This window comes from Triturus cristatus, chromosome 5_1 (genome assembly GCF_964204655.1).
Source record: "Triturus cristatus chromosome 5_1, aTriCri1.1, whole genome shotgun sequence".
In the NCBI taxonomy this organism is placed as follows: Eukaryota; Metazoa; Chordata; class Amphibia; order Caudata; family Salamandridae; genus Triturus; species Triturus cristatus.
The window spans coordinates 88,524,429-89,101,144 of record NC_140587.1 but is presented as its reverse complement, the minus strand read 5'-3'; the positions used below and the strand labels follow the sequence as shown (position 1 = coordinate 89,101,144).

The window sequence follows — 576,716 nt, the reverse complement described above, 5'->3', positions numbered from 1 at the left end:
TTAACATATGGGCACATCAATTATTTGACCGGGTTAGCAAACAGGTGAACTAGGATATAGTAAGAATTAAACAATATAGTAGCTACTGCATGTTACATTGCATGTTTCAAGAATTGTAAGCAATGGAAAAAAAAACCCCACACAAGTTTCCAAAGCATTCCACATTTTCCTTAACATCAAAAATCAATTTCATACAGTTCAGAGGTGGCTGTATAATTTCTCACTTTGGTTCAACCCATAAGGAGTCAGTGTCCTGAGCTTAATAATGAAACGAGATTCCTTTTGTCGTAATGTTTTTTCTCTATTACCACCTCTGATGGTTAGTGGAATGGTTTCAATTCCATAAAATTTTAGGAGTTTCCAATTGTTCGTGTGTGATTGGTTCATGTGTTTTGCCACAGCGTTGGCTACGTCCTTGTTTGTCACTGCTCGAGTGTGTTCCAAAATTCGTTTTTTTAGTTCGCAAGTAGTGCTGCCTACGTACTTCATTTTACATGGGCACTCGATGATGTAAATTGTAAATTCACTTTTACAAGATATTAACTGTTTTATTTGCCATTTGGAACCATTCGCTAGGCATACTTCTTTGGTAGATCGAGCTATTTCACACACTTTGCATTTTTGACATTTTATGAAACCCGTTGTTTTTAGCCAATGAGTGTCCTTTTTAGATTGATAATGACTGTTAACCAATCGATCTTTGAGGTTACGAGCTCTGCGATATGTGATCATAGGGTGATTACCCACAAGTTCTTTCACTGTTTCATCCATTTGCAAGATTTTCCAATTTTTCCTTAGTATGCTACTGATTTGTTGGGCATCATTCGTGAAATCTGAAATCATTCTGATAGGTTCCTTGCCCAAAGTGGTCTCTTGCTTGGGTTTCAAACAGTCTGCACGTGGTTTCCCATCCGCTCGTTTCCAACATCTTTTGATCAATGTTTTGTCATACTTTCTCAGTTCAAATCTCTTTGCTGTCACACGACTCTGATTTTTCCATTCTTCGTATTCAGTGCATATTCTACGCAGTCTCAAGAATTCCCCGTAGGGTATACTGGCAATCAGTGATGGTTGATGGAAGCTGGTTGCTTCTAGCGTCGCATTTGTTGCTGTAGTTTTGCGGTGTACAGTAGTTTGAATTTGGCCATTTTTTATGTAGATATCAGTATCTAAAAATGTTACTCTCTCCTTGTTGATTTCAAAGGTAAATTTCAGTTTGGCCGTACTTGAATTCAGGATTTGAAAATATTCCGCAAATTCTTCTTTGCTTCCATCCCAAATGATCAGTAAATCGTCTATAAAACGATTCCACATGACGATTTTATTGATATGTTTATCATTGTGTGGGTGCCAGGCTACTTCTTTCTCCCACCAGCCCATTACTAGGCAGGCATAGCTCGGGCTGAAGGAAAAACCCATCGCCGTACCCATGTTCTGGCGATAGATTTCCTCCCCAAAAACAAAGATGTTTTGCGTCAAGCATATTGAAATCATTTCCAATAACATGATATTGTGATCATTGTAATGAATGTTTCTCTCTTTCAAAAAGAATTCACATGTTTTCAAGCCCATTTCATTTTCAATGTTCGTGTAAAGGGCTGTGACATCCATAGTAATAAGATGGTAGCTCTCTTGCCAGTGGGTGTTTTGTAGATTGATTAGAAGATTTGTTGTGTCCTTGATGTAAGAGTTTAAATTGCAGACAAATGGAGCTAAGAAAAAATCAATATAATTGGCTAAAGGTTCCAACAAGGTTCCCTTTGTTGATAGAATTGGCCTCCCAGGTGGTTTTTTCGAGTCCTTGTGTAGTTTTGGAAGGAAATAAATTGTTGCTATTATGGGAAATTGAACAGTTAGATATTTCACTTCGGCTTCATCCAGTAGTTTTTTCCGGGCCCAAGATAAAATCTTTTGATCCAAATTTCTTTTTATTTCAGCTGTTGGATTACGCTTGAGTTTTTCATAATATTCAGTGTCTTTTAATTGGCGATGTGCTTCCATTGCATAAGCATTGCGATCCCAGATCACTATGTTGCCGCCTTTATCAGCGATTTTTATTTCAATTTGGTTATCTTGTGCTAAGCATTTAAGCGCTTCCCTTTCTGTTTTAGATAGATTATCTCTGTATTTTGAGGTCTTCATTTTATGAAAATCCTGTACAACTGCTTCCTGAAACAGGTCCACTTTGTTTCCAGGAGCCAATTGGGGATAATATTTGGATTTAGGTTTCTTCTTACTTAAACCTGCTCCTAACTGGGTGCAAGCTTCCTGTAATGAGATGGTCTCATCATCATTTTCCACATTGAGGTTCAATAAGGTCACGTAGCTTTCGGGGTCTTTTGCTGTTAGAGTAGACACTGTTCTTTCCATTTCTGTCTCTTTTATGTTCCATGTGTTAAGATTTTCATGAAAGATTTTTGCTAATTTGATTTTTCTGATATATTTATAAAAATCAATCCTTAATTGTGAGATGTCAGTTGATTGTGTGGGGCAAAAATTTATGCCACGTTTTAGAAGGGAGATCTCTGCATCCGTCATTTGTCTTTGAGATAGATTCACTACTTGTAATTCATCTGCAGGGATTGTTATGTTTAATAATTCTTTCTCTGTTTCATGCTCCTTGTTTGGGCCCCTATCTTTTCTGTTGTTTCGCTTGCTTCTCTTGTTTCTTCTCTTTGGTTTCTGGGTTTCCAAATTCGGCCTCTTCCTCTGCCTCTGTAACTTTGCTGGGTTGTACGATTTTGCTCCCATTGCCTCTGTTGAAGTACGAGGCGCATATCCCCTAAAAAAGACAATTTTGACGGATCCACTGGTGTTTCTAATTCCGCATCGCTTGCCTCAGTTGATGTTAATGAGGACAAACTGCTTGTAGCGCCCATTCCATCTGAGGATCTGTTAAGTTGTTTAAAAAAATCAAATTTTCTGGCAAATGTGAATATGTGTCCATCCGAATAATCATTTTTATCGCGGATAAATTTAGTTTGTTTCCGTTTCCTGATCGTTTCTTCGTGTCTTTCAATTTGGCTTTCCAGTTCCACTTTGAACTGCACCAACTCGGGCGTGAGCTTCAAAGTTTGTAATTCCTTTTCCATATCACATAATTGTTCCTTGATTTTTGTCAAACTGATTTCAAGGTGTTATATATATATATTACCTACTGGCGGTCGCCAGTAGGTAGTTATAGTTAGGACCGTGTTTCCATAGGAAATCTCAAAATTCAATTTTGAATAACTTTGGCACCGGTTGACGAATCCTCGCGAAATTTTCAAAACTAATGGGGCGCTCCGCTCAGCTCCTACCCTCAAAGTTTCGGGGTGATTCGTCAAGCGGGGGCCGAGAAAAAAGGGGGGTCCCAAAACGTGTTTTCCCCATGCATTTTTCCATAGGGACTTTAGTCGCAGCTACAGCCCGAACGGCTGAACAGAATTATGTGAAATTTGGCGGAGAGGTAGCCATAAGGTCCATGAAGTGCCTTTTGCAGGTTTGGTGTAAATCTGTTCAGTATTTCCTGAGAAATTAGCATTTAAATCAATATATATATCTGTACGCGCACAGCGTGCGCGCACTGAGCAAGTCCTGTGCGCGCACCCTGCCGTGCGCGAGCGCACTTCTGATTGGTTGTTAGATGTCAGTAAACATTCGAATCGGTGCAAATCAGAAAGCGGCGGCCGCCATTTTGTCTCTCGCATAAAGAGGGGGTGATAAACAAAGGGGGAGAACGTGAAAAGGGGGCAGAGTGGGGAGATATTGACCCACTAGGCATTGTAAGGGGGTTACAGTAGGACCTTGTAGGGCAAAAAAAAAGATTTATATTGTGAAAAAAAATATCGGCGAGTGCGCGCACCCAGCGCGCACCCGAAATTTTTTTTAAAACAAAAAAATAATAAAAATTTGCAATTAAGTGAAAAGATATAAGGTGGCTCTAAAAAGAGCCCTTGTGTTTATTGTGTGTTTTTTGGTACCTACAAGTAAGTACCGATGCACAGTCTAAAGTTCAAGAGGAAGACTCTGTTGCCTTCATCAGTGAAGTGTACACCATCTCCTCTATAAATGTCTTGCATGTTGTAACGCAAGTTGTTGTGGTATATAGAACCCATACCATAGTCTCTGAGGAAAGCAGAAATAGATTTGTTGACGTGCTTCCTTGCTTTGTCAATCTGCGGACAAAATTGGTTGGACCAGTTCCACTTTTGCCTTTGGCATATGTTAGAATATACAAAGGCAGTTTGTGGAAAAAGCGACATCAATTGCACAAAGGTGTCCTTAATAAGCATTTCCAGACCTACCCCAGTTAAAGTGCCTAGGTCATTTCCACCACAGTGCACAATAATAAGGTTAGGCTGTGGGAGATGTAGAAAGGTTTTCACCAAAGGCATTAATTGGTGCCACTTTAACCCTCTCTGACCAATCCATTTAATGTGTACATTTGGCAAAGCAAGTTCTTTCACCATACCTCTTTTTTCTGCAAATTTTTCACTCCAGAAGACATAGCTGTGACCTACAATCCACACTGTGAACATCTTCCAAGGAGATCTGGATGCACTCAGGAGGTGTCTTTCAGTAGAAAGGCAATATGAAATGAAAGACAGTTGAAAAATGGAGGCACACATAGTTTTTTTTATAAAAAGAACTCATTGGCTGTTTCAAACCATTCTACACTAAAAACTAGGCTGTATGTTTACATTTTAAAAAGCATGTTTTGTATTGGTTCAGAAAAATGTGTAACCAAAGAACATTACTATGGATTTGCCGTTAGGTATGAAAAGTCAAGCACTCTTGCTCTTTGGATATGAAACATTGTCTGCTGAACTTCTGACCTCTCTCCTCACAGCAGTGTTCCATGACCTGTTGCCATGGTAGCAGGCAGGAGACAAGTTGGGGGAAGAGTACATTTGGAAAGGGGTTGAAGTTTTCAACCAATAGAAATGTGTGATTTCATTTGAAAAAAAGTAGGAAGCACTGAGATTTGAAATTAACATGTATATGTGTGAAAAAAGAGAGGGAAACATTGCCATTTACTGGTTCTGGAGAGAGGAGAGAGGTGTGGAGCTCTGATATTCTGACTCTGATAGACTGCTGTTTGAGTGGCACATTTCTTTCTCAACTAACTATTTTAAAAGGTGAGTTATGAGTTTGAGAGGGGATGTATGTGGTGATTTTTGAGATAAAAATTAGATTTGTGAATCTTCTTCAAAAGTTATGTTTTACATTTTGAGGTTTGCGAGATATTTAACTGTTTTGAACTTGTAAGATATTATGGAGTATGTTTTCACAATAAGTTTATGTGTACTAGTAAGAATGAGGAATACTGTTTTGTGCCTACCATCAAACCATGAGTCTGTGTGCAGAGAAGAATTGTTGACAGAGATTTAATTTGCATTGCTGTTGAAAAGTAAGAGTTGCAGTTGAAAGGAAAGGACAGCTTGTTTTTAATTGTGATGGTTAGGATTTAGCAGAAATCACTTTGAAAGAAAAGAGAGGAAAATGGCAGCACATTTGAAATTAGCATTAGTTCTGTAAGAATTGGTGACACAGGAAAGGGGCAGCCTGTGTTTTGTGTCTACCAACACAGCATGAGTCTGTGTGCATATAGGAATTGTTGTCTGAGATTTAATTTGTGAAGTTGTTGTTCTGTAAGGATTGCAGACCCAGGAAAGGGGCAGCCTGTGTTTTGTGCCTACCAACACAGCATGAGTCTGTGTGAATATAGGAATTGTGGCCAGAGATGTATTTTGTGTTGCAGTTGTTTTGTAAAACATGCACTTGCAGGAAAGGGACAGCTTGTTTTCTTCAAATGTGGTGGTTAGCAGTCAGCAGAAATCACTTAATCGCAAATGAAAGGCAAAAGCTAAAACATTTGAAACCAACAGGGTAGATTTCCCTTTCCAAAATAGCAAAGGCACAGGTAGTTGCCATATGTTCAAAACTGAAAATAACCCTTAGCACACATGCACTGTTACATACATCCCAGCAGACTTCATGCAGTTTTGGAAGTCTATTTGCTCATCTGTCTTGCACCAGACAATACACAGTCTCCAGAAACACACTCTTGGCACACACGCAGCAGCTTCTCCCACACTCCCATGTGTAGTACTCAGGTCTGTGTGGTGTTTCAGATAGCACTGTGTAACGCAAACACATTCAACGTCATCAAGGCACATTTATTATTATTATTATTTCTGAGTTTGTAAAGCGCCTGGTTACACTTACCAGTGTGTCCCCGCGCTATCAAGGATCGCAGCAGCACCTACTCAACAAGACCAAGACAGCAGAAGATTAGCCCTTGGGGAAAAGAAACGTCTTCAACTCTTTCCGAAAAATCAGTTCCGATGGTTTCTGTCCGTAGTCGGGGGGGAGAGTGTTCCATCTACGGGCCGTTAAGGAGCAGAACGATCTCCCTCCCATCCTAGCCCTCTTGATTCTAGGGATCGAGAGGAAACCACCTCCAAGGGAGCGCAGCTGTCGAGCAGGAGTATAAGGACAGAGCAAATTGCGCAAGAAGCCCGGGCATTTCCCCTGAATTATTCTGTGGGCAACGCATAGGGCCTTGAAATCAACCCGTTCCTTAATAGGAAGCCAGTGTAATTTCTCCAAGGCTTTTTTTGAAGGAGCTCTTCTTGGTAGCCGAAGTACCAAGCGAGCGGCGGCATTTTGGATAGTCTGGAGTCTTCGATGACAGCTTGCATTTGCTCCCAGATAAAGAACATTCCCATAGTCCAACCTGGAGGTGACAAGGGCATGTACCAAAGTTTTCCTAGCAGATTCCGGGAGCAAGTCAAGCCTCTTTCTCAGCTTGCGAAGGATAGCAAAGCAGGTGCCAGAGACACACCGGGATTGGTAGTCAAAAGTCAGGTTTGCATCGATCCAGAAGCCTAAATTCTTCACCTGATCCCTTGGGATCGGGAGAGGTCCCAAGGCCTGCGGCCACCAGGCCGAGGTCCAAACTGAGGGAGATCTGCCGACGATAAGTACCTCTGTCTTGTCACCGTTCAGGCGGAGGCAGTTACTGGCCATCCAGGCTGAAAGGTCTTGAAGACAGGATGTGAATTTACTAGCAGCCTGCTCCGCTGGCTGGGTCAGAGCGACGACCAACTGAGTATCATCGGCATATGTTACTACCTCAACCCCATACTGCTCAGCAATAAGCGCCACGGGTGTAACATATAAGTTGAATAGGGTGGGGCTGAGGCTAGAACCTTGAGGGACTCCCTGCCTAAGATCAAAAACATCTGATCTGTTGCCCCCTTGCTCCACATAGAAGCTGCGGTCAGTCAGAAATGATTCTAGCCAAAGCCACGCTTTTCCTGTTACTCCCCCTCTCTTCAAACACTGTAGCAAGGTGTGCCACAGTGTCGAAGGCAGCACTGAGATCGAGAAGTATCAGTGCTGCTACTTGCCCTTCATCCACGTGCTTCCTCAGCGCCTCCGTAGAAAAAAGCAGGGCTGACTCCGTGGAATGATGAGCACGAAAGCCTGACTGGCTAGTGTGGAAAAGGCCGTTCGCCTCTATGTGTGCTGTGAGTTGTTGGTTAGCCAATTTTTCGGATAGTTTGGAAAAGAAGGGTAAGAGGGAGATAGGGCGTAGGTTGTTCAGCTGAGTGGCACTAACCTGAGTTTTTTTTAAGGGGTAGCACGACTGCTTGTTTCCATCCCGGCGGAACCTTGCCTGAGTCAAAGGATAGGGAAAGTATGTGTCTAACATAGGGAGCTAAGAAACTCATAGAACTAGCCAATATTTTGGCCGGTGCAGGATCCCTAGGGGAGCCTGATTTAATTCCCCTCGCTACTGTTGTCAAAAGTTCCTCCTCTGGAACATGGAACTGGCTAATGCAGCCTTCCTTCTCTTCCCCCCATCTGACTTCATCGTGGGGGGGGAGCCTATTGGGGCCAGTTCTGGCATCACAAGGAAAGGTGGAATAGATGTCCAACACATTTTTTGGAAGAACTCAGCGATTTTGTTACAGGCTTGCGCAGAGGCGCCAGCCTGTTCATCCATGGAGGATAATGTTGAGATCTCTTTATAAATCATGAATAGCTCCTTAGTGGAGCAGTTAGCCCTATCAATGCGATCGGTGTAAAACGCTGCCTTGGTTTTCCTAATCAAGGCATGATAGTTTTTGAGGCAGACTTTATACCGCGTTCCTGCTTCTGATAGGTAGGCCCTTCTCCAGGCTCGTTCTACCCGTTTACAAGCAGCTTTGGCTTCTTTTAATTCCGCATTGAACCAAGGTGCTGATTTAGTTAATCGCACCGGGCCCTTATTAGACCAGGGAGCTGCTGAATTCAGAGCAAGTGTAATATGTGCATCCAAGGTTGCGCAAGCCTCATTAAGAGTAGTACCCAACACAGTGGGGAGGCCTTCCTGGATAAAGCTGTCCCTGAACATATCGTGAGAAAATTTAGCCCATTTCCTTTGTCTTCTCCTGATGCAAGTGGTTAGGTTCCGATTATTATGAGCCTTCAGATGGAACCAAAATGGGACAAGGAAGTGATCAGTCCATATCAATGGTATGAGGGGTTCCTGCTTACTGTTATCCCAATTGCTGAAAATAGAATCCAGCTGATGCCCTAGACGATGTGTGGGAAGGGTAGAGCATAGTTGTAGCTGCAAGGTATGCAGCTCTTGCCGCATTTCTTGTGCTGCTGTGTTGTTGACATCTTCAAAATGAAGATTAAAGTCACCTAGCAGGAGATATTTATTAAAGTGCATGGCTGAAGAGTTGGTATTATGTACCAAACTGTCAGTAAAGACCTTACTGGCACCAGGAGGTCTGTACACTAATAGACCCTTAAGGACCGTATTGGTATCAATCAAGATGGAGAAGGCTCCTGTTTCACTGTCAGCGACATTAGCGGGCTCTAGGGTGCATTTAACACTCTCCCTATAAATTATTGCAATGCCCCCCCCTCTCCCGCTGGGTCTGTCTTGCCTACAGATTTTATAACCGTAGGGAAGAGCCTCCGTTAATTCAGGGTCCGAATCCTCGTTGAGCCAGGTCTCTGTTAAAAACAACATATCCCATCTGTTATCAGTCAGGAGATCATGAATCTCTAGCCTATGTTTTTTTAGAGACCTGCAGTTGAGCAGGGCGCATCTGATCTTCCTGATATTACCCAGTGCATTGGGCATGCCAGAGAGTCTCCCTGTGGAGTGATTACTCAGGATATATCCGCAATGCTTGCATGGCAGTTCCTGGTCGTACTTGCTTACATCAATATCATGTTCACACTCCTTAACAAACTTCGAGCGGAGATTGGTGAGCTCCTCCTTAGTGTATGGACGAGGTGGCAAGAGACTGCCAGGGGGTATGGCCCCGTGCCCCGGTCGGCCGCGGACGGGCGCAGACGGGCTTACCTTAGGCGCGCCTTCGGCGCGCATCCGGCGCGCCCGCTGCGCTCGTCCGCTGTGCGTATGACACATGCGGGTTAAGTACTTTCCCTTCCGGCGAACTACTAGACTGCGTCCTGCCGGAAGTGAGTACTGGGTCAGTGAGGTGTTTTCTCCCGCCGCTCAAACGGCAATGCAGCTGCAGCGGATCGGGCAGGGACACCGAAAATGCAAGGACACAGCCCCGGAATATGGCAGGTAAAAGCAACACAGTTAAAATATATACAATATTAAAACTGAACAAAGTAGCTACAAGAAAGAGAACATGAGCTCCCAGGCGCTAAGTAATGAGGAGTGGCGCCGACAATCCGCTGTTCCCCAACACTGAATAACTTAAATACCTTCCCTTCCGGCGAACGACTAGACCGCGTCCTGCCGGAAGTGAGTACTGGGTCAGTGAGGTGTTTTCTCCCGCCGCTCAAACGGCAATGCAGCCGCGGCGGATCGGGCAGGAACACCGAAAATGCAAGGACACAGCCCCGGAATATGGCAGGTAAAAGCAACACAGTTAAAATATATACAATATTAAAACTGAACAAAGTAGCTACAAGAAAGAGAACAAACTGAGGGAGATCTGCCTTTGCTCTAGTGTAGTCACTCACCCAGATTGCACATGGTCATGGTTTGATGTAGCTGTTAGGACATGTGGTCTTTTCTGCCTCTGTGATCTAGAAGGAAAATGTGTCAGGCTGTAACAGTAATTATCACTTGCTCTACCACAGTAGTAAATGTTCTTTGAAATTGCAAATCAAATTCTGTTTTCTGCTTAGAAGCACACTATGAGGCTGTGTGCGCACAGGAATTGTGGCCAGAGATGTAATTTTGTTGCAGTTGTTTTGTAAAACATGCACTTGCAGGAAAGGGACAGCTTGTTTTCTTCAAATGTGGTGGTTAGCACTCAGCAGAAATCACTAAATCGCAAATGAGAGGCAAAAGCTAAAACATTTGAAACCAACAGGGTAGATTTTCCTTTCAAAATATCAAAGGCACAGGTAGTTGCCATATGTTCAAATCTGAAAATAACCCTTAGCACACATGCACAGTTACATACATCCCAGCAGTCTTCATGCAGTTTTGGAAGTCTCTTTGCTCATCTGTCTTGCACCAGACAATACACAGACTCCAGAAACACACTCTTGGCGCACACGCAGCAGCTTCTCCCACACTCCCATGTGTAGTACTCAGGTCTGTGTGGTGTTTCAGATAGCACTGTGTAACACAAACACATTCAATGTCAACAAGGCTCATTTCTTTTGCTCTAGTGTAGTCACTCACCCAGAATGCACATGCTCATGGTCTCAAGGAGCTGTTAGGACATGTGCTCTTTTCTGCCTCTGTGATCTACAAGGAAAATGTGTCAGGCTGTAACACTAATTATCACTTGCTCTACCATAGTAGTAAATGTGCTTTGAAATTGCAAATCAAATTCTGTTTTCTGCTTAGAAGCACACTATGAGGCTGTGTGCATATAGGAATTGTGGCCAGAGATGTAATTTGTGTTGCAGTTATTCTGTAAAACATGCACTTGCAGGAAAGGGACAGCTTGTTTTCTTCAAATGTGGTGGTTAGCACTCAGCAGAAATCACTTAATCGCAAATGAGAGGCAAAAGCTAAAACATTTGAAACCAACAGGGTAGATTTCTCTTTCTAAATAGCAAAGGCACAGGTAGTTGCCATATGTACAAAACTGAAACTAACCTTTCGCACACATGCACTGTTACATACATCCCAGCAGTCTTCATGCAGTTTTGAAGTCTCTTTGCTCATCTGTCTTGCACCAGACTATACAGAGTCTCCAGAAACACACTCTTGGCACACACGCAGCACCTTCTCCAACACTCTCATGTGTAGTACTCAGCTCTGTGTGATGTTTCAGATAGCACTGTGTAATGCAAACACATTCAACTTCACCAAGGCCTCATTTTTATTGATCTAGTCTAATCACTCACCCTGTAACACATGGTCATGGTCTCAAGGAGCTGTTAGGACATGTGCTGTTTTCTGCCTCTGTAAATGATAAGGAAAATGTGTCAGGCTGTAACAGTAATTTGGTACTATTCAGGAACACTGTTTTGTTCCAAAAAACATAGCATGAGTCTGTGTGTATACAGGAATTGTGGGTAGAGATTTAATTTGTGAAGTTGTTGTTCTGAAAGAAATGCAGTCCCAGGAAAGGGACAGCCTGTGTTATGTGCCTAAAATGACGATATGAGTCTGTGTGCACACAGGAATTGTGGGCAGAGATTTAATTTATGAAGTTGTTGTTCAGTAAGAATTGCAGTCCCAGGAAAGGGGCAGCCTGTGTTATGTTCCTAAAATGATGGCATGAGTCTGTGTGCGCACAGGAATTGTGGGCAGAGATTTAATTTGTGAAGTTGTTGTTCAGTAAGAATTGCAGTCCCAGGAAAGGGGCAGCCTGTGTTATGTTCCTAAAATGATGGCATGAGTCTGTGTGCGCACAGGAATTGTGGGCAGAGATTAAATTTGTGAAGTTGTTGTTCAGTAAGAATTGCAGTCCCAGGAAAGGGGCAGCCTGTTGTCTTTACACAAATTATCCCTTAACACACATGCACTGTTACATACATCCCTGCAGTCTTCATGCAGTTCTGGAAGTCTCCTTGCTCATTTCTCTTGCACCAGAGAATACACAGTCTCAAGAAACACACTCTTGACACACACGCAGCAGCTTCTCCAACACTCCCATGTGTAGTACTCAGTTCTGTGTGATGTTTCAGATAGCAGTGTGTAACGCAAACACATAAAAACATCATCAAGGCCTCATTTTCTTTGCTCTAGTCTAATCACTCACCCAGGTTGCAGATGCTCATGGTATGAAGTAGCTGATAGGACACGTGCTCTTTTCTGCCTCTGTGATGTACAAGGAAAATGTGTCAGGCTGTAACAGTAATTATCACTTGCTCTACCACAGTAGTAAATGTGCTTTGAATTTGCAAATCAAATTCTGTTTTCTGCTTAGAAGCACACCATGAGGCTGTGTGCACACAGGAATTGTGGCCAGAGATATAATTTGTGTTGCAGTTGTTCTGTAAAACATGCACTTGCAGGAAAGGGGCAGCTTGTTTTTTTTCAACTGTGGTGGTTAGCACTGTGCACAAATTAGTAAATCACAAATGAGAGGCAAATGGTAAAACATTTGAAATTAATGAAAAGCTTAAAAAATATGTTAATGAATTATAATTACAAAAAAGATTTTTTTTTAAGTTTCTTGCAGGTATTGCTGAGCAACAGTGAAAAAATAAAAAAATGCCTTTAAGGAAAAGAAAGAGGAAAGAAAAGCAACAACAAGTATATCTGGACAAAACTAGGGGAAAAAAATAGGAGGAGAAGCTGGTGATGGCAAAAAGAAAAAGTCTACTGGTAAGCAGAGTAGAGATTTCTTAAAAAAGATCTTCAAAAAACAAAAAAATGGCAAAAATAAATGTAAAACAAACAGTGTTTTATGTACAAAGCAACAACAGAGTCAACAGCTAATGTACAATCAGAAGTATGTAAAACTGATTTAACACGAAAATTAGATTTTAAAAACATTCGTCGAAAAATGTTTCAGAGAAGAGTGATGTTAAATTTGCTAAAGGATGTGAAAAAATATAAGAAAAAATCTAAATTTATTAAGAAAAAAAAATGTATAGAAAATATTGTAAGTAAGGCTTTGGAAATAAAATGAAAACTTTTTATTCTAATTTTGAATAGGATGCGTAGATTAGATAAATTAGTCAATGCAATGAAGTCACAAAGCAAAAGGAAAAGAGAAGTGAAAAAAAGTAACTTTTGTAAAGTGTTCTTGGGAGAATGGAAACACAGTTCAAGTACTGAACCATTTTTTAATGAAGAGAGTTATCTTCAAAGTAATAGTTTGTTGCATGCAGTTGACACCAATGGTAGAGCATATGAAGTTAAGGATGGTTGTGTGATGGAAAAAGAGAAAATGGTCCCAAGAAATGAGGAAGAAGTAATGGCTGCTGAGGCTATGGGGAGACGTCCAAAAGCCCCAGTGTACACTTGGAACTGTAGTAGTATTTGTACTGTGCGTCAGGAATCTATTGATAAATTACGTGACTTTCTAAGAGATTATAGTAAAAAGAGTGTAAAACAGAAGATGAAGGTGCTTCAAACACTAGATCCATGTTGAGTGAGAGAGAATACTGGTTTGCAAGGAAATTCTCTGGCTTGTCTATCTAGAAAAGTCTGCAAAAGTATTTTTCATCATTTTAGGATGCTGGCTGTTCATCATACTGAATTGAGAAAGTTTGTGAGAACATTGTATTTTGCTAAAAGTCCAGCAGTAAAGTTGAATGAGTTGAATAATGCTCTGTTCCGTGGATCTGTATCAGATGTAGTGAAGGTTACTGATGAGATTCAGTTTTGTTACTTTGGTCCAGAACAAGAAAGTGCAGAAAAGGACACAGTTAATGAGGAAAATGAGGAACAGAATGTAGAACTCATTATTACTAAAAATTTTGAGGAAGAAATGACAAAATTTACTATCATCTCTAATGAAAGACCAAATATTACTTGTATTTGTTGCCGCAGAAGCCATTATAAAATTCAAACAAGGAATGTTGATCTGTATAAAAAAAGTGAAAATGAAGATAATTATAAGTGGAAGGATTTTGCAACATATATATTTCTGGAAAATTGTTTTGAATTGGGTGAAGATCAGTGTATTTGTAAATACTGTTATAACAAGTTAGAAGAAAATAGAATGCCGACCAGAGCTGTACATAATAATTTAGAATTGGATGCTATTCCTGCCGAACTTTCTGATTTAAATACATATGAGTCTATACTCATACAATGTGTTCATCCGTTCCAGACCATAGTACGTATGGAGCCCAAAACTGGTAAATTACCTCCTTCAGATTTACTGAGAGGTTTAAAAGGAAGAGTGGTGTATTTGCCCTTGGATTTGAAAAAAAATATGGAAACTATTGATGCAGATACTTTGGAAACTGAACCATTAGTTATTCTGGTTAATGGTGTACCTACAAAGAATAAGAAGATTTGGCAGAAGAGAAAAAGTTAAAAGAACAAGTTTTACGTTTCCAAAGTGTCGATTTGGATTTCCTAGACCTGTTCTTTCAAAAGGAAGAGTCAACAGTTTTATGTCAGCTGTGCGACATACTATAACCAGAAAATCTCCCAAAAATACATACAACCTAAGAAGAAAAGAAGAGTCAAAATTTATAAATGACTTCAACCCAGTCATTTTATCCATGTGGAATGCTAACATGGATATTCAGTATGTGGCAGACAATTCTATTGCTGTTGCTCGGTATGTCACATCTTACATCACTAAATCTGAGAAAACAGAATTGAAGGAAATGTGGGAAGAGATTTCTCACGAGAAGACTGTCAGTAAGAAGCTGTACAGTTTCAGTTTAAAGATGTTATCGCATGTATGACATTATGCCACGTATGCTTATGATATTGTATCATGTTTCGTTGTTTATTTGATTGGTTGTGTAAAATCAATAAAAAACAGATATAAAAAAAAAAAAAAAAAAAAGATGTTATCGCATCGAAAAATTGGATCCTACGAATGCTCAGATAGATTATCATCTGCAGTTCTTTACTCGAAATCCAGAAGAATAATTTGGGTAAGCTTAGGCCTTGCAGGAATGAGAAATCCGGTACTGAAATCTGTTGGAGAAATTGAATATTTTGCCGAGAATGACCCAGAAAGTACAGATATTTTGAAAACAAACATGTTGGACACATATTACCCAAAAAGAAGTCATCATCTTGAGAACATGTGTCTCCATGAACTGCTGCAGAACTACATTTTTCACGGAAAGCCACAGAAGACATCAACAATGGAAAATATAAAGTCATTGGTGAGGAAGGATGTTTGGTGAAGCAAACAAAAGGAAGTTTGATAAATCACAGGAAGCTGAGTTGCGACACTACTGACAAAAAGGAATTTTACTACTTGGCACTTTTGCAGCTGTTTAAACCATGGCGTTCAGAGGACGAACTACTTGGAGAATTCCAGAGTTATGAAGATTCCTTCAATGCTAGCAAAGACAGCATTGAATGCAGTACTTTCACAACTTATGTCCAAATGTTAAATGAAGAAAATGAACAGGAAGCAAAAATTGCAGCTGAAGTAGCTAGAGACAGTTCTCAAGACAGCCAAAGTTCAGGAACACTTAGTCAAGATCCCCTAGGACAACCAATCGTAGAAAATGAAGCTGCAGTAGCCATGACTGAAGTAGAAACGGCTATGAATCAAGCACAGGAAGATTCAATCGACTTACTAAATCTGGAACAACAACTGAATGAAGAACAAAAACAAATTTATGAAGAAGTCACCAAAAAAATTGATCATGGATTACTACATGAAAAAAAACAGTGCTCATGCACATCATTTGAACCAATCAGGATGTATGTGAGTGGACAAGCTGGAACTGGTAAAAGTTTCTTAATAAAAGTCATCAGAAGCTACCTACAGCAAAAAACAGCTTCAAATTTGTCTTGTGTGGTAACTGCTCCAACTGGGTTAGCAGCCTATAACATAAAAGGAATTACCTTATATCGCTTGCTAATGTTACCAGTGGAGCATGAGAACAAAATGGAATACCACAAGCTAACTGGAGAAGCATGCTTCGAAGTTTCAAGAGTGTTGAAGAAGATGCAAGTTCTCATTATTGATGAGGTGAGCATGGTTTCAAACTTAATGCTTGCCTTTGTGCATTTAAGAATGCAACAAATTCTTAAGAGAGACTATGACGTGTTATTTGGAGGTAAACACGTCATAGTTTTTGGAGATCTTTTACAGCTCACTCCAGTTAAAGGACAACCAGTGTTTAATACTGTGACACATGAAGACACGAAGAAGTCATTAGGAAGCATTGGTAATGCGAATATTTGGTCGTTCTTTGAGTACAAAGAACTCACTACCAATATGAGACAAGCAAACGACGAAGATTATGCAAGTATTCTGAAAGATATCAGAATTGGACTACTCACAGAAGTTGGCAAAAAAGCATTACAGAGTAAGATGCTACATAATTTATTTCCAAATGAAGAAATAGTTGCAGAGAAAAGATACAAGAACATTGCTGAAAAAAATACTGTAATCTGCTTAATGCCAACACTACGTGAGTGCTCAATATTCAATGAGGAACTTTTGAAATTGGAAAAGGAAGAGATTAAGAAAATGGAAGCAGAGGACAAAATTCAGCATGAAAGAATTACTTTTACATTAACAGGCAAACTGAAAAATAAATTGGATTCACTAGAGAAGAACATTTCCAAAACAGCTGGTTTAGAAAAAAATCTGTATGTTTGCATGAATTGTCGAGTGATTTTAAGGAGAAATTTGGATGTAGAAAAAGGTTTAGTGAATGGAGCTATGGGAAGAGTTGTGGGTTTTATTAATTATCAGAAAAAAGAGGGAATTGAATGTTTAAAAATAAAATTTGATCAGATAGAAGAAGTTAAAGACATTTGTCATTGTTCAGTTCGTTTCATGCTTGTGAAAGACTTATATGTACGTAGGAAGCAGTTTCCATTTTCTCTAGCATATGCTGTAACTATTCACAAGTCTCAAGGATTGACTGTAGATAGTGCTTTTGTAAACATTGGTTCTACTGTGTTCAAAGAAGGTATGGCATATGTTGCTTTGTCACGAGTGAAAACATTATCTGGTTTATTTATGATAGACTTTGATGACTCAAAAGTTAGTGCTGATACAAACTGTGTAAAGGAGTATAATAGATTAAGAAGAACCTATGCTCCTCATTTAGGTCAGTATCCTGTGATTGAAAAATATGATGTTTCTCGGAAAAGGAGATTTGAAAATATCTGTAATGTGGATGAACAGAACAAAAAAAAAAGGACAGTGATGTGATAGCAAGGAAAAAGAAAAAGGACAGTGTTGAAGAGGTTGTTGGTTGCCATTTTGAAAATAGCTCTGGTGTCAACTGCTATGCAAATGTAGTGCTGAATGTTGTATTTTATCTTGAAAAGTTGCTAGAACAGATAATAGTAAATAATGGAAAAAGATTGTGTTCTCTGCTGAGTCTCCTTTATGAGAAGCTGAGTAATGATACAAATGAAATAGAAAGTGCTACTGATGTTAGAAATCTTTTAGATGTATGTTGTGGTTCTACACAGTTTAAAGAAAATGTCCAGCAAGATGCACAGGAATTCTTAATATATATTTTGAGTGTACTTGAAGATGAAGGAGTAGAAGTAGAAAACTTATTTGGTGTCTCTTACAAATGGGAACATTGCTGTGAAAACTGTATGAACACATGTAGTAGTAATGTTGATTCAGAAAGGTTCATATTTTTACCATTACCACAAAGTAAATCAGTGACTTTTAGTAAATTAGTTAAAGATGCCAATCACAACATGGAATGTTCTGAATGTAAATCTGACATGTTTTCCACGTTATTTTTACAGAAATATGGTCAGTATGTAATTTTAATGATGCAACGTTGTAGAGCTGATGGTTCAAAATTGGATACTTTAATAAAGAAGTTTACAGGACAACAATTATCAATTTCTGGAAAAACTTTTGTTACAATTGCAATCATTTTTCATGAAGGACCTACTGTAACTTCTGGACATTACACAGTTTATCTTAAATGTGAAAAAGGCTGGACACTGTGTAATGATTCCCAATTGATTTTCAAGCAACGTTTGCCTTATGATTTACCCAATTCTTATTTAATTTTTCTGAAACCTAAATTTTGAAAACTAAAAACTGCATCTGAAGAAAGCATTTTTTGTAATTTTAAAGGATTATAATTGAAGATATCACTTAAAAAGGATTTTGAAATTACTATTTGGCCTAAAGGAAAAGTAATAAAAACAATTGTGGACTCCTTTGACAGAAATTATTTTGGCATGTGTGCTTTTGCGACAAGGTTTAAAGACGGTTTATCTAGAAAATTTGTATTCATCTAGAAAAGTACTTGTAATATATATGTAATATTTCTAACAAGGTATATTTTAGTGAGGATAGTTTTTGGGCTTTTTTTAAACAATCTTTCAGATTGTTTTTTTTTGCCCGCTGTTAAATGATGAATACAATTGTTTTCACTATTTTAAGTGAAAATTAAAAAATTCTGAAAACAGAAAAAAAAGGGCAAAAAATTGCTTTGTAAAATATGTAAAAACATGTAATGCTTTTTGTAATGTATGATTGAATATTAATACTTTTCTCTTTTTTTGCAGAACTAGAAAGAAAAAATAAAAAAAGAAATTCTGTTCCCTTGCAAAATACTAAAAAAATAAATTTTCAAAATAATTCTTTTTTTTAAAAAAATAAGTGAAAAAAATGTGTATTTCTCAATCCTCCCTTTTCATGCTTCCATTTCTTCACCTCTTTTTGTACATTAAATTTAAAAAAAAATAAAAAAAATTTAAAAACATCCTTGGGTGCGCGCAGGGTGCGCGCACCCAAAAAAATAAATAAATAAATAAATCCCCCCAAAAATTTTGGGGGTTTAGTTTTTAAGTGGCTCTTAAAAGAGCCCTTGAGATAATCGAGGGAAACAGGAAGAGAAAAACGAAAAAAAAAGAAAAAAAATCTATGGCCTACTGCACTCATGCGCATCAAATTTTCTCTGAACGAGATCAAGACTGGTCTCACACACAGAAATAAGTCGACCGCAATCAGTGCAGCGTGTGGACAACCTCGCAAAACAAGGTGGTCCAAAAAGAGGTGTGGAAGAAGGCAAAGGCACCACTGCAGAAGAAGTGCTCGCCTGAGCTGCCGAAGATGTGCTCGGCTGAGCTAGTGCAGATGTAGTCGGTTGAGCAGGTGGAGGGTTTGCTCCAGAAGCTCGACGAAAAGTCACTGGATGCATTTTGTCAACATGCCTCAACATAGTGTGAATGCTAAAAGAATACTTCTTGTTAGGATTCCCACGTGACAAGACTTTTTGACAAAGTACACAAGTAACTTTAGGTGCATTTACCTTTTTTTGTCCCTCTGGAAAAGTGAAAAACTGCCATATAAAGCTGTCTTTCTGCTTCCTGCTCCTCTGCCTCTCAAGAGTGTCCTGGTCACTGTCTGAAGATGGTTGCTGTTCAGCCATTGTCTCTCAACAACAGAATAGCTCCTTCTCCAAAGGAATCAGAAATAATAATGAGGGTGTGGTAAATAAAAATTCCTTTACCGGGACTGAATTTGATACAGAAACATAGTAAAATAGCTCAGTAAAATGAGAGGCAGAATCCGTGATATTAGAGTTTCGGAATGGGCTTTATTCCAATAAGCGATTATAATCGGATGCCTCAAGTTCCATCACCACGGGGGTTCAGGAAGTGAAGTACATACTTTATTGACAAGAAGTAACTTTTATAGTCCATACATTATAATGAAGTGAATACAGTAGGCGTAACAATTGATAAGGAAATTGACGTTTGGGCTGCGTAACCGAAAATGGGTGTAATAATGAGTAAAAAGGAACATGATTGGTTATGACGTAATACATAGGTGGATCTATAAGATAATACTTGGCATTGATGCGCGCGCAGCAGCATGACATGTAATTGACGTGTAACTAGGGGGTGACGGGGACTTGACATTTAGCTCTATATGTGGAGACGAGAAGTCTGGGGGGTCAAGTCAACCTAATCCCAAATCATATCTAACATCCTATGTTTAAAGAACTATGTTATCCATAAAAGAAGGACTCTCGGACAGAATCTATTCTATACTGACTGTGCGTGCGTGTACAAGCGTCTAAGCGTCTACACTGAATGCGAGGGGGTAGGAATATTCCATGGTAACAGGGCTATGAATTACTTGCATGAGGACAGAGAAGATGGGCCTTTTTGCTTGGTAACTGGAGGAATGTTTACTTAAACTACTAGGCAGGAATGCATCGGCTGAGGGGGAAGCAGATAATTCGAAGGTGAAATACAGTTCTTGGCAGAGAGTAGGCTGATGTCAGGCTTCGTGAGCCGCGCAGAGAATGAGACAAAGTTCATGGTCACAGATGCAGGCTCGGACTGGAGCTTTCAGAGGCAGAAGGCAAGAGGAGTTTTGATGACAGAATCAGGGCCTACTTGCCTGGACTGTAAAGTGGCATAAGTGAGCCATATAAAGCCGGTGGCCTTTCATATTTAAGAATGGAATATCCGGCCTATTCATGGCGGATCTGGCAGAGGACATGTTGACGGTGGGCATACATGTATTTGCGTCTTCATAACTGGAACTGGAGGGAACATACATGTACTTGTGACATGCACATAGAACCGTTGGGGTCCAAGATAGGGGACATAACTGACCAGAAAAATCCACATTTCCACATTCCCTCCTTGTCCCCTCCTTGCCCTTCAAGAGATATCAATCTTCATCAATCCATTGATCTGTTCATATAGCATCATTTGTTCTTCTTTCTTCTTCCGGAATCTTGAATGAAAATCTTGATGTGGAATACATGATGTGGCACACAGACCACAAATCGCTGGTCCACATTGCAGACATAGACAGCAACTGAATAGTATGAGAAGGCCAATACCTAGGAAGGATAGAACTCTCCATCCCCAGGCTGATACCGCATTCCAAAACCAACTGGACCAAGTCCAAGTGCCTGGGTTCTGGTGTATCTGGCTTACAATCTTATGAAGGCGAGTGATGGCTTTATATACAGATGGCGAATTTTCTGGTATGAATACGCAACAGCTTGATCCGATGACCCTACAAGCTCCGCCCCTATCAGCCAGGATGACGTCAAGGACAAGACGATTTTGAAGCACAACAATCCGCATAGCAGACTGCTCTTCCGTTAAATTGCCTAAGGCGGAAATAGTCTCATTCACTACTGCTTCAAGGGTTCTAGTTAATCTACGTATCAGCTTACTATTAGTAACAGTACCTATATAGGGAAAGATGCCTTTATTAAAATCTACATACTTATCCCATGCCGTCTCAGTGTAATCGACAATGGGGAGATCTCTCCGTTCTCTGTTGTGTACTAAATGAATATTTCTGTAATAATCAGGAGGAGCTAGGAAAACAGGTGGCAAAAGGAATGCTATGTAGCAGGTACCATCCCAATCTAGAGGTAGACGCATATATGCAGTCTGACCACATATAAAGTAGGAGTGGCGAGAAGCTCTGAATGAAGATTTTCCTTGATCACTGAATTCTACTATAGTAGTGCATTTACTATGGCCCATATGTATGGAACCAACCTTTCTTACACACAATTCACCTTTTGCTGGGAATACTGACATGGTGGGTAAGACTAGCTCAACTTCGGATACGACATTTAGAATCATGAGATTAGGTGTAAAATTACCTAATCCATACACTTCATTTTCTAGATCAGTTCCTGTTCTTTTGGGGCGACCCTCCTTGTCAGGGTAGCAGACTTTGAGTAAAACTAGGTTCAGGTTTCCCCATATCCAATGATCTTGGTAAACTGCTGTGTCTGAGTCTATGGAATTGATTAAACTGAACCATGCTCCACAGGAGCCATTATGTGTAAATGGATGTGGAAAGAAAGGCAGGACTCCTTCATAATTCTGATAGGGAGGGAGTCGGCCACACACCCAACAATTGGTGGCATTACTAGTCTGATGGGAATGATGTAACATACTAATGAAAGTGTTATTGCGCAGCGCAAGTCTATAGGACAATTCATGCGGAGGTAAGTCACTAAAAGAATGTTCAGCAGCAACATTATAAACATGTCTAGAAATAGGGTAATATATGTGCAACAACATACTTGTAATAATTATTAAAAGACTCAATAAAAACAAAATTAATAATGTCACTATGCAGTGGCTACGCAGTGATTTACAATACGCCTGTCGTTTCAACATTTTTCGGGTATTTTCTCTACTCAGGTCCAAGGGATACATGTCAGAGACAATTCAACCGCTTCACCTTGGAGAGGACTTAAACAATCAAATTGCTCGACTGGTTGGGCCTAAGCTTTAGTTTGTAATTTTCAGATTTGTTAGGTTCAACAAAAGGGAGTTTTGTATCAGTCTGTGAGGGAGTGCAGGGCACAGTGTCTATATCCGAGGATGGTCCACGAAATTTCTTGATGTGGCTTGAATGAATCCAGCCCTTGCGGCCCTCGATCTTCACGGCTGTTCTTGTGGTCAACAGGACCAACTTGGGTGCTTTCCACCTGGGCTCCAGCTGAGTCTTTCGGTCGAAATTCCTCACAAAGACAAGATTACCCGGAACAACGTCATGGGGTTTCACCTCAGTGTTGTCGGGAAAAGCTGCAGCTACCTGTGAACGAGAAGATTGTAGTGCAGACATCAAGGAAGCCAAGTAATCTGTCAGCATATTACAGTCAATATCAGTTATTTTGCGTGGTACAGGCGTCCCCCACATATTCGGTGGTCTACCGAAGATCACCTCATACGGGGATAGCCCTGTTCGTGAATGTGCTACCATTCTCATGTAAAAGAGTGCAACTGGTAACGCTACTACCCAGTCGACACCTTTCTCTCTGCATATTTTGGACATTTTAATTTTCAGTATCTGGTTATGTCTTTCTACGAGACCTGCTGCCTCGGGGTGTCGGACACAGTGGAATTTCCACTGATATCCTAACAGAAGTGAAACGTGTTTCATTAATTCGGATGAGAACGGCTGGCCGTTATCTGAGTAAACAGCACGTGGTAAACCGTATCGTGGGAAGAATTCTCGAACCAACTGTTTGGCAGTAGTCGGGGCAGTGTAATCTGAAACCGGGTATGCCTCCGTCCAACGGGACAGAGCGCAGACAACTACGAGAACATATTTGAATCCTCTGCATCGTTCCATCTGGATATAATCCATCTGGAGTACTTCAAAAGGATGATTAGGAGTATGAAATCCACCCTGTTCTACGGGAACGCTTTTTCCTGGGTTGAACTGACAACAGATCATACAGGTACGAACCTTTTGTTTTGCTGCTGCTCGTAAATGTTTATTGAACCAAATGTGTTGAATGCTGTCTAGCATAGCTTTTTCTCCTAGATGTGCTGGACTATGTATAGTGTTAATTATAACTTGGACCATTGAATCAGGAAGGAACCATACAGACTTTTCCTTCATCATCCATCCTTGGTCCGTTTGGATCCCTCCTAATTCAGTCCATTTCTTTATTTCGTCTGGTGTAGCATGTGTCTGTATGTCAATTACGTCAAGAGTAGGATCTTTAACTGTCATACAACGTGTCGGTGTCGGGACTATTGTCTTTGTCATGTCGGGGGTTTGAGTTTGAGCAGTCAGTTTAGCTGTTCTGTCGGCTAGATCATTGCCTTGGGAAATGATATCAGTAACCTTCGTATGAGCCTTACATTTCATAATTGATATTTCAGTGGGTAGATGTATTGCATCTAATAATGCATGAATGAGGGGTCCGTGCTGAATGTGGGCACCGTGGGAAGTTAAATAACCTCTCTCTCGCCACAGCACGCCGAAGTCGTGTACAACTCCGAATGCATAACGTGAGTCAGTGTATATGTTGACTTTTTTATTCATGGCTTGAATACAGGCTTGTGTCAGAGCGATAAGTTCTGCGGCTTGAGCTGACAAAGTGTTTATGCGGTTAGTTTCAATGACTTCAGTATCTGTTGTGACTGCGTAAGCGGCTACTAACTCTCCTGTACTTGTTCTCATGCATGAACCATCTACATACAAGGTCAGGTCTGGATCTGGCAATGGGACATCGGTTAAGTCTTGTCTGGGTTTTGTTGTTATTGTAATGACTTCAATAGAGTCATGGGCTAGTGGGTCTGTTCCGATTACAGGTAGAAGTGTGGCAGGATTCAATGTGTTACAGCGTCTGATTTCTATATGTGGCTGAAACAATGTAAGTTCATATCCTGTAAGTCGCGCTATAGTCAAGTGTTGTGTTTGCGTTCTATTTACAAGAACCTCTACTGCGTGTGGTACTTGAACTGTCAATGGATGTCCTAACACTATGGCATCGCTTTGTCTGATTGCTAAAGCTGTCGCTGCTACTGATTTCAGGCACGCAGGCAAAGCCTGAGCTACGGGATCTAATGTACTAGAGAAATAGGCACATGGTTTGTGTGCTCCTGCTTGATCCTGTGTGAGTACTGACAAAGCAGTACCTTCGCGTTCTGTAACAAAGAGTGTAAACTGTTTTCTGTAACATGGCGTTGCTAAAACGGGTGCTTGACATAAAGCTTTCTTTAGGCTTTCAAAAGCTTGTGCATGTTCCTGAGTCCAAGGGAGAACAGTCGATGTGGCTGCCTCCTGGGTTGTCAACTGAATGAGTGGTTTTGCTAGAAATGCATATTGCGGGATCCACTGTCTACAGTATGAAGTGAGGCCTATGAAAGCCCGCACCTCCTTTTGTGTCTTGGGTATTGGCATGTTAGCTATCAACTGAATGCGGTCTGGTGTAAGCTGCCTTCCCTCCTTGGACAGCGAGTGTCCAAGATAAATAACTCGCTGGACACAGAATTGCAGCTTAGAAGGGGACACCTTGTGCCCCTTTTCGGCTAGAAATTGTAAAACTGTCAGTGATGCTTTTTCACATTCGGGTTCGCTTCGGGCGGTGATCAGCAGATCATCGACATATTGAAGCAGAGCAGTGTTAACTGGCATGTGTATACTGTCAAGTTCTCGTTTCAGTGCTTGGCTATAGATGCTGGGGCTTTCTGTAAATCCTTGAGGTGCGCGTGAGAATTTAAAGCTACGCCCATTTAAACTAAATCCGAACAAATATTGACTTTCCGGATCTATTGGGACGCTGAAAAAGGCATTCTTGAGATCAATTACAGTGAAGAATGTTGCTTCGGAATCAATAGCTGTCAATAATGACGAGATATCTGGAACCACAGGAAATTGTGGCACAATGCATTTGTTTAACTCGCGCAGATCAATAACCAATCGGTATACTGGCGGAGCTGTAGGATCTGTTCGTTTAAGAATCGGAATTATTGGTGAATTACATACATTGGAGTCTGTTTCTACAACTACTCCTTGGGCAATAAGCTCTTCAATGATTTGTAGTAAAGCCACTACAGCATCTGGTGGTAACTTGTATTGTCGCATTCGTGGTAGCACCACTCCTGCCTTTAGTGTGACTCGATATGGTGTAATACTCATGCAACCAACATCAGTAGGGCCTTGTGCCCATAGATGTGTAGGTAAAGTCTGCAGTCGGGGATCCATGTCTCTAGATACATAGTGACCTTTAAAATCACGTAAAAACAACCTTACTCCTTCCGGAGAACAACATATTATGGCTCCTAGAGCTTTCAACGTTTTTATTCCTAACAGATTTTCTGGGCATGATTTAGTAAGCAATAAATCTGTAGTTCGGGTCAGAGGTCCTATCGTAAGTGGAAGAGGCTGTGACACTTCATTAACAATAGGTTTTCCTGAAAAACCAAGGGAAATATTCTGTGAGCCTGAGAGGGGTGCCCCTGGAACTTCACTACGTTTTATGGTCGTTCGACTTGCCCCTGTATCGAGTAGAAATTTTCTATCTTGGCCTAATAATTCACTATGTACATAAGGTCCTTCTTGGTCTACTGGGATTTCAATAAGGGGTAAGTCAACTTCCCTCTCTAGGCTTGTTCATGCGTAACGCTGATACTCGGGATATTCATACTGTGCGGTCTGATACATTTGTCGTGTTGTTGTCTGTGTGGCAGCAGCAGGCAACGGTGGTGCAGCTGGCACAAACTGTATTGGCTGTTGTGCGGCTGGCATGGCCTGGGCATGCTGCGTAGCTCCTTGTTCATTCTGATCTTGTCTAAGTGGCCGTGATCTTTCTTGTGTTTTACCTATGGCGATAATATGTTTTAAAACTGGACAATCGTGTACGTAATGACCTGGCTTTTTACAATAATTGCATGTCCCTTTTACAGGTCCTGCTGAATCGGAATGTGTCATACCCTTTTTATGTCCTTCAGCTGGAACTGTCTGGGAAACTAGCATTTTCATTTTCGTGTCTTTCATGCGTCTGTGTTCATGTTCTTGTTCCTCTTTAATTCTATTGTGGTGGTACTGTAACATTTGTAACATTTGTGTTGGAGTGTTACCTTGCCAGGTACTCTCGAATTTTAATACTCTATTCTTTACTGGGGGCAGGGCATTTTCCACTAATTTTGTTACAAACAGATGCGGGTATGATTCGCTACTTGCTTTTATGCCACTATTTATACCAAAACATTTCTCGAATCGGGCATAGTAATCGCTAGTGTCTTCATCTTGCTTCTGTTTACAGGCTGAAATTGTACCCCAATCTTCCTTTTTCGTAGTTAATAAACGTGGCAGTACCTGTACTAGTAGACCTGGTAGTGCTTTAGTTTTGTCCCCAAGCCCCGAACCTGGACCTCGGGCCCTTTCTTCTGCTTCTAATGCTGACCATTCTATCTTTTGATCACCTACCTCCCACTCTTTTTCCTTGAGTTTCTCATAAATGCCAGCAGGCATCAACACCTTTAATATTGTCATAACGTCGGGGTAGGTATACTCTCCCATGAGTAACATGTCTTTGATTTCTCGGTGAAAACCCGCTGGGTCTTTGTCATGACTGGGTACTACTTTCTTCATTTCCAACAATTCTATTTTCGATATAGGCGTATATACAAATACACGTTTAAACTCATTGTCCTCGCCTTTTATTGGGTGTACTTCTCGTAAGGGATTCTGTCTATCCAGGTGATACGTCGTTCTTTCCTTGACAGGCAATGAGACATGCTCTGAGCATACAAAAAGAATATACTGCTTTCTAGATACTAGAATTTCTTTAATTAATTTGGTACCTGGACCTCTCCATTTCTTCATAAGCAATTCAGTCAATATGTCAGGTAAGGGACCAGGGTCCGAATGCTGACTCTGATATAGTATAATGAGTTGTTGAATCATATAAATCCCAGCTAACCTCTGCTCATCTGGGGTGAGATTCAAAAATGTGCGTACTACTGTCTCATCACTATATTTTCCGGGACTGTCCACCCAGTGGACAGCTGCCCTTGCTAAATCTTGTTCATCCATAGAATCGAGAAAATGATAACCCCTTCGTTCTCGGAGTAGTTTGTCGGCGGTTTGGAACGAATGCTCGTTAGACCTTATATTAATTATAGGTATTTGAAAATTCCTGTTATTATCTGGACATATCGGATTCAGTATGATATCTAGTCTGATTCTTATTACAAGATCTTCCTCTACCTACATAGGCTATGGTGTCCGACTGTCCTGTGGGCAGTCCTGACCCTTCTTCCTCGTTTTGTTCGAACTCGTCTATCTCTAATCGCTCTTCGTGTAGGCGTTCTATTTCTTTACGGATCTTTCGGCACATGGCTATTATACAATTTTGCTTATCGTGTCTCCCTTCTGATATATTCTGGCTCCATCTTGTAAGAATTTTCATTGCTTCCGGGTCTACCCCCGGTCGGTCTTGATTTCTGATCACACAGTTTATGAGGAAACGTAACAGTTCCCCCTGTATCTCTACTTTCTGGTATTCCATAGCTCTGTAAATACATTCTGGATCTCGCCCCGTTTGGACAAAATGATATATATTATCTAGATGCGCAGTCATTCCTGGTAACTTCGCTAAATACACTGCGGCTCGTCTGATACGCAATGATGCTAGGGTCATTTCGTCCTCTTTTCCAGGCACCGGGTCATATCTACAATCTATAAGAAGTTCCTTAAGCGTACGATCACTTACGAATTTGGGTGTACGTGAATGCGCTGACTCTTGAAAAATAAGTTTATTTATTCTAGGTGGCGTAGAAAAAATATTGGTAGCACCTCCCGTGGCCCCGTCTGGGGCGTCGGGTGTGAAAGGATTCGTCGAACGTGACACAGCAACTATAGGTGTGGACTCAGCTATAGAAGTACTTGTAGGAACAGATGCAGAAACAGATGTGCTTGCCGGAACTTGTGACTCGATTTGTTGCTGCAGGGATACGGGTGCTGGATCTTGGTGTTGGACCTCCCTGGTATGCGGTCTACGTGGGGCGGAATTAGCATACTCGGGTGCTGCGTCATCTAAATATGAGGAAAGAAAAACATCTTCTGCGGTTCTAGGATGCCCCTTAGGATGTACCTTGATTGGGAATAATGGGGGTGGCAAGTCTTTCGGTATCTCTGGAGTAGCCTTAGGTAATCCTTTGGCCAGAAGGGGATACATACCATTCACAAGGGCATTTCTTTGTCTGTCTACTTGTTCTGATTTTACTCGGATACCTTCCTCAATTAATAGATTTTCTCGAACTTTATTGGAATTCTCTTTACTCTTCTCTTCCTGTCTACGTGCTTTTTCTGTTCGTCTATGTGATTCTTTACGCCATAATTCAACGGCGTCTTTCTGTGACTGTCTGACTTTTCTTTTCCATAACTCTTCCTCGACTTTCATGATGCACTCTGCATCCCAGGTTCCCGCTGTGGGCCACCTCTGACTTTCTGGTAATCCCTTGGTATAGTCTACCCATAAATCAAGAAATAATATAGCGTCTAAGCCATGTTTGTGATACATAAAGTGCCCTGGAGTGTCCCTAGGAGGAATAGGGACGGCTTCTTCGAGAACCCCTTTTCTGGTAGTGATCTGTCTTAATTTCGAAAAGAGCGGCATATTGAGAACTGACCTTATACTTGATTTTGACCTGATACTTGAATTTGAACAGACTTAATACAATAAACACGATAATGAACAGTCATTCATACCACGATATTCAGAACATACTTAAACACTTTAAACATTTAACATTAAACCTTTAACTGAAACAACAATGATGATCGTCTGCATAACTAATCACCAAGCTTAATTCTCGACAATAACTAGACAATAACTAGATACTTCGGAATACTTCGGAATACTTGATATACTGCTAAACAGTACAGATACACTGCTAAAACAGTGCAGACCGGATTTGTGTACCCAAACCCGTCTTGACCGGCACAACCTATGTGCACGTCAGAAATGCCTCCCCAGCAATGGTACTCACCGGGTAGCTTCGGAAACGGAAGGCCTCAGTAACTTGAACTTGAACCGGACTGGACTCGACTCAACTCGACTCGTCGGACACTGGGCTTGACTTCGGACTGGTGGGTCTCTGTATACCTCGGATCTTGCTCTCTCAGCTAGGCTCTGGTCGGGATACTTCGCACTTCTCACCGCCTCGTCTGGGTGTTGATCGCAGTCTCAGTCGCCCCCGCTTGACCGGAGGGAGATACAGGAAATCCTGCTGGTACGCGTTATTGTCCGTCCAGCTGTGGCAGGAGACCGGGCCTGCAACGCACCGCCGGCGCGTGAGATGAGAAAGTGTCCCTATTCGGGCGCCATCATGTGGTAAATAAAAATTCCTTTACCGGGACTGAATTTGATACAGAAACATAGTAAAATAGCTCAGTAAAATGAGAGGCAGAATCCGTGATATTAGAGTTTCGGAATGGGCTTTATTCCAATAAGCGATTATAATCGGATGCCTCAAGTTCCATCACCACGGGGGTTCAGGAAGTGAAGTACATACTTTATTGACAAGAAGTAACTTTTATAGTCCATACATTATAATGAAGTGAATACAGTAGGCGTAACAATTGATAAGGAAATTGACGTTTGGGCTGCGTAACCGAAAATGGGTGTAATAATGAGTAAAAAGGAACATGATTGGTTATGACGTAATACATAGGTGGATCTATAAGATAATACTTGGCATTGATGCGCGCGCAGCAGCATGACGTGTAATTGACGTGTAACTAGGGGGTGACGGGGACTTGACATTTAGCTCTATATGTGGAGACGAGAAGTCTGGGGGGTCAAGTCAACCTAATCCCAAATCATATCTAACATCCTATGTTTAAAGAACTATGTTATCCATAAAAGAAGGACTCTCGGACAGAATCTATTCTATACTGACTGTGCGTGCGTGTACAAGCGTCTAAGCGTCTACACTGAATGCGAGGGGGTAGGAATATTCCATGGTAACAGGGCTATGAATTACTTGCATGAGGACAGAGAAGATGGGCCTTTTTGCTTGGTAACTGGAGGAATGTTTACTTAAACTACTAGGCAGGAATGCATCGGCTGAGGGGGAAGCAGATAATTCGAAGGTGAAATACAGTTCTTGGCAGAGAGTAGGCTGATGTCAGGCTTCGTGAGCCGCGCAGAGAATGAGACAAAGTTCATGGTCACAGATGCAGGCTCGGACTGGAGCTTTCAGAGGCAGAAGGCAAGAGGAGTTTTGATGACAGAATCAGGGCCTACTTGCCTGGACTGTAAAGTGGCATAAGTGAGCCATATAAAGCCGGTGGCCTTTCATATTTAAGAATGGAATATCCGGCCTATTCATGGCGGATCTGGCAGAGGACATGTTGACGGTGGGCATACATGTATTTGCGTCTTCATAACTGGAACTGGAGGGAACATACATGTACTTGTGACATGCACATAGAACCGTTGGGGTCCAAGATAGGGGACATAACTGACCAGAAAAATCCACATTTCCACATTCCCTCCTTGTCCCCTCCTTGCCCTTCAAGAGATATCAATCTTCATCAATCCATTGATCTGTTCATATAGCATCATTTGTTCTTCTTTCTTCTTCCGGAATCTTGAATGAAAATCTTGATGTGGAATACATGATGTGGCACACAGACCACAAATCGCTGGTCCACATTGCAGACATAGACAGCAACTGAATAGTATGAGAAGGCCAATACCTAGGAAGGATAGAACTCTCCATCCCCAGGCTGATACCGCATTCCAAAACCAACTGGACCAAGTCCAAGTGCCTGGGTTCTGGTGTATCTGGCTTACAATCTTATGAAGGCGAGTGATGGCTTTATATACAGATGGCGAATTTTCTGGTATGAATACGCAACAGCTTGATCCGATGACCCTACAAGCTCCGCCCCTATCAGCCAGGATGACGTCAAGGACAAGACGATTTTGAAGCACAACAATCCGCATAGCAGACTGCTCTTCCGTTAAATTGCCTAAGGCGGAAATAGTCTCATTCACTACTGCTTCAAGGGTTCTAGTTAATCTACGTATCAGCTTACTATTAGTAACAGTACCTATATAGGGAAAGATGCCTTTATTAAAATCTACATACTTATCCCATGCCGTCTCAGTGTAATCGACAATGGGGAGATCTCTCCGTTCTCTGTTGTGTACTAAATGAATATTTCTGTAATAATCAGGAGGAGCTAGGAAAACAGGTGGCAAAAGGAATGCTATGTAGCAGGTACCATCCCAATCTAGAGGTAGACGCATATATGCAGTCTGACCACATATAAAGTAGGAGTGGCGAGAAGCTCTGAATGAAGATTTTCCTTGATCACTGAATTCTACTATAGTAGTGCATTTACTATGGCCCATATGTATGGAACCAACCTTTCTTACACACAATTCACCTTTTGCTGGGAATACTGACATGGTGGGTAAGACTAGCTCAACTTCGGATACGACATTTAGAATCATGAGATTAGGTGTAAAATTACCTAATCCATACACTTCATTTTCTAGATCAGTTCCTGTTCTTTTGGGGCGACCCTCCTTGTCAGGGTAGCAGACTTTGAGTAAAACTAGGTTCAGGTTTCCCCATATCCAATGATCTTGGTAAACTGCTGTGTCTGAGTCTATGGAATTGATTAAACTGAACCATGCTCCACAGGAGCCATTATGTGTAAATGGATGTGGAAAGAAAGGCAGGACTCCTTCATAATTCTGATAGGGAGGGAGTCGGCCACACACCCAACAATTGGTGGCATTACTAGTCTGATGGGAATGATGTAACATACTAATGAAAGTGTTATTGCGCAGCGCAAGTCTATAGGACAATTCATGCGGAGGTAAGTCACTAAAAGAATGTTCAGCAGCAACATTATAAACATGTCTAGAAATAGGGTAATATATGTGCAACAACATACTTGTAATAATTATTAAAAGACTCAATAAAAACAAAATTAATAATGTCACTATGCAGTGGCTACGCAGTGATTTACAATACGCCTGTCGTTTCAACATTTTTCGGGTATTTTCTCTACTCAGGTCCAAGGGATACATGTCAGAGACAATTCAACCGCTTCACCTTGGAGAGGACTTAAACAATCAAATTGCTCGACTGGTTGGGCCTAAGCTTTAGTTTGTAATTTTCAGATTTGTTAGGTTCAACAAAAGGGAGTTTTGTATCAGTCTGTGAGGGAGTGCAGGGCACAGTGTCTATATCCGAGGATGGTCCACGAAATTTCTTGATGTGGCTTGAATGAATCCAGCCCTTGCGGCCCTCGATCTTCACGGCTGTTCTTGTGGTCAACAGGACCAACTTGGGTGCTTTCCACCTGGGCTCCAGCTGAGTCTTTCGGTCGAAATTCCTCACAAAGACAAGATTACCCGGAACAACGTCATGGGGTTTCACCTCAGTGTTGTCGGGAAAAGCTGCAGCTACCTGTGAACGAGAAGATTGTAGTGCAGACATCAAGGAAGCCAAGTAATCTGTCAGCATATTACAGTCAATATCAGTTATTTTGCGTGGTACAGGCGTCCCCCACATATTCGGTGGTCTACCGAAGATCACCTCATACGGGGATAGCCCTGTTCGTGAATGTGCTACCATTCTCATGTAAAAGAGTGCAACTGGTAACGCTACTACCCAGTCGACACCTTTCTCTCTGCATATTTTGGACATTTTAATTTTCAGTATCTGGTTATGTCTTTCTACGAGACCTGCTGCCTCGGGGTGTCGGACACAGTGGAATTTCCACTGATATCCTAACAGAAGTGAAACGTGTTTCATTAATTCGGATGAGAACGGCTGGCCGTTATCTGAGTAAACAGCACGTGGTAAACCGTATCGTGGGAAGAATTCTCGAACCAACTGTTTGGCAGTAGTCGGGGCAGTGTAATCTGAAACCGGGTATGCCTCCGTCCAACGGGACAGAGCGCAGACAACTACGAGAACATATTTGAATCCTCTGCATCGTTCCATCTGGATATAATCCATCTGGAGTACTTCAAAAGGATGATTAGGAGTATGAAATCCACCCTGTTCTACGGGAACGCTTTTTCCTGGGTTGAACTGACAACAGATCATACAGGTACGAACCTTTTGTTTTGCTGCTGCTCGTAAATGTTTATTGAACCAAATGTGTTGAATGCTGTCTAGCATAGCTTTTTCTCCTAGATGTGCTGGACTATGTATAGTGTTAATTATAACTTGGACCATTGAATCAGGAAGGAACCATACAGACTTTTCCTTCATCATCCATCCTTGAGATGAGACGCGTGAGATGAGAAAGTGTCCCTGTTCGGGCGCCATCATGTGGTAAATAAAAATTCCTTTACCGGGACTGAATTTGATACAGAAACATAGTAAAATAGCTCAGTAAAATGAGAGGCAGAATCCGTGATATTAGAGTTTCGGAATGGGCTTTATTCCAATAAGCGATTATAATCGGATGCCTCAAGTTCCATCACCACGGGGGTTCAGGAAGTGAAGTACATACTTTATTGACAAGAAGTAACTTTTATAGTCCATACATTATAATGAAGTGAATACAGTAGGCGTAACAATTGATAAGGAAATTGACGTTTGGGCTGCGTAACCGAAAATGGGTGTAATAATGAGTAAAAAGGAACATGATTGGTTATGACGTAATACATAGGTGGATCTATAAGATAATACTTGGCATTGATGCGCGCGCAGCAGCATGACGTGTAATTGACGTGTAACTAGGGGGTGACGGGGACTTGACATTTAGCTCTATATGTGGAGACGAGAAGTCTGGGGGGTCAAGTCAACCTAATCCCAAATCATATCTAACATCCTATGTTTAAAGAACTATGTTATCCATAAAAGAAGGACTCTCGGACAGAATCTATTCTATACTGACTGTGCGTGCGTGTACAAGCGTCTAAGCGTCTACACTGAATGCGAGGGGGTAGGAATATTCCATGGTAACAGGGCTATGAATTACTTGCATGAGGACAGAGAAGATGGGCCTTTTTGCTTGGTAACTGGAGGAATGTTTACTTAAACTACTAGGCAGGAATGCATCGGCTGAGGGGGAAGCAGATAATTCGAAGGTGAAATACAGTTCTTGGCAGAGAGTAGGCTGATGTCAGGCTTCGTGAGCCGCGCAGAGAATGAGACAAAGTTCATGGTCACAGATGCAGGCTCGGACTGGAGCTTTCAGAGGCAGAAGGCAAGAGGAGTTTTGATGACAGAATCAGGGCCTACTTGCCTGGACTGTAAAGTGGCATAAGTGAGCCATATAAAGCCGGTGGCCTTTCATATTTAAGAATGGAATATCCGGCCTATTCATGGCGGATCTGGCAGAGGACATGTTGACGGTGGGCATACATGTATTTGCGTCTTCATAACTGGAACTGGAGGGAACATACATGTACTTGTGACATGCACATAGAACCGTTGGGGTCCAAGATAGGGGACATAACTGACCAGAAAAATCCACATTTCCACAAGGGGAGTAGGTGCGGTTTGGGAAGAATCTGGAACTGAAAGTACTTCAAACCAATCAAAAGTGATGATTCATGATCACATGACTTGCCATGAGGGGATTGGGTGTGGTGTTGAAACAATCAGAAACTGAAAGTAATGATAACCAATAAGAAGTGTTGTTTTATTAGGCATATAACCCGAGGTGCGCGCACTGCGCAAGCTCCGAGCGCGCACCTTGTGATTACGCATGCGCAAACGCGTAGGAGCGCATGTGCATACGTCATATGCGCGTACGTAACGCGCATACGTTGAACACGAGTATACGCGAACGTTATGGCGCGTAATTTAAGCGTATGCGGAAGTGAACCGCGTGGAGCGCGTACGACGCACGCACGCATGCGTACTGGGTGCGCGCTCCCAGCGCGCACTATAACGTATATATGCGTACGTAAATAACGTACAACGGTATTCATAAAAAACTTACGAAAACGTACTAGGAGCGCGCTCAGAGCGCGCACCCCAAGAATTTATATAAAAAAAAAAAGTGGAGAAAAATTCATTGCAAAAATTAAATAAACTGTTCAACTTTATCCTAATTGAAATTTAAAAAAAAGAGCAAAAACAAATAAAAGGATACAGATAATATATAAATCAATACATAGGAATTTTATTTTTATTATAAAAAAAAAATATTTAATTTAATAATTCAAGAATTAGCATTTAAAAAACCGTACAAATTCACTGAAAAAACCAAAGGTTTCACACACGTTATAGTTAGGAATTAGCATTTAAAAAACCTTGCAAATTCACTGAAAAAACCATAGGTTTCACACATTTTTTAGTTAGCTAGACATTTCTCTCATACAAAACCAATGAAATTCCCCCGTTATAGTTAGTTCAGCTAACTATACCTCGCGCGCCCGCAATGCACTGCTGATGACGTCACATATTACATCACTCATGACATGGTCAGTGACATCACTCATGACATCACTGATGACATCTCAAATGACATCACTCATGACATCACTGATGACATCATCATTGTGGTAGAGTGGCAGACCTCCTCTCCCCCTAATATAACCTTTGATACACACATTCAAAAATAGAGACTAAAATTTTCAAAACAATCGACATACCAATACCAGTTACAACAACCTCTTCAGTAATTCTAAGATCCACATACACATCCACTCATTCACCAACAGTCATATACAGTCACTCATACATGTACTCACTCATCATATGTACTTATACACCTATACATCCTGTTACACAATGCCACTCATCCATAGAGTTACTCACACACATAGTCACTCATGCTAATAAAGAATCAAACATACATTTACTTGCATATACAGTTATACACACACCACCACACTTACTTCTATGGAAACTTACACATACTTAGTCTTTTAAACAATCACTTATAGAAACACATACTTATTCATACAGGAACTCTTTCAATCTCTCACTCTCACATATACTCACTTATATACACCGATAGTCACATATACTAGTTTAAAACATATGTAGTTACTCATAAAGACACTATTGAAACAGTCATTCACTCACTAACACAACCATACACACACTCATCCACCCATACAGTCCTGCACACATGCTGTGTTCAACACATACAAACAGTGAGTCACTCATTCATGCACCTATGCACTACGTAATACCCCCCACCGAACCATGCAGACACTCAGACTGATACTCAAAAAACCAACTAATAACCTATATAGACACCCATGTAACTACTCACCAACCCATGCAGCCACTTATACACAAAGTGAGAGACTGATACAGATATTTACATATTTAAACATTACTCACTAAGCCATGTATTCACTATGATACACTTAATCAGTCAGTTACACAATCAATTTTTCAAAAACAAATCATCCATTTAGACACTTATATACCCATTTATTCTTCCATCAACCTTGAGATATACATATATAAAACATATTTAATTTTCAGAAAAACACACATTCACTGGATGATGTCATCAGTGATGTCATCAGTGATGACATTTGAGATGTCATCAGTGATGTCATGAGTGATGTCACTGACCATGTCATGAGTGATGTAATATGTGACGTCATCAGCAGTGCATTGCGGGCGCGCGAGTTATAGTTAGCTGAACTAACTATAACGGGGGAATTTCATTGGTTTTGTATGAGAGAAATGTCCAGCTAACTATAACATGTGTGAAGCCTATGGTTTTTTCAGTGAATATATATATATATTCCTAGAAATTAGCATACAACAGTTCTCTTCAAAGTGCTTTAGGGTGCTCGCCATCTATTCCATGTAAGATTTCCCAGCCTGGATTATAGCCTTCAACATTGCCTACCACTATGATTCCACCTGTCTCTTCCCTATTCAAACTAGGAGCGTGCAAAACCTGCATAATTTGCTGTAGCATAATTACGTGAAATTACCACAAAAGTATGCGTAATTACGTGAAATGCCTCCTGCACTCCAAAAATTAAGCAAACTAACGTTCAGGTAAAAATTCAACAACATATTTTAATTTTGGGTGGATTTCTGGTTCTGGTTTGGGCTCAAAAAGTACCTGAACAGTCCCCTCTGTAAAACTCTACCAGAAATATTTGTAAACCTCCCACTGCTGCTTGCATTCAAAACAGTGCTACTCGCAATCAGATTTGTAGTTTCCAGCTGAAAAACAATTACCTGAGTGGTCTACCCAGGTAAAAAACCTACCTGAAATGCCACTTGCATACAAATATTCCCCTAATGGTAAAATCGTGTACATTTTGTTACACAGAATTAGTAACATTATGCCAATTACACTGATGTAAAGAACATTTATCCCAGCCCTAATGAAAACACCTAAATAGCGATAAAAATCCAGCTGCTTCACATTTAATTAAAAGCCAAGGCAGATTATTTATATATCTATATATATATATATATATAGATATTTGCATTAACTCTATATTTACCATTTTTTGGTAGTGGATGTGTGTATATATTTGCATCAACTAGCAGTGGAGAAAGCAAATATGTATATGTATTTACACATAAATTGATACAATATTGCCCTAGATTATTTAGCCACATGATCATGACGAAGAAGAAGTCTGTTGTTTAGCTTCACGAAAGGTAGGGGAGGGACTGCTCTCATGGTGTAACTGTATATAAACGTTATTGGGTCCTGACATGTCATGTGATCAAGACCGGGGAAACTCGGTCGAAACGCGTCATGTTGCTGAATCCACAATAAAGCACTGCATTATTCAAATTACTGGGTGGTCCATACCTGATTTCCCGTTTGATGTGGATGTTCTATCAGGATTGTGGTCTTCGATGTTATTTCGGCGGTTGGCTGTTTCCACTGTTTAAACAGACCCTCTCTTCGCAAGTGGATGGCCGGCTGCAGCTGACATCGCATCGGCGATTTGTGTTCTAACCTGGAAGGAGTTATCGGTGCCAACCCCCCGCATTCGGAATTGATAGAAGCTTAAGGCAGTATATGTAAATCGGCGATTCCCGTGATGAAACTTGGAGGTGTTCAAGGAGTCAGAGGACCAGTGCTTAATTTGTGCCGGTGCGTTCCGGTGCTTAGCACCGGCACTTAAGTATCAGGGCCGGGTCTACGAGTCTGCTGGCTGCACGCAGTATTTGTAACAAAAGTATTATATATAATAAGTTAATAACTCATATATTATAAAGCTAAACTCACTCCAGTACTGACTCGGCGCAGTGTTGTTTTTGATTGCTCCCGAGTCCGACTCGAGAGTCCAAACTCTGCTCCCGAGTCCTGATGAAGATGAGTGTTGCGGCGGCTGTGAGAGCCAGAGAGCTGAGCCATTGATTCGTCCAAGTGACAGAACAGAAGATTAAAAATTCAAATATGATGGCATTGACAGCCGCCGCGCGGCCCTTAGTTTAGTGTACTGTTATGCTGGTGGGCGGGACATTGAGATTGGGGCATTGGGCTGGATTTGGTTGTTCGGGGGTAGGGGCTGTGCGGCAGCGTGCGCAGATTTTATTCAGAATTGCCACGCCCCGGCACACCGCACTGAGTCATCATCATTCTAGGCAGCGGCCGCAGCACGAGGACGTTGAGGGCAGCCAGTGTAGCTCCAGGCCCAGGCAGGCCAGCTTAAATTGGTAAATAAACTTGCTCTAAGGCAGTGTGCCCCAGCCCACCACCGTAACTGTAAGTACTACTAAATTTAGCAGTATTATAAAGTAAATTAAACAACAGTAGTAGCCACGCATCGTCGTTACTGTCTACCCCCATCCTGTGGCATAGCTTGGGCCGCCAAACGCGTCTCTTGGTGTGGCACTGCCCCAGCGTCTGTGTACTTGGCTCGAGGGGGTGGGGGCAGCAGCTGTCGAACTTCTTATCTTGCGCTGGTGCACAAACCACAAACATTATTTACTGGCGCTAGTTTATGTTGTACTGCAATCGGAATGGATGATTTGGATCATCAGTAAATCTTAGCAAAAAAAGAAGAATCTCCCTCAGTGCTGCTCCAAAATAAATAACTGACAAACGGAGTCCACTGTCCACCCCACCCCACGAGAATGTGTTAGTAATCTCCCTAGAGCACACAACGGAACTATATTATTGAAGCAATTCTTGTGGGTGCAGCAGCAGTTTCAGTTTTGGTGCCGTGCTGCGATGGCCTAGTCGGAAAGGCCAATCCGATCGGATGCGGGCATAAGTACTATAAATAGCCCATTACCATTGCAACACCGCGCAGGCAGTTTGTGCAGTCACATTTCTGCCATCCGTGGCCTGCTCCCAGCCCCGCACTTGCAAGACTGCCAAGCTGGAAGCGCCCAACAACCCAGATGAAAGCCATGATTTGAGGCCATTTTTAAGGGGGGGGGGAGGCAGCAATAGTCAGAGTAGTTTAATGGCAGCTGGTAAATATATCTCCAACTCTGAGTATGGAAGACTTTCGAGAATGCTGACTGACCGACCCTAATGGATGTATGCCTCAAATCGGTTCTCTCTGTCCCTGGTCTGTATTTTCTTCATCCTCTTCATAAGCCCACCTGGATGCCTAATAACAATCAACTATATTCAGTTTTTAGTTTGAGCCGGTGCCAGTGGCTTCCGGAGCTCGGCACCTGCGTCTTAATCTACAACATCGGAAATTATCCACTAGGTATTGGAGTGCTTTTCATGAGCACCAGTTAATGTATGCATTCATTTTTTTGTATGCACGCCTGTTATCCTATTCCTAACTCGAGCAAACTTAAACCATGTATTGCTCTAGTATTCCAGTTAAGAGTTTTCAAATTACGTTTAAATTCATATATTGAATAGGAACAGAATTCAGTTTTTAAAAAGCACACGTATACGTGACCATTTCACACACTGTGTGTTTATATTGCTGATCACGTGTTTAATTCCATGTTCATGACCTCTGCCTGCACTTTTTATAATTCGAACAACACTAGCTGCTCATTATACTGTTGCTCAGTTGTTGCTCAGTTGTTTTGAGCTGGTGGTATAAACAGGAGGTGTGCTAACATTTCATGTGAATAGAAAGCTCCATGCAGATTGCATCGTGACAGTCCCATCATCTACGTGAGTAAGCAGTAGCTCAATACTGACTATAGTTGGACTAAAGGGACTAGTACTAGTACTGACAAGAGTTACCTCTGCGAGCACTCATTTAGCATTGAACCTGAAAATGCACAATTGTGGCTCAAAGAGGTAAAGTGGGGCTGGACTCAGAGCAGCATAGCCAGTGAGAGCAGGTTTTCTACTTGGCAAGAGCATGAGACCAGAACGGAGTGATACAAGAGTATCAGCATCTGATAAACTTAGAAACAGATGGGACTTAAACTGCAGCCCAATATTCCAGTGAACAAGCCCGGCCTCAGTAAGTGGGTGCGCCAGATGCAGACTTGGTCACTGCACAGTTAATGCTCCGTCACTGACCCTCTCCCCGGGCAGCTGTGACCTCACACCTGCTATGGAGACAGCACATTAGTGAAAAAAAGGGCGAGCTGGCTAAAGTAGCCGTTCCACTTTTCACAATGCAATGGCAACATGAAATGTTACTGCACCTGCCTGAAGAGGAATGACTGAGGCATCAATGGTACCTCCTTTTCTCCCCTTTCAAGTGGTAGCCACACGCCACCATCAGTGTGCCACCTCACATGAGGCACACAATGTGTCCCCTGCCTGCTCCTTTGCCCTGCGCTGATATCTCCATGCGGTCGCGTAGAGAGAGTGTACAAAGTAAAAAGGTTTCTCTCATTTGCATGGAGCCACCTGGAGGCATTTCTTTAGGTTTCCGTAGAATAGCAGGGTCCTGGGGGCTTTAGCAGGTGAGTGTAGTTTGGCATCAACCGACAGGCACTGGCCGGCCACTGCCAAATAATTTGTTCTCTGCATTTACCTATGCATGCCTGCCTGGGGCCTATACTATAGACCGACGGATTGAGGTGCCTGCTTTCACTGCCTTGGAAGACTTTTAGCTCCAGTGACTTTAGAATATCATATTACCATTGGGGGCAAAATGCTCTAACAGCTTTATTAACCTGTGTATGTCAATACCACTTATTAAAGGGTCGCCCTCTATCCCTTATAGGCCTGTGAATTGGGCTTTTAACTCGGGTAGGGGGCCTTTAACAGCAAGTATAGACATTGGTAGCAGGATATAATCTCTGGTGCAGGAAGCAGCTTGGTTCCCTCGCAGGCAGAGGCTGGAGTAAATAGGGAACAGCCAGGCCTGGGAGGAAGTGTTCTCTTGGCAGCAGGGCTCACATTGGAGAGTTTCATTTGTCAGGTAGTGAAGTCCTAATCTGCTCTCCCTGAAGTGCAGTGCACCCTTCGCCCAGTGACACTGACACCCGCCCGCCGCATAGCTTCCAAGGTTTCAGATTGCTATAAGTGCCATTTTCATAATTTCAGTCAATTCAGTGTAATTATTAGTGATATTTCAATGACTATGAATGTGTCTGACACTTTCTAGCGAGCAAAATCAAGCAATGAAGAGAGATTAGAAACATAGATATCAGACATTGCACCCATTTATACATCGCGATTGTCTGAATCATACGTTTTGAGCTGATTAGGCTCCCAAACAGGGCGTCACATGTCTGTGGTTGTTCAACACCTTTGAGCGATGCTTGTAATTTTTAGGCCAAGGTTTTGGTGAAAATGTACTCTATTTTTCTACGTAGAAAAAATATTTCTGTAGTGTGGCGTGCAACAAAACAAGAGACTCTCAGGACTCGCTTTGCTTCAGAGTCCTACGTCGAGCCATTATGATTCTGAATTGAGTGGGTGGAGCCAGTGGATGAAGTGGGCGGAGCCGGAGAAAAGAAGGTGTGGCCTCCGACAAACATTTGAGCACCTGCACTTCATATTTTACAAATTAAGCACTGCGGAGGACCCCAAAAGCCAGCCGGGCTCCAACTTGCGGTAAGCCGTATGCACTGAATGTGCTCAAGTGACTACAGCGGGTGAGGAGATATCAGTATATTCATAAACAAGAACCTTCACGACAACCTACGCCAATTACAGGTTTCTTTAACCCCTTGGATGCTCATGACGGAGCGGTTCCGTCATGAGCATCAGTTGGGCTGTGCTCATGACGGAACCGCTCCGTCATGAGGACAGCCCCTGGGGGAAGCGCTGGCGCTCCCCCCCTGGGGCACCGATCGTGCCCCCACAGACGGGGATGGCAGCGGAAGAGTTTCCGCTGCCACCCCCGAGCCCCCCCACGCTTCCTGGTGACGTCAGCGCGCACAGCGCGCGCTGGCGTCATCAGGAAGTGCTCGGACGCCTGGAAGCCATTTGCTTCCAGGCGTCCATAGAGGAAGGTGAGTGGTGTTTGCTCCGGTGGGGTGGCGGGGGCCTTGTAGAGTGTATTGAGGCATCAGGGGAGAGGAAAGAGTATTTCCTCTCCCCTGATGTCTCAATACAGGGCATTCCTGCTCCACGATCGCGCACAGCGTCGCGATCGTGGAGCAGGGATGCCCCACTAGACACCAGGGATGTGTTTTTTTTTATTTTGGAAGTGACCCCTTGGGTAAGGGTCGCTTCCTGGTGACATTTGTAATGTGTAGACTTTTCTGCCCCCTCTGGGGGCAGATCGGTGTTTTTTTTTCGCCGTTTCTGCTCCCAGGGGGGGCAGAAAAGCCCACTAGACACCAGGGATATTAGTATTTATGTTGGAAGCGACCCCTTGGGTAAGGGTCGCTTCCTTGGGGCCAATTATTATCTGAAGACTTTTCTGCCCCCTCTGGGGGCAGATCGGTGTTTTTTTTTCACTGTTTCTGCTCCCAGGGGGGGGGCAGAAAAGCCCACTAGACACCAGGGATATTAGTATTTATGTAGGAAGCGACCCCTTGGGTAAGGGTCGCTTCCTTGAGGCCATATATTATTTGCAGACTTTTCTGCCCCCTCTGGGTGCAGATCGGTGTTTGTTTTTCGCCATTTCTGCTCCCAGGGGGGGCAGAAAAGCCCACTAGACACCAGGGATATTAGTATTTATGTAGGAAGCGACCCCTTGGGTAAGGGTCGCTTCCTTGGGGCCAATTATTATCTGAAGACTTTTCTGCCCCCTCTGGGGGCAGATCGGTGTTTTTTTTTCACCGTTTCTGCTCCCAGGGGGGGGGGGGCAGAAAAGCCCACTAGACACCAGGGATATTAGTATTTATGTAGGAAGCGACCCCTTGGGTAAGGGTCGCTTCCTTGGGGCCATTTATTATTTGAAGACTTTTCTGCCCCCTCTGGGGGCAGATCGGTGTTTGTTTTTCGCCGTTTCTGCTCCCAGGGGGGGCAGAAAAGCCCACTAGACACCAGGGATATTAGTATTTATGTAGGAAGCGACCCCTTGGGTAAGGGTCGCTTCCTTGGGGCCATTTATTATTTGAAGACTTTTCTGCCCCCTCTGGGGGCAGATCTGTGGTTTTTTTTTGCCGTTTCTGCTCCGTTTCTGCTCCCAGGGGGGGGCAGGAAAGCCCACTAGACACCAGGGATATCAGTATTTATGTAGGAAGCGACCCCTTGGGCAAGGGTCGCTTCCTAAGGCCCCTAAATATTTGGAAGACTTTTCTGCCAGATCGGTGTTATTTTTTTGCCATTTCTGCTCCTGGGGGGGGGGGGGCAGAAAAGCCCACTAGACACCAGGGATATAAATATTATTGTAGGAAGCGACCCCTTGGGCAAGGGTCGCTTCCTTGGGCCCCTAAATTTTTTGAAGACTTTTCTGCCCCATCGGTTTTATTTTTTCGCCGTTTCTGCTCCCACGGGGGGCAGAAAAGCCCACTAGACCCCAGGGAATTAGTTCAAATAAAAATAGAAGTGACCCCTCGCTTCCAGGGTGCAATTTGTTTTCTGCCCCACCTGGCACACAACCCGATTGACCATTTGGGTAGTGACATAGCATGTTATAATGTTTATTGTTATATTTTTTGTGATTTCCAATTGTAATGGTTTTTTTTTGTTTACTTTTTTGTTCTAGGTGAAGGCTTTTCTTCTTTTCACGTTGCCGTTTTGTGGCTGGTGGTTCTGCTGTTTGTGTAGTTTGGTAAGAGACTTATTTTTGTACAATGTAAATGTGTTTGATTTCTCTGCCTGTTTTTTTTTGCAAATGGTGTAATAATAGCAGTATGTTTGGTTTTTGAGTGTCAAAAACTTTTTGCATTGGTGCTCGATGTGTATTTTGTTGTCTTGTGAGTAATTTGTTTTTTTTTCTTCTTTCTAGTTTGATATCGTTGGTCTTTGCTGTGTCACTGCAGAGTTTGTTTCTGGTGAGTGCAGCTGTCTCTTGTAATTGGATTGTATAGTTTTTGAGTACATTGATCTTTGTGATAAAGGTACACATTTCTTTACTTACTTGGTGTGCACATTGTTGGTTGTTGTTGACTTGTTTGTGCAGTCTTCTATCTTAGTAAGTATAATGGCTAGCCGCAGGATTACTGCTCAGCAGGTTGTTGGTTTGCTGTTTGAGTCTTCCTCTGATATTGGTTCAGAGACTGACTCTGCTTCTGAGGGAGAGGAGGCAGGGGACGATTCTGGCAGTGAGTTTTCTCTCCGTATGGGGTCATCGGATGATGAAGAAACTCTTAGTGCGGATGAAGTGCCTGTGTTAGAGGAGGAGACTGATGTGCCGATAGTGCGGCAAGAGGCATCTGGGCTGCAGCCTGCGGCTGCAAGGCTTCCCGTTGGTGTAGTGCGGCAAGAGACATCTGGGCTGCAGGCTGGGGCTGCAAGCCTTCCCGTTGGTGTAGTGCGGCAAGAGGCATCTGGGCTGCAGGCTGGGGCTGCAAGCCTTCCCGTTGGTGTAGTGCGGCAAGAGGCATCTGGGCTGCAGGCTGGGGCTGCAAGGCTTCCCGTTGAAAGTGATGACCTCTGGGTTGCCCCTGGCATGGTGCAGCCGGAATTTCCAGAGTTTACTGGTGTTCCAGGGTCTAGAGTGAATACTGAGAACTTTTTGCCTGTAAATTTTTTTCAGTTGTTTATGGACGATGTGTTTTTGGCAGAGATTGTTGAGCAGACTAATTTGTATGCCGAACAGTTTTTGAGGGACAACAGTGCCAGTCTTAAGCCACACTCTAGAGCTACCCGGTGGACTCCCACAATGTTGAAGAGATGAAGAAGTTCTTGGGTTTAACTTTTTTGATGGGCTTGCTAAGGAAGCCATCATTGGCTTCATATTGGTCTAGCAGTCCCTTGATGGCAACGTCTATTTTTCCGGCAGTCATGAGTCGTGACAGGTATTTGCTTCTGCTTCGGATGATGCACTTTGTTGATAATGGTTTAGCGTTGCCACGAGATCACCCTGATTGTGACCGTCTTTTTAAGATTAGGCCTGTCCTTGATCACTTTGTTGATCGATTTTCTGAGATTTATGCCCCTGGTAGAGAAATTGCAGTGGATGAGTCTTTGGTGTTGTTCAAGGGCCGCTTGGTTTTTAGGCAATACATTCCTAGTAAGAGGGCACGCTATGGAATAAAGCTGTATATGCTGTGTGACAGTAGGACTGGATATGTCTCTAATTTCAGGGTGTACACCGGTAAGGAATCTAGGTTTAACCTCCCTGGTTGTCCGTCCACTTTTGGAGTGACTGAGAAAATTGTTTGGGAACTTGGTAGAGGATTTTTTAACAAAGGCCACCATTTATATGTAGATAACTTCTACACTGGTGTGCGGTTGTTCAGGGAATTGGCCATAGTGGACACTTTTGCTTGTGGCACAATCCGCTGTAACCGTAAAGGTTTTCCGAAAGAACTTGTTTGTCAAAAGCTTGTGCAGGGACAGTGCAGTGCGTTGCGTTGCCAGGAGCTTCTTGCTGTGAAGTTTACAGACAGGAGAGATGTCTACATGCTGACTTCCATCCATGATGAAAGCACTGCACCTGTGACTGTTTGGGGTCAGGTCGCTGAAGTGCGCAAACCTGTGTGCATTTTAGACTATAATAGGCACATGGGTGGTGTTGACAGAGTAGATCAGAGGTTGGAACCTTACACTGCTCTTCGTAAGGCTTACATTTGGTACAAGAAGTTGGCTATCCATCTTTTCCACTTGGCAATGTTTAATGCTTTTGTTGTGTTCCAGGATTCTTGCCCTGAGTCAAAGATGACTTTTGCTAAGTTTCAGGAGTCTGTAATAGGCAGCCTTGTTGTAGTGGAACAGGCAAGTGTTCCTAGAGTTGGACTGGTGGAGGATGTTGCTAGATTGAAAGAACGCCACTTTCCAGATCACATTCCTCCCACACCCGCAAAAGATTTTCCCAGTAGGAGATGTAGAGTCTGTTGGCGAAGAGGTTTGCGGAAGGAGAGTCGTATGTACTGCCCCGATTGTCCCTCTCATCCTGCACTGTGTCTCCCTGCTTGTTTCAGAGCGTACCACACGCATAAAAATTTCTGGGAACATTCATGAGTGGTAAAGTGAACTGCCTGGTCTGTATTCTTTGGAAAATATGATTCTGTTTCAAGGTTGGTGTTAGTGCAATGTATTTAGTTGCTGATTTTCTGTTAGAAGATTTGTATCTATTTGCAATTTGTTTGTGTTTTTATTTTTTTCTAAAAAAATCCAAAATGTGATGGCGGTGTGTGTAGGCTTGCGCTTGGCTGTTGGTGTGTGTGGACTGGCACTTGGTTGGTGGTGTGCGTGGAATGGTGCTTGGCTGACGGTGTGCATGGACTGGTGGTGTGCATGGACTGGCGGTGTGCGTGGACTGGTGCGTGGCTGGTGGTGTGCGTGGAATGGTGCTTGGCTGGCGGTGTGCGTGGAATGGTGCTTGGCTGGCGGTGTGCGTGGAATGGTGCTTGGCTGGCGGTGTGCGTGGACTGGTACTTGGCTGGCGGTGTGTGTGGACTGGTGGTGTGTGCGGACTGGTGTTTGGCTGGTGGTGTCCGTGGACTGGAGCTTGGCTGGTGGTGTCCGTGGACCGGAGCTTGTCTGGTGGTGTGCGTGGACTGGAGCTTGGCTGGCGGTGTGCGTGGAATGGTGCTTGGCTGGCGGTGTGCGTGGACTGGTACTTGGCTGGCGGTGTGCGTGGACTGGTGGTGTGTACGGACTGGTGCTTGGCTGGTGGTGTCCGTGGACTGGAGCTTGGCTGGCGGTGTAGGTGGATTGGCGATTGGCTGCCGGTGTGCCTGGACTGGCGATTGGATGGCGGTGTGCCTGGACTGGCGCTTGGCTAGCGGTGTGCGTGGACTGGCGTTTGGCTAGCGGTGTGTGTCGACTGGTGCTTGGCTGGCTGTGTGTGAGTAGTGACTTTCTGCTGGTCACTACACACACTGCTAGCTGAGTGCCACTCCACGCAATCCTTCAGCCTGTGTAGTTGCTGTGTCTGGATTGTGGGCGTGTGAAAGTGATGGGCCCTTGAATGGCGCTGTGTGCTGGTGTGAGTTTTGTTATGTGATGGGCCCGCGGCTGGCGGTGTGAATGGTTTTGTATGTCCCACACGTATGAAAGGTGTATGAATGGCCTGTAAAGAGGTTGGTGCCTTGTCGTGGCTTTACAGCTCACGAGCTGTGAGTCAATGGTTCAGTTTCTCGCCCTTTCAATTATTACCAGTGCATTTCATGTTTTGTGAAATCACTTGCTAATACAATTTTATCTACTGAAACATCGCTCACCCTCGTGCCAAATCCAACCAGTATGTGTGTGTGCTTGCGGGTTAGATGGCCGTGCAGTAATATTTGTCTTTCTGAAGCAGGGTGTACCTTGTCCCTTTTTGGTGATTTTTGTACTGTGTTGCTTTTGTACCTGGTGGTGCGAATGGTCTTGTTTGTATCACGTATGAAAGGTGTGTGAATGGCCTGTAAAGTGGTTGGTGCCTTGACGTGGCTTTACAGCTCACGAGCTGCGAGTCATTGGTTTGGTTTTTTGTGAATTTAATTATTGACAGTGCATTTCATTTTTGTGAAATCTCTAGTTAATAAAATTTAATACACTGAACCATGACTCGCCCTCGTGCCAAATCCAACCAGTATGTGTGTGTGTTTGAGGAATAGATGGTTGTGCAGGAATCTTTGTCTTTAGTTTCTCTGCCAAGGTACACTTTCCATGTAAGAATAACCCACCAACTGTAGATATTGTTGAAAACCCTTGGGAGTTCATGGTGATGTCTCTCTAGTGATTTGAAAAATATTTTTTATTCCCATTGTCCTGTAAACCTCAAACTGTCTGCCACATTTTCTTTGCAGTATTATTCCAAAATTCTCACGCTGTAGTAACAATAGTTAATCTGGTTTTGCAAGGGGGGTTACTTTGGTTTTTTGCCCGGTGCTCGGCGGCCATCTAGGGAAACCTTCCAAACCCACACATTTCTGAAAACTAGACACCCGGCGGCTTCCAGGGAGGTATGGCTTGCGTGAATCCCCCAACGTTTCCTTACCCAGAATCCCCTGCAAACCTCAATTTTTGCTCAAAAAATCACTTTTTTCACACATTTTGGGGTGGGAAAGTAGTGGCATCACCGGGCTCACACAAATTTACCACCACCCAGCGTTCCCCCAGGTCTCCCGGTAAAAATGGTGCCTCACTTGTGTGGGAGGCCCAAGTACCCGCGGCAGGCAAGGGCCCAAAACGTAGTGAGGCGACATCAAAATGGCCTATCGCCAAACCACCTGGTTTTGCAAGGGGGGTCACTTTGGTTTTTGGCCCGGTGCGTGGCGGCCATCTAGGGAAACCTAGCAAACCCACGCATTTCTGAAAACTAGACACCCCGCGGCTTCCAGGGAGGTATGGCTTGCGTGGATCCCCCAACGTTTCCTTACCCAGAATCCCCTGCAAACCTCAATTTTTGCTTAAAAAATCACTTTTTTCACACATTTTGGGGTGGGAAAGTAGTGGCATCACCGGGCTCACACAAATTTACCACCACCCAGCGTTACCCCAGGTCTCCCGGTAAAAATGGTGCCTCACTTGTGTGGGAGGCCCAAGTACCCGCGGCAGGCAAGGACAACAAACGTAGTGAGGCGACATCAAAATGGCCTATCGCCAAACCACCTTGTTTTGCAAGGGGGGTCACTTTGGTTTTTGGCCCGGTGCGCAGCGGCCATCTAGGGAAACCTACCAAACCCACGCATTTCTGAAAACTAGACACCCGGCGGCTTCCAGGGAGGTATGGCTTGCGTGGATCCCCCAATGTTTCCTTACCCAGAATCCCCTGCAAACCTCAATTTTTGCTCAAAAAATCACTTTTTTCACACATTTTGGGGTGGGAAAGTAGTGGCATCACCGGGCTCACACAAATTTACCACCACCCAGCGTTCCCCCAGGTCTCCCGGTAAAAATGGTGCCTCACTTGTGTGGGAGGCCCAAGTACCCGCGGCAGGCAAGGACAACAAACGTAGTGAGGCGACATCAAAATGGCCTATCGCCAAACCACCTGGTTTTGCAAGGGGGGTCACTTTGGTTTTTGGCCCGGTGCGCGGTGGCCATCTAGGGAAACCTACCAAACCCATGCATTTCTGAAAACTAGACACCCGGCGGCTTCCAGGGAGGTATGGCTTGCGTGTATCCCCCAACGTTTCCTTACCCAGAATCCCCTGCAAACCTCAATTTTTGCTCAAAAAATCACTTTTTTCACACATTTTGGGGTGGGAAAGTAGTGGCATCACCGGGCTCACACAAATTTACCACCACCCAGCGTTCCCCCAGGTCTCCCGGTAAAAATGGTGCCTCACTTGTGTGGGAGGCCCAAGTACCCGCGGCAGGCAAGGGCCCAAAACGTAGTGAGGCGACATCAAAATGGCCTATCGCCAAACCACCTGGTTTTGCAAGGGGGGTCACTTTGGTTTTTGGCCCGGTGCGCGGCGGACATCTAGGGAAACCTACCAAACCCATGCATTTCTGAAAACTAGACACCCGGCGGCTTCCAGGGAGGTCTGGCTTGCGTGGATCCGCCAACGTTTCCTTACCCAGAATCCCCTGCAAACCTCAATTTTTGCTCAAAAAATCACTTTTTCACACATTTTGGGGTGGGAAAGTAGTGGCATCACTGGGCTCACACAAATTTACCACCACCCAGCGTTCCCCCAGGTCTCCCGGTAAAAATGGTGCCTCACTTGTGTGGGAGGCCCAAGTACCCGCAGCAGGCAAGGACAACAAACGTAGTGAGGCGACATCAAAATGGCCTATCGCCAAACCACCTGGTTTTGCAAGGGGGGTCACTTTGGTTTTTGGCCCGGTGCGCGGCGGCCATCTAGGGAAACCTACCAAACCCATGCATTTCTGAAAACTATACACCCGGCGGCTTCCAGGGAGGTATAGCTTGCGTGGATCCCCCAACGTTTCCTTACCCAGAATCCCCTGCAAACCTCAATTTTTGCTAAAAAAATCACTTTTTTCACACATTTTGGGGTGGGAAAGTAGTGGCATCACCGGGCTCACACATATTTACCACCACCCAGCGTTCCCCCAGGTCTCCCGGTAAAAATGGTGCCTCACTTGTGTGGGAGGCCCAAGTACCCGAGGCAGGCAAGGACAACAAACGTAGTGAGGCAACATCAAAATGGCCTATCGCCAAACCACCTGGTTTTGCAAGGCGGGTCACTTTGGTTTTTGGCCCGGTGCGCGGCGGCCATCTAGGGAAACCTAGCAAACCCATGCATTTCTGAAAACTAGACACCCGGCGGCTTCCAGGGAGGTATGGCTTGCGTGGATCCCCCAACGTTTCCTTACCCAGAATCCCCTGCAAACCTCAATTTTTGCTCAAAAAATCACTTTTTTCACACATTTTGGGGAGGGAAAGTAGTGGCATCACCGGGCTCACACAAATTTACCACCACCCAGCGTTCCCCCAGGTCTCCCGGTAAAAATGGTGCCTCACTTGTGTGGGAGGCCCAAGTACCCGCGGCAGGCAAGGACAACAAACGTAGTGAGGCGACATCAAAATGGCCTATCGACAAACCACCTGGTTTTGCAAGGGGGGTCACTTTGGTTTTTGGCCCGGTGCGCGGCGGCCATCTAGGGAAACCTAGCAAACCCACACATTTCTGAAAACTAGACACCCGGCGGCTTCCAGGGAGGTATGGCTTGCGTGGATCCCCCAACGTTTCCTTACCCAGAATCCCCTGCAAACCTCAATTTTTGCTCAAAAAATCCCTTTTTTCACACATTTTGGGGTGGGAAAGTAGTGGCATCACCGGGCTCACACAAATTTACCACCACCCAGCCTTCCCCCAGGTCTCCCGGTAAAAATGGTGCCTCACTTGTGTGGGAGGCCCAAGTACCCGCGGCAGGCAAGGGCCCAAAACGTAGTGAGGCGACATCAAAATGGCCTATCGCCAAACCACCTGGTTTTGCAAGGGGGGTCACTTTGGTTTTTGGCCCGGTGCGCGGCGGCCATCTAGGGAAACCTACCAAACCCACGCATTTCTGAAAACTAGACACCCGGCGGCTTCCAGGGAGGTATGGCTTGCGTGGATCCCCCAATGTTTCCTTACCCAGAATCCCCTGCAAACCTCAATTTTTGCTCAAAAAATCACTTTTTTCACACATTTTGGGGTGGGAAAGTAGTGGCATCACCGGGCTCACACAAATTTACCACCACCCAGCGTTCCCCCAGGTCTCCCGGTAAAAATGGTGCCTCACTTGTGTGGGAGGCCCAAGTACCCGCGGCAGGCAAGGACAACAAACGTAGTGAGGCGACATCAAAATGGCCTATCGCCAAACCACCTGGTTTTGCAAGGGGGGTCACTTTGGTTTTTGGCCCGGTGCGCGGTGGCCATCTAGGGAAACCTACCAAACCCATGCATTTCTGAAAACTAGACACCCGGCGGCTTCCAGGGAGGTATGGCTTGCGTGTATCCCCCAACGTTTCCTTACCCAGAATCCCCTGCAAACCTCAATTTTTGCTCAAAAAATCACTTTTTTCACACATTTTGGGGTGGGAAAGTAGTGGCATCACCGGGCTCACACAAATTTACCACCACCCAGCGTTCCCCCAGGTCTCCCGGTAAAAATGGTGCCTCACTTGTGTGGGAGGCCCAAGTACCCGCGGCAGGCAAGGGCCCAAAACGTAGTGAGGCGACATCAAAATGGCCTATCGCCAAACCACCTGGTTTTGCAAGGGGGGTCACTTTGGTTTTTGGCCCGGTGCGCGGCGGCCATCTAGGGAAACCTACCAAACCCATGCATTTCTGAAAACTATACACCCGGCGGCTTCCAGGGAGGTATGGCTTGCGTGGATCCCCCAACGTTTCCTTACCCAGAATCCCCTGCAAACCTCAATTTTTGCTAAAAAAATCACTTTTTTCACACATTTTGGGGTGGGAAAGTAGTGGCATCACCGGGCTCACACATATTTACCACCACCCAGCGTTCCCCCAGGTCTCCCGGTAAAAATGGTGCCTCACTTGTGTGGGAGGCCCAAGTACCCGAGGCAGGCAAGGACAACAAACGTAGTGAGGCAACATCAAAATGGCCTATCGCCAAACCACCTGGTTTTGCAAGGCGGGTCACTTTGGTTTTTGGCCCGGTGCGCGGCGGCCATCTAGGGAAACCTAGCAAACCCATGCATTTCTGAAAACTAGACACCCGGCGGCTTCCAGGGAGGTATGGCTTGCGTGGATCCCCCAACGTTTCCTTACCCAGAATCCCCTGCAAACCTCAATTTTTGCTCAAAAAATCACTTTTTTCACACATTTTGGGGAGGGAAAGTAGTGGCATCACCGGGCTCACACAAATTTACCACCACCCAGCGTTCCCCCAGGTCTCCCGGTAAAAATGGTGCCTCACTTGTGTGGGAGGCCCAAGTACCCGCGGCAGGCAAGGACAACAAACGTAGTGAGGCGACATCAAAATGGCCTATCGACAAACCACCTGGTTTTGCAAGGGGGGTCACTTTGGTTTTTGGCCCGGTGCGCGGCGGCCATCTAGGGAAACCTAGCAAACCCACACATTTCTGAAAACTAGACACCCGGCGGCTTCCAGGGAGGTATGGCTTGCGTGGATCCCCCAACGTTTCCTTACCCAGAATCCCCTGCAAACCTCAATTTTTGCTCAAAAAATCCCTTTTTTCACACATTTTGGGGTGGGAAAGTAGTGGCATCACCGGGCTCACACAAATTTACCACCACCCAGCCTTCCCCCAGGTCTCCCGGTAAAAATGGTGCCTCACTTGTGTGGGAGGCCCAAGTACCCGCGGCAGGCAAGGGCCCAAAACGTAGTGAGGCGACATCAAAATGGCCTATCGCCAAACCACCTGGTTTTGCAAGGGGGGTCACTTTGGTTTTTGGCCCGGTGCGCGGCGGCCATCTAGGGAAACCTACCAAACCCACGCATTTCTGAAAACTAGACACCCGGTGGCTTCCAGGGAGGTATGGCTTGCGTGGATCCCCCAACGTTTCCTTACCCAGAATCCCCTGCAAACCTCAATTTTTGCTCAAAAAATCACTTTTTTCACACATTTTGGGGTGGGAAAGTAGTGGCATCACCGGGCTCACACAAATTTTCCACCACCCAGCGTTCCCCCAGGTCTCCCAGTAAAAATGGTGCCTCACTTGTGTGGGAGGCCCAAGTACCCGCGGCAGGCAAGGACAACAAACGTAGTGAGGCGACATCAAAATGGCCTATCGCCAAACCCCCTGTTTTTGCAAGGGGGTCACTTTGGTTTTTGGCCCGGTGCGCGGCCGCCATCTAGGGAAACCTACCAAACCGATGCATTTCTGAAAACTAGACACCCGGCGGCTTCCAGGGAGGTATGGCTTGCTTGGATCCCCCAACGTTTCCTTACCCAGAATCCCCTGCAAACCTCAATTTTTGCTCAAAAAATCACTTTTTTCACACTTTTTGGGGTGGGAAAGTAGTGGCATCACTGGGCTCACACAAATTTACCACCACCCAGCGTTCCCCCAGGTCTCCCGGTAAAAATGTTGCCTCACTTGTGTGGGAGGCCCAAGTACCCGCGGCAGGCAAGGACAACAAACGTAGTGAGGCGACATCAAAATGGCCTATCGCCAAACCACCTGGTTTTGCAAGGGGGGTCACTTTGGTTTTTGGCCCGGTGCGCGGCGGCCATCTAGGGAAACCTACCAAACCCATGCATTTCTGAAAACTAGACACCCGGCGGCTTCCAGGGAGGTATGGCTTGCGTGGATCCCCCAACGTTTCCTTACCCAGAATCCCCTGCAAACCTCAATTTTTGCTCAAAAAATCACTTTTTTCACACATTTTGGGGTGGGAAAGTAGTGGCATCACCGGGCTCACACAAATTTACCACCACCCAGCGTTCCCCCAGGTCTCCCGGTAAAAATGGTGCCTCACTTGTGTGGGAGGCCCAAGTACCCGCGGCAGGCAAGGACAACAAACGTAGTGAGGCGACATCAAAATGGCCTATCGCCAAACCACCTGGTTTTGCAAGGGGGGTCACTTTGGTTTTTGGCCCGGTGCGCGGCGGCCATCTAGGGAAACCTAGCAAACCCACGCATTTCTGAAAACTAGACACCCGGTGGCTTCCAGGGAGGTATGGCTTGCGTGGATCCCCCAACGTTTCCTTACCCAGAATCCCCTGCAAACCTCAATTTTTGCTCAAAAAATCACTTTTTTCACACATTTTGGGGTGGGAAAGTAGTGGCATCACCGGGCTCACACAAATTTACCACCACCCAGCGTTCCCCCAGGTCTCCCGGTAAAAATGGTGCCTCACTTGTGTGGGAGGCCCAAGTACCCGCGGCAGGCAAGGACAACAAACGTAGTGAGGCGACATCAAAATGGCCTATCGCCAAACCACCTGGTTTTGCAAGGGGGGTCACTTTGGTTTTTGGCCCGGTGCGCGGCGGCCATCTAGGGAAACCTAGCAAACCCATGCATTTCTGAAAACTAGACACCCGGCGGCTTCCAGGGAGGTATAGCTTGCGTGGAACCCCAACGTTTCCTTACCCAGAATCCCCTGCAAACCTCAATTTTTGCTCAAAAAATCACTTTTTTCACACATTTTGGGGTGGGAAAGTAGTGGCATCACCGGGCTCACACAAATTTACCACCACCCAGCGTTCCCCCAGGTCTCCCGGTAAAAATGGTGCCTCACTTGTGTGGGAGGCCCAAGTACCCGCGGCAGGCAAGGGCCCAAAACGTAGTGAGGCGACATCAAAATGGCCTATCGCCAAACCACCTGGTTTTGCAAGGGGGGTCACTTTGGTTTTTGGCCCGGTGCGTGGCGGCCATCTAGGGAAACCTAGCAAACCCACGCATTTCTGAAAACTAGACACCCGGCGGCTTCCAGGGAGGTATGGCTTGCGTGGATCCCCCAACGTTTCCTTACCCAGAATCCCCTGCAAACCTCAATTTTTGCTTAAAAAATCACTTTTTTCACACATTTTGGGGTGGGAAAGTAGTGGCATCACCGGGCTCACACAAATTTACCACCACCCAGCGTTCCCCCAGGTCTCCCGGTAAAAATGGTGCCTCACTTGTGTGGGAGGCCCAAGTACCCTCGGCAGGCAAGGGCCCAAAACGTAGTGAGGCGACATCAAAATGGCCTATCGCCAAACCACCTGGTTTTGCAAGGGGGGTCACTTTGGTTTTTGGCCCGGTGCGCGGCGGCCATCTAGGGAAACCTACCAAACACATGCATTTCTGAAAACTAGACACCCGGCGGCTTCCAGGGAGGTATGGCTTGCTTGGATCCCCCAACGTTTCCTTACCCAGAATCCCCTGCAAACCTCAATTTTTGCTAAAAAAATCACTTTTTTCACACATTTTGGGGTGGGAAAGTAGTGGCATCACCGGGCTCACACAAATTTACCACCACCCAGCGTTCCCCCAGGTCTCCCGGTAAAAATGGTGCCTTACTTGTGTGGGAGGCCCAAGTACCCGCGGCAGGCAAGGACAACAAACGTAGTGAGGCGACATCAAAATGGCCTATCGCCAAACCACCTGGTTTTGCAAGGGGGGTCACTTTGGTTTTTGGCCCGGTGCGCGGCGGCCATCTAGGGAAACCTACCAAACCCATGCATTTCTGAAAACTAGACACCCGGCGGCTTCCAGGGAGGTATGGCTTGCATGGATCCCCCAACGTTTCCTTACCCAGAATCCCCTGCAAACCTCAATTTTTGCTCAAAAAATCACTTTTTTCACACATTTTGGGGTGGGAAAGTAGTGGCATCACCGGGCTCACACAAATTTACCACCACCCAGCGTTCCCCCAGGTCTCCCGGTAAAAATGGTGCCTCACTTGTGTGGGAGGCCCAAGTACCCGCGGCAGGCAAGGACAACAAACGTAGTGAGGCGACATCAAAATGGCCTATCGCCAAACCACCTGGTTTTGCAAGGGGGGTCACTTTGGTTTTTGGCCCGGTGCGCGGCGGCCATCTAGGGAAACCTAGCAAACCCACGCATTTCTGAAAACTAGACACCCGACGGCTTCCAGGGAGGTATAGCTTGCGTGGATTCCCCCAAAGTTTCCTTACCCAGAATCCCCTGCAAACCTCAATTTTTGCTCAAAAAATCACTTTTTTCACACATTTTGGGGTGGGAAAGTAGTGGCATCACCGGGCTCACACAAATTTACCACCACCCAGCGTTCCCCCAGGTCTCCCGGTAAAAATGGTGCCTCACTTGTGTGGGAGGCCCAAGTACCCGCGGCAGGCAAGGGCCCAAAATGTAGTGAGGCGACATCAAAATGGCCTATCGCCAAACCACCTGGTTTTGCAAGGGGGGTCTCTTTGGTTTTTGGCCCGGTGCGCGGCGGCCATCTAGGGAAACCTACCAAACCCATGCATTTCTAAAAAATAGACACCTGGCAGGTTCCAGGGAGGTATGGCTTGCGTGGATCCCCCAACGTTTCCTTACCCAGAATCCCCTGCAAACCTCAATTTTTGCTCAAAAAATCACTTTTTTCACACATTTTGGGGTGGGAAAGTAGTGGCATCACTGGGCTCACACAAATTTACCACCACCCAGCGTTCCCCCAGGTCTCCCGGTAAAAATGGTGCCTCACTTGTGTGGGAGGCCCAAGTACCCGCGGCAGGCAAGGACAACAAACGTATTGAGACGACATCAAAATTGCCTATCCCAAATGTCGCCTCACTACGTTTGTTGTCCTTGCCTGCCGCGGGTACTTGGGCCTCCCACACAAGTGAGGCACCATTTTTACCGGGAGACCTGGGGGATCGCTGGGTGGTGGTAAATTTGTGTGAGCCCGGTGATGCCACTACTTTCCCACCCCAAAATGTGTGAAAAAAGTGATTTTTTGCGCAAAAATTGAGGTTTGCAGGGGATTCTGGGTAAGGAAACGTTGGGGGATCCACGCAAGCCATACCTCCCTGGAAGCCGCCGGGTGTCTAGTTTTCAGAAATGCGTGGGTTTGGTAGGTTTCCCTAGATGGCCGCCGCGCACCGGGCCAAAAACCAAAGTGACCCCCCTTGCAAAACCAGGTAGTTTGGCGATAGGCCATTTTGATGTCGCCTCACTACGTTTGTTGTCCTTGCCTGCCGCGGGTACTTGGGCCTCCCACACAAGTGAGGCACCATTTTTACCGGGAGACCTGGGGGAACGCTGGGTGGTGGTAAATTTGTGTGAGCCCGGTGATGCCACTACTTTCCCACCCCAAAATGTGTGAAAAAAGTGATTTTTTGCGCAAAAATTGAGGTTTGCAGGGGATTCTGGGTAAGGAAACGTTCGGGGATCCACGCAAGCCATACCTCCCTGGAAGCCGCCGGGTGTCTAGTTTTCAGAAATGCGTGGGTTTGCTAGGTTTCCCTAGATGGCCGCCGCGCACCGGGCCAAAAACCAAAGTGACCCCCCTAGCAAAACCAGGTGGTTTGGCGATAGGCCATTTTGATGTCGCCTCACTACGTTTGATGTCCTTGCCTGCCGCGGGTACTTGGGCCTCCCACACAAGTGAGGCACCATTTTTACCGGGAGACCTGGGGGAATGCTGGGTGGTGGTAAATTTGTGTGAGCCCGGTGATGCCACTACTTTCCCACCCCAAAATGTGTGAAAAAAGTGATTTTTTGAGCAAAAATTGAGGTTTGCAGGGGATTCTGGGTAAGGAAACGTTGGGGGATCCACGCAAGCCATACCTCCCTGGAAGCCGCCGGGTGTCTAGTTTTCAGAAATGCATGGGTTTGGTAGGTTTCCCTAGATGTCCGCCGCGTACCGGGCCAAAAACCAAAGTGCCCCCCTTGCAAAACCAGGTGGTTTGGCGATAGGCCATTTTGATGTCGCCTCACTACGTTTGTTGTCCTTGCCTGCCGGGGGTACTTGGGCCTCCCACACAAGTGAGGCACCATTTTTACCGGGAGACCTAGGGGAACGCTGGGTGGTGGTAAATTTGTGTGAGCCCGGTGATGCCACTACTTTCCCACCCCAAAATGAGTGAAAAAAGTGATTTTTTGTGCAAAAATTGAGGTTTGCAGGGGATTCTGGGTAAGGAAACGTTGGGGGATCCACGCAAGCCATACCTCCCTGGAAGCCGCCGGGTGTCTAGTTTTCAGAAATGCATGGGTTTGGTAGGTTTCCCTAGATGTCCGCCGCGTACCGGGCCAAAAACCAAAGTGCCCCCCTTGCAAAACCAGGTGGTTTGGCGATAGGCCATTTTGATGTCGCCTCACTACGTTTGTTGTCCTTGCCTGCCGCGGGTACTTGGGCCTCCCACACAAGTGAGGCACCATTTTTACCGGGAGACCTGGGGGAACGCTGGGTGGTGGTAAATTTGTGTGAGCCCGGTGATGCCACTACTTTCCCACCACAAAATGTGTGAAAAAAGTGATTTTTGAGCAAAAATTGAGGTTTGCAGGGGATTCTGGGTAAGAAAACGTTGGGGGATCCACGCAAGCCATACCTCCCTGGAAGCCGCCGGGTGTCTAGTTTTCAGAAATGCATGGGTTTGCTAGGTTTCCCTAGATGGCCGCCGCGCACCGGGCCAAAAACCAAAGTGACCCCCCTTGCAAAACCAGGTGGTTTGGCGATAGGCCATTTTGATGTCGCCTCACTACGTTTTGGGCCCTTGCCTGCCACGGGTACTTGGGCCTCCCACACAAGTGAGGCACCATTTTTACCGGGAGACCTGGGGGAACGCTGGGTGGTGGTAAATTTGTGTGAGCCCGGTGATGCCACTACTTTCCCACCCCAAAATGTGTGAAAAAAGTGATTTTTTGAGCAAAAATTGAGGTTTGCAGGGGATTCTGGGTAAGGAAACGTTGGGGGATCCACACAAGCCATACCTCCCTGGAAGCCGCCGGGTGTCTAGTTTTCAGAAATGCATGGGTTTGGTAGGTTTTCCTAGATGGCCGCCGCGCACCGGGCCAAAAACCAAAGTGACCCCCCTTGCAAAACCAGGTGGTTTGGCGATAGGCCATTTTGATGTCGCCTCACTACGTTTGTTGTCCTTGCCTGCCGCGGGTACTTGGGCCTCCCACACAAGCGAGGCACCATTTTTACCGGGAGACCTGGGGGAACGCTGGGTGGTGGTAAATTTGTGCGAGCCCAGTGATGCCACTACTTTCCCACCCCAAAATGTGTGAAAAAAGTGATTTTTTGAGCAACAATTGAGGTTTGCAGGGGATTCTGGGTAAGGAAACGTTGGGGGATCCACGCAAGCCATACCTCCCTGGAAGCCGCCGGGTGTCTAGTTTTCAGAAATGCATGGGTTTGCTAGGTTTCCCTAGATGGCCGCCGCGCACCGGGCCAAAAACCAAAGTGACCCCCCTTGCAAAACCAGGTGGTTTGGCGATAGGCCATTTTGATGTCGCCTCACTACGTTTGTTGTCCTTGCCTGCCGCGGGTACTTGGGCCTCCCACACAAGTGAGGCACCATTTTTACCGGGAGACGTGGGGGAACGCTGGGTGGTGGTAAATTTGTGTGAGCCAGGTGATGCCACTACTTTCCCACCCCAAAATGTGTGAAAAAAGTGATTTTTTGAGCAAAAATTGAGGTTTGCAGGGGATTCTGGGTAAGGAAACGTTGGGGGATCCACGCAAGCCATACCTCCCTGGAAGCCGCCGGGTGTCTAGTTTTCAGAAATGCGTGGGTTTGGTAGGTTTCCCTAGATGGCCGCCGCGCACCGGGACAAAAACCAAAGTGACCCCCCTTGCAAAACCAGGTGGTTTGGCGATAGGCCATTTTGATGTCGCCTCACTACGTTTGTTGTCCTTGCCTGCCGCGGGTACTTGGGCCTCCCACACAAGTGAGGCACCATTTTTACCGGGAGACCTGGGGGAACGCTGGGTGGTGGTAAATTTGTGTGAGCCCGGTGATGCCACTACTTTCCCACCCCAAAATGGGTGAAAAAAGTGATTTTTTGAGCAAAAATTGAGGTTTGCAGGGGATTCTGGGTAAGGAAACGTTGGGGGATCCAAGCAAGCCATACCTCCCTGGAAGCCGCCGGGTGTCTAGTTTTCAGAAATGCATGGGTTTGCTAGGTTTCCCTAGATGGCCGCCGCGCACCGGGCCAAAAACCAAAGTGACCCGCCTTGCAAAACCAGGTGGTTTGGCGATAGGCCATTTTGATGTTGCCTCACTACGTTTGTTGTCCTTGCCTGCCGCGGGTACTTGGGCCTCCCACACAAGTGAGGCACCATTTTTACCGGGAGACCTGGGGGAACGCTGGGTGGTGGTAAATTTGTGTGAGCCCAGTGATGCCACTACTTTCCCACCCCAAAATGTGTGAAAAAAGTGATTTTTTGAGCAAAAATTGAGGTTTGCAGGGGATTCTGGGTAAGGAAACGTTGGGGGATCCACGCAAGCCATACCTCCCTGGAAGCCGCTGGGTGTGTAGTTTTCAGAAATGCATGGGTTTGGTAGGTTTCCCTAGATGGCCGCCGCGCACCGGGCCAAAAACCAAAGTGACCCCCCTTGCAAAACCAGGTGGTTTGGCGATAGGCCATTTTGATGTCGCCTCACTACGTTTGTTGTCCTTGCCTGCCGCGGGTACTTGGGCCTCCCACACAAGGTAGGCACCATTTTTACCGGGAGACCTGGAGGAACGCTGGGTGGTGGTAAATTTGTGTGAGCCCGGTGATGCCACTACTTTCCCACCCCAAAATGTGTGAAAAAAGTGATTTTTTGAGCAAAAATTGAGGTTTGCAGGGGATTCTGGGTAAGGAAACATTGGGGGATCCACGCAAGCCATACCTCCCTGGAAGCAGCCGGGTGTCTAGTTTTCAGAAATGCGTGGGTTTGCTAGGTTTCCCTAGATGGCCGCCGCGCACCGGGCCAAAAACCAAAGTGACCCCCCTTGCAAAACCAGGTGGTTTGGCGATAGGCCATTTTGATGTCACCTCACTACGTTTGTTGTCCTTGCCTGCCGCGGGTACTTGGGCCTCCCACACAAGTGAGGCACCATTTTTACCGGGAGACCTGGGGGAACGCTGGGTGGTGGTACATTTGTGTGAGCCCGGTGATGCACTACTTTCCCACCCCAAAATGTGTGAAAAAAGTGATTTTTTGAGCAAAAATTGAGGTTTGCAGGGGATTCTGGGTAAGGAAACGTTGGGGGATCCACGCAAGCCATACCTCCCTGGAAGCCGCCGGGTGTCTAGTTTTCAGAAATGCGTGGGTTTGGTAGGTTTCCCTAGATGGCCGCCGCGCACCGGGCCAAAAACCAAAGTGACCCCCCTTGCAAAACCAGGTGGTTTGGCGATAGGCCATTTTAATGTCGCCTCACTACGTTTGTTGTCCTTGCCTGCCGCGGGTACTTGGGCCTCCCACACAAGTGAGGCACCATTTTTACCGGGAGACCTGGGGGAACGCTGGGTGGTGGTAAATTTGTGTGAGCCCGGTGATGCCACTACTTTCCCACCCCAAAATGTGTGAAAAAAGTGATTTTTTGAGCAAAAATTGAGGTTTGCAGGGGATTCTGGGTAAGGAAACGTTGGGGGATCCACGCAAGCCATACCTCCCTGGAAGCCGCCGGGTGTCTAGTTTTCAGAAATGCATGGGTTTGGTAGGTTTCCCTAGATGGCCGCCACGTACCGGGCCAAAAACCAAAGTGACCCCCCTTGCAAAACCAGGTGGTTTGGCGATAGGCCATTTTGATGTCGCCTCACTACGTTTGTTGTCCTTGCCTGCCGGGGGTACTTGGGCCGCCCACACAAGTGAGGCACCATTTTTACCGTGAGACCTGGGGGAATGCTGGGTGGTGGTAAATTTGTGTGAGCCCGTTGATGCCACTACTTTCCCACCCCAAAATGTGTGAAAAAAGTGATTTTTTGAGCAAAAATTGAGGTTTGCAGGGGATTCTGGGTAAGGAAACGTTGGGGGATCCACGCAAGCCATACCTCCCTGGAAGCAGCGGGGTGTCTAGTTTTCAGAAATGCGTGGGTTTGCTAGGTTTCCCTAGATGGCCACCGCGCACCGGGCCAAAAACCAAAGTGACCCCCCTTGCAAAACCAGGTGGTTTGGCGATAGGCCATTTTGATGTCGCCTCACTACGTTTGTTGTCCTTGCCTGCCGCGGGTACTTGGGCCTCCCACACAAGTGAGGCACCATTTTTACCGGGAGACCTGGGGGAACGCTGGGTGGTGGTAAATTTGTGTGAGCCCGGTGATGCACTACTTTCCCACCCCAAAATGTGTGAAAAAAGTGATTTTTTGAGCAAAAATTGAGGTTTGCAGGGGATTCTGGGTAAGGAAACGTTGGGGGATCCACGCAAGCCATACCTCCCTGGAAGCCGCCGGGTGTCTAGTTTTCAGAAATGCATGGGTTTGGTAGGTTTCCCTAGATGGCCGCCGCGCACCGGGCCAAAAACCAAAGTGACCCCCCTTGCAAAACCAGGTGGTTTGGCGATAGGCCATTTTGATGTCGCCTCACTACGTTTGTTGTGCTTGCCTGCCGCGGGTACTTGGGCCTCCCACACAAGTGAGGCACCATTTTTACCGGGAGACCTGGGGGAACGCTGGGTGGTGGTAAATTTGTGTGAGCCCGGTGATGCACTACTTTCCCACCCCAAAATGTGTGAAAAAAGTGATTTTTTGAGCAAAAATTGAGGTTTGCAGGGGATTCTGGGTAAGGAAACGTTGGGGGATCCACGCAAGCCATACCTCCCTGGAAGCCGCCGGGTGTCTAGTTTTCAGAAATGCGTGGGTTTGGTAGGTTTCCCTAGATGGCCGCCGCGCACCGGGCCAAAAACCAAAGTGACCCCCCTTGCAAAACCAGGTGGTTTGGCGATAGGCCATTTTGATGTCGCCTCACTACGTTTGTTGTCCTTGCCTACCGCGGGTACTTGGGCCTCCCACACAAGTGAGGCACCATTTTTACCGGGAGACCTGGGGGAACGCTGGGTGGTGGTAAATTTGTGTGAGCCCGGTGATGCCACTACTTTCCCACCCCAAAATGTGTGAAAAAAGTGATTTTTTGAGCAAAAATTGAGGTTTGCAGGGGATTCTGGGTAAGGAAACGTTGGGGGATCCACGCAAGCCATACCTCCCTGGAAGCCGCCGGGTGTCTAGTTTTCAGAAATGCATGGGTTTGGTAGGTTTCCCTAGATGGCCGCCACGTACCGGGCCAAAAACCAAAGTGACCCCCCTTGCAAAACCAGGTGGTTTGGCGATAGGCCATTTTGATGTCGCCTCACTACGTTTGTTGTCCTTGCCTGCCGGGGGTACTTGGGCCGCCCACACAAGTGAGGCACCATTTTTACCGTGAGACCTGGGGGAATGCTGTGTGGTGGTAAATTTGTGTGAGCCCGTTGATGCCACTACTTTCCCACCCCAAAATGTGTGAAAAAAGTGATTTTTTGAGCAAAAATTGAGGTTTGCAGGGGATTCTGGGTAAGGAAACGTTGGGGGATCCACGCAAGCCATACCTCCCTGGAAGCAGCGGGGTGTCTAGTTTTCAGAAATGCGTGGGTTTGCTAGGTTTCCCTAGATGGCCACCGCGCACCGGGCCAAAAACCAAAGTGACCCCCCTTGCAAAACCAGGTGGTTTGGCGATAGGCCATTTTGATGTCGCCTCACTACGTTTGTTGTCCTTGCCTGCCGCGGGTACTTGGGCCTCCCACACAAGTGAGGCACCATTTTTACCGGGAGACCTGGGGGAACGCTGGGTGGTGGTAAATTTGTGTGAGCCCGGTGATGCACTACTTTCCCACCCCAAAATGTGTGAAAAAAGTGATTTTTTGAGCAAAAATTGAGGTTTGCAGGGGATTCTGGGTAAGGAAACGTTGGGGGATCCACGCAAGCCATACCTCCGTGGAAGCCGCCGGGTGTCTAGTTTTCAGAAATGCGTGGGTTTGGTAGGTTTCCCTAGATGGCCGCCGCGCACCGGGCCAAAAACCAAAGTGACCCCCCTTGCAAAACCAGGTGGTTTGGCGATAGGCCATTTTGATGTCACCTCACTACGTTTGTTGTCCTTGCCTGCCGCGGGTACTTGGGCCTCCCACACAAGTGAGGCACCATTTTTACCGGGAGACCTGGGGGAACGCTGGGTGGTGGTAAATTTGTGTGAGCCCGGTGATGCCACTACTTTCCCACCCCAAAATGTGTGAAAAAAGTGATTTTTTGAGCAAAAATTGAGGTTTGCAGGGGATTCTGGGTAAGGAAACGTTGGGGGATCCACGCAAGCCATACCTCCCTGGAAGCCGCCGGGTGTCTAGTTTTCAGAAATGCATGGGTTTGGTAGGTTTCCCTAGATGGCCGCCACGTACCGGGCCAAAAACCAAAGTGACCCCCCTTGCAAAACCAGGTGGTTTGGCGATAGGCCATTTTGATGTCGCCTCACTACGTTTGTTGTCCTTGCCTGCCGGGGGTACTTGGGCCGCCCACACAAGTGAGGCACCATTTTTACCGTGAGACCTGGGGGAATGCTGGGTGGTGGTAAATTTGTGTGAGCCCGTTGATGCCACTACTTTCCCACCCCAAAATGTGTGAAAAAAGTGATTTTTTGAGCAAAAATTGAGGTTTGCAGGGGATTCTGGGTAAGGAAACGTTGGGGGATCCACGCAAGCCATACCTCCCTGGAAGCAGCGGGGTGTCTAGTTTTCAGAAATGCGTGGGTTTGCTAGGTTTCCCTAGATGGCCACCGCGCACCGGGCCAAAAACCAAAGTGACCCCCCTTGCAAAACCAGGTGGTTTGGCGATAGGCCATTTTGATGTCGCCTCACTACGTTTGTTGTCCTTGCCTGCCGCGGGTACTTGGGCCTCCCACACAAGTGAGGCACCATTTTTACCGGGAGACCTGGGGGAACGCTGGGTGGTGGTAAATTTGTGTGAGCCCGGTGATGCACTACTTTCCCACCCCAAAATGTGTGAAAAAAGTGATTTTTTGAGCAAAAATTGAGGTTTGCAGGGGATTCTGGGTAAGGAAACGTTGGGGGATCCACGCAAGCCATACCTCCCTGGAAGCCGCCGGGTGTCTAGTTTTCAGAAATGCATGGGTTTGGTAGGTTTCCCTAGATGGCCGCCGCGCACCGGGCCAAAAACCAAAGTGACCCCCCTTGCAAAACCAGGTGGTTTGGCGATAGGCCATTTTGATGTCGCCTCACTACGTTTGTTGTGCTTGCCTGCCGCGGGTACTTGGGCCTCCCACACAAGTGAGGCACCATTTTTACCGGGAGACCTGGGGGAACGCTGGGTGGTGGTAAATTTGTGTGAGCCCGGTGATGCACTACTTTCCCACCCCAAAATGTGTGAAAAAAGTGATTTTTTGAGCAAAAATTGAGGTTTGCAGGGGATTCTGGGTAAGGAAACGTTGGGGGATCCACGCAAGCCATACCTCCCTGGAAGCCGCCGGGTGTCTAGTTTTCAGAAATGCATGGGTTTGGTAGGTTTCCCTAGATGGCCGCCGCGCACCGGGCCAAAAACCAAAGTGACCCCCCTTGCAAAACCAGGTGGTTTGGCGATAGGCCATTTTGATGTCGCCTCACTACGTTTGTTGTCCTTGCCTGCCGCGGGTACTTGGGCCTCCCACACAAGTGAGGCACCATTTTTACCGGGAGACCTGGGGGAACGCTGGGTGGTGGTAAATTTGTGTGAGCCCGGTGATGCCACTACTTTCCCACCCCAAAATGTGTGAAAAAAGTGATTTTTTGAGCAAAAATTGAGGTTTGCAGGGGATTCTGGGTAAGGAAACGTTGGGGGATCCACGCAAGCCATACCTCCCTGGAAGCCGCCGGGTGTCTAGTTTTCAGAAATGCATGGGTTTGGTAGGTTTCCCTAGATGGCCGCCACGTACCGGGCCAAAAACCAAAGTGACCCCCCTTGCAAAACCAGGTGGTTTGGCGATAGGCCATTTTGATGTCGCCTCACTACGTTTGTTGTCCTTGCCTGCCGGGGGTACTTGGGCCGCCCACACAAGTGAGGCACCATTTTTACCGTGAGACCTGGGGGAATGCTGTGTGGTGGTAAATTTGTGTGAGCCCGTTGATGCCACTACTTTCCCACCCCAAAATGTGTGAAAAAAGTGATTTTTTGAGCAAAAATTGAGGTTTGCAGGGGATTCTGGGTAAGGAAACGTTGGGGGATCCACGCAAGCCATACCTCCCTGGAAGCAGCGGGGTGTCTAGTTTTCAGAAATGCGTGGGTTTGCTAGGTTTCCCTAGATGGCCACCGCGCACCGGGCCAAAAACCAAAGTGACCCCCCTTGCAAAACCAGGTGGTTTGGCGATAGGCCATTTTGATGTCGCCTCACTACGTTTGTTGTCCTTGCCTGCCGCGGGTACTTGGGCCTCCCACACAAGTGAGGCACCATTTTTACCGGGAGACCTGGGGGAACGCTGGGTGGTGGTAAATTTGTGTGAGCCCGGTGATGCACTACTTTCCCACCCCAAAATGTGTGAAAAAAGTGATTTTTTGAGCAAAAATTGAGGTTTGCAGGGGATTCTGGGTAAGGAAACGTTGGGGGATCCACGCAAGCCATACCTCCGTGGAAGCCGCCGGGTGTCTAGTTTTCAGAAATGCGTGGGTTTGGTAGGTTTCCCTAGATGGCCGCCGCGCACCGGGCCAAAAACCAAAGTGACCCCCCTTGCAAAACCAGGTGGTTTGGCGATAGGCCATTTTGATGTCGCCTCACTACGTTTGTTGTGCTTGCCTGCCGCGGGTACTTGGGCCTCCCACACAAGTGAGGCACCATTTTTACCGGGAGACCTGGGGGAACGCTGGGTGGTGGTAAATTTGTGTGAGCCCGGTGATGCCACTACTATCCCACCCCAAAATGTGTGAAAAAAGTGATTTTCTGAACAAAAATTGAGGTTTGCAGGGGATTCTGGGTAAGGAAACGTTGGGGGATCCACGCAAGCCATACCTCCCTGGAAGGCGCCGGGTGTCTAGTTTTCAGGAATGCGTGGGTTTGGTAGGTTTCCCTAGGTGCCGGCAGGGCTAGGGTTCAAAATCTACAGCTAGTCACTTTGCCAAAAAAAGGGTCATTTTTCACTGCAAAACCACGTTGCGTTTTGCGCCGTTTCCTGTCGCGGGCACTAGGCCGACCCGCACAAGTGAGGTACCATTTTTCTCGTAGGACTTTGGGGAACGCGGGGTGGGTGGAAATTTGTGGATCCATGCAGATTCTAGAACTTTCCATCACAGGAATGTGGGGAAAATGTGTTTTTTTTGTCAATTTTTTCTGTTTGCAAGGGATTCTGGGTAACAGACCATGGTGGGAGGCAGTCAAGTCACCCCATCCTGGATTCCCCTGGGTGTCTAGTTTTCAAAAATGTATAGGTTTGCTAGGTTTCCTTAGGTGCCGGCAGGGCTAGGGATCAAAATCTACAGCTATTCACTTTGCCAAAAAAAGGATCATTTTTCACTGCAAAACCACGTTGCGTTTAGTGCCGATTCCTGTCGCGGGCACTAGGCCGACCCGCACAAGTGAGGTACCATTTTTCTCGTAGGACTTTGGGGAACGCGGGGTGGGTGGAAATTTGTGGATCCACGCAGATTCCAGAACTTTCCATCACAGAAATGTGGGGGAAATGTGTTTTTTTTGTCAATTTTTTACGTTTGCAAGGGATTCTGGGTAACAGACCATGGTGGGAGGCAGTCAAGTCACCCCATCCTGGATTCCCCTGGGTGTCTAGTTTTCAAAAATGTATAGGTTTGCTAGGTTTCCCTAGGTGCCGGCAGGGCTAGGGATCAAAATCTACAGCTAGTCACTTTGCCAAAAAAAGGGTCATTTTTCACTGCAAAACCACGTTGCGTTTAACGCCGATTCCTGTCGCGGGCACTAGGCCGACCCGCACAAGTGAGGTACCATTTTTCTCGTAGGACTTTGGGGAACGCGGGGTGGGTGGAAATTTGTGGATCCACGCAGATTCCAGAACTTTCCATCACAGAAATGTGGGGAAAATGTGTTTTTTTTGTCAATTTTTTCCGTTTGCAAGGGATTCTGGGTAACAGACCATGGTGGGAGGCAGTCAAGTCACCCCATCCTGGATTCCCCTGGGTGTCTAGTTTTCAAAAATGTATAGGTTTGCTAGGTTTCCCTAGGTGCCGGCAGGGCTAGGGATCAAAATCTACAGCTAGTCACTTTGCCAAAAAAAGGGTCATTTTTCACTGCAAAACCACGTTGCGTTTAGCGCCGATTCCTGTCGCGGGCACTAGGCCGACCCGCACAAGTGAGGTACCGTTTTTCTCGTAGGACTTTGGGGAACGCGGGGTGTGTGGAAATTTGTGGATCCACGCAGATTCCAGAACTTTCCATCACAGAAATGTGGGGAAAATGTGTTTTTTTTGTCAATTGTTTACATTTGCAAGGGATTCTAGGTAACAGACCATGGAGGAAGGCAGTCAAGTCACCCCATCCTGGAATCCCCTGGGTGTCTAGTTTTCAAAAATGTATAGGTTTGCTAGGTTTCCCTAGGTGCCGGCAGGGCTAGGGTTCAAAATCTACAGCTAGTCACTTTGCCAAAAAAAGGGTCATTTTTCACTGCAAAACCACGTTGCGTTTTGCGCCATTTCCTGTCGCGGGCACTAGGCCGACCCGCACAAGTGAGGTACCATTTTTCTCGTAGGACTTTGGGGAACGAGGGGTGGGTGGAAATTTGTGGATCCACACAGATTCCAGAACTTTCCATCACAGAAATATGGGGAAAATGTGTTTTTTTTGTCAATTTTTTCCGTTTGCAAGGGATTCTGGGTAACAGACCATGGTGGGAGGCAGTCAAGTCACCCCATCCTGGATTCCCCTGGGTGTCTAGTTTTCAAAAATGTATAGGTTTGCTAGGTTTCCCTAGGTGGCGGCAGGGCTAGGGTTCAAAATCTACAGCTAGTCACTTTGCCAAAAAAAGGGTCATTTTTCACTGCAAAACCACGTTGCGTTTTGCGCCGATTCCTGTCGCGGGCACTAGGCCGACCCGCACAAGTGAGGTACCATTTTTCTCGTAGGACTTTGAGGCACGCGGGGTGGGTGGAAATTTGTGGATCCACGCAGATTCCAGAACTTTCCATCACAGAAATGTGGGGAAAATGTGTTTTTTTTGTCAATTTTTTACGTTTGCAAGGGATTCTGGGTAACAGACCATGGTGGGAGGCAGTCAAGTCACCCCATCCTGGATTCCCCCGGGTGTCTAGTTTTCAAAAATGTATAGGTTTGCTAGGTTTCCCTAGGTGCCGGCAGGGCTAGGGTTCAAAATCTACAGCTAGTCACTTTGCCAAAAAAAGGGTCATTTTTCACTGCAAAACCACGTTGGGATTTGCACCGATTCCTGTCGCGGGCACTAGGCCGACCCGCACAAGTGAGGTACCATTTTTCTCGTAGGACTTTGGGGAACGCGGGGTGGGTGGAAATTTGTGGATCCACGCAGATTCCAGAACTTTCCATCACAGAAATGTGGGGAAAATGTGTTTTTTTTGTCAATTTTTTACGTTTGCAAGGGATTCTGGGTAACAGACCATGGTGGGAGGTAGTCAAGTCACCCCATCCTGGATTCCCCTGGGTGTCTAGTTTTCAAAAATGTATAGGTTTGCTAGGTTTCCCTAGGTGCCGGCAGGGCTAGGGTTCAAAATCTACAGCTAGTCACTTTGCCAAAAAAAGGGTAATTTTTCACTGCAAAACCACGTTGCGTTTTGCGCCGATTCCTGTCGCGGGCACTAGGCCGACCCGCACAAGTGAGGTACCATTTTTTCGTAGGACTTTGGGGAACGCGGTGTGGGTGGAAATTTGTGGATCCACGCAGATTCCAGAACTTTCCATCACAGAAATGTGGGGAAAATGTGTTTTTTTTGTCAATTTTTTACGTTTGCAAGGGATTCTGGGTAACAGACCATGGTGGGAGGCAGTCAAGTCACCCCATCCTGGATTCCCCTGGGTGTCTAGTTTTCAAAAATGTATAGGTTTGCTAGGTTTCCCTAGGTGCCGGCAGGGCTAGGGTTCAAAATCTACAGCTAGTCACTTTGCCAAAAAAAGGGTCATTTTTCACTGCAAAACCACGTTGCGTTTTGCGCCGATTCCTGTCGCGGGCACTATGCCGACCCGCACAAGTGAGGTACCATTTTTTCGTAGGACTTTGGGGAACGCGGTGTGGGTGGAAATTTGTGGATCCACGCAGATTCCAGAACTTTCCATCACAGAAATGTGGGGAAAATGTGTTTTTTTTGTCAATTTTTTACGTTTGCAAGGGATTCTGGGTAACAGACCATGGTGGGAGGCAGTTATGTCACCCCATCCTGGATTCCCCTTGGTGTCTAGTTTTCAAAAATGTATAGGTTTGCTAGGTTTCCCTAGGTGCCGGCAGGGCTAGGGTTCAAAATCTACAGCTAGTCACATTGCCAAAAAAAGGGTCATTTTTCACTGCAAAATCACATTGCGTTTTGCGCCGATTCCTGTCGCGGGCACTATGCCGACCCGCACAAGTGAGGTACCATTTTTCTCGTAGGACTTTGGGGAACGCGGGGTGGGTGGAAATTTGTGGATCCAAGCAGATTCCAGAACTTTCCATCACAGAAATGTGGGGAAAATGTGTTTTTTTTGTCAATTTTTTCCGTTTGCAAGGGATTCTGGGTAACAGACCATGGTGGAAGGCAGTCAAGTCACCCCATCCTGGATTCCCCTGGGTGTCTAGTTTTCAAAAATGTATATGTTTGCTAGGTTTCCTTAGGTGCCGGCAGGGCTAGGGTTCAAAATCTACAGCTAGTCACTTTGCCAAAAAAAGGGTCATTTTTCACTGCAAAACCACGTTGCGTTTTGCACCGTTTCATGTCGCGGGCACTAGGCCGACCCGCACAAGTGAGGTACCATTTTTCTCGTAGGACTTTGGGGAACGCGGGGTGGGTGGAAATTTGTGGATCCACGCAGATTCCAGAACTTTCCATCACAGAAATGTGGGGAAAATGTGTTTTTTTTGTCAATTTTTTATGTTTGCAAGGGATTCTGGGTAACAGACCATGGTGGGAGGCAGTCAAGTCACCCCATCCTGGATTCCCCTGGGTGTCTAGTTTTCAAAAATGTATAGGTTTGCTAGGTTTCCCTTGGTGCCGGCAGGGCTAGGGTTCAAAATCTACAGCTAGTCACTTTGCCAAAAAAAGGGTCATTTTTCACTGCAAAACCACGTTACGTTTTGCACCGTTTCATGTCGCGGGCACTAGGCCGACTCGCACAAGTGAGGTACCATTTTTCTCGTAGGACTTTGGGGAACGCGGGGTGGGTGGAAATTTGTGGATCCACGCAGATTCCAGAACTTGAAATGTGGGGAAAATGTGTTTTTTTTGTCAATTGTTTCCGTTTGCAAGGGATTCTGGGTAACAGACCATGGTGGGAGGCAGTCAAGTCACCCCATCCTGGATTCCCCTGGGTGTCTAGTTTTCAAAAATGTATAGGTTTGCTAGGTTTCCCTAGGTGCCGGCAGGGCTAGGGTTCAAAAACTACAGCTAGACTCTTCACAAATAAAGTGTAAATTTTCAGTGTGAAAATGTGGTGCGTTCAACCTAGGTTTTGAACCACTTCCTGTCGTGGGCACTATGCCTACCCACACAAGTGAGGTACCATTTTTATCGGGAGACTTAGGGTAGTTCAGATTTGTAAAGCAACTGTTATTACCTATTGATTTTTGATGCATTTCTCCCTTCCAAATGAAAGACATTGTGTAAAAAAAAAATCATTTTGAAAAATGACCAATAATTGTCATGCAAATATGAGTATTCCCAATTTCGAAAATGTACAAATATGCACTGTTTCTAAACTCTGTAATTTGTTCCCATTTCAGAAATACATAGGTGTCTTTCATACCGATTTTTCCATGTATACATTTTCCCACAATAATTGCTATATACCCGGAACAAAAAAAAAAAACATTACAAAATGCTGCGCAGTTTTCTACTCTGGGTTCGTTGGGCTCTTGGTGAACCTACAAGTCCTATATGTCCCCACAACCAGGAAGGTCCACCGGATGTAACGGTACATTGCTTTCAAAGAGATGTCATATTTCGAAGAAGTTACAGGTGAAAACGTTGACTCAAAATGCTGCTTTTTTCAACAAATTTTTAATTTTTCCTATATTTACCTGTAAGTTTCTATAAAGAAACCTTGATGGATCTACACAAATGACCCCTTGCTGAATTCAGAATTTTGTCTACTTTTCAAAAATGTATAGCTTTGCAGGATCCATTATTGATTTTGTACCCATTTCTACCGTTAACTGGAAGGAGGTTGAAAGCACAAAAAATAGCAAAAATAGGGTATGTCCCAGAAAAATGCCAAAACTGTGTACAAAATGTTGGTTTTCTAACAAAATTCTGTCATTCCCTAAAAGCTGGAGAAATGGTGATTTCAGCCCCACAAACCCTTTTTTGATACCATTTGCAGAGAAAAACCCAGAAGCTTTCATTTGCAGTCCGTTTTTCCAATTTTTCACAAAAAAAACAAAATTTTGCTGTATTTTGACTAATTTCTGGGAACCCTGTAGGAGAATCCACAAACCCTGGGTACCTTTAGAATCCCCAAGATGTTGGAAGAAAAGGACGCAAATTTGGCATGGATACCTAATGTGGTCAAAAAGTTACAGGGGCCTAAGCGCGCACTACCCCAAATAGCCCAAAAAAGGCTTAGCACAGGAGGGGAAAAGGCCTAGCAGCGAAGGGGTTAACAGAGTGCATAACATATTGTGTAATACGAGCTGTAATGGCTACAGCAGCGGATGTGCTTCAGGACCGTGAGGCGGTGGCAGACGCTCTGTTCCATAATCTGCCAGACATTAAAGAGACTAACGCGGATGGAAATAGCAATTTGGGAAGCAATAATGACATAAAAACACTGCTAAAAATCTGGAAAAACTGCTTCGCACAGAGCTAACGAAGTGGTGGGAGAGGGAGTCTCTTGAGAAATATAAGGAAGCAGGTCGAGTACCACGGGGGTTGCGGATACTCATTGCACCATCTTTTGAGAATCCGAACCCCCTAATGGTAAAGGAATGGGCCACAAATAATTTAGAGGCATCTATGAATATGGTCTGTATATTAATAAAGTACGCTGAGTTTGACAGGATGGACATTTTAAAGCAAATTGATATTTTAAACCAACAATTAGAAGCCTTGGAACAACAGGAAGCTGTCAAAAAGGGAAGAGATGAAATCAAAAAGCGCCTTGACAAACATGAAGTAGTCATAAAAGCGCGCAAGGTGTTCAAGTTTGCACGTGGCAAGAGGGACTATGAGACGGGCAGAGTCTTTACATTTTCAAAAAAGTTTGAATCAGTTAAAAGACAAGCACTACTCACGGAAGATCCAACTGTTCCTGCACAGAATCAAGACAACATAGAGACATCTGATACGGATCTAAGTTCCCTGGCAAGCAGTGTTGATTCTGATGATGGCAGTCCTGTGGTTCAACATGTGCAGCATCCAAGCAATTTCACTCCTTCTGAGGAATTGGGGTTTATAATAGAGGATTGCCGGCACACTCTCAGGCCGCGACTCCCCCAGAAGAAAAACAACGCAGGCGCAATGAACGCTGCGAACGGAGGAAGCAGCAGGAAAGGGAAGCGAGGGAGAGGGAACCAACTGTCCCTACAATAAACAAAACGACCAGTACTACAAACACAGTAATTAATTTGACAGAAATTGAATTGAATGCTGCTGAGACACAGTTACTGGCACTGGGATGATCTTTTTGCTCAAAAAATGGTTTTAAATATGTGCAGTCTCGCATAGACATATTCAAGTTCATACGTAAACTAAAATTGATCAAACATTTCAAGTTGAACAAAGCCAGTGAAACAGCTGCTACCGTCATTGCTGCAAATCAACCAAGCAAAAATCTTTAAACAGCAGATATCTCTACATTAAGATCTATGTAGGCATTGGCAGGTCATACTGAAGAGACCATTCTGGACACACAGGAAGAGCTCCAACAAATGGGCATTGTAAGTGGGTGTGCAGCAATGAGTCCATTCCGCCCACCTTCATCTTTTATTCCCCTCATGCCTAAAGACACAATAGATACTTTTAGCGATGGCGTAATTGAGGATTTGAAGACGCTCAATCACACTATTGTACAAAAAGACAAACATAGAAGTTATTCTGAGATACAATATTCAAAACTCATGAGGAAAATCAATGAAAATGGCAATATAATTGTGAACAAAGCTGACAAAGGGGGAAACATAGTGTTGTGGCCCCCAGATGCATATTTAGAGGAAGCAGAACGACATCTGAATAATCCTATGTGTTTTAGGAAAGCTTCATTCCAACAACTCAAACTAGTAAAAGATAACGTTTTTAAAGAGCTGGCACAGTGGAAGAGAGAAGGACTGATCAGCAAACATAAGCATAATTTCCTTAGAAATGATCATCCAATCAACCCGACACTATACTTCATTCCAAAGGTGCATAAACAAACATCTCCTGTGCCTGGACGACCAATTATTTCAGCACAAAAAAGCCTTCTTGAAGACATGTCTAAATATGTGGAAAATCTTCCATCCTTTATTAAGGACACAGGCCACTTCCTCAGTGAACTTAGAGAAGTTACTTGGAAGGAAGAATATCAATTTATAGTTATGGACATATGCTCCCTCTACACCAGTATCAATCACTGTGATGGTTTAAATGCAGTACAGCAATTTGTACCCAGTAGGAGTGTGCAATTTAACCAACATAACAAAATACTATTGTGATTGATTGAAATATGTTTGCAGAATCACTTTTTCTTATTTAACAGGGAAGTGCATCAGCAACTGCGTGGGGTGGCTAAGGGGGCATGTTTTTCCCCCAGCTATGTGTGTTTGCACGTTGGCTGGTGGGAGAGACATGTCCTCGGTCTCACTCACGGGGGAGCAGTTTGCCACCCATGTTAATAAATGGTGGCGATTTATAGACAATATGTGTATAATCTGGCATGGATCTAAAGAATCGGCACAAAATTTTGTTAAACATATCAATGCCAACAATTTGAATCTTGAGTTTACTGCTACTATTAGCAATGAAAGGGTTGAGTTCCTGGATGTTGAGATTTATATTGATGATAATGCCATCCATACTAAACTCCATAGAAAGGCAACAGCGGGGAATTCAACGCTACATGCTAGCAGCTCATTACAAGCATCCCGTATGGGGAGTTTTTAAGAATCAAAAGAATATGCAGCAATTAAACTGACCTTACTCAATGCCTAGCAGACTCTGTAAAAAGGTTTCTGGCTCGCGGAAATGCAATGAGGGACCTGCAAACAGCTTTAACTAAAGTACATAATACAGGTAGTGAATCTGTCCTGCCAATAAATACCGGTAAATCAACAACATGGAGAGAAAATAATCCACACAATGAAGATAGTGCGGTTTGGTTAATAACTACATATAGTTGCCATGAGAAACAAGTTAGAAACATCATAAATTAAAATTGCCCTATATTGAAAACCGATATTACTCTTGCCCCATCACTGGATGAAATGCCAGCTATCACTTTCAGAAGGGCGCCCTCTATAAGGGATGCTCTCGTTAAAACTAGTCCGGAAGTATGTACCACGGGACATTGGCTCTCTAACAGGACAGGATTCTACAAATTGCAAGTTTGGGATCAATAAACAGGAGTACTTGGATGCATTCGCACTTAACTCATGCAAAATTAAGGGGTTATTTACCTGTAAAACCGATCATGCAGTATACGTAGGCAGTACCAAGCTCCAGGTTTTTAATCGCATTTTACAACATCTACGTACGATTGTTAACTCTGATCCCAGCTATCCGGTTGCTCGCCATTTTAAACTTGTACATCAAAATAACTTAAATGATCTATGTTATTTTGGAATAGATGCAGTCCCCAGGTCATTAAGAGGGGGCAACAGGGAAAGAAAGCTGCTGCAGCTGGAAAGTCAATATATTTTACAACTTGATACAAAGATGCCAAATGGCTTGAATACTGGAGAGGATCTTTTTAACTTTTAATTACATTGTTTGCAATATTGCTATTTACTAGGTATGAAATAGTTATGTGGAGATCCCCCGGTTAGATCAATGCATCTATCTGTTGTTTTATATTGCTGCTATTTACATGAAATGGGGTTTTATAGAATATACATCTTTTTAGCTCTACTGAATTTTAGCCTTACTTTTACCCTGTTTTAGCTGGTTGGTGTCTGTGAGGTTTTTAATCTGGCGATTATAGGTTGAGTCTATAGAGTTGTATTAATGACTATTGTTCTATTTGGGTAAGATGAAATATACTGAAATAATATGTCTCCAATTAGTCCTTTTCCAGTATAGGTACTTGCATTTGCTGTTTTTGTGCACACCAAATTGAAAGGTAATGTTGTTACTGCAATTAAGACAAAACAACATAAGGTCTCAGATATCTGGCATAACACATTCATCTGTATGTATATATATTGTATCTTGCATTTGCACTTTACACTTAGGAAATTAAGGTTCTGAACTTCTGTCCAGCCATCCATTCATATTTTTTAATATTTTAGTAAGAGAATCAACTATGAATAAATAGCTGGCTCGGATTTACTTTTTATTACAAATACAGTTGTTAAAAGCACTTTTTGTGGCATGAATTTTGCTCTATGCACTTTGATAGACCAACAGATGTACACTACAATGAGTATCATGTTGATTTTAGGTTATTTGAAACTACCATACTATTGGGCACTTGCCCTGGATTTCAAATTTGTATTAACTCTATATTTAACATTTTTTGGTAGTGGATGTCTGTATTTATTTGCATCAACTAGCAGTGGAGAAAGCAGATATTTATATGTATTCACACATACATTGATACAATATTGCCCTGCATTATTTAGCCACATGATCATGACGAAGTAGTAGTCTGTTGTTTAGCTTCATGAAAGGTAGAGGAGGTACTGCTCTCATGGTGCAACTGTATATAAACGTTATTGGGTCCTGACATGTGATCAAGACCGGGGAAACTCGGTCGAAACGTGTCATGTTGCTGAATCCACAATAAAGCACTGCATTATTCAAATTACTGGGTGGTCCGTTCCTGATTTCCCATTTGATGTGGATATTATATCAGGATTGTGGTCTTCGATATATATATATATATATATATATATATATATATATATATATATATATATATATATATATATATATATATATATATATATATATATATATATATTTTTGTTGTTGAAAAAGCCATGAGGCGAAACGCGTCTGTCAGGGGGGTCTGCACAATAAAAGCATCATCTTCAAGATTTTCGCGTGTGCTTTTCTTCTTTGCATCAAATTCAGTTGCTGTGTTGGAGAAATATATATATATATATATATATATATATATATATATATATGGTCCCGGACTAGACCTCTGCATCAGGGTCTGCCACTCTAAGCAATGAGCCACACTTCTCCTATATATATTTATATATATATATATATATAGTCCCGGGCTAGAGAGTTCCTGACCCCCTAGCCTTTGTCAGGGGGTCCATGAAGGACCCCGAAGGGTGAAAAAAACATTTTTTTTTTTTTCAAAAAATCGCGGGGTGCGCACAAGGTGCACGCACGGCGGCAAAAAATTTGTAAAAATATAGATTTAAAAATCATGTGTGAGTGTTTAGATGTTGGTTGGCTCTAAAAAGAGCCGTTGTGTTCATTGAGTGTTTTTTGGTACCTACAAGTAAGTACCGATGCACAGTCTAAAGTTCAAGAGGAAGACTCTGTTCCCTTCATCTGTGAAATGTACACCATCTCCTCTATAAATGACTTGCATGTTGTAATGCAAGTTGTTGTGGTATATAGAACCCATACCATAGTCTCTGAGGAAAGCAGAAACAGACTAATTGACGTGCTTTCTTGCTTTCTCAATCTGCGGACAATATTGTTTGGACCAGTTCCACTTTTGCCTTTGGCATATATTAGAATATACAAAGGTAGTTTGTGGAAAGAGTGACATCAATTGCACAAAGGTGTCCTTAACAAGCATTTCCAGACCTACCCCAGTTAAAGTTCCTAGGTCATTTCCACCACAGTGCACAATTATAAGGTTAGGCTGTGGGAGATGTAGAAAGGATTTCACCAAAGGCATTAATTGGTGCCACTTTAACCCTCTTTGACCAATCCATTTAATGTCTACATTTGGCAAAGCAAGGTCTTTCACAATACCTCTTTTTTCTGCATACTTTTCACTCCAGAAGACATAGCTATGACCTACAATCCACACTGTGAACATCTTTCAAGGAGATCTGGATGCACTCAGAAGGTGTCTTTCAGTAGAATGGCAATATGAAAAGAAAGATAGTTGTAAAATGGAGGCTTACATACCTTTTTTTAATAAAAAGAACTCATTGGCTGTTTCACACCATTCTACACTAAAAACTAGGCTGTATGTTTACATTTTTAAAAGCATGTTTTGTATTGGTTCAGAAAAATGTGTTCCCACAGAACATTACTTTGGATTTGCTGTTAGGTTTGAAAAGTCAAGCACTCTTGCTGTTTGGATTAGAAACATTGTGTGCTGAACTTCTGACCTCTCTGCTCACACCAGTGTTCCATGACCTGTTGCTATGGTTAGCAGGCAGAAGTCATGTTGGGGGTAGGAATGATTTGGAAAAGGGTTGAAATTTGCAACCAATAGAAATGTGTGTTTCCATTTGAAAAAATGTGGGAAGCAATGTGATTTGAAGTTAACATGTATATGTGTGAAAAAAGAGAGGGAAAGTTTGCCATTTACTGGTTCTGGTGAGAGGTGTACATCTCAGAGATTCTGGCTCTGATAATCTGCTGTGTGAGTGCCACATTTCTTTCTCAACTAACTACTTTTAAAGGTGAGTTATGAATTTGAGAGGGGATGTATGTGGTGTATTTTGATATAAATAATAGAAATTTGTTTCTTCTTTTAAAGTTGTGTTTTACATTTTATGTTTTGGAAGATATTTAACTGCCTTGAACTTGCAAGATATTATGGAGTATGTCTTCACCATAAGTTAAGGTGTACTGGTATCACCCAGAAATACTGTTTTGTGCCTAGAATCACACCATGAGTCTGTGTGCACTCAGGATTTGTTGTCAGAGATTTAATTTGTGTTGCTCTTGTTCTGCAAGACTTGCACTCGTAGGAAAGGGGCAGCTTGTTTTCTTGAACTGTGATGGTTAGCATTCAGCAGAAATCACTATCTCACAGATGCGAGGCAAATGCTAACACATTTGAAAACAACAGGGTAGATTTTCCTTCCACTCCTGCAATGGGTGAGATAGTTCCTACATGTTTAAAAGCCCAATTAACCCTTACCACATGTGCTCTTACATACATCTATGCAGTCTTCATGCAGTTGTGCAAGTGTCCATAGAGATCTCTCTTGCACCTGACAATACACAGTCTCCAGAAACACACTCTTAGCACACAGCCAGGTGCTTCTCCTGCACTCCCATGCTTACTATTCAGCACTGTGTGGTATTTCAGATAGCAGTGTGTAACGCTAACACATTCAACATCACCAAGGCTCATTTCCTTTGCTCTAGTCTAATCACTCACCCAGGTTCCACATGCTCTTGGTCTCAAGTAGCTGTTAGGACATGTGCTCTTTTCTGCCTCTCTAAACTATAAGGAAAATGTGTCAGGCTGTTACAGTAATTATCACTTGCTCTACCACAGTAGTAAATGTGCTTTGAAATTGCCAATCAAATATCATTTTCTGCCTAGAATCACACCATGAGTCTGTGTGCACACAGGAATTGTTGTCAGAGATGTAATTTGTGTTGCTCTTGTTCTGTAAGACTTGCACTCGTAGGAAAGGGGCAGCTTGTTTTCTCGAACTGTGATGGTTAGCATTCAGCAGAAATCACTATCTCACAGATTTGAGGCAAATACTAACACATTTGAAAAAGACAGGGTAGATTTTCCTTCCAATCCTGCAATGGGTGAGGTAGTTCCTACATGTTCAAAAGCCCAGTTAACCCTTACCACATGTGCTCTTACATACATCTATGAAGTATTCATGCAGTTGTGTAAGTGTCCATGGAGATCTCTCTTGCACCTGACAATACACAGTCTCCAGAAACACACTCTTAGCACACAGCCAGGTGCTTCTCCTGCACTCCCATGCTTACTATTCAGCACTGTGTGGTATTTCAGATAGCAGTGTGTAACGCTAACACATTCCACATCACCAAGGCTCATTTCCTTTGCTCTAGTCTAATCACTCACCCAGGTTCCACATGCTCATGGTCTCAAGTAGCTGTTAGGACATGTGCTCTTTTCTGCCTCTCTAAACTCTAACGAAAATGTGTCAGGCTGTTACAGTAATTATCACTTGCTCTACCACAGTAGTAAATGTGCTTTGAAATTGCCAATCAAATATCGTTTTCTGCCTAGAATCACACCATGAGTCTGTGTGCACACAGGAATTGTTGTCAGAGATTTAATTTGTGTTGCTCTTGTTCTGTAAGACTTGTAATCGTAGGAAAGGGGCAGCTTGTTTTCTTGAACTGTGATGGTTAGCATAAAGCAGAAATCACTATCTCACAGATGCGAGGCAAATGCTAACACATTTGAAAACAACAGGGTAGATTTTCCTTCCACTCCTGCAATGGGTGAGGTAGTTTCTACATGTTCAAAAGCCCAATTAACCCTTACCACATGTGCTTTTACACACATGTATGCAGTGTTCATGCAGTTGTGCAGGTGTCCATGCAGATCTCTCTTGCACCTGACAATACACAGTCTCCAGAAACACACTCTTAGCACACAGCCAGGTGCTTCTCCTGCACTCCCATGCTTACTATTCAGCACTGTGTGGTATTTCAGATATCAGTGTGTAACGCTAACACATTCAACATCACCAAGGCTCATTTCCTTTGCTCTAGTCTAATCACGCACCCAGGTTCCACATGCTCATGGTCTCAAGTAGCTGTTAGGACATGTGCTCTTTTCTGCCTCTCTAAACTATAAGGAAAATGTGTCAGGCTGTTACAGTAATTATCACTTGCTCTACCACAGTAGTAAATGTGCTTTGAAATTGCCAATCAAATATCGTTTTCTGCCTAGAATCACACCATGAGTCTGTGTGCACACAGGAATTGTTGTCAGAGATTTAATTTGTGTTGCTCTTGTTCTGTAAGACTTGCTCTCGTAGGAAAGGGGCAGCTTGTTTTCTTGAACTGTGATGGTTAGCATTCAGCAGAAATCACTATCTCACAGATGCAAGGCAAATGCTAACACATTTGAAAACAGGGTAGATTTTCCTTCCACTCCTGCAATGGGTGAGGTAGTTCCTACATGTTAAAACGCCCAATTAACCCTTACCACATGTGCTCTTACATACATGTATGCAGTCTTCATGCAGTTGTGCAAGTGTCCATGCAGATTTCTCTTGCACCTGACAATACACAGTCTCCAGAAACACACTCTTAGCACACAGCCAGGTGCTTCTCCTGCACTCCCATGCTTACTATTCAGCACTGTGTGGTATTGCAGATAGCAGTGTGTAACGCTAACACATTCAACATCACCAAGGCTCATTTCCTTTGCTCTAGTCTAATCACTCACCCAGGTTCCACATGCTCATGGTCTCAAGTAGCTGTTAGGACATGTGCTCTTTTCTGCCTCTCTAAACTATAAGGAAAATGTGTCAGGCTGTTTCAGTAATTATCACTTGCTCTACCACAGTAGTAAATGTGCTTTGAAATTGCCAATCAAATATCATTTTCTGCCTAGAATCACACCATGAGTCTGTGTGCACACAGGAATTGTTGTCAGAGATTTAATTTGTGTTGCTCTTGTTCTGTAAGACTTGCACTTGTAGGAAAGGGGCAGCTTGTTTTCTTGAACTGTGATGGTTAGCATTCAGCAGAAATCACTATCTCACAGATGCGAGGCAAATGCTAACACATTTGAAAACAGGGTAGATTTTAATTCCACTCCTGCAATGGGTGAGGTAATTCCTACATGTTAAAAAGCCCAATTAACCCTTACCATATGTGCTCTTACATACATGTATGCAGTCTTCATGCAGTTGTGCAAGTGTCCATGCAGATTTCTCTTGCACCTGACAATACACAGGCTCCAGAAACACACTCTTAGCACACAGCCAGGTGCTTCTCCTGCACTCCCATGCTTACTATTCAGCACTGTGTGGTATTGCAGATAGCAGTGTGTAACGCTAACACATTCAACATCACCAAGGCTCATTTCCTTTGCTCTAGTCTAATCACTCACCCAGGTTCCACATGCTCATGGTCTCAAGTAGCTGTTAGGACATGTGCTCTTTTCTGCCTCTCTAAACTATAAGGAAAATGTGTCAGGCTGTTACAGTAATTATCACTTGCTCTACCACAGTAGTAAATGTGCTTTGAAATTGCCAATAAAATATCGTTTTCTGCCTACAATCACACCATGAGTCTGTGTGCACACAGGAATTGTTGTCAGAGATTTAATTCGTGTTGCTCTTGTTCTGTAAGACTTGCACTCATAGGAAAGGGGCAGCTCATATGATAGGATTTGAAAAGCTCAAAAAAAATTAGTAATATATTTAAATTACATAAAGGTATTTTTTTTTTAGTTTCTTTTAGGTATTGGTGAACAACACTGAAATAAATTAAACATGCCTATAAAATCAAGAAAGAGAAAAGAACAGCAAAAACAGCTATATTTGAAGAAAACCTGGACAACACAAATTAGTTGAAGAACCTCATGTTGGACAAAAGAAAAAGTCTTCTGGTAAGCAGACTAAGGATTTTTTTAAAAATATCTTCAAATATAGAAAAAATGTAAAAAATATATCCACTGCAAATAGTGTTTCAAGTAGAAAACAACAATACAATAGAAAGAAAATACTAAATGCTAATGTACAATCAGAAGCAGGAAAGAATGACTTAAAAAGAAAAACAGAATTTCAAAACATTCGTAGAAAAATGTTTCAGAGAAGAGTGATGTTCAATTTGCTAAAGGATGTGAAAAAATATAGGAAGAAAGCAAAATTTTATAAAAAAAAGAAACATATTGAATCAATTGTTGTAAAGGCTTTGGAATTAAAAAGAAAACTATTTATTTTAATTTTGAACAGGATCCGTACATTAGATAAAATAGTCAATGTAATGAAGTCAAAAAGCAAAAGGAAAAGAGAAGTGAAAAAAAATAACTTTTGTAAAGTGTTCTTAGGAGAATGGAAGCATAGTTCAAGTACTGAACCATTTTTTAAAGAAGAGAGTTATCTTCAAAGTAATAGTTTGCTGCATGCAGTTGACACCAGTGGTCGAGCTTATGAAGTTAAGGATGGTTGTGTAATGAAAAAGGAGAAAATGGTTCCAAGAAATGAGGAAGAAGTGTTAGCTGATGGGGTTATGGGGAAACGTCCTAAAGCCCCAGTGTACACTTGGAATTGTAGTACTATTTGTACTGTACGACAAGAATCTATTGATAAATTACGTGACTTTCTAAGAGAATATAGTAAAAAAAAGTGTTAAGCAGAAGATTAAGGTGCTTCAAAGACTAGATCCATGCAGAGTGAGAAAGAATACTGGTTTGCAAGGACATTCTCTGGCTTGTATTTCTAGGAAAGTTTGTCAAAGTGTTTTTCACCATTTTAGGATGCTGGCAGTTCATCATACTGAAATGAGAAAGTTTGTGAGAAGATTGTATTTTGCTAAAAGTCCAGCACTAAAGTTAAATGAGTTGAATAGTGCTTTGTTCCGTGGATCTGTATCAGATGTGAAGAAGGTTTGTGAGGATATTGAGTTTTGTTACTTTGGTCCAGAGCAAGAAAGTGCAGGAAATGACACAGTTATTGAAGAAACTGTGGAAGAGAACGTAGAACCCACTGTTAGTAAAAAATTTGAAGATCAAATGACAAAATTTACTATCATCTCTAATGAAAGACCAAATATTACTTGTATTTGTTGCCGGAGAAGCCATTATAAAACCCAAACAAGGAATGTTGATCTCTATAAAAAAAGTGAAAAAGAAAATAATTATGAGTGGAAGGATTTTGCTACATATTTGTTTCTGGAAAATTGTTTTGATTTGGGTGAAGATCAGCGTATTTGTAAATACTGTTATAACAAGTTAGAAGAAAATAAAATGCCAGCTCGAGCTGTACATAATAATTTAGAAATGGTTGATATTCCTGCAGAACTTTGTGATTTAAATACGTATGAGTCTATACTCATTCAATGTGCCCATCCGTTTCAGACTGGAGCCCAAAACAGGTAAATTACCTCCTTCAGATTTACAAAGAGGTTTAAAAGGAAGAGTTGTCTATTTGCCATTAGATGTGAAAAAAAATATTGAAACAATTGATGCAGATAGTTTGGAAACTGAACCATTAGTTAACCTGGTTAATGGTGTACCTACAAAGAATAAGAAAATTTGGCAGGAGCTAGTAGATGTACGAAAAGTACAAAGAGCAAATTTATATTTGAAAAGAAATAATAAGTACTATGAATCAATTTATATGGATGAAGATGAAGAAGTTTTACTAGCAGACACAGAAATACCAACTGGGCAAATTGAAAAAGTGGATAAGTCAAAAGAAGAAGAAACTTATGAACATTTCAGCATACATCCTCTTCATTCTAAAGAAGTTATGGGAAACACTATTGATCTGTTTCAGATGAAAAAAGCAAAAGAAACTCCCGTGAGTGTATGGGAGGAGAGCTTGGAAGCTCGTTGTTCTCCCCAGCTGTTTCCTACAGGAAAAGGTGGACAATATGATGAACGTCCAGTACAGATTCCTGCTTCTGAGTATCGGACTACAAGATTATATGCAAAAGATCCAAGATTTCGTCAAAGTATTCCTTATTTGTTCCATCCTTTATTTGAAAGTGACTTGTATGCACTATCTTATGCAGTAAATCACATTTAAAAAACTGGAGTACATCTACATTATGGTGCCGATTCGGATCCTGGAAAAATTTCCCCCGTCCGAATTGAATCTGGCCTTTTTACCGTCCGAATCGTACAAGTAGCGTACAAACTGCCAAGTACGATTCGCATGGGAAAAACTCCATACGAATCACATCCGGAAAAGTCCCCCACACGTCCTCGGGTCGGAAATTGTTTCCGACACATCCCCGGATGATTTACCGTACGAATCGGAAAAATGAAGTCCGACAGCGCAAGTACGATCACTCCCGTCCTTTCGATTTCACAACTGTATGGAAAAAACACCGTACGGACCGAACTCTCATAGCAAGCATGGAGACACGTGCCCGCATACGCGCCGAACACCCCACCACAGACCCCGCATGTACGCACAAAATGCCCCCCGGCCATGGATGTATGCGCGGAACCCCCACCAGTGTATGCATGGAGCATACCAACTCCCCACCCGTGTATGTACGGACCGTACCCCCACCCGTGTATGTACGGACCGTATCCCCACCCCACCCGTGTATGTACGGACCGTACCCCCACCCGTGTATGTACGGACCGTACCCCCACCCCACCAGTGTATGTACGGACCGTACCCCCACCCATGTATGTACGGATCGTACCCCCACCCGTGTATGAATGGAGCGTACCAACACCCCACCAGTGTATGTACGGACCGTACCCCCACCCGTGTATGAATGGAGCATACCAACACCCCACCCGTGTATGTACGGACCGTACCCCCACCCCACCAGTGTATGTACGGACCGTACCCCCACCCGTGTATGTACGGACCGTACCCCCACCCGTGTATGTACGGACCGTACCCCAACCCCACCTGTGTATGTACGGACCGTACCCCCACCCCACCCATGTATGTATGGACCGTACCCCCACCCGTGTATGAATGGAGCATACCAACACCCCACCCGTGTATGTACGGACCGAAGCCCCACCCCACCAGTGTATGTACGGACCGTACCCCCACCCCACCCGTGTATGTACGGACCGTACCCCCACCCGTATATGTACGGACCGTACCCCCACCCCACCCGTGTATGTACGGACCGTACCCCCACCCGTGTATGAATGGAGCGTACCCCCACCCCACCAGTGTACATACGGACCGTACCCCCACCCGTGTATGTACGGACCGTACCCCCACCCGTGTATGAATGGAGCATACCAACACCCCACCAGTGTATGTACGGACCGTACCCCCACCTGTGTATGTACGGACCGTACCCCCACCCGTGTATGAATGGAGCGTACCAACACCCCACCCGTGTATGTACGGACCGTACCCCCACCCCACCAGTGCATGTACGGACCATACCCCCACCCCACCCGTGTATGTACGGACCATACCCCCACCCCACCCGTGTATGTACATACCGTACCCCCACCCCACCCGTGTATGTACGGACCGTACCCCCACCCGTGTATGAATGGAGCGTACCAACACCCCACCCGTGTATGTACGGACCGTACCCCCACCCCACCAGTGTATGTACAGACCGTACCCCCACCCGTGTATGTACGGACCCTACACCCAGCCCCCCTTGTATGTACCGTGCGAAACACCACCACCGATGGACGGTGTGGACCAACACCTTGTCCATGTTCGTACGCACCCTACCCCAGGCCCACACACCAGCACCCTCACCCAACATCGGGCATGTACAAGTCGTACTAAGCCATAGCAAAGGACAGCACTGTACAACAACATGGCCCATGTACGCAACGTACAGAGGCTAAAAACACTCCTACTTAACCAGAACTAACCAAAAAAACACAAGGACAGTCAATCCGAGGCACACAACACCACAAACATATCCAACAAGGCCAAATACATCCTATACACTGACCTGCAACTGACAAACAGAGAAACAGAGGCCCAATCCACTACCAATCCTTATAACACACCCACCCAAAGTTCAAACACAGCCACACCCACAAATGGACCAATAAAAAGGCCCAACACACACAAACCATGATCCTTTGCAACAGATCCACTGCTGCCAGACCCCAGAGACAACGCACTGCACCATACTTCAACCATCAATACACCTTACACTTGCACTCCTTCACACAACCACCATCACAAACACACCCTCATCACATTCACACACACACACCTGCACACCCACAACCATCCACACCCACACCCATCCACACCCCCACCACCACAACCATCCGCACCCACACCCCACACCATGCCCACCAACAAGAATCCAAAGTTCACAAAGGACGAGCTGGAGTCCCTTGTCGACGAAATCATCAGATTCGAGCCACAGCTCTTCGGAACATTGGTCAGACGGACCAGCATATCAGAAAAAACTGCCATGTGGGAGAGGATAGTCAATTCCGTGAATGCTGTTGGGGCCACCAGAAGGACCAGGCATGAGTGCCAAGCCAGGTGGTACGATCTGCGGAGGACGGTCAAGAGAAAAATGACAGACGACCACAACCAGGCCAACATCACTGGAGGAGGTCCGGCCCACAGACCGGTACACTACCATCCCTGGGATGAGAAGGTGATGGCCACGCTGCCGGCGGTGGGAGTAGACGGAGTAGAAGGAGTCCGAGAGCCTGGTGAGTACACAAACAACTCACCTCACATGGGGGGAACGCCATATACAACCCAAATACCAATCATGCACGCAACCCCCCCAAAGCCAGCACCAGACACAACCACACTCCAAAAACACACACATACCACTAGCGCCTCCATGTCCCATGCCCCAAGCAAGGCCATGCCAAGTCACAGGCCACACAAAACACCAACACAAGACAGGATGTCCCTGATGCCGGAAGGGTGGGCCTCAAAACCAACATAGAGCAACTCTGAAGCACACAACAATGCCCTCAGCCCATATGGCTAAGGGCACAGCCATACAAACAGTGTGTCCCCACAAAGTAATGTTTTGCCTACTAATGGTGGCCGCGTTGCAGGACGACATGGGTATGAAGGCACAATTTGCACATAACAGCAGCCAATGAAGACGCAGCACACTGAAAGAGTGTCAGCACACATCGCCACAGCAGCAGCGCAGACTCAGACACTCCGCCCAATGGGTGCCCGCAGAGAAGAAACAAACCCACATGAACAAGCCAATGGCCTTTGCAAGACCTGCAAACTGTGTGTGCCCAGGAAGCTGGGCTGAGGTGACAGAGGGTGACACACAGAGGGAGGGAGAGGGGCAGAGAGAGGGACAGAGGTGGACACAGGAAGACAGACAGAGGGAGGGAGGAGGCTGACAGAGGGAGGGAGAAGGGGAGACAGAGGGAGACGCACAGAGGGAGGAGGCTGATAGAGGGAGGGAGAAAGGGAGACAGAGGGAGACGGACAGAGGGAGGAGGCTGATAGAGGGAGGGAGAAAGGGAGACAGAGATAGACAGACAGAGGGAGGAGGCTGACAGAGGGAGGGAGAAAGGGAGACAGACAGAGGAGGAGGCTGACAGAGGGAGGGAGAAAGGGAGACGGACAGAGGGAGGAGGCTGATAGTGGGAGGGAGAAAGGGAGATAGACGGAGACGGACAGAGGGGGAGGCTGATAGAGGGACGGAGAAAGGGAGACAGAGGGAGACGGACAGAGGGAGGAGGTTGACAGAGGGAGGGAGAAAGGGAGACGGACAGAGGAAGGAGGCTGACAGAGGGAGGGAGAAAGGGAGACGGACAGAGGGAGGAGGCTGATAGAGGGAGGGAGAAAGGGAGATAGAGGGAGACAGACAGAGGGAGGAGGCTGATAGAGGGAGGGAGAAAAGGAGACAGAGGGAGACGGACAGAGGGAGGAGGCTGACAGAGGGAGGGAGAAAGGGAGACGGACAGAGGGAGGAGTCTGACAGAGGGAGGGAGAAAGGGAGACAGAGGGAGACAGACAGAGGGAGGAGGCTGATAGAGGGAGGGAGAAAGGGAGACGGACAGAGGGTGGAGGCTGATAGAGGGAGGGAGAAAGGGAGACAGAGGGAGATGGACAGAGGGAGGAGGCTGACAGAGGGAGGGAGAAAGGGAGACGGACAGAGGGAGGAGGCTGACAGAGGGAGGGAGAAAGGGAGATGGACAGAGGGAGGAGGCTGATAGAGGGAGGGAGAAAGGGAGATAGAGGGAGACGGACAGAGGGGGGAGGCTGATAGAGGGAGGGAGAAAGGGAGACAGGGAGACAGGGAGACGGACAGAGGGAGGAGGCTGACAGAGGGAGGGAGAAAGGGAGACGGACAGAGGAGGAGGCTGACAGAGGGAGGGAGAAAGGGAGACAGAGGGAGACCAAATCACCCTTGGGTGGTGTGGCCATGTCCGCTCGTCAGCAGGTGGACTGTGTGCATGTAGACAAGGTTTGGCAGTGCCTTAACCCCCCCTTCAACCTTTGATAAACACTAGTCCATGTGTCAATCTGTGCACGAGTACATCCGTGCTGCAGGCACAAACAGAACCTTACACCCAGTATACCTACCCACTGTGTTTGTCAGAATCCTGTCACAAATAGTTAAGTTACCTACCTGCATTCTCAAATAGCATGGAATAAACACCATTTGGCCACGTACAGTGCAACATGTAAGGCGGCTCTGCATGGCTTGCTGCGCCCGCTCACTACACTGCTGACTGCGTTCCCAAAATATGCATCAACTAAGATTGTGTCACACATAGGTAAAGTGTCGAAAGCTGTGGCCAAGGGACATACCCATGCACAAGTGCACTGTGTGAGGAATGCTAGCCAAATCCAACCACCCAGAGGAACTGTGCCAAATCAAAAAAGAATGAAACATGGATGTCGCATGTAACACAATTAACACTGTCTCTCTCACACACAGGTCAACGTCATCGATCTCCCCCCAACACTGGGGGGGAAGACTCACAGGACCAGGCTCTGCGTGAAGAGGACCCCATCGGCAGCGACGACTCTCACCACTCCGTGGATGACCCAGACCAACCTGGCCCCTCTGGTGTCCAACCACCTGCAGCACCTGCGTCAGGTACAACTGTGCCAACCACCACCCCCATTCCTGCAACATCCCAGGAGACACCCAGGAGCCCTGCCCGCACACAACAATGCAGCCAGTCTGTCCTGGAGGGACAAGGTTCTCCGGGCACCCAGGAGGGGGCAGGCAACACCGCAAATGCCATCCCTCAGGGGTCCTGAAGACCCGATGTGCCCACAACGGCAGGCCAGGCGCAAGTGGGCAGGGGTGGTGGGAGTGGAGGACGGCGGAGGCGTGAACCTGACCAGTTGGCTCAGGACCCGGCTATGGCACACGTCAGAACCATCCTGGAAGCATACCGGCATGACTCCAGAGGCATCGCCCAGGTAGTGGGGACCCTCAATGAGATGAAGGCCCTGCAGGTTGAGCATCATGCCAGGATGGAGGCAAGACTTGCAGAGCTCTTGGCGGTGCACAGGGACGTGAGCCAATCCCTCCATCAGATCGCCCAAAGCCTGGCAAACCCTCCCTGCACCACCAGGCGTAGAGCAGCACCAGACACAGTGAGGGAGGAGGAGGAGGATACATCTGATGAAGCGTCCCTTGCATTGTCAAGGCAGGCGTCTGAGGGTCCCCGCAGGAAGGTGGGTCGTCCACGAAAAAGACCGTGAGAGTCAGCGGAACATCACCATCTCCCAGGTCACCTGGCCTGGCACCTGACCCTCTGGCCCAACAGCAGCACAGCAGCAAAGGACATTCTCTGCCACATGGCCTTGCTGGTCACTGTCTGACCAATGTTGACAAAGACTGTGGCACAGACTCTGATGACTGTCAATGGCAAGGACATCAACTCCCCCTGTGAACTTTGGATTCTACACTCCCGCCAAGCACCTCTTGTCACCCCCCCAAACACGTACCCCAGCAGTAATAAAAATCATCACAATCACAAGATGATGCCGTCATTTAGCATTATTCCACTACATGTCTGTGTTGTAAAGTCAAACCATGCCTGATTACTGAATTAACTCCAAACATCCATACCCTGGTGTCTGAGTCTGGCACAGGACACACATGGGTCACAACGTACCATCCAAGACAGACATGGAGCACCATACTCACCCGTGATGGGCCCAGCTAGCTGAGGGGGTGCCCGCACAACTGTGCCCACAGACCTATTTAGAAGAGCAACAGTCATTCGCAGAGGTCAGGGATCATGTGGAGTGTCCTGGGGTGGGAGTCCCAGGTATGTGTAGACACGTGGCAGAACCATGTCCTGCATGCTTGAGGTGGATGTGGAGAATGGTGGGCCAGCCAAGGTTGGATGCATGGAGATGGCACAATTGGGAGTTGGATCACAGTGCCACAAGGTTGTATTGTGGGTGTGGGCTGCATCCTGAGGGTGTGCGTGGATTGAGAAGGTCATCCTGCAGCTGGCAGTGATCCACTCCCCCCATCTCTGTTGGACGTTGATGTGGCCTGGTCGCTGGATGTAGTAGCAGAGCTGTGCAGATGCACCCTGGATGTGGACAAGTATCATGGGATTTCTAACGCACATGTCCGTAGAGTGCAGGGTAGGAGTAGACACGGATGTCATAGTTGACCTGGGGGATGGTCTCCCTCTTGCCTTGAGGTGGATGGAACTGGGGATCTTGTGCATAATGCAGAGTGTGCGGCCGCATGAGGCACAGATGCTGCTGATCAGCATAGCACATGTCAGCAAGCAATCCATGATGAACACCAGCTCGTTTGCGTGGACACTGGGTGCCCTTGCAGCAGGGCCTGCAGCAGCATGCGCCATGTCAAGGAAACAATGCCACAAGTAGCACACAAAGACAAGGATCTCAGGAAGGAACCATGCAAAAGGTGTATGTCAAGGAAGGACTGTCTGGTTCAACATGGCACACACACACACAATGGATTCACATGCAGCACAGTGGCCGTCGTGGAGACTGACATGCCACAAAACCTACACAGCCATGGACATCATGCACAATACAGAATCTAATCCCTGACAAACAGCTTGCATCTTGCTACTCTACACATAGACTCATATGCATGATCTCTGAGAACAATGCCAGACATGCCGCATGCACAGTGGCAACAGACCACCATTGACAGAGATGAGGCACCTTGGAGGCAGAGGGACACCTTTATTACTCATGTGTGTCGGAATGCTAATGCAACTCTGTCAACACATACACAGGTCATGTGGATGAACACGTGGGACCAACACTGGCACCCCCCTTACCACCACAGATGCTGGAAATCCATGGCACTGGCACACAAGTGACGGATCACAGCTAAACACCCCGTGCTGCTCACGGAGAGCCTGCTATACACCATTGAGCCCCTAATGGGGAATTCACACACCATGTTAACCCGGTGCAACCCGTATGTTTCCGAGGCCAGTGTTACACACATTGATGGCTCCATCACAATTCCATTACAGATGACTGTCACCAAGTCTGACCATCAATTCAGGTGAATTCTGCTCCAGGTCATGTGCCCCATGGTGAATCTACATGTATGTGAAGTATCCAAACTTGAACAGGAGCAGTGCTCACACATTCAAAACAAATACCACTCCCAAAAAGCCGTGCTGCATCCCTTACCCGAAGGAGATCTCGAACTTGTCCGTGCATGTCACGCTGATTCAGCACATGTTGCTGTGTTCATGAGGAATAGCAGGAGCACAACAATGCCACCAGCAGACAGCATGCGCAAGTACCTGTGGATGGGAGACACACCAGAAGTCAGCCAAAAGAAGCACATCCGCATGCATGTGCATGTGCTCGACACGTATTAGGTTGTCAACATGCGAGGGGACAATGATGACTCTGGAACAACATTATTCTATTGCACCATCACTCGAGTGACACATCCAAACACCTCCGACTCACTTGGAAGACATGCAGATGGACACACACATTGCAACACAAGCCACACACAGCCAAATGCGTGCACACTCAGACACTGGAACTCACCACTAAGCAAAGAAGTCGCGTATGAGCCGACTCCGCATGTCCTCTACCGCCTCCTCCTCCTCCACATCACTTGCCTCGTGCCCAAGCCCTTCATCCTCCACGGGTGGATGGTCCTGCTCATCTGGATCCAGGATGAGTGGCACAGCTTTCTCCACTGCCATGTTGTGCAGCATGCAGCACACGAGGAATATCTTGCAGACCTTCACCGGTGCATATGGGAGTGCGCCACCGGTCTTGTGGAGGCAACGGAATCGGCTCTTCAGGAGGCCAATCGTCCTCTCTATCACTCGCCTGGTCCGCCCATGGGCGTTGTTGTAACGGTGATCGGCAGCCGTGCTGGGGTTGCGGAGAGGCGTGATCAGCCATGGCATGTTGGGATAGCCAGCGTCCCCTACATGGAAACATCATTGACAAGAGTGGGTCAGGAGAAGCAGTAAGACAGGAAGATCCATCCATCCATCCATCCTCCTGTGGAACCCTCCGGCATATCGAGTCCTAATTCTGTAGGAATAGAGGGCATCTTGGTCAATGCCCGGTCCCTTGTCAAGAACAAGGTTATGTTCAAGGAGATGGTTTTGGATAGAACACCCACCCTTGTATTGGTGACCGAAACATGGGCCAAGGACTCATCTGACCCAGACCTCATCGAGGCGGTCCCGGAAGGGTACTGCCTGGCCAGACTTGATAGACAGGGACGAGTGGGAGGGGGGATAGCGATCCTTCATAAAGATAACCTACAATGTCATATCGTCCCCATACTTGATTTTCCAGAGAGCTTTCAAGCACTTTACTTCTCTATAAAGGAAGCGCAACGTCCCTTCTTTAATGGTATTTTAGTGTATCGACCTCCCGGTTCGAGGACTCACTTTACGCACAATTTTCTTCAGTCCCTAGAACCTTATTTTGGCCGAGACAATTTTTCTATCATGGGTGATTTTAATTACCACCTTGAACGGCTTGATCTTTTTGATACCTCCTGTCTCACTGAGGCCCTTGAATCTTGTGGGCTCACACAACGTGTCTCCGGAGCCACACATCGGGCAGGACACACCTTGGATGGTATCTTCTCCAATGACCCTCGCTTGACTACTAAGGACCCTATTCATCTTTCTTGGTCGGATCATCTGGCGGTCCCTTTTTTGTTGAAATATCATAGGATGGACTCCGGTACAAAAGGGAACCACCTAATGGAGACTGCCAGAAATTTTAGGAATATTAACAGTGACTCTCTTAAGCCCTGGGCCGCTAGACTTACTATCACGGACCTAGATAACCTACAGACTGCAGTCGCTCGCTTCGAAAAGGTTACTACCGAGGCCTTGAATAAACTGGCCCCAGTACAATCCTGGCGCCGAGCCAGAAAGAGACCATCTGCCCCCTGGTTCTCTGATTCCCTCAGGCTCCTTAGGCAGGAGGTGAGGAGAAAGGAGAGGCTCTGGCATACTAGTTGGGACCTTAAGAACAAGGAAGCCCATAAACTCCTTGTCAAAAAATACAAGGTTGCAATCTTGCAAGCTAAACAAGATTACTTTGTTACTGTGACCACCTCGCTCTCCTCTTCGAAGGAGCTCTTTAAAACTGTAGATTCCTTGGTCAAACTGCAAGCCCCCGATCCTGTTATTCCTTCGCAGGATCTATGCGACAAGATTGCCTCCTTCTTCCACTCTAAAATCCAAGATATCCATTTGGCCCTCGAGGAACAAAGAGCTGGTCTTAGTGCTTTTATACCTGGGGTAGAGATGAGTCTGACCGTCACAGAAAGCTCCCCCCAAGCACCCTGGACTCTTTTCCCCCGTTGGTCCTACAAGATCTTGAATTACTGCTAACTAAGACCAAGTCTGGTTCCCCTCTGGATACCTGCCCACTGAAGGTCATCAAGCAGTGTAGGGATACCCTCTTACCTCCACTGCTACAGGTAATGAATCTAGCTATTAGAGATGGTATCTTCCCTATGGAATGGAAGAAGGCGGTAGTAAAACCCTTGTTGAAAAAGCCCTCCTTGGACCCGGGTGACTTAAAAAACTACTGGCCTATCTCTCTACTCCCCGCCCCAGCGAAGATGCTTGAGACTCATCTCAACGGGCATCTCGCTGTTTTTGTGGAGGGCTCGGAATGCTTAGATCCCTCCCAGCATGGATTTAGAAGAGAATTCAGCACCGAGTCAGCCCTCACCATCGTGCTCGATAAAATTCGCACGACAGTAGATGAGGGCCAGACCTCTCTCCTGGTCCTGCTGGATCTAACTGCGGCCTTCGATACCCTCTCCCCCTCAGTCCTTACATCTCGACTGAGGGAGGTGGGGGTGAAGAACGCAGCGTTGGATCTTTTGACCTCCTTCCTCACAGGGAGGGAGCAGAGAGTCAAGCTGGGGGAGTTCCTATCTCCATCCCGATCTGTGCTATGTGGGGTCCCTCAAGGGTCGGCTCTTAGCCCAACCCTTTTTAATATCTATGTGACCCCACTAGCCAAACTAATAAGATCTTTCGGGATGGAGGTAGTCTCTTATGCAGACGACACGCAAATCCTCGTCTCTCTTCCCCATTCTGATGATCTAATCGCCTCCAGGTTTAGATCTTGTATGGAGGCGGTTGGTCATTGGATGATTCAGAACTCTCTAAAACTGAATGGGGAGAAGACTGAGGTGATGGTGTTTGGGGGGAAAGAAAACATCTGGTCAGCCAATTGGTGGCCTGACTCTCTAGGGACATGCCCTTCCCCTACAACTTCTGCCAAGAACCTCGGGGTGCTAATAGATCCGGCTCTCGACTTAGGTAGCCAGGTGAGCAGAACTGTTTCCACCTGCTGGGGTCTGATTCATACCTTACGAAGGATCAGGAATTATCTCTCCCTGCAGGCAAGAAAACAAATAGCTGTTGCGCTCATTGGATCGCGTTTGGACTACTGTAATGCACTGTATGCTGGGCTTAACAAAGGCCAGCTGCATCGCTTACAGGTAGTCCAAAACGCCATAGCCAGATTTGTCTTGGACACCCCCAGACGCTCGTCGGCCTCTGCAGCCAGGAAAACACTGCATTGGCTGCCGGTAGAACAACGAATCCGATTCAAAGTTCTATGCATGACCTACAGAGCCATTGCCAAAAATAGCGATACAGGAATTGGGTCCATCATTTCCCACTATATCCCCGCAAGGAACTTGCGCTCCTCTGGGAAACTGCGTCTGACTACCCCCCGTGTGCGAAAAACCAAGTGGGGAGGTAGAGCTTTCTCCACTCTTGCTCCTAAGTGGTGGAACGACCTCCCCCTGGACCTGAGATCTCTCCCGTCCTTGCAGGACTTTCGTTCTGCTTTAAAAACTCTTCTCTTTCGGCAAGCCTACATGTAAGGTTTCCTGTCTCCTCTTTCTGATCATTTTCTGGTTTTTGTTAGGCGCCTTGATACCTGAGGGTTACTGTCCTGCGCAATATAAATTTCACTTCATTCATTCATTCAAGATGACGTTAAATACAGGACTGGCAGAGTATACCCACCAACAATACATGCCCGTTCGTTGCGCAGCTGCAGCATCATTTCAGGCACCCTGCTACGCCTCATGATGTACGCATCGTGTGCTGATCCAGGGAAACGAGCACAGACATGTGAAATCACCATGTTGGCAAGACACACTGCAAGGGCATTAATGGAGTGGTAATGCTTGCGGTTACGGAAGGCTACCTCCTGTGCCTGTGGTGGTACCAAAGCCACATGTGTTCCATCTATGGACCCAATGACATGGGGCATCCCTCCCAGGGCATAGAACTCACGCTTGACAGCTGTCAACTGCTCAGGAGTTGGGAATTTTATGAACTCATCAAGGTGCTCCAACATGGCCTCTAAAAAATCATGCAGAACACGGCTTAACATGGTTTGGGACATCCCACCGACATGGGCAATGGTATGTTGAAAGGTACCTGTGGCCAAGAAATGTAGGGCTGCCATCACCTTCATCTTGGGTGTCAGTGCACCAGGATACCTGTGTAGCGGTTGGAGGTGTGCTGCCAGCCGTGTCGTCAAGTCCACAATCAAACGTTGGGGGAAGCGGTAGCGGCGTATACAGTCATTTTCCCGCATGTCAGCCACGTCCGGAATTGCTCGAGGGAGAGGCGGAGCCCTGCAGTGAATTAGAAGGGACAACGAAGAGTGAGTACAGTACACCACCAATGTCAATGTACTGAGCACATGGTCAACAGGCAATACACATATGCTACATACAGAGTCAGGTCTGTGCAATATGCCCTGGACACTTATGCCAGCCATGTGACACTCCTACCAAGAGACAGCTCCAAACGTTTATTCTCAACCTCATTATGCCATGCCATGAAACTAGCTGTGGGCCAGTGTAAGTGAGCAGGCAGACTCATTACAGGAGTTACAGACAACCAAATATGTGCAGAGGAAGGATGTTTATTGTACAGACAGGTTGCGGAACACTAGAGGCACAGGTCACATGTAATAGAAAAAGGACAGACCACACACCTTGCCATGAAGGATTGCATTTCAAGAATGATCACACATACATTGAGAGTATACAGATATGTCCTTATTTTGAAACGCCGTGTCGATGCATACACACACACCTTACGTCAGATTCCACATGTGGCCTGGTATGCGTAACACTGTGCCATGGCCATCTACACACAGACACATGTTGGTTGCAGCAACTGCAGATGCATTTGACTAAACACCTACAGCAAGCTAATGGGAACACACGACATATACATGACATAGTCACATCGTGCAATGTGGGTAGTCACATGTCAGGTGTGAAAACCCCTGTAGCTGGCATCAGGGGACAGTTGCATGTGTTGTTGACTGTGCCATGGCAGTGACGCTTTTCACAAGTGTTCTGTACTACATGCACACATGTCAAAGGAGTGAAGGGGATGTCTGGCACATAGTCCACCACCACACATGACATCTGTACACATCTCATCATACATCTATTGCCTTCACAACTCAGGAGTAATGTGCCACATTACAGCCTGACACACCTGTGCCCCACACATGTAGTACTGCACAGACAATGCCTTGATGTCCAGTCTTGGACAAGTATGTCAGCTCTATTCCTTTCTGTGTGCTGCCTGTCACCACTGTCAGGTGTGAAATGCACCGTACATGCGCTCTGAGGGCGTGTGTACGTTCCCCATCACTATGGGAGTGCTGCCGTAGGCCTACCCATAGTGATACGGAGCGTACACGCGTGTGTATGGGGCGTATCACTATGGGTACGCATACGCGAGCAAACCCATAGTGAAACGGCCCGTACACGCGTGTGTACGGGGCGTATCACTATGGGTATGCATACGCGAGCAAACCCATAGTGATACGGCCCGTACACGCGTGTGTACGGGGCGTATCACTATGGGTACGCATTCGCGAGCAAACCCATAGTGAAACGGCCCGTACACGCGTGTGTACGGGGCGTATCACTATGGGTACGCATACGCGAGCAAACCCATGGTGATACGGCCCGTACACGTGTGTTTATGGGGCGTATCACTATGGGTACGCATACGCGAGCAAACCCATAGTGATACGGCCCGTACACGCGTGTGTACAGGGCGTATCACTATGGGTACGCATACGCGAGCAAACCCATAGTGATATGGCCCGTACACACATGTGTACGGGGCATATCACTATGGGTACGCATACGCGAGCAAACCCATAGTGAAACGGCTTGTACACGCGCATGTACGGGCCGTTTCTATGCATTTGGGGTGCCCTAGGGCCCTGGAACTCACCGTACCTGTGTGTGAATGTCTAAATTACATAGGGGACACATGAGGGACAAGTATAAAGCCCTACATGCATGCTGTTTGTCATGGAGACCGAGTTTAAAGTTTGCATTTTTTTCATCAGGTGCCCAGCTAAAGTCAGTTTGAAAGAATCTACTTTGTTGCAAAGTGGTTGTTGAGTTGACATCATGCTCAATAAAAAAAAAAGCTAAGCCACTGACTGTGGTAGGTTTAAAGGGATTGGAGGAAACATAGGATGCAAATGTGAGTGACCAATCACTCTGTACTCCTGTGAATGAAACAGGGCAGCAAGGAAGATATAAGGCAGCCAGGTCCCATGCACATCCTTTGATTCAACAACACTGCTGCTGCTCGTGAATCCTCTGGCACCATGTCCAGGTCTGTGGAGAGGGCCCAGCCTTTCACCCACGAGGAGAACCAAGCCCTGCTGGATGTGATCCTCCCACAGTACACCATGCTGTATGGTCGACCAGGGGTTCAGGTGAGTGCTGAGTCCACTAGCAAAGACTGTGCCCCTTTTTTGTGACTGTGACTTCTGCCATTGTGTCCAGGTGTAACACACATGCAATGTACTGTAGGGTGGGTTCCGGGTGGGGGAATGCCTAATGTCTCCCAGCCAGAGCATGCTGTGGTGCATGTCTGCTCTCCTCACTTGCATTGTGTGTACTGTGACAATCACTGCATGTGGCATTACACATTCTGCCTGTCTAATCCTCCTGGGAATGTTGTTACTACAGTCCTTATGTGAATCTGTGGTCCCCCCAGTGTGACAGGTGGCAGTACCCACAGATGTGTTTGTTTAGTGTACATGTGCTGAGAGTGTACAAATGATGTGTTTGTCCCCTGGACATTGGTGTGTGTGTGTAAGTCCCCTGTCATGTGGGTGAGTGCATATGTGGAGTGTAGCACCCCAGCTGCATGAGGGATGGATATACCCTGCCCATCTGATGTGAGCAGGGAGCAGTGCTGTGTGTCTGCGGTGATGGGCCAGCCCCACACCTGTGACACCCCCCAGTCTAGTGGCACATGTGCAGAGTGAGGTGTGTAGCTGCAGTTGGCAATGGCAGGTGATTGTCCTGTGGCTGTGTGTGTCTGTGTACTCTGCTGAGGGCGCCTCAGTGGCCTGTGGCATGTGACTGCTTTGAAGTGCTGCACATAATCCTGGTGTCGCTTGTGATGCACAGTGTGAGCCTGGATGATTGATTGTGTCGTACCCCTCATGCCACCTGTGTACTCTACAATGCCACCTAATGCATTTTGCCTTCCACAGAGGAGAATGTCCCTATGACACAGGTGTAATGAGTTTGATGCATTCTATGCCCTGTTAAAACCAGCCAAATTGTTCTAATGTGTGTCTCTGTGACATGTCGCAGGTGTATTGATGTTGTCTCACTTTTTCATCCTCACAGGTAGGCGCCTGTGCCAAGGAGCAGATCTGGAAGGACACCGTCAGTGCCGTGAGGAAGACGGAGGGTCGGAAGCGGCGCCTAGCCCAGGTGAAGAAATGCTTGGAGGATATCCGGTGCTGGATGCGGAGGATCGCACAGGTCCTGCTGGGGGACTCACCTGTTAGCCAAAAGAACCATGGGCGCCGCCGTCTGACCCACATCCACAAGCGTGTGCTGGCGGTCGTCTTCCCTGACATGGACAGGCGCTTACGGGAAAAGCAGCAGCAGGAAGGGGGTAGGTACATGTGTGTTTGTTGTATGTCACCAGCATTTGTAAGTGCACAGTTGCATGGATACACTGCCAGGGTTTACATGTGCAGTGCAGTTCCTAGTCCCCAAAGTGTAGCGGTGCTGTCCTTCCTCCCTTCCCCTCCTTGCCATGTGTACCCTGGTCTGTGTGTAGTCACACTTGCACAAGGTTATCTAGGCTGCCAGTTTATCGATGTGCCCAATGCTTGCAGCTTCATGTGTGGAGGTGGTTTTGGGACCTTGCCTGTGCCCTGTCCAGTTCAGTACTTGTGGGGTCCATGTCAGTTGTCACTGATGCTGAGTCCAGACATAGGAGTGTGTCTCTAAAGTGTATTGCTTTACAGCATGCATGTCCTATTTTGTGGCCTGTGACATGATGTGCATGAGTGTGAGATATGCAGAGTGCAGGGATGGTGGCTTGTGTTGCAGTCATTACCATTCAGGACCATGGAGTAGTGTGGCCACTACTGTCCCCTGGGGCATCTTTTCCTAGGTATCATGTATGCAATCCAAAAATTTCGACAATCTCTGTGTCTACAGCATAGGTTGTGCTCTGTGCCATTGTACCCTGGCACCATTTGTATTTACGTAAACTCTGCTACATGTGTCCACTGTACAGGCTGACCAAATGTCCCTTGTTCATACTCACGGGGGCCAGTGCCTGTGTGTCTTGGTAAAATGATCTGATGATGGCCATTTGTAGATGATGTATTTTGTGTCCAATCAGGATTTCTTGCAGGCCATGTGTTTTTATTCCAGACTAAGAGATGTAAGTGCTTCCTGTGTCTCAAAAAATTGTCTCATGTAGGGGGTGGTTGGTGTGGGCAAGGCCTACATGTCTAAACCTGAAGTCTCCTTGCTAGGTCTGGCCAGTGTGTGATGTTTGTCTGGACATACACTCAAGGTGCAGTGACCCATTAATGTTGGGCATGTTTTTAAGTATTACCTTTGCAGCATGTGCCTACAGTTAATAGACATGGTTCCTGCTCATCCCTTTTTACGCCAACGCTGTGTGCTGCAGATGCTGTGCTGGATTGCCCCCAGTGCCTGGCTCCTCTGTCCAAATCCATATCATGTTATTTGCTTTTGTGTCATGCTCTCCATAGTTGGTCAGTGGCATGGTGGGTCAACCAACTGTGTGTTGCAGGGCCTACATATGTACCTTGTGTTGTAGATGTTACTCCTGTTGCTTTTCAGGCTATGCACTGTGACCTATGTGGATTTGACTCATGTGACATATGTATACAGGTGTCTGATTATTTCCTGTCTCTTCACCTTGCCCACAGCATCGTCGGGGGACACCGAGGGAGACACTGGCACGGACCGTGAGGAGGGAGCGAGCACCAGTGCCAGCAGTGCAGAGTTGTCTGGCACATCGAGTGGCACGGAGGCCGACGGGAGTGCAGCGGAGGACCTGTCCAGTCAAACCACCACCGACTATGATGCAGACTACCCGCCCCCTCCATTCCGATCACCGGCCTCCCACTTGCTCGTGTCCCTTCCCGCCGTGCTCGGTCACCACGTGTCTCCTTCTTGCCAGGCACCGCACCCCCTGCCCCTGTCTCCACTGCTGCCACCAATGCCGAGTCTGTGGACATCCTGCGGCAGTTGCGGGTTGGTCAGACTGCGACGCTTAATGTCCTCCATGGCCACAGCCGAGTGCTCAACCAGATGGAGGCATACTTGGAGGGCATTTCAGCCGCGCAGTCTGACCAACGCAACTTGCTGAGGTCCATAGACTCCACACTGACTGCAGCAGTGGGTCTCCTGCAGCGCTACGTCCCACCCCCTACCCCTGCCCCATCCACACTTCCCACTCCAATGCCTGTCCCACGTACACCCAGACGTCAGCATGCACGTACCCCACCAGACACAGGCACCACACCAGCAGGGCAGGGCAAGCGCACACCTCCTGGCACGCACACACAGGGTGAGGTAGGCACACCCACTGGGTCGGGGGCAAACGTAAGTCATGCAGCCAGAGTGGGAGTCCGCATTCCGCAAAATCCACTCCCTCCAAATCCACTCCCCTCAGCTCTCCTGGCCACGAATCCAGCAAAGATTCCTTCATGGCCGCTCTGTCCCTGAGCCCAACAGTGACACCACCCCGCAAGCGGGCAAAGGAGTCCCCGGTCAGGGTAGTTGAGTGCCCCCCCTGTCCACACCCTCCCCCAGTGGCGCTGCGACCCATTCCTCCGCCCCCCCTCCTTGAGGCCTGTGGTTCCTTCGTGTGCAGGGGAGACGCTGGGGGACCTTGGTGACGTGTGCAGCGCCATCCTCACCACCTCCTTTGGCGCTGTCCCACCCCCTGTGGTGGAGTCCTCCGTCCCTCCACCCACAATGCCTGCCCTTGCCCCTCCTGTCCCTGCGGTGCCTGGTCCTTCCCCCCCACATGATGCCCCCCCTTGTGGAAGACAGGGTGGTCTGAACTGTGCAGGCAAGCTAGGGGACACGCTTCCCACTGTGTCCCCCATCCAGCTGTGACTTATGGACTGCCCTATGGGCTTTGTAAATATTGAACTTTATCCAAACAAACATTTTTTGATCATGCTGAATAAAGCCATTTTTTTTCCTTAGAACACTACTGCTTTTCTGGTATTGCTGTTGGTGGGGCTGCTACATGATTTTGGGTGGTGATCATGTGTTGGGTGTGTGGGAAATGTAGCAGTGTGCTGGTCATAGGGGGACCCTGGTATCTGTGTGCCATCACAAGGTGTTAGCTAAGTTTCTTTGTTCATGTAAGCAGTTACTGCATGGTGAAATTGTCCCAAGGTTTGTTCCTTCCTCTGTGTACCCTGACATCTTCCCTGCAGGGTGTTTCCAATATGTTGTGCTGAGCTGTGTCTACATTAGCTGGGTGTGTGACGGACCCCTTCAACTTTGGCCATGCATGCAGAGCGATGTCTCCACCTGCATCATTCGTGGCATCCTTGGTGATCACTGTACTTGTGTATGTAGTCTGTTGACATGACTTCATGTGAACATGTTCCCTTTTAGGCAGTATGCATGTGTGTACTCCCAGCCTCGCACACATGTGTTACATGTACTGCAGGGTCTTTGTGCACCTGACTGACAATTGTGGCCATTGGATCTGTGGGTACTCCACCCTTTTTCTATCCATGGGCACTGCTGGGGGCCTCTACACCCACCCCTCCTGTGTCTGGGCACTGCTGGGAGTGATAGGCACCCACCCCTCCTGTGTCTGGGCACTGCTGGGAGGACTCTGCACACACCCCTCCTGCGTCTGGGCACTGCTTGGAGGACTCTGCACACACCCCTCCTGTGTCTGGGCACTGCTGGGAGTGATAGGCACCCACCCCTCCTGTGTCTGGGCACTGCTGGGAGGACTCTGCACACACCCCTCCTGCATCTGGGCACTGCTGGGAGGACTCTGCACACACCCCTCCTGTGTCTGGGCACTGCTGGGAGTGATAGGCACCCACCCCTCCTGTGTCTGGGCACTGCTGGGAGAACTCTGCACACACCCCTCCTGCGTCTGGGCACTGCTGGGAGGACTCTGCACACACCCCTCCTGCGTCTGGGCACTGCTGGGAGGACTCTGCACACACCCCTCCTGTGTCTGGGCACTGCTCGGAGTGATAGGCACCCACCCCTCCTGCGTCTGGGCACTGCTGGGAGGACTCTGCACACACCCCTCCTGTGTCTGGGCACTGCTGGGAGTGATAGGCACCCACCCCTCCTGTGTCTGGGCACTGCTGGGAGGACTCTGCACACACCCCTCCTGCGTCTGGGCACTGCTGGGAGGACTCTGCACACACCCCTCCTGTGTCTGGGCACTGCTGGGAGTGATAGGCACCCACCCCTCCTGCGTCTGGGCACTGCTGGGAGGACTTTGCACACACCCCTCCTGTGTCTGGGCACTGCTGGGAGTGATAGGCACCCACCTCTCCTGTGTCTGGGCACTGCTGGGAGGACTCTGCACACACCCCTCCTGCGTCTGGGCACTGCTGGGAGGACTCTGCACACACCCCTCCTGTGTCTGGGCACTGCTGGGACTGATAGGCACCCACCCCTCCTGTGTCTGGGCACTGCTGGGAGGACTCTGCACACACCCCTCCTGCGTCTGGGCCCTGCTGGGAGGACTCTGCACACACCCCTCCTGTGTCTGGGCACTGCTGGGAGTGACAGGCACCCACCCCTCCTGTGTCTGGGCACTGCTGGGAGGACTCTGCACACACCCCTCCTGTGTCTGGGCACTGCTGGGAGGACTCTGCACACACCCCTGCTGCGTCTGGGCACTGCTGGGAGGACTCTGCACACACCCCTCCTGTGTCTGGGCACTGCTGGGAGAGATAGGCACCCACCCCTCCTGTGTCTGGGCACTGCTGGGAGGACTCTGCACACACCCCTCCTGTGTCTGGGCACTGCTGGGAGGACTCTGCACACACCCCTCCTGCGTCTGGGCACTGCTGGGAGGACTCTGCACACACCCCTCCTGTGTCTGGGCACTGCTGGGAGTGATAGGCACCCACCCCTCCTGTGTCTGGGCACTGCTGGGAGGACTCTGCACACACCCCTCCTGCGTCTGGGCAATGCTGGGAGGACTCTGCACACACCCCTCCTGTGTCTGGGCACTGCTGGGAGTGATAGGCACCTACCCCTCCTGTGTCTGGGCACTGCTGGGAGGACTCTGCACACACCCCTCCTGCGTCTGGGCACTGCTGGGAGGACTCTGCACACACACCTCCTGTGTCTGGGCACTGCTGGGAGTGATAGGCACCTATCCCTCCTGTGTCTGGGCACTGCTGGGAGGACTCTGCACACACCCCTCCTGCATCTGGGCACTGCTGGGAGGACTCTGCACACACCCCTCCTGCGTCTGGGCACTGCTGGGAGGACTCTGCACACACCCCTCCTGTGTCTGGGCACTGTTGGGGGGACTCTGCACCCACCCCTCCTGTGTCTGGGCACTGCTGGGGGGACTCTGCACACACCCCTCCTGTGTCTGGGCACTGCTGGGAGGACTCTGCACACACCCCTCCTGTGTCTGGCCATGTATGCTCCATACATACACGGGGGTACGGTCCGTACATAGACTGTTGGGGTGGGGGTACGCTCCATACATACACTGTTGGGGTGGGGGTACGCTCCATACATACACTGTTGGGGTGGGGGTATGCTCCATACATACGCGGGTGTGGGTACGGTCCGTACATACACGGGTGGGGGTACGCTCCGAACATACGCAGGTCTGAGTACGCTCCATGCATACACGGGTGGGGGTACGGTCCGTACATACACTGTTGGGGTGGGGGTATGCTCCATACATACACTGTTGGGGTGGGGGTACGCTCCATATGTACGCGGGTGTGGGTACGGTCCGTACATACACTGTTGGGGTGGGGGTACGCTCCATACATACACTGTTGGGGTGGGGGTACGCTCCATACGTACGCGGGTGTGGGTACGGTCGGTACATCCACGGGTGGGGTATTGGTACGCGCTGTACATACACGGGTGGGGGTACGGCCCGTACCCAGGCCTTTGGAACGTGGGTACGGGCAGTACCGCCATTATTGGGGTAACATAGGGGTGGGCGTGGTACGACTCGTACCCACGCTCTTAAGGCGTGGGTACGGTACGTGCCGGACTTATTGTGTTGCCGGTTCCCGTCTACATCCACTTCCGTTGCTGGACACGCCCCCACCCGGTCGAAGTGACCAGGCCCTGAAGGTCAGGTATGTCCAGGGCATGTATGATATGTGACTTGGGTGGGGGTTTTGTGTCCTGCCCCTGCCCCCCCCTTTGCCCCTGGGTGTTGTTCTGACCTTCTGCGGCGTCTGCGTCGGTTCCTGTAGAGCAGGTGGACTGCTATGAGGGCTGGGATGACGTAGGTTCGGGTCCATGGCTGTCCGTCACGTACTGGTGCTCCTTGCGCGCGTCGTCCTGATTTCCCGGCAGTTTTTGGCAGGCGGAGAATTTTATCCGTGCGGGGTGACGTCGGTGCGGATCGTACTTCCTGGTTCGTGAAACGCAGCCTGCATGGGTCCCGACGTCACGTGGGCACTTTCCCGGATCACATTTGTATGTATATTTTCGTCGGTCAGTGTTTTGAACGGATCGCATGGAAATGGTGTTTCCATACGAATCGTACTTGCATTTTTGTAATGTTTTTTCACCGGGTACGAGTCGGACGGAGAAAATGCTCCGTCCGACGGTTCGTACCCGGTTTCTCCAGGATCCGAATCGACGCTAATGTGTCTGCAAAGGATTTTATGAACAAAGTGCAACAGCGAGATGATCATTTGGAATCTCAATTGATTAATCTGATGGCTTGTCAGCGTGGAACTAATGAATATTGGTACCGACGCCATGGAGAATTGCAATGTATGTTACGGAATTTAGGAACTCTTACATGGTTCCTTACCCTAAGCTGTGCTGAGTACGCTTGGGATGATTTACTGGATTTTCTTCGAGAGGCAAATTCAAATATTGAAAATATCCAATACAAGACAGCAGGAGAATTGTGCTCATTGGATCCGGTTAATGTTTACAGATATTTCAATCATAGATTTGAGGCTATGATGTCCTTCATCTGCAATAAAAACAATCCACCTCTTGGAGAAGTTGTGGATTTCTTTTGGAGAAAAGAGTACCAAGCAAGAGGTGCTCCTCATATTCATATGCTGTTGTGGATCAAGGATGCCCCAAAATTTGGAACAGATTCTGATGATGCAGTTTTATCTTTCATTGAAGAATATGCAACATGTGCTATACCTAAAAGCACAGAAGAAAAAAACTTAAAAGAGCAAGTTTTACGTTTCCAAAGTCATCGGTGTGGAAAATACTGTCGACGAAAGTACAAGAGTAAAGATAAATTCTACACAAAATATCGATTTGGATTTCCACGACCTGTTCTTTCAAAAGGAAGAGTAAACAGTTTTATGTCAGCTGTGTGACATACCATTACAAGAAAATCTCCGAAAAAGACAACAACCTAAGAAGAAAAGAAGAGTCAAAATATATAAATGACTACAACCCAGTCATTTTATCCATGTGGAATGCTAACATGGATATTCAGTATGTAGCTGACAATTCTATTGCTGTTGCTCGGTATGTCACATCTTACATCACTAAATCTGAGAAAACGGAATTGAAAGAAATGTGGGAAGAGATTTCTCACGAGAAGACTGTCAGTAAAAAGCTATACAGTTTCAGTTTAAAGATGTTATCGCATCGAGAAATTGGCTCATACGAATGCTCAGATAGGTTATCATCTGCAAGTCTGTACTCCAAATCCAGAAGAATAATTTGGGTAAGTTTAGGCCTTGCAGGAATGCGAAATCGGGTACTCAAATCTATTCGAGAAATTGAATATTTAGCAGAGAACGAACCAAAAACTACAGACATTTTGAAAACAAATATGTTGGACACATATTACCCAAACAGAAGTCATCATCTTGAGAACATGTGTCTCTATGAAGTGCTGCAGAACTACATTTATAAACGGAATGCCACAGAAGACATCAACAATGGAAAATATAAAGTCATTGGTTAGGAAGGATGTTTGGTGAAACAAACAAAAGGAAGTTTCATTAATCACAGGAAGCTGAGTTGCGACACTACTGACAAAAAGGAATTTTACTACTTAGCACTTTTACAGCTGTTTAAACCATGGCATTCAGAGGATGAATTACTTGGAGATTTTCAGAGCTATGAAGATTCCTTTAATGCATGCAAAGATAACATAGAATGCAGTACTTTCTCAAATTATGTACAAATGTTAAATGAAGAAATTGAACAAGAAGCTACAATTGCAGCTGAAGTAGCCTAGAGACAGTTCTCAAGAAAGTCAAAGTTCTGGTACGCTCAGTCAAGATCATGACTGCAGTGGAAACAGCTATGAATCAAGCTCAGGAAGATTTAATAGACTTACCAAATTTGGAACAACAACTGAATGATGAACAACAACAAATTTATGAAGAAGTCACAAAACAAATTGATCATGGATTACTACATGAAAATAAAGAGTGCTCATGCACAGCATTTGAACCAATCAGAATGTATGGAGTGGACAAGCTGGAACTGGAAAACGTTTCTTAATTAAAGTAATTAGAACCTACCTACAGAAAAAAACTGATTCACCTTTGTCTTGTGTTGTTACTGCTCCAACTGGGTTAGCAGCATATAACATAAAAGGAATTACCTTACATCGTTTGCTAATGTTACCAGTAGAGCATGAGAACAAAATAGAATACCACAAGCTAACAGGAGAAGCATGTTTGGAAGTTTCAAGACTGTTGAAGAAAATGAAAGTTCTCATTATTGATGAGGTAAGCATGGTATCAAACTTAATGCTTGCCTTTGTGCATTTAAGAATGCAGCAAATTCTAAAGACAGAGTATGACGTGTTATTTGGAGGAAAACATGTTATAGTTTTTGGGGATCTACTGCAGCTCACTCCAATTAAAGGACAACCAGTATTTAATACTGTTACACATGAAGACACGAAAAAGCCGTTAGGAAGTATAGGTAATGTGAATATTTGGTCATACTTTGAGTACAAAGAACTCATTACCAATATGCGGCAAGCAAATGATGATGATTATGCAAGTATTCTCAAAGATATCAGAATTGGACTACTCACAGAACATGGCAGAAAAGCTTTACAGAGTTGATTGCTATGTAATTTGTTTCCAACAGAACAAATAGTTCCAGAGAAAATATACAAGAAAAGTGCAGAAAAAAATACTGTAATCTGCTTAAAGCCAACACTACATGAATGCTCTATATTCAATGAAGAACTTTTGAAATTGGAAAATGAAGAGATTATGAAAATGGAAGCCGTGGATAAAATACAGCATGAAGGAATAACTATTACATTGACAGGCAAATTGAAAACTAAATTGGATTCTCTAGAGAAAAACATATCGAAAACAGCTGGTTTAGAAAAGAATCTTTATGTATGTATGAACTGTCGAGTAATTTTAAGACGTAATTTGAATGTAGAAAAAGGTTTAGTGAATGGAGCTATGGGTAAAGTTGTGGGTTTTGTTAACTACCAGAAAAAAGATGGAATTGAATTTTTAAAAATAAAATTTGATCAGATGGAAGAGGTTAAAGACATTAGTCGTTGTTCAGTTCGTTTTTTGCTTGTGAAAGACTTATATGTATGTAGGAAGCAGTTTCCGTTTTCTCTAGCATATGCTGTAACTATTCACAAATCTCAAGGATTAACTGTAGATAGTGCTTTTGTAAACATTGGATCTAGTGTGTTTAAAGAAGGTATGGCATATGTTGCTTTGTCACGAGTAAAATAATTATCTGGTTTATTCATGATAGACTTTGATGACTCGAAAGTTAGTGCTGATGCAAATTGTGTAAAGGAGTATAATAGATTAAGAAGAAGCTATGCTCCTCATTTAGGTCAGTATCCTGTGTTTGAAAAACGTGTTGTTTGTCGGAAAAGGAGAATTGAGAATATCTGTAATGAGGATGTACAGAAGAGAAAACAAAAGGAGAGTGATGTGATTGCAAGCAAAAAGAAAAAGGACAATGTTGAAGAGGTTGTTGGTTGTCATTTTGAAAATAGCTCTGGTGTCAACTGCTACGCTAATGTAGTGCTGAATGTTGTATTTTATCTTGAAAGTTTGCAAGAGCAGATAATACTAAATCATGAAAAAAGATTTTGTTCTCTGCTGAGTTTCCTTTATGAGAAGCTGAGTAATGATAAAACTAAAATAGAAAGTGCTTCTGATGTTAGAAATCTTTTAGATGTATGTTCTGGATGTACACAGTTTACTGAAAATGTCCAGCAAGATGCACAGGAATTCTTAATGTATATGCTTATGGTACTGGAGGATGAAGGGGAAGAAATAGAAAATATTTTTGGTCTCTCTTATAAATGGGAACATTGTTGTGAAAACTGTATGAACACATGCAGCACTAATATTGATGCTGAAAGGTTCATACATTTAACATTACCAGAGAGTAAAGCAGTGACTTTTAGTAAATTAGTTAAAGTTGCAAATCACAACATGGAATGTTCTCAATGTAAATCAGAAATGTTATCAACGTTATTTTTAAAGAAATATGGACAGTATATAATTTTAATGATGCAACGTTGTAGAGCTGATGGAACAAAATTGGACACTTTAATAAAGAAGTTTACAGGAAATCAATTATCAATATCAGGAAAGACATTTGTTGCAGTTCCAATAATTTTCCATGATGGACCTTCTATAACTTCTGGTCATTACACAGTTTATCTAAAATGTGAAAAAGGCTGGACACTGTGTAATGATTCTCAATTGATTTTCAAGCAACGTTTGCCTGCAGAATTACCAAATTCCTACTTAATTTTTGTAAAACCAAAATTTTTGATACAAATTGCACCATCTGAAGAAACCATTATTTCGATTTTATAAGATTACCATTGGATATTTCACCTAAAAAGGGTTTAAAGATTACCATTTGGCCTCATGGAAAGGTAAACATTTCTATTGTGGACTTCTTTGACCGATATTATTTTGGTGTATGTGCTTAAGCAACAAGATTTACAGACGTTATTTATTGCAAATAGTAATTGTTCTTAGAAGATATTTTTAATATATACGTTACATTTCTATCAAGGTATGTTTCACTGAGGATAGATTCAGGGCTTTTTTAAACAATCTTTCAGATTGTTAATTTTTTTGCCCGCTGTTAAGTGATGAATGCAATTGATATCACTATTTTCAGTGAAATTCAATATATTCTGAAAACAGCAAAAAAAGGGCAAGAAATTACTTTGTTGAATATGAAAATATGTGTACTGTATTCTGAAATGTATTGTTAAATATTACTACTTTTTTCTTTTTTTTCAGATCGAGAAAGAACATTTAGGAAATTGAATAGATTTTTCTCGTAATTAAAAAAAACTTTTATTTCTAATTAAGTTATTTTGTTGGTCAGGTAAGTTTAAAATATCTGTATTTCTCACCCCTTCACTTTCATGCTCCCTTTTCTTCACTTCTCCTCACTCTGCTTTTCTCATTGCCCTTCCCTCTCTCTTCTTCCTTTACTGCTCTTTCGTAACTCCCTCACTCCTTCTCTACTACTCCCCTAGGTTTACTGCCTCCATCACTATTTTTTCAACCATGTTTCTCTCCCTGTCTCCATATGTCTCAGTCATTCTAACTGCCTTACTCCTTCTCAGTTCCTTGCTCTCTGTCTCTGTTTCTGTCTCCCTCTCTTTGTCTGACTTACCCTTTTTCCTTAACATCTCTGGGGCAGATTTACAAGCCCCCTGCGCCACCACTACGTCACTTTTCATGACGTACTGGTGGCGCAGGGGGCTGCTCCATATTTACAAGGAGAGGAAAAGCCACCCTGCGTGACTTTTCCTCCCCTCGTAAATACAACTACTTCACACGCAGCACTGTGCGTTGAAGGGGCGTTCCATGGGTGTTGTTGTGGGTGTTCCCACGCAACACCCATAGAACTAGACACATCTCCAAATGTTTTCATTTCTCCTCGTTTTTTCCTCTTTCAGTGCGTGCTGCATGCTACAGCACGCATTGAAAGAGGGAAAAGCCTCTTGTGATTGTTTTTGTGCAGGAAGGTGTCCCTTCCTGCACAAGAACAATCTCCCCACCACGCAGGCATCCTTGCAGCATGGTGCAAGGGAGCCTGCGCCGGCGCATGGCTGCAGTTTGTGCGCCAGTGCAGGGGAAGCATAGAGATGCAACATATTCTTGTAAATATGTCGCATCTCTGTGCTTCGAAACTAACGCAGCATGGCGCAGCAAAATTACTTGCTGCACCGTGCTGCTTTAATTTGTTATAAATCTGCCCCTCTGTTTCTACCACTCCTCCTCTTTCCATCACTCATTTTCCATCTATGTTAATTTTTTAACCTTCTCTGTCATTCTCCTTCCCTCACCCTCCCTAACTGTCACTATCCTTTTCTCATAGTCACTCCTATTCTCCTACTTCACTTCCTCCTGTCTGTATCTCACACCCCTTCACCTTTTCGCATTCTTTCCTTCACTCTCCTTCACTCTGCTTTGCTCATTGAAATCCTGACTCCCTTTCTCTCACTCCAGTTTCCTAAATCCCTCTATCCCTTCACTCCCCATCTCTCACTTTCCCTTACCCCCTTTTCTAATCCTCATACCCCTTATCTCACCATCACTCCACTACTCTTACTTTCAATCCCTTTACCCTACTGTACTTCATCCGCTTCATCCCTTTTCCTATCTCCATCCCTTACTCCCCTTTTCTCACTCACCCCTCCCTCACTCTCCATTACTCACTGCCATTCCCTTACTCATTCACTCTTCTTACCTGTATCCTCTACCTTTAGTCCTTTTGTTGCAGTCAGTCTTTCACTTCCCTTTCATGACTGATCATACTTTCCTTTTCTCACTCATTCTGTCAGTCATTTCCTCCTCTTCACTCAGTCATTTCAATCATTTCAATCATTCATGTATACACTACACATTCATTCAATAAAATTACAACACAGTATATTAAGAATATAGCTCTTCTTGGAGAAGTGAAGTGAGTTCTGAAAAGAACTGTTTTTTTTGTCGAGCAGCAAAAAAAATAAAAAATGAAAAACTGTTCATCAGGACCCAAAAAAAAAAAAAAAAATTATGGGGTGGAGCAGCAAAAAAAACAAAAATAATGAAAAACTGTTCACCAGGAAAAAAAAATAAAAAAATATGGGGTGGTGCATTTGTGCTGTTGGATTTTGTTCTCTATCAGGTTAATGCTGCTCTCACCATAACAGAGAACAACATTGCACACATTGCACCGGATATGAAACCTCTGGAACAGAGGGTGGATATCCAGAGGTCTGGAACCTGGTGATTCTGCGGCCGCAGATGATGTGCTCGGCTGAGGACCAGGAGGGTTGGCTAGTGTGGCTGTTCTACACTCACGTGCATAAGCCACAGGATGCATTGTTTGAAAGTGCCTCAACATAGTATAAATACTAAAGGAGTATTTTTTTTTAGGATCTCCTCGAGACAAAACAACTCCACAAACAGTGCAGGTGACTTTTGGGGCATTCACCTTCTTCTGACCCTCTGGAAAAGTAAAGAACTTCCAGATGAAGGAGTCCTTCTGTTTCCTTTGCCTTGCTGCCACAAAGGTCTCTTCCTCACTCTCTGAAGAAGTCTGCTGTTCTGCCATTGCTGCTCAGCTCCGTCTCCCAGAAAATAAGAAGAAATAATGAGGGGAGTGGGTGTGGTGTTTGAAGATTCTGGAACTGAAACTACTATGAACCAATGAAAAGTGTTGTTTCGTAATCACATGACTTGCCGTGCGCGTACCGTGCGCGCACGGAGCACGCACGCGTGCGCACACGGAGCACGCACGCATGCGCACTCGGAGCACGCACGGAGCACACACGCATGCGCACACGAAGCACGCATGCGCACACGAATACGGTGCGCGCACGGTACGCGCACGGTGCGCGCACCCCCGCGGCAGTAGATAGCCAAAGAGAAAATTTAAGAATGTGAAAACAAGTAACGGAAGACACTTCCTAACGCCCTAGGCCTTGTCACAGGGTCTCAAAAGAACCCACAAGAGGAAAAAAAATGCTTTTGATTTTGCTGGTGCGCGCACGGTGCGCGCACCGTCAAAAACTCTAAAAAAAAAAAAAACATAAACTGATTATAAATTTATAGAAGATATTAACTTTATCCAAATTAAAAAAAAAAAGAGCTGAGCCATTCCATATTACAGGATACAGTCAATCTATAACTATATACATAGGCAGTTTATTGTAAAATAAATATATAAAAAAATATAATAATACATCCATAAATTAGCATTTAAAAAACCTTACAAATTCACTAAAAAAACATCGGTTTCACACACGTTACAGTTAGAAATTAGCATTTAAAAAACCTTGCAAATTCACTTAAAAAACCATAGGTTTCACACACGTTACAGTTAGGAATTAGCATTTAAAAAACCTTGCAAATTCACTGAAAAAACCATAGGTTTCACACATGTTATAGTTAGCTGGACATTTCACTCGTACAAAACCATTGAAATTCCCCCGTTATAGTTAGTTCAGCTAACTATAACTCGCGCGCCCGCAATCCACTGCTGATGACGTCACATATTACATCACTCATGACATGGTCAGTGACATCACTCATGACATCACTGATGACATCTCAAATGACATCACTGATGACATCATTCAGTGAATATGTGTCTTTCTGAAAAATAAATATTTTTTATATATGTATATCTAAAGGTTAATGGAAGAAAAAATGGGTAAATAAGTGTCTAAATGGATGTTTTTTTGTGTAAAATTAATTGTATAACTGACTTATTAACAGTATCTTAGTGAATACAAGTATTAGTGAGTAATGTTTAAATATTTAAATATCTGTATCAGTGTCTCACTTTGTGGATAAGTGGCTGCATGGGTTGGAGAGTAGCTACATGAGTGTGTATATGGGTTATTAGTTTGTTTTTAGAGTATCAGTATGAGTGTCTCTGTGGTTCAGTGGGGGATGTTACTTAGCGTATGGACGCATGAATGAGTGACTCACTGTTTGTATTTTGAAAACAGTATGTGAGCAGGACAGTATGGGTGGATGAGTGTGTGTATGGGTGAATAAGAAAGTGAATGACTGTCTCAATAGTGTCTTTATGAGTAAGTCCATATGTTTTGAGCTAGTATATGTGAGTATTGATGTATATAAGTGAGGATATATGAGAGTGAGAGATTGGAAGAGATCCTGTATAAATAAGTAACAGCCTCATGCATCAACCCAAAATCCAGTCGGTAAAATACCGAATCGCTAATAGCTCCCGGTATTAAGTTAAAAATACCCAATCCCAATGCATCAACCCAAAAGCAAAAATCGCTATTTAAGGAATTCTTAAATAGCGATTCTTTAAATAGGGATTCCTTAAATACCGATTCCTTAAATAGGGATTCCTTAAATACCGATTCCTTAAATAGCGATTGCATTTAAGGAATCCCAAAGTGAGATTCCTTAAATGCAATGCATCAGAGTTAAAAAATTAGCGATTTCGCTAATAGGGGGAGCAAATTACCATGAAGATGAACTGCATGGTAATTTGCAAAAACTTTGAAAAATGCACTTTTGTGCATTTTTCAAAGTTTCATGTTGCGCACACACATGCCCTTAGAGCATGTGTGTGTGCAACATATGTGCACATATCATTTTCAGGGGTGCTATAGGGTGTCATTTTGACACCCTTGCACCCTTGAAATTGCATGAGCAATTTGCGAGAACCTACTGGTACTCGCTATTTGCTCATGCAATCTCCGGTTCATTCGTATGGGCCTGGAGGCCCATAGGAATGATTGGGACGGCATTCCTTAATTGCTACTCGCTATTTGCTAGTAGCAATTAAGGAAAGTTAAGGAATCGCTATTTGAATAGCGATTCCTACATGCATAGCCTTTTGCTATTCCTTATTAGCGAATCCTTATTTTTCGCTAATAAGGAATCGCAAATGCTAATGTTGATGCATATGCCCCTATATGTTTCTATAAGTGATTGTTTTAGAGAGTAAGTATGTGTACGTTTCTGTAGAAGTAAGTGTACTGGTGTGTGTATAGCTGTACATGCAAGTAAATGGATGTTTATTTGCATGTGTCAGTATGTGTGTAACTCTATGTATGAGTGTAGGTGTGTAACAGGATGTATAGGTGTATGAGTACATATGATGACTGAGTACATGTATGAGTGACTATATAGAAGTGTTGATGAATGAGTGGATGCGTATGTAGATTTTGGAATTACTGAATAGGTTGTTCTAACTGGTATTGGTATCTCTATAGTTTTCAAAACTTTAGTTAGTATTTTTCAATGTGTGTATCAAAGTTTATATTAGGATAAGAGGAGGTCTGCCACTCTTACACAAGGATGATGTCATCAGTGATGTCATCAGTGATGTCATTTGAGATGTCATCAGCGATGTCATGAGTGATGTCACTGACCATGTCATGAGTGATGTAATATGTGACGTCATCAGCAGTGGATTGCGGGCGCACGAGTTATAGTTAGCTGAACTAACTATAACAGGGGAATTTTAATGGCTTTGTACGAGTGAAATGTCCAGCTAACTATAACATGTGTGAAACCTATGGTTTTTTCAGTGAATATATATATATTACCTACTGGCCACCAGTAGGTAGAAATAGTTAGGACCTATTATCCATAGGGTAAGCGTTTTTTGATTTGCCAATATCTTTGGCGCTGGTTGACGAATCTTTGCAAAATTTTCAAAACTAATGGCTCGCTCAGGTCAGCTCGTGTCTGAGAGTTTTGAGGTCGTTCGTCAAGCGGGGGCAGAAAAAAAAGGGGGTCCCAAATTGCGTTTTTCCCATGTTAATTTCCACAGGTATTTTGAAACAGGTTACAGCCCGAACTACTGAACGGAATTACACGGAATTTGGCAAAAAAGGTAGGCCTTGGTCCAGAAAGCATGCTTTTTTTAAATGGTGTAAATCTGTTCAGTAGATTCTGAGAAATTAAAAAAATAAAAATATCGATATCTGAGCACTGAGTAGGATACACAAACTCTCCCGGGCACGAGCTTTACTCTGATTGGCTGTCAACACTCCAAATCAGGAAGTGTTGGCAGCCATCTTGTGACTCGGTAACCGAGTCACTAGAAAAAGGGTGGCAAAAAAGATGAAAACAAGAAAAGGGGGCAGGGTAGAAACACCCTGACCCCCTAGGTCTGCTCAGGGGCTCCCACAAGGACCCCCAGGCCCAAAAATAGTGCCTTAAAAAAAATGGCCAAATTCGCGCTTAGTTAGCCGTAAGCCCCTGGGTTGGCCAGGTCAAGGGGGCAACCAGGTCAAGGGGGCAATATTTATAATGTATGCAGTGGTCCGTGGGGGACCCACAGCCCCGGGGACTGCCAACTCCCTGGGGCATTGCTAATTATATGCCAGGGGCCTTCCGAAAATTGGTGTGGGGGGCTCCTGCCCCCAACACTGCTCCAGGGCACTAATTATTCGAATGCGGGGGTCGGTAGTGGCCCCCAAGCCTCAGGGACCACCACCTCCCCGGGGCTTTAAAAATGAAGGGAGGGGGGCCATGCGGCCCCCCTTCTGGAGCCCTTGATGGCCCTGGACCCCCAGGGCCAGCTCCTGCAATGTCCCAGGAGCCCCACCCCCGGATATTGCTGTTTGCTATGGCAGGCCAGGAGCATGGCTCCCGCCATGTCATAGCACATCCTGCTCTCGCTTCCACAAAGCAAAGCAGATTGCTTTTGGACAAGGGGAGCAGCATCTTAGCTGCTCCCCTTGCTGAAAAGCAATGCCGGCTCCCGGAGGAGGTGAGGAGCTGGCTGGGACCATGGGGGCATTGGGGCTCCCCTCAACGTCCCCAGCAGTGATTCCAAGCCCCAGGGGATGGGGTCCCAGGGCCAGAAGTGGCCCGGGAGGGGGCCACTTGGCCCCCCTCCCATTTAATACAAAAAAAACAGCAGACTGGCCCTGGGAGATGGAGTCCCTGGGTCCAATAGTGGCCTAGGGAAGGGGGGCAACGTAGCCCCCATTCCCAATACCTAAATTTGGGATAGGAGGCCATGCCCTGGGGGATGTGGTTCCCGAGGCCAAAACTGGACGCGTTTGCAGAGTGGTGTAAATAGAGGGCGTGGCCTCGGACCACTCTCAGCAATCCAAGTGTGTTGCACTTACTAGAGGTAATTGGTTGGCTAGTTGACCCACAGGGACCCTCAGGAAGGAAGGGGACTTAACACCCCAACTTAGAATCTGCCAAGAGGCGTATTTGCTGAGTGGTGGGGAAAGGGGATGTGGCCTTTGTCCACCTCTCAGCAATCCCACTGTGTGGGGCTTACTGGAGGTAAGAGGTAGGCTAGTTGGCTCCTAAAGGACCCCCAGCAGCGAAGAGGACTTCAATTCACATCCAAAAGCACACCAGGGAGCGCATTTGCAGAGTGGTGGGCAAAGGGGGCGTGACCTGCTATGAGAACTTAGCAATCCTGCTGTGTGGGACTTACTGGAGGTAATAGGAGGGGTAGTTGCCCCCCCAAGGATGTCTTTGGGGGCCAACTACCCCTCTTGTTACCTCCAGTAAGTCCCACACAGTGGGATTGCTAAGACGTCTTCGGAGGCCATGCCCCCCTTTCTCCACGACTCTGCAAACACACCTCCTGGCAGACGGGATGGGGATGAAGTCAAATTTACTCTTGAGGGACTCTGGGGCCAAGAAGCCCTCCTGGTACCCCCTGAGCGCTGGTCGGTGGCCCAGCCCCCTTTCTCCACCACTCTGCAAACGCGACTACTAGTTAAAGAAGTGTTTGCAATGTAATAGGTTTTGCATTTACGAGAATTAGAGCTATTGGCGTTGTAAATGTAAAAGTTGTTTTACTAATTTTTTTGGGAGTGGTATGTTGTGCAGTGAAATTATGTTGATAGAACGTATGTGGTATTTAGTGTATAGGAAATATGGAGAGTGGGATTATGTGTTAAGGAGAGTAATTATGTGGTATGGTAGTCTGTGTTGTGGAGTGGTAACTTCAGGTTTAGTCTTCCTCATCTCCATAGAAGCTCAACTATAAATTCAGTGAGACAAAAAAAGAAGGACTCACTTAGGAGCACTTGTGGACCTAGTCAGAGGTATGAGCAGAGCCACTGGAATTATGTGACTTTTTGGCTTCACTGACTTACGCACAATTATACATTCTCTGCAGTAGCCACACAATTCATCATCTGCTCCCTAATCTGTAGATTTGTACAAAAAATGCCTTGTTTCTATCTCAAACGGCTCAAACATTACCAAAAATACAGCGACAAGTGTTACAGCGTGGTGGAAGGTCCTATGCAAACCTAGAATGGTCATCTGTTACTTATTGCTAAATGTTGGTGTTAAATTGGTACTAATGGTGTGCAAGCTACTCTTGCTTTCCTCTGTGCCTCTCTTGCATCTTTCTGCATTTCTGTTGCTTCTTTCTGCACGCTTCTTTGTTTTTCTGCACTTCTCTTGCCTCTTTCTGCAAATCTCTTGTACTTTCTGCACCTCTCTTCCTTATTTTTCCTCATCTGTTGCCTCTTTCTGCACCTCATTTGCTTCTTTCTGTGCATTTTTGCACTTCTGTTGCTTCTTTCTGCACTTATCTTGCCTCTTTCTGCACCTCTATTGCCTCTTAATGCAGTTCTCTTGCCTCCTTCTGCACTTCACTTGCCTCTTTCTGTAACTCTCTTGCCTCGTTTTGTACCTCTCTTGCTCTTTCTTACCTCAGTGGCTCCTTTCTGCACTCCTTTTGCCTGTTTCTGCACCCTTCTTCTCTCTTTGTCCAACTCTCTTGCCTTTTTCTATACCTCTCTTCCCTCTTTCTGCACCACTCTTGCCTCTTTCAGCACCTCTGCTCCTTCTTTCTGCAGTTGTCTTCCTCTTTCTACTCCCTGCCTTCCTCTTTCTGTACCCCTCTTGCCTCTTTGTACACCTCTCCTACCCCTTTCTGCACCCCTTTAGCCTCTTTTTCCACCTCACTTAGTTCTTTATGTACCTTTTTTGCTTTATTCTGCACTTTACTTGCCTCTTTCTGCACCCCTGTTGCTTAATTCTGCACCTTCCATGCTTCTTTCTGCAGCTGTCTTGCTTCTTTCTGCACTCCTGTTGTCTCTTTCTGGACTTGTCTTCCCTCTTTCTGTACCTTTCTTGCCTGTTTCTGCAACTCACTTGCCTCTTTCTGCACTTTTCCTGCTTCTTTCTACATCTCTGTTGCTTCTTTCAGCAATTCTCGTGCCTGTTTCTGCAACTCTCTTGCATCTCTCTGTACCTCTCTAGGCTCTTTCTGCACATCACTTGCATCTTTCTACACCTCTCTTGCCTTTTTCTACACCCCTGTTGCTTCATTCTGCACTTTCCATGCTTCTTTCTGCACCTGTCTTGCTTCGTTCTGCGCCCCTTTTGTCTCTTTATGTACCTCTTTTGCCTCTTTCTGCACTTTTCTAGCCTTTTTCTGCAGTTCTCTTGCCTCTTTCTGCACCTCTGTTGCTTCTTTCTGCACTTCTCTTGACTCTTTCTGCACCCCAGATGCTTCATGCTGCACTTTCCATGCTTCTTTCTGCAGCTTTTATGCTTCTTTCCGCACCCCTGTTGTCTCTTTCTGCACTCGTCTTTCCTTTTTCTGTACCTTTCTTGCCCGTTTCTGCATCTCACTTGCCTCTTTCTGTATATTTCTTGCTTCTTTCTACACCTCTGTTGCTTCTTTCAGCAATTCCCTTGCCTCTTCGTGCAGTTCTCCTGCCTGTTTCTGCACCCCTCTTGCCTCTTTCTGTACCCATCTTCCCTCTTTGTGTAACTCTCTAGCCTCTTTCTATACCTCTCTTCCCTCTTTCTGCACTACTCTTGCCTGTTTTTGTACCTCTGTTGCTTATTTCTGTACTTCTTTTGACTGTTTCTGCACCTTTCGTGCCTCTTTCAACACCTCTGTTGATTCTTTCCGCACTTCTCCTCCTTCATTCTGCACTGCTCTTGCCTTTTTCTGCATCCCTCTTGCCTCTTTGAGCACCTCTTTTGCTTCTTTCTGTACTTCTCTCTCCTCTTTCTGCACCCCTCCTGCCTCTTTGTGCACCTCTGATGCTTCTTTCTGCACTTCTATTGCCTCTTTCAGCACCTCGGTTGCTTTTTTCTGCAGATCTCTTGCCCCTTTCTGTACATCACTTGCCTCTTTCAGCACCTCTGTTGCTTTTTTCTGCAGATCTCTTGCCTCTTTCTGCACCCCTCTTTTCTCTTTCTGCACCCCTATTGCCTCTATCTGCCATAGTGTACCCTAGTGTATGCAGGTGTTTTCACTGTATTCTAAGTGTCTTGCAGGATAGCACTGGCTCCAGGCCAGGTTAGTCAGAGACAGTTACCACCAGTACCAGTCAGCAAAAACATTGGGGGCACAGGATGACTTTGCAACAAGGCCTCTTTCTACAACTCGTTTGGTTCTTTCTGCATATCTCTTGCTTCTTTCAGCGCTTTTTTCTTCGTCTTTCTGGACTTCTGTTGCCTCTTTCTTCATTTCTCTTGCTTCTTTATGCACCTTTCTTCCTCTTTCTGCACATATCCTACTTCTGTATGCATAGTTAGAAATTAGAATTTAAAAAACCTTTGAAATTCACTGAAACAAACATAGGTTTCAGGAACGTTATAGTTAGAAATTATCATTTAAAAAACCTTTGAAATTCACTGAATAAAACACAGGTTTCGGGGACGTTATACTTAGTTGGACATTTTACACATACAAAACCGGAGAAATTCGGCTGTTATAGTTAGTTAAGCTAACTATAATTAGTGCCCCCAATGCACTGCTGATGACATGGTCAATGACATAACTGATGACATCTCAAATTACATCACTGATGACATCATCCACATGACAATCTGATGCACCTCCTCACACCCTAATCTAACCTTTGATACACCCATTCTAAAATACAGACTACTATTTTTAAAACCATAGATGCACCAATACCAGTTACTACATACCCACTCACTGATTCCTAGGTCTACACCCACATCCACTCATTCACCCATAAAGTCTCTCATACATGCAGTCACTCACCAATACAACACTATCATTTGCAGCCATACACCTATACAGACACTCACACACCGCCACTTATCCATAGAGTTACTCACACACCTAGTCAGTCATGCAAATAATCAATCACACTCCCATTTGTTCACCTATACAGTTATACACACACCACCTCACTTATTCATACAGATACTAACACATACTTACTCCTATGTACAATTACTGATACAAGCACACACTCATCCATACAGCCACTCTCACAATCACTCATTCTCACATATAGTCATTTATATATACCAACACTTAAATAGACTGCCTTTCACATATGTAATTACTCACACATGTACCACTGAGACATCCATTCACTCACCAACACACCCATACACACTCATCCACACATAACGCCCTTCCCAGATTCACTCTTGAACCCATACACCTAGTGAATCACCCACTCACACATCTATGCACAGAGCCACACACGCCCCATGTACCCACACAGACATTCAGGCACCCATACAGCTACTCACACCCCATAGATCCTCCCATAAACCCACTCACACAGCAACACAACCACTGATATACCCATTCACAGACCCATACCAGAACTCAAAAACCCGCTCACTCCTCCATAGAGGCACTGAAAACTCAATCACTCATACAGCTACTAATACAGCCTTTGAGAAAGCTATACAAGCGAAACGCGTCAGGCTGCACCACAAGAGCTGCATGGTCCATGAGGCATTGGTGGTCCTGGATTGCCCCCAACCTGGTGGGCAGCCTTGGGGCATTTATATACACGCGGCAGCCTTGTCGCTGGGGTAGCACCACCGCATCAACTACAGCGGGCTGCCAAGTTGGGAATCCACCCGGTTCACTGCGGAAGGACTGGCACCAGAAATAAGGACTTTCCAGCCCTTGTGACCCATACAGGGGAAGCATCAGAGATCTTCAGTCTCCTGGCACCTATACAAGGAGTGATGAGCGCAGCACGGACACTACATACCCCACAATGCAGTGGGAGATAACAGGCCTATCAGCAGGCGGCACGAGTGATTTAAATGTCTGTGCATGCCGCTGGAGAAGTGAAGTGATCGGCCTTTGAGAAAGCTATACAAGCTAAATGCATCAGGCCGCACCACAAGCGCTGCATGGTCCATGAGGCATTGCTGGTCCTGGAGTGCTACCCAATCTGGTGGGCAACCTTGGAGCATTTATTTACACGCTGCAGCCCTTCCGCGGTTGTAGCACCACGGCATCAACTACAGCAGGCCGCCGAGTCAGGAATCCGCCGGTTCACTGCGGAAGGACTGGCACCAGAAATAAGGACTTTCCAGCCCTTGTGACCCATACAGGGGAAGCATCAGAGATCTTCAATCTCCTGGCACCTATACGAGGTTTGATGAGCGGAGCATTGACACTACATACCCCACAATTCAGTGGAAGATAACTGGCCTATCAGCAGGCGGCACAAGTGATTTAAATGTCTGTGCATGCCGCTGGAGAACTGAAGTTATCGGCCTTTGAGAAAGCTATACAAGCAAAACGTGTCAGGCCGCACCACAAGAGCTGCATGGTCCATGAGGCATTGATGGTCCTGGAGTGCTCCCCAACCTGGTGGGAAACCTTGGAACATATATATATATATATATATATATATATATATATATATATATATATATATATATATATATATATATATATATATATATATATATATTCACTGAAAAAAACATAGGTTTCAGGGGTGTTATAGTTAGCTGGACTTTTCACTTGTACAAAACCATTGAAATTCCCCCGTTATAGTTAGTTCAGCTAACTATAACTCGCGCGCCCGCAATGCACTGCTGATGACATCACATATTACATCACTCATGACATGGTCAGTGACATCACTCATGACATCACTGATGACATCTCAAATGACATCACTGATGACATCATCCAGTGAATGTGTGTTTTTCTGCAAATTAAATATGTTTTATATATGTATATCTCAAGGTCGATGGAAGAATAAATGGGTATATAAGTGTCTAAATGGAGGATTTGTTTTTGAAAAATTGATTGTGTAACGGACTGATTAAGTGTATCATAGTGAATACATGGCTTAGTGAGTAATGTTTAAATATGTAAATATCTGTATCAGTCTCTCACTTTGTGTAGAAGTGGCTGCATGGGTTGGTGAGTAGCTACATGGGTGTCTATATAGGTTATTAGTTGGTTTTTTGAGTATCAGTCTGAGTGTCTGCATGGTTCGGTGGGGGGTATTACGTAGTGCATAGGTGCATGAATGAGTGACACACTGTTTGTATGTGTTGAAGACAGCATGTGTGCAGGAATGTATGGGTGGATGAGTGTGTGTATGGGTGTGTTAGTGAGTGAATGACTGTCTCAATAGTGTCTTTATGAGTAACTACATATGTTTTAAACTAGTATATGTGACTATTGGTGTATATAAGTGAGTATATGTGAGAGTGAGAGATTGAAAGTGTTCCTGTATGAAAAAGTATGTGTTTCTATAAGTGATTGTTTAAAAGACTAAGTATGTGTAAGTTTCTGTAGAAGTAAGTGTGGTGGTGTGTGTATAACTGTATATGCAAGTAAATGTATGTTTGATTCTTTATTAGCATGAGTGACTATGTGTGTGAGTAACTCTATGGATGAGTGGCATTGTGTAACAGGATGTATAGGTGTATGAGTATATATGATGAGTGAGTACATGTATGAGTGACTGTATAGGACTGTTGGTGAATGAATGGATGTGTATGTGGATCTTAGAATTACTGAAGAGGTTGTTGTAACTGGTATTGGTATGTCCATTGTTTTGAAAATGTTAGTCTCAATTTTTGAATGTGTGTATCAAAGGTTATATTAGGGTGAGAGGAGGTCTGCCACTCTATCACAAGGATGATGTCATCAGTGATGTCATCAGTGATGTCATTTGAGATGTCATCAGTGATGTCATGAGTGATGTCACTGACCATGTCATGAGTGATGTAATATGTGACGTCATCAGCAGTGCATTGCGGGCGCGCGAGTTATAGTCAGCTGAACTAACTATAACGGGGGAATTTCAATGGTTTTGTACAAGTGAAAAGTCCAGCTAACTATAACACCCCTGAAACCTATGGTTTTTTCAGTGAATTTCTGAGGTTTTTTAAATGCTAATTCCTAACTATAACGTGCCTGAAACCTATGGTTTTTTCTGTGAATTTCAAAGGTTTTTTAAATGCTAATTTCTAACTATGCCTACAGAGATAGGACATGTGAAGAAAGAAGAAAAAATGCACAGAAAGGAAAAAAAGAAGTGCAGAAAGAAGCAACAGAAGTCCTCAAAGACGAAGAAAAGTGCAGGAAGAAGGATAACATGCAGAAAGAACAAAAAGAAGAGCAGAAAGAAGCCTTGTTGCAAAATCATCCTGTACCCTCAACTTTTTCAGACGGATACTGGTGGTAACTGAGTCTGACTAACCAGTCCTAGAGCCAGTGCTATGTTAAAAGACACTTAGAATACAGTGAAAACACCTACATACACTAGGGAACATTATGCTTTGGGGTCCCCTGTGATTAGCATGACCTCCTCTGTAAGCCCCTAGTATATAATAGGGCAGGGGATTAAAACTACCTCTTAAAACGCACCACAGGGCGTGTTTGAACACGTCACCTCATGCCCCATCCCCTCCCTTCCCCACTGTGTAAACACACCCTGTAGCCGTTTTAAGTTGGGAGATTAAGTCCCCTTGAAACAGGCCACAGGGCAGTTTTGCACACGTTAACTCAGGCCCCGTTCCCTCCCTTCACCACTGTGTAAACACGCCCTGTGTCCGTTTTTAGTTGGGAGATTAAGTTCATTTGAATCCTGAGGGCCCCTAGGGTCCAACTAGCCCACTAGGTACCTCCAGTAAGTGCCACAGAGCTGCGTTGCAGAGAGGTGTAAGAAGTGGCACGGCCTGGACCACCTCTCTGCAATGCAGCTCAGTGGCGCTTACTGGAAGCACTTGGTGGGCTAGGTAGCCCCCAGGGGCCCTCAGTATTGAAGGGAAATTATATCCCCAATTTAAAACGTGCCATAGTGCGTGTTTGCACACGTCACCTCAGGCCCCGTCCCCTCCCTTCACCACTGGTAAACGCGCCCTGTGGCTGTTCTAAGTTGAGAGATTAAGTCCCCTTGAATCCTAAGGGTCCCTAGGGTCAAACTAGACCACTAGGTACCTCCAGTAAGCGCCACAGAGCTGCGTTGCAGAGAGATGTAAAAAGGGGCTTGGCCTCAGAACACCTGTCTGCAGCGCAGCTCCCTGGCACATACTGGAGATGCCTGTTGGGCTAGTTGGCCCTCAGGGACCCTCAGTATTGAAGAGGAATTAATTCCCCAACTTACAACTTGCCAGGGGGCGCGTTTGCAGAGTGCTGCAAGGAGGGGGCGTGGCCTCCGGCACGATGCCAGTCTTTTATTTATTTTAATTTTTTAAGAAGGGGGGCTGTGTGGTTCCCCTTCTTATTCTAATTTATTGGCCCTGATGACCCCATCCCCCAGGGCCTGTCTCCTAATTATATTTTTTTGACCCCAATCCCCAGGGCCGGCCACTGCTTTTTATTATTTTTAAAAAATATATATTTATAGACACACCTAGGACATGCTGGACAAACCGTACGTACCTATCACCATGACGATTTGCGTGATATTCATTAAAAGGTGACTATGCATACAATGAATCCATGTGGAATGTATTTACACCACTAGTGAAGCTCTGACATGTCTGATGCCCTACCGTGCCTAATCCCGGTAGACACCCTTGTCATTTATTTATACAAACATGGGTAGCTATTGACGGGCACATTTAATACCCATGCACACAAAGCCATTCAAAGGGGATTTGACAAAAATTCGACCAAAACTATGCAAGAAACCCCCCTCACGGTTAATAAAACACACATCCACTGCCGGATGTGTAATACTTTTTATTTTACTCTCTGGAAAGGGGACGAACATCACTTGAGAGTCACAGCGCGCTCCTGGCAGAGCCCAATGCTGTGTTACACCCACCATTGCCTGCTGAGTGCCACACACCTCTGTGTTGTATTCCACTAGCTAGTGCATATGCTATGACACTCTCTAGCCCATGTGCACTGTAACACCACCCCGTGAATATGTCATGCCACACTTGTCTTCGCACGGGTTATATTGCCCCATCTAACGTGCCTTCCTCGATGCCTATGTTATAACGCACAGTGCTATGCCTTACATATTACAATCCGGGATCCATATCTTTGTCACAGTGCACATGCAACGTTACACTCCCCAGCACATATTTTATATTAAAACTTTAGAGACTAGTTAGGTTACACAACACTGCCCTGTGCATATTACACCCAAAGGTGCATATCGCATAGCATGCGCTAGTGCCTGTGCTATCTCGCGCTCTCCAATGAATCTGTCATTACGCACAATGTATTGCATATTATATTTCACGCCCGGTTCATCTTATATCACACTTTTTGGTGCATAGTTTATACCATACACTATATCTAGTTTTCATTTTCAATCGTGCTCTCAAGACTATGTTCTATATAACACTGTGTTCACCTACCCTTTTCACGGGCATTACATTTTGCAATAGGGGTGGAGGGTCAGGGGGTGTTTCTGCCAAGTGAGCCCGGATTCACAGTCACAAACGTCCTCTTCTTCCTGAATAAAAGTCAGATTATGCTGCATACTTGTTCATATTTTAAGTAGTTCGCACAGACACACGTTTTAAAAACAATAAAGTTCCTAATACCCACCTTCTCTGAACAGTTAGCTTGCTGCCCCATCCCCCTCCTCCCTATCCTCTGTTGTGTGAATCCTTGGACTAGCCTCCTCCCTCCTGCTATGCATGGTCTGATGTGCTGCCACTGCCCTCAATTTAGTATGATGTAGCAGTCCACTCCTCCTGCCCTCCATTGCCCAATTCTATGCCCCATCATTGACCTCCTGCTTAAACTCTGTGCTTAGCTTGCTGCCCCTATTCTCCTTCCCCCTGCCCTCCGATGTCTTTGTGCATGCCCCTGCTCCATCCTTTTTGCCCACCATGTTCCATGGACCTGCCACTCCTATCTACTCCGAGTGTTCTGTTGAGCTGCCACTCCCCTCCCACCTGCCTAGCATTGTCAGATGACTGTAACCTGTCCCTGCCACCTCCACCTTGCCTGTCCACATGCCATGCCCCTATCCTCTTCCTCCTGTCCTACATGGTCCATTGTACTGCCACACCCTTCTGCCCTCCCTGGTCTGTTGTGCTGCAACTGCTCCTCCTGCCTGCCCCGTGCGGTCTGTTATGAGGCCCCTTCCCCTGAACTTTCTTGTCTGTGCACAGGTCCTGACCCTCCCTTCTATCCTCCATCGTCCTTTGTGCATGCCCCTGCACCCTCCTTCTTGCCCATCATAGCCATTGTGCTGCCACTAACCCTCCCACTTGCCATGCATGGTCTTCTGTGCTGCCATGGCCCCTCCCACCTTCCCTGTGTGGTCAGTTAGCTGCCCCTGACCCCCTCCCACCTTCCCTCCATGGTCTGTGTGTATGCCATCACAGTCTCACTGTTGCTCTTCATGGTGTGTCTTGCTTCTAGTGCCCATCCTGCCTGACCTCCATGGCTATCTTGCTGCTACTGCCCTGCCCCCTTGCCCCCAGCCCTCTGTTTACATGTGCAGACCCCTACTCCCTCCCTCCTGGCTTGTCTGTTCCATTGTAATGCCCCTGATCCGTCCCTCCTGCCCTTCATGGTCTGTTATGCTGCAGCTTTCTCTCCTGTCTGTCCATTATGGTCAGCTAGCTACCATTGCCTCTTGCCCCTCTGTTCTCTGTTGTCCATGTGCATGGTCCTGTCCCCTCCCTCTTGTTTTCTATGGATTGTTGTGCTGCACTCCCGTCCCGCATGCACTGTGTGGTGTATTGTGCTGCTGCAAACCCTGATGCCTGCCCTGCAGGGTCAGTTTGGTGCACCTCTCCATGTCCCTCCTGTCCTCTGTTATCCAAGTCCATGTCCCTACCCCATTTCCATCCATGATCCAATGTACCATACTTGCGAACATTTTGAACTTGGTAAGAGGGAGATTTTGAAAAAAAACTGGGGTATTGATTTTCCCCTTTAAGTTACATTGAAAAAGAGGAGATTGTAGAAAGGAGACAGATCAAATAAAGCCCATTTGAGCTTAAAAACATTGGACGTTTCCTGGCTGAATCGGGTCTGTTGGCATGTATGGTTGTACTACCATTGCCTCTTCCTTCTGCCCACAATGGTCTATTACATTGCCACAGCCTCTCTTGCAAGTCCTGTATTGTTGGTTTGTTGCCCCTGCCCCCCTTTCCACTGCCCTCCATAGTCTGTTGTGCTGCCACGGCCCTTCCTGCTCAGTGTGGTTAAATTGTTGCCTTTGCACCCTACTACCTGCCTTCAATTTTCAGAGTCCGTGCCCCTGGCCTCTGCCTCTCAACAGTATCCTAATGAACAACTAGATTGCTAACATTCTATATTTATTACAAAAGTGTGGAACGCCTGACGTCATCTTGATGTAATCAAAACTGTAATACCTAGAGCATTTCCTTTAGAAATTACATATATGAGAGGGTCTTATTGGCATCAAAATTATGGTTAGTGCTCTAAAAGACTAAAATAAGGACATATTTTCTGAGTTTTCAAATAGCAACAAAGCACTTTTAAATTATTTGTTATCTTTATGTTTTTTTATCCAGTTGACCACTTGATTAAATGTTGCACTTAGGGGAGAGGATGTGGTGTTACTTCCAGAACTGCAGACTTTGCAACTGGGGAACCAGGTTGGAGTTTCTGCTTCAGCTCGACATTCTGTGATTCTGGTCAAATCACTTAGTCTCCCCATGTCTACAACCAAAATGAATTTGTTCTTGTGTGATGTAACCAATGCTCATGTAAAGCACTCCAATACCTGACAAGTCTGCACTATATAACACTGCAAAAACACAAAATAATAAGTGTTTTGCACACTTCTGTCATTGGGCTATATTTGGGCTACATCTGGGTGATTTTGGGCTACATTTGGGCTCTTTTGTCTCCGGTGGCCATCTTGGGAGATTTATTTGTTATGAAGTTTCCTAATTTCCTCATGTACTGCAGTCTCCTCAGTAGGAAATGCTTTCAGTTTTTTACTTTGATTCCATCATGAAGGTATTCAGATATGTCACACATTTGCCATAAATTCTGAATGTTAGCAATCTAGTTGCTCATTAGATCACTGTAGTAAAACTACTGTTCACCATGGAAGTCTGCTCCTGGTATTAAAAGTGCATGTTTCAGTCTGCATGTCAGAATTTTTTAATGAAATAGAAGAGGATTTGAGAAGTCACTCAAAATGTGCCCTCATTTTCTTTCTTCAGCATTAATCATAATTTCTATGGCAAAATGAACCCCCTCATTGTGTTCCTTTTTAAATTAAATGTTTTAAGTGTTACCAGTTTATTCCAATCAAGATGGCTTCAGGTGTGCCATACTTTGTCATAATGAAGACAGTAAGAGCTCTAGTTGTTTTTAAGAACACTCTGGGACATTCTGTCATTGGGCTATACTTGGGCTACATCTGGGTGATATTTGGGCTACATTTGGGCTCTTTTGTCTCTGGTGGCCATCTTGGCAGACTTATTTGTTATGAAGTTTCCTAATTTCCTCATTTACTACAGTCTCCTCAGTAGGAAATACTTTCAGTTTTTTACTTTGATTCCAAAGGCATTCAGATGTGTCACACATTTGCCATAAATTCAGAATGTTAGCACTCTTTTTGCTCATTAGATCACTGTAGTAAAGCTACTGCTCACCAGGGAAAACTGCTGCTGGTATTGAAAGAGCATGTTTCAGTCTGCATGTCAGAATTTTTTAATGAAATAGAAGAGGATTTGAGAAGTCACTCAAAATGTGCCCTAATTTTTCTTTCTGCAGCACTAATCATACTTTTTATGGAAAAATGAACCCCCTCATTTTGTTCCTTTTTAAATTAAATGTTTTAAGAGTTACCACTTTAATCCAAGCAAGATGGCTTCAGGTGTGCCATACGTTTATCATAAGTAGGACTGTTAGCGTTCTAGTTGTTCTTTGGAACACTCTGGGAAGCTGCAGTAGAACACAAAGGAATCAACTGACAGTCTCTGCCCTTGTTGGATGTACATGTTTTACTGAGAATGTCAGACTTCATTCTCACATGACTGAGAAAGATAATGTGAATTTACAGAAAATAAGCTCTCAGTTTAGCTTATAGATCACCTTCCAAACCTCTGTGGGAAAAGCATGAGAAAATATTTTTCTCTCAATCATGATATCCCAGCAGAAGGCTTTTCACATGGTGAAATCACCTTAGAACATACCACAATTCCTAAAATGAGTATGGTACCATCAACAAATGATTTATAATGTAACTAAAGTCTTAAAACCTTCTATTAACTGCAATGCTTTTTAATGAGGTGCTACCATGTATATTGGTCCCAAGATGGCTGCCAACACTTCTTGGATGAAGTGCTGACAGCCAATCAGATCTCAGGAAGAGATGTGTGGTTAGGCTCCATCCACATATATATATGATTTTACTTTTGATTTTCTCAGGAACTACTGAACAGATTGACACCAGACCTGCAAAAGGCACATCCCTGACCTGAGGACTACCTCTCTGCCAAATTTCAAGTAATTCTGTTCAGCCGTTCGGGCTGTACCTTGGACTAAAGGTCCCTATGGAAAATTGCATGGGGAAAATGCGTTTTGGGACCCCCTTTTTTCTCAGCCCCCGCTTGACGAATCCCCCCGAGACTTTCAGGGTAGGAGCGGAGCGGAGTGCCCCACCTATTTTGAACATTTCGCGAGGATTCGTCAACCGGCGCCAAAGTTATTCCAAATAGAATGTTGCGGATTTCCTATGGAAACACGGTCCTAACTATAACTATCTACTGGCGACCGCCAGTAGATAATATATATATATATATATAAATTCACTGAAAAAACCATAGGTTTCAGGGGCGTTATAGTTAGCTGGACTTTTCACTCGTACGAAACCATAGAAATTCCCCCGTTATAGTTAGTTCAGCTAACTATAACTCGTGCGCCCGCAATGCACTGCTGATGACGTCACATATTACATCACTCATGACATGGTCAGTGACATCACTCATGACATCACTGATGACATCTCAAATGACATCACTGATGACATCATCCAGTGAATGTGTGTTTTTCTGAAAATTACATATGTTTTATATATTTATATCTCAAGGTCGATGGAAGAATAAATGGGTATATAAGTGTCTAAATGGATGATTTGTTTTTGAAAAATTGATTGTATAACTGACTGATAAAGTGTATCTTAGTGAATACATGGCTTAGTGAGTAATGTTTAAATATGTAAATATCTGTATCAGTCTCTCACTTTGTGTATAAGTGGCTGCATGGGTTAGTGAGTAGCTACATGAGTGTCTATATAGGTTATTAGTTGCTTTTTGAGTATCAGTATAAGTGTCTGATGTCTGTATGGTTCGGTGGGGGTAATACGTAGTGCATAGGTGCATGCATGAGTGACTCACTGTTTGTATGTGTTGAAGACAGCATGTGTGCAGGACTGTATGGGTGGATGCGTGTGTGCATGGGTGTGTTAGTGAGTGAATGACTGTCTCAATAGTGTCTCTATGAGTAACTACATATGTTTTAAACTAGTATAAGTGACTATTGGTGTATATAGGTGAGTATATGTGAGAGTGAGAGATTGAAAGAGATCCTGTATGAATAAGTATGTGTTTCTATAAGTGATTGTTAAAAAGACTAAGTATGTGTAAGTTTCTGTAGAAGTAAGTGTGGTGGTGTGTGTATAACTGTATATGCAGGTAAACGGATGTTTGATTCTTTATTAGCATGAGTGACTATGTGTGTGAGTAACTTTATGGATGAGTGGCGTTGTGTAACAGGATGTATAGGTGTATGAGTACATATGATGAGTGAGTACATGTATGAGTGACTGTATAGGACTGTTGGTGAATGAGTGGATGTGGATGTGGATCTTAGAATTACTGAATAGGTTGTTGTAACTGGTATTGGTATGTCCATTGTTTTGAAAATTTTATTTTCTATTTTTGAATGTGTGTATCAAAGGTTATATTAGGGGGAGAGGAGGTCTGCCACTCTATCACAAGGATGATGTCATCAGTGATGTCATCAGTGATGTCATGAGTGATGTCACTGACCATGTCATGAGTGATGTAATATGTGACGTCATCAGCAGTGCATTGCGGGCGCGCGAGTTATAGTTAGCTGAACTAACTATAACGGGGGAATTTCTATGGTTTTGTACGAGTGAAAAGTCCAGCTAACTATAACGCCCCTTAAACCTATGGTTTTTTCAGTGAATTTCTAAGGTTTTTTAAATGCTATTTCCTAGCTATAACGTGCCTGAAACCTATGTTTTTTTCAGTGAATTTCAAAGGTTTTTTAAATGCTAATTTCTAGCTATGCCTACAGAGATAGGACATATGAGAAAAGAAGGAAAAACGCACAGAAAGAAAAAAAAGAAATGCAGAAAGAAGCAACAGAAGTCCTCAAAGATGAAGAAAAGTGCAGGAAGAAGTATAACATGCAGAAAGAACAAACAGAAGAGCAGAAACAAGCCTTGTTGCAAAATCATCCTGTACCCTCAACTTTTTCAGACGGATACTGGTGGTAACTGAGTCTGACTAACCAGTCCTAGAGCCAGTGCTATGTTAAAAGACACTCAGAATACAGTGAAAACACATACATACACTAGGGCACACTATGTGTTGGGGTCCCCCTGTGATTAGCATGACCTCCTCTGTAAGCCCCTAGTATATAATAGGGCAGGGGATTAAAACTACCTCTTAAAACGCACCACAGGGCGTGTTTGAACACGTCACCTCATGCCCCATCCCCTCCCTTCCCCACTGTGTAAACACACCCTGTAGCCGTTTTAAGTTGGGAGATTAAGTCCCCTTGAATTCTGAGGGTCCCTAGGGTCCAACTAGACCACTAGGTACCTCCATTAAGCGCCACAGAGCTGTGTTGCAGAGTGGTATAAAAAGTGGCACGGCCTGCACCACCTCTCTGCAACGCAGAGCAGTGGTGCTTACTGGAAGCACTTGGTGGGCTAGTTGGACCCCAGGGTCCCTCAGGATTGAAAGGGAATTATTTCCCCAACTTAAAAACGCGTCACAGGGCCTGTCGGCGTTCTGAGTTGAGAGAATAAGTCCCCTTGAATCCTAAGGGTCCCTAGGGTCAAACTAGCCCACTAGGTACCTCCAGTAAGTGCCACAGAGCTGCGTTGCATGGAGGTGTAAAAAGGGGCATGGCCTCAGAACACCTTTCTGCAACGCAGCTCCCTGGCGCATACTGGAGATACCTGTTGGGCTAGTTGGCCCTCAGGGACCCTCAGTATTGAAGGGGAATTAATTCCTCAACTTACAACTGGCCAGGGGGCGCGTTTGCAGAGTGCTGCAAGGAGGGTGCGTAGCCTCCGGCACGATGCCGGTCTTTTATTTCAGGGGTGTGGAATTTTCCAAATAATCTAGTTGTCCAAGGGACAAAATGCCACTGAGATCTACATGTCCTGTAAAATCCACTTGACCCACCTACCCCCGTTGCACATCAAACCTAAGGGCTCCGGCTGACAGAAAAACATTAATATATTTTTGCTTTATTAAAATCAGTAAACCATTGAATGCTGTGCAACAATAATGCTAATGGAAAACTTGGCAAGCGATATTATCGCGTCCCTGCCCCCCTGCGCCCCCTCCCCTTAACCCTGACGGCAATTCTTTTATTTCTATTCCCCTTTTTTTCCATTTTTTTTGGCTGTGTATTTATTCCCACAAAATACGTACATTTCAAACCATACGTAATGTACTAATTTACCGTCACCCTTGTAAAAACGTATGGGTGGGATATAAAAGGTGTCAGCCAGCGTGCCTCCTGCCATTTCCCCCTCACTTTTGCAGCTGGCCAGACGTGAGCCCTACGTTCCTTGCGAATCGGTAAGTTGTATCGAAAAAGAAACATCAAAGTTGGGAGCTTTCTTTAATAATAAGAATAGTTTTTTCGCCAAATGTACCCTCTTTGCAACATTAATCAACTGTGTAATGTATATTTGTCGGTGTGTTTACGCAGTTATGGGCTGAAAGTTAATAGCTCACTATTCTATATTAGGACTTTAAGTTATAAATTGCAAGTCACCAACGGATGTCTCTTTTGAAAGCATTAATCTGCAGATCTGTTCCCATCCTATGCACTCTGTAATCGACTTTGTACATGTTCTTTGCAGCAGGCATATTAACCCTCTGCACTAACTTCACCGAGGTCACAACCTCAACTATACAAAACACGGATCTCTTTCCAGGATGGTAATTCATCACACAAGTTTCCTACACATTTCTGTGAGGCCTGGTAATTGCCGGCGGAAAGAAACACTGCAGCAGGTGCTTCGAAAGCTTTTAGTGCTGGCTGCACCGTGTGCGACAATGTTTTTTTGCCCATAAGCTAAAGGAGTGAAAGTGTAGGAGTCACATGTCACCCATACTGGTAGGCAGTAGTTTAAGAGTGCTTAGTGTGGAGAAGCACAAACGCAGAGTCGAAAAAGAAACAGCAAAGTTGGGAGCTTCCTTTAATAATAAGAATTGTTTTTTCGCCAAATGTACCCTCTTTGCAACATTTATCAATTTTGTAATGTATATTTGTCGGTGTGTTTATGCAGTTCTGGGCTGAAAGTTAATAGTTCACTATTCTATATTAGGACTTTAAGTTATGAATTGCAAGTCACCAACGGATGTCTCTTTTGAAAGCATTAATCAGCAGATCTGTTTCCATCTGCGGTATGAAGGCTCCGGACCCGCGATGTTAAACCCGCGTTGCGATGGCAGCGCGTGAATCTGAATTCGTTGTAATGGGTGTTTCCCCCATGAAGCGGTGGTAGCGCAGCGCGCCTGCTTGTGATACACTTTTTTGACGTCCTCATCTGAGGCGCCGAGGGGGGCCAGGCCTAGGCTTTTGTACTAATTAATCTGCCCACGCACGGTTGCTAAAAATATAAATAAAAGAAAATCGCAGTACCTCCGTCACAATATCACACAATTCAAGCGGGCAAAACTGCTTATTTTACCTGAATGCTTATTGCAAGCCCCGTGGCGGCCACGGACTACTGCTTGCAGAGCCTGAGTGACGTTTCACTCCCCCAGCCAATCACTGGCTAGAGCCCAGTCATGGGCTGCTAGCCAATCAGATGCCGCCAAAGGCTCTCTGCAAGCTTCGGATTGGCTGTGAGCCCCAGAGTGCGCACAGCCTGTTGTTTTAACGTGATTAAAACGTGATTAATGTCTACATGTTCGTCGGACATAAATAGACAATAAATCTTCTTGACCGTCAATATAAACAACATGGTTCGGGCGTCGGGCGATATGATTCCCCCACCCCTGTTTCTCTCAAACATGGTTCGTGATATCACAGCAGAAGGCTTTTTCACATGGTAAAATCACCTTAGAACACACCACAATTCCTAAAATGAGTATGGTACCACCAACAAATGATTTATAATGTAACTAAAGTCTTAAAACCTTCTATTAACTGCAATGCTTTTTAATGAGGTGCTATCATGTATATTGGTCGCAAGATGGCTGCCAACACTTCTTGGATGAAGTACTGACAGCCAATCAGATCTCACAATGAGATGTGAGGTTAGGCTCCGCCCATTTATGTATATGATTTTACTTTTGATTTTCTCGGGAACTACTGAACAGATTGACACCATATATGCAAAAGGCACATGCCTGATCTGAGGACTACCTCTTTGCCAAATTTCAAGTAATTCTGTTCAGCCGTTCGGGCTGTACCTTGGACTAAAGGTCCTATGGGAAAATGCATGGGGAAAACGCGTTTTGGGACCCCCCTTTTTTCTCAGCCCCCGCTTGACGAATCCCCCCGAGACTTTCAGAGTAGGAGCGGAGCACCCCACCGATTTTGAAAATTTTGCGAGGATACGACAACCGGCACCAAAGTTATTCCAAATAGAATGTTGCGGATTTCCTATGGAAACACGGTCCTAATTGTAACTATCTACTGGCGACCGCCAGTAGATAATATATACATACATATATATATATATATATATATCCACTGAACTCCATCTCATCACCAGTCATCCAAAGGAATGGATACGGACCACGGTATGTGCTAAACAATTTATTTAGTGCATAGTCGCCATTACGCGTTTCAGCTTACTCGAAGCCTTGATCACATGACATAGAATTGCATTGGTACTTTTAAAGTGACAAGTGCTAAGTGGTGTTTACCACGTGTACAGTGTTATCCATAGACATCATGAAAAGCTTTCCATTCAGCATTGCAATGTGAACATAACCAAATTAAACATTTATATGTTACAGCATTTTTCAGGTTAAATCCCGAAAACTCATATCATGTATACCTTTGATGGATTTGATCATGTGAGGTTGAGGCTTGCTATACAATGCGTGATATATGCATAAATGCTATTGTTATTGATTTCACTAAACCTATATATAAACTATATAAATATGTAAGTATAAAGATAAATATGTAAAATTATGACATTAAATATTGGGTAAAAGATTCATTTTAGATGTTATAAAAATCAATGATTTGTGGGCATTTGTTACTTAAAATTCATTAGTTACAGACAAGTATAAAGATCCTCCGATATATTCAGGCCTCCAGGATGTTTGGAATCCAGTTCAATAATATATCGAGTTTCCAATTGTCTCAACCTGGACTCTCTGTCTCCTCCTCCCCTACTTGGAGGCACTGAATCAATTGCAAAATATTGGAGGTATTGATTGTTGGAGTTGTGCTTCTCTTTAAAATGTCGAGCTACTGGGTACGTGTTGTCCTGGTTGTTAATGGCCCTCAAATGTTGGAGCACCCGTTTGTGTACCTGTAATGTGGTGCTTCCAACATATTGCAAATTGTAAGGACATGAGAAGACGTACACTACATATTCAGTTTTGCAGGTCAACAATTTAGAAATGTTGTGTTGTTTGGAACTAAATGGAGTTACATATGTAGTGGCATTTATCCCCTGCTGGCAGGCTTTGCATACCTTACATTTGTAAAAGCCTTTGTGGATTTGTAGCCAGTTTGAGCCCTCTAGTACCTCAGGGCTAGTCTTTACCAGGCTATCTCGCATAGATGGTCATCTACTGTACATAATCGATGGTCTTTGAGGTAGAGTTGGCCCAATGACCGAGTCATTTAAAATCAATGGCCAATTTCGACTAATAATTGATTGGATTTGTTTCTGTTGTTTGCTGTACTCCAAAATAATTCTGAAAGTATTGGTTAAATTTGATTCACTGTCACCAATCTGTTTTGTGCTGTTCGCAGGGTTGATCAGTGTAGTCCCCAGTAGTACGTCTCTCATGTTGCATGGAATTTACGATAGCACAGTTGATCATTTATAGTGCTAACCCTGCCCCAAGAACCTATCCTTACTTGCTTTTTGGGCAGTCATCAAATCAGTATGGTTACTATGTATACATCTCAATCGAATCATTTCCCCGTAGGGAATGCTGTTGATTAGGTGTTGTAGATGAGAGCTGTTTGCGTGCAGGGTGGAGTTCCCTGCCGTCTCTTTCCTAAACAACTTGGTCCCAATTCTGTCATTGCTGATGTACACCAGAGTATCTAAGAAACTGACCTGTGTGTTACTTATTGTGGCTGTGAAATGCAAATTCAAATCATTGATATTAATAGTATTGACAAATTCATTTGCTTTCTCTTCGGTTCCATCCCACACCACAAATAGGTCGTCTATAAAACGTAACCATAATCTGATATGACTTGATGTATATTGCACATGCACTTATACAAGGACAGCTCCTCCCACCAGCCCATGTGGAGACATGCATAGCTGGAGGAAAAGCTGGCCCCCATCGCCATCCTTCTAGTCTGTTGATTCAGCATGTTGTTGAACATGAAAGTATTATTTGTTAGACAAAAAGCCACCATATCAATCAACATTTCATTATGATCCGATACATTTCCTGGTCTCTTGTTCTAATAGTATTCCATCACATGCAAGCCATCTGAGTGTCTTATGCATCTATATAGAGAGCTGACATCAAGTGCCATCAATACATAATCCTTTTGCCATGTAAAATTCATCAGTTTATTAAGAAAGTCACTTGTGTCGCATATGTACGATGGTAAAAATTTTACATGTTCTTGTAAAAAGTAATCAACATACTGTGTTCAGTGTTCTAATAATCTATTTCTGGAGGAGATGACCGGTCTGGCCGGTGGTTTTTGAGCGTCCTTGTGCACTTTCGGAATAAAATATATTGTTGGTATTACCAGGGTCTCATTCTTTAAAAAGCTGTGTTCTTGTGCCGTAATCAATCCCTTTGTTTTCCATGTCAGTAACTTATTGTAGTATGTTGTATACATTGTCTTGATATTAGATTCACTACTTCTCAAATAGCATGATCTATCATTGAGTTGAGAGTAAGCTTCTTTTAAATAGTAATCTTTAGATAAGATAACAATGTTACCGCCTTTATTGGAATTGCGGATCACAATGTCATTATTGCTGTGCAATTTTTTCATAAGTTCCTGGTATTTATTGTCATGCCAGTTGTATTTGTATTTGGTGTTTTGCGTCTTATGATTACATTTTTTAATCTGATCTACCACTTGTTCATGAAAAATTTCAATTTAATCTCTCAGAAGAATGGGGTCAAAAGTAGACTTCTTTTTAAATGGTGTTGGTTCAATTGTCGTAGGTTTGTCACTTATTTCTGTGGCATTCATGATTGGTGTTGCGTTTTTATCACCCCTATCATCACGGGCTCTACTATCATTGATAGAACTGGCATTCCATAAATCCTGGATTTCATTGATGAGAACTGAATCTGATTGAGTGAGATTGGCAGTTCCTAATTCAATGGAATTTTCCTTTGACGAGACTTCGTCTTTTTTGTTTAGCATATGGAATTTCCTGAGTTTCAATTTTCTGATACTTTTGTATATATCCAGTCTTGTTTTTGAGTAGTTAACATTTCTTGCTGGACAAAAAGACAATCCCAGATTAAGTATTTCCTTGTCATTCTCGGTTAGATTTACATTCGCTAGATTCATAATAGTTTGGGTTTTTTGGTGCTTATTATTTTCTTGTTCTCCAACCCGTATTTGACTTGATGCGTTTCCTGCAGGCTTCACGGCTCTGTCTCCTCCTGAAGTTCCATTTTGTGCGTAATTGCTTCTTTGAGATCTTGGTTCGGAGAGTTTGTCTCCTGTTGTGGTATACAAAAACGGGTTCTTGATCTAATGTTGATTTCTGTGGTATTTGGTTTCTATTAAGGCCACTCGTTTCCTGGTCTGACTCACTGTCAATAGCGGAACTCAAGTCTGATTTAGAGGTGCCAGATGTTGGTTCTCCCTGTCTTAAAGTGCCTTCTTTGGGTTCTCTTATGTTTGTGCCTTTGTTTGATCTCATTGCTTCATATTTCCTAGCGAAAGTAAACATTTGTCCCAAATCATAATCAGTTTAGTCTCGCTGAAACTTGAATGGTTTCCTTTCCTTTATTTTATTCTCTTCTTTTTAAACACAGTACCATTTCATTGCGCAATTTTATTTTCTTATCAGCTTCACCCATATTCTCCAGTTCTTCATTTATTTTATCTATTTCTTCCAATAGTTTGGCTGTGTCTGAATCTGCATATTTAATTAGTATAATGACTAGTCGTTTGGAGGATTCTAAGTTACATTCAGCCCACTCTCTCATCATCAATGGGTTCGGATTCTCATAGCTTGGGGCAATGAGAATCCGTAGGCCTTGTGGTACCCTTCCCACATCAATATAGTGTTGCAGTGAGCGTGACTCCCACCACTTGCTTTGTTCACTTTTCATTTTTTCTCCAGTTTTCTAAATTTTTCCTTAACCCCTTGTGTGCCCCGCCCTTTCCCTGCCCTGTGCCGGGCGTTGAATTAGCGGGCGGGGTTCATGACGAGATAGTCTCGTCATGGGCACAGGGCAACCGCGCTCCATGACGAGACTATCTCGTCATGGGCACTGAAGGGGTTAACCATGTCATCAGTGGTCTTGGTTACATTATTGCTGCTTTTGGCACTAGGTGTCATTGTGGGGCAGTCACTGAACATCTCTATTGCCGCCGACCCAGATCGCGTACTATGTTTGCCGACATTGCACCCAAAAATAAATGAAGATTGACAGTTTGGGAGTTATTTAAGTAATCCATGTTTCTCCCAGTTCGCACTCCCTTCGTCCCTGCAATGCCAAATTTCACCTACCTGGAATGTAGCTAGATTCACCCAAATCTTCTGATTTAGTTGTCCTCACGCTCATCCAGGGTTTACAGTCTTTGCTGGCTCGGGGGGGGGGGTCAAACGTCGCAATTTCTTCTGGATTCCAAACCAAGCTTCCGGGTTGCCCCGGGGCCTCTGTCTCCCAGTGCTTAATTTGTGCCAGTGCTTTCCGGTGCTTAGTACCAGCACCAATTTATCAAGGCCGGGTCTACACTGCCACTGCAAACTCACAACAACGACCTGACTGCAGTCTGTATGTCATGTGTCAAAAATGATTGAGACTGACTTACTGCAGTGTTGTTCCCACTCAGTTTCAGTCTCTAGAGTACCTCGGTGAAGAAGAGTGTTGCTGTGCTGCTGAGAGAGCAAGCCCGATAATAAATACACTATCTATGCATGCAATTCAATTTGCCTTCAGTTCAGTGTTGCCGGTGGGCGGGCCACTGACTGGGCTCTATTTGGTTCTATGGGGGTAGGGGGCTGCGGCAACGTGCGTAACTTTTTTTCACTTCAGGGACCACGCCCGGCACACACGCATCTCAGGAGTCACCACCAGTTAGCACGACATCGAGACGGGCACTTAGAAGCAGCAGCCTCTTGATAAAGGCAGTGCCACCAGCAGTAACCATAAGTAATGAAATAAACCAACGCTCCTTTTTCTTGCATGTGGTAACGGACATGGAGTTAGAGGCCTGAGCAATCATGCCACCGGTGCAGCGCGACCTTGCCCTTGACTTAACCCCTATCAAAAGTGTCTTTAAATTAACTGGTTTCACTTACTTTTACTTTCTCAAATCTGAAAGGAAATACTGTTTTCTTCTCTTTCGGTTTCCGAATATTCCTATCCTGATTCCTACGTCATCAAGCCTCGTGGCTCAGCCAATCAGGTTGTTTGTGTGGTGTATGCAGTCAAATCAGTCTCTAACAAATAGAGAAGCGCTATTTCTTTAGGAATGTTATATATGCGATGAATTGTGGCTTTGTTTATCACCAAGATTGCTTATATTCACCCTCCTACAGGCATTCACCTGAGATGGCTTATTAATACGGGTGGGTGTAATGTGCGTAAGGGACCTACGCGGAGAGGCACGGAGGTGGAACCAATCTCCGCACTCTCCGCATAGTTCCATTACGCACATCGCGCCTCCCGCCTGCCTCCTACCGCCTCCTGACCGCATTATTGAATACATTAATAAAGCAATTTTTAAATAACCTTACCTTATCAGCGGCGTCCCCGGGCTTCCATCCTCCTCCAGTGCGTTTTCTTCTGGGAACTGCGCATGTGAGGTTGAGGCTTGCTATGCAATGCGTAATATATGCATAAATGCTATTGTTATTGCTTTCGCTAAACCTACTCGTTGTATATCAATATACTGCTGAATAATTGTAAGATACAATTTTGTCACACATAACATATATATATATATATATATTATCTACTGGCGGTCGCCAGTAGATAGTTATAGTTACAACCGTGTTTACATAGGAAATCCGCAACATTCTATTTGGAATAACTTTGGCGCCGATTGACGAATCCTTGCGAAATTTTCAAAATAGGTGGGGCGCTCCGCTCCGCTCTTACCCTGAAAGTCTCGGGGGGATTCATCAAGCGGGGGCTAAGAAAAAAGGGGGGTCCCAAAACGCATTTTTCCCATGCAATTTTCCATAGGGACCTTTAGTCCAAGCTACAGCGCAAACAGCTGAACAGAATTATTCGAAATTTGGCAGAGAGGTAGTCCTCAGGTCAGGGATGTGCCTTTTGCATGTCTGGAGTCAATCTGTTCATTAGTTCCTGAGAAAATTGCAGTTAAAAGTACATATATATCTATAGCCGCGCACCGTGCGCGCACCCTGCCGTGCGCGAGCGCACTTCTGATTGGTTGTTAGATCTTAGGAGTCGGTCGAAACCAGGAAGTGTCGGCCGCCATTTTGTTTCTCGCATTTCTCGGATTACCTTGGGTGCAGAGTCCTGCTGAGCATGCAGCAGCCGATACCACAGGGTGGGCCCCCGCACGGAGCCCCCATCTAGCAGCGGGCCCCGGGACAGGAAAGCGGCCTCTCCCCGCACCCCGCCTCCGCCCCCGCCCCACTCTCCATTTTGAGGAAGCGCACTTATTTAATGTTTGTCACCGTGACGCTGTTACCGGCACCGCCGCTGACCCCGCCCTGCTCCTCGGCACAGGCCGGTTCCCCGTGTGCCCGCTCGATGGGCAGCGGCGCTGCTCCCTCGGTGCCCGCTGCTCTGCCCAGGCCGCTGTCCGGTGAATCCACCGGGAGCGAAACTGAGACCGAAACTGAAGCGGCAGCCAGCAGGGGGCAGCAGCGGCTGCCAGCTCTGTGCACAAGTCCACACATACAGGCTGCACAGGTTGTGGCAAACATCCTGTGCCAGGAGGGGCCGTCGAGGTGGTGTGGCACTGGGCAGCACCGAGCTCCGCTGGACAACAACGGGGCAGCTCTGGACTCATAACCGGGCAAAACACAGAGGCTCAAACTGGAGCACAGCCCGTGCCAGGGGAGACCACCTGTGTAAGAGGGCAACAACAAGCCCACGGCACACCTGCGGCGGCTCTGTGCACATACCAGGGCAGAACATACAGGCTAAGGGGGGATACAGCCTGTTGTAGGCGCGATCATATACAATTGGTGTCAGGGGGCAGCAGAGTGCCCCCCCCCCCCAAAATCATTGGGGCAGCTCTGGGCCCAGAACCGGGCAAAATACAGAGGCTGAAACTGGAGCACAGCCCGTGCCAGGGGTAACCGCCTGTGCCATAGGTGTGAGGGGGCAGCATCGAGCGCGGAGCACACCGGGGGCAGCTCTGTGCACATATCGGGGCAGAACATACAGGCTAAGGGGGAACACAACCTGTTGTAGGCGTGATCAGTGAGTGATCACATGCACAAGAGATGTAAGGGGGCAGCACAGAGCCCCGCCGGAGAACACCAGGGCGGCTCGGGGCACATGCCGGGGCAGAACACAGGCTCAGACTGGAACACAGCCTGTCCCAGGGGAAACCGCCTGTGCCATAGGTGTGAGGGGGCAGCATCGAGCGCGGAGCACACCGGGGGCAGCTCTGTGCACATATCGGGGCAGAACCTACAGGCTAAGGGGGAACCCAACCTGTTGTAGGCGCGATCAGTGAGTGATCACATGTACAAGAGATGTAAGGGGGCAGCACAGAGCCCTGCCGGAGAACACCAGGGCGGCTCGGGGCACATGCCGGGGCAGAACACAGGCTCAGACTGGAACACAGCCTGTGCCAGGGGAAACCGCCTGTGCCATAGGTGTGAGGGGGCAGCATCGAGCACGGAGCACACCGGGGGTAGCGCTGTGCACATACCGGGGCAGAACATACAGGCTAAGGGGGAACACAACCTGTTGTAGGTGCGATCAGTGAGTGATCACATGCACAAGAGATGTAAGGGGGCAGCACAGAGCCCCGCCGGAGAACACCAGGGCGGCTCGGGGCACATGCCGGGGCAGAACACAGGCTCAGACTGGAACACAGTCTGTGCCAGGGGAGACCACCGGCGCCATAGGTGTCAGGGGGCTCTGTCCTGCCAGGGGCCACCGGGGCAGTTCTGTTCCATAAAAGAACAGACCCAAAGCAGAACACCGTTCCACCGTCCCCACAATCACGCAGCCAATGCTTCAAGGTGGTGCCCATATCAAAGTTAGTTTTAGAAGAGATATTACAAACAATAACGCACACCTTTTGCTTCCAATATATAATTACATAATTACGGCCTGTCCCTCAAGCACGGTGGACACACTTTACTCCTATCTCTTGTAACTTCCTAGTTTTAAACGGACTGTCTGTCTCTTCCGCTTATAATATCACTCATCGTTTCTGCTTGAAATTTAAGTGAAACAGGCGCATAATCTGTGCCTGTGTGGCTGCCTTGATTATGGGGTGAAACAGAGTGCCGGTGTAGAAGGGGATGCTGCAGTTACCAGCCCCGCCAGGCACCTGCTATATTTGCGCCGGATCCCGGCCGGCCCCACTGGCACGTGCAGTTTATCCACACCGGAAGCCTTCAGTGACGCCATCTCTGTGTGCTTTACTTTCAGAGCACCAGCCTGCAGGGGCTGAGGGAGGCATTTTACTTTCAGTTCCAGGTGGACTCACGCCAAATGCCTCACTTACAGGACCGTCAGCACTCCGTTTGTTCGAGTCTGATCTTGGATGCGGGCAGCTGGAGCCCAGCACCCCAATGCGAATGACAAGAACACACCTTGTCACCCCACAAGTGTTTAAAAGAAAGTATGAGGTAGAGTCATGGTTTAACTTTCCCTTGTATTGTAAAAGTTATGCGTAGTCTGTAGAAGGCTAGCAAGATCTGTTTGTAGGAGTCATTACACTAATATCCATTTATATAACACACATCCGTGTATCCCGCTGACAAAAGCAGAATTCAGCTCGGCCATTAACAATAAATACAAGCCTGTGACCTGCGTGTTAACCTGCTGGGCTTTGCTGCAGGCACATTAACCCTTTATGCTATTTTATATGTCAAACCTATGACTACACACAAAGATATCCTCAGCAAGTGCATTAACCACCAGAGGTATCTTACTGCTATTGTACCTTGAAACTTGCTGGGTGCACAAAGATCTCCGCAGTCGGGTGGTGCGTTTTTCGGGATTTTCCGACATGGCTGGGGAATAGGCTTTCTAGACCCCCTGGCACTGAGGACTTTGTCAACGTGCTGACACGAGACAGAAACCTAGTTGGACTGCAACCACCCCACATCCCACTGAGCAATGCTAGAGAGGTGTATTTCAGGGAACAATCAATTCTATAAAATATCAAAGGAACAATTAGTGGAATTCAAACCCTCTTTCTTAATAGAAAGGCAGACTCAAGAACACCAGCAAACAAATCGATATATTTTAAAGATTTATTTTTATACCAAAATCCTATCCCAGGCCATACATTATGTACAGCAACTATTATAAGAACAAACAGAATAGTAGCGGCAACGTTTATAAGAAGTGAAAACAGCAAAATTAGCAACATATTGGCTGCATAATGTTAGTTATCAACCCCACTCTCATATCTTTGGCTTACTAACTAGCTTTGTTTTACTTTCTGACGCTTATTTCAACAAACTGGGTGCATCGCTTGAGACAACACCAGCAACAAGCTCTGATGCATGCCTACTCTTAAGAATTAGGAACCTATTAGTTTTCAAACACCAGTACAATTACTACTGGAATGTAGCTTTCTTTTTACAGTCCCCTACTGAATGCTCTTAACGATTGTGACCCTTCAACATTAATATGACACATACAAAAAATATGTAGAATCATATTTTATGGTTTCTATAGTGCTTAAAATGAGAGATGACCAGGTCAAAGCGCTGGGCAAGATAATGAGTTAAAAAAGAGAGTAGGAGGCATTTGTGGTCGATTAAGAGAGTCAAACCACACGCCAGCCACAACAGGCGACCCTTGAGGCTTCATACGCGTTTCACGTGCGCAGCTTCGGGGAGGTGGGATGGGGGTTCAAGAGGGTGGAGCATGCGCAGCTTCGGGGAGGTGGGATGGGGGTTCACGAGGGTGGAGCATGCGCAGCTTCGGGGAGGTGGGATGGGGGTTCACGAGGGTGGAGCATGTGCAGCTTCGGGGAGGTGGGATGGGGGTTCACGAGGGTGGAGCATGCGCAGCTTCGGGGAGGTGGGATGGGGGTTCACGAGGGTGGAGCATCTTGTGTGTGATGCTTCATGCACAAAGCAGGTGTATCCTGCTGGCGGGGAAGAGTCCATTTTGCACGTTGGCACCAGTTTGGTGAGGGAAGGTGCAATAACAGCAGCATCGATTCCTGCTGACGTCACACTCGTCCCCAGACTCGTTTAGTGGCCCAAGTCATTGCTAGTTGTCACTAATGTGAAGCAATTAGGCAGTCCGATGAGGAGAAGTGGACAAATCTCAATGTAGAGTGGCCCAGCGGTGAATGGCTTTAGGAGGGCAAGAGGGACACTTTGGGTGGGTCAGGCCCACCAGGCCCTCCCGCTAGACCCGAACCTGCGGGCGAGCAGGATGAACTCTGATGGCTTCCTGACCTCCTTCTGCTTGCCGGGCAGCCATGGTAGTGGTACCTGGGCAGGTGAGATGCGCTCTGTGCATTTTAGGAGAATGGCGACGCGAGCTGCATGGTCTGGGGCATTGTTGGTTGGAAGCCCTCGTAGATGCCTTTGCAGTAGGCATTGCCAAAGAGAACAGAGCGCGTCGTTGAAGCACGACAGCAGAGAGTGGATCCCTCTGGGACCCTTTGAGGAGAACATACATTTGGCAGGTGTGTGCAGAGCACGTGATCTACAGCAGCACATGCTACAAACACATACTTTGGGAGATATCAGTGACGTGTGGACAATCGCGTCCATGTGAATTCTCGATCAATGTGATGGTGATCTGCACATTTGTGCTGTTACCTTATCTTCAGAACAATGGCATTCTTTGCATCCTGACTTGGTATGTGCTATGACCACACTATCACATTATGGTCACCATGTCACTAATTAGTATATCACAATAATGTGTTATGATGTGATGTTTGACAATCACATCACCACCAGTGTATCGAAGGGGTTGATGAGTTGTGGTGGAACCGTTAGCTACCTTACCTCAGCATTCGCATACCCATACCTCCAAGACTGCAGGATATGCGTGCTCCTCAGTGGTGATGGTACTGTACTGTATATACATACAAGTTCCTGTCTAACGCCCACACAAAGTACTTCTTGTTACACAGAATTCAAACCTGGAGACGCCCTCCATAGATCCTACAGAAGTAAATAAGAGATTCTTCGGCTGCTGCGACACAATATGATGTCTGCTCAAAGCGCCGACACAGCAGGTACCCACAAACAGGATTGCCTCACAGAGCTCCTGGAAATGGAAGTTTCATATACTTATATAACAAGCATTGGCAAAGCCACTAGGTCTCACCTATGCCACATTTATTGTTCTACTGGCTTTGCCAATTTTATTTTTAGCCGTGATGTATACTGTTTGCACAAAAGGAGCTATATATTTATATCTAAATATATATATATAATTATATATATACATATACATATCTACTGGCGGTCGCCAGTAGATAGTTATAGTTACAACCGTGTTTCCATAGGAAATCCGCAACATTCTATTTGGAATAACTTTGGCGCCGATTGACGAATCCTCGCGAAATGATCTAAATAGGTGGGGCGCTCCGCTCCGCTCCTACCCTGAAAGTCTCGGGGGATTCGTCAAGCGGGGGCTGAGAAAAAAGGGGGGTCCCAAAACGCATTTTTCCCATGCAATTTTCCGTAGGGATCTTTAGTCCAAGCTACAGCCCAAACGGCTGAACAGATTTACTCGAAATTTGGCAGAGAGGTAGTCCTCAGGTCAGGGATGTGCCTTTTGCATGTCTGGAGTCAATCTGTTCATTAGTTCCTGAGAAAATTGCAGTTAAAAGTACATACATATCTATAGCCGCGCACCGTGCGCGCACGGTGAAAAACCTGAAAAAAAAAATAATTAATAAATACATAACTTAGCATTTAAAAAACCGTACAAATTCTCGTCAGATATTACATCACTGATGACATATGTGTCTTTCTGAAAAATAAATATTTGTAATATATGTATAGCTAAAGATTAATGGAAGAAGACATGGGTAAATAAGTGTCTAAATACAGTGATGTAATATCTGACGTCATCAGCAGAGGATTGCGGTCGCCTGAGTTATAGTTGCCTGCACTAACTATAACGGGGGAATTTCATTGTTTTTTTACGAGTGAAATGTCCAGCTAACTATAACATGTGTGAAACCTATGGTTTTTTAAGTGATATATATATATATATATATATATATATATACATTTTCAAAACTACTGGGGGGCTCAGGTCAGCTCCTGTCTTGAAAGTTTCGGGGTGATTCGTTAAGCGGGGGCAGAGAAAAAAAGAGGGTCCCAAAATGCATTTTCCCATGTTAATTTCTATAGGAAACTTTAGACAAAGCTACAGCCCGAACTGCTGAACGGAATTACACCAAATTTGACAAAAAGGTAGCTCTTGGTTCAGAAAGTGACCTTCTTTTAAATGGTGTGAATCCGTTCAGTAGTTTCCGAGAAATTAAAACAAAGGAATTAGAGTTTCTGACACATTAAGCTGGAGACCCCACATTACCAAGATGCTACTAAATTTTAAACGAGCTACGGGAGTGATTGCCAAAGAACATCGATCCTCTAGGAGTAAGCCAATCTCTCCCGCATTAGAGATCTATCAAGCCAAAGCAGTGGGTACGGCCCTATATGGTGCCGAACTATGGGGTTTTGACAATCTTGAAAACATCACCTTGTCCGAGAACAAATTTATGAGAGACCTACTCTCAATGCCTAGGGGAACCCCTCTGAAACCGCTTTTCAGTGATCTGGGTAGGCGTTCGATCAAAGATATTGCTAGGTTGCGTCCTTTGTTATTCTGGGCTCGTCTTTGGCGCACTCCGGAGCTAGAAAAATATTCTGAGGGCCTGAGAGAAATTATGAACACTCCAGGCTCCCATAAAATAAGCTGGCTCCGTAACATCAAAAAATCCTTAAAGCAACTAGATCTAAACGACGCCTGGGAACATGGTGTCCCCGTGAGTAAGGTGGACCTTAAAAGAGCATATTGGGCCAGGATCGATAATGAGGACCTCAGCAACCCCAATGTTGGCAGGCTGACTGACGCTTTCTACATTCACAAGCAGTCCATTTGCTTTGAGCCCTATCTCGAGTTTGTACAAAAACCAAGGGATAGATCTTTGTATCTCCAGATCAGACTAGAGATTCTTCCAACCCGAGAGTTCACTAGCAAATGGAAGCCTCCCCACCAGACACCTGATACTTGTCTGATTTGTGTGGAGAAGGTTGAAAGCATTGCCCACATTTTGTTTGAATGCCCAGCGTACAGTAATCCAAGAAGGAAATGGCTAGGCCCTGCCTGTCGTCTCCTGGGCACTACAAACTACCGTGTTGCTCTACGCATTCTACAATCTGATACAAGATTGATGCTAGTTTGTGCAGTGGCCAAATTTCTGGGCTGGTCTTGGATCATTAGAAGTAAATTCACTAGTCCCAGTAGATGATTTCTGTCTATAGCACTTTCATCCCTTTTTTTAATTTTTTTAATCGATTTTAACACCTTTTAATGAATCTATATAACTAGTCATTAAGCTACCAAGTTGGAGAGTATTCTCATAAATATTGTGACTTCTTGTAAATATTGCTCCCTTGATGAATTGTTTGCTTGTTTTTATATGTCTGTATGTACATGCTTTTATGATAATTCTTTTATCGAAATAAAGCTTTTTGACTTGACTTGACTTGAAATTAAAACAAAAAAACTTTCGATACCTGGGCAGAGCCTAATCACACATCTCCCTAGCACGAGCTTGCCTCTGATTGGCTGCCAACACTTCAAACCAGGAAGTGTTGGCAGCCATCCTGTGGCTTGGACGAGGGAGAAAGAAAAAGGTAAGAGAAAGATAAAAAAAACAGGGAAAGGGGACAGGGTAAAAACACCCTGACCCCCCAGGCCCTCTCAAGGGGTCCCACAGGGACCCCCAGGCCCAAAAAAAAGCATTTTTTTTAAAATTGTTGGACGGGGTTGCATAGGGTGCACAAAACAGTCCGAAAATTTAAAAAAATTAGGCGCTGTCTCCCGCACATCATTTTCAGAAGGCAATTTATTTATGTAGCGGTGGCCCTTGGCACGTGGCCCCCCGCAGCCCTGGGGACCACCATTTAATTGGGGCTTTCTTGATTTTAAAGTGGGGGTCTCGTGGCCCCCCCTAGCCCCGGGGACCACCACCTCCCTGGGGCTTAATTTAAATAAGGGTGGGGGTGGCCTCACGGGCCCCCCCAAGCCCTGGGGACTGCCACCTCCCCGGGGCTGTCATCATTACTTAGTGTGGGGGCTCAAGTCCCCCTCACACTGCCCCAGGGACCACCACCTCCCTGGGGCACATTGTATTTTAATACGGGGGTCCTCCCCAGGGATTTGCAAACATTGGGAGGGGGGCCATGCGGCCCCCCTCCTGGAGCCCTTGATGACCCTGGGAACTGCCACCCCCAGGGCCGGCTCCTGCAGTGTCCCGGGTTGCCCATCCCGGGACACTGCTGTTTGCCATGGCAGGGCGGGAGCCATGCGGCTCTCGCCCTGCCATAGCAAGCTCAGCTTTGCTTCATTGAAGCGAAAGCAGGTAAACCTGCTCTCGCTTCAATGAAGCAAAGCAGGTGCGTTTGCAGAGTGGAGTAAAAAGGGAGCGTGGCCTCGGACCACCTCTCTGCAATCCAGCTCTGTGGCACATATTGTAGGTACCTGGTGGGCTAGTTGGCCCCCAGGGATCCTCAGTATTCATGGGGAATTAATTCCCCAGATAACAACATACCAGGGGGCGCATCTGCAGAGTGGTGGAGAAACGGGGCATGGTCTTTGTCTGCCTCTCAGCATTCCAACAGAGTGGGGCTTACTGGAGGTAAGAGGTAGGCTAGTTGGCTCCTAAAGGACCTCCAGCAGCGAAGGGGACTTCAATCCCCATCCAAGAGCACGCCAGGAAGGGCATTTGTAGAGTGGTGAGCAAAGGGGGCATGGCCTGCTCTTCAAACCTAGCAATGCTGCTTTGTGGGACATCCTGGAGGTAATAGGAGGGGTAGTTGGCCCCCAAGGATGTCCTTGGGGGCCAACTACCCCTCTTGTTACCTATGGTAAGTCACACACAGTGGGATTGTTAAGTGGTCTTCGGAGGCCATGCCCCCCTTTCTCTACCATTCTGCAAACACAACTCCTGGCAGACTATGGGATGGGGGATGAAGTTCAATTTACTCCTGAGGGACTTTGGGGGCCAAGAAGCCCTACTGGTACCTCCTAAAAGACCTACTCGCTGAAATTCCTGAGCACTGGTCGGAGGCCCAGCACTCTGCAAACACGACTACTAGTTAAAGAAGTGTTTGCAATGTAATAGCATTTGCGAGAATTAGAGCTATTGGCTTTGTAAATGAAAACGTTTTCTACTAATGTTTTTTGGAGTGGAGTGGATGTACATTGTGTGTAATGGAATTATGTGGTATGTTGTGCAGTGAAATTATGTGGATATAAAGTATGTGGTATTTAGTGTATAGGGATTATGTTGAGTGGGATTATGTGGTATGGTAGTTTGTGTTGTGGAGTGGTAACCTCTGGTTTAGTCATCCTCATTTCCATAGAAGCTCAACTATGAACTCAGAGAGACAAAAAAAGATGGAATTACTGAGGAGCACTTGTGGACCTAGTCAGAGATATGAGCGGGACCACTGCAATTATGTGACTATTTGGGAACTCCGACTTTCACACAATTATACATTTTCAGCAATAGCCACATATTTCATCATCTGTACCCTAATCTGTAGATTTGAACAAACAAAGCCTATCAAAAATGCAGCGACATGTGTTACAGCGCGGTGGAAGGCCCTTTGCAAACCTAGAATGGTCACGTGTTACTTATGGTCAGTCAGTCAGTCAAAAAGCTTTATTTCGATAAAAATTGTATCATAAAAGCATTGAAATACATACATATAGGATACAATATATCAGAAAGGGAGGCAGAACTTCTTGACACCAATGTACAAAATATAACAAATTGGGGAATGTGCATTAAAAGTCAATTTAAAATGTATTCGTTAAAAATATTACATTTCATGATAAAAAAACAATTTTGCCGGGCCATTTGTGCAAAAAGCATTTTTTTAAAAAAAGATTCATTGTGGCAAGTATAGGAATTTAGCCCTAATGTTCCAAGACCACCCAAAGAATTTTGCCACACCACTAACTAACACTGGACTGGTATCGGAACGTGTTGAAAAGGCGTTCTCCGGGGGGGGCTTCGGAATACGTTCCTGACCACCCTTTGACCCACCTCTCCCAGAGTTAGGCCGAGCAAGGGCGGGGAGGCCCTTCCTGGAAGGGTCTCGTTCCTAGGATCGCACACGCTGAGCTTGCACTATCTGACAGAGGGACACCACACAGTAGTTCTTCGTAAGACAGTATACTTTATCGATAGTTTCAAGGGATCTTTATGATCCGAAATGCAGGTATTGAATCAGTGCCACAAGCGGCGGCGAACTCGTGATGGGTGTATGGGGGTAGCGGGACAGTCTTTGAGTTCAGTGTCTCTGCGGAGTGTCCTACGCACAGCTCTCAATCCTCGAGCTGGGGGATGTTGTTTCTTTCGGCAATCGCTGCCAATTCTCCTGGAGGGGAGTGCCGCGAGTCACTCAGCAGGCACAGGTGGTTTCGGAGTTGGGGAGCCGCGACAGCGTCAGCAGGGCTCAGGCGGTTCGGAGTTCGGGGAGCCGCGACAGCGTCAGCAGGGCTCAGATGGTTCAGAGTTCGGGGAGCCGCGACAGCGTCAGCAGGGCTCAGATGGTTCAGAGTTTGGGGAGCCGCGACAGCGTCATCAGGGCTCATATGGTTCAGAGTTCGGGGAGCCGCGACAGCGTCAGCAGTGCTCAGATGGTTCAGAGTTCGGGGAGCCGCAACAGCGTCAGCAGGGCTCAGATGGTTCGGAGTTCGGGTAGCGTTCTTCGGTTCAGGGGTCGATGGATCCGTGACCAGGTCAGCAGGGCTCTCATAGGTCCAGGTCTTCTCTGCCTCCCGTCCCTTCAGCACCCCTTGTTATACTCCCCCTCCTCTTTGAAGTCCGGAGTCCTCGCTGAGAGGGGTCTTGGTGCCTGGGGGCGGTGTGTCGGGATTTCCTGTCGCTCGGCCCTTTGATCTGTTCAGGTGGGTCTGGGAGGGACTCCAGACGCCCAGCAGGCGAGGCGCCCGCTCACCGGGGGCCTGGTGGCCGATCGAAACCCTCCTTGGGGAGGAGACCAGAGGTGTGACAGGGACGGCGTCTCCTGGTCTGGCTTGGGGGCTTCTCGCTCTCTCGGCCGGGCATGCGTGGTAGGGTCTTCGGTGTTGCTGGTGCCCCGGCCGGCCATTGGGTTGTTGGGCCATGGTGGCCGGAAGTCTGTGACATCGGGGATCAGGTGCGGTTGCAGGGTGGCTTGCTGGTCGGGAGGGCCCACGCCACGAGGCCGGTCTCACACGTGCCCCCCCAGCTGAAAGGCGGGGAGAACTACCCATCCACTTGGGGGTTCTCCTTGCTGAAGCGGAAGAATCGGGACAGGCCGTCCGCGTTGGCGTGGTCAGTCCCGGGGCGATGCTCCACAGTGAAGTCCATCCCCTGGAGGGAGATTGACCATCGTAGCAGCTTGGGGTTTTCTCCTCTCATTTGCATCAGCCACCGCAAGGGTCGATGATCCGTTTGAACCCGGAAGTGGGTTCCGAATAAGTAGGGCCGTAGCTTTTTGGGGGCCCAGACTACTGCGAAGGTCTCTCTTTCAATGGTGCTCCACCGCTGTTCTCGAGGTAGCAACCTTCGGCTGATGAAGGCTATGTGCTGATCTATGCCTTTGTCGTTGAACTGTGAGAGGACTGCCCCGATGCCGTGTTCCGAGGCGTCTGTCTGAACCACAAACTCCTGAGAGTAGTCGGGGGCTTTGAGTACCGGAGCAGTACATATAGCGGCTTTCAAGGCGTCGAACGCTTTTTGGCACGGGGGAGTTCATTGTTTTTTCTTCGGGTGCTTTTTGGAGGTTAACTCTGTGAGGGGGCCTGCGATGCTGCCATAGTTCTTAATAAACCTCCGGTAGTAACCGGTGAGGCCCAGGAAGGCCCGGACTTCCGTTTGGCTGTCGGAGGGTTCAATCACCCCGAGGGCCAACATCTTGGTTACTTCGGTCTGGATGCAGTTTCGGACCCGATCAGGGACCCGGTAGGCTCAGTGTCTCACTGGCAGGCTGTCGCCGGTGTCTATGTCGTGGACACACCAGTCGGTGACCCTAGGGGTTAGGGAGAAGAGGTCTGTGAATTGTCTTAGTAGCCGGCGACAGTCGTCGGACTGTTGGGGGGTGAGGGTGGTTGACAGTCTCACCCCCTCTACGGAGCCATCTGTCTCTTTAGCACACAGGGGGTCTGGAAGGGGCTCTGTGTCTTCTTCAGTCCCATCGTCGGTGGCCAGGAGCAAGCTCAACTCCGTCCTCACAAGGTGGGGTTTGAGGCGGTTCACGTGGAGGACCCGGAGGGGGTTCTGCGGGGACTGCACATCAACTAGATATGTGACTTGACTCTTCCGCTCGACCACCTTGAAGGGACCAGTCCATTTGTCTTGGAGGGCGCAGGGTTTCACCCGGGCCATGACCCAGACCTGTTGGCCCGGCTGAAACTCGACCAGCGTGGCATTCTGGTCATACCAGCACTTCATCTCTTCTTGGCTAGCCTCGAGGTTTGCCTCGGCGAGTACTCGGAATTTCCGGGTCTGGTTGCGAAGCGCCAGGATATAGCGGAACACATCAGGAGGGGTCCCCCGGAGAATCGTTTCCCAGCCCTCCTTGACCAGGCTCAGGGGCCCCCGGACGGGGTGTCCGTACAGTAATTCGAACGGGCTGAACCCCAGAGATTTTTGGGGAACCTCTCGGTAGGCGAACAGGAGGCAAGGGAGGAGGACGTCCCATCTCCGGTGTAGGGGTTCTTCGAGGCCCATGATCATCCCCTTCAGGGTCCTGTTAAATCGCTTGACTAGGCCATTCCCTTGGGGGTGGTATGGGGTGGTGAACTTGTTTAACAGGTTTCGAGTAACTACGGAAAGTAGCAGTCATTAAATAGGCTTGTAAGATGCACGATGGATGTCTAATAGTACTGTCTGAGAGAGGCAGAGTGGGAAACAAAAGAGGGGTGAATTACAATTTGGCATTTGGAGAAACGCATATGTACAACTTAATTTTAACCCCTTCAGTGCCCATGACGAGCTGGACTCGTCATGGGCTGCGGTGGCGCTGTGCCCATGACGAGTCCAGCTCGTCATGAACTCCGCCCGCTAATGCAAGGCGCGGCACTGGGCGGGGAAAGGGGCGGGCATGCAAGGGGTTAAGCAACATTTAGAAATGTTTTTTCAAATGGTAATGCTGATTATTGACGTTCTTTAAATGGTAATGTTGAATATTGTTGTTTTTATTGTTATTCACAGTGACCCCTGATGAAGGGCACCTGATTGCCCGAAATGCATTGGGTTTAATTCAATTAAACACTGCCTTGGATGAATTTTTGCATTGGTCATGTTCTTTCATGAGGTCCGGATGGGCACGGTTGGAACACTAGAAACTTGGGGAATTGGCAAACTACCCCGTGTGTGGCTCGACAAATAAGTGCACCTTGAAAGGATGTTTAAAGCGCAGGTTGACAAGGATTAACGCGATTAACATTGATCAAAACGGATTAACTATTGGATCGCCACGATGGCGCATATAGCTGTGCGACTGGCAGGGGCTCAAAGGACGCCCCACCTCTTATTGCATAAATCAACCTGGTGCCATTTGGGCAAGGCACTATTCACCAGTCTGCACGCACTTGTTGCACAAGGAATTAAATTTGGATGAAGTGTAGAAAAAGGTGTGCATCCCTTCCCCCTACAATTGTTCATGTATGAAGATTGCCCAGTTTTGGGGTAGCACCCTGAGATTTTGACGGATATAAAAGGAGAGTGAGAGAACTGTGCATGGAACCACACACGGCGAAACATCTTGATTCATCATGCAAGTCGGTGCTTACATTGAGGAAGAAATGGTTTTGCATAAATTACAACATAAAAACAATTCATTATAACATTTGATATTCACAAGAATAATTGACATTACGAGTTGGTGACCACTATACTGTATACTTTTTACATTATTTGTTTTCCATGGGCGAGGGAGCAATGCGATGATGTTAGCTCTGTCGGAACTAGGACCCATCCACTGCATTATGGGTGATGGAGTTGTTTACATTAGGAAGTAGGTTTGACTACTGCACTGATGGCGGGAAAGGGTTTGTAATTAGCCTATCAGGGAGCTTTAAGAAAACACACACGTGGTTAAATAAGGGAGTGTTGCAGAACAAACAATTGGCTGGTAACGGAGAGGAGACCGGATGGTTTTAAAACGCTCACGGCAGGTATGGGAAGAGAAGGGTTGTTTATTACAACTAAAGGGTAAACGTGGGGTTGAAGATTGAGTTATGGTGGGAGGATTGGTTGAAGAATTGTAACAGTGTTAAGAGGAAAAGTCAGGGAAACCTGAAATAGATCGGTTTAAGGAGATAGGAGTGTTTTGCATGTACAAAATCGAAAGTAGAATGAGAAGTGTCATGATCAAGGGAATAGGGGAGATAACTCGGTCTGGTGAAAGGAGGGTGATGAAAGGAGGATGAGGAGGAGGGAGCAGGTCATTGGGGGGAGCGCTGGAAGTGTAAATTGAGTGTTAGTTGGAGACAACATTGGAAAGTCGATTGTTTAACAGGTTTCGAGTAACTACGGAAAGTAGCAGTCATTAAATAGGCTTGTAAGATGCACGATGGATGTCTAATAGTACTGTCTGAGAGAGGCAGAGTGGGAAACAAAAGAGGGGTGGATTACAATTTGGCATTTGGAGAAACGTATATGTACAACTTAATTTTAAGCAAAATTTAGAAATGTTTTTTCAAATGGTAATGCTGATTATTGACGTTCTTTAAATGGTAATGTTGAATATTGTTGTTTTTATTGTTATTCACAGTGACCCCTGATGAAGGGCACCTGATTGCCCGAAATGCATTGGGTTTAATTCAATTAAACACTGCCTTGGATGAATTTTTGCATTGGTCATGTTCTTTCATGAGGTCCGGATGGGCACGGTTGGAACACTAGAAACTTGGGGAATTGGCAAACTACCCCGTGTGTGGCTCGACAAATAAGTGCACCTTGAAAGGATGTTTAAAGCGCAGGTTGACAAGGATTAACGCGATTAACATTGATCAAAACGGATTAACTATTGGATCGCCACTATGGCGCATATAGCTGTGCGACTGGCAGGGGCTCAAAGGACGCCCCACCTCTTATTGCATAAATCAACCTGGTGCCATTTGGGCACGGCACTATTCACCAGTCTGCACGCACTTGTTGCACAAGGAATTAAATTTGGATGAAGTGTAGAAAAAGGTGTGCATCCCTTCCCCCTTCAATTGAACTTGTATGATACCCCGCACTGCTGCCATAGGGACCTCATGTATTTGGAGATAAAGTTCGTGCCACGATCACTCACGACTTCGCGAGGGAACCCCACGCGGGAGAAGATCCCCATCAAGGCCCGGCCTACCACGGGGGCCGTCACGGTGCGGAGGGGAATGGCCTCGGGGTAGCGGGTGGCATGGTCCACCAGGACGAGGGTGAATCGGTGGCCCTGGGCGGTCTTGGGATCCAGGGGTCCCACAATGTCGATTCCCACCCGCTTAAAAGGGGTACTAACAATGGGGAAGGGTTGTAGCGGAGCCTTGCGCTTCCCCCCACTCTTTCCGCTGGCCTGGCACGTGAGGCATGACTTGCAATGGGTCTCCACATTCGCTCGCATCTTGGGCCAATAGAAGTGGGTAACTAGTCGCTGGTAGGTCTTGTCTTGGCCTAAGTGTCCTGCCAGGGGTACATCATGGGCTAGGCCCAGGAGGAGACTTCGGAAGCGCAGGGGTACCACCAGTACTCGGGCCGATCCCAGCTCGGCCGACTTCTGTTCGCTGTACAGGAGGCCGTTTTCCCAATATATCCAGTGTGTTCCGGACTGGTCGCCTGCTGCCTGGGCTTCAGCCTGCTGTCGGGGTCCAATGAGGGAAGGGCAGGTGGCTTGTTCCTGGCAGAATTCTTCTCGGGAGGGACCTCCCTTGCAGTGCCACTGGGCCATCTCGGGCAGGTCCCCGAGCTCGGTCAGGGGCTCGGGATCTGGATGCATTGACCCGTCATCGGGAACGGTTTCTTCTTCCGGAAGAGCGTCGTCGGGCTCGGGTAGCGCGTCCCGGACCTCGTGGACGGCGACTGTGTTCAGCGGCATGGCCTCAACTCCCTCGGAGGAAGGCAATCGGGCAGTCATAGAGCGCGTGGTGGCGCATACCCATTCGGGTAGGCCCATCATCTCTAGATGGGCTCTTTGTTCCACTTGTCCCCACGGGAAACTCTTGAGGTCGTTGGCCAGGAGGCAGTCTACGGGTTGGGAGGTTCAGACTGCCACCCTCAATTTACCGGTGACTCCCCCCCCATTCGAAGGGTACCAGGGCCATCGGAATTGTCCGAAGATATGACTGGACAGAAGGCGTCGGGCAGGATCTGGTCTTCGGAGACCAGGTGGCAGTGGACCGCTGTGACACTCGCCCCGGTGTCGCGGAGGCCCTCGACGCGGTGACCGTTGACTGTCACCTGCTGTCGGTACTTCTTCGTGTTGGCGGGTAGGGGTGTTCCGGGGACCATCTCTCAGTCCCCTAGGGAGACCAGGGCCATGGCGGCTGGTTCCCACTCTTCGGAGTCTTCCATCTCTTCTCCTAGGGCTACGGAGGCCATTTGTCAAGCCGGAGGGGTTGTCGTTGCGGGTCGTTGGTACAGGGGACACTGGGGGTCACTGGCATAGTGTCCGGTCTGTTGGCAGGGGAAACAGGTGGTCTTGACTCGGGGTCCCGACCTCCCCGGTGGCCCGGTGCTGGCTGGAGGTGGGGCTGGAAAGTGCGGACGTTGGCCTCTGGGGGAACTGTGCTGGGAGCACCCCGGGAATTCCCTCGGTCGGCCTTGGTTCCCTCCGCCCCTCTGGCGGGGGGGTCCCTGACTGTGGCGACCGTAGTCTCCCAGAGGACCCCCGGAGGCCCGGGTGTTCACCCATTGGTCAGCTTCGACGGCCAGCTTTCGCGGGTCAGTGAGCTTGCTGTCCAGGAGGTGCTGGCGTAACTCCACAAAGCAATTGGCGGACAAGTGTTCCCACGCGATTAGGTCGAACAGCTCCTCAAAGGTGGAGACCTTGCTGCCCTTGATCCACCCGTCCAAGGCCCGGCTGTAAAAGTTCACGTACTCTACCCATGTGGTTCCGGGTATCTTCTTGCAGTCTCGAAACCGTTGCCGGTACATTTCGGGAGTGAGCCCATATCTGGCTACTAGGGCCTCTTTCATGTGGCTGTAGGAGTTCAGCACCATGGAGGGCAGGTCCAGCAGGGTATCTCTCCCCTCGCTCAGGAACCGGCCCCACAAACCAGCCCCCCAGTCTTTCTGCGGAACTCGGTGGGAGGTCATGGCAACTTCGTAGGCCTTGAACCATTGCTGGATGTCGTCGTTCTTGTAATATTCCTTCACCACATCCTTGGGGATGTGGACCTTTGGTTCCACGGTGGAGGAGGGTGGTTGATTTCCGGTCTTGAGCTCGATCTCCTTCAGGCTGCGTTCGTGTTCTAGTTGGAGTTTTCTTTCTTCGTGTTCTCTCTGGCGTTTCTTTTCCTCAAGTTCTCCTTGTAGGCGTAATTGTTCTACCGCCAACTTTTTCTCGGCCAGTTTTAGCTCACCCTCGATTTTCAGTTTTGCTAGTTCTAGTTCGTGGTTGCGGCCCCTTTCTTGGTCCGCTAGTTCCTCCGGGGATAGGCCCCCTTCTGGGGCGCTGCTCCTTACCGGGATGCTTCGTGGTTCGTTTGGCGGCTCTCCTTCTGTTTGGGCCAGGAAAGCTCCTGCCTCGACCCAGGTCTTCAATGATCCCTGGAAATCTTCTTTCGTGCTTAATCCGGTGGTAGCGATTCCAAGGTCTTTGCAGAATTGTTTTAATTCTCGGTGCGTATAATATTCCAACTGGTCCTCTCAGAATGTCGAGCTTGTGTTGGTACCTGCGGCACCTAGGGAGGTTTCTCCTTCCATCTCTTTTCGGTAGTGCGTCAGCCGTTTACTGCACGATCTGTAGGTGTCGGCTTGGATCCCGTTGTCTGCCACCAAATGTTGGAAAGGCGTTCTCCGGGGGGCTTTGGAATACGTTCCTGACCACCCTTTGACCCACCTCTCCCAGAGTTAGGCCGAGCAAGGGCGGGGAGGCCCTTCCTGGAAGGGTCTCGTTCCTAGGATCGCACACGCTGAGCTTGCACTATCTGACAGAGGGACACCACACAGTAGTTCTTCGTAAGACAGTATACTTTATCAATAGTTTCAAGGGATCTTTATGATCCGAAATGCAGTTATTGAATCAGTGCCACAAGCGGCGGCGAACTCGTGATGGGGGTATGGGGGTAGCGGGACAGTCTTTGAGTTCAGTGTCTCCGTGGAGTATCCTACGCACAGCTCTCAACCCTTGAGGTGGGGGATGTTGTTTCTTTCGCCAATCGCTGCCGATTCTCCTGGAGGGGAGTGCCCCGAGTCACTCAGCAGGCACAGGTGGTTTCGGAGTCGGGGAGCCGCGACAGCGTCAGCAGGGCTCAGATGGTTCGGAGTTCGGGGAGCCGCGACAGCGTCAGCAGGGCTCAGATGGTTCAGAGTTCGGGGAGCCGCGACAGCGTCAGCAGGGCTCAGATGGTTCAGAGTTCGGGTAGCGTTCTTCGGTTCAGGGGTCGATGGAGCCGCGACCAGGTCAGCAGGGCTCTCGTAGGTCCAGGTCTTCTCTGCCTCCCGTCCCTTCAGCACCCCTTGTTATACTCCCCCTCCTCTTTGAAGTCCGGAGTCCTCGCTGAGAGGGGTCTTGGTGCCTGGGGGCGGTGTGTCGGGATATCCTGTCGCTCGGCCCTTTGATCTGTTCAGGTGGGTCTGGGAGGGACTCCAGACGCCCAGCAGGCGAGGCGCCCGCTCACCGGGGGCCTGGTGGCTGATCGAAACCCTCCTTGGGGAGGAGACCAGAGGTGTGACAGGGACGGCGTCTCCTGGTCTGGCTTGGGGGCTTCTCGCTCTCTCGGCCGGGCATGCGTGGTAGGGTCTTGGGTGTTGCTGGGGCCCCGGCCAGCCATCGGGTTGTTGGGCCATGGTGGCCGGAAGTCTGTGACATCGGGGATCAGGTGCGGTTGCAGGGTGGCTTGCTGGTCAGGAGGGCCCACGCCACGAGGCCGGTCTCACAGAACGTAATATTCTAAGAGCAACCCGGTAGTTAGGCGTGCCCAGCAATCGACATACAGGTCCCAACCATCGACTTCTTGGTTTTTTGTAGGCTGGGCATTCGAACATTATGTGCGCCGTATTTTCTACCAACCCGCTGCAGCTCAAGCAAGTTGACGGAGTTTGATGGGGTGGCTTCCATTTGCTAGTGCGCTCGCGGGTTGGCAGTATATCAAGTCTAAATTGGATATACAGCGATCTGTCTCTGGGGTTCTGTACAAAATCCAGATACGGCTCAAAGCTCACAGCCTGTTTATGTAGATAGAAAGCTTCAGTCAGGCTACCTGGATCAGGGTTGTTAAACTCCTGGGTATCTATCCAGGTCCAATAGGCTTTCTTCAGGACTGCCTTGCTCAAAGGTACACCTTGCTCCCAAACTTCTCTAAGGCCTAGCAGCAAAAGAGACTTCTTAATATAACAAAGCCAGCTTATTTTGTGGGACCCCGGAGAGTTCATTAATTCTTTTAGGCCCTCTGTGTATTTCACTAGTTCTGGAGTACGCCATAATCGGGTCCAAAAGAGCAGGGGACGTAGTCTTGCCATGTCTTTAATCGTACGTCTACCCAGATCTCTTAAAAGAGGTTTTAAAGGGGTTCACTTGGGAGTGAGACCAATTCTCTCGTAAATTTATTTTCAGACCTGGAGATGTCCTCGAGATTGTTGCAGCCCCAAAGTTCGGCACCATACAGTGCCGAACTAACAGCTTTAGCCTGGTAAATCACCAATACGGGAGCGATTGGTCTGCTATGCGAGATGCAATGTTCTTTACTGGTTGTTCCCGCTGCCCGTTTGTGATTTAACAGCATCTTATCAATGTGGGGTCTCCAACTTAATCTATCGGAGATTCTTATACCGAGATAATCAAATGTTTTGACAAACTCCAAAGGTGCACCATCAAGCTTAAGAGTGGCTTTAGATGGTTTTCGTAAATTAAATGAGAGAAGCTTGGTCTTTAGGGTGTTGATACTCAAGCCTCTTTGATTACAGAACAGGTGAAATCTGTCCAGAAGTTTTTGCAGCCCTGCCGGGGTTTTGGAAATTAGCAGGGTGTCATCAGCAAATAATAGTGTTGGGACTCTGTCGCCAGCCAGTGTCGGAGCATCGGCAGGAATATCTTGTAAGAACTTCACCACCCCATTTACAAATAAAGAAAAAAGGGTGGGGGCTAGTACACAACCCTGTCGAACTCCCCTGTTTACAGGGATCTTTGCAGTCTTCTGGGCCTAGGTGCCTCACCTCACCTGGGCATAATTGCCTTTGTGTAATCGAACCAAAATGTCAAGGACGGGGGAAGGCACACCCATATCCATCAAGACCTGCCATAAACGAGCTCGAGGAACCAGCTCGAAGGCGGTCTTGAGATCTATGAACGCCAAATGAAGGCTACCCTTACCAATCAGAACCACCTTCCAGTATAGAAGAAGTCTGAAGACCTGATCGATGGTGCTTATATTTGGTCTGAATCCCGCTTGGTAGTGGGAGAGGATATTGTTCTCGTTGACCCACAACAGGATTCTTTCCAGCAAGACCCTACCAGCAATCTTCTGGCCAGCATCAATGAGGCTGATGGGACGGTAGTTGGCAGGGTCCTCCCTGGAACCCTTTTTGAATATTGGGATCACCTCGGCTCCTTTCCAAGATTCTGGGATAGAGGACCCCTTAAGAAGTGCATTAAGAAAGATGGCAAAGTACTTTGCCCAACGTTTGGGGTCCGATCTATACAAGTCACCGGGGAGACCATCTGGTCCGGGGGCCTTTGCTGGAACTATCTTGCTGATGGCAATCTCGACATCTGTCTCTGTGAAAGGGTCATATCCCTCAGAGCTGGGAGTTGCCATCGCAGTATGTGCAACAAACCGGGGGCTTTGAGCATCCTCCCCAGAGTAAAGACTCGCAAAATTATCAAACCACTCTTGGTTCGTAATGTGGTTTAGGATTACATCAGGGTCACAACCTCTTGAGTATCTACAGAGATTCCAGAAAGCATTTCCTTCCTTGGCCAGGCTTGCAGACTTGAGAGCCAACCATCGGGATTCCTCCCAGGCTTGCTTAGCTCCCAACACTGCCTTTCTATATTCTTTCCTTGCAGATTCTACCCGGTGACAATCGCGATTTTTGACGGCAAGTATTAAGTTGTTCTTTTTTTTCCTACACTCGATGTACAAAGAATCAGGGGTTTTATGCTTAATTTCTAGGAGAGATAGATACCCAGAAAAGAGACCCAATCGTCTCAACTGTATCTATATAGATGTTCCCAGCCCTAAGGTGCCCATCTATATCATCACTTAGTCCCCGGAGTTCCGTGATTTTGTTTAATAAAATCTCCTTAATGGTCAAAAGTTTTTGGTCATCAGAGGAGATTTTAAGCCATTTGAGATGTCTCTTGGAGTTTGATGGAATGACTTCCTTAGTGGACATAATAGGACTGGTGCCAGAGTTTGATGGATCAAGACAACAATGGCTCTTCATAGTCAAGCACAGGGGATTATGAGCGCTGTAAACAGTGGGAGTTATGACCAAGTCCACTACTTTGTGCCATAATCTACGATCGATCAGGATATAGTCGATTCGAGAGGGGCTAAACACTCTGTTAAAAATAGTAGCGCCTTGGACGTTAGATGGCAATCGACCGTTAGCGGCTCTTAGGCCGTGTTCCAGTGTTAACACGTTCAATTGGATTGCCACTTGGGTCCATTTCTTAATTGGAGGTATTGATAAAGGTGGTATGCCCCACTGTGCATCCTCAGCCTCTATCTCCAATAGATCTTCAGAGGCCAAAGGTTCATCGGTGCAATTCATGTCACCTGCTACCAGGATGAGAGAATCGGGTGGGCAAGAAGAGAGAGCATCTCCCAAAATTCTAACAATCGGTGACTTGGAACCCCCATGGGTGCCTCGGATGTAAACATTAAAAAGCTCGATGACATGCCCGCCTTTTGCCCCTCCCAGGGATAAATGAATCACATCTGGTGATATGATAAAGAACTGGGAAACCCTACAAGTGAGTGTATGTATGTATGTATTTTCATTTGTAGAGCGCACTGTAACCCTGCGGGCATCCTGGCGCTGGCGACACAGTGAAGAAAATGAGTCCATGAGGAATTATGTTCTGGGGAAGAGCCAGGTCTTGAGCCGTTTACGAAACAATGTCAATTCCTGGACCTGTCTTAACTCTAAGGGGAGACCATTCCACAGACGGGCGGCTGCGACGCTAAACGCTCGACCCCCCCAAGGTGGATCTCTTCATCTTAGGAATCTTGACCAGCCTGGCTGCCAAAGAGTGCAGGCTACGCGTGGGGACATACCAACTGAATAGATGTTGCAGCGGTCCGGGGCCAAGCCCATGAAGAGCTTTAAAAACTAAGCACAAGGATTTAAACAGAATTCTCTGTTGCACAGGGAGCCAGTGAAGCTCAGATAGTGCCTTAGTGCTAGAAGATATGCGTGGTTTCAGAAGAGCAAGCTTTGCAGCTGCTGCCTGGATGTGTTCAAGTCGCCGGATCAAGTAACCAGGAGACTCAAGCAGCAGGGCGTTACAATATTCCAGGCGAGTAAGAATGGTACAGCGGACCACTGTTCCTCTGACATGAGAAGGAAGCAGTGGTAAAATTTTACGTAGGCCTCTCATAATCATGTGGCAATTCGAGGCCACTTTATTGACGTGCGACTCCAGACCCAGTTTCTCATTAAAGCTGACCCCCAAATTGCGCACAGTCTTCACTGGGACCAAAGGTGTGTCCAGGGGAAGAGGCCAAAAATTAAAAGGCAAGGCTTGTGGCACTTTGCCCACTGAGCAGTGTAAAATCTCAGTCTTGGCACTATTAAACTGCAGGGCATTGTTTTTCAGCCAAGACGTCATTTCTATCATGCATTTATGTAGGTGGTTAAAGAGTCCGCATGGACAATCAGTTGTGTGTCGTCAGCGTAGTTAACTGCACTGATATTGTTGGATTTGATGATCTTAAGTAAAGGTCGCATGTATACATTAAACAGAACTGGGCTGATTGAAGAGCCCTGGGGGACACCATGTTTATTAGGCAAAAAGTCAGATTGATACGGGGGCTGAAATATTGCCTGTCGTCTGTCTGAGAGATAAGAACTGAGCCACTTCAGAGCCAGATCTGTGACCCCCACCTCCTCAAGCCTTTGCAGGAGGATATCGTGGTTAACCGCATCGAATGCGGCGGATAGGTCTAGCAATATCAAGGTTGCAGAATACCCCTTATCCGCACGCATCCAAGGCGGTAACCAGTGCAGTTTCGGTTCCGTGACCTGGACGGAAACCGAATTGATTCTCCTCCAGCTTATAGTTGTCCTCCAGGAAGCCAGAGAGCTCCTGGCTGACCAGGCGCTCAACTATCTTAACCGGGAAAGGCAACAGGGAAATAGGTCGATAATTCCCATAGCAGGCGGGGTCCAGCGAAGGTTTCTTCAGGAGGGGAGAAACCAATGCATCCTTCCAACAGGACGGGGCCACACCACTACTGAGTGACTGATTGACAATCTGATGAAGATGCGGAAGAGTTTCCGACCCCAATTCCTTCCAGAATTTCTGCGGAATGGGATCCAACGGAGAGCCAGAACATACTTTCTTGGCCAGCCTGGTAAACTCCTCCACAGAGGGACAAGTCCAATGATCGAGAGGAGGCCCTACCAAAGACAAATTTTCCCCAAGGTCTGTGCAGCCAGGCGGGTTGGCTATTAATGATAATGAATCCGCTCCAGCCTTAGAGCTAATCAAGGGGTCAGATTGCAGACCCTCGATAATTCCACTAATTTTGTTGTGGAAAAAGGCTGCCAGCCCATCACATAAATCCGGTGAAGGAATAATCTTGTTACTCAGACACTCTGGATTAGTAAGACCTCTCAGGATGTTGAAAACGCATTTCACACTGTTGGGGGCTTTCAGTATAAGGTCCGCAAAATACGACGCCTTAGTACTTGCTATGGCTTTTTTGTATCTGGCAAGCAGATTCCTCCAGATAATTTTATCACTGATTAAGTACTGGCTGCGCCACTGCCTCTCTGCGTGTTTACACTGAATCTTAAAAGTCCGTAATTCTTCCGAGAACCACGGCGCAGAGGGGGAGCCCCGGCTCCTGAGCCGTTTCAGAGGAGCGGCCAAATTAATGGTGTTAACCAGGTAGCTGCACAACACCCCATAATTTGCATCCACCGACTTCCCTGAATCAAATAGGGGGGCCGCATCAAAAAGTGGAGCTTATTGGGCCTTTCTCATAAGGGCCTTCCAGTCCCTGACCAAGACACTCCTTTTCTCACCAGTGGGAAGCCTACTTCTGGGGACCGACAGCATTCGAAATTTGACAAAATGATGGTCGGACCAGTCCACTGGTAGGATATCGTCCATGGCCACCACGTTATCCCCAGCAAATATCAGATCTAGTACATGTCCAGCCATGTGGGTGGCCTCCGACACTCGTTGTAGCACATTAAGGTTGGCACATGATTGAATAATATTATTATAAGGTGTTTTCAGCATTACATTGGGCCAAAGATTAAAATCTCCCAGAATCAGCAGTCTATGGTGAGTAAGAGCCAAGTTACTGACCACATCGAGAAATTGCTGTTGGGACTGTTCACTTATAGTCCCTGGGGGTCTATAGCAGACTAACCCAGTCAGAACATGGCCAGACCTGTCCTTCAAAGAAAAACCCAGAGTTTCAAACTGCGTAATCTCATCAATATCCATTGGCGAGAAGTCCCACATTTCATTATGGATAATCCCAGTTCCACCTCCCCTGCCACTAGATCTAGGCTTATGAAAAGCTTTAAATCCAGAAGGGCACACTGAACCCAATTCGAGGTCTAACCCAGGCGCTAACCAGGTTTCCGTCATAAACAGTGCATCTAAATTATGTTCCTCAATTAGCAAATGAATTTCTGTGGCGTGCTTAGGGAGAGGCCTAACATTTAGGAGTCCACAGTTCAGCCCTTCTTCATGGGATGAGCATGCAACATTCCCCAGTGCTGGCCTTACCTCCGGCACCTCTGGGATCAGACTGCACTTGCCAATCTCAAGCAGCTGTTTCCGAGAGTAACGTTGTCGCACAGCGTCCAGGTTCTCGCAAGACAGAGAGATAGGAGCAATAGCACAGGTGGCGCACGGCGCGACCGAGGCGCGGACGGGCGCAGACGGGCTTGACGTAAAGTAGGCGCCAACAGACAAAAACTAGAGTGCTGACCTCCTAGCAAGGCGGCGCTAGTTCAGGTCGGAACTTCGGATGTACGTTTATTTATTAAAAACGATAGTCAGTACTTCATGTGCAAATGAGCAAAAAGTGCAACAGGATATTTTAAAAATATGCAAGGTCACAAAGTTAAAATCCCAATTTCTGCTACGAACACTGTGCCCACACCCAAGCGTCACTCCCTCCAATGTGACTAGTAGTGCGCGGTCGCTCTAGAGCGCATAAAGTAGGCGCCAACAGACAAAAGACTATAGTGCTGACCTCCTAGCAAGGCGGCGCTAGTTCAGGTCGAAACTTCGGATGTACGTTTATTTATTAAAAACGATAGTCAGTACTTCATGTGCAAATGAGCAAAAAGTGCAACAGGATATTTTAAAAATGTGCAAGGTCACAAAGTTAAAATCACAATTTCTGCTACGAACACTCTGCCCACACCCAAGCATCACTCCCTCCAATGTGTCTAGTGCAATGTTCACCCATATTATGAGTCCTCCTGAGGGGCGCCCTCGCCCGATAGATGTGGCTGGGACACAGAAGCAGGTATAACCAGATTTGTGCAATGGGGCCAAACTCCAGGTCTCTTGGAAGATACATATATCATAAAGATCGATATAATGGTTCCAATCCGGAAGTGAGAGTTTATCTCTCAGGCCGGCAATATTCCATGAGATTATTTTAATATTGGGGTTTGGTATGTGGAGCGATGGAGTGGGCAAATCAAATAATATGGATTCAGTCTCTTTTTCACCATGATTATGAGGGATAATATTGGTTGCTGGGCAGTATGTCAGTTCTGCAACGGCATTAGAAGGGTCACTGATCGATGTAAGCAGTTTTTTAGGTGAGTTAGTGGGAGATGTTAGTCAATCAATATTATCAAGAGTGGACTTATCAGCTTTCATTAGACCTAGTGTCCCACCCCTTGACCTAGTTGGTTCAGTAAGGGTCGGGGAGGAGCATCTAAATTGTATGGAGGACGAATCTGGAGAGGATGATCTGAATTCAAGTGATAAAAGTCCCTCTGCAACTGGATAGCTAGCCAGGGTGAGCTCAATAGTGTCTGTGTTATTGTCGGCCGGTCGTCGCCTGTGGGCCCTAATTATATCTTCTCTTATCAACGATCGGCAACCCCTGGTGTGACGAATCCAGTGGGTAACCTTGTTTTTTAATGATTCTTCATCCTCACGCCCATTTGCCTTAGGGACACGAACCATAAAGACCGTAGGATTATCTTTAGCTTGGGGGGTTTGGGTTTTATAATGCAGTTGAGATAGGGGGAAAACAGGGGCTCTATGAGGCGAGTTGGACAGTTGGGGGTTTATTAGAAGTGCTGGAGGGCACTCGAGGCTTCGTTGGAAGATTGCCAGGAGTAGCCCCAGCTCTGGATTGGTGGTTTTAGGTCGTTCCTGCTGTGGGGTAGTAGGACAGCAGGAAAGGTCATATTGCTTTCTGGGGTTAAGTGAGTTACTTGGGTCAAGTTAGAAATTGGATGGGGAGAGGGGTTATCAATGTGGGTATTCGGAAGGGAAAAATTTTCTTTTTTGACAATAGACATCAGCTCCAAAACTACTTTCCTCAGGTCAGTGATTTCTTGCCTTAATAGATCAATATTGTCAAGAATTTGCCCTACACCAATTACCCCCCCATCAGGTTTCTCTCGATGTTCCCTTTCTATGTCCTTCGAGACCCCATTTTGTTTGTCTAAATCTATGGGTAAATTAGATGGTACAAACAGTTTGGGGTTGTCAGCCAATGCCGCATAGCGGTTGTTACAAACAATGACAATGGGGTCGAGAGGGACAGGATTCGCAACGACAGCAGTAAGAACTGGTGCGTCCAGAATTGCTAGCGGGTTACTCATATCACTCAGCCAGTCATCGGTTTCAATAGGTGGTTGGTGTGGAGGAGCTTTACAATACATTTGCGGAATTGTGACAGTGCCAGCATGGCTTTTACTCATAGGCTTATTCCTTGGGGGTAAATCGAGGGAAGCATTTTCTAAAATTAGTTCACAATCGTTAACCAATGTGTCTATGCGATCCAATGAGGTAACAGGTGATGGTTTTTTCGAAATCCTCCTAGCCTTCTTCCTTTTAGCAACCCCTACACTGCAAGTTGTAATCCCTCCATTGGCGTCAAGCAATTTTCTCTTGCCCATCGTGAAAGTGACTAGTGAGGGGAGTAGGGTGAAAGTGAGGTAATATCAAATCAAGAAGAATATTACATGAACAGAATTTAAAAAACAATGTCAATGGTGTCCCCAAGAAACAACGTTGTACTACGTCTGTTCACGCCTGTGAGTTCCTCTGGGTGGGGGCCGTGTACACAGTCACAGATGAAGAGGACGAAAGGGGGGTAGCCCGACCCGGCCTCCTCCGGTCTCGGGCGGCAACAGACGGCCCGCCCTTTGCCCGGGCTTCGCCCGGCACGACCCGCGCGCGATCCCGCGATGCAGAGCCTGTCGGGGATTTGTAGCGCCTCCGGGCGCGGGAACAGCTGTGCAGGAGAGCGAAGCAGGCTGGGAGTTGTAGTCTCCCTCCACTTGGCAGCCGCTGGATGACCTGTTGCGGCGGCGGGAGGGAGGACAGTGATGGCAGCAACACGCGGGTAAGTTCCTCCCAGGACAGCGCAGCGCCCGCTCCACCTAGCCTGTCGGGGATTTGTAGTGCCTCCGGGCGCGGGAACAGCGGTGCAGGAGAGCGAAGCAGGCTGGGAGTTGTAGTCTCCCTCCACTCGGCGGCCGCTAGATGACCTGTTGCGGCGGCGGGAGGGAGGACAGTGATGGCTGCAACACGTGGGTAAGTTCCTCCCAGGACAGCGCAGCACCCGCTCCACCTAGCCTGTCGGGGATTTGTAGCGCCTCCGGGCATGGGAACAGCAGTGCAGGAGAGCAAAGCAGGCTGGGAGTTGTAGTCTCCCTCCACACGGCAGCCGCTGGATGACCTGTTGCAGCGGCGGGATGGAGGACAGTGATGGCGGCAACACGCGGGTAAGTTCCTCCCAGGACAGCGCTAAATATGGGTGTTAAATTGGTACTAATGGAGTGCAAGCCACTCTTGATTACATCTGCGCCTCTCTTGCCTCTTTCTGCATTTCTGTTGCTTCTTTCTGCACATTTCTTTTTTTTTCCTGCACTTCTCTTGACCTAATTCTGCAAATCTCATGTACTTTCTGCACCTCTCTTACCGCACATCTTTTGCCTCTTTCTGCACCTCATTTGCTTCTTTCTGCACCCGTGTTGTCTCTTTCTGCACTCGTCATCCCTCTTTCTGTACCTTTCCTGCCTGTTTTTGCACCTTACATACCTCTTTCTTCACTTTTCTTGCTTCGTTCTACACCTCTGTAACTTCTTTCAGCAATTCTCTTGCCTCTTTGTGCACTTCTCTTGCTTGTTTCTGCACCTATCTTGCCTCTTTTTGCACCTCTTTCGGCTCTTTCTGCACCTCATTTGCTCCTTTCTACACTTTTCTTTCCTCTTTCTGCACCCCTGTTGCTTCATTCTGCACTTTCCATGCTTCTTTCTCCACCTGTCTTGCTTCTTTCTGCACCCCTGTTTTCTCTTTATGTACCTCTTTTGCCTCTTTCTGCACCTTTCTTGCCTTTTTCTCCACCTCTCTTCCCTCTTTCTGGACATCTGTTGCGTCTTTCTGCACCTCATTTGCTTCTTTCTGCACCACTGTTGTCTCTTTCTGCACTCGTCTCACCTCTTTCTGTACCTTTCCTGCCTGTTTTTTTCATCTCACTTGCCTCTTTCTGTAGTTTCCTTGCTTCTTTCTACACCTGGTTGCTTCTTTCAGCAATTCTCTTGCCTCTTTGTGCACTTCTCTTGCCTCTTTCTGCACCCCTGTTGCTTCATTCTGCACTTTCCATGCTTCTTTCTGGACTTGCCTTGCTTATTTCTGAACCCCTGTTGTCTCTTTATGTAGCTCTTTTGCCTGTTTATACACTTTTATTGCCTTTTTCTGCACCTCTCTTCCCTCTTTCTGCACATTTGTTGCCTCTTTCGTCACCTCATTTCATCTTTGTGCACCCCTGTCGTCTCTTTCAGCACTCGTCTTCCCTCTTTCTGTAAGTTTCCTGCCTGTTTTTGCATCTCACTTGCCTCTTTCTGCACTTTTCTTGCTTCTTTCAAAACCTCTGTTGCTTCATTCATCAATTCTCTTGCCTCTTTGTGCACTTCTATTGCCTGTTTCTGCACTTCTCTCGCTTCTTTCTGCACCCTTCTTGTCTTTTGATGTACCCCTTTTAACTCTTTCTGCACTTTTTTTGCCTGTATCTGCAGCTCTCTTCCCTCTTTCTACACGTCTGTTGCCTTGTTTTGCACCTCATTTGCTTCTTTGTGCACCCCTGTGGTCTCTTTCAGCACTCATCTTCCCTCTTTCAGTACTTTGCCATGCCTGTTTTTGCTCCTCACTTGACTCTTTCTGCACTTTTCTTGCTTCTTTCTACACCTCTGTTGCTTCTTTCAGCAAATCTCTTGCCTTTTTGTGCACTTCCCTTGCCTGTTTCTGCACCTCTCTTGTCTCTTTTGCACCTCTGTTGGTGCTTTCTGCACCTCACTTGCTCCTTTCTACACTTTTCTTGCCTCTTTCTGCACCCCTGTTGCTCATTCTGCACTTTCCATGCTTCTTTCTGCACCTGTCTTGCTTCTTTCTGCACCCCTGTTGTCTCTTTATCAACCTCTTTTGCCTCTTTCTGTACTTTTCTTGCCTTTTCCTGCACTTCTCTTCCCTCTTCCTGCATATCTTTTGCCTCTTTCTGCACCTCATTTGCTTCATTCTGCACTCCTATTATCTTTTTCTGCACTTGTCGTCCCTCTTTCTTTACTCTTCATTCCTGTTTTTGCATCTCACTTGCCTCTTTCTGCACTTTTCTTGCTTCTTTCTACACCTCTGTTGCTTCTTTCAGCAATTATGTTGCCTGTTTCTCCACTTCTCCTGACTATTTCTCCACTACTCTTGCCTCTTCCTACACCCCTGTTGCTTCATTTTGCACTTTGCATGCTTCTTTCTGCACCTGTCTTGCTTCTTTTTGCACCCCTGTTGTCTCTTTATGTACCTCTTTTGCCTCTTTCTGCACTTTTCTTGGCTTTTCCTGCACATCTCTTTCCTCTTTCTTGTCTTCCCTCTTTCTGTACCTTTCCTGCCTGTTTTGCATCTCACTTGCCTCTTTCTGCACTTGTCTTGCTTCTTTCTACACCTCTGTTGCTTCTTTCAGCAATTCTCTTGCCTCTTTGTGCATTCTCTTGCCTGTTTCTGCACCTCTCTTGCCTCTTATTGCACCTCTGTTGGCTCTTTCTGCACCTCTGTTGCTTCATTTTGCACTTTCCATGCTTCTTTCTGCACCTGTCTTGCTTCTTTCTGCACCCCAGTTGTCTCTTTATGTACTTCTTTTGCCTCTTTCTGCATTTTCCTTGGCTTTTTCAGCACTTCTCTTGCCTCTTTCTCATCTTCGCTCTTTATGTACCTTTCCTACTTGTTTTTGCAGCTCACTTGCCTCTTTATGCACTTTGCTTGCTCCTTTCTACACCTCTTTGTGCACTTCTCTTGCCTGTGTCTGCACCTCTCTTCCCTCTTTCTTCATGTTTATTACCTCATTCTGCACCTCGTTTGCTTTGTTGTGCAACCCTATTGTCTCTTTCTGTACTTGTTGTGAGAAGTTGGCCTGGTATATGCTGTCCACTAGTTACAGTGGGCACCTTGCACCAGTCCAAACAACCCCTTATTGGTTATAGGTTAAAGACAACCTTTATTGAATGGTATCCTAGTGGTAGCTATGGAGAGCAGCCTTCAGGCTTAGTCTTGAAGGAATGTAAAGCAGCTTTTTTACCAGTCTATAATCTCCTGAATGGCTAAATGAAAGACAACCACACCAGGTATATTTATAAAATATATGTATTTATTTCTAAACGCACCCTCCTAGTCTCTTTATGAGACTAGAGGTCAAAACACATAAGTTACACTTCAAATAGTACAGTAATAAGCACAAATACACGTCATGCCCTAGGGGCGAGCCAAACCATATACTAAAATAGAGGTACAAGAACCACGACTTGACTAGACACGTGGCCTAGAGCCTGTAGAATCACTGGGACCCCGAAGAACCACCCAAGGAAGTGACACAGGGGACCCACGGGGCTGTGTGCAGTGTGAAAACACAGCCACGAGCTCCCGTTAGCTTCTATGGGAAAAGTCGCGGTTAGATTTTTAAAGATTAGGGACACTTAGGAATGAACTAGAACCAAACCCTTTGGGACTTAGGAAGTTCTAGGGCCAACACTGAGTTTCAGTCAGCAGCAGGAGGCCAGACTTGTGTCTGTGGCTGCAGCATCCATTTTGTGATGCCAGGGCTCTGTTCGATTTCTACTGGGTATACCAGTACTGCCATGTCTCTCCCTCTAGAAGGGTGGGATCATATCCTCACATCAAGAACTGATGTGGGGGTATTATTACAAGGTGTTTGACACAAAACACAACATGTTTCCGTGCAGCCAGTCCGAAGATAGCATTAACCATTTAAGATATAATGCACTTAAGAGTATATGGTCAGGCTGCACCACTGACAACTCCGGAGAAGATATTCCGAAAGCTGCAGGGGGGCTCAGCTCATGCCTGGCCCCCTCTCACATATAACCAAGCACTCTGCCTTCAGGATTGTTAAGGCCTGCCATAGGAGTGACTGATAGGTTTGTATGTGCAGTGATAGGTGAGGTAGAGTGAACCTATACCTCAGTAAGGGATGCATGCACCACCTTACCCAGGCTGCAGTAGCAGACCTGTGGTGTCATTTTGGATGGCTTTCCAGGGGTGGCATAATACTTGCTTCAGCCCCCGGTAGGCTTCTAGGGTACCTATGCCCTGGGTACATAGTATACCATATACTATGGACTCACAAGGGTACGTCAGGATCCGATCTGTGGTGTACCTAAAGTACATGCAATCAATTTAGAGAGGAAGCAGCTAGGCTGGGGCCCTGAATAACAGGGTCCCAGCCAGACATTGTGACACTTGCTCCTGTGTCCCTGAATACCCAAGCTTCTACTCCATTAATTAAAGGCTGCTGTCTGTATTTGCCCAAGTTACTGGGACTCACAAAGGGGGACACATCCATGCCCCCATCACAGACAAGCACAGCCTGATTTGGTACTCTGACTAGGCCAGAGTCCATCTCAGAACCCAGGGTCAACCCTACTACACCCTCATTCTGTGTATTTCCACTACCAATTGTAGCTGTACTAGGGGGAGCAGTTGCCTTAGGGGCAATGGTGGCTGGAGTTGAGTCTTTGGACTTGGTGCAATCACATGTCCAGTCAGTCTTCTGCTTACAGATTTTGTACCATGGTTTCTTTTGGCCTTTTCCCTTGATAGACTGTGAACCCCCACCTGAAAAAGATTTTTGGGGACCTTGTGAAGACTTCTGGTCTTTACCCTTCTCCCCACCCTTGTCAGAGTTTTTAGGATCTTGATTCTTGGGTTCACCCCTTTGGTTCTGTATCTTCTGCCTCACCATGGATCTGACCCACTTGTATGCCTTCTTGTCCAATTCTTGGGGTGAGGTCAGATCTGATCAGGTACCGGTGCAACAGCTGATTTTGACAGTTATTAAGGATCTGCTCCCTCATAATCAAATTGTACAATCCTTGAAAGTCAATAAACTTTGCTGCCAAGTAACTAACCCTCCAGAGCCTTAGTAGCACAATCTACAAAGTCTACCCAGTCTTGATTCTGTGCCTTTTGAGTATCCCTGAACTTTAACCTGTATTGCTCAGTGGTTAGGCCAAACCCTTCAATCAAGGCACTCTTCAGACTGTTATAATCATCTGCCCCCTCCTCTCTAACAGTGAGGAACTTATCTCTACCTTTGTCTGCAAAGGAGCGGCATTAGATTGCTGTCCACTGCTCCTGGGGGACCCTTTGAACTTTACAGGCCCTTTCCAGTGCACTTATCCATTTGTGGATGTCATACCCACTCTGGTAGGGAGGGACAATCTTATTCAGGTTTCTATGGTCATGAGACCTCTCCCTATCTCTAGGGATGCTGCTGCCACCATGGGACTCTAGTCCCAACTTTTGTCTAGCTCTGTAGAGCTATAGGGCCTCCTTATCTAGGGCAACCTGCTTTCTTCTGATTTCAAGCTGAGCTTCCTCATACTTAAGCTGTCTCTCTGTCCTCTCCTGAGAGGTTTCCCTCCTACGAGAGGAAATAGAGGTCCCTATAGATGAACCAGAATGGTCAGACTCCACTGAGGGAGATCTAGACCTTCTATGCCCACCACCAACTCTTCCAGGAGGGACAAAGAGGGGGCCATTGGGGCCCTCCCCCTCATCTTCCAGGGGAGCTGGATTTTCCAGGTCAAGATCATTGTCATCTTCCTGGCCAGCATTAGAGGTCCGGTCATGGGGAGTTTCACTCCTAGGCCCTTCCTCATGTGCTGTCCCACCCACTCTGCCTACCCCTTCAGACCCTATAGGTATTCTGAGATCATCCAGCCTGAGTACCTCTATGAGATGCTGGGTGGTTGGTCTTTTGCCTGTCTTCAGTTTCCTAGTAGTGCATAATGCTCTCAATTCCATGAATGGGAGGGTATCATACTTGGAGGTAAGAAGCCCATTGACTTCTGACAGGGACCCACTGGTTCCTGGCCTTGAAGACATTACTAGTGAGGTGTGGTGTATTGCACTACCTACTCTAGTGTAGACTACTAAACTCTCTTGAGTTGTAGAAAGGGTGTGCTAAGCCCTTAACACACAACTCTAAGTTCAGTAGAACTTACTGTATTCTAAAGCTTGTATTATATGTACCTAGGGTACCTTTAGTGGTTTTCAGTTAGTCACGCAATTGAGATTATCTGGTAAAACAATAGCAAGCTGGAATCCCACACGTTGCACACCAATGTGAGAAGTTGGCATGGTATATGCTGTCCACTAGTTATAGTGGGTACCTTGCACCAGTCCAAACAACCCCTTATTTGTTTTAAGTAAAAAGACAACCTTTATTGAAAGCTATCCTAGTGGTAACTATGGAGAGCAGCCTTCAGGCGAAGTCTTGAAGGAATGTAAAGCAGCTTGTTTTACCAGTCAATAATCTCCTGAATGGCTAAATGAAAGACAACCACACCAGGTATATATATAAAATATATGTCTGTATTTCTAAACACACCCTCCTAGTCTCTTTATGAGACTAGAGGTCAAAACACATAAGTTACACTTCAAATAGTACAGTAATAAGCACAAATACACGTCATGCCCTAGGGGCGAGCCAAACCATATACTAAAATAGAGGTACAAGAACCACGACTTGACTAGACACAAGGCCTAGAGCCTGTAGAAACGCTGGGACCCCATGGAACCACCCAAGGTAGTGACACTGGGGACCCACGGAGGCCGTGTGCAGTGTGAGAACACAGCTGCGAGCTCCCGTTAGCTTCTATGGGGAAAGTCGCGGTTAGATTTTTAAAGATTAGGGACACATAAGAACTAATTAGGACCAAACCCTTTGGGACTTAGGAAGTTCTAGGGCCAACACCCACGGGAGCACTGGGGTACTCGTGTTACCTCACCCAGGGAAGCCGGGTGCATAGGTGTCAAATGGTGTCTGGTCGCGTTGTCGTTTTCAATGGGAGCTGGCAAAGAATTGCTGCAGCCAGGAAGATGCAAAGTGTCCAAAGAGATCCAAGCCTGGATCAAAGATGAGAAGAACCTTAAAGCAGAGGGGACAAAGTCAGTGTCACTTGCCAGTGACCAGGAAGACGATAGGTGGATGCCCACCTATGTCGGGTGTTTCAGGTGAAGAAGGTGAAGCTTGACTCTTCATCTACGAGGACCAGGAGGTTTCAAGGATGACCAGGAGCTGGAATTGAGCTGTCCCACAAAGGATGTCGAGTACTGCAGCATCGGTGCCCAGATTGGACACAACAAGCCTTGGCAACAGCAACCCACACAGAAAGAGAAAGATGCTTTGGTGCAGACCAGCAAGGTCTGAGGGATGCACCACTTGGTGGGGAGTCGGGGCACATCTGGAGCAACCAGGGAAGCCTAAGGAAAATCAAAGTTACCTTCACAGGGACCCACCAGTCAACGGACCAGGGATCGCAAAGGGACCTTGAGAGGAAACACAATATGGTGGCTCACGGGTCACTCGGGGTGACTAGGCCAACAATCTTAGGTGGATCTCTGCTTGAGGTGGGAGCTACAGGTAACCCCAAGCACGACTTCAAGAGACATTGAGAAGTCAATGCAGTTGCAAAAATGCCCGGTGACCAGGAGATCCGGTTTCACGCTACTCACGAGGGCTGCAGGTCTCAGCTTTGCTGGGGACTCGGGTCAGCCTCTGAGATGTCTGGAAATCCTCTTCCAGAGTCCGGCGGGAGCTTCAGAAATGCAGACCGAAATAAATGCTTCGTTGGTGCCTGCCAAGCAGGGGAGTCACTCCTTGACCCCAAGGGAGATTTCTTCAGTCCTCTATTCTTTAGTAGAGCATCGAAGTTCCAGGATTCAGCTTCAGAGTTTCGTCCAGGGATATCTAAAGTTCTGGTTACAGAGGTTTCTTACTTATACCTAAGGAAGGGGTTGGACTAGCTTTGGGGACCCACCTATGGGAAGGTTTGGAAAGAGGGGTGGCTACACCCATTTCCTTAGCCCAGTTTCGCACCAGAGCAGGGGCTGGAAGCCCCTGAACCGGTTTGAGCTGGACTATGCACAGGGACACCATATGTGCCCCGAGAGTAGGACTTCAAAGCACTCTGAGAGTGCTCCCACCCAGCCCCAATACACATCAGCCTGTCTGGGAGGTGGTTACACCTCCCTGTGAAAGGAAACATATTGTCAAGGCATCCCTGCCAGAGTTTCATTCCGCAGAAGGAGACCAGACTTGAGTCTGTGGCTGCAGCATTCATTTTGTGATGCCAGGGCTCTGTTAGATTTCTACTGGATATACCAGTACTGCCATATCTCTCCCTCTAGAAGGGTGGGATCATATCCTCACATTAAGAACTGATGTGGGGGTATGTTTCCAAGGTGTTTGACACCAAACACAACATGTTTCTGTGCAGCCAGTCCACAGTTAGCATCAACCGTTTAAGATATAATGCACTTAAGAGTATATGGTCAGGCTGCACCACTGACAACCCGGGAGAAGAGATTCCAAAGGCTACAGGGGAGCTCAGCTGATGCCTTCTCACATATAACCACGCACTCTGACTTCAGGATTGTTAAGGCCTGCCTTAGGAGTGACTGATAGGTTTGTATGTGCAGTGATAGGTGAGGTATAATGAACCTATACCTCTGTAAGGGGTGCATGCACCACCTTCCCAGGCTGCAGTAGCAGACCTGTGGTGTCATTTTGGGTGGCTTTCCAGGGGTGGCATAATACATGCTTCAGTCCTTGGTAGGCCTCTGGGGTACCTATGCCCTGGGTACAGAGTATACCATATACTAGGGACTAACAAGGGTACCTCAGCATCCAATCTGTGGTGTACCTAAAGTACATGCAATCAATTTAGAGAAGAAGCAGCTAGGCTGGCGCCCTGTATAGCAGGTTCCCAGCCAGACTAAAGTCGAAAAACAGTGAAACACCAGCAAAAAATGGGGGTAACCATAAGAGGCAGATCCTACTCTCCTACAACAACCTTTATTGAAAGCTATCCTAGTTGTAGCTATGGAGAGAAGCTTTCAGGCTAAGTCTTGAAGGAATGTAAAACAGCTTGTTTTCCCAGTCTATAATCTCTTGAATGATCAAATGAAAGACAACCACACCAGGTATATATATCTAAAATATATGTATTTATTTCTAAACACACCCTACTAGTCCCTTTATGAGGCTAGTCTAAACACATAAGTTACACTTCAAATATTACAGTAAAATAGCACAAATACACGTTAGGCCCTAGGAGAGAGCCAATCGAAGAGAGAAGAAGGTACTCTACCTATATGTTTCAAAATGTACAGTGTATCATCTCATTGGTATACTAACACTTAAACTAGACCTACAAAGCAACAGTTTCAAAGAACTTTCAGCACATAGCCAAAGAAAGATTCATTAGTGTTTTATTTTTCACTTTAGTCAATTTCAGAGAAATAAATTCAATACATAGGATTATTGGTAATTTGTAAAAATAGCATGAAATAACAATACACAAATATGAATAGGGCCCAGTGACAAGCAAACGCACACAAGCTCACAAACTTATACCGGTATCATATCACACCATAAAAACAGACATCATACATCTATACATAAAAAACCAAATAACCAACTTGAGGTCCAAACAGCCACAAAGATCAATATATGGACAAAAGCATATGAACATTCAATACTGTGCTAAATAGTACATGATCGAATTTAGGGAACTAGGGCTTGGGTGGACCCCGTGGAAGCGCCGACGCGCGTTTCGGTGAACGCACCGAAATGTTGGTGCCACCTTCCTCAGGGCGAACAAGGAAATAGTTGTAGGGTTTTTGCTCGGACCTAACAAAAATGAAATAACAAATCAACAAACAATCCAAATGTAATTCGATAACATCATTTATCTTAATAAGAAACTAGACGTGTAACGGTCATTAGTCATAAGTGTCGAAAAACATGAATTGAAGGCAATATATCAAAAATAGAACAAGCATTTGCAATGCAATAGGTCTCGCATTCACGCGAGTTTAAGCTATGGTCATTGTAAATGACACTGCCTTTTATTTAAGTTTTAAAAAAGAAAACAAAAATAAAAGGCATTGTTATTTGTAATGTGAGTAGCTCAAACTTGCGTAAATGCGAGACCTATTGCATTGCAAATGCTTGTTCTGCAAATGTAGAGGGGAGTAGAATTACGTGTTGTCAAGTAGAGTGGAAATATGCAGGGTGAAATTATGATGTGTGGGGTGAAATTATGTGGCATGAAAGTATGTTGAGTGGCTTGGAACTGTGTGGCATGGAGCTGAATTGTGAGATGTGGAATTCTTTGGCGTGGTGTGGCATAGACTGCAATTGTATGGAAATTAATTATGTTACCTGGAGTTAAATTAGGTGGCATGGTGTGGAATTAAGGGATGTGGTGTGGAATTAGTTGGCATGGCGTGGAGTAGGATTATATGGTGTGGTGTGGAATTGTGTGGAGTGGAATTGTGTGGCATGGAATTGTGTGGCATGGAATTGTGTTGAGAGGAATGGAAGTATGTGTCATGGAATGGAGTGGAAATATGTGGCATGGAATGAAATTATGTGGTGGACTTGAATTATGTGCCGCTAAGTGGAATTATGTTATTGAGTGGATTCATTAATAGTGGAGTGGAATTATGTGGCATGGAATTAAGTTCCATTGAGTGTAATTATGTGGTATGGCATGGAATTAATTGGTGTGGATTTGTGTGGTGTGGCCTAGAATTGTGGGGTGTTGAGGGAAATTGTGAGACATGGAATTGTGTGGCGTGGTATGCAATTGTGTGACATGGAGTGCAATTCTGCGGAGAGGAAGTATGGGGGTGGAGTGGAATTATGTGATGTGGTGTGGAATTATGGGGTGTGGTATGGAATTATGTGGCATGCAATTGTGTGCCATGGAATGGAATTATGTGGTGTGGATTTATGAGAAGTGGAGAGCACTTTATGTGGCATGGAATTATGTGGAGTGGAATTATTTTGCATTCACTGAGATAGACATGTTACTGTGTGGAGTGAACTACAATTATGTATGAGGAATTCAGTGCCGTGAAGTGGAATTATGTGACATGGTGTGAAATCAAGTGGTGTGGCATAGAATTAGGTGGCAAGGAGTGGAATTATGCTCCGTGGAGTAGAATTATGAGATGTGACATGGAATGGTCTGGCATGGAATTGTCTGGTGTGGAATTGTGTGGTGTGAAATTATGTTGGTTTGGGGAGATTAAATTTAGGTGGTACAGTGTGGTACAATGTGGAATTATGTGGTATGGAGTGGAATTATGTCTCATGGAGTGGAATTATGTAGCATGATGTGGAGTCGTGATGTTGCATGGAGTGAAATTATGTGGGATGGAGTTGAATTGTGTGGCATGGAATTGTGGGGTGTTGACTAGTGGAATTATGTGGTGTAGAGTAGAATTAGGTGGCGTGAAATTATGTGGAGAAGAATTGTGTTGCATGGAATTGTTTGGCATGGTATTGTGCGGCATTGAGAGGATTGGAATTATGCGACATGGAGTGGAATTATGTGGCTTGGATTGGAAATATGAGGGTGGAGTGCACTTAGGTGGCATGGAGTTGAATTGTATGGTTCAGAATTGTGTTGCATGGAGTGTAATTGTGTTGACTGGAGTGGAATTGTGCAACGTGGAATTGTGTGGCGTGAAATGCAATTGTGTGTCGTGGAGTGCAATTGGGTGACATGGAGTGTCACTGAGTGGAGTGGAAATCATATAGCATGGAGTGGAATTATGTGACATGGTAATGAATTGTGTGGTGTTGAGTGGAATTACGTGCCGTGGAATTATGTGGCATGGAGCCGAATTATGTTGATTTGAATTGTGTGGCATGGCATTACATGCCATGGATTGGCTTTAAGTGGTGCAGAATTTTTTGGCATGGAATTGTGTGGTGTGAAATTGTATGGCGTGCAATTGTGTGCCATGGAGTGAAATTTTGAGACATGGAATTGTGAGGAGTGCCACTGTGTGACATGGAGTGCAATTGTGTGGAGTGGGATTAAGTGATGTGGAGTGGAATTATGTGACGTGGTGTGGAATTATGTGGTGTGGAGTGAAAGTGTGTGGCATATAGTAGAATTATGTGGCATGGATTTATGTGATGTGCAATTGTGTCGCATGGCAAGGAATTGAGTTGAGTGGAAATATGTTGATCTGAATTATGTGGCACGAAAGGGAAGAGGCATTATGTGACACAGAGTGGAATTATGTTGTAGGGAGTGAAATTATGTGGTATAGTATCTGGCATGATGTGGAATTATATGTTGTGCACTGAAGTGGAATTATGTGGTATGGAGTAGAATTATGTGGCATGGAATTGTGTGAGTGGAAATTTGTGACATGAGTGGAATTATGAGATGTGGAATTGTGTTGCATGGAACTGCGAGGCCTTGAGTGGTGTGGAATTATGTGGCATGGGGTGAAATGATGTGGTATGGAGTGGATTGAAAATAGGTGGAGTGGAATTATGTGACTTGGAAGGGTAATATATGGCATGAAATTATGTGGTGTGGAGTTGAATTACGTTGCGTGGAACTTGGTTGCGTGGGATTCTGTGGTGTGGAGTCGAATTGTGAGAGATGGAATTGTGCAGCATGGAGAGCAATTGTGTGGCATGAAGGGCAGATGTGTAACTTGGAGTGCAATTGTGTGATGTGGAATGCCATTGTGTGGAGCGGAGTCATGTAGGGAGGAGTGGAATTATGTTACACTTTGTTGAATTATGTGGTGTTCTGTCAAATTATGTGGCATGATGTGGAGTGGCATTATGTGATGTGGAGTAGAATTATGTGACATAGAATTGTGTAGCATGGCGTGGAATTGTGTTGCATTGAGTGGTGTAAAATTATGTGGCATATAATAAAGCATAATTATGTATAGAGGTCATTTAAGTGCCTGCTGCTTGTTTCCTCTGACAGATGGTCACTTGAGAGCAATGTATCGGAGTTTGGAGCTGATCAACCCGATGTGTTCTCGGCTCAGAGGGGAAACAGCAATTAAGGAGGATGTCTCTGTCTCCCTTCACGCCCAGGGAGGAGGGAGATGCGAGCAGAGCATCAAAGGGCTGGGTGAGAAGGGAGGGGGGAATGCAAGGGTCAAAGTGGCGAGAAAGTGAAAGTAATCGAGCAGAGCATCAAAGGACTGGGTGAGAAGGGAGGGGGGAATGCAATTAGCAGAGGAGCAGCTGTGCACGTGCATGTGATCTCGTGCACTCAAGGTTTAGGCCAGCCAAAAGTGTGGGTAGCACTTTGAAAAACCCACATATAAAATGTCTCTTCGAGCCTTTGGCTCGCGAGACCTAAAAATGGTTACGAAAACGTACACACTGGCGAGTCCTAAACCACCACCATAATTAATCCAAATTAATAAAATTGTAAAGACTCAAGAAAAGTAGAATAGAAAACTATGTGCATAATGGATATCAAAATTCTTACACCAAATAGGCACACAAGGGGAGCGGGGGGGAGAGAGCCAAACCATATATAAAATAGTGGTATAAGAACCACAACTTAACTAGACACAAGGCCTAGAGCCTGTAGAATTGCTGGGACCCCAAGGAACCACCCAAGGTAGTGACACAGGGGACCCACGGGCGCCGTGTGCAGTGTGAGAACACAGCTGCGAGCTCCTGTTTTTTCCTGGGGAAAGTCGCGGTTCGGTTTTTAGGTCTCGCCTGAAACAGCGCATGCGCTGGTCTGGTGAGACTTTTTGAGAGGGCTCCAAAAAGTGCTACCAGGCCGGCCTAGAGGTACAGTGCATGTGCGCGGGCGCGCCCGCCACGCTTGACCATGATTACTTTCACTTTCGTGGCCGCACGGCCGCTTTGAGGTTTACCGCGATTACTTTCACTTTCGCGGCTGCACGGCCGCTTGTTTCAAGTTTGTGTTCCTGTTTATTGGAAAAACGTCTTGATGGTAGCAACTGTTTGCAAGGTTTACCCTTTTTCGTTTGTCGTCTTTTATCTGCACAGACAACTGAGTTTGCAGATGTATGGGAGCTGCACATTTGCTTACTCGTTGGCCCTTAATAGGGCACAGGTTGGATCAAACATTCACGCCAGGAAGGCTACATAGCTAAGGCGCAAACACCTTTTTTTAAAGAAATTTAGTCGGTCAGCCTCCAATCCACCTACAGTTTTCAAGACCAGGCTTTTGTATTGTGTATTTTGCAGATGGTTCTTTCATAAATCTCTTTACGCTCGGTACCCTTATCCTTCCAAGTCAAGGGGAGATTTTTTTTAACATTCTAAATAAAAATAGTATGAATGTATTGCCCTAGAACATGTCTGGCTGCAAATATAGAAGTACCTCTTGGGGGGACATGGTCTGCTGCTTGGGAAGAAGGCTGCAATCTCACGCTGCTCCAATATCAAAGGCTGCAGTGTTCACAAGTGAGGTGCTGCCTGCAGCCCCAGGACTCATGTGATGACTTGGATCCCCAGTAGCTGATTTCCCTCGTGGGATGAACTTAATGAGTGTCATCTGCTCCTCTGCACCAGTACTAAGAGGAAACTCTAGCACAGACTCAAATGTGACAGTGTGAAGCAGCCTGACATGCTTTGGCTCCCATGCACTGTCGCATCACCCGCGCGTGTCTTCGTTTTGTGGCTCACTGCTTCTCCAGTACTCACCTAGTCCAACAGCCATGTTCCTGCTTCTTTCCTGGAAAGGAGCCCATAAACCAGTCTGAGAGGTACAGCATGCCTGACATCGATGAAGCTTGAGGAGAAAATCAGTGTTTGAGTCAGAACGAGGAGAAGGGGCAATGGGACTTGATGCTTGGTTTACTGAAGCTGTTGTTAAAGTAGTGTCACAGAGGAAGACGCCTGGGGAAAGCTTAAAGGAATATTAGCAGGGGAAAGGGAGGACGAGAGTGACAGGGACTTATTGGCCCCCAATAACAGGAACAGGGTGTAGGCCATGACACCTCAGAACAGGCACTTCCTGCGTAGGATCCAATTGAAGAAATGCATACACCTTTCATCAACCACTGTTCATTAACATATTGCGGCCTTGGACTTCCAATAAAGATTGTCTAACAAATATATATTGACCCATCATCGAGGGTGAAAGGTCCTGCTATGTCACTTCCAGTGATGACCTGGAATGGCATTGGCCTTGTGAAGCTTTATTGAGGAAATTTAAAGGACGGAAGAAGTTTCTTTCATTTTGTGCATTCCTAGAGTTAGAGACATAATTGTGCAGTAGCTAATAAACAGTGAATTTCATACATGTCCATGTTTTAATCAATTTCCAGCCCGTTTCCAAAGACTCGCCTGCCTTTACTTTCCTACTGCCCAAAGAGGAACTGTGTCAGACACTGCTACATCCCACCTCTGTGGCTTTAAATCTCATGAGTGCTAATTGGGGGTTTCCTCTCAGACTTAAGGGCTACAGCTGTAGAACCCTTGGTAGCACTGACATGCTTACAGTCATGAGAAATGACTGCAAATTAGCAATAGCTGCCGGTAAGCCATGATTGCCTAGGCATCGACGCTTCCGTGCGGATTCAGGTATGCCTGCTCTGTTATACTGATTCTGCTGTTTAGCTTCTGGGAATACATTCAGACAGCCAGGAGGAATGCGTGGGAGAAGCCCTTCTCAGCATCATTCTTTTGTTATTGCATATACCATCATGTCACCTGTGTGTGCCACCATACAGAAACAAGGAGCTGCTGTGAGCAACCAGCCCGGGTCCGCTGGACCCCAGGATATTCTGTCTGGCACATAAAACCAGACAAGCATTGGCATAGCCAATAGATCTCGCCTTTGGAACCTTATAAGTGCTTAGCCATGCAACAGTTGATGTTGTTGCACCAAGGATATTGTGCTGCATAACTAAACACTTATAAGGTCCCAAAGGCGAGACCTATTGGCTATACATGCGTTAAGCATCAATTCGGCACTATCATATGCACTCACATATCTATTCAGACACTCACACCGCCACTCATCCATAGAGTTACTCATGCACCTAGTGATTCATGCAAAGACTCAATCACACTCCCATTTACTCACCTATACAGTTCTATACACACCACCCCACTTATTCAAACATATACTAACACATACTTACACTCTTATACAATAACTAATACAAGCACACACTCATCCATACAGCCTCTCTCACAATCACTCACTCTCACATATAGTCAGTTATATACTCCAACACTCACATATACTGCCTTTCACATACGCAGTTACTCACACATGTACCAATGAGGTATCCGTTCACTCACCAACACACCCATACACATACTCACCCACCCATACAGCCCTTCACAGATGCACTCTTGTAACTCTATGAATGAGTGGCGATGAGTGAGTGTCTGAATAGGTGTATGAGTACAAATGATAGTGCTGTATTGATAAGTGGCTGCATGTATGAATGACTGTATGGCTGAATGAGTGGACGTGTGTGTAGACCTAGGAATCAGTCAGTTGGTATGCAGTAACTGGTATTGCTGTGTCTATGGTTTCAAAAAAGATAGTCTGTATTTTAAAGTGGGTGTATCAAAGGTTAAATTAGGGTGCGAGGAGATGCATCAGATTATCAAATGGATGCTTTTATCAGGGATGTCATCAGGGATATCATTTGAGATGTCATGAGTGATATCACTGACCATGTCATGAATGATGTAATATGTGACGTCATCAGCAGTGCATTGTGGGGGCGCGAGTTATAGTTAGCTCAACTAACTATAACATCCAAATTTCTCTGGTTTTGTATGAGTGAAATTTGGAACTAACTATACTGTCCCTGAAACCCATGTTTTTTCCAGTGAATTTCTAAGATTTTTTAAATGCTAATATCTAACTATAACGTCCCTGAAACCTTTGGTTTTTTCAGTGAATTTCTAAGGTTTTTTAAATGCTAATTTATAACTATAACGCCCCTGAAACCTGTTTTTCGTCAGTGAATTATAGAAATACATACATTCTTCTATAAAATATCTTCTATGAAAAAATGACTGTAACAGTACTGTGTCATGACTCTTAATTCAGATATGATTAACAATTAGTTAAGGGGCTATTCCTAAAAAGAAGCAGGGGCTTCAAAATAAAGAAGATCATAGGACCAAAACTCCGAAATCCAAGCAAGTCAGAGGCAAAAGGGAGAAAGGTGCTTCCTCTGACCCTATTGTGAATATATCAGGACCGCCATCTCCCCCTAGAATGATCAATTCAACCTCACTACCACAACTCAGCAGCAACGCACCATTAGACACTACCTCAGACGACATCACTTTAGAGGATATAGGCACACTAGTTAGGTCTCTGCTGAGCCCCCTTGAGGCAAGACTTATCAAGATCGAAGCTAGACTAGTTAGCATCGAAAAGGCAACCGTGCAACTTGCCGACTCAAGGAAAATTGTTAACAGTGGGACCAAAACAACAAGAGAGGGACCAGGACCAAAATCCACCAAAGGCAATGGTCCTCCCACAACAATAATTAATAAACCCCCACAAACTAATCCCAAACCCTCACAACCTGCACCAATCAACGCTCCGGCATCACTAGTTGCAAACAAGGCCCCTATCCCTACCCAACAAACGGCAACTGCTACCCCAAAATCAACCCTTCCACTGAAAGATAATATTCAGCCTCCGGCTAAAGCTAAGAGAGATCCTCCTACTACTGGAGAAAAACCTAATACTACTCCCAAACCAAAATCCATAAACCTCCCCCCAGAAGCAGCACCCTACACTCTAGTTCTGGCGGGGGTTCCTGAACTAAATTCCACCACATTTGAATCCACCACTTCACTCAAAAACAAAGTAATCAACTGGCTCTCCGTAAACAGACCGCTACCGAGAGGAACTACTAGCGATATATCCATGGCTAGGAGGGCAACGTGGGTGGGCTACACTAAGAAATCCATTAGAGGTGACTGTATTCTGGTCACCTTCAGAGATCCGAATACAGCCGCATATATCTGTACCTGTGCTGCTGATGAGGATTTTGCGAGCATCATCCAACCATTACCCCTCTCATTTTTTTACCCCTCAAATCTGTATAACCTTGAGGACCACAGGTGGAGGTACCACCAGGAGTTGCTGGAGGGTTGGGAAAACTGTCACAGGGAGAACAACAACTATCCGCCACACAGGGAAAGACCAACAGAGCAGTTCCCTACATATGGGGATGAGGCCGGCTGGGAAACTGTCACAAGAAGGAGGGGGGGAGGTGGTGGACACAGGAGGGGAATTCCAGGGCCACATAGAATACACTACCCCGCCTATTTATCTACCCATAACCGATACAGCAGTCTTGAAATGGTAGACTGACATGCGGTTGATGAGGGGAGCGCAACTCAAATATCTTCCACAAACGAGCCCAAATTCGCCACAGCTGCTGATACTTATTTTTTAGCACCTGGCACAGTTGATCCCAGACAGGTCCCAAGCGTTACGCCTTCCTCTCCTTCCCCTGATAACAGACCCAAGGGTACGTTCCTCGTCCCTACAAATCCACGGCCGCCCCACGAGTGTACTACTATCAACTCGGTTTTTATGGGCACGGCCTCCACCCAACCACTAGAAATAACAGTGATTTCTTGGAATGTGGCAGGCCTTGCTAGCAAAATAGATTGCACAGAATGGGGTACATACATCAGATCAAAAAATATAATTCTTCTACAAGAAACTTGGGCGCGCGAAGAAACAGCATTCCCGGGTTTTGCCTCCTTCTTTAAAGCAGCTAAATGGGGGGGAAGGGGTAGGCCATCTGGGGGACTAACTACATGGGTAGCCACGGACTTAGGTTGCCAAGCTACTTATTTAGAGACCGCTTCTGATGATCTATTGGCTGTCTCACTCGAGTGGCCGGACTCATCGAAGTTGCTAGTAATCAATATCTACTCAAGGCCGGTTCCAATGCACAAAGAATCTGGCACAGTGGATGAGCTAGCCAAGCTCTTAGAAGGAATCCCAAGCGAACTTGCTTGCCTGGTAGGAGGCGATTTCAATGCTCAATACGAACCACTGCCTGGGCTACGTGATGGTCCTTCCCTGGAGGAAGATTCATATTGGCTTATACCTGAGACGGTGGCACCACCCCCACGGGCCTGGACTCCTTTAGCCCTACAGATAACTGCCCTCACCCTCAACCTTGGTTTAAGGGCATGCAACGGTCGTACCAAATCAGACACACCAAGTACCCATACTTTTAACAAACCCGGCAGCGAATCCAGATTGGACTATATTATGGTCAAACTGTTTATGTGGCCAGCAATAGTCGACTTTAAAGTCACCCCAAGATTAGACAGTGACCACAATTCCCTGGAACTGACTTATTCCCTGCCTGGGAGAGAGGCAATAATCAATGGGTCGGACAAAGATAAAACGGGCCTCCTACTTGAAAATAATCGTAGGAAGGTCAAGTGGGAGAAAGTGGCCAGCAACCCAGAACGAATATCCCGGCTATATGAAAGGATAATCCCATTACTGGAGGATGCCTTCCAGCTAGGAACTAGGGTCTTAGACGATGCTACTAGAGGAGAGCTTGCACAAATACATGCAGGCATCCTCACCACCCTAGAGCAGGACCTATTCTCATCTGCAAGGCAAAGGAATGGCCCTAAACCGAAGACATCTTGGTATAATGCCGCTTGCAGGGAAGCCAAGGCCCACTTGCTACTTGCTATAAAGGAACACCATAACAAAGATGAAATCCGCGCCAGGAGAAGATCATATAAAATCCTCCTGGAGAACGCAAGGGCAGAATGGGACCACGATTACTGGGAAAACCTCACTAATGCATTAACAGCTAGAGATTCCCGTAAATGTTGGCGCGTAGTGGCAAACGGCACGGAGGATTTATCCTCCGCAATAGAGCCCAATATAGCCCCTACGGTATGGCAGACCCACTTTGAGGCCCTGTACGCAGAGGGTGGGGGTGAACAGAACAGAGATGGTCCCACAATTTCATCCTGTCCCACTAGGGTTGTTTTCACCGAAAAAGAAGTGAGGGACGCCATTAAAGGGCTAGCTGCCGGAAAAGCCCCAGGACTTGATGGGGTGCCCGGTGACCTGTTTAAGCAGGAACCCGGGATATGGGCACCCTATCTTACACTAATATTCAATGCCATTGCGGGGGGACTGGAGGTGCCCGATACTTGGAGGGGAGCAGAGGTGGTCCCAATTTACAAAAAGGGATCCCCCTTGCTCCCTTCCAACTATCGTCCTATCAGTCTAATCGACATATCCCAAAAATTGTTCGGTAGACTGATTCTGAATCGACTGCAGGCCTGGACCGAAGAAATGGAAATTTTGTCCCCTTACCAGGCAGGATTCAGGGAGGGTGTATCAACCATAGACCAAATCTTCAGGTTAAATCTCCTCTACTGGAGAACAGCTGTAATCGAGGGCGGCAGTCTATATACCATCTTTGTAGACCTACGTAGACAGATCTTTCGCCTATTGTTGTCTTTGCACTTTCAAACTTTTTAACCTCCCTGTGGTTTACTCGTAGTCGCGTGCTGAAAAGACTTGTATAACAGACCCCCTGATAGACTTTAGCACAGTACACTGTACCCTCTGTTCTCCTTTTAATGTATTTTAATGTCTTAACTATTGGATCACATCATGTTTAATACGTTTATAACTGTGTATATTTTGTTATGTATCTTTCATGATCTGTGATCGAAATAAAGATTTTTGAATGAATGAATGAATGAGTTCGCACTGATCAAAATATAGAAGCATGGTGGTGCTTAATGTTTCCTATGTTTATTTCTAGTTCTTGTATTCTGAACCATAGTTTAGTCATATGTCTTGTATTCAGGGTGTATCAACCATAGACCAAATCTTCAGGTTAAATCTCCTCTACTGGAGAACAGCTGTAATCGAGGGCGGCAGTCTATATACCATCTTTGTAGACCTACGTGCCGCCTTTGATTTGGTTCCCAGAGCGAGGCTATGGAGAGTCATGGAAGAGTTGAATGTCCCTACTGATATCCTGACAATCCTGATGAGACTACACCACAACAACTACGCTCGCGTAAGGTGTGGCAAAGGTGGCAAACTAACCGAAAGGTTCCCCGTTCGCAGAGGTGTAAGACAGGGTTGCGTGCTCGCACCGACCCTGTTCTGCATCTTTGTGAACGGGGTTGTTGCCCACCTAAACAGGATCCCCAACTCTGATGCCCCAAAATTGACCGGCAGCAGGGTGCCTGCAATCATGTTTGCAGACGACACCCTGCTGCTGTCTAAATCCCCCATGGGGATTCAGCGCATTATGGACGGTTTTCTAGACTTTTGTAATGATCGGGGATTGGAAATCAACCCCCAAAAAACTAAGTTCATGATCCTGAACCCCAACCCCCAGAATCGAGCCCCACCCAGGCTAGGCACAACACAACTGGAACGTGTGCACAATATTGAATATTTGGCGATCACGTTAAACGAACATCTATCGTGGACGTCTCATCAGGCCAAAGTGACCATCAAACTGGCACAGTTGGCGGGTGGCACTATGCGCCTGGCGAACAAATCCTTTTATCGTCCACTAACCCCAATTATTCACATATATAAAACTCAAGCACGGGCGGGTGTCACATATGGGGGTGAGCTCTGGGGTCACACTCATCTCCCAAAGTTACAGTCCACCGAAAATAAATTCCTGAGACAGGTCACTGCCCTCCCCCAGAGCACTCCATTACTCCCCCTCAGATTAGATCTGGGAGTAAGACCAATAACAGAGGAGCTAGGTCTTAAACCCCTAACCTTTTGGAGGCGTTTGTGGTGCAGCCCCGATCTCTTAAATTACAGAGAGGAACTCCAGGAATTCTTGCAGCTGCGGAATGCCACGAGGATCCCGTGGCTGACCTATGTCAAGGGAAGGCTCGAGGATCTGGGCTACCCGGAACTATGGACGGATCCTTCCAACTCCTGTACAAAGATTTCAAAGAAGGTACTCGCGAGAGCATACTACGAACTGATGCTCACAAGAGCTATCAACGACAGCCGTGAAGGATCCCTGACACACTTATTCCTGAAAGCGAAAGACTCTTACTGTCTCGAAAGTACTCTTGATGCGATCCCCCCTCTGCTAACGAGGAAACTATTCTTTCAATGGAGATACGGATGCCTCCCTCTAGCATTTTTTACAGCGTCTTGGTCTCCTCGCTCCACCATAGCAACTTGCCCTGTCTGTGCTCATCCGAAGGAGGATGAAGTTCACGCTGTTTTCTTCTGCAAGGGCTACGAGAGGAGCAGGAAACGTTGGTTAGTCCCGTTACTCAGGAACTTGGGCTTTAGATCCTTCCAACCTGCCTATAGAGTCTTAAAGACAGATCTTTCGCCTATTGTTGTCTTTGCACTTTCAAACTTTTTAACCTCCCTGTGGTTTACTCGTAGTCGCGTGCTGAAAAGACTTGTATAACAGACCCCCTGATAGACTTTAGCACAGTACACTGTACCCTCTGTTCTCCTTTTAATGTATTTTAATGTCTTAACTATTGGATCACATCATGTTTAATACGTTTATAACTGTGTATATTTTGTTATGTATCTTTCATGATCTGTGATCGAAATAAAGATTTTTGAATGAATGAATGAATGAGTTCGCACTGATCAAAATATAGAAGCATGGTGGTGCTTAATGTTTCCTATGTTTATTTCTAGTTCTTGTATTCTGAACCATAGTTTAGTCATATGTCTTGTATTCAGAATCATAGCAAGTGTGACGTGTTTTCAGTCACGAGGATACAAATGAGACGTTTTGGCGGTTAACAGTTTTCAACCTCTGCCAACGTGTGCACATATCCAACAGTTAAAACGTGTGAGGATGCAAATGACAAGCTTTAGCGGTTAACAGTTTTCAACCTTTCCCAACATGTGCACGTGTCAAACAGTCAAAACATGAGCACATGTTAACAGAAAAATGTGATTCTAGATGCGTGGGGCAGCACGATGCTTCCATAGACTACTTAGTAACCAAAGACTATATAAACCACACCCCTCCCTTTGAGAATCATTTACTTTCGTTTTTGAGACTCATTTAGCTGTCTCCAGTCTGTGATACAGCTTCCCTTCTCCAGCATCAGTTTCCTCTTTTCCGACAACAAAAGAGATTACGGACTTGTAAGTTGTTCGATTAAGGAATAGTAAATTTGTATAATACGTGACTATTTATCCGAATGATGGAATTAACCATTGTAATTGCTTCTTGTACTCTAGGAAACAAGTAAATAAAAGTATTTTTTGAAAGAATAATATTTAGAATTTTTTTTATTATATCTGGATTTCGAGACTTATCAAGATATCGAAACTTTAGGTGCTTGTACAAAAGATGCAAAAAAGTTCAATGTGTGTGATATTTAGTTATTACATTATTAGTTTATTTGCATTTATATCCAACGTCACCAACTCCTGTTCACAACGAGAAGACACAGTTCATTTGCGAAACCCTACATACCTGAGTCCCTGAGAACAGAAACGTTGATGCAATAAGACGTTTGATATAATTTCCTCATTTCTCTTTTTCTCTCTTCTCGTCCCTATTCTCTTGCCCCCTGAAGAGATATAGCCTGAAAGTCTATATTCTATTACTTTTATTTTATTGCTCCTCAAAGGGGTTTGCAGCCTGTCGGCGCCAGATCTCAACAGTCTGGAATACAAGTTAGTGGCCGTCATACCATACTACCTCACAGTTTCTATGAGTAACAGTGTATTGCCAGAAAATTGGAGAAATATTTCCATTATAAATCACTGAATAGATAAGTTCATAGATAGTACTTTAATAAACATCATCTGTGCATACATAGTGCCTCAGTGAATGCCTTGAGAAACTCTACATTCCTGAGTCCCAGAGAACAGAAACATTGACGCAGTAAGACGCTTGATGACATTTCGTCAATTTTCTTTTTCTCTCTTCTCCTCCCTATTCTCCTTCTCCCCTGGGGTGTATATTCTACTACTGTAACCCTGTTTCACCTCAAAGGGGTTGGGGGCCTATCGGTGCCAGGACTGAACAATCTGGAATACAGGTTAGTGGCCGTCACAACATACTGCCTCACAGTTTCTATGAGTGACAGTGTATTGCCAGGATAATTGGACAAATGCTTCCATTATAAATCACCGAATGGATAAGTTCATAGATAGTACTTTAAAAAATTAATCTCTGCATACATAGTACCTCAGTTAATGCCTTGCAAAACCCTACATTCCCGAGTGCCTGAGAAGAGAAACTTTGATGCTGTATGACTCTTGATGACATTTCGTCATTTCTCATTTTCTCTCTTCTCGTCCCTATTCTTCTTCTCTCCTGGGGTGATATAGTGCAGCCGTGTATATTCAACTACTACCAATCTATTTCACCTCGTAGGAGTTGGGGGGCCTGTCGGCACCAGGACTGGACAATCTTGAATACAGGTTAGTTGCCGTCATAACATACTGCCTCACAGTTTCTATGAGTCCCAGTGGAATGCAGAATAATTGGACAAATGCCTCCATTGTAAATCACTGAATGGATACGTTCATAGATAGTATTTAAATGAATTCATCTCTGCATACATAGTACCTCAGTGGATGCCTTGAGAAACTCTACATTCCCGAGTGCCTGAGAAGAGAAACATTAACGCAGTCAGATATTTGATGACATTTCGGCATTTCTCTTTTTCTCTCTTCTCATCCATATTCTCCTTCTCCCCTGACATGATATAGTATGGCCATGTATATTCTACTACTGCCATTCTTAATTAATCACAGTGGCAGTACAAAAGCCCTCATTGATTCACTCAGGCACTCCCTATGCACTCCCACAATGACCGAGAAATTACTCTCGTAGTCATCTTTTTACAGTTTCAATGCAGTGTTGTAAACAGATAGGGATTATCTTTTTACTGATATAGTTACTTAGACAGAAGCGATGCAGTCATATAATCAAGTACGCACTACTACCACACAAATTGAATCAATCATGGATTACTTATGCAGTTATGGAATTAGCAAGGGAGTACTTTTGCACTGACCCATTCACTGAGGCACTATGGGGTATATTAGGAAGCCCCTATCGCCAGCACAACGTCACTTCTAGTGATGTTGTGTTGACGATAGGGGCTTCACCTTATTAACAAGGCAGGGTTAAGCCACTTAACATAGCTTAACACTGCCTTGTTAATAAGGCACCCTTTCATGCTGTTTTAGCATGAAAGGAGTATGCAGTGGTTGTTGTGGTGGATGATCCACCGCAACACCCATTGATTTTAATGCTGCCCCTATTAACAACGGCAGCGTTAATAGGAGGCAGCTCTAAAATTAAGTCTAGGAAAACCCTGTTCTTAATTTGGCGAAAGGAGGAGAAATGCTTTATTTCTCCTTGTTTTTGCTTTTTGCATGTGTGCTGTCTTGTGCAGCACACATGGAAAAAGGAAAATGCCATAGTTTGTTTATATACAGGAAGGTGTCCATTCCTGTACATTAACAAGCCTTTTTTTTAAATGCCGTTTTGTAACTTACATGTTTGCAGCATGAAGCAGCGCATCTGTAAGTTACAAACTGGCATTTTAGGTTTGTTTACAAGTAGGAAGGGACACCTTCCTGTACATAAACAAAACTCCCTGCTGGCAGACACCCTTGCACTCTGGTGAAAGGGTGCCAGCTTCGGCACTAGGTTGTGAAACTTAGCGCTATCGCAGAGGGAAACGCAAAGCTGCACCATATACTTGTTAATATGGTGCAGCCTCGCGTTTCCCAAGTGGCGGAGAGAGGCGTTAAGCCAAGAAGGCTAACACCTCTCTCTGCCACTTCCTTCATAATGTTCCACTGTGTGCAGCTTTTTTATATTGCACAGAAATCGATATGACTTTCTCTCTGCCCGTCAGATGCCCCCAGCAGTCCAGTGACGATCAACGCACTGGGCATCTGTTTCCTTCCTTTTACAAACGATGAGAGAAAAAACGTTTCAGAGAGGGAGGAAAGAGGGGGGGGCTCAAGGGACGTGTCATTTCCAGTCTCTCGATCTTCTGCCCCTGTGATGTATGCAGGTTCAGCATGAGCACAAAGCTTGACAATACCTTAACTTACATTCACGTGTACTTCACAAGTGTGCACAAACCAATGCACGATGGGGCAGATTCTCAAGGACTCATCGCCGATTTATCTGCACTTTAGCGCTGCAAAAGTGGTGATATATTTTTTGCCATACTATCAAGCTGGTGCAAACTGCCGATATTGCCATTTTTCCAGTGATAGCTGCTGCAAAAATTATCGCCACGGATGAGAGCAACAACTAACGCTAATGATATGCAGAGTAGGCTTTCCCGTGCACAAACACACAAAAACACCACTTCGCGCCAGTCCAGCGTAGGATTGGGAATAAATAGCCCGGGGCTCTGGGCGTGGTTCTCTTCTGGGATGGCCACCAAAGTAACTACTGTGGGTGTCTCTGTGTCTGCCACATCCTGGCTATAGGCCTACACATACATGGCCGACCACCGTCAACAGCCAATATCACAGTGTCGTTGTCAGTCTTGTGGCCATGCGCAGACAATCATGACAATTATGTGTCTTAGGTGTGCAAGTGATGCAACTGCGCAGGGCACACAAGTAAATAGGCTCGGGGGGAGTGAGGAGCAGCTGTGAGGCAATGTAATACACATTGACGCCGCTCATTTGCCAAAAGCAATACCTGTCAAACATGAATCTCACAGTCGCACACATCACACACCACTAAACTAATAAGCCTGTCAACACACAATGCAGAACCACCTACTGACACATATCTCTCTCCCCTGTTTACAGGTGATCAAGATATGCACTCTGCCCGTGGATGATGACACCCCTTCGAGACACCAGCACCCAGGCCCAGAGGCAGTACAATGTGTCCCAAAAACGCACCAGGGGCATTGTGGAGTGCTCATTTGGCATGTTAAAGTCCCATTTCAAGTGCCTGGACTTCACAGGTGGAAGACTCATGTACAGCCCAGAAATAGTGTGCAAGATGATCATTGCATGTTGTGTGTTGCACAACATATGTAAACGCACCAATGCCCCAGGGATCCAAGTGTCAGATGCACCGGATAATGATGATGAAGATGAGGCAGGTGGACCACATCCCAGTGCAGCTGCAGCAGGAATAGCCCAAAGGAACACAATCATCAACTATTTCTTCACATTAGCATATCACCCCAGGACACCCCCCACGCTGCACGGCCCTCCAGCTGTAGCGTGTCCCTGACCAGGCGCCACAGGCTTGCTCCTGGCCTCGGTGCCCCTCGCTGCTGCTCTTCCGATCTCTCCCCGCTGTAGCCCCCAATTACTGTGTCTCGTGCTGTACTAAATATTTGCATTGTTTCCTTATTTTCCTTTCTGTTAATAGAGATTGTGCCCTCATTAGTACTGTACCCCTGGTGTGCCCTCCCGCTACCCGCTTCCCGCCGCAGCTCCCTCGCGGCCCGCCCCCTTTTCATTTCTGTATCCCCATTGGCCGCCCCGCTCCCGCCTCTCAGCTGCTCCTCCCTCCCACTTCGCCTCATATGGAGCCCACGCATACGCGCAGCGTTCACGCGCCACGGGCGCACCGATTGTGCGCCAAAGGCAAGCCCTTCTGCGCCCGTCCGCGCCTGGACCACGCCCAGTGCCTTTACCCCTGGACCTCGACGAGCCCAGCGCACCCGCCGTACTTACGCCGCCGCCACCCTCCACGCTCTCAACGCTGGCCGAAACCCCGCCTGCTACCAAGCCACCCCGTTACGCTCCCACGGACCCTTCTCCTGCCAAACCTGCAAATTCACCTGCCTCCGGACTTGCAACGCGCCCACCAGACCTAGCGCCAACAACAACCATCTCAAGTGCATCCTGCTCAACACCCGCTCCATCCACAGGCACGCCGTCGAACTCTGGGACCTCCTCGACACAACAGCACCGGACGTCGCCTTTCTCACGAAAACCTGGATGAACACCTCCTCAGCCCCCGACATCGCCATAGCCATAGCCATCCCGGCTGGCTACAAGATCACCTGGAGGGACCGCGTCAATCAAACCGGGGGAGGCATCGCCATCGTCCACATGAACACCATCCGCATCACGACCAACTCCAACGACACCCTCACCGCCGCCGAGCACCTTCACTTCCAGATACACACCGACCCCAAGACCACCCTCAGAGGCACTCTCATCTACAAAACCCCATGGACCACGCACACAATTCAGCGAAGCCATCGCAGACTTCATCAGTCCACACGCCCTCACCTCCACAGACTACATCCTCCTAGGGGATCTCAACTTCCACCTGGAGAACAACAAGGACCGCAACACCGCCGCCCTGCTGGACAACCTCGCCAACCTCGGACTCAAGCAACTGGTGACCACTCCCACCCACTACGCCGGCCACACGCTTGACCCCGTCTTCTCCTCCAGCAAGCACATCTCCTTCAGCCACTCCTCCGGACTACACTGGACAGACCACAGCTGCGTCCACTTCAACTTCAGGAACACCACGATCCACCACCACCCGCAACAGGTTCCCCGCAGAAGCTGGAGCAAGATCACCACCGACCAGCTCACCACCTCCCTCAGCCAGAACCCTCCCACCAACACGGCAGACCCCAACGAAGCAGCCCGCAACCTCACGCGGTGGCTCACCAACTGCGCCGACGATCTCGCTCCACTGAAGAACCCCCTCAGCAGACCTGGCAGCAAGAAAGCCCCGTGGTTTACCAACGACCTCAAAAACTCCAAGAAAATCTGCCGCACCCTCGAGAAAACCTGGCACCACGACCAGACATCTGAAAACATGGCAGCCCTCAAGAACGCCACCCGCAAACACCACCAGCTGATCCGCACCACCAAGAAGACAGCATTCAAAGAACGACTGGACAACAACGCCGACAACAGCAAGGAACTCTTCAGCATCATTAAAGAGCTCTCCAACCCCAGCGCCGGCAACAACGACATCACACCCTTGCAAGACCTCTGCGACTCTCTTGCCTCGTTCTTCCACAGCAAGATCGCCGACATACACAACAGCTTCAGCGCACAAATCACGCACCCGACCACCAAACCAACGCCCCCCACCACCATCCTCTGCACCTGGACCCCTGTCAGCACCGAAGACACCACCCGCCTGATGAACACCATCCACTCCGGCTCCCCAACCGATCCCTGCCCACACCACATCTTCAACAAAGCCGACTCCATCATCGCACCCCAGCTCCGGAACATCATCAACAGCTCCTTCGCATCTGCCACCTTCCCGGAGAGCTGGAAACATGCCAAGGTGAACGCCCTCCTGAAGAAACCGACCGCGGACCCCACGGACCTCAAGGACTTTCGACCCATCTCGCTCCTCCCCTTTCCAGCCAAAGTCATCGAGAAGACCGTCAACAGACAACTCTCCGCCGTCCTCGAGACCAACAGATCCCTCGACCCCTCACAGTCCGGTTTCCGAGCAAACCAAAGCACCGAGACCGCCTTCATAGCAGCCACCGACGACATCAGGTCCCTGCTCGACAACGGGGAAACTGCTGCCCTCATCCTCCTGGACCTCTCAGCAGCCTTCGACACCGTATGCCACCGCACCCTAATACAGCGCCTCAACACCACCGGTATCCAAGGAGTGGCACTGGAGTGGATCATCTCGTTCCTCGCCGGAAGAACCCAGAGAGTCCGACTCCCCCCGTTCCGCTCCGCAGCCACCGAAGTCATCTGCGGCGTTTCGCAAGGATGCTCCCTGAGCCCCACCCTCTTTAACGTCTACATGAGCCCTCTCGCAGACATCGCTCGCCAACACAACCTCAACATCGTCTCCTACGCCGACGACACCCAGCTGATCCTTTCCCTCACCAATGACCCCGCCACCGCCAAAGCCAACCTCCAGGAAGGAATGAAAGACGTCGCAGAATGGATGAAGACCAGCCGTCTGAAACTGAACTCAGACAAGACGGAAGGCCTCATCCTCGGACCATCTCCCTCTGCCTGGGACGACTCCTGGTGGCCCCCTGCCCTGGGCATCGCACCCAAACCAACAGACCACGCCCGCAACCTAGGCTTCATCCTGGACTCCTCCCTCACGATGACCAAGCAAGTGAACGCCGTCTCCTCATCCTGCTTCAACACCCTGCGAATGCTCTGAAAAATCTTCCGATGGATCCCCACCGAAACCAGGAAGACGGTCACCCAGGCCCTTGTCACCAGCCGTCTGGACTACAGAAACACCCTCTAGGCTGGAACCACAGCCAAACTCCAGAAAAGACTCCAGCGCATTCAGAACGCCTCAGCACGACTCATCCTGGACATCCCTCACCGCAGCCACATCTCTGACCACCTGAAAGACTTGCACTGGCTCCCCGTCAACAAGAGGATCACATTCAGACTCCTCACCCACGCACACAAGGCTCTCCACGACACTGGCCCGAAGTACCTCAACAACCGCCTCACATTCTACACACCCACCCGCCAGCTCCGATCCGCCAGCCTCGCCCTCGCCTCCGTCCCACGCTTTCAGAAGTCCACCATCGGAGGAAGATCCTTCTCCTACCTGGCAGCCAAGACATGGAACTCCCTCCCCACTCACCTACGGCTGACCCCGGACCATCTCTCCTTCAGGAAACAACTCAAGACCTGGTTGTTCGAGCAGCAGCGACCCCCCCCACCCTCAGCGCCTTGAGACGCCTGCGGGTGACTAGCGCGCTTTACAAATTTGTTGATTGATTGATTGATTGACATTGTGGCTGTCCTTAGCAATCATGGGATAGGACAAAATGACCACAGGCACAGCATGTGCAAATAAATCCATTCCAACACACATTCCCTTTGTGCATGTCACTCCTCTGCATAAGCACATCACTCAAGTGTAAGCGCAACATTTAGTGCTAACAATCTCACAAATGGCAATTAGATGATCGGTGTGTCACCTCTGTACTGAGAGGCTGTTTAGGGTGTCACGTATTCGAAATGACATTTCAGGATGTCAAAGATATTACGTAATCCCACTCAGCAGCGTATCACGTGTCCAAATTCATGAAATAAAGGCTGTCATTTGTGACCAAGAAAAGACAACAGGGTGTTTTTTGGGGTCAAATATGTACCACCATGATGCAGAGAGTTGCACCCTGTGACTCAAGTCCCACAACATTAGCAACATGGACGTGAGGGGGAATCACTGCCCCTGCATACTTTCATACTTGATTGATCCAAGACATGACACATCTGTGTGAGTTAATATGTTTTAATCACATTCTGGGGAGTGTTGAAGCTGAAGCAAACCCCTCTTTACATTGTTGCCCTGTGGAGGGTAGGCCAGAGTCCTTTAGGGGTTGACAAGTTCTTTGGTAAGAGTTCAGTCCGCAGTCTGATTGCTGTGTCATTGGTAACCAAACAGAATATGGCAGTCCAAGTCGAGGTCTAAGGTGAGTGTCACAGAGTGTATCGGGGGACAGTGGAAGGTGATGATGCAGAGGGCAGAACCAAGCAGAAACAGGCCATATGGTGGAGAGGAATGCTTCCGCTTCCTTCTTACCACTAAGGCACAATTATCTGCATCTTCAACCTCAAATGTCTCATGTGCCTCATATGTGGGTGGTGGGGTTTTGTCAGCAGCACTGTGTGGCACCGACACATCAAGGGCCGGAGGTGGATTGTCTGCCGCACTGTGAGGCACTGACACTTCAGGGGCGGAGATGTTGTTGGAGTAGTAACAGCAGCATTCATCCAGGCCTTGTGGCAGCAATGCCATGATGAGGGTATGCAGGGCATGGAAGATCCCAGCTACATCTCGCTGAAGTGAAGCCGTGGCAGCTATTCTTTCCACCTACATCCGCTCCATGTTCTCCATGATCCTCTGCATGTGTTCCAACTCCCGGCTGACATCGCTGGAGCCACTCTGACTAGACAGTTGTTCTTGTCTCATAGTCAGGACTCCAGCGATGTCAGCCATGGATGGTTGGAGAGCATGGAGCAGACTGTGGGTGTTCGTTAGGAACTATAAGTTGTCCCTGATGGGACTTAGACACCCACGTATCGCATCTAGTTTGGCAGCCATGAGGTCAAACCCTACCGCACCTGATCAGCCATCTTCTCCTCACACCCTAACACATGGCATTGGAATGCCATGTGTTGTTCGTCGGGGTCCTGGGAGACAGACATAATGGTGGGTGCTTCCTGCTGTGTGGTCTGTGCAGGGGGTGGGGTCTCCTTGATGCAGCTGGGCTGCCCTGCTCCCGGTTGTGGGGTGCTGAGGGTGTCCATGAGCTGTTGGAGGGCGTTGGGGTCGATGGCGGGGAGGTCCTCCTCATCATCAGTGAAGAGATGTTCGGTCTGCTCTGCAGGAGGTGTTGATTCTCCGTATATGCGGGGGATATGCAGTTTAACATTGTGTTCACATGTGTGCTGATGAATTGTACGAGTTTACATACAGACTGCATGACAATGTACATTGTGTCTGTTTGGGAGGAGCTGCCCATTTGATGCTGGACAGTGGACATTTTGTCAGTGTGGCTCACAGACACACCACTTTGCTGGGTTTGGCACATGTGCTTGGGTTTGTTGTGAGATTGGTGATGTGTGGGAAGGGCCCCCTCTGGGCACATAGTTGATGGGGGCCTACTTGCTGTTTCGATGTGTGCTGCAGTGTGCCAAGGGGATCAAGGACATGATCCAGAGCCATTGTGGGTGTGCACTGTGCTACACTTAATTGTGCATGTGTGGCATTGTGCCCATCTCTCCCCATCCCAAGTCGTTACTCACCCTGTTGCTGTTGTGTCAGGTCATGTTGAGCAGTGTCCGGGCCCCCAACTCCTGCCACCGGCCCCAAACTGATGACTTTGGACACCATTTCCTCCATCTCATCCAGCTCTTTCTGTGGCGCTGGACTCCCACCTCCAGTCTGCATTGCTGCCTTCTGGTTGTTGCCGAGTTTTTGCTTGGTGTTGCACTTCACATCATTCCAACGCCTCTTGACCTCTTCCATTGTCCTTCTCAGCACTCCAACGGCATTCACCTTGTCGACGATGGACTGCCGTATTCCATTTTTTTCACCTTGTCCACGATGGACTGCCATATTCCATTTTTTTTGCCAATGACACAGTGGAGGTGACAAACAGTTGTTGATGGTGTTCTATCACCTCCGTTATCAGGATCCTATTTGTCTGTGGACTGAACCGCGTCTTTTTCTTCCCCTTTCCCTTCCCTGAGCCTGAGGTCCCAGGCTGGTCCTCCGTGGGGCTTGTAGGGCTCTGGTTGTCCTCTGTACTTGCTCCTACGACCTCCATTGTGCTTCGCAGTTGTTTTGGTTTTGTTTGTGTTATTTTTTTCTGCTTTTATAGTGATCTTTCCTGCCTGACGTATGTGATTTGCAGGCCCGTCGCAGCTTATCGCAGATTCTTTTATCGCGGTTGGGCCCATCACTACTTTTTTCACGTTCGGCTAGCGATTTTGATCACCATCCCAGTACTTTTATCGCGGACATTTGACACATTATCGGGAAACTATCAGATGTTACCGCCGTTTTGGGAATACGACGTTAACACTGAGTTATTTTCCCGCGTTAGACGATGATACGAAAAATTTCATTAACCTATTTTGGCGATGATTATCGCACTTACTTGAGAATATCCCCGAAGTGTGCAAACAACAGTTCATTTTTTTCATCTCAATGAAGTTAATAAAGCATGTCTGTGTTAAAGTCCTCCCCCAATATTTTCCCACAAGCTTCAATCTGCAGAAGGCCCTTTCATGTAGATTACCCCGGCCGATTTTGGACCCCAATTCATCACTGTACCTTAGACCCAAGACCATGAAACCCTTGCAACATCACACATCTTTTCAAGAAAGCACTTAAATGTCTACGGCTCACTTAAACAATACCTTCCCAAACACTCATATGAAGTACCATAATCAATAATCCCTTTACCACCATGTATTTCACCTCATCTGTCTTTTCATTCTTCACTACTTAGCAACTACTAACAGTGTTGACTCTATCCAAATGCAAAGCAGAAACCCTTTTCATATCAGAGTTGTGAGTGTCACCATATCACTGAAACCATGCGTACATGGAGCTGTATCTTTTTGTAGTAGCACATAATTAAAGGAAACATACAAATAGATATATACCACTGCTATATAAGTATGGAATCTTCTGATGCATAACACGTGTAAAAATACATATAGAATGGGACATGTCATTCTTAGTCTCTTGATCTGCCGGCCTTCTAATGTCTCCCCGTTCTGCACGGTCAGGGACTTTGACAGTTGCCTACACTTATGTACAAATACAGCTCACCAGTGTCAAAAGTTTGAGCACAACGTCTGCACGCAGCATTTCTTTTTTTAAAAACATTTCCCTCAAGTTAACCCATTTGCTGCTTCAGTCGGCCAATGGCCGTTGCGAACACCACCTCCGTAGTGCTGCGCATGTCCGTTGGCCGATGCAGCCTGCCCACTCTTCAAAGCCGCTGCACCACGGTGGATTTTCAGCCACGGTAAATGGGTTAATAAAACATGCCTCTTCTAATCCCCCTCCCCACTATTTTCCGACAAGTTACAACGTGCAAACGTGTGACATTTTCTTTATGTTGCCCAAATCCATTTTGGGAGCCAAATTAACCCTGTACCTCACTTTCCAAACCATAGACTCCTTTAAACATGGCAAACTACCGTTCTTATTCCTCAAAAACTCCTAAATATATATGTGGTACTTCTTCAGCAACTGCTCACACTCTATTCACATTCTGTAACAAATGTGAAACACCACACTTCAGTAATACTATGTTTTTTACCAAATAAAAATACATTTCAAACTTAAAAATATTGTCTCAAACACTTAAGCACTACTACACGATATATAACACACCATACTAATTTCTAACTCGACTCTGTAGTTCGTATGCAGATATTGAATTTCACAGACGCATGCAATATTTTCTTTCTCAGACAATAAATGTATAATTCTAGACGCTCTTCAAGAATACAAACAGTAATGGCAAAATTCCCCTCTCTTTAAGCATAGATACATGTACATAACAAAAAAAATCCTTCTTACATTATTTCAAATTGCAAAACACATTCCTATCTGTTACTCATATTAACCCTCTCTAACTCTGTTCTAAAACGCCCCAAACTGGGGGGCAGATTTATGTTGCCTGGCGCATTTCTGCAAATCGGCAGGGATGCGCCAGGAAAGATGCGGCACGCAAGTTTACCCTTGCGCCACCCATGATGCGCCGCATTTACAATGCAGCGCATCATGGCGCAGGAATAAACAGATGCGTGTCGCATCTGGGGCGTAAAGTTGGTGCAGTGCTGAAGTAGTGTTGCGTGCGACACGCAACTCCAGCACTCTTACAACTTGCCCTATCTGTAACGTGGTGCGTCAAGCCTTACGCCTGCTTCAAGCAGGCGCAGGGTTTTGACGCAACAGCGTTGGAAAAGTGAATCAGTGAAATCTTGTAGATTTCACTGAGTCACTTTTCAGGGGCCTTCCTGCGACGGAACGCCCTCCCCCTGCGTACAAATGCCCACATGAAACCTGATGCAGGTTTCATGGGGTGCAGGGCTTTACACCGTGACGCATCTCTATAGATGCGTCACGATGTAAATAGGGCGCAACGTGGCACAGGGTTTACGCCGCCGCTGCGTAAAAGTGGAGCAAGTCCAACATAAATCTGCCCCTCGTTTTCTTATTTTGTGGATTCAACACTCCCCCACACTGCCGCATCGCAATACAGCCCCGAATCCTTATAACAATTCAGAAGCCTATTTCTAATAATACTACTGCAAATTTGAAAGAACACACTTTTTCTAGACATACTACTCATTTTGAAAAAATTACTTCAATAGCTTACCAGTTGTAATAAATTTAGCATTTCATCTTTTAATACCACTGTTTTTTCTACTCCTCCCCAATCACCTTTTCACCAAGTTCCATACCAACAGTTTCTGCAACATTCAACACAAGGCTGCAGGTCACAAGTTCACCAACTTTCATCCCAACAGTTTCTGGAACATTCAACGCCACGTGCAGATCATAATTTCACCATACTTTATCCTAAAAGTTTCTGGGACATTTAACAGGAGGTGCAGGTCACAAGTTCACAATTTTTTTTGAGTTAAGAACAGTACCTTCCAAATGCTAGTAGCAGGTGTGGTTGCACTCCCCACGTTTGATTGTATCCTATGTACTGTACGCTTTAAACATTTTTTATTAACTAATCAAAAACATATTTTTCACAAAACTAACATGCACCCTAGTTTTCACTACACAATGTTCTTCATCACCCAATCAGTTATCGTTTAAAAAAAAAAAAGAAGCTTTTTCTCCACCTTTCAACATACCTCTCATTCTACCAACCGACTACATGAGCTACAGACATCTTTTGATTCCTTACGGCCATTCCTTCAAAATGCTAGTATGGATCATAGGACACAGCTATGTTTTCTGGTGCAAAATGTATGCTGAACACTGACATATTCACAAAGACCTAGGTTTACAAAATGTGGACATTAAATGGTTTGCACAGAGAGGATTAAAGTGGCGCCAATTGTTGGCTTTGGTTAAAACCTCTTTGCATCTCCAACCCCCTGACCTCATGATTATGCACTGTGGTGGCAATGACCTAGGCACATTGACTGGGGTAGGTCTGGAAATGCTCATGAAGGATACCTTTGCTTTTGCCTCAAACTGTCTTTGTATACTCCAATGTATGCCATTTCAGAAGTGGAAATGGTCAAATCAATTCTGTCCTCAGATTGAGAAAGCTGGGAAGAATGTAAATAAAGCTGTGTCTGCATACCTCAGAGATCATAGAATGGGGTCCATCTACAACAACAACATATGTTTTGATATGGATGGCATGTACAGTAGTGATGGAGTTCATTTCAATGATAAAGGAGTTTTTCTCAACAACCTCAAGCTGTGCATCCACACTTACATGTAGCTCCAACAAACTGAGCTCCAGGGGGCCCCCTCAGCACAGTGCTCTGGCCAAAGAGCTCCTGATTGAGTCAAGAGGGGCCCCTCCATGTACCTTGCAGGGGAGGCCCCTCAAGTTTTGTTACACCACCTCAGCCAGACCATTTTAGGCCCAGGCCAGCCTCGCCAAAATGTTTGGTAACTGGGCAAAGAGCCCCAATTACCCGCACTCCCTGCCACTTCCCTGCCTCCTGCAGCAGCCGGCAATTCTTTTCAACAAAGCCAGCTGCTTCATACAAGTTTCCTTTGACCAAAAGCGAATCTGCTTCACTTCATAAAAGCGAAAGCAAATTTCCTCCTCTCGCTTCCATGCCGATAATTATTTACCCCGATGGGTGCACTTTAATTACTGTTCGTTTTAGCAGCCCTGTATGGGCCTTCTCATGTTGTCCGTCCTTAATCCTGCGCCGTTGCACCCATCGGGGTAAATAATTATCGGCACTTCAAGTCCCAATATGCAATGCGCAGTCTCACCTGAGCAGCCCATCCAGGGGCGTGCCATAGTCATCAATGTAAAGAGGGGGAGTGACTGGAATAGCACGTTTTCTCTTCCGCCAAGCCTCTGATGAAGAAGGAAACTTTGAAACGCGTAAGGTACGACGGAAAAGCTGTTTAATAACTTTTCTACATGCTGGATGCCGTCCATACCTTAATAAAGGATTTTTCCTTGGCACTGTGGTCGAGTGCTTCTCGTTTGTTGGGCAACCTTTGAGCTGAGATATTAGCGGCAGTCCTGCCGCTGAGAGTGCACCACCCCGCTATTCCAGGGGGCCACGAGGTCAGGTATTTACCAAGCCTTTTTTGTGGGACAACAGCGCAGGATTAAGGACAGACAACATGAGAAGGCCCATACAGGGCTGCTAAAAGAACAGTAATTAAAGTTCACCCATCGGGGTAAATAATTATCGGCACTTCAACTCCCAATATGCAATGCGCAGTCTCACCTGAGCAGCCCATCCTGGGGCGTGCAATAGTCATCAATGTAAAGAGGGGGAGTGACTGGAATAGCATGTTTTCTCTTCCGTCAAGCCTCTGATGAAGAAGGAAACTTTGAAACGCGTAAGGCATGACGGAAAAGCTGTTTAATAACTTTTCTACATGCTAGATGCCGTCCATACCTTAATAAAGGATTTTTCCATGGCACTGTGGTCGAGTGCTTCTCGTTTGTTGGGCAACCTTTGAGCTGATTCTATATATAAATATATATATATATATATAAATTCCATTTTTAAACTTTACAAACCATTTGTAAAATATACTATCAATTAAAATGTTATTATTATATGTTTTCAAAAAGTTTATATATATTTTTTAATTATTTAAATATATTTAATTTACATTATATTACTGTTTATTGTTAATATGTTTAATGTTTACCATTTTTAACTGTATCTGTGGAAAACAAGGACTAACGGCGGACTCCAAAGGCCGCACCTATTCATTTTGTTCCCGTTAGGTTTAGTTGGATTTTTGATTACAATTGGTGTGCACAGACTGCTCCTGCATCCGCCTTTAAGTGATGCAAACTGCCAAGCAGATAAACAAGAATTGAGAGAGAATGGAGCAGTGCACTACCATAATGTTCCGTTTAAGTCACACCAAGTGGTCAATTTTCTTCAATGGAAATGTTCTTTATTATAATAATCCAACAGAAATATGAAGACAGTCTCAGCTAACGCGTTTCGATCAAGAAATGAACTTCGTCAGGGTATGCGCGATGTTGAGTGATAACTCCACAAGGAGACAACTCTCTGTACTTGATGAAGAAAAGTGGTCTCAGAAAAAGCTAATGTCCATATCATATGGTGGGTCCAAGGAAACGACAAATGCCTCCTTGATAAGGGCACAGTGGTGGATCTTGGAACCGTCACGAGTTCGTACTCCTTCCTCACATCGCCACCGGAAGTAGATGAAGTCTTTTGGACAATTTTAATTTGCATGTGAACAACACAAATATAGTGCTTCAAAAACCCTCCTATATTATACGGCAACAATACATTTCACACAGATGGTGGAGGGTCCCAAGCCTGAGAAGGGCCATACTATTGACCATGTTTTCAGTATTATTGCCATTCTCCAGGTTCAGGCCTCTTTGCCTTTAATTTGGTCAGACCAGCTTATGACTCTCTTTTACTGTTATAACATCTTCTTCGCCCATATCTCTTCCTCTTGTCAGGCGACTAGATCGAACCTGGCCTAAACTTAATGTAGATGACTGGTAGAAGGCCTTGGGAACCCTAACACCTGCTCTCCCAGATTGTGCTGCATTGGCAGCACATCAATGTACCAGTGGATCACTGAATCGCTTATCAAAGTTCTTCCAATTAGATGGAAAAAAGATGGCAACCAGACACAAGAATCCCCCTGTCTTAATGCCCATATACTGTTCCTTGAAGGAAGAATGTTTACATATGGAGAGAAGATGGAAAATACATTTTGATGAATCTAGGAATCTGTCAGGTTGTACCACGCAGAAATGTAATCAGCTCCAGTCATTTTTTTCACTACCAAAATTGCTAACTCCTCCAACTCTCCCAAAGAAATGTTTAAGATTCTTGAAGATATTACTGTGCCACCTACTGTTAGCCCCACCGTAGATGCATCTGTGTAGCACAGCAATGATTTGGCACATTTATTTCAGAAGAACATTTTAGTTATGTATTCTTCCTTCTCTGATACAACTGACTCGGTTGGTTCTCCCCATTGTCCATCCCTGTCTCATTTAAATCTCTTAAAAGTGGTAAAATCAGACTCACCACTGGATCTAGCCAAGGGTCTGATTGCATTGTTCCAGTTCCCGCACCACTGGAAACATGTAATAGTCAAACCACTTTTAAAAAAGCCCAACCTTGACTCCCTTTGCTTAAGCAATTGCAGTCCTATTTCCCTAACACAGGGATTTGCAAAACCTTTAGAGAAACATGTTAACAAGAATCTCTCAGTTTTTCTGGAATCTAAGGCAGTGTTTCATCACACTCAAATGACATTCCGACCACAACACAGCCCTGAATGTGCACTGTTAGAAGAAGTCAAGGAACTAAGGAAACTACTGGTCTGTGGAGGATCTACAGCCCTTATTCTTCTTGGTCTGAGTGCTGCCTTCGACAACATGGACCATCCAACTCTCATTCAGAGAGTTTTCAATGCCGGTATTGGGGACAGAGCACTAGAATGGCTCTCTTCTTTTTTGAAAAATCAAACCTTCCAGGCTCTGGATCTGGCCTCTTACTCAACCAGTCTTCCCCTTAGTTGTGGGGGGCCTCAGGGCTCTTCTCTGGGTCCCACTCTTTTTAATTTGTGCATGCTGCCCCTTGCAGATATCGTGCAATCGTTTGGATTGTCATTGGTCTCCAATGCCGATGATACCAAGCTGGTCATGTCTATCTCTCCTCACCACACTTCCAGTCACCTATCTCTGATTCCGTGCCTCCAGGAAATAGCCAGCTGAATGGCTAGCTTAATTGCCCGACAGTAGCCAGCGGAGTAGCCAGCCAGTAGCCAGCTGAATGGCCAGCTGGTATTATTAGGTAGTCCCTCTGGAACTACCTAATAATACCAGACCCTGATGACACCAGTGACACCACTGACTGAACTTGATGACCCGTTTCATTTCTTGTTGTGTAGAACACTGTCTGTTTATAGGCATTGGAGTATGTGTAATTCTTCTATTCTTCACTACTTGCAGCCTCAGTAGTAATGTATCTCCCCTTCTAGCCTCCACTCAAATTCTACATTCTAGTCTTACCCGTTTCCTTCTGATTTGTGCAGCATTCTTTTGATAATGATAAAGAAAATAAAAATAAAAAAAGAGCTCTCCAATATCGAGTTTGGTACCTAAATTTAATGAGAGGGTTGAAAAGGCTTGTCATCTATGTAAATGTCTCTGTACAAACAATACTCAACATACTCTTACCATGTCAGAATTTCCTTAGCATGAATTGGAGACAATCACCATTGATTTCTTTGCTCCATTTCTCCGGCCACCACTGCTGCCAGACCTTCAACACCATCAGAACCCCCAAAGCCACCACCACCGCACCAAACGCTAACACCTCTGAAGCCCTGAGGTGCATCCTCCTCAATGTGTGCTCCCTGCACAAACATGCCATTGAGATCTTGTAACTCCTCGACACCCTCTCAACAGATGTAGCTTTCTTTACAGAAACCTGGACCAACGCCTCATCCGCCTCCGACATCGCCACAGCCATCCCTGCCCGATACAAGATCCAGAGGAAAGACCGCCCCAACTGCCTGGGAGGAGGAAATGTCATCGCACACAAGAGCCCCTTCCGACTCTCCATCTACACCACCTACTACATCTTCACCACTGAACACCTTCACTTCCAGACCAGTCCTAGAACCACTCTGTGCGGCACCGTAGCTTACAGACTCCCCCGGACCTCGTGTCCCATTCGCCACAACCATCGCCAACCTCATTGCACCCCACGCCATCGCCTCCATGGACTACATAGTCATCAGAGACATGAACTTCCACCTCGACAACCTTAGTGACGCCAACTCCACCACCCTACTGGACAACCTAACCAACCTGGGCCTGAAACAGCTTGTCACCACACCCACCCACAAGGCAGGACACACCCTTGACCCCATCTTCACAGGAGTCAACAGCATCCACTTCAGCCACACCACGCAACTCCTCTGGACGGATCAACACTGCATACACTTCAACATCGACAAACCCACCGCCCCCAAACTGGCACCGCCACCCCCATGAAGGTACTAGAGCAAAATCACAGAGGAGAAGCTCAACTCTACCCTCAACTACATCCCCCTACCATCTCAACCAATCCCAATAGTGCAGCCAAAGAACTCCACAGATGGATCTCCAACTGTGCAGAGAAGCTCACACCATTATGCAACTCCGACAGACAGCTCCCCAGGAAAGCCACTTTGTTCACCGCCAACCTCCAAGAATCCAGACACACCTGCAGACATCACGGGAAGAACTGGAGAAACAGCAAAACACAAGAAGACCGTACCACCTACAGGAACACCAAGACAGAATACCACCAAAGCATCAGATCCACCAAAAGGATCTTCATCCAAACCAAGTTCCTAGCCAACTCAATGAAACTCCAAAGAACTCTTCAACGTCATGCAGAAATTCGCCAAGCCCCCCAGCGAAACCATGGAAATCAACCCCTCCCAGGACCTTTGTGACAAGCTTGGATCATACTTCCACCTGAAAATCAAGGACCTCTACGACCACTTCAACGACCAGACACCCGATGCCGAAACCATCACCCTCCCCAGCAACGCCAGCCAGCCTGCCATCTCCTCCTGGACCCCAGTCACCACCGAAGAAACCACTTCGATCTTGAAGAGCATCCACTCGGGGGCCCCACGGACTTCTGCCCGCTGCACTTCTACCACAAAGCCACCATCGTCCCAAAACTACAACGCACCATCAACACCACCTTCAAGCCGGGCACCTTCCCCAATGACTGGAAATGCGCAGAAGTCAGACCCCTGCTAAAGAAGCCCACAGCAGACCTCATGGACCTCAAGAACTACTGACCCATCTCCCTACTCCCCATCATGGCCAAAGTCACCGAGAAGATCGTCAATGCCCAGCTAACAAAATTTATCAAAGAAAACTCCATCCTCGCACACTCCCAATCTGGCTTCCGCAGCAACCACAGTACCGAGACCGCACATTTCTCCATCACAGATGACATCCCAACCCTCCTCAACCAAGGACACACCGCAGCCCTGATCCTGCTCGACCTCTCTGCAGCATTAGACACCGTCGCCCACTGCTCACTCAATGACAGACTCCACGACGCTGACAAACAGGGAACCACCCTCGACTGGATCCGCCCCTTCCTCACCGGTAGATACCCAAGCAACAGACTGCCACCCTTCCTCTCCGAACCCACGGAAATCAACTGCGGAGTACCCCAAGGATCATCACTCAGCCCCACGCTTTTCAACATCTACATGGCCCCCCTCGCCACCATCGTCGGACACCAAGGACTTAGTATAGTATCCTACGCAGACGATACCCAGCTCATCCTCTACCTCACCAAAGTCCACATCACCACCAGACTCAACTTCCAGGAAGGAATGAAGGATGTTGCATCCTGGATGAGTAGCAGCGGTCTGAAGCTCAACTCAGAGAAGACAGAGGTCCTCATTCTTGGACCACCCCCTCCGTATGAGACAACATCTGGCGACCCATGGCTCTTGGCAGCCCCCAACCCCCCACAGACCACGCCCAAAATCTCAGCATCGTACTTGACTCCTCCGTCTCCATGACCCGACAGGTTAATGCCATCGCCTCTAGCTGTTTCAACACGCTCTGCATCCTCCAAAAGACCTTCAAATGTATCCCCCCGAATCAAATAAAGCCATCACCCATGCACTCATAACCAACAGACTGGACTACAGAAACTCCCTCTACACCGAAATCAACAAGGGGCTGCTCCACAAACTCCAGACCATACAAAACACCGCAGCCAGACTCGTCCTCTGCATCCCCCGACATAAACACATCACCCAGCACCTGCGCAACCTCCAGTGGCTCCTCGTCGAGAAGAGAGTTACTTTTAAGATTCTCATCCATGCCTACAAATGCCTCCACAACACCGGACCCCAATACCTCAATGAGAGAATCTCCTTCCAGGTACCCAAGAGAAACCTTTGATTTGCCGACCTCGCCATCACCGAAACCCCACGAATCTGCCAAGCCAGAACAGGTGGAAGGGCCTTCTCCTACATCGTGGCCAAGACCTGGAATGTGCTCCATATCGACATCAGAAGCGTCCCCTCCCTAAACACCTTCAGGAAGACACTCAAGACCTGGCTCTTCAACTGAAAGGAGCTGCAGACCCCCGCCGCGCCCTGAGACCCTCACGGGTGAGTAGCGTGCTTACAATTCACCTGATTGATTGATTGATTGATTGACTAATATTAGTAGATAGAGTTTAGCATCACAACGCATGGATGGTTGCATGGGAACACCCATGTACCCCTCATGTTATGCCCCCTGACGTAAAGTAATGCAAAACAGCGTTTAGCACTGCTTTGAGTTACTTTCAGGTACTTTCCATCACAAAACCAGATTTGTATTGAAAAGTGAATCAGGAAAAAACATTTTAAGATGGTTAGCTTCACTTTTGTGGCGCTAACCTAATGCAAAATGTTTGAGAATGTTTGAGAATCTCCCCTGTTGTGTCTTGCAATGTTTTATGACAGGGCCCCTTTTGGCTCCTAATTTACTCTGTAGAGCTGAGACATTGGTGTTGGAGCGCAATGCCATGAAAGCTAGATTTAGAATGTTGGGCTTGCAGCTACATGCAGCACAATAAAGAAGTATAATACTAAGCTCCATTTGTGGTGTGTTCCTTAGCGGGTGCCGATGCTGGAAAGATGCTACATACTAGAATATACAAAGGCACTGTGAGGAAAGGGAGACATTAATTGTGAAAATAACTTCTTCATTTTGATTTCAAACACAAACGTAGTGATTGTGCCTAGGTCATTGCTACCACAGTGCACTATCACCAGGTCTGGGAGCTCACAATACAAAATGCTCTCATCCATTGGTAACAACTGATACCACTCCATACTTCTATGGGCAATCCCTGTGATGTCCAAGTTTGAAATCCAAGATTCTTTTCAATAATACATTTATTGGCATATTTTTTAGCCCAATGGATGAAACTGTGTCCCAAAATACAGAGGGGAACTATGGTGCAGTATGGAGATGTCAGTCACAAGAGGAGTGCTCAGCAGAATGAGTAAGCTTCAGATGGAATATGGACTTACCAGAGGAGAAAATAAAAAGGAGCGAGTTAAAAATATAAATGTAATTGGCAGATTTTTGGCAGTTAATAAAAATAGGGCAGGTTGTGACCAACTGCTGTTTGTATGGTACACAGTTACTTGTTAAACAGGAGGACTTTTGTATCAGGTGAGTCTCAAATTGTGCTACAAAACCATGAAAGTCTTATGAGAGTCATTTACAAGCTTCTGCAGGATCAGGAGAGCCGCCGATTTTACTGGGCTTCTCTGACTCTCACTTGGGTGTCACAAGAGATTTTGAGAAAGGAAATTAAGGGAAACAGCACAAATACATGCATCATGAAACTATATGGTAGCTCTGAAAAGAGAAACTTTTGTCAAAGAATTTGCAACGACTATAAAAATATTTGTGTTTTCTAAAGTTTTTAAAAAAATGTTGTATTTTAAAACGTTATTTATATGATAGGAGAAAAACATATGACTTGAAGTGTGAAACAAACACCAACAACTCCTTGAAAACAGAAAGGAGAAAAACTAGGGAAAAAACTGTAAAAAAAAAAAAATACTGCCTAGACGGGAATTTGTGATCTTGGACAATCTACTCCTGGGCAGACCTGCTTGTCTCTGAGGAAAAAATTATCTGCTAACACAAGCAGCAAAATAGTGCTTTATTAAGGTAAGCAGGATTATCGTCTGCTGGAGCACTACTACCTGCTCAGGCACAGTATCTCCCAGAGTATATGATGTGGAGCCCCTGAAGAGTTGTCTAGCTCTGCAGCATGAGCCAATTCCCACAAACAAGCCTTTGTGAATGCATAGATCTGAGGTGCCTCCACATGCCCGTGGTACTTATCCTATACTGTTTATTTCTGTTCCCCCAACTGAACTCCTTTTTCTAAAGTTTACCAATGACATGCTTTGTAGAAAAAGTCCTGTCATCTTGCCGCATTGCAAAGTACTGCCACACCAAGGATTCCTTAGGAGGCTGAGAGGCTGAGGTGGCTCATCAGGTCCCTAGGGTATGGTTCCTCTCAAGGACGTCTCACAAAACTCCAATTGGCATCTTGTGAGATCATAAAATATCATTGCTTTATATAGTTCATGAAACAATTCATAACCAATTTCTCCATGCTAATCAACATCTCCAATGTCTTAATTTGTTCAGAGTTACAAGAAAACACTGTTATTAACCTGATTCAAATGCACTCTTTTGCGGGTAGATCGCAGGAGCTGAACAGGCAGTGCTTCCCATTTGGAGTCAATGCAGGCATCTTGAAGGGATGTCTGTAAGTAATGAAAAGGTGTAAGTAGCTGAGGTAGTCAGTTGGTAGAATGAGAGCTATATTAAATGGTGGAGAGATGCTGTTTTTTAAAAAGTAGAGAAATGATTGCCTGCTTAAGAACATTGTACCTTCTAAAATAGGGTGCATGTTACTTTCTTTAAAAAGCATGTTCCTTATTGGCTTGTAAAATTGTTTTGAAAGGTACAGTAGATAGGATAAGGTAATTTTTTGCAAACGCCAACCACACCTGCTGTTTACATTTGTAACCTTGTGGACTGAACTTGAAATTATGGTGAACTTGTAATCTGTCAGTTCAGTTGAATATTCTATGAACTGTTACTATGGAAACTGGCATTAAGCAGAATGGGGGAATGGTTGAAACTTAACTGTGGTCTTAAAATGTGAAACTGTGATTTATATATGAGTGATATCTTAATAACGTAAGATTTCCCAAGTCAGTACTATCTTTAGAAGTAGTGTGTTCTTAAGAAATAGAATTATTTTTATTTGCAATATATTTTTGAACTGCCGTATTGATTCGCGGCTCCATCGCGATGGTGCACGATGGAGTCCCAACTTCAAAAAATTCCAGAACCAGTTTGGGCACATTTAGAAGTCAGTCGGTAAGGGTTAATATGTCAAACCAATAGAAATGTGTTTTATAATTTGAAACAATGTAGGAAGCAATGTGATTTGTTACTTACAAGTATTTGTATGGAGAAAAAGAGGGAAAGATTCTACCTTGCAGAGTGGTGTATTACATTGATTGTGTGCATAGGAAAATCTTTTATGAGTTTGTGATATTTTAAATTCTTCAAATCAATTTGGAAGGTGAGTTATACATTTGTGGGGTGTAATATGTATTACTTTTATTTTTAATCTTTAAAAATTATTGATCACCTGTGATATTTTAAATCTATTATTAAATGTAGAGATGTGTATTGTAGTTTGTTTTATTGTAGTTAAATGTTGTTTGAAGTAGATTATGTATAGTAATAAGTGTATATTGGGAGATGGATTAGTGATTATGGTAGTTTATTTTAGTGTGTGGATATGCACATTTGTAGTATACCACATAATTTTAGCTTTTGCTTTAAAATTGGAGATGGAGTCTGTCAAGTTTTAAGGTGTGGATGGACTTCCGTCTCAAGTATACTTCTACTTGTATAAGTGTTTTCATATGTCTGATACATTTAAAGGTGTATGATGTATAACAAAGAGGTGTTGTTGCTTTTTCTGTGGTAGTCTCAAGACTGTGAGTCGTAGTGGAATGGTGAAGATGCAGCATGATAGTGTGGTTTGAAAGATGTTGACAGAAGGTATTATTGATTAGGGTTCTTTTTTTAAAGTTTCTAGAGAGGTACACTTGAAGTATGTCACATAATGTTTGGTGTTTCCTTAAAATTGGAAGTTTGTTCTGGGAATTTTTAAGGTTTGGATGGTGTTATGGTACATACGTATTCATTTTTGCTTTTACGAATATGGTGAGACGTTTAGTAAAGCCATGTGAAGGGTTCCTGCTTTGTATTTGGGTAGGTGTAACATTATAAATAGTTGTAGAATGATAAAGCAGCAGTTTCAAAGTGAGGTTTTAGATATTTGTAGAGATGTTATGTATTAGAGTTATTTGTATGATGTGAGGAAAGTTATATTTCATATAAATCGCATAATTTTCAGTGTCTGTTTGAAAATTTAACTGAAGTGTGTGAAGTCTTGAACTGTGGATGGTGTTGTGACTGAGACATTTGTGTACTTGCATATGTATTATGGTACATGTTATGTGTGTGAAGATAGAATAATAAAACATAGTTATACATTAATCTGTATATTACTTTTATATATGATGCTGCTAGCATATGCTGTTATGTACTCCTGTAATTTCCCAAATATTATCCCTGTAATAATAGAATCACCAGCCATTGCCATGTACTCCTCTAATCACCCAGGCATTACTCCTGCAATCATGCAATCATCAATGTGTTAGCTATACACTGGTTTAATCATGTAGGCACTACCTTTGCACTCCTCCAAGCACCCTGTCAGGATCTATGCACTCCTCCAATCACTTAGCCAGTGCCTATGCACTTATAAAAATCGTCCAGGCACTAACTTTACACTTTTGCAATCACTGAGACACTATCACAGTATTGCTCTTATCAGCCATGCAGTAGTGACTCACTTATAAAAATAACCAGGCACTTTCTATGTACTCCTCTAGTCCCCCAGATATTACCTCTGAAGTCATGCAATCACCAATGCATTTGGTATACACTGGTTTAATGATCCAGGTAATACCCTTGCACTCCTCCAATTTCCATTTCAGGATCTAGTCAGTCCTCCAATCACTTAGTCAGTATGCATGCCCACTCACTTGGTAGGTACTCCAGTAATCCCCCAGATATTACCCCTGTGGTTATGCAATCACTGAGGCACTAGTTATGTAGTACTCCTGCAGTCATGCAATCATGCAGGCTGTACCTATGCACTCATGTAATAACCCAGTCACTACCCGTACAGTTATGCAATCATCCAGGTTCTACTCATGCAGTCTCCCAATCACCAGGAAGTACCTAAGCACTACTCCATGCACCCAGGCACTACCCATGCACTCTTGCATGCACCTAGGCATTACCCATGCACTCTTCCATGCACCCAGGCATTACCCATGCACTCCTCCAATCACCCAGATATTATCCCTGCACTCATACAATCACCCTGTATGATATGTAGAATTATCTAGGTCCTACTGTTGCACTCATCTATTCACTTAGGCACTTATTAGTGAGTGATCTATGCCTTCAGGAGCTATTTATACACTAAATCATGCACTGAACTTTTATGTGTACACTCATGTAATTAGCCAGTCACTATCCCTCTTCTCCTGCAATTACCCAGCGACTACCTTTGGAGTCATACAATCACCCAAGTACTATCCTTTGTTGTTTTGCAATCACTCAGGCAGATCTATTACACATCTCAGTTTCTAGGTTTCACTATATTTTAGAAATATTGTATATATATTTCTTTTAGATATGATAATGATGATCTGAAGAGGAAGAGATATATGTATGCATGCTTTTAACGATATGGAGAGACTTATGGTTGAGTCATGTAATAGTCTGCTGTTTTATATTTGGCTAAGTCCAACACTCATGCACTTATAAAACACCCTAGTACTTCCATGTTAGTACCTGACTGAATATATAAGTACATATGCACTGATGCAATCATCCATACATTACCCCTGCATGCATGCAATCACCCAGGCAGTAGCTAAGCACTCATGCAATAATGTAACCACTACTCATGCACCTATATAATCACTCAGACACTAACGGTGTTATGAGATCACCCAGGCACTAGTTTTGCACTCATTTATTCAGTCAGACGTTATCTCAGTACTACCCTTGCACTCCTTCAATAAAGCAGGATTTACCCTTGTACTTATGTAATCACTTAGCCAGTAGTCATGCACTTATAATATCACTCAGGCACTACCTTTGCACTATTCCAATCACTCAGACATTTCCTTAGTACTCCTGCAATCACCCACTGGTTTGCTATGTACTGCAGTAATCCTCCAGATATTATCCCTTTAGTTATGCAATCACCCAGGCAGTCGTTACATACCACCGTTGCAGTTGTAGAATCATCCAAGTCCTACTGTTGAACTTATCTATTCAGCTAGGCATCACTCAATGTATTTCTTTATTTATAGATTACAATACTTGTATTTAATTATTTTAATAATATTAAATATTTTTAGAAAGATAATAAACAGTTTTTTTTAGATATTCTTCATAATTGTTAAGAAATATTCAGTATGTCAAAAACAGTTCAAAATAAAAGAGAACAAAGGAAACAGAACTAATTAAAGAATAGAGAAAAGCAGAAAGTAGATGAAGTACAACATGCCATGTTGAAGAAAACGTCTTCTGGTAAGAGAACAAAATAACTTGTTAAAAGTGTTTTTAAAAAAGTAATCGATTTTGAAAATGGGGAAAAGAGAAAGAAACATACTACAAGCAATCAGAAGGAAAAGAAAAACTGAGAAATTAATGGAAAATCTGGTTATTAGAAAACAATCCAAGTTGAAATTAGAATGAAACAATATTAAGACATTAGAAAGAGAATGTATAAAAGTAGAGTAATATAAAATGTATTGAAAGATTACAAAACATATAAAAGAAAATCAGCATTTTACAAGAAGAAACAACAGACCGAAAGTGTAGTTGAGAAGGCCTTTGAATTGAAAAGAAGATTGTTTATATTAGTATTGAAGAGAATGAAAACATTGAACAAAATAAAGCACTTTATGAAGGAGAAAAGTAAAAGAAAATGACTGGTTAATAGAACTAACTTTTGAAAAATCATTTCTGGTGAATAGAAGCATACTTCTAATACGGAACCTTTTTTAATGAAGAAAGCTATTTTTCAAAAAGACTTTAGTTCATGCAGTTGATATCAGGAGTCGTTGTTATGAGGTTAAAAACAGTTGTGCAATTGAGAAAGAAATGATGGTTCCCAGAAATGTGGAAGAAGTAATAGCTGAAGAAGTTCAAGGGAGATGTACACAAGCTCCAGTGTAAGTGGTATTGCAGTAGTATTTGTAGTATACAACAGGAATCTTTTGATATTTTACAAAAAGTCTTACAAGATTATGGTAGAAAAAGTGTTAAACAGAAGATTAAAATGTTACAAGGACTAGATCCTTGTAAAGTCGGATAATATAGTTGCTTGCAGGGTCAATCTCTGGCTTGTCTTTCTAGAAAAGTGTGTTGAAGTACTTTTCGTCATTTAAGAAATTTCTGAAATGTGGAAGTTACTAAGTAGATTGTAATTTGTGAAAAATCCTGCATTATCTTTAAGTGAAATAAACTCAGCTCTTGTGCATGGTTCAGAAGAAATTACAAAGTTTAAGGTAGAAAATCCAAACTATCTTTATATTTGTTGTCGACGTACTCACTATAGAAGTCAAACTAGGAATGTTGATGTGTATTTAAAAAATGAAAAGGAAAATAACGATGTGAGAGCAATTTGGTGGTTATTTGTTGGTGGATGGTCATTTTGAGTTGGGTAGTGATCAACATATTTGTACATATTGTTACAGCAAATTAGAAGAGAACAAAATGCCAGCTAGAACAGTACATAATACCCTAGAGTTGGTAGCTATTCCTCTGGAACTGATAGATGATTCAAATACACATGAGTCCATTCTTATTGAATCTGTGCCCCCCTTTCAGGCTACAGTTTGTATGGAGCCTAAAGCCGGTAAGCTGCCTCCAACAGGTTTACAAGGAGGTTTAAAAGGAAGAGTTGTGTATTTACCTTTAGAATTTAAGAACAATATTGAAACTGTTGGTGTAGACAGAGTGGAAAGTGAACCTGTAGTTATTCTAGTTAATGGTGTACCCACAAAGAGTCAGAAAATATGGCAAGAGTTAGTAGATGTCACCAAACTTCAAAAGGCTACATTATATCTTGTGCAAAACAATATTTATTAAAACAAAATGTATATGTGGAAGAACAAGAAATGTCTTTAGAAGATGAAAGAGAAATTTCAACTGGACAAATAGAAAAAGTGGATAACTCCAGGAGTGAAGAAATGCATGAACATTATAGTACACATCCTCTACATTCAAAAGAAGTGATAAGAACTACTATTGAATTATTACAAGTGAAGAAAGCGAAGGGAACTCCCATGAGTGTTTGGGAAAAAAAGTTTACAAGCTCATTGTTTTCCACAGCTCTTCCCCACTGGAAAAGGTTGACAATATGATGAATGACCAGTACAGATTCCAGCTTCAGAATATCGTACAACAAGATTGTACTCAGAAGATCCAAGATGTTGACAGTGTATTCCATATTTATTTAATCTTCTGTTTGAAAGTGACTTGTCTGGACTTTCATATGCAGTGAACCACATATTAAAAACAGGAGTTCATCTTACTCACATTTCTGCAAAGGAGGTTTTGGACAAAGTTCAACAAAGAGACGATCTTTTAGAATCTCAGTTAATTATTTGATGGCTTGTCAACATGATCCTAATGAGTATTGATATTGTCGTCACGGAGAACTTAAATGTATGTTAAGGAACTTAGGAACCCCTACATGGCTTGTTACGCTTAGCTGTGCTGAATACCCATGAGATGACTTACTTGAATTTCTACAACAAGCAAATTCAAATGTAAAAAAATATTGATCTGTGTTCCTTGGATCCTGTAAATGTGTGCAGATATTTTAATCATAGGTTTCAAGCTATGATGTTTTTTATCTGTAGAAAAAATAATCCACTGCTTGGAGAAGTCATTGATTTCTTTTGCAGAAAGGAGTACCAAGCCAGAGGTGTTTCTCATATACACATGTTATTATGCATCAAGGATGCACCAAAATTTGGAACTGATGGTGATGAAAGTGTTTTGTCTTTCATTGAAAAATATGTTACCTGTGCCATTCCAAAAAAAGGAGGAGAAAACAACTTGAGGCAGCTAGTTTTACGGTTTCAAAGTCACAGATGTGGGAACTACTGTAGACAGAAATACAAGTCAAAGTGAAGATTTATACAAAATGTCATTTTGGATTCCCACGTCCAGTGATTTCAAAGGGAAGAGTCAACTGTTTCATGTCACCAGTAAGGCATACTATAACTCGAAAATCTCAGAGGAATACTTACAACATAAAAAGAACTGAAGATTCAAAGTATGTTAATGACTGCAATCTAGTGATTTTGACAATGTGGAATGCAAATATGGATATCCAGTGTGTTGCAGATAATTCGATTGCTGTTGCTTGCTATGTTACGTCATATATATCCAAATCTGAAAAGACGAGTGAAAAAAATGTGGGAAGAAAATTCACAAGAGAAGACTCTTAGGGCCTCATGTAGGTAGCTAAATACCGGTCGGTAACGGCCGAAATTCAGTAAATATCCCGTTACCGACCGGTATTTAGCTATTTGGGATGTAGGAGGCATAATTCAGGATTCGGTAAATTACCGAATCGGTAAAATACCGAATCGGTAAATACCGAATCCTGAATGTAGGGAGCACTCTAAAGAGTGCAAATTAGAATTAAGAATTCTTTATTTACCACCAAATACAGGTTGGTGATAAATAACGAATACCTTGCAAAACGCAATATTTTGCAGATGTAAGAGTGCCATGTGGCAGACATACATGCCCTTAGGGCATGTATATGCGCCACATGTGCACACATGCAAGAATCAGGGGTGCAACAGGGTGTCAATGTGACACCCTGCCACCCTTGTATATGCTCCCCCCATTACCGAATCGGTATTTACCGAATCGGTAATGGTGACTGGCTTCCCATTGATTCCTATGGGCCTCCCTCCGGGCCCATAGGAATCAATGGGAAGGTATGCCCCATTACCGAATCGGTAAATACCGATTCATATTTACCGAATTTTTCCGATTCGGTAAAATTTACCGAATCATTACCTACATCACATTTACCGATTCATAAATACCGAATCGGTAAAATTCGGTATTTATGAATCGGTAAATGTGTTGCTACCTACATATGGCCCTTAGTAACAAATTGTACAGCTTTAGTTTGAAGATGTTATCCCATCGAGTAATTGGATCATGTGAATGTTCGGATCGGTTGACCTCTGCAAGTTTATATTCAGAGTCAAGAGGAATTATTTGGGTAAGTCTAGGTCTTGCTGCAACAAACAAAATCAAGTACTGAAATTTGTACAAGAAATTGAATACTTAGCATTGAATGAACCAGAAAGTACACCTATTGTTAATTACATCATTTACTCATGCTACCAGTTGAACATTAAAATACGTTGGAATATCTCAAGCTATCAGGAGAAGCTTTTTATGAAGTTTCAAGCGGACTCAAGAAACTCTAACTTCTGATCATTGATGAGGTGAGCATGGTCTCAAACTTAATGCTTGTCTTTGTACATTTAAGAATGCAACAGATTTTAGAAACAGATTATGATGTTCTGTTTCAATGAAACATATAATTGTATTCGGCAATCTACTACAACTTAGCTTTTAAAACACTAGTCCACGAACAAACTAGGAAATCTTTGGGAAGTATTGGAAATGTGAACATTTGGTCTCATTTTGAATACAAAAAACGTATTAAGAATATGCCACAAGCAAGTGAAGAAGATTATGGAAACATTCTTGAAGATATAAGAATTGGTGTTTTGACAAAATATGGTAAAGAAGCTTTACAAAGTTGGCTACTAACCTACTTGTTTCCAAATAAAAACATTGCACCTGAAATAATGTACAAATAAATTGGAGAAAAGAACTCTATAATTTGCCTAATGCCAACTCTGCAAGAGTGTTCTACATTCAATGAAGAATTTTTTAAACTGGAAAAACAACCAATAGTGAAAATTGAAGCCCTTGCTAAATGGAACTCGAAGGAGTTACTATTCTTCTCTCAAAAAATTACAGTCAAAATTGGATTCTTTGTTAAAGTCGGTGATTAAGACTGCAGGTTTATAAAAGACTTTATATGTATGTGTAAACTGTCGGGTAATTTTACAGCGTAATTTGGATGCAGAAAAAGGTTTAGTAAAAGGAGAAATGGGAAAAGTTGTTTATTTTGTTAATTATCAGAACTGAGATTGAATTGAATTTTTGAAGAATACATTTGATCAGATTGAAGACGTAAAACAGATTGGACACTGTGCTGTTTGTTTTCTGCTTGTAAAAGACTTGTTTGTTCGTAGAAAACAGTTTCCTCTTTCTTTAGCATATTCAGTGACTATTCATAAATCTCAAGGTTTAAGTGTACATAATGTGTTGGTAAATATTGGAAGTACAGTGTTCAAAGAGGGCATGGCATATGTAGCATTGTCTCGAGTAAGAACATTATCTGGTTTGTATTTGATTGATTTTGATGAGAAAAATATTAGTGCTGATGCAAATTGTGTAAGAGAGTATAATGGGTTAAGAAGACATTATGCTCCTAACCTAGGTGAATATCCCATATATGAGAACGTGTAGCATGTCCAAAACAGAAACATGAGAAAAATTCTAGTGAAATTCAAAAAAAGAAAAGAATTGAAGAGAATAATGAAGCTCCAAAGAAAATGAAAATGGACACTGTTGATGATATTGTCGGATATCAGTTAGAAAATAGTTCAGGTATCAACTGTTATACTAATGTAATTGTGAATGTTGTCTTTTATCTAGAAGATCTTTATCATGAAATTGTGGAAATCAAGAAAAAAGATTCTGTTCTTTATTACATTATAGTTTTCAAAAGTTGGTAACTGATAGAACTAAAATCCATACTGCTTCTAGCATTCGGCATCTTTGAGATATATGTACTGGTTCTTCATAATTTACACTCAATATGCAACAAGAAGCACACAAATGTCTTATGTTTATTCTTGCAGTATTGGAAAATGAAGGAATAGAAACAGAACATTTGTTTGGACTAAGTTACAGATGGGATCATAAATGGGAAGAGTGTTCATTTTCTTCTACCACTGAAATAGACACTGAACGATTCATATATTTGACAATACCAGATTGCGAATCAGTGTCTTTTAATAAATTAGTAAAATCAGCTAATCAAGATATTAAATGCTCTAATTGTAAACCAGAAATGTTGTCAATGTTATATTTAGAAAGATTTGGTAAATATGTCATATTAATGCTGCAACGTTGTAGAGCAAATGGAAGAAAATTGGAAACCAAAATTAAAAATGTTGTGGCAAGTCAACTATCAATTTCTGGAAGAAATTTTAAAGCTGTGGCTATTGTTTTCCATGATGGACCTATTACAACATCTGGACACTCTAACGTGTATTTAAAGTGCAATAGAGGATGGACACATTGCAATGATGCCCATTTGGAAGTCAAATGTAGGTTGCCTTACGAAATACTAAATTCATATCTGTTTTCTTTTATGCCAATTTTTTTGAAAACATAATTTGGCCTATTCGAAGATATAAACATAAATTAAGGAGTTTATTTTGGATATTTTTTATTGCAAGTTGAATCTGAGAACAGCAAAAATGGGAATCTGAATATGTTATGTAAATACAAAATTATGTTGTGTTAAAACTGTAATATTATATGCAATAACTATTTTTCTTCTTTTTTACAGAAATTAATATTAAAACTTGAAAAGATTTTCAATTCAGTTTAGAACAAAACTAATGTAAACCAGTTTCACTGAGTTTTGTATCTTGTTTAAGAAAGAAGGTAAGATCAAATAATGTAATAAGTATAACAATATGAAGTAATGTTCACAGTTACTTTTATTGCACTCATCTATTTTATCAAACACTACCCATGCAATCATCTATACAGTTTGGCACTATTCCCCACTCCTGCCATCACCCATACACTAGTCATGCATTTCTCAAATCACCTAGCCTGCATCCACACAGTTAGAATATGACCCAGACACTACCTATGTACTCTTGCAATCACCCTGGCACTATCTGCAAACTCATACAATCAGCTACACATTACCTGTACACTCTTACAATGTCCCAGGTTATACTTATACATGTCTGTAATCCCCTACGCATTATCCATGCACTCATGCAATCACCAAGACACCTCCTTTGCTCACTTTCAGTCATCCAGGCAGTATCTCTACAATGGTGTATTCATTCAGGCAGTACACATACAATTATAAAATCAACCAAGCTTCATTTATACAGTCCTCCAATCACCCAGGTACTACTTGTGTACTTATGAATTCACTCAGCCACAACCCTTTAAGTTTTAAAATCACTCAGCTACTACCTATGCACTCCTACAAACAGCCAGGCTGTATCCCTACACTCTTGCGATCAGCAAGACATTACCCCTACACTCATGCAATTCCTCGGGTATTAACTATGCATTCCTTTAATCCTCCAGACATTACTCCTGCACTCATGCAATCACTTAGGTATTAGCTATGTACTCATCTAATCCCCAGACATTACCCCCACACTCAGCAATTACTTTGGCATTACACATGCACTCCTCCAATGACCCTGACATTGCCCCTGCACTCATACAATCACCCATGCATTAATCATGCACTCCTTCAATCACTTAGGCAGTATTCGTGCATTCATAAAATCATCACGTCACTACCTATGCAGTCATGCAATCACACAGGCACTACTAATGCACTTATCTATGCACTCAGGCACTACTTATATACTCTTCCATATATCCAAGCATTATCCATGCACTCCTTCTATCACCCAAACATTACCCCTGCACTCATGCAATCACCCAAGCACTACCCATGCAGTATTTTAATCATTCAGGTACTACTCCTGCACTCATGCAATCATCCATGTACTACTCATGCATTCCTCTAATCACCCGGGAACTACCCATGCAATACTACATGCACTAAGGCACTACTCATACACTCTTCCATGCACCCAGGCATTACTCATGCACTCTTTCAATCATTCCACCAGTACCCATGCAGTTACAAAATAACCCAGGCACTACCTATGCACTCATATAATCACCCTGGAACTACCTACACACTCATGCAATAATTGAAGCAAGCACTACCCATACACTGCTCTAATCACCCAGGTACTACCCATGCACTCATGCAATCACACAGGTAGTAGTCATGCACTGCTGCAATCACTGAGGAAGTACCGATGTACTACTCCATGTACCAAGGCACTACACATGTACTCTTCCATGCACCCAGGCATTATCCATACACTTCTTCAAATTCCCAAACATTACCCCTGCACTCATGCAATCATCCAAGCACTACCCAGGCAGTCTTTCATTCATTCTGGCACTACTCCTGCACTCATGCAATCATCCATGTACTACTCATGCACTCCTCTAATCACCCAGGAACTACCCAGCAAGTCCTACATGTGCTCAGGCACTACTTATACACTCTTCCATGCACCCAGGCACTACCCTTGCACTCAAGCAATCATTCAGTTACTATCCATACACTCATACATGCACTCAGGCACTTCTGCAGCATTCATGCACTCACCCACGCACTATCCATGTAGTCTTTCAATCATTCAGACACTACTCCTGCACTCATGCAATCACCCATGTACAACTCATGCAATCCTCCAATCAGCCAGGAATTACCCTTGCAGTTGTACATGCATTCAGGCACTAATCATATACTCTTCCATGCACCCAGGCATTACTCATGCACTCCTCCAATCATGCAACCAGTGCCCATGCAGGTATAAAATAACCCAGGCACTACCTATGCACTCATGCAATCACCCAGGAACTACCTATATACTCATTAAATAATTCAAGCACTACCCATACACTCCTCTAATCACCCAGGTACTACCCATGCACTCTTGGAATCACACAGTTAGTAGTTATGCACTGCTGCAATCACTGAGGAAGTACCAATGTACTACTCCATGCAGCAAGCCACTACCCATGCACTTTTCCATGCACCCAATCATTATCCATATACTCCTTCAATCACTCAAACATTACCCCTGAATTTACAGTGGCAGCTGAAAGTCACTGCATATGCAGATGATATAGCCATTTTTACCGTCGACTCAGCATCTGAAATAGACGTTATCAATACAGAAGCTAAGAAGTTTGGCCTTTTTTCGGGCGATAAACTGAATGTTAACAAAACACAAGTGCTTCTTAACTTTCAGCTAGAACATCCTGTTACAAGGGTTTGCCTGATTGCTATGTATTTAGGGATTCGTAAATCTTCTAAGATGGAACATATACATGCATTAATTATGATCCTTTGTTGGCAAGTACCACCAAGCAATTGAAATCCTCGCACAAACTCCCAGTTAATATTTTGGGTAGATGCAATATTATTGAGATGAAGGTGTTACTGAAATGTTTGTACTTATTCCAATCAATCCGGTTGCGCATCCCCAACTCTTTTTTTAGTAAGTTGGATGGGGTTCTGAGTAGTTTTCTTCGGGGATATAAAAAAATCAAGACGCGCAATAGAATTAATTAAACTTCTGTATAATCAGGGGCTTTAGAACTGCCCGATTTTAAAATGTATTACTGGGCAGCATTTGTCAGTCGTTTGTGTAGTTTTTTGAGCACAGATAAATTGGAATTTTGGCATTGGCTCATTCTCGGCCCTGAGAGTCATATGTTTTTATACATGATAAACTCCCTCTCTGGGGCAACCCAATTTTGCCTGGGATATTTCAGGAGTCTAAGGGTCAGAAAGGGCAAAGCTTGGTGTTCAGTATTTGGGTCAGCTATATGATAGTAATGGTTTTAGATCATTTGAGAACTTACAGTTTAAATTTGCTATTTCTCAGCAGATGTTTTTCAAATATCTCCAACTTAGGGTACTATTGTACTAGACACCTTGCACTACGAAACGCTTCAAGCTCAGTGATATGTGAGTGTGTGTATGTGCAGAATCGGAAGGCAGCAATCAGCATGATGTACCAATCTCTTTGTCATTTTGCAGTGGATGCCTGCGGAAAACTAGCAGTAAGATGGAGTGAGATTTTGGGGATAAATATCACCCTAGAAGGGGTCAAGATGGCATTTGATGTTATAGAACGATCAGTGCATTCGGTTAGTCTATGACTGCAACAATTCCAGACAATCTGCGCACTTTAATATACTCCGGAGAAGATAGCTAGATGGTTTTGAGGTGGGGGCATACAAGGGGGGACACTTGGAGGGGCGCATTGTAAATGCCCCAAATGTGGACTATATGCAGCTGATATGGTTCAGATGTTCATTACATGCTCTGATCTAGGACTCTTTTGGCAGAAGATATCATTTGTTATCAAGCTTCGACTAGGGTGCGAATATACTTTCTCGATAGCTGAGAGGATGTTGGGCTATAAAGAGGATAGCCGTGGCTATAAATCTATAATTGCAATAATGTTATTAGCAGCCCAACTGGCTATAGCTAGAGCCTGGATTTCATCTAAGCCTCCTTCAATAGCTGAGTGGTGGATAATAGTGAAGGAAATTGGCAAAAGAGAGAAGGTTTTAAGCAGAGCTAGGGGAATGCGAGCTCTGCAAAAATTTGATTCGATATGGGGCTGCTTAGATGATACATAGGGTACTGGCTCAATGGGAATAACATGTGGATACATGCTTTTTCTTTTTCTTTTCCTGGTTTCTAGCAAATCTATGAGTATTTGTAAAGTACTGATTGCTTGTTATGAATTCGAATATTATAAATTAAGTAAATTATGGTGTTATTTTATTTCCCGCTACCACTTTCTTTTTGTTTATGGATCAGAATATCTTGATGTACTTCTTTTTGAAAATAAAAATAAATAAAAAAACATTACCCCTGCCCTCATGCAATCATCCAAGCACTACCCATGCAGTTTTTTAATCATTCACGCACTACTCCTGTGCTAATGCCATCATTCATTTACTACTCATGCACTCCTCTAATCACCCACAACTACTCATGCAGTCCTACTTGTGCTCAGACACTACACATTCACTCTTTCATGCACACAGTCACTACCCTTGCACTCAGGTTATCACTCAGACACTACCCATACACTCATACATGCACTCAGGCACTTTTGTGGCACTCATGCAATCACCCAAGCTCTACCTGTGCAGTGTTTCAATCATTCAGGCACTACTCCTGCACGCATGCAATCATCCATGTACTACTCAAGCACTCGCCTAATCACCCAGGACCTACCCAAACCATCCTACATGAGCACAGAGACTACTCATACACTCTTCCATGCACACAGGCACTACCCTTGCACGGAAGCAATTACTCAAACACTACCCATACACACATACATGCACACAGGCAGTTCTGTGGCACTCATGCAATCACCCAAGCTCTACCAATGCAGTCTTTCAATCATTCAGGCACTACTCTTGAATTCATGCAATCATCCATGTTCTACTCATGCACTCCTCCATTCACCCAAGAACTACCCATGCAGTCCTACAGGTGCTCAGGCACTACTCATACACTCTTCCATGCACCCAGGCATTACTCATGCACTCCTCCAATCATGCAACCAGTACCCATGCAGTTATAAAATAACCCAGGCACTACCTATGCACTCATGTAATCACCCTTGAACTACCTATACACCCTTGCAATATTTAAAGCGCTACCAACAAACTCCTCTAATTACCCAGGCACTACTCATGCAATCACACAGGTAGTAGTCATGTACTGCTACAATCACTGAAGAAGTACCAATGTACTACTCCATGCACCAAGGCACTACCCTTGCACTCTTCCATGCACCCAATCATTATCCATAAACTCCTTCAATCACCCAAACATTACCCCTGCAATCATCCAAGCACTGCCCATGCAGTCATTCAATCATTCAGGCATTACTCCTGCAGTCATGCTATCATCCATGTATTACGTATGCACTCCTCTAATCACCCGGGAACTACTCATGTAGTCCTACATGTGCTCAGGCACTACTCAAACTCTCTTCCATGCACACAGGCACTACTCTTGAACTCAATCAATCAGTGAGACACTACCCGTACACTCATGCATACATGCATGCACTTCTGCTGCACTCATGCAAACTCTATCTGTGCACTCATGCAATCACCCAGGCACTACTCATGCACTCCTCCAATCACCCAGACACTACATATGTACTCATGCAATTAACCAGGCACTACCTACGCAGTCCTCCATGTACCCAAACATTACCCATGTACTCTTCCAATCACCCAGACATTACTCCTATACTCATAAAACCACACAAGCACTACTCAACCACTCATTCAATCACTCTGGCAGTACCCATGCCTTCATGCATGTAGTCAGGCACTTCTGCTGCACTCATGCAAAAGCTACCCATGCACACATGCAATCATTTAGACACTATTCGAGTAGTCCTACAATCACTCAGGCAGTATCATTGTACTCCTGCAATCACTCAGGTAATTGTTCTATTTTTAACCATTATATGTGGTTCCGTAAGAACCGTTCTTTTTTGTTTTGAAACCATTTACATTTTTTTCTATTTTTTTATGTTTTTTCTTTTTTTGGTGTTTTTGACTTATTTTTAAACAAAACAAAATTGAACACTGCAAAGGAACTGTTTGAGAAAAAAACAAAAAGGAAATTTAGGAGCATATTATTAAAAAAAATAACATTTATGTGCTTCGATTGAATTGGTGATAACATCAATGCACTGCTCCCCCATGCACAGTTTTGCATCACATTTCTTACAAACTATGGCTACATCCAACAGCTCTGGAACAATGTTAGGCCTTGGTGTTGCTGTAAGTCCTTAATAGGATATTGAAGGGGCATCAAGGTCTTGTTCTGCCACTTCATTCTGCTCTCTCAGTGTTACTTCTCTTGCCAGATGTAAGGGATCGATAGTCTCAAAATGCTTCTTCATGCTTGATGTCCCACATGAAAACTTCTTTTTAGAGCCTCTTGACAAGTATGTCTTACAGATGTTACAGGTGACTTTTTGCGCGATCACCTTCTTTTTTCCCTTTGGCATACTAAAGAAGGCCCATACCACGCTTTCCTTCCTTTTGTTGACTGCCTCCACAATGTCATCATCCTCCAGTTCCAGTGGATCAATATCTCCATGACTAGATGTCATAATGTCAAATAAAAGTCGAAAAATACACAAAAATTAAAAAAAGAAGAGAGGTACAACAAGCAGGTATTGTCAGCAACCAATTAGAAGCTTTCTTTTTATGGTGACATGAAGTCGCGCAGTGTGAGCGCAACCATCGCTTAAGCATCGCACACTTGCAAAATATTGTATACATTATTATAAAGTATAAATAGAGGTTTATACAATATTTTTAAAAGCATATTAGTGAAAGTGTTTATTGAAATCTGATATTTTCACTTTCTATAGTGATATTTCAAACTTTGAAAATACGCCGAAGTCGTGACCCTAGAGCGACCCCAGAAATATGTGCAGGGCGGGGTTGCACACCGTATGTGCAGACGTCACGCACTCGTGAAATTTCGTATAGTTAATAGTACACTCCAAAAAAATGTCTATAAATTGTTTTCTAAATCTTATTAGTCAAAGACTTTAACCAAAACTTATATTTATAATTTCTACAATGATATTTTATACTTTTGAAATTACGCTGAAGTCACGACTTCTGAAATGCGCGCTAGCAGGGTTCGCGCACTTTTATTCTGTGCACCGATCGATTAGGTTCGCTTAGGGTACGCGACTCCTTTAAAAAAAAGAAGAAAAAAAAAGAAAGCATTACAGTACAATAAAAAAACTTTACAGTATTCAAAGAATTATTTCCCAAAAATATAATAGTAACTTCTACATATAAAAAACAGTGTTATGATTGAGATTGCTATTTTATATTTCGTAGGCATAATATTCTGAGCACTCAATGAATATTAAACTTTTAAGAGAAAAGTGAGATTTAAGATGTCTTGAGAGATACATTACTGATTAGGGTACTTTGTATGAGTGTGTTGTAAGGTTTAGTCACAGTAGGCCTCTTTCTGCACATCTGTTGGTTCTTTCTGCACGTCTGTTGTTTCTTTCTGCACCTGTCTTCGTCTTTAGGGAACTTCTGTTGTCTGTTTGTGCATTTCTCTTGATTCTTTATATACCTCTCTTTCAGTTTCTGCATATGTCCTACCTCTGTAGGCATAGCATTTAAAAAACCTTTGAAATTCACTGAAAAAAACGTAGGTTTCAGGGACATTATAGTTAGAAATGAGCATTTAAAAAACCTTTAAAATTCACTGAAAATACCAAAGGTTTCAGGGACATTATAGTTAGAAATTAGCATTAAAAAAACCTTTGAAATTCACTTTAAAAACCATAGGTTTCAGAGAAGTTATAGTTAGAAATTAGCATTTAAAAAACCTTTGAAATTCACTGAAAAAACTATAGGTTTCAGGGACGTTATAGTTAGAAATTAGCATTTAAAAAACCTTTGAAATTCACTGAATAATTCACAGGTTTCAGGGACGTTATAGTTAGTTGGACATTTCAGTCATACAACGCCAGAGAAATTTGGCCGTTATAGTTAGTTGCGGTAACTATAACTCACGCCCACATAATACACTGCTGATGACGTCACATAGTACATCACTTATGACATGGTCAGCCAGAGACAGAAGAGAGGCAGCAGGAGACAGTGTGGTGAGATGAATTGTAAATTTTTCTGCAAATTCATCCCAACTCTATCAAATATTGAGGAAAAAAACTGAGGATTCTGCAGACTGACCAGGTTATTGGCCCCAAATAGCCATCAGCACCTCGGGTCACACATAGAAAAAGCACCTTACTTAGGGACTTTCTTGTGTCATGTGTTTCATATATTGCTCATTGTTGTTTTCCCTATGTTGACCTAAATATACATGTTATAGGCTGCTTTTTTCCCACAAGTTACTAAATAACATGCTTGCATTTGTGGCACATTATATTTTCACACAGAACCAGCACATATTTTTGTATTTTATTTTTTTCCTGTGATTTAGGGCCACACTACGACTACAGCAGTCCATTGGACCGCTGTATTCGTGGTGGAGGTCTGTGGACCACCAGACTGGAGATACACTCCCTGTATTAGCAGTGAGCCTGCAATATGCTGGCAATGCCGCTGCGGCACCGCCAAGCATATTACAAGTTTCCTCACCACCCTCCTTTTCATGACTGCCATGAAAAGAGTGGCAGTGAGGAAACAAAGGGGACCCTTCAGGGCCCCTGTTGTCTCTGGGCCTGTGGAGGCATGCAGGGGGGCAAATATTATACCCCTTTGTATGTATGCACGTCCTGTTCCTGTTCCTGCACGGTGAAGTCCATGCCATGCAGGAATGTGCTTCAGCAACCCCACAGGTTTCTAATAAGGCACTGCCGCGGGACCCCCAAAGCACCGACTGCCTACACAGGATTAACTTGTAATCCGGCAGGCGGTCTGACTACAGGTTTGGTGGTCACGCATTGAAACACTGGCATGGCGGTCCACTTCAAGACCCCAAACTTGTAATCAGTCCCTTAATCTGAACAGCCTTGGGAAGATCAAACAACTTTAGCTTTAGTTTTGAACACGTTACGAAATAACACACTTGCTTTTGTGCCACATTATATTTTTACTTGAAATCAGCATATGCTTTCCTATTTTATTCTTTTCCTGGAATTTAGTCTGAACAGCTTAGGCAAGGTCAAACAACATCGGCCCTTTTTATTCTCTCTGGTCAGACACCAGCACCTAGACATAATAAAGGAATGCAGCTGCTGTTTTTGAATACTCATATCTTGTCACATAACTGAGGACAGTGGTTCTGATAAAAAAATAACACAAATAACGAAGGTCCTGAGACAAGAGTGCAGCATCAGCTGGGATGTAGAACTTTCACCTATGCATTCTAAAGTATGCGGTCCTCCACTAAACCGGGAGGTCTATACTATAAAACCAACTTGCTTTAATAGTACGGGAGGGGTTAAGCAGATGTGTCAGATAACATGAGTGCATTTTATGGTATACAGTTTATTAACCATGCTGATGACATTAGTGACATGTATTTATTTTTTAATTTGGACACAATTATTCTATCTCAGAACAAGATAGTTTAAATAAACATTGTAACCTTCCTTCATGTCTCTTTCTTATCTTATTGTGGACAAGTATGATTGAGAGAGCAAAAGACTGTGTCCTGTTCTCGTGATCTCTGAGCGGGTTGAGCGTGTTGTGTTCTGGGGTGCCAAATCGCTTGTCTCACTGGTAAGATTAAGAGGGCAAGTGAGGCACTATAGCTAGTCGGACTCAGGCTCATTGAAACTGAGATGGTATTGTTACTCAGTCCCCTACATACTGATGTTCTTTGGTCTCAAGCATAGTTCTGTTCTTGAGCAGAAGCCGGGCAACATGGCACCGCCAACGTTTTGGTTGGATACTTTTTTGTGTAAACCCTGAATAATACTTATGCTTGTCCACAAAACCCTCACACCTTTTACCAGAGTCATCCACGATGTTTGGGATTAATCCTCCACAGTGTTTAGGGATTACCTAGTTCTGTTGGTTTTTGAAGCTTGAGTATTAAAATGTTTAAACCGAGTATGTGTTACACTTTAAATTGTTATTGAGGCCAACTGCCGACCGGCAGTATATGCACATTTAAGACAACATGGAGTCTCTTATCCAGGACCCAGTGTAATCTTGTAGTGGAAGCAGATGCTGCATACCACTTTGAAGTATTTTATTCTTTTCCAGCTGTGGATGCTAACACAAACACATTACCCTGATACACTGTTCCACAGGCACCTGCTGCATACAGACATAATGCAATTGTTGTAGTTCCTCTTACAGTCTGGGGACACCAGACACCAGACTTGGTTTAATGGTACCCTTCCCCATGTGGCTGGGCCAATTCAAATGGGCCCTCTCAGTAATGAGGGGGCTAATTGGCCGGCATTGGCTGGATATATACCATACCCTGATTTAGGCACTCTAAATCTAGTACAAACTAGGGGTGCGTGAAATTTGCGTAGTCGCGCTACGCAAAGCTCCGCAAAAAAGTAAAAAATCTCTGCAAGCACACAGAAATTCCACGAACACGCGGAATTGCTTGTTCTCAATGCTTTTTTCCTGTTCGCGAACACTGTTTGCGTGCTCGGGGAGAAATATCTTGCAAACACGCATCTTGAGAACGCAAACAACAACAAATTCTGCAAAACCGCGGAATGCCGAATTTTGGGCAATTACGTGTTCTACGCGGAATGCGAAATTACCCAAATTCCGCAAATTCTGCGAGTGGAACGGAATTTTGTGCCCAGGCCTAGTACAAACCTCTAGTTTGTACAACGTTCTTTGGATCTTATACAGGTACCTAACTAAGAAAACATCGTTGGCTGGACCAGCAAGACTTGGCGTGCAAGCACAAACCTAGATGCCTGCAGAGCCTGTTGTTAGTCCTGCAATTGTTCCCTCAGTTATGGGCAAACGACTCACTAATCATGAGGAAATTCCATTTTGGATTGCCCAAAAGAATTGATCAAGTTGAAGTGGTGGTACGCAAACCCAAACCTAAATTGCCCATAGTTCTAGCAAATGTTTATACCTCTTTGGGAACCAGACCATCAGCACCACTACTTGGCAAGCCTATGCCTAAGCATTTGCATGGGATGAATCTGGACAACAGAAAGGTAAACCTTGTGGAGGTTCTTCACCCACAGAGTCCTCTTAGGGGCAATAGGATCTTCCTAATCACACTAAAATCAAGACTGTAGACAAGTATCAGGATCCTGATACACGTTCTCCTTGTTCCTTTCAGGAATAGTCTGACCAGCAGTATGAGAGAGGAGGGCGATCTGGACAAAGACAGGAAGAGTATGTGAAACCGAAAAGGAAGACACAAAGCTTACCTGACGTGAAGGTAAAGAAGGGGGACAAAACTTCTCAATATATTGACCCCTTACAGAAAAAAATGGCAGCTTTGACTGTTAAATATGCCACAGACAGTGAGAACCCACCTCCTGAACAGGAGTTGGGAAGTGAGTCTCTTTAACAGCGCAGCAGAAGTCACCATAGTACATCAGAATCTCTAGGAATTTCCATTGGTGGAGGTCGATTGGCCCCCACCTTTTGTAATCACATCCCCGTCAGGGAGAGGATGTGATACTTCTTTCTTTTTTTGTCCCTGCCGAAGTCAAGCAAGCTTATTCAAGCAAATTGGCCCTTGCATTGGCCCCTGCACTTTACCTCAATCATGTTGAGTGGGATTAGGATTTCCCTTATCATAGGATACCTATACAGTGCACCCCACAGGTGCAGCCACACTATTCTATTAAACAGGATGATAAAGCACCCATTAAAGGAATTCTCTCCAAATTGGAGTACCAGTGAGTAATTGAACCCTGTGTCTCTCAGATGAATAATCCACTGCTTCCTGTTTTATAACCGGATCATTCCTATCGCATAGTCTTGGACTATAGACATCTGAATAGTCATTCATTCACATTTGCGGTGCAAAATACACACAGTACGGCACTCATCAACAATGTAGTCTGTAAAAAGTACAAAAACCCATATGATATTTCAGTCAAATTCAGCTCCTGAGAGCCAAGACTGGACCGCTTTTAGCACCCTAAGCTGTCAAATATGATACACACAAATTCCTGTGGGCTATGGGAATAGATCAAGGGTTTTTGCAGCACAAATTATGTTGATTTTTTATTATATTTTTCCTGACACGCTGTCCTACATAGATGATATCTACTTAATGTTTGATTGATTGAATCACCATTTAGCCAGAGTAGATAGCATAATATTGTGATTTACTGAACTGGACTACAAGATCCTTTTCCTAGGATATGAACTTATGCACGAGAGAAAGAGTCTTGCCCCTCACTTTTTGGAGAAATGTGTACAATTGCATCCTCCAAACACACTAAAAAGTTGCAGTGTCTGCTAAGATTTATGAATTTTTACAGAACATACATACCTGAGTCTGCACAATTCATACATCTACTTGGGGCCAGATGTATGACCATTGTGATTTGTGATTCGCAAATTGCGAGTCGCAATTTGCGTGCCACAGATCACAATGTACAGCAGTGTCTCAGACACTGTTTGCGATTCCCAATGGGGTCGCAAATTGCATGCCTCATGCATATTAATGAGGCATTCCCAGGTATGGTGGCCTGCTGGGCTCAGCAGACCTCCATGTCTGGGACTGCTTTCAAATAAAGCAGTTTTATTTGTTTTTAATGCAGCCTATTTTCCTTAAAGGAAAATGGGATGCACTTAAAACAAGCATTTGCAATGCAATAGGTCTCGCATTTACTAGAGTTTGATCTATTGGTATTGTAGATTACAATGCCTTTTATTAATGTGTTGGTTTTTTAAACAAATAAATAAAAGGCATTGCCAATTACAATGCCAATAGCATAAACTTTCCCACATGGGAAACTATTGCATTGTAATGCTTGTTCTATTTACTCTAAATTAAAGTCGCATGATCTTCCCAAGTATGCCTTGAGGCCCTTGACTGAAAAACGTTCCGATTTTGGCCTTGAATCTGTAATAATAAGAAAGAGAATTAAGTGCGGTAAAACTCACAGGATGCCCCTTTTATTTTGATAGCTAATTTCAGTGCTACTTTGGCAAGATTCTGGCTCGGAAAAAATCTGGGGGCATATCAACAAGGGCTTTATCTCTGCTTTTTTGGCTTTAAAAGCCAAAAAAGCAGAGATAAAACTAGCGCCCTATCAACAACAGGGTGCTAACACACAAATTTGCATGTTAGCACCCTTTTACTCTATGCTTCCCCTTGTATCTCTAATGAGATGCAAAGGGGGCGTTCCAGAGTAAAATAATAGGAGAAATGTCGCTAAGCGACATTTCTCCTATTATCAAGAATGTCTCTAACCCTGTTAGAGACAAAAAAAGCAGCGCTAACCGCGGTTAACGCTGCTTTTTTGAAAACATCGTTGGCTGGACCAGCAAGACTTGGCGTGCAAGCACAAACCTAGATGCCTGCAGAGCCTGTTGTTAGTCCTGCAATTGTTCCCTCAGTTATGGGCAAACGACTCACTAATCATGAGGAAATTCCATTTTGGATTGCCCAAAAGAATTGATCAAGTTGAAGTGGTGGTACGCAAACCCAAACCTAAATTGCCCATAGTTCTAGCAAATGTTTATACCTCTTTGGGAACCAGACCATCAGCACCACTACTTGGCAAGCCTATGCCTCAGCATTTGCATGGGATGAATCTGGACAACAGAAAGGTAAACCTTGTGGAGGTTCTTCACCCACAGAGTCCTCTTAGGGGCAATAGGATCTTCCTAATCACACTAAAATCAAGACTGTAGACAAGTATCAGGATCCTGATACACGTTCTCCTTGTTCCTTTCAGGAATAGTCTGACCAGCAGTATGAGAGAGGAGGGCGATCTGGACAAAGACAGGAAGAGTATGTGAAACCGAAAAGGAAGACACAAAGCTTACCTGACGTGAAGATAAAGAAGGGGGACAAAACTTCTCAATATATTGACCCCTTACAGAAAAAAATGGCAGCTTTGACTGTTAAATATGCCACAGACAGTGAGAACCCACCTCCTGAACAGGAGTTGGGAAGTGAGTCTCTTTAACAGCGCAGCAGAAGTCACCATAGTACATCAGAATCTCTAGGAATTTCCATTGGTGGAGGTCGATTGGCCCCCACCTTTTGTAATCACATCCCCGTCAGGGAGAGGATGTGATACTTCTTTCTTTTACTGCCCTTGTCCCTGCCGAAGTCAAGCAAGCTTATTCAAGCAAATTGGCCCTTGCATTGGCCCCTGCACTTTACCTCAATCATGTTGAGTGGGATTAGGATTTCCCTTATCATAGGATACCTATACAGTGCACCCCACAGGTGCAGCCACACTATTCTATTAAACAGGATGATAAAGCACCCATTAAAGGAATTCTCTCCAAATTGGAGTACCAGTGAGTAATTGAACCCTGTGTCTCTCAGATGAATAATCCACTGCTTCCTGTTTTATAACCGGATCATTCCTATCGCATAGTCTTGGACTATAGACATCTGAATAGTCATTCATTCACATTTGCGGTGCAAAATACACACAGTACGGCACTCATCAACAATGTAGTCTGTAAAAAGCACAAAAACCCATATGATATTTCAGTCAAATTCAGCTCCTGAGAGCCAAGACTGGACCGCTTTTAGCACCCTAAGCTGTCAAATATGATACACACAAATTCCTGTGGGCTATGGGAATAGATCAAGGGTTTTTGCAGCACAAATTATGTTGATTTTTTATTATATTTTTCCTGACACGCTGTCCTACATAGATGATATCTACTTAATGTTTGATTGATTGAATCACCATTTAGCCAGAGTAGATAGCATAATATTGTGATTTACTGAACTGGACTACAAGATCCTTTTCCTAGGATATGAACTTATGCACGAGAGAAAGAATCTTGCCCCTCACTTTTTGGAGAAATGTGTACAATTGCATCCTCCAAACACACTAAAAAGTTGCAGTGTCTGCTAAGATTTATGAATTTTGACAGAACATACATACCTGAGTCTGCACAATTCATACATCTACTTGGGGCCAGATGTATGACCATTGTGATTTGTGATTCGCAAATTGCGAGTCGCAATTTGCGTGCCACAGATCACAATGTACAGCAGTGTCTCAGACACTGTTTGCGATTCCCAATGGGGTCGCAAATTGCATGCCTCATGCATATTAATGAGGCATTCCCAGGTATGGTGGCCTGCTGGGCTCAGCAGACCTCCATGTCTGGGACTGCTTTCAAATAAAGCAGTTTTATTTGTTTTTAATGCAGCCTATTTTCCTTAAAGGAAAATGGGATGCACTTAAAACAAGCATTTGCAATGCAATAGGTCTCGCATTTACTAGAGTTTGATCTATTGGTATTGTAGATTACAATGCCTTTTATTAATGTGTTGGTTTTTTAAACAAATAAATAAAAGGCATTGCCAATTACAATGCCAATAGCATAAACTTTCCCACATGGGAAACTATTGCATTGTAATGCTTGCTCTATTTACTCTAAATTAAAGTCGCATGATCTTCCCAAGTATGCCTTGAGGCCCTTGACTGAAAAACGTTCCGATTTTGGCCTTGAATCTGTAATAATAAGAAAGAGAATTAAGTGGGGTAAAACTCACAGGATGCCCCTTTTATTTTGATAGCTAATTTCAGCGCTACTTTGGCAAGATGCTGGCTCGGAAAAAATCTGGGGGCATATCAACAAGGGCTTTATCTCTGCTTTTTTGGCTTTAAAAGCCAAAAAAGCAGAGATAAATCTAGCGCCCTATCAACAACAGGGTGCTAACACACAAATTTGCATGTTAGCACCCTTTTACTCTACGCTTCCCCTTGCATCTCTAATGAGATGCAAAGGGGGCGTTCCAGAGTAAAATAATAGGAGAAATGTCGCTAAGCGACATTTCTCCTATTATCAAGAATGTCTCTAACACTGTTAGAGACAAAAAAAGCAGCGCTAACCGCGGTTAACGCTGCTTTTTTACGTCTGCTAATTTTCAGACTTAGCCATGATATCCTATGGAAGGAGGATATCATGGCTAAGTTTGCCTGTCCCTATCAACAAGGTAACGTGTGATTATCGCTGGGTTTCCAGCGATAATCTCACGTTAGCCTGTTAGCGTGTAGATTTTTATCGCTATTGAGATAAGCGTTGCTAATAGCACGCTATCTCAGCGATAAAAATTCACGATAGCCCGGCGATAATTATCCTCACGCTAAGAGCGCAGAGCGATAATTTACGCCGGGTGTTGTTGATATGCCCCTTAGAGAGACCAGCCAACATTATAACTGAAGCCTTTCAAGCGTGAAATAAAGTTTACAATAACAGAGTAGTGAGGTGGTTTTTGAAGCAGTGAGACACTTATATTACATTTGCTGGTCAAATGTGAGCATGCTCTACGCCTCGAGTGCAGGAACCTACATTTCAGCCTACCACTCCACCAATGCACAGAATTAACAATACGGGCATTTAGATACCAGAAGTTTAACAAGCAAGTGTTTAATGTTTCTATAAATCGTATTCACCATCGCATTAGCTAACATTATGCAATTGGGCGCCACTGATGAACAATGCGGTGCTCCATGAAAGATAAATGAATCTCTATAAAGGCATGTGATTGTTAATAAATACGTTAAAAGGTTGGCGTTCGTTCGTATATTAGGGGACGGGGTGGGAGGGCTTTACTGATGATTGTATTTCAATTCGTTTTTATGCGTGCCCCGCCTGTCCCTTTTGTGAGAGTTCTTCATTCCAATACACCATTCCCAACAAAATTTAATTTGATGCATGTAACAAAAATACTAATGGAATTCCATAAAGTTACACTTCCACAGATGCATTCTTGGACAAAAGGGGATCCCTGGGGATCTACTACTAACATCTACTAACCAAAAAACAGATTATACTTAGTAAATGGACAGGTCATGACCTATAATTTTCTTTGCTACAAAAAATGACTTTTATTCCTCGCAATCAACATATATGTCATTTCTATATCATATAGCTTGGCATAATCTTTTAAAAACTGTACCCCGATGGAAATCTTAAACTGTCTGCTTTATCAAATTTCCTCTTAATCAATCAGGCCAACCCATGTCCTTAAACATTAAGAGTATAAAATGGAAATATTTAGGAAATTCAGGGGTGGTGAGGAACATGTCGGATTGCAAGGTGTCTTCTGTGGGTGCTGCTCTCCCGCCTTCCATATGGTAAATAGGAAAGTGTAGTAATTACTCCCCCCCCCACACACACACACGTACTTACTGTATCAGACACTCCCTGGGTGAAATTGGTGAGAAGCAGACTGGTTTACGATTGTGCAGCAGTCAAAAATGACCCCCTCTCCCTCTAGCGTGATAGCAGCAGTCTGGAGCCAAACAGCGGAAGCAGCAGCAGCTGTGGGTATGAACAGGGAGGCAGCCTGGATTATTTCCTTCCAAGGTATTTGCAGCAGATTGTAGCTAGAAGCCAGCCCTAGCAGATCTGAGAGGGCAAGGAATTTGGTGGTGAGGTCCATTCCCCTCCCCAGAGCTGGAGTCACAAAGGGGAAAGTTAATTGGGATCCAGGTAATAGCTATTCCCATTTTATAGCTACATGCAAGGTGAGGAGGGGTGGGTGACCGTGCTCCTGGTCACTCCGACCACCGGCAGAGGTGGCTGAGAGGAGGCAGCCTGGAGGAAGGGCCGCAGCGTGCACTGCGAAGCTGGGAGGAGGAACGCATGTCGGTGCTGGGGAATTGCTGCCAGGGCCGGCTGTGACCAGCTGGAGTCTTGTGGGCAATGCAAACCCTGCACTGTGTCCGTAGCAGGGAGAGCAAACTGTAGAGCGATGTTGGGCACGGTGGTGTAGATTCCTGCTCATCCTGCAAGTACTGCAGCGGCACCGGAGTACTCCTTCAGGATTTCTGCAGACACGTTGATGGTGTGCTCCCTCTGAGCTGCCGTCCTTCTTTGAAGCAGCTTCCATGACTACCGCAGTGGAATGGACTTGCGCACACCAGGAGGTTGAATACGGAAGCCTGGGTCGGGCTTCTCAGTCTGTGGATGGTTAAGGAAGTTCCCCTCCAACACACATTAACCAGAAGAGCGGGCGGAAACTGTAGTTAGGCGGTGCTGCTTCCGGTATAAACGGAAGTGAAAATCGGATCTACAGCCAGTTTTAAGCCCTCTAAGAAAAGCAATGCCAGTGTTTACAAATGGCAAGCGGCAGGAGAAATTCACTGGCAAAAGGCGGGTGTTTACCCCTTTGACAGATTACTTGTTGTCTCGGAGAGACAGTCTATGCACACTGCCTAGGCGAAACCTAACAAGAAAAATGAAACGTTTTCGTTTCATTTTTTAAGGGCAGGTATTGGTCCCAGGGTACCCCTGCCTATTGCTAAAATGTTTTTCCCCTCCATTTACAAAGGGGAAGGGGCCCACTGGGGACCCCTTCCCATTTGCGAGTGCTTTACCACCCTTCTGAGAAGGGTGGTAAACTGCGACTGTTTTACAACCACAATTGCAGTCGCAAAACATTCTTACATAAGACTCTGATTCGTTATTGGGGAGGGATGCCCTTGTAATGCCCCTTCCTAATAGCGAGTCGCTAATCCTATTTATCTAGTCGCAAAAAAATTGCGACTCGCTAAATAGGGTTAGTACATGGCCCATATATACTTTGCATGCACAAACGGGTCACAAACCATTTGCACATACAATATAGGGTCGTACATCTGGCCCTTGATGCATTGATACACCCTGATTTTTCTGATGAATGCTGAACATCAGAACATAAGGAAACACTCAGATCTTTACAATCTGATTTTCTTGAAATGTACCACTTGCATAGACCTGTTTATACCACAAACCTGGTCATTTGTATTTTGCCAGTAGCAATTGGATTTACATACATCTCCTTTACCGAAGGTGAGACAGTGCCTATAGCATAAATAAAGCATTTATATTCCAGAGCAGAAATGCATTTTGCTTCCACTGAAAAAATACTGACTGCTGTGCAGATGGCCATCCTTAAAGAAAGGCCACTTGCTCATCGTGTTAGATTAGGCCTGTTAATGCTTACGCAGTGTCTTGCATAAGTTAGGATTTGCTGCGCCATTTTCTGTTTAAGACGACATTTTGTAAGAGGATCAAAATTAATCCTTGCTATTTCTGAGAAATGCCCTCTGCTGAGTTTTGTTTCTGTAATGAAGAAATGCGAACACCAGCGCATAGCTTTGTTGCTCAATGGTTAGAGCGGCAGACCCTGAAGCAGAGTTCTGGCCAGGGACCAGGGTTCGATTCCCGCCTCGGCGGGGCTTGGGCTCAATTTCCTCGGACCTGTCTATTCTCGCCTCAGTGCCTATTCTAATCACGGGCCCCACGCTGCAACTCTGGGCAATAGCTTGCTTAGCCTCCACACCGGCCCCAACAGCGCTAAGGATGCCTGGCTTCACCCTGGGGGTGCCCAGGAGTGGACACTTCACAGGGAAAGCCAGGAGGGGTTCCACAGCGGTATGAGTATCAGCGCCAGGAAACCGCAAAGGCGACACCGCAAGGTGTCCGTCTGGTGACAGTGCGCTCTATAAGTACCTTGACATTTACATTTACATTTTACATTTACATTCTCACTAGACAGAGGCCCTCTCCCACCTGTCTGGTAGTGTTATCGCAGCTCAGGGTGCAACAGTCCTGGACTGTGTTAAGTTGCGAGAGCAGAAATTGTTTTTTTTTATATTTTACTGTCCTGCTGCATGTGCCTGGAAAATACCACTGTGGGCGTGTTTTCAACAAATCTATGCTTGCAGACCATTAGTTCCCTCTATACCACTCCCAGAGACTGTGCAGACGGGGCTTCGCTCTGAGTGTATACAAATAAAGTTATTGATCTATATTCTCCACTGTCTCTTTGACTCTTCATTTGGAATGGAAGGCTGAGAGGTGGTCTATAGTGATCTGGGTGGCCCCAAGCAGGTCACTTCCTTCAAAGGGAAAAGCATTATTGTTGCTACTCCTGGGCCAGCCTTAGAGACTGGCACCAAAGCTGGCATCCCTAACGCTAAAGCCCTTCATGCTAGATGGAAACAATGGGCTACATACTTAACAGCTGTTGATGTGGAATTTGTAAAGTATAAGCATGTTTACCCTTGGCCAACGACTGTTCTGCCTCTTGATCAATACAAATCTATTATTTACACTGATGGTACAGCTCAAACTGCTGTAGGTTCCAAGCAGCAATATTCCACTGCATACACCATCATTATCCATGTAATGGTGGATAGCATTTTCCAACCTCAAACAACCTGCACACAGTCTTTAGGGGACTACACTGCACATTTGGCTGAACTGAAAGCTTTGCTTCTTGCACTTTGGAATATGGATCCTGAATTCCCCACTCTTATTGTTTGTGATCTGTAATCCTGTGTACAGTCCTTTAATGATAATCTACATCATTGGCAAAAGTGAAATGGATTCAGAGATTCAAAGAGTAGCACAATCAAGCATAAACTGCTTTGGGTTAAAGTGACAAACCTTAAGGATAGGTTGCCACATACTCATGTAATACACACATTGAGTCACCAGCATGCGGGAGCACACATTGTAGAGAATTCTTTGGCTGATGAAGCAGCCAAATCTGCATTCACTAAAGCTAAAGTAGCAGTGGTTACACACTCTAAAACTCGTATTGCGAATGATAAATTGGCTTCTGTGAATGTATTTAAAAACGGCATCAAGGGTTTTCCGTCTAAATACTGTCATCATTTAAATGACTGGAATGTTTCTTTTGTAACTATTCCTGGGGTTGGTGATCGCTTGATTCCCAGCCAAGACTGCAGACATGCTTTGGTTGTAGCAGCACATAAAGGTATTGCTTCTGTGTATCCAGGAGTGGCATTCAAAATGTCACTGCTACAGCAACATTATTGGTATCAAGGCTTATACCAGCAGGCCCAAAAATATGTCCTGTGCTGTGACTTTTGATAACAGATTAAAAGCTCCACTGTGGCTCGTCCATCACAAACACACCTCTTAATTTCCTGGAAGCCTTTTGGTATCATTGTGGTCCAGTGATTTCAGATACTATGTTTATATTTATTTTGGTTATAGTTGATTCATGCTCTAGATTCCTTTGGGTTTGGCCACAGTGCTCGGCTGATGCTCAAACTGTTATTAAAGACTTGCAAGTCTTTATCGGTGCTTATGTATGCTATGCACTGCACTCGGACCAGGGTCCTGCATTTGCTTCTAAAGCGTACTGAGATTCAATGATGCCCCTGGGTGTACAGGTGAATAATTCTTCTCTATATAGGCCTGGGGCAATTCCAATGGGGAAAGAATGAACCCTGACTTAGAGCAGTCCTTACCGGCTAGAGTATTAGCTGGGTGTGGTTGGTTCAGCCACCTCTATGGGTTCCAACGAGCTTTTAATAAGCTCCCTAAAAGATCTCTGGGTGGGCATACCCAGTACAAAGTACTTTTTGGCCTCAAGATATTTGTTCCAGACCTTGACAGTCCAGATATTGTCGCGGCTTGTGCAACCTTTGACGTAGCTAACCATTGTGCTGTCTTGCAGGACTTACAAAACATTTGGACCCTCAATCACTTGCACTTGCACTCATCTCTTTAGCCGACTACAGATGATTGAAAAGGAGTTTGGCCATCCTACCACGCTCCGGTGCTTGTCCATGGAATTCAAGGTACAAGAACTGTACTCTAATGCATTATCTTCATTGAACATGTCAAACTATACGATGTGACTGTTAGAACTGGGCGGCTCTAGTTGGCAGAGGTAGGTACCTTAGACCAAATAGGGACCATTACTTCTAGTCAGGGTAAGGGGCTACACTTCTAAAATAACCCCTGCTCACGCCCTTGGTAGCTTGGCACGAGCAGACAGGCTTATCTCAGAGGAAGTGTGTAAAGCATTTGTGAAAACATACAGTAATACAGTGAAAACACTGTAAATGGACACCACACCAGTTTAGAAAAATAAGTAATCTTTACTAGACTTAACACAAGACCAAACGACAACAATCCACAATACTGTAATCGAAAACTAGACTTTAAAATGGTAGAAATAGCTTAGTTCAATGTAGATGGTAAATGCAACACTTTACTCTCAAAGTACCTTGGATACGTCACGCAATACAAACAAAAGAGTCACAGGGAGGGTGATGCTTCGGTTCCTTGCTTCGGGGGAGGTGATGCGTTGGTTCCTTACTGCAGCGCAGGGGAGGTGATGCGTCGGTTCCTTACCGGAGATGAGGTGATGCGTCGGTTTCTTACTGTGATCAGATGCGATGCAACAAAATGGCGTCTTTGATGTGATGCAACAACATAGATGCGATGCGTGCACGCCCAACTGCCGTGCGGCAAACTTTGTAACTTCTGAGCCACGACAGGCCCTGCGACGCGCTTCTCCGATGATGCGATGGCGACCTCTGTGGCGGCAACACCCTTCTCCGGTGATGCAACATGCTTTGTTGATGATGCGACGGCGAACAGCTGAAGCGGCGGCAAACTTCTTCGGCAATTCGACGGCAACTGCTACGGTGGCGACACACTTCCCCTCATTGCGTTGCGCTCCCAGCGACTCGCAGTCTTCTCAGAGGGCCCAAAAAACAGTAGGCACCGCTCTCCAGGAGGATTTCCTCAGCAAGGGACTTCAGGGAGCTGGTGGTGAAGTCTTGTATCCCTGAGACTTCAGGCAGGATGCAAGCACAGTTCAAACCCTTGGAGATTCTTCTTCAAGATTGCAAAAGTACACACAAAGTTACTTTTCTCCTTTCCTTGGCAATAAGGTAACCACTGCAGGCCAACCCCAACAGCACAGCACAGGGGCAGGCTCCTCCTTCAGCTTCCTTTGTTCTTCTCCTTGGCAAAGGGTCGTCTTGATTCCCAGAAGTGATCTAAAGTTCTGGGGTCTGGGTCCCCCTTTTTATACACACAAATCCTTCGTCTCTGAAGACAGAGTGTCTGTACCTAGTCCAAACCAGTTCTGGGTACATTCTGCCAGTGTACAACTTCTTCCTTTGTCAGTGTGGGCCAGGGTCATCAGACGCAGCACAGGAGGTGGAGCCAGCATTGTGGAAGGCAAGCACAACCCTATTCAGGTCCAGGAGCTACTCCTCCCACCACTCCTCATGCAGATAGGTCTATTCAGCCTTGTGCTGACTCACCCTGTCTCCTGGAGTCACCCCAGCCCCTGTCACTCACAAGTTTGACATGGAATACACAACCTAGCAGAGGCAAGCTTGGATAGTTAGGCAAAAAAATACCTACTTTCTAAAATTGGTATTTTCAAACACTAAGATTATAAGATTTTATAATCAAACTGCCCATTCTGGCCTATGGGGACAAGTAGCCTTGTAATAGTGAAAAACAAAATTGGCTGTAATTCACTATTAGGCCTGGGCAGTAAATTCCGTTCCGCTCGCGGAATTTGGGTAATATCACGTTCCGCGGAGAACAAGGAATTGCCCAAAATTCTGCGTACCGCGGCTTCGCAGAATTTTTTGCTTGTTCACGTTCTCAAAATGTGCGTTCGTGAGATATTTCCCCCGAGCACGTAAACAGCGTTCGCGAACAGGAAAAAAGCATCGCGAATAAGCAATTCCGCGCGTTTGCGGAATTTCTGCGAGTTCGCGGAGATTTTTCACCGTTTCGCGGAGCTTTGCGTAGTGCAACTACGCAAATTCCGCCAACTCCTTTTCACTATCAGGACATGCCACACACATCAGGGCATGTCCTACCTTTTACATACAATGCACCCTGTCCTTGGGCCTACCTTAGGGGTGACTACTATGTAGAAATGGGAAGCTTTAGAGACTGGCAAGTGGGTGCACTTGCCAAGTCAACATGGCAGCCCCAGGCTGCACAGAGGCTCTGCAATAGCAAGCCTCAGTCACATTTTATAAGCTGCTTCTGTGGGTGGCAAACCCAGTGCTGCAAGCCCACCAGCAGCATTTGATATACAGACCCTAGGCAAATATGGTGCACTGTACTAGGGTCTGACAAGTAAACCAAATAAGCCAATCATGGAGTCACTAATCCAATACAACACTTAACAACAGGGAGCACTTGCACTGTGGCACTGAATAACAGTGGCACAGTGCCCAAAGCATCTAGAGCAGCAAAACACATAGCAAAAATACAGGAGGTAACAACAAAAAAATATAAGGGAGACCCACGCCAATGGTGCCAGGTCTAACAGTGGCTGATTATAAATAGTTTGGTGTTTGGTGTTCATGCTCCTCCACAACACATTCCTTTGCAGCCTGTTAGCACCGATGCTGGTGCTCACCGACTAGAGAAGGGAGGAGATTGAATCCTCAACCGACAACACCTGAAATGATGACTGTTTCTTCTACAGCTGATGTCATTTATACTGATCCACCATTGGTGGATCCACCTTTGTTGGATTTTTTAAGTTCTTCTATTGAACCCTGACCTAAGTATTTTTAACTAAGTATTTCCCGGTATTAAATGGATGAAGAGGTTTTTTTCTCCAGACAGTTCTTTTGTTTTGCATCTTTCTCCTGCACAGATTTGTGCTTTTATTTCATGGTTGAAATGCACGTATCTAGCCTCGCCTTGGATCTATGTCATACTCTCCTTAGTTTTCCTGTTCATGTGGGTTGCATTTGTGACTGTTTTTTTCCTGTTAATCGAGGTCACTACCTTCCCAAAACATTCTGCTACAGAAATGGTCAAGGGAGTGTTGGCCCCTCATTCTTCTTCACATAAACTGAAAAGAGAATTGCCCCTCGTCAACATTTCAGCCATTCCAGTGACTGATAGGATTGTTTTGGATAAAGTTTGTTTTGATATATTTGGCCTATGGAGATCCTGCAGATACCATATGTGTTCAACGTTTCTATGGGTGATGTAATAGTACCTGCGTTACATTCTGATGTTTGGGATGTTGAAACTATAAATTCGATGCTTACAAAATTGGAATATTATACTGTTTTTGTCAGAAGACCTAAAACTTAATTCTGCTAACTATGCTGATATGCGCTGTTATTACCATTATGGAAATTACTTTCTACTCAAAGCCAGTAATCAAAGTCCACATTTTAATTATTCTCAATGTGAGCATTGTACGACTCCCCAATAAAGGAGTTCTAAAATGCATAAACATAAATTCACGTATTTCACAGGATATGATACTTCTGACCACACGTCAGATTATTTCAAATTAGTCCCTACCCTACCAAATATATAGATGCTTACAGAGACCAAGCTCACATATACAGCTTTTCTTGTTATCAGTTAGCCCTTACAGGCTACGATTGCTGGAAAAATACAATTGATTACATTTAATTCCACACTCTCAGTGTCTAACAGGTGGTTATTGTGGCCAGTAGACACTAATGGTTGTCATGCTTTTTTTCTCAATACCACACTACAAATCAAGCAAACCCGATTTCTAATACCCTCACTCACAGCATTCTGGTATTGTTAACAACTATTTGGTGGGAAAAATTTGTCAACAATGGTTGGAACATTCCATACTTTCTGCAGTAAAACAACATCCTGCTCTCCTGTCTGAAGACATGGATTTGTTAGATTTTCTTTTGGGTCTCAAATCTCCATGTCCTAAAAGATTTAATTATGCTATCTATAATAAAAGTTGGCGATTGTCCCATATGTGAGCTGCTGCACGTTTAAGACAAATTAACCAAAATAATTTGGATATAGTGCTTGCTGTGGGTGATAATAATATTAATGCGCTATCTTCTCATATTTACAACTTAAATAACATTGTGTCGTCTGTTATTGATATTATGCAAAGTGATCTGTCAACATTGTATTATTGGCAAATTCAGCTTAGATCTATCATGCAATGCAGCTGGATACTTCAAACACTTAAGAATGGGAGCATACCATTGCACTATTTGAATTCCAGTAATTTTTTTTTGCCTTTTAATTTAACACGTAAACAGCAACTGATGGCAATGAAAGACGCAACCATAAACTATAAAGAACTCTTCGCTGACCTATTTTTCTTTCAAATATGGCCTCCTAGAGCTTATATGCAAGACAAATCTTCAGTACCAGTGTCATACACCAAAAATAATTCAAAAATAGATTTTATTTATACGATTTTAAGAACAATGTTTGGTGTGAATTTTTTTTTATTATATATATATACAAATTTGCTACTATTCTTTGCTCCAGAGTTCCTGGGGATAGACCAGATAGTTTCATTCTGGAATGTCTTGATATTATCTTTCACCATAACTACATTGAATTCAAGGATACTCTGTACCAACAAATCAAGGGGACAAGCATGGGGGTGTCTTGTGCCCCCAGTGTAGTGAACATCTCCATGGGAGAATATGAACACAAGCATATCTTTGATGCGATTACACCCTTTTATGAAAACATAGAATGTTGGCACAGATTCATAGATGATATTTTCTTTATTTGGTCGGGCGAAGAATTTGAACTCAGCAGATGAGGTCGAATTTCTAGACATAAAGATCACAGGCAGAGAAGGGATGTTAGAGGTAAGTCTGTATAGGAAACCTACAGCAAAGAACAATGTTTGGTGTGAATTTTTTTTTATTATATATATATACAAATTTGCTACTATTCTTTGCTCCAGAGTTCCTGGGGATAGACCAGATAGTTTCATTCTGGAATGTCTTGATATTATCTTTCACCATAACTACATTGAATTCAAGGATACTCTGTACCAACAAATCAAGGGGACAAGCATGGGGGTGTCTTGTGCCCCCAGTGTAGTGAACATCTCCATGGGAGAATATGAACACAAGCATATCTTTGATGCGATTACACCCTTTTATGAAAACATAGAATGTTGGCACAGATTCATAGATGATATTTTCTTTATTTGGTCGGGCGAAGAATTTGAACTCAGCAGATGAGGTCGAATTTCTAGACATAAAGATCACAGGCAGAGAAGGGATGTTAGAGGTAAGTCTGTATAGGAAACCTACAGCAAAGAACAATGTTTGGTGTGAATTTTTTTTTATTATATATATATACAAATTTGCTACTATTCTTTGCTCCAGAGTTCCTGGGGATAGACCAGATAGTTTCATTCTGGAATGTCTTGATATTATCTTTCACCATAACTACATTGAATTCAAGGATACTCTGTACCAACAAATCAAGGGGACAAGCATGGGGGTGTCTTGTGCCCCCAGTGTAGTGAACATCTCCATGGGAGAATATGAACACAAGCATATCTTTGATGCGATTACACCCTTTTATGAAAACATAGAATGTTGGCACAGATTCATAGATGATATTTTCTTTATTTGGTCGGGCGAAGAATTTGAACTCAGCAGATGAGGTCGAATTTCTAGACATAAGGATCACAGGCAGAGAAGGGATGTTGGAGGTAAGTCTGTATAGGAAACCTACAGCAAAGAACACCATCTTGGAAAATAGTAGTTACCATCCCCCCTGTCAAAAAAATCTTGGGGGATTTCCTCTTTGGGGAATTCCTTAGAATTAGGCACATTGCACCAATAAAGGAATAGATGGAGCATGCAGAGAAACTCCAGAAACAACTTCTGAGAGGTTATCCATAATGTTTAGTGCATCAATCCCTTAAATGTGCGAAGTATTACAATAGGGATGCCCTCATTCTGGGCAAAGTAAAGTGACCTTTTGAGAAACTGGTGTGTGTAGTTAATCATTCCAACATTAATCATAAGATCAAACAGATTTTGGATAAATACTAGAGGATCCTAAATGTGAACAAAGAAGAGCGTCAATTACAAAAGCCGATTGTGGCATATAGTAGGAACCCTAACCTTAGGGACGAACTAGTACACAGCAGATTTAAACTGAAAAAAGATAATGAACAGATGACAATAGATAAGCTCCCTCCCATGCAAGAAAATCACAGGTGTGGCCACTGCCATGCATGTGACTCTGTTATTACAACTCAACTATGGTCCTATGTATGCAAATCAGGAGAACTCACAAGTATGATGAATTGTAGAAGTACTAATATTGTCTTTCTCATCCTCTGCTCATGTGGGTTGGGATATACCGGAGAAACAGTTAGGGAATTTCGCATTCGTTTTTCGGAACATAAGTCAGCCATAAAGACACAAAAGTCACAGGCGCCAATGGTTAGACACTTTAATCATGGAGAAAATGAGCCGAAATGGTTCATTATGGAACGTGTCAAACACAAACCTGTGAAAGACATAGAGAAAACCAGAGAAGAAAGAGAAACTTATTGGATTTTCATTCTTGATACAGTCCGCAAAGGACTAAATGAGGAAATATAATGGATAGTGACCTGACCCCCGCCTTTATTTTTAGACACTAGGCCTAGCAACATACGTGTCAAGATAGGAAGAGGATGCCCCATAGTTTAAATTAATTACACCTATATTTTGACCATAATACATCTCTATGAAACAGAACACACATAGAGGTATGGTACTTTTATACCAACTACTACATATATCTTAAATATGGGAGCCTCACTACTAGAGCAATGTCACCTTACATTGACATATAGAGAAACAGGACACATGCTTTGGCTATATCCTTCAATTGTGAAGGTAAGTTATGAAGGAAACATAACATATCAATGTATATGTATATATGCATTGTTGGAACTTTGTGGTCTAAGCGACATTTACATCCTGCGTTTGGATTCAGCCCACACGTGAGCTGGTATAAAGAACACAATAACATAGTGATATGCTGCTCCGGAATATCGGTAGAAACTCATTGATAGTTTACTGGCATTTTAATAAAAGGTTCCTATGTAATCTTATTTTATTTTATTGTACTTAACAATCTGTTGCTTTGTCTTTTTCTCATAGTATCGTTCCGAAGTATTATTTGTAATATTATACTGCATTGGAACGATATGTAGATAACGGATTTTACACATCATAACCATTCCAAGAAGGTGCCCATGTTTGATGCCCCCAGCCTCAGCTTGGTTTGGGTGACAGGTTTCACTATGTGAATCGCCGTAATTACGTATTTGCGTGCAAGGGAGATAGCACTGTGCGCAGGCACCATAAATAAAGAAGCGTCGCCACATCACACAGGCTTCTTGGGAACAAGCCGGTAAGACGTGCCATAATAGAGAGAAAATCGGCCCATAACATTTTTAGCCATACGGTAAGACCTGTGACACTTTCCAACAGCAAGGCGAGCGTAGCGCTCAAGTGTAGTAATAAGTAAGACTGCAGCAATAGTGATGAGGGATTTCATCTCAGCTACTGAGTTGTAACATGGGTTATATTATTAATTTTTATCAGATATTGGAAATTTCTTGACACAACAGAGGAGAAGTAGTGCAAATGTGATAGCACTTCGGATCTCGCCTCTATTACAGAATTGGAACCTACGGCATGTGATTAATTCAATCAGGCATTGGTAGCTCTCTGAGACAACAGGGGAGTAATAGTGCATATGTGATAGCACTATGGACCTATCGATATGCATTAGATCTCTATGTTTATAGATAAGACCGGTTACACATCTTCAAATTAATGGCCCATATGTATTGACCCATAGCCAACCTATGAGATTTATAGTCCTTTTTGTCTTTTTATAAATATAACATACTAGAGAGACGCGTATCGCTTGCAGTGTCCAGACCTCTTAAGGTTCTTATGAAATTGCTTTTTAAGTCATAGACAGCACAGCATTTATTGAAGGCTGCTTACATGAAGATATGCCACCATATATAGGTCGGCACAGGAACATCACCACAGCTGCGGGTGTTTGATCAACACCCTGTACCTCAAAATAGGGTAAGAGGCATCACACAAGTGTCATCAGAATAGATGCCCCAGGATCTAGACATGAGATTTACACTGACCCCATTATCTTGCAGAAAGAAATAGCACAGCTCTCTGCAGACACATGATACAGGGTCCTTGTACGCCTTGAGGCTCTGTCCCGCCTGAGGAAAAAAAAAGTCCTAGTCCCAGAAAGATGAAAGCCTTGTTCATATTAAGGTGCAATATACAATTTTTTAATGCTAATGCACACTTCTACCTTTATTATATCTCACTTGATTCTATGCAACATATCAAGAACTGGTCTTTGGTTGAGGTCCAGGATACTTTTTCACTATCCAGCTCCACCTCTGTTCACTTTCTTATCCACTTCTACATGCTTGCATGACACGAGGATGTATGTTCACAGTTGGTATGCATGCTTTGAATTCTAAACCACAAATAGGATCTAACTGGTTAGCACCACTGTGGTTGCTAGTGTTTGGTTATATAGAATGGGATTATAGTTAAAGTATACATATCCAAATTTTAAAAAGATCTTTTCTAATTGGCTTGCGCCACTTAAACTTAGTGTTTAGTTTTGAAAGTCCCCATACACAGTAAATTTGAAGAAACAATTTTCTGTGTCGTTATTTTACAGATAAACCCCGTCCACTTTTGAGATTTATGTTATTCAATATGGTCCTGATGAAGGTGGTTGAATAATCTTTTCACCGAAAGTGCGTTGACCACAACCAGATATATGGGGAATCCTTCAAAAAGACAAACACATCAGTGGAATATTATGGGATTGAATCATACCACAGAAGAAAGACAGAGTGTTTGTCACTGACAAAACCTCAGGATTTCTGGCATTATTGGAATTTGTCTTGGTATATGAATGCTGGTATGGGTGAGCTGGTTTGATAGATGAGAGTGATGACTTGATGGTTGAGAGTGGGGTTATTTGTGAAAGCTCATTTGTATATTGATTTTAAGTTTGAATTGTAGGTCTTTGTTCAAAGAACAGTTGCTGAGAAAGAAACCAAAAGATTTTGTATCTATGTAAAGGCGTTTACTGTCTATGTGTTGTTATAAAATGTCTTGTATCTGTAGAATCATTATAAACAAAGAAGTCAAAAGCAGTGTACTTATGCAATGGTAACTGTCGCTTATCTGTGGAACTGTAATATATATTTGTATATAATGATCAGATATGAACGAAGAATAGTAGCAAATTAGTATATATATATATATATATATATAAAAAAGTTGACATTGTTCTTAAAATTATATAAATAAAATATATTTTTGAATTATTTTGGTGTATGACACTGGTACTGGAGATTTGTCTTGCATATGAGCCGTAGGAGGCCATATTTGAAAGAAATATAGGTCAGACAAGAGTTCTTCTTTATAGTTTCTTTTCTTCCCCTCACTATTAGACCTGTAATTAACATAGGGGGTACCTTTTTCAGGTTTGTGAATGAAAGACGCAACCCACACAATGCTACACTTAGAGAAGTTAGAACAGCTTTCATTCACTATAGCTGAAAGACCTTCACCTGCGTAATTATTGCACAGTGTTATCTCTTTAACTATTTTAACCTTTCGTATCAAGGTTTACAATGGTAGATATGAGCCCCTCAGAGGCAGCTCCATTCATGAATTATGGTCACTTATTGGTCAACAATAAGGATGTTTACCTTAAAAGAGACAAATGCTACTCTTCTGTTGGTCATTCAGTTGTTTACAAACATGTTAAGATGCACAGCATACGTAATTGCTCAATGCCAAATTTATCCTGTTATTTAAAAGGAATACCTGTTCCCACAATTCTTCTGCTTATTACGGTCTTTCAAATGGAAGTTAAGTAATGCTTAGTGATGGGAGTGGAACTTTCCTACATATTGTCAGTTCCACCACGTGACTTGCCACAACATCCTATTTCCCCCAAGCATGGAATTGTAGCTAGCGCATTGTGACCTTGCATTCCAACTTTGAAGGCACATTTCAACAAGTTAAGCAGGCTAAAAGCACTATTGTTTCAAAAAGAGGTAGCTCATGAATCCTTCAAATTGCAGGTGGCTACAACTTTGGCTAGAACTTCCAGTGAAATACAGTCATTGTTTATAAAGTTTTAAGCTTTGGCCTCGTCAGTTCCTTCTAGACTATTTTTGGAGTAATACTGGCTTCTATTCATTCTATTTTACCATTGTATTCAGAGGATTTCCGCTGCTGTTATTCCTCATTTGTGGCATTCTTCTCCTATTTCTGCTTCCCCGCAATGGATGTTCCTTTTGCAAGTCCTCTGGAACTACAACCCCTCCAACAATATTGTGAGCACATGCGTCAGATTGATTTTTGCGATATTTTTATCACAAGAGCTGGGTTTCAATTAGTCCTGAACATTTCGGCCTGCCTGGTTTACCTGCACACAACCTGGTTTCCATTGCCTCTGGTGCCCCTTTGAATGGGCACTGGATATTTGCCTGGCTTCACAGACACCCCCTGCTACTGATATTGAACTGCTAATGAGTCCCTTGGCGAGCCATTTCCAGGACTGTCCCCTAGGTTTGTGGCTTCTCCATAATGAAAGCTTTGAGCCACTCAAATTCGAGGAAATATGTTACTGTTCGGGCACTTTATTTCCCATTCATCTGCATACGAGTGCAAATTTGGTTCAAGTGCCCCCCACGCTACACCAAAATGACTATTACTGTAAACAGAACAAATGTATTAAAATACATAGCGGTGACTCACATCGGGCCGACCGTTCCACGAAAGTCCTCAACCATAACAATGGCCCTGTGTAGTTGCGTCTGGCAGCAGTCCATCCGGTTGTATAATACGATAGCGCCGATTTCATGTTGATGCTTCAGTTCCACTTTCCACCATGGATTCTTCTCAAGCCCAGTGCGGGTGCAAGGGGCTTTGCTAGGGTCCTGTTGACGGTTTCCATCATTGGCATTTCCAGCGTCATATCTTGGAAAATCTGAATAGGTAGAGCTTTGGCTGGCTGTCCCGGCCTGTGCTAGATTCCTTCCTGGAAGAATCAAAGGCATCAATGTCTGTAAGAAGGAACTGCGCATGCCCCAAGACCCTCATGCAAGTTCTAGGCACATTTCATGAAATATTCATATCAAACAAGCATTTGTAATTTGATAGGTCTCGCGTTTGTTAAAGTTGGTGCTGTTGGCATTGAAAAGAACAATGTTTTGACATTTGTTTTTTATTTGCAGTGGACTTAGTATATAAAATCAAATAAAAGCATGCAGCCATTATAGTTATAGCATGCCGTGCTGCCAGAACATTTAAATGAAAAGATGCAAGCATAGCAGTGCCATTGCAGGAAAGCATGCTGTGTCTGCAGGAGGAGAAAACATTAAGGTAATAGCGCCTACAGATCTAAAAAGACGTACTGTGTATCAACCGAAGTAAAAGGGCCAGTCCTCATGGGAGGATACAAATGAAGACAAGGCGGTTCTAAGGAGAGACTAACAAGCCTATTAACGAATCAGAAGCTAGGATTTACGAAGGACAATAACACAAGCCAATGACAAATATGGGAGGAGAGTGGGCGGGGCTTCTATTCTATTCTTCAATACAGCATGGCTCACAGAGCAGTGCATGCGCTGCCCAGGCTCGACCTAAAGACTTTTTATGAAGGCCCAGCAAGCATTAACTGAATCTGAAAGATGAAATGCTTTTACATGCCTAAAAAATACACTTTTTTCCAATTTTGAAGGGATTATAAAAAAAAGTTATAATTGTTTACTGCAGGGAGCACATGCCAAATGGGTCAATGGCTCGGCTCAGCCAGATCACTTGCTCGGCTGTTCTCCCTGCTCACTTCTTGACTCGCACACCTCCATTCTCAGATATGAGGGGGGACTCATTTTACAAGAGCAGCAGTGTTTTGTATTCTTTGCAGTTCAGTTAGGTGGAATTCTGGGAAGTCTCCTTGTAAGCCACCACCCTTTTTCCTCGAGAAAATAATCTGGGCTCCTACAACTACCTTATTTTTATTTTTTATTTTACAGAGTTTTATATAGCGCAAACTTGACACGAAGGTAATGGGTACCAGAGCCCTCTGCATAGCACCAGTTGCGTTACATAAGGACACATTCATTTTTTTTGTTAGGCACGGGGAGATTATGTGATTTACCCAGAATCACAGGATGTTCAGCGTCATTTTCCGAGACTCAAACCCAGTTTCCCAAATTCGAGGTTGACTGCCCTAGCCGTTTAGGCCAACTCCTCTCCCTTTTTGAAACTCTTTGGATAGGAAGCGTGGAAACGTGCACAGTAGACAGGTACTTGGACAGTTCTTCATGAGACAATCAATTTGTGTCCACTTTGAAGATTAACCCCAGCTCAGATGCCACCTGTAAACCTCAAGGGGACACACGGGAGGGGACACGTGGAGTAAGAAGGTGAGAAACGGTTGAAGGCTGCTAGCAGCCATCCACAAAAATCTGAGTAGGATAACTCAGCATTTCAACATTAATATTAAGAAGGAGGTGGCCTCAACAAGGAATGAGCACTTCCGAAAAAGGAGAAGTAAAGAAAGGCTTTAAAACCACATCTGAGGCTGAAACAAGTAATGACTGGAGCCAGGTCCGAATCAGGTGGAAAGAGTCCGTCAGTGAACGCCGGGCACATATTTCAGCCACAAGAGCGGAGGATTGGTAAAAAAAAAAACAGGACGTAAAAGCAACGATGAGGAACCGGGTGCTGGCATACAATTAAGCTTCTGTGCCAAGTAATGACTATGGGCACATTCTGAAAGTCTGCGCACATAAGTGGCGTTTCAGTACAAGAGATTTTACAGCATGACTTGGAGTTAAAAGCACCTCTCTACTACTCATACTACCCCCTCGGTTCAGGCACGGTCGAGGGGTCTGAAGGTCAATCGATACCCTGGAGAGGAGCATCCAGTCCTTCAGTCTGTCTCTGCTTGGCTTCCACAGAAGGGCTACTTCACCCTAGGGGGGTGAGGCTTCTACCAGAGGCTCTTGACTGAGGATGGCCAGGACAGAGGAGAGGGACCAGAGAGAGAAAGTCCACAGGCAAAACAAAATGAAGGGGCCCTCCAGAGATTTACAGAAACTCCACACTTCCCCAGCTGGGTGCAAGTGGAAGAGAAAGGTGAACACTGCCTGAGCAGCTCACAATACACAGGAACTGGCCCACCTGCAGCTGGGCTCCCAGGGAGAGAAGGCACACAGAGGCTTGCCGAGTGAGAGTATGTAATATGTGGAAGTGAACTTCTTATGTTAGTAGGAGCATTAGGGTTAATTAATGTATGTTGCTTTAAGGAATGTGGAATATAGAATTCTTGTTAGGTCATGAGAGAATGTTAGGCTTTGATTAGTATAACAGACTGGGGCGCTGTATGAAGACGGTCGTGGGTCTTGTCGTGAATAAACCTCAACTTTCTTGAAAAGAATAACTGTCTCAACTTTATTGGATTAGCGCATACTACAATTTATGGCGACGATCTAAGACAGAGACCCACCGACAGTAGAAATTTGAAATTTGTCAAGAGTGCTGAAAGCCTGCTGGGAGTTCGCACATATGTTTTGGGAGCTGCGTGTCCTATTTGAGACAGTGACCATTACGTGGTATTGATCGTGAAAGTTGCAAGTGAATTGGATTCCTGCTTGATTCATAAGACAGGAAAAGGAACAAACCTCTCTAGGTTACGGATTCATCGGGAAACGAAAGAATACACTATTGGATTTGTGGTTTCTGTATTATTTGGTCGGACGGCGTCGACAGCGTAAAGACTTGGTGTTAGTCTTAACTTACAGTTGGCCCCGTGGTGTTGCTGCATGAGGTAGAAGGCCCCTCCAACGGCTCATCAGCGAAGGGAGCAGCATTCTTCAAACGGAGCGGAGAGTTCCAGGCAGCAACACGATAATCATCAGCTTCTGAGCGCGATGAATGACGCAAGCTATCACGCGATCTTGCTCATGGCACAGCGTGATTAGTCATCACGTTAGTTGACGCTGCGTGCCTCCATTTTGAATCTGTTGTTGCTGGTTTCCTAGCAACGAGTTAAGCAAGCAAGATACGGAGATCGTACACGGAAAGTGACCGTGTTTTCATCATTTTTCAACGCGTCTGCAACCTAGTGCTTAGTAAGCATATTGGTGATAGAGACAACATTATTTAGTCAAGAAACACTAAAGTATGGCTAATAATAGTAATTCTAATGTTTTGCAACCACCTTCTTTTTTGGAACTGCCTGGAAAACCCATTAAACCGTGGCATAAATGGCTAAGAATCTTTGAGAATTATCTGGAAGCCATTGATGGTTTAAAATATTCACCAGCTCGGAAGAAAGCCATTTTATTTAATCTTTTGGGTAATGCTGGACAAGAAGTGTACGATAATTTACCGGTGTTTCCGGCACCTGCACGAGATGATTCTTGGGATGTTTACAAGGAAGCACTGGCACGTATGGGAAGGCAGTATGTTGATGAACCTTCTGTAATGGTGGAAAGACACACATTTTTTAAACGCAAACAATCTGCGGAGGAATCAATCGAGGATTATTTGGCTGTTTTGCGTGTATTAGCATCTAAATGTGTTTTTGGGAATTATCTAGACACTGCCTTACGTGATCAATTAGTTTTTAACTGCTTTAACAAAAAGATTCAAGAACGTATCTTGACGTGTAAGAACCCATCTTTAGATGAGGTCATGGATATAGCAAGAAGCATAGAACGTTCTGTGGTTTCATCTAAAATTTTATCGGAGGCTAACATTAGTGGGTCTTCTGACATCGCTAAAGTTTCAGCAGTGGAGGTCACACCTGTTAGTAATGAGGCTAACATAAATTTAGTTACACATAAAGGTAATGTGAGAAGGAATGTTGACAAGAGAGTGAGTGGAGCATGCTACAGATGTGGGTCGAGATTCCATTTAGGGAATTTTCAGAATTGCCCAGCTCAGTGCAAGAGATGCAACAATTGCAAGAAAATTGGGCACTTTTATAACGTGTGTCATGCGAGTAAAACTAGAGTCAAGGTTAGTCAACTTGACGTTGAGAATGACATACTGGCTGAAGCTATTAACAATGTATCGGTGTCATCACTAGAAATTAGTGCATTAGGTGAATGTGAGAAAAGATGTAAGGGTCCTATATGTGACGTTAAAATTGGAGTAATTGACCTAAATGTGATGGCGGATTCTGGATCTCCAATTACAATTTTAGCAGAGAACACATTTCACAAATTTTGGTCTGAGAAATTACTTAAATCCACAACTATTAATCCCAAGGCTTTTGGGGAGTATGACATAATCATGAGAGGATACTTTGAGGATAGTGTTTTGTTCAAAGGGAGGAACATTTTTACTAAAATTTATGTAGCTGTTAATGGACGGGATATTCTAGGTTGGCAGGACCAAGCAAAGTTTGGCATTATCTTACGGCCAGGTCATGAGGAGCCAGTCACTTTAGGTGAGATGCCCATTTTAGCGATTCAGGAGACAAACATTTGTGACAATTTCACTAGGATGCTACAAAATAAATTCCCTCAAGTGTTTTCTAGCAAGATAGGAGTCATTAAAAATTTTGAACATGAAATTGTACTCAAAAGTAATGCGGTGCCAGTGATACAAAAAGTAAGACCTGTTCCTTTGTCAGCCAGAGATGACCTTAAGAATTTATTGAATGATATGTGTGATCAAGGCATTATTAAACGTGTGGAATCGTCAGAATGGGTTTCTGCGGCAGTTGTCGCACGAAAAGGTAACGGAGATATACGCCTGTGTGCTGATCTAAGAGTTCTTAATAGAAATATCCTTGTGGATTGTCATCCCCTTCCACGTATTCATGAAATGCTTGCCAGATTAGGAGGTAGTAAATATTTTTCTACAATTGATTTACGCTCAGCATACCATCAGATTCCATTGGCTAAAAATTCACAACATTTGACTACGTTTGTGACACCTTTTGGCGTATATATGTACAGGCGTATGCCGTTCGGTTTAGCATCTGCTGCCAGCGTTTTTCAACGATTAATGGATCAAGTGTTTGGAGATCTTGGGGGTGTACAGACTTTCCAAGATGATATTCTAGTTCACACGGAAAGCCTAGATGAACACATTGTACTTTTAGAAGAGGTCTTAGGTAAATTGGGTGCTTGTGGTATGACAGTAAATTTTGAAAAATGCACATTTTTAACACAACAGGTTAATTATTTAGGACACAACATTTCAGCTGATGGTATCAGACCCAAAGAATCATTGTTAAAAGGTATACATGAAGCGGCAGTTCCAGGTGACAAAGATGCTCTTAGGGCGTTTTTAGGGTTGAGTGAGTACTATGCACGTTTCGTGCAAGGTTATGCAGTAGTTGTGCAGCCTTTAAGAAATCTCTTAAAAAAAAATGAGAAATTCATATGGTCCAAGGAGTGTCAGGAGGCATTTGTAGCTATTAAAAAATTAATCACTACTGCTTCTGCTATTAAGCCATTCATGCATGGAGCAAAGTGCATAATTACAGTTGATGCTAGTGGCAGGGGTTTGGGGGCAGTACTCAGTCAAGTGGTTAATGGTCAAGAATGTACCATTGCATTTGCCTCACGTACCTTGAATGTGGCTGAGAAAAACTATAGTACGATCGAAAGGGAAGCATTAGCGTGCTCGTGGGCCTCTGAAAAATTTAAAATGTACATTTGGGGGAGCAAATTTGAATTGCATACGGATCATAAACCCTTAATATACATGTTGGGAGATAGTTGTTCGAATAAAGCTTCATCTAGACTAATTAGATTGTTGGCTAGGTTACAAGAGTTCAATTTTGACATAAAATACATTCCTGGTGGGAAAAATGTAAGAGCGGACTGTTTATCACGGTTGCCTATTGACGGTGAGGAGGTGGTGGATAAAAAATGGGAAGGATTGGAGTATGTGTTTACTATTGGAGATATAAATGAACAATTTCGGATTTCTGAGAAAGAATGGGTTGAGCAATGTGACAAAGATGAGTGTATGACTCAAGTGAAGAAATTCTTAATTGAGGGTTGGCCCAATGAAAGATCTATGTCAATGGAGTTGAGATGTTTTCATCAGGTTGCTTCAGAAATGTCGATTGCTAACGGTATCTTGGTTAGACAAGATTTGTTTGTCCCTCCCAGTGCTTTACGTCCAAAGATTATTGCTTTGGCACATGAAGGACATTTGGGTATTTCGGCAACATCTAAGAAAATTAAGCAGATCTATTGGTGGCCTGGTATTGATGGGCAGGTTAGAAGATTTGTGGATTTTTGCACGGAATGCTTGTGTTCAGACAAGCATTGGAAAACCTCTACGGTTCCTTTGTGTTCGGTTACTTGGCCCAACAATGCTTGGGAAAAAATTGGGTTAGATTTTTCTGGCCCTATTAACTTGGTTGGTTATGATGAAAAGTTTTTAATTGTGGCTATTGATTATTTTTCGAAATGGTTGTACTTTTCGTTTGTTAAGTCCACTGATTCTGCGTCTGTCATAACATTTTTGAAACATCTGTTTTACATAGAGGGAAGAGTTAAGGAGATCGTAACGGATAATGGATCCCATTTTATTTCTGAGATGTTCACGAATTTTTGGGATAAAATTGATGTAAAACATATTAGGGTACCTTTATATAGTCCCTCTTCCAATGGTTTAGTTGAAAGGGCAAATAGGTTAATTAAGGAAGGTGTTCAAACGGCAATTGCTAATAACCTTGATGTCAGAGATTATTTACAGTTCAAGGTGTGGAATTATAATATTACACCACAGAGTACAACAGATGTTGCTCCTTTCATTTTGTTGAGAGGAAGGAAACCTATTTCTGCCATTAGTCCAAATTGGTTATTGGATAAAGTGGAACGTCATCAAAAAGTAGACTTACAAAGTCTCAGAGAACATGTCCGTGTTAAACAGGATTGTTATAAAAAGAACTATGATTCCAGAATGCATGTTAAGGAAGGAACGTTGTGTGTGGGAGATTGGGTCCTTATCAAAAAACCGCATAGGGTCAGTAAGGGGCAGTCAAAATTCTCTGAACCTGTAAAAGTTATTAGGATAAACAGAACAGCAGTTCTATTGCAAGATAGAGGGTGGTGGAGTTGCAATGCTTTAGTCAAAATTACTCCTAAGCAAGCTGGCATCATTTGTGAAAGGGGAAGGCACATGGTAGCAAGGTAAGACAGGATTGGTTTGATTTAGATGCTCATACATGTGTGGGCCGCAGTAGGGATTTGCATGACAATTTGAATCAAGGAGATGGTATGGGGAGCAGTGACAATACAGTTGTTCCTTCTATGCCATCTAGTTTCCAGTCTACAGGTGGTGGAGATGCTTCAGTCAGGAGTAGTTCTAGAATTAGATCTGCTCCTATTCATTCAAGGGACTTTGTATATTATTAGTGATTTATGAACATGTATATTTTCTATGTTTGCTTGTTCTTTATTAATGTTAGAGTCAATGCATTTTGTGTGCAAGTGTATTGTATATTTGTATATAGATGTTTTTCTGTGTTATTGCTTTAATGTCTTATTTGATTTATGGAAAGGGGGATGTGTAATATGTGGAAGTGAACTTCTTATGTTAGTAGGAGCATTAGGGTTAATTAATGTATGTTGCTTTAAGGAATGTGGAATATAGAATTCTTGTTAGGTCATGAGAGAATGTTAGGCTTTGATTAGTATAACAGACTGGGGCGCTGTATGAAGACGGTCGTGGGTCTTGTCGTGAATAAACCTCAACTTTCTTCAAAAGTATAACTGTCTCAACTTTATTGGATTAGCGCATACTACAGAGTAGCATGTACTTCAAGGTTTCCATCCCTTCAACTCACTGCATGGTACTTCAGAAGTCCTTACACACTACAGCCTTGACTCAAATTATTTTAACAGACAAGTGTCGGGTACTTCCTGGCATGCAAGGGCACTTGCCACAGTTGTATAAACTCCTTGGTTTCAAAGCAGATCGTGGGAAATCTGGTTATTGTGAGAGCATGGAAAAGATACCATTTGGGTTGAATTAGTGTAACCAGAAGACAGTTTCAACACTCAATGTTCACAAAAAAAAAAATGCTGGCTTACTTAAGTCTTGGCCCACTAGCCCATTCACTGAAGTTTACTATTTTAGATGCATGTGTAAGAACAAAACCCGGTGCAAGAGAGCCAATGGCTGAAGTGAGCTGAGTGGGCTGAACCAACATGAAGATGACAGCTGAACAGACCAATGGACCAGGAGGATGACAAAGTCCCTCCGTGCATGTATGCATTTGTATTTTATGTTTTATTAATGCATGAGGCCGATAATAAAGTTATAACTGCTATGCCTGACTGAAGGCGGCAAGCAACCCATCTAATAGACGCATGAGTAAACAGTGTAAACCGCGCTTATGGTGTTCCATGTCACATTTGCTTTTATGAAACCTCCAAAAAGACTGTCAACCACAAACTGAGGCAGGAAATGGTAAAGGGAAGCGCGACGAGACCTAACCTCCAACATAAGAGTGCTTGTTGAAGCAAATGGACACCTAAGTTTGCAGCGCTACGTTTCGGCAGGGGACCAGGCTTGAAACCGTGATGGGGGCAGACAGAAAGCAGCTAGAGGTGAACGCCGTCACCATCAGCCACAGAAAAGCAACAAGCATTGGTATAGCCAATAGGTCTCGCCTTTGGGACCTTATAAGTTTTTAGCCATGCAACAGTTGATGTTGTTGCACCAAGGATATTGTGCTGCATAACTAAATACTTATAAGGTCCCAGAAACAAGACCTATTGGCTATGCCAATGCTTGTTGCTCCTGCTGTGTACTCTTGTGTCTTTGTTCTAGCTGTGCGTGGATGTGGTTTTTGCTCCCGCTGCGCACACTTGTGTCTTGATCTAGCTTTGCTACCTTCAGCTTCTCCTAACATTCTACAGCGTGTGTTCACAGATCACTTTTATTTCCCTTTTTAAAAGGATTCCCTCGTTTTATTTTCTCAATTGCTCACTCAGTACTGTTTTGGTGCAAGCATTTCCGCAACCCTCCTTTGCTCTATTATGTTCTGCACTGTTTAGAAGTGACGATGAAAGAAATGAAGCTACACGAATGGTGCACGGCGCAAACGCCCAATGTCTTTCGAAAACACATAGTAGAAATTCACCTCTCAAGCGAAATCCGATCGAAGAAGCATCCTTTACTCAAAGGAAGCATTCTGATTGGCTAGCCGCTTCCCTGATGCAGGCTCTGCTGAGACGTGTCACTAGGGCGTGCTAGTCTGATTACATCAACGTCCCTGCACGTCACCAGAATCACCATACACTCACTGCAATCGATCAAAAAGTTGATGACGAGACAGGTCTTCTCTAATAAATAAACAATGGTGCTCTATGTAAAAATAACTTCAAACACAAAATTATTCATTTTCTTCTAGGGGTGGGCGGAATTTGCGAAATTCACTTTCGCAAATTATCGCGAAAATGTAAAAAATCTCTGCAAACACGCGGAAAAATCGCGAAGATGCGGAAGTTTTTTTCCCGCCCGTTCGCGGTATGTTCTGCGTGGTCGCGGCTCGCCAACTTACCCATGCGGTTGCTCGCGGGCGCGGCCATCTTGTTTTCACTTGTCTCGCGGTGCATGATCGCGAGAAGAAAGACGTGATCGCGCGACGAATTATGTTACTGCGGGCGCGAACTGTTGCAAAACAGCGCAAATGGCTGCCAACAATCCAACATCTCGTGGAGAACGCAAACGGATCTGGAAAACTTGTCGGCGAACGCGGGGATTCAGGTAAGGCGAACGCGCGCACGCAAGAATGTATTATTTTACAGCGCGAGCAAGCAAATATGTCCGGTAAAATGCGGATTGCGGAAAGTTTGACATTTTCGCGCTCTCCGCGGAACGCGAAAATGTCAAATTATCGCAATTTCCGCAAGCGGAACGGATTTTTAGCCCAGGCCTATTTTCTTCACTTTGAGGTCATATATGAGTAACACATTTTAGTGAAAATTACAGGTTGGTTTATGGTAAGGGGCAATTGTGCCCATTAGCAGTTGCCAAAAGAGCAAAGAAACAGTGCTAGAAAGGTTATGTATAAATGCATTATTATTGATTTAATGCACACGATTAGCTTTAACTGTCGGTGTACCAAAAGCAACATAGCAAAAATAGTCAAATAAAACTGACACAGAATCCTACACAAATAAAAGCATTCTTCTTCAAATCATCCCCCCACCCAGCCCTGCAATCTGTTAGTAATTTGCAAGCCCATGGTCTCCTCCTGTGGCAGAATGCTGCACAGTTAAAAATATACACATTTCTCAAAATGTGAAGCGAGGATACTTGGGGGGGGGGGGGGGTGCGGTGATCGGAAACTTGAACATCAAATGCCTACCCTTTCAGTTGCGGCGACCGACTCTGACAATTTATGATTTAAAAGGTTGCGAGTGTTTACATATATGTATATATGTTCCTAATGGGTATTGTCTGGGAATGAGGTCATGAAATTAGCTGCATCTCAGACATCTGGTTCAACTCAGCAGAATGAAGAACTGTGAAAGCTGAAAAAAACACAAGCAGCCCCCGCTGCCCTGCAATCCCCCTGCCTCCCCTCAATCCTAGGGGTGTCGCCAGACTGCAGAAACGTCCTGCCTCTCATATGAATAGGGGAACCCTGCGTTAATAGGAATGGAAACACTAAAAATTAATTGGGATAGCGTAATCTTACCTATTACGATGGAATAATCAATTATTGACAAAATCAATTGCACATATCCGGAACCAAGTTCGCGGTATACTGAAAAGACAAAATGAAGAATCCACTACATTTTAAAGGGCTTATTGAATGGGAACTCCATAGAATTTGCCGTGTTGGCCAAAATCCGGATAAATTTGAGGGGAAAACTGGTACTTGCCTCCATTGACATGTTTGTTCTCAACTTCAAATGCTTAGTTGAAACTCAGATGGAGTGATGTGGGGTCAATCGTATTGTATGGATGAAATCCAGCGGGTCATTAAATGTGCAAACATGAGTCGATTTCTACCTAAAGAAAGACGGGATGCCTGATTAATGCAACACGTATTTTTGTTAAAAGAACAACATGTAAGTGGTGTTTGAAAGCTTTTCAGCTCGTACCTCTTTATGCGGGTGACACCCGGCTAAGGTGGGGCACCTTCTTATTACTGCCACACCACCCCCTGGTGGTCCGCGAGCTAGAATTTACTAAGACGGGGGTGATATTGACTCAAACACGGTCCCCCCTTCCGCTGATAGCCAAACTCCCCCTACCCCTCATGTTACCCTAACAGGCAATTTCGCCCCAAAGCATAATCTGCCTCCCGAAAGTGGTGGGGCCGCTGCACCGAAGCAAAGAAAGGGTGTCATTTTTTAAAACCGAGCATTAAAGAAATAGTATATTAAAAAAAAAAATTAAAAAAAGACACGCGACTCCAAGCCGTGGCCAGGAAAATACTCATTATCTTCTCCCAGCATTTTCCCGGCTGCTGCTTGTGCTGTCTCTGCCTCCCACAGTCAATTGGAAAAAAACAGCACTGATTTGTCACACATGCGTACGATGTAAGGCATCGCGCGCATGTGAAACAAAGAGTGCAATTTGGGCCACTAAGAAGAAAACAAACAAGCACTGAAAATGCAACAGGACTCGTATTTACGCAAGCCCTGTTGCATTTGAAACAGAAGTGCAGGCATTAAAGAAGGCACCAATGGGAGGGGGTGGGGAGGTGGTTCTGGTGAAAAAAATTACGGACTGCGGGAGTGAAGGGCTAGAGGCAGGGGAACAAAATGGTTTTTACAGTAAAGGGGCTGATAGCCTCGGAAGAATAATAATGACGACATGGCCGTCAGGAGGAGGGACTAAGAAGCTAAAAACCAATCAGAATGCTCAATTTATAATGGAAGCCAATGAAACTTATAGATGGAAAGTGGGCGGAGCTTCCCCCAGCTATAGTGTATACTGCATGCCCCACAAAGCGATGGCAGCGCTTTCGCGCTGCATCACTAGGCGAGACCTAAAAATGCCACAGTCAAGATGCACTCTGCATCATATAAGAATGAGCACATGAAAGTAAAGCACCGCATGAAGAATAGGCAGAAGTCTGTCCATGAGGGCCCTGCGTCCACTTCAGGAGGGATGCGGCTCGGAGCTTCGGACAAAGGGTCGGGCCGGAGAGGTATTAAAAAAAAAAAAGATGCTCTGAAGCTGCACCAGGCTTCGGATCCGAGGCAGAGTCCTGGAAGAACTGCCTGCAGGCCCGGGGCTGTCGGTGACCTGGGCCACCAATGCAACACAGTAACCAAGCAGGTGCCCACAGCACCACAAACCTAAAACAAGCTCTACATGGACAAGCCATCTGGACTTGGCAGGCATGAGGGAGGGGAGAAGGCACGCACAACGGAAGGGAGGGCTGGGTTGTAAAGAAGGCACTAAAGCACACCGTGCCTCCAGTAAGAGAACCTGGGTAAAGAAAATAGTGCTCACAGTCTAAATAACAAGTACCGTGTAACAACCAAGGTAAAGGGGGCAGTCGCCATGGAGGTGACAAATGAAGAGGAGGCAGTACTAAGGAGGGACTAACAAGCCTATTTTCGAACTAGAATCCCGCATTTAGGACAGACACAAGCCAGTGACAAATATAGGTGGAGAGTGGGCGGGGCTTCTGTTCGCTACTCCACCACAAGAAGTCTCGCAGAGCAGTGCATGCGCGCTGGATCTAAGCTCTACCTAAAAAAGGACCATTAGGACTAAACAACCATGAAATCATGAGATTGGGACCGTAGAAGAAGGAAATAGAGGGATCTGGGAAACATGCTTTCTTGGAAACTCATGAAGTGCCACAACCATATACCTCAAATGTTCTTCCTGTAAAAAGTCAGCTAAAGCTCAACCATACATTTCAAGCAAAGCCAAAACTTGGGAACTAGATCACAGTCAAAAGTGTTGTAGAGCAATGGCTTCCAGGACATGGCAGGCCATGGCTGCAGTCCTGCCAAATACCATGCATCTGGCATTAGACTAACACATTTCAGTGTGTTACTCCTCATTACCGCACTGAAATGCATTGTCACGCATATCAGTGTCTCAGCACTGAAAGCAAACGACTCACACCACCGTCGCTATCAGAACCAGTGCCCTACACCTTCCTGTAGGTGGTGCTGGGTATAATGCAAGCCGGGTGAAATTGTATTTACGGTCGCACAATGCTGCTCATGTGTCCAGCATTTTGCGTTGTGATTGTCACACAAAATGGGTTAAAATCCTTTTATGGCAACAATGCAAGTGAAGGACCCGCTTCTCAATGCAAGGTTTGACCTTCCTGCTGGCACTGAGCGGAGGCGATGAGTAGAGACACGGAGGAGCGGCGCAACAGACAGATGTTTCGAGTGCCGGGACATGCAGCACACTACTGGAGCAGGTAGTGTGTGGCGGTGACTTGGGGAACCAGAGGAGCAAGAATGTAGCGTAATCCACCAGGAACCAAGTAAGGGGGAATAATGCACTCACCTGGTGTTGTGAACCCACAAGGGAGGCCCCAGACGATAGTTACTGCCTGGGAGTGTTCTAGCCTGGCCGGAGTGGTGGGCCCCCTGATGACTGCTCGTGTGTTGATACCGGGTCTGCGGCTGGTAACACACTCCGGAGGGGAGAGAGGCATCAAAAGCTCAATGCCTGACCCTAAGATGGCGGCTGCGGTCGAAGGCGGTGCCATCAAAGTATAACGCTGAAACCACCCAAGGAACTAACCTTAATCCAACCGGACGCACACCCGAGGAGGTATTTGCTGCATTTTTTTTTACTTTATTAGGGGCTCTGCGGCTGTTCGTTTAAAGCGTGTTGCCTGTCCTTAAGATGGCGACTGTACAAGCAACACTGAGCTCCCCCTTCCAGCCTGGCGATTTGGTGCTTTGTCAGTGTGGCGCTAGCCAAGTGGGAAGACGCAATGCCATTAGACCCTTTTACAGGGAGTGCCTTTATCTACCAGCTTGACTCCCTTAAATGGCCCCCATACCTATGCCCTTGTCCAAAGCACTCCTACTCCCCTTGTTGGGGATGGATCCAGCATCTTTGCCCTGGAGCCTCAGAGACCCCTCTGAGAGAGTCCACAGTGACAAGGGTGTCACACATAGTGGAGGACTGGGACTGATCCCCTTACCACTGGGAGCTGTCTCCTACCCTGCCGGACATCGGACACTGTGTGGGTTTCCTAACCCCTCCCTGGCCTCTTCCCTCCTTCATTCCTCAGAGTGTGCCTGTGACCAAAGCACTCCTTTCCACTTGTTGGGGAGGGATCCAGCATTTTATGCCCTGGAGTCTCAGAGACCCCGCTGAGAGAGTCCACCCTGGAAATGGGAATCGCGCATAACTGAGGACTGAGAATGATCCCTGTCCCACCAAGTCAGACATCAGACACAGTTACTTCCCCGTCTCCATGCTGTGTCCCCTACCCCCTTCACCTCCACTTCCCTCCTTCATTCTTTGGCTAGCTCCCCTTTTCCCCTCTCTCTCCAGAATTCCTATCCCCCTGCCTGCTTTATCTATCCTTATGCTTATGCTCCACTTAATTCTCCCTCCCCTCACCCTTTTACATTACCCCTTACCCCTCTACATGGCATTAACCTAAAAATGTAACTTGTAACTGTTGTACCTTCTGTAACAATGTATCATTTGTAACCTATGTAACTCTCCTCATGTAAAGCGCTTTGATACCTCCGGGTCTAGCCAGCGCTATATAAAACTCAAGTAAATAAATAAATAAATACATACATTCAAATAAATAAATAAATAATGACTGTTCACATCATGCACAATTCTGCATTTTTTTTGCATGCAAATTGGACACACATTTTGTGCTACAAATTAGTGCAAAATTCTGGCTCACATTTGGAATTATGACATGGAATTTTGCATTACTTTTTGGCGATTTGATGTAATTTCAGCAAAGGAAAATTTCCAAATTTCAAGCGGCCAGATTATAATGGAAGTATTTCCTTTAATATTGTTGCGTCTGCCGTGACAAGTCAAACGCAGAGGCAGTATCCCCGAGTATCAAATGTACATTAACAAACAGGACACTGTTGTAGCTCTCATTCTCTCACCACCATATAGAAACCAGCAGTAGTGCAATAAATGTGTACACCCATAATCTTTCATGACATACCACTCACATTACTACTGCTAACATTAACGCAGAAGCACAGCTTTGATTATTGCAGGGAATGGAAAAGGCAGGAAGTGTAGAGCAGGGATTCTTAACCTGTAGACCAAGGACCTCTGGGGTTTCATGAGCCCCACCTTGGGGGTCTGCGATTGTTACAAAATGAAATAATATTAAAATTAATACATTAATATTTATAAACTGCATACAAATAATGAGGCAACATTTTAGATGGGAAAACTTTTTCTATATTTGATAGTGAATTAAACACAATATTTCACTATTTGGGCATTGATTTTGTATATACTTGTTTTTGTATATTTGATTTTTATTATGAAGTTCAAATCACAGCAATTGCTTTTTCCAGGGGTCCCCCGCTTCCAATAATGACTCAGTGAGGGTCCCCAGATTCCAGTAATGCTTCACTGGGGGTCCACAGAAGTCGAAACGTTAAGAACCACTGGTGTAGAGCATACCGTACAGTATTATATTACCATTAATAAAGTGAAGGAGTGACACAAAAAGAGAAAATATAAATGGAGCGTCAGGCATTGTACAATAACCTTTCAAATTGTTTGAATGAAGATTGGTTTAATTTACTTAGCTTTAAATGTTCCTTATTCAGACTGAATGATGCAGTGTAGGCATTCCAGCAGGCCCTGCTCCAAACATGATTTAAAGATATGAGGCGTAAATATTCTTTGGCCCACATAATACATATTTTTGCTTTTCACCGCTGAATTGTCAATTATCTGGAAACTCCCGCCTGAAAGACTTCCAAAAATCAGCAGCTGTCACTTTTTCAGAAATTGTGGGTACTACAGAGCTGCCTTCAGCAACAGGTGTAAAATCAGTTACTACTCAAGGGATATAACATTGAAAAAATCATTATAAAGTTCACTTTTTTCCCTAAAACACAAACATGAATAAACTATTTTAAATGTCACATCTATTGATTATTTTTCTAAAACAAAGTCGTTTTAAGGCATTGGTAAAGGGTTCTCTTGCCCAGGGCCCCAGCCTTACAGGGGGACCCCCGATAGAGTCATCCCTGTTCTGAAGAGACTCTTGCCCTGATGACCTTGAATATTTCTTAAATAGATTGTTTTCCTTTATTTTATATTTAATGTTGGTGATGTGTAAGAGTCTAGTACAGACATTTTTCAAAGTAATGTGTTTATGTTTCATGCAACATCCATACAAAAGGTTTCTCTAGATCAAAACAGGACCTCACATGTGAGAAATATGAGGGTGTCACAGAGATTATTTGCGGTAATATTAGGAGCTGCTGCTGTGTTACAATATTAAAAACACACAACACAATCCCTGAATATTAGATAGATTATATAATATTATGCTGGATTTGGACCAATATGCCTGGGCACTGTCAGTGACCTGGCCAAAGAGGGCATGAAAGAGCAGACATTGGATCAAAAATTCAAAGCTGTTTTGAACAGGAGTTCCCAAAATAAGTTTGGCACAGGGCCCCCAAAGTCCTTATGATAGATGATGTGGTGGGAGTACATCAATCTAACTTTAAAATTATAGTTGCAGGGGATTTTAAGGCTGCATTTGAACCCTCTTTCCTACTGAGCACTTTGCTTGAGGAAGAGGATGAGCTATGGGGTATTCCTAATCTGGTTGCTGGCGACCATGGCCAAGGTCTATCAAATGTCTCCTTGCAGATTGCTTCTTTAATCACAGGTAGGAGCCTGAGGGCTTGTAATTGGAGAACTGCATCTGACTTAGGAAGAGAGGCCACTTTTAAAAGGGGTGCCTATACCAGTATCATCGATTATAATGTTGTTGACGTAAGAGTGTGGGCGTTAGTGGAAGATATGATTATTGAACAAAGGGCCGACAGCGATCATAATTCTTTATTATTAAAAATGAGGGACACAGATCTGGATAGGAATTTCTCAAGTAACATCTCTAAAAACACAGAGCTGCATGTAACTAATAACCACAGAAGAGTTACTGGGCCCAAAGTCCACGTTGATCAGGACTTATACACTAGAATATATACGCTTTTTGTATTGTTTTTAACTGACCTGTGCAGTAGTGTTGGAAGTACACAACCCCCTGAAATAACGCATATTGCATTGGGGCACCACAAGTTTTTTGAAGTTTTACAAACTGTTTTTACCAAAAATAGTTCTGGTAGAAGGCCTGCCAGCATAGGGGAGAATAAGTGGTTCAAAAACGAATGCAAGAGAGCCAAGAAGGTTCTGCAACTAGCAGTTAGAGAGCGCTCTAGAGCCAAAGTAAGCTTGGCTCGCAACAGTTATACAGTAGCGCTCAGTAAAGCAAAGCGAGACTTTGCTGACAAAAATTGGCAAGATCTGGTCCTAGCTGCTCAATATAGAGATAGTCGCCACTTTTGGCATATCGTCTCAAAGGGGAGTTTGGAGAATGTTTCCACTCTTAGTTATCATATTCAGCTGGAGACTTGGGTGGACCAGTTTTCAAAACTATATTCCAGAACAGAGGAACAGGGCAGTTTAAATACGCACAGGGCCGAACAAAACCCAGTAATTATTGCCCCTGTGGTGAATTGTACAAATCAGCACCTATGATATGGGCCCCGTACCTAAATCTCTTGTCTAATTGCATAGTTGCTGGTGGGGATATTCCAGAAACCTGGAGCGGAGCCGAGAGATAATTACCATCTACAAAAAGGGCAATGCCGCTATCCCTTCCAATTATAGACCCATCAGCCTGATAGACAATCTACGAAAGATTTTTGCTAGGCAAGTTTTAAATAAACTTCAAGGCTGGATGGATGATCATGTGATGTTGTCCACATACCAGGCGTTACAAAATAAGCACGTGACCAAGCTTTCAGATTCACTTTATTAACATGGAAATATGTGCTACTCAGGAAACAGAAGCTCTATGTAGCATTCGTGGATCTGCGAGCTGCGTTTGATCTAGTTCCGCGTGACTTGTTATGGAAGACTATGCTCCACCTAGGTGCCCCAGCGGATTTGGTAACAGTGATAGCCAGACTCCACATGGATAATTACGCCCAGGTCGAATGGGGGAAAAATGGCGAACTAACAGAGAAGATACCGATAGAGCAAGGGGTATGTTCTCGACCCCACGTTGTTTTCTCTGTTCATTAATGATGTGGCGAGTCGTTTAATGGGCTGTAGGAATGATGCACCCTCCTTGAACAGTGAGAAAGTCCCTATCCTGCTTTTTGCAGATGACTCCCTATTAATATCTAAAACACCTATGGGTCTGCAAATCTTATTGGATAGATTTTTAGAATTTTGTAGGGACAGGAGATTGGAACTTAACACCTCCAAGACAAAATATATGGTGTCTGGGAAAGTATGAGGAGGTCTACGGGAGATCAAGATTACATATGAACCCCTTGAATGGGTAAAAAACTTTGATTACCTAGGCATAGGTCTGAATGAGACACTCAATTGAGAATACCAGTTAAGTAAGAGCTACCTAACCCTATGTCAAAGATCTAAATCTATACTAAGATTCCACAAACAATCTTACACCCAACCCCTATCCCCAGCATTGGAAATCTATCGTGCAAAAGCCCAAAGCGGAGGCCTGTACGGAGCCGAGATCTGGGGCTATACTAATGTTAATAAGTTAAAGATTTGCAAAAACATCTTTGTTAGGTCCCTCATTTCAGGACCTATCAAAACTCCTCTAATTCCCCTTTTTTGCGATCTTGGGTTGAAGAGAATAGTTGATTTGGCTGCCCTGAAACCCTTAATCTACTGGTTGCGTCTATGGATAACCCCCCAATTTATTAATTATCAAAACTCTTTACAGAAGGTTATGATGATTAATGGTGCAAAAAAACGACCGTGGTTTAAACATATCACAGATTGGTGCAAGTCAATGAATATGTTGGATCTGTGGGAACAGCCAGATAGGGCTACAAGAGGTGATTTACTAAGATTAAAAGTCAGGTACTGGGAGGTGGTGGGAGATCACTATATTAATAATTTAACTAGGGGTCAGTTATCATCGAAATCTTTAGCTATAAAATCATGCTCACAATTCGAAACCTTCCACAACCAAATCTCTCACCCTCTTGCATAAAGTTTATACGTTAGATTCAGATACGGCAATCTGCTCCTAAAATTTCCTGGAAAGGAGGCGGTCGGTTTATTACTAGATTTCTGTCCTACCTGTACTGAAGTTAAAGAAACTGAAGAACATGTTTTGTTTTTTTGTCCCAGATATCAACAGATACGTAGAAGGTGGATAAGACCAATTTGCTTCAACTTAGGAGCAAGGCAGCATGAGATTGCATATAGAATTCTAAAAGCGGACGTTTCTGGGCAGATAGATTTCGCTGTTAACCGCTTTTTATTTACCTTCTGGATAATCCGACAGAAGCTTTTATCATAGCTTGCACTGCAATATTAACTGTCTTATGTTGTACATGTATCCTATGTATTGCGTAATGCTTCCTCCCTTCTAATGAATTTGTAAGCAGTATGGCTCCCAGTAGGAAGCCTGTACTACTTGTTGTTTTTTTATGTATTCTGTTGTATGTTTGCCTGACCATTCTTATAGCCCTCCTTTTACTTGTGATTTGGAAATGTACTAGTTTTCATATTTTTAGACTGTAAATAGACAAATGTTTTTACTTTTTGTACACTTTGATGATTTTTTAACAAATAACCAAATAAAGTTATTTGATGATGATGATGACAAGAATTAAAATTATTCTTTACAGTATAGTTAAAATAAACCTCAGGGGGCACAGATAGGGAGGTTCAAAGAGTTTATTTTCAAACTAAAAAGGTGGAGAAAAAGCCAGAAGCAATGTATGTGGCACAAAACTGTCAGTCTCTCTCTCAGTCAGTCTCGCTCTCCCTAAGTCAGTCAGTCTCTCTCAGTCAGTCAGTCAGTCTCTCTCTGTCAGTCAGTCAGTCTCACTCTCTCTGTCAGTCAGTCTGTCTCTCTCTCTCTCTCTCTGCCAGTCTCTCTTGGGCTGTCAGTCAGTCTCTCTCTCTGTCAATCTCTCTCACTGTCAGTCTCTCTCTCTGTCAGTCTCTCTTGCTCTGTCAGTCTCTCTTGCTCTGTCGGTCAGCCTCTCTCTCTCAGTCAGACTCTCTCTCTGTCAGTCAGTCAGTCTCTCTGTGAGAAGTTGGCCTGGTATATGCTGTTCACTAGTTAAAGTGAACACCTTGCACCAGTACAATTTGACTCTTATGGTAGTAGGTTTAAGACAACCTTTTAAAGAAAGCTATCCTAGTGGTAGCTGTGGAGAGCAGCCTTCAGGCTAAGTCTTTAGAGGAATGTAAAGCAGCTTGTTTTACCTTATAATCTCTTGAATTACTAAATGAAAGGACACCACACAGGTATATATATCAAATATATATGTATTTATTACTAACAACTCTCTGCTAATCTCTTTATGAGATTAGAAGTCAAGAACATATGCACAAATCAACATTTCACAATAAGTTAAGCACAAATATGTCTGGGGCCCTAGGGGCGTACCAGACAATATACTAAAAAAGAGACTTAGACATAATGACTTGCAAGGGGACAAGGCTTAGGGCCTTCAGAAGCGCTGGGGCCTCACTAATCTACCCAAGGCAGGTAAGTAAAGGACCTACGGGAGACGCATGCAGTGTGAGAACAATGCCGCGGATCCCAATTGTCTTCAATGGAGCAAGTCGCGATTGGAAATTTAGAGTTTAAGGATACTTCGGGAGAGTCTACAAGCAAGTCACTTATAGGGTAAGTAGTTCTAGAGCCAACACCCACAGGAGCACAATAGTGCTGGAGTTACCTCACCCAGGGAAGCCGGGTGCATAGGTGTCCTTTGGTGTCGGGTCGCGGCGTCGTTTTCAATGGGAGCCAAAGAAGACTTGCTGCTTGTGAAAACAGGAGAAGTGTCCGGTGGAATCCAAGGCTGGATTCAGAAGAAGGAAGACCTGAAAGCAGAGGGGACAGTGTTCAAAGTCACTTGGCAGTGACCCGGGGCAAGGAAGATGGATGCCCACAGTCGTCGGGTGATTTCAGGTGATCCACAGGTGTCTTGACTCTTCAGCCACGAGGTCCAGGAGGCGTCAACGACAACCAGGAGCTGGATTCAGCGTATCCCACATAGTCTGCAGCTTACTGTGGTGTTGATGACCAGATTGGAGTTAAAAAACCTTGGTAACAGCAAGTCTCGTGGAAAGGATAAAAAGTCAGCTGTGCAGACCAGCCAGGTCTGAGGGACTCACCCAGCAAGGGTAAGTCAGGGCAGGTTGGAGCAACCAGGGGAACCCTTTGGAACTGTAGTACAGCCTTCTGGGGACCCACAAGCCAACCGGCAAGGGATCGCGAAGACGCTTCGGGAGGATTCACTCAACATGGGACCACGGTCACTCGGGACGGTGTAGGCCTCTGATCTTTGGTGGGAATCCTGCTGGAGGCTTGGACCACACGTGGTCCAATGCACAAGTTCGTAGAACATCATGAAGGGGTTGCCCTTGAAAATAGTGCATAGTACCCAGGGATTTCGGTTCCTCATCACTCGTGGGGTCCACTTGTCTCAGCGTCGCTGGGGACTCACGATGGCCTTGGAGAAGTCATGAAATCCTGTTCCTGGGCTGCAGGGACTTCGGACTCCGGCGGGAGTTGGAAAGTTTGCGACCTTGATTGCAAGATTGGGTGCCTGCTAAGCAGGGGAGTCAATCCTTGACTCCAAGGGAGATTATTCCGTCTTCCAGAGGTAATGGAACGTCAAAGTTCCACGATTCTTCTTCAGAGCGTCGTCCAGGGATCTAGTTTGCAATGGCAAGGGTTCCCTAATTTTTACTATAAGGAAGGGAGGGACTAGCTCTATGACCCCACCTATGGGATGGTCAGGGGAGTGGGTGGCTACACCCACTTCCCTTTGTCCAGTTTCACGCCAGAGCAGGGGCAGGTAGCCCCAGAGCCAGTTTGAACTGGTGTATGCACAGAGGAGCCTACTGCTCCCCCAGTGCAGGACTTCAAGCACTGTAGGAGTGCACCCACCCAGCCCCAATACACTAAACCCTGTCTGGGAGGTGGTCACACCTCCCAGTGACAGGATGCCTATTGTTGGGCCTCCTCCACTGCAAGTTTTAGTCATCAGAAGGAGGACAGCCCAGTGTCTGTGACTGGTGTCATCCATTCTGTGATGCCAGGGCTCTTCAGGATTCTACTGTGTTTCCACAGTAGGTACATGTCTATCCCTCTAGAAGGGTGGGATCATACTCCCACACCAGTTACTGATGTGGAGGTATGATTCCAAAGCGTTTGACACCAAACACGACATGTTTAGATGCAGCCATTCCAAAGTTAGCATTAACCGCGAGGTTATAATGCACTTAAGAGTATATGGTTTGACTGCATTCACAAACAGCCCCAGAGAATAGACTCTGAGAGCTGCAGAGGGGCTCTGCTCAGGCAGAGGCACCCCTTCACATGGAAACCAAGCACTCTGCCCTCAGGATTGATAGGGCCTGCGTTAGGGGTGACTGATAGATTTAAATGTGTGTGCAGGGAGAGATATAGTGAACGTATATCTCAGTGAGGAGTGCTAACACTACCTCACCCAGGCTGCAGTAACAGGCCTGTGGTGTCAGATTTTGTCTGCTTCCCAGGGGTGGCATAATACATGCTTCAGCCCCTGGTAGGCCTGTGAAGTACCTATGCCCATGGTACCTAAAGTACCATATACTAGGGACTCATAAGGCACCACAGTATCCAATCACTAGTGCACCTAATATGCACACCATGTCGTTTAAGGGAGTAAGCAGATAGGCTGGGGCCCTGAATAGCAGGATCCCAGCCAGACTAGTCAAAAACCATCAAAACACCAGAAAAAAAGTGGGGGCAACCATGTAGTCAGATTCCACCTTCCTACACACTCTCTCTCTCTCTCTCTCTCTCTCTCTCTCTCTCTCTCTCCGTCAGTCTCTCTTGCTCTTTCAGTAAGTCTCTCAGTCAGCCTCTCTCTCTTTGTTAGTCTCTCTCTCACTCTCTCTCTCTCTCTCTCTCTGTCAGTCTCTCTCTCTGTAAGTCAGTCTCTCTCCCTGTCACTCTCTCTGTCTCTCTCTCTCTTGGTCTGTCTATTTCTCTCAGTCAGTCTCTTTCTCTTGGTCAGTCAATCTCTCTCCGTCAGTCAGTCTCTTAGTCAGCCAGTCAGTGAGTCTCTCTCTCTCTCAGTCAGTCAGTCTCTCAGCAAGTCAGTCAGTCTGTCTCTCTCTCTGTCAGTCTCCCTCTCTGTCAGTCTCTCTCTCAGTCAGTCAGTCTCTCTCTCAGTCAGTCAGTCTCTCAGTCAGTTGGTCTCCTAGTCAGTCAGTATCTCAATCAGTCAGTCTCTCTCTCTATTCTCTTTCCACTGTCTAGCTCTCTCCACTCTCTCTCTCTCCACTTTCTCTCTCCCTGTCTCTCTCTGGGAGCCATGGGTACATTACCTGCAAGGTCCATGGCCCCCCAAGGAAGGCCTGCCGGGCCACTGGCGGCCCGTTGGCCGTACTATGAGTACCACAGGTTATAGATGATTTGGGCACTGCCTCTAGTGTTGGATTTTGTTTTGGAAACAAATTCCTCAATGGAAAAATAATCCACATTTTTATACATAACCTAGAGGACAGGCCACAACATGAAACAATGGCTCTACCAGTTGGGGAGCCTGGGTTTTTGTGGATTTTAGAAGGACGTGTATTCCTGGTAGCACAGACATTTTACCTTCAAGAATTGAAATTCCTTGTAGCTAAAACAGCCTCCCAGTTGTGCTTGTTTTTGAGAATCTCAAACTTTCTTTTGAGGTTCAATAAGAAAGTCCCCCTTGCAGTAGGTTGTGGTGTCACATTTTCTTATGCTGTCATTATTATAGTTGTTACTATCTAAGATCACCATATCACCCACTTTATCTGGCTGGTTGATGGTACGGTCTGTGTTAGTTTTAATATTATTGAGAGTTAATTTTATTCCTTGTTTATGTTATGTGGAATGTACAGGTTTTTTACCTTCAAGATTTTGAAAGTCCTTCTGAAAAAGTTTTTGAAATGTTTTAGAATTCTTCATATATATGAAGGTGGAATGAAATGTAACAGTGGATGCAAGCTTGCAGTGTCTAACTTCACTAGAAATATGCTACTACCAAAGGAAAATTGTATTTGAGTTTTACATAAAAACCTTGATAATTCAATTTTGTGTTGAAAAAAGTTTGAGTGTTCTGTAATAAAAGAAACCCATTGTTTGGCAGTGATTTATTTTAGCCCTGTTAAGGTGTGGTAGCTAAGATTAAAAATGGAGTGAGTATTCGTAGATTTAGGGTTAAATGTTACCACTGGTTATACTATTTCTCCTGGCAACAAATAACTCAAGGATTAGGATTTCTTCCCTACCCCCGCCCATGTCTCTTGGCCTTTCGCAAGTCCATAAGAGGTGTTAGTAATATACTGGGTTGTCGTTTATTGAAAGTGCTACTTTTAAGCAGTTCCTCACCCTTTTGCACATGGGACATTACTGTGACTTATACCCTCGCTTGTCTTCACCAATTAAAGATCGTAGGTGCATCTGGGCCATTGCTGACCATTGATGTGAGTAGGACTTTGGCTGCTCAGTTCATTTGTGGTTCTAGGTTTCATTGTAGGAGACACAGGCTCAGACTACCTGGTATTTTATTTTACAAAACACACTCAAAAGTACTGGCATCAACCTTTGGATTACCTATAATGACGTTAGGCTTCATGCTTTTTTATTAATTGGTGGAAGTCTGCTTATTTCCCTAGCACATTATTTGATGTTTGCAGTCTAACCAGTCTCCCTCTAAAAGTGTCACATTGCAATGCAGATTGGGTAATAGAGTCAGGAAGTATTTTAACATAATGTGATGTGGATGCTAACCTTAATGGGACCTTTGTAAATGCTGGCTGAAGTTTAATATGCCCATAGTGGAAAGACTAGCTCTAACTAGAAGGATTTTCATTCCAAGAACGTCTTTATTAAATAGAGAAACCCTGTGATGGACCTGACCTTTCTATTCTGAATATTGATCTCTCTTTTGGTTCTTCTTGTCTGCAAAGGAAAAGCATCCAGGGTAGGATTGTTCACATTGGAGCTTTTCCTAAGAGTCTGATTTGATAGGCACTATTGTCCTAAGCATTAACTTTAACAGCATACCTCCTGTATGTGTGGTCTGCTCGAACCCGGCTAGAGCAGTTGACCTCGAAGCTGGAGAATCCGGTTTGAGTCTATGCAGGGTCGCTCATCATCCTGTGATCCTGGCCAAATAACTTAATCTCCCTGTGCCTAACAAAATGAATGTGTCAGTCTGTTACGCAACTGGTGCTCATGTAAAGTGCTCCGATAGCTTCAGGTTGAGTTCGGGCTATATAAAAATCCTAAAAAAAGATAGATTTGGTCACTAATTTAATCAAAGGATTCATTACACTGGCATCATTCTTGAACACTCCAGTTCTCCCCTTGGGTGGGTTCTAGGCTTTTTCTCATTGTATATTTGCATACAGCAAAAACCAAAGGAAATGATGGACGGAGTGTTGAACATTGCAAGCACTCACCCCCAGTCAACTGATCTGGGTTTAATCCATCACCGTTCTTTAGCCCACTCTGCCACCCCAGTTCAGACATGGCCATATGCACATCAGTCTGACCCTGTGCCTCATGGGAACAGTTCAGCCCGAACTGCCAAGCCATGTCTTCCCTGGACCGGAAACAAGCTTCCTAGGACCGGTTTCTGGCATTTCAGCCGTATTCAGCCAGGCTTACTTGAACCAGTGGCAAAGTGAGCAAGGAACTCACGTCTGAGCATACCCTGCCAACTTATGGCGAACAAAGCAAAAACCAAATGAAATGATGGACGGAGTGTTGAACATTGCAAGCACTCACCCCCGGTCAACTGATCTGGGTTTAATCCATCACCGTTCTTTAGCCCACTCTGCCACCCCAGTTCAGACATGGCCATATGCAAATCAGTCTGACCCTGTGCCTCATGGGAACAGTTCAGCCCAAACTGCCAAGCCATGTCTTCCCTGGACCGGAAACAAGCTTCCTATGACCGGTTTCCGGCATTTCAGCCGTCTTCAGCCAGGCTTGCTTGAATCCAGTGGCAAAGTGAGCAAGGGACTCACGTCTGAGCATACCCTGCAAACTTATGGCGAACAAAGCAAAAACCAAAGGAAATGATGGCCGGAGTGTTGAACATTGCAAGCACTCACCCCCAGTCAACTGATCTGGGTTTAATCCATCACCGTTCTTTAGCCCACTCTGCCACCCCAGTTCAGACATGGCCATATGCAAATCAGTCTGACCCTGTGCCTCATGGGAACAGTTCAGCCCGAACTGCCAAGCCATGTCTTCCCTGGACCGGAAACAAGCTTCCTAGGACCGGTTTCTGGCATTTCAGCCGTCTTCAGCAAGGCTTGCTTGAATCCAGTGACAAAGTGAGCAAGGGACTCACGTCTGAGCACACCCTGCCAACTTATGGCGAACAAAGCAAAAACCAAAGGAAATGATGGACGGAGTGTTGAACATTGCAAGCACTCACCCCCAGTCAACTGATCTGGGTTTAATCCATCACCGTTCTTTAGCCCACTCTGCCACCCCAGTTCAGACATGGCCATATGCAAATCAGTCTGACCCTGTGCCTCATGGGAACAGTTCAGCCCGAACTGCCAAGCCATGTCTTCCCTGGACCGGAAACAAGCTTCCTAGGACCGGTTTCTGGCATTTCAGCCGTCTTCAGCCAGGCTTGCTTGAATCCAGTGACAAAGTGAGCAAGGGACTCACGTCTGAGCACACCCTGCCAACTTATGGCGAACAAAGCAAAAACCAAAGGAAATGATGGACGGAGTGTTGAACATTGCAAGCACTCACCCCCAGTCAACTGATCTGGGTTTAATCCATCACCGTTCTTTAGCCCACTCTGGCACTCCAGTTCAGACATGGCCATATGCAAATCAGTCTGACCCTGTGCCTCATGGGAACAGTTCAGCCCGAACTGCCAAGCCATGTCTTCCCTGTACCGGAAACAAGCTTCCTAGGACTGGTTTCTGGCATTTCAGCCGTCTTCAGCCAGGCTTGCTTGAATCCAGTGACCAAGTGAGCAAGGGACTCACGTCTGAGCATACCCTGCCAACTCATGGCGAACAAAGCAAAAACCAAAGGAAATGATGGACGGAGTGTTGAACATTGCAAGCACTCACCCCCAGTCAACTGATCTGGGTTTAATCCATCACCGTTCTTTAGCCCACTCTGCCACCCCAGTTCAGACATGGCCATATGCAAATCAGTCTGACCCTGTGCCTCATGGGAACAGTTCAGCCCGAACTGCCAAGCCATGTCTTCCCTGGACTGGAAACAAGCTTCCTAGGACCGGTTTCTGGCATTTCAGCCGTCTTCAGCCAGGCTTGCTTGAATCCAGTGGCAAAGTTAGCAAGGAACTCACGTCTGAGCATACCCTGCCAACTTATGGCGAACAAAGCAAAAACCAAAGCAACTGCAATTCTCTGTGAGGGTGAAGTCACCCCAATTAACGTGTGCTTAACTCTCTGGTAGCTTGGCACAAAAGCAGTTAGACCCAACCTAGGGGCAATGTGTAAAGTATACAGTACTTCAAACAGTAATAAAGTGAATTACAACACAAGAAGACTCCCACACAACTTTAGAACAATAGAGTAAAATATAATAGATAGTTTGAGACTAAAATGACACAAATCCATTCAGTAGAACTGGAGAAAAACTATTTTACAGATTTAAATGAAAATAGAGGCCAAAGGCTCAAAGCGGCACTCGCGGCTAAATGGTGGTGTGAGACAGGGTGAAAGTCACAAGTTCAAGCCGATCGTTTTGGAGTGTTTGCCGTACTTAGGGACCATATTAGTGCAGCTGAAAGACTTACTTTCACAGTCCAGTACAAAGCATTCAGTTTGTGGTGAAAGGGCCAAAAGAAGAGCGTTGTGGAAGGTCGTGAAAGTAGTGCAAAGGGCAGACTGGCATTGCTGTACCACGAAGATTCTGTCAGGTGTTGCAGATGGTTGGGCCTGGTGCTTTGTGTTGGCGGTCCCACCAAACTGTTGCTGTAGTGCAAAGTGCCATTCTCTTGCTATCGGCATTTTTGGCTGTAGCGTGGAGAGTCTGGTTTGCCTGAACTTTGTGTTGGTGAGCGATGCCGATTGCAAGATCTTGTCCCAAATGTCCTGTTCGTGAGGAACCCAAGAACATTAGGGGAATGCAACTGAGTCCATACCAAGGGCCCAGGACCTGAGAGGCACCACTTGAGCTTCAAGAACACACTCCAGCAGCGCACAGGCAGGTCTGTTTGCAGGTTAGGCAGCAGTTCAGCTGGGCAGTTGCAGGGAGCCTTTGAATCTTATGTCCCTATAGCTCAGAATAGAAGGGCTGATCATTGGAGCCACTTCAGCCTAAAATGAAGGGTGCAGGTCCACACTTCTTTCTCAGCAAGCAGAGCAGCAGAATAGGAGGCAGCAGCGTGGTAGTCCTCCTGGCTACATAGCAGCACAGCAGTCCTTATTCTGTAGTATCCACAGGTCGAGGAGTGTACAGAAAAGTTGGGGTTTGAGAGCCAATATATACATACCTGGTGGCAACTTGAAGCAGGAAAAGTTTGAAGAAGCTTCCACCCCGAGGTGTCAGGCATCCACTTACTACCTGCCCCGGACCCAGCTTGTCAGGGTACGCAAAGACTAGTGAAAAACCCTTTGTGAGATTGCTCAAGCAGAGACTTTGTGATGTGCAAGTGTGGCAGGTGACTCTTCCTCCCCCTCGTTAAGTTAGAGGCACCCATCCCGCAACACCTAGCTTCCCTTTGTCTCACTATCCGGCAGCAATACACAAAGACCAGTTGCCAGCTACACCTAGTCATGAGACCCAGGAACAGGCAGCAGGCACAAAATAGTTAGAGCAAGAAAATGCCAACTTTCTTAAAGTGCCATTTTCAGAATTTTGACTTAAAATCTGGCTTTATGATTAAAAGAGGGCTTTTAGTTACAATTCTTTAGACACCACACTCAACCTGTTCACCTTCTCCCAGTTGAAAGTTATTACTGATTAAATGTAATAAGGTAACACAACGTTGTCCTAAGGAAAGACAGGCCTTGCAGTAATGAAAAACACATTTGAGTTTTTTTGCTACCAGGACATGTAAAACCTAAAAGTACATGCCCTCTTGGCTGTTTAGGGCGTACATTAGTGGGTCACTTAAATGTATTTAAAAAAATAGTTTTTAGACCTGGAAAAAAGATTAATGTTGACAGGCCGCAAATGGTAGTTTAAAAACTGCACACACTAGCTGCAATGGCAGGACCAAGACATGTTTAAAGGGATACTTATGTGGGTGGCACAAGCAGTGCAGCAGGCCACTAGGAGCATTTCATTTACATGCCCTGGGTACATGTAGTACCACTTTGCTAGGGACTTTCAAGTACATTAAATGTGCCAACTTGGTGTAAGCCAATTCTCCCAGATTTAAAGGAGAGCACAAGCCCTTTAGCACTGGCTATAGTCTTAAAGCCAAGAAAAACAAATTCATAAAAAATAGGAGGGTTAAAGGCAAAATGTTTGGGGATGTCCTTGCAGAGAGGGTCAGGTCCAACCCAACAGTGACCAATAGAGCAAGATAGATGGTACTGTGTGTTGGGGGATGTGATTTAGCATTACTTTGTTCTGTTTCTAAATGGAGACATACTATCCCCTCCATGTGACCTGAAGTGTGGACAGCATATTGGAGGGCATACAACTCTTCCAATCTTTTTCCTCCCTCACTTACAGACTTGAGCATATCCTCAATCCCATTTTTTTCAGTATGGGCAATTTATCAACCTACTCCCCTGTTCCACCTACCTGATCTGACTATCTTGCTATTCCTTTTTGGTCCTCTTTGCCAAGCCTCCACACTGTCTTTTCACGGCCCAGGTAGTTTGGTCATGCAAATGGGCTAGGGAGACTCCTGCCAGCTTGACCCAGGTGCTGGACTCAAGGCGTCCCACCCTTGACAGTTGTATCAATAAAGCTAATTCACAATTGGAAAGCTGGATCTCTGCTGTATTAGACCAAATAGCCCCTTTGGCTAATTGGACTCTCCAAAGACATAAACCATCAGCTGAGTGGTTTAGTGAATAACTGCTTGCACTTAAAAAGAACTGCAAGTACTTGGAGCGTTCTTGGCGCAGAGCTTAACAGACTCAAAGCTGTACACAACCAGCTGATTGATTTCACCCAAAATGGGGTTACATTGCTGATTATTTAGTAGTGCTCTCAATTTCACCTAAAGTAAAACTAAAATGGAGTTATCACCATTGCTTAACATCTGTTAGACACATTTTACCTCCACTTTCCATCTGGTCGACCACCTTCATCTCTGGATGAATAAAAGAATGTAGGGCTAGATCAAGCTTTTATTTATTTTTATTTTAAATTATTTTGATAATTTATGTGTTTTATGGAGCATGAACAAGGCCATCCAGAAAATATAATAGTGATAAACAAAGGGAAGGGGAAAAACAGGCAGGAGAATACACAAGTATTTTTCAAGAGTGAGTAGGAGATTATAGGTTTACCCCAAGTGGCTTGAGAAGTGAAGAATCTTATGTTCATTTTTAAATATTGTATAACATGGGGTCATACAGAAGGGAGGAGGAAGGATATTCCAGATTCTTGATGAGTAGTAACGCTTTAGTTTGAAGGCAGTATGCTCCTGGAGAAGGGATTGTGCATTTCTTTGACTTTGTTCTACCTATTTGTTGAACTTCACTTGCCAGCATGGATTAGGGTAAAGTTATCTTCTAAGCATTGGTCTGTGTCTTGAAAAATTGATTATACAGCCCTATCAGACCATTAGAAGTAACTACATGTGTGTGGCCTTTCTTCATAAGAACCTGCTGGAGCGGGTAATGCAAAATTTTGTATACCCTCCCCATTTGCATGTTTATCCTAATTAGAATAATGAATTAATTATAATCGTATTGTTTGAAGTGATTCACTAAACCAACCCTATTAATATATAAATTACACATGGGATTTGCATTTGCATGGCCTAATTAATATGTAAACTAAATTATGTACGCATACTAATATTAGAAAATTAGATTATGGCATGTTAAATGTTGCTTTTGTGACGTAAATTGTAAGTCGCATTAAATAGTAAGTATAACTGCTTTGAATGTTGCTATTATGCTAGATAATTACATACACATAGGGGAATTAGTGAGGGTTTAACATATATTAGCCATTTCCATGTTTTAATTACGTTTTTATGATTGTTTTGCTTAAGTTGCCCATTTCGGCCTAGTTAAAATGGCTGAACGAGATGTTGAACGTGACTGCCCCTGAGAACACGAGGTTCTGGGTGAAATGCGCATGAGTCGCCGCCAGCAGCAGTGGCCTAGTTGTGACCCCGGGAGAAGATGTACCATTCAAGGTTATTCCGGGAACTTCGCCAACAACATGACAATAGACAATTTAAAAACCAGCAAGTGCGATGACTTCATTATGCAGACTTTATGAGAACTTTACCCCTCGACCCCAAGACGACCAATCAGAACTTTCTAAAACCCCAATCTTGATACTTTTTGACATTATTTTCATTATAAAAGTAGGTAGGGAATTGAACTAAAAAAACTCGCTCTTCTTTGACGAACTTGATTTCCTGACATTATGCTGACGGAGAGGACGGTGACACTGCTGGACAGCTGTTATCCTGAATCTTTGAGAGACTAAATTGCGGCCTAGCTTTGATGAAATAAAGATTTTTCCTCGACCCGACTGACTTAGAGGACGACTTTTAGCCAGATTAGGTTAATATGATGTTCTGCAATGCTGATGATGATTTCTAACGATTTGCAATATTTCTTAGATAAAGAATATTTGATTAATTGACAAATGTGTTGTGTTGATTATTTGAAGAAGAGAATTAGGATAAAGAGTAGTGTATGGATAAATGAGTTTAGTCACTAAAACCATAGAGTACAACTAAATGATTCATCTCCTTATGAGAGGAATATCTTAGGGTTGAAATCAATGTATTTAGAGTGAGGTAAGGATATTCCTTTCGTGTCAGGGTTTGGAAGCTTATTCCTCTAGGGAAACAGATCAACTGAGTGTGAGTATTGGTGTTATGGGCCCCACCAATGAATGTATTTGAGTGAATTTGCTGTTGAGGCAATTGGTCTGTGACGAAGGGGGAATTTGATGTTCCACGCTGCAATAGTTTTTCTGGTAGCAGTATGATGGTTTTTATTGTCTTGGTTTGGTGATATTTGCATGTAAATAGGTTATTGATTATTGGTTATTGAGATTGGTTTATGTACTAACACTCTATGTGAGTCGTGTTGAGTTTTATGTTGTTTGCACAGCTTCTGGGATGTAGGAAGTCGGAAGTTTGTAACGGTTCCGTAGAAGAGCAGAGGTAAGCGCTGCTCTCGGGAAAGACAGAATTGTTGTTGTTGCCCTGTAGGTACACAGGGGAAACGTGTAACAATTGAAGTTGCACGACGCATTGTCTGGGTTCGATTCGGTGACATCGTCGTATGTTGCCATTAGAGACATTTTCTGTGTGAGAGAAATGTGTATGATAGCGAAGGTTACCTGTGAAGTTTTGGTCTTAGGTACCAGGAGTCCAAATGGCATTCCGATAACGCTTATCAGTGGAAAGGTAATAGGTATTCTCTGAGCTTGCTAGAAGGGCAAAGTAGAGGGAAGCGCTGCTTTGTTAACGCATGTTATAATTCTGTAGTAGGACAGACTGTTCGCTGTTCTCTGGAAAGACAGGATTCTGTGTGAATGTGTATATTTTCTGGTGTGAAAGTGCGTGAATGTTAAGGCATTCGGGTTAATTGTGAAACTCTAGTTTTATTTCTCAGGAGCATTGGGTCTCCAACTATGTGTCTTATTTCTGGAGAAACGGTTAGCTAATGCTTCTTAGAAGGGTAAGGTAGAGGGATGTGCTACTTTATCAACGGAAGTAACGATTCCGTAGTAGGGCAGAGGCAAGCGCTGCTCTCGGGAAAGACGGAATTCTCGTGAGAAAGGTTTATTGCTATTCCTTGGTTAGCGAAGCGGACAATGGTGGTGTTTTTATGTTGTTACTAACAGAAGTGTAGAATTTCGAAAAAAAACTTACCGAGTGGATTTGTGAAGGAGGGGTAGAAAGGAGCAGGAGCTGCCTCAGTGGCTGCTGACATCAGAACGACCGCGCTGGGATTGGACAGTTGGTCGGAAACGTAAAACGCTCCGGATTGATACGTTAGTGTGCGCCACGCTAGGAGTGGAGAAATACAGGGTAACGTAGACGCTCCCTATTGGTGCGTTAGTGTGAGTCGCTCTGGGATTTGAGAATTGTGAAAGTGACGTAGACGCTCCGGATTGGTGCGTTAGTGTGAATCGCGCTACGATTGGACAGAATAGCGGTACAGTCGTAAGGAGAAACTAGTGATACATGAAAGAAAGGAAAATGTACTAAGATCCACCAGAAAAAGAGAAAAAGTCTTGGTTTGGTAGAATTAAGAAGTGGTTTAAAAACGACAAACCGATTGTGACAAGGGAAGGACAGTTACTTCCTCCACCGAAAACTCCTGCATCCTTTATGGTTGCGAAATATGGATATCATACCTGTATTTGGTTAGACAATTGGGTGAAATACACAGAGAAAGATGGAGTTTTGGCATTTCCGGAACATGGTTCATTTAATTTGGCAGTTTTGAGAAACTTGAGAGAGAAGATGATGAATTTAGAACCAAGACCTAGACCGACACAGTTTAAGGCATTGACAGAATGGGAAGATGCGATGCATGAGCGAGAAAGACAGAGAAGTGGCGGAAGATATAGGTACATGTTTGGTCGACAGTATGGACATGAGAGTCATGATGATCTGATGAGAAGGTGGCGGAATGCTAGTATGACTGAAGGTTTGTTTCCTGTAAGAACTGCAGAGGATAATGGAGGACGAAAATGTATGGAGAAAAGACATAACGTAGAATCAAGAGGGTATGGAGTGAATGAATCAGAGGATGATGTTCTTGATGACATGTTTTATAAAAATCCACCACCGTATCGACCAGAACCAGAAATATTAACCCCAAGTGCCCCAATGAGAGAAACATTATGAATTATTTAGACAGAACCAATGTCACCAGATTTAGAGAAGAATAATTCCATTAGGGAAGTAGAAAAGAAGTCAGAGAATAGGGTAAATGGTGACAATTCAGCAGAATTGGCAAAAACTACTTTAGAATTAACAGAGAAAATAAGGGAATTGACTAATAATCTAGAAGCTGTAACTGTTCCAGTAACGATAGGTCCAGTAATGCCCATATTCGATAAACAAAAAGATAGCGAACATTGTTAACAGTTCCTTATAAAAACCATAAACAGGTTGAACAGCCAAAACCGAGCCGAAATGAGAATCCATGGAGAAAGACGATAAGTATGATCGAACCAAATGTTTCAAACAATCCATTCATAATTCAGAATTTTCCTGAGAGAGTAGAATGACAGTAGAATCATTATTAGAACCACAAAAGAATTTGGAACAAGGTAGCCTAGAGAAACCAGTAGGACCATCTACAGAAGAATTGAGTGAATGGTTTACAGAGAAAAGATAAAGAATCCCAATCGATTGATGTGGCCAAATTACGAATGGTATTAGAAGAATTAAAAGTAGGAACTATCGCCACAGAGAAATTAAAAAACTTACCAAGATGAAGAATTACCATTTTTGTGCAAAAGCGTGACATGGAGAGCAAAAAACCTACATGAACGATTAGAAGATGAAATGGAAATAGACATCGAAAAGGTAAAGGCTTTGCAGAAACCCTATCGAATTGATTTCACTGAAAAAGATATTGTAAATCTGAACACCACAGGACGGATAAGTCAGGTTAAGGAAATAATTATCTTATTGAGAAAATTATGAGATGTGGATAAATGAAGAAGTAGGTGGTATCGAAAACGAGATGATGCCTCAGAAAAGACCTTTGCAGCATTCCCTGTAAGAGAAAAAGAAAAGGTAGTGACAGAATGCCCTATGAGAGAGATTCCGGGAGGAGGATCCGTACATGTCCCATGGACAAGACAGGACATTTTGTCTTTTACGAATGATTTCCCTCGACTGCGTGAAAAGGTGGTCGAGTGGTACAGGCAAGTGGATAGATTTGTAAAATTGTCTAAAGTATTATGGATTGATTTGAATAGTCTATTTTACATAATAGTACCAGCAGATTTGTGGACAGAATGCAAACTCATAATAAATTGGCCAACTCTGGAATACCCTAGAGATCCAAAAACAGAAGCTCCAGACCCCGAGGTAATGAAGAAATATGAACAGGTTATGGCATTTCTGAAAAACAAGGTACCTCCTAAAGAGACAGACTGGGTAAAAAATGTCCGAATACATCAAGAAAGCAAGGAGTCAGTACATGCATATTATAAAAGGCTAATACTAGCTTTTAAACAGTTTAGTGGAGATGAGAATTTGAGTGAAAAGGATTTGAGTCATTTCGTATACAGATTTGTATATGGTTTGCGTCCAGAAATTAGTAAAATGATAAAACAACATACTGTTGATTGGCAAAATAAGAAAATAGAGGAAGTATTGAGACATGCTAAATATTTTAGTGATGAGATTGAGGCAAAGCAGCGAAAATTGAAATAAAAGGCTATGTGGGCACAGGTAAAGGGAGCAGAAAGGCAGGAAGCTCAATTGGCAGAACAAGCGAACAATACAGGAGCAAGACAAAATGTTAGTTCTAGGAAAGGGAAAGGAAATATAGAAGAAAATTAAAAGAAGTTCCCTTGCCATAATTGCGGTAGGATAGGGCATTGGAAATCCGAGTATAAATTTCCCCCCAGTACTAACAATGAAAATCCATCATTGAATCCACAGGTGCAGAATGAGGTGAGTGGTCAACTGCAGCAACAGCAGCAGGTTGTTACCCCACAGAATCTGGTGCCAAAACCGCCTTTTCCACAGAGCAGAAACTCTCAGAAGTATAGTAGTGAATCGGGATTCTACAATGAAGAACAGGTAAATAAGCTGCCACGCGCTAGTGCTGTCTCGCAGTATTGGCTGCAACGCAATGAAAGTGACTCAGAAGAAAGTTATTGATGGTGCTGAAGGGAGGAAGAAGAGTGCGTACTTGGCGCAACTCTAGAAGTAGACCAGACAGGCCCATTTGTAGATGGGAAGGTTAATGATGAAAATATTACTTTCCTAGTTGATACTGGTGCTACTCGATCAACTGTTAGATCAGCTGATGTTAAGAATCTTCCTCTCTCGGATGAAACGATCCAAGTAGTTGGTGTATCCAACAGACAGATTAAAACGTACCTTACAGAACCAGTGATGGTTAGCATAGAGAAATTTTCGGAAATGCACCGCTTTGTTGTGTGCGATACTAGTCCTGTGAATTTATTAGGTAGGGACCTGTTGTGCAAAATGAATTGCACTATATTTTGTACTCCGGATGGAATAGCATTTGAAACACTGGATGATGACGTACTGTATAAAATGACAATAGCTAACAGAGAAAATGAGGTTGTTGAAACCTATGCTGTATTCAACCCTGATGAATTACCTAAAGAATTGAAACAGTCTGTAAAAGTAGAAGTATGGGATTTCACAGGAGAAGATGTAGGACTAATGAGAAATGTAGATCCAATAAAAATAACTGTAAAGGAAGGAGTAAGGTATCCAAATGTCCCTCAATATACATTGACACCTGAAATAATTGAAGGAGTAACTCCTGTAATAGAGAAAATGTTCAGACAAGGAATTTTGAGAGAAATAATGAGTAGTCCATGTAATTCACCAATAATGGGACTGAAAAAGCCTAATGGGAAATTCAGAATAGTACAAGATCTGAAAAAGGTGAATTGTTGTGTCATGTTGTCCCATTGTACCAAATCCATCAGTTATTCTATATCAGATTCCCCATGATGCAGAATGGTATACAGTGATTGATCTATGCCATGCTTTCTTTTCTATTCCATTCCACCATGACAGTCAGCAAATATTTGCATTTCGTTTTGCCGAGCGTATTTTGGCATGGTGCCGAATCCCACAGGGTTATACAGAAAGCCCCTCGATATTTAATCAGCTATTGAAGAAATCTTTGTAGAGTCTAGAAATGCTTGAAAATTCAGTGTTAGTTCAATACATTGACGCCCTTCTTGTGGCGTCGAAAACACGTGAAGCCTGTGAGGTAGACACTATAGCATTGTTAAATCATTTAGCAGATGGAGGACTAAGGTGTCACCATCAAAATTACAGTTTTGCAAAAAGGAAGTACAGTATCTAGGGCATAACTTTGAGAAAGGACTGAGAAAAATAACGATAGACAGAATCAGAATCATAAAAGGAATGAGAGCTCCCATGACCCAAAGAGAGGTGAGAATGTTTCTGGGAATGGTTGGATATTGTCGTCAGTGGATCAGCAATTTTTCTTTGATTGCAAAACCTTTGGTACGATTGACGAGAAGTGATGTGAAAGATCCCATTGATTTGAACAAGGAAGACTTGGCAGCATTTAAACGATTGAGAGATGGATTGTGTGAAGCGCCTGCATTAGGTATGCCTGATTATGAAAAATAATTTGAGTTGTATTGCAGAGAAAGAAATGGATGTGCACTTTCTGTGTTGATACAGAAGCATGGAAATTTGAGGAGACCGATTGCATACTTCTCATCAATGCTCGACCCAGTAGCTGTAGCCTTACCTGGGTGTTTGAAAGCAGTAGCTGCTAACATGTCGAAGTTTGGAACAGAGTGAAGGAATTGTGATGGGATATCCATTGAAAGTGTTTGTACCTCATGATGTGGCGATCCTTTTAACAAGGAGTCGTACTCAGTATATGACACATAGTCGCTGACTAAGTATGAAAAGGTCATATTAGGTGCAACTAATGTAAGTCTTGTGAGATGTTTGAACGTGAATCTTGCAACATTGTTGCCTGATGCTGAAAATGTGGAAGTCAAAGATGAAGCGGATCATGATTGTTTGGATGTACTTGATTTCTGCACAAAACCACGACCAGATATAAAGATGTACCTTTCCCAGAAAGTGATTTTGTGAAGTTCGTTGATGGGTCATGTTTGAGAACAGATGAAGGAGTGCTGAGTGCAGCATATGCAGTATGCACAGTCGCAGCAGTACTAGAAGCATCCTATCTGAAAGGAGTAAAATCAGCCCAAGTAGCAGAATTAGTGGCCCTAACTAGAGCATGTAAGTTTGGGAAAAGTGTGAGAGTGACTGTGATAACTGACAGCCAGTATGGCTTTGGGGCTGTCCACGACTTTGGCCAACTATGGCTACAAAGAGGTTTCCTAACCTTGAGTGGAACTCCTATCAAGAATGCTGAAGTGGTTGGAAAGTTGCTTGAGGCGATACAGCTGCCTAGACAATTGGCTGTTGTGAAAAGTGCTGCTCATAGTCAAGGTGGTGATTACATCACCACGGGAAACAGATACGCAAATGACATGGCACAATATTGTGCACGCAATCAGAATTCTATCAATCGGGCTAAGGAAAGGGAAACGTTTTCTTGCTCCTTGATGTTTACTAACATTGTGGGAACATGGGAGGAAGTAAGACAGTTGCAAGAAGAAGCAGGAGATGAGGAAATTAAACAGTGGATAAAAGCAGGATGTGCACCAAGAGAGAAGGATTATGTGTGGGTTTATCGAGATGGAAGACCAGTTATGCCTGATAGCATGATGTCTACCATGGCACGGATGTATCATGGCCAGGGACACATAGGGAGAGACACCATGATCAGGTTGTTTAAACAGACCTGGTACAATGCAAAGTTCAGACTTGTAGCAGAAAGTCTTTGTCAAAGATGCCTAATATGTCAGCAATACAATCCTGGGAGAAAGACAGTAGTGAGTCTAGCAACAATTGATCGAGAAGGAGGGCCTTTTACCAGAATGCAAGTAGATTTCATTGAGATGCCTCCCTGTAACAGATTGAGGTATGTTTTGGTTATGGTCTGCCTATTCTCCAGATGGGTGGAAGCATTTCCAACAAGAAGAAATGATGGGATGACGGTAGCAAAGCTACTGTTAAGGGAGTTCATCCCTAGGTTTGGGTTCCCAGTGACAATTGAATCAGACCGAGGAGGACATTTCCATAATGAGATCATAAAATTGATTTGTGAAGCATTAAATGTACAACAAAAACTACATTGTGCCTACCGACCAGAGGCTTCTGGTGTGGTTCAACAGATGAATGGTACTATCAAAATTAGAATAGGGAAAATGTGTTTAGCCACAGGTATGAAATGGCCTGATGTCTTGCCTCTAGTACTCATGACTATTAGATCAATTCCAGACAGAACTACAGGATTAAGCTCTCATGAAATAATCATAGGACGCGCCATGCGACACGTGTTTATACCAGTCAACAGGCTGATGACTATAACTGATGACATGGAGTTGGAATACTGTAAACGCCTGGCTGACGCAGTTCATTCTGTGTTTCATCAGGTTGGAGCGGATGCCACCACCCTTGAAAAGAAGCCAGCCCATGATCTGAGCCCAGGGGACTGGGTAAGGATAAAGGTTCACAGAAGAAGAAATTGTTTGGTTCCAAGGTGGGGAAAACCAAGGCAAGTCATTCTGACCACGACAACAGCTGTGAAGTGTGCTGGACTGAAAAACTGGATCCATGCAAGTCATACCTTGAGAATTCCAAATCCAGTGGACAGCACAGAAAAATAATATTTCGATGAATCAGAATCAAGTACTGAGTCAGATGACGGAAAGTCAAAAACACGAGAAAACTCTGAAAGGGGGGGGATACAGAACCAAGTCTAACTTTAGTCCCCAGAAGTAGCTCTCTTAGAAGAAGATTACAGATTTCTGATACCAGTTCAGATTCTGAAAACGAACAAGGAACACGAAGTTCCAGAAAAGAACATGGAAAGAACAGAGACAATAAAAGGAATTAATGAAAAGGAAGTACCAGATGAAAGATTGAGAGAAATTCCACCTGAAATAACCAATTTAAGTGAACAAGGGACAGGTACAGAGAGAGAGGGACAGATTTCTGCGGAAGACCCCCAAGGAGGTGTAGGGAACTGCAACATCCAGTTAGGTGAAGGGACAAGTAGTCAGCAGGAAGATTGCGTGGCGGAGACTCGAGGAGGTACAGAATTAGGGAAAACAAAACAAGTGGTGGAAAAGGAAATTGTTGAAAAGAAAAAGCAAGTTGAAACAGAGTCTGAAGAAAGCGAAACTGAAATACCTGAAGGTTCAGTTCTGAGAAAGAGAGCTTGGCGAAATGAAAAGAACGACAAAGGAAGTAAGTTGAAAAGAGCTGCAAAAGACGACGTGTGGCCAAATAAAATAAAGAAATTGAGATATCGGCTGACACGAGTAAATTCACCAAGGGCTGAACAGGTGAATGAAGTGACAAGTCAGGAAAAATCAAAAGGAAAAGAAACAATTGTGAATAAAGAAGGTAGAAGAATAAGGAAACCTAACCAAAAGTATAAGTCACCGGAATGGACGTATGTGGCACTGCCTGAAAAAGGAGAGGAGGCAGATAATTAAGGAAATCCAGAGGAGGCTGTACTGAAAGTGGTTGAAGAAGAAGAAGAATCAGAAATCCTGAGAGTTCTCTTGTCCGACATTGGGGAAGAAGAAACGGAAAATCAGGAAATTCTGTATTTGGATGACGAGAGGAAAGTGAAAAATGATGAGATGCCAAACTGAATAGATCCAGAAAGCTGCTGATGAAGAAATAATAAAATAGGTACAAAGATAGAAACTGATAGAACCAAGTAGGTGCTTAGAGCCTTGGGTTAGAAAAACTAGTCGTGAAGTAGAAGAGGCTAAGTCAAAAGACACGGTCCATTTTAGCAAAGATGGCTAACATAGATAGTAGCAAAGGTAGATGTACATTCATGAGAAGATGGTGTAAAATGTGTTGTTGTTGTACAGGATTATTGATGCTTCTGTGGAGCATACTTGCTCTTCTGATTTCTTTGATGGTTACTATAGACACTTTAGAAGGACATACTGAAAACATAACTAATATAGGGAAGATTCAAAAGGTAGTTCTGACTAGACTAGATAGCAATTATTTACATAATAGGTCTACAACAGATTTTTCTAACAATGTGTTTTCTAAATTATTGTATGAATATGTGAAGACAATGTACGTAAGGGACTGCTACGTTTGCATGCAGTTACCTGCGTCTGTTTCAGAAGGAGTGACTTACCATCACCTTCCAGTAACATATGGAATAACATGTAGTGTAATAGCTAGTTTATTTTATCAGACGGGAAAATTAGAATATTATTTTTCAGATGTAGATAACATTTTCGCGCAAGTGCCTGCTATTAATAAACTAAACAAAGTAAAACCTGCTAAGGTATTAGGTGAATTTTTCTTAGAGACTAAAGAACTATCATTAGAATATATATTTTGAAATAATTTGACTTGTAGTTTGAAGAAAGAGGAAAAGACATTCTTAGATATGGTTGAAGAAAGGAGATTGAAAATGCAAAGAAAGGCATCTGAAGGAAAGGTGGAGAAAACAGTCTGGGATGTAGAGATGTAAAAACACTTAAAAGGTGAAGCTAGTCCAACTATGGCTTTGATTGGCCTCAGAAAGGGAAATTATGCATTAGAAGGAATCAAACTGTATATGATAATTACTTTCTAGGTAACAGTGAGTGCCATGATACATACCAAATCATGGGTGGATGGGGATTTAAAGGTGGAAGCGATCCAGTTTTCCCTGGATTACGTTTTATTTGTGGGAACAGGGCATATTATCGTTTGTGAGACCATTGGTATGGCACATGTTACGTAGGCCTGGTTTTTCTGAAAATATTTCATATGGATAGAGGAGAAGATGGTGTACATAGTTTAGGTAATCATTTAGTACGTAGTAAGAGAGAATCTTGGACAGAAATTGTGGGTGACATTTTTGGAGCATTAATACCAACAGTGGGAATATCTCTGAATGCAAACAAAATTAGAAAATTATCAACAGTAGTGGATCGCTTGTCAACAAGCACCACTGTAGGATTCTTATTGGTAAACACTGAAATGGTTGCCATGCGTGCTATGGTGATGCAAAATCGACTTGCCCTTGATATATTATTGGCAAAAGAGGGTGGAGTCTGTGGAATGCTGAAAGTTCAACATTGTTGTACTTACGTTCCTGATGAAAGTAAAGATCTGAAAATTTACATTAGAAACATTACAGAATTGAAGGGGATTCTGGGTAGGAAAACATTGGGGGGTCCAAGCAAGCCATACCTCGTTGGACTCCCCCGGGTGTCTAGTTTTAAGAAATGTGTGAGTTTGGTAGGCTTCCCAAGATGGACACCGAGCCTGGGGCCAAAAACCTAGGTGACCCCCCTTGTAAAACCAGGTTGTTTTGTGATAGGTAATTTTGACATCTCCTCAATACGTTTTGGGCCCTTGCCTGCCACGGGTACTTGACCCACCCACGCGAGTGAGGTACCATTTTTATTGGGGGTCCTGATGGCTGGCTGTCCATCACCAGCGCTTGCGCCTGAACCACCGGACGCACATAGTTAAGTCAAAGAGCTTTTAGTTTTTCTCTTTGCCTTGCCCTAGTGTGGTGTGGGTCCTGGGATTTTTTGTTGGGTCCTGTGGGTGTCATACTCCTGTCCCCCCTTCCTCTTACAGACTGTCACCTTGCCACATCAAAAATCCCTATTTTAAACACACACAAGCAAGCACCGAGCCAGGACTTTTTGTAGGACTACTGTTACCTCAACGTTTGTGGTTTGTGGTTTTGTGGTCTCCCGTGCAGCATGATTGCACTTAGCATTTCAGTATTTTGAATTTTTCTTAATATTGCCTCTCTAGAAAAGATAGGAATCGCCTGCCTGTGTCTGTCCGAAGGCAGGGCATGCAAGTATACAGGAAAGGTTACTCATGGTCTAGGGCATGCCAGTGTTTATTAAAGTAATCACTGATGCAATGATTTGTGCACCTATCTAGTTAGTTATAGATAGGAAAAGGAAGGCACATGGTATTGTGAGCTTCAGCTTTTGTAGATTTAAACGGTTAATGCACCGAACGCCGACACAGGGAAAAGGGCACGCCCACTAGCTGTTGCATTTGAGCACTAATCTTGCAGTGCTTCTGTTTTCATAATGAAATAAGGGTAAATGCTACAGTTTCGAAAAGTTTCCTTGCTTGGGCAACGCAGATCGGCTTTTTGTGGTTTCCTGTTCTTTTCAAAAGTTCAAGAGAAATTTATTTAGTGCTATTATTTTACTCGTCAGGACTTATCAATTCTTTCTTTTCATAATGACCCTTGTGAAGGTTGAAAATACTTGCCTTTTTAAATACGTTGTGGCCTTTTAAATAAACTGATGTCTTCTCTTTGGGTAGCTCATGGTTTTTCTGTCATTTTAATGTGACGCTATTGTATTTCCTTGTAAGATTGGAGTCTTGTGCAATAACACAGTGTTGCACTGTTTTGGTTCACACTAGAGAAACTTAATCTAGCCACGTAAAAAGGTATATATATTTTGTGAATATTATTACAGAAAATATAATGAAGACCTGCAAAATGTGTGTATATATTGTGTGAATTTTAGAGTAGTCCACCCTGTTAGTGTTTATGTGTGTGTATCCTATTGAGCTGCATGTTCATTTAAAATGATTTATCGGCCTGAGTTTCACAGTGATACATAATTAGGTAAATAACTGTGTGAGCAGGGCTCAAAATACCCTCTGTCACCTCACCCTATAGGCCTTGATAAAATAATCTAAGGGCCATATTCACAAGAACGTGTGATAACTGCCGCAAGAGTAGCATAACGTAACTTTCCATATCGCAGCCTAGCCTGGGAAAATAACCCCATGTCAACGTGGAATTCACAACAAGGCGGTTGCATGCGATAGCCACCAGATAATGCAGACAATGTCTGCGATACAACCACCCCGAAGGAGATAAAAATACAAAGCACAACACCAGAAAACCTGCGATGAGCCCTTCCGCGATGAGGAAAGCAGGGATAAGCAGCGCAAGGACAGCAATACTCATGCGCAAAATACAGCAACAGCGGAGTACCACGGATGCAGCCTGGCCAACTGCAGAAGACAACATGCACACAACAACATCCAAGCACCGTGGAAGGACAGAACCGACAGGCACACCGCATGAAAGAAAGCAGTGGCAGACAAATCTGAGTCGCTGGAGCGACACACCCACCGTGCAGCAAACGCACAAAATCAGAAGTGCACCTCGACATTAACAACCCCTCCACAACTGAACACAGGACACACCTGGACCGGCAAATGTGTACAACCAGGTAAATCACATCTGTAACCCCAGGGATATGTAACATGACAATGCACAGTTCCAAACGTTAACCTGCAAAAATGTTTAATTCACACATGCAGTGCAATTGGACATCTACTACAGTCCCATGATTGCCACGGACCGACACAATTTGACGTGCTCATGAGAAGTAGGTGTCAATGATGTAGTTCCTATGAGCCATTGCTGCCGCAGCTGCAGTGGGATGTGACCCACCTGCCCCATCACCATCATCATTGTTAGGTACCTCTGGTACTGGGATCCATGGGGTCCTGTTGCGAACACAGATGCTGTGCAACACACAACATGCAACGATCATCTTGCACACAACGTCTGGGCTGTACAGGAGCTTCCCACCTGTGCCATCCAGGCACCTGAAATGTGACTTCAACACGCCAAATGTGCATTCAACTATGCTTCTGGTGCGTATGTGGGCCGCATTGTACTGCCTCTGGGAGGGTGTGCTCGGGTCTCTGAGGGGTGTCTTCATCCAAGGGCAGAGTGCATATCCTTGATCACCAATGGCAGTGCAGGGAGAAAAGAGTCAATACTTGGTTCGGCAGGATGTGATGGCAGTCCCACTAACTCAGTGAAGTCTGTGCTGGATGTGTGTGGAGTGAGTGTAAGCCAGCCCTCAGGGAGTGGCCCCGGATGACCATGGAGTGGTGTAGTCGTGTCTGGTAGGTGGTCGTGTAGTCTGACATGTCGAATGTGGCTTTGTCACGTGTGCATCCCCACTGATGTGCTTTGTGCGTTGTTGGCTGTGGGATGTGTGGTGTATTGATTTGGTACTTACCAATGAGCAGTCCAGTTCCATATGTGCCATCCTGGAAGCGTTGGTTGATGATGGACTGTCAGAAGATGAAGAAATCGTGCACACGGCCTGGGTAGTTGGCAACGACATTGGTGAAGAGACCCCGGCGGTCCACTATTGCCTGCACATTACTGAAATGCATGTGCTTTCTATTCCGGTAGTGGTGTGCAGTATCCGCAGGGGGCACAAGTGGAACATTTGTGCAGTCAATTGTCCCCAACGTGGCCGGGAATCCGGCTATGGCATAGAAGCCTTGCTTTATCTCCAGCTGTTCCTGCTCAGTGTTGGGGAAGTGAAGGTACTGAGGTATGAAGCTGAGGATGGCATCCTGGACAGGTGTGATGAACTTTGATAGGGCTGGCTGTGAGAGTCCTCCGACTCTGGCAGTTGTTGGTTGGAAGGTACAAGAGGCCAACAGGTGCAGCACAGCCAGCAGCTTTGTCTGAGGTGGGATGTTGTTCCTTTGCTGTGTTGGGATCGTCAGCCTGTGGACGATGTGGGTCAGGATGCAGAGAATGTTTGTCCTTTTGAGCCCGTAGTGGGCAATGACTTCCACGGGTGTTAGGTCTGTGAGAATTGTGTGTTTTCGGTAGGTCCGCTGTCTTACGCTACGCTGCCTCTGGGTGTTGTGGCCCTGTCGGGGTTCCGAGCTGCATGATGAGTAGCTCCATGGCGTTGTTTGTTCTTTGGGTATGGCTGTGTGCGGGGGTCCGTTGCCTACTGCAGGTAGGTGTCCGTCTTTACACCTGCTTGAGGCAGGTGTTAAATACCTGCGGCCACCGCGGCTTATCAATAGTTTTTGGTTCACTTCGCAGTTCTGGCAGTTCGTTGTGAAAGTGGTGTTGTTGTTTTTTCGTGTGTTTTTGCACGGGTACGCCTACTCTGCATCTCAATAGAGTTAGTTGGTGGTGTCCGCCATGGTGTTAGATTTTGGGGCAGTTATCGTGGGAATACTGGTGATGTCTGTGGTTTGCACCTGCTTGTGAATGGGGTGTTAAATTCAGCTCCACTTTTTTTGCGTTAAGATGGAGATAAATCAGATAAGATGGAGATAAATCAGAGATAGGTCCTTGTGAATATGCCCCTAAATGTTAAAATATCCGAGCGTTGCAGCCATTAGCTTAAATACCCGGTTCCTTTCAAAGAAGCCCTCTAGACAAACATTAAATAGGCTCATAAATTGACACGTTAGACTGTGAATTAAATAAAGCCCTTTTACATAAAAAAGTGGAAATAAAAAGCTACTTCTAAATACAGCCTAAACTCGCTTCTCTATAATAATTCACTGCAAATGAAAGCAGGCAAACTCAACTAAAAATAATTTCACAGGAGTAATGAAGGCAGAGAGAGGACGGATATAATTCTGCACATATTACACAACAGACATGTTGCCTTCTTTAACAGTCAAACAGACACGGTATCACCAATTACCATCCATCAAAGTGCCGTTCTGTCAACGCCTGGGATATCCTGTTAAAGGCCTAACTACAACCCGAGTAGCAAGTGTGTCATTTCTCACTTTGACAGGGCTACAGGTACATTGCACTAACCATACATACCTGAGTGCAAGTCCAGTATTGCCGGATTCTACCTGCCCAGACATCCTTCGGCCAAGTAGACTCCTATTATTTCCTCGTTTCCCCAACTGGGTACCAAATATGGTGGAATTCTCCAACAGGATCCTACTATTGGAGGGGGCAGTGCAGGAAGCTCACCACTCAGACAGCATATCCTCAGATATGCAATCTATACCTACATTCTACTCGGACAATACAGTAGACCAAACAGACTCCCAGGAATCCATCTCACCAGAATCAAGAGGTCAGCCGCAGGGAGAGGAGCATTTGCCGGCCCCAGAAAACCTGGTTAACTATCTCACCTCCCACCCTCTAGCATCACCTGCAGAGCAGAACGTAGTGCGTGACATAAGAATAGCTCTATAGCACCTGAACGACTAGGGGATTAACGTGACATCAGCAGAATCCCTGGCACCACCGATTGTTGTGTACCTCATTAACGATCATGTTGTAGGTATCTAGGAAGGAGACCCTTCTTCATTCATCCCAGCACCACCTTAAACTAGCGCCGTTCTCATAACTGTGTTCCAGGTTTTAGGCATTGACACAAGCCGAGAACGCCTCATAAGGCTGACGTTTGTCATTGCTGTCGTTTCCCAGCTACGCACAACAGCCCGATAAACAAAGATCCCTATGGCTACTCCTCTGCAACATGTGCTGCTGAGTTTCACAGGACAAAGGCAGCAAATGTTTAAACACTGCAAGGAGCTACACAAGACTACACAGAATCACACACACCCCAGGCCACCCGAAAGCACCTTTGACTGTACTATACTGGACCGTGCCACTACTTTCTTAGAGGCTAAATACACAGGCAACAAGCTTCAAAAGCACAAAGACATCCTAGCATTGTGGCACATCTTTAAAAAAAATACAGAGCCAATAAATGCGCCTATTGCCCCACCTGCATATCATGTGATCTGCATGTGCCCTAATATTATCACTCTCACAGATTTAGCTGCAACTTCAAATAACTTACCAGCCACTGGCTTCCATGATATACCGGAGACTGGCTTCCGTCACCTCCCCCAGCAGGAACAAGACACATCAAATCCTTCACGTTTACCAAACCACATTAGCTGCCCAAGACCATTGATAGATGCTGTAGCACAAGCGATAGCAGGCCAAATTAATGCACAGTTCATGTTGAAACGTACACCAGCACAAACTAACATTGCAATACAACAGGATGAAGATGAAGACTGTGACTCCACCTACCACATATCATACGCAACGATCCACATCTCCCACTCTAACTCTTTCATTGTTTTCACCGACAAACAGCAACACCTTCCAAGCCAGCGTCACTACTCCCATGATCAGTTACCACTGTGTAGTACCTCATTTCTAAAAATGACGCAGAGGAATAAATACCACACAAATTTCTGTAGGGAAAACACAAATTAGTTCCTACTTCTAGGTATTTAGTCCCCCAGTATTATGTGTGCGTATTTCTGTGATCACATCCAAACTCCAAATCACATAGAGCAATTCTTTAAACTTTTTTTTAATATCTTAATCATTTTTAACAACACAAAGGGAACTCATAACCATGTAGACAAAACAAATAAGTCTATACAATCACAACTCCTTCCTACCCATTCTTTTTGGGGAATGGGTAGGAAGGATAACACACAAATATTACTTAGGGACCAAGTACCTGTAAGTATGATCTAAATTGTGTTTTCCCTACTGACATTTTTGCAGTATTTATTCCTCTGCATCATCTTATTTTTTTTAGATGTTCGGTGCCCAGATGTGGGAGGAGAATTAGGGCGAACCCCATTGTTTGTTAACAGTGCCTCATTTCAGCACGAGTACAGGATGGCCCTCCAGGATTACCCAGTTTCACCCCGGCCATCCAGAAGCTATGAAAATAGAATTTCAGGCCCCTTGGACCTCTCAAACATGGACAGATGGAGACACACAGCTAACGTAAACAAAAACATGGACAGCATAACACTTGAAGGCTTTAACAATGAAATGCTACAAAATATGCAGTCACTCAGCCCATCTATCAATGAAAATAGAACAGATACAATATACACTTAGTGACATGCTCAAGAAGGTAGACATCCATGGAAATGATGCCAGCACAAATGCCCCTCCATGTGCGCCACCACAGCCACACTCTCCCAGCAAAAAATATTGTGAGGGATTGTCACAAACTTATGATGTCACTACACAAGGTATGCCCCTTGGAGACACTACAACCATTCACGACAACACCTCTGCTCTAACAGCAACCTCAGGCAGTTAGACCTACCAGCACCTTCACAAACATTACTATCAACTATGATGCAAACTATGGGCCCACCATCTGGGTCCACACATGATTTCCTAAATGCCACCTCTGAGAGGTTATACCCAGACCAGGAAGAACAAACAATTAGGAGACAAAGGAAAACTGAGATTGAACGCACAGTGTTGGGAACCCATGGGTGACCCGATGACATGTCCTTCGGTGTTTCAGGAACAGCCCTAATATGTTCCACTAGGCAGAGAAAATACAGAAACATGATGCTCAGTAAACAAACTGCAGTACAGGGCAAAGACCTAACACCCAATGAAATAGTTACTCACGGGGAGGGTTCTGACTTCAATGTCAACCCCTTCGCTAATGATTTGGTGGGTTGGATGGGAAGCCTTATACCACAGAGATGTGGCCACGAGATGGATCCTTTGATCCACAGAACATGGCAACAGCAGAAGACTGTATTTTAGATAGGGAGGGGTATGAAGAGTGTGACTACAATTACATGAGGGCGAGTGTAAATATCTGGCAGAAATATTCACGTCAATTCAACCTCACATGACCCACAGCAACATTTACCCCAGTAACACTTCAGATGCCCCTACTGTTCAAAGACCCAAAAGCTGCCCCTCAATATGCCCCATGGCCCCAAATGGACAAGGACAACTTGAAAAACACAACTACCGCCACTAACAGAGGGTGCTGTAAATGGATAGCAGCCTTGGAAAAACATTCAGCTGGTATCACCCTAGTAGTAGGTGACATTAACAGCCTACTTAGCTACTTGATTGGGGTGGAAGCAGCAGACATACTAAAAGGAGGAATACAAGCAATAACGCTATCTGAAGCAAAATATGATAGCTGCATTCAACAAAATTTGCACCATCATATGGTTCCAGTTACACTGCAAGTTCCTGGATATCCCAGACATTGGACCCCTCGCGTCACAGACAATTCAACCAAATGAAGACCCAGCACAATACCTCTCATGACTGAAGGAAAAATGGCATCAAGGATTAGGAGAGAAATGAAATGCAACAGTAGGGAACTCTAGATTTTTCTCTCAAGCAGTAAGAAAGGGGTTGCCCATAGAAGTGCAGGAAAAGCTAGATGGAATAGTCACCATGGAATCCAAGTCGTGGCCTGAAACTCAAGAACATATTATACATTTTTGTAAAAAAAAAAAGCAAGAGCAGGACAGGAACAGGCAGGTAGCAAATGAAAATGCAGCTGCCAAGCTGGCCCAGCAGAAGCTTAAGAAATAAGAAAAATGATGCACTGGAAACAGTCATGCTTGCAGCACCAGTCAACCAGCTGACTGCTCTTGCAGGGTTTCCCCAAAATGCATTGAATGCATTAGCAGGGAACCCACAGGGTGTTGTACCTCACATGCAGCCACACCTCCCCTTCAACTATCAGCCACAACAGCCATGCAATGAAGGTCCCCAAAATTGGGCTAAAAACACAAAAATGCAGGGAAGGCAGAGGGGGCTTGGACAAGCAAGGGCCAGAGAACAATCAGGGACTCAAGTATGCTACTATTGTCAGAAACCTGACTACTTTCAAAAGGACTGTCACACCAAGTTGCAGAATGAGGGAAGAGCATTAGTTACAGGAGCACCACAGCAGAAATATACCCAGCCTCCACAGCCCCCAAAACTTCAGCCCCAAATAATGTAATTCTACTTACCTCCATTACAACAGTAACCCATACAGCAAACAATGCCCCACCTCCAGGCACCCGCAGTAGCCCAACTGCAGGCTACCATTCAACAGATACAGGACCTGTGCAACAACAACAGACACCCATTTACCAGATGATGCCCCAAGCACCAGCATTTCAAGTGACATCACAGCAACTTGCACCTCAAGGAGGCAAAGTGATTCCTTCCAATAGCCCATTTGCGCAGGGCACCATCCAGCAATACCAAACAGGAGGGTATAGTTGCTAGGACAGTCTACAGACAACTCTTGTGTGCCCAGTTTTGTTGTGTACTAGTGATGTTGAGGAGGACCTCTGTTAGACCTGGTACCATTGGCGTGAGTCTCCCTTTCATTTTTCACCGATTGCCTCCTCTGTTGTTGATATGTTTGCTGGTTTAGATGCTTTGGGCACTGTTTCACTGCTATTCAGTGCCACAGTGCAAGTGCTCCCTACTGTAAATTCATGTATTGATTAGTGACTTCATGATTGGATTATTTCATTTACCTGTCAGACCTTAGTAAAAGTCATTAGGGTTCAGCCCCCTTGAACTGCTGTATGGTCACCCAGTAAGATGACCTTTGAGTCTGGTCAAGGAAGGCTGGGAGCATTTACCCCAGCAACTCACTCAGGTGAATCTGGAAGCCAGCCAGGAGGAGATGAAGCGGTCGTACGATCAGAATGCCACTCTGATTGAGCTTCAACCTGGTCAGAAAGTTTGGGTCAATGCCCCTGTAGCTCCTTGTGTGCTCCTGGACAGGTGGACCGGACCATTTGAGGTGGTGGAGCGCAAGAGTGATGTCACCTACCTGGTGAACTTGTGGTCTCCTAGGAACCATTTGTGGGTCCAGCACGTTAACCGCCTGAAGCCCCACTTAGAAAGGTCCAAAGTGGGCATGCTCCTACAAACAGATGACGGAATGCAGGAGGAGATTGAGCCAATTCTTGACCTCCTGTCTTCAACAGAGCAAGATGGGTCAGTGGATGGTGTCAGCCTCTCTGCCACACTGACCCCTGAACAGCAGCAAGACTGGGACAATTCTCTGATTTGTTCTCCCTGGTTCCTGGTGTCACTGAGTAGTGCGTCCATGAAGTGGACACTGGGGACAGTCCTCCTGTGAAGCACAAGGCTTACAGAGTGACTGACAGTGTCAGAGCTCACATCACAGAGGAGGTCTCCAAGATATTTGCCTGAGGGGTGATTGAGTCCTCTAACAGTCCTTTGGCCAGCCCGGTGGTCTTGGACCCAAAGGCTACCGTGCCTGGTGCCACACCTGAACACCGGCTGTGTGTGGACTACCAAGGGCTCAATTCAAGCACCAGGACCGACGCGCACCCCATCCCTAGAGCTGATGAGCTCATTGATTGGTTGGGGGCTGCCCGGTACCTCAGCACGTTTGATTTAACGTCTCGGTACTGGCAGATCGCCTTAACTGATAGGGCCAAAGAGAGGTCAGCATTCCCCACACCAGATGGGCACTACCAATTCCGGGTGATGCCCTTTGGGATGAAGAATGCCCCCGCCACCTTTCAGAGGTTGGTCGACCAGGTGTTGGCTGGACTGGAGGATTTCAATGCCGCCTACCTGGATGACATTGCGGTGTTCAGCGCCAGTTGGGAAGAACATCTGCGCCACCTCTGGGAAGTGTTGATGGCACTGCGGAAGGCAGGCCTCACAATCAAGGCGAGTAAGTGCCAGATCAGGTGGGGTTCTATGGTGTACTTGGGGCACCAGGTGGGGAGCGGCCAGGGGGCGCCCCTACAACCCAAGATTGATACCATCCTGGCCTGGGAACCCCCCAAGACCCAGACACAGGTGAGAAACTTTTTATGACTCACAGGGTACTACAGGAGTTTTTTCAAGGGGTAAGGCAACATTGTTGCACCCTTGACTGAGTTGACTTCCAGGAAGCAGCCCAAGAAAGTGAACTGGACTGACACCTGTCAGAAGGCTTTTGACGCCCTGAAGACTGCCATGTGCCCAGCACCCGTGCTTCAGGCGCTCAACTTCTCAAAGGAATTCATTGTCCAAACAGACGCTTCAGAGCATGGTGTGGGGACTGTTCTATCACAGATTAATGAGGAGGGCCTAGACCAACCAGTAGCCTTCATCAGTAGGAGGTTACTTCCACGGGAACAGGGGTGGAGTGCAATTGAGCTTGAGGCATTTCCTGTGGTCTGGGCACTGAAGAAGTTGAAACCATACCTGTTTGGGACTCACTTCCGAGTTCAGACAGACCACAGGCCCCTCAGATGGTTGATGCAGATGAGGGGTGAGAACCCAAAGTGTTTGAGGTGGTCCATTTCCCTACAGGGGATGGACTTCACGGTGGAACACCGTTCTGGTACAGAACACGCCAATGCTGATGGTCTGCCCAGATTTTTCCGCCTTAGTGAAGAGAACTCCCAAGGGGAAGGGTAGTTCTCCCCACATTTCAGCTGGAGGGGACATGTGTTAGACCTGGTACCACTGGCGTGAGTCTCCCTTCCATTTTTCACTGATTGCCTCCTCTGTTGTTGATATGTTTGCTGGTTCAGATGCTTTGGGCACTGTGACACTGCTATTAAGTGCCACAGTGCAAGTGCTCCCTACTGTAAATTCATGTATTGATTAGTGACTCCATGATTGGATTATTTGATTTACCTGTCAGACCTTAGTATAGTGCACCATGTGTTTCCAGGGCCTGTAAATGAAATGCTGCTGGTGGGCTTGCAGCACTGATTATGCCACCCACAGAAGCAGCTTGAAAAGTGTATCTCAGGACTGCTATTACAGAGCTGGTATGCAGTCTAGTACTGTCATGTTGATTTGGCAAGTGCAGCCACTTGCCAGTCCCTAAACCTTTCCTTTTCTGCATATCAGACACCCCTAAGGTAAGCCCTAGGGCTGAGTGCATTGTATGAAAAAGGTAGGCCATGCCATAAAGTGTGTGGCATGACCTGATAGTGAATTACAGCCTATTTTGGTTTTTTTAAGTTTAGATATTTTTTATTATTATTGGTAGAATAACAAGAAGCAATACCAGGGCACAAATTATACAATGTATAAAATAATACAGTCCATACATAAGTCTGTTTCGGAAGTAAACAATTGTGCTATGCTTATTGATGCAAAGAAAATAATCTTCCTGGTCATAAATGGAGTGTATATTGAGAAAATGCTGCCCATATTAGATATCAAGAACTTCAACTTTTCCCCCTGCCCTCACCTCCCCTACCCCGACAGGTTCTAGATTCTGCAAGGCAGGATTCGGTAGTGTACATCATGGTTCAAGTCAATCAGTAAGAGATGTTTGAGGCTCTGTCCATAGTTCCGATAAATGTAACACCCTGAGGTATTTGGGATGCGTGAGCTCAATAAATTCTGTGGAGAGCAACTGTATGAACGGGTGCCACGTTTTCTGGAAGGAATCAGTAGTGTTATGCAAAGTGGACGAATTTCGCTCCATCTCTTATATATACCAGATCCGACGGAGCCATCCCGTCCATGTGGGAGAGGTGGAAGACCCCCAATGTCTCAATATGTTTTGGAGTGCAGCTCCCAGTGCCAAACCCATCTGTCTTCCCCTCCTACTTTTAAGTGGATAAGTAATCGGGTTGGGGAGTCCCAGGATTACGTAAACAGGGAGTCTCGGTATCTGTGTATCGAATAGTTTGTCTATCTCGTCGAGGATATTGGACCAATAGATTTTCAATGTAGGGCATTCCCATAGTATGTGTAGGAGTGTTCCCTACTGGCCGCAACCCTGCCAGCATGTAGGGCTTCTATTTGGGTTACCTCTATGCAATCGCGCTGGGGGAGATACCAATAGGTAGCTATCTTTGTGGCTGTTTCTATGCTGGCTACGTTGCGCGCCGTATGCTTTGCCCTATAATTGATCCCCTCCCAGTCTTTTTGTGTAAGGTCACCTCCTAGCTCTCTGCCCCACCTCCTCTGACTTGGTGTGGTTTGTGTGAGGGGGCCTTGTCTGAGCATATTATATAAGTCTGAGATCAGCCCTTTGTCCGAGTGTTTAGTGAGTAACCATTTTTCGTGTTTGGTTAGGCGTCGGCCTCCCTGTTCCCTCATGTTTGCATGAAGTACCCAATGTCTCAATTGTAAATATCTAAACCTTTTGGACTCTGATAGCCCCTAGTCGGTCTTCATTTGTGAAAATGGAATAATACCAATAAGGTCAAACAGGTGGCCCAACGAACTGCAGGAGGTGTCACGCCAAGCCGCGAACACTTTGTCTGACATACCAGGTGCGAATTCACTGTTCCTAAACAAGGAGGTCAAAGGGGATGGAATATTAGTAAGTGCCTTAGTGGTTGCTCCCAAATTGACAGCACCGATTTAGTAATAGGTGACCTATTCAAACTGAGCAGACGTTAGACTTTTCTGAGGAAGGGAATTTTCCAAAGTGGGACGCCTGCTAGAGCTCTATCTTGAAAAAGCCATTGTTTCTCTGACTCTGGCTTTGCCCCCTCCACCAAATATCTCAACTGGGCTGCCTTGCAGTAGCTCAAAAGATCTGGGATCCCCAAGCCTCCGTGTTCGGGGTGCATATAGCCCAATGTTTTACTCATCTGGGGCCGAGCCCCAGCCCAAATAAAGTGGGAGATGTTTTGCTGGAGGTTGGTAATTACTCCGGTGGGAGGCAATGCTGGGAGAGTTTGGAACAGAAACAGGGCCTTTGGCAAAAGGGACATTTTAACTGCAGCTATTCGCCCCAGTAGTGAGAGATGGTGTTTGCTCTAGGCGCCTAGATCTTTTTTTGCTTGCCTGATCAATTTGTCATAATTCAGCTGAACTGTTTGACGAACAGTTGCCGCCAGTTCCAGCCCTAAGTAAAGAACTATTCTATCGTATTCCAGACAGGCAATTATCGCCAGGATGTTGTTTGGGGTGGTGATTGATTTAAATTTAAAATCAAAGATTTGCCTACATTAACGCGGAAGCCAGAGACAGAGCCAAATTACTCTAATTCTGGTAAAAAAGAGGGAAGTGAGGTTCTCGTATCTGTCAATACTACTATAACATCTTCGGCATATAAGCTAATCGGGTGTGTTTCACCCCCAAAAGGGAGCCCATGTATATCAGGGTTGTCTCTGACCCTTTGAGCAAAGGGCTCGATGTACATGGCGAACAGCAATGGGGACAATGGGCATCCCTGCCTAGTCCCCCTTTGGATGAGGAACAGTCTTGAAGTAACGCCGTTTACTCTGATGGATGCCTGAGGGTGACTATAGGAGCGGCCCACACACTCTTGGAATCTCTCCTCTAACCCAAATTTGGACATTGTATGACTGAGAAAGCCCCAGTCCACCCTGTGGAACGCTTTTTCGGCGTCAACCGTTAGCAGCAATGAGTCCATTTGCATTTGATGTGCTTTATCGATAAGGTGGAGTATCCTTTTTGTGTTGTCACCACATTGGCGCATTTGAATAAACCCAGCCTGGTCCGGTTCTATCAAATTGAGCATGCAAGGTGCTAGACGAGTAGCTAGGATTCCGGTAAATATTTTAAAGTCAATGTTGAGTAGTGAAATCGGGCGGTATGAGCTACAGTGTTAATTATCTTTGCCCGGTTTAGGCAATACTACAATCGCTGCCGCCAACATTGATGATGGGATAGGTGAGGAGCTCCCAAATGAATTAAACAGGTGGGTTAGGATCGGGGCCAGAATGTGACAGAATTTTTTATGAATGAGAGCAGGGAAACCATCCAGCCAGGGAGACTTAAGTATCTTAAGGCGTGAGATAGCCGTTATTTCCACGAGGGGAATGGGGGCATCTAGTGCATCGGCTTGATCTATAGTCAGTGTAGACATGGTGACTGATTGGAGATAATTTGTGATGTCTTGTGTTGGTGTCTTGTCTGCTGTGTATAGTTTCTCATAATATTCTCTAAAGGTGTGCGCTATTTCCTGATCATCAGTGTTCTCTCCCAGCCCACCTTCTAGCAGCAAGGGAACATATGTCCGTTGTCTTTGAGCCCGAAGTCTATTTGCTAGCATCCATCCCATACGGTCACCTCCAATATAATAGGAATGTTTCAATCGGGATGCTGCATAGTCTGCTCTATCTAGATCTAATCCAGCAAGCTGGGCCCTCGCTGCTTTCAACTGCCTCCACACCCGCGGCGCCCCCGTTCGGCTGTGTACTCGCTCTCGTTCCTGTACCTGAGCCGGAAGAGTCGATCGTAGCTCCTTACGTTCCCTATTTTCTGCAGCTTAAATTGCTATAAGTTCCCCCCGCACTACAGCTTCATGGCTTCCCAGAGTGTTGTAACTGCTGTATCTGTATTGTCATTAAAAAGGAGGTACTCCTGCATACTTTTAGTGAGTTTCTGTGCTACCTTTTGTTTATGGAGCATGTGATCTTTAAGTCTCCAGCAACCAGTCGGGCGAGATGTTACTGGTAAGCGGAGATGCACAATTAAAGCGTCATGGTCCAACTGTGCTGCAGGTTCAATACTAGCTAATTGGACCATTTGATTAATCTCCCCCGTCCCTAAAAAATAATCAATGCGGGCGTAAGATCTATGAGCGTGGGAAAAGAATGTGTATTGTGTCGATGTGGGATATGATTCTCTCCAGATGTCCACCAGCCCCATTTCCCTCAGCCATTGTCGCTCCTCACGTGACATTTCTCCCTTGTGAACATAAGATGTATGTGTATCTCTTGTAGAATCCATAACCATATTTAAATCCCCCCTATTAGGGTAATTCAATGTTGCGGGGCTATAACTTCTGCTAGAGCATTTTTAAGAAATCGCTCCTGTCCGGAGTTAGGAGCATAGAAAGAACCAATTACTCAGCTTCGAGAGCCAAATTGCATAGTGTAGGCCAATAATCTCCCTTTTATTTCTGCCACTTTCTCTTTCACTGTCCCTCTGCAATTGGCCGAGAGGAGAATAGCCACCCCTACCTTCTTCTCCCCCGTGGATGAAAAGTATTGATGTGGAAATGCCCTCAAGCGCATGCGGTGATTATCTTTGGTGAGAAGATGCGTCTCCTGTAGGAGACAAAGATCCACCTCCGCATGTTCTAGGTACGAGAGGATAGCTCGTCGTTTTACTGGATTGTTGAGCCCCTTAACGTTAAGAAATAGGACTTTCACATCCCTGTCAGCCATAGCAGTTAAGTGATATCAGTTTGTCCCCGCCCAAGGGCATCTTTGTATCCCGGTACCATGTATTTCTTCTCATCTCATCCAAGAAGATGGCAGCAGTATCCCTAACAGCAACTCGTCTAGGTCCGCCAGGGGCAAGGTCAAGGGAGGAACGTCTTTTGAGAAACAACTAACAATAATCTCATGGAATATAGCAGGGATTACCAAAATAAGAGAAAACAAAAACCTAAAGAAATTTCTGGAAACTGGAGACATACTCTGCTTCCACCTGGGCCTTGTCCAGAACCCCACTGGCCGGGTACCACAAAAATTTTGTCCCAGCAATAAAAAGGATTTTTTTCGGACGGCCGGCATGCGGCCTGTCGTCTTTATAAAACACATAAGTGCCCTCACTGTTACAGACACACACCTGAATCTACCCGGACTGCAAGCCCTGCTGATTGGCGGATTGAAATTTAACTTGCATCAAATACGCCTTCTAATCATAAACTGTTACATTAATCCAGCACAGACTGTCTGAAAAGATCAGATGGAGGCCCTTTCATGGAAACTAGACGAACATTTAAACAAATATAAATCTCACGAGGTCATTCTAGCTGGGGATTTTAACTTGAAGGACCTTGACAGAGCCGATTCCCTCCCCCACAGCCTGGATAGGGCAGCTCCCCTCCATGACCTCCTCAACAATCATAAATTGACCTCAACACACGCATTGAAAATGGCCCGCTCGAACACCTGCCATCCTCGACCTACCTTCCGGGACATCTTGAGAATTGATTACATCACGGCCAGTGAAGGGATGGCAGCCAGGCTGGAAGACTTTGCAGTTGAGGACAGGTCGGAAAGTGACCATAGGCCATTAAGATCGGTGTTTCAATTGGAAGTACCATCAACCAATAATTTACATGTCATTAGAGAGTCAAGAGGGGAGAAAAATTACAGCATCTTGAGGAGGATGAAATGGTCTGACAAGATAGACAAAAAGCTGCAAATCTGGCTGGATCACAAACACAGGCAGGGAGCTCAACAACGCTGCTCTCACCGATAAATGATTGGGAGAACACGGTAGAGATCTTACAAGTGAAGATGGGTCAGTCCCAGTCCACAAGTCTCAGATCTACAGGGCCATGTAGGTAGGAAGAACTGGTCCTAATAAAGATATAATAAAATGCAAGCGGCTCTTGCTCAAGGCCCTTGCACTGAAGAATAGGGCGGGTAATCAAACAGGGGGCACCCTGGTCACATAATTGAGGACAACCTTAAGGAAAAAAACTGTGGGAACAGAAACAATCCAATATGGAGAGGGAAGGACCTTTCGACATTGTGGAGACACATTAATCAGCTGAGTAACCAAGGAGTCCCAAGAGAAAATGGAGTACCCGAAAAAGATTGGCTGACCTACATGAAGCAGTTATACTCAATTGCCTCGCCTAAAAAATATAGAGAAGTAGAGACCAGATGCAGGGCGGAACATCCTCAGCAATCAAGCACAAAGCCAGGAGAGATGCCGCCCAGCCATTATAACTGCATTACGGGCGGGAGTGCCCAGTCTGAGGCTCATTGCATAATGCCAGCCCAGATTAGCCCCCAACAGGTCATTAAGATTCTTAAGACCATGAAGAAAGATGGGGCCCCTGGGCCCAATGGGTTTCCTGCATTGGTCCTCAAAAAAGAACCTGATTTCTGGGCAGCAAATTTAACTCCTCGAAAGAACTATACCATCCTGACAGCCATAACCCCAAACTCCTGGACGGGTTCTATGCTGGTCCCCATTTTTGAAAAAGGGGATTGTCTAAAGCCATCAAACTATAGGCTCAATGCTTTGCTCGATCTCGAGGCCATGGCCTATGCACGTCTCCTATTGAAAGATCTGGAGACATGGGCTGAAGAAAACACCATCATTCCTTTCTTTCAGACAGGCTTTAGGTCATTGGCATCGACAATGGACAACTTGGTTGCACTAGCGCACTTATCAGCTCAGACAATAAGTGAGAACCACACCCCACTTTTCTGTTGCTTTGTTGACTACAGTACAGCTTTCGATAAAGCTGTACGCAGAAGACTATGGTGGAAACTGGAAAACTGTGGCATTCCACCAACCCTCCTGAAAGCAATAAGATCGCTCTATGAAGACACTTGGGTGCAGGTCAAAACAAGCGCATGCAGTGTGTCCCCTAAAATACCCACGAATAATGGGCTGAAACAAGGATGCGTGTTGGCCCCCATTCTCTTCAGCCTATACACCGCTGACTTGGGAGACACCCTAAAAGGAGTCTGTCTAGTAGCACCAAGACTAGGAGCCGTGAGGCTGCTGGTGCTACAATATGCCGACAACACTGCTATAATGGACCACACAAAGGTGGGCCTACAAAGAGCCCTAAACGCCTTGAGTTTTTTAATCAAGACAATATCCTGGCAGTAAACCAGGGAAAGACCAAAGTCGGCATTGTTGGGAGCTATCATAGGAAAAAGAAAGTACAGTGGTAAATGGGCAACTTACAAATTAATACTGTGGCCTCATATAACTTACCTTAGGGTCTGGTTCACGGAACAGGAAAAGGCGAATATCCACCTGAAACAGCAATCGTCCAAAGCCAACAATGTCACATATTTGTTAAAGCAACTGAGTCTACATCTAATCAGCCGATCTGCAGTGCCAATATTGACAGCTTTAACAGCAAAACTTCTCCCAGCAATCAGTTATGGCCACTTGGCTTTCCTGGGGTCTCAGGACGCCTCCTTAAACTTAGCCCAAGCAAAGGCGTATAAATCAGTGCTTCTTATCCTGAGGTCCATGAGGAAAGCAAGGCTAAGACTGGAGCTGGGTTTGGTGAGGACAGATTTGTCGTGTCAGGGGGAGATTCTAAAGTTGTACCTAAGGATCCTAAAGGCTGGGGGCGTGGCCGAGCCGAGCTGCAAGATGGCCGCCGTGTAACGGGGCTCTGCCGGCCGGACACCTAATCCGTCAGACAATCCGACCTTTGCCTTGCTCTTTGACCATCAAATTACACGGCGGGAAGTGCCCTGGTGCAGGTGATCCTAGCGGGGCCACTGCGGTTGAAATCGGCCTCGGAGATCCGGAGCTACTCGGCCGGGCTGGCCGAGCGGCTTTTTGGGCGCCGAGCTGGGCGGAGTCTTCTCATACGCGAGGCCCTGGTCGAAGGCCGAGATCGGGCAGATACGAGGCGGCTATCGTGGACCCAACTGAGACGTGGTGAACCCAGCGACTGGCGCCCGAGCGGCTGCGGTGACTTCCGGACGTGCTGAGACCTGGCCACTGTTGGAGAACTGGTGACTGGAGGGGGCCGAGCTGGCGGACTGAATGACTAGGCCTACCCGGCGTGGCTACGCCCTGATCCGGTGACTGGGCCGATGGGCCTGCTGGAGTGAGGAGTTGGGAGAAGTAAGCCGTGGCGCCCGCTGGGTGGGCCCGATCCCCGCCCGCAGAAGGTGATATCCGGCTACCGGTACCTGCCGACGACCTGCTCTAACCATCGTGTGCCTGCAGGCCGGGGAGACACTGCGCTGGAGAGGCCTACTGGGCGAGTGGACGGTTAGGCCGCCATTATTCCCTGACTAACGCAGACCCGCGCCCTGAATGGGATGAATGCTGGCCTGGTCTTCCCTACTTGGCGGTGTTCCTCGTGCGGAGGGGGTGCCTGTGTGGTTACCATTCCACCTTGCGTTTGGCGGCCTGCTTGTGGCTTGTTACCCCTCACCGCCATTGTTGATAAGTGGCGGACACTAGGGGGAGAACCATGGGGAAATCGGACGCAAAGCAGAGGAAGCTCCCCTTCGAGAAACAGCCTTCCCGCGGCACCGATGCGGTGCCGGAGTCGCAGACGGTGGTCCCTGAAACACAGTTGGACCCAACACCGGACGATGATGTCAAAAGTATGTTCCGTGACCTTAAGGGCTGCCTTAAGGAAATTGACGGAAAACTCGACTCCATGGCCCAGCGGCTGGATGGCATGTCGCACAGGGTCGACAAACATGAGGAGCGTATCACGGCGATGGAAGCGAGGATCGCGGACTGCGAGGAAGGCCACGGAGACACCCAGGAGAAGTTGCTCCGCATGGACAGGGTCCTGGAGGTGATACGTGGGCGCAACGAAGATTTGGAAGCTCGCTCCCGCCGAAATAATGTACGAATTATTGGGGTTGCCGAATCCACTAACATTGGCAATATGGAACTATTTGTTGAAGACATGTTCCGTGAACTTTTTGGAGAGGGACTGTCGGCAATGTTCTTGGTTGAACGCGCACATCGCACGCTGGGGCCACGGCCGGTGCCGGGGGCTCCGCCGCGGCCAATCCTGGCCCGGGTTCTTAATTACCGGGACAGAGATACCATCCTGCGGTTGGCACGTGAAAAGGGGGAACTAACTTTTCAAAACATGGCTATCTCCTTGTTTCCGGATTTTACGCAGGCTGTGCAGGCCGCCCGGCGCGAATTCATACCGGCCAAGAAAATCTTCCAGAAGGTGGGGACTAAGTATGCAATGCTGTACCCGGCCAAGCTGCGTATCCATCATAAAGGGAAGCCCATGGTATTCACTACGGCGGCGGACGCGAACAAGTTTGTGAGACAGACGGAACGTTCGCAACGGGAGAAGAGAGATGACCATGAGAATCCGCCGATGGGACAGCTAAGTGACATTGAATAATATGATACAAAGGCACACGCGCCCTCTGCCCAACGCTGAGTGTTCCTGAGACCTGCAGAGGGTGATGGGTCCGCCCCTGAGACTGGGCTGTTCATGCACGATTAACGCTACTAGTACCGTGCGGAAACCTGTGATGAGAAGCATGCAGGGACTTCCAGGCTGTACCTTGAGATACTGATTTCAATGCTAGGCGGAAATGTCCGGCCACCCGGTCGTTGATAGACTGGGGAGTGAGCCGGTGACCCCACGCCCCTGTGGGATGATTCCCGAGATACTATTGAAAGACAATTCCAGTTGGGGGGGGTGGTGGGGGGGGATGCTATCTCAACCTGATTGGGGGGTTGGAGTGGGTGGGGGGGGGTTGGGGTTATTGTTGGTTGGTTCTACATCACTACACTTTCTGGCTACACCACTACATGACGATGCGGTCCAGACACGGGCAGACTTACTGTGGTTGCAGACTCACAAGACGGGAGGGCGGGATACCTGCGGGTGGGCCCTTCCTCTGGGTCCCTCGGTGACCACACGCTTCCATGAGAAATGCACGCACAGGCCGCCCTGACCGCACTGCGCTGCCTTACCTGGAATATCCGTGGTCTTAACGATCACCGCAAAATACGCTTGACCCATGCACATTTGACGCGACACCAAATCGATATATGTTTCCTACAGGAAACCCACTTGACCCGTGCCTCCGGGGACAAGCTCAGACATGCACGATGGGGAGAGGTACACACATCGGGTTGCTCCAACTACTCCCGTGGAGTGGCCATTCTTATCCGTAAAGGCCTTCCCTGGCAGACGTTCAAAGTGCAAGCTGATTCGGATGGGCGATACATCATATTACTCGGACAGCTCTTTCATATGCCGATCACTTTGATTAATGTGTATGGCCCCAACTCTGATGACCCTGTTTTTTTCCGGAATGTCTGGCACCTGGCGCAATCCCTGGGTGGGGGTGCTTGCTTGTGGGGTGGTGATTTCAATGCTGTACTTTCACTGGATAGGGAGGGGGTGGCACGCACACATCATCCGCTAGCGGCTGGCATCATCCGGGGCCTAATGACGGATTACACTCTATTAGACACATGGCGCGTGATGCACCCCGCGGTTCGGGAAGGCACCTGCTTTACCCCGCACAGAGGTGCCTGGTCCCGCTTGGACTACTGGCTCTTAACCCCGCAGGTGCATGCATGGGTCTCCGCAGTCACTCACGGGGCACGTACCCTCTCTGATCATTCTCCTGTCGAACTAACTCTGACTGTCCCCAAACCATACATCACGCCCTTCACGTGGCGGCTACCACCACTTGCCCTGACAGATCAGGTGTTTCGGGAAGAGATTCATCAGCAAATACTTGACTATTTTGAACTGAATGAGGGATCTGTCGCTTCTCTAGGCACGTTGTGGGACGCCTTTAAAGTGGTGATAAGAGGCCACTGCATAGCGGGGCAGGCCAGGGTCCTAAAGACTATCAGGTGTTCGCTAGGCAGATTAGAGGATCGCCTACATTCCTTAGAGGTGCAATACTGCTCGGACCCCTCGACGGCCACTTTGGCCGAAACTCGCACAACGCTCACTGAATATCAGGAGGAGGCTGACAGGGAACTTAAGTTCCTGACTAACCATGCTGTGGCCCGTAGATATGGTGAGGGGGACCGCCCGGGTAGAACGCTCGCCCTGCTCCTGCGCGCTCAAAGACCATCTCCCTTCATATCCTCAGTGATGACACAGGGAGGGGACACTGTATGCACTCCCCCTGAAATCCTGGATACGTTTCGGACCTTCTACAAAGACCTCTACAGGTCGCGGGTGGCCCGCACGCCGGTGGAGCTTGCTGAATATTTGGATACTGTACAGCTTATCTGGTTCAATGCGCACCAACAAGGCTATTTCGATCGGCCTTTTGAGGCTGATGATGTGCGGGAGGCCATAGGCTCGTTGGCGGCCGGAAAAGCGCCGGGCCCGGATGGACTGCCGGCGCAGTTCTACAAGGAGTACGCAGATCTCCTGGTCCCCCGGCTGTTGGCGATGTATGCAGAGGCGTTCGAGTCGGGTGTGCTCCCTGGGTCGCTTAGAGAGGCTGTCATCGTCACCCTCCTGAAACCAGACAAGGATAGCCAACAATGCGACTCCTACCGGCCACTGTCATTAATTAACACTGACGCAAAGATTTTTGCGAAAATGCTGGCCACTCGGCTACAGCCGGTGCTGCCCATCATGATCCGTCCGGACCAGTCTGGCTTTGTGCCGGGCAGATCGACCTCTCACAACCTCCGTACCCTCTTTGGGGTACTACACTATTTGGCCCCACATGTTAAGGCTGCGGCGGTGCTATTGGACGCCACCAAAGCGTTCGACTCCCTGGAATGGGGGTTCCTGTTTCCGCTGCTGCAGCGCATGGGTGTGAGTGCAGCCTTCATTAGCTACATTAGGCTGCTTTATACTGGCATCACTGCCAGGGTGAGAGTTAACGGGCTCGTCTCGGCACCCTTTGCGATTCAGAGGGGTACCAGGCAGGGATGTCCCCTATCGCCTCTGCTCTTTGCCATCGCCACGGAGCCTCTGGCTGCTCGCATCAGGCAGCATCACGCGGCTAGAGACATTGGGTTCTCGTCGAGGGCACTGACGATCTCACTATATGCTGATGATATCACGTTATATGTCACTGATCCTCAGACGAACCTCTCCCCTCTGACAGGAGAACTGATGCATTATGGTCAACTATCGGGGGTGAATATAAATTGGGAGAAGTCGGTAATTATGCCCCTGACGTCCGGGACTCCCCGCTTTACTCCAGATTGCCCGCTGAAATGGGCCACTGGCCCGGTGCGATACTTGGGGATTTGGATTAGCACGGATAAACAGCAAATATGGACGGAGAATTATGGACGGGTGATGAATTGGGTGGAGGAGAGGGTCGACCGCTGGAAGCACTTGCCCCTTTCGCTGGCTGGCAGAATTGCGGTGGCCAAAATGGTGATCCTGCCCAAACTCCTCTACCTGTTTGGGAATATTCCTCTACCCCTGACTGCACATTTTTTGCGGCGGCTACGCTCGCAGATGGTGGAGCTTGCCTGGGGGGGTAAGCAACCGAGGGTGGCATGGGAGACCCTGACTCTCCCACAGCGACAGGGAGGCTTGGCAGCGCTGGACTTCTCCTTATATGCTTACTGTGCACAGGCTCAATTCCTGCATTACTGGGCGCATCCCACACTGTTTCAACCACATGTGGCGATAGAGACGGACAGAGTAGCACCGCTGCCGCTGAATGTGGCACTTTACGTGCCACACACCCGGAGATGCGCGGACATAGACCTGGTACACGCACTCAGGTGGGCATGGGATGGGCTGCGGCGGAGGGCCGGACTTGACCTTCTTTATTCACCTTCTGTGCCCCTGCGCGGGAATCCGATGTGGCCGCCGCTGCGCAGCATGCAGACCGGGGAGCGCGCTGAAGAGCTGGGTCTCCGCACTGGGGGCGATTTGTTTCCGGGAGACACCTTCCTAACTACGGAGCAGATGTGTAATGCAGAGGCTCCGACGATGCTGGACACGCTTCTTTACTATCAGCTCCGTCACTCGTGCCGGAGGCTGTCTCCTGCGTTCCCGGCGCCGCCGCCGGCCCTGCTTGCCTTGGAAAATGTACTAGCTGTGGAGTCCGGGCGCAAACTTATATCCCGCTTGTATGTGCAAATGCAGACTTGCCATCCCGTGGTTCTTCCTGCGGCGCGGGGCTTGTGGGAGGCGGAGTTGGGTATGGATATTTCGGAACAACATTGGGACTTGTGCTGTAAGAATCTTGAGATTTTGTCCCCCAACTACAGGCTGCGCCTGATCCACTTCAAATATATACACATGACCTACCGTACCCCTAGTCGACTGCACCGAATGGGTTTAAGAGACACGGATGAATGTTGGCGCTGCTACACTCATGGCGCCACCTTTTTGCATATGATGATGATGATGATGATGATGAATTGGCTTTTATAAAGCGCAACTTACACTCCATGGAGCATCTTGGCGCTAGAAACATCACGTGTCATAGGTGAGAAGGGAAGGAGAGTTGTCCAAAAACATAAAGGAAAGTGGAGAAGTACTTAATACAGAGAGGGTGAGTGATAATAAATTAAATTAACGCTAGACATAGTGTGTCAGTGGCCTTAAAAATCCATGTTTTAAGGGCTTTTCGGAACAGATTCTCTGAATGAATCAGACGCATCTGGGGTGGGAGCTTGTTCCAGGCTCTAGCTCCTAGCACTCCGATGGATATTCCACCTTTTGCGGTCAGTCTGAATTTAGGGACAGCTAATAGGTTTAAGTTGGATGATCTGAGTGACCTGGAGGGAGTGTATCTTCCAAACCTTTGGGATAGGTATGAGGGGCCCAACTGGTGGTAAGCTCTGAAAGTGATGAGTAGGATTTTAAATAAAACTCTCTTATGAATGGGTAACCAGTGCAGGGTTTTGAGTGCCATGGATGCAGATGATTTCCTGGGTAGTCTTAGCACTAAGCGGGCAGCACCATTCTGAACCATCTGCAATTTGTGTAAGACAGCTTTGTTGGAACCTGCATAGAAGCTGTTGCAGTAATCTAGCCGCGATGTAATGAGGGCTACTGCTACCGTTTTTCTGGCTGTCAGGGGGAGGAGGTCAAAGAACCTTCTGAGGCCTCTAATAATGTTGAAACAGGACCCTGCCACAGTCCCTGCTTGTTTTTTGAAGGATAGGGCTTCATCAAACCTTATCCCGAGGTTGCGGGCTGACGTGATGGTATTAGGTGGAACTTCGGCGTCTTGGGGCCACCAGTTGTTAGGGGAAAAGAGGTTATTCTGACCAAAAGGGAGGATCTCAGTCTTGCCTGAATTGCATTTAAGGTGGTGAGTTCTCATCCATTCAAAGGTTGCGGTGAGACAATCTCTCAGATTTTCTTCTGCTTTAGTTGAGTTGTTGTCCAATACAAGGATGAGTTGGGTATCATCCGCGTAAGATATTGTACTGATGTTGAATGATGTAATCAGTTCAATCAAAGGGGACATATAAAGGTTAAAAAGGACCGGGCTCAAGCTTGAGCCTTGTGGTACCCCTGTTGTTAAAGTTTTTTCCTCTGAGCAATAGCTTCCTAATATGGTGATTTGTTTTCTATGGCTTAGAAAATTTTTCAGCCATTTGAAAGCGGTTCCTGTTAGTCCTGATTCTGCCAGGCGGCCAATTAATACGGGGTGTGAAACCGTATCAAAGGCCGCCGATAGATCGAGCAGGATCAGGACAGCCTTTTTTCCTTGATCCAGTGCCATCTTAAGTGTCTCTACAGTATGTAGAAGGGCTGACTCTGTGGAGTGTTTTGCCCTAAAACCTGCCTGGTTAGGGTGTAAGAGGTGATTTTCCTCCAGGTGTTTAGTCAGCTGTTTGTTTACTGCTGCTTCAGTCAGTTTGAATAGCAGTGGAAGCAGCGAGATTGGGCGAAGGTTAGAGAGTGTGGTAGGATCAGCTAGGGGCTTTTTCTGTAGCGGTTTTACAGCAGCACACTTCCATTCAGATGGAATGACGGCAGTGGCTAGAGAGGAATTTATGATGGAATTTATAATTGGGTTTACCATGTCTACTAACATGTGGAGCAGCAGTGGGGGGCATGGATCAAAAGGGGAGCCTGATTTACATGAGAGGATAGCTTGTCGAGTTTCATCGAGGCTAATGGGGGCAAAGTTATTTAGCTGAGGTATACTGTTGGATAATTGTAGATTTTCAAAAGCGGGGGGTTCTGAAAGATCTGGGAAATCTTTGGTGATATTTAGTATTTTCATTTCAAAGTAGTTTGCTATGGAATTACAAAGTGTTAATGACGGTGGTATCTCCTGCCTGAGGATTCTGGGATTCATGAACTCGTCAACTATTTTGAAAATTTCCTTCTGTTTGTTATTGGATAAATTGATGGCTTCTAGGAAATGGTCTTTTTTGGCATTTTTTATCATAAAATGATATTGTTTCCTAGCGGTTTTATAGGCGAGAGCTTCCGTAACATCATAGTTATGGCGCCATTTCTTTTCAAGGGATCTGACCTCAGTACGTTTGTTTTTTAGAACGGGGGAGAACCAGGGTGCAGATTTTTTATTTTGTTTTTCCGTAGTTTTCCTGAATTTGCAGGACCACAGAAATCTGTGACCCATTTACAGAAGTTATTATAATCGGATTCAATACATCCTGTAATGGACGGTTTAGATTCCTCTGCGATGTGGTGCAGATTAGGTGAGTTTGCAAGTTTTTTCCAATCTTTCTGTGTCGAGAAGTCGATTTTTAGGTTGGCAGTGTTCGGACTTTTCTTTTTGGTTGTAAGTTTGAAAGGGATTAACCAGTGATCCGTCTATGTTTGGATGAGGGGGGTTTCGACAGTTAAGGTTTTGATGTTGGTACAAATACAGTCTAATATATGGCCTGCTTTGTGTGTGGGCATTTTAGTCAGTATTTCCAGCCCCAGTATATCAGTTAAGTCATTAAGCCATATTGTATTAGGGTCGTTGGGCTTGTCTAGGTGAAAATTTAGATCGCCTAAGACTGTGAAATTGGCATATTTCAGGGTTAAGGTGCTAAGTGCATCTTCGAAGCTTTCGAAGAAGCCGTTTTGAGGTCCTGGGGGGCGATAGATTAAGGCTCCCACGAAAGTGTTCTCCTCATTGATCTGAAAGCAGAATCCCATACTTTCTGCCCCTTTTACGTCCGAGAGTTCGAACGTCGAGCATTTCAGTGATTCGCGGTGGATAATGGCTAGTCCACCTCCTCTCAGTTCCTGTCTATCGGTCCTCTGAATGAGGTATCCTTGGGGAACAGTTTCAGTGATGATTGGGTTGCACCATGGTTTAAGCCAGGTTTCCGTTATGAATAGTAGGTCCATGTTATTCTCTGTAATAAGGTCAAATATGTGCTGGCCATTTTTACATATTGACCTTGCATTGATCAGGGCTCCTCGGAGAGCGGTCGCGTTTTTCATAATGGGTGATTGTATTTCCGGGGCGAGGAGTGTTCTACAGATATGACAACATACAGGTCCTAACCACTTTTCGACATTGATCATGTTGTGACAGTGATTTTTATTATGATTGAGGGCAAGTATTTGATCTCTTGTATAGGTAGGTATATGGTTGGTACATACCTTAGGTAGGGCAGCATGATAGGCCCTGGGCCCGGCCAAGGCACGGACGGGCACAGACGGGCTTGCCTTAGGCGCGCCTTCGGCGCGCAAACGGCGCGCCCGCTGCGCCCGTCCGCTGCGCGTCCGGAAATGACACATTATTTTATGGACAGGAAAGCGAGAAAGAGGGGGGCGTGTCCTCGTCAGGGGGCGTGTCCGAGCTTCGCGCCGGTGACGGCGGGGGAAGCCTTTCTGTGCTTTGTGACTCCGAGTCAGCGTTTATATCGGCTGCACGGGTGCATCAAAAGCGTCAATGAAGGTAGGCGAATGACAGATAATAGTGCTAAAATACAATTTTTAAAGTGACTCTCAATATTTAAAAGTTTCTGGCCTAGCTCCCGGCTTCCGCCTCAGGAGACACGAAATGGTTGTGGGGTCGCTTGTGGTCAGCGGCGCCTTTATACTGCGATGTTTGTGGGCGTGTCCTCGTCAGGGGGCGTGTCCGAGCTTCGCGCCGGTGACGGCGGGGGAAGCCTTTCTGTGCTTTGTGACTCCGAGTCAGCGTTTATATCGGCTGCACGGGTGCATCAAAAGCGTCAATGAAGGTAGGCGAATGACAGATAATAGTGCTAAAATACAATTTTTAAAGTGACTCTCAATATTTAAAAGTTTCTGGCCTAGCTCCCGGCTTCCGCCTCAGGAGACACGAAATGGTTGTGGGGTCGCTTGTGGTCAGCGGCGCCTTTATACTGCGATGTTTGTGGGCGTGGCACTGCCCTACATTGTCGTCATTCTGGGAAAGGGTAGTAGAGATTATATGCGAACTCACTGGCCTACAGATCCCGTGCACCCCGCAGGCTGCGCTGCTTGGAATTTTGCACATGATTAAGCCCAAGCACCGCAAGCTGCCAGCGATGCTATTGTTATTAGCTAGAAGACAAGTTGCGATGCACTGGGGAGTTGCTACGTCACCTAGCATTCGTGCGTGGGTCACGAGCGCAGTCTATTGTCAGACACAACTTGCCCTGTACTGGGAGCTTATGCCGCTGCGTTCACGACCTAAGGACATTTGGGGGCCTTTAACACAATGGTTGGAGCAAGCTACACTGCAGGCGCTGTGACTCGATACTATTCCCTAAGGCGGACGCAAGATGGAGATGACCGTACTTCTCGGGGGGACTATTTTGGGTGCTGAACTGGTTTATGATGCCGCATGCGGGCGGGATGGGTCGATCGGCTCCTGTATGCCACGCACTTGATAATGTAGCACTGAGTACGTGTGATGGTACCCAAATTGTGATGAGCTGCTCGATGTGGAGGCGTATCGTCATTGCTTGTCATATGTACACAATAGTGAGTGATGTTGTTTTAAGTTTGTTTTTGAAAACTGCAAATAAAAAGAATTTAAAAAAAAAAAAAGGATCCTAAAGGCTCCCACTAAATCTCTAAAACATGAACTGGGAGCCATCTTCGAGGAAACATGCTCGGCCTGGCATATTAGTCTAGCCAACGCGATCACTATACTGAAGATAGAGGAAAAGAGCATACAACTGCCGGAAATCCCACTGAATGCTGGTAAAAAAGTAATAAACAAACAAGTGCAGGAACTTTATTTAAAATCCCTCTGCTCAAGCCCCCATTTATACCCGCTGAATAACTCTTACATTTTAGGCAAAGCACAACTTTACCTTAGCGAGGCTCTCTCATCCCAAGCCCGAAGTAAAATTCTTTACATGAGACTAAGCATGTTAGGAATAGCCGATTTTAACCCTGCCTGGGCACGCATAGGGGAAACCACAAATTGTAGACTGTGCTTCTACATGAGGGAATCCTGGTTGCACCTTCTTTGCTGCTGCTCTAACCTCTACAATGAACGCCGGCGACTTCTGCGCCCGATTTGCATACCAAATGGAATAAAGTCCTGCAGTGAACCGTCATCTTTGTGCTTTTCTATCTCAAACACAACACTATTAGCAATACTGGGGACATTTATACATCAGATCAGGATCACCTTAAAAGCTGCAAATGATCGCAACTGATCCGGGGAGAGTATTTCAAATCAAGTGGAAGAAAGCAGCTGGCCCAGATTGAGCTCTGAGGCGCGTGCTCCATCACACGGTTCCAACTTGGAGCACCAAGAAGAAGGGCTAATTGACTCATAAAGCAGTCCATCTTCAGGGCTATGGGGGCTCCACAAGTGCGAGTAGGAGCACTGGACCACGACCACAAACTTGGGTGCCACCGGGGAAGGGAGGTACCCTCATGAATAATAAACCGAAGTGATCATAGTCTGTTTTACAAACTTTGGGTCAACTTTTCAATTTTTATCTTTTTATTTTTTTAATATTTTTATACGATGCCAGTCTTGTATTCTTTACTGTAAAGATTTTAATTAATTGTACAGTTAATAAAATTCCACTCCACATAATACCAGTAAATTCTTTACCATATAATTACTATCCACATATTTCCACTGCACACCATGGCACATAATTCCATTACACAGAACTCCACTCAACACCACACAATTTCATGCCACACAATACCACAACAATCAATTCCGATCTAACCCACATGAATTTCACTCCACACCACATACATTCACTCCACTCCATAACACATGGCTAAAAAACTTTGTTAATGACAACGCCAGTAGCTCTCAGATTGAGGAGACCTATTGGCTTTGCAAAAGCTTTTTTCTTTTTACTTTTAATCAGCTATATCACATGGCAAGGAAAACATAGACTAAGACAAATAGCTGTTCTATTTGACTTTTCAATGTTTTGGTTTGAAATAATCTAATACATCATTTCGACCTCCATCTACATTCTCACCAGCCTACGCAAGTATTCCAGTAGAATTACACACCTTTGAGAAACTTATCCTACTGGAGGTTTTGGCATTTGAACTCCAACACAGATTTATCCATACCACCTTCCACTTCAGGAGAAAAATGCTCTCATGGGATTGAAACTGAAAGGCAACCTGATTATCAAACCAGCAGAAGAAAATGGGGGGGAAATTGTTCTTCAAAACAAAGACACACAAAAAAGAGAAATCTTTAGACAATTATTCAATACGGATCATCCGTGGACCCTACCAGTGAAATTCAAGAGCTCATCCTGAATATTACAGAGGCAGGCAAAACTGACCGCTTCCTCACCAAAAATGAATTTCTTTATCTAAACACTAGATTACCGAGTACACCAGTAATTTACACCTTCCCCAAGATACACAAAAACACAGATGCCCTGCCAGGATGACCCATAGTTTCTGGATGCGGCTCTATCTTGGAGCCACTTGGACGCTATGTGGATTGGTTGATCAAAGATTTTGTACCCAAAACACAATGTTAAATTAAGGACAGAATGGACATGATGAACTTAGTTGAAGAACTACCTTTTGACTCTGACAATTGCATCCTCTGACCTCTGGACGTTGAATCAGTTTATACCAATATGCCGCAGGAGGAGGGGATCGAGGTTATTCAAAATACCCTTGACTCCTGGATTCGTCCACATTCGGTACATACCTCCATTTTCCTTGACTTACTTAAGATTTGTCTAACCTAGAACTTTTTTTCATTCAATGGCATATTTTTTAAACAAGTCAAAAGTACATTCATGGGAGCAGATTCTTCTCCCAATTTTGCAGTACTATACATGGATTGACCTGAAACTAATTAGATCCTATCCAAACTCAACCCTTTTGTGACTAACATACTGATGTGGAAGTGATACATAGAAAATATTTTTATGATTTGGCAAGGCCCAGAAGCTAGCCTGATCTTGCTCCATGACTGCCTGAACACAAATTGTAAGAGGTTCAAATTTACCATAATACACAATAAATCACAAATAGCTTTTCTGGATCTACTTATCAAACCACATAATGGCTAACTGTATACCACACTATTTCTCAAACCCACTGAGAGAAACACCTTACGCTCTTACAACAGCCACCCCCCACGAGCACTAAGGGACTTTCTTTCATTCTCACAGTTCATATGCATTAGAAGGAACTGCTCCTTCAGACAGGACTATTTTCTTGAAGCCAACAATTTGACCAAAAAACCTGTGAACAGGGGCTATCCACGTATGCTTGTTAGAAGGTCTCTTAAATAAGCTTGGTATTGTCCACGTGAAGCACTCCTGACACCAAAATCCAAAACAGAAAATGATTGATTAGTATGTGTCACTACCTTCTCTCCTGTCTCCAATCAGGTCAAAAAATGCATTTTGAAACATTGTCCTGTACTAAATGCGGGTAGTCTGGCATTAGAACGACCATTGTTCGCGTTTCCCAAAAATAAGTTCAAAGATCATTTGGTCAGAGCGTCCCTCCTCCCCAAACTCTGACAGACTTGTGGGGCCCAACACTGGTACTGGGCCACTTCAAATGTGTGGGATGTAGTGTTTGTCAACTGACCATTAAAAGCAGCAAGTTTGTTTTCAAAAGCATTGAAGTAACACTTAACAACTTCTCAAACTGTAACAAAGCCAATGTTATATGCCGCATCAGATGTAAAACACCCAATGCTCCTCTTGTGGATCATTTCAGAGACCACACACACACAGAAGATGACTTAAAATGGCAAGTCATCAGCATAATTAGGCCACCACCATGAAGCACAGACATCAGCAACATCCTCAACAAAGAGCACCTGAAACGGATTTTGAGGACCAACAGTTTGCATACTGGACTAAACAGAACAGAGGATTGGACCAATTTGAGCTAAACTGTGAATCATTTCCTGATACATTCCAGTATTTACCACACCACTACTTATCATTCATGTCTATTGCCCTACTTTCACATATGACCTCAACTCAATTTCGTTTTTTAGGGCACCTCTCTGTAATTATTGCCTTTGTAACAACTATTTCATCTTGCATTCTAACTCCCCCCTCAAACTGACGCTTGCTCTTCAGCCACCCTAAAACCCCGGGTCACGGCTGCACGTTGCCCGTTGTCCCCTGCGTGTGCTATTCCTAGATCTCCCAGGACCCTGCATTATGTATCTTCACAGGTTAGCAGCCTCTATTCTTGGCATGACCTTGCTCTCACTCGCCCCCATTAGTGACGGGTTTAGTCACAACCACAAGAACCCTAGGATTTTCACAGTTATTTTATTCACTGGCACCAATTATGATTGTTTTCCAACCAGCGGGGCGCATTAGCACTTTTGTCCTGATCACCTCTCTCTGGTAACGGCTCAGCAATACGTACAGGCATTCTGTCCAAGCAGACGTACTCAGAACCACCATATTCTCATTAATTTTCTCTTTTTCTCTCTCCCTCCTTGTCTTAAACCTCTTTCACGCTTTCCATGTACAGGCTATCACTCGGGTATAATAATTTGTGTCCTGATGATGATCTCCAAATTCTACTGGGGATCAAAATGTTGTCGACCTTCACATCTTGACTCCAAAATTGTTTAATTTTGATTTTCAGGTGGAGCATAAGATCTTTGTTTAATATTGACTGCTTGAATTTGTATTCCCTCATAAAGTCACCATGTACCTAAATGCCTGAGGTCTGGAAATCGGCTGACTTCCAACCTTTTTACCCACTTAATTTTGAATATAATGTTTTCCTTCTGTTCCTTTAATTGTGTTTTATATCTAATAAATGTACTGATCTCCATTGAGGAGAATGTCATCACAGGGCTTATTGTTGTTCTGTGTACCATTGTTCTGATACCCTTCCTGGAGGGACCAATTCTCATTAAAATTGCTAAATTAGAAGACTGCTAAGAAGAGTGATAATGGTACTAATAAATGGCACACAATGGGTGGGCTAAAGGTCACTTTTTAGAGAGATTTTTTGTACACATTAGATCCCCACCAATTGACAGCTAATCCACACTGCCTGCAGGCAAAACCTAAAAACGATGTTCAGTTTCAAATATTTCATGAAATAATATCAGCTTTTCCTTACCACCAGGATATGGATAACAGCTTTCAACTCCTTGAATTATTCCCAAAAGCACAAGCAGAAGAATGGTGACCCCCATTCTGCAGGAGAAAAAGAATCATATAGATGAACACTTGACCGTCCACACCCCTGAAATCCATCCTCTCTCACACACCACCCCACCCTGACCTATCAGATAGAAAGGAACCAAATAGGTAAACATATTGCAATTTGTAAATGTATTTTCATGTTGCTTATGACCCCTGATGAGCCACTAAAGTGTTTTTGGCAGCAAGTAGCACATCACTCGACAAAGCCAAGGTTAGTATTCCAATTTTCTAATATTGTGCACACTCCTCCATGAGCCCTATCCTGTGGGAGGAAAGGAGCCTTATACATGGACAAGTGTCAGCCCACCCCTATGACCCATCTCATCTATGCTTCCTCTCATCCTATCCTATGGGAGAAAAGGAACCACACAGATAAACATGTGCCAGCTCCCTCCCTTGACCTTCCTCCTCTTCCACCATTGGCCCTCTTCTGATCCTATAGGAGAAAAGGAATCCTCAAACTGAAGATGTGTCTAACCCTTTGAACCTTGTCCTCTTCCACATACCCAATCATCTCCCCTATGAGATAAAATACAATCAAATACATGGGCATATACCATCCCATAACCTTAACCAGCCTCATCTCCCACATACCCCATCTTCGCTCAGATTCCCCCCTCATATATTACCCTGTCAAACTGTAGGAACCTTTAAGAATTATATATTCAGTAAGCCCCCTTTACACAACAAATACTGTATCTGAGTTACAGGATTTATTGAGACTGTAGAACATATGGACATGCAATTCCAGTATATTAGCTGCTCATTACCAAGAAACCTAATGTAATGAAATGTCAACAATTAAATTAATAATGGTTTATTCCACCTAGAATACTCTCTCTCATAATAGTATGATTAGTTAAATTGCATGTGCAGGTGCATTTTAGATCTTTCAGAATGTATTATGTGAAACCCGATTTTTAGGTTGCCTGTAAAATTGCATTAGGGAGCAGCCCCTTGAGGGGCTGTCTATTTTGGCAGAGTCTGACTCCTTTTGGCAGACCGGCCACATTTTTAGGGTGATCTTACACCGGGGGGGGCAGTAACCAATAGCCTACCAATTAATAAATGTTTGGCCTTTTTGGGGAGCTGTCCCTTGGGCAAGTAATGATATCCCTTTAAGAGGAATGCAAAAACACCAATTGATGGGCAGAATGCAGAACAATGTCATACACTCACCCCAGTACAGAGATCTGGGCCGAAATCCATAGTTTTTTTTGCTCACCATGCCATTCCAGTTTGAATCCAGCCATATGCAAATCAGTCATGACCCTGTGCCCCATGGGAAAAGTCCAGTCCGAACTGCCAGGACAGGTCCTCCCTGGACTTGAAACAAGCATCCTAGGACCGGTTTTGGGTAGCATATGTCGCCCTAAGTGGGAAGGATTAAACTCAGATCCTTGTGACTGGGGGTGAATGTTTGCATTATCCAGCATTCCGTCCATAAATTGTTTCTTTTGCATATGTCACCCTAAGTGGGAAGGGTGTGCCCAGACGTTGGGCCCGTGCTCACTATACGACTGGATTCAAGCTAGTCTGCCTGATGAAGGGTGATGCCCTGAAACCGGTCCCAGGATGCTTGTTTCCGTTCCAGGGAGGACCTGGCTTGGCAGTTCGTGCTGGACTGTTCCCATAAGAAACAGGGTCAAGACTGATTTGCATATGGCTGGGTCTAAACTGAGGTGGTGTGGTGAGCAAAAGAATGATTGATTAAACCCAGATCCTTGTGACTGGGGGTTGTGAGACCGGCCTCGTGGCGTGGGCCCTCCCGACCAGCAAGTTACACGACAACCACGCCAAACCTCGTGGACACGGCCTTCCGGCCTCCGTGGACCAACATCCCGAGGGCCGATCAGATCCCCAACACGCATGCCCGGCCGAGGGAGAACGAAACCCCCCCCCAAAACCAGACCGAGAGGCGCCGACTCTGTCACACCTCTGGACTCTTCCCGAGGGAGGTTTCGATCGGCCACCCGGCCCCCGGCGAGCGGGCGCCTCTCCTGCTGGGCGTCTGGGGTCCCTCCCGGACACATCTGAACAGAACAAGGGGCTGAGCGACAGGAAACCCAGACACCTCGACCCAGGCACGAGACCCCTCTCCGCGAGGACTCCGGACTTCAAAGAGGAGGGGGAGTATAACAAGGGGTGCTGAAGGGACGAGAGGCAGAGAAGACCTGAACTGACGAGAGCCTGCGGACCTGGTCGCGGCTCGATCGCTCACCGAATAGAAGAACCGCTATCCGTACTCTGAACCACCTGAGCCCTGCTGACGCTGTCGCGGCTCCCCGAACTCTGAACCATCTGAGCCCTGCTGACGCTGTCGCGGCTCCCCGAACTCTGAACCATCTGAGCCCTGCTGACGCTGTCGCGGCTCCCCGAACTCTGAACAATCTGAGCCCTGCTGACGCTGTCGCGGCTCCCCGAACTCTGAACCATCTGAGCCCTGCTGACGCTGTCGCGGCTCCCCGAACTCTGAACCATCTGAGCCCTGCTGACGCCGTCGCGGCTCCCTGAACTAAGAACCTCCAGTGCCTGCTGAGTGACTCGCGGCCCGCTCCTCCAAGAGAATCGGCCGAGATCGCCGAGAGAAGCAACATCCCCCCAGCTCGAGGATTGAGATCTGTGCGCCGGATACCTCGCAGAGACACTAATTGAAAGACTGTCCCGCTACCCCCTTTCCCTCATCACAAGATCGCTGCCGCTTGTGGCATTAATTCTGCACCTGCCTGCCGGATCATAAAGATTCCTGACAACTACCGATAAAAGCCTAATAACGACTACTGTGTGGTGTCCCTCTATCCGAAGAGAAAGTAGCGCAGCGCGTGCGATCCTAGGTGCGAGACCCTTCCAGGAAGGGCCTCCCTGCTCTTGCTCGGCCTATATCTGGGAAGGGTGGGCCTCAGGGTGGTCAGGAACCCATTCCGCAGCCTCCCCGGGGAACCCCTTCTAACATTTGGTGGCAGGCGACGGGATCCGAGCCAACACCTAGAGATCGTGCAGTAAACGGCTGACGCACCACCAAGAAGAATGGAAGGAGAAACTTCCCTAGGTGCCGCAGGCACCAACCCAAGCACGGCATTTCAAAAGGACCAGTTAGAATCGTACACGCACCGAGAACTGAAACAATTTTGCAAAGACTTTGGAATCGCTACCACCGGACTAAGCACGAAAGAGGACTTCCAGGGGGCATTAAAGACCTGGGTCGAGGCAGAAACTCTCCGGTCACAAGCAGAAGGAGAGCACCCCAACGAACCACGAAGCAGCCCAGGGAGGAACGGCGCTCCCGAGGGGGCCTATCCCCAGAGGAACTAGCGGACCGAGAAAGAAGTCGCAACCACGAACTGGAACTAGCAAAACTAAAAATCGAAGGAGAGATAAAACTAGCTGAGAAAAAACTAGCAGTGGAACAATTACGCCTACACGGGGAACTAGAAGTAAAGAAAAGACAGAGAGAACACGAAGAAAAGAAACTCCAACTAGAGCACGAACGCAGCCTGAAGGAGATCGAGCTGCAGGCCAAGCGGGCGGAGACCCGACCCTCGGAAACGCAACCCATCTCCCCCACCGTGGAACGAAAGGTCCACATCCCCAAAGATGTGGTGAAAGAGTACTATAAGAACGACGACATTCAGCAATGGTTCAAGGCCTACGAAGTCGCCATGACCTCTCACCGAGTCCCGCAGAAAGACTGGGGGGCTGGGCTGTGGGGCCGGTTCCTGAGCGAGGGGAGAGATACCCTGCTGGACCTGCCCTCCACCGTGATGAACTCCTACAGCCACATGAAAGAGGCCCTGGTAGCCAGATATGGGCTCACCCCTGAAATGTACCGGCAACGGTTTAGAGACTGCAAAAAGATACCCGGTACCACATGGGTGCAGTACGTGAACTTTTACAGCCAGGCCTTGGACGGATGGATCAAGGGCAGCAAGGTCTCCACCTTTGAGGAGCTGTTCGACCTGATCGCATGGGAACACTTGGCCGCTAATTGCTTCGTAGAGCTACGCCAGCACCTCCTGGACAGCAAACTCACAGACCCTCGGAAACTGGCTGTCGAAGCTGACCGGTGGGTGAACACCTGGACCTCCCGGGGCCCCGTGGGAGACTACGGTCGCCACAATCAGGGACCCCCCCGCCAGAGGGGCGGAGGGAACCAAAGCCGGCAAAGGGAGCTCCCGGGGGGATCCCCGCTCAGCCCTCCCCGAGGACAATCTCCGCCCTTCCCAGCTCCGCCTCCGGCCAGCACTGGGCCACCAGGGAGGCCGGGACCCCGGGGGAGGATCACATGTTTCCGCTGCCAGCAGACCGGACACTATGCCAGTGACCCTCAGTGTCCCCTGTACCAGCGGACCACCACCACAACCCCGCCGGCTCGGCAGATGGCCTCTGTAGCCCTGGGAGAAGAGATGGAAGACTCCGAAGAATGGGAACCAGCCGCCATGGCCTTGGTCTCCCTAGGGGACCGGGAGATGGTCCCCGGAACGCCCCTGCCCGCCAACACGAAGAAGTACCGACAGCAGGTGACGGTCAATGGTCACCGCATCGAGGGGCTCCGGGACACGGGGGCGAGTGTCACGACGGTCCACTGTCACCTGATTTCTGAGGACCAAATCCTGCCTGACGCCTTTTGCCCCGTCATCTCATCAGACAATTCCGAGAGCCTCTGCCGGATGGCCCTAGTCCCCTTCGAATGGGGGGGAGTCACTGGCAAGTTAAAAGTAGCGGTCAGAACCTCCCAGCCCGTGGACTGCCTCCTGGGCAACGACCTGGAGAACTCCCCGTGGGGACAAGTGGAGCGAAGGGCCCACCTAGAAATGATGGGCCTACCCGAGTGGGTATGCGCCACCACGCGCTCGATGACTCTCCGAGCACCTCCCTCCGAGGGGGGAGAGGCCATGCCCCTGAACACCGCCACCACCCCCGAGAGCCAGGATACCCCACCAGGGGCCAACGACCCCCTCCTGGACGAACCAACCGCTCCCAGCGAAGAATCCGGGCCTTCCGACCCCGCAACACCGACCCAACTCGGGGACTTGCCAGAACTAGCCCCGTGGCCCTGCGAAGGGGGCCCCTCCCGTGAAGAGTTCTGCCAAGAACAATCCACCTGCCCGTCCCTCATTGGACCCCGACAACAGGCCGAGGCCCAAGCAGCCGGCGACCAGACTGGCACCCACTGGGTATACTGGGAGAACGGACTGCTGTACCGTGAACAGAAGTCGGCCGAGTTGGGATCGGCCCGAGTACTAGTAGCACCCCTACGCCGGAGGTGGGACGTCCTCCTCCCATGTCTCCTGTTCGCCTACCGCGAGGTCCCCCAAAAATCCCTGGGGTTCAGCCCATTCGAACTGTTATATGGACACCCCGTCCGAGGACCCCTGAGCCTGGTCAAGGAGGGGTGGGAAGCAACCCCCCGGGGGACCCCTCCAGATGTGTTCCGATACATCCTAGCGCTCCGCAACCAGACCCGAAAATTCAGGGAACTCGCAGAAGCAAACCTCGAGGCCAGTCAAGAAGAGATGAAGCGCTGGTATGACCAGAATGCTACGCTGGTCGAGTTTCAGCCGGGCCAACAAGTCTGGGTCATGGCCCCGGTGAGACCCTGCGCTCTCCAAGATAAATGGACTGGGCCCTTCATGGTGGTCGAGCGGAAGAGCCAAGTCACCTATCTCATCGATGTGCAGTCCCGCGGAACCCCCTCCGGGTTCTCCATGTGAACCGCCTCAAGCCCCACTTTGTGCGGACCGAATTAAGTCTACTCCTGGCCACCGACGATGGGGCCGAAGAAGACACCGAGCCCCTCCCAGACCTCCTGGGGGCGAAGGAAGCCGATGGATCCATGGAGGGGGTGAAACTGTCGACCGCCCTCACAGCCCAACAGACCAACGACTGCCGCCAGCTATTTGGGCAGTTCGCGGATCTCTTCTCCCTGACCCCCGGGGCCACCAGCTGGTGTGTCCACGACGTGGACACCGGAGACAGCCCGCCAGTGAGACATCGGGCCTACCGGGTCCCAGATCGGGTCCGGACCTGCATCCAGACCGAGGTGGCAAAGATGCTGGACCTTGGGGTGATTGAACCTTCTGACAGCCCCTGGGCTAGCCCGGTAGTCCTGGTTCCGAAGGCGACTACCCCGGGTGTTGCCCCCGAGTTGAGATTCTGCGTGGACTACCGAGGCCTCAATGCGGTCACCCGAGCAGACGCTCACCCTATCCCCCATGCCGACGAACTCATTGACCGCCTTGGGGCCGCCTGCTACCTCAGCACCTTCGACCTGACCAGTGGGTACTGGCAGATTGCCCTCACCGAGGGAGCCAAGGCGCGCTCCTCCTTCTCCACCCCGGATGGGCACTACCGCTTTAGGGTGATGCCGTTCGGAATGAAAAATGCCCCGGCCACCTTCCAGCGGCTGGTGAACAGGGTCCTGGCCGGACTAGAGGGGTTCAGCGCAGCATACCTTGACGACATAGCGGTCTTCAGCTCCCAGTGGACCGAGCACCTCCGTCAAGTCCTGCTGGCTCTACGCCGGGCCGGCCTCACCATCAAAGCTGGCAAATGTCAAATTGGGCACGGCTCCGTAACTTATCTGGGGCACCAAGTGGGGAGTGGGCAGGTCGCCCCCCTCCAGCCGAAGATCGATGCCATCTTGTCCTGGGAACCCCCTACCACCCAAACGGAAGTCCGAGCTTTCCTGGGCCTCACCGGCTACTACCGAAGGTTCATTAAAAACTATGGCAGCATCGCAGGCCCTCTCACAGAGCTAACCTCCAAAAAACACCCCAAGAAAATACACTGGACTCCCGCCTGCCAGAAGGCATTCGACACCCTAAAGGCCGCAATGTGCGCGGCTCCAGTACTCAAAGCACCCGACTACGCCCAGGAGTTTGTGGTCCAGACGGACGCCTCGGAACACGGCATCGGGGCAGTCCTCTCACAATACGACGACAAGGGCATAGATCAGCCCATAGCCTTCATCAGCCGAAGGTTACTGCCCCGAGAACAGCGGTGGAGCACGATTGAACGTGAGACGTTCGCCGTAGTCTGGGCCCTAAAAAAGCTACGGCCCTACCTGTTCGGAACACACTTCCGAGTGCAAACGGACCATCGACCCCTGCGGTGGTTGATGCAGATGCGAGGGGAAAACCCCAAGCTGCTACGCTGGTCCATCTTTCACTGTGGAACATCGCCCCGGGACTGACCACGCCAACGCGGACGGCCTGTCCCGATTCTTCCGCTTCAGCGAGGAGAACTCCCAAGTGGATGGGTAGTTCTCCCCGCCTTTCAGCTGGGGGGGCACGTGTGAGACCGGCCTCGTGGCGTGGGCCCTCCCGACCAGCAAGTTCCACGACAACCACGCCGAACCTCGTGGACACGGCCTTCCGGCCTCCGTGGACCAACATCCCGAGGGCCGACCAGATCCCCAACATGCATGCCCGGCCGAGGGAGAACGAAACCCCCCCCAAAACCAGACCGAGAGGCGCCGACTCTGTCACACCTCTGGACTCTTCCCGAGGGAGGTTTCGATCGGCCACCCGGCCCCCGGCGAGTGGGCGCCTCTCCTGCTGGGCGTCTGGGGTCCCTCCCGGACCCATCTGAACAGAACAAGGGGCTGAGCGACAGGAAACCCCGACACCTCCCCCCCAGGCACGAGACCCCTCTCCGCGAGGACTCCGGACTTCAAAGAGGAGGGGGAGTATAACAAGGGGTGCTGAAGGGACGAGAGGCAGAGAAGACCTGGACTGACGAGAGCCTGCGGACCTGGTCGCGGCTCGATCGCTCACCGAATAGAAGAACCGCTATCCGTACTCTGAACCACCTGAGCCCTGCTGACGCTGTCGCGGCTCCCCGAACTCTGAACAATCTGAGCCCTGCTGACGCTGTCGCGGCTCCCCGAACTCTGAACCATCTGAGCCCTGCTGACGCTGTCGCGGCTCCCCGAACTCTGAACCATCTGAGCCCTGCTGACACTGTTGCGGCTCCCCGAACTCTGAACCATCTGAGCCCTGCTGACGCCGTCGCGGCTCCCTGAACTAAGAACTTCCGGTGCCTGCTGAGTGACTCGCGGCCCGCTCCTCCAAGAGAATCGGCCGAGATCGCCGAGAGAAGCAACATCCCCCCAGCTCGAGGATTGAGAACTGTGCGCCGGATACCTCGCAGAGACACTAATTGAAAGACTGTCCCGCTACCCTGTGGTAAATAATTTAATTACCGGGACTTAATTTGATACAGAAACATAATAAAAATAGCTCAGTAAATAAGAGGCAGAATCCGTGGTATTAGAGGTTCGGAATGGGCTTTATTCCAATGGACGATTCGAATCGTGGCCTCCAAGTTCCATCACCACGGAGGTTTAGGAAGTGAAGTACATACATTATTGATAATTAATCACTTTTATACAATAGGCATTACAGTGAGGCAAATGCAAGAGGCGTAACAATTGATAGCAAAGATGACATTTCACATGCGTAGCTGAAGGAGGCGTAATTGGGAGTAACAAGGAAACGTCATTGGTTGTGATGTCACATATGGGTGGACCTATGAAATAATTTCGCAATGTCAGCAGAAATACTTGGCAGAGATGCGCGTGCAGCAGCATGACGTATGATTGACGTGCGACTAGGGGGTGAAGGGGACTTGACATTTAGCTCTACATGTGGCGACAGAAGTCTGGAGGGTCAAGTCAACCTAATCCCAAATCATATCTAACATCCTATGTTTAAAGAACTACGTTATCCAAAGGAAAGGTCTCTTAGAGTAGAATCTTATTCTATACTGACTATACTGACTGTTAGTGCGTGTACAAGCGTCTAAGTGTCTACACTAGATGCGAGGGCAGAAGTCTTCCATAATAATAAGGCTATGAATTACTTGCATAAAGACAGAGAAGCCGGGCCTTTGCTCGGTAGCTGGAAGAATGTTTACTGAAACTACTAGGCAGGAATGCATTGGGCAGGGAGCGGAGCAGATAATTTCGAAGGTGAAATACAGTTTCTTGGCAGGCAACAGGCTGATGTCAGGCTTCGTGAGCCGCGCAGGGAATGAGACAAAGTTCATGGTCACAGATGCAGGCTCAAACTGGAGCTTTAGAGACAGAAAGCAAGAAAAGCTTGATGACAGAATCAGGGCCTACTTGCCTGGACTGTAAAATGGCATAAGTGAACTGTATAAAGCCGGTGGCCTTTCATACTTAGGAATGGAATATCCGGCCCATTCATGGCTGATCTGAAAGAGGACATGTTGACGGTGGACGCACATGTGTTTGCGTCTTCATAACTGGAACTGGAGGAAACATACATGTACTTGTGATTCATACATGAAACCGTTGGGGTCCAAGATAGGGGACATAACTGATCAGAAAAATCCATATTTCCACATTCCCTCCTTGTCCCCTACTTGCCCGTCAAGAGATATCAATCTTCATTAATCCATTGATCTGTTCATATAGCATCATTTGTTCTTCTTTTTTCTTCTGGGACGAATGAAATCTTGGTGGTGGAATACACGATGTGGCACACAGGCCACAGATCGCTGGTCCACATTGTAGGCATAGACAGCAACTGAATAGTATGAGGAAGCCAATACCTAGGAAGGATAGGACCTTCCATCCAAAGGTAGATAATACACTCCAAAACCAACCGGACCAAGTCCAGGTGCCTGGATTCTGGTGTATCTGGCTTACAATCTTATGAAGGCGAGTTATGGCTTTATATACAGATGGCGAATTTTCTGGTATGAAAATGCAACAACTTGATCCGATGACCCTACAAGCTCCGCCCCTATCGGCCAGGATGACGTCAAGGACAAGACGATTTTGAAGCACAACAATCCGCATAGCAGACTGTTCTTCTGTTAAATTGCCTAAGGCGGAAATAGTTTCGTTCACTACTGCTTCAAGGGTTCTAGTTAATCTACGTATCAGCTTACTATTAGTAACGGTACCTATATAGGGAAAGAGACCTTTATTGAAATCTGTGTATTTTTCCCATGCTGTTTCAGTGTAATCGACTATTGGGAGATCTCTCCTTTCTCTATTGTGTACTAAATGAGTATTTCTGTGATAATCAGGAGGAGCTAGGAAAACAGGTGGCAAAAGAAATCCAATGTAGCAGGTACCATCCCAATCTAGAGGCAAACGTACATATGCCGTCTGACCACATATGAAATAGGAATGGCGGGAAGCTCTAAATGTAGACTTGCCCTGATCACTAAATTCTATCACAGTGGTGCATCTACTATGGCCCATATGTATGGAACCATTCTTTCTTACACATAATTCACCTTTTACTGGAAATACTGACATGGCGGATAAAATTGGAGTAGCTTCGGATTCGACATTTAGGATCATAAGATTAAGCGTAAAATTACCTAATCCATATACTTCATTTTCTAGATCAGTTCCTGTTCTCTTGGGAAGTCCCTCCTTGTTAGGGTAGCAGACTTTAAGTAAAACTAAGTTCAAATTTCCCCATACCCAGTTGTCTTCATACACTGCAGAATTTGAATCTAGGGAATTAATTAAACTAAACCATGCTCCACAGGAGCCGTTGTGTGTGAACGGGTATGGAAAGAGAGGTAGAATTCCTTATAATTCTGATAGGGAGGGAGTCGGCCACATATCCAACAATTTGTAGCATTGCTAACCTGATGGGAATGATGTAACATACTAATAAACGTATTATTGCGCAGCGCAAATCTATAAGACAACTCATGCGGAGGTAATTCACTAAAAGAATGTTCAGCAGTAACATTATAAACATGTCTAGGAATAGGATAATATATGTGCAACAATATACTTGCAGTAATTATTAAAAGACTTAAGAAAAACAAGATTAATAACGTCACTGTGCAATGACTACGCAGTGATTTACAGTATGCATGTCGTTTCAACATTTTTCGGGTGTTTTCTCTATTCAGATCTAAGGGATACATGTCAGGGACAAATTCAACCGCTTCACCTTGAAGAGGACTTAAACAATCAAATTTCCCGACTGGTTAGATCTGAGTTTTAGTTTATATTGTTCGTGACTGCTTGATTCAACAAAAGGAAGTTTTGAGTCAATGGGTGAAGACACACGAGGTGTGGCATTTATATCCGATGGTAGTCCATGAAATTTCTTGATATGACTTGAATGTATCCAGCCTTTTCTGCCCTCGATCTTCACGGCTGTCCTTGTCGTGAGCAGGACCAATTGCGGCGACTTCCACCTAGGATCCAGCTGAGTCTTTCGATCAAAGTTCCTCACTAAAACGAGATCCCCTGGAATTACGTCATGGGGTTTCACCTCAGTGTTGTCAGGAAAGGCTGCAGCTACCTGTGAACGACAAGATTGTAGTGCAGACATCAAGGAAGCCAAGTAATCCGTCAGCATATTACAGTCAACATCAGTTATTTTACGTGGTATAGGCGTCCCCCACATATTTGGTGGTCTGCCAAAGATCACCTCATACGGGGATAGCCCTGTTCGAGAGTGTGCTACCATTCTCATGTAAAAGAGTGCAACTGGTAAGGCTACTACCCAGTCGACACCTTTCTCTCTGCATATTTTGGACAATCTGATTTTCAGGATCTGATTATGTCTTTCTACGAGACCTGCTGCCTCGGGGTGTCGGACACAGTGGAATTTCCACTGATAACCTAACAAAAGTGAAACGTGTTTCATTAGTTCGGATGAGAACGGCTGGCCGTTATCTGAGTAGACAGCACGTGGTAAACCGTATCGTGGGAAGAATTCTCGAACTAACTGTTTGGCAGTAGTCGGGGCAGTGTAATCTGAAACCGGGTATGCCTCTGTCCAACGGGAAAGAGCACAGACAACTACGAGAACATATTTGAATCCTCGACATCGTTCCATCTGGATATAATCCATCTGAAGGATTTCAAAAGGGTGATCAGGAGGCTGAAATCCACCCTGTTCTACGGGAACGCTTTTTCCTGGGTTGAACTGGCAACAGATCATACAGGTACGAACTTTTTGTTTAGCTGCTGCTCGTAAATGTTTATTGAACCAAATGTGTTGAATGCTGTCTAGCATAGCTTTTTCTCCTAGATGCGCTGGACTATGTATAGTGTTAATAATAACTTGGACCATTGAATCAGGAAGGAACCACACAGATTTTTCCTTCGTCATCCATCCTTGGTCCGTTTGAATCCCTCCTAATTCAGTCCATTTCTTTATTTCGTCTGGTGTAGCATGCGTCTGTATGTCAATTACATCAAGAGTGGGATCTTTAATCGTCATACAATGTGTTGGCGTCGGGACTATTGTCTTTGTCATGTCGGATGTTTGAGTTTGAGCCGTCTGTTTAGCTGTTCTGTCAGCTAGATCATTGCCTTGAGAAATGATATCAGTAACTTTCGTATGAGCTTTACATTTCATAATTGATATTGCAGTGGGTAGATGTATTGCATCTAATAAGGCATGAATGAGGGGTCCGTGCTGAATGTGGGCACCGTGAGAAGTTAAATAACCTCTCTCTCGCCACAGCACGCCGAAGTCATGTACAACTCCGAATGCATAACGTGAATCAGTGTATATGTTGACTCTTTTATTTGTGGCTTGAATACAGGCTTGCGTCAGAGCGACGAGCTCTGCTGCTTGAGCGGACAAGGTATTTATGCAATTTGTTTCAATGATTTCAGTGTCTGTTGTGACTGCGTAAGCGGCCACTAACTCTCCTGTACTTGTTCTCATACATGAACCATCTACATACAACGTCAGGTCTGGGTCTGACAATGGAACATCTGTCAAGTCTTGTCTGGGTTTCGTCGTGATTGTAATAACGTCAATACAGTCATGAGCTAGTGGGTCTGTTCCGATTACGGGTAAAAGTGTGGCAGGATTCAATGTGTTACAACGTCTGATTTCTATATGTGGCTGGAACAATGTTAATTCATACCCTGTAAGTCGCGCTATAGTCAAGTGTTGCGTTTGCGTTCGATTCACGAGAACCTCTACTGCATGTGGTACTTGTACTGTCAATGGATGTCCTAACACTATGGCATCGCTTTGTCTGATTGCTAAAGCTGTCGCTGCCACTGATTTCAGGCACGCAGGCAGAGCCTGAGCTACGGGATCTAATGTACTAGAAAAATAAGCACACGGTTTGTGTGATCCTGCTTGTTCCTGTGTGAGTACTGACAAGGCAGTACCTTCGCGTTCTGTAACAAAGAGTGTAAAATGTTTGCTGTAACATGGTGTTGCTAGGACAGGTGCTTGACATAAAGCTTTCTTTAAACTTTCAAAAGCTTGTGTATGTTCCTGAGTCCAAGGGAGAACAGTCGATGTGGCTGCCTCCTGTGTTGTCAATTGAATGAGTGATTTTGCTAGAAATGCATACTGAGGGATCCACTGCCTACAATATGAAGTGAGGCCTATAAAAGCCCGCACCTCCTTTTGTGTTTTGGGTATTGGCATGTTAGCTATTAACTGAATGCGGTCGGGTGTAAGCTGCCTTCCCTCCTTGGACAGCGAGTGTCCAAGATAAACAACTCGCTGGACACAGAATTGCAGCTTAGAAGGGGACACCTTGTGCCCTTTTTCGGCTAGAAATTGTAAAACTGTCAGTGATGCTTTCTCACATTCAGGTTCGCTTCTAGCGGTGATCAGCAGATCATCGACATATTGAAGCAGGGCAGTGTTTACGGGCATGTGGATACTGTCGAGTTCTCGTTTCAGTGCTTGGCTATAGATGCTGGGGCTTTCTGTAAATCCTTGAGGTGCGCGTGAGAATTTAAAGCTACGTCCATTTAAACTAAATCCGAACAAGTATTGGCTTTCCGGATCTATAGGGACGCTGAAAAAGGCATTCTTGAGATCAATTACAGTAAAGAATGTTGCTTCAGAATCAATAGCTGTCAGTAATGACGAGATATCTGGGACCACAGGGAATTGTGGCACAATGCACTTGTTTAATTCGCGCAGATCAATAACCAATCGATATACTGACGGGGCCTTCGGATCTGTTCGTTTAAGAATCGGAATTATCGGTGAATTACATACATTGGAGTCTGTTTCTACAACCACTCCTTGGGCAATGAGCTCGTCAATGATTTGTAGTAAAGCCACTACAGCATCTGGTGGTAACTTGTATTGTCGCATTCGTGGTAGTACCACTCCTGCCTTTAGTGTAACTCGATATGGTGTAATATTCATGCAACCAACATCAGTAGGGCCTTGTGCCCATAGATGTGTAGGTAAAGTCTGCAGTCGGGGATCCATGTCTCGAGACACATAGTGACCTTTGAAGTCACGTAAAAACAATCTTACTCCTTCCGGAGAACAACATATTATAGCTCCTAGAGCTTTCAGTGTTTTTATACCTAACAAGTTTTCTGGACATGATTTAGTAAGCAATAAATCTGTAGTTCTGGTCAAGGGTCCTATCGTAAGTGGAAGAGGCTGTGATACTTCATTAACAATAGGTTTTCCTGAAAAACCAAGGGAAATATTCTGTGAGCCTGAGAGGGGTGCCCCTGGAACTTCACTACGTTTTATGGTTGTTCGACTTGCCCCTGTATCGAGTAAAAATTTTCTATCTTGGCCTAATAATTCACTATGTACATAAGGTCCTTCTTGGTCTACAGGGACCTCGATAAGGGGTAAGTCATCTTCCCTCTCTAGGCTGGTTCATGCATATCGTTGATAATCAGGATAGTCGTACTGTGCGGTCTGGTACAGCTGTCGTGTCGTGGTTTGAGTGGCAGCAACAGGCAGCGCAGGTGCAGCTGGCACAAACTGTATAGACTGTTGTGGAGCTGGCATGGACTGTGCATGCTGCGGGGCTCCTTGTTCATTCTGATCCTGTCTAAGTGGCCGTGGTCTTTCTTTTGTAATACCTGTGGCGATATTACGCTTCAGGACTGGGCAATCGTGTATATAATGACCTGGTTGTTTACAGTAGTTGCATGTCCCTTTTACAGGTCCTGCTGAATCACCGGAATGTGTCGTGCCCTTTTTATGTCCTTCAGCTGGAACTGTCTGGGAGACTAGCATTTTCATTTTCGTGTCTTTCATGCGTCTTTGTTCATGATCTTGTTCCTCTCTAATTCTATTGTGATGATACTGTAACATTTGTAACATTTGTGATGGGGTGTTACCTTGCCAGGTACTCTCGAATTTTAATACTCTATTCTTCACTTGGGGCAAGGAATTTTCAACTAATTTTGTCACAAACAGATGTGGGTATGATTCGCTACTTGCTTTTATGCCACTATTTATACCAAAACATTTCTCAAATCGTGCATAGAAATCACTAGTGTCTTCATCTTGCTTTTGTTTACAGGCTGAGATTGCACCCCAGTCTTCCTTTTTCGTAGTTAATAAACGTGGCAGTACCTGTACTAGTAAACCTGGTAGTGCTTTAGTTTTGTCCCCAAGTCCCGAACCTGGACCTCGGGCCTTTTCTTCATTTTCTAATGCTGTCCAGTCTATCTTTTGGTCTCCCACCTCCCACTCTTTTTCCTTGAGTTTTTCATAAATGCCAGCAGGCATTAATACCTTTAATATTGTCATAATGTCCGGATAGGTGTACTCTCCCATGAGTAACATGTCTTTAATTTCTCGGTGGAAACCCGCTGGGTCTTTGTCATGACTGGGTACCACTTTCTTCATTTCCAACAATTCTATTTTCGATATGGGCGTATATACAAATACACGTTTAAACTGATTGTCCTCGCCCTTTATTGGGTGTACTTCTCGTAAGGGATTCTGTCTGTCCATGTAATACATCGGTCTTTCCTTGATGGGCAGTGAGACATGTTCTGGACATACAAAAAGAATGTACTGCTTTCTTGATTCTAGTATTTCTTTAATTAGCTTAGTACCTGAACCTCTCCATCTATTCGTGAGTAATTCAGTCAATATATCAGGTAAGGGACCAGGATCTGAATGTTGGTTTTTATATAGTATAAGAAGTTGTTGAATCATATAAATCCCAGCTAAACGCTGTTCATCTGGGGTGAGATTCAAAAATGTGTGGGCTACGGTATCATCATCATACTTTCCGGGACTGTCAACCCAATGAACGGCTGACCTGGCTAATTCTTGTTCATCCATAGAATCGAGAAAATGATAACCCCTTCGTTCTCGGAGTAATTTGTCAGCGGCTTGGAACGAATGCTCGGGGGACTTTATATTTATTATAGGTGTTTGGAAATTCCTGTTATTATCTGGACATATCGGACGTATCGGGTCAGTAAAACATCTAGTATTATTACAAGATCTTCCTCTACCTACATAGGCTATGGTTTCTGACTGTCCTGTGGGCAGTCCTGATCCTTCCTCCTCGCTTTGTTCGAACTGGTCTACCGCTAATCTCTCTTCGTGTAGGCGTTCTATTTCTTTACGGATCTTTCGGCACATGGCTATTATACAGTTTTGCTTATCATGTCTCCCTTCTGATATATTCTGGCTCCATCTGGTAAGAGTTTGCATTGCTTCCGGGTCTACCCCCGGTCGGTCTTGATTTCTGATCACACAATTTATGAGGAAACGTAACAGTTCCCCCTGTATTTCCACTTTCTGGTATTCCATAGCTCTGTTAATACATTCAGAATCTCGCCCTGTTTGGACAAAATGATATATATTATCTAGATGCATAGTCATTCCTGGTAACTTCCCTAAATACACCGCGGCTCGTCTGATACGTAATGATGCCATGATCATTTCGTCCTCTTTGCCGGGCACAGGGTCATATCTACAATCTATAAGAAGTTCCTTAAGCGTACGGGCATTTATGAGTTTGGGGGTACGTGGATGTGCTGATTCTTGAAAGGTAAGTTTATTTATTCTGGGTGGCGTAGAAAAAATATTGGTAGCACCTCCAGTAGCCCCGTCTGGGGTATCGGGCGTGAAAGGATTCGTTGAACGCGATACAGCAACTATAGGTGTGGGCACAGCTATAGAAGTAGCTGTAGGAACAGATGTGGAAACAGATGTGCTTGCCGGAACTTGTGTCAGGATTTGGTGCTGTAGAGATACAGATACAGGATCTTGGCGTTGAACCTCCCCGGCCAACGGTCTATGTGGGGCGGGGTTAGCATACTCGGGAGCTGCGTCATCTAAATATGAGGAAAGAAAAACATCTTCTGCGGTTCTAGGATGCCCTTTAGGATGTACTTTTATTGGAAACAATGGGGGTGGCAAGTCTTTTGGTATCCCCGCAGTAGCCTTAGGTAATCCCTCGGCCAGAAGGGGATACATACCCTTCATAAGGGCATTTCTTTGTCTGTCTACTTGTTCTGATTTCACTCGTGTACCTTCTTCAATTAATAGATTTTCTCGGACTTCATTTGAATTCTCTTTACTCTTCTCTTCCTGTCTACGTGCTTTTTCTGTACGTCTATACGATTCTTTACGCCATAATTCAATGGCGTCTTTCTGTGATTGTCTAGCTTTCTTTTTCCATAATTCTTCCTCTACTTTCACGATGCACTCTGCATCCCAGGTCCCAGCTGCGGGCCACCTCTGACTTTCTGGTAATTCCTTAGTGTAGTCTACCCATAAATCAAGAAAATGATATAGCGTCTAAGCCGTGTTTATGATACATGAAGTACCCTGGAGTGTCCCTAGGAGGAATAGGAACAGCTTCTTCGAGTACCCCTTTTCTAGTTGTGATCTGTCTTAATTTCGAAAAGAGCGGCATATTGAGAACTGATCTGATACTTGATCTTGAACAAACTTAATACAATAAACACGATAACGAACAGTCATTCATACCACAATATGCAGAACGTATTAACACATTTAACATTTAACATTTAAATGAGCAAACAATGATGATAACGATCTAAGGAAAACTTAATCACTAAACATAATACTCGGCATTATCGGAATTATTCTGAATATATATACTTGATATACTAGATATACTGCTAAACAGTACAGATACACTGCTAAAACAGTGCAGACCGGATTTGTGTACCCAAACCCGTCTGGACCGGCACAACTTATGTGCACGCCAGAACGCCTCCCCAGTAATGGTACTCACCGGGTAGCTCGGAACGGAAGGCCTCGGAACGGAACTGAACTGAACTGGACCGGACTGGACTCGACTCGAAAACTTCGGACACTTCTGAGCTTCGGAAACCTGGTGGGCCTCTGTATACCTCGGATCTTGCTCTCTCAGCTAGGCTCTGGTCGGGATACTTCGCACTTCTCACCGCCTCGTCTGGGTGTTGATCGCAGCCTCAGTCGCCCCCGCTTGACCGGAGGGAGATACAGGAAATCCTGCTGGTACGCGTTGTTGTCCGTCCAGCTGTGGCAGGAGACCGGGCCTGCAACGCACCGCCGGCGCGTGAGATGAGAAAGTGTCCCTGTTCGGGCGCCATTCATGTGGTAAATAATTTAATTACCGGGACTTAATTTGATACAGAAACATAATAAAAATAGCTCAGTAAATAAGAGGCAGAATCCGTGGTATTAGAGGTTCGGAATGGGCTTTATTCCAATGGACGATTCGAATCGTGGCCTCCAAGTTCCATCACCACGGAGGTTCAGGAAGTGAAGTACATACATTATTGATAATTAATCACTTTTATACAATAGGCATTACAGTGAGGCAAATGCAAGAGGCGTAACAATTGATAGCAAAGATGACATTTCACATGCGTAGCTGAAGGAGGCGTAATTGGGAGTAACAAGGAAACGTCATTGGTTGTGATGTCACATATGGGTGGACCTATGAAATAATTTCGCAATGTCAGCAGAAATACTTGGCAGAGATGCGCGTGCAGCAGCATGACGTATGATTGACGTGCGACTAGGGGGTGAAGGGGACTTGACATTTAGCTCTACATGTGGCGACAGAAGTCTGGAGGGTCAAGTCAACCTAATCCCAAATCATATCTAACATCCTATGTTTAAAGAACTACGTTATCCAAAGGAAAGGTCTCTTAGAGTAGAATCTTATTCTATACTGACTATACTGACTGTTAGTGCGTGTACAAGCGTCTAAGTGTCTACACTAGATGCGAGGGCAGAAGTCTTCCATAATAATAAGGCTATGAATTACTTGCATAAAGACAGAGAAGCCGGGCCTTTGCTCGGTAGCTGGAAGAATGTTTACTGAAACTACTAGGCAGGAATGCATTGGGCAGGGAGCGGAGCAGATAATTTCGAAGGTGAAATACAGTTTCTTGGCAGGCAACAGGCTGATGTCAGGCTTCGTGAGCCGCGCAGGGAATGAGACAAAGTTCATGGTCACAGATGCAGGCTCAAACTGGAGCTTTAGAGACAGAAAGCAAGAAAAGCTTGATGACAGAATCAGGGCCTACTTGCCTGGACTGTAAAATGGCATAAGTGAACTGTATAAAGCCGGTGGCCTTTCATACTTAGGAATGGAATATCCGGCCCATTCATGGCTGATCTGAAAGAGGACATGTTGACGGTGGACGCACATGTGTTTGCGTCTTCATAACTGGAACTGGAGGAAACATACATGTACTTGTGATTCATACATGAAACCGTTGGGGTCCAAGATAGGGGACATAACTGATCAGAAAAATCCATATTTCCACAACCCCCTTTCCCTCATCACAAGATCGCTGCCGCTTGTGGCATTAATTCTGCACCTGCCTGCCGGATCATAAAGATCCCTGACAACTACCGATAAAAGCCTAATAACGACTACTGTGTGGTGTCCCTCTATCCGAAGAGAAAGTAGCACAGCGCGTGCGATCCTAGGTGCGAGACCCTTCCAGGAAGGGCCTCCCTGCTCCTGCTCGGCCTATATCTGGGAAGGGTGGGCCTCAGGGTGGTCAGGAACCCATTCCGCAGCCTCCCCGGGGAACCCCTTCTAACAGGGGTGAATTTTGCATTGTCCAATATTCCGTCAATCAAATGTTTCTTTTGCATATGTCACCCTAAGTGGGAAGGGTATGCCCAGACGTGGGTCCCGTGCTCACTACACCACTGGATTCAGGCTAGCCTGGCTGATGAAGGGTGATGCCCTGAAACCGGTCCCAGGATGCTTGTTTCCGTTCCAGGGAGGACCTGACTTGGGAGTTCGCAGTGGACTGTTCCCATAAGGAACAGGGTCATGACTGATTTGCATATGGCTGGGTCCAAACTAGAGTGGTGTGGTGAGAAAAAGAATGATGGATTAAACCCAGATCCTTGTGACTGGGGGTGAATTTTGCATTGTCCATCATTCCGTCTATCAAATGTTTCTTTTGCATATGTCGCCCTAAGTGGGAAGGGTATGCCTAGACGTGGGTCCCGTGCTCACTACACCACTGGATTCAAGCTAGCCTGGCTGATGAAGGGTGATGCCCTGAAACCAGTCCCAGGATGCTTGTTTCCATTCCAGGGAGGACCTAGCATGGCAGTTCGGGCTGGACTGTTCCCATAAAGAGCAGGGTCAAGACTAATTTGCATATGGCTGGGTCCAAACTAGGGGGGGTGTGGGGAGCAAAAGAAATATGGATTAAACCACATCCCTGTGACTGGGGGTGAATGTTTGCATTGTCCAGCATTCCGTCCATCAATTCTTTCTTTTGCATATGTCGCACTAAGTGGAAAGGATATGCCCAGACGTGTGTCCCATGCTCACTACACCACTGGAGTCAAGCAAGCCTGGCTGATAAATAGTGATGTCCTGAAACCGGTCCCAAGATGATTGTTTCCATTCCAGAGAGGACCTGGCTTGGCAGTTCGGCCTGGACTGTTCCCATAAGGAACAGGGTCAAGACTGATTTGCATATGGCTGGGTCCAAACTGGGGTGGTGTGGTGAGTAAAAGAATGATGGATTAAACCCAGATCCTTGTGACTGGGGGTGAATGTTTCAATTGCCCAGCATTCCGTCCATCAAATGTTTCTTTTGCATATGTTGCCCTAAGTGGAAAGGATATGCCCAGATGTGTGTTCCGTGCTCACTACACCACTGGATTCAGGCTAGCCTGGCTGATGAAGGGTGATGCCCTGAAACCGGTCCCAGGATGCTTGTTTCTAGTCCAGGGGTAACCTGGCTTCGCAGTTCGGGCTGGACTGTTCCAATAAGGAGCAGGGTCAAGACTGATTTGCATTTGACTGGGTCCAAACTGGGGTGGTGAGCAAAAGAATGATGGATTAAACCCAGATCCTTGTGACTGGGGGTGAATGTTTGCATTGTCCAGCATTGCTTCCATCAATTGTTTCTGTTGCATATCCCTTTAAGAGGAGGCATGAATTTTGGCTGTTTCTTCCTCCCTTGGGAGCAGATCGGTGATATTGTTTGGTTGATTTGCCCCCAAGGGAGGCAGAAGCTACTAGTCACCAGGCAATAATTAATTTGGCCAAGTTGGGGAGCAGCCCGTTGGGCAAGGGTCGCTACCCTTTATAAGGGGGCATGCATGTTGGCTGTTTCTTTTCCCCTTCTGGGCAGACTAGCTATATTTTTAGGCAGATCTGCCCTCCAGGGGGGAAAAGCCACTAGCCACCAAGGGGTAATTGATTTTGCCATGTAGGGGATAGGCTCCTTTGGCAAAGGTCACTCCTCTTTATTAGGAGGCATGTATTTTGGCCATTTATGCCCCATCCTGGGGACAGATCAGCCATATATTTAGAAGCTAGTAGCGAACAGGAAGAAATTAATTTGGCAAAGTTTGGGAGTGGCCCCTTAGGGCAAGGGTCACTCTCCTTTATTTATGTATTTTGTGCGTTTATAATTTTAGACCCATAGGCAGAAAGCCACTAGTCACCAAGGATTTTATTTTTTTATATATTGGGGAGGCCCCTTTGGAAAGGGTTGCTCCCGTTTTTGCGGCATGTCTTTTGGCTGGTTTTTCCACCCTTAGGGGCAGATGGGCCATATTATTATGTCCATCCCAGAACGTCGCAAATCTCTAATCACCAGGGAATGTTTCTGTGTGTGTCTGTGAATAGGAGTTCAGCTGATGATCTGTTTGTACTTGCTGTGTGTGGGCTAGAGCTTGGCTGGCGGTGTGTGTAGACTGGCACTTGGTTGGTGGTGAGTGTGGACTGACAATTGGCTTGCTGTGTGCTTGGACTGGCTCTTGGCTGGCGGTGTGCGTGGATTGTCGCTTGGTTAGCGGAACTCGTGAACGGGCTCTTGGCTCGCAGTGTGAGTGAACTGGTGCTTCTGTGGTGGTGAGCGTGGACTGGCACTTGGCTGGCAGTGTTTGTGAGCTGGTGCTTGGCTGGTACCTTTTGTGGCTGGTGTTTGGCTGACAATCTGTGTGGCTAGCATTTGAATAGTGATGGGAAGACTTCATAGTGCTTTATAATGTTAAATGTGTTATTTCTTGTCATCATTTGTGATTGTAATATTTTCTTTCTCCTTTTTATTCTAGTGCAAAGCTTTTGTTTCCCTTTGCTAGGACACCTGCTTGCCGTTTCGGCAGTGGTATATCTGCAGTTTATGTAGTTGCATGTGTTTGGATAGAAAAGGTTTTTAGTACTGTATACTCCAAATAAGCTGTAATAATAGCAGCATAGTTTGCTTTTGTTTGATTGTGTGTGAACTTATCCTTGGATTTTTGCACAAAGTTTATTTTGTTGCCTTTGGTGTAACTTTCCTTTGTTTTTCCTTTTTAGTGGGATATTATTGGTGCTTAATGTGTCTGTGCAGTGTAGGAATCGGTGAGTCTAGCTGTCTCTGGCAAGAGAGTGGTATCATTTTACAATATATAGGTCTTTGTGTGTTTTGTACTGATTGATGTTATCTTGCAATTGCTATAGGCCAGTATTTACCTTCTGTTTGATAAAGTCAGACTTTGGTTTTACTTATTTTACACAGTTTTGGTAATTGTTGACTTATTTGTCAAGTTACTTTTGTTAGTAAGGATTATGGCTGACCAATGGATTAATGCTCAGCAGCTTGTTAGTATGCTTTTCAAATTGTCCTCCGACCATGATTGTGAGAATGACTCTGCATCTGAGACAGAGGAGGAAGTTCAGGATTCTGGCAGTGAATTTTGTGTCTGAGAGGATTTATCTGATGATTAAGCCAAGTTTAGTGTAGATTAAGTGCTTCTTTTAGAGGAGGACACTGATGAGTGCTGCAAGAGGCATCTGGATTGCTGTCCAGGGCTGGAAGGATTTCCATTAGAAGAGCCGAACTCTGGGTTGCCCCAAACATGGTGCAGCTAATGTTGCCTTCCTTTTTCTGGTATCACGGGGTGTAGAGTGAATACTGAAAACATTTTTCGCATACATTTCTTTCAGTTGTTTATGGACGATGTATTTTTGGATGAGATTGTTGACCAGACTAATTTGTATGCAGAACAGTATTTGAAGGACAACAGTGCCAAACTTAAGCCCCACTCTAGTGTGGATCTACCTGGTGGACTCCCACAAATCTGGATGAGTTGAAGACGCTTTTGAGTTTAACTTTTTTGATGGGTTTGATAAGGAAGCCTTTGCTGTCTTTACATTGGTCTACAAGTCCCTTGATGGCAATGGCTATATATCCTGCAACCATGAGTCATGATCGCTATTTGCTTTTTCTTTAGATGCTGCATTTTATTGATAATGCTTCAGTATTGCCACTAGATCACTCTGATTGTGACTGTCTTTTTAAGATTTCGCCTGCCTTTGATACCTTTGTGGATCAAATTTCAGACATCTATTTTCCAGGGAAAGAAACAGATGTGGATGAGCCTTTGGTCATGTTCAAGGGCTGTTTGGTTTTTAGGCAGTACATTCCTAGCAAGAGGGCACATTATGGATTTAAGATGTATATGCCTCTGAGAGTAGTACTGGATCTGTTTATAATTTCAGGGTTGTACAAAGGTAGGCATTCCACTAGTGACCTCCCTGGTTGTCCGCCCAAGTTCTGAGTTAGAAAGAAAATTGTGTGGGTACTTGGCAGGGACTTTTTAACAAAGAGCACTATTTATACATAGATAACTTCTACAGTAGTCTGCAATTGTTCAGGGAATTTTTCAAAGTGGATACTGATGCTTGCGACACAATCTGCTCTAACCGTAAAGGTTACCCCAAACATTTTGCCTGTATAAAACCTCCAGAGGGGACAGTGCAGTGCCATGCATAGTGATGAACTTAGCAACCTTTAATACTTTTGTTGTGTTCAAAGATTGATCTACAGAGTCAAAGATGACATTTGTTCAGTTTCATAAGTCTGGGATAGGCAGCCCTGTTGTAGTGGAACATGCAAGTATTCCTAGAGTAGGATAGGTGGAGGATGTGGCTAGATTGAAAGATCCCCACTTTCCTGATCACGTTTCTCTCATACTCAAAAAAGACTTTCGCAGTAGGAGATGTAGAGTCTGTATCTGAAGAGGTGTGCAGAGGGAGAGTCATATGTACTGGCCGAAGTATCCTTCTAAGCCTGGGCTTTGTGTGTCCGCTTGTTTTGAATTGTACCACACGCAACCAAGTTATTGGAAACAACTGTGATAATAAAAGTAAACTAATTAGTCTTTATTGTTTTTTAAGTTTTGTTCAGATTTCACGGTTGGCATTAGTGTGATGTATTTAGTTAGAGCTGTAGTGTTTGTAGTTATAGTTTTGTATCTACTTGCAATTGGTTTGTGTATTCTCTTTTGTTAAAAAAATATGTGATGGTGGTGTGCCTGGACTGGCATTTGGGTGATGGTGTGCGTGTACTGGCACTTGGCTGGTGGTGTGCGTGGACTGGTGTTTGGCTGGCGTGTGTGTGAACTTGTGCTTGGCTGGTGGTGTGCTTAGACTGGCACTTGGTTTGCGGTGTGTGTGAGCTGGCGCTTGGCTGGCTGTGTACATGAACTAACATTTGGCTGGTAATGTAAGTGAACTGGAGTTTAGCTGGTGGTATACATGGACTGGCACTTGGTTGGCAGTGTGTGTGAGCTGGAATTTCGCTGGTGGTGTGTGAGTAGTGACTTGCTGCTGGCCACACACACTGCTAGCCAAACGTCAGTCCACTCCCTCCATCTGCTACCAGGAGGTGTGATTGCTGTATCAGTCATATGGGTATATGAAAGTGATGGGCCCTTGATTTGGGCTGTCTGTTGATGTGAGTGTTGCAGTGTGCTGGCCCCATTGCTGGTGGTGTAAATGGTCTTGTGTGTGTCACGGATGAAAGGTGTGTGAATGGCCTGTAAAGCGGTAGGTCCCTTGACACAGCTTTACAGCCCATGATCAGTGTGTCATTGGTTTTGTTTTTTAACCTTTGAATTATTAACGGGGTACTTAATTTTTGTGAAATCTCTTATTCATAAAATTTACATTTTGAACCCTTCACTCCCCCTCGTGCCAAATCCAACCATTATGTGTGTGTACTTGTGGAATAGATGGTCCTGAAGTAATAGTTGTCTTTTCTGTATTTCTCTGCCTAGGTGTACATTGCCCATAGAAAACATCTTCCAACCTGCAAACCTCTAACTGTGACTAAAATCACGTATTTTCCTTGCATTTATGTGCCATATTCTTCCACAATCAGAAGGAAACCACAAATTCCTACCATCCAGCATTTCCCCAGGTCTAAAGATGAAAATGCTCCCTCGCTTGGTTTGGTGGCCCACCTACCTCAAACCGTAATATGGACACATTACAATAATCTATCACAAATCAACTTGTTTTTTGCAAGGGGGCCTGCATTTTGGATCTTAGGCTTAGGCTTGGTGTCCATCTAGGGCAACCTACCAAACCCACATTTCCAAAAATTAGACATCCGGGGGAGTCCAGGGAGGAGTGGCTTGTGTGAATCCCTGAGTTTTTTTTACCCAGAACCCCCTGCAAACCAAACCACAAATTTGGTGAAAAAAAACCTTTCCCTCTATTTCTGTTTGGGAATGTTGTGGAATAACTGGGCAGGCACAAATGTCCTACCACCCAGCATTCCCCAGGGTCTCTCGATAAAAATGCTATTTTACTTCTGTGGGTGGGCCAAGTGTCCACAAAAGGGAAGGGCCCAAAATGTAATGTGGACACATCAAAATTATCACACAACAACCTGTTTTTTCATGTGGGGTACCTGCTTTTTTGGTACCAGGCTCAGTGGCCATCTAGGGAAACCTACCAAATCCATTTATGAAAACTAGACACCTGGCGGAGTCCAGGGATGCGTGGCTTGCATGAATCCTTAAGTTGTTTTGCTGCAACCCACAAATCGAGCAAAAATTTCAAATTTTCCTCACATTTCTGTGCAGGATCACTGTGACTGCACTTAATTTCCTACCACCCAGCGTTCCCCTTAGTCTCATGATAAAAATGATACTTCACTTGTGTGGTGAGCCAAGTGTCATTCAACAGGGAAGGGTCCGAAACATGTAGAGATTAAGAGCTTTGGCATCCACAAAAGTCAGTTATCGTTTTTATTGGGAGACCGAGGGGAACGGTGAGTGGCAGTTGGACCATTGTACTCTTGTTGGAAGATCTCCTGACTGCCGCAATAGCCACAGGTTTTTTCAACTCAATTTCATTTTTTTTTTCAATTTCAGTTTTCTATAGGAATGCCTTAAAGGATCCAAACAAATTAAACCTTGCTGAATTTGTCTACTTTTCACAAATGTATAGCTTTCCTGGATCTACCTTTGATTTCACACCCATTTCTACCACTAACTGGAAGTACGTTGAAAGCATAAAAAGTATAGGAAAAATGGGCTATGTCCAAGTACAATGCCAAAACTGTGCTTAAAAAGGTATTTTTCTTATTCAAGTCTACCTGTTCCTGAAAGCTAGGAAGATAGTGATTTTAGCATTGCAAACACTTTGTTGATGCCATTTGCAGGGGAAAAACAGATGCTTGCTTCTGCAGCACTTTTTCCCATTTTTTCCCCCAAAAAACAACATTTTGACTACTGCCTTGGTTCCCACCAGGGGAATCCACAAACCCTGGGCACGTTCAGAATCTCCAGAATGCTAGAAAAAAAGGACGTAGTTATAATCGGCGACTGGGTGCATGACAAGTCACCGATCATAAAGAAATTGGATACCAACATTTAAACAGGGAATAAAGAATCGCATGTATATATATGAAGATGCATACATCGAGACATATATGCAGTTTCCCAGTGGGCTTCATATGCAATTACAGAACACAAACTTTATCCTCTTAAACCAGTAGGAACAAACATCTTAAGATAGATAATGTACTGTCAGTGGGGCTACTAAAGCACATACTGGATAGGTGTTTATGGAGATCTAAATCTCAACAGTGAGCTTTAACTAAAAATGAAGAACCTATTTTGTGTTATTCAGCTATCTGTTTATGAGTTCATCCAGGAACAAGCAGTTACAAAGCTAGTAAGTTTGTATGTTGGAGATGTTTAGTAAGAATTGGTTCACATTGTGTGTGTTGCCCTCAGCTGTCCTAGACTGGGAATCCTGTGATGACGCGAGGTCTTTAGCCAGAGCAATGCTGCACTGGTAGTAAGGCCCTATTGCTGAACAGACTAGATTAGCTCCACCAGTAAACATGTATGGGTGAGTCCATTTTTAGGTTGAGGCTTCGAGACCTGCTGTAATCGTCTGTATGCATCAAGTACATACCCTTTCTTGCCATTGCTTTTCATTTGTCTATACCAGTTTCTTTTAAAAATCCTTGCTTGCCAGTGGTCAGTCCTGCCTCTGTGTCCCTACTTTCTCTCTTCTGTTCCTCCCACAGTGCAGGGACTTAGTACTGTCTCATTGCGCTGTGGTTCTTTATCTGTTGGTTGAGGAACTATTTATTTTCTATGTTTCCATCTCTGTTACTGTTTGTCTGTGTTCATCTTCAGTGCCCTAGCTGTTTACATTCAAATGTAGCATTCCTTCTCCCACCTCCTCTTTATGCCACAGTTGTGTTACCGCTACTTGCTTGTTTTATATTTAATTTGACTTTTTGCACATTTCGATCTCCACCGACAGTTGGCCTTTTTTCTAGTTGGATAATACTTGGTTGGGCTTCCTTTTAAATTTGGCTTGTTTCATGGTTGGTTTGCCTCTTTGCTTCTTTAGGGAGTGCAAGCAGGTGTCCATCCCCCATGTAAACAGCTCTGCAGTCACATGGCCAGGAATGTCTATCACCTCTATCAGAGCCCTCAGGGAGGTAAGGCTGTTGGTGTCAGGGCTACACGAGCTTTGCGGCCGACAATGAAAGGAGTGTTCAGCAGGCCAATTACGCCAGCAGTCCACAGCGCTTCGCGGGTAGGAACAATGGCAGGTTGCAGTCGCGCAGGCCCAGCAGGATATCATAGGCCATGCGAATCCATTACCTTGAATGTGTCCCGAGTGCGTATACTCCGCAGCGGGTACTCCCACTCGCTGATCGGGAGCACCCCCGAGCAGACCATACTGTCCAGCCCAACTCTGGCAGAGAAGGGCTGCAGGATCGTCCCTTCACCGTCTCACCATATCTCACGGGTAATGGCGGGCATGGTTCACAGGAACCCTCGGCAGGTTCAGGATGGATCGGAAGCGTCTCTGATGTAGTGTGCTCCCTTCTTCACACGCACCCCTGCAAGGGGATAATGCACTCGATGTACACTGATTGGTTACGCATCTAGGTGGGTCGCCGTCACTTGAGGCCCGCGGCTTCAAGTGAGCTGATGCCGAGCACTGACAGCGGCCCCTGTTGTGTCTAGGTTTTGGCTGCAAGGGTCGGTTCAGCTCCAGGATCACACCACCATGTGATACGCTTCATTTGCCCGTCCGGTTCAGGAGTTATATAGGATTTTGAGGCGGGGCCAGAGCGGAGCTTAACGCCGCAAGTCCATGCTTGCCGCCGTCTATGCCATGCCCCTGCCTTTTTGCTCCTTAACTGTTCTGTTTACTTGTGCAATTAAACTTTTAACGGTCTGGTTGTGTGCCTTCCCCTCACACAACACTGCTTTCGCTCGCTTATCTCCTTCCTCTCCAACACTGCTCCAGGACCCCACCATCCCCACAGACAAAGATGTCTCTAAAGTGCTTTCTACTAGGTGTTTAGGATGAGTTTCTATGAAGGGAAATGTGTCTGTAATGTGCATATGATAATAGCACATAAAAGGCAATGTCTCTGAAGTGCTTTGCAGTTATTAAATAGTCCCTCATAGGTCTAAAATGCTTAAAGAAACACCACTTGGGCGCATTGAATCCTAAAGTTCTTTAGATAGTTTGTACAGCAGGTGTTGTAGCTCTGGACACATTTGTGTGAAAGATGCTTCAACTCTAAAGTACTCTGCAGACAGTTTGTGTCAATGCGTCACTCTGTCCAGGTAAAAATATTCGTGTTAAAAATGCTTTAAACAGTTTTATGTTAGGCGTGTGTGCAGAGCGCTTCAAAGTTAGTTTTTTTGTGAACGATGCTCGGTGTCTCAAGTTCTTTACACACACTGTGATAACTTTAGTTGGAAACTGTGACGGTTTTCATTACAAACATGTTGACTGTAAAGTGTTTTATAAACGGCTTCTGTCGTTAAAGTGTTTCAAAACTCATTTTTAGGTCTCGCCTGACCCAGTGCATGCGCTGGTCTGGCGAGACTTTTTGTGAGGGCTCAAAAAATGCTACCATGGCCAGCCTAGAGCTACAGTGCATGTGCGCGAGCGCGCGCCGCGCTTGATCGCGCTTTCACTTTTACTTTTGCGGCCGCACGGCCACTTTGATGTTCTCCGTGAGCCAATGCTTGTTAAACATGCCGCGGGTAAGCAGCAATACCAAAGAATGGATGACATGCAAAGTTTTTCTTCCGAAAACAATCGGTCCCCTGGAGCTGTTGCAAAGTTATAAAAGACCAAAATCAGCCCGTCGTGGCTCCCTGCTATAATAATGAGAATTAAACGCACATGCCCCACACCGTCTGCAACCTTTAATCACTGGGTCTGCATTCAACATACTGAATAACTGTGCCTGGAAAGGTGAAAAGTTCAGAGGGAGGGCCTGAAATCCAGACAAGAGAAAACCACAAGTTTTACACAAAGACTGTAAACAGTTTCAACCCTTGTTTAGGGGATTGGAGAAACTGCTTACACTTTGGTCTTAAGCAGCAAACAAAAAAACACTAGCTGAGTAAATATAATTAAGTAGCAGGAAGTCGATCATCTTTTCAAACAGGCTGTAATAAAAAAAAACGTTCCGTTGCGTGGAAATTCAAATTAACAGTGATTAAGAAAAACAATGATAATTGTTCAAACAGAGTCAATCTTAGTTAAACATTCAACACATGAACTGGTGTCATGGTTAAAGTTCTTCTAGTGATAGAGAATGGCACCGATTTCATCCTTGCATTTTGTTGCATTGCTATTTAACTGTGCATGGTTTGCTATTACCATTGTAATATGCAGTGCTAAGCATTGTATAAAGCATGTGGCTTATAAGTATTTTTACATTTGTTGCTTCTTATCAAAGGTTTTGTCAATTTACAAAACTCACAATTCTGGCTTTACATTCACATCCTTGTCACAACATCGACTATTGTGTTGCATTGTGCCTTGACTCAACCAACACCGCCTCCACTGATCTAGGCTTGGCGCGCTCATTCAAATCGACCCTGAGAGTTGAGGCCGCTTGGGAAGCCATCGTTCTGTTATGTACTCTGCGTCCTGGTTGATGGGCTGCTCCGGTACTCGACCTTTTATAGCGCTTGGATGTCCTCCACAATCACACTTTCCTCGTCTAGGACTATGGGCCAGGTGTACAAAGCTGTTTTGTTGTCACAAACCCGGGATTTCACAAAATCAGAGTCAATAAAGCCTTTCGGACTCGCAAAATGGGTTGCCAATTCTCTCTGAATGGAAACATGAAAGGGGCATTCCCTCCTCATTGCAAGTCGCAAAGGTGTGTATCAATGGTTTGTGATCAAACCATTTATCAAATACCAACACTGCAAAGAAGGTGGTAACAGATTAAAACAAGCACTGGCATAGCCAATAGGTCTCGCTTTTGGGACCTTATAAGTATTTAGTTATGCACCACAATATCCTTGGTGCAACAACATCAGCTGTTGCATGGCTGATCCTTGTACCTTATAAGTGTATAGCCATGCAACAGTTGATGTTGTTGCACCAGGGATATTGCGCTGGATAACTAAACACCTATAAGGTCCCAAAGGCGAGACCTATTGGCAATGCCAATGCTTGTTGTAAGTGCGTCTTGGTCACAGCTGTTTCTTGACGTGTTAAACATATGTTTATGGGCCAAGAGTCAGCAGTCGGCAGTTAAAAGCTGCGTCGGTGTGCACAGGCTTAGAACTGGAAGCCTGCAGGTAGCACACAGGTTTATGCAGCAGGCTGGCACATTTACCCACAGAGTTATCTCAGTGACCGTGAAGACGACAAGTTCCAGAACGAACACAGCACAATTAGTAGCATGTTAACACAGACCTTGTTTTATTTCTCCTATTTGGTTCCTTTACAATCAGCTCTCCATTTTTTTATCATTTTATTGGCGGCGGCGGTTTCATTAGAAGGATATGGCAGTATCTAATATAATCTTTGACTTGGGACAAAAGAAAGGTCAGCAGGCCGAGCGTAAGGTTAACGCAGATGGGAGGTGTTGACGGGGTTGCTGAGGGGTCAGTTATACAAAGAGCCGCCTTTTAGAAGAACACTTTCATCAACAATCCTGACTGCCTTGGAAATGTAGTCCCACCCAAGTCCTAACCACCTCTTCACCAATCTCACGTGGACGATAGCCTGTCAGGATTGACCACCGCGGCTTGCAAGGTACAAACAGATCTCTACAGGCCACCCCCAACCCACTCAGCCGCCTTAGCTTCACAAAGACAGCTTGCATTACTGCCAGCAGCAAGCAAGCAGCCCCACTCATCTAGCCCGCAGCCTGCCTCCCAAAACAGGCATGGAATTGATGCTGAACACACACAGAGGGCTTTTCGCAGCCAGTCACTTCTTGTAGGAAAACCGCAACTTGGTGTAACTACAAAGTAATCGTGGATGGCCTTCAGGGGTCAGGCAGAGACCTGCAGTTTTGCTGAAACACAGCATTGCACTCTCTCTTACTATTCAACTGCACAGCCCAAAACTAATGGGGTTCAAGTACTTGGATGATGGGTAGTATTAATGCCTACTTCCCATAGCACTCATCGCAGTGACCTCAAAATGATGAAAGGCTGAGTCGGGCCCTGCTGCTTTTAACTGCATAAACAGAGATGTCTAGTGCAGGTGCATCAAAAATAAAGTTAATAAAAACTCCCAATCCATCCAACCATCCCTCTTTGTAGTGCTTATATGGGGCCACCATGCGCAGCGCACTAAGTAAACGCCAGCATTTGTAAAGCGCACAGCTACCTCCAGAGAGGCGTCCCGGCGCTGGGGGCCCTCGGGAAGATTTCGAAAGCTATTGCCCAGAGTCACATGGTGCTGGGCTAACCTGCCGCCGGAGCCAGGGTTCGAACCGTGAACCCTGTGGTCTGGAGTCAGGCACCCTGGCCTCTGCGCGACACCTCTCCCACTAGGTAGCTTTCTTAGCGCTGCTGGTATTTATCGTCCGTCCCATTATCACGCTATTTTAGCCTGTGTTTTAACTAATTATGCCTTAAAAAATGTATATTTAGAACTGTGCTTTTAATTTTGGATTAGCGTTTTCCAACTTGCACTTTATCCTCGCTCACCGCGCCTTTCGTGTCTTTCTGTCTCTCCTCCTCCCCGATCCACCGCAGCAGCGAGGCCGTTGTTTGAGTGGACCTAGGATCTCCTTCTTCTCCAGGAAGAGGGCTCTTCCTCCTTGAGGAGCCCGCACGCTCCATGAATAAATATGGAAGCTTCCATGTGTGACTTTAAACCTGACACTCTCTTTACATACTTCTTGTGCTATGACCAGACCATTACCTCCTCGTCAGCCCTCCCCGTCCCAGTCCTAACCAGTTGAGCATAGCTCCTCCCACCAGACACTCCCAAGCAACTTGAAACCCATCCCTTCCCTCCAGGCCACACCCATACCCTGAGGCATATAGCACCGTGACCCGCCACTCCACATCCTGTTTGTTTTTTCTGCTGATTCACTTCCGGGCAAACTTCGACGGGATAGGAGGTGCTGGGTCTTCAAGCCTCCTGTCAGGTGAGTGTGAAACGGGTTGTTTAGCGCCCGTTTAAACCCCTTTGGTGCCGTTTTTGAATTATTGAGGCATTTACTTTGAGTCCCTGCTGTAGCGGGACCGTGGGGTTGGGGGGTCAGGACTACCTGGTGTGGGGTGGTGACTCCCTGCTGCGGCCTCCTCTCTTCCGAGTTTGTTCCCTGCTCTAGCGGGATCGCCCGGGGGGGAGAGGAGGTGTGTGAGGCGCGGCTTGCCTTTCTGCGCGCCAAGGGCGTGACGGTTTTGGCTTCTATATCTTTTTTTCGTCAGTGGGGGCATGTCTCCTGTTTGTTTAGCGTTCATACAGATTGGTTTACTGATTACTGTTTGACTGTCCGCTTCGCGCTTCCTCGGATCTTGGAGTGGGGTGTTATTCTCCTGCTGGTTGGGGGTTGCTGCAGTGTAGGTGCCCTGGGGAGGAGTTTCCACTGTCCTCATGTCTGTCTCTATTCGGATGGGGGTCGTCTGGGGTTTTTTGTGGCTCTAATCTCCTACTGCTCTTAAGAGTCACTGTGGCCTTCTGGTTTATGTCTGGGGCTCTGACTCTCAAGGTTACGGGTTCTAATCCCTTTGATTCGGTCTAGGCAGGTTTCTTCAGTGGGCTTTGGGGGTATTTCTTACCTTGTTCACTGGTTCCTGGTGCGGGGGCTTCTGGGTTCTTGGTATCCTTAATGGTTGGGCCCTGTCCTGTCCTTTCCTTTTATGGATGGGTGGAAGTCTCTGATTGGCCGTTTTGGGGCCGGCCTTCAGTCCTGTTGGGGATTGGCTGGGGATCGGTGGGGCTTTCCCTGGTTGGCCTTTGAGAATATTTTTTTTTTTCCCCTGGTTGGGCTCGGTATTTAATGGGGTCTGTTTCTCTGTTCTCATGTTTACAACATGGAGGGTAGAGGTGCGGATGTACGTGAGCTCGGCTGTGTGGATGAGGAGGTGGTCGCTGGGTCTTCCACTGCTCCTTCCTTAATAGATATTCAGAAGATGATTGAGGCGGCGGTGGCGGCTGCCTTTGTGGCTCGTGATCCCATTGGGCCTAAGAAACGGAAATTGGATGCCTCGGCGGAGGTAGATCCTGACATGGACTCTGATGAGGAGGTGAAGGGTCGTTTTGTCCAAGGGTCGGACCTTAGTTGTGTTCTACAGCATGTTCGGGACAATTTGGGGTTCCCTGGTCCCGTGCCGGGTGGAGAGTCTGAAGACTTCTTCGCTAATTACCTGAAGAGAGAACCTGAAAGCCTCCCCATTCATGCTTCTGTGCGGAGGGTGCTGGAGGGGGAATGGAAGGATGTGGACAAACATGCCTTTCCCCGGTTTCTGGCTAGGAGGTATCCCTTGCAGGGTTTCTCGGAGGAATTCCCGGCCGTGGTGAAGGTGGATTCCCTGCTTGCTGGCATGGCGTCTCAGAGCCTGGTGGTGTCTGAGGATGCGGTTCCTTCTGATCCTGGGGACAAGCGTGTGGAAGGGGCCTTGAAGCGGTCCTTTGCTGCCTCTAATCTTGCAGTTCGGTCTGCAGCTTACACCAGCTATCTTGTGCAGTCACTTCCTAAAGACTGTCAAAGTATTTCTGCGCAGCTCATGCAGGATGAGGATCCCTCGGAGTCTTTATCCATGTTGGAACAGCAGTTGCGTTTCTTGGCAGATTTGTCCTTTGACTCCCTTAGCGCTGCTGCAGCGGCTGCAGGTGCCTCGGTTGCTGCTAGGAGGCAGTTGTGGCTTAAGTCTTGGAAGGCGGAGGCTGCTCAGAAGGCGGCCGTGATGAAGATCCCCTTCACGGGCTCTAAACTGTTTGGTGAGCCGTTGGAGGCTTTGATTAAAAAGACTGCGGAGGACAAGAAATTGTTGGCTCCGGTCCGCTCTTCTCAGAAAGGGAAGTTTGCGGGTTACAAGCGGGCTTTTGGGCAGGCGTTTCAGTCTAAAATGGCGGCCCAGCCCTTTCGTGGTAGGGGACGTGGCCGGGGTGTCCCTTCCTTCCACAAGTCCCGGGGTCAACAGGGTGCTTCCTCTTCGGCAGGTCCCTCCAAGTCGTGACTATGTGATGATGGGGTTGCCGGTTGGGGGTCGCCTCTCTTCTTTTTTTCCTGTCTGGGAGGAGTTCGTTCGGGACCAGTGGGTCCTGCAGGTGGTCCGGCTGGGCTACAGAATAGAATTCGGAACTCCTCCGGTGGATGTGTTCAGGTCTACCCCTGTTCCCAGGTCTCCGGCGAAATGCCGTGCTCTGTTGGACGGAGTTCGGGACTTGGTGTCCAAGGGGGCTGTGGTGAAGGTGCCTGTGAGTCAAAGGGGTCGGGGGGTTTACTCAATCCTGTTCTTGATCCAGAAGCCAAATGGGGACTTCCGTCCTGTGCTGGATCTGAAGGCAGTGAACTTATGTATCCCTCACCGGTCCTTCAAAATGGTGACTCTACAGTTGATTCTTCCCTTCCTGTCGGTGGGGGATTTCATGACTTCGCTCGATCTCCGGGACGCTTATTTTCATGTGCCAGTGCACGCGGATTCTCAGAGGTTCCTGCGTTTCTGTGTGGGGGTGGATCATTTCCAGTTCCAGGTATTACCGTTTGGCCTGTCGGCCTCTCCGAGGGTGTTTACTAAGGTGTTGGCTCCCTTGGTGGGTTTATTGCATGCTCGGGGTATTCAGGTGTTCCCTTACTTGGACGACTGGTTGATTTCTTCCTCTTCTTTCCTTCAGGCTCAGGCTCAGTCCATGGAGGTTTGCAGTCTCCTTCAACGGTTCGGGTGGATTCTGAACTTGGAGAAATCCCATCTTCACCCCACTCAGGATCTGCTGTTCATTGGGGGGGTGTTCAACACCAGGTTGGGAAAGGTCTTCCTGTCGGAACCTCGCAGATTGACTCTTATGCACGAGCTGAGGAAGGTGTTGGGGGCTTGTCTTCCACGGCTCGCCAGTGGTTGCGTGTTCAGGGGCTAATGTCAGCTACTGTTATGATTGTTCCTTGGGCCCGTCTACACTTGTACCCCCTGGTGAATCATCTTCTGGAGCATTGGGATCCGGCCTCTCTGAATTACGAACAGTTGATTCCGGGGGGGGTGTCCATCGCCCGAGAATTGTCCTGGTGGCTGGTGGATTGGAACCTCTTACAGGGCTCGCCCTTTGTGTCCCAGGAGAGGTTGGTCCTGACGACCGATGCCAGCGAATTGGGTTGGGGTGCGGTCTTGGGTCAGGAGTCGGTGCAGGGTCTCTGGTCTGTGCCAGAGGCGGGCATGTCCTCGAATTGGAGGGAGTTGAAGGCGGTTCTGTTGGCTTTGACTCATTTTCTGCCTTGGATCCTCCAGAGGGATGTGATGGTACGGTCAGACAACACGGTGGTGGTGTGTTATATCAACCGCCAGGGGAGCGCGAAGGTGGCTTCCCTCAATTTGTTGGCACGAAGTATAGGCCTGTGGGCGGAGTCTCACTTGCTGTCTCTGAGGGCTTTGCATCTACCGGGGATTTTGAACACGGAGGCGGATCGCCTGAGCAGGGTGTTTCCCTCCCTGTCGGACATGTGCCTGACTCAGGAGGTGTTTGGTTGCCTAATGGCTCAGTTCGGGATCCCGGTGGTGGACCTGTTTGCCGCTCCGGGGAACGCCTTGAGGGAGAAGTATTGTTCTCTGGTTCGCTCTGCGGCGGTTTGGAGGGTGGATGCCCTGTCCTTCCGGTGGGAGGGGGGTCTGCTATATGCCTTTCCTCCTATTGCTCTGCTTCCGCGTGTTCTCCTGAAGGTCAAGCGGGATCGGGCTTCTGTGATCCTGGTGGCTCCGGTTTGGTCCAGGAGGCCTTGGTTCCCTCTGTTATTGAAGTTGGCGGTGGGGCCCTGCTGGAGGTTGCCGGTGGTCCCTTGTCCCTTGTCATTTCCCCCTCTGTCTCGGGAGTGTCTGGTCCGCCTGCGATTGGCGGGTTGGCTGTTGAGAGGATGAACCTTGTGGCTTTGGGGTGTTCTCCTTCTGTGGCGGAATTTATTCAGAGGTCCAGGCGCCCTTCGACTCTCAAGTCCTATGCCCGGCATTGGGTTTCTTTTCGGTCTTGGTGTGAGGTGCGTGGGTGGTCCGCGTTGGAGGTGGATCCGGTGCGTGTCTTGGAGTTTTTGAAGGACGGGTTTGACTTGGGTCTCGCTGTGTCCTCCCTGAGGGCTCAGTGGGCTGCTGTCCGGGCCTTTCGGGGTTCGGTCTGTGACCCGGTGGTTCCCCTGGTGTCCCGCTTGTTGCGGAGTTGTTTCCTTCAGAAGCCTGTCATTCGGACCTTTGCTCCTAGTTGGGATCTGCCTCTGGTTTTGGGGGCTTTGCAGATGGCTCCCTTTGAGCCTCTGCATGAGGTGTCTTTGAGGTTTCTGACTATCAAGGTTCTGTTCCTTGTGGCTATTACCTCGGCTCGGCGGATTGGGGAGTTGGGCTCCTTGCTTTGTTCTGCCCCTTTTTTACGTTTTTTTCCTGATCGGGTGGTTCTTCGGCCTGATCCTTCCTTTGTTCCCAAGATCCCTTCCTCTTTTCACTGCTCTTCGGATCTGGTATTGCCTGTTTTCTGTCCTGATCCTCTTTCGGAGGTGGAGGTGCGGCTGCACTGTTTGGACGTTCATAGGGCTCTGGAGGTCTATTTGTTGCGTACTGCGCCTTTTCGTAAGGTGGAATCCCTTTTTGTGACCTTTGGGCTGGCTGGTCAAGGTCTGAAGCCTTCTGGGGCTACCCTCAGTCGTTGGCTGCGGTGGGCTGTGGGTGCTGCGTATGAGGCCTGTGGGGCGTTGGCTCCTGGTTCTGTTCAGGGGAGGTCGACTCGGGGGGTGGCGGCTTCCTGGGCTTGTTTTCAGGGGGCTTCCATGGCCGAGATCTGCAGAGCTGCTACCTGGAGCTCTCCTCACACGTTTATGTCCCATTATCGTTTGGTGGTTGGGGGGACTGAGTCTGCTGGGTTTGGGGACGCTGTGTTGCGTTCTGCCCCGGTGGTGTGACTTTTATATGCTTATTAAAGTCTGTTTTTCTACTGAGTGAAGCCGATTATTGCTTTGGTATCTGCTCAACTGGTTAGGACTGGGACGGGGAGGGCTGACGAGGAGGTAATGACCGGTTACTCACCGGTAATATTCATTACTCCGAGTCGTAGCCCTCCCCGTCCCAGTCCAGGTTCCCATCCCTCCCTCCCTGTTCGGCTTCTTGTGCTTGGTTGATACAGGATGTGGAGTGGCGGGTCACGGTGCTATATGCCTCAGGGTATGGGTGTGGCCTGGAGGGAAGGGATGGGTTTCAAGTTGCTTGGGAGTGTCTGGTGGGAGGAGCTATGCTCAACTGGTTAGGACTGGGACGGGGAGGGCTACGACTCGGAGTAATGAATATTACCGGTGAGTAACCGGTCATTATGGACAACTGTGCTCTTTGCAACTGTTTCAAAACATGTTGTAGAAACCCAAACAGCCGCTCAGTTTCAGCCAGACCAAAGTGCCACACAGGACGATTCTATGAAAAGTGCCCAGCTTCTGGTGAAGTGCCCAGGCACAGGGTCGGAGAAGGGTGAATGCACTCTCTGAGCCTCCTCCTTCACAGCTGCGGTGATCCTGGCTACATTGAGCGCTATTTGACACTACATTCCACATGAGCAGAGGGTAGACACAGAACATTCCTCATAACAACCAACACCTTAGTCGAGTGACGGTCAATGACTCTTTTCAGAACAAGAGAAAACTAGTGCAGCGAAGCCTCAAGAGACAAAGAGCTGGGAAAGGTTTTTTTCTGGAAAGAGAGAGACAGAGGGACCTAAAGAGAGTGACAGAAACTTACCTGGAGTTCAAGTCCAGAAGCTTGTGAGGAAAGTGAGGCAGCAGAGCTGCTATTTAGCGCTCTGTGTCCTCTTGCTTCATTTCTGTTCTCAGATCCTGCACACATTGAACCACATCTGCACACACAGCCACCCAAACGCTAGTCATCATGTCCGGGTTGTGCTCACTGGCAAAACCCAAGACGCCCTCTTGGCTCGTGGCGTGGCACACCACTTGAAATGACTCAAATCAATTATTCTGAAAAAACAAAGTAGCAACACACACTTGTAAGAATTGTACAGACCCAATTCTGTACAAATATCAAGCACTGAACGTTCTACTGTACATAATGATGCATAACATCAGGAACATTTCAAGGCAGTGGGCACTCTCATAAATAAATCATCCATAAAGAGCAGTAAGTGTTAATATGAATTTCTCAAAGCACAGCACTGCACCTTCCAACGGGCCCTACTGCTCACAGACCCCCAACTTTTCCACCAAATCATTTTCAACAGAGCAGGGAGAGCTACCAACATTACAATAGGGGACTTGGGCAATTCAATTTTTTAATCATAAAATAAAATATCAAACAGTTTCTCAATATGAATTGCTCTTCATTCAATCCATTGAAATAGAAGAGCCGTAATGTTGAATGAATGAATTAATGAAATAGTTTATTAAGCGCGCAATTACCCGTAGGTGTCTAGAGGAAGGACAACAGAGATGACCGGTTGCTAAAAGCCCAACTCACTCTGACAGCAGCTTTCCCACGGCTTTGGTAAACAGCCAAGGTCTCAGCTGCTTCCCAAATTGCAACTGGAAGGTTGGAAACGCAAAGTAGGAGGCTGTGAGTTTCACAGTTTTCCTGCACAAATAGAAAATGCTCTATCTCCCCATCTAACTTTCTTTGTTCCAGGAATAATGACAGTTCATGACGAGCTTGATCTGAGATTCCTGCTCTGCATGTACCAGAGAAGCGTTCCTGAAAATGCTTTGGACCAGTCCGATGAAGGGCCCTATGGACCAGGCACCTTGCCCAAAATAATCCTTTCTCTCACTAGAAGCCAGTGGAGACACTGCAGTGATTGGGATACTGGTGCACACTTGCGACTTTTCAACAACAGTTTTGATTCTGCATTGTGTAAAGACTGTAGTTTCTTGACCACATATTTGTGAGAGCCCGAATACAGGGCATTACAGTTATCCAGCTTCGAGAAGATGAGAGCCATCATCACTGTTTTTTGCAAGTCAAAAGGAATCAACGGAAAGATTTTTTTAAGACCTTCAGCAGGAAAAAACCTGAAGAAGTGATCACATGTATTTGCTCAGAAAAATATAATGTTGTGTCAAAGATGACACCGAGATTTCTTACTTCCTTAATCGGGACTGATAGTGTGCCGAAGATCAACGGCCACCATGACTCATTCCAGAAGATAGTCTCTCTTCCAAAAAGCAGCATCTCAGTTTTTTCAGATGTCAATTTCAGACAACTATGCATCCAGATTGCAACTTTAGACATGCAGTTGCAGACATTCCTTGCCTCCTTATTTGTATCCGATGGGATAGACATCCCTATCTGAGTGTCATTTGCATAGGGAAACACTGCTAAGCCATAGCTGTGACGGAGGGATGCCCCCGGGTAAGCTGAGCGCATTATAAATTTCATATTATTATAGGGGGGATAGCATAAATATTGAACAGCGTGGGGCTGAGGGAGGACCCCTTGGGAACACCACAGGGCAGGGAAAAAGGTGAAGAAATCGCATCCCCCATCTCCACCTGCTGTTGTCTGTTGCTTAGAAAGGAACTCAACAGGGCCAGTGCTGAGTTTGTGAAACCTAGCGAATGGAGACGCTTTATGAGGAGTGAGTGGGGAACCGTGTCAAAAGCGGCAGATACATCCAATAACATCAATGCCACTTTGCCACCCTTGTCGATTATCATTCTTAACTCCTCTGAGGCTGCTACCAAAGCCGATTCAGGGAAATGACTTGCTCAGAAGCCATACTGTGAAGAATCGAGCCGCAGGTTAGCATTTTGGCAGGGAAAGGTAGGCAAAATGTAGGCCAGTAGCCTTCCACCATCTTTGGATCCAAAGGTTTTTTCACCAGTGGAAGAATAGATGACTCTTTCCACATGTTCGGAAATTGCCTTGTGGACAGTATTTTATTCAATAGTTCCATTAGCGGACCGGCGACAGACTGGCTACTAGATTAAGAACCTGAGGGGGATCTGAATGGGCGCCAGCTTTATTGAGATTATTGAGATTCATAAAACGGATTTTCTTTTCCTTGTTAGAAGGAGAGAAACTTTCAAATTATTAAATACCTAGAGGCTTTCTGGGAGTCCGACTCCTAAGCATGGATAGATATGCCACCTATGCAAAACGTGTTTTGAGAAGGTGAAAACATTTGAAAAATAGAGCTAAAGCTGAAAAAAGTCTGCCAGCTTATTACAGAAAGATTTGTCCGGCCTGAAACTACTGCAGTTGTTCCATTTTGACAAAGATTTAACTGTTTTAAAAAGCTTGCTGTTTGTGTTTTTTACTGAGCTTTTTTTCAGAATTTGTTTTGTTTTAGTTCTTTTGATTAAGTCCTTATACGGCACAAGTAATTCTGTGTATTTGAACTTTTCATTTGAACAATATTCATTCCTCCAAATGCACTCTTAATGTCTGCATTTCACTTGGAAAGCTTTTAATTCTTGTGAAAACCATGGAGCTGATGGATTTTTGCTATAGCTCTTTAATATTTTTCCAGCACCTATCTAAGTGTTGCTGAGTTTAACCAGTGAGTGTAGTTGATTGAAGCATTTTTCACGTTGCTATCTGGAACTGGATACGAGTTGGAAAGGATGTCCCTCAGTTCCTCAACATTAAGGTTTTTCCAGGGCCGGTATTTAATGATTCTAGGTTTGTTATTATCCATATCTATGTTTAGGGAAACCCTAATTGAGAAAAAGATGGCCTCATGGTCTGACCATGCTACTGGCCGGACCTTTTCTACTGTCTCTACTTTTACCTCCTGACTAATTGTAAATATTCAATCCAGAGTATGGTTGGCAAGATGGGTGGGCTCTTTTATTAACTGATTTAGGTTGAAACTCCTAAGAGTATCAACCATGTTGTTCATGTCCAAATTATTCAAAAGATCCAGTTAAAAATTAAAATCTGCCACTAACGTAAAGCTAGGATAGTTTACACAAGGTTTCATAAAGTCTTGTATTTTTAAAATACAATTGGCCCTTCGGTCCCGGTGAACGATTGATTAACAGTAGAATGTAGGACCTCTGTTTTTTCTCCTGTAGATAAGTCCCTGATCGCCCATAAATTCTGTGGTATAGCCCCTAAATCCACAGTAGAAGGTGGGGTACCTGTCTCTTCTAACCTTAGGGTTCTAGTTTGGAATGTGGCTGGGATTCTAAAGCTGCAATCTGATCCAGATTGGTGTAGTTTTGTGGATACCTTTGATGTAATCTTGTTTCAGGAAACCTGGAGTTTGACCACTCCCTTCAAAAACGGGTTTTCTGCCTATGCTATTGAAGCTTGCAGGAACGAGCATGGTAGACCCTTGGGGGGCTTAGCAGCATGGATAAAAAATGCACTGGGGTCCAAAGTTAAGCTTCTATGTGTTGATTCACAGGACATTTTGTCCCTCGAGTTGACCCCGTTCAGTGGCTGGAAGGTCAGAATCTTTAATGTCTATAATTGGGTGGAACGCCCCCTGGAGGAAACCAACACGATCCATATATTGGACCATGCTCTAACTAAATACACTGATAGTATCACAGCATTGGTGGCAGGTGATTTTAATTGTACTTTTGAACCCCTTGCTTCTGCCAACCCAGATCTAACTGAGGACTGGGACCGAGAGTGGTCAATCCCAACCTTAGATCTACCGAAAGTAAGGTGGATGAAGAAAGGAGGCCAGGTACTTGCCCTTACCCTACAGCATGATTTAAGAGCAACAAATGGGAGAACTAGGTCGGACCCAAATGGGGAACACACTTTTAATAGACCCGGTCACACCAGTAGAATAGATTATTGCTTAATCACCTGCAATCTTTGACCCTTAGTGGACGATATGGTAGTGGTGAAAAGATCAGAGAGTGACCACAACAAATCCCTAGCTCTTGTATTTTCAAAACTTGCCCCCCACAGACAATCAACCTGGGGTGCCCTGACTTGGGTGTGCTCGCGGTCACAAACAACCAAAGAGCTGTTAAGTGGGGAGTTGGTCTAGCTACCTGCCAAGGATGCAGTGGAAAGTCTGGGGCCCCGCCATGAGCGGTTCTTTAATGAGATAAGGGACACACTTAGTCAGCCATCCACAGTACGGGGGAAGGGGAGACATTGTAATGACCCGCTGCAAGATACTAAGAGTCCCTGGTATAACCAGGAGTGCAGGAAGGCTAAGTGTGCACTTATCGGTGCATTAAAACATAGGGTATGTGCGGAGATAGCATCCTGTAGAACTGACTATAGAACGGCCATCATCAGAGCTAAAAAGGTTTGGGAGGGTTCTCTTTGGGCTTCCTTACATACTGCATTGATTGATAAAGATCCCAAGGCCTTTTGGAGACAGGCAACGTACTGGCTAAAGGGGAAAAGGCAAACCCTGGAATATACTGTCCAGCCTGATGAGTGGGTTGCTTATCTTGGCCCTCTCTATGGTAACGGTAAAAACAAAGGGAATGAGACTAGTGAGATGATGACCGAGTCCCTGGGAGGAGAAGGTGAATCTTTGGTCTTCTCTATAGAGGAAACCCAAACAGCAATTTCATCTTGTATGCCAGCAAGAGCCTTGGGTCTAGACAGAATACCAAATTACCTCTACAGAGAAGATAAAATACTCTGGGGTTCGTACATAAACCTGGTAACAAATCTGATTCTGTCTCTTGCCCCTATTCCATTGTCATGGCAAATTGCCGAAATAGTGCCCATCTACAAAAAAGGAGACCGATCCAAACCGATGAGCTATAGGCCTATAAGCCTTATGGACTCCCTTCAAAAGACTTTTTGTAAACAGTTCCTAGGAAGGATACAGGACTGGATGACGGAGGCCCAAATCCTGAGTGATTTTCAGGCAGGGTTCTGTACGAAAGCCAGTACCCTGGACCAGGCATTCTGTCTTATCTGCATCTACTGGAAGGAAGTAGTCATCAAGGAGGGTAAACAATATGTGGCTTTTGTTGATTTTCGTACCATATTCGACTTAGTCACCCAGGCAAGGATATGGAAGGTCCTAAAAGAGATGGCCCTCCCTCCTAATCTTTTAGATCTTTTAATTAGACTCCATTCATCTAACACAGCACAGGTTAGGTGGGATGCCAACAACCAAGTAACAGAAACCTTGCCTGTCCAATGTGGTGTGAGGCAGGGTTGTGTGTTGGCGTCCACCCTTTTTACTCTTTTTATTAATGGGGTTGTTGATTATGTAGACAGGGACTGCTGTGATGCTTCTAAAATTGGTGTTAGAAGAGTTCCTGCACTGTTGTTTGCTGACAACACGCTTCTAATATCCAAATTGCCGCAGGGTCTCCAACAACTCCTGAATGATTCTACAAGGTTTTGTGGAGAAAGGGGTTTGATTTTAAATGAGACAAAAACCAAGTTTATGATTTTTAATGGAGGGAAAAATAAACCAACAAGTATATCTGTGTGTTCTGGTAGCGCCAAGTTGGAGCAAGTAGAAGTATTTCATTACCTGGGTATTCGTTTGACTCCATCGATCAACTGGGGAGCACATATGGAAAAAGCAAAGTTACAATTAATTTACCAATGTGCCCACATCAGCAAAATACACAGGAAGACGGTATCACGTCAAATTGCCCCAGCCCTCGAAATCAACAATACCAAGGTTTTGGGAGGGGTTCTCTTTGGTGCTGAGCTATGGGACACAGGCAATCAATCCCCCCTCACAAATGAGGAAAACCGCTTCCTGAGATCGCTTGTTAATCTTCCCTTAAAACCCTTGTACTTGGACCTTGTCCATAGGCAGCTGCAACACAAGTTGAACTGTAAACTGCTAATGTTTTGGTTTAGGCTATGGACAGTGGATGAGCTGGAAATCTATTGCGAGGCTCTGAAAGATCTCCTGAAACTTTCTAAGGCATCCTTTATCAGGTGGTTTATATCCTTATGCGAACTACTGGAAAAGTTGGGGCTGGAGACCTTTTGGACCAATCCTGAAAGTATGGTGCAATTCTCAAGGGTGAAACTGAAAACACTGTATTGGGAAAAGACACTGGCAATGACCCTAGCAGAACCAGTGAATAGTTTGACAAAAGACTTTCTGCTTTTCAAATCTGTTCCATTGTTTGAGTCAACTATAGATAAAATTATTCCAAAGTTTGCACGCAAACCTTTTTTTACAGTTCCGTTATAAGACCCTGCCCACCAGACTATTTTGTTTTAAGTGGTGTTCTAGTGCTTATTTTGATGTATTGCGCCCCGCATGTAAAGCTCGCCCAGAATCAATTGTCCATCTATTCATTTTTTGACCTTATTATTAATCCATGAGGAAAAATTGATTTTTCAATTGTGCAGACTTGTTGGCTCTGGACATTATCTTGAGGTAATGAGAGTATTATGCACTGATACCCGTAGACCAATGGTTTTTGGCCTTTCAAGATTCTGGTACGCTCGGCGGCTCAGGCGCGGGAAGTTACTTGCATGAAGCATTCTTCTAGGAATTGCTGCATCTTGCTTTTTGCACATTTGCCTAATGACATTGTTTTTAATGTATTTATTCTTAAATCTATATATTTCAGTTTTTTATACTTGTGCTGTGTACTTTTTAGGATCCTATTGACCGTAATAAAGTTTTTGATGTTGATGATGATTAACAGTCCATGAAAAGTGAATATGTTATTCAAGTTCAGACTAAAACCAAGAGGCAGATTTACAAGAAACTAACGCAGCGCGGTGCCGCAAGTGATTTTGCTGCATCGCGCTGCTTTAGTTCCGAAGCACAGGGATGCAACATATTTACAACAATGTGTTGCATCTCTGTGCTGGTGCACAAACTGCTGCCATGCGCCGGCCCAAGCGCCCTTGAACCTTGATGCATTGATGCCTGCGTTGTGGGGAGATTGTTTTTGTGCAGGAAGGGGCACCTTCCTGCACAAAACAACTATTTGAGGTTCCAATGTGTGCTGTAGAATGCAACATGCATTGAAAGAGGAATGAAAAGAGGAAAAATTAAAATATTTCTTCACGTTACACCTTGCTAAGGCCACCCATAGCAACACCCATGTCATGCCCCTAACATGCAAAGTTTTGCTTGAAAAGGGGTGATATTTACCAGCACAGGTAAAGTCACACAGGGTGGCTTTATGTCTGCTTGTACATATCACTAAGGTGGTGCATCACGCAATGTGACGCACCGGCGGTGCATGTGGCTGGTAAATCTGCCCCCAAATGCTTCATGGATGGAATATGGGCTGAAATGTAGCCTCAATTGAGGTCTGTTCTATCTCATCGTTCATTATAATGGCCTGTTGGAATGGCATCTTCACATCTGGGTCCGAGAAATTATCTGCCCATGTCTCTGTGAGAAAGGTAATATCTGAATTGTATTGGGTCATAAAATCAGCAAATTCATATTTATTTTTAATAAGGGACAGTGAGTTGAGTAACATACATGAGAACACTCTCCGTAAAATGTGCCTCTCTGTTATTCTTACAGGGGCTTCTGGGAGCACAGTATGGTCCTGCTGATCGATGTACGCTTCCTTAAGTTCCAAAAATTACAATATTGGGCAGGGGTCCCTGCATCTGGCACCGTCCAGGTGCGGAAGGGTGCCGATGGCTTTGCCTCTGGCTCGCCTGGTTTTCCATCTGAGTTTATCCCCTAATCAACAGGAACACTAGAAATGATGGACCGCTAACCTCTAAAAATGGTGGCCAGCTAAGGAAGAGAAATGGAAACACCCGTGGAGGACCGGAAAGTCAAGGGGAGGTTGGCCAGTAAGTTCCCAATTTAGAATAGGTGAAATAGTTGAAGCCTCTGTTTTAAAATATGAGAAATGCTGTTAAAAATGAATTAAAATAGAAATAACAGCCAGCTTGCGATATGCTAACCCGATAGAAAGTTGTGCAAACAATGCTTTTAAATGTTGAACAAAGCAGCGCCTTACTGAAACTAATTTCCGCCCGCTCACCCAGAGCTTCAACAGATCTTTACTCTGCAAATACAAACATCCAGCCCATTCATTGCATTTTGTCCTTCAAAGAGAACTTCATCAGGGCTGCGAAATAGATATAAAAAAAGCCAATAAGAATCATACAACCAAATTCAATTCTCAAAAGCTCCCACCCCACTCATAACATTACACTGTGTTGAAAACTTTCATAAATAGACTAGGCTGTGGGAATAGCCACATTAGTTTTCAGTGTAATACATGAGAGCCTATTCACAAACCTCACTTTGTAGTAATAGTACTAAAATAGTAGCACTCACATAGTAGTAAATGCTATTCACTAAGCTATGTGATGAGACCTCTGCCTTTGCCTTTCCTACCTTTCTATGTGGAGATATCCATCCCAATTACAGAGGTCTCCGCAAAAGTACACCTACATTTTAGAAGTACATGCAGACAGAATGGGGAATGCGTACTACAAAATAAGAGGAGGTTGGATAGAGATAAGGAAGGGTTCAGGAGGGGTTTAGAGAGACAAAAACAGACCAATAAAAAAGAATACTCGTTGCCATCAACAACTGCAATTCTAAAGTTATTTCAGCTAAAAATCAAGGTAGCAAACCAGTTGTAAAGTGCACTGCGGGTCAGCTTTGGAGAGCGCACATCGCTTGAGCACTAAGGGGTTCATTATGATGGTGGGCGGACTTGGTCCGCCCTTCACCGTAGCGGTGTTTGGGACAGCCCGCCAGACATGCGGCGGTCCTACCACTGCTATTAATATGCACCTGCCATACTGGCGGGCGCATCCTGGGCCTTTATCATTGCGGGCGGTGCTGCTGGCTGCAGCACCGTCTGCAATGATAAAGGTGCATGCGCCGCATTTCCCTGCACCACGTGGCAGGCACCATCTGGTGCCTGCCACTTGGTGCATGGAAATGCAGGGGGGTGCAGCAACACCCCCTGCAAAGGGGGCCCGCAATGGGTCCCCAAACCCAATACCCGCAATCGGGGATTGGGCCTGCTAGACACATCACGCCTGCTAGGCACCCCCACCATATTAGTGGCCCTGCTCCGTCTGCCAGGCAATCGGTGCGATTGCCCAGAGCAGAAAAGTGGCTGACGGACTTTCCATCCGCCGCGGTACCCACCTTCATCCTAATTTGGTAAATCACCATGTGATGGCGGAAGGACTGCCACCACCGGCCCGGCAGTGGCGGTCCTTCCGCTATCATAATGAGCCCCTAAGATCTCTTCTACTAGCACAAGGCCTAGGGACATCACCATTCTCTTCCTGTAGTTCACAGTATTGATGGATGCTCTTTCAGCAGCTTAATAATCAGAGAATTTTAATGGTGAGTTAATAAAGTATTGGTTTCCCAAGAAACAACTCCTTGCATTTTGCCTGCAACTCAAATCGATGCATGCTATGTATGGTTTAGGGCTTGTATAGTGATAGGAATTGTAGATTTGACGAACCTGGCAAACTCTGAGATTTTATCTGCTAGCATAGACCTTCAGATATGGAACTAGATTCTTCTGTTCCATCATAATTTATTGTTCTTTTATCTGCTTGAGAAATGTCTAACTAAATGTAAATACTTTCTTCTTTCCTGCTTTAAGGTGATCACATGGCTATTCATAATCTTTGTTTTTATTTTTTTAAAATTTATATTTTAGACTTGATTGTTGTGTAGTCCCTTTTTCTGTTTCCACCATTTAAAACTCCTCAGATTGACCACCTTCCGGATCCTTTTTAGGTCTCGCGGAGACAGCGAAAGCTGTCTCTTTGAGACATTTTGTAAGTGGGCTTTCAAAAGTGCTACCCACATGGTTTTGCTGGCCTATGACTTGAGTGCACGATGGCGTGCACGTGCACAGCTGCTCCTCTGCTCCTTGCATTCCCCCCTCCCTTCTCACCCAGCCCTTTGATGCTCTGTGTTAGATGGACTGGGAGGGTCGGCCGAGGTCAGGGGGAGAGGTCTCCGGGGAGAGCCGTCTCCAGCGATCGTACAGACAAGTAACTTCCCCCCCACAGACAGACACCACACAAGGATAAGATTTAGCGTTCTTTATATGCACTTCTTAAGGTACGATGAAATAGTACAAGGAGGTCTGGACTCAGGGGTCCCCTCGATTTAGGTCTCTTAGGATAGGGAAGGGGTAGCGGGACAGTCTGTTTACCAGTCAGGTAGTTCGGATGAGATGATGGTTAGCTCACAATCCTCGAGCTTGGTGGTGTAGCTGGTACGGGCCGCGGCAGCGCCAGCAGGTCCCGGTAGAGATGGTCGATACACGGTCCGCGGCAGCGCCAGCAGGTCCCAGTGAAGATGGTCGATGTACGGTCCGCGGCAGCGCCAGCAGGTCCCGGTGAGGATGGTCGATGTACGGTCCGCGGCAGCGCCAGCAGGTCCCGGTGAGGATGGTCGTTACAACGGGCCGCGGCAGCGCCAGCAGGTCCCGACGAGGATGGATGTTGCAGAAGGCCGCGGCAGCGCCAGCAGGCAGGACGATAGTTCGCAAGATAGGGCTACGGCAGCGCCAGTAGTCCGTCAAGGCTGAGTTCTCTCGGTGTCTCTCGACTCCAGGATACAACTCCCATCCTGCTCCGGAGCTGCTCCAGTTATAGGGCAGGCGCCCTTTGATGTCCGGGCCCTCGCACTTGGAGGTCGGAGGGTCCGGGATGAAGGTGTCCAGACACTCAGCAGGGGGTGGAGCCAGCGCTTGGGGGAGCTGGAGGCGATCGGCACCTGGCGGGGGAAGAGCTCTTGACGCTTCGTTCTCCCATTGACCTGCCAAGTGGTCCGCTCACCTCCTGGGTGGATGGTGGTGCCGGGATGTCGGGGCCGGCCAGGCCCAGGGTTAGGGTCGGGGGGAGGCCACGCGGCCTCGTGGTGCAGGGCCCAAGATGGCGGCTTGACCCGGCCGGGGAAGCCGGTGGGGCTGGGGCCCGTGATGCATGGAGGTCCGAGGGCAGAAGTTCCGTCGGGAGACGGGGTGCAGGTGCTTTTCGTGGGTCACGCCTGGCGGGCCGGAGCTTGGGCCCTGTCGTGCGGGGAGGGAGCAAGCCCTTCGTGTGGCCTGTCCAACATGCGTCCCCCCCAGCTGAAGGCGGGGAGAGTCACCCATCTTCTTGGGGACTCTCCTCGTCGAGGCGGAAAAGTCGTGACAGGCCATCTGCGTTGGCGTGGTCTTGGCCCGGTCGGTGCTCCACGGTGAAGTCCATTCCCTGCAGGGAAATGGACCAGCGCAATAGTTTTGGGTTCTCCCCCCGCATCTGCATCAGCCACTGCAGGGGTCGATGGTCGGTTTGTACCCGGAAGTGGGTACCGAAGAGATAGGGCAGGAGCTTTTTGAGGGCCCACACCACTGCGAAGGCCTCCCTCTCGATGGTGCTCCAGCGCTGTTCTCGGGCCAGGAGACGTCGACTGATGAAGGCCACCGGCTGGTCATGACCCTCGGGGTTTAATTGAGAAAGAACGGCCCCGATGCCGTTGTCGGAGGCGTCTGTCTGTACCACGAATTCTCGACTGTAATCGGGGGCCTGGAGCACAGGGGCGGTGCACAGGGCGGCCTTCAGCTTCTCGAAGGCCGCTTGACAATCGGGGGTCCAGTTAATCCGCTTTGGTTGGTTCTTGGACGTGAGACCCGTGAGGGGCCCCACGATGCTGCCGTAGTCCTTCACGAACCGCCGGTAGTAGCCGGTGAGCCCCAAGAAGGCTCGGACCTCGGTCTGGGTGACGGGGGGCTGCCAGGACTGGATGGCAGCAATCTTAAGTTGCAGCGGGGCCACCAGCCCGCTTCCCACTTGGTGCCCAAGGTAGGTCACGGACCCTTGGCCAATTTGGCATTTGCCGGCCTTAATTGTGAGGCCGGCCCGCTGGAGGGCCTGTAGGACCTCTTGGAGGTGGAGGAGGTGGTCGGACCAGTGGCGGCTGTATACAGCGATATCGTCCAGGTAGGCAGCGCTGAACTCTTCGAGCCCCGCCAAGACCTGGTTCACAAGGCGTTGAAACGTGGCGGGGGCATTCTTCATGCCGAAGGGCATGACCTTGAATTGGTAGTGGCCATCGGGGGTAGAGAAGGCTGACCGTTCCTGAGCCCGGGGTGTGAGACCGATCTGCCAGTAGCCCGCTGTTAGGTCGAAGATACTGAGGTAGCGGGCGGCCCCCAGCCGGTCGATCAGTTCGTCCGCTCGGGGGATCGGATGAGCGTCGGTCCGGGTGACAGCGTTCAAGCCCCGGTAGTCGACGCAGAATCTCAGTTCAGGTGTGGTGCCGGGGGCAGCGGCTTTGGGAACCAATACAACCGGGCTGGCCCAGGGACTGTCCGAGGGCTCGATGACCCCGATCGTGAGCATTTTGGCCACTTCCTCCTGTATGCAGGCCCGTACCCGATCTGGTACGCGGTAGGCCCGGTGTCGAATAGGGGGACTGTCCCCGGTGTCCACGTCGTGCAAACACCAAGGGGTGACCCCGGGGGTGAGGGAGAACAGTGTAGCGAACCGCAGCAGGAGGTTTCGGCAGCCCTGGCGTTGCTCCGAGGTGAGGGCGTCAGAGAGCCGGACCCCGTCCACGGAGCCGTCATTCTCCTGAGTCTTCAGGAGATCCGGGAGGGGTTCGGAGTCTTCCTCTGCCCCACTGTCCGTAGCCATCAGGAGGCTGAGTTCTGAGCGCACAAAGTGTGGTTTGAGTCGGTTGGTGTGGAGGACCCGAAGGGGGTTTCGGGAGGTCCCCATGTCGATGAGGTAAGTGACAGGGCTTTTGCGCTCGACCACTTTGAAGGGCCCCGTCCACTTATCTTGCAAGGCACATGGTTCGGTGGGGGACATCACCCACAATTGTTGACCAGGCTCGAACTCAACGGAGGAGGCATTGTGATCATACCATCTCTTCATGTCCTCCTGGCTGGCCTCGAGGTTCGCCTTGGCCATCTCTCTGAAGCGCCGGGTCTGATTGCGTAGGGCCAGGAGGTATTTGAAGACGTCTGGAGGGGTCTTTAGGGGGGCCATCTCCCAACCTTCCTTGACTAGGCTGAGGGGCCCTCGCACAGGGTGCCCGTACAGGAGTTCGAAAGGGCTAAAGCCGAGGGACTTCTGGGGGACTTCTCGGTAGGCGAAGAGGAGGCACGGGAGTAGTACATCCCACTGGCGACGGAGGGGCTCTTCCAATCCCCCAATCATCCCCTTGAGAGTGCGGTTAAAACGCTCCACTAGTCCGTTCCCTTGGGGGTGATAGGGGGTCGTGAATCTGTAGGTGACCCCGCATTGTTGCCAGAGGGACTTCATGTATTTGGAGATAAAGTTCGTGCCTCGGTCGCTGACGACTTCTCGGGGGAAGCCCACCCGGGAGAAGATCCCCATTAGGGCCCGGCCAACCACCGGAGCTGTCACGGTCCGTAGGGGCACCGCCTCGGGGTAGCGGGTGGCATGGTCCACCAGTACCAGGATGAACCTGTGTCCTTGTGCCGTGCGGGGGTCCAGAGGCCCCACAATGTCTATTCCTACCCTTTCGAACGGGGTGGTGACCACAGGGAAGGGTTGCAGAGGGGCTTTCAGCTTCCGACCACTCTTCCCGCTGGCTTGGCATGTGGGGCAGGACCGGCAGTGGTTCAGGACGTCGTTCCTCATTTTCGGCCAGAAAAAGTGGGTCACTAGGCGACTGTAAGTTTTGTCCTGGCCCAGGTGTCCAGCCAGGGGGACATCGTGGGCCAGGTTGAGTAGGAAGTCTCTGAAGCGGAGAGGTACCACCAGCACTCGACCGGCCCCTAGCTCTGCGATTCTTTGTTCGCTGTATAGCAGGTCGTTATCCCAGTAGACCCAGTGAGATCCGGTGGAGTCCCCTGCGTTCTGGGCGCTGGCTTGTTGGCGGAGTCCCTCGAGGGAGGGGCAGGTCTTTTGTTCCTGGCGGAACTGTTCTTGGGTGGGCCCCCCTTCTTGACGCCACTGAGCCAGGCCGGGAAAGTCCTGGGGTTGCGCGTCCCCTTCGGTCGTTGGTTCTGGGGGGCTGGCCTCGTCGTTGTCTTCTACTGGGGCGACCGGGGGCGGAGGTGCTGGCCATTCCGGTTCTTCTGATCAGGGGACGGCATGGGCGGCCATGGACCGGGTGGTTATGCAGGCCCAGTCCGGGAGGCCCAGCATCCCCAGGTGCTCTCTTCTCTCGACGGTGGCCCACGGGCAACTTTCGAGGTCATTCCCCAGGAGGCAGTCCACGGGGGCATCGTCCCGGACCGTCACCTTCAACAGGCCGGAGACCCCTCCCCATTCGAATGGGACGCAGGCCATTTGACACATACTTTCAGAATTGTCGGCTGAGCGGACGGGGCAGAGAATGTTCGGCAGGATCTGCTCGGGCTTCACCAGGTGACAGCGGACGGCCGTCACACTGGCGCCTGTGTCACGCAAGGCCTCGGCCCGATGTCCATTAATGGTCACCCACTGACCGTATTTCCTGGTGTTGGCGGGTAGGGGAGCCCGCGGGACCATGTCTCTTCCCCCTAGGCACGCCAGGACCATGGCGGCCGGTTCCCACTCTTGCTGGGCCGGCTCATACTCTTCCTGTTCCTCCGATAATCGCTCTTCCCCCAGGGCGGCGGCAGCTACCTGGCGGGGCTTGGGTGTTTGGTTCTGCGGGCAGCTCGGGTCATTGGCGTAGTGGCCGACTCGCTGGCATCGGTGGCACGTGACGTTGGCTCGGAACCCAGGACGCATCGGGGGGTTGCCCCGGCCGGCCGGAGGCGGGGTGCTGGCCACGGGTGTTGCCGGCAAGGCGTCTCTCCCTCGCCCCTGGCCTCCTCCTCCTCCCCGAGGACGGTGCTGGCCTTGGTTGCTTCGGTTCTGCTCGTGTGGCCCTCTCCGGCCCACTCGGGTGCTTTCCCATCGGTCCGCTTCGGCGGCGAGCTGCCGGGGGTCAGTCAGCTTGCTGTCGAGGAGGTGCTGCCTGAGCTCGACGAAACAGTTGTTCGACAGGTGCTCCCATACCATAAGGTTAAAGAGTTGCTCGTAGGTCGTGACATGGCCCCTTGATCCAACCCTCGAAGGCACGGCTGAAATAGTTAACGTACTCCACCCAAGTTGTGCCCGGGATCCGGGTGCAATCTCTGAACCTCTGGCGGTACATCTCGGGTGTGAGGCCGTAGCGGGTGAGGAGGGCAGCCTTCATGTGGTCGTAGGACGACATTTGGTGATCTGGGAGCTGTAGCAGGGCATCGCGACCTTCGTTGACGAACCTCCCCCATAGTCCGGCTCCCCAATCACTCCGGTCGATCCGGTGGGAGGTCATGGCGATCTCGTAGGCTTTGAACCACTGTTGCATGTCGTCTTCTCGGACATACTCGCGGACAACATCCTTGGGGATGTGTACTTTTTTCTCGGTTGGCCCCGGGGTGTGCGGTCGCTCAGGCACCCCCGGTTCTTTATTCTGTTTCCGAAGTTCTATTTCCGCCAGTTTGCGTTCGTGTTCGAGTGTTATTCTTTTTTCCTCAAGCTCTCTCTGTCTCTGTTTTTCTTCTCGTTCTTCTCGGAGCCGCATATGCTCTAGATTTAGTTTCTGCTCGGCTAACTTGAGTTCACCGTCCATCTTGAGCCGTGCCATTTCCAACTCGTGTAATCTGGTTCTTTCTCTTTCCTGGATCTCCTCCTGCGAGAGGCCCGTTCCCCGCTCCTCGGGAGCCGTGGCGTTCCCCTCTGGTGCGACACTGTTTCGGTCGGAGGGCCCGGCGATCCCAGTTTCTGTCCACGACTCAAGGGCGTGCTTCAAATCATCTTTGGTACTCAGGCCGGTGGTAGCAATGCCTAGTTCCATGCAGAATTGTTTCAGTTCGCGGTGGCTGTATTCTTCTAACTTATCCATTTGGAATTTTTCAGTGGAACCGCTATCTTTGGCTGACATCGTGGTTTTGTCGTGGGGTGAGCTACTCTCTGTACGATTACACGTTGATTCGGATCGCGCCGCTGGCCACCAATGTTAGACGGACCGGGAGGGTCGGCCGAGGTCAGGGGGAGAGGTCTCCGGGGAGAGCCGTCTCCAGCGATCGTACAGACAAGTAACTTCCCCCCCACAGACAGACACCACACAAGGATAAGATTTAGCGTTCTTTATATGCACTTCTTAAGGTACGATGAAATAGTACAAGGAGGTCTGGACTCAGGGGTCCCCTCGATTTAGGTCTCTTAGGATAGGGAAGGGGTAGCGGGACAGTCTGTTTACCAGTCAGGTAGTTCGGATGAGATGATGGTTAGCTCACAATCCTCGAGCTTGGTGGTGTAGCTGGTACGGGCCGCGGCAGCGCCAGCAGGTCCCGGTAGAGATGGTCGATACACGGTCCGCGGCAGCGCCAGCAGGTCCCAGTGAAGATGGTCGATGTACGGTCCGCGGCAGCGCCAGCAGGTCCCGGTGAGGATGGTCGATGTACGGTCCGCGGCAGCGCCAGCAGGTCCCGGTGAGGATGGTCGTTACAACGGGCCGCGGCAGCGCCAGCAGGTCCCGACGAGGATGGATGTTGCAGAAGGCCGCGGCAGCGCCAGCAGGCAGGACGATAGTTCGCAAGATAGGGCTACGGCAGCGCCAGTAGTCCGTCAAGGCGGAGTTCTCTCGGTGTCTCTCGACTCCAGGATACAACTCCCATCCTGCTCCGGAGCTGCTCCAGTTATAGGGCAGGCGCCCTTTGATGTCCGGGCCCTCGCACTTGGAGGTCGGAGGGTCCGGGATGAAGGTGTCCAGACACCCAGCAGGGGGTGGAGCCAGCGCTTGGGGGAGCTGGAGGCGATCGGCACCTGGCGGGGGAAGAGCTCTTGACGCTTCGTTCTCCCATTGACCTGCCAAGTGGTCCGCTCACCTCCTGGGTGGATGGTGGTGCCGGGATGTCGGGGCCGGCCAGGCCCAGGGTTAGGGTCGGGGGGAGGCCATGCGGCCTCGTGGTGCAGGGCCCAAGATGGCGGCTTGACCCGGCCGGGGAAGCCGGTGGGGCTGGGGCCCGTGATGCATGGAGGTCCGAGGGCAGAAGTTCCGTCGGGAGACGGGGTGCAGGTGCTTTTCGTGGGTCACGCCTGGCGGGCCGGAGCTTGGGCCCTGTCGTGCGGGGAGGGAGCAAGCCCTTCGGGTGGCCTGTCCAACACTCTGCTCGATTACTTTCACTTTAGCTGCTTTGACCCTTGCATTCCCCCCTCCCTTCTCACCCAGCCCTTTGATGCTCTGCTCGATTACTTTTACTTTCGCCGCTTTGATGTTTGGTCGCAAACGAGATCACTTCCGCTTGGCATAGCCTGTACTTGTTCTCTTTGTCCTCACATATGCTCTTCCCTCTATGTTTTTCTCTCTGGTCTCACATGTGCTATTCCCTCTGTATTTTCACTCTGTCCTCACATGTGCTTTTCCCTCTCCGTTTTTCTCTCTTTCCTCACACATGCTATTCCCTCTGTATTTGTCTCTCTTCCCTCACATGTACTCTTCCCTCTGCATTTTTTCTCTATGCTCTCACATGTGCTCTTCGCTCTGTATTTTTTTCTCTGCCCTCGCATGTGTTCTTCTCTCTATATTTTTCTCTCTGCTCTCACATGCTCTCTTCCCTCTATGTTTTTATCTCCGGTCTAACATGCGCCCTACCCTCTGTATTTTTCGCTTTGCTCTCACATGAGCTCTTCCCTCTCTATTTTTCTCTCCTCCCTCACATGGACTCTTCCCTCTGTATTTTTCTCTCTGCCCTCACGTGCTTTTCCCTCTGTATTTTTCTCTCTGCCCTCACATACTCTTCCCTGTATATTTTCCTCTTTGCCCTCAAGTGCACTCTTCCCTCTGATCACATGCATACACAACTATGCACACATACAAACACACACATGCATTTACACACACATATGAACATATACAAACACACACAGACATGCATAAACATATGCATATACATGCACACCAACACACCAACCCCACATACACATATAAACAAGCACGCACACCAACATACTCAAACACATATACATACACACAAACATGCATACACAGACATTGGTATACACACAAACATATGTGTACACATCCATGAAGACAAATGAACACAATGACACACCCATACTTGCACACCAACACACACATGCATACACAAACATATACACATACAAACACACACACATGCATACACACACAGATATATACATATAGACACACACACTATGCACACACACGCATCTCCCGTACTGTCTCAGGGGAAGAGTCGGTGTCAGCTGTCTCCTAGAGGGAGATCTTGCATGAGACAGTAAGACTCAGAGACATGTGGTGGTGGGGAGAGACAGACATGCCTCCCTTTAATTGTGTTGTTGCAAGATGGTGACTATCTTCTGCCACTGGTGCATTCAGATAAGCGGCAGGAAGTTCGTCGGACACATGCACTGGTTTCAATTTCGAGAAAGTGGGGTGAACGTTTCACAGATCGGGAGTGTGTGTCAACACGTGTTTCTCCTTCACGGCAAGGCCAATCAGTATGTTTTGTTTAACCGTGTGGTCATGAATCCTTTAATTGCATAAGTGAGCGGGTATGGATGTAAACAAAAATGTAACACTAATACCACATTTTTTGTCACTCTTGTGAACAGGTTTACTGTGAATGTATGAATTAGAATGGCGTTTTAGAATACGTTGCATGGAAAAGGGTCAACATGGTGTATACGTGTTTTTGGGTGTTTTTTTATTTTCTTTAAATTTATTTTTTATTGCATGGTTAACGTCATGATATACCGGATTCGGATGCTTCATTGCAGATCAGTTGTTTGGCCCGTGGTTATTTACGAGTTTGAAAAATACTTTTGTATTGTTTCGATTCTTTTTGTCTCTGCCCTATCTCTTGGCTGCGTCCTTACTCTCTCCCATCTTCTCTCTCCACCTCTTTGCTACATGTTCTCTCGTAATGTTTTCATTTTCCCCAACTCTCCTCTTTACTCTCTCTAATTCTTTTTTGCTCCTTTTCTGTCTCTGTCCCTTCTCGCCTATTTCTCTCCCCACCTGTCCCTTCTCTAACCCCACTCCTCTTCCTCTGCCCGCCCCCCCATCCCTCTCTCTCGCAGTACTGCAGCATAGGCAGCACCAGGTCTCTGATGCCTTCTCAGTGTTGGCCCTGGGGGTGGAGGAGGTAAGTCAGTCCCCCAAGTGAATCCCATTATCAACAGATAGTGAACCTCTATTTACCAACAAGTACGGAGCGGTCTCGGGTGACGGCTGATGCGAACAGTGATCTGCACTCGGCCCCGGCAGGGCCTGTGGGGTGGGGGCGTTACCTTACACTAGGAGAGGAAGTAAAAGTGATATCCTCCCCTCCCCCCCCACTCCACCACTGTCTCTCCTCACCCTCCACCTCTCTCTCTCTTTCACTTCTGATTCCCTTCCAACTCGGTCTCTCCTTACCCTCCACCTCGTTTTCTCCTTACCCTCCACCTCGGTCTCTCCTCACCCTCCACCTCGGTCTCTCCTCACCCTCCACCTCGGTCTCTCCTCACCCTCCACCTCGGTCTCTCCTCACTCTCCACCTCGGTCTCTCCTCACCCTCCACCTCCATCTCTCCTCACCCTCCACCTCCATCTCTCCTCACCCTCCACCTCGGTCTCTCCTCACCCTCCACCTCCGTCTCTCCTCACCCTCCACCTCTGTCTCTCCTCACCCTCCAACTCTGTTTCTCCTCACCCTCCACGTGTCTCTCCTCACCCTCCATGTCTCTCCTCACCCTCCACGTGTCTCTCCTCACCCTCGACCTCACCCTCCACGTGTCTCTCCTCACCCTCCACGTCTCTCCTCACCCTCCACGTGTCTCTCCTCACCCTCCACATGTGTCTCTCCTCACCCTCCACACGTCTCTCCTCACCCTCCACACGTCTCTCCTCACCCTCCACACGTCTCTCCTCACCCTCCACATGTGTCTCTCCTCACCCTCCACACGTGTCTCTGCTCACCCTCCACACGTGTCTCTGCTCACCCTCCACACGTGTCTCTGCTCACCCTCCACGTGTCTCTGCTCACCCTCCACACGTCTCTCCTCACCCTCCACACATCTCTCCTCACCCTCCACACGTCTCTCCTCACCCTCCACACGTCTCTCTCCTCACCCTCCACCTCACCCTCCACACGTGTCTCTCCTCACCCTCCGTGTCTCTCCTCACCCTCCGTGTCTCTCCTCACCCTCCACGTGTCTCTCCTCACCCTCCACGTGTCTCTCCTCACCCTCCACGTGTCTCTCCTCACCCTCCACGTGTCTCTCCTCACCCTCCACGTGTCTCTCCTCACCCTCCACGTGTCTCTCCTCACCCTCCACGTGTCTCTCCTCACCCTCCACGTGTCTCTCCTCACCCTCCACGTGTCTCTCCTCACCCTCCATGTCTCTCCTCACCCTCCACGTGTCTCTCCTCACCCTCCACTTGTCTCTCCTCACCCTCCACACGTGTCTCTCCTCACCCTCCACACGTGTCTCTCCTCACCCTCCACATGTGTCTCCCCTTACCCTCCACACGTGTCTCTCCTCACCCTCCACGTCTCTCCTCACCCTCCACACGTGTCTCTCCTCACCCTTCACACGTGTCTCTCCTCACCCTCCACACGTGTCTCCTCACCCTCCGCCTCACACTCCACATGTGTCTCCTCCTCACCCTCCACATGTCTCCTCCTCACCCTCCACAGGTGTCTCCTCCTCACGCTCCACATGTGTCTCCTCCTCACCCTCCACACGTGTCTCTCCTCACCCTCCACATGTGTCTCTCCTCACCCTCCACATGTGTCTCTCCTCACCCTCCACACGTGTCTCTCCTCACCCTCCACGTGTCTCTCCTCACCCTCCACGTGTCTCTGCTGCATGCCTCACACTGCTGCACGCCTCACACTGCTGCATGCCTCACACTGCTGCACGCCTCACACTGCTGCACGCCTCACACTGCTGCATGCCACTGCACGCCACACACTGCTGCACGCCTCACACTGCTGCACGCCACACACTACCACACACTGCTGCACGCCGCACACTGCTGCACGCCACACACTGCTACATGAAACATTGCTGCACGCCACACACTGCTGCATGGCAAACACTGATGCAACCGGCACACTGCTGCACGCCACACACTGCTGCACACTGCTGCATTACTCACTGCTGCATGCTGCACGACACTGCTGCACGCAGCACACTGCTGCACGCCACACACTGCTGCACGCCGCTGCACGCCACAGTGCTGCATGCCTCACACTGCTACACGAAACACTGCTGCACGCCGCACACTGCTGCACGCAGCACACTGCTGCATGCCGCTGCACATCACAGTGCTGCATGCCTCACACTGCTACACGAAACACTGCTGCACGCCGCACACTGCTGCACGCCGCACACTGCTGCACTCCACACACTGCTTTTATGCGAGTTTATGCTACTGACATTGTAAATGACAATGCCTTTTATTTGTTTTAAAACCAAAACATAAATAAAAGGCATTGTAATTTTACAATGCCAATAGCTCAAACTCTTATAAATGCGAGACCTATTGCATTGCAAATGCTTGTTCATATAGCCATAGACCATTATTGGTAAGTTTGGACAGTATAATAAAATTATGTTTTTTTCTTTTTTCTGTGTTTCTACTGTTCATTATTGAACTGTTTGTTGCCCACTTTCCTTTCACTTTCTCATGCATTTTTTAAAATAATCAGTTATTCTGGTGTGTGTATATATATATATATATGTGATTTCAGCTTCATTTGGTACAGCAAGTGTCCAGCATGACGTGTTTCGACAGCAGAACACTGTCTTGATCACATGGCTGAAACGCGTCTGCCATAGCGTTTGAAAGACGCTTGGATTAAGTTGCTGAATAAACCCACTTGATTTTACTCTGAGCAGTGACGGACTCATTCTTATCTGTGAGTGAGTTTTGCACTGTAAATATATATATATATATATATATATATATACATATATATATACATAATTCAGGAACCAAGCATTTATGCAAACTATTAAATTCCGATTATGTTTTTGTATAATAGTGTGTTGCTAACTTAGTATTATTTGTATTTATATATTTACATTATATGACTGTTAGCTACAGCACTTGTTTAAGCATTCATGCGATTATCATTCAAACTTTCGCAAACATCATGCAAATTATGTCTTTTATGTCTATGAATTGTTTGATTGGACACTGTCACTTTAAATAGATTGAGCACACGAAGTAATGCTGTCATGTGATCAAGGCAGGGAGCTGTCGAAACGCGTCATGGCGACATACTAAAGAAATAAAATAGAAAACCAGCACTTAACTTGGGTCCACTCTCGTTTGTTGTTTGGAGAAACTTGGTGAGACGAGACTGTTTCATATATATACATATGTATATATATATACATATATATATATTCACTGAAAAAACCATAGGTTTCACACGTTATAGTTAGCTGGACATTTTACTCATAAAAAACCATTGAAATTCCCCTGTTATAGTTAGTGCAGGCAACTATAACTCACGCGACCGCAATCCTCTGCTCATGACATATGTGTCTTTATGAAAAAAAAATATTTGTATTATATGTATAGCTAAAATTTAATGGAAGAAGACATGGGCAAATAAGTGTCTAAATACAGTATTAGCATCAGCAGAGGATTGCGGTCACGTGAGTTATAGTTGCCTGCACTAACTATAACGGGGGAATTTCAATGGTTTTTTATGAGTAAAATGTCCAGCTAACTATAACATGTGTAAAACCTATGGTTTTTTCAGTGAATTTGCAAGGTTTTTTAAATGCTAATTCCTAACTATAACGTGTGTGAAACCTATGGTTTTTTCAGTGAATTTGTACGTTTTTTTAAATGCTAAGTTACTTTACGCCGTTCGTAGCGCGCGCGCCCACTTAACGCAGTTCGTTAGCGCACCGTGCGCGCACAGTGAGCACGCGGTGCACTTCGCGCACCGCGCGCCCACTTTACACAATTAGTGCTGTGCACGCACGGTGGGCACGCGGTGCGCTACGCGCAGCGCGTGCCCACGTTACGCTGGATGGGCCATGTATGCACGATGCGCTTCGTGCACCGTCCGCACACGGAGGACATATTATGCGCTTCGTTGTGAAAGGTAATCTATTATTTGTTCCTTTTTAGCCCATAAGCCATGCACAAAAGGTGTCCTGCGGGCACCTTTTGCACACGGGGGGGGGGGCAAATGTGGATAATTTTTTTTTTAAATTAATTTTTACCGTACGCATACGGTAAGCGTAATCGGCGATTTTTCGAAAAAAATTTAAATTACATTTTTTGCCTTGGGGGTTCTTTTGGGACACCTTAATCAAGGCTAGGTGGTTAGGAGCTGTCTAACATGCCCCTTTACATGTTTTCAACCTTTGTCTTTCCTCCCCCCCTCAGAGTGTGAGAGAGAAAATGGCGGCCGCCACTTCCTGGTTTCGACCGATTCGAACGTTTACTAAGATCGAACAGCCAATCAGAATCGCGCACGGCACCGTACGCGTACGGTAAGCTTACCGTAAGCGCACGGTAAGCTGCCACAGATATATATATTGATTTAAATGCTATTTTCTCAGGAACTACTGAACAGATTTACACCAGACCTACAAAAGGCACTTCCTTGACCTGTAGACTACCTCTCTGCCAAATTCCACGTAATTCTGTTCAGCCGTTCGGGCTGTAGCTGTGTCTAAAGGTCCTATGGAAAAATGCATGGGAAAAACGCGTTTTGGGACCCCCCTTTTTTCTCAGCCCCCGCTTGATGAATCCCCCCGAGACTTTCAGGGTAGGAGCGGAGCGTAGCGCCCCATTAGTTTTGAAAATTTCACGAGGATTCGTTGACCGGCGCCAAAGTTATTCCAAATAGCATGTTGCGGTTTTCCTATGGAAACAGGGTCCTAACTATAACTACCTACTGGCGACCGCCAGTAGGTAATATATATATATATATATATATATATATATATATATATATATATATATTATCTACTGGCAGTCGCCAGTAGATAGTTATAGTTAGGACCGTGTTTCCATAGGAAAACCGCAACATGCTATTTGGAATAACTTTGGCGCCGGTCAACGAATCCTCGTGAAATTGTCAAAACTAATGGGGCGCTACGCTCCGCTCCTACCCTGAAAGTCTCGGGGGGATATATATATATATTATCTACTGGCGGTCGCCAGTAGATAGTTATAGTTAGGACCGTGTTTCCATAGGAAATCTCAAAATTCTTTGGCGCCGGTTGCCGAATCCTCGCGAAAGTTTCAAAACTAATCGGGGGGATTCGTCAAGCGGGGGACGAGAAAAAAGGGGGTCCCAAAATGTGTTTTCCCCATGCATTTTCCCATAGGACCTTTAGTCGAAGGTACAGCCCGAACGGCTGAACAGAATTACTTGAAATTTGGCAAAGAGGTAGTCCTTAGGTCAGGGATGTGCCTTTTGCATATATGGAGTCAATCCGTTCAGTAGTTCCTGAGAAAATCAAAAGTAAAATCATATATATATGTGGGCGGAGCCTAACCACACATCTCATCCTGAGATCTGATTGGCTGTCAGCACTTCATCCAAGAAGTGTTGGCAGCCATCTTGGGACCAATATACATGATAGCACCTCATTAAAAAGCATTGCAGTTAATAGAAGGTTTTAAGACTTTAGTTACATTATAAATCATTTGTTGATGGTACCATACTCATTTTAGGAATTGTGGTATGTTCTAAGATGATTTTACCATGTGAAAAAGCCTTCTGCTGGGATATCATGAATCATGTTTGAGAGAAAACTATTTTCACATCCTTTTCCCACAGAGGTTTGGAAGGTGATCTATAAGCTAAACTGAGAGCATATTTTCTGTAAATTCACATTATCTTTCTCAGTCATGTGAGAATGAAGTCTGACATTCTCAGTAAAACATGTATATCCAACAAGGGCAGAGACTGTCAGTTGATTCCTTTGTGTTCTACTGCAGCTTCCCAGAGTGTTCCAAAGAACAACTAGAGCGCTAACAGTCTTACTTATGACAAAGTTATGGCACACCTGAAGCCATCTTGATTGGAATAAAGTGGTAACATTTAAAACATTTAATTTAAAAAGGAACACAATGAGAGGGTTCATTTTGCCATAGAATGTATGATTAGTGCTGCAGAAAGAAAAATTAGGGCACATTTTGAGTGACTTCTCAAATCCTCTTCTATTTCATTAAATAATTCTGACATGCAGACTGAAACATGCACTTTCAATACCAGCAGCAGACTTCCCTGGTGAGCAGTAGCTTTACTACAGTGATCTAATGAGAAACTATAGTGCTAACATTCTGAATTTATGGCAAATGTGTGACATATCTGAATGCCTTCTTCATTGAATCAAAGTAAAAAACTGACAGTATGCCTACTGAGGAGACTGCAGTAAATGAGGAAATTAGGAATCTTCATAACAAGGTTCCCAAGATGGCCACCAGAGACAAAAGAGCCCAAATGTAGCACAAATATCACCGAGATGTAGGCCAAGTATAGCCCAATGACGGAAATCCCACAGTGTTTTAAAGAACAACTAGAGCGCTAACAGTCTTACTTATGACAACGGTATGGCACACCTGAAGCCATCTTGATTGGAATAAAGTGGTAACATTTAAAACATTTAATTTGCAAAGGAACAAAATGAGGGGGTTCATTTTGCCATAGAAATTATGATTAGTGCTGCAGAAAGAAAACTTAGGGCACATTTTGACTTCTCAAATCCTCTTCTATTTCATTAAAACGTTCTGACATGCAGACTGAAACATGCACTTTGAATACCAGCAGCACACTTCCCTGGTGAGCAGTAGCTTTGCTACAGTGATCTAATAAGGAACTAGAGTGCTACCATTCCAAATTTATGGCAAATGTGTCACATCTGAATGCCTTCTTGATGGAACCAAAGTAAACAAACATTGAAAATGCAATAGGTCTCGCCCTCGTTTAAGTTAAAGCAATTCTGTTTATAATTAGGTGGCTTTTTAGCTTTGCTTTTATTAGTGTTTTTCAAAATTTCATATACATACCATGCATATGTATGCATATATGTATATGTATATGTTTGCATGAATTTATATTTATATAGATATGCAGATTATATGTTTATATATGTATATATATATATATATACACATACATATATATAAATGCATATGCATATATATGCATATATATGTGCATATGTGTGCATGTACAGAGAGGTAGAGAGGTAGAGGTGTATAGGTAGAGGTGTATAGGTAGAGGTGTAGAGGTAGAGAGGTAGAGAGGTAGAGAGTAGTAGAGAGAGAGGAAGAGAGGTAGAGAGTAGAGAGCGAGTAATAGAGAGTAGAGAGTGAGTAGTAGAGAGTAGTAGAGAATAGTAGAGAAAGTATCAGAGTGAGTAGTAGAGAGTAGTAGAGTGAGTAGTAGAGAGTGAGTAGTAGAGAGTGAGTAGTAGAGAGTGAGTAGTAGAGAGTGAGTATTAGAGAGTGAGTAGTAGAGAGTAGTAGAGAGTGAGTAGTAGAAAGTAGTAGAGAGTAGTAGAGAGTGAGTAGTAGAGAGTAGTAGAGAGTGAGTAGTAGAGAGTGAGTAGTAGAGAGTAGTAGAGAGTGAGTAGCAGAGTGAGTAGCAGAGTGTAGTAGAGAGAGAGTATTAGAGAGTGAGTAGTAGAGAGTGAGTAGTAGAGAGTGGTAGAGAGAGTAGTAGAGAGTGAGTAGTAGAGAGTAGTAGAGAGTGAGTAGTAGAGAGTAGTAGAGAGTGAGTAGTAGAGAGTAGTAGAGAGTGAGTAGTAGAGAGTAGTAGAGAGTGAGTAGTAGAGAGAGAGTAGTAGAGAGAGAGTAGTAGAGAGTAGTAGAGTAGTAGAGCGTGTGTAGTAGAGAGTGAGTAGTAGAGAGTAGTGGAGAGTGAGTATTAGAGTGAGTACTAGAGAGTAGTAGAGAGCAAGTAGCAGAGAGCAAGTAGTAGAGAGTGTGTAGTAGAGAGTGAGTAGTAGAGAGTGAGAAGTAGAGAGAGTAGTAGAGAGTGAGTAGTAGAGTGAGTAGTAGAGAGTAGTTGAGAGTGAGTAGTAGAGAATCAGTAGTGGAGAGTGAGCAGTAGAGAGTAGTAGAGAGTGAGTAGTACCCATTGCGAGCAGCGCTTGCGGTGACGACACCTGGCAGCGCCTGACCACTACTTAGGCCGCCAGGTGTCACCGCAGCGCGGGACGCGCGCGGGCGGCACCCGGGCGAAGCCCGGGCCAAGGGCGGGCCCGTCCTTGCCCGTCCCTGACCGGACCAGACTGGGCTGGGCCATTCCCCTAACGTCGCCCCAACGATTTCGGCACACAAGTGGGGGTTTGAGCTACTCCATCCCTGTGGGTACAGAGGCTGAGCCAGGCACTTCAAAGAAGTTTGCCCTTCAAAAGCGCCAACGACTTCTGATGAGCGAGAGCGCCCTGCAGGCGTACATACCATCCATCATCCTCAAACCCGCCAGAAGCTCGGGTAAGACTGCTTTGGACACTCATTTCTGAACTTTTTGCTTTGGATGTATTATCCCCTGTAATTGTTGTCCTACTGATTGCCATCTCACATTTGGTGTTTAGCTTTCCCTTTTCCCAGTTAGACTTGTGTTAGCCCATACAAGTAAAGGAACACAATGATGACGGGGGGTAGCAAAAATGGTTTAACACATGTGACAGGCCCAATTGATCAATATATTACTAGAGCGAACAAGGCTATTAACCAAGGCATATCACTCTTAGAGCGTAGGGTGTCTCAAGATTTTGCCTTGGCGCGACGCTCCTCCATAGGCGCATTAGCACTATCTAAATCACCTCTAAATCCAAGGGAGCCTAGGCCCTTAATTATATTGCAGGCCGAGACACATGGAGTTCCTAATATTGTTGATCTCTCGGCATCTTTGACATCTTCAGATACACTATCAAGCGTGACTCTTGCAAGAACGCCAGCCCTCCTAAGGAGCCCAAGTCAGGTGTCCCCTACCACTGACGCATCAAGGGGTAAGAGGGAAGGTGCTATCCCCAAAACTAAGAAGGCTAGGGAGGTAAATAAACGTAAACGCAAATCTGCTAAAAAAAGCCCCTACCACTCGCCCATATAGAAAAAGTATTCCTATACAGGGAGGGTCGATGGATACTCCAGCTTCTCCATTGAACTCAATGGCGCCTGGGGCACCTACAAGATTGGGAGAGGGATGTAAGATCTGTGAGGCTAACAACCTTCTTTTGTCCAGAATAGATGAACTTATCAAATCCTATTTACAACCTTTAGAATTATCACTTCTGAACATGGAAAAACTGCTGTCATCTAACAATATATCTCCCTTGATTGTTCCTCCCAAAGCAGGGTCAGGTGGCGAGTTGACCACACCTAAAGAACCCAATAATGCTCCCATAAGGATGGAACCCTTACCATCTAACAATTTGAATAAAAAACCTGAACCACTCGTGGGTGACCGCAAGAAGGCTGCGGTACCTGCCAAATCCCAATCCCCACCTGTAAATTCGAACTCTTTACCACCTAAACTTTTTGGGGAAACGAATCATCTTGGGAATGACAGGGATGTGAATGGCCAGCATATACATTTACCACCTGAAGCTGGCCCCTACGTTGTCATTATGACAGGTGTCCCAGGCCTAAGGCCCAATACAGAGGAATCTTTAGGCTCCTTAAAAAACAAGGTACAACACTGGCTTACCATCAATAGACCGCTCCCCCCCTCTTGTGCAAGTAAAATTCGAATGGTACGTAGGGTATCCTGGGTAGGTAGTGGAAAAAAACGGATCCGGGGGGATTGTGTCATTGTAAACTTTGACAACCCATGCACGGCGGATTATATTTGCCGCCGTGGCACAAGAGCCAAGCAGGATGGAATTGAGACAAGAAGGCTTTCCTTCTTTTATCCCTCCCCTAACCACTGTCTTGATCCAGGAAGGGGTGGAGTCGAGGATTTCAACTAGGTGGGTGGAAGGGTGCGGGACGGCTGGCAGGTCCATAGGGGTAGGGTGGCGCCTCTCACCTTAGACTGGAGCGACTTACCTCTGATTAACAGATATAGTTGCCTGGATTCGGTGGATTGACCATCATCTCCTACAAGTCAAGGTAGGGTGGTTTCCGACCATATCCCTTCCATTCAACTTCAACCCACTGATAGCTCTCAAAAAATCTTCATTGATATTAATCCCACTCCTTTAATTCAGAAGCCCGCCGTTCAAGAGTTGCAGCAGGTTCCACCTCTAAGTCCATGCCCAACTCCAGCACCAGTTGCCCTTATACCCCCCTATGATTGTGTTAGTTCCCTTAAAACTTACTCCTGCCATTCCTTGGATACGATAAAGGTCTTAAGCTGGAACTTAGCGAGCCTCCAAAGGAAATTGTGCTTACCTGACTGGAGCGCCTTAGTGGAGGCTCATATGATCTGTCTGTTCCAGGAGACATGGTCTCTAGAACCGTCTTATCGGGTTGGGTATGTTACATATTTCGTCCCAGCCAACCTCCCCAGAAATGGCAAAGGCCGGCCATCTGGAGGCTTGCTCATATGGGTAAATATTGCCCTGAATTGCCGAATAGACAGGAAAAAGATTAATTCACCTGATATTTTAGGCATCTCCTTAAGAGGCCCCCATTTGGGTTCCATCCTCGACCTGTATAATGTTTATGCCAGAGGCACTAAATATGGCGCATTGTCTTCGACAGTGTCCTCCCTTGAATGGGAACTCAGGAATAACACAGCTGTAACTCAAATCCTGGTTGCGGGAGACTTTAATTGTACCTATGAGCCTCTCACAACGGATGATACTTCTGACCCTGGTGAAGATGATGTAAGATGGGGCATTCCAACTTTAACTATCCCCCCGATTAAAAAATGGTCACAAGCAGCGATCCACTTGAATGCTCTTACTCTGGAGTTTGGCTTAAGAGCTGCCAATGGCCGCACAAATTCTGATTCTATGGGTGCAGCCACATATAACAGAGACAAGCATACCTCAAGGATCGACTATATTATGCTTGACTTCTCTCTCTGGGGCTTGGTCCAGGATATGATAGTTCTGCCTACTATCGAAAGCGACCACAATACGCTTTCCCTTTCTCTTAAGAATCCCTGGCCAAATGAAGCGATCAAATCATCCTCTAGGTCATCAGACTCTATCTCTGTCTCCTCGTGCGGGAGGCGTCTGAAGTGGAAAATGGTCGCAGGGGATGAAGCCAAGCTTAATATTATTAGCACAATCCTTATGGCTTCCCTAACTGAACTGGCCAACATTGACCTAACCCCTTCCCCTATAGAGAGGATAACATCTATCTTTGAGGGAACCCTTGAGACTATCGGAAATGTTTTTAGCAAAAAATGCACGGGGAAAAAATTGTAGCGCGAAACCCTAGGGGTAAGCAGGAATGGTTTACACCTGCTTGCAGACAGGCCAAAACTACCCTGATTCAGGCTGTCAAAAGCAAAATCCAAGCAGAGGTCCAGGTAGCCAGGAAAAATTACAAGGAATCCCTGGCAAACGCCAGAAAAGAATGGGACTTAGAGTATTGGTCTTCGCTAAAAGCGGCCAGTTCTGGGAAGGACCCTAGACGCTTCTGGGAAATAATCAGAACCAGAAGCAGACCAGACAACGAGCTAATGACGTGCAATATCACTAGCCAGGCTTGGGCTACTCACTTTTCCAAACTATATTCCAATCAAGATAGTGATTTTGCCCCAACTTCATCTTACGAAGAACAAGCCCAGCTACTGGAGTGCATCAATTCTGCTGTCCCTTCTAGGAGAATCGATCATCCCGCTGGCGATTTACGCCTAATTATACCTTCCATTGCCCGAGGGCTGGAGCAAGTAGACCATGCCTTTTCTATCAAAGAAATCGAATATGCAATTAGCACTATCAGGCCTCAAAAAGCCGCTGGCCCTGACGGCATCCCTGGGGATTTGTTGCGCTCTGACGTCAAGAAATGGGGGAAACTGATTCACACTCTCCTCAATGCTATCAATAGAGGTGCACCCATCCCCGTCTCATGGAAAGGCGCAGTGGTTGTGCCCATTTTCAAGAAAGGGGCTAGGGACGATCCGTCTAACTACAGACCCATAAGCCTGCTCGACGTAACTCAAAAGGTCGTTGGCAAGGTGCTGCTGGTTAGATTACTTCAATGGATTGACGAAAACAGCATTCTTTCCGACCTCCAGGCAGGCTTTAGAGTGGGCACTGGCACAATCGAACAAGCTTTTAGATTGTTGCTAATTTACTGGAAGGTTGTGGTCCTGGCCAAGGGCAGTCTTTATCTCGCATTCATCGACCTAAGGACTGCCTTTGACCTAGTACCGAGAGAGTCCCTGTGGAGAGTGCTCACTGATCTAGGGGTCCCGTACTATCTTTTATCGCTAATCATTAGGATGCATTAAAACACCTATGCACAGATCAGATGGGGTAGAGAGGGAGAAAAAACTGACAGAATTCCGGTGGAGAGAGGGGTTCGCCAGGGCTGTGTGTTGGCTCCCACTCTGTTCTCTCTTTATGTAAATGGTGTGGTAGAGCACCTGCTGAAAGATCGTGCAGATGAACCCTCCCTGGCTGGGGAACGTATTCCGACCCTCCTCTTCGCGGATGACACACTCCTACTCTCTAAATCCCCAATGGGCCTCCAAAAACTATTAAATAACTTCCAGTCCTTTTGTGGAGAAAGGGGTCTAGTAATTAACACGGACAAGACAAAATTCCTTGTGATGAATCCACCCAAGAAATCTGTATGCCCCCCAAAGCTGAATACTGTACCTATAGAGAGGGTGGATGTGTTCGATTATCTGGGCATTCGCCTCACACATAACATGCTCTGGGCCCCCCATCTATGCAAAATGCTGTTAGCACACAAAAGGGTGACAGGGGCGCTCCTAAAAGAGCAGCGCTAATGCACAACCAGACCCATAGCCCCTGTTATGGAAATCTACACAGCAAGGGGTGTCAGCTCTGCTCTTTATGGGGCCGAGCTGTGGGGCTCAAGCAACTCTAGCGAGTTGGCAAGATCTGAGAGAAAGTTTTGTAGGGCAATTATGTCACTCCCTCAGGGTACTCCTACGACCCCATTGTTGCTTGACCTGGGTTGTCGCCCAATTGATGAGTTGGCGAAATTTCGCCCTCTATTGTTATGGGCCCGACTATGGCGTGTCCCGGAATTAGTAAAATATGCTAATGGCCTCTCTGAAGTTATGTCACTTCCCGGGTGGCACAAGATCAAATGGTTGAAAGATATGAAAACCCTCCTTTGCAATCTTGGCCTAAGCACTGCATGGGAAAGCAGGTCTTCCCCACCGAAAGCCTTACTAAAAACTCTATACTGGAACTGGATTGCATCCCAGCAGAATTCTAACTGCACGCTGGGCAGACTCACGGAGGATTTCCTGAGCTTTAAAGACCTGCCCTTCCGGGAACTATATCTAGATATTATAGAGAGACCGTTCGATAGGACCCTTTATTTTAAATTTAGAACCGGGACTCTTCCACTCTGTGCCTTCACATCTGGCTGGAATCTCCCTGCACAGACTACAGAATTTTGTCCCTTCTGTATAAACAGACCTGAGACTGTGGCACACTTTTTATTCGAATGTCAGGTGTACGCATGCCCCAGAAGTAGATGGCTCAAAAACTTGTGCCGTTCATTAGGTACTAGGCAGCATATTGAAGCACTTCGTATTTTAAGGTCTGATTCTCGTCCACTTTACGCCTGTGCCCTCTCCAAATATTTATCTTGGGCATGGCGTATTAGATTTAATAGGCTTAAAATAACTGTTTAATACCTTTTTATAACTTATTTATGATATCTCTCACTTTTTAATGTAAACATAATGATGATTTTTAAAACTGTGAAGAATAATGCTTTCATTGTAATGCTTTTATGATATATTTTTATCGAAATAAAGCCTTGATTGATTGAGTAGTAGAGAGTGAGTAGTACAGAGTGAGTAGTAGAGAGTAGTACAGAGTGAGTAGTATAGAGTAGTAGAGTGAGTAGTAGAGAGTGAGTAGTAGAGAGTGAGTAGTAGAGAGTGAGTAGTAGAGAGTGAGTAGTAGAGAGTGAGTAGTAGAGAGAGAGTAGTAGAGTAGTAGAGAGTGGGTGGTAGAGAGTAGTAGAGAGTAGTAGAGTGAGTAGTAGAGAATAGTAGAGAGTGAGTAGTAGTAGAGAGTAGTAGAGTAGTAGAGAGTGAGTAGTAGAGAGTGAGTAGCAGAGAGAGTAGTAGAGAGTAGTAGAGAGTAGTAGAGAGTGAGTAGTAGAGAGTAGTAGAGAGTGAGTAGTAGAGAGTGAGTAGTAGAGAGTGAGTAGTAGAGTGAATAGTAGAGAGTGGGTAGTAGAGAGAGAGTAGTAGAGAGTAGTAGAGTGAGTAGTAGAGAGTGAGTAGTAGAGAGTAGTAGAGTGAGAGTAGTAGAGAGTGAGTAGTAGAGAGAGTAGTAGAGTAGTAGAGAGTGAGTGCTAGAGAGCAGCAGAGAGTAGTAGAGAGTAGTAGAGAGTAGTAGAGAGTGAGTAGTAGAGAGTGAATAGTAGAGAGTAGTAGTAGAGAGTAGTAGAGAGAGAGAGTAGTAGAGAGTGTAGTAGAGAGTGAGTAGTAGAGATTAGTAGAGAGTGAGTAGTAGAGAGTGGTAGAGAGTGAGTAGTAGAGAGTGAGTGGTAGAGAGTAGTAGAAAGTAGTAGAGAGTGAGTAGTAGAGAGTGAGTAGTAGAGAGTGAGTAGTGGAGAGTGAATAGTAGAGAGTAGTAGAGAGTGAGTAGTAGAGAGTAGTAGAGCGTGAGTAGTAGAGAGTGAGTAGTAGAGAGTAGTAGCAAGTGAGTAGTAGAGTAGTTGAGAGTGAGTAGTTGAGAGTGAGTAGTAGAGAGTGAGTAGTAGAGAGTAGTAGAGTAGTAGAGAGTGAGTAGTAGAGAGTGAGTAGTAGAGAGTGAGTAGTAGAGAGTGAGTAGTAGAGAGAGAGTAGTAGAGAGAGAGTAGTAGAGTAGTAGAGAGTGGGTGGTAGAGAGTAGTAGAGAGTAGTAGAGTGAGTAGTAGAGAATAGTAGAGAGTGAGTAGTAGAGCGAGTAGTAGAGAGTAGTAGAGTAGTAGAGAGTGAGTAGTAGAGAGTGAGTAGCAGAGAGAGTAGTAGAGAGTAGTAGAGAGTAGTAGAGAGTGAGTAGTAGAGAGTAGTAGAGAGTGAGTAGTAGAGAGTGAGTAGTAGAGAGTGAATAGTAGAGAGTGGGTAGTAGAGAGAGAGTAGTAGAGAGTAGTAGAGTGAGTAGTAGAGAGTGAGTAGTAGAGAGTAGTAGAGTGAGAGTAGTAGAGAGTGAGTAGTAGAGAGAGTAGTAGAGTAGTAGAGAGTGAGTGCTAGAGAGCAGCAGAGAGTAGTAGAGAGTAGTAGAGAGTAGTAGAGAGTGAGTAGTAGAGAGTGAATAGTAGAGAGTAGTAGTAGAGAGTAGTAGAGAGAGAGAGTAGTAGAGAGTGTAGTAGAGAGTGAGTAGTAGAGATTAGTAGAGAGTGAGTAGTAGAGAGTGGTAGAGAGTGAGTAGTAGAGAGTGAGTGGTAGAGAGTAGTAGAAAATAGTAGAGAGTGAGTAGTAGAGAGTGAGTAGTAGAGAGTGAGTAGTGGAGAGTGAATAGTAGAGAGTAGTAGAGAGTGAGTAGTAGAGAGTAGTAGAGCGTGAGTAGTAGAGAGTGAGTAGTAGAGAGTAGTAGCAAGTGAGTAGTAGAGTAGTAGAGAGTGAGTAGTTGAGAGTGAGTAGTAGAGAGTGAGTAGTAGAGAGTAGTAGAGTAGTAGAGAGTGAGTAGTAGAGAGTGAGTAGTAGAGAGAGAGAGAGAGTAGTAGAGAGTAGTAGAGAGTCAGTAGTAGAGTAGTAGAGATTAGTCAGTCAGTGTCAGTCAATGTCAGTCAATGTCAGTGTCAGTCAGTCAGTGTCAGTCAATGTCAGTCAATGTCAGTCAGTCAGTGTCAGTCAATCAGTGTCAGTCAGTGTCAGTCAATCAGTGTCAGTCAGTCAGTGTCAGTCAATCAGTGTAGTCAGTGTCAGTCAATCAGTGTCAGTCAGTGTCAGTCAGTGTCAGTCAGTGTCAGTCAGTCAGTGTCAGTCAGTCAGTGTCAGTCAGTCAGTGTCAGCTAGAGCAGCTCTGCTGACCTGGTTCTCTGGCTCTAAAGCAGCTCTGCTGACCTGGTTTCTCTGGCTCTACAGCAGGTCTGCTGACCTGGTTCTCTGGCTCTAGAGCAGCTCTGCTGACCTAGTTCTTATGCTACAGAGCAGCTCTGCTGATCTAGTTCTCTGGCTCTACAACAGCTCTGCAGAACTGGTTCTCTGGCTCTAAAGCAGCTCCGTTGACCCAGTTCTATGGCTCTGAAGCAGTTCTGCTGACATGGTTCTCTGGCTCTATAGAAGCTCTGCTGACCTGGTTCTCTCCCTCTAAATCAGCTCTACTGACCTGGTTTCTCTGACTCTGCAGCAGCTCTGCTGACCTGGTTCTCTGGCTCTAGAGCAGCTCCGTTGACCTGGTTCTTAGGCTCTAGAGCAGCTCTACTGACCTGGTTCTCTGGCTCTAAAGCAGCTCTGCTGACCTGGTTCTACGGCTCTAAAGCAGCTCTGCTGATTTGGTTCTCTGGCTCTAGAGTAGCTCTGCTGACCTGGTTCTCTGGCTCTAAAGCAGCTCTGCTAACCTGGTTCTCTGGCTCTAAAGCAGCTCTGCTGGCCTGGTTCTCTGGCTCTAAAGCAGCTCTGCTGACCTGGTTCTCTTCCTCTAAAGCAGCTCTGCTGACCTGGTTTCTCTGGCTCTACAGCAGCTCTGCTGACCTGGTTCTCTGACTCTAGAGCAGCTCTGCTGACCTAGTTCTTAGGCTCTAGAGCAGCTCTGCTGACCTGGTTCTCTGGCTCTACAGCAGCTCTGCTGACCTGGTTTTCTGCACTTACGATGCACGCACCCGACTTCGCGAAAATATATTTAAAAATAATATAAGTTTCTTATAAGTACAAATATATTATATCTTACATAATCTCTTGCCTTAATATGTATATTAAAGACACATACATATCATTTTGGAACATACATTTTTTTTGCGGGAGTCGCGCACCCAGCGCGCCCCAGCACGTATGTGATGTCACGTGGGACCCGCAAGCGTGCAAACATCTCGTACCGTAATGCGCATGTGTCGCGAATGCACGGGAGCAGGAGTCACAGACTGGTCGCATACCAATCGCGCATATCATGTGATATTAAATGTATATGATGTAACTGAAAAACACGCAGCCGTCGCACACCATACGCGGATCCTTCATGACTTTTCTAAAATGGCGGCTAGAATGCGCGCACCCACCGTGATGTGTACACTTTGAGTGCGCGACTGCGAAAAAAATTGGATTTTTTTTTAAAGAAAATGATATAAATATATTAAAATAAAAAATGAAAACAAGAAAATTTATCAATATTTCAGTTTTAATTAAAAAAATTTTTTTTGCAATTTTCAGAAATATATGTTATTTAATGAATAAAATATTTATAAATAAACAGTTAAAAAACTGTAGAAAATCAGTACAAAAAAATAGATATAACTACTATCACACTTAAAAGTTAGCATTTAAAAAACCTTTGAAGTTCACTGAAAAAAAACATAGGTTTCAGAGACGTTATAGTTAGAAATTAGCATTTAAAAAACCATAGAAATTCACAGAAAAAAACATAGGTTTCAGGGGTGTTATAGTTAGCTGCCCATTTCACTCGTACAAAACCATAGAAATTCCTCCGTTATAATTAGTTCTGCTAACTATAACTCACGCGCCCGCAATGCACTGCTGATGATGTCACATATTGCATCATTCATGACATGGTCAGTGACATCACTGATGACATCTCAAATGACATCACTGATGACATCCACTTGACAATCCGATACACCACATCATACACTAGTATAACCTTTCATCACTCACTGTAAAATATAGAGTACCATATTTGAAACCATTGACACACCAATACCAGTTACTACATACCCACTCACTGATTCCTAAGTCTACACACACAACTACCCATTCAACAACAGAATCATCTATACATGCAGTCATTAATTAATAGAACACTATCAAATGCACTTATACACATATATAGACATTGACACATCAGCAGTCATCTTAGTCGGTTATGCAGTCATCCTACTCACTCTTGAAAAAAATGTATCGCACTTAAATTTACTCACTTACACAATTATCCAACGACACCTCATTTATTCAAACACATAGTAACTCATTGTTAATATTTTAAAAAAGCACCATTACAATTATACACTCATTCATATATTTACTCTCACAATCACTGACTCTTACACAAACTTATTTATATACACCAACTCTCACATACAATGCCTTTTATTTTTTTACTTTGTTGAAGATGTACAACTAAAACATATATTCGCTCACCAACACACAAATAAATACACTCAGTCACCCAAACAACTGTTTCCACATGCACTCTTAAACCCATATACCTAGCCAATCAACCATTCACACATCTATGCATAGAGTTACACACACCCCATCCAACCACACACAAACTCAGTGTCCCATACAAATACTCACCCAACTAATCAATAACTAATATACACACGCATGTAGTTAGTGACCAACTGAGGCAGCATGTTATACAACAACAGAGACAGTGCTGCCCACATTCACATAGTTTAGTTACTAATCCATGTATTAAGTGAGACACTTTTAATTACTCACTTAAAAAGACAGTCAGACAGCTACTAAATCCTCCATCCAGACAGTTATATATCCACTCAATCTTCAATACAGATTGGTATATATATAATACATATTTAAAATTCAAACTAAACCACATTCAGTGGATGATGTCATCAGTGATGTCATCAGTGATGTCATTTGAGATGGCATCAGTGATGTCACTGACCATGTCATGAATGATGCAATATGTGACATTATCTGCAGTGCATTGCGGGCGCATGAGTTATAGTTAGCAGAACTAACTATAACGGAGGAATTTCTATGGTTTTGTACGAGTGAAATGGGCAGCTAACTATAACACCCCTGAAACCTATGGTTTTTTTCTGTGAATATATATAGATATATATATATATATATATATATATATATATATATCCACTGAAAAAAGCATAGGTTTCAGGGATGTTATAGTTAGTTGGACATTTCACTCGTACAAAACCATAGAAATTCCCCCGTTATAGTTCAGCTAACTATAACTCGCGCCCCCGCAATGCACTGCTGATGACGCTACATATTACATCATTCATGGCATGGTCATTGACATCACTGATGACATCACTGATGACATCTCAAATGACATCACTGAAGATATCAATGATGAAATCATCCAGTGACTGTGTTTCTGTAATGAGTGTATGAGTGCATATGATAGTGCTGTATTGATGAGTGACTACATGTATGAGTGACTGTATGTGTGAATGAATGGATGTGGGTGTAGACCTAGGAATCAGTGAGTGCGTATGTAGTAACTGGTATTGGTGTGTCTATGGTTTCAAAAATGGTATTCTGTATTTTAGAGTGGGTGTATCAAAGGTTATATTAGGGTGTGAGGAGGTGCATCAGATTTTCGCATGGATGATGTCATCAGTGATGTCATTTGAGATGTCATCAGTGATGTCACTGACCATGTCATGAATGTGTAATATGTGACGTCATCAGCAGTGAATTGCAGGGGCGGGAGTTATAGTTAGCTGAACTAACTATAACAGGGGAATTTCAAGTGAAATGTCCAACTAACTATAACGTCCCTGAAGCCTATGCTTTTTTCAGTGAATTTCTAAGTTTTTTTATATGCTAATGTCTAACTATAACGTCCCTGAAACCTATGTTTTTTTCAGTGAATTTCAAAGGTTTTTTTAATGCTAATTTCTAACTATAACGTCCCTGAAACCTATGGTTTCTCCTGTGAATTTCAAAGGTTTTTTAAATGCTAATTTCTAACTATAACATAACAGTTGCATTTCTAGAGTGGTGGAGAAAGGTGAGCGTGGCCTCCGAAACATCTCTTAGCAATCCCACTGTGTGGGATTTACTGGAGGTAACAGGAGGAGTAGTTAGCCCCCAACGTCAAGCTTGGGGGCCAACTACCCCTTTCATAACCACCAGTAAGTCCCACACAGCAGGATTGCTAACTTCTTTTATCAGGCCCCATCCCCTCCCTGCACCACTGTGCAAACGCACCCCGTGGTGGATTTTAAGCTGGGGGATTAAGTCCCCTGGAATCCTGAGGGTCCCTGGGGGGCCAACCAGCCCACCAGGTACCTCCAGGAAGCGCCAAAGAGCTGCTTTGTAGAGAGGTGGTCTGAGGCCACGCCCCTTTTTACACCTCTCTGCAACACAACACCGCGTGGCCCCCCTCCTGCTGCCAATTATGGCTCGGAGACTCCATCCCCTGGGGTATGGCCCCATATATCTTTTTTTTAACATATTTAAGGAGGGGGCTGCATGGCCCCTCTCCTGAGGCCTTTTTTAGCCCAGGGACCCCATCCCCCGAGGCTGTGCCTCTTTATAAAAAAAAATATATATATTGAGGGAGGGGGCCTCGTGGTCCCCCTCCTGGGCCACTTCGTGCCCCGGGGACACCATCCCCCTGGGCCTGGCCTCTGTTTTTTTTCTTTTAAATAAGGTAAGGGGAGGGGGCTGCGTGGCCCCCCTCCCGGGCCACTTCTGGCCCCGGGGACACCATCCCCCGGGGCCGGCACTCTCCATTGGGGACCGTGGGGGGAGCCCCAATGCCCCCACGGTCCTGCGGGTGCCGGCATTGCTTTTCCACACGGGGAGCTGCTGACATGGAGGTACCCTTGTGGAAAAGCAATCTGCTTTGGATTTTGGAAGCAAGAGCAGGAAACCTGCTCTCGCTTCCAAAATCCAAACCAATGTTTGCTATGACAGGGTGGGAGCCACACAGCTCCTGCCCTGGCATAGCAAACAGTAGTGTCCCAGGGATGGGCACCCCGGGACACTATAGGAGCCGGCCTGGGGTGTGGCAGTCCCCAGTGCCATCAAGGGCTCCAGGAGGGGGGCCGCATTTTAAAAGCCCTGGGGAGGTGGTGGTCTCCAGGGCCTGGGAGTCCGTAACGGACCCACAAATTCAAATATAGAGTGCCACGGGGAGGTGGTGGTCCCCAGGATGTGTGGGGGGTCTCGAGCCCCCACACATCTTTTATTATTTAAAACAGGGCCCCAGGGAGGTGGTGGTCCCTGGGGGCTGCGGGGGCCCCTGTGGGCCTCCTCTAATTATTTTGCGAGTGCCCCCGGGACCTGGCCCACCCCGGGGCTTTTTCAAAATGAAGCACGGGAGCACGCACTTCATTTTTGTTTATAATTTCTGCAGGATTCGCGACCCCAATGTGATGTATGCTGAAAATATTAAAATAAATGCTTTTTTTGGCCCTGGGGGTCCTTGTGGGACCCCCTGAGTAGGCCTAGGGGGTTCGGGTGTTTCTACCCTGCCCCCTTCCCTTGTTTTTAACCTTTTTTTTACTGTTTTCTTGTGACTCAGTTCTACAGAGTCACAAGTTGGCTGCAAACACTTCCTGGTTTGGCGTGTTGGCAGCCAATCAGAGTGAAGCTCGTGCCCGGGAGGGTTTGCGAACCCACCACTGCTCTAGATATCAAAACTTTTTCTTTTCCTAATTTCTCAGAAACTACTGAATGAATTTACACCATTTAAAAAAAACGTCGCTTTCTGAACCAAGACCTACCTTTTTGCCAAATTTGGTGTAATTCTGTTCTGCAGTTCAGGCTGTAGCTTTGTCTAAAGTTCCTATGGAAATTAACATGAGGAAAATGTGTTTTGGGACCTCCCTTTTTCTCGGCCCCTGCTTGACAAATTACACCGAACCTTTCAAAACAGAAGCTGACTGGAGTGCCCAACTAGTTTTGAAAATTTTGTGAAGATTCGTCAACGGCGCCAAAGTTATTGGCAAATCAAAGAACGCTTTTCCTACTATAACTACCTACTGGCGACTACCAGTAGGTAATGTACATCAACAATAATATTTAGTAAATAGGTTCATGTATTTTATCTATTTATTCAATTATTTAATGAACTGATGGATGACATCATCATTTATTCCTTTGGTTGTGTGTATATATATATATATATATATATATACATATGCCAACATACATTTGTATTTAGAAATGCCTTATAGAAAATTAATTAATCATTTTATGTTTAAACAGTATTTACAAAAAAATGTAAGCTGATGTTATCGCAGTATATGCCTGATTATGGGAAAGTCTGTCTTTCATGGTGATCATCGGCACTCCTATCATGTGACATGACGACATAATTGATTTAAACATTATGATTTGCGGCGTTTCTTCATGTGATCACGGTCAAGTGTAGTGACCATAATACGTAATGGAGAGTTTGGAGTGAGCAAATAAAGACTATTGAATCACTATTTTTGGAGTCCGAACCCTTCTATCCATAGGAGGATTTTGGTTGGGAAACGTCGTTGCATATACATAAGGAGTACTAGTGAAACCTTCTGACAAAGGAGGTAATGTTATGCTTTGGGGCCGTGAATTATATAAAAAAGAAGCGCTCAGCCAACTAAATGATCGTGATTGTTATTGTAGGATCAGCATGTAGGAGTATGATGAGGTAAAGGAAAGATTTTTCGCAAGATTGGATTTGTGGAAAGAGGAAGAACTGTTAAGCTGGGATGAGTATAAGTTCATCAAAAAGAAAAAGCCAGTAATACCAGTCTTCTACATGCTTCCAAAGGTGCATAAGAACACCACAACTCCACCAGGTAGACAGATAATTTCTTCATGTGGCAGCTTATTAGAAAATGCATTGAGATATATTGACTATTTTTTAAATGCAATTGTTAGAACATTGACTTCATTTATTAAAGACTCTACGGATTTTCTTAAATATATTTAGGACATAAGTTGGAATGAAACAACTATGATACTGGTAACTCTTGACATTTCCACTTTGTACACCAGTATAAGACACATTGATGGTTTAAAAGCAACAGAATATTTTCTGAATAGGAGACCGATGAGATTCTTAGAGTACAATCAAATGATTTTAGAGCTAATGGAGTGGTGCTTTTCAAAGAATATATTTTTATTTGGAGAGGAACTTTTCCAACAGAAACAAGGAACGGCGATGGGCACCTGCTTCGGCCCCAGTTATGCTAATTTACATCTTGGCTGGTGGGAGGAACAGGTGCTCGGTGGACCGCCCCTAGAACAGTGGTCAGAACAGATTTTATTGTGGGTTAGGCTCATAGATGACGTTTTCATGGCAGGGCACGGAAACGGATATAGAGCTATTCATCAGGGGTATTAACCAGAACACCCTTAATCTCAAGTTTGTGGGTCAGTATAGTAAAACCACCACAGACTTTTAGATATCAGAATTAAACCAGTGGGTGAGAAATTAGAGACCACTGTTTTTAGAAAGGCCACGGGGGCAATACCATTCTCCACGCGGGTAGTGCCCACCCTGCACCTTTGATTAGGAACATCCCCTTCGGGGAGTTCTATAGGGCACGGAGAGCGTGTAGTAGTCAGGAAGAGTACTGTAAAATAGAACAGGAAATGACAGATGGATTCATCCAGAGAGGGTACTCACCAGAGGCCATTAGAGGAGCAGCCACTAAAAGCGGGGAATCTTGATGTTTTAAATGCAAGGCCTGCCAACATGGCATGAATCGTACTGATTTTAAGACATTTTTTAATAAAACCATTACCATCAAGAGCTTTTTAACCAGTAGATCAAGGTTTGTTGTCTACCTTTTAAGATTTACATAGGAAGTGCAACCTTACCTGTATATAAGAGAATTTTGAAAATCTGTAGAGCAATTGTAAATCCGAATAGAACCTATCCGATTGCAAGACATTTTGAAATCCATCATCAGAGCAATCCCTCTAGCTTACAGTATAGCTGTATAGCAGAAATCCCCAGAAAAAGAAGAGGTGGGGATAGGGAAAAGGAACTCAGAAAACTAGAAACATACTTTGTACTGGAGTTCAATAGCAAGGAACCTCATGAGCTGAATGTAGATGAGGATTCATATACTTGCTTATATTAAGAGAAAGATGGGAATAAGAGAATGAGGATGAGTCTGCACGTAGTGATACCATTTGTTCTTTTTTTTTTTTAAGAACGTAAAATGAGGGAAGTGACCTTAAGTAATGGATGGTTTTATTTGTTGACGTAGTTACTGTATATTTATGAGTGTTACAGTTTAAATTCTTGGAAAAGTTATTTGAAAGTAAGTAGAAGGAAGGAGAGATCTCTGAAACTAAGATCTGTAGTGGTATCCTAAATATCTTTTAAGTGTTTTTACTAAGTATATGAAGTATGTTTAATAGAATATTTTTCCCTTTTAAAAAAAAATATATATATACTGTAAAGCACTTGCACTTTTAATAGACTAGTACTGTAGAAAAGTATCTAAATTCAGGAGAAAATGAACTGATTTATATTCACTGAAGCACTGAAACTTTATTTAGAGGTCAAAGGTACAGGATATGCTGTTTTATAAAAGAAATAGTCTTCTTCCCCTACATGCACTTTAGAGTATATGAAGTTTATATTTTCTCATAATGTTGAAAGATAATATATTTATCAACATTTGCACCTTAAAAAGTTTAGCACCGAGCAAAAGTATGTAGATCTCAGTTAAGGGAACTGATTGATTGATTGTTACTCAAGCACTAGCACTTTATTATGAACAATTGTACTGTACATAATATGCACTGGCACCTTTATAAAATAAACGTCAAATACGTTTTTGCACATGCACTTTGAATGATAAAATAACTACTTAAAGAATGAATATATGAAATGAGCATGGAAATAAAATTAAGGGCAATGGTGTAATTATAATTACATCAAATAAAATACTGGAATGGAAATGCAAGGAATGAAGGTTTCTGCAAATTGATTAATTTTCATCACTAATGTCCTATTACTCTAAATAGCGAGTGGATTTTCATTTCCTTAAACGATATGGAACGAAAGACAATATAAAAAGTAAAAGTACTCCTACAATCATTATTCATTCAAAACAAAGACATGTTTTAAGATGGCAGCCGCTTTGCAAGTAAAAGAGAGTTGCGTGGTGGTCAATGTGAATTGAGTCCATCGTTAATGTTCATTAGTGTATTGTGTATTTTAATGAGAAAGAAATGGCGCTCTGACATGGTGAACAAGGCAGCGTGAGACTGCTGAAACGCGTTGATATATTCGTTATAAAATAATCTACCGACTGACCAATACCTCTGGGGGTGCTGGATGATTGTTTTGAATCTGAATAACCTTATGAAAAAAATAATAATAAATATATATATATATATATATATATATATTTGTATTATCTACTGGCGGTCGCCAGTAGATAGTTTTAGTTAGGACCGTGTTTCCATAGGAAATCTGAAAATTCTATTTTGAATAACTTTGGCACCGGTTGACGAATCTTCGGGAAATTTTCAAAACTGATGGGGCGCTCTGCTCAGCTCCTACCCTGAAAGTCTCGGGGGATTCGTCAAGCGGGGGCCGAGACAAAATTCATTTTCCCATAGGACCTTTAGTCGAAGGTACAGCCCGAACGGCTGAACAGAATTACTTGAAATTTGGCAGAGAGGTAGTCCTCCGGTCAGGGATGTGCCTTTTGCATATATGGAGTCAATCTGTTCAGTAGTTCCTGAGAAAATTGCAGTTAAAATCACATACATATCTATAGCCGCGCACCGTGCGCGCACCCTAACGTGCACGAGCGTAATTCTGATTGGTGGTTACATGTTAGTCAACGTTCGAATCGGTTGAAATCAGGAAGTTTCGGCCGCCATTTTGTTTGTTTTCAGTGCGAGAGTGAGAAAGGAAGGTGGCGAACGTGAAAAGGGGGCAGGGTAGAGAGTTCCTGACCCGCTAACCTTTGTCAGGGGGTCCTTGAAGAACCCCGAAGGCAGAATTTAAAAAAAAATATTTTTTTTTAAAAATCGCGGGGGTGCGAAACCAAAATCAAAAAAAAAAAAAATAAATTTTAATGCGTAGTTTATTGTAAAATATATATATAAAAAAAATAATAATACATACATAACTTAGCATTTTAAAAACCGTACAAATTCACTGAAAAAACCATAGGTTTCACACACGTTATAGTTAGGAATTAGCATTTAAAAAACCTTGCAAATTCACTTAAAAAACCATAGGTTTCACACATGTTATAGTTAGGCGGATATTTCACTCGTAAAAAACCAATGAAATTCCCCCGTTAGAGTTAGTTCAGATAACTATAACTCGCGCGACCGCCACTCTATCACAAGGATGATGTCATCAGTGATGTCATGAGTGATGCCACTGACCATGTCATGAGTGATGTAATATGTGACGTCATGAGCAGGATTGCGGGCGCGCGAGTTATAGTTATCTGAACTAACTATAACGGGGGAATTTCATTGTTTTTTTACGAGTGAAATATCCACCTAACTATAACATGTGTGAAACCTATGGTTTTTTAAGTGAATATATATATATGTACATATATTACCTACTGGCGGTCGCCAGTAGGTAGTTATAGTTAGGACCAAGTTTCAATAGGAAGAGCATTTTTTGTTTTGCTTATAACTTTGGCGTCATTTGATGAATCTTCATGAAATGTTCCAAACTAATTAGTTGTTCATATAAGCTCCTATGTTAAAAGATTGGGGGTGATTCACCAAGGGGAGGGCGACAAAAAAGGGGGTCCCAAAACATGTTTTCGCCATGCAATTTCCATAGGAAACTTTAGACAAGGCTTCAGTTCGAACGGGTGAACGGAATTACCCCAAATTTGGCAGGGGAAAGGGTCTTGGTCTAGAAAACACTCTTTTGTTTATTTGGTGTAAATCCATTCAGTAGCTTTGGAGAAATATAGAAATTTACAGATATCGATATTTGGGAATTCTGTCATCTGATTGGCTGAGGCGTTATGAGCACAAGCTTGCTGGTTATTGGCTGAGAACAGTTGCGACTAGGAAGTGTTGGCTGCCATTTTGTGATTCCGTTGAAGCGAGTAAGGGGAAAAAGGGCAAAAAAAGTAGGGAAGTGGAGGGTAGGAGCGCTGTGAGCTCTGTGGGGTGGTTAGGGTGTGCTATACAGGGAGTGTGAAGCGAAGTATTCACCCCTACCGTTATGAAAGTGCTGTTTTGCCCAGAGTGAGATGGTGCTGAGGTGAGGTGCCGGTACTCTCGGGGATGAAACCGTGCACCTAAACCGTGAGCTGATTGCTGTAAACTGATGTGTTCTGGGTGCTGTAGCATAGCTGTGCAAGTGGTGTTAGTATGTGTTTAGACTCTAGCGGGAGTGGGAAGCAAACTGCTCACTCCTACCTGTCTGAAGACTCAGGGATCAAACCATGAGCCTAAGCTGTGAGCTGATTGCTGTAAAGTGATGTGCTGTGGGTGCTGTAGGATACTGGCTGCTGTAGCATACCTGTGTAAGTAGTGTTAGTATGCGTTTATACTATACAGGAAATGGGAAGCAAACTACTCACCCCTACCAGTGTGAATACTCGAATGAAGTGTTTTAGCAAGCAGGGATAAAGAAATAATTGTGAAGAATATAATGCAGAATGTTGCAATGCCACAGAAGACAAATTGTGAAATCAGGTGTGTTTAAGAAAGTGGCTGTGTGTAATAAAGCGATGGAGTCAGCAAGTTATATAAAAAGTGTCTTTATTCAAGTGCAATAAATGGACCTACTGGTGCAAGAGCTAAGGCATCCAGCTGAGGAAAACTCTAACCGCTTCTGCTGTATTCAAACCTAAGCTCCTGCATCAGTGAATTCCACATTACATGTTACAGTTCCATGTGACATAAACAATACCTATTAGACATGAATGACTCTAAATTCTATAATGAAAATAGAGGTAGGATACGATTACCACATGTATCCTTTAAGAAAACAAACAAAAAAAAAATCCAAAATGTAATCATCAAACTTCTTAGGTACCCTGATACTCCTTTTTTGTAACACAAAATTATCAACAACAGAACAGTCAGCAATCTCTTCTACAGTAGATTCAATCTGGTGCATGTCAGAATTGGTAATAGTTCTACTCACATCGGAACTTTGAGGAGGAACACAAACATTGCACTTCTCAGAAGCACATTCGGTACCCTTCTCGTCAAACCATACTTTATTGTCTTCAGCCCTTTCAAAAAGACATTCTTGTGCAAGAGCTAAGGCATCGAGCTGAGACAAACTCCAACCGCTTCTGCTGTATTCAAACCTAAGCTGCTGCATCAGTGAATTGCACATTACATCTTACAGTTCCATGTGACATAAACAATAGAGATTAGACATGAATGAGTAAATTCTATAATAAAAATAAAGGTAGGATATGATTACCAGACTGTGCCAACTAGTTCATAAACAATGTTGTGTTTTTTTATCTTGATCGCCAGCTTGTGAGCAGAGGCTGAGGATGAGCTCATTTGTGTGAAAGGGCTTCGTGGATAACAGGCAGGCAGAGAGACGTGTGCACAAAGAATAGACTTGGTTTCAAAATGGATGTCGGGTTTGGGCTAATTTACCAAGTAAATAGCGTATTTGCATAGGCCATACATCACCCATCCCTGGTTAGGCTGGAGATGTAAGGGGCAATAATGGAAACAGAGTTCAAATGCCTGAGTATACTTATAAAGTTATTATATGAAAATAGTTCAATTGAAGTGTATTAAAAAAATGTATAGGAAAAAGTCAAAAAAGTTGGGAAAAATCAATCCAAGGATAACGTGAATTTCTTACAAGTCTTGGAGATTGCAGTCCGGAAGTTCTTCAGCGGCTTGAGATGCGTAATTTTCCAAGAGGCGATTGTTGCCATCGTGTGAGAAAAGCAAAGGGATCCAATTCATATCCTCGAAGGGACAGTAATGTTCCTCGAATGTTGGAGCGGCAATTTGAATTGGCAGGCAATCTGCCATGTTGTCAAAGATCGCACGTTGGAGGAGAGCTTTCGCGGCTGCGCAGAAATCCCATTCTGCCAGGATACCTTTTTGCGTTGCATCTAGCATTGCTCCACTGCCCGAACAATCAAGTTCATGGTTTTCAAGATACTCCCTTACCTGCTGGATATCGGGAGCGATTGTTGGGATGTTGGCAAGGCATAGATCCATTCACCAGTTGAATGGGCAGGTTTTGCAAGAAAAAGATGGTTGCACGCAGATTGCATATGTGTAAATAAATGTCATGTTGTAGCTGGCACCGATAATAGATAGAGGCAGGCAGCCGAAAAGTTGTTCAATTTATTCACGGTATTGATGTAGCTTCGCGTAGAGGCGTATTCTCTCGGACATGATTGTTACCACAGGGAGCGCAGCCATTTTTTACAAGCAAAAATAGTAGTAGGATGGCCTCAAACAGAGCGAGAATTATGGGCACTGTTCCTGTTATTCCAGAGATGATCGAATGAATGAAGTCTGGTATTATAACAAAAACAGTTTGAAAGCCTGTGACAAGGCCGGAGGAGACAGTGTTAAAAAAATGTGCCAGACCTTGAGTGTCAGATGTGTTGAAAATTGTGTAACAATTCACAAAGTGTAATGGGAGGTTCGTATTTAAAAGGGACTGTATTTTACTTGAAGTTCGTGCTATCTGCAGTCGATAAATTTATTTTGCAGAAGTGAGGGACACTTCTGCTTGAAACAAAAGCGCTTTCAGTTTACTCAGTTTAACGAAATCTGTTTTCAAAGTAGGTATTGAAGGCCAAGTTGAACTGTGGGAGTTACTTTGTGTGGGTGGGAATAGACATTGCCACAGGAAGTTACTCGGTTTGAAACAGTAAGGACATACTATATGCCAGCTCACATTCCGTAGCAGTCCATGTTATTAAGAACCAGATAACTGCTGTTAGAAAGCTGTGTGAATGTTGGTCTGATTGTGGGAGTTGACGTGCTTTTAAGAAAGCACGCAAGATTGGGGGCTGTAAGCTTAGAGGCGTTGTGCAGTTGATCATTGTTGCATAGTAATGAATGAGTGCCATTGTGGTCGCTCTTTTCATCTGTGAGAAAAACTCCTGTATCCTCTTTAAGACAGCGATATATAAATGGGAGAAAACACTGCTCGTGAATAAACGCGCTACCTTATATAATCACATACAACATGACAAACAACATGTACACCTAGCAGACACAACAACACCATGTACTGTGGGAACCGTGGCTGGCCATGTACACAAACGAAACATGGCATGGCACCTCTGCCACACAATGCAGAATGCGGGGAGAGATGGAAGCTAAGTATGTGCGAAGGTGGCAAGTGATTCTCGATTATAAAAGTATACAATGCAAAGTGTTGAGGGGATGTACCGGAGAGACTTGAGTATGCAGAGCACAGAAATGTATATGTCAACATACACTGATGGTCTATTGAGTGAAGTGGACAGTGGATGCAACCATGATAGTACAGTCAGCAGGGAAGATTACAAAAAGATAGCGAGTAAGTGCCCCCTCCCCGCCAAATCATTAGCGTAGTGGGCTGGCTCGGCATACGCAAGGCTAGGGTAGGGGTATGAATAAAAGGCACATTTTTCTGGGTGTGGTTCTCTTCCAGAATGGCGAATGTGCCTGCCAGATCTGCGCAGCTTACACCACCACGAGGCTGATGCCGTGAGCAAAGGTGGGTGGGTGAATGATGCTCTCAGCCTGCTGGTACCCAGAAGCCGTCATGGGCGCTGCAACACACATATGCCCCACAGTTCACCTTTCGACACCGTCGTATGTGAAAGAGGGCCCACCACGTGCCGCCGGAAGTTCCTGGGCTGAGGTCTGCAAGCTGGGAAGGCTTCTGAGATCAACGCTGGCTACCGCGACACAGGCACACAGCGCCCAGCCTGAGGCCCAGCACCGTGGTGTGCTCTGTATACTACTAACACAGTAGTCTAACAGGTACCAACAGTGGAACGGTGTCTTGATCCCAGAATGGATGATGTTAGGACTGCATCTGAGAGTGGAGATGAAGGTACTCCATTTGACCAGGTGCAACCAACTCTAGGTCCCAACAGTGGAACGGTGTCTTGATCCCACAATGGACAATGTCTGATATTACCTGCTGCTTGGTTTCCACAGAACTCCCTCCGTTGAGGTGTATCACACTCTGTGCTTCCGCAGCTAACTGCTGCACATGATTATTGGGCTTGGTTGACTGTAGTTGCTGGACTACACCGTGGTACAGCAGGTCCGAACAGTGAAACGGGGTCTTGATTCTATGATTGAGGATGTTAGAAGTTAAAGTCTGGGATGATTTCTGTGTACCCCCTCCGATCAGGTGCAACCAACTCTGTGCTACCGAATCCAACGGCACTTGGCTGTGAGGCGTTAATGACCACTGCCTCTGGCCTACACTGCGGTCAGCAGGGCTCACAATTCAGATCGAGTTACGGAATGCAGTAGGCAACTAACTACAACGTCTTTTGAAATATAGACAATATCCTTTTAGTATACTTGCTTGAAGAACTATTTTTAGATGAGTTATAGGTTTAGTACAATGACCAAATTCTTCTTGGTAGTGGAAAAGAACACTGAATAACAGTCTACACTGTGGACAGCAGAGATCGCAATTCGAATTGTTTTGATTTATTTATTGCAGAGTTTTTTGTAAGTTATGTTGTTGTATTTTGTGAAGAGGAAGTGAGAAAATTAATTCATGGATGTCTGTGCTCACTACTGCCTTCAATTTACACTGCAGACAGCAGTGTTCACAATTCAGATCGAGTCGCTATTGTAGATGACACAGTCCTGTAGGCAAAAGACATTGCTCCAGTGCGCTCTGTCCGCACTACGCATATGCATCATCGCAGGCTCCGCATACGCTTTTTGCTGCTTCGTGTACTGCAAACAGGATGGCTCAAGTCAACGCCACATGGCTGTGGGTCCTTGCTGACCGCTCTCTCTGGCCTACACTGTAGACAGCAGTGTTCACAATTCAGATAGAGTTGCTATTGCAGATGATGCAGTCCTGTAGGCAGCAGACATTGCTCCTAGTACGGCAGCACGCATCATCGCTGGCTGTGCACATGCTGAATGCTTTTGATGTGGCTATCTGAGTGCACTAGAACTGATGGACCCTGTCAGATACACTCCTTTTGTGTATTATTTCAGATCTACTGTCTGTATCTTAGTATACCACAAGTAATGGTTCTTTTACGATAGAATCTTTTGTGTATTATTTCACATCTACTGTCCCTACCTTACTGCAGCAAAACCTATTGACCCATTTATTAATGAATCTCTGTGTGTGATCCAATGATTACTGTTGTAGTTGATGCTAGCAGCAACCATTCTCTGAGGGCTGGTTTACACTCACCCCACACGCATTCAGCACAGATGTCACTGGATATGTGACCTATGTAATAAAAAGGAGTCGAGCGCACGTGCCCGTACCCACTTCCACTATCTATCTGTGTCCATGTGTTCATTATCGATGCATGATACTGCCCCTGGGCCATACCATATTACATTGTGCTGTGGATAGCGTATGCAACCATGTTACCTCTGGCAGTGGGGAAAACTTCGGTTATGTAACTTTTAGGTGCATGGCTATCACAGGTGGAAGGCTACTTTACAGACCATGGGGCAGATTTATGAGGCCCTTGCGCCTCATTTACACCGCCGTTGCGTCACTTTTGTGACACAGCGGCGGTGCAAATCCTGCGCCATGCTGCGGGGTATTTGCAACGTGACGCATCTGGGAGATGCGTCACGTTGTAAAGCCCTGCGCCAGCAGTAGGCGTACCTGTGCAGGGGGGGGGTGTTCCGTCACAGGAACGCCTCCTAAAAGTGGCTGAGTGAAATCTACAAGATTTCACTCAGTCACTTTTGAGCCCATGCTGCGTCAAAACCCTGCGCCTGCTTGAAGCAGGCGTAAGGATTGACGCAGCATTGTGAAGATAGGTCCCCCCAAAGCATTGCTGGAGCTGCGTCGCGCTTGCGACGCAACTCCAGCAATGCGCCACTTTTACGGCACAGATGCGTCACGCATCTGTGCCGTTTTTGCCCCATGGTGCGCCACATTGTAAATGCGGCGCATCCATGGTGGCGGAGATGTGGCGCACAATAACTGGCGCATCCCTGCTGAAATGCAGGGATGCGCCAGTTATTATAAATCTGCCCCCATGAATATTGATGAAGATGATGGTTGCGTGTTGTGAGTAGTGTAAGATGTGTACATAGCAAAAGGTTTTCAAAAAAGCTCTCGAAGCAGAAGACGCGTGTCTCATCAAATGCTGTAGAGAGAATGACTAAAATGGGTGGCGTTCTCCAACTGCTACAATGGTAAATGTTATGAACTAATCAAATGCTTTTTTAAAAAGTCACATGGCAATCACGCACCCAGCGCGCAAGGAGACCGCATCCGACGCGATTTTGAGAAAATATATTTACCATAATATAAGTTAGAAATACATAATTGTTTAAAATATTTTACATTATCGCTTGCTCTCATATACACTTTCAAGTTATTTAGATATAGTTTTGAGACATAAAGAAACTAGCACACTGTCAGCGTTTAGGACGTATTTCTTAAAAGAAAGGCAAAACTGATTTCAACCGCATTAGGAGCATGTTTACAGCAATCAATAAATTGTTGACCGCCTGTGTTTAAGAGTGCGCCGTACTGTGCTATGAAGTCCCGCTGGGTGGAGTCGATGCTATATAAGATATCACATAAATAAATATAAGGGGGCTGTTAACTTTTTCATTCTGTTCAGAGGTGAGGGTCTGTCCTTTAACTGAAGACCCAATAAGAGATGGCAGCTTACACTTGTTTGAAGAGGCGACTTCTTTCACTGGACCTATTTACCTCTCTTATCACAAGAGCCCGGCCCGCTGTCCCCAAACTAACCCCTCCAGCCACCTTTTCAGATTTCTTATCTGTCACCAGCAGCCTCCGCCCATGCGAGAGACATTAAACCTCTGCACAGTCGGGCCGAGTGTCTGGTGTCAAAGGACGGCTGGTTATACAGGGGCTCGTTTACAGGGTCTCGGCACCCGCTTTGAAGAGAAGTGAGGCAAACACGCCTGCATCCTGCATCCAGCAAGCCGAGCGTGGTTCGAGTCCCTGCGTGCCGAGCCGGAGGCAGGCACTGCGCTACAGAGTAACACTTTTGGCGCACATGCGCACGATGTAAAGAATCGCACGCATGTGAGAGTCTGGACAGGTCAGGCAAAAGAAAGTGTGAATGCAGGCAACCAATCATGAAAAAAAAGTATTTACAAATACAATAGGACTCGTATTTACGCGAGTCCTATTGCATTGTAAACAAAAATGCGGGCGCCGAAGAAGGCAGGAACTGGAGTGGGGGGGGGGGGTGGTGGTGGTCAGAGAAGTCACAGACTTTGGGAGGGAACAGGGGGAGGGGGGGAACAAAAGAGCTGCTGAAGTAAAGCTGCTCATAGCCATGGAAGGATAAAAATAACGTCATGGCAGTAAGGAGGCCGGACTAATACGCTGGCAACCAATGACAATGCAGCATTTCAGATTTGAGCCAATCAAAAGCGGAGCTTCCCCCACAATACTCTATACAGCATCTATTGCCGAGACAGCGATTGCGCTGCCTAGGCGAAACCTGAAAATGAGGGAATGGCGTACCCGGCGTGACACCACATGTCTATGATGTAACACAGGGCCTTGCAGCATGCGCTCGTCGCATACAGAACGCGCAGCCAGCGCGATCCCATACGTATATGATGTAATGCACGGCTTGGTACCGCGCACCTGTCGCATACCAAACTAGCAGCTGGCGCGACCTCATACATATATGATGTTAGGCGGGACGCGGTGCCACAAACCCCTTGGATACGAAATGTGCATCCTTTACGAGTTTAGCAATATTGTGGCTAGGATTCGCGTGCTGATGGAGCTTGGTACACTACCGGTATGGGACTCCAGTTTTCTCTCCCCCAAAAAAAAAGATATACATACTTTTTTTTGAAGATATAAAACATTACATAATTTTTAAAATTAAAAAAACAAAAAAAATAGAAAAAATATAGGTTTTATAAATATTAAAATATGAAATTAGCATTTAGAAAACCTTCGCAATTCACTGAAAAACCATAGGTTTTACAGACGTTATAGTTAGGAATTAACATTTAAAAAACCTTTGAAATTTACTAAATAACCATAGGTTTTTAGGGATGTTATAGGTAGTTGGACATTTGACTCATATAAAACCAGAGAAATTCGCCCGTTATAGTTAGTTGAGCTAACTATAATTCGCGCGCCTGCAATGCACTGGTGATGACGTCACATATTATATTACTCATGACATGGTCAGTGACATCACTGATGACATCGCTGATGACATCTCAAATGAGATCACTGATGACATCATCCACGTGATAATCTGATGCACATACTGATGCCCTAATATAAACTTTGATACAAGCACTCTAAAATACTATTTTTGAAACCATAAACACAACAATGCCAGATACTACATACCACCCACTATTTCCTAGGTCTACACACACATCCAGTCACTTATACATGCAGCTACTCATCAATACAGTACTATAATATGCACTCATACACCTATACATACAGTCACACTCCCCCACTCATCCGTAGAGTTACTCACACAAGTAGTCAGTCATGCAAAGAATCAATCACATACCCATTTACTCATGGATATAGTTATACACACCAACTCCATTATTTACACACACACCAGATGACTTATTTATGCAGATACTAACACATACCTACTTTGTTATACAATCACTGATACAAGCAGACACTCATTTATACACCCACTCTTCAAATAACTTACTCTCATGTATAGTCATTCATATACTCCAACACTCACATATACTACCTTAAAACATATGTAGTTACTCACACATATACCACTGAGACATTCATTCACTCACCAACACACCCATACACACATTAATTCACCCACACAGCTCTTCCCAGATGCACTTTTGAATCCATACAACCAGTGAATCACCCACTCAGACATCTATGCACAGAGTCACACACCCCCCACCCACCCACCCACCCACCCACCCACACAGACACTCAGGCACCCATACAGATACTCAGACAACAAATCAATAACCCACATAGACACTCATGTAGCTACTCACCAACCTATGCAGCCGCTTACACACCAACTGAGAGACTAATACAGACTTTCACACAGTTTAGTCACTAACCCATGCATTCAGTAAGACACGTTCAATCACTCACTTATACAGTCAGTCATGCTCCTACTAAATAATCCATTCAGGCACTTGTAAATCCACTCATTCATCAATACACCTTGGCATAGATATATATGAAAAATATTTAAACTTTACAGAAACACACATTCACTGGATGATGTCATGAGTGATGTTATGAGTGATATCACTGACCATGTCATGAGTGATGTAATATTTGACGTCATCACCAGTGCATTGCGGGCACGTAAGTTATAGTTAGCTCAACTAACTATAACCGGCAAATTTCTCTGGTTTTATTTGAGTCAAATGTTCAACTAACTACAACGTCCCTGAAACCTATGGTTTTTTTGTGAATTTCAAAGGTTTTTTAAATGCTAATTCATAACTATAACGTCTGTAAAACCTGTTTTTTTCAGTGAATATATATATATATATATTTAGTTTGTACCAAACGATTCCTTTAATTCAGCGAGCTCTCAATTGGTGCCAGTATTGCGGACAGGGAATCGAGCTCCGCATTGAGTATAGCCATCAAAGAAAGATTACTCGCACTCAAGGATATTCATTTTAGAGGCTTATTTAATCCAGTGTAAAACAGTCACTACCTTAAAAACTCTCACAAACCAATGCGTTTCAACCAGATTGGTCTTGATCACGGTTAAGGAAGTGGGGGCAGCGTGCCCCCCCGCCCTTGTCCAATCTTTGCCCTGAGGACCCCATTCCCATGGTTCCAGCCTTTTCATTTATTTTGAAAATATTTATTTAAGAGGAGGGGGGCTGAGTGGACCCCCTCTTGGGTCATTTGCAGCCCGGGCCCTGTCCTATTTTTTTCATTTTTTTAAAAACTTGGGATGGGGCCATGGCACTTGCTCGGCTTTCCGCAAGCAAGACCATTTTGTGCTGAAAGCAGAGCACTTGTGTGCCAAGGCTCTGCAGGAATCCGGCTTCCTTCAAGCCATGGGAAACTGCAATGTCCCAGGGATGGGCACCATGGGACATTGATGGAGCCTGCACTTGGGGGTGCTGGTCCCCAGGGCCATGTAAAGCTCCACTGTGAATTAAGTCCCGGGGAGGTGATGGTCCCCAAGGCTGGGGGTTCCCAACTGATCCCCTTAATTTCTTTTATTGTGCCCCGGGGAGGTGGTGGTCCTAGGGATGTCAGGGAGGTCTTAGGGCCTCCCTACATTCTCGTAAAATAAAAAACAGTGTGCCAAAGCCCTCACACTCATTATTATGAAACTTTGCCCTGCGGAGGTGGAGGTCCCTGGGGCTGCAGGTCACCCACATCATTATTTCCACATGCCCCCGGGACCTGGCCCACCCGGGGGTCTATTTTAAACAAAGCGCAGGCTCATTTTATAAAACGTTTCAACAAGAGTTGCTGGTCCAATGTGACTCCTGATAAATGTTGAGCCCTGGGGGATCCCTGTCGGACCCCACCCATAGGCTTAGGGGGTCATGGTGTTTCTACCCTGCCCACTTTCCTTTTTTTTAAACATTTTTTCTTGTGACTTGGTTCTACTGAGTCACAAGATGGCTACCAGCACTTCCTGTTATAAATTGTTAATAGCCAATCAGATGTCAGCACAAGAGCAGGATGGATTGTGGATCCACCGCTTCCCTATATATATAACTGGTAATTTCTAAAAATTTCTCAGCAACTACTGTATGGGTTTACACCATTTAACTAAAAGAGTGCTTTCTGGACAAAGAGCTACCTTTCTGCCGAATTTGGTGCAATTCCTTTCAGCAGTTCGGGCTGTAGCCAAGCTTGTTGGGACCCCCTATTTTTATCGACCCGCTTGACGGATCACCACAAAAAAGTTTCAAGATAGCAGATGAAGTGACTGACAAATTTGTTTTTAAATTTACAAGAGGATTCTTCTAAAGATGCTAAAGTAAATTGCAAATGAAGCATAGAAAAAGAAGGTCATTCTTCGGATATCTTCATTACATTTTTTGGGGTTCCAGACCTGGTTTCTGCTGTGGTGCTGAGGTAGTATTTTTCTCCGCCAGAAATGGCAGAATGTTGGTTCTTGGGACCTTGCCTCTGATGCACCTTTTCATAAAAAAGTTTGCAATGACAGACTCAACCTTAATCTAGGCTTTTAGTAGATGTGCTGTCACAGGTAGAATGCCTTTGGGGGAAATCAATGCGCTCCTCCCGGGACCTCAAGCTTCGCTGATTTAAAAGCTTGTCTCATTAATTGTAGATGCCTGCCTAAATACTCCCTCGTTATACACCAATCCCTAGTAGATAATGTTTCTAACTGAGACATGGTTAAGCGAAAACACCATCCCGGCAGTTGCCCTGGCCATCCCGCAGGGCTATAGTATAGCCTGTGCTAATAGGAGGGACAACAGACCGGGTGGTGGTGTGGTGATTATCCATAAAGACACTTGGGAGATGGCCACGACTAACTTCAGTCAGATAGGTGTTTTAGAAGGACACCCTTTTTGTATAAAATTGTCCCCCACTGCCTCCTTCGCTGGGCTTCTGCCACAACTCCACACCAACTTGTTTCTGCCACAACTCTCAAAGCGGGCCACACGCTGGACCTCATTTGCTCTAATCTGCAGAAGGTAAAAGTGAACTAACCAATACAGGTGATTTAGTCTGACGAATATATGGTCCCCTTCCTGCTTCATCCATAGGCCACTATTAGGGTCATTGCCCCTGTTGGACTTGGCCCTTTTTGCAGGGTCATCCCTAAACTTTTTACCTTTCTCCTAGCCTTTGTTCTGACATGGTATTGGTGGTTTTAGGACTCTGGGCACTTTAGCACTACTATCCAGTGTAAAGTGCGTGTGCTGTCTGTGATACATATTGTTAGACCTGGTACCATTGATGTGAGTCTCCCTTCCATTTTTTCTGATTGCCTCCTCTGTTTTTATATGTTTGCTGGTTTAAATGCTTTAGGCACTGTGCCACTGCCATTCAGTGCCACAGTGCAAGTGCTCCCTATGTTAAATTGATGTATTGATTAGTGACTCCATGATTGGGTTATTTGATTTACTTGTCAAACCCTAGTACAGTGCACCATGTGTGCCCAGGGCTTGTAAATCAAATGCTGCTGGTGGGCTTTCAGCACTGGTTGTGCCACCCACAGAAGCAGCTTGTAAAGTGTGTCTCATGTCTGTCATTGCAGAGCCTATGTGCAGTCTGGTAATGTCATTTTGACTGACCAAGTGCACCCACTTGCCAGTCCCTAAACCTTCCCTTAACTTCATATCGGACACCCCTATGGTAGGTCCAAGGGCAGGGTGCATTGTAAGTATAAGGTAGGACATGCCCTGGTGTGTGTGGCATGTCCTAATCGTGAATTACAGCCATTTTCGTTTTTCACTATTGTAAGGCTACCTGTTCTCCATAGGCCAGAATGGGCAGTTTGATTATTACATCTTCTCACTCTGACTCAGGAAACATGGTAGAAATTCAAATTTAGTATGCCTGAACTCAGAATGATAAAATACATCTTTTAGTGAAGTTGGTTTTAGCATTCTGTGTTTGAAAATGCCACTTTTAGAAAGTAGGTATTTTCTTGCTTAACTGTCCAAGCCTGCCTCTGCTAAGTTGTGTACTGTGTGTCTGGTTTTGTGAGTGACAGGGGCTGGGGATTCCAGGGGAGAGGGTGAGTCAGCACAGGGCTGAATAGGAAGATCTGCATGGCGATGGGTGGGAGGAGTTGCACCTGGGACCTGAATAGGGCTGTGCCTTCCCTCCACAATGCTGGCTCCACCTCGTGTGGTGTGTCTGATGTCTCTGCCCTGCACTCTGAAATGAAAGAAGGAGTCAGGTAAGCAAAGTGCTCCAGGCCTGACCAGAACTGGTTTGGTCTAGGCAAAGGCCTCTCTGCCTTCAGAGAACAAAGAGAAAAGTAGTATAAATATGGGGACTCAAATCCCAAGACTTGAGATCACTTCTGGAACAACAAGAAGAAACCTCTACCAAGGAGAAGGACCAAAGGAAGCTGTAGGAGTGGACTGCCCCCATGCCAGTGTGCTGTGTTGCTGGGTTGACCTACAGTGGTGTCTTCAGTGCCAAGGAGAGGAGAAGGAACTTTGTGTGTACTTTATCATCTTGCAGAATATTTCTCCAAGGGCAGAACTTGTGCTTGCCTCCTGCTGAAGTCTTAGGGACAACAGATTTCACCACCAGCTTCCCCCTGAATTTCCTTGCTGGAAATTCTATCTGCAGAAGCCTGCGTGTCGCTGAGAGCTGGAAGCGTGACGCAATGAGAAGAAGAGTGTCGATGCCACAGCTGTAGTCATCGCATCGCCGGAGAAGCGTGGCGTCGCCGCATCTCCCAGAAGCATGCCTTTGTCACAGCTGTCTGCTGTCGCATCACCGGAGAAGCACATCGCAACCATGAGGGTCGCCGTCGCATCATCGGAGAAGCGTGTCGCAGGACCTGTCGCAGCTCCAAAGTACGAGAGTCACCGCAAGGCTGCCAGGGCGTGTTGCATCGTCTCAACGTCGTTGCATCAAGGGAGCCATCATATTGCATCGCACCGGATTATTGCATCGAGGTGCCATCTTGCCACATCTCAACCGGGCTGCAGCACGAAAATCTACTCATCACCTCCTCTCCGGTAAGATCAAGATGTATACCCTACTCTGCGCAAGCATTGAGGCGCAACGCATCATCTCCCTGGTGCGAGCCTTTTGTTTATTTTGCGTTACACATCCAGGTACTTTTGTGAGAACTGTGTCGCATTTACCAACAACTTGAACTAAGTTAATTCTACCATCTTGAAACCAATTTAAAGTACAGTATTGTGGATTTTTGTCGTTTGTGGTCTTGTGTTGAGTCTATATAAATAATACTTGTTTTTATAAAACCTGCTTGGTGTCCATCTGTAGTGTTTTCACTGTATTACTGTACAAATGCTTAACACACTGCCTCTGAGATAAGCCTGTCTGCTCGTGCCAAGCTACCAATGGGGTGAGCAGGTGTTATCCAGTAGTGTAATCCCCTTTCCCTGACTTAGAAGCAAGGGTCCCATTTTAGTCAAAGGTACCTACCTCTGCCAACTAGAGATCCCCAGTTCTAACAAATATGGTAAGATTGGTCTACACCTGTTTGGCCTATTTAAATTATCTGTCAGTCCCTTGTAAAGTGGTATCTCATATTCCCAGGGCTGGTCAATTAAATGCTATTGGTGGGCTTGCGCCACCCACCAAAGTAGCCTTTCAAACCTATCCCAGGCCTCTGCCATTGCAGGGTCTGTGCGTGCAGTGTTACTGCCGCTGTGACTGTTGTGTGTAGATTTAGATTCCGTATATAGGTTTCCCGATTTATGTCCTTATATAGGTACAATTCATATTGCCCTTATTTAGGCATAGAAAATCCAGCCCTTATTTAGGCATTGTCCATGCTAACCAAATACAGGCATGGTCTCCTACATCTGTCAATCCATGTCACAACGAGTTCTTGGAAAACCAGACTCTCAAGACTTTAGGAATTTCCCTTGCTTGGATATTGATTTCTCCAAGAACTCATTTATTTTAATGAACATCCATTCCTTAAGAACTCATTTATTTTAATGAACATCCATTCCTTAGGGGTTCATTCATGACGTTCCGATGCCCGACTTTTACGTCAATACAGGCATTCCTAAACACCGTCAAGGTATAAATATACCTGCACTTGCCGTGGCAAACCACGGTTCCGGTACGGTCCAGTTCGACTGCCCACTTGCAGTTCACCACGGCAAGTTCAGAAGGAGATCGAGTTCCCCCCTGATGCACTGACCAGACGCTGTCATCCTCCCCGCAGAGAATCCAGCTCCAGTGTTTCTGACTCCCCTTGTGGGGTGTTAGCTATCGAGTCCCGGAAAGAGATTCCAACCTCACACATTCTAAGGTATGGAGCTGACTAGAACTTAGAGAAACTTCTGGCAACTCTTGGCAAAACTAAAATTATAGCTAGCTAAACGTTAGAAAACAACACTTACTTCTTACATCATACTACACTTAGGTTAGGTACACTGGGGTAGAACTATTTAGAAGCATCAGATGAGTATTCACTTTTTAGCCTGTGTTATTTATGTATGTATTTTATGAATATATGTCATAGCTACAAACCATGCTATTGCAGTATTATTTTATCTTACTGCTAACCCTGTACGTATTGTACTTCGCATACTGTCTCTCGATTGTAGCAGTTCATAGCTCTTGCATGAGAAATAAGACTGTTCAATAAACTCCTTTTGATTGAAACACCTGTCTCTCTATTTCTGTGCAACTCTGTAGAAACGAAGCGTGCACGATTGACTAGGTGAAACTGTTATCTATTATTGCCACGGTTCTGAGATTTTTTCGACTCTAGGGGAAAGAAAGTTGTCATGTTTATGCGGTTGTCAGAAACAAATCCCTTCTTGTATATTCGAGAAGTTTCTACTGACCTCTGAGTTAGCTGGAACACACAAGTAATTTAGTTTAATGTACTCGATAGAGACATACTGACCTCAGTCCTATGTCAAAACTATAGTGTATATTATTCCAATGCGCAGAGCCTATCAGGGATATAGGAACTACACTACATGATGTGGCATCTAAAGTGTGTGCCATGTCTGTGACCCCCCTTTTACTGCATGTCAGTCACCCCTCAGGTAGGCCCTAGCTAACGCTATGGGCAGGGTGCATTGTAGGTAAAAGATAGGACATGTACCTTAAGTGTGTGACATGTCCTGGTAGTGACAAACAGCCATTTTGGTTTCTCACTACTTTGGGGCTGCCCTCCCATAGGAATGCATTGGGGATTCCCTATTACGTGTTTCAGTGCTAATTCCTGATATGAGAGACGCAGCGTGGTCAAGTTTGGTATGTCTGGAATAGTAATAATAAATTATGTGTGCTGTGTGTCTGCCTGCCTGATGTGAATTGCATGTCTGGCTTTTGAGTGACAGGGGCTGGTGAGGTGTGTGTGGCTCCAGGAAGGGCAGGGTGAGTCAGCACTAGGCTGAATGGGACATCTGCATTTTAGAGTAGTGGGAGGAGTAGTTCCTGGTTCCTGAATAGGCCTGTGCCTAGCCTGTAGAATGCTGGCTACACCCCCCTGTGGTGTGTCTGATGACGAACCCCCCACATGACAAAGGTAAAGAGGAGCCTTGTAAACAAAGAGCTCCAATTTCCCCCTGAACCAGTTGCATCTAGTTCCCCCAATGCCATGTCCTGCAGACAAAGGAAAAGGTGGAGGCTGCTGCTGCTGGGCTCCAGGAGGAACCCCCACAAGGGACTACCTCCCTGCTGGAGGGCCCTGTGTGCTGGCCTGCCTGGGCCCAGCCTCTTGCTCCCTGAACATTGCCTTAGAGTTAGCGCCTTGTGAGCGCTAGATTATTTTATTTGCTGGATTCCTTTTCCAGCCTTTGCCCTGAAACTTGGGGGATTCAAGCGCCTCGTGAGTGCTGTACCGTTTGTGCTGCTGCTGCAGGGAAGCGGAGTGTGTGGGCCTTGCAGCACTGAGCTGCGTCCTCAACCGAGGGAATTCCGACGTGGGAATTCCCCCACAGCGTGGAAGGAGAGCGGGAGCCTCACCCACTTTATACATCTTTAGAGCGGGTGCCTGACCCCCGTTTCGGATACCATTGGCGGATCTCATCATGAAAAGGGGGGTCAAGGTGATATCCTATGCGGATGACACCCAGCTGATGTCTTCTTTCAGAGATGTGGGGTCGTCAGTCTTTGACTCTTTCAGAGACTGCTTTAAAAACATTGCCATCTAGATAGCATTGCCAGTGAAGCTCTGCCATGCACATATGTTACTCCTTATTCATTTATTTTTAAAAGTGTTGTTGCACTTGCTTTTAATTCTCTGTGCACTGTATTTGAATTTGAAACATCAAAACTGCATGAATTTGTTCCTGAGCAGCTAATACGTGGTAATTAGCACATCCCTACTCAGGGATCATAGTGCGGGCGGAACACTTGCACCATAGAGTTTTAACAGAGGCGGGAGGTCGGTTGTCCAGTCGCCGACTCTACCTCTTCTTTAAATGATCACTGTGGGTCAGCTGCGCAGCGTACGTGTGCAGCGGACAAACCGCTTGTGCGCCAAAGGCAAGCCAATCTGCCCCCGCAACACAGGTGAATTTAGCTACGCCAGCAAGCAGCTACTAGCCGTCAGGCCATCACCTCATCCGGCCTGTGCAATTCAACTAGGAGTTGATAATACACCCTTTTCTAGGGTAACCTGTCAACAATGTGGATATAAGATACACACTAATCTGACAAGACAGGTCTGGTCAACTTGTTCTAAAGAGGATACTTGGAAGATGGGATTGATCAATGCTCTCTATCCCAAAACACATCTCGGACATTAGAAGCATGCTAGAGGAAGAGACCCTAGACATATTTTTCGTACCTGAAACTTGGCCCAGATATCCATCTCGCTCTCCCCCTGAGCTACCAGCTACACAGACTAGACCAATCAGGCAGAATCGGGAGCAGCATTGCTATCATCTTAAAAGGCAAATTCAAATGCACCATATCTCAACTCTCTCTTCCTTAGTGTAAAAGCACCCAGTCTTGCATAGCCTTATCTCCTGCCTGTAGAATCACAGGAATACTTATCTAGAGACCCCCAGGCACTAGCAGATGATTTTTAGAGGCGCTACCCGAGTTTATATCCAGGCCCAACTGACAATTCTTGGTGACTTAAATCTACACTTTGATGAACACGATTGCCCCCACATCAGACAACAGCAAGGTGACATAGAAGCATTACAACTAACCCAACTCTTAACATCACCTACGCATGAGAAAGGGCATATATTGGACCTCATGTTCTCTAACGACCCACATATCATAGTCTCTTAACCTATCCCAGTACCCTGGTCAGACCACTATTTAATCATGTTCAGCTTACCAAAACCCCTTCATTTAGAAAAAACCTTAGTACAAACCATCACCACTAGGAGCTGATCCAAACTGGACCCTAAAACGTGGCTGGCAGTCCTGAAGGACAATGCCCCCATCCTTTCCGGAAATATAGACTAGAAATATCAGCAGTGGAAAAACTGGATCACCCAATCAGCAGACAACTGTGCTCCCAAAAGAACTCTTAATTGTAAATCTCGCCCCAAAATTACCCCATGGTACAATGAACAGCTCTCCGCATTTAAAAAACAAAGAACTTAGAGAGATGCTGGAGGAAAAAATATGACCCTTCCCGCAAGTCTGATTACAATCTGTTAATCAGAGTTTATCACAATAAAATGAAGATAGCCCAATCTAAATATTATGAAGTCAAAATCGCTGCGGCAGCAAACTCCCCAAAGAGCTATTTAAAGTAGTCAAAACTTTGACCAACCTTCACGACAATACCAACAACATAGCAGCCTTTTTCCTTAAAAACGTGACAGAAATATACAATTAGCTCCCGAAAAACAGGGAACATGCTACAGCTGAAATGAGTAAGATACTCTCAACTTCTTCATTAGTTCATTTCCCCAGATTGGTGAAAGAAAATGTCTGACACTTAATAAGGTCTACCAAATCCGTCTTTTCGATGGACCTAGCTCCCTCATGTCTCCTAGCGGATGCTCTGGAGATCCCCTTACCATCAGTGACTGACCTACTCAGTCTCTCCCTAGATTCAGCCTTAGTCCCAAAATCATGGAAGCATGCAATCATTAAGCCTCTACAAAAGAAATCCAATCTTGACCCTACCATTTATTATAACCTCCGTTCCATCTCCCTCATACTGTACCTGGGTAAACTTTTGGAGAAGCATGTTAATCATTCTCTGACCAATTTCTTGGAGACCAATGGCATCCTCCACTACCGACGGTCACTGAGGAGCTAAAGTTGATACGCTATTAGGGTGGGTCAGCCGCCATCCTCCTGCTGGACCTCACCGCCGCCTTCGACGTAGTAGATCATACCATCCTAAAATGGAGATTAGGGGAAGTTGGCATTCAGGGAAAAGCCTTGGATTGGCTTGCCTCCTTCCTGGCGAATAGAACTTTCCAGGTGATGGAAGGGGACTGTGTCTCAGAACACCTCCCTATCACATGTGGTGTCCCGTAGGGTTCATCCCTCAGCCCGATTTTATTTAATATCTATGTACAACAGCTGCCTAGGTGGTGCATGAATTTGGAATATCAGTGGCGTCTTATGCTGATGACACCCAGCTAGTTGTGTCCTTTGCCAATGGTTCCAACCCTAGCAATTATCAGCTGCCCGCCTTTCTGGAGTAAATTGGTTCACTGGATGTGCAACAGCTGATAGAGCTCATGCTGCTGGGAAACCTGGGCATCTACTCACCCCTGACACATTGGCCCAACTCTATGGAAGATCCACCTATCCCCAAACCAGCCATGAAAAACCTCGTAATTTTGCTGTAGGATATCCTCACACTGGATTGCCAATCCAGGAAGCTTTCAGGGACATGTTTTGCCCTTCTTAAAATGCTATGGAAAATCATTGATGTGGTTCCTGAGCACCTGAAGAAAACTGTGATTCAATGCCTCCTTATCTTACGACTGGAGAACCCAGATACAGCGAGTTGCCATAGTCCAAAGTATGTTATAAAGAGACTGCAAGTGGTACCGAACGCGGCAGCTAGATTCCTCTTAAAAATTCCCAACAGCGTTTCTGCAAAGGAACCACTAACACAGCTGCACTGGTTGCCTATCAAAGCCAGAGTTAAGTTTAAAACCCTCTGCATAACTTGCAGAGCCATTATTAAAACTGGGCCTAAAAGCTGAGGAGTGTGATATATAGGTACACCCCGACTAGACATCTCAGATCCTCCCAACAACAGCTTCTTAGGACATCAGAATTAAAAGGGCTCAATGGGGCAGCAGATCTTTCACTAATCAGATACCCAAGTTGTGGAATGTCCTCCCACATGAAATCGAGCTGCATCTAACGAAACCTCTTTCAGAAAAAAGCTGAACACCTGGCTATTTCCCTGCTAATAATGCGGTGGCTCAGCATTTCACTGGTAGAATTCTCCTTTAGTGCGCTACAAAGTCCTTAAATAAAAATAAATAAATAGATGAACAATACATTTTTTAATCTCAACGCCAATAAAACGGAGGTCCTATTATTTAATCAAGCCGCTCCCCCCCCACAGTCCTTTTGTGGCCAGTAGAAGTGAGTGCTCCTCCTGTGCCTAAGGATTCAGTTAAGAACCTTGGCGTCCGATGGGACAAAGATCTGTCCCTTTTGACCCATGTCCAGCTAGATTCTGCAGCCTGCTTTGGAAAGAAGACAACTATTAGAATATGTATCGACTTTCTGCCAGAGGAATGCTGAAGAACTGTTGTGCATGCCTTGGTGACCTTGCACCTCGACTATGCCAACGGCCTCTATCTGGGCCTGCCAAACTGCTTGATCAGAAGGCTGTAGATTCTGCAGAATGCTGCTACGAGAATGTTCGATAAGGTTCCACTCCACCAGCATATCTCACCTCACCTCTGGCAACTCCTTTGGTTCCTAGTCGCCCAGAGAATTTAATTCAAGGCCCTCACGTTTGCATTTCAGGCAGGCGCCCTAGCTACCTGAGGAAAAGACTTCGCCCGTAACAGCAGGGAAGGTCCTTAAGATTCAACCAAAAATTTTACCTAGCTGTCCCTCGCTTTGCTAAAACAAGGCTAGGGGGTAGATCGTTTGAGGTTGGAGCCTCCAAATGCTGGAATGACTTGCCTCTTCATCTACTCATGCTGAACTCTGAACCGGAGTTCAGAAAGGCTTTGAAGACCCGGCTGTTCAAGCATAGGAATTAGCACCTCGCTCATCTGCTCAGTTGTTTTTCTGCCCGAGTGCCAGGACACCTCAGCGGAGGTAGTTGTGTGCTTTATAAATGTCTTTTATTATTATTATTATTATTATTATTAATGCAGTGAAATATCACTTCATTAATAAAACAATTGAATAGCCTGGCATTGTAAACCTGAACACCTTAAGAAGCTTTCAGTTTAGGAGAAGAGAATGAACATAGTTATCAGAGAAGATGTGTTTTGATATCTAAGAAGGCATGTGGTTGATGTATGTGATCGTGTGGCTTTGGGTTTGACATGGATGTCTTCTTTTGAACTACAGTATTTCGGAGGTATCTGGGGAGTCTTTTTGTAGAATGACACCTTGGAGTACCCATGGTGTTGTGCTGTATTTTTTGCTTAATTTTAAATAAATTTCCGTCTACCCAGTGCTTAATTTGTGCCAGCGCTTTCTGATGCTTAGCACTTGAACATTTTTAATCAGGGCCGGGTCTAGATCACACAGCGTGTGTGACAAAAAAATAATAACGAGTACGACTCTTCACAACAAGATCCTCACTCTTACAATGTCTCCCGAATCCCAAGTGAAAAGCTGAGCCGAGAGACGATAATAAAACCATGCTTCAGTCAGTGCAATTGGGCGGGCCACTGATTGGGCTGGATTTGGTCCTGTGCGGCAGAGTGTGTGACGCACCAGCGGCAGTCCGGCACTATCAACAGAAGCAGCCGTGTGTGGTGTGCAGTTAGGGTGCTGCGGCTGGCCTCTGGTAGGCATTTCTGCGATGTCCAAATGAACGCAGATTACTTCCTAGAAGTCATAAAACTTCCCAGAAATGTTTTAGAAGCTGCAAGAGCCACAGAACTCCAGGCGCCCTCCTGGACATTTTGTAGTAGTTTGCGTTTTTGTGGGCTGACTTGATTATATGCATGGTGAACAACATACTATTGCCTTTTTTAAATGCATATTTTGTATTTTTTGCCACGGGAAAAAAAATATTCTCTAGGAGAAGCCCTTTGTCCTACATCCCCACTGACTTTTGGGGGTGTTCCCTTCCCCATTAAAACTGGGAATGAATATTTGAGAGGAGGGTCACCTTTTTAAAAAAAATATGTTGCATACATAAATCATTTTATGTGAGCGGATGTGCATCAGTGCACATTTTAATTTGTTCTGTGCCGCGCATTATGGAACACGATTGGGATGGTGCCATTATGCAGTTGGTGTCCGTGTTTACTGACTGAATGGTTGAATATGTAATTTTCTGTGTAAACTTTGGGTGACGTCTCGGAAAGGCTAAAGTAGTAAGCAGTCTGTGGTCCTTGTGGCAGTTTGTGGCAACTCGGATTGGGAAGGGCATGAAGTCAGAATCGTGTATCGAGAAAGGAGGGGCCGGTATCGCGGGATACCGACCCCCTCCCCCCACCTCGCCTGTTCGCCCGGCCCGGCACGTCCACTGCCTCAGCATGACGCGGTGGGCGCGTCGCGGCCGGGATCGGTTGGCGGAAGGGAACCCTTGGCCCGGAAGCAATTAAGGTGCTTCCGGGTCAAGGGGGCGGCAGGGGACAGGCCAGTTAGAACTGGCCTGCCCCCAGTTTTAGGATAAAAGGCCGGGGAGCGCGGGACGCGGTCTCTTGGTCCCGCGCTCTCAGGCATCCAGACGCAGCCCCTGGGAGGCTGCTAACTATTTTGTTTGCTTTGTTTTTCAGGTTTACTTGGCGGATTCGGGAGCAGTCTGGCGACGCAGAGTTTGAGCGACAGGGGCTCATTGGTGGCATGGTCGATGGTGGCTGCCGTCGCAGGACCCACGAGATGGCCAGAGCCGGTGTTGGGCTCGTCAGCGAAAAGAGCGTTGAATGCGAGGGGAATAGCTGTGCCGGCCAGCCGTGATGTGAGGGGCTGCCTTTCCGCCCGTGTTAATTTATTGGTGAGCATGCAGCTGAAATAGGAGCCTGCAGCGTAATCTGGCTTGGGGGGGCCCTGAAATATTGGCGCAGGTCGCGTCCGCATGCTGTGATTCTGGGGAAATCACTTACTCTCCCCGTGCCAGAAGGAAAAATGTGAATGAAAATGGGGCCATCGTGTACAGCGCTCGAATATCTTGGCGCGAATAACAAGCGGCACACGGGTGCAAGGGGCTCTGGCAATGTGGCGTCTCGGTGGCTTAATGGGTAATATTTGAGACACGAGGTCGCGTCCGCATGCTGCGATTCTGGGGGGGGGGGGCAGAGGGCATACACTGTGCCTACCTTACGAGCTGCAGTACATAGTTGTGAGCAGTTTTGTGTTTAAGCTTTTTTACGGAGGCACTGTTTTCTGGTTCGAGAAGCAATGCTTCCATTTCCTACCCAGGATGTTTTCATAATAATCAGTATGATTGATTTGTACAGTAACAGCGAGCTCAATTGCAATGCTTTTTTGAGTTTATGCTTATTTGTGTACAGAAACAGCTGCACAGTTGAGAACAGTTTTGTGTTTCTGCTTTTTAACGGAATGATTGTTTTTCGGATTCCGTAAGTCACGGTTACATTTTCTCCCGAGGATCTTTTCATAATATTCAATAGTATTGCGTTGTACAGTAGTAATGCATTGCTGATAATTCTCCCGCCTTTGTGTGATTGGATTCCTCCCATGGTGTATTCACTCACTGGTTTTCCTGGTCGTTGCTCCATTACCTCTGTGCGTTTTATCCTCTCGACCAGAGTACAGAACAAAATAGGCAGTTGCCTCCGATTGTATATTTATACATTGGCATGGTAAGGGACCTGCACATGTCATGCCTTGGGTTTCTCGTTTTGTACTTGCCCATGTATTATCCTTTAGTTGGTGTATTTCTTACGTTGTGCCATTCACACCCACTTGGGCATTTCACCACTTGTACAACCATGTGTGTCGCGATCTTTCATGTTACGCAGAAAGTTTTAAGCTAAGCCAACGCGTGACAGTATTGCACTGTGCATACACTAGTTCACATCCACGTGGGGCCACGGCACACCTTATGACACTTCATTCATTTGGTTTCGTTTTACAAGTGCCTCGACGCAGTGTTGGCACACAGACGCTGCCTAACCCAACAATGCACCACGTTCAGACCCCTTTTTGCTCTATCTATGAGCCACACAGACGCAATGATTATTGTGCATTTTTGTATTTTGGCGGACTTTTGACAATTTTTAAAAGCGCCCTTGACAGCTTTCCAAATAAGGAAGTAGAAGTAGGCCGCAGATCACAGGCTGGTGAAGGTCACAAATGTTACGGATTACTAATGAGTAAGTCCCAGAGCGTTTTTCATGAGGTAACCATATGTACTTGTGTACTGAACAATGCATGTTTTCAGGAAGCAGGGTTTCATGCTAAAGGATGCAATACATTCTTTTATCATAAAATGCAATTTGAGTGCTCCTGAACGAGTGAGAAAACCAAAACTTGGTGACACTTACACAAGGTCTCACAGGGTAATTAACACTCACGTCTTATATCCCTTTGCGGGACACAGTCTGTTAGTTGTATGATGAAGTGCTGGCATACTAACAAATCCACCTCTTGTCTAGAGGCAACGTGGACTATGTTGTGCTATGTTATGCAGCGGGTGATAAGCTAGGCGGTCTCAATTGAAAAATGGGTACGTAACTCATCAAGTATGGCTCATGGTAGGCACTCTCCTTTTGGGTGATTCCAATGTTACCTCAGTGTGCTGTGACCAGTGCTATGCAAGGCTCTCCCTATTGTAAGTCTGAATCTAGTGTCCCTGAGGTGGGGCATCTGGCGTTATGCTAAGCGTCATTTTAAGTTTATTGTCCGTTTTCAATGTTCCTTGTGCGATGAGACTGGCGGGACAATCTCAGAGGAGTCTACTTACAATGATCCGGAGGTGATGCATTTGTGAGTCTGATTAACAATTGCGGTTGATGCCCATGGCAAAGGTTCTAGGATTGTGTAGGTCTCACCTGCAGGTGAGCACAGTTGCAGAGGGCGGCTGATGTTGACCGCCGTTTTTTAGTTTACAACATTACCAGGCTTCGGATCAATTGGGAACACATACGGGTGGTATATGCAAGTCAGTAATCAGTGCCTTAGCGTCAGCATTTACTTTTGGGGCCAATTCCAAACAGTGTGGAGATTCATTAGATGGATGAAAGCAATGCCTTGGCCGGCATTGCAAATTCATTAGGTAACACTGTAGGAAGCCGAGTTAGGGGATTGGCTATAGATAAGGAAAAATAAAGTAGGCAGGGATTGGAACAGTAGAATAGGAGTCAGTGTTTTGTTCCTGCAAAGCGGGACAATATTGCCTAGGAAAGCATCCTAGGGTGAAGGTACCAGGTCTATCAAAGAATATGGTTAGGAATACGAGAGGTGTGGGCCATGGCCTGTAAGCCAAATACTGCTGGTGGGCCTGTACCACCAGCATTGCCACCCGCCGGGGTAGGCCACCCTTTTTAACACGGTGTGTCAGACCTATCACTGTAGGATCTGCTCAAACAGTTGGTAAATTGCCAGGTTGGTACAAACCTTCACTCCTTTACATATAAGGTACCTTTATGGTAGGTTACAGGGTTGCACATTATGCTACATTTCTTAGTTTGTGAGTTAGGCTCAGCATGTTAACTGATGCCTTTAAATGATTATGAGGTTCGGCCCACTAGACACTGGCTGGAGGTCAGGGTCACTTAAGTATATTCTCAACACGTATAGGCCTTGTCGTCACACCATCAAGGGTATCCGTGTGTGCAGTGTGGGGGTGCATAGGAAGGAGGGGTCAAGAAGCCCTAGGCGCTATGTGCAGGGGAAGTAGCTCCAGGAGGGCGTTAAGTCACACGGCACCTCTGCGCCGGTCCAATTATACATGTAGGCACTGGAGTCCGATGTCTGGTCAGTGTCTGTACACCATTGCCCGTGCACTTACACAGTGTAATGTATGTGTGGGGTCACACATTATTGGGGTACATTGGACTTGTAAAATAAGCAGGTTATTCTTGGGTTGTGTGGCGCTGGACCCACTCTCTGGGGCTGGTTCACATTTGGGGTCAGACCCACTCAGTATCAATGCACCCGGCGGCCGGCAGATTATGGGCCCTGGCAGTGTCACACCGAGAGAGGGGTGTAGTATTGGCAGTATCAACGCATCCTTTTGGCGTACGAATGATGGGTCCGGCGGGCCGAAGAATAGTATCGATACACTTTAAAAGCCTGTGGGGTGTGGGTAAAAGGGGGAGAGTACAGTCGCGCGGAATAGCGCTGACTTATAAAATCGTTGTTGGGCACCTCACAGCATAAGGCACTAATCATTGATCTTTGATTTTCATTTATGTACACCTGGATCCATGCCTGATGCCTGGAAGTGCTACACACCGCTATGACTACAAGAGGTGGACAAGCAAGGGGACTGGTGGATCCTGAACGTGAGTGGCAAGCGGTGGCATCAAGTTGGATGGGTGATCAACCCAGTGGTTCAGGTGGTGCTAGCCTGAGACAGTGCTCCATATGCTTCATAGTGGAATGTATAGTTGTCACTCATTTGTTGTTGCCATTTGTGGTAAGTTGGCAGTACGTCTGCCTGGCAGGTGTATACCTTCAGAGCTGCTCATGCATTCTAGTGGGAGGGTATGGTTGTCACCCATTTAATTTTGCCAATCGAGTTATGGTGGCAGTGCGCTGCCTTGTAGGTATATACCTTTACCGATGGTATAAAACACAAGTATCAGGGGCAGAGGCGACACATTAACTCCTGTGTCATGGAACGGTTAACTGCCATTACGGCGCATGTGCACGCAGGCGCCTTTCGGTGCGGACATTGAGCAGTGTTGGGATGCTCCGTGTAGGGGGATAGGTTGGCACAGGGCCTATCCCAGAACATTGTGCTCGGATGCAGATAGTTCACAGTTTAGGGCTCCAGAATGGCAGGTTCACTCCCTATGATGAATCCAGCCCCATAGCATTATTATCCTGCAAATGGGGAGTGACCGGGTACAAAATGATTCCTCATCGCCCCTTGTCATTAAATTGGTCTCTGTCCGTGTTGGGAGGCTCCGGAGTAGGGGCAGCAGCCAACACAGAACCTATCTTAGAGCATATTGGTTCGGTTTCAGGGGTTCATGAGGCCCATGGTATGCTCATGGGAACTATCTGGGAGCCTGTGGGGCACTACCTGGGTTAATATCACAATTGTATAATCACATCGGGAATGAGTACCGGGGTATGTGAGTGGCTGGTCAACTCTGACGGTTTCGAGCATGGTGCTAATAATGCTAGGGGTTGGGGTTGCACCGTGTTACATCGCGATGCGTTCAATCAAGGCCATTCTGTGGCTCCCTGACGGTATGTCAATTTTTGTCTGATTCAGTCAGCCCTGGCATTTGTGTTATCTTACACTAGGAAGGGAGTTGCGGACCCTACGCCTGGGTAGAACGGTGGGAATACTTTGCATGGGAGTAGGAAAGCGACACGTCTATGCCGAGGTACACTTCGGCATGAATTGCAGGGATTCCAGTAGGGAGGAGGCTAGCTAGCATTTTTTACACCTGCAGACTATACAGTCAGAGCTGAGAGCAGAGTGGTTTTCAAGTATCTTTCCTTGGCCTCAGTCAGTTTAGGTTTTTTTTATGACTGATCTTCTGAAGAGACACAGTCCTTCGCCGCAATAGTTCTTATAGTTAGTGGGGGAACCACTCGATATCACTAGGCAGAAGGGTCTTGCTGGAGGAGGTAATCTCCAAGGTTGGCTGGTTAGCACAGGAGTACCAGGGCTGCAGCATAGTCTGGTCACATGGGGTGTCAGGGCGAACTGTGCTTCATCGAAGTCGGGGTCCACTCGACTAGGTTAGGTGATGAAATAGTGTTGATAAATTTTCATAGGCTTGGTCAGGGAATTGAGTTTTAGGATGGGGGGGCCAGATAGTCGGTCAACTATGCTGGCCTGTGGCGGTAAGGTCATGACTGGTGAGCAGTAACTTTAAGGTCCTTAGGGGGCGGCGCCATTCACGGATGGGGTCGCCCAGAAGGAGGAACAAGGGGTCTCTCCTAGAACTCCAGGGGCGGTACATCCGGTTGGATGGATGGGTGCGGGGAAAGAGGGGAGTCACGCTTTCTTTAGGCTGGTTGGCCACCCCGCACGGGTATGGACGTCATTACAATGGCGCAGAGTGCAAGACGCCCCAAATTGGAATGGAGTTCAGGGAACGTATGGGGGTAACCGGGGGGGAAAGTACCCTCTCGGTAAGCAGGCCCTCTGCGCATGCGCAACTCCTACGGGAGGGCGTGGCTAATTGATAAGGATCTGACACCAGTTAGCGACCTTGCCGTAGGCCCAAATAGGATACGCAGAAAGTAATTAATGTATGATTATGTTCAGATGTTAGATTCGGATAGTAAAACTATGTATTAGAGATAGTTTAATGTTAGCCATCTGATATCTGTGCATATGAATTGTAATCAAATGTCGTGTTATGTTTCTGCGTATAATTGTGTAAATATTGTTTATTTCAAAATTTTAATTTTGCTTTCATATTTTAATAAATACGGCCGGGGGTAGTACGACCCCGCCTCCAAAAGTAATTACCTTCTCCTGTCCCTCATTAAAATGTGGTTTACGCGCAGGGGGAGGGGGAAATTTGGTAGTCCCAGACCATAGAGAAAGGCGGGGCCGGTATCGGCCCCGCCGCAGATATGGCGGGGCACCGACCCCCTCCCCCCACCTCGCCTGTTTGCCCGGCCCGGCGCGTCCACTGCCTCAGCATGACGCGGTGGGCGCGTCGCGGCCAGGATTGGTTGGCGGAAGGGAACCCTTGGCCCGGAAGCAATTAAGGTGCTTCCGGGTCAAGGGGGCGGCAGGGGACAGGCCAGTCAGAACTGGCTTGCCCCCAGTATTAGGATAAAAGGCCGGGGAGCGTGGGACACGGTCTCTTGGTCCCGCGCTCTCAGGCATCCGGACGCAGCCCCTGCGAGGCTGCTAACTATTTTGTTTGCCCACCCACCATCCCCTGTTGCAATATGGTCATTGGGTAATGAATGTGACGGTGCGGTTTTGTTTTTTGTTCCTTAGGTTTTCTCCAATTTACAGGTCATCTATCGTCGTATTTATTGCTATTCCTTGGTCAGGCGGTAAGGTCATGACTGGTGAGCAGTAACTTTAAGGTCCTTAGGGGGCGGCGCCATTCACGGATGGGGTCGCCCAGGAGGAGGGACAAGGGGTCTCTCCTAGAACTCCAGGGGCGGTACATCCGGTTGGATGGATGGGTGCGGGGAAAGAGGGGAGTCACGCTTTCTTTAGGCTGGTTGGCCACCCGCACGGGTATGGACGTCATTAAAATGGCGCAGAGTGCAAGACCCCCCAAATTGGAATGGAGTTCAGGGAACGTATGGGGGTAACCGGGGGGTAAGTACCCTCTCGGTAAGCGGGCCCTCTGCGCATGTGCAACTCCTACGGGAGGGCGTGGCTAATTGATAAGGATCTGACACCGGTTAGCAACCTTGCCGTAGGCCCAAATAGGATACGCAGAAAGTAATTAATGTATGATTATGTTCAGATGTTAGATTCGGATAGTAAAACTATGTATTAGAGATAGTTTAAGGTTAGCCATCTGATATCTGTGCATATGAATTGTAATCAAATGTCGTGTTATGTTTCTGCGTATAATTGTGTAAATATTGTTTTTCAAAATTTTAATTTTGCTTTCATATTTTAATAAATACGGCCGGGGGTTGTAAGACCCCCGCCTCCAAAAGTAATTACCTTCTCCTCTCCCCCATTAAAATGTGGTTTACACGCAGGGGGAGGGGGAAATTCGGTAGTCCCAGACCATATGCTGTTGGATGTCAGTGGAGGGTTCTGTTGACTGGAAGTTTATGTGGTGCGTGTTTGTTGAGGTAGGCAGTGCTGGGAGTCCTGGCCTACTTTAGCTGTGGTGCTGTTTGTAACAAAGGTGTTTTTCTCTTTGTTGGGGCTGTTCTTTAGAGAAAATGCAATTTATCTGCTGCCTTTGGTAAACTCGCTGCCTATTTCTACGCTGCCTGGACAGTCTGGCTTTTTTGAAATACACAGTGAAAAAGGACACACTACTGATGTGTGCAGCGTGACTCTGGAATTTACTTCACTACCGACCTTTCTTCACACTGATGTGTGCTGATGGGGGTAAAGTGATGTGGAATATTTGTGTCTAGTGAGGGTGAAAACCCAAGTCTCAATGTGTTAAAATGGCATTGGAAAACGGTTCGAGAAAAAAGATGTTTACTTCATCCTTGTATTTGCTTGCGGTGGGGTGCAGAGCCCTGAAAGGTCACCAGACGACCATGTCCGTTGTAAAACATTCTGACAGAGAAGTAGTAGCACCGCCAGTGTGCCCTTAGCCCCAGTGCACATAAGGAAATGGGCCCCTGGCTGCTGTTTGAATTATAAAATGTGGCAATCAGGTCTCTGGGTCCAGGGGCCACTGCCCCTGCTGCACCTATTGAAGCTATGAACTGGGCACTGCAGAGGACACTGGCTTTTGAGAGCAGCTTCCACTTTGAGAATAAACCTGTCAGGATAAGGTAAAGAATAGACAAGTTACTGCAGGAAATTTGCAATTATGAGACTTTCTGAATGCAAATTACAGGTCTGTCTGTGTCTCTGCATTCAAGGTCTTTTGCAAAGATTCCCTGATTAACACTGAGGATGAGGGATTTTTAGAGTCTTAGCGGCAAGTCTCTTTGCACCCTGCTGCCGTAATACATTGAGAATAGCACAAAGAACCGGACCGGTCACACTGCAGGCACTACACAAACCTGTGTTACTACAATGCTGCCTGCTAATTATAGATTGGGTGCCTAGTTCTGAAGACTGGAAGTGTGCTGCGGGCTTCATGACTCTAGTTGTGCCAGAGACCATTACACACCCTTAGCCCTGCCTAATTTTTCACATGCCCCTTTTCAATGATGTTGTCATTTTAGCTTAATTATTCCAAATTGTGCTTTAAATGCATTTTGATTTAATATTTTTCAAAATTGTTGCTGGGTGGGGAAACATCCCACCAAAACCTTACTTGAGGAAGGCTTCCTTGATGAAATTCAGATCGGGCATTACATCTTGGTTTCAGCAACACCAGTTGAGGATGTAGGTGGTGCCAGTAGAATAAGTGGGTGGAACCTGTGGAGGAAGTGGGTGGAGCTGGGAGAATTGGGTGTGGCCTCCAACAAACATTTGAGCACCTGGACTTCATATTTTACAAATTAAGCACTGGTCTAACCACAATTATTTTGCAGGCACGTTCAACCTATAGTAATACACATAAGAGTAATTTATTTAGAGTGAGTGAGTGAGTTAGTGCCAGGGCTATACTGTAAACTAAATTGACCCTGGCAACAATGTTTAAACTAGCAACACTCAGCAGTAGGGCAAGGGAGAATTATTGGCACATAACCTCCCATCCATAATCTCCAGACTACTGAGGAAATGCTAGGGTGGCAGAATAGCCAGTCTATTCCTGGTGAAAACTTTTCAATAAAGAAACATATACATGAGTACATTTGAGGAAGGCAAGATATTCATAGAAATCTACAACAAATATTTGTGAATGTCCAAATATTGGGACATTTAATCAAAATGTAGATGGAAACTTACTGGTGTACACTCCCTAATATTTAAATATCTGTATTGTGAATTTGACCTACACTTTCTCATACCCTTCTGCATGATTTTACTGCATCTCCATCAAAAAATGTGTTTGTCCATTCCACAGAATGTCCGTGATAAATTCACCTCTTTCCTTAGCTACAATCATCTCTATATGTGCTCACAAAAGTAGTTTTTTTGTAACCTGTTTTGTAGTAGCTGGTTGGATGAAACTCTTACTATGGCAATTACATTTTGAAAGTTTAGCTTTAGTGATTATGTCAAACAGCTTTTTTTCTTTCAATACAATTCTCTCCTGCTTCAGTTCTGTGTATAGTTTTGAGCCATGATCCAGGACATCTGGTAGACATGTCTTTATATTGTTATCAAAAACCAAAGGAAATGATGGACGGAGTGTTGAACATTGCAAGCACTCACCCCCAGTCAACTGATCTGGGTTTAATCCATCACCGTTCTTTAGCCCACTCTGCCACCCCAGTTCAGACATGGCCATATGCAAATCAGTCTGACCCTGTGCCTCATGGGAACAGTCCAGCCCGAACTGCCAAGCCATGTCATCCCTGGACCGGAAACAAGCTTCCTAGGACCGGTTTCTGGCATTTCAGCCGTCTTCAGCCAGGCTTGCTTGAATCCAGTGGCAAAGTGAGCAAGGGACTCACGTCTGAGCATACCCTGCCAACTTATGGCGAACAAAGCAAAAACCAAAGGCCATGTCTGAACTGGGGTGGCAGAGTGGGCTAAAGAACGGTGATGGATTAAACCCAGATCAGTTGACTGGGGGTGAGTGCTTGCAATGTTCAACACTCCGTCCATCATTTCCTTTGGTTTTTGCTTTGTTCGCCATAAGTTGGCAGGGTATGCTCAGACGTGAGTCCCTTGCTCACTTTGCCACTGGATTCAAGCAAGCCTGGCTGAAGACGGCTGAAATGCCAGAAACCGGTCCTAGGAAGCTTGTTTCCGGTCCAGGGAAGACATGGCTTGGCAGTTCGGGCTGGACTGTTCCCATGAGGCACAGGGTCAGACTGATTTGCATATGGCCATGTCTGAACTGGGGTGGCAGAGTGGGCTAAAGAACGGTGATGGATTAAACCCAGATCAGTTGACTGGGGGTGAGTGCTTGCAATGTTCAACACTCCGTCCATCATTTCCTTTGGTTTTTGCTTTATATTGTTATCCACATATTGTTTGGTCCCAAAGTTGTGTAGTCCCACAGTCTCAGTCATCTCAAAGCAGTTTCCTTGCTGCCACATGAAATGAAGAAGGCTGTCAAAAGGTTTATTAAAATGTTCCTCTCTCTTTCCCTCAAGTTCATGGTGAGTAAAAAGTTCTTGATGGTCCATTATTTTTGAATTTGTCATCTCTCTGAAAACAGTGAGCTAGCTGCCATTGAGCAACATATTCACTTTTACGTGTCTGACCAACAATTCCCTTGGAACTTTTATGTGATCTCTGTCTGTTCCAGTTTCAATCTGTAGCCACAGCATTGAACCTACCCTCCCTGTCTTTCATCACAAAATGTCTTTGGATGAATGTTCTGTACAGGTATGGTTTTTCCACCTTTAGTTTCTTAACTCTTTCCAAATACAAGGACCCATATTTCAGGTAGTTCTTGCAATCTAATTTGCGAACCACAGTAATCAGGGACTCCACAGTCTTCATATGCAGCTCTCAATCACCTTCTCGATCAGCATGTACCAAGTTTTACACTAGCGATATCATGTGTAAAACATTACCCCAGGACCTGCAAAGTTTTGTTTTTTCCTACCATTCTTTGACAAACTCCACAAACTTGGGGGCGTATTAGGATAGCGGCACTGGTCGTGCGTAAAAATGCATTTTACCGCCCGCTAGCAGTAGACCTTACGCCAGCCATATTAGTATGGCCGAACATAGCCCATTTACCATCCGCCGCGGTGCGATGCGAACTGCCATCAAAGTGCGCCCGCCACCCCGGTGGTGTGAGCCAATGGAGACTAACCTCCATGCGGAATGACGTCCGCCCCCCTCCACAAATTAGGATGCCCCCAAACAGCCAGTAGCACCGCAGTGGAGAAACTGCCCAACCAGAGACGGTGGAAGCTCGACAGTGGAGCGCGAAACCAGAGTCCCGGTCCACACCACCCGGACATGACCACAATGGACCCAACCCTACATGTTTTTCCAGTGCTGTACCTGATACATCACCAGCAACTCATGGACCGCACCAGACGCCGCCGCTGGTATACTATAACACAACCACAACCCACAACTCATGGGCTGATCCAGGGTCCAAACCCACATCAGACACCCTGGTGGGGACAGAAACACATCCACAAGTGTACCCACACATGACTTACCTGCCACGAAGTCACCCCTGCGCATCTAGGACACACATTTTCTGCGATCCTGCTGCAATGTCCCAGTCAAGTCACCGCAGTGGTGAAAACAAGGGAATACAAATGAGTACAAGCACCAAATGAACACACACACATACAAGGAACAAACATCCTACTGGACACACAGCCTTCCAAGTCACACATACATACCCCACACTGACACACAGATACATGCACACACCACATGCCACCAGCAATGGAGTACAACAAATAGGAAAACCAAAGTTGGGTGCACACAAATGGAAGGCCATGGAGAGAACCAACACGCATGTGTACATCACATGCAAGACAAGGAACCCTCAGTTCATCAAAAGCACACATGGCTGGCACAGTGAGTGAAGTAAAACCACAGACAGCTCAGTTCAACAACACAGGGAGACAGCAAGGCATCCCATGTATTGGCAAAAAGGATGAAAGGAAGGCCCTGAAGTCAAACTGTGAACAGCCACACATATGTATACAACTACTTCACAGGAGTACGCCAGCAGCACAACACACAGGGCCCATTGACACACTCCATAACTGCCAAACACTAGTAGGAATCTACACACATACCCCCCTTATACCAGCAGCATACAACACCAGTGTGAAACACACTGAAGGGTGAAAATAGTTGCCAGTCAATACACAGACAAACAATCACACACCCTGGGGGTAGCCACAAACATCACACACACACACACAGGGTTGCCAGAACAAATATCTGCACAAAAACAACAGACAAACACATAACGCAACAGAAACACACACAGAACCACAACAAGCCCACACATGCCCTGTGCAGCTAAACTGTGGAAAGGCAATGGGAGCACAGACACAACAGGAGTGCACAACCTCATCAATGAGGAACAATTCACAGACAACATACCACAACATAGACAAGAAGTGCACCATCACAGAAAAACACAGCCACATCAAACAAACAACAGATGCACAGACAAAAACATCACATAGCAAACTCAGCAGGACATCAGGGGATGCACACAAGGCAATAACAAGGCAACATACACGCATAGCACTGCATGCACAACAAGCAGTGTGTGCACACTAAGCATACCAGCCCCACACAGATATGAGTGACATAACATTAACCCACACAACACCAATCAGCACAGCACAAAGACAACAGCACACACAGGAAGTGAAGCAGTACCATAGCCAACACACATACATCCAACACAACACTAATAGATGCACAAGTCTGGGACAGGAAGGTGGAAACAACTTGACCAGAGAACTGGGCAGCACACACAGTTGAAGTGCATATGAGCAACCATGACTGCCAAACAGCACAAGAACATCACACATAATCTATTGGGGAAATGCCCTGAGTGACACATTGCTCCTGGCCAAAGAACTGCACCACAAAGCACAGTGTCACAAATGAAGTAATGGGGAGGCACACATACATGTAAACCAAGAGAACAGCTGACATCAAAGTGAAGTGTTCTGCATGTCAGTAGGGGACATGGCAGGAGTGTACCATACACAAATAGAGGTAGTGCAGACTCACAATGGGTAGGCATCTGAAGCACAGATAGGGGATGGTATGACACCACACACAACATGCCATACTGGAGGCAAAAAGGCACCATGTGACAGCAATGCTTGAGAAAACACAACCACATTGGCAGTGTGGAGAAGCAGGTCTGCACAGTCTCTACAAACAGTATCAAGACACATGGATGATCAACAAAACACAACACTTACTTGCCAGTCACACACTCTGCGTACTCACGAGTGACAAAAATAACAAGTAGGAGTCAGCCAGACCTGCAAGTACACACCAACACACTTCACAGTGCACAACATACAACTCACACATGTGCATACAACCACATCCACAGGGATGAACAATCAAAGCAACAGGTAAACAACTCCTGGGTGACACATGTGTGTAGTTGACAATGCAGGGCCACACACACATCAACACTCACGACAAAGTCACCCCTTGACACTGCACACTTCTTGACCTCCCAAGAGCACACATTGAAAGTAAGCCATGGGACTAGGATGACTGGCCATCACAAGATGATCACACACAGACACTACTGGGCACACATAAAGGAAGAATACACATACATGATGACACTAGCCAGCCTGCCTGCAATACTGTGGATAAAATCCCACTCTGTGCTAGCAGTGCCCCCCAACCTGACATGTGTACAATATAGCCAACATAAACATTTTAAGAAACTGACAACTGCTTTCCATTTAAAATTGACATAATTGCCCCCACAAGTATCAGGGTCAGGAAGAACTGAAGTCCCTGTCACCCCTGTAAAAAATAGAGTAGGTGAGCCAAGACATTGGCTATGTTGAAGTGGCACACAGAGCATGTGACACAGTACACCATATACACAGCAAAATAACTTTATTTAGTAAGGATACTGACAAAACAGACAACAGGAGCAACTGTCTTTATTCACATATTGCACAGATAGGCACCAAGAGTAGAGAAGAGCAAGGCACAAAATGCAGAGTATGTCCATGGGAAGCTACACAGGCAAGGGCAAAACAGCAAGTCCAGTGGCCAGTTCAGGGTGCAGAGTATGTCCAGGAGAAGCTGCACAGGCAAGGGGCACACAGCAGTGAATGACAAGGCCAGTGGGCAGGACAAAGTGCAGAGTATGTGCATGCGAAGCTGCACAGGCAAGGGCAAAACAGCAAGGCCAGTGGCCAATTCAGAGTGCAGAGTATGTCCATGAGAAGCTGCACAGTCAAGGGCAAAACAGTAAGGCCAGTGGCCAGTTCAGGGTGCATAGTATGTCCAGGAGAAGCTGCACAGGGAATAGTTGAAAACAGCAAAGAGCAACAAGGCCAGTGGCAAAAACGAAGTGCAGAGTATGTCCATGAGGAGCTGCACAATGAATACTTGAACACAGCAAACAGCAACAAGGCCAGTGGCAAAAACGAAGTGCAGAGTATGTCCAGGAGAAGCTGCACAGAGAACAGTTGAACACAGCAAAGAGCAACAAGGCCAGTGGCAAAAACGAAGCGCAGAGTATGTCCAGGAGAAGCTGCACAGGGAATATGTGCGACTGTACCATTCCATGGTCAGCAAAACAGTCAGGGGTAACAATGTGCAGTACAGGCCCACCTGTGTGAGAGACAGGTGTGTGAGGGTGACTACCACTCAGACTTGGCTGTCAGGTGGACTGGGAGCTGGCTGTGTCACATGGAATGTCGGGGCACTTGACCCAGGAGAGAGCGGACCAGCTGAGGTAGAGCTATCAGTGGCTTGGCAAGCCGGAGGGCTGTTTGGACCAGGTGGTGTAGTGGCACGTGGAGGCGGAGTCATGCAGACGGGAGACATAGTGTGGCTGGGAGATTGTGGAGGGGTGCCTTTCCACTTCTTGGGGATCCTAACTGGCTTGACTGACTTTGGATCAATAGGAAGTGGTGTGGACACAACAGGCACACTCACCACCAAAGCTGCATCAGGTGCAGACACTGGCACTCCATCTGGTGATGTGCTGGATCCAGCAGAGTGCTTTGCCTGGTTCGCCTTTGCCCCTCCATCCCCTGTTTACTAGGTGTTGCCCCTTTAGAGCCCTCCTTCCCTGCTTCACTGGGCTTGGAATGGGAGTCGAGATGGTGGGTGAATCTGCCTTTGAGCCCTTCCTAGGTGTACCCTTGGCATGCACCACCTTTGCGGTGGGCACAGAAACTGTATGCTTCTCTTTGCGAGATGCTTTAGGGACAGGAGAGTCCTTGGCTGGGGATGCCTCTGAGGCATGTGAGCCTGAGGTCTGCTTCTTTGCATTTTGGTCCCTGGGGTCGCCTGATAGGCTTTTGTCTTTGCGTTCTAGGGTGGCTTTGGTCTTCTGTGGGGATGGTGTCTGCGCCCGTGACAGCTTGGGTTGTTGTTGCTGTTGCTTCGTGTGCTGTATCGTGAATTTGAGGTATGTGGACCGTGGTCACTATTGTCAGACATGGCCAATGCCAGGGGGGTGGACAAAGGGACCGTAGCTGGACTGTGAGTTTGTGCCCGTTGAAGAGCTGGTGCCACTGTGGAGGACAAAGCCTGGACAGTCTGGTGCAGCCCACCCATGTCTGAATGTATGCCCTCCATGAAAGCAACCACCTGTGCCAATTATTTGTTGTGGTCAACGAAGGCATTGAGGAGAGCTGTCTGGCCTACACACAGCTGGCGCAAAAGGTCCATAGACTCAGCACTGATGGCAGCTGGGGTGACTGAGACAGGGGCAGCAGTGCCCAGGGTGAATGACACTCTTCCCCTCTTACTGGGGTGAACACGGGCATCACCAGAGGAAGTGGCTGGGAGGGTGGGCACTGGCCGCTGTGTGGTGGAAGATGATGCAGAGTCCCCATTCCCAGTGCCCGCCAACATGGATGCATCCCAACTGGCATTAGATGATGTGGTACTTTGCGTCTCAGGCTGGGATTCCTCCAGCAGACTCCTGTCCCCCTCTGAGGCGCTGGTGACACTGGGCTCCTGTGCAGCTGTTGTGCTTGTTTCACCCCCACTGGTGTCCATCTCCTGTCCCTCCGTGACCACAGGAGATGCCGCATGAGAGAAAGAGATGTAGGGTCAGTTCAGTGGCAGGTAACAGAGCAAACATATGCAAGCAAAGCATCACAAAAGATGACTAAATCTACATGTTGCACACCACCCTGTGCAATCACATTGTGCTAACTCACTATATTGACTCAAACAGTGCGTGGAAACTGGAAATTCAGCCATAAGTGAGCCATGTGATGACCACACAGCACAACACCCTGCTAGTGGCTACTGTCAACCAGACACACAAATAGCTCTGAGCACACCTAGGGACATGATGGGGGCACACTACTTGTTGCCACTGACAGATCTGGATGGAACAGGAGTGGACAACACAGACACAGATTACAACATGACATTCCACAGTGGCCATGAACCCATGCCACCCACCATGTTTTTGCAGAGTTTTATATAGCACAAACTTGACCCGAATCCAATCAGGTATCGGAGCGCTTTACATAGCACCAGTTACGTTACATTAGGATACACATTCATTCTTTGTTAGGCACGGGGAGATTAAGTGACTTGCCCAGAATCACAGGATGTTCAGCGACATTACCGAGACTCGAACCCAGTTCTCCAGGTCTGAGGTCGAGCGCCCTAGCCGTTAGGCCAACTCCTCTCACCGTTGTACTTTGGGGCCCAAAGACTGGTGCACATTGTTGTCAGATGTCTAGGCCTCCCGAATCTGAGTGCAGGCAATGGAGGCATTGATAAGGGCACACTCAGATTGGGCACACTGCCGTTCCTTCCCATGAGATTCCCCAGACTACCCCAATGCAGACTATACCTGAAAGACCACGACTCAGAATGCAATGGGAATGCACAGTCAATCAATCAATCAATCAAAGACATTTATAGAGCGCACTACTTACCCGTAGGGTCTCAAGGCGCTTTGGGGGGTGGGGTGCCGTTACTGCTCGAACAGTACTCAAATTACCTTTGTAAGTACAGGTAGGGCAAATGCGTAACACCTGCGCCTAGCCCAGCAGTCACTTACAAGCCACTGCATCACACTACCACCATCACATAGGCCAGCGCTAGCACAGGCTCTGTACACATGCAGCCAATCCCAGCCAAAGTCACCCTTCCCAGAATGCTTACCCCTGACTTACTGCTGATACACCTTCAAACGTGCATCCAGCTCAAGCTGTGTCACGGCCAAGATGTGGCCCTTTAGTGGTGTCATGCTGCACCGTGCCAAATGCCCAGTGCGAGGAAGTAGCACCAAGGTCATCTCCACCACATTCTTTGCCAGCCGGCTGATGTCGTCCCACCTCTTCTGGCAATGGGTGCACTGTCAGTTTGAGACACCCGGAGCTTGCACCTTGGCCGCAATGGCCCTCCACACGGCCTTACACTGGTGTACCTTGAGCTGCAGGCATGGGAGACAAGAGAGGGAAATGATCAGTGACACAGTGTTATGTACCTGAAATTAGGTTGAGTTCACATACATCACATATCAACCTGTGTTTGGGGGTAGACTCACTGTGTACAAGACTGCTCAGCCCTCAATGTCCCTGCCCTGTGAACAGATAACTGTGTCATGGATGTCACATTGAGGGACATGATCTTACAAATCCAAAATCATCATCACAAGGCCGGTTGTGTGCAATCTACAGTGCTGAGATGTCTCATAGCTGGAGTGCAATGAGGAAAGACTGATGTAATAATCTGTAAGTGAAGTGATGTGTCCTTGTCTTTTTGGGCGGGGACTATGCAGGCTAGCTGGGCTCACACTGAGATGGACAACAGGGGCACACACAGCCATTCAGCCAAACAATCACTGTCCTGACTCATGCATGAACAACTTTCCGCGTCACTGTATGGCTGACAACACAGGTCACTCAAACATACATGTGCAGGCAGGGAAACCTGTGGCATTGGGAACACACACCTTCCCCCTGGAAACCGCATGTTAGGCAGTGCATGACACAACCCCACACTCTCAGGCACGTACTGCATCAGTCCAACTACATGTGTGCCCCCCTGCCCTCCCCCCACTGTTGAGGACTTACCACGTCATTTGGGGCACCATATAGCCTTGGGAAGTGTGTGAGCACCTCGTCCACCAGGACCTCCAGCTTCTCGCTTGTGAAGGGACTGGCATGGATCTTTTCTGTCCTTGCCATCACTGTGGACATGAGACAACAGTGGCAGAAATGGGTGGTGAGGGGTCTCTGGCAGCAGTCCCTGGAGGCAGCAGCAGGGGAAGGGTCTCTGGCAGCAGTACCTGGAGGCAGCAGCAGGTGAGGGGTCTCTGGCAGCAGTCTCCAGAGGCAGCAGCAGGTGAGGGGTCTCTGGCAGCAGGCTCTGGGAGCAGTGGAAATGTGAGGCTCCCTCCCACACATATATAGCCCCCTGGGGTTGTTTCGAAAGTGCCAAGCTGCAGCAATTGGTGGTCCAGGTCTGCCTTTTTCAAATGCATCTAATGACCGCCTCCGCGGTGACAGAGCACGTCTACCGCAATTTTCAAAATTGCATCATGCTACCACAGTTAAGGTTCCCATTGGCTGTAAGGGTATGCTCCATGGCGGTGACACACCGCAGGGGCCAGGCGGGCGCTAGCGCGATGGTGCATCTTTCAATTGCATCCAATGACCGGCTCCCCGGTGGCGGAGCACGCCTACCATGATTTTTAAAATAGCATCATGCCACCGCAATCAAGGTTCCCATTGGCTGTAAGGGCATGCTCCATGGCGGTGACACACCGCAGGGGCCAGGAGGGTGCTACTGCGATGGTGCATCTTTCAATTGCATCCAATGACCGGCTCCGTGGTGGTGGAGCACGCCTACCGCGATTTTCAAAATTGCATTATGCCACCGCAATCAAGGTTCCCATTGTCTGTAAGGGCATGCTCCATGGCGGTGACACACCGCTGGGGCCAGGCGGTAGCTACCGCGATATGTGTGCCATACATTCACATGAGGCACCGCGATTTGGGTGGTGGGGCATGCCAACCGCCATTTGGGCATGTCTCCATGGCTATCACTACCGCACTTGTGTATATGGGGATTGCTGGTGACACACCACTGGGACCAGGTGGTAGCTACCACGATTTGTGTGGCGAGGCATGCCAACCACCAATTGGGCATGTCTCCATGGCTATCACTACCGCACTTGTGTATATGGGGATTGCTGGTAACACACCGCTGTGGCCAGGCGGTAGCTACTGCGATTTGGGTGGTGGGGCAAGACAACCGCCATTTGGGCATGTCTCCATGGCTATCACTATCGCACTTGTGTATATGGGGATTGCTGATGACACACCGCTGGGGCCAGGCGGTAGCTACCACGATTTGTGTGGCGAGGCATGCCAACCACCAATTGGGCATGTCTCCATGGCTATCACTACCGCACTTGTGTATATGGGGATTGCTGATGACACACCGCTGGGGCCAGGCGGTAGCTACCGCGAATTGGCGGCCATACAATGGCAATGGCCATCTGGCAAACATCAACAGTGCACAGTGGCCACATGGTAAATGGCACATCATTGTGCACACAATGCCAATGTTCAATTTACTCCACTGGTGACTAGACATTCCATGTTTTTATATGTGATTTCGTCGATTGGTATGTACTCCCTCACATGTCACTTGTGATATTGATGGTCCTGTACACATGACAGTGTTGTTATGGACTCTACAATGTGTACATATGTCAATGTGTTGAGGTGCAGTGACAATCACAGTAATGTTTGTCTCCATGAATGATGTTCTTTTTTGCATGTCCTCTCATGTCTGATCATGCGCACAATCGTCATTTCTGCTCAGTCTGTGGTCATTGTGTTGTTCAAAAAAAAATCTAAAACTTTCTTTATTCGGCCTTCCGAAGAAAGGTCATAAAAGATACAGATAAAAATACATGGTAAAACATCACATAGAAATTCCATCATTTTAAAATTCAACACAGACAAGAATAATCACAGTAATTTCATTCACGACTTTAAAGTGACAGTGCATGTAAAGTGTCTGGGCAAAGAGCATCAATTTAATTTCAACAGTCAATTTAACAATAAAATCAAATATGTAATAAATATGGGCTAAAAAACAGTCAGAGCCCATCATCAACCCAACCTATTCGTTTAAAATCCCATTAAAATCAGCCTAAGTTCGGTCTATGTCGCATAATGTACTGTAAAAAGTTGGAAACAATATAGACTAGCCCCGCCCCCTCCAATGACTGTAAAAAGAGGAGAGCTGGACGACAAGTACGAAAGCCCAAACGTTTTAGTAGAGGGATGAGTAGTTTTTTCCGTTGGTCCATGTAATATTTACAAAAAAGGGTAGTATGGATTGTAGACTGGGTGGAAATCCCGTCGCAAGGGCAGGGAGGTAGTGTTTTGGCCCAATTATTTCTCAACGGAAAAACAACTAAACGGTGGAAAAGATTCAGCCTAAACCTAACTAGAAGAAACAGTTCATAGGAGGTAATACTATAGGTTAGGTAAGGCTGAATCCCGAATACCGTCTGGACAGTCAAACTAAGTCTAACTGTTTGCTTCATGACCTCTGAGTTAAGTCGTAAGTCTTCGAGGTGGTTAAAACAGAGTTTGTAAAAGACCTTCCTCGGTATCTCCTGAATCAAGGTAGGGTCATAGTAATATTTTACTAGCCCTAGGTCACTTAAAAAACTTTTGACATAGACTAGCCACCTAGATCTGTGTGCGTTTTCGAGGGCTTTCCAGTCTTGAATAATTTTTTGAGTAAAGACTGTTCTTTCCGACGACCAAATTCGGTGCCACAATAGCAGTGGCTGGATTCTCGCCAGATCTGTTACATACGGAAGACCCAGTTCCAGGTGGCAGGAATAATTTGCAGCAGTGGTTGGTAGTGAGAGAAGGTATTTCAGAAAACAGTTCTCTACTGCCTGAATGGGACCCACGGCTATGTGGCCCCATACACCCGCTCCATACAAAGCCACTGAAATACATTTGGCTTTGTAAATTTTAACCATTTCCACGGGTGCTTTTTTCCCTAGTTTCCTAGAGAAATTTACGAGAGCGGAAGTGGTTCTCGTGAATTGAAGTTTTCTCACTTCAACTGCCGGTTTCCAGCTAAGTTTTTGGTCAATCATGACACCTAAATAAGGGTATTTGTCAGTGGTCGCCAGTTTTTCGTTATTCAAGTAAATAGCCCTGGTTTTGTTTTTTTTTACCAACCCCCGCCTTCATAACGAAGGTTTTCCCAATATTGACTTTAAGATCCAGATTGGCCATGAAAAGTGCATAGCTACTTAGGGCCCTCTGAAGTTCGTTTGGGGTGCGGGCCAATATCACCGCGTCATCTGCGTACAGAGACGATTGGCTGCCATAGGAAGGTCCTGGGCTCCCCTCAACATCTCCCTCTCCAGACCATTAGTGTAAAGGGTGAAGAGGAAGGGAGCCAGGACACAACCTTGTCTGACGCCCCTCTCCACTCCAAACGACACAGTGAGTTCTCCACTGGTACCAAACCTCACCCTGGCAGTCGCGTCAGCATAAAGTTCCCTCACAAAGGTAACTACAGTCCAATCCATCCCTAGATCTAATAAGATGGACCAGAGTTTAGAGTGGCTGACACAATCGAACGCGGCTGACAGGTCTACGTAGACCATGTAGAGTGCTCCAGCCTTAATGTTTACATATTTGTCAATCAGAAGTGATAAGTTTAAGGCTTGGTCTATGGTCCCCAAACCCTCACGGAACCCATATTGTAGATCGGATAAGATGTTATTTTCCTCCGCCCACTCCTGCATACGACAAAGAATTATGCGGCCCATCATTTTCCCCGTGGTGTCCAGTAGGGAAATAGGGCGGTAGCAGGAGACTGAGCTTCTGTCCCCTTTCTTAAAGATCGGGACCAGTATAGATTTTTTCCAGGATTCCGGAATACCGATGATGCAGAGTGCATTAAGGACCCTGGTCAAAAGAGGAATCCAAAGGTCAGTATATATTTTAAAAAAGTCTATTGGGACCCTGTCGGGGCCCGGGGCCTTCCCTGTCTTGCTTGCACTTAAAGCCCGAGTGACCTGATCAAGTGAAATGGTCAGGTCAATAGGAAAAGGCGAAGACTGTTGATGGTAAAAATCATTGTCACTAACATTTGTTGATAATGGGTCAATCATAAAAAAATTTGAGAACTGCTCTACCCAATCCTTTTCATCTATGGCGACCTCTATTTTGGGAAAGCCACCGTTATCGGTCAAGAAAGGTGATTTAACCACTTTCCAGAATGCTGCACTATTTTTACAAAAACAGCTCTCGTGCAATTGGTCCCAAAGTTGTTTTTTTAACTCCGATTTTCTTTCTTTTATAGCGGAGTTATATGCCCTCCTCAGTTCGGATATCTCAGCGGGGATCCTAACTGTCTTGGGTAAAGCAGATTTTAACTTCGAATACGCTGCTGTGCACGTGTGATTGAACCAGCCCTGTCTATTCCTTACATTGTTATTCTTTTTTACCATTAGGGCTTTATTTATGGCCTGAATCACAGTGCCAAAATTGATGGTAACATCGGCATCTGTAGTGGTCAAGTCCAAACATTTCAGGATGGACGAGTATGCGTCGGTTACCACGGTATTAACAGTTTCAATGGGATCGACTAGGGCCCAGTTGAGAGAATAGCCATTAAGTCTGGCTAATACTAAGTTATTTTGGTCCAACAAACTGGGGATATTAGGGTTGGGCCTGTCGGAGAGATAGATGGTGATGCTGAGAGGGTAGTGGTCGCTCAATACAATCTGGTGTATGTGAAAAGCAGTGTCCCTTTTTATGGCTCTGTAAGACCTGGGGTCTCCAGGCCCTAAGGGGGTAACGTGACACGAGCGGCTGGGCACCCAAAGGCCTATGTGTTAAGCGACCATACAACACACACATCCTCTGAAGCAGTAAACGCACACAATAATGGACGCCACACAGTAAGGTGAATGCAAATTAATCAGATTTATCTAATCAAAGGAGCACACACGGGAATCTTGTAGGGCAATGTATCTTAACTTGTACACTTTAACATTTGCATTACAGCATCTCATTACCTGTACACTTTAACATTTGCATTACAGCATCTCATTACGGTTACCTCAGCAATCCCTGCAGTATGAACTTCCCTAGTGCTGCGGGCCGGGGCCTGCACACGTGGCTCTACTGGTGTCTACGAACAAACAAAGGCACATGAGCATAACTTGAGGTTGAGTAATGTTTGCCTCATACCATGAGCACTTCCAAGCCTACCCTGAGGATATAGCGTTAGTGGCACTTGGAGCGTACTGCCCTGCTGGACACCCTTCAGAGATGAGGCGCCGCTCATACACGGAGCGCCTTGCACTTGGGACCTCAACTGGAGAATGGAGCGCTTGAGACCACAAACTGAGGTTACACCCTAGTTGGACCTAGCACGCCCTGAGCACCTGTGAATGCAACATGTAGGGTCAGCGCTCCTTAGACATAGAACGCATTGAGTACGGATGCATACAAATGGCAGATCAGCTTTACTTAGACGTAGAACGCATTGAGCACTGGTAAATACAATGGAATGATCAGCGCTACTTAGACATAGAACGCATTGAGCACTGGTAAATACAATTGAATGATCAGCGCTACTCCAACATAGAACGCATTGAGCACTGTTGAATACAAAGGAATGATCAGAGCTACTTAGACATAGAATGCATTGAGCGCTGGTGAGTCCTGCGAACGGCAGATCCCAGGAGAGGGTAATCCCACAGAGGGGAGACTCACAACTACGGAGGGAAATCCCACGGAGGGGAGACTCACAAATACGGAGGGAAATCCCACGGAGGGGGGAAAGTCACAGTCTCTGCATGCGGTGTCGCTCCCACTCGGCAGGGGGCGCACCCGGCCTTCCCACGACTCCTGGGGAGCAGGGGGGGCGAGTCTCAGGCCGCCACACGGCCGCGCTACTTCCCAGCCCCCGGGGGTTACCTTGGTCTCGTCGCTCGGTTCCGCTCCGGGCCCTTCGTCGGATGCGTGCAACGGCGCGGGACGCTCCCGGACACTCGCTCTTCCTTCTCACGCTGTGACGGTAGCAGCGGGGCCCCGGGCTTCTCCGCAGGCCCCGACTTGGCACTGACACGTCCCTGAGGCCTACGGGCCGCGGCGGTGATCGCGTTGCGGGTCCTCGCACCAGGGGTGGTCACAAATTAAGCGGGAGCTCAGCCAGCTCCGCGCTCGACAGCAGATCCGCGCAGGGGGTCCCAGGTCAGGTCTGGCAGCGCAGGAGACACAGCGCCAGTACCTGGTCGATCCCCAGCAGTCAGGCAATCAGTCGTTTCATGAAGTTGCGAAATTCAGCTTTGGCATGAAGTTTCAGGATTCCGCTTCTGCAGTTTCAATATTCAGTCTTTGTGACGCAGATGATACTGGCGCCCTTGGGGTTCTGTCCCTTGGGGGGTAGGGGATGAGTTGGCGACTAGGTCCTTCCTAGTCAGGCTGGGCAGAGGTTCCCTGGGTCCTCCTACTGCTGGGCAAGATCAGTGGGTTTCACAGGATCCCTCACTCACTTAAGAGGCAGCACCTAAGCCCTGTCACTCTCAGAGGCATAAGTCCCTGGCTAGGCCCTACTGCCTACAACTCCGGCATGGATTCTCCAGCTCTGCTTCACCCCAACTGGCCAACTAACTGGAAAAAGTTCCCTCCCTCACTTATGTATCCCTAGGTCAGGTGACCTCTAGCCAAGGCGGCAAAAGTAAAACCACACCTCCCTTCTAGAAGGTTCCAGCACATTCCAGGAGCTTCCCCATTCTACCTATGGGACAAAAAAAAGGCGGGCTGGTGTCGCAACATTGTTGTGGGGTCCCAGCCAGCTCCTGGCAGCTAGGGTGCTACTAATAAAGACCACTCTGCAGTAGCAGGGGCCTGTGGCAGCCATCTTGGGAGAAGGGAGCACCTGCACCTTAACACTGATTGGCAATGAAAAGGCACCCGGAGACCTAGTCCAACATAAAAATGAGGATGGAAAAAATGAGGCACGATCAAAAATAAATGGGGAGACCACCCTAGGGCTGACAGGTCTAACAGGCTCCATTTGAGATCAGAATAAAATCGATGGTGGAGTTGCAACCTCTCCCATGGAAGGTAGGGGCCAGCACCATATTCGGATTGGCCAAATTATTGACAATTCCCAGATCTAACTTGAACGTAATTTCATTTAGGGAGCTACCTAGAGTCGAGTGGCTGAAATGAGGAATAGGATTATCTGTCTCATCATTTAAGCCACATAAAAATTGATTAGAAACACAACAGGGGGTCTGGTTGAAATCGCCACCCCATATAATAGTTACCTCCCTGGCTGATTTCCTAATAATAGATGATATTAAGGAACAGATGGTATTAACTACTTCCACTGCTTCTGATTCGGGAAGATTGTTATAATAATTAACCAGCATTTATACTAAAGCTAAGGAGCTGGAAATTGGGGTCGAGTTTTAGGACCCTCATCTCGTCCATCTTAATCAAATTTGATATATAGGTAGTTAAGCCACCCTTGGCCCTACCAGACATGGAGGGTTGGGCAGGTGAAAAGTACGTTCTATAGCCATCGAGATGAATCGCTGTTGTCAGCCAAGTCTCCCGTAGACACAAAATGTTAAAATTTGAGGTAAAATTAATCCAAACATCGTTCCCTAATTTGGAGCGTTGTCCAGCTACATTCCAAAATACAACCACTATTTTTGATTTGGTAATCTCTCGATGATAAACGGTGGTAGGGTTTGATAAAGGTATCGAGGATACCAGCGCTTCATTCGTCGATTGAGGGACAGGGCTTGGTGCAAGATGTGGTGGCTTCTTATTGTGAACTGCAGTGGGATTTAGATGAGGGAAAAAAAGATCACTATTCGCTCGTACCTTGGATCCAGAATCAAGAGGGACCCGAGTATATTCTCCAATAGGGAGTCAGTCAACGTCCTCTAGTCCTCTAAGAGAAGATGTGTGCCAGGTTCAAATGACGCATGAAGGTGTGTCAGGTACAGCAGCTAGGTATGAGACAGTGGGGTTGATTTGTTACACATATGCTGGATCCTCTACTCCCAGGCGTGCCTATGGTAATTGTGGCCATATCCCTATGTGCATTCACATTGACCGAGGTGGTGTTTGAGGGACTTGCTTTGTGTAAGTTGGCAAGTGTGCCATTTGTCTAGCTGAAGGTGTCCCTACATGTAGGCTGGTCTTTAACTCAATTTTTATGACAGTCATTGTTGGCATTGTGTCATCCAGAACGTGAGATGCTGTGCCCATCTCATGAAGTATTGCATTGACATGTGACCACTTTCATCTCAATTAGGAGGAGATCAAATCTGCTTCGTCACTTGACAGTGCTGGAAGAAATGGAGGATGAGGTGATCATCCGGTAATGCCGTCTGGATAGAGCCACCCTAAAAACCCTTTGTGTTATGTTGGATCCCCACCTGCAGCATCGCAGAACATATCCAACAGCTTTCACCCCAACGTATAAGGTGATGGCGGCCCTGCATTTCTTTGCCACTGGTTCGTTCCAGCACACGGTGGCCAGCGCAGGTGGGATGTCACAACCAATGTTCAGCATGGTGCTGCGTGATGTACAAGGACAGATATATCCATTTCCCCAGGAGGCCTGAATTGGAAAGGGAGATTTCTATCCCCTCGGACACATCCCCCATGTTGTTGGTGCCATTGATTGCACCCATGTTGGGCTTGTGCCACCACAGACACGTGAGCACATCTACAGGAATCGTAAACATTACCATTCCATAAATGTGCAAGTGGTGTGCCTGGCAGATATGATCATCTCACACGTGTGTGCCAAATTCCCAGGCTCAGCGGAACAGCATTGTACCCCAGCTGATGGCTAATATGCTTCTCGAGGGCGCATGGATTGTGGGTGAGTATGCCTAGTCATATGGCATGCTGGGTGTGTGCCCTGCTGCCCTCTGCCTCCGCGACAATCAATCAAACAAAAAATTTGTAAAGCACACTACATACCCGCAAGGGTTTCAAGGCACTGAGGGTGGGGAGAGGGGGGTGCTGTTGCTACTGGTCGAACAGCCAGGTCTTGAGGTGTCTCCTGAAGGCTAGAAGGTCTTCAGTTTGTCGTAGGATGAGGGGGAGGGTGTTTCAGGTTTTGGCGGCGTGGTGGGAGAAGGATTTGCCTCCAGCTCTGGTTCTATGGATGCTTGGGACGGTAACCAGAGAGAGGTCTGCGGAGCGGAGTTTCCTGTTGGGTACGTAGAAGGCGAGTCGACTGTTGAGATAGGCTAGGCCGGTCTTGTGGAGTGCCTTGTATGCGTGGATCAGGAACTTGAAGGAAATTCTTTTGTCAACAGGGAGCCAGTGCAGGTTCCTCGGGTGGGGGGTGATGTGGTCGCGGTGTGGGACATCGAGGATCAGGCGTGCAGAGTAATTCTGGATCCTTTGCAGTCTGTTGATGAGCTTGGTCGGGGCCCCGGCGTAGAGGGCGTTTCTGTAGTCGAGTATGCTGCTGACTAGGGCCTGGGTGACTGTTTTCCTTGTGTCTGTCGGGATCCATCTGTAGATCTTGCGGAGCATACGGAGGGTGTTGAAGCAGGCGGAGGAGACAGCGTTGACTTGTTTGGTCATGGTGAGTTGCGAGTTGAGGATGACTCCCAGGTTGCGTGCATGGTTGGTGGGTGAGGGGGGTGTCCCCAGTGACGCGGGCCACCAGGAGTCCTCCCATGCTGAGGGGTTGGGCCTGAGGATGGGGATCTCTGTCTTGTCTGTGTACAGCTTAAGGCGGCTATCCTCCATCCAGTCGGCGACGGCCTTCATTCCCTGGTGGAGGTTGGATTTGGCAGTGAGGGGTTCTTGGTGAGGGAGAGGATCAGTTGTGGGTCGTCAGCAGAGGAGATTATGTTGAGGTCGTGATGTCGGGCGATGCGTGTGAGAGGCACCATGTAGACGTTGAACAGCGTCGGGCTGTGGCAATGTTTATTTGTATTTGTCACACCTAGGTGACTCTGCATATCTCAACCGTCCCTGGTTGCTGAGCCCACTGCGGAATCCCAGGACCCCGGCTGAACTCCGCTACAATGATGCCCATGGGAGAACACGTTGTGTGGTGGAGCGTACTTTTGGTCTGCTGAAGTCACATTTCCGCTGCCTGGACAAGACTGGAGGTGCACTGATGTACTCGCCTGGGAAGGTGTGTCAGATTGTAGTGGCATGTGAGGGGTGAAAATTTACATTGAGGTGATTAGTGGAGCAGTGAGTTGACAGTTGGGTTACAAATTAGATAGTCAACTAGTCAAAACATTGATGTGGTGACCCAGTCCAACAGACAGATGCCATTCATAAGGCAGTGTGGGGAAGGACAGTCAATAAAGTCAATGCAGTGGTGAAGAGGGTTGCCATCATGGCTGGCTCCGTGACTGGCATTTGCCAGGTGCTTTGCCTCTTGTTACTCCCAGTGTTTTCTTTGGACAGCCCCTTTGGCGCTTGTCATGGGGTGCCCCTGCTGTAGGGCCAGTGGGGTCTGAGGACTCACCCATCTCTGTGGCCGCATGGGAGGATGGTGAACTGTCATCCTGCAGACCACCAGAGGGGGGTGGAGGTGTTGGTTGTGGCGCAGGCCTGTCCCTCAGTACCGTCACTTGCTGGCCAAGAGTTCCACAATTTGTCCCATGCTGGTATCGATGGACCTCATCAGCAGGATGAGCTCACGGAACAGTTTGTCCAACCGGCCCGTTCGTCCCTGGGCCCGTTCATATGCCCCAGGTACTCTGGTGATGTGGTCCAGGGATTGGGTCCCAGCCTCTTGTTGTCTGTGGTTGACCCTGCCCCTCCCACCTTCCGTGCTGCACAGACCTGTTGCCTCACCACTGTAGGCACCCGTATCCTCTCCCTGCCCTCCTCAGTCAGTGGTGTGGGGTGGTCATCCTCTGGGACAGGGAGGGTGTTGCAGGCAGCACTGGTGATAGTGGCGGTGGACGCACAGGCCATAACATCAGGGCTCTGCAGTGACGTTGTTAGTGCAGCAGATGTGATGAGGGGACGATGGGGTCCTGGGACCTGTTGCGCCCTGGCACACCAGATGGACCGGCATCAAGCTCATCGTCCAGAGAATCCTGGGAGTCAACATCCAAGAGTCCATGTACTGGGGGGGACTGGCTGTGCAGGTTGCTGGTGTTGTCCTCTGCAGTGAGTTCTTGGTCACCTGTGGGTCAGATGGTACATGGCCATTGCAGTGCACACCAAAAGCTTTGTGTTAGCTGTATGTCATTCACTGTTTGTACACCACACAGTTGATTAATCATCACATTTTGTTGTATGTGCACTACTGTGCCTCCGGACATGGTGCTGTGGTACAGGCATTACTTGTCCATGGTCAGAGTTGTCAATACCTACCATGTGCAACGTGCATGATTTCTGAGTACAGGGACATGTTGCCATCTAGGGACTAGCGCAGGGAAAAATATCTGTGAGGACTCTTTTTTGCTCACTCAGCCATATCAGACATTACATCTGGCCACGAACAGGCCATTGTCATCTCCTGCATACCTTTGTCTTGTCATGTGCATATCTGGATTCGTACCACCAACCATGCTTTCTAGTTTTGCATTTGGTTTTTGCTGCTCTGGCCCCATGGCACTTATACAAGGAATTCAGTGCTGTGCACGATTGTGCCCAGACTTTGTCCTACATGTGCATTGGTGTGTCACACTTTGGTTGCTGTGACAGTCTCACTGGCTTAGCTGTGTGCACACTGTGAGTGGCAATAGTATCTGTGTGTATGTGTGTGCAATGAGGGGGCTGGTGTTGTCATGTGGCACCATGTTTTGTGCGGACACTGGCTGTGTGCACATACTGGCTACTTACCTGTTCTGTTTTCCAATTTGGCTTTGAGTTGACACATCTGTGTGTGTGTGTGGTGGGAGCTTGCATCCTGCTCAGGGGTGTGACTAGCAAGCATGATATGTCTACCTACCTGTTATTTTGTTTGCGGTGATACAATGGCTGACACATGCATCTGGGTGGGAGGGGAGGCTCCATGATGATGGTCTGGGGAACGAGTTGGCGTGGGGTGAGTTGTTGTTCAGGCATCCCAACCCCAAACAGACCTCCCAGAGAAGATGGCTACCTACCTGTAAGTTTTCATTGGTGTACTACAATGGCTTCCAACTGCTTCTGGGTGGGGGAGTGCTCCATCCTGCTCAGGTGTAGGACAGGGGGCATGGTGGGAGTAGTGGTATAGGCCTCCCACCCGCAAACACCCTCCCAGGGAAGATGGCTACCTACCTGTAAGTTTTCATTGGTGTACTGCAATGGCTTCCAACTGCTTCTGGGTGGGGGAGTGCTCCATCCTGCTTATGTGTGGGACAGGGGGCATGGTGGGAGTAGTGGTACAGGCCTCCCACCCACAAACACCCTCCCAGGGAAGATAGCTTTCTACCTGTAAGTTTGATGTGGGTTATGTGATGGCTGACACAAGCTTCTGTGTGGGGTGGGGGAGGGCTCCATCTTGCTGATGCTGTGGGACAAGGAGGCCTAATGGGAGTTGTAGTGCTGGCTGCCTGTACACATGCCCCATGGTAATGTTGCTAGCTACGTTTGGGGTGAATGGGAGTGAGTGAATGTTGGATCTGTGAGACATGTTTTTGTGAGTGTGTGGTGCAGATTAATGGAATTTGTGCTAGGTTGTGTAGCTTTGTAGTTGTGCAAGACAGTACATAGCAGTGTGGTGGTAGTCATCCACTCCCCCGGGTACTCCTGTGAGACTCTCTGGATGCAGTATGGCAAGCACCTTCTCCTCCCACAATGTGAATGGTTTTGGTGGAATGGGAGGGCCACCGCCAGTCCTGTCAGCTAGCTCACGGTTCTTGGTCCTCCTCTCTTTGAGAACCCTCTTCAAGTCATTCCATTGCTTCATGATTTCCTTTTTTGATCGCTGGGTGGTCCCTACTGCATTGACCTTCTCGACTATCCTTGCCCACATTTGTGTTCTTGTGACTAATGGTGTCTGTTGGACCATGCTACCACACAGTTGTGGTTCCACTCTGACTATCTCATCTATCATGACTGTCAACTCACTCTCTGTGAATTTGGGCATTTTATGTGTTGCCATGGTTTGTGGTGTGCAAAGTGGTTGTGGGTGCAGGGGTGTGAGTGGTGGATGTGGTTGGGATGTGTATGGTGTGTGATGTGCAGGGGGTTAGTAGTGCAGGTGTGGAAGTGGTGGTGGTGCTGTGTGTGGTGTGGCTAGTAATGTTGTATTCTTTGCCTCTCCTTTAAGCTGGGGTGTATGTCCCTTCACTCCTGGAGTATTGCAAGGGATTGTGGTTGTGTCATTGGGGTGTGTTTTGTGTTTTTGGGGAGCATGGCTAGTTTGCTGTGTGCACTTTGTGGCCTTATTGTGGATTTTTTCATTCAGCTGCCATATTTTTCACGGATCGTCTGCAGCGGTGGCTATGCTGCAGCTCTTCCGCCGGCTCTCCCATTCATCACTGTTTGCGACCGTGGCAGTCGGAAACAGAGAAACGTACTGCAGGACCATCAGGGATATCCTAATTTTTCCGTGCGGTGTCTCCGCTATACTTGCGGCTGGTTGGTGTTTTTCTGCCGCAAATCCAACTGCCGCAGACGGATTTTGGCCATCTCCGCCCGCTACGGGCGTTTTTTTTTGGCCCTGTTCCGCCGCGGTCGGTGTATTTTGGCAGTTGATCCTAATTTCCCCACCAGTTTTTCCATGGTACCGGTGGGGGGTTGTTTTCCGCTTCCATGGCGGTCTGGGTGGTTTTCCGACCACCATCCTAATAGACCCCTTGGTTTTCAAGTTTTCTGATTTTGAACTGAGTGTATTGAGCATTGCCTGGCTTTGCATTATGTCTTCTGAATGAGGTGCACCCTATGCCTTGTTCACTTCTGAGATAAAATGTGCAATACTTAATTTGCTATTCTTGTTCCAGAAAACAATCCAACACAATATTTCTATAGCTTCAGATATGATAAGCATTCCATGTAACGAATGAACATAATGCGTTCTGCTCAGCAGTGACTGGTCAGTTTTGCTTCCAAAGATTTCAACCTCAACTAGTGCCTCATCTATGCCACATCCATTGAGATAACTTCCTGCACACCACAACATAACTTTTGTCATATGGAAAACACCCATCACATTTTGAGAATTATTTTGAGCTGTGTATAGTATCGCATAGTTTTTGACTAGATATGTTGTTACTGGTTAAAACCCAACCTTCTTCAGAGGGACATCTTCGGGGAGATCAGAGCATGAATTCCAGCCCACGGAGGAGCTGGCTTTTATTCATCCTTCAGTCTGTACTGAATAAATGATATGATGAATTCAGTTAAACCAACTTTGCAGACCGCAGTAGCAGGAAGAAGAAGATCTATGCCCTCAGCTACTTTAAACTTTTTTCTCGACTGGGACTTGGTGGTGGCTTGTATTGATTTTGCACATGTTGGCAGGGCAGTTGGGTCATACTTTTGCACATTTGTTTGTTTCTGCCTACAGCTGACACAGCTTGTTTTCCAGCAGCTACTTCAATGGTACAGTCTTGAAAAAGCACCATCTCATTATCCATGCCGGGCCCAGTAAAAAGCCAGCTGAGCCCAGCCAAACCTCCCCAGTAGTGAGCGTATGGAGAGAACTTCCTGAACAATCACATGCATCAAACATCAACTCCAATAAGACTGCTTCAACACAAACGGTTGGAGCAGAGGATTAAAATGCGCCAACTACAACTGATTGTTTTTCCGACTCCAATCAACAAAAACAGTACAGGAGATCTGTTACCCATTTTGAGAATTGGAAATAATACCACAACTTGTACCACCAAACCACCAAACAATCCTACCAGTTGCTGGCTCAGTTCTCATACCGTACTTTAGCATCCAGCACAGTGCAGCCCTCAGTGGTCCCATAGAAACCAACATGCCCAACGCATGCCTGCAAGAACGTGCCTCAAGCATCCTAGTGCATGACAAAGTCAGATCTGTTCCTGAAATCCCCAGATTAACACCGAAGTCCATCAGGACCACACCTCAGTACTAATGTTCATCCCTGAGTACGCCTCCAGGAAGACATGACGGCCTAAATAGGGTAAACATTCCCAGACTACTAGCAGCCACCCCACGACTAAGTGATCTAACATTAAAAGACCTGGTGGCAATCCAGCTCGAAAGTTCTGATGCAACACCTGATGGGGGAGGAACCAAGACCACATGGATGACAACAGACATTAAAAAAAGAAGGTCCATCCCTCAAAAAATGTGAAATAAAGGTCATCCCTCGCCAAATAATAGAATAGGTTCACTGATAGAATATAGACGCCCAAAATAACCCCATACACAAATATCGAGTCATAAATATCGATGTTAAAAATATTGAATCCTATATTTATAATGGTAAGTATAAAAATATCGATGAAAATAACGATGTAAAAATATTGATGTACAAAATATATTTTTTATATATTCAATAATACAATTAACTTTAAAAAATGTTTTGGATTAAATAAACATTCCAACAAATATAAGAAATACATTTAATTTAAAACATGCATATATCAAGTGTAATTTACATATATATATATATATATATATATAATCTACTGGCGGTCGCCAGTAGATAGTTATAGTTAGGACCGAGTTTCCATAGGAAATCTCAAAATTCTATTTTGAATAACTTTGGCGCCGGTTGACAAATCCTCGCGAAATTTTCAAAACTAATGGGGCGCTCCGCTCAGCTCCTACCTTGAAAGTCTCGGGGTGATTCGTCAAGCGGGGGCCGAGAAAAAAGGGGGGGTCCCCAAAACGCGCTTTCCCCATGCATTTTCCCATAGGACCTTTAGTCGAAGGTACAGCCCGAACGGCTGAACAGAATTACTTGAAATTTGGCAAAGAGGTAGTCCTCAGACGAGGCATGTGCCTTTTGCATATATGGAGTCAATCTGTTCAGTAGTTCCTGAGAAAATTGGAGTTAAAAGTACATATATATCTATATGCGTGCACCCTGCGCGCACCGTGCGCGCACCCTAACGTGCGCGAACGTAATTCTGATTGGTGGTTACATGTCAGTCAACATTCGAATCGGTCGAAATCAGGAAGTGTCGGCCACCATTTTGTGTGTTTGGTGTGTGACAGGGAAAAAGAAAGGTGGAGAACGTGAAAAGGGGGCAGGGTACAGAGTTCCTGACCCCCTAGCCTTTGTCAGGGGGTCCCTGAAGGACCCCGAAGGCTGAAAAAAACATTTAATTTTTTTTTCAAAAAATCGCATGGTGCGCGCACGGCAGAAAAAAATCATTAAAAAAATAGAATTAAAAATCAAATGTAAGTGTTTGGATGTTAGGTGGCTCTAAAAAGAGCCGTTGTGCTCATTGAGTGTTTTTTGGTACCTACAAGTAAGTACCGATGCAGAGTCTAAAGTTCAAGAGGAAGACTCTGTTCCCTTCATCATTGAAATGTACACCGTCTCCTCTATAAATGCCTTGCATGTTGTAACGCAAGTTGTTGTGGTATATTGAACCCATACCATAGTCTCTGAGGAAAGCAGAAACAGACTTATTGACGTGCTTTCTTGCTTTGTCAATCTGCGGACAATATTGGTTGGACCAGTTCCACTTTTGCCTTTGGCATATATTAGAATATACAAAGGTAGTTTGTGGAAAAAGTGACATCAATTGCACAAAGGTGTCCTTAACAAGCATTTCCAGACCTACCCCAGTTAAAGTGCCTAGGTCATTTCCACCACAGTGCACAATTATAACGTTAGGCTGTGGGAGATGTAGAAAGGATTTCACCAAAGGCATTTATTGGTGCCACTTTAACCCTCTCTGACCAATCCATTTAATGTCTACATTTGGCAAAGCAAGGTCTTTCACAATACCTCTTTTTTCTGCATACTTTTCACTCCAGAAGACATAGCTATGACCTACAATCCACACTGTGAACATCTTTCAAGGAGATCTGGATGCACTCAGAAGGTGTCTTTCAGTAGAAAGGCAATATGAAAAGAAAGATAGTTGTAAAATGGAGGCTTACATACTTGTTTTAAATAAAAAGAACTCATTGGCTGTTTCAGACCATTTTACACTAAAAACTAGGCTGTATGTTTACACTTTTATAAGCATGTTTTTTATTGGTTCAGAAAAATGTGTTCCCATAGAACATTAGTTTGGATTTGCAGTTATGTTTGAAAAGTCAAGCACTCTTGCTCTTTGGATTAGAAACATTGTGTGCTGAACTTCTGACCTCTCTGCTCACACCAGTGTTCCATGACCTGTTGCTATGGCAGCAGGCAGAAGTGATGTTGGGGGTAGGAATGATTTAGAAAAGGGTTGAAATTTGCAACCAATAGAAATGTGTGTTTCCATTTGAAAAAAAATGTGGGAAGCAACGTGATTTGAAGTTAACATGTATATGTGTGAAAAAAGAGAGGGAAAGTTTGCCATTTACTGGTTCTGGTGAGAGGTGTACAGCTCAGAGATTCTGGCTCGGATAATCTGCTGTGTGAGTGCCACATTTCTTTCTCAACTAACTAACTACTTTTAAAGGTGAGTTATGAATTTGAGAGGGGATGTATGTGGTGTATTTTGATATAAATAATAGAAATTTGTTTCTTCTTTTAAAGTTGTGTTTTACATTTTATGTTTTGGAAGACATTTAACTGCCTTGAACTTGTAAGATATTATGGAGTATGTCTTCAGCATAAGTTAAGGTGTACTGGTATCACCCAGGAATATCGTTTTCTGCCTAGAATGGGTCATATCCTTTGCTCTAGTCTAATCACTCACCCAGGTTCCACATGCTCATGGTCTCAAGTAGCTGTTAGGACATGTGCTCTTTTCTGCCTCTGTAAACTATAAGGAAAATGTGTCAGGCTGTTACAGTAATTATCACTTGCTCTACCACAGTAGTAAATGTGCTTTGAAATTGCCAATCAAATATCGTTTTCTGCCTAGAATCACACCATGAGTCTGCCTGCACACAGGAATTGTTGTCAGAGATTTAATTTGTGTTGCTGTTGTTCTGTAAGACTTGCACTCGTAGGAAAGGGGCAGCTTGTTTTCTTGAACTGTGATGGTTAGCATTCAGTACAAATCACTATCTCACAAATGAAAGGCAAATGCTAACACATTTGAAATCAACATGGTAGATTTTCCTTCCACTCCTGCAATGGGTGAGGTAGTTCCTACATATTCAAAACTCCAATTAACCCTTACCACACATGTACTCTTATATACATCTCTGCAGTCTTCATGCAGTTGTGCAAGCGTCCATGCTGATCTCTCTTGCTCCTGACAATACACAGTCTCCAGAAACACACTTTTAGCACACAGGCAGCTGCTTTTCCTGCACTCCCATGCTAACTATTCAGTACTGTGTGGTATTTCAGATAGCAGTGTGTAACGCTAACACATTCATCGTCACCAATGCTCATTTCCTTTGCTCTAGTCTAATCACTCACCCAGGTTCCACATGCTCATGTTCTCAAGTAGCTGTTAGGACATGTGCTCTTTTCTGCCTCTCTAAACTATAAGGAAAATGTGTCAGGCTGTTACAGTAATTATCACTTACTCTACCACAGTAGTAAATGTGGTTTGAAATTGCCAATTAAATATCGTTTTCTGTCTAGAATCACACCATTAGTCTGTCTGCACACAGGAATTGTTGTCAGAGATTTAATTTGTGTAGCTATTATTGTGTAAGACTTGCAGTCATAGGAAAGGGACGGCTCATATGATGGGATTTGAAAAGCTCATAAAAAAATATAGTAATATATTTAAAGGTATTTTTTTTTCAGTTTCTTTCAGGTATTGCTGAACAACACTGAAATAAATTAAAGATGCCTATAAAATCAAGAAAGAGAAAAGAACAGCAACAACATCTATATTTGAAGACAACTGAACAAAAAAAATTAGTTGAAGAACCTCATGTTGGAAAAAAGAAAAAGTCTTCTGGTAAGCAGACTAAGGATTTTATAAAAAATATCCTCAAGCAAAGAAAAAATTAAAAAAATATATCCACTGCAAATAGTGTTTCAAGTAGAAAACAACAAGACAATCGACAGAATATACTAAATGCTAATGTACAATCAGAAGTAAGAAAGAATGACTTAAAAAGAAAAATAGATTTTAAAAACATTCGTAGAAAAATGTTTCAGAGAAGAGTGATGTTCAATTTGCTAAAGGATGTGAAAAAATATAGGAAGAAAGCCAAATTTTATAAGAAAAAGAAACATATTGAATCAATTGTTGCAAAGGCTTTGGAATTAAAAAGAAAACTATTCATTTTAATTTTGAACAGGATCCGTACATTAGATAAATTAGTCAATGTAATGAAGTCAAAAAGCAAAAGGAAAAGAGTAGTGAAAAAAAAACTTTTGTAAAGTGTTCTTAGAAGAATGGAAGTATAGTTCAAGTACTGAAACATTTTTTAATGAAGAGAGTTATCTTCAAAGTAATAGTTTGCTGCATGCAGTTGACACCAGTGGTCGAGCTTATGAAGTTAAAGATGGTTGTGTAATGGAAAAGGAGAAAATGGTTCCAAGAAATGAGGAAGAAGTGTTAGCTGATGAGGTTATGGGGAGACGTCCTAAAGCCCCAGTGTCCACTTGGAATTGTAGTAGTATGTGTACTGTACGACAGGAATCTATTGATAAATTACGTGACTTTCTAAGAGAATATAGTAAAAAAAAGTGTTAAACAGAAGATTAAGGTGCTTCAAAGACTAAATCCATGAAGAGTGAGAGAGAATACTGGGTTGCAAGTACATTCTCCGGCTTGTCTTTCTAGGAAAGTTTGTCAAAGTGTTTTTCACCATTTTAGGATGCTGGCAGTTCATCATACTGAAATGAGAAAATTTTGGAGAAGATTGTATTTTGCTAAAAGTCCAGCACTAAAGTTAAATGAGTTGAATAGTGCTCTGTTCCCTGGATCTGTATCAGATGTGAAGAAGGTTTGTGAGGATATTGAGTTTTGTTACTTTGGTCCAGAGCAAAAAAGTGCAGGAAATGACACAGTTATTGAAGAAAATGAGAAGAGAATGTAGAACTCACTGTTAGTAAAAATGTTAAAGATCAAATGACAAAATTTACTATCATCTCTAATGAAAGACCAAATATTACTTGGAGAAGCCATTATAACACTCAAACAAGGAATGTTGATCTGTATAAAAAAAGTGAAAAAGAAAATAATTATCAGTGGATGGATTTTGCTACATATTTATTTCTGGAAAATTGTTTTGATTTGGGTGAAGATCAGCGTATTTGTAAATACTGTTATAACAAGTTAGAAGAAAATAAAATGCCAGCTAGAGCTGTACATAATAATTTAGAATTGGTTAATATTCCTGCAGAACTTTCTGATTTAAAATACGTATGAGTCTATACTCATTCAATGTGTCCATCCGTTTCAGACTATATTTCGTATGGAGCCCAAAACAGGTAAATTGCCTCCTTCAGATTTACAAAGAGGTTTAAAAGGAAGAGTTGTCTATTTGCCATTAGATTTGAAAAAAATATTGAAACAATTGATGCAGATAGTTTGGAAACTGAACCATTAGTTATTCTGGTTAATGGTGTACCTACAAAGAATAAAAAAAATTGGCAGTAGCTGGTAGATGTACGAAAAGTACAAAGAGCAAATTTATATTTGAAAAGAAATAATAAAAGGTATGAATCAATTTATATGGATGTGTATGGGAGGAGAGCTTGGAAGCTCGTTGTTTTCCCCAGCTGTTTCCTACAGGAAAAGGTGGACGATATGATGAACGTCCAGTACAGATTCCTGCTTCTGAGTATCGGACTACAAGATTATATGCAGAAGATCCAAGATTTCGTCAAAGTATTACTTATTTGTTCCATCTTTTATTTGAAAGTGACTTGTCTGCACTATCTTATGCAGTAAATCACATTTTAAAAACTGGAGCACATCTACATAATGTGTCTGCAAAGGATTTTCTGAACAAAGTGCAACAGCGAGATGATCATTTGGAATCTCAATTGATTAATCTGATGGCTTGTTAGCGTGGGACTAATGAATATTGGTATCGACGCCATGGAGAATTGAAATGTATGTTACGGAATTTAGGAACTCCTACATGGTTCCTTACCCTAAGCTGTGCTGAGTACGCTTTGGATGATTTACTGGATTTTCTTCGAGAGGCAAATTCAAATATTGAAAACATCCAATACAAGACAGCAGGAGAATTGTGCTCATTGGATCCGGTTAATGTTTGCAGATATTTCAATCATAGATTTGAGGCTATGATGTCCTTCATCTGCAATAAAAAAATCCACCTCTTGGAGAAGTTGTGGATTTCTTTTGGAGAAAAGAGTACCAAGCAAGAGGTGCTCCTCATATTCATATGCTGTTGTGGATCAAGGATGCCCCAAAATTTGGAACAGATTCTGATGATGCAGTTTTATCTTTCATTGAAGAATATGCAACATGTGCTATACCTAAAAGCACAGAAGAAAAAAACTTACAAGAGCAAGTTTTACGTTTCCGAAGTCATCGGTGTGGAAAATACTGTCGACGAAAGTACAAGAGTAAAGATAAATTCTACACAAAATGTTGATTTGGATTTCCACGACCTGTTCTTTCAAAAGGAAGAGTAAACAGTTTTATGTCAGCTGTGCGACATACTATTACAAGAAAATCGCCTAAAAATACCTACAACCTAAGAAGAAAAGAAGAGTCAAAATATATAAATGACTACAACCCAGTCATTTTATCCATGTGGAATGCTAACATGGATATTCAGTATGTAGCTGACAATTCTATTGCTGTTGCTCGGTATGTCACATCTTACATCACTAACTCTGATAAAACGGAATTGAAAGAAATGTGGGAAGATATTTCTCACGAGAAGACTGTCAGTAAAAAGCTATACAGTTTCAGTTTAAAGATGTTATCGCATCGAGAAATTGGGTCATACGAATGCTCAGATAGGTTATCATCTGCAAGTCTGTACTCCAAATCCAGAAGAATAATTTGGGTAAATTTAGGCCTTGCAGGAATGCGAAATCGGGTATTGAAATCTATTCGAGAAATTGAATATTTAGCAGAGTACGAACCAGAAAGTACAGACATTTTAAGATCAAACATGTTGGACACATATTACCCAAAGAGAAGTCATCATCTTGAGAACATGTGTCTCTATGAAGTGCTGCAGAACTACATTTTTAAACGGAATGCCACAGAAGACATTAACAATGGAAAATATAAAGTCATTGGTGAGGAAGGATGTTTGGTGAAACAAACAAAAGGAAGTTTGATTAATCACAGAAAGCTGAGTTGCGACACTACTGAAAAGAAGCAATTTTACTACTTAGTACTTTTACAGTTGTTTAAACCATGGCGTTCAGAGGATGAATTACTTGGAGATTTTCAGAGCTATGAAGATTCCTTTAATGCATGCAAAGATAGCATAGAATGCAGTACTTTCACAACTTATGTACAAATGTTAAATGAAGAAATTGAACAAGAAGCAACAATTGCAGTCAAAGTTCTGAGACGCTCAGTCAAGATCATCTAGGACAACCAATCGTAGAAAATGAAGCTGCAATAGCCATGACTGAAGTGGAAACAGCTATGAATCAAGCTCAGGAAGATTTAATAAACTTACCAAATTTGGAACAACAGCTGAATGATGAAAAACAACAAATTTATGAGGAAGTCACAAAACAAATTGATCATGGATTACTACATGAAAATAAAGAGTGCTCATGCACATCATTTGAACCAATCAGAATGTATGTGAGTGGAGAAGCTGGAACTGGAAAAAGTTTCCTAATTAAAGTAATTAGAAGCTACCTACAGAAAAAAACTGATTCAACTTTGTCTTGTGTTGTTACTGCTCCAACTGGGTTAGCAGCATATAACTTAAAAGGAATTACCTTACATCGTTTGCTAATGTTACCAGTAGAGCATGAGAACAAAATACAATACCACAAGCTAACAGGAGAAGCATGTTTTGAAGTTTCAAGAGTATTGAAGAAAATGAAAGTTCTCATTATTGATTTGGTAAGCATGGTATCAAACTTAATGCTTGCCTTTGTGCATTTAAGAATGCAGCAAATTCTAAAGACAGACTATGACGTGTTATTTGCAGGAAAACATGTTATAGTTTTTGGGGATCTACTGCAGCTCACTCCAGTTAAAGGACAACCAGTATTTCATACTCTTACACATGAAGACACGAAAAAGTCGTTAGGAAGTATAGGTAATGTGAATATTTGGACATACTTTGAGTACAAAGAACTCATTACCAATATGCGGCAAGCAAATGATGATGATTATGCAAGTATTCTCAAAGATATCAGAATTGGACTACTCACAGAACATGGCAGAAAAGCTTTACAGAGTCGATCGCTATGTGATTTGTTTCCAACAGAACAAATAGTTCCAGAGAAAATATACAAGAAATTTGCAGGAAAAAATACTGTAATCTGTTTAATGCCAACACTACATGAATGCTCTATATTCAATCAAGAACTTTTGAAATTGGAAAATGAAGAGATTATAAAACTGGAAGCTGTGGATAAAATACAGCATGAAGGAATAACTATTATATTGACAAGCAAATTGACAACTAAATTGGATTCTCTAGTGAAAAACATATCGAAAACAGCTGGTTTAGAAAAGAATCTTTATGTATGTATGAACTGTCTGGTAATTTTAAGACGTAATTTGGATGTTGAAAAAGGTTTAGTGAATGGAGCTATGGGTAAAGTTGTGGGTTTTGTTAATTACCAGAAAAAATATGGAATTGAATTTTTAAAAATAAAATTTGATCAGATTGAAGAGGTTAAAGACATTAGTCGTTGTTCAGTTCGTTTTTTGCTTGTGAAAGACTTATATGTACGTAGGAAGCAGTTTCCGTTTTCTCTAGCATATGCTGTAACTATTCACAAATCTCAAGGATTAACTGTAGATATTGCTTTTGTAAACATTGGATCTAGTGTGTTTAAAGAAGGTATGGCATATGTTGCTTTGTCACGCGTGAAAAAAATATCTGGTTTATTCATGATAGACTTTGATGAGTCAAAAGTTAGTGCTGATGCAAATTGTGTAAAGGAGTATAATAGATTAAGAAGAAGCTATGCTCCTCATTTAGGTCAGTATCCTGTGTTTGAAAAACGTGTTGTATGTCGGAAAAGGAGAATTGAGAATATCTGTAATGAGGATGTACCGAAGAGTAAACAAATAGAGACTGATGTGATTGCAAGCAAAAAGAAAAAGGACAATGTTGAAGAGGTTGTTGGTTGTCATTTTGAAAATAGCTCTGGTGTCAACTGCTACGCTAATGTAGTGCTGAATGTTGTATTTTATCTTGAAAGTTTGAAAGAGCAGATAATACTAAATCATGAAAAAAGATTCTGTTCTCTGCTGAGTTTCCTTTATGAGAAGCTGAGTAATGATAAACCTAAAATAGAAAGTGCTTCTGATGTTAGAAATCTTTTAGATGTATGTCCTGGATGTATACAGTTTACAGAAAATGTCCAGCAAGATGCACAGGAATTCTTAATGTATATGCTTATGATACTGGAAGATGAAGGGGTAGAAATAGAAAATATGTTTGGCCTCTCTTATCAATGGGAACATTGTTGTGAAAATTGTTTGAACACATGCAGCACTAATGTTGATTCTGCAAGGTTCATATATTTAACATTACCAGAGAGTAAATCATTGACTTTTAGTAAATTAGTTAAAGATGCAAATCATAACATGGAACGTTCTCAATTTAAATCAGAAAGGTTATCAACGTTATTTTTAAAGAAATATGGACAGTATGTAATTTTAATGATACAACGTTGTAGAGCTGATGGAACAAAATTGGACACTTTAATAAAGAAGTTTGTAGGAAATCAATTATCAATATCAGGGAAAACTTTTGTTGCAGTTGCAATAATTTATCATGATGGACCTTCTATAACTTCTGGTCATTACACAGTTTATCTAAAATGTGAAAAAGGCTGGACACTGTGTAATGATTCTCAATTGATTTTCAAGCAACGTTTGCCTGCAAAATTACGAAATTGTTACTTAATTTTTCTAAAACCAAAATTTTAGATACAAATTGCAGCATCTGAAGAAACCATTATTTCAATTTTATACGATTAACATTGGATATTTCACTTAAAAAGGATTTAAAAATTACCATTTGGCCTCATGGAAAGGTAAATCTTTGTATTGTGGGCTTCTTTGACAGATAATATTTTGGTGTATGTGCTTAAGCAACAAGATTTACAGACGTTATTCATTGCAAATAGTTATTGTTTAGAAGATATTTTTAATATATATGTTACATTTCTATCAAGGTATGTTTTACTGAGGATACATTCAGGGCTTTTTTAAATAATCTTTCAGATTGTTTATTTTTTTGCCCGCTGTTAAGTGATGAATACAATTGATATCACTATTTTCAGTGAAGTTCAATATATTCTGAAAACAGCAAAAAAAGGGCAAAAAATTACTTTGTAAAAAATGAAAATATATGTACTGTTTGCAAAAATTTCTTGTTGAATATTAATACTTTTTTTCTTTTTTTTCAGATCTAGAAAGAAAATTTAGGAAATTGAATCCATTTTTCTTGCAATTAAAAAAAACACATTAATTTCTAATTAAGTTATTTTGTTGGTCAGGTAAGTTTGAAATATCTGTATTTCTCACCCCTTCACTTTTATGCTCCCTTTTCTTCACTTCTCCTCACTCTGCTTTTCTCATTCCCCTTCCCTCTCTCTTCTTCTTTTACTGCTCTTTCGTAACTCCTTCACTCCTTCTCTACTACTCCCCTAGGTTTACTGCCTCCATCACAATTTTTTCAACCATGTTTCTCTCCCTGTCTCCATATGTCTCAGTCATTCTAACTGCCTTACTCCTTCTCAGTTCCTTGCTCTCTGTCTCTGTCTCTCTCCCTTTGTCTGTCTTACCCTTAATTTCCTTAACATCTCTGGGGCAGATTTATAAGCCCCCTGCGCCATCACTACGTGACTTTTCATGAAGTACTGGTGGCGCAGGGGGCTCCTCCATATTTACAAGGAGAGGAAAAGCCACTCTGTGTGACTTTTCCTCTCCTCGTAAATACGGCCACTTCACACGCAGCACTGTGCGTTGAAGGGGCGTTCCATGTGTGTTGTTGTTGGTGTTCACACGCAACACCCATAGAACTAGACACATCTCCAGATTTACGAGAAATCATAACTCTGGAGATGCTTGTGAATGCTACGCCACCCTAGAGGTGGTGTAGCGAGGCACAACGAGGAGAATTTTTTTTATTTCTCCTCGTTTTTTCCTCTTTTAGTGCGTGCTCCATTCTACAGCACGCATTGAAAGAGGCAAAAAGCCTCTTGTGATTGTTTTTGTGCAGGAAGGTGTCCCTTCCTGCACAAGAACAATCTCCCCACCACGCAGGCATCCTTGCACCATGGTGCAAGGGAGCCTGAGCCGGCGCATGGCTGCAGTTTGTACGCCTGCGCAGGGGAAGCATAGAGATGCGACAAAAAAATTGTAAAAAAATAGAATTAATAATCAAATTTAAGGTGCCGATTACGATCCTGGAAAAACCGGGTACGAACCGTCGGTCGGAGCGTTTTCTCCGTCCGACTCGTACCCGGTCGTAAAACTTTACACACATGGAAGTACGATTTGCACGGAAACACCATTTCCGTACGAATCGTACAAAACACCGTCCGACGAAATTATACATACCAATGTGATCCGGGAATGCGTCGACGTGACGTCGGGACGCTGTCAGGCAGCGTTTCACGACTCAGGAAGTACGATTCGAACCGACAGCAGTCCGGACGGCAATATTTTCACGGCACCCAAAAAGTGCCGGAAAAGCGCAGTACGCCAAGAAACAACCAGAATAGGGGGCCCGGTACGCGCCGTACCCCCCCCCAGCCCCCGTGAGTACGCGCCGTACTCCCCAGCCCCCGTGAGAACGCGCCGTACCCCCCCAGCCCCCATGAGTACGCGCCGTACCCCCCCCAGCCCCCGTGAGTATGCGCCATACCCCCCCCCAGCCCCCGTGAGTACGCGCCGTACCCCCCGTGTATGTACGGTCGTGTACGTGTCGAACCCCCGTGTATGTACACCCGTGTACATGCCGAACCCCCCGTGTATGTACACCCATGTACGTTCGAGTCGTACCCCCCGTGTATGTACACCCGTGTACGTGTCGAACCCCCCGTGTATGTACACCCGTGTACGTTCGAGTCATACCCCCACCTGTGTATGTACACCCGTGTACGTTCGAGTCGTACCCCCACCCGTGTATGTACACCCGTGTACGTGTCGAACCCCCCCGTGCATGTACACCCGTGTACGTTCGAGTCATACCCCCACCCGTGTATGTACGGTGCTGGGGTACGCACCGTACATATACGGGTGGGGGTACGACTCGAACGTACACGGGTGTACATACACGGGGGGTTCGACACGTACACGGGTGTACATACACGCGGGGGGTCGACACGTACTCACGGGGCCCAGGGGGGGGTACGGCGCGTACTCACGGGGGCTGAGGGGGTACGGCGCGTATGTGGGCACATGTTTTCATGGTTGCAATGGGAATTCGGTGCGGACGGTGTTTTTTCCATACTGTTGTGACATCGGACGCACGGGATGGATCGTACTTGCGCGGTCGGACTTCACTTTTCACGTTTGTACGGTAAATCGTCCGGGGAGGTGTCGGACACATTTTCCGACCCGAGGACGTGTGGGGAATTATTCCCAATGCGACTCGTATGGAGTTTTTCCCATGCGAATCGTAGTTGCCAGTTTGTACGGCACTTGTACGATTCGTACGGTAAAAAGACCGGATACGAGTCGTACGGGGAATTTTTTTACAGGATCGTGATCGGCACCTTAGTGTTTGGATGTTGGTTGGTTTTAAAAAGAGCCATTGTGTTATTTGAGTGTTTTTTAGTACCTATAAGTAAGTATTGATGCAGAGTCTAAAGTTCAAGAGGAAGACAATGTTCCCTTCATCTGTGAAATGTACACCGTCAACTCTATAAATGTCTTGCCAATCCCCTCACTATTTCTTCTTATTTCGTGGGACAAGGAGCAGAACAGCTATCAATTTTAGTTGAAAATGGCAGAAGAGCACTCTACTTCAGGGAGTGAGGAGGAGATCTGGATGCACTCAGAAGCATTGGTTCATAGTAGTTTCTCTTCCAGAATCTTCAAACACCAAAGCCACTCCCCTCACTATTTCTTCCTATTTCCTGGGAAAAGGAGCTGAACAGCTATCAATTTTACTTGAAAATGGTAGAACAGCAGTGTACTTCATGGAGTGAGGAGGAGACCAGGATGCACTCGGAAGGTGTCTTTCAGTAGAATGGCAATATGCAATGAAAGATAGTTGTAAAATGGAGGCTTATATACTTTTTTAAAAAAAAAAAAGATCTCATTGGCTGTTTAAGACCATTTTACACTAAAAACTAGGCTGTATGTTTACATTTTTGAAAGCATGTTTTGTATTGGTTCAGAAAAATGTGTTCCCACAGAACATTACTTTGGATTTGCTGTTAGGTTTGAAAAGTTAAGCAATCTTGCTCTTTGGATTAGAAACATTGTGTGCTGAACTTCTGACGGGGGTAGGAATCATTTGGAAAGGGTTGAAATTCGCAACCAAAAGAAATGTGTGTTTCTATTTAAAAGAAAGGTGGAGAAAGTGAAAAGGGGGCAGGGTACAGCGTTCCTGACCCCCTAGCCTTTGTCAGGGGGTCCCTGAAGGATCACAAAGGGTGAAAAAAACGTTTAATCTTTTTTCAAAAAATCGTGAGGTGCGCGCACGGCGGAAAAAAATCATAAAAAAATAGAAATAAAAAAAAAGTCTAAGGGTTTGGATGTTAGGTGGCTCTAAAAAGAGCAGTTGTGTTAATTGAGGAACAGAGGAACAAAAAAATGAAAAAAATTATGGGGTGCCGCATGTGTGCTGCTGTAGCTTGCTCTCTATTAGGGGAATGCTTGTGTCACCATAAGAGAGAAGAGCATTGCACGCATTGCACCGTATATGCACCCTCTTGAACAGAGGGTGAATATCCAGAGGAACAGAAGCAGGTGAAGCTGCCACCGCAGATGAAGTGGTCGGCTGAGCTGCCGATGATGTGCTTGGCTGAGCTGCTGCGGATGTGCTCGGCTGAGCTGCTGGAGGGTTGTCTCTAGCAGCTCGAGCAAAAGCCACAGGATGTACTCCTTTAACGTGCCTGATCATAGTGAAAATACTTTTTAGGATCTCCTCTTGATAAGACAACACCACAAATGGTGCAGGTGACTTTTGGAGCATTCACCTTCTTCTGCCCCTCTGGAAATGTAAAAAATTGCCATATAAAAGAGGCTTTCTGTTTCCTCTGTCTCTGTGGCACAAGGGACTCCTGCTCACTCCCAGAAGAAGACTGCTGCTCTGCCATTCTCAAGTACTGGAGTACTGGAAAAGCTGCTCAGCTCCTTCTCCCAGGGAATCAGAAGTAATAATGAGGGGAGTGGGTGTGGTGTTGGAAGTTTCTGGAACTGAAACTACTATAAACCAATGAACAGTGTTGTTTCTTAATCACATGACATGAAACTACTATAAACCAATGAAAAGTGTTGTTTCTTAATCCCATGACTTGCCGTGCGCGCACGGTACACGCACGCATGCGCGTACGGAGCACACGCGCATTTGCGTACGGAGCACGCGTGTACGGAGCACGCACGACGTACGCATGCGCACGTGGAGCACGTACGCATGCGCACAAGGAGCATGTACGCATGCGCGAACCATGCGTGCACCGTACGCGCACCATACGCGCACCATACGCGCACCGTACACGCACCGTGCACGAACGGTGCGCGCACGGTTAAAGACCCTTAAAAAAAAAAACGTGTTTAGAAGTTTATAGAAGATATTAACTATGCTGTTCAACCATATCCAAAATAAAAAAAAAGGGCTGAGCCATTCCATATTACAGGATACAGTCAATCTATAACTATATACATAGGTAGCTTATTGTAAAATAAATATTTAAAAAGTATAATAATACATTCATAAATTAGCATTTAAAAAACCTTGCAAATTCACTTAAAAACCATAGGTTTCACACACGTTATAGTTAGGAATTAGCATTTAAAAAACCTTTGAAATTCACTAAAAAAAACCATAGGTTTCACACACGTTATAGTTAGGAATTAGCATTTAACTAACCTTGCAAATTCACTGAAAAAACCATAGGTTTCACACACGTTATAGTTAGCTGGACATTTCACTCGTAAAAAACCATTGAAATTCCCCCGTTATAGTTAGTTCAGCTAACTATAACTCGCGCGCCCGCAATCCACTGCTGATGACGTCACATATTACATCACTCATGACATGGTCAGTGACATCACTCATGACATCACTGATGACATCTCAAATGACATCACTGATGACATTACTGATGACATCTTCCTTGTGTAAGAGTGGCAGACCTCCTCTTATCCTAATATAAACTTTGATACACACATTGAAAAATACAAACTAAAGTTTTGAAAACTATAGAGATACCAATACCAGTTAGAACAACCTATTCAGTAATTTCAAAATCTACATACGCATCCACTCATTCATCAACACTTATATATAGTCACTCATACATGTACTCAGGCATCATATCTACTCATACACTATACATCCTGTTACACACCTACACTCATACATAGAGTTACTCACACACATACTCACACATGCAAATACACATCCATTTACTTGCATATACAGCTATACACACACCACTACACTTACTTCTAAAGAAACGTACACATACTTACTCTCTTAAACAATCATTTATAGAAACACATACTTATTTATACAGGAACTCTTCCAATCTCTCACTCTCATATCTCCTCACTTATATACATCAATACTCACATATACTAGTTCAAAACATATGGACTTACTCATAAAGACACTATTGAGACAGTCATTCACTCTCTTACTCACTCATATACACACTCATCCACCCACACTGTCCTGCTCACATACTGTCTTCAAAACACATACAAACAGTGAGTCACTCATTCATGCATCTATACGCTAAGTAACATCCCCCCCTGAACCCTACAGACACTCATACTGATACTATAAAAACGAACTAATAACCCATATACACACTCATGTAGCTACTCACCAACCCATGCAGCCACTTATATACAAAGTGAGACACTGATACAGATATTTAAATATTTAAACATTACTCACTAATACTGGTATTCACTAAGATACTGTTAATAAGTCAGTTATACAAATAATTTTACATAAAAAAACATCCACTTAGACACTTATTTACCCATTTACTCTTCCATTAACCTTTAGATATACATATATAAAAAATATTTATTTTTCAGAAAGACACATATTCACTGGATGATGTCATCAGTGATGTCATTTGAGGTGTCATCAGTGATGTCATGAGTGATGTCACTGACCATGTCATCAGTGATGTAATATGTGACGTCATCAGCAGTGGATTGCGGGCGCGCGAGTTATAGTTAGCTGAACTAACTATAACGGGGTAATTTCAATGTTTTTTTACGAGTGAAATGTCCAGCTAACTATAACGTGTGTAAAACCTATGGTTTTTTCAGTGAATATATATATGTATGTATTTATTTATTTTAAAACAACTAATAAACTATTAATTTAATTTATTTTTTAAATGTCATAAATATAGAACATTGGCCAAATAAATATATATATTTATATATATACACCTATAACACAAAATCAAATAAAAAAACATTATACTATAATTTAAAACATTAAAATATTTATTAGTCTTTAAACTTACATTTTGCACCCTATTCAGTGCAACATTAGGGAAAGTGTTGGTTAGTGGAGGGGTAAAAACAACTATTCCCACTTCAGTGAGTGCAACAGTAGGCAAAATGTTGGATAGCGAAGGAGTAAAAAATACTATTGCAACTCCAGTGAGTGCAACAGTAGGGAATGTGTTGGATAGGGGAGTGGTAAAAAATATTATTCCCACTCCAGTGAGTGCAACAGTACAGAAAGTGTTGGGAAGCAAAGGGGTAAACATTACCATTGCCACTCTAGTGAGTGCTACAGTAGGGAAAGTGTTGGATAGCGGAAGACTAAAATTAATATTTCTACTCAGGTGAGTGCAACAATAGGGAAAATGTTGGATAGCAAAGGGGCAAAAATTACTATTCCCAGTCCAGTGGGTGCAACAGTAGGGAAAGTGTTGGATAGCGGAGAGGTAAAACGTACTATTCCCATTCCAGAGAGTGCAACATTAGGGTAAGTGTTGGATAGTAGTGGAGTCAAAATTACCATTCCCACAGCAGTGAGTGCAACAATAGAGAAAGTGATGGATAGAGGAGGGGTACAAATCAATATTCCCATTGGAGTCAGTTCAAAATTAAAAACAAACAAAATATTAACTACAACACAAAAGATTTTTAAAAAGTTAAAAATAATTTACAAACAAATAGCTATTTTTAATAGAAATTATTTATAATCAAACACATTAATTATTGTATAAATGTTCTTTTTTATTTCCTACCCTATAACACCACACAATTCACAACACACATCTAAATTTAAAAAGATGTACCTCCATAACTGACATAATTAATTATCAATTAGAGCAATATAATTAATTAAAAAACAAATTAAAACAAATACAAATCAATTTACTTCCCAAACCCTAACCCTATAAAATCAAAAGCCACACACAAAATAAAGATTAACAATTACCATAAATATTTATGAATTGAAGAATTAATATTAATGATCAACTAATTAATAATTAATTACACATAAATAACCTTCCACCCTCTCCCCTAATGAACAATACAACCCACACTTAATCATTACACAATTTCCATGACTAACTCAACATTAATACATTAATATCAATTAACAGCAAGTAATTCATTAATTTAAAATATATTACTTCCCACCCTTTACCACTATAAACCCCACAGCTCACATCTGAAATTAATTACACAATTGCCACATTAAAATTTTAATTGATTAAGTAGCATTAATTAACACATAATTATTAATTAATTATAAATAAATTACTTGTCACTCTATTGCTCTACAAACTCCACTTCCTGCTCCTAAACAAATAACAGAATAAGCATAATTACCATATAATAATAATTAACAAGCAATTCATCAATAATTAATACATTAATTTCCGCAAGTAACACTATAAAATAATAATATTTTTTTTATAAATACAACATATCAATAACTTTATTATAATTAGATTTCTTCCCACCCTATTCCCCTATAAACCAGAACCCGCTCCTAAAAGAATGACACAATTAACATAATTACCAATTATTTAAATAATAATAATTAACAACTAATTATTAATCAATAATAAATAATTCCCACAATTAACAATAATATGTAAATTAAACAAATATTAATAAATAAAACATTAAACTACATTTAATATCATGAAATTACTTCCCACCCTATTCCCCTATAAACCCACAACCCGCTCCTAAAAAAATGACACAATTAACATAATTACCTATTAATTAATTTATATTCATTAACAACCAATTATTAATAAATTAATTCCCACAATTAAACACTATAAAATCTAAATTTCACAAATAATAATAACTAAAAAAAGAGAATGAATTTATTATAATGAAATTACTTCCCACTCTCTTCCCCTATAAACCCACAATCCGCTACAGAACTAAAAACACATTTAACTAAAATCAAATTAATAACTACTAAAGTTTTAACAGAAATATTATAAAACAAAAGCAATACTTATACAAAAAATTGTACACCTACTTTTAAAAAACATAATTAAATACATGCAAATAATTAAAAGTTTGATATTTTAAACAACTATATTTTTGCAAACGATATTGACTGCGATATTTTCAAAAATGATATTTCCTACTGATATTCTTGACCATGATATTCTTGCTGTCGATATTTCTGCATCACAATATTTTCAACTCGATATTTGTGTATGTCGACATTTAAAACTCAATATTCTGTCTGTGCACCAATAGAATACCCCTTGCCTCTTCTTCCCTTAGGCTTTAAACCAACGCCAGACGAACGTCAAACAGAAACAACAAGGGTGTAAAGGGCCCTGTGTAAAAAGATCACTTAATTTATGGACGCCCAGGGAAGATGGAGCAAAGCACTCTTGAAAGACCACAAGGAGGCGTAGGAGACATAGTCAGAACAATCAGATGTTCTCAAACACCAACATGACCACATTCAGCTCGGGAACTACAAGCTGGACCTAATCCCAGAATACTTCGCATGTGCTCTTTAAATATTAATGTATCAAAAGGAGCGGGCAAACCCAATATACCCTTGGCGGCTTGGGCGATAAAGCTTGAAATAAGTGATAGTTTGCCTACAAGGGATTTCGTTAGTAGATAAATTTCAGAGATAGTATCTCAAAAGAATTTATTACTTTTCAACCCTGATTAGTAGTGAACTCTTGAATAATCTGGCAATGAAAGAATAATTTTGCTTAGCAGGCTTCTGTTATAAAGTTATAAAGTGTAACACACGGGGCAGACTTTACTTCAAACAAAACATATATTTAATATATGAATAAATAAGGACCAGGGAGAATGAAGTTGAAATCAACCAAACATAGTTCCAGAGGTGACATAGATTTGGCTTCAAAGAAACTATGGTGCCGATCACGATCCGGTAAAAAATTCCCCCGTGCGACTCGTATCGGGTCTTTTTACCGTACGAATCGTACAAGTGCCGTACGAACTGGCAATCATGATTCGCATGGTAAAAAGTCCATACGAACCGCACTGGGAATCATTCCCCACACGTCCTCGGGTCGGAAAATGTGTCCGACACGTCCTCGGACGATTTACCTTACAAACGTGAAAAACCAAGTCCGACCGAGGAATCACGATCCGTGCGTCCGAGGTTACAACCGTATGGAAAAAACACCGTCCGCACCGAACTCCTACAGCAACCATGGAGACATGTGCCCGCATACGCGCCCAACACTCCCCCCAGCCCCCGTACGTCCGACACGTACCCCCCGTATATGTATACCCCCACCCGTCTAGGTACACCCCAGTACGTTCCAGTCGAACCCCCACCCCAGTACGTGTCATAGCCCCGTCTACCTACACCCCAGTACGTTCCAGTCGTACCCCCACCCCAGTACGTGTCGTACCCCCCGTGTACCTACACCCCAGTACGTGCGAGCCACACCCCCACCCCAGTACGTGTCATAGCCCCGTCTACCCACACCCCAGTACGTTCCAGTCGTACCCCCACCCCAGTACGTGTCGTACCACCGTCAATGTACATCCCCCCACCCCAGTACGTGTCGTACCACCGTCCATGTACACCCCCCCGCCCCTGTACGTGTCGTACCACCGTCCATGTACACCCCCCCACCACTGTACGTGTCGTACCACCGTCAATGTACACCCCCCCACCCCAGTACGTGTCGTACCACCGTCCATGTACACCCCCCCACCCCTGTACGTGTCGTACCACCGTCCATGTACACCCCCCCACCCCTGTACGTGTCGTACCACCGTCCATGTACACCCCAGTACGTTCCAGTCGTACCCCCTCCCCAGTACGTGTCGTACCCCCCGTGTACCTACACCCCAGTACGTGCGAGCCACACCCCCACCCCAGTACGTGTCATAGCCCCATCTACCCACACCCCAGTACGTTCCAGTCGTACCCCCACCCCAGTACGTGTCGTACCCCCCGTGTACCTACACCCCAGTACGTGCGAGCCACACCCCCACCCCAGTACGTGTCATAGCCCCGTCTACCCACACCACAGTACGTTCCAGTCGTACCCCCACCCCAGTACGTGTCGTACCACCGTCAATGTACACCCCCCCACCCCAGTACGTGTCGTACCACCGTCCATGTACACCCCCCCACCCCTGTACGTGTCGTACCACCGTCCATGTACACCCCCCCACCCCTGTACGTGTCGTACCACCGTCCATGTACACCCCAGTACGTTCCAGTCATACCCCCACCCCAGTACGTGTCGTACCCCCCGTGTACCTACACCCCAGTACGTGCGAGCCACACCCCCACCCCAGTACGTGTCATAGCCCCATCTACCCACACCCCAGTACGTTCCAGTCGTACCCCCACCCCAGTACGTGTCGTACCCCCCCGTGTACCTACACCCCAGTACGTGCGAGCCACACCCCCACCCCAGTACGTGTCATAGCCCCGTCTACCCACACCCCAGCACGTTCCAGTCGTACCCCCACCCCAGTACGTGTCGTACCCCCGTGTACCTACACCCCAGTACGTGCGAGCCACACCCCCACCCCAGTACGTGTCATAGCCCCGTCTACCCACACCCCAGTACGTTCCAGTCGTACCCCCACCCCAGTACGTGTCGTACCACCGTCAATGTACACCCCCCCACCCCAGTACGTATCGTACCACCGTCCATGTACACCCCCCCACCCCTGTACGTGTCGTACCACCGTCCATGTACACCCCCCCACCCCTGTACGTGTCGTACCACCGTCCATGTACACCCCAGTACGTTCCAGTCGTACCCCCACCCCAGCACGTGTCGTACCCCCGTGTACCTACACCCCAGTACGTGCGAGCCACACCCCCACCCCAGTACGTGTCATAGCCCCGTCTACCCACACCCCAGTACGTTCCAGTCGTACCCCCACCCCAGTACGTGTCATACCCCCCGTGTACCTACACCCCAGTACGTGCGAGCCACACCCCCACCCCAGTACGTGTCATAGCCCCGTCTACCCACACCCCAGTACGTTCCAGTCGTACCCCCACCCCAGTACGTGTCGTACCCCCCGTGTACCTACACCCCAGTACGTGCGAGCCACACCCCCACCCCAGTACGTGTCATAGCCCCGTCTACCCACACCCCAGTACGTTCCAGTCGTACCCCCACCCCAGTACGTGTCGTACCACCGTCAATGTACACCCCCCCACCCCAGTACGTGTCGTACCACCGTCCATGTACACCCCCCCACCCCTGTACGTGTCGTACCACCGTCCATGTACACCCCCCCCACCCCTGTACGTGTCGTACCACCGTCCATGTACACCCCAGTACGTTCCAGTCGTACCCCCACCCCAGTACGTGTCGTACCCCCCGTGTACCTACACCCCAGTACGTGCGAGCCACACCCCCACCCCAGTACGTGTCATAGCCCCGTCTACCCACACCCCAGTACGTTCCAGTCGTACCCCCACCCCAGTACGTGTCGTACCCCCCGTGTACCTACACCCCAGTACGTGCGAGCCACACCCCCACCCCAGTACGTGTCATAGCCCCGTCTACCCACACCCCAGTACGTTCCAGTCGTACCCCCACCCCAGTACGTGTCGTACCACCGTCAATGTACACCCCCCCACCCCTGTACGTGTCGTACCACCGTCCATGTACACCCCCCCACCCCTGTACGTGTCGTACCACTGTCCATGTACACCCCAGTACGTTCCAGTCGTACCCCCACCCCAGTACGTTCCTGGCGCACCCCAACACAACCTCCTAAGTACGGAGCGCACCCCATGCCCCAACATCACAACCGCATGTACGAGTCGTACAAAGCCACACACAAGGACATAATCGTACAACCAAATGGCCCATGTACACACCGTACACACGCTCAAAACGCACGTACACAACAAGGACAAAACAAAACAATACAAGAATACACCATTCGAAAGGCACACAGCCACTAAACATGGCCAACAACCACTAAAATAACACAATCACTGACCTGCAACTGTCAAAAACAAACAGAGGCCCAATACACCACCACTCCTTATAACACACCCACCCAAAATTCAAACACTGCCACACCCACCCATGGACCAATGAAAAGGGCCCACACACACAAACCATGAGCCTTTGCAACAGACTCACTGCTGCCAGACACCACAGAACCAGACTACAAGCTACACCACATCTTACACTTGCACACCTTCACACGACCACCCTCACAAACACCCTCTCATCACATTCACACACACACACAACCATCCACACCCCCCCCAACATCCACACCCCCCCCACACCCACAACATCCCCACCCACACCCCTCACCATGCCCACTACCAAGAATCCAAAGTTCAGTCACCGAGAGTTGGAGGTCCTTGTTGATCAAATCCTCAGAGTCGAGCCACAGATCTTTGGAACATTGGTCAGAAGCACCAGCCAGGCAGCCAAAACAGCCATGTGGCAGACCATCGTCGATGCTGTGAATGCTGTTGCGGACACCAGGAGGACCAAGCAGGATTGCCAGAACAGGTGGTACGATCTGCGGAGGAGGGTCAGAGCCAAGAGACAGGAGAAACACGACCAGGCCAACGCCACCGGAGGAGGGCCCTCCCGCAGAGCCGTACAGTACCATCCCTGGGAGGAGAGGGTGATGGCCATACTGCCGGTGGAGGCAGTTGAAGGAGTAGAAGGACTCCGAGACCCGGGTGAGTACACAAACAACGCACCTCACATGGGGGGAACTGCAACCACAACCAAAATTAATAACAGGCACGCAACCACCACAAGCCATCGCATTACTCAACCACACTCCATGAGCAGGCACATGCCACTGCTGCCACCATGCCCCATGCACCCAGCTGGACAATGTCAAGTCACAGGCCACAGAAGACAACAACACATGACACGGTAACCCGGATGGCGGGAGGCTGGGCACCAAGAATCACATAGTGCGACTCCAAAGCAGACAACAATGCCCTCTGCCCATATGGCCTAGGTCACAGCCAGACAAACACTGTGTCCCAACACAGGAATGACTTGCCAGCAAATGGCGGACGCCTTGCATCAACACATGGGGGTGAAGGCACTGTTTTGCACATGCCAGCAGCTAATGAACAGCCAACATTGTGAAAAAGTGGCAGCACACACCACCACAGCAGCAGCGCACAGACACACAGCAGACAAAATGGGTGCCTGGAGATCAGAAACAAACTCACATCAACAGGCCAAGGGCCACTCAAAGATCTGCTAACAGTGTGTGCCCAGGAAGCTGGGCCAAGGTGACAGAGGGTGACACACGGAGGGAGGGAGAGGGGGACACAGAGGGAGGGAGAGGGGGACTGAGAGGGAGGGAGACGGACAGAGGGAGGAGGCTGACACACAGAGGGAGGGAGAGGGGGACAGAGAGGGAGGGAGAGGGGGACAGAGAGGGAGGGAGACACAGGAAGATGGACACAGGGAGGAGGCTGACACACAGAGGGAGGGAGAGGGGGACAGAGAGGGAGGGAGAGGGGGACAGAGAGGGAGGGAGACACAGGAAGATGGACACAGGGAGGAGGCTGACACACAGAGGGAGGGAGAGGGGGACAGAGAGGGAGGGAGAGGGGGACAGAGAAGGAGGGAGACACAGGGAGAGCAAATCAGTCCTTTGGTGTGTGGGAATGTCTGCTCGTCAGCAGGTGGACTGCGTGCATGTAGACAAGGGTGGCCAGTGCCAGAACCCCCCCTCTTCATCATGGCAAAACGCAGGGCCATGTCACAACCTGTACACGAGCACAAGGACAGCCACCTGCATCATATAAGTGTGTGGATCCACTCCATGTGCACATGTACAGTGCTACAAGGAAGGCGCAAATGCATGGCTCGCCACACATGCACACTCCACTGCTGACTGCAGTCACACTTGACGCAGCAAGTAAGACTGTGCCACACATAGTTAAAGGGGCCAAATTGGTGCCCAAGGGACACACACATGCACAAGTGCACTGTGAGTGGAATGCAAGACAGATCCTAATTCCAAGAGGAAATGTGCCAACTTTGTAACGGATGAAACATGGATGTTGCATGGATCAAAATTAACATTTTCTCTCTCACACACAGGTCAACGTCGTGCTGCACCCCCCAACACTGGGGGGGAACACTCACAGGACCCGGATCTGCAGGAGACCGATCCCACCGGCAGCGACCACTCTCACCACTCTGCGGACGACCCCGACCGACCTGGCCCCTCTGGTGTCCAACCACCTGCAGCACCTGCGTCAGGTACAACCGTGCCAACCACCACCCCCACTCCTGCCACATCCCAGGAGACACCCAGGATCCCTGCCCCAACACCACAATGCAGCCAGGCTCGCCAGGAGGGACACGGTGTCCCGGGCACCCAGGAGGAGGCAGGCGACAACGCCAATGCCACCCCTCAGGGGTCCCGGAGACCCGATGTGCCCACAAGTGTAGGCCAGATGCAAGTGGGCGGGGGTGGTGGGAGTGGAGGACGGCGGAGGCGCGAGCCTGACCAGTTGGCTGGGGATCCGGTATTTTCCCATGTCCGTAACATCCTGGACTCATACCGGCAGGACACCACGGGCATGGCCCAGGTTGTGTCCGTCCTCGAGGGGATCAAGGTCCAGCAGGCCCAGCAACATGCAGAGCTAATAGCCTGTCTACAGGTACACCAACGGAGGATGGAGGACAGACAGGCTGAGCAAGTGACGGCGTCCCAGGGGATTCACGCTGAACTCCGTCGGATGGCCGACACCATGGCCGACCCTCCCTGTGCCAGAAGGCGGAGAACATCACCACCCACAGGGAGGGATCATGAGGAGGAGGAGGAAACATCCGACGGAGCATCCCAGACGTCGTCACGGCCTGCTGCTGAGGTTCCCCGCAGGAAGCCGGGTCGTCCACGGAAAGGACCGTGAGGGTGGCTGCTACATCACCATCTCCCAGGACACCTGGCCTGGCACCTGGCCCACTGGAGCAACAGCATCACAGCATCAAGAGACATTCTCTGCCACATGGCCCTGCTGGTCACTGGCTGACCAATGTTGACAAAGACTGTGGCATGGACTCTGAGGATTTCCAATGGCAAGGACACCAACTCCCCTACTGAACTTTGGATTCCATAATCCCGGAAAGCCCCTCACTTTGTCCCCCCCCCCCCCAATAATAAATCACACTATTAAGAGTAGATGCCTGCTGGTAGCATGATTACCTAACATGTGTCTTGTACAGTCTAAACATGCCTGAGTCATCTGTTCACTTCAACCATCCACACCCTGGGGCCTGAGTCTGGCACAGGACACATGGGTCACAGTTTATTAGGCAAGACAGACATGGAGCACCATACACACCCGTGATGGTCAGAACCAGCTGAGGGGGTGGCCGAACAACCGTGCTGACAGACACATTGAGTACAGCAACAGTCATGCGCAGAGGTCAGGGATCCTGGCCCGTGTCCTGGGGGGCACCCAGGTATGTGTAGACAGGTGGCAGAACCATGTCCTGCAAGCTTGAGTCCGGTGGATGCAGAGAATGGGGTCATGGACAACGTTGGATGCATGGGGATGGCACATGTCACAATACCCACACAGTCATGGACATCATGCACAATACACAGTCTCAGCACACACACACAGCTTGCATCTTGCCACTCGACACATTGACACATAGCCACAATCAGGGAATACCATGCCAGACATGCAGGATGCACCGTGCCAACACACCAGCATTGACTGAGAAGAGGCACCTTGGAGGCATAGGGACACCTTTAATAGTCATGTTTTTGGGATTGCAGAGGCAACTTGAAGTACACATGAACACATCATGTGGAGTAACATGTGGCTCCAACACTGGCACCCCCCTTCTGCAGCACAAATGCGTGATAGCCATGGAACTGGCACACAAGTGTCGGCTAACAGCTAAATACCCACAGCTGCTCACGGAGAGCCTGCCATACACCATACATCCGCTGATGTGGAAGTCCCACGCCATGTCAAGACAATGTTAACCGTATGTGTCCGAGGGCAGTGTCACACACATTGATGCCATCATCACAATCCCACAGACCCAATAAGTTTTACAATTTTTCTCAAAACGTGATTATCAATCACACAGTCTTTCCTTACATTTTTCCTCAATGTCTATTCACACTGAGACCGCTGGTCGTACAGTCTCTCATCAAAAATGTGCTCTATTAGCTCTATTAGTACTTTTTCCAGTAAGAATTACAGTCCTCATTTTAGGGACCTTTATAAACACAAATTGTTGCAAAAAATGTATTTGGGGAACAATTTTACAACAAAATGTTCTTAACGTCCTATTGCAATTTACCCATTATGGCTAGGTGTCTTTAAAAGATAATGACTTCTTGTCTGTGTTTAACAATTAAGCAGCACGAAGAGTAGAGTCAGCACAAGTGCGACAGGACGCTGTAATGGTAAACCTCTCCGAGGACACTGTTCCATCATCTGCCTTGCCAAACGTACATCTTAAATAGATTTTGGTTTGTCTCCCCCAGTACGAGTCCCTCCTCTCTGCCAAATAAATCTCCAAACATTTGTGCAATTATACTTTATGAGTTCTTGCCAACACAGATTAGCAAGAGTAGCACTGTCAGATAAAAAAAAGGAGTGTAAACGATTTAAAAATGCAGACTGCCTCACCACCTTTTGGCTGGCCAGGCCAAATTCCAATAGGATTTCTGCTTGATCAATATTCCTCAGGGGCATATGTATAAAAAAAGAGAATTATGATTCTCAATTAGCGCTTTTTAGCGAATCGCTAATTGAAAATCACAAAACGTGATTCCAATAAAAGTTCGCAATAATTTAGCGATTCCTTAAAATTTGCAGAATTTATTAGCGAACCCCATAATAGTCATTCCTTATTTGTGAATTCACTATTAAGAAATCGCAAATTTAGCAAATCTGCTATTCAGGTTCAGCTGATTGCCTGAGGCTGTGTCAGAGGCTGGGAGGAGAAGCAAACCAATGTGGACTGCAACACCACCAATACCAAATGGATCCACGGGAGAAGGATAAGGAGGAAGCTGGGAGGAAAAGGAAGCACAAATTCAGTGAGAAGGAGCAGGAGGTGCTCATTGAAGAGATGGTCCATGGCCATGAGTTGCTGTTTGGGAAAAAATCCCTTCATGTCCATGAATCACAAAAAAGGAAAATATGGCTGGACATTCAGGCAAAGGTGAATGCCATTTGTGTAACCCAGTGCTCCATTGCTGACCTACGCAAGCGCTGGTATGACATGCGCTCGAGGTCCAAGGACAAGGTTGTAACCAGGCTTGCGGAGGCGAAGAAGACTGGCGAGATATATCCACCGAGACAGAATCAAACCCCTTCAGGAGTTGCTGGAGTCCACCCTACAGGCTGAAATCATCAGCGTGGTGGCAGACATCGACAGCTCTGACACGCCGAACACCAGACAAGGTAAGATGCATGCTAAATCAGCCCTGACACATTACCAACTTAATCACACACTCAGGGATTCGCCAACTACGAAGTAACAATGCAACTCTATTCCATATGTTCCAGCCCACCCAGCAATGCATTATGGGAGATGTAGTCACACACTTAATACAGTGGAGCAATGACACACAGCATAACATAACACACAACATAAGCAGTTGAAGCAAATTAGTAAAAGCACAAATGCAAGACAGTACTTAGCTAACCTAAATGCAGAACACTTTATTCACTGAACAATGAGAAGCAGAACCCACACTAAAAATTCCTTTTCATTTACAGTTGAACCTGAAACACAGGGTGAAAACACTGAAGCAGAGGAGGCAGGACACACAGAGGACCAGGCAGGAGGAGTGGACACAGCGCAGACAACACTGCCAACGCCTGTCCCACGGAGACACCCTCACATTGTGCCTCCACTCCCGGTGTTGGAGGGAGAACCGGAATCCATAGAGGATGAGCCACAGCCATAGCAGAAACAGCGTGCACATCAGGTCCATGATCAGCCCCCTGTGCACCATAGGGACGAGGGTTGCAGTAGACACAGGCCAAAGGGACACATCAGTGCAAATGCTGTAGAGGATCCTGCGGTATTTTCCAGCCCGGAAGGCACCATGGTGAAGGTCCAGTGCCTGCAAGCCAGAAGTATGAAGTCAAAACACATGCCACTGGTGTCTGTGAACCATAACCTTACTGACATGAAGGAGGGCATCAGAGAGCTCAATGTAAAAATTGATGAGGGACACTAAGCCTGTGCAGACAGCATCAGGGAAATGACAGTAGCAATAAAATAACCCTGTGCCACCATGAAAGGAGACCAGGCATCCAGACACAGGGAAAAACAACATCTGTTCACCCGTCTGGACATATATAGCAAGGTGGTCAATTACTAGTCAAATGCCACATCCGTGCTGTCATGCCACACAGTGACCATACAGGTCGAAATGGCACACTGCAGCCAGAATGTGGCCAAAGGGTTGGTGCATGTCACAAATGCAGTATACCAGATGCAGACAGCTACCATATGTGGCACAGGTCTCCTGGGCTCAGGGGATAATGAGGAACTCTCCAGCTGAATCAGCATCACCCCACCAATTGCAGAACCCAGACGGCGTAGTGGGAGGCAGGGCACACAATCAGATGCCTCAGGGGAGAGCAGTCAGCACCCTGAGCATGCAACTGTAGAACGTGCACGCAAGAAATGAACTGTCACCACAGCAGAATGCTAATAGGTGAAGTAACCCATGGCATATGGACTTTCGTTTACCCATTACACATGCACTGTGTACAAGATATGTGCAACAGAATGTGCCACACAAAGTGTGTTTGTAGGCTGTGTGGCTACTATTTACCTGAAGCTAAGATACAATAAAACACAGTCATGCACAAATCATTATTTGCATTGTGTCATCATTACTCACCTAGAAATAGTTGTGTGTTATCTCATCACGTCTCTGTCGGCCCGCAGCTGCCCCTACACCACCTGCTGGTCTGCAACGTGGACCTGGAACCTCATCTTCATCTGATTCTTTATCTGTGAGTTCCACTGGTATGCCTTTTCTAGTCGCAATGTTGTGCAGCATGGCACAAGTAGCCACAATCTTACAGCAGGTCTCTGGACTGTATTGTAGTGCTCCTCCACTGTTATGCAGGCAGCGGAATCTGCTCTTCAGAATACCAAATGTCCACTCAATTACACAGCACGTTGACTTGTGTGCGCGATTGTATCTTCGCTCTCTCGGATGAGCCGGACTGAGGTACGGTGTGAGGATTCATTTGCGGACTGCATATGCACTGTTGCCTACAGGATGAAAGACATATGGTTAGTCACTGTCCTCTAACTTCAGCCCTTAACTGTATGTAAGTGTGCTTGACATGCATTTACCTAGCAGGTAGCCCTCACCAAATTCGCCCCCAGTGAGACGTGTGTATATCCGACTGTGTCTGAAAATGAAGGAAGCGTGTGTACTGCCAGGATATTTTTCCACTATATCAGTTATGATATATTTAGAGCTGCAGATGACCTGTATGTTGAGTGAATGGTACCATCAATGCAACCAATGACATGGGGAAATTGGGCAATCTGGTAGAAGTCCAGTTTGGTCTGCTGCAATACCTGTTGTGTGGGGGAGAAATTGATGGGATGATGCAGCCTCTGTATCATTGCATTCAGGAATGCATGGAAGAAGCGCGACAGGCAACTCTGGGAGACCCCACCTGCTGTCGCTATCACCCACTGGAAGCTCCCTGATGCCAGTAAGTGCAGTGATCACAGGACCTGCACATGTGGTGGAATGATTTGGGTCCTGCAGGTTGGGTGTTCAAGCATAGGTTTTAGCTCAGCAATCAAGTCCAGTATGGTAGATGAGTCCAGCCTGTACTTCTCATGTATCTCTATCTGGAACATGGTGATGCGCACTCTGAAGACCCATTTCTGTCACCTCCTTCTCAGTGCTGCTACTTGAATCCGCATCCTCCTGGTTATCACATACAGGGCTGCAATTGTGGAAGTCCCTGTTGCATTGTGGGCCTGTTTAAGTATGTTGCACCTGGTTATCACCTGCTTTGAGTTGGTGGTAAACCTCAGGTGCAAAATTGCGATTTCAGAGGATTTGCAATATGCAAATTTTTGTTACATTGGTTTCGCGAATTCGCAATTTTCGACAGAGCTAATTGCGAATATTGCAAATTGTGCTTCGGTATTTGCGAAGTAGCAAATGGATATTCACAGGTTGTGGCACTCGCAAAATAGGTATTTGCAAATATTGCAAATTCCTACTTTGCGATGCGAAACCCTGTTATACATTGGAGGGTATTTGCGATCACAAACATTTTTTTGTGATTTGCAGCGTTTGAGATCACAAAATACCTTGATACATATGGCCCTCAGAACCTTCAATGTAGACATAAAAGCTTTAATTAGTAATTTTTAAAAGAGTTGGGAGTTCTTGCCTCGAAAAATTACTGATCCATAGGCCAAAGAAGGAATCAGTTTCGCCTTCATACCCTTTACTAAGTGGTCATAGCTGGGTCATAAAAGATTATCACGCAAAGTTCTAAAAGCAAATGTAAGTGAAGTCATTTTTGTCTCTAAATTATTAAAGTGACATTTAAAAACACTCTATCATCAACTGCATTTCCTAAATACTTATAACACTTCAACGATTCAATCACTGTTCTACTAACTTTCCACTCTTGTGTTTTTTATTTAGATCCACCTATCAACATGATTTTGGTTTTATTTATATTAAATTGTAAATGGTTTAAAATGATATTAATATTTAATGAGGTTGATAACCATTGTAAACCTATTGGTGTATAGTTTAGTAGTATGGTATTGTCGGCATATTGCAAGTATCTTATATTATAGCCTGAAAAGTTAGGGAAATGAGCATTAATATTTAGCAGATGCAGAGGTAGATCAGCAATAAATGTATTAAAGAGACATGGTTCTAGTATGCATCCTTGGTTTAAACTGCTTCATGTTTCAAAACACCGGGTCAAACTGCTGCCGTACCCCAATTTTACCTGGGCCCAAGTCTTTGTATATAGGAGAATTATCATATGTAGTAATTTTTGTGGTACTACCCATGCTGCCAACTTTGCCCATAACAAGTTATGTGGGACAGTATCGAAAGCAGCTTTCAGGTCGACAAAGCAAATGTGTAACTTTTGCTTTTTATATATTGCCCTCTTCAGCATCATTGTGAAGGATAGTAGGTTTGAGTTGGAAATGCCCCTTTTTGCAGGGTTATCCCCAAACGTTTTGATTCTTCCTCCTTTTTTTTCTGACCTGTGTTTGTTGGCTATAGGACTCTGGGCACTTTACCACTGCTGATCAGCGCTAAAGTGTGTATGCTCTCTGTGTAAATAGTTATTGTGATTGGTTATCCATGATTGGCATATTCCATTGATCAGTAGGTCTGTAGTAAAGTGCACTGAGTGTGCCAGGGCTGGTATATCAAAGGTTACTAGTGGGCTTGCAGCACTGATTGTGCCACCCACATGAGTAGCCCTGAAAAGATGTCTCAGGCCTGCCACTGCGGTGCCTGCGTGCAGTTTGTTAAATGCCATGTCGACTTGGCAAGTGCACCCACTTGCCAGGCCCTAACCTTCCCTTTTCTGACATATAGGGCACCCCCTGGGCAGGGTGCAGTGTATGTGAAAGGTAGGATATGTACTGGTGTGTGTACCATGTCCTGATAGTGAAATACAGCCACTTTCGTTTTTCACTATTGAAAGGCTATCTTGTCACACAGGATGGAATGGGAAATGCTTTGTGACATTTTGCAAGCATATCTTCCCATAGGGATAAGATTGAAAAATTGAGTTTGGTATCCCTGAACTCAGAATTTGATAACACATCTTTTAGTAAAGATGGTTTTTAAATTGTGTGTTTGAAAATACCACTTTTAGAAAGTGGCTATTTTCTTGTTCAACCATCCTGTGTACCTCTGCCTGTTTGTGAATTGACTGTCTGGCTTTGGAGTGGTGGGAGGTGTTGCACCTGTATCTGAATACTGCTGTGCCTGCCTTCCACAATGTTGGCTCCGCCCTCTTGTGGTGTGCCTGGAGCCAAGGCTCACACTGACAATGTACACTTGCAGAGGGCCCCCAGAACTGGTTTGAACTGGGCTCAGAGTCCCACAATGAAAACAAATTCATTTTGGGGTATAAGTATTGGAACCAGAACCCCAGACTTTTATATTATCCCTGGAATTCAAGAGGAACCTTTGCCAAGGAGAAGAGCTGGAGAGACAGGGGAGAAACAAAGCCCTTGCTGTGTGTTCGGGGTTGGCCTACAGTTTCTGTTTCTGCCAAGGATAGGAGAAGGACTTTGCTGTGTGCTATGTCCTCTGCTTGAAGGAGATCTCCAAGGGCCTGAAGTAAGCTGGCCTCCTGTTCTGAAGTCTCAAGGACCCAAAGACTTCACCCCTAGCTCCCCTGAACTCTGCTGCTGTGGGTTCTGACCTGCCAAGAGGTTCCTGTGTCAGTTTTGGGCCTTTTGAGGTTGTTGCTGCTGTTTGGGAGCTGGAAGAAAGAAGAGACTCAAATAGCTACAGAAATCGATGCATCACTCTTGCGGCTGATTACCTGATGCATCTCCATGGCGCGAGAAGAATTTCCACGCATCACCTTGCCGCTGAGGAAACCACCCCAGCACCTGTCACCACTGCAAGAATCGACACATAGAGGGACTGAGGATGAAAAGCGACAATGCAGAGCCGCTCGAAGCCACCGTATCGATCACGGATGCATCCCAGATTTCCACGCATTGTACCGGTGCGGCAAGTTCTTACGGCATATCACCCATGTAACGGAACCATCATGAATAATTGACGCATCACTCCCTATAAAGACTGGATTCGACGCAACCTTTCCTCTGCGTACAGCGGGACTGTCGTATCGCTTCCCCAAGGTCTCAGGAGTGGCGCATCTCTTTGTTTTCCGAACTCTGCGGTTGTTTGGCTTGTGAACTTTGACGCATCTACAGGTACCTTGGTGAAAAGTCACGCATCTATAGTTTTCTATGGTAAAAGTTCTTGAAACCTTTTGAAAGTAGTATTTTTAACTGTGTATGTTGATTTTGCCATTTTCGTCTTGTTTAGTTTTATTTTTCTAAACTGGTGTGGTGTCTTTTTGTGGTGTTTTCACGGTGTTACTGTGAGTTTTGGTACAAATACTTTACACATTGCCTTTGAGATAAGCCTTTCTGCTCATGCCAAGCTACCAAGGGGGTGTGCAGGGGTTATCTAGAGTTCGTATCTTCTTTACCCTGACTAGAATCAATGGTCCCTATTTGGAAAAAGGTACCTACCTCTGCCAACAAGAGATCTCCATTTCTAACAGTTTGTAATAGTTGACTGTCCATGCTGGAATCCTGATTGATATATTGGTATTATATTTGATGATGCTTCACATTCCTCAATGTCCTTAAAAAGACAAGACTTAGAGGCCTTGGCCTCTAAGTCGTTGAAAGCTATAAGCCTATAATTAGCTCGATTATCTGGCGGGCCATAGGATATGAGGATGTGCAGGATGTAAAATACTTACCTTGCCATGATTCTGGAACCACTTTTGGTGCTCCTACCTCTCTGAATCACAGAGTCAATACTCTTGCCCACAGCTCTGGATTGGTTATAAAAACTGCATTGGGGAGGCCATTAGGGCCTGGTGCTCCATTTGATCTGAGCCCTTCAATGGTTGTTATTATGCTTTGCTCATTTATTTTGTCTATTAGTATTGGCCTTTCTTTCTAAGGGCTTTCACTCCCCATATGGTGATGGTTTGAGTCACTAGATGTTCTGCTGGAAAGTTTTTTCTGTGCAGTTTTCAATGCGGACCCCATGAAGATCAAAGTTAAATTGCCCCAGCTTGATTCCAAGATATTTGCACTATTTGCCCTCCTGTAGCTGTTCTCCAAATCGTTAATGCTTCCCCAAAAGGCTTTAATATTGTTTGTTTTGCAAGCATAATATAGTCATAACCATGGTTCCTTATGGTAAGCCCTTTAGGCCTTACAGATCTCCTGTTTGTATGTTTTCCTCAAACATGTCAATGAATACTTACTGTCAGGTCTCGAGTTTTGATTTGTTAGCTTATATACTGCCCTTGCTACTTTATTAGAGCTTTCTTTCATAAAGAGATCTTATGCGAATACCACCTGTCAGAGGTGGATTTAATGGGATTTACCCTAGTTTAGGCTGTTGTTGGAAATGTTCATATTAGGGAGGAGCATAAATAGGTCAAGTATCTGCCATTGATTCTCCATTTTGAAATTCATAATGGGCATAATTTATTTCATTCTCCTCAAATTTCGGTATTTCCGGTTGATTTGTCAATTGCCACTCCAGCCTTTTGAAATTAATAGCAGTGAACATTTATTGTAAATTATTGGATTTTGGCTGATAACCTGCTGCTAGCACCTGTATAATATTTTGAGGATTATGATCACTTTCCAATCTCGAGACAACACGATATCCACCAGTTCCAGACACCAATTCCTTTGAAATAATAGTGTAATCAGTTATAGAATGCTGCTTAGAATTTTTGTAATTTGGCACAGTTTTTGGATTATGTAGTCATTATTGCAATATTATTAGGCCATATTTTTTCAGTTATGCACATCATGGCGGTATTAGGTCACTTTTTGAATTATCCAAAGAATTTCTAATTGCCATGTTCATATTAAAATCTCCTGAGATGGTTAGACTGGCTGTTGGATAGTGTTGTATTATAGTTTTAGTAGTTTTCCAGAAGATAGTAATCTCGGTTTTTTGATCCACTTCATCGTACTCAGGTATATATTCATTAAAATAATTGACATTTGTGAATGAATTTTGATACATTGAAGCCTTGGCAATTGAAAATTTATTTTTTGAGGCTTAGCATCTTGTTCTAGTGAAATAAAAGTTGAGAGCCCACCTTTTGCTCGCCCAATCAAAGAAGAACATGTTGCAGGAATGAAGAATTCTTGAAAGCCATTCAATCCCCAGTAGACAGTAGCATAGATAAATGAGTAGCAGCACAGTTGGACTTGGCCCTTTTGGCAGGTATACCCCTAAACTTTTTGCCTTTTCTGTGACCTGATATTGGTAGTTTTTGGCCTCTGCGCACTTTAGCACTGTGGTCCAGTGTAAAGTGCGTGCGCGCTCTGAGTGCGTGTGGTGAGATTGGCCTGCCCTCCCATAGAAATGCATGGGGGATATGTGTGTCCATGGTAATTCCTGGTATGAGAGGAGTGCAGGGTCGAGTTTAGTATGTACAAACTCATGAGAATAAATGCTGCGCAAAGGTGTGCGCAGATTTACGGTGACTGGTGGAGAAGTGCCGCTTTTAGAAGTTGACATTTCTATGTGCTGTGTGTTTGCCTGCCTGATGTGAATTGCATGTCTGGCCTTTGATTGACAGGTGCTGGACGTGTGGGGAATTCCGGGAGCCAGGGTGAGTCAGCCCAGTGGTGAATAGAGAGATCTCCATGCAGATGGGTGGCAGGAGTTGCACCTGAGACATGAATAGGGATGTGCCTTCCCTCCACAATGCTGGCTCCACCTCCTGTGGTGCGTCTGATGTCTCTGCCCTGCACTGTGAAATGGGAAGAGGAGCTGGGTAAACAGAGTGCTCCAAATCTCCCTTAAACCAGTTGCATCTGGTTTCCCCCCAGCCCTGTGCTTACAGAGAAAGGAAAAGGGTGTATAAAAGAAGGGGCTGTAACCCCATGAAAGTGTTCGGTTGTGCTTGTTCTTAATTTGGGGGGAACACTCTGCCAGGAGGAACTGCCGTGGTACCCAGCTGCTGTTCTGGGGGTCCCTGCGTGCTGGCCTGCCTGGTTGCGCTGTGCTGTGGTCCCCCCCCCACACCAAGGACTCTTTATCCTGGCCCTTCTGGAGCCACAGGTGGAGCTCCGGCTCCTGGCACCTTGTGAGGCACTGCATCCTGATTCTCCCAATACAGAGAGAGTGTGCTGTGCTGCTGGTGGCTTTGCGGGAGCCCACCCCGCATAATTGCCGCTTTTTGGCATATTTGAATAGCAGGAGCCCACCCTGCGTTTCTGCCACCTTTTCAATTTGTTTTGTAGGCGGGAGCCCACCCCGCATATTTGCCCCTTTTTGGCATATTTGAATAGCGGGTGCCTACCCCGCGTTTCTGCCGGTTGTGAGTGGGTGCCCACCCCGCAAGTAACTTTATTTTAAAATAACGGGAGCCTACCCCGTATTGAGGAGATCACCGCCGCAGCCCTGGCCAACCAGGAAGTCAGGCAACCATCGCCGAGATGTGGGCGGGACCTGGCCAGGACAGCAGGAAGTTCCGGCCGGCGAAGGAGGCAGATGGGAGCCTACGCCGTGCTCCTGTGTGTGCCCGTGAAGCCAAGTGAAGAGGCGGAGACGTTGCTGCCTGCTGTGCTGCCCCAGAGGATCTTGACAGGAGGAGTCCTGAGGGGAGGGACCGCGCTGGCAGGAGCAACAAGGAGAAGGAGACCACCAGCGCTGAGGACGCCCGGAGGAGCCGACCGTGAGGGAGTCCCAGGTGAGTGGGATGTTATCCCACATAGCTGGTCCCTGTTCTTCTTGAGCGGTCCCGCAGAGCTGCGGACCGCTTCAACGTTGGAAGCATTTGATTTCAAGAATTCCCCGAGTGGGGCTCCCAGGCACAGTTGTGCCTGTTTTCCCTGTGGCTTCACAGCGGCACCGCAGTGGCGGGCCGCTGCAACGTGGGGCATCTTTTGGTGTTAGAGCCCCAGTGGGGGTTCAGGAAGCACCGCAGTGCCAACCCCATATCTCCTCACAGTTGCGCCGCCGTTGCGGGCAACTGCATCTTGGGGGCATTTGTGTTTTAGTCACCGCATTCCCGGAGGAGTCCCCGCCGGGGCCCCGGGTGGATTAGGCACAGATAGTGCCAGTGCCCACATTGTTGCCTGCACAGCTGCCCAGCAAGTAGTGGGCAGCTGCTACGTGTAGCCAAGTCAATTGTGCACTTTGCTTTGCTGCTTTTGCAGCCAGCCCTGACATTCTGGACGTTGGGCATTTGATCCCCCTGTGAGAGGCCAGTTGGCCTGGGGTCAGGTTCAGGGTGTGAGACCTAGATTACTGCGTTATGTGTCCATACTGGCGATACCTATGCCTAATATGATTTAGTGTTTAGGAAGTTGGCGCATCATGTGTTTTATGCCTAATGTGATGATTTTTGCATAGTGTGATTTACGTTGCAGGATCTAGGCCTCAATTCAGTATTTCACCAGTAGTTACTGGTTGTGCTCTACCTTTACTCTTTGTGCTACAGGTACTGGTTGTGCTCTATATTTACTATTTGTACTACATTTACAATTGGTTCTTTGTGATGGTTTTGGCAGTGGCCTCATTGGCCCTGTCGTGTGTAAATAGTCCCCTGTAAATACTGCCTGGTGCCCGTTGGCACAGTGTACATTGTGTGATTATGATCTAATGTGTTTATTATAATACAAAGGCTATTGTTATATATAAACTTGTGTGGAGTTCCTTTTGTGGTGGGCCTGGGGTGTGGTTGCTGTGTGCATGCTGAAAAGCTTTACACATTGCCTCCGGGATAAGCCTGACTGCTCGTGCCAAGCTACCAAGGGGGTGAGTAGGGGTTATCTTTGGTGTGTAACTCCCTTGCCCTGACTAGAGTGGTGGTCTCTGCCTGGCTTTGGCGCAAGCCTTAGCCAACCAGAGATCCCATTTCTAACATTGGTGATCAGCGGTGAGGATAGGACTTGCGTTTGCGCAGTACCACAGCGACAACTGGCTACACTACAAAGGTCTGCATTTAGATGATCACGTGTTTGGGGATTATTGTTCTGAGTTCTATTTAATTCTTCTCCTAAAAGTGTCATTTTTTTAATTGTGTACTCTTGCTTCAGCTCAAACGCCTAGGTCTCCTGTGTTGCACGTGTCCCTCAGCATCCTGCCAAAATGGAGTCTGCTTTTAATTTTTGTGGTCTGTTTAGATACAGTATGTGGGAGTTGGTGGAGTTCTGTGAGGAGAGAGACATAGCAGTGAGTGGGTCAGCCACCCAGTCAAAACTTAGGGAGAACCTGATCCAATGGCAAAAGGATGAATGGGAACGCGAGCGCGATGAGGAGAAGAAGGCCCCGGCCACACGCCAAGAGGGTGGTGGGTCTGAGGGGAGCCCTGAGGAGTCTGAAGAGAAGGAAGAAAGTGACAGGACAGGGACGCCAGTAGATAGTGAGGACCCCATAGATAGGGTCCAGTGTCTGGGGCAGTGCCCCATTCCTTTCCCTATCTCCAGAGGAGTGGGTAGATAGGAGGGAAGAAAGGGAGCATCAGCTGGCTTTAGAGAAACTCCAGAAGTTGAGCTATGAGCATATGGAAGCTCAGAAATTGGAGTTGGAGCTTAGGAAGTTAGCCTTTGAGGAGAAAAAGGCATTATTGGCTCAGGAGTTGAGTCTCAAGGCGTTGGGCCTTGTAGAGCAAAAGTTTGAGACGGAGAGGGTCCTAGCACAGGAGAGGATGGCGGAGGCTGAGAGGGCCTTCGCCAGGGAGAAATTAGCTCAGGAGGGTAGATCATCCCAGAGTGCAGTTGTAGTTTTCTGGATTCACCAGTAAGGGTGGGGTCCAGTGGTGGCACCAATATAGAGTCCATTGCAGGAAGCCTCATTCCCAGTTCCCAAAGTATGGTACCTTGTTCCCAAGAAGAGTACAGGTTGAAGTTTAGGGGCAGTAAGAAACTGTCTCACCAGTCTTGGGGGGAGTTTGTGGATGAATGTTATGATGTACTGGTTGATTGGGTGATGGTTAACCCGGAACATGATTTCGATGGACTGGTCAATATGGTTATCAAAGAGCACATGCTCAGTCATTGTTTGCCGGGGTTGCGCCAACACCTGTTGGAGTGTGAGTCCTTTGATCCTTGGGACCTTGCAGAGGAGGCAGACCTCTGGGAAAGTGCCCGAGGTTCTGATGAGGCATTGGGGAGTGATCCCAAAAGTAGTGGCTCAGGTATCTTCCAGTCCTGTATTGGGGAAGAGGTTCAGAGTAGCCCAGCTAGGTCCCAGTGTAGTAGGAGGGGTGTAGAGGCTCACATCCTGTCTCAGTGGAGTAGGAGTGAGTGTGGGACTGAGTGTCCCCGGGAGCCCGAAACCCAGTCTCAGAACCTGGATGGTTTCTTCAGGGAACACCAGGTTGGGAGCCTAGGCTGTCCTGTTAGTCCATTTGAGGAGGATCACCTTGTGTCTGGAGAACCTGGAGCGTTGGTAAATAGAGAGAGGGGGTGACATGAGGCTCTGTTCCCCAGTGGAAGAGCCAGTGGTTCAGGGACCAGTCGGAAGGACTGAGTCTCCTAGAAAAATGACCATGGTGATACCACATCTGTCCTGGGGGATCTTTGCGTACTGTCAGGTGGACAGGGTTCGGGAGATCTGCGCCAGGCAGACTGTCACAAGACACATGAGTCATGTGTTACCCTCGGGGGACTACTGTGTGAGTCTCCAGAAGTCCTGGCATGCCAGGTAAGTACTCAGCCAGAGGGTTTAGACCCAAGGTTGGGAGGCCAGGTTCAGGATCTGCCTGACCTGGAGGGTAGGACATCTGTAACCAGTGTCCTGACCGGTTCATCTTCCAGGGGTACCGCTCCAGTTGGGAGGGTGCAGAACTCTGGCAGGGGGTCCAGAGGGAGGGAGTCCTCACCTCTGACCCTGGTGCAGCCTGAAGGTTTAGACCCTAGGTTGGGAGACCAGTTCTTGGAGAGAGGTCCTGAGCTGGTGGGAGAGTTGTGTTATAAAGATCCCTCTCAAAGGAGGAGAGGGAGGAACCCTAAAAGAAGAGGTAGGGGGAGGAGAGCCTCAGCGTGGCTTTTGGTCAGCCTGAGGGTGCAGACCCCAGGCTGGAGGATCAGTGGCAGTTTAGAACTGCACTGATGAGTGGAAGAGTGGAGAATGCCCACTATGTGCCAGGGGTTACTACCACAAGGACCAGTGGAATCTGGATGGCCTAGGGCTAGGTCTTGGCCGCGGACAGCTAGGGAGTACCAGTGGGGTAGCCCAGTTGGTCAAGAGTCCCCCGAGTGAGACTCCCAGGCACAGTTGTGCCCGTTCTCCCTGTGGCTTCACAGCGGCGCTGCAGTGGCGGGCCGCTGCATCGTGGGGCATGTTTTGGTGTTAGAGCCCCAGTGGGGGTTCAGGAAGCACCGCAGTGCCAGCCCCATATCTCCTCACAGTTGTGCCGCTGTTGCGGTCAACTGCATCTTGGGGGCATTTGTGTTTTAGTCACCGCATTCCCGGAGGAGTCCCCGCAGGGGCCTCCCGTGGATTAAGCAAGTGTAGTAGCAGTGCCCACTTTTTTGCCTGCACAGCTGCCCAGCAAGTAGTGGGCAGCTGCTACGTTTAGGCAAGTCAACTGCGCACTTTGATTGCTGATTTTGCAGCCAGCCCTGACATTCTGGACGTTGGGCATTTGAACCCCCTGTTAGAGGCCAGTTGGCCTGGGGTCCGGTTCAGGGTGTGAGGCCTGGATTACTGCGTTATTTGTCTATACTGGCGATAACTAGGCCTAATGTGATTTAGTGTTTAGGAGGTTGGCGCATCATGTGTTTTATGCCTAATGTGATGATTATTGCATAGTGTGATTTACGTTGTAGGATCTAGGCCTCAGTTCAGTATTTCACCAGTAGTTACTGGTTGTGCTCTACCTTTACTCTTTGTGCTACAGGTACTGGTTGTGCTCTACATTTACTATTTGTACTACATTTACAATTGGTGCTTTGTGATGGTTTTGGCAGTGGCCCCATTGGCCCTGTCGTGTGTAAATAGTCCCCTGTAAATACTGCCTGGTGCCCGTTTGTACAGTGTACATTGTGTGATTATGATCTAATGTGTTTATTATAATACAAAGACTATTTTTATATATAACCTTGTGTGGAGTTCCTTTTGTGGTGGGCCTGGGGTGTGATTGCTGTGTGCGTGTGCAAACGCTTTACACATTGCCTCCGGGATAAGCCTGACTGCTCGTGCCAAGCTACCAAGGGAGTGAGCAAGGGTTATCTTTGGCGTATAACTCCCTTGCCCTGACTAGAGTGGTGGTCTCTGCTGGATTTGGCGCAAGCCTTAGCCAACCAGAGATCCCATTTCTGACAAGCACTAAGAAAGTAAACAGATGGTAGGTTTCTACGATTTTGCTAAAATCATAACCACAGACAACTATATAAAATACATGGCAGTAAAATGCGTACTCCTACGATGCAACCCTAACTAGATGTACCTAAGTGTAACTAGCATGTGAGTAGGTCTAAAGCCAAGAATCCCTCTAGGATAAAACTAACCCCATTATCTGATGTCAGACTGTGGGGCCCTGTTCTGGTCTAGAGCTGAACACCCCGCAAGAGATGTCAGACCACTGCTAGCTTGAGTATCTGCATGCAGGAACCTCAGTGTCTTGCGTCAGTGTGTCGGCCGGGAAGTCCTGATCCCCTCTGACTATCTCAGCAAGATGTGGTTTATATACCCTAAGGTATCCCCAGGGATTCTACCTTGCTGTGCTAGTGTCGGACTTAGGGTGACGTTGGGAATGAACTTTATACATAGTTATTATGTAGGAGTTGATGGTCCTGCTGTGATTCCAAGAAAATAAGAATCCTCATGCATAACCCTACTTACTGTATTGTAACTAGGTAAAAGGTCAGTCCCTCAAATCTGTTATGTATGTAATATAGGAGAGAATGTAGGTGGAGGGTTATGATGTTACCCGGACCTAAATCGGGGTGCCTATCTGAAATATAACAGCAGGCTGGTCAAACAGTTTAGCAATCAGTTGTAATCTTCTAGTTTTCCCTTTGTAAGAATATAGGGTAGCCAAACCCAATCATCTGTTAGGTCCAACGTTTTTAAGGAATTTGTTTACAGATACGTGTACTGGAATGTGTACTAATTATCTTTATTCCTGAGGAAAATCCTGGATTGAAAAGTGGACCGATGTCTCCTTTTAGGACATTACCCTTCTTCCCAAGATTCCTGGTTGTTATTAAACTTAGATAATCGCTAGTTTTCATGGACTAGGACTTAATAATGTGGGGTAATTTTCGACACTAGATTTCCTAATCTCTATCCCACATAATTTTGTCAACAATATCTTTACTGCACCAAGTGGTACAAGTGATTTCTCCTGGAGAGATTGTAAAGCCATGCTTGAACCGAACAGAGTCTAAGGCATCTTTTCTTATATGTGTAAGCACTGATATTGAGGCTATAATTTTAGTATGTTGCCACGAATAAGGATGTCATGAGAACCCCTTGAATCATATAGGGAGATAAAAGAAAAACAATTGTTGGAGATGAGTAACTTGTATCCTGATTTAGAATTATGTTGTTTCTGTTCTAAAAGTTAGGACTAGGAACTGTCCTTGTGTCAACTGTCGCATGGGACGATAAATGGAAAGTGCCCTGTTTTTCGTTCACTGTCCCTTTGAACCGCTGGTGGAGAAGTGTATTACATCATTGGATTTAATAATAAATGTCCTTGTTGCCTTGGAGTTATATTTTGCCTCGCCTCCTTCCTTTGCTGAAAAATTTCCACATTATTTTTGTTATATTGGTCTTTCCCTTGCTCTTTTTCGGTGAAGGGAAGATGATATTTCAGGTTCTCTACACTGTGGTCTTCATGTAGTTATTGCGCCCAAGGTATTGAGTATATTCCCCATATACTGGCATGAGCATGGAAGATCAGCTGGTTTAGGAGAATTATTCATGCAGTCAACATACTCTTTATCAAACCAATCATTTACCAGGGGGGAGTTATTAAAGATAATTTTCCCAGGAGTGAGAACTGGTTTCAAGTCAGTCTGGAGTCTTCCAATTACGGATACTGGGCTAAAAGGATCACAATTTAAACTATTTTTTGGCAAATTCGGACTTCTTCTTTTCTTGTGTTTAATGAGCAGAAATATTACCTTTTAACTTCCTGTCACCCAGATCTAATTCTGAATATGTCAATGTTATTCGCTTTATCAAGGAGGATCGAGGCTGTTGACTTACGTTAGTAACAGTACACTATGTGTTATTCGCACTTAATCTACAACTTGAATCCAGATCTATTATCTCTGGGAATATAAAGATATTAGTATTTGATAATGATTCATTCTGGGGTCCACCTGATTTGTGTTCAACACTTGGCTGGATTGGTGTTGAGAGAGAGTTATCATGACTATGATGCACTTGACCCTTTACATTCGTTGAGCGGGAGCCCCCTTCTAAAATGATATTGCACTGCTATCAGTTGGTGGGTTGCTAGACTTTAAGTAACTTGGGAGGTTACAGTCAGATAATAAATTTCCTTTTTGTGTCCCACTCCTAGGTATATATTTATATATAAGCACTGGTTATTGTGGTCAATTTTTTAGGACTTATCTCTGTCATTATAACTGCTGTATTGTAGTTATTTGCCTATCAAGCGCTTTTCATAGATTTATCAGAGGATTTAAAATAATTCATAATAGTTGGCTGGGAGACAGAACTACGACATTCCTTTTATGTCTCTCCTGGCGTTGTAGACTGAAAGAGATCCGGTGATAGTTTTGTAATATCTTCGCCCACGGGGGGATCGTTTGCCTCTGTGCCTAATGTCCCCAATGCCAATTTTCTGGTTTCATTTTCTGAAGTTTTGCATTGGGTTGTATGGTCCCAGTTCTCGTCATTACCTTGTCTTGGTTCTTCTTTATTTGTTTATTATGGCCACTCTCCTGCTTCACTTTGCCTTAACTCATTTCCTGTGTTACAGGAGTCTACAAGGGCCTCCAGGCAGCCTATGTTATCTTGCAAAAGTGCACTGGAGGACCAAATCTCAGGTCCCTTCCCAGTGAGATGGTGGCGATGGCAGTGAAGTGGCGGCAGGTAAGCAGGTAAGTGGTGGCTATCTGATAGGCAATGGCAGAATATACTATAAGGATCTTCTAATATAAATATAGGCAAGAGGTAACAAATTTCTGGCTGCCTAGCTGGTCTACTGTCAGGCAGATATCTAAAACAAGCCTCAGACAGCCTAGCCTGGGCTTCATCTGGGTTGTACATAAACCCCTCCTTAAGCTGCTGTCGAGGGAGCTGCTGCCGAGAAAGCAAGGGACATGTAGAGATGAAATTAAATGAATTTGTACTTGTATAGTGCACTTATACCCCAACCGGGGTGTCCTGGAGCTGTACTCATACCGCTGTGGAACCCTTCCTGGCTTTTCCCTGTGAAATGTCCACTCCTGGGCACCCCCAAGGTGAAGCCAGGCATCCCAGCACTGTTGGGCCGTTGTGGAGATTCAGCAAGCTATTGCCCAGAGTTGCAGAGTGGGACCCATGATTAGAATAGGCACCGAGGCGAGAATTATCAGGTCCAAGGAAATTGAGCCCAAGACCCGCTGAGGCGGGAATTGAACTCTGGTCCCGGGCCAGACCTCTGCATCAGGGTCTGCCGCTCTAACCATTGAGCCACACTTCTCCACATGGGGCTAGGAGGCAGAAAAGTCAAAGCACCAAGGCGTGGGAACAGCGAGACAGTAGTGCAAGGGAACAAAGGAGAAAAACTGCACAGTCCCGCCCTGTCCAAAAGCACTTAGGATTATCACTCCTCGCTCTGGCGTCACGGGGGCTGCTGCCGCTACTGTTATCACTGTGTCCCCCAAGGCCCCTTACGTCCAGGCATCCCCTCTACTCCAGTGCACCACTGAGTCTCTCACTGGCCCAGTGAGAATTGAAAGGATCAGGCGAGCAGAGAGTGGAGCATGCTGGGAAAACCCTGCAAGCTGCACCCGACCCTAGGTGGGCCACTTCTGCGGGGAACTCGGGAGCACACTCCATGACAGCCGACTTCAGCCGCTGTACTCCCTCTTTCTCCACTCCACTCTGGGAAGTAAGAGGTAGGGAGAACCCTCCCCGCATAGCAGTTGGAGATAGCTTACATGGACCCAGCGCCACCTCTCTTTGGCAAGCTCGTTCTCGACTATCTCTTCTGACTTCGCCCAACAGGAAGTATTGAATTCAGATGGCAGCACTGAAAACAGCCTCTGCACTTTGAGAGAATCTTATTTCACTGCTTCAGCTAAGTGAAGAATATTTGTTTTAGCTTCTTGAAAAAAGAGAAAGAGTAGAGTGGCAATTCATTTAGTCCCATATATAAATAAGAGTCTCCTGTTTATAAGTTGTAGTTTATTGTGGATAAAAGGAGCTCTAGCCTCCATCCACCAAGAACAATGTACAGCTCCAATAGAACACTTACAAATTCATAATATAGCATTTCAACTCAGAACCAGATTGAAAATTCATGTAAGTGCTCCTGGTGAGTGGAGCTGCTGATTAGTCCTCCTGTGGTAGTATCATTTGGTAGGTGGTGCGGCGGGATTCTTTTCTCTGGTATTCATGTTGAACGGGATCTTTTAGGTGAGACAGGCCTTTCAGCTTCAGTCTGATCACTGTTCAGTGTGGCTGGTGAAAAGCCAGTTGCAGAATTGTTCATGCCTCTTTATGCGTCTGTTGTGGACACTCCAGCCTGGAGAATACCCTGCTGAGAGGACCATCACTCTACATAAAAGCTGTGTCTCGAGAACAGCCTAGCAAGGACACTTGACAGCTGAACTGTCCCAAACCCATTTTTAGATTGCTGACGGAGAATACACATTCCCTATCTGCTCCACTGAATAAAATTGGAAGCTACTTACATCCTTGTTGACCCAGTTCCTAGTTCTTTCACCACAGAAGAAAGTATTCTGCAGCATACTCTGAGGGCTGTTGCACAACTAGAGCTGTTGTTTATCGGACAGTCAGCTTCCCAGAGGAAAGGGAACATCACCTGGAGCCTCTGCTTGCTGGAAGAGCTATACTTTTAACTGGAAGTGCCTGGAAGCCAGCCTTCCTGCTGAAAGAGGAAAAGAACCTCTTAGACCTGCAGAAGGTGTGACTGTCCAGGGAGTGTCAGACACCATCAGACCCTAGTGTAGAGCAGGGTGGGATTGGGAATAGAAATTGGCCCGGGCACGCTAAAAAAAAGTGGCCCACATTTGCATTTTGCCTTTCCTCAAAACACTGCTTTGGCAAAGTTTTATAAACACCTAAATACAAGTGAGGCCACTTCCACTCAGGCCTCCTGCCCCCTCTCAGTATGCGCACGTTAATTGGCTGTCCCAGCGAGAGAATGCGAGTGACACCTCTGCCCATTGATAAAAGGGAGGTAATGGACACCCATCTGCATTCAGAAAGGTTACTCAGGGCCCCACTGGGCTGCCGGCGACATCTGAACACACCAGACACAGCCCAAATCGCCCCCCCAGGATGAAAATAAAGCAGCCCACAGCTGGAACTTCAATACCAGCCCATCAGCCATTGCCCGAGTGCCCACCTTACCAATCTGACCCCGTTGTAGAGGGTCTACCAGGAGAAAAGAGAATGTGGAGAGCGATCTGCAAGTCAGAAGAGTGTGAGTGCAGTCTCTCTAGAAGTGCGGTTCCAAGAGGGAATCATGGGCTGGTAGCTGCCCTCGGCGCTATGCAATAAGTACAATCACAGTTTACTTTGCTGCCTAAATCAAGAGCTGGGCCCATGGTAATTGTAGCCACCAACATTTATGTCAAAGATGTTGCACTGAAGTCAAAAAATATGCAGATGGTGGAAATTGCCACCGTAGCCAAGACTAGTGCCCATTGTGGTCACCACTGCTGCATTTACAAAGTGCATCCAACACCTGCCAGTCTGCTTCTGTAAGTGGCTGCCCACCTGCTATTTAATGCTGAATGACCCAGAAGCAGTCCGATGCCTGATATAAGTCCACACTAATGGCCATTACCTGAACTCATGGCTGCAGCTTGGGCTGTGTATTCCGCAGCAGCCTTCCCAGATCGAGGGCCCTCCTGCAACCACAGAGTCCTATCCCAGAGGCAGACGAGATCAGAGACGCATGATTCCCAAACACCCTGAGACCTGCATTTTGGTGAGACTGCATAATGGAGACCATAGTGAACCGAGCACAGACATAATTGAACTGCGGGACCTGTACCTGAGCCTTGGTTCATGTCTCCCAAAACTAATCTAATGGGGAACTGTCTAGATTCACAAGAAGGTGGACTCCTGGGAAAGAGGGAAGGGGAGGATGATGGCCCAAGGTGTAGTAGTCCAAGTGACAGTGTATATGATTATACCTGCAGTGGTATACCATTTTAGGTGTGTCTATTAAAGTACTTTTCTTATCCATGTAAAGCAATGGGTTAGACAAACAGATGTTACACTGCTGGGTGATTTGAGTTCTACGTTTGCATAGTCATACACTATCTCTCTGAGAAGCCTGTGCCTGCTCACCAGCACTACCAGTGAGAATCAAGAGCTACAGGGATTGTACTTAGTTAGTTATCATTTTATTTGATTTTCTTTCAAATCATAAAAGTACAGAGAAAATACATTGTGCAATATCAATAAGAGGTATCCCACATCTCCTAAAATCCAATTCAATATATACATAAAATCGACTTAAAGATAAAAACTAACCCTGGGCGGTGAACTCCACTCTGCTCATGGAGTTTGCAGAGTTTCCCAACTTCGCGTTACGCGGAGTTCCAAAAAACTCCTCTTCACAATGGAGTGGATTGTTTTTCCTAACTCGCGTTCACCAACGTCAAGTTGGTGAGCGCGAGCGAGGAAAATCTACCTCCCGGTGAGATTTTTCCTCGTTCATGATCACCAACATCAAATTGGCGAGCGCAAGTGTGGAAAATAAACCACCCGCTGCGATTTATCAACGCGGGGGGTCAGGTATCTCATTGCGAGTGGTCGTCTATGCTCGAGAGCGCTCGCGTTGAGAAACTGCCCATCCGTGTTGTGAAAGCTGTCGCTCGAGTAAAAATCTACTTGAGCGGCAGAAAATGTAAGCTTGCGCTGTGCATGGTGCTGTTCGCAATGATTGCACAGTGCGGACAAGCATCCGGCACTGTGAAATCACCGCGAATGGCATTTTCTACCGCACTCTGCCGCTTGCGGAGCTCGGCGTAGTGCGACGGAGTTTTTTTTGCACTTTGCTTAGCTCCACTTAGTGCAACTCTGTGAATTATGCCCAGGGTTAATAAAAACACAAAGAATAAAAAATAGATCAACTCATCAATTGAAAAAACAACTATCCTGTTACAAACCAGCCGTGTATAATTCATTTTCAGTGACCATTAATAACCCCTGATAAAAAACCGGGCTAAATAGTAACAAATAGCGGGTGTTTTTAACATCTGGTGAAAGTGAAAAGCTGGCTGCAATTGAATAAAATTCTAATTCAACAGAAGAGGCCGGGCTAATTTATGGCGCAGCAAATTAAATCTAGGACATATCATAACAATATAGGAAGTATCAGGGAGGAACACATGATCACAAGAACAAGGGTACATATTGTTATACCTGAAGTAAGTCATGAGTCTCCTATGATATGAAGACATTTCCCAATGCAGATAAGGTTCAATACCCTGCACTGTCTGGATCATAATGAATTGTCGGAAGGAAAGCTTATGAAGGGCTAAGGCTTCTTGTGCTGTAGCCGCCCTTTCAAAAAAAGCCTGTTTTACCCAGTGAATGTGCTTCTTGACTATCCCTTCAGGATTAGAGCTCCGGTCGACTTAAAGACTTAAAAGCAAGCTTTATATAGGCAGCCAAGAGATACTCACCGCTCCTTCCAACACCATACAATCATGTATTATGAGACTATTAAGCGAGAGATCTTCTTTCAGCCATGCTGATAGCCAGAAGATCAGGGCATGAAAGGCAATCCAGTTTGTTATGTAACCAATGTCCACTTCCTCATGCAACATTTCCGAGGGGACGCTTGCAGTAACTTTGAGAAGGTCCCTAAGAAAATATTTTTCAACCACCTGTAGCTGGGGATACGATATATAACCCCAAATCTGTCAGCCATAACTGGCCAGTGACACACATTTCACCTTGTAGACCTTTAACATTGCCTCTACATTAGTTTGGCCTAAGCGTCTAGCTAATAATGCAACCACCTCACTGGCCAATTAAGTTTCAACAAATTTTTCTTAATCAGTGGTTACCAAAAAACCTGAGGCCTCATTTACAAGAAAGTCTAAAATGGCATTTTTCAACATCTATGTGTCCTGCATTAGCACACGCAGAACTTGCAAAACATACATTTTATGATGATTGTTTACATGCAGGAAGGGACAGCTTCCTTCACAAAAACAATCACCAGGGGGAATTTCCTCGTTCTGTGTGTGCTGCAGAATGCAGCACGCATAGAAAGAGGGAAAAAAACGAGGAGAAATGAATACATTTCTCCTCGTTGTGCCTTCCTACGCCTCCCCTGGGAGGCATAATATTCAGACGCATTTCCAGGTTTGCGATTTGTCGTGTAGTTCCTATAAACCTATATAGGATGGATCTGAATGTTTAGACAACATAAACTGTGGGATTGGTGTCCAGATTGATTCTAGAGCCCCCCACCGGGTATGTTCACCTATATACCAGCTAGCTCACAGTGCCACTATAAACTCCTCCTACCAAGGAGAGAATAGTTCTTGGCACCTATCAAACATGACACCCATGTCCCATCAGGGATCGTGGAAACAGTACAGTATTTTTGCTCAGTCGCTCATGCTCACTTTGTCTCGGAGAGAAGCACAGAATAAAGTGTGGGGACGTTTTCAATAAGCATTTATTGACCCACCATCATTCTAGGGTAAAATAGGTGTGCTGAAACAACCATAAGACAGAGACAGATATAAATGATTACAAGCACCAATAGGGTAAATGGATGGTAGATTCCTACCATAGTGCTAAACCAATGAATACAGCCAGGTATAAAAATGCACAACAATTATAATGTGTGATCCTACAATGCAACTCTAACTAGATGAACCTCTGTGTATCTAGCATGTATGCAGGTGTAGAGCCAAGAATCCCCCTAGGTTAAAGTCAACCACATTACCTGAAGTGAAAGACTGTGGGACCACGTCATGTTCTCGAGATGTACACCCCGCGAGCGACGTCAGACCACTGCGAGCTGGAGTTTCTGTGTGCAGGAACCTCAGCATCTTGCGTCAGCGTGTCAGCATGGAAGTCTTTCTGCTCTGCCTGCCCTAGCAAAGATATGGTGTATATATACCCAAAAGGTACCCTCAGGTGACTCTACCTTGCTGTGAATTTGTCAGCCGAGGATGACGGAAAGGATGACCCTTATACATAGTCATTATGCAGAAGATGATAATCCTGCTGTGATTTGGAGAATCTTCATGCATAATTAATAAGGCTAGTTATTGGGGAAACCCACACAACATTTTATGCAGCGCTTATCTAAGTAAAAGGTCAATAGCAAAACCTGTTATGGAGTGTAATGGTATGGTAAATGTAGGAAAAGAGTTAGGTGACTACTCAGGCCTATATTGGGGTACCCTATGAAACATAACACCCACTCCTCATCTGACCGGATGACATACTAAAAAGGGAATGTCCTTCTTATCAAGCATAATACATTGTTAAAAATTAAATAAAAACCTTCAAAACATTCAAAAAATCACAAAAAAATAAACTCTACAAGCCCTTTAAAATATTTCATATATAGTCCAAGCCACTGTGGATATCTGAAAGCTATGGAGTTCAATACTAATATAGAAAAGAAAAATGTTGTTTAAAATTCCAATTTCGGTTGTTTTAGAAAAAGGTTGAATTGTTCCCAGCACACGGAGAGCCAAATGTTTATGTGTCCTGTGTGGGAGACACAACATTCCCTCTAACACCTCACAGATCAGGTCAATTGAGCAAAGATGATCTTCCTCAGTTTCCATAGCTGATGCAGGGGAAGCATTTGTAATATCCAAAGCATGTGTACCTAAAGTAGAGGAAGTATCCGATCCAACAGGAGCTAGAGGATCCGATCCAACAGGAGCTGAAGCATCCCATGGTGGCTCACCAGAATGCCAACATCAACATTGGAATATGCTGGGAACACTGCAGAACGTGGGCCAATAGCGGGTCAAGCAATGCATCCACGTCCGGGGGTGCAACTGATGAAAGTGTTAGACAGAGGTCCAACACTCATTCTTAGCTGGAGAACAAGGAGCGGAGGACAGGCAAAGCACTGTCAATCCAGACTGGTTAAAATGATAGGAACCAAGACTCCTTTAGCTCTCAAAGTCAAGGGGTGCCAAAATGGAGTACCATGAGATCACTGTTACATCACTCCAAGAGTGTTTTTTTCAATTTCCTTGGTGACTGTGACGTCCATTGCCTAGCAGACAAATTTAAATCAGGATTCCGACTACCAGTAGCAGTATTAGCGGAAGCCCTACAAAAATGCTTCAGAATACTTAGTTTATGAAAACTGGAATCACTCCAAAGACTATCTGAAAGGTGCTTAACAGTCCAGAACCTATGGTCTTAAACAGGTGTACTGGATCACTAACATACTATCGTGAGTCAAAATATCGAGGTACCAGAATATCGTCGCCAAAATATCAATGGTCAAAATATCGACTTCCTATCTCCATAAAGGTAAGTACCAAAATATTGAAAGCAAAATATCATTGTTAAAAATATAGTTGTACAAAAATATAGATTTTTGTAATATCTCAAAAATAATATAACATTTTTATGTATATATATATATATATATATATATATATATATATATATATATATATATCAAGCTCCTGGTTGACACACGCAGTTTGGAAGGCACTCGAGCAGCTGCGTAAGGCTCAACCTGTTCCTTGAATCACTGGTACGGGCAGCATCCGCCTGCAAGCAGAAATAAATGCAAATCACTTTTTTGCATGACGCGTTTCGTTTATTCACTTCTTCAAAGGCAATACCATGATGAACACTCCCTCATCGCTTTTAATGTCTATTTAACATCTGCCACGCCCAGATGGGCTGTCCGAATGGAACTATGGGGATTTCTGGGAAATGGAGTGTCTGAAATTAATCCTCAGATGGAAGCACATTTCTTGTAAGCTCTGGATGAGCCCCCACAAGCGTCACTGTCCTCAATCCAGCGCAGTTGCCCCATGATCAGGTAGGTAAATACCAAGCCTCATGGCCCCCAATGTTCGCGGGGTGGTGCCCTTCCGACGGCCGTGTAGCCGCCAAAACATCAAGCTCCTGGTTGACACACGCAGTTTGGAAGGCACTCGAGCAGCTGCGTAAGGCTCAACCTGTTCCTTGAATCACTGGTACGGGCAGCATCCGCCTGCAAGCAGAAATAAATGCAAATCACTTTTTTGCCTGACGCGTTTCGTTTATTCACTTCTTCAAAGGCAAAACCATGATGAACACTCCCCCATCGCTTTTAATGTCTATTTAACATCTGCCACGCCCAGATGGGCTGTCCGAATGGAACTGTGGGGATTTCTGGGAAATGGAGTGTCTGAAATGAATCCTCAGATGGAAGCACATTTCTTGTAAGCTCTGGATGAGCCCCCACAAGCGTCACTGTCCTCAATCCAGCGCAGTTGCCCCATGATCAGGTAGGTAAATACCAAGCCTCATGGCCCCCAATGTTCACGGGGTGGTGCCCTTCCGACGGCCGTGTAGCCGCCAAAACATCAAGCTCCTGGTTGACACACGCAGTTTGGAAGGCACTCGAGCAGCTGCGTAAGGCTCAACCTGTTCCTTGAATCACTGGTACGGGCAGCATCCGCCTGCAAGCAGGAATAAATGCAAATCACTTTTTTGCCTGACGCGTTTCGTTTATTCACTTCTTCAAAGGCAATACCATGATGAACACTCCCCCATCGCTTTTAATGTCTATTTAACATCTGCCACGCCCAGATGGGCTGTCCGAATGGAACTGTGGGGATTTCTGGGAAATGGAGTGTCCGAAATTAATCCTCAGATGGAAGCACATTTCTTGTAAGCTCTGGATGAGCCCCCACAAGCGTCACTGTCCTCAATCCAGCGCAGTTGCCCCATGATCAGGTAGGTAAATAACAAGCCTCATGGCCCCCAATGTTCGCGGGGTGCTGCCCTTCCGACGGCCGTGTAGCCGCCAAAACATCAAGCTCCTGGTTGACTTACGCAGTTTGGAAGGCACTGGAGCAGCTGCGTAAGGCTCAACCTGTTCCTTGAATCACTGGTACGGGCAGCATCCGCCTGCAAGCAGAAATAAATGCAAATCACTTTTTTGCCTGACGTGTTTCGTTTATTCACTTCTTCAAAGGCAATACCATGATGAACACTCCCCCATCGCTTTTAATGTCTATTTAACATCTGCCACGCCCAGATGGGCTGTCCGAATGGAACTGTGGGGATTTCTGGGAACTGGAGTGTCCGAAATTAATCCTCAGATGGAAGCAAATTTCTTGTAAGCTCTGGATGAGCCCCCACAAGCGTCACTGTCCTCAATCCAGCGCAGTTGCCCCATGATCAGGTAGGTAAATACCAAGCCTCATGGCCCCCAATGTTCGCGGGGTGGTGCCCATCCGACGGCCGTGTAGCCGCCAAAACATCAAGCTCCTGGTTGACACACGCAGTTTGGAAGGCACTCGAGCAGCTGCGTAAGGCTCAACCTGTTCCTTGAATCACTGGTACGGGCAGCATCCGCCTGCAAGCAGAAATAAATGCAAATCACTTTTTTGCCTGACGTGTTTCGTTTATTCACTTCTTCAAAGGCAATACCATGATGAACACTCCCCCATCGCTTTTAATGTCTATTTAACATCTGTCACGCCCAGATGGGCTGTCCGAATGGAACTGTGGGGATTTCTGGGAAATGGAGTGTCCGAAATTAATCCTCAGATGGAAGCACATTTCTTGTAAGCTCTGAATGAGCCCCCACAAGCGTCACTGTCCTCAATCCAGCGCAGTTGCCCCATGATCAGGTAGGTAAATACCAAGCCTCATGGCCCCCAATGTTCGCGGGGTGGTGCCCTTCCAACGGCCGTGTACCCGCCAAAACATCAAGCTCCTGGTTGACACACGCAGTTTGGAAGGCACTCGAGCAGTTGCATAAGGCTCAACCTGTTCCTTGAATCACTGGTACGGGCAGCATCCGCCTGCAAGCAGAAATAAATGCAAATCACTTTTTTGCCTGACGTGTTTCGTTTATTCACTTCTTCAAAGGCAATACCATGATGAACACTCCCCCATCGCTTTTAATGTCTATTTAACATCTGCCACGCCCAGATGGGCTGTCCGAATGGAACTGTGGGGATTTCTGGGAAATGGAGTGTCCGAAATTAATCCTCAGATGGAAGCACATTTCTTGTAAGCTCTGGATGAGCCCCCACAAGCGTCACTGTCCTCAATCCAGCACAGTTGCCCCATGATCAGGTAGGTAAATACCAAGCATCATGGCCCCCAATGTTCGCGGGGTGGTGCCCATCCGACGGCCGTGTAGCCGCCAAAACATCAAGCTCCTGGTTGACACACGCAGTTTGGAAGGCACTCGAGCAGCTGCGTAAGGCTCAACCTGTTCCTTGAATCACTGGTACGGGCAGCATTCGCCTGCAAGCAGAAATAAATGTAAATCCCTTTTTTGCCTGACGCGTTTCGTTTATTCACTTCTTCAAAGGCAATACCATGATGAACACTCCCCCATCGCTTTTAATGTCTATTAAACATCTGCCACGCCCAGATGGTCTGTCCGAATGGAACTGTGGGGATTTCTGGGAAATGGAGTGTCCGAAATTAATCCTCAGATGGAAGCACATTTCTTGTAAGCTCTGGATGAGCCCCCACAAGCGTCACTGTCCTCAATTCTGCGCAGTTGCCCCATGATCAGGTAGGTAAATACCAAGCCTCATGGCCCCCAATGTTCGCGGGGTGGTGCCCTTCCGATGGCCGTGTAGCCGCCAAAACATCAAGCTCCTGGTTGACACACGCAGTTTGGAAGGCACTCGAGCAGCTGCGTAAGGCTCAACCTGTTCCTTGAATCACTGGTACGGCAGCATCCGCCTGCAAGCAGAAATAAATGCAAATCACTTTTTTGCCTGACGCGTTTCGTTTATTAACTTCTTCAGAGCTTACAAGAAATGTGCTTCCATCTGAGGATGGATAGCGGGTGGGTAAAAATTACTATTCCCACTCCAGAGACTGCAACAGTAGAGAAAGTGTTGGATACCGAGCAGGAATACTTTACTATTCCCACACCACCAAGTGTAACAGTCGGGAAAGTGTTGGATAGCGGAAGTGTAAAAATTACTATTCCCACTCCAGCAAGTACAACAGTAGGGAAAGTGGTGTATAGCATGTGGAAATACTTTACTATTCCCACTCCACCAACTGTAACAGTAGGGAAAGTGTTGGATAGCGGGAGGATAAAAATTACTATTCCCACTCCAGTGAGTGCAACAGTAGGGAAAGTGTTGGATAGCGGGTAGGTGAACCCCAAGAGGTACAATCCTCTATCTAGGGAGCTATCCACATTTGCAAGCAGATCGTTAGCATTCTGTGTTTTTCTTGAGGGCTTGTCTGTGGAAACACTGCCTCCAATTGTGTGATTTTCCGAGCTATCCAGACTGGCATTTGCTCATGTCTACTGGGCATTTTACCTATAACTGCATGTAGTGTTTTTGGAGTTATTTTAGTTGTAGACCCCTTAATTTGTCCTGCTGGTGGAGCCCTTGTTGGCTGAAGTATAAGTGCTCTCATAACAAACTGTGTCAGGTTTCTATAAAGTTTTATTATGTCTTTGTGTAGCAGATGAGTCTCCTTCCAGCATTGTGTTAATGTCTGGATGAGGTGTGTAAGCTGCTAGGACTGGCCAAGTCTCTCCCTCTCTACCAAGTGGATTGAGTCTCACTTTATCTTTTGTGTGTGGGAGGACGCCTTTAAACCAGTTTATGTGCTCCTGGTAAGTGAGCGAAACTTCAATGTCCTCACATGGACAGTGTAAGAATGAATATTTGTGCATGCATCTGCTTGTGGGAACTTAACCCATAATTAGAATACCTCAGTTCTATATGATTCATGTGCCTCAATCACAAATGTTACTGTCCCAGCCCTAGCTGTGACTTCTTTTTAAAGTAAGGGCAGTTCTGACATTTCGCCTTCTTGTTCTCCTTCCTCCACTGCATTTGCACGAAGTGCTAGCGCAGAGAGGTCTTCGTCAGCTATTGTTGAAAAAGTTTCTAGGAAACTGAGATAATGTTTTATGCACAATAGGAACTATTTGTCCTTCAAGCTTGAATAAACCTGTCCCCCTTCTTGTGCTTCTCACTTGCTGGAGTAACAGTAGCAGCACTGGGATGTGTGTGTTGCAACATCACTCAAATCATCAAAAGACCAACAACTTTATCCTTGGGCATGACTGCTAGTTTTGACAACTCTTAGCAAGCGGCTCTGTTTGCATAGCTGAAACAGTGGTGTATATTTACAAGGAAATGGTGGAGCTGTGCCAAATTTGGTAGCGCCATGCTCTGACTTTTCCAAAACACAGGGATGCAACGTATTTACAAAAGTAAGGCGCACCCCTCTGTTTTCCCTAGCTCTGATGCTAAAGTTATCTGCCTAGCGTCAACACAGGCACCACTGCAACACAGTGCAAGGGTGCCTGTGTTGCAAGGGTGATTGTTTATGTGCATGAAGATATCCCTTTCTTCACATAAACAGTCATTAAAGGAATGTTGCTCTTTCTATGTGTGCTGCAGAATGCAGCAAAAAAACAGAAAAAGCAAAAACGAAATATTAATAAAAGTATTTCTACTCGTTTCACCATTGTAACACCTGTCATTGCTGCTGTTTGTGCACCGGCTCAGGGTAGAGCTCAGGGGTGCACCATATTCTTGTAAATGTAGAGCATCCCTGCATTTTTTAAATGTCTCAGCTTCTGGCGCTGCACTGCTCCATTTCATTGTGAACCTTAAACTTGCCCAGTCTTGTCTGCGTTGCTACCAGCCACTGTCACTGACTTCTCAACCATTTACAGGTTGATTTCACCTCAAGAACACCCATCATCTCCTCCTATCATTCCAGAAGCTCCTGCATAGCCACAGCTCTAGTCCTATCTTCTTCGTCCCACTCCTAGAATATAGGGGAAAAAAGTCATGTATATCAAGTTTTGCTTGTCTCTCCACCATTATTAATAGAACAAATTATACCCGCTCAAACGATGTACTTCTATAAGGTTCAGGACTTCACAGTACCCTCTAACAGAGCACCGCAGCTCTATAGGGCTCTTCTGCATCACCCCTACCACTTAGAAACCCTCTGTAGCAAAGGACCTATTTAACTCAATGCTGCCTCCCAAATCACTAGAACATCATCACTGGTTGCTGCCTGTCCACCACTGTTAGCTGCTTCAGGACATCTCAATCCCATGGCACAATAAGGGATATAGTTACAAGAATTGCCATTAAGCAAAATTAGCGTTGCTTAGCGGCAATTTTCTTAACACTGTGTATCGCCCAAAATTATTGCCATGTCAGCAATGTATTTATATCCACAAAATAGGGACGTAGGGGTAAGTTTAACGAGGTCCAATGTACATACCCCGTCAAGTAGTAAATGCAAAAAGGTACAGAGTTCCTCTAACAAAGACAAGAAGGGGGAGAGAGCAATGTATTGTCATATATCAAGGGAAGAAGGTAGACCTGGCTGTCAGTGACGCAGGTCGAAACAGGTAAAGGGGGAAAGGGAAAGGAAAACCTTGTTGGAACTAGGGCTCTCACACACCCAGCAAGCTAGGTGTCATGCTTCATCATTTGAGCCTGCCCCTCGTCAGATCGGCGCTGCAATATCTGACGGGCACCCAATAATGGGGCTCTTTGGTGGGGATCTATCGTTCCTGCCGGTGGGTGCAGTGGGGGTAAGGGGCCCTAGTGTGTGTAGATGTGAGTGATAGGTATGTGAATATAAAATAGGTACTGTTAGTCCACAAGCAAAGAGTTTTTATTATGGTGGTAAACAGCCTAAGTAAAATTAGGTTGAGGTGGGTATTAAAACTAGTGATTTATGTAACTAGTTATGCAAGCCCTACTCTCAAAGAGATCAACATGTTTCATGCCATGGTAGCCATAATGGTCAGGGCACTTCCTCAGGATCTGTGTAAAGAACTATCTACAGTAGAGGGTACGTGAAGAATCTACATACCTAACCGGTTTCAGCAAGGTAACCTGTATTGCTATCAAGGAATTCTTGCAGCAGTGGCCGGCGGCATATGCGGACTCCGATGTGGGTCCAGCTTAGAAAGGCGCTGCGGCTAGTGAACCTACCCCTGCCGCCGGACCTGGGATAGAGGAGAGGGAGTCATCAATGGAAGTGTAGAACCAAGTTTGAAATAGTAGAATGCATCAAGAATATGTACTGAAATCACAACATCAAATCAAGAAAGGCACTTCCTGGTGTGCTGCTTGATACGTGTCACTGCTTAACACATTGCAACATCTTTCTGGTGTAGCAAGCTTAGTGTTCAACACACAGAGGGATCACTGGACACATACTTGTGTTCAGCAGACATGCCTTAGCTGACTCACATCATGCTCCACACCTACAACAAAAACAATGCTACACAAAGGATGTCAGTGGCACATATTAAAAGTTGTCCAGTATGTAGTGACGTTGTAGTACCTGAACCACAGGAAGGTGAATGTGTGTTCAAGTTCAAATTGCAAACATCATGCTTCACCTTTATGAAAAAACATGGTCCTGTACTAATACAAATCAAACTTGCATCCCCATGTTTGCTTCTGTGTCTGTGGGTATTGAAGTTACCTTGCATCAACGCAGGCACCCTTTCACAAAAGGGCAAGGGTGTCTGGATAGAGGAAATGATAGTTAATGAACAGGAAGGTGTTGCTCCCTGCTCATAAACATCCATTCATGGGATTGACCTATGTCAATGTATGTTACCCACCTTGTAAAACATAGTGAAATCTCATATCAAGGCAATCCAAGCACATCTCCTTGTCTCTTCAATGTGGACCTCACTAAATCTCTTGTCTCAAGTACATGAGTGTCCTCCTCATCACGCCACACTCCGAAATAGGTGGCATTGCCAACATCAATTGCGCTTCAACCAAATGTCCACCACAAAACCTAGTGACCAACAGTCATACGTAAACTTGACTATGTAAGGGTGCCTTATCCACAAAAAAGTGTTAAGCCACATGAAGTAGATTAATCCTGCATTTTGAATAAGGTGAAACAACCAGCAACACAGGAAGATCGGAATAGATGACGTAACAGGTGCAGCAGGGGCTTATAAATATGACCCTCACTGTTGGCATACATGGCAACTGTTCAAATCAATGAACAACCTAAATGTAACAGTCATGGACTTTCTACATCAACCTTGTGTAACAGGTGTACCATGTAACACTGGAGAATGAAATGGGTCATGCACTCTGACTGTCAAATGTTAAAATGCTTGCTAAAATTGAACATGCACATGCAACAGTATCTGCCCTTTACATTGCAGAGGATGGAACATCACCTCCTGGTCAGCAGCCTGTACCACTCTTCAATGATGAAGATGAGGAAGAGCTCACAACCATCAACCAGGACACTCTCCAAGAGCTTCTTGACCCCATAGACAGCCCATCTCTGGAACCAGGGAGACAAAGCAGGGTTGTGGCATCTCCACATGCCCCACAAAACATCCAGCAGGCACCACCTACCACAACAGCTATCAACCTGAACTCTGAGGATCCACAGGTACAATTTCAATGTAGTGTGGTAGGAGCCCAGCATGAGATCGTTGACAGGTGCGGTAGGGGTTTGAGAGCCTTAAAGCAAAACTGGATGGGATCAGTGCCTCAGTCCTATTAGGGACCACCTAGATGCCATCAGAGGCACCCACAGTCTGCTCTGTGCCCTCCAGCAGTCCATGGGTGACATCGCTGGTGTCCTGTCTCAGAGACAATGTTAGACTTGCCGGTCTCTGGTTGGCAGAGGTAGTTACTTCTGTCCAAGCAGGGACCTGCCTCCTCTAGTTAGGGTAGAGGACTACCCCCTTAGTAGTATAACCAAGCAATCAGACTAAGCCTCGAGGGCAGGTGTAAAGCATTTATGACCGTGTCCAGTAATGTCTTGCCACACTACAGAAGGGACACCACACCGGGTGTGTATGATAATATAGTATCCTTTATATATTTATTTATCACAAGGCACATAACCCAAAAAAATCCACAATAAGTTATAAGGGTAGGGGTGACTTTCTGGGGGGTGTAGCTAGAATGGGTTCAGTGCAGGTTGGGTTCGAGTAGCTGGTGCGACTCGGATACTCACAGTCCGAAACGAGGGGTCCGAGGTGGGCCCAGCTACTACGTTGCGTACGAGGGTACGAGTCGGTTCAGGGGAACCGCGGTGAGCTGCTGTGGGTCTTCGGGATGTCGGTACTCTTCGTACGGGCTGTTCGGCTCGAAGGGCCCGAGCCGCGTTGAAATACTGCTGGGCTGATGCGGGTACGATGCATAACAGAGGTCCGGCTGTGACTTCTTTTTAAAGTAAGGGCAGTTCTGACATTTCGCCTTCTTGTTCTCCTTCCTCCACTGCATTTGCACGAAGTGCTAGCGCAGAGAGGTCTTCGTCAGCTATTGTTGAAAAAGTTTCTAGGAAACTGAGATAATGTTTTATGCACAATAGGAACTATTTGTCCTTCAAGCTTGAATAAACCTGTCCCCCTTCTTGTGCTTCTCACTTGCTGGAGTAACAGTAGCAGCACTGGGATGTGTGTGTTGCAACATCACTCAAATCATCAAAAGACCAACAACTTTATCCTTGGGCATGACTGCTAGTTTTGACAACTCTTAGCAAGCGGCTCTGTTTGCATAGCTGAAACAGTGGTGTATATTTACAAGGAAATGGTGGAGCTGTGCCAAATTTGGTAGCGCCATGCTCTGACTTTTCCAAAACACAGGGATGCAACGTATTTACAAAAGTAAGGCGCACCCCTCTGTTTTCCCTAGCTCTGATGCTAAAGTTATCTGCCTAGCGTCAACACAGGCACCACTGCAACACAGTGCAAGGGTGCCTGTGTTGCAAGGGTGATTGTTTATGTGCATGAAGATATCCCTTTCTTCACATAAACAGTCATTAAAGGAATGTTGCTCTTTCTATGTGTGCTGCAGAATGCAGCAAAAAAACAGAAAAAGCAAAAACGAAATATTAATAAAAGTATTTCTACTCGTTTCACCATTGTAACACCTGTCATTGCTGCTGTTTGTGCACCGGCTCAGGGTAGAGCTCAGGGGTGCACCATATTCTTGTAAATGTAGAGCATCCCTGCATTTTTTAAATGTCTCAGCTTCTGGCGCTGCACTGCTCCATTTCATTGTGAACCTTAAACTTGCCCAGTCTTGTCTGCGTTGCTACCAGCCACTGTCACTGACTTCTCAACCATTTACAGGTTGATTTCACCTCAAGAACACCCATCATCTCCTCCTATCATTCCAGAAGCTCCTGCATAGCCACAGCTCTAGTCCTATCTTCTTCGTCCCACTCCTAGAATATAGGGGAAAAAAGTCATGTATATCAAGTTTTGCTTGTCTCTCCACCATTATTAATAGAACAAATTATACCCGCTCAAACGATGTACTTCTATAAGGTTCAGGACTTCACAGTACCCTCTAACAGAGCACCGCAGCTCTATAGGGCTCTTCTGCATCACCCCTACCACTTAGAAACCCTCTGTAGCAAAAGACCTATTTAACTCAATGCTGCCTCCCAAATCACTAGAACATCATCACTGGTTGCTGCCTGTCCACCACTGTTAGCTGCTTCAGGACATCTCAATCCCATGGCACAATAAGGGATATAGTTACAAGAATTGCCATTAAGCAAAATTAGCGTTGCTTAGCGGCAATTTTCTTAACACTGTGTATCGCCCAAAATTATTGCCATGTCAGCAATGTATTTATATCCACAAAATAGGGACGTAGGGGTAAGTTTAACGAGGTCCAATGTACATACCCCGTCAAGTAGTAAATGCAAAAAGGTACAGAGTTCCTCTAACAAAGACAAGAAGGGGGAGAGAGCAATGTATTGTCATATATCAAGGGAAGAAGGTAGACCTGGCTGTCAGTGACGCAGGTCGAAACAGGTAAAGGGGGAAAGGGAAAGGAAAACCTTGTTGGAACTAGGGCTCTCACACACCCAGCAAGCTAGGTGTCATGCTTCATCATTTGAGCCTGCCCCTCGTCAGATCGGCGCTGCAATATCTGACGGGCACCCAATAATGGGGCTCTTTGGTGGGGATCTATCGTTCCTGCCGGTGGGTGCAGTGGGGGTAAGGGGCCCTAGTGTGTGTAGATGTGAGTGATAGGTATGTGAATATAAAATAGGTACTGTTAGTCCACAAGCAAAGAGTTTTTATTATGGTGGTAAACAGCCTAAGTAAAATTAGGTTGAGGTGGGTATTAAAACTAGTGATTTATGTAACTAGTTATGCAAGCCCTACTCTCAAAGAGATCAACATGTTTCATGCCATGGTAGCCATAATGGTCAGGGCACTTCCTCAGGATCTGTGTAAAGAACTATCTACAGTAGAGGGTACGTGAAGAATCTACATACCTAACCGGTTTCAGCAAGGTAACCTGTATTGCTATCAAGGAATTCTTGCAGCAGTGGCCGGCGGCATATGCGGACTCCGATGTGGGTCCAGCGTAGAAAGGCGCTGCGGCTAGTGAACCTACCCCTGCCGCCGGACCTGGGATAGAGGAGAGGGAGTCATCAATGGAAGTGTAGAACCAAGTTTGAAATAGTAGAATGCATCAAGAATATGTACTGAAATCACAACATCAAATCAAGAAAGGCACTTCCTGGTGTGCTGCTTGATACGTGTCACTGCTTAACACATTGCAACATCTTTCTGGTGTAGCAAGCTTAGTGTTCAACACACAGAGGGATCACTGGACACATACTTGTGTTCAGCAGACATGCCTTAGCTGACTCACATCATGCTCCACACCTACAACAAAAACAATGCTACACAAAGGATGTCAGTGGCACATATTAAAAGTTGTCCAGTATGTAGTGACGTTGTAGTACCTGAACCACAGGAAGGTGAATGTGTGTTCAAGTTCAAATTGCAAACATCATGCTTCACCTTTATGAAAAAACATGGTCCTGTACTAATACAAATCAAACTTGCATCCCCATGTTTGCTTCTGTGTCTGTGGGTATTGAAGTTACCTTGCATCAACGCAGGCACCCTTTCACAAAAGGGCAAGGGTGTCTGGATAGAGGAAATGATAGTTAATGAACAGGAAGGTGTTGCTCCCTGCTCATAAACATCCATTCATGGGATTGACCTATGTCAATGTATGTTACCCACCTTGTAAAACATAGTGAAATCTCATATCAAGGCAATCCAAGCACATCTCCTTGTCTCTTCAATGTGGACCTCACTAAATCTCTTGTCTCAAGTACATGAGTGTCCTCCTCATCACGCCACACTCCGAAATAGGTGGCATTGCCAACATCAATTGCGCTTCAACCAAATGTCCACCACAAAACCTAGTGACCAACAGTCATACGTAAACTTGACTATGTAAGGGTGCCTTATCCACAAAAAAGTGTTAAGCCACATGAAGTAGATTAATCCTGCATTTTGAATAAGGTGAAACAACCAGCAACACAGGAAGATCGGAATAGATGACGTAACAGGTGCAGCAGGGGCTTATAAATATGACCCTCACTGTTGGCATACATGGCAACTGTTCAAATCAATGAACAACCTAAATGTAACAGTCATGGACTTTCTACATCAACCTTGTGTAACAGGTGTACCATGTAACACTGGAGAATGAAATGGGTCATGCACTCTGACTGTCAAATGTTAAAATGCTTGCTAAAATTGAACATGCACATGCAACAGTATCTGCCCTTTACATTGCAGAGGATGGAACATCACCTCCTGGTCAGCAGCCTGTACCACTCTTCAATGATGAAGATGAGGAAGAGCTCACAACCATCAACCAGGACACTCTCCAAGAGCTTCTTGACCCCATAGACAGCCCATCTCTGGAACCAGGGAGACAAAGCAGGGTTGTGGCATCTCCACATGCCCCACAAAACATCCAGCAGGCACCACCTACCACAACAGCTATCAACCTGAACTCTGAGGATCCACAGGTACAATTTCAATGTAGTGTGGTAGGAGCCCAGCATGAGATCGTTGACAGGTGCGGTAGGGGTTTGAGAGCCTTAAAGCAAAACTGGATGGGATCAGTGCCTCAGTCCTATTAGGGACCACCTAGATGCCATCAGAGGCACCCACAGTCTGCTCTGTGCCCTCCAGCAGTCCATGGGTGACATCGCTGGTGTCCTGTCTCAGAGACAATGTTAGACTTGCCGGTCTCTGGTTGGCAGAGGTAGTTACTTCTGTCCAAGCAGGGACCTGCCTCCTCTAGTTAGGGTAGAGGACTACCCCCTTAGTAGTATAACCAAGCAATCAGACTAAGCCTCGAGGGCAGGTGTAAAGCATTTATGACCGTGTCCAGTAATGTCTTGCCACACTACAGAAGGGACACCACACCGGGTGTGTATGATAATATAGTATCCTTTATATATTTATTTATCACAAGGCACATAACCCAAAAAAATCCACAATAAGTTATAAGGGTAGGGGTGACTTTCTGGGGGGTGTAGCTAGAATGGGTTCAGTGCAGGTTGGGTTCGAGTAGCTGGTGCGACTCGGATACTCACAGTCCGAAACGAGGGGTCCGAGGTGGGCCCAGCTACTACGTTGCGTACGAGGGTACGAGTCGGTTCAGGGGAACCGCGGTGAGCTGCTGTGGGTCTTCGGGATGTCGGTACTCTTCGTACGGGCTGTTCGGCTCGAAGGGCCCGAGCCGCGTTGAAATACTGCTGGGCTGATGCGGGTACGATGCATAACAGAGGTCCGGCTCGAAGTGTATGAGCCGCGTTGAAATACTGCTGGGCTGATGCTGGTACGATGCGTACCGGAGGTCCGGCTCGAAGTGTATGAGCCGCGTTGAAATACTGCTGGGTTGATGCTGGTACGATTTGAATTTAAAAGCATTTATTGAGCGCACTTATACCATGCGGTTTCATGGCGCTTTGGGTGGTGCAGTGGCCGTCGACAGTGGGAGGCTAGGCATTGTAGGCGCGCTCGAATAAAAAGGTTTTGAGGTCCTTCCGAAACTGTACATAGGAAGGAGGTGTACGAAGGACAGCAGGAAGGGAATTCCAAAAGAGCGGGGCGAGAACAGCGAACTTCGCTCCGCCAGATTTCTGTTTCTTAAAGCGAGGAATGGCCAAAAGAGCCATATGGGTGGAGCGAAGTTCTCGGCCTGGAAGATAGGATTTTATGGCAGAGCATATAAACTCAGGGGCGGTTCCCGACCTAGCCTGGAAAGTGAGGCAGCCAAGTTTAAAGAGGGCGCGCTCTCTCACCGGGAGCCAGTGCAATGCTTTGAGCAATGGAGTGGCTCGATGGTATTTGGGTAGGCCGTAGATCAAGCGGGCCGCTTGATTCTGTAGAAGTTGCAAGCGATGAATAGCATAAGCAGGAGCCCCATTGTAAATAATGTTACCATAGTGAATTCGTGATAGTACCATGGCTAGCACAATGATCTTTAAAGCAGATAAGGAAAAGAAACGGGAAACTTTCCTGATTATTCTTAGTGAGAAAAAGCAAGCAGAGACTACTGATCCAACATGTGAATGGACGGAAAGTTGTGAGTTTAGGAGAATCCCGAGCGTTTTGACTTTAGGGACAGGAAGAGGGGGAACACCAAGTGACAGGGGCCAATGAGAAGGGGCCCACGGACTGCAACCACCTCCGGTCAGGACTAACTCGGTCTTGTCCGGGTTGAGTTTGAGGTGGTTGCAGTTCATCCAATCCTGGATAAATGTCATAACTGTCCGGACGTTAAGAGCAGATGAAGAGGAATTAGAAAGATTGAAAATTAGCTGGAGGTCATCGGCGTAGTTGAACACCGTGACCTCCATCTGCTGTAACGAAAAAATGAGGGGGTAAATGTATAAATTAAATAGGAGGGGGGAAAGTGATGAGCCCTGAGGAACCCCACACTCCACCTTGCGGGAGACAGCGGTGAAATCGGCCAAGTGGACCGCTTGGGCCCTCCCTGTTAGGAAGGACTCAATCCACGAGAAGGCCAAGCCTTCTATGCCCGCCGCCCTGACACGGTTAAGGAGGATGGAATGGTCCACCGTATCAAAGGCGGCGGACAGGTCTAGTAAGATCAGGGCTTGAGGGAAGTTGGTGTCAATTCCTTCACGCAGCTCGTCCGTTACCGAGATCACCACTTTCTCGGTGGAGTGCAAGGGGCGAAAGCCAGCTTGACAAGGAGAGAGACAGTGATTAGTTTCTACATGGGTGCTTAAAGTAGTTGTGACATGAGTTTCCAGGACTTTTGCTAAGTAAGGCAGAAGGGAAATGGGGCGATAATTGGAGGGGGAGGATGGATCAGCGTCAGGTTTTTTAATGATGGGTATTACAACCGCTGATTTATGTGAGCTGGGAACAGTTCCCTTCCTTAGCGAGTCATTGAGAAGGGTCAGAGGTGGAATAGGGCAGGTTGAATAAATTTCCCTAAGAATATGGGCTGGGGCAAAGTCTAGGGGAGAACCCGATTTAACTCGACAAAGTAGTGGGGGAAGTGTGTCATTAGTTAACAGGGGAATAAAATTGAGTTTGGGGACCGTGGGCGGGGGGGAAGGGTTGACAAATGTAAGGGAAGGTGGGGGAATGTTAAGCTTGATTTTGACCACTTTGTCAATAAAAAACTCGTTGAGCGAGTCACAGAGGGACTGAGAGGGGGGAATGGTAGCCATAGTTCTACTGGATAATGCCAGTTCATGGACCGTAGAGAAAATTTCCTTCGAGCAGGACTCAGCTGCCATTATCCTGCAAGTATAGAAATCAGTTTTAGCTTCAAGGATGCCCTTTTTATAAGTTTTTAGAACAGACAGATAGATTGTCTTTAGCTCGGAACTGTAAGTTTTCCTCCAGGCTCGCTCGGCTCTCCTTGCAGCCAATTTCTTTACTTTTAGGTCTGAAGTGAACCATCGATTGGCTGCATGGGCCCGCTTAACTGTAAGCCGCCTCAGAGGGGCAAACTCGTCACCCGCCCGGGTCAGCCAGTTGTTAATGACGGCCAATTGGGAGGTAGCGGCAAGGTCTGCGAGGTCAGGACTGGTTTTGGCCAAAGTTGAGCAGAGAGAGGGCATGTCCGTTTTACCCCATTTCCTGACCCATATATTTTTGGGGAGTGGGGGTTTGGCCATCACGGTCAGTGCAAGGGAAAAGGAAATGATAAAGTGATCTGACCAGGAACACGGAAATATTGTAGGGGATGTTGATGGAATATTTAATGCCCAGATTTGATCCAACATGTGACCGTGTATGTGCGTGGAACTTTGAGTAAGCCGTAAAAAATTCAGAGAGATCATAAGATCAGTGAATTCTTTGGATTGGAAACTCTCAGCAGGTTCATTGGGCCAATAATTTAGGTCCCCTAGGACTAGTACTGATGAGTTGTTGATCACCAGGGTGGCCAGGAGAGCCTGAATGCTTGGGAGGAAAGACGGGGTAGGTTGGGGAGGGCGATAAATTAGAACAAAAGTGAGTGGTGCCCGATGAAGAGTCGAGCGAGCTACAAGGTAGTCTACATCAGGAATAGGTGGGGAAGGGAGAGTCTGAAAGCTGAAATCAGTCCGGGCTATTAAGGCCACTCCACCGCCCCGTTTGCCCTCTGGCCGGTCTGCTCGAATGACAGAGTATGAAGGGGCAGTGCTGCTAAAACGTTGGGTAGAGAGTCAGCCTTGAACCAGGTCTCAGTTAGAAATAAGAGGTCTGGTTCATGAGTGTCGATGTAATCAAATAGCTCGTACTGATGATTGACCGCAGACCTAGTGTTTAGGAGCGTAACTGAGGTATTGCAAAATGGGGCAGGAGGGGCTAATGGGGGCAAGGGAGTGGTAGAAAACATTGTAGGCGAAGAAACTAAATGTGAAGAAATGATGGGGGGACAGTGAGGAGGGGGTATGAATAGACCAAGCTGTCTCAGGTAAGTAATTACTGAGGGGTCGACAGCTCCAGGGGCCCAATAAGAGTATAGTAGGGCAGGCGGATACATAATTAAACGGGCAGTATCTCGTGCCCTTAGCCCCGTCCGGCCGCGGACGGGCGCAGACGGGCTTAGCTCAGGCGCAACTCCGGCGCGCCTTCGTCGCGCCCGCTGCGCTCGTCCGCTGCGCTGACACATACTGCTCGATTAAGTAGGGGCGGAGCGGTGGAGGAGGGGCAGGGCTAGGATGGAAGGCAGCCCAACCAAAGATGGCGCACGCTGCCGCTGGGAGCCCGCAAACGCGCCAACCTGACCTGGCAACCCACCTCTGAAACCCGAAAGAGGTAAGAACCTGCACAACCTTTAAAACGAGTTAGTGACAATAAAAATACAGTGCAGACATAACATCGCCTATGCTCATAGTCAGCGTGGGTGGAGTGCAGGGAAATAATAGCGAGCTCTCCAAGCGTTTACCGACCAGCCCACTGCCACCGGGCTACTAGCAAACACAAGGGAGATCGAATCCTGGCTCCTAAGTAGGGGCGGAGCGGTGGAGGAGGGGCAGGGCTAGGATGGAAGGCAGCCCAACCAAAGATGGCATACGCTGCCGCTGGGAGCCCGCAAACGCGCCAACCCGACCTGGCAACCCACCAGAAGTGTACGAGCTGCGTTGAAATACTGCTGGGCTGATGCTGGTACGATGCGTACCGGAGGTCCGGCTCGAAGTGTACGAGCCACGTTGAAGTACTGCTGGGCTGATGCTGGTACGATGCATACTGGAAGTCCGGCTCGAAGTGTACGAGCCGCGTTGAAGTACTGCTGGGCTGATGCTGGTACGATGCGTACCAGAGGTCCGGCTCGAAGTGCACGAGCCGCGCTGCGTACAGGAGGTACGGTTCGTAGAGTGTGAGCCGCGACAACGTCAGCAGGGCTCTTACAGATAAGATGCGATGCGTTGCGTACAGGAGGTACGGTTCGTAGAGTGTGAGCCGCGACAGAGTCAGCAGGGCTCTTCCAGATAAGATGCGATGCGTTGCGTACAGGAGGTACGGTTCGTAGAGTGTGAGCCGCGACGAAGTCAGCAGGGCTCTTCTAGATGAGATGCGATGCGTCCGGGCCGCGACGAAGTCAGCAGGGCCCTGGTAGTCCCAAAATCGATCTAACTACTACAGTTCAAGGGTCCACTAGTTATAGGCAAAAAGGTCTTTGAAGTCTTTGATCAGGTAGGGGATTCCCCTCCACCCAGGTCTCTGTTGTGGGTTTTTCCTGCCAGCTGGCACCCCCGTCCTTTGAAGGAGGGAGGCAGGGGTGTCAGACGCTCAGCGGGGAGTGGAGCCGGCATTGTGGCAAACAGGACCCTCGACAGAAACTGCTCCGCCTCTCTTATCTCACGGCAGCCAGCTAACACCAGGCTGTGGGAGACAGCCCAGTCCCCGTCACTTTGCCCAGACATCTGACTACACATCTGTGGCATACAACGAGGTTAGGTTTCAGGAAACTAGACGTTTTCTAAAAGGGTCATTTCCATGCTCAGGATCTAACTTTCATTCCCCTAAAAGAAGGTCTTATGTACTCCTGATGTTAGGGACACTAGTTTGGAATTTCTACCATTTTCCCCGGGTCAGATACAATGTTTGAGGTTATATTTTGAAAGGGAGCACTTGCACTGTGGCCCTGGTTAGCAGGGGCACAGTGCTCAGAGCATCGAGTCCAGCACGAAAAAAATGGATCATACATGGAGGGGGCAAGAAGAGTGAAAAGGTGGACGAGAGACCCACGCCAAGGATGCCAGGTCTAACAGACAACAACTGTCCTGTCAAAGTGGCACCATCGATGTGGCCAATGAGTTAGGGCAATGCGCAAGATCCTGGAAAACCTTGAGCGGATACAGGATTTCCACTTGGCTTTCATAGTCTTGAAAGCCCTGCAGCTCATCCTCGCTGCAGTGATGCCTCATCTGGTGGCATAGATTAATTCTGCTGCACCTTCAGGATCCACCTCTTCTGCATCGGATGTATCTGTGTCTCGCTGTGCGCTGCCTCTAATCCACCATCACCCTCATAGAAGGCACCAGACACATTAGAGGAAGAAGATGTGGACGGTACATCTTTATGATTTACAATTTCTTTATTGGTTTTGCAACATGGAGATAACACAATAAGCTGTTACAATCTAATAACCCTACCATAGTAGGGAAGTCTGTGATTTATTTCTTTAAAAACTCTTCTTTAGTGCAAACATGACCACTGGGGTTATCAGAGCGCTTTACAGTAAATAAGTCAGGGAAGGTGTTGGAAAACAAGGCAGTATCTGTGAGGCCTACACAAATAACATGTCACATTTGTCCTTCACTGGGAACCAAACACCCTATTGTAGCGCTTGACTCTCAGAGGGTAGCGTTGTAGAGCAGTCCAAGGCTTACTCAAGGGAGGTGGTGTAGGCTAGTAATCGCCATTTACCAGTACACAGAACTAACACTCAATAATTGATTGTCCAGTCTGTACTTTGCTTTATAAAAGTAAGAGTACATTTATTAAACACACGTACTACTCAATGCTATGCACCAATTTACAAATATACATAAGCTGTTGGAATTACTTTGTGACATTGCATAACATCTCCACCCCTCCCGTGGGTGGGTGTGGTCTAGTACCACCACTCCCATGTATGCACATCATCTTGCCCCCTAATGCAGTGGGTTGACACAACCTGAAGCGAGGGTCTTGCCAACTGGCACCATCTCAGTGGCGACCCACCCCATCATCTCAACAAGCATTAAAAAATAGGTACACATGCCATGGAGACACATAAGCCCGACTGAGCATCTCATACTGACCATAAAGTATGCACGTCTACATCTTAGTGGCTAACAGTCTAGGTTGTTCTTCCCCTAACGCAGTAGCAAGAATACATGTTTGGGCATCACTTTAAATGAGGTACTTATCATAGCTGATAACAGTTGTAATGCATTGCAATCACAGCCCCTAAAAGGCATCACAGTTAAAATCACAGGATTAAGCATTTACAGCCAGACACCATAGCAGGAATGTCTGGCAGCATAACCCCACTTTGCTTATGTCTCCACATTACACATGTGACTTACAGTCCCTCAGAAGAAATAACATTTGTAAATGCACTTCTCGTGCAATTGCACCTCTTCACCTCTAGGGGATGCCCTCCTCTAGACATCTCTAGCTCAACCCTCCATACCTTGGTGCAAATCCAAATGCACCCACAGCTGTAGAACAAAAGTTCCAGATCCAGGATGATGTTTACTGCTGGCTGAGCCCTTGAGGGGTTATTCCCAAAGAGTCCCCCAATACTTAGGGGGGGGACTGTCGATCTTCGTGCTGGGGGAGACTGTGTTGCTCCTGCAGCTCCCCTTGTACCTTGGCACACATGTCGCGGTGACCACATTCTCCTGGGGCCACCATAAGTCGAGAAAAGGCTGTTTTCCCTTGCAGGCCAGTCTGGGTGCGAAGAAAAGTTATCATCAATAAGGTGTTGTCTTGTTCCATGCACATATAGGCATGGGGTATTGTTACATGTCAGTATATGTATATAATTTTGTGTAATCTTCAGACAATTTAATCGCTTTTGTAATCTTTATTGTCCTTGTATATATTTTTGTATTAACAAAGAAAGAGATAATAAGAACATTTATTCATTGATAAGAACATACTACAAATAAAATGAAAAAACATTTTGTGAACTTAAATTGGTAGCTTATTTTATGTTTTCTCATGTATTTTGAAATTTAATCATATATCACTGGTACATTATCTAGAGTTCACATATTTTTGCACACTTTGTCCTAATTATCCTTTCCTAATTATACTTTCCCTCCCTTTACCTAATCAGGCCGGTCTGGGCCTGCAAGGCATTATGGGGTGAGGCTCTCCTGCCTCGTGAATATCATAGCGGCGGCTCTCCACTGCTCTGGGAGAGCCGCGCTGTAGACCTCTGGCCGCGTCTAAGCTTCTTTGGAGGGTTCGGTCCAACCCAGACCCCAGGTTGAGTCATTGCAGCTCGAGAGACCACCCTTGGCTGCTCTGGCTGTTTTCGGGGCCTGGTCCCACCTGTGCCCCTCGCACCTCGACATCTTTTTTGGGGCCATGGTCCCACCCAGGCACCCCGTCTGGCCTCCTCATTGGAGAGCCGCTCGGGGAGCCCACCCCTAGCGGCTCCCGATGGCTCCCCAATGGGCCAGCACCCTCAGGTGTTGCCGCGGGAGCTGACACTCCTGTTCTGGTCTGCCCGCTCCAGCAGGCAGACACAAGGCTACCTCTGGTCCAACGGGACCTTGGGGGAGTGTGACAGCCCTCCGCTTCTTTCCCAGTCACAGCGGAGTACGGCAACACTCCCCCGACCTCGCCACCCGCATCGGGCCCGGAGTTGGGATCCGGAGCCCCCAGTGCACCTTCACGGGGAGCATGACGGTGCTCCCAGACTTCGCTTCTCACGTTGGGGCCCACCAGGGCCCAGAGATGGGGTCCTGGGCCCCTCCCGTCCGGCCAGGCTTCAATGGGAGTGCGACGGCGCTCCCCGGCTTCTCTTCTGGGTGTCGGGGCCAGAGTAGGGATCCCGGGCCCCAAAGACTCTTTGCGGGGGCATGACGGCGCTCCCCGCCCTCCGTTGTCACCGGGGGCAAAGGTGGGCTCCTGGCACCCCGTTTGGGCAACTTCACGAGGAGCACGATGGCTCTCCCTGACTTTACCTCTTCCTCTGGGAGCATCCCCCGGGACCTGACCCACCCCACGGTCACATCTAAGACCGGCGGCAGAGCCCTACGTGCCTCGTAGTCAGTCCTAGTAGTGGTCAAAGGTTGCCTACCTTCTAGGGGGCATATATCAGCCCCTAGGGTACCGATCTGCACCATTTTTGCCACGTCTTGCTCCTGGTAGCGCTCCCCAGCCACTGGGAGCACTTGCTTTCACCCTCTTGGTCTCCAGGAGGGTGAATTTAGCAGGGAGCTGCCTTTACTGGCTCCCTGCGCCAGCCTTTCACCTGATTCTTCTCCTGGGCCTCTCTTCTCCTTGCGCAGAGGCCCAGGCTTCTGCTCACTTGTCCTGGTCTCCCCTTGTGGCGCAAGTCAGGGTCCTGGGCCAGTCTGGAGGTTCTTCCTTCCAGCTGCCCATGGTGCTAGGCTCAAACACCAGTCTTCCTCAGCGGACCACACCCCAGAGAGAGCTCCTCTTCCTGTGCAATCTCTTTTTAGCCACTTAACTGCAGCGCAAATTCTCCCGCAATGCGGGAGAATTAATGAGTGGGCGGGGCTGCTTCGGCCAATGGACCTCTGGTCCAACGGGACCTTGGGGGAGTGTGACAGCCCTCCCCTCCTTTCCCAGTCACAGCGGAGTACGGCAACACTCCCTCGACCTCGCCACCCGCATCGGGCCCGGAGTTGGGATCCGGGGCCCCCAGTGCACCTTCACGGGGAGCGTGACGGTGCTCCCAGACTTTGCTTCTCACGTCGGGGCCCACCGGGGCCCAGAGATGGGGTCCCGGGCCCCTCCCCTCCGGCCAGGCTTCAATGGGAGTGCGACGGCACTCCCCGGCTTCTCTTCTGGTTGTTGGGGCCAGAGTAGGGATCCTGGGCCCCAAAGACTCTTTGCGGGGGTGTGACGGCGCTCCCCGCCTTCCGATGTCACCAGGGGCCAGGGAGGGCTCCTGGCACCCCGTTTGGGCAACTTCACGAGGAGCACGACGGCTCTCCCTGACTTTACTTCTTCCTCTGGGAGCATCCCCCGGGACCTGACCCACCCCACGGTCACATCTAAGACCGGCGGCGGAGCCCCACGCGCCTCGTAGTCAGTCCTAGTAGTGGTCAAAGGTCGCCTACCTTCGAGGGGTATATATCAGCCCCCAGGGTACTGATCTGCACCATTTTTGACACATCTTGCTCCTGGTAGCGCTCCCTAGCCACTGGGAGCACTTGCTTTCACCCTCTTGGTCTCCAGGAGGGTGAATTTAGCAGGGAGCTGCCTTTACTGGCTCCCTGCGCGAGCCTTTCACCTAACTCTTCTCCTGGACCTCTCTTCTCCTTGCGCAGATGCCCAGGCTTCTGCTCACTTTTCCTGGTCTCCCCTTGTGGCGCAAGTCAGGGTCCTGGGCCAGTCTGGAGGTTCTTCCTTCCAGCTGCCCATGGTGCTAGGCTCAAACACCAGTCTTCCTCAGCAGACCACACCGCAGAGAGAGCTCCTCTTCCCGTGCAATCTCTTTTTAGCCACTTAACCACGGCGCAAATTCTCCCGCAATGTGGGAGAATTAATGAGTGGGCGGGGCTGTGTCGGCCAATGGACGTGCGCAGCACCAGCGAGGTAGCGCTTGCATCGGCCGTTGGCCGACATGAGCACGGAACTGCGTAGTGCACTGTGCAAGATATTGTGCGCACTGATTGCACAGCTCCGGATGCTTGTCCGCACTGTGCAATCAGTGCAAACTGCATCTTGCACAGTGCAAGCGGTCGTTTTCTGCCACTCGAGTAGATTTCTACTCGAGCGTCAGCTTTCTCAACGCGGACCAGTAGTTTCTCATCGCGAGCGTTCGCGAGCATACGCGACCACTCGCAATGAGAAACCTGACCTCCCCACGTTGAGAAGCTCGCCGGGAGGTTTATTTTCCACGCTCGTGATCAGCAACTTGTTGTTGCTGATCGCGAACGAGGAAAAAGTCTCGCCGGGATGTCATTTTGCTTGCTCGCGGTCACCAACTTGACGTTGAGGACTGCGAGCAAGCAAAAAATGACCGCTGCACTATGCTACGCTATGCGTGTTTGCACTGTGCTACGTGCAATGTGCGTAGTGTCGAAGTAGCGCAAACTTCGCAAACTACTCGAGCGTAGCGTAGTGCTTTGCCTAGGCTTAGTCATTAATCCAGCCTGGCAAGGTCAGCCCCAGCCAGGCTCTGGTTATGAGCTGACTCAGAGGAATATGATATTTCTGGATGACCCAAAAGCAGTACAGATATGACTTTGGACTCTGTAGAATACTTCTTCTCACCTAAGTTACAGTGGACTTTAGTGAGTGTCTGGAATTTGTAGGCCCTAAGGAAGTGAAACTATCCCAAATGGTCCCCACCCTCATAGGGGAATAAAGACGTGGTCTTTCAGTAAAAACAGTAGAGCACACTGACTTTCCCTTACATGTTTCTTCCAAATGTATGAAGCCTATTCCATGTCACCACCCAGCTCTGGATAATTCCTGCCACACAATTCAATTTGTAGCTGCTCCTGGGCTGCACATGCCAGAAATCTCTCCTGCACAGCCCTTACACTTGTGCACATGCATGTACACATGCATCTGCATGTAACCAGCCCGGTGCCCCTTACTCTGGCTGCAATGCAGTGGCCTACTGGTGCCAGGGGGGCACCAGTAAAATACACATGCACTCCCTTTCATTATGAGTTCACTGTGGGTGAGTCCCAACTTATGAGGCTCTCCCACATAAAAGCTCAACAAATAGGTGTTCAAAAAGCAAAAAATCTGGTTTCTGAAGGCCTGCATGTAGCTATATACATTCAGGGGCGGTTTCCTGGGAGCTTCCTCCGAGCCTTCTTTTACCAAACTCAGAGGTCCTCTGACCGGGTGTCCATACAGAAGTTCAAAGGCGCTGAACCCTCATGGACTTCTGTGGCACCTCTTGGTAAGCAAAGAGAAGGCATGGCAAGAGGACGTCCCACTTATGCCTCTTGGGTTCCTCAAGACCCATAATCATGCCTTTAAGGGTCCTGTTGAATCGCTCAACCAGCCCATTACCTGTGGTAAGGAGTGATGAACTTGTATGTTACACCGCACTCCTACCACAGGGACTTCATATACTTGCAAATGAAGTTTGATCATGGTCTGACACTACCTCTCTGGGGAACCCCACATGGGAGAGAATCCCCATCAATGCATTACCCACCACAAGGGCCTTCACCGACCGGAGAGGGATTGCTTCCGGGTACCGGGAGGCATGGTCCACCAAGACCAGGATGAACCTGTTGCCTATAGCGGTCTTGGGATCCAGAGGCCCCACAATGTCAATGCCCACCCTTTCAAAGGGGGTACTGACCACGGGGAATGGCTGGAGAGGAGCCTTGTGTTTCTTTCCACTCGCCTAGCAAGTCTGGCAGGTCCTGCAATGAGTGTCTGAACTCTTGCGCATTTGGGGCCAATAAAAGTGGGTGACAAGCCTTTCAAAGGTCTTGTCCTGCTCCAAATGTCCTGCTAAAGGCAAATCATGAGCTAGCCCCAGTAGGAAGGCTCTGAAGTGCTGGGGTAACACCAGCACATGGGCTCAGCAACCTTAGGCTCACTATACAGGAGACCATTCTCCCAGTAGATCCAATGTGATCCGTACTGATCACCTGCTGCCTGGTTTGTGGCCTGTTGCCGCAAACCCACAAGAGGAGGGCACTTTTTCTGCTCCTCATGGAACTCTTCCCTGGAGGGACCTCCTTCTTGCTGCCAATGGGTCAGCTCAGGCAGGTCTTCCAGTTCAGCAAGTTGCTCCCCTGTTGGTTCCAGGGCATAGCCCTCAAGGTCTGCCTCCTCCTGTCTCACTGGCTCCGGTGTCTCTCAGAGCCTCCACCCTCTGGCCATTGATGGTCACCCACTGTCTGTATTTCTTAGTGTTATCAGGCAGCTGGGTCCTGAGGACTATCTCACAGTCTCCTAAAGAGACAAGGGACATCTCTGTGGGAACCCACCCACCTTGGGCACCCATCTCCTCCCCTAGGGCTACACTAGCCATCTGCTGGGGCGGGGCACCACTGGGTGCGGTTTTCCCATACAGGGGACATCTAGCATCATAAGAGCAGTGGCCCACTACACCACACTTAAAACAGGTCTTGGGCCCCCTGTAAACAGGCTTATCTGTCGAGGTCCCTGCCTTCTTCTCAGGGGGAGGCTGTGAACCTTTCCCTTGGTTCCCTTGGGGATTACTTTGGGGCCCTTGCTGAAACTCCCTCTGTTTACCCTTGTTCCCCCACTTCTCTGCTGGGGACCCTGCCCCCCTTTGGCGAAGTCTCACACATGACCCTTGTGGACCCGGGTGCTCACCCAGCAGTCCTCCTCCTCAACAAGCTTCCTAGGATTAGTTAGCTTACAATCAATCAGGTGCTGGCGTAGCTCTGGAAAACAATTATTGCTCCCATGCAAACAAATCACACAGCGCCTCAAAATTATCCACTTTGCTACCCTTCACCCAACCATCCAATGCTCTTCAAAAGAAAGACACATATTCCACCCATGTGGTAGACTCCAGTTTCTTGCAATTCCTAAACCTTTGCCTGCACAACACTTGGGTCAAACCATATCTGGACATTAGGGCTCCCTTCATGTGGGCACAGGACACCTGCTCCTCTGTAGGTAGATCTAACAAGGTGTCCTGCCCATCACTAACATAGCGGCCCTACAACCCTGCTCCCCAATCCTTCTCAGGGACCTGGTGGGCCAACATTGTAGCTTCATAAGCCCTAAACCATGGACCAATATCCTCTTGTTTGTGGAAATCCTTAACTACTTCTTTGGGGATGTAGGCCCTTGCTTCTACAGGCATTGGTGGTGCGCTGCCACCAGAGGGAGGAACCTCTAAACTTTTGGCTTTGAGTTCCAATTCCCTCAAAACTCTCTCATGTTCAAAATGCATTTTCTTTTCATTTTCTTTTCCTGTAAGGCTAACTTCTTCATTTCTAATTCCATCTCAACTTCTATTTTCTTGCTCTCTATGCCCCACTGACCATCTATTTTGAGCGCGGCTAGCTCCAACCTATGCATCCACTCACTATCCCTGTCTTCCAGCTCTCCTGGGGACAGGCCCTTGGAAGAAACACTGCTGCCAACCCTGGAATGTACGTTCTCTCCGATTGGGCCCAATGGCCCCTCAAGCTGCCCATCTAAATTCTCTGCCTCCTCCACAGGCTCCTCAGGATGCTCACTGGCATTCCTAGATTCTACCCAGGCCCTCAGCGCCTTTTGGTATTCCTCTATCCTGGTGAGGCCTTTCAAAGAGATTTTAAATTTCTTGCACAGAGCTTTGAGGTTTGCCACAGTGTAGGTACCAATCCTCTCTTCTTCCAATTCAATGTCTACAGATGCAATGGATGCTGGTTTACTCATGGTACAAAGACTGGCAGTTCTCAAGAATCCAAAAATAGAAAAGAAGTTCCAAGAAAATTATTCTACCAAAATGTATGGGGTCGAGTTATGTCTGCATTCACTAGTAGTGTGCACCAATCACTGTATATGAGTCACAAATGCAAGTCCAAATCCTCACCGCTGACCACCAATGTTAGATTTGGCAATGGTTGGCACCTTTGTCCAAATAGTGATCCTTTTGTCTAGTCAGGGTAAGGGGCTACACTCATAAAATAACCCCTGCTCACCCTCTTGGAGGCTTGGCACGAGCAGGCAGGCTTATCGCAGAGGCAGTGTGTAAAGCATTTGTGAACACATACAGTAATACAGTGAAAACACTACAAATGGACACCACACAGGTTTAGAAAAATAAGTAATCTTTACTAGACTTAACACAAGACCAAGGACCAAAATCCACAATACTGTAGTCAAAATACATCTTTAAAATGGAAGAAATAGCTTAGTTCACTTTAGACTGTAAATGCAACACTTTACTCTCAAAGTACCTGGGGTGCGTAACGCAAAACAAACAAAAGGGTTGCAGGGAAGGTGATGCGCCATTCCTTACACTCAGGGGAGTGGATGCGTCGATTCCTTACTGCTGCTCAGGGGAGTTGAGGCTCGCTTCCTTACTGTGTGGGGAGTTGACGCGCCGGTTTCTTACTGCGATCCGATGCGATGATGCTCCGGTGCGATACGTCAAAATTGCGACAACGGCGACTTGGTGATCTACTGAGCTGTGACAGGCCCTGCGACAGGCTTCTCCGGTGATGCGACAATGACCTCTGCGGCAGTGACACGCTTCTCCGGTGATGTGACTCGCTTCAGTGGTGACAGTGACAGCACGCTTACTCGGCAATGCAAAGACAACTGCTGCGGCGGCGACACGCTTCTTCATTGTTGAATCATGCATACAGCTCCCAGCGACACGCAGTCTCTTAGAAGGCCCAGCACAACAGCAGGCACTTCAATTCACAGCAAGAGAATTCAGAAGGGAGCTGGTGGTGAAGTCTTGTATCCCTGAGACTTCAGGCAGGAGGCAAGCACAGTTCAAGCCCTTGGAGATTCTTCTTCAAGATGATGAAAACACACTCAGTCCCTTTTCTCTATCTTTGGCAATAAAGCAACCACTGCAGGCCAACCCCCAAACAAACAGCACAGGGGTAGTCTCATCCTTCAGCTTCCTGGTTCTTCTCCTCAGCCAAGATTTGTCTTGATTCCTAGAAGTGAGCTAAGGTTCTGGGTCTGGGTCCCCCTTTTTATACACACAAATCCTTTGTCTCTGAAGGCAGGGTGTCTGTACCTAGTCCAAACCAGTTCTGGGTGCATTCTGCCAGTGCACAACTTCTTCCTTTGTCAGTGTGGGCCAGGGTCATCAGACGCACCACAGGAGGTGGAGCCAGCATTGTGGAAGGCAGGTACAGCCCTATTCAGGCCCAGGTGCTACTCCTCCCACCACTTCCAATTAACCAGGGGCGTAGTACTACACTATGCTCATGGAGCGTGTGTAGTTTGCGCTACTACCCAGTGCAAAAGCGTGTAGCGTAGCGGGCATTTTTTGCTTGCTCGCTGTCCTCAATGTCAAGTTGGCGACCGGGAGAGAGCAAAATCAACTTCCGGCGAGACTTTTTCCTCGTTCGCGATCAGCAACATCAAGTTGCCGGTCGCGAGTGTGGAAAATAAACCTCCCGGCGAGATTCTCAATGCGGGGAGGTCAGGTTTCTCATTGCGAGTGGTCGCGTATGCTCGCGACCGCTCGCTATGAGAAACTACCAGTCCGCCTTGAGAAAGCTGCCGCTCGAGTACAAATCTAATCGAGCGGCAGAAAACAACCGCTTGCACTGTGCAAGATGCTGTTTGCAATGATTGCACAGTGCGGACAAGCATTCGGCACTGTGCAATCTGTGCAAACAGCATTTCCCTACCGCACTGCGCAGTTCACGTAGCTACATGTAGCGTGCATAGTGTGAAGTGCACTTCGCGTTGATACGCGTAGCGCTACTACACAAACTACGCCCAGGGTTACTCCCAATGCAGATATGTCTATTCAGCCTAGTGATGATTCATCCTGTTGAAACTGCAGCTTCATCAGCCAGCGTACACCAGCATGACCTGCCCCTCCCAACAGGGCAGGCCTCCACCATCTCAGATGCATACTACTCAACACCCGCTCCGTCCACAGGCACGTCATTGAACTCTGGGACCTGCTCGACTCATCCTCCCCGGATGTTGCATTCCTGTTGGAGACCTGGAGGAACACCCCATAGGCACCCAACATTGCCATAGCCATCCTGCATGGCTAAAAGATCACCCGCAGGGACTGCACCAACAAACCGGGTGGAGGAATCGCCATCGTTCACAAGAACACCCTCAGAATATCGACTAGCACCAAAGACAGGCTCAGCTCCGCTGAACACCTGCACTTCCAGATCCACATCGATCCCAACACCACCGTCAGAGGAACCCTCATCTACAAAATCCCCAGGCCCCGGCCACAGTTCAGCGACTCCATCACCGACATCGTCAGCTCGAACGCCCTGGCCTCCACAGACTACATCCTCCTCGAGACCTGAACTTCTACCTTGAGAATCCCAACGACAGCAACTCCACCACCCTGCTCGACAACCTCGACAACCTTGGACTCAAACAGCTCATTACGACACTCACACACTCTGCCGGACACACGCTCGACCCCATCTTTTCCACCAGCAATCGCGTCACCTTGAGCCACACCACCGAACTCCACTGGATCGACCACCGCTGCATCCACTTCTCCTTCAAGAAACACACCGCACACAACCACCCACAACGAATGCCCCATCTGAGCTGGAACAAGGTAACTGAAAACCAGCTAATCACCACCCTCGCCCGAGACTCACCAGCCGACCACATCGACACAGCTGTCAGTAACCTCAGGCGGCAGTGGATTGATGAATGTGCCAACACCCTCGCCCCGATCAGGAAACCCTCAAACAGACGCACCGACAGAGGGGCCATCTGGTTCACCACCAACCTCCAGGCATTCAAGCAGACCTGCCAAAGACTAGAGAAGAAGTGGTGCCACAAACAGACACCGCACAACCATGCAGCCCTCAAGAACGCCAGCCGCAGGCACCACCAACTCATTCAAACCGCCAAAAGTACCTCTTTCAAGGAACGCATCGACAACAATGCACACAACAGCAAAGAGCTCTTCAACATAGTGAAGGAACTCGCCAACCCCAGCTTCAGCTCTAACAACATCCCGCCGTCACAGGACCTCTGCGACTCTCTAGCCACCTTCTTCCACCGCAAGATCATAGACATCCACAACAGCTTTAACACTCAGACCCCCCCCGACAGCCGCTGACACCGCTGACCCACCGCCCCCCAGCCACACCGGCCTCCTGCTCTCCTGGAACCATGTCAATGATGAAGACACCATCAAAACCATGAATACCATCCACTCTGGCTCACAGTCAGACCCCTGCCCTCACCACATCTTCAACAAAGCGAGCTCCATCATTGCACCCCAACTCCGGAAGATCTTCAACAGCTCCTTCGAGACCACCACCTTCCCGGAGAGCTGGAAACATGCCGAGATCAACGCCCTACTCAATAAACCCAAGGCAGACCCAAATGACGTCAAGACCTTCCGGCCCATCTCCCTGCTCCCGTTCCCGGCGAAAGTCAGCGAGAAGATTGTCAACAGACAACTGACCCGCTTCCTCGAAAAGACCAACACCCTGGACTCGTCCCAATTCAGATTCCGCAGCATCCACAGCACAGAAGCCACCCTCATCGCCGCCACCGATGACATCAGGACCTTGCTAGACAACGGCAAAACCGCGGCCCTCATCCTCCTAGACCTCTTGGCCGCCTTCGACACCGTCTGCCACCACACCCTATGCATATGCCTCCACAACGCAGGAATCTGCAACAAAGCCCTGGACTGGATCACCTCCTTCCTCACCGACAGAACCCAAAGAGTCCGCCTACCCCATTCCGATCCGAAGCCACCAAGATCACCTGCAGCGTACCCTAAGGATCATCCCTCAACCCGACCCTCTTCAACATCTACATGACACCACTCGCCAACATCACCCGATCACACAACCTCAACATCGTCTCATACGCCGATGACACTCAGCTGATCCTCTCCCTCACCAAGGACCCCGCCACTGCCAAAACCAACTTCCACAAAGGAATGAAGGCCGTCGCGAATGGATGAAGAACAGTCGCCTGAAACTAAACTCGGACAAGACGGAGGTCCTCATCCAACGCTCCATCCCTCTCCGCCTGGGATGACTTCTGGTGGCCAGCCTCGCTGGGAGCTGTGCCGACACCCACTGACAACGCATGCAACCTGGGTTTCTTCCTGGACTCAGCACTGTCAATGACTCAGCAAGTCAACGCCGTCTCCTCCTCCTGCTTCAACAACCTGCTCATGCTTTGCAAAATCTACAGATGGCTCCCCACCAAAACAGAAAGACGGTCACCCAGGCCCTTGTCATCAGCAGGCTGGACTACGGCAACACCCTCTATGTGGGAATCATGGCCAAACTCCAGAAAAGACTTCAATGCATACAGAATGCCTCCGCACGCCTCATCCCCGATATCCCCCGCCACAGCCACATCACAGCCCACCTTAGGGACCTGCACTGGCTCCCCGTCAACAAGAGGATCACCTTCAAGCTCCTCACCCACGCTCACAAAGCACTCCACGACGCCAGAACAGCATACCTCAACAAACGACTCATCTTCTACACCCCCAACAGCCAGCTTCGCCCCGCTGACCTCGCCCTCGCCACCGTTCCACGCATCCACCGAACGACCACCGGCGGCAGATCCTTCTCCCACCTCGCTGCCAAGACATGGAACACCCTCCCCATCCACCTGCGCCAGACCCAGGACCTGCTGACCTTCAGGAGACTTTTCAAGACCTGGCTTTTCGAGCAATAGCAGCTCCCCCCCCCCCCTTAGCGCCTTACGACCCTCACGGTGAGTAGTGCGCTCTACAAATGTGCGATTGATGATTATAAGATGTTATAATCAAACTGCCCATTCTGGCCTATGGGAGCAGAAAGCCTTGCAATAGTTAAAGACTAAAATGGCTGTAATTCACTATCAGGACATGCCACACACACCAGGGCATGTTCAACCTTTTACTTACAATGCCCCCTGCCCTAAGGCCTACCTTAGGGGTGGCTAATATGTAGAAAAGGGAAGGTTTAGGGACTGGTAAGTGGGTGCATTTACCAAGTCAACATGGCAGTACTGGACTGCACACAGGCTCTGCAATGGCAGGCCTGAGACACACTTCACAAGCTGCTTCTGTGGGTGGCACACCCAGTGCTGTAAGCCCACCAGCAGTATTTGATGTACAGGCCCTGGACACAGATGGTGCACTGGACTAGGGTCTGACAAGTAAACCAAATAAGCCATTCATGGAGTCACTAATCCATTACATCAATTTAACATAGGGAACACTTGCACTGTGGCACAGACCCACGCCAATGGTGCAAGGTCTAACAGGGTAAAAAATAAAAAATAATAAAACAGAGCAACCAAACAAAAAAACAATCTTAAAAGTCTCATAAAGCAAAGCACACTAGGGAACAATGAAAGCAATGAGTCCAGGCAAAAGTTTGTCCATAAAGTTTTTATTTCCTAGAGAAAGGAAGTATGAGGTAAAGCCTATGTTGCGGACATCGTTACAGGGGGTATCATAATACATTACCATATATCAGTTGCAAACGTAATGAACCGGAGGTAATAATGGACCGACAGATCGGCAAGACAATCTTCATATACTCCGACTGGCAAGGGTGTCATCTAGCGACTTGGAAGCTCCATTACAATGGTAAAGAGTTTCTTCATCAGTATCAATTTAATTTCCTTTTTGAAAAGGGCAGGAAAGGGATTCAAGCTGACTTAAGGGGTAAGGCGTTCCATATCCTCGGGGTGATACCTGAGAAGGCTCGATTGTACGTTTTTTTTGGTTAGATTTTTGTGGTGTGAGCAGTAATGTGCTGGTACTTCTCAAGGATCTAGATCCACCCGAGAGCTCCATAGTTTGAGCGAGGTACATTGAGGTATTGAAATGAATGGCTTTATGTTCCATACATGCAATTTTTAATTGTATCCTAGCTTCGTAAGGGAGCCAATTTAGGGACATTAGCTCTGGCGTGGTATGATTGTGTCTTTTCAAGCCCGTTATGAGCCTGGCAGCTGAATTGAGGGTAGCCCTGAGAGGGGCAGTCTTTGATCTAGGAAGGCAACAAAGGGTTGCGCTTCCATAATAAAGCTTGGGGATCACTAGGTCTTGCACTACAACCTTTAAGTCATGTGAAGGGAGGAAAGTTTTTATTTTCCTTAAGAGGCTGAGTTGGAAGTTCGCTCCTGTGGTGAGTTTACTGATATGCTTCTGCATGTTCAGACTCTTGTCTAGCATTATTCCCAATGAGCTTGTGGAATCAATGATGTGTGACATGCAATTTAGAACTCTTAGTTGACTCATTCTTCAATGACTGGAGACTGCTTGGGTGGTGCGATTAGGAGGAATTCAGTATTACGAGAGTTGAGCTTCAGGTTGTTCCGTGTCAACCAGCTTTGTGTTTTCAGTAAGACTGAGTTGAGGGGCATGATGTCCTCAGGGGAGGTGAACTTCACATACAGTTGGGTATCATCGGTGTACATCTGATAGTGAATGCTGGGTGATTTCAAGATTCCAGTTAAAGGCTCCATTAACAGGTTGAAGAGAGTGGGTGAGAGTGTAGATCCCTGTGGAACATCCAGGGTGACTGGTGAAGGCTGAGACAGGGACTGGTTTACCTTGAAGCTTTGAGTTCTGTTGTGAAGGAATGAGGGGAACCAGTTTAGTACCATCCCAGAAAGCCCCATCCTGTGTTCCAAGAGGTCAATTAGGTTGTCGGGTTTAACAGTATCAAAAGCTGATGCGAGGTCGGGGAGGATCAATAGGCAAGATTAGTTTTCATCTAGCAATCTTAGCAAGTCGTCTACAATGTGAGTGATAGCAGTTTCTGTGCTATGACCCTGGCGGAAAACGGATTGAAATTATTCCAGGAGTTGGAATTCTTCAATGTGATCACAAAGCTGGACATGCACACATTTCTCCAGGAGCTTTGCGAATGTGGGAATGTTAGAAATTGGGTGAAAGTTGTGTAGGGATCTGCCATGGTTTCTTTAGAATAGGGCTAACCTGCCCAGATTTTAGGCAGTCCGGAATGAGACCTTGCAGAAGTGAAGCATTGACAATCTTCTCCCAGAGTGGGAGTAAGGAGGCTCTGATCTCAGAGAAGAAGTTCGATGGAAAGGGGTCTTTGAAATGGTTAGATGGTTTTAGAGTGGCTAGAGTTTTGTGCATAGCACTTTCATCCAAAGTTTTTAAAATGCTGCAAGAGGTGTTGTTTTTGAGGGGGCAGAGCCGACCGAGCAGGTTGTCATTCCACTAAGTAGGAAGGAGGTTGTTAGGAGGTGCGATCGAAAGGTGCTGCAAGGCTGAACGTAGTTCAACTTCAATCTCAGTAGTCTTCTCAGTGAAGAAGTCGGAAAATTCATCACAGTTAGGCTGCCGACCAAACCCCAGGGTGGAAAGGTTCGGTTGATTGTTTGAATGGAGCTTGATGAGCTCGAACCGCTTTTTGAATGGTTTTTTGCATGCTCTAATTGGTTTCTGAAGAAGGTGGCTTTAGAGCATCTGATGCATTTGTTATAGCTATTTCTTACATATCTCAATTGGTTGAGATGTTCAAGCGAGGGAGAAGATCTCCACAATCTTTCTGCTAGTCTCAGATTCTGTCTTTCAGTATTTAGACTATCGTTGTACCAAGGTTTGGAGACTTTGGAGGAGAGTCTTTTTAGCTACCGTCGAGTCTAGAACCGTAGACATGGAACTGTTATAGTGGTCCGTAAGGGCATGAATGTCGGACATATCCACTGGAGGGGGCAGGGTGTTATCACAGAGAGCAGTCAGATAACGCAAGCTGATTTTGTAGACATCTTTTCCAGTGCCTGGGGTACTTAGGCTGGACTATGTTATCTCTCACAGAATCGGAGATGAGGTAGGTGATGCAGAGGTGGTCTGTCCAGTCACACGGGACGATAGATTCAAGGGGAATGGAGTTGAGCTTGCTGATAACTAGATCTAGGGTAGCCCCATTTCAAGTCTTTGTGACCTGACCACTGTGCACTTTAACTCAGTGCAACTGCACTGTAAATTTCAAAACAATATTCACAACATTGTCCTAAGTTCACAAAAATATATACTTCTTTTTCCCAAATACATAAACAACAAGGTGAAATGTTGAATCATAAATCAATTCAATTCAATTTCAACTTTATTGGATCATTCTTAGGTATGATCATAAAAGTACAGAAACAACAATAATTTAAACGAGAAGAACAATTCTCATAAATAAAACATAGTAACCCTTTTATCTGGATACTTATAGAAAGAAGTACAAAATCTTACAAAGTTTCAGTTTATAAGTACTAAAATCTGCCACATCAAATATAAGTTTAAATGCAGAATATAAATAATTAAATACATTTACCTAAAACGTTTAATATTACCAAGATCTTCTGCCTTTTTACACAAGCCCATAGAAATGAGGCTCGGGAGAAGCACACTAGAGGGTCTGGTAATGATTTAAAAAAGAATAGTGCAACCCTACATTGGACAAAATCTTATGGCTCTTTAAAATTGGTACAATGTTCTTTTTCCTTTCTTTACGCTAGTGGCCACAAAAGAACAGTATATGAAGATCTGTTTGTGCAGAGGACTTGTCACAAGGACAATTAATCAATTACAAATGGTTATAAGTTTTCTATGAGAACCCAAGCATTAGTGGGATCAAATTTAACCGAAATCAGAGTAATACAAATGTGTTGCGTGCTATTGTAACCTCCTTTAAGTAGGAGAATCCACCTGCCCAAGTAGATAAATGTGCTTGATAAACCTGAATGGACTGCCTCCTGTGGTGGTTCTCCCTATGAATGTACTGGGCTTTCAGCATAAAAGTGTCGACCAGTCTTTGCTTGGACATTAACCTGCAAGACAGTGGGGAAACAATACTTTCATCCACAACTCCGTCAATTCTCGCTCCACATAGTTAATCCATCTGATTCTCTTATAATTGTCGAGGCTCAGGCAATCTTTTATTATATTCTGAGCTAAAGGGAGAGTTTTCCTTTGCCAAATTGAAAACCACAGAAGCAAAGGAGCCAATCTAATTGAATCCGTAATATGTGGTAGGCGCAACTCAGTGTGGAGTATAAAATTAGATGTTGACTGGGGAGGGGAGACCAAGGATTTAAAAAACATATCTTCAATGATTTGGAGTTGTTCGTGGTGTGCCGGACCCCAGACACCCACTCCATATGTGGCCACAGATTTTGTTTTAGCTTGATAAATCTGCTTAACAGTGCCCAGAAGTTTCCTGCCCATCCCGAAGCTAAATGCTTTTAATGCAACCAGACTCCTTTCCATTTCCATGGCCCCTGCATCAATTAGTCTAGACCATGTTTGATTCTTGTCAAACAGCACCCCAAGATAGGGGGAACGACTCCACCTCCTCAATTTTCCCTGATTCTGTGTGGAGGTGTGATAGTTTTCCTCGAACACCCTGTAGGAGAGTAGGATCTGCTTCACATGGGAACCCCCACTTTTTGCTGGTGATTCACTGTTTTTCGACCTTAGTCTGGCTGTGGCCCTGCTAATCAGGACCACAACCTAGCTGCTTCCTCTCTAAAATGGTTTCCATGTACATTAGGTACATATCTAATTGAATTCTGGAGTGCCTTATAAGCCCCTAGTATATGGTATACTATGTACCTAGGCCATAGGTACCTCAGAGGCCTACCAGGGGCTGCAGTATGTATTATGCCACCCCTGGGAAGCACTCCAAAAGGACACCACAGGTCTGCTACTGCAGCCTGGGTAAGGGTGTGCTTGCACCCCTTACTGTGGTATAGGCTACCTATATCACTACCTTATACAAACACATATCAACCTATAAGCCACTCCTATGGCAGCCCTTGACAATCCTGAAGGCAGAGTGCTTGGTTTTATGTCAGAGGGTGCCCAAGCATGCGCTAAGCCCCTCTGCAGCATTCGGAAATACTTCCTTATGGCTGTTCTGTGATACAGCCATACTATATACTCTTAAGTGCATTATAACCTCGCGGTAAATGCTAACTTTGGAATGGCTGCATCAAAACATGTCGTGTTTGGTGTCAAATGCTTTGGAATACTACCCCCCCCCCCCCCCGCCACCAGTCCTGGCAGTGGGGGTAACATTCCACCCTTCTAGAGGGAGAGACATGTTCACACTGGCTAAACCCGGTTAAAACTTTCCAAAGCCCTGGCATCACAAAATGGATGTCACTGCCACAGACACGGGTCTAGCCACCTGCTGCTGAGGGAAACTCCGGCAGGGGAGGCTTGGACAATAGGTTTCCTGTCACAGGGAGGTGTAACCACCACCCCAGACAGGCAGATGTGAATTGGGGCAGGGTGGGTGCATTCAGAGAATGCTTCTGAGACACTGCCTGGGGCACACAAGGTGTCCGTGTGCATAGCCCAGTTCAAACCGGTTGCAGGGGCACTCAGCCCCTGCTCTGGCGCGAAACAGGACAAAGAGGAAGGGGTGTAACCACCCCCACCCCAGGTCCACCCATAGGTGGGGCCTTCGAGTTAGTCCATCCCCTAAACTTAGTATAAGTATAGGAATCCAGTTCCTAGGACTTTAGATTACCCTGGACGAAACTCTGCAACTTATATCCTGGACCTTCGACTATCTATCATAACTAGAAGACGGAAGAAATCTCCCTTGGGGTCAAGGAGTGACTCCCCTGCTTGGCAGGCACCAAAGAAGCAACTGGCCGGTCTGCAATTCTGAAGCTCCCGCCGGACGCCTAAGTCTCTGTACCCCCGAGGGGATTTTCAGACTTCCCCGAGGCTACCCTGAGTCCACAGCAAAGCTGTGGCCCGTGTCTATCGTGGGTGATGCGGAACCATAACCCCTGGACACCGCAACACTATCTTCCTGGTCATCCTCGAAGTTGTGCTTTGGGCTCCGAGTAGCCCCAGCCTTGAGCACCTCCTGCACCGAAGATTGTTGGCCTCCACTCCACGAGTGACCCGTGGGCCAGCTCCAAGTGCGACCGCTTGATGCTCCTTCGCGATCCATAGCCCGTTGGCTAGCAGGTCCCCACAAAGGTAACTCCTTTTCTAATTGGGCGTTTCTGGTTGCTCCAGACGTGCCCTGACTTACCCTTGCTGGGTGAGTCCCTTAGACCTTGCTGGTCTGCACCGCAGTCCTTTATCTGCATTCCTGTGACTTGCCGTTGCCAAGGCTTGTTGGGTCCTTTCTGGTCGCCGACACTGCAGCACTCGACAGACTTCGTGGGACAGCTCGAATCCGGCTCATGGACTTTGTTGACGCCTCCTGGACCTCGTGACTGAAGAGTCAAGACACCCATCAACTCACCTGAAGCACCCGACATCTGTGGGCATTGGTCCATCCTGCCCTAGGTCACTGGCAAGTGACCCAGACTCTGTTCCCTCTGCTTTCAGGTTTCTTAAATCCAAGATCCAGGCTTGGATCTCTCCGGACACTTCTCCTCTTTACGGCAGCAGCAGTTCTTTGCAGACTTCCATTAAAATCGACGACGCGACCCAACACCAAAAGACACCTATGCACCCGGCTTCCCTGGGTGAGGTAACTCGAGTACTCTGGTGCTCACGTGGGTGCTAGCCCTAGAACTACCTAAGTCCAAAAGGGTTTGGTCCTGACTCGATTAGAAGTGTCCCTAATCCTTAAAATTCTAACTGCGACATTCCCCATAGAAGATAATAGGAACCCGCGGTTGTGTTTTCACACTGCAAACGGCTCCCGTGGGACCCTGTGTCACAACCTTGGGTGGTTCCTTGGGGTCCCAGCGATTCTAGAGGCAATAGGTCTAGTGCCTATTTCCGTTGTGGTTTTTATACCACTTTTTTAGTATATGGTTTGGTACGCCCCTAGGGCCCAAACGTGTATTTGTGCTTTTACTGATGCTTGATCACTTGTAACTTTAGTACTTCGAACACCAGTCTCATTACGAGACTAGAGGGGTGTGTTTAACCTTAAATACATATATTTTGAATATATACCTGGTGTGGGTGTCTTTTCATTTGATCATTCAAGAGATTATAGACTGGTCAAACAAGCTGCTTTACATTCCTTCAAGACTTAACCTGAAGGCTGCTCTCCATAGCTACCACTAGGATAGCTTTCATATAAGGTTGTCTTTAAGCATTCACCATAAGGGGTTGTTTGGACTGATACAAGGTACCCACTAGAACTAGTGGACAGCATATATCAGGCCACCTTCTCACTCACCCCACAGCAATATTTAGACATGATTGTGACTAGTTAACCTTCATGTCAAGGGAATCCATGAAGGCGGCATAAGTGGTGATTAGGTGACGCAGCCCTATCCCTCTTCTGGCGATAAGAACTGCGTCGTCTGCATACGCCAGAGTTGGGATCTTGATAGACTCCGACACGGGGAGATCAGGGGTTACACCCAGTAGTGCGTTCCCCACGCCGTTCGTATAGATGGAAAACAGGAACGGCGCAAGGACAAAGCCCTGTCTTACCCCCCTTAAGATCTTAAAAGGGCAGGTACATTCCCCGTTTTTCCCGTATCTAACCGATGCTGATGCCTCCGAGTACAATTGCCGGATAAAGTCAAATATTGGAGGGTCGATCCCCAACTCTTCCATGATATACCAAAGCTTTGGGTGGGAAACGCAGTCAAATGCTGCTGAAAGGGCCATGAGGGCAAGATAGATTTTCCCACCCTTAGCCCATGTATATTTATCAATGATCAGTGAAAGATTGAGGCACTGATCTACAGTTCCCCTACCCTGTTAAAACCCATACTGGGCTTGCAATAATATATTCTTATCAACTGCCCAAGCCTCTAGTCTGGCTAAAAGCAGACAGCCCATGAGTTTTGCGGTAGTGTCTAAAAGGGAAATAGGCCTGTAGTTTTTAGGGCTACTCTTTTCCCCCTTTTTATAGATAGGAACAATTATACTTGTCTTCCATGAAGGGGGGGGGCTACTATTACTATGTTGTTAAAAACATTGGTCAGTAAAAGAACCCAAAGGTCATAGTTGTCCTGGAAGAGGTCTATTGGAACCCCATCCGGACCTGGGGCTCTTCCTGTACTGCATGACGATAGGGCCCTCCTAACCTCAGTAAGCGAGAATAACAAGAATACCTTTCTATTATTCAGAGGGACAGATGGGCAATGGGCAGGGGTGTTAGTGGGCGAGAAGATATTAGTAAAGTGTTCTATCCACTCCTCCTCTCCAACTTGTGTATCCAACAAAGGGTCCCTATGAGTCTTAAAATACAGTGAGTTGATTATGGCCCAAAACTCCCTACTATCTCCTGCTATAGTAGCTTGAGTAAGCCTTTCCCAAATGTCCTCTCTTAGTATACGCTCTCCTTTTTTCTTCTAGCCAATTTAAACTGGGTACGCAGTAGAGCGATCTGGGTTTGATCGCGTGGCCAAGTTTTAAGAATATTGGTAAGTGCTTTCTTAGCTTTGGTACAGGTGGTGTCGAGCCATCCCTTTTGGGTAGGACTCTTTCCATTGCTTTTACGGGTATGGGCCTCCTGTATATGCATCAAGAGATCAGTAAATGAGTGGACCAGTGTTGAGGGTGCTATGGATAGGTCCAGACACCTTTCAATACTAGTTTGGGTGGTTTTTAGTATTTCAGGGACAAATTTAAACCTATCAATTTGAGCCCATTTCAATTGATAACCGTTTTTTCGGGCCAAAACAGGGCAATCAACTACCATATGTGTGTCCTCATTGGAATTCGAAACTAGTATACCAGTTAAAATAGCGTGATCGTTGAAGCTGTTAAATTTAGAGTCTATACTACTAAAGCTGTCCTCTATCATAGAAGAAACTAGTATAAAATCAATTGTTGACTCATAGGCCTACTGGGAAAAAGTTTTTATAGGGGAGCCCACTAAATTACCCCCAATATTCATAATAGACACATTTCTACTAAACAAGGTCCTGTTAAGGCAATTACCGTAAATGCTATGGGCAAAATGCGAGGCAGGATTACCCATCAAATCAACCAAACAGCATAGTTTGTTTTGATTATGTTTGCATGGATGGATGTTGAAGTCTCCCATCCAGATTATGGTAAATACCTCATCTTGTTTTTTGCATTTAGACATCTCCTCGAATGAGCTATTAACCTCATTTACAACCATGTACCTTTTTGGCCCAATGTTATTATTGTAAAAGAATCCAAGTTCCCATTTTCGGAAATTCAAAAACAAGGAGATGTAAGAAAGGGCTCCTGTCATTATTTTTAATGATGTTGCATTAGGTATTAAGGTTAGAAGATCCCTTTTCGATCTCCCAGCGGTTGATGGCACAGACATAGTTTGGAAAGAGTGGTACCCGTTAATGAAAATGTGTTGCGTAGCCCAGGTTTCCTGGAAGCAGATGATATCATTAGCCTGCCAAAGCTTTTGCCAGTGTGCGTAATCCAACTTTTTACAGATTCCTGTCACATTCCAAGAGCTTATTCTAAATAGGTTATTGTTCTTTCCCTCAGGGTCATTCTGTCTGGGGGAAAGCGAGGAGGTAAAAGATAAGTGGTGCTCAGAGAGAGGCGATTTGGATATTGAGGGGTATAGTCAATCACAACAATCTAGATCCAAGAGTGGGGCATACCTATTTGTCGTACAAACTCCTGGCCCTGCCACAACCATATCCCTCTCGGTTACATGTCTGACTATGCCGCCTAATGGGTTCTTACTGAGATCTTGAAGGCAGTGTGGGGAGCAATTGTAGAAATAAACCAGTGGGAGACCATTGATCTGTGTGTCTCTTGGGGGCTGACTGTGTAGTTGGTGCAATACATTTTTCAATACATAAGGGTTGTTAAAATTAATCACCACACAGTCACCCTCCAGCGATTTCCTTGATGGCCCCACTCAGCCTACCCTTCGTGCCATGATCATTTGGTATTTTAGAGAAGGGCACACTCTGGGCTTACTATGGCGAGAGAGCCAGTGTAGTGATTTGTCTAGTATTTGGCCCGTAGATTCGTTCTGACCCTCCCTCAGGATTGGAACATTCCCCAAAACTAGTACAAGGGGAGAAAATGCAGGAGGGAGATGAAGCATCTGATGACCAGTGCCCGGGGGACCCTCATTAATCGCCCCACTAAATTTGTCTTGGCCCAATGGATTATGATCCCTTATGCCACTTCTTAAGTTTGCTGCCGGAGGGTTGAACGTTGAACTGTTCATGGTTTTAACAGACAATGGTTGTGGGGGCCCAGGTAAACCAGGATTAACATTTCGGGTTGTGTCAGGGGTTGGTGAGGACATAGAGCCAAGAATAAGTGGATTTGTTCTTGTAGTAGTTTGGTGGTTCTCTATTATACACATCTCAGAGTGTATAGGTTTTGCAATCGCCCGGATAGCCCCCACTTCCTCAATGGTTTTTAGTCTCTCCTCAATTTGAGTTATTTTGAGGAGAGGTGATTCCAAAAGTGTAGCGACTAAAGTCTCAAATCTTTCCCAGGTGGCGTTGACAAGTGATCCTGGGGGTTGAGTCTGCATAGGTATGGTGTTCCTGTTTAAAGTTTGGCCTGATTCAGCAACTCTAGTCCCTTCAGTCCCTCTAGATTTCACTGACCGAGCTGGTTTCTGGGGTTTTTGCTTTTGTGATACCCCAGTTTTCCTTTTTCTTACCGGCGGTTCATTGTCATTCACAGGTTGAATTTTTGCAGCATGTCCCCTGGTGGTAATATTAGGGCCTGTAGTTACCTCCACCAAGGGGGAAAGTGAAATTAGAACAGAGGGCGGGTAAGCAATGGGCAATGTTTGGGAGACGGTTAGAGTTTCCCCGTCCCTAGAAATACTGCCTAGGGAGGAACGCTTTTGGGAGATAAGAGATCCCAATGAAAGCCGTCGTTCTGCCAACTGGATCTCATGATTAAGGATGGACTCCACCCTGGTTAAAAAAGCACCCAGTGTCCCTGTTGTTCCCTTCCCAATTTGGTGAGTCATACCCTTCCTTTTAGCCATATTAGTAGTCCCAACAAATGGCAGAGTTTAAATCAGGAGTGCCCAAAAACAGCTAAAGGAACGGTGCCTTATATAGAAGGAGTATCAGCACTCACGAAGTCTCGAGTACTGGGGCTTAGAGGAATGGCCCAGCCCAGCCTCTTCTGGGCTCCAACGGGCATGGACGGGCTGGTTTTTAAGCGCCTCCGGGCGCTTTCCCTCTCGTGGTGTCGGGGGCGCCTCCAAGCTCGATGGATTATGGGGGCTAGAGTCCCCTGAAGTGCTGGTGGCAGCAAACGGGCAGTTAAGTCAATTTTGCAATTTTGCACAGGGTGGGGCAGGACAGCAGAGGCTGCGGGCGCAGGCAAAGGGACAAAGACAGGCGAAACGAGCAGATGGCTGTGGGTTAGTGGGGCTTTACAGGTGGACGCAAGCTGCACCCGGTGCTACCCGTGCCGCCTCCGCTTCTGCCTGGGGCACACTCTCCGCAGCCTCCGTCTGACGGGGCCGCACTCACTCACTCACTCACACACACAGGGTATAAATGCACCTTCCTTTCCAAGGCGTCAGGGCTGCCAGGGCTGCCTAAGCTTAGGCGGGATCGGGTACAAAAACTGCTTGGAAGAGGGGCAGCTCCCGGTTCCCGGCACAAATGCAGGATCAATTATTTTGTGTCGTCGATGATGAGTGGAATGAAAGCGTGGTTCCCGTCCAGCTGAAAGTTCTCAGGGTGACTTAAGTTCCCCCTGGCTGCTCTCGGCCACCTACTCTTCCCCGGCTTACTGCTTGGTGTGGGCTCACCTGTAGCGCATTGGGGCCCAGTCTCCAGGTTCTCTCTGCTAACGCTGTTCTTGGCGTTATCTCTCTGGCCGCTCACTTCCACTGCCAGCTCAGCATAACTCATATTAACTTTATGATGTACATTCATGTTCGATAATCACATGAAACTAAACATATCCAGAATATTCAGGAGTTTCGTTCTTGCTCAATGCATTTCGGGCCAGTGGCCCTTCTTCGGGGGCTCAAATCTAAAAGGTACAGAAACAAATCTTTTTTTGTCAAAACATACACAATGCGCAAGGAATTCATATTCAAAGCATATCTCACTTCTTGAAAACACAATAAAGCCTTCTTCATAGCCATATGTTTAATCCCAAGAGGGGCGACCTCTGAAAGATACTAAGATAGCGACAAAGAGAGAAAAATAAGAAAAATAATACATAAAGTTAAAACAGAACAGAAGAGAGGGTCAAGGGTGCCCTGTGTGCAGTATAGAAATGTATCTACACCAATAGCTTGTTTTTGGATGACATGCTTTCCCCGTCCTTGAGATGACGAAATACTCACTGTTGTGAACTCTTTAAGCACAAACTGTAAACAAAAAATTACAAATTCAAATGATCATCTCTTTCCATGACCCAACATAGAGGCTTTACAACAAATAATACTCACAACATCTACACACCTTAACGACTCCTCGAAATCCTTTCCAACTGATACCCGGGAAAAAACGAAGTGTAGTTCAGACGTGCACACATTCTGAAAAGGCATATAGAGTCTACATGAGCCATTAATTCAAAACTGAGATGTTTACCCCGTATCTCAGCCCAAAGACTCCTCTCACCTAGTTTTCTTTGCCGAAACACAGTGTACTTATATGGCTCAAGATGGACACCTCCGCTCTGCATTCAGAGGACCCAAAGCTTGCCTTCGTATATGACCACAAACTCATGCCGGAAGTGAAAACACCCCTACCGGACGGAAATGGAAAGCGGACTCTTCGCTACCTTTACCATGTTCACCATGATGGTAAATGCTGCTCAAACACTGAAAAATCGTGAGCGCCATCTTGGTAAAGTCTTTTTATCCTTAACATCTTACAGCCACTTCATCAAGCCTACTACAAACAAAGTATCCCCACTGTCCCTTGGAGTGAAGAAGAAATAATAAAACAAAAAAATAAAATAGATAAAAAAATGTAATAAAAAATGGAGAGATACAAACAAACCAAGAGGAATGCGAAGGGAGGTACTCTACAAAAGCATAATATAAAAGCATGTCATAAATACATCTTGATATAAACACAACATCATATGCGATATCATAGATAACAACCATAGTCAATTTTCTCATTTAGACCCCTGGGGTCTGGTGTGTCGAGTCTCCTAATTCAGTACACTTCTCTTTGGAGCAAGGATCTAGTGAGATCCATCCCTGGAAGTTGTTCAACTTTCTCGATTATTTGAAATTTAAACTGTGCAATAGTGTGACGGGCCTCTACCCAATGTACTGCCAGACTGCTAGTTTTGTTCCGAGTTCTAATTGTATTTCTGTGCTCTGACTTACGAATTTTTACTTTTTTCTCAGTTTTCCCAACGTAGAGTAGTCCACACGGACATTTGATACAATAAATGATGTTATGTGAATTACAGTCTGAGTTGTGATACAGCTTGATTAACTCCCCTGTGAGCGGATGCTGTATCTTATTCCCCATTATCACATTATTGAAGTGCACACAGTTTGAACATTTCTTAGTGCCTTTAAACTCTTGGGTGCTTTTTGTTGGAGTGACCATCAATAGTTCTTTCAAGTTCCTAGATCGGTTATAGGCATGCAATGGTTTGTGTATGAATAACCCATTAAAATTTGTTTCTTTCTGTAAAAGTTCCCGACAATGAATAATTATGCTCTTGATTTTCTTTGAGCTCGTTGAAAATGTAGAAACAAACACTTGTCTTTCACAAGGTTGATTGTGCAATAATCTGCTGAGTTCCTTCTTCTCCAGACGCTGAATGGCGTTATCCCAAATTTCTTTGAAGTATCCTCTGGATGTGTATTTCTGGCACTGAATTTGTAAATTTTTCTCCAGTGTGAATGTGCTTGAACAAATCTCTTTAATACGTAAAAACTGTGAGTAAGGTAAGTTCTGAAGAAGATTTTGGGGGTGAAAACTGTGGTACAGTAACACATTATTTCTGTCTGTTTCTTTCCGAAAGACCTCTGTCTGTATATCCATATCTTCAATGGTTATCTGAACATCTAAGAACGCTATGGATGTTTCACTTATATTGTATGTGAATGAATATGTTTGTCATGTGTGTTAAGTTGAACAATTTTACGCTCCAATGCCTCCTGACTGCTGGTTTACATAAAGAAAATGTCTTCAATGTACATACAATATAAAAGATGTTCCTTCCATTCCTGATTCTTGTAAATGTGATCTGCCTCAACTTTTGCCATAAAGGTATTTGCATACGCAGGGGCCCCCGCGAAACCCATGGATGTACCCATCAATTAGAGATAAAACTGTTCTTCCCATTGGAAATAGCTATGGTGCAAACAGAAGTGTAGAAGTTCTAACAAAAACATTTTGTCTGGCCTTATCTCAGATTGACTCAGGAGCGCCCACTCCACAGCTTCCATACCTCCTGCATGAGGGATAGATGTATACAATGATTTCACATCTACTGTACATAGTAGAGTCTTCCTGTCAGGTTTAACTGACTCAAGTTTGAGTAAGAAGTCGGTTGTATCCTTCACATATGATGTCCATTTTTGGACAAATGATTGGAGAAAATAATCGAGATACTGACCAAGAGGTTCAAAAATGGTACTGCATCCTGTCAGAGCATGTACAACCGTGGTCTCCTTGGATTTAGTGGAGGATGAGATTCCTCCCATTTCCAATGCGTTGTTAAGAATAGTTTCTAGTGTCTTACTCAATTCCAACGTAGGATCCTGACTGAGGAGAAGATATGTCACGGAATCTGTAAGGTGTTCATTTACATGATTTGTGTAAAATGATTTATCCATAATCACTATGGCTCCACCTTTGTCTGCTTTTTGGGTGACGATCTCTGGGTAGCTCCAAATGGACCGAAGAATATTCCTGTCTCGCACAGTGAACTTACCTCTCTTGGATTTTATCATGTTCAGTTTTGAAAGATCTTTCCTCGCCAAGTTTTTAAAAGAGTCCAGAACCTTATGGAAGAGTGTGCCTTGGAATTTGGATTTCTTTTTAAATTCTAGAAACTCCGCTTCATGGTTGTCAGGTCTTGGTGGAAGAACATTTGCAAAAAAATGCCTCAAACGTAATACTCTCATAAATTTAAATAAGGAGATCTCACATTCCGGTAGATTAGTGTCATACATGGGGACAAACCCGATCCTTTGGTTAAGATGCTTAGTTGTTCCTTGGTTATTCCATAGTTGAAATATTCACGATAAGGTTGGTTTCTGGCTCTGTGTGCGTGCTTTTTCTGGCATCTTCTCCTTGTTTTTCTCCACTTTTTGTTGTCCCTGGTGGTTGGCTTGTCTCCCCTACCTGGGATAAAAAAGACTTAGATCTGTCCGGTTTGCGCTCAACTCTGCATCTGACACTATACTTTCTTCTGATGAGGTTGTAGTGGTCTTCTTAAAATGTACTCTACGCTGGGCATACACCTCTGCTCACGTATATATTCATTAAGTTTGTAGTCTAGCTTATCTCGTTTGTACTTTCAATGTTTCCCTTCTTCTAATTTGTTAGACCTCTCAGCCCTAGGGTGGTCTTTCCCTGTGTTTTTGCCCTTGCCTCATTTTTTTCCACCCTCTTTTTTGTTGGCCTTAGGTCTCCGAGCGCCTTCCCATTGCTAATCAATGCTAAGGTGCAGGTGCTCTCTTCTCCCAACATGGCTGCCACAGGCCCCTGCTACTGCGGAGTGGTCTTTTTAGTAGCACCCTAGTTGCCAGGAGCTGGCTGGGACCCTAAACATTGTTGCCACACCAGCCCGCCTTTTTCCCCCATAGCTAGACTAGGGAAGCTCCTGGAACCTTCTAGAATAAGGGCGAGGTCTGCTTTTCCCACCTTAGAGAGTGGCCACCTGACCTGGGCATACTTAAGGAAAGGAGGGAAACTTTTTAGTTAGTTGGGGCGACGTTGACCTGGGGGAACCCACGCACGAGACTTAGGCGTTAGGGCCTAGTCAGGCACCCATACCACTGGGAGTGACAGGGCTTAGGTGCTGCCTTCTAAGCTGCGTAAGGAACACTGAACTAGCCCACTGATCTGGCCCGGCAGGAGGGGAACCCAGGGATGACCTGCAGAGACTGACTAACCTAGCTACAGCCACCAACTCAAACAACCCCCCCTCAAGACACTAACTCCTAAGGGCGCAGGAACCAGCAAGCGCCGAAGAAGACCTTGTAAAGTCACACAGAACTGCTGGGGGATCAACCGGGCACCAGCGCTGTGTCATCCTTGCGCTCCCTGTCTCCACCTGGGACCCCTGAACTGCCCTACCCCAGCGTGGGTGAACTGACCTGCCTGTAGTGGAACTGCCACTGTCGTGTGTGGCCTGCCCTGCTCCCCTGAGGCACTATAGCTCCACTCACCACCGCAGCCCGGCACCGCTGTCATCTCCAGGGCCCCCGGGGGTGGTGCGGGGCCCCGCCATCGTCGTAGCGACCGGGGCGCCCCCCGGTGTGGGCCCAGAGCCTGTCTGCCCCCCACGACGGCCCTCCGCAAGGAGAGGGCCGCCGTAATTCCGAGTAGGCCTCGCTGGGCCTGGAGGCCGTAGCCTCAGGTCACGTGACGGGGCGGACTGCGGAACGCCGCCCCCGCCATCTGCAGAGTGGTGTGGGAGGCCGCGCCCCCGCAGGCCGCACTGCTGTTGGTGGCTACGGGCGCGCCTCCACCACAGCCATCTCTGCCGGTCCCCGGGTCCCAGGAGCCCTCGGAGGGCCCGGGACCGGCCTCCAATCAGCGCGGGGCTCACCGGCCGGCCCAGAGACCCGCCGGAGGCCCCACAACACGTCGCTCCCACGACACCCCCTCTTAGCCCGG

At 45.8% G+C, this 576,716-nt stretch overlaps 1 protein-coding gene and 2 long non-coding RNA genes across 8 annotated transcripts; 1 reads left to right on the top strand and 2 right to left on the bottom strand.

Annotated features, from left to right (window-relative positions):
- Nucleotides 1-180,816: 180,816 nt before the first annotated feature.
- Nucleotides 180,817-369,434, bottom strand: LOC146830284 (fucolectin-5-like). 4 transcript variants are annotated; one of them, XM_085604472.1, is made up of 4 exons: nt 368,311-368,557; nt 335,763-335,839; nt 259,877-260,159; nt 180,817-181,253 (listed from the first exon to the last, which is right to left on the bottom strand). In XM_085604472.1, the coding sequence occupies exons 2-4, from the start codon at nt 335,836-335,838 to the stop codon at nt 181,136-181,138; spliced, it is 477 nt and encodes a 158-aa protein (XP_085460598.1). In that variant the 5' UTR covers nt 335,839; nt 368,311-368,557; the 3' UTR covers nt 180,817-181,135. The 4 variants fall into 4 exon arrangements, with proteins under 4 accessions (XP_085460598.1, XP_085460597.1, XP_085460596.1 ...); XM_085604471.1 differs by lacking the exons at nt 180,817-181,253; nt 368,311-368,557 and adding exons at nt 230,992-233,966; nt 369,394-369,434; XM_085604470.1 differs by lacking the exon at nt 180,817-181,253 and adding an exon at nt 230,992-233,966.
- On the top strand, nt 368,708-543,289 carry LOC146830283 (uncharacterized). 3 transcript variants are annotated; one of them, XR_014961408.1, is made up of 5 exons: nt 368,710-368,756; nt 443,240-443,457; nt 520,488-520,608; nt 536,088-536,323; nt 540,507-543,289. It is a non-coding gene; the product is annotated as an uncharacterized LOC146830283 (long non-coding RNA). The 3 variants fall into 3 exon arrangements; XR_014961410.1 differs by lacking the exon at nt 443,240-443,457 and having other exon boundaries at nt 368,708-368,756; XR_014961409.1 differs by lacking the exons at nt 368,710-368,756; nt 443,240-443,457 and adding an exon at nt 443,766-446,932.
- A 3,182-nt stretch (nt 543,290-546,471) lies between these two features.
- LOC146830282 (uncharacterized) lies at nt 546,472-572,573 on the bottom strand. The gene is made up of 3 exons (XR_014961407.1): nt 572,517-572,573; nt 572,358-572,431; nt 546,472-548,135 (listed from the first exon to the last, which is right to left on the bottom strand). It is a non-coding gene; the product is annotated as an uncharacterized LOC146830282 (long non-coding RNA).
- Between the last annotated feature and the right edge of the window lie 4,143 nt (nt 572,574-576,716).

Coding starts and splice junctions, on each gene's coding strand:
- LOC146830284 (XM_085604471.1), bottom strand. CDS start 335,838: ATGGGGGTCACCATTCTTCTGCTTGTGCTTTTGGGAATAATTCAAGGA. Junction 260,160..335,762: donor CTGTTATCCATATCCTGGTG/GTAAGGAAAAGC, acceptor TGATTCTTCCAG/GAAGGAATCTAGCACAGGCC. Junction 233,967..259,876: donor CGTGGAACGGTCGGCCCGAT/GTGAGTCACCGC, acceptor TATGACATCTAG/TCATGGAGATATTGATCCAC.